Here is a 475,832-nt window from a genome sequence, read left to right on the forward strand (position 1 = left end):
TAAAGAGTAGGTTCTACGCGCGGTATAGCGCTAGAAGGAGCTCTAAAGGACCTCTAGTAGAAGGCCTAAACTACGAGAAGTCTCGAAGTATTCTTCTAGTAAGCCGAGCGCGAAAACTTCTTAAAGGAAGCGCTCGGAGCCCTATTTATACGACGATAAGTCGAAGGGAAAGGATAGGAAGTATAGACCTACTTTCGGCGATAGACTATATTAAAACTATAACTAACCTAGATACGTAAGAGTAGAGTATTCGTAGAGTACTAGTAAGGTAGCTAGCGGTATAACTAGGAATAAGAGTTAGGAGAAGAGTAAATTCCTCTAGATAAAAAAATTAGTATCTAGTACGCTACGCGCTACTAGCGTATTAGGGCTACTAGAAAGTAGTACGATATCGTCGTAAATACTAGTAGTAACTATAAATACGAAGTTTAGTAGTAAGAGGCGTACGCTTCGCGTACTAATCGACTTCGGAGCGAAGCTAAACTTTATATTATAGAAAGTAATTATAGAGGAAGGCCTCGCTACGAGAATATCGAAGGAGCGTACTTACGCTATCGACGACTACCTAATTTAAGTCTACGAGAATTACTATATAGCTCTATATACGACTAATATATTAGGAACGTACGTTTCTAGTACCTATAGGTTCCTAGCTACTAATCTTAGTAACTTTAATATAATCCTTAAGTATACTTAGCTTTACGTAGTAAACCTAGAAGTTCGCTAGCGCGAAAATACGTAATATTACCGTATAGTACGAAAAGTATATATAGCTCTTATTTCCTTTCGGAAGGTAATAAAGCTAGCTAAAACCTATCGAGTTTACGCTATCTACTTAAAGGACTTAAAGTCTAATAGTAACCCTATTAAGGAGGAATCGTAGAATAATAGCGAAAGTATAGCGATCTCTTTATCGAAAGAGTATCGAGATTTTAGTAATATATTCTCGGAAGAGGATACGAATAAGCTACCGCTAGATACTAGAGTAACTTACTCGATTCCTTTAGAAGAAGGTTCGATAGCGAGTTATAGGCTAATCTATTTCCTTAGTACGAAGGAGCTTCGAGTACTCCGCGAGTACCTTAATAAGTACCTAGCGCGAAGATAGATTAGGAGGAGCGAGTCGCCTACGAGAGCTTCTATTCTATTTATACTAAAGAAGAACGGTAGCTTACGACTCTATATCGACTATCGTACCTTAAATAGAGTAATTATAAAGAATCGTTATTCCTTACCCTTAATTAGTAAGATACTAGACCGATTAACCGGCGCTACTATATATACTAAGTTAAACTTACGTAATATATACTATAAGATACGAATATACGAGAAGAATATCTAGAAGACTACGTTTCGTACGCGGTATAGCTATTTCGAATATCTAGTTATATCGTTTAGTCTTACTAATACTTCGGTAACTTTCTAAGCCTATATTAACGAGGCGTTAGAAGAGCTCCTTAATATTATATACGTAGTATATCTCGATAATATTCTTATTTTTAGTTAAGACTCAATAGAATATACTAAGTATATACGCTTAGTACTCGAAAGGCTTCGAAAGTATAAACTATATATTAAGCTTTCGAAGTATAAGTTCTCGACTCGAAGAGTCGAGTTCTTAGAATTTATCGTAGAAGTCGAAGGTATCTTAATAGACCCTCGAAGAATTATCGCGGTCTAAGACTAGCTTCGATCGATATCTTTCCGGAAAATTTAAGTCTTCTTAGGTTTTACGAACTTCTATCGAGGTTTTATTATAGGGTATTCGTAAGTAACTATTCCTATTACTAATCTCCTAAAAGAAATATAGAAAGGAAAGAAGATAGGCCCGTTTAAATAGATAGACGAGGCTAAAGCGGCTTAAAAAGTACTAAAAGTACGCTTTTATAGTACGCTACTACTAGCCTACTATAATTCTATACGATAGTATAAAATAGAATCCGACGCCTTAGGGAAGGCTTATAGTTCGGTTCTCTCGTAAGTATATAAGTCGCGTACTACTCGAGGACGAACGATATAGAAACCTATAGCTTTCTTTTTAAGAAAGTAGAACGTCGTAGAGCGTAACTATAGAATATCGAATTAGGAGATACTAGCTATCGTAGAATCCTTTAAGGAATAGCGCTACTACTTAGAGGAAGCTACGACTAGTATACTAGTCCTAACTAATTATAATACGTTAAAGTATTTTATATCGATAAAGGCGCTAAACCGTAGGTAAGTACGCTAGGCGAAGATACTTAGTACCTTTAACTTCGTAATATAGTATCGAAAGGGAAAGAAGAACTTCGCTAACGACTTATTTCGTCGACTAAACTATATAACTTCTTAAGAGTACCCTAAGAACTTATTTTTATAACTTCTTCGGTCTCGCCTAGGTAGCGAGGAAAGTTCGCTATTAGATAGTAACCTAAACGCTATAAGTATTTCTATTTATACTATAACGCGGGAATTAGCCCGACGGACTAAAGATTCGATTAAGAGTAGTTTCTATACCCTAGTAGAGTAGAATATATATAAGGACGAAGCGTATAGATTTCTCGATACTCTTAATAAAGGTATAAAGTTAAAGTCTAGTAACGATATATTCTTAGTACGAAGTAGACGCTCCTCGTAGTCTATAGTAGAGCTCTACGTATACTCTAGCGTAGACGAGGACGCTATTACTTCGGCCTAGAAGGACTAAATCCTAGGTAACTTAGTTAAGGAATTATTAGCGCTATAAAGTATCGATACGTAGTATAAGAGGCGTAAGTAGAGTAAGCTACTCGAAGGAAGGATTTCCTAGAAGGCTTAGAAAGGAGTATAGCGCGAGGACTTCGCGAGTCTCGTACGAAGGTAAGGCGCGGTATATATACCTTATAATCTTAGTATAAGATTAAAGATCCTAAGGACGAATTATAATAACTTCTAGTAGAGAGGCTATTTCGGCCGGAAAAGAACTCTTACTATTATTAGGCGCTTTTATTAGTAGCCTAAACTAGCGAAGGACGTACGAACCTATATCTCTTTATATAATATATATTAGCGTATAAAAGTATCGAGATATAAGCTATACGAACTATTAGCGGTACTACTATAGCCGGAAAAACCGTAGTAGAATATATCTATAGACTTTATAACGGAGCTTCCGTCCTTAACTCGTAGGAGGATAGCGTACGACGCGCTACTTATAGTAGTATATCGACTATCTAAAATAGTTCGCTATATTTCGTACCGCGTAGAAATCGTAGCCGAAGAGCTAGGAGATATCTTAGTAGAAGAAATATTTACTCGATTCGATATACTCTAAAGTATCGTAAGTAATAGGAGTACGATATTTACTTTAGTATACTAGGGAACTCTATACTATTACCTAGCGATTAAGCGGTAGTTTTCGACCGCGTTCTACCCTTAGACCGATAGATAGACTAAGAGAATAAATTAGACCCTAGAATATTATCTACGTTACTACGTTAATTACTATTAAGACGACTAAGTTATACTACTACCTAGCGCGAAGTACGCTTATAATTAAACGGTTAATACTACGACTAAGAAAATACTATTCTCTTAAGTCCTAACGTTTAAACCTACGATAAATATTAATATCGTACGAAAATCGTAGGAGAGTAATAATAACCTCGTACGAGCGAAAGCTAGGGCGCTTAAAGAAGCTCGATAAGAAACTATAGTATAGTAGAAACGAGTATAGTATAATATAGTAAAGTACTATAATAAGCGTCGAGGGCTACGAATATATACCCTAAAGAACTAAGTTATACTATTTTCTAAGTTTATTCGTACGCGAAGAATAAGTAAGAAACTAGGTAACTAGTTCTTAGGGCCTTTTAAAGTACTTAAGGTAGTAGGTTAGAATACCTATATACTAAAGCTATTAACGAAGTATAGAAGGCTATATAATACGTTCTACGTATCGTTACTAGAACTATATCGTATACGACCCGAGAGCGAGAAGCCTAGGCCTATCGACGTAGACGGAAATAAATAGTAGGAAGTCGAAAAGATTCTCGACTACTAGGATACTAAGGTAGGACGTCGGTATCTAGTTAGATAGAAGAGTTTCTCTAAGGTGGAAGATATCTAGAAACCCGCGGAATATCTACTAAACGCGGGCGAGCTACTCGCTAAGTTTAAAGAAATATATAATCTTTAAGGACCTAAGTAGATAAGATTACGAGTAAAAATTAGAAAGTAGAAATAAAATAAAGATATCTTTATAAGGCCTATTAAAGCTATAGTATATATAAAGTATACGAGATAACTACTACTTAATAGCTATAGAGCTAAAGAATAATAAAAAGTTAGAATTTAACTTTAAAAACCTATAAAAGTAGGATATAAGATAAAAAAGTATACTATTAGTATAGTAGAGTAGTACTTAAAGCTAGAAATCTACTTAGAGCTAGAACTAAAGCTAAAGTAATAATTAGAATCCTTAGTAGGACTATTAGTTCTAGGACGTTTTAAAGGTATAGTAGGGAATTTAGCTACGAGTCGCTTACGAGTTACCTACTTTATAAGTTTATTTAATAATAATTATTCTAAGTTAGTAAAAGTATAGAAATCTCTATTAGTAGTACGAAGCCGCTTACCCTTATTACTATTAGTATTTATATAGAAGTATTGTCGTACTCGTCTAGTAGGCTAGTTATCGGTAGCTTTAATCTTAATATTCTCTATTATTATATTAGCTCTAAGCTTACTAGCGGTTAAATTATATAAATCTTTCTTAGGCTAAGGGGGTAGAATAATTCGGGCCTAGAGAAAGTATTAGTATAAGGAAAGTATAGGAGTAGTAGAAGAACCTATAGCCTAAGCTTAGACTTTAGTTAAAGTCCTAATAGTATTAAGTATTAGAAGAGATATTATAGAATTAGAATTCTTCTTATTTAGTTTAGTAATCGAGAAGCTTACGAATTTATTACGAGATATAACGCTAGAAGTAATATAGCGAGCTATACGATTAATTACTTCTATAATAGAACGATCTAGTATAGAGTTAGTAAGGGAATAGCTAGGAAGATAAAAAGCTTACTAGAGTAAATAATCTAGCTAATACTACTAGGCTTAATAGAATCTATAGTAAACTTAACTAGAACCCTTATAGTATAGGTTAAATATAAGGATACCTAGGAGGTTAGTATAGGAATAGTATAAGAAAAGGAAACTTACTACCTTATAAGTATAACTCTAGATTCTATACTAAGTATATTTCCTATTCTTAGTCTTATATTAAATCTTCCTATCTAAAATAGGATTAGTATATACCTAGTATAAGAAGAGTAAGCTTACCCTTATTAAGTAATACTTAGTTATTCCTTCCTAAGGATCTTATATATCTTATATAAATATACTCGGTAATCTTATTACTAATATCCCCTTAAATTAATAGAACGAAGGCTCGACTAGGGGGTATACTAGATAAGTACGATTAGTATACTAGGTTAACTTTAACTATCCTAGGAAAAAATAGAAACTTATATAGAAATTCTAGATAGAGATAAGAAGATAAGTAGCTAGTATACTATTAGTAGGGAAAAAGTAGAGAGCTAACTATAGGACTTACTAAGGAGGAGGGTCTTAAGGAATAAGAGATATAAAATAAAAAAAAGAAGAAGAAAAATAGAATAGAAGGAGGTTAATATACTCCTTACCTAGGGACTAATCGCTAAGACCTTAACGGAAATTAAATAGCGAGAGCTAAATAATTAAAAAGTTTAGCCTTATAGGTATAGCTTACTATATATACTATACTAGGGTACGAGAAGTACGCGAAGTTTCGCTAGAATTAGGTAAACTAAAGTAAATACGAAATAATCCCTAAGAGTAGAATAAATTAGGATTAAGAGCGACCCTAAGATTAAGGAAACGTATTACGTTTTTTCTAATATTAATATAGAACGTATACAGCGCTATACTAGAACGCTACTTCTTACCTACTACTCCTATACTCGAGGACGAGTATACTTCGGGAAAGGAGGGTAATTATTACGGGATAGGACTACGGTAGACCCTAGAAGTATCTATTCTATACTAAGACTAGTCCTAAAACACTAAGGGGCCTAGTATATAAGACCTTAGGGGCTATACGGATCGTATGCGAGGTTTTTAGACTCCTTAAGTTCTTATAGTCGATGTTCTAAGGACTATATAGCAATTAATCGATTATCTTAGTGTTCTCGTTAAGTTACTTATACTCTTATAGATAAGTAGATTACGCTATAGCTCTTAAATCGCGATTACTTCGAATTCGAAAATCTATCGATCCTAGAAGAGACTAGCGAGGACGACGTCTCTAGACTTTTAGACATTATACTGTAAGATATTAAGTAATTAGTATCTCGTTATTAACGAACGACTTTATTAGTACTATTTATACCGGTTTATCTTCGTGTCCTTCGGTACTTATTAGCTATCTCTATTCGCGGTATTAGCTTCTAAGATGAAGTAGTTAAGCTGCTAATTTCGATGATGGGTTCCCATTTCCTTCTCTGCGTCTTCGTGATGTCTGCTAGCATTGCCCCAGAGCGCAGTCCACAGGAGTCAATGTCCAAAAAGCACCGCTTAGTTAGCTGTCTTCACCGATAGTGAAGCAGTGGAACCGGCCCCAAGATCTTGAGGCAGGCCGATTTCTTGATGGATATTTAGTTGAGGCTGCCAAGCCATCCATTTGACTCGCGTTCCAGCAGGCAGACCGAGGATTTTTTCGATGCACCCTAGTTAGGTGACTTCAAAGAGGTCCAATAGATGAGTATTTCCGCTTTTGACATTCATCGGACAGACACCGCAGGGTCAGAAGACCAGCAGAACCCAGTCCATATTCCTGCTCATGACCTTGAACCTGAGGTTCTGGAATAGCAAGGACGAAACTTCCGGCATTGAGCCTCTCGACATAATCGACGAATAATTCACGATAGACCCTCGCAAGGTGACTCAAGATCTCCGCTACCGTTCTGAATCCAACGTATGGACAAGATGGAGCATGGCACGCGATATAGTATTGTTTGTGATGTCCCTCCTCATCCAGGAAAGTGTGCACCGTACGTTCTACCCTATCCTACTTGGGGGAGGTGGTGAGTTTATTACGGAATGATGTTCCGCTCGCATGGTCGGCGGGTGAGCGACCTTGTCTGACATTGGCATTGCAGAGTGGACCGTAGATCTCGAGTGATTTGGCACTGGATAAGCACTGGAGGAAACTTCCGTGGCTTGAGTAATACTGTTATGTGGATACCTCGACATCGGATAGCGAATATTCTGCTTGTCAAGATCCTCAACTCGGTGGTAGTAGGGTGGACGATCCAGTCTAGGTTCATCTAAGGGCCGAAGTCCTAGGTTGTTCGTCTGGTCTCTCATCCCGGATTTATATGTATGAGCATTATTTTCAGCCTAGTCGATTCGACCTGCTAGGGGCGTTCTATGGCTCAATGCTAGGACAGGATTGAGGATGTCGTCGGCTTTCATTTTGGGTTGGGGGTTCGGCAGCCTGTGTAGTTTCTGAAAAGAGGGTTAGGAATAGAGGAAGGGCTATGGCCGCCGAAATCGTGTCTTAATTATGTTCGTTCCCCTGACTCTGGTTGCAAAGGACGAATTTGTGAGAAGCTGGGCTGCAACGAAGGAACAATCGCCGCTGGGCGTCAGCGTGGTTTGCCATCTAATGAACCGGTTGATGGACCAGGCTAGGTGGCCTTGAGATAGTGTATCTCTCGTCCAATCTTTTGGCCCTTTCCGGGTTCCATTCCCGATCTCAGAACGGAGGGGGGAATGCTGCAAAATATCAACGTCCTTGTTCTTGTTGGTGGTGTCGTCTCAACGCAGTTTCGAACCCTGCACAGGAATTGATGCCTGCCAAGCAGGTTATCATTCGTTGGTATCACTAAAACGTCCTCGCTAAATGTTCACGTGACACACTTGGGTTATTAAGTGGCATGTCGCGCGAAAGAGTAGCCTGCCAAGATACAGCCGCGGGTAGTACGATGATTAGGTGCAACCTTGCTAAAGCTCGTTGTCAGCATTACTGTCAACTAGCGGACAATAACGACGTCAGCAGTGGGAAGGTATGATGGCAGAGACTGTCAGATACGTGGTGGTTGCGTCGAAGCTTTAGACAGCAAGCGTCGCCGTGATAACCTGTGAAAACGCCTTATTCCCTTACTACTCAAAGAGCGCCATCTTTTTTGATGGATGTTGCTCTCCGTGACCTGATAAGAACGGCTGTACGCGGCTCACTCGTCCGAGTTGCTCAGAGTTGCCCCAAACTGATCACATCACCGGTGACAGACATATGCGGACAAGTAATCGCCAATCGGATCTTGGGCGAAACGCCTCCTTCGAGTGAAGACAGAACGATCTTCACAATGGACCAATTATGACTTAGTGTTCCTCTACGTATTGCTTTTCTATGACGGTCGCCTGTCTGCTGCAATATACCCAGCATTCTTGACCATGATATAGGTTAACGCTCTTGATGACTAGCAGGTCGATCGAATTGTGAACATGTTCTCAGCCATCAGTACTGTGCGTGGTGGAAGAGCTAATCGTGAAATCTTGCAATCCTGAATTGAATACGCCAGATCAGAGCTCATGCTATGAGAACTCGGGCAGCAAAAGTATGGGCCAAATCTCCTCAAACGACTCTTCCACAACCACATCAACTAAAGCCGAGGATATCGTGCGCTGTTCTAGGTGTCAGTACTCGCTCAATATTGCCGCCAGGTGTTCATCCTACAGTGGCGCTGTCCGATTCGCCTCGAACTCATACTACTGCGGTGGTGCGCAAGAGTCGTTGGATTCGTGAGCTGAAGTTTGTTGTGTCGCAAAGACAAAGAAAGGGAATCCTTCTTGAGTGGAGATCAATGCTTAAAACCGTGGCGTGTCCTTCGACAGCTTGGTGAGATCAGTATTTTAGTAACGGCTAGCTACCTTAGTCCACACTACTCCAAAAATCCACCAAGCACGGTATGCGGACAGCAACGCTACTGCTATGCAATGCAAATATTGCATCGCCTTCCGAACGGACTCTACAAGTAGGTCTACCTCACCTTCGAAATGTTGCCCGTCAATAGCTAACTCCAGAAGTAATGTGGCATTTGTTTGAGCTACAGAATGGAGCAGTGACCACAAAGGCAACCTTCGATAGATCTCTGTCGTCGGATCGTTAGTCAACAAGGCCATGATTGACAGGGCGAAATACGCACATGCTTGAGCTAAACGACGGCCGAGTTCTTGTCATTCATTAAATACAGCCCCGGCACTGCACGTGCATAGGCAGGGTCGATGCAAGATCATTTGCATGCTGTGGTAGTACATTGACAACTCAGTCCTGACCCGTGAGCACCCACACATATACGGCCGTGGATGGCCAAGTCTCGAGGAAATTTTCCAATCCAATGTTCCATCGCCATCTGCAAATCGATCGTATGTTGTAGATTTGACCAGGAGGCGTCGGATGCTGCCTGAGGACGAGAAGGCCATAGGCTTCCCGCCTACCCATTTCGGGTCCCTGCGCTACCTTTAGTTCAATCGCGTCAGGTATCCGGCGTCCACGTGCTTTGAAGCGAAAACGGGGCAGTACGCGCAGGATAAGCTTGGCGACGCAGGCGATCCGACCTTTAAAAAAGGTTGGACAAGGGAGGGTTTTCCACGTCTACTCAGCATATTATTGTAATTTAATCGCTACTTCTTTGGTGTCTCCTTGTTAAAATACGCCTACGCATGAAGCTTTGACTTCAAGTCTGCGCAAGCACCATCGCTTAGTGGTAGAGATCGATTCACTCTAACAGGCAGTGACTCGAATCTGTGCGTGTCCGGAGAAGAACCGAAGAAAGTTGTCTCGTGGCGTCTCGGGGGTTCATACTCGTAGGCTGGTCGAATGAGGGTAACCCGCTTGTATGGCTCGCGACTTTGAAAGGGTTCGCACGGTCGATCACGGAGGTGCAAGTGCGAATTGCACGTTGTAATTGCTCAGAGCCCAACGACGGAGGCAGTGGAAAAAGTTGAACACTCTCTTTAGCAACGTTTGGTGCTGATGAGCCGAAGGTTAGACATGTCGCAGCCATTCGTTATGCGAATGTTGTGGCTGTCTTCCTAATCGGGGAGGTCTAGCGATGAAGAGACTCCTCGACCCCTCTCCAGCTCGCTAATAGCAGTTGCACAATTTATTTCCTACTTATCCAGCCATGCCTTTGCTGATGTCCACCACCGCTACCAAAGCATCTTCGCAGTCGTCTGGAAGCGTCCTCAAGCTTAATTTCGCTACCTGTTGAGACTGTCCCGTTCTTATCACGGTAGTCCTGATCATTGCCAAGCTCCTGTGTTTTGAGAAATAGTTTCCCTGAAGAACGCGGCCGAGCATAACAGGATGAACCTCTGCCTGGACCCACCTGGCAGCTATACCCTGGTGTAGGCTTGTTGTCTACGCGTTGTACTCACCTTCTGTTGGACCAATAAGATAACCTGCATCACGAGTACAGTTCGCACTTCTTAGATTCTTGCCGGATCGGGAGATAATCCAGCCCAGCAGAAGCTAGCCGACTTTGCGAAAGTTAAATCACCAACAGGGAAGTTCCTAGATATCTCACTATCCACGCGTTGGCGACGCACTGCGCATAAGACCGCGGCGAGATCTCCGTACTATAGGTTCAGATTTCTTACGACTCGTTGACTCCCGGACCTGTAAACACTGCACAGCGGTTTTTCAGTATAAATCGCAGAGGATTCAGCTCGGGAAGGTTGCGAAACTGAGGCCATTCTCGTGAATTTGACAACCTTGCGTTCCTTCCACATACCAGCTCAGACCATTGACGCTTATATTGCTCCAAGACCAACATGGTTCAACATCTGACCATCGGTCTCTCACAGTCGCATACTCTCTCCTCGTTGAGCTCGACACTTTCGGCGCTCGAGGAGACCACGAAGCACGCGGCAGAAAAAGGGGTGTCAATTCTTCTTTTCCCGGAGGCATACCTAGGTGGCTACCCACGAACCTGCTCGTTTGGGACTTCTGTGGGCTCACGCTCCGACAGCGGTCGTGAACAATTCCTCGCATATTTCAAATCTGCCGTTGACCTCGGCGACACACCTGAGGGCGCAGGCGACGATTGGATCGAGAATAAGCTCCCTACCAACAAGGACACCGACCGACGTGGCGATGGCACGCGCGAATTTCTCGAGAAGGTCGCTCGTGAAACCGGTGTCTTTGTTGTCACCGGTGTCGTGGAAAAGGCCGGCGGAAGCTTATACTGCACAGCGGTTTACGTCGATCCGCGACGTGGTGTCATTGGCAAGAGGCGGAAGATGATGCCAACAGGGTCAGAGCGTCTTGTCTGGGCCCAGGGTTCCTCATCGACGTTGAGAGTCGTTGCCACGACGATTAAAGATGTTAAGGTAGTCATGGGCTGCGCTGTCTGCTGGGAGAATTATATGCCCTTGTTGCGGTACAGTCTTTACAGTCAGGGCGTGAATCTGTGGTTGGCACCAACGGCTGACGCACGCGACACTTGGGAGCCGTTGATGCGTACTATAGCTTGCGAAGGTCGTTGTTTCGTGCTCAGTGCTAACCAGTGTGTCAAGAAGAAAGATCTTCCCAGCTGGATTGTCCCCTCAAGGACAGACGCTGAAGGTCATGAGGAAACATCGATTGATGAGTTACACCATTCGAAAGGTTCTTGCCTAGTCGGCTGCGATGACCACTTCGTATCTCTGGGCGGCTCTTGTATTGTCGGTCCCCAGGGAAGGACGCTCGCTGGACCGAGTTGGGGACGAGACAATGACCTATTGTACATCGAGGTGGACTTTGAGGATTGTCAACGAGGGCGGCTCGACTTTGATGCTGTAGGTCATTATTCAAGGTCGGACGCATTCAAGCTTACGGTCCAGGGTCTGGAGCTCAATCCGCCACCCTGAAAGTTTCTCCGTATTCGGTCTTCCGGTGTACGTAGATTGTGATTAGAATTAGAGTGGCTTTGAGCGAATGATCATATCGGTCTACCTAAATGGACCCTCGCGGCCTTCGGAAGGCCATCAATTTCTGGGCTGCACACTGGCTGGCCCCAGAAGACGCCAGACACGCCTTGTCTAGAAGTCTACGGGAAAACCCACGAGACCCTGGTGACGAGGTTTGCAGACTACCTACAGTTAGGTACCATATCTAGCCTAGTTGACATCTTGCGGGGAGGGGCTAAGGGTGGGGAAGGTGAAGGTTTGTGTCCGGGAGTGCCAGCTCGTTGAACAGCACTTTAGGTGATAAGGATGCTTGATAGGCTCGGCCGAGAACTTGACAACCTGGGTATTCCTCGCCGTCGCCTACGCTGTCACCGTCCCCGACATGCTGGCTGGTCTCAACAATTTGGAGTATAGATTCATCGAACACATCATGCCACGAGCATTCCGTGTACGATTTTCTAAGAAGAGCCAATCTGTCGATCCTACAGTCCACAAGGATGCAGCGTCGGATCCGGGGGCCGTACGAGCCCATCGAAAGAGCCGCCATGGGTGTGAGGAGTGTAGAAGAAAAAGAACGAAATGCGATGAAACCTTACCAAGCTGTTCACGGTGTCAACAACGGAATATCAAGTGCATCATCACAACCAGACCGTCACGCTGGCGTGAGGAATGTCCGGGGGGCCGTCCAGTACGTCTGAAGTTGCCACCAACATCAGCCCTGCCCATCGACGCGAAGTTGCTTCAATGGTGGCTCGACTACGGGTGCGAGCTATTAGTGTTAGATTCCCAATCGAACCCGCTCTCCTTCCCACTCATTGAGCACCTTGCCATCTCCAAAGCGCTGTGTTTCGCCCTGGAGAGTTTTAGCGCCGGCCATAAAGGTCATTGGTCTCTGAGCTCGCGGGTGCAGTTCCTCGAGAAGCGTAGCCTGGCACTGGCTCTTTGCCGTTCCGAACTGATTGCCCGACATGTTCCTCTAGAGACAACCTTCTTCACCGTCCTACTCCTCGGCATCTCGACGCCATTCATGGAGAACGTCGACAACTATGGCAAGGAGCACCTCATTGGCGCACGCGCAATCCTGGCCATCCTCCTGCAACAGGACAAGGTGAACCACAGCCCGAGAATCGAACAATTACTCACTTACTACACTTGGTGGGATATGGCCTGCGCCTTTTCCATAGACCCTTTGGAACTACCGCCCTTAAGCACCGTTGAGGTGCTATCTACCGTCAGTCGTGCAACTCAGCGGGCCAAACCACGGTTTGCGGGCTGTATGGTCGAGATGTACCATGTGCTGGGACTCTTACTCCGATACTGCATGCAGCTTCTTCGGGGAGGCGTACGTGATCCAGAGCACGAAGCGACGCTGGAACGGGTATTGACTGGCTGGCACCCGAACAGCGACCGAGATGAGGATATGCTCTTCGCGGAGGTTTTTCAGAAACATGGACTCATCATCCTCTACCGCGTCTGCCGTATGGGTTGCTTTACCCTTGTGGAAAATCCGGACGGGCTCTGGGCGCTCCTGGTGCATAACTATGCCACCGAGATCATCTCCATGGTTTTGCCTCACAAAATGGGGACTGCTTTCTGGAATTCTTTGATTCCGCCACTCTTGACGGCTGGCGCCGAATTGACTTCTGACGACGAGGCGCTGAGGAACCGCGTAAGAGGCGCGTTTTCATCTGTCTGCTCCCAGTGTCAGACCAATACACTGGAACGTGCTAAGAATCTTCTGGAGGAGATCTGGCTGCTCCGGGACAGCGGCATTGAATTATCCTATTTGGAATTGATGCTACTGAAAGGATGGAACTTTTCACTGGTTTGAGTTTGAAATGTCTGCTATCTACTCCGAGCCCACTCTGCCTCTGTTTCTGTTTTATATCCATTCTTTTGTCCCATCCGACCACTATCTTGAACGCATATCAAAGTTTGCACTTTCCACGAGCGGAATTCCGGATCTTCCTCCTCGGGAGCTATAAAAATGAAATCCCCTGCCAGTCCTGCCAAATTGAGGATTCAACAAACTCGCGAAAGGGGCCTAGACCGGGGAAAAAGAAGCGTGTGGCAAAGACCTTACCCGGCACGTTCCCGCCAAAGATCCAGGACGATGTCTTCTTGAAAAGGCTGCCTTCGGCTACGTCTTCACAGCGTCGAGCCCAACTGGACTCGGCTTCTGGGGTGACTTCGACAACACCGGCGTGTCCGGAATTACTACGTAGAGCTTCGGATCTTTGTATCGCGGCTATAATTAGATCCACTTGGCTCTCGATAACGGGTGGGTTGTTGGCGAAAGGCGATTGCGGACCAAGAATCATAAACATATTAGGGAACCCGGATAGCATGACGCCGCAGTAGCTAGTGATAGCCTCGGACCAGTGTTCCTGAATCGACTCGCCGCAGCGTCCTACGATATGTAGGCGCGTATAGTTTCCGTCAAGGGCATCAAAGCCAGTGGCGAGAATAATAACGTCAAACTCACGCTCGATATCGTCGCTTGTAGTGATACCTCGGCTCGTGACGGCAGTAATTGGGTCCTCCTTGACGTCGACTAAGTGCACATTATCTCGACTAAACTGCTCGTAGTAAAAGTTGCCGCAAATAGGCCTCCGTGCGTAGTGGTCATAAGGTGAGAGAATGCGGGCCTTGTCCGGATCTTGGACGATCATACGGATCTTACGTCGTACAAAGTCGGCCGCAAACTCGTTAGCCTCGAGGTTTGTCGTGAGGTCATTAAAGCCGCCTAGCATGAACCAAAATCCGTTGCCCTCGGCCCAGAGCTCCTCGAAGACTGTTTCCCGCTCCTCCGGAGTTGCGGATGCGAAGGATCGCGTGCTCTCCTGAAAACCAAAAGCAACGACAGACTTACGAACTTTGTCCCAGAACTCGGAGAAGTGAGTATTAATATCTCGCCGTTTCTCAGCCTCGAACTCTCGATATCCGGCGGGCACGACGTACTGGGGGTGTCGGACGAAGCACGTTAGGGAACTCACGTGCGGTGCGATACTCGTGGTAATCTGAACACCTGTCGATCCCGTGCCAATCAGGGCTACTCGTTTACCCCGAAGATCAAGATCCTCCTGCCATGTGGCGGTATGGACAATTGTACCTTTGAAGTCGTGTAGCCCAGGAATATCGGGATATATAGGCTGTGACAATAGACCCATAGCTGAGATAAGATATCGCACGACGAAGATCTGACCAGTGCTCATGGTCACACGCCATATGTTGAGCTTTTCGTCAAAGACGGCCGAACGCATTTCCGTGTTGAATTGCATGTGTCTCCGGAGGTCGTGCCGAGCCACGACATGCTGCAGGTAACCGAGGATCTCCGCCTGATAGACGTAATTATGGCTGAATGGATACTCCTTGTAGTCCTCCTCGTCGAAAGAAAACCGGTATAGATGGCTGTGAGTATCGCTCATCGCCCCCGGATATCGATTCCAATACCATGTTCCGCCGACATCACCGGCATTGTCCACACAGGCAAAATTTAAACCCAGCTTGCGCAATGAATAGGACGCGTAGATGCCGCCAAACCCGCAGCCTACGACCAGAGCGTCGAGTCGGGTTTCGAGATGTTCGGCATTCCTATCCTGCATGGTCCTTGTTTCCTATCTTTCGAGTTGTGCTGCGATTCAGATTTTCCGTGAATTCACACTGCCCGTACTAAATGTGGCCGGGAGCAAATAGATATGACAGAACCGAAAACCTCGAAGCTAGGTCGCCGGCTCGAGTGAATGCACTTTGTTGCCTGTAAAAAATGCCAAACCTGATAGTTGCCTATCTGAGCATAATGATGCAATGCTGGGCTACCGTGGTGGGTATCAAATAACCGAGTCAAGAGTCACGGAAGCTCCATTCGGAGCGCGCAGTGGCAACTTGACAGGCTCTCGCCACAAGATCCCACGCTTTCAGAAACGAACAGCTCCTATGCATGGCTGAACACACTATAAATACTTGCTCTTTCGGGTGCGTATCCGCCAGAGAGGAAAGCGTACGGATGAGACAACGTAGCTACCAAGGAATTCTTTTCTAACATTGGATCAGACCGATAGTGGACCGGGCTGTAGCAAATCAACCTCCCTAAATACGCGATATTGAGAAAAGACTGTGAATTGTGAGTGAGTGGCAATTCTCAGAGTTCACTGCATCTGCTTGGGATATTATGCTTTAGGGAGGAAGGACAGTGAATTGTGAATGATTTCACACAGGTTACGCGCAACCCTCCCGCAGTCCCGAAGCGCAGATTGCTCTCATTATCGTGTCATATACAGCCATAGCATCAAGACTTTAGTGTGGTAATTAGGTTATATATGTATGGCTTTCAAGATCTTGGAAGACTCGCTGCAGAGTGCAGAGTAAACTACGAGTACAGCGCCCTCGCCATCGTCCTAATAACGAATTTCAGTCATTGACTGATCGAGGTGGGAAATTAGACAAAGTCATGGTATCAGAGCCCCTAATTGTGGTGACACAAAAATCATATTAGAGGTCCCAATCCTGTTCAATCCTTCAATCTAAGGCCAAATGAATATCTGCCAATTCATAATGTTTACGTCCATACACGATCCAAAATGCTGTGGCATAGACGAGGGCGAAGACCATCACGACTGACACATAATTCATACTGTCTGCGGCGACAGGCAGGAAATAGGGGAAGCTGTAAACCACCAATGTCAAGACTGTCCACAAGATCACAATCACGTTAGCCACCAATCCGAACCGAGGCCAGAAAAAAGGGCCCCGGTCGTGAAAACTTTTGCGGCCCCGAGCGAGCAACAGTGCCGCCGGAGTAGCATATGTGATGTACTGGAGGAGGACGCCCCCAGAGATAAACGCGTTGAAGGCAGTCAGAGACGCCAAATAGAGAAGTCCGCAAAGAGCGACCCAGCAGACTCCCCAAAGGGTGGCCCATAAGGGCGTGTAATAGGGGGCGGGTGCCAATCTGCTCATGAAGGAGTGAAACGGGGTGCCCTTGTCGCGACTTAGTGACCACGTGATGCGCGCCTGCCATGCGTGAGCGCTAGATAGCGCGTTAATGAGGCAACCGAGCAGGGCCACTCCAAACACATAGGCGCAGGTAGGGTTACCACGGTAAACCATGTTGAGAAGCGCAATAATGTCGGTCGTCTTGTCAAGGTCGAATGCCGCGAAATAGATGCCTAGAGAGATCATAACTCCAACTAAGCAACCCATGCCTGTAATGCACATAAGAGCTTTTGGGATATTTTTCCGAGGCTGCTGGATTTCTTCAGACAGGTGGGTAGCGGCATCTAGACAGGAGAAACTCCAATTCACACCATTCATCCCAATGAGGAAGGCCATACCATTGGGCCATCCAGAAAGGTTAAAGTACTTGCCGGCACCAAACACTTCAGCCGCGGACTGTTTTGGAGAGGATGGTGCCAGTAGGCAGATAAAGATAGCCATGGTGACCACGATAACGTAGATCAGAAAGCCCTTAGCTAATTGAGGGAGGACGAATTCGTAGATAGTGAGGGAAGCGGCTAGGATGTTGAAGGTTTCCATAGCTAGAAATCCCATCCATCGTTGATATGCAAAATCCGGCCGGCTTAGAGTGACCATCTGGAATACGATGTTGGCAGATGCTTGCGCGCTCGAGGCGCAGATACAAATAACGGCCGCCCAAGACAAGATGGCTGTCATGTAGGAGAAAAACCGTCGATGCTTCGCAGGAGAGAGCTGCGCGGCCCAAAAGTACTGGCCGCCAGCATGAGGATAGGCGGAAGTCAGCTCCCCTAAAGTGATGGCGACGCAAAAGGTGACGGCAGCCATGAGGAGCGTTGAGTAGAAAAACAGAGGTCCTGCGCCAAATGCAGTGTTTCCCACCACCAATATTATCGAAATGCCAGTGTTGGTGATATTGAAGCCCAGCGAAAGGGCCGACCACAATGTGAACGGTTTCTTGGGCGTGACGTGACGACTCTGAGTCGGTGTCGTCAAGAGATCACCAAGGCCAAATTCCTTGTCGACCTGTTGTTGGCGCGACATACCATCGGCCTTCTGTTTCTCTTCTTCAGACATATCGACAAGTAGAAAGAAAGATTTAGGCAAAACACAAGGTATGCCGAGGTCCGTTGGGGGTTGAGCGAGATCTTTATGCGTAGAGATCAATATGCACACGAGGACGGGGACAAGAATCACTATGCCCTTTCTACTTTGTCGCATTCATAGAAGCTTGATCGCAGTCCTACCAACATCAGTGGAGAGTAGCTAGGTCTGGAGACTAAGGTGGATAGTGGCCAAGATGATAAAATACCTGCCCTTCTTGGGACTAAAACGAAGTCTTGTGTGTTAGAGTCTGGATCTGGCCTCTGTCGCAGAGGACTTCATCAGAAAGTTAAAATTCCTACCAGATCTAGGCACAATACGAGCCCTGCTCAGGGCTGACAAAATCCAACTAATATGGGCGCTCTGAAGGCGGGCTGCATCGGAAGGGGTTAAGACATTCAGCCCAGAGCACCCCACAGAATTTCCATGAATTAACTTAGGTAACTCGGCACCCTCGGCCTAGCGCAATTCTCGAATTCCTGCCCGATTAGGATGTTGAACGGATCAGAATCTCGTGACCCGGAGGTTGTAACCAACTAATGCCGTTGTTTCTGGGCCCATCCCTGTTTAGAACACTTTAGTCTCGCAATTATGCAATGCTGTGGCGTCCTAGCTTCCACATACACTCTCCATCACAGAACCACATCATGTCAGAGCTTCAGCTGCCCGTCAAAGGCTTTGATACTGGCGAACATGTTACAAGCTTTCACTTAGCGAGACTCCCCACCCTCAGACCTCTGAAAGCTGCTATAGTCGGTAGCAATCCACAACCCAGAGTTGTCTTGTAGAGGGGGAGCCTGATTCTCTAGCGAGAACGACTGTGGTGGTTATAGCATATTAGTCTCTACATGACAACCATGGCGTTTTGGTTGATCAGATATACGGGCTCCCTACCGTCCTCAACCTATCTATCTACCAGTCGAAAACCTTTGCCTTTCATCTCGTTTTCTCGTTCTCAAGACCTCATCTAGCGGTGGCAATGGGTTCCTTCCAGGACGAAGCACGCTTGGACCGCGTGGTGGGTTCGCTACAAGATAAAGTGGTAAGTTGTTTCAACACCAACGTCTGCATCCTTGCGGATCCGGTGGTGCAATGAAGGATAACTGACACCAGTTGAAGATTGCAATCTCAGGTGCCGCTTCGGGAATGGGAGCTTGTATTGCCCAATTAGTTGCGAGTCGGGGTGCCATTGTGTCGCTTTCGGACGTAAATGAACACGGCCTTCAAAACACGCTCAAGTCTCTACCCGGCAAGAGACACATCTACACCTTAGTCGACGTGCGCAATGCGGTTGCCATCGAAGAGTGGATTCAACGCACCGTCAAAGAGTTGGGCCGGCTGGACGGTGCAGCCAATTTTGCCGGAGTCCTGTCTTGGGAACATCGAAATAAAATCCAGGATGAGACGGAAGTCAACTGGGACTTCCACATGAATGTCAATGCGAAAGGCGTCTTTCTGTCCACGGGCGCCCAGGTCCGACACATGACAGCCGGGGGAAGCATTGTGAGAGCGGGCTTGCCAATATACTTTTCGCGCTAACTCCTTGTCAAATAGGTGAACGCTGCCAGCGCCGCAGGCCTCATTGGCTTTCCCACTCTGGGACCGTACGTGGCCAGCAAACATGCGGTTATTGGTATCACCAGGTGCGCCGCAAAGGAAAATCCGCATATCAGATTCAACTGTGTGGCTCCAGGTACAGCTCCATATTCACACTGGGTCAATCTTGTACTGTTCCGCTGACGAGATGCGTGCCAGGGGCGATCGAGACGGCCATGATGCCCGCCGACGAGAATATCAGGGCTGCCGAGATAAGCGGACAAATAATCAAGAGGATCGCAGACCCTATGGAAGTTGCCAATATTGTGGCATTCTTGCTCAGTGATCAAGCTTCGTTCGTCACTGGCGCTGTATACACCGCGGATGGAGGTTGGACAGCATAAGCATGCAGTTAAATCGTATTTTCAAAGCATGATTCGCGGTAAACCCTGTTATACGCCTGGTCACGTAGAACTGATCTCCGTCCTACCCGTTAACACTGGCCGACTTGGAGATACCTGTTCTGCTGTCACCATTGGCCCCAGCGTTAACCGGTAAAATCACACCTATAATTCATCGAGATTGTGGCCCGGCAAGGAACCTCAATGAGGACTTACGTCTCAGCTATTGTGTTTAGTCTTGGGAAGACTCCTACTCTTCCTCAACTCCTCTATCGAGTCATTGAAATTGCTCGTCTCACTTAGTCGGCAAGTTCTCTGGCAAGATCTATACCAAATTTAAATACTCGCCATGTGAATAGTGGCGCTGCCGAACGCCCTCGTTGTCTCGTGGAACGATACAAGGATTCGTGCAAGAAGTAATTTTAAAAGTTACTTTGTGACCCCGGTCGTGCTGTTGCCATTCAGTTTCAATGACTAAGTTGATCTCTCAAATATTGAATATCCGAATTCGTGATGCGCAGGACTCCCAGACATTAGTCTGATTTATTAGGGACACCGGTGCTAAAACGGTAGATCCTATCACTATCGCAATTTTAATTAGCGGCGAGCACCATCTATATAGATAAGATAAGGTAGTAGGCATTTAGACCTCCTACAGAAGTCGGGTTATTTATATAGAACTATAGGCTTTATTCATTTATAGCACGAAAAGGTGTAAGATAGTTAAATTGGGTTTTTAAAATATCGACTCCGCTCCGTCAATAAGGTTATAGAAGAAAGTTGGCCCTTTATCGTAATCTCTATTGAGTATTACCTAAAACGCTATTACTAGATTATCTACGATATCTATTAAGTGGCCTAGTGAGTTCATATATAAGGCTCTATCTACGTTCTAGGCAATAATCGTATAGATATCCGGAAAAGCCTTAGTATATACCTTTTTCAAATCTTAGAGTCCGGTAGAAATAGCGTTATCTAACTAAGTATCCGAAGTGTAATTCACCTATTAAATACGTATATAGAGTCGCGAGAAAGAATAGAGAAATAAGATTAAACTTAAACTCTTATATAATTAGTAATTACTATAGTCCTCGAGAAATAAGATACCTTAAATTTATCTCGAATATTATCGCTTTTTAATTATCCTAAATATTCCCCTATATTACCTAATATACTAGCTCTCACTTAGTCTCGTACTCCTAAGTTGTAAGGGTTAGTCGTTCCTATTAAGTACGAAAAGTCTATTAAAGGTTATCTAAATTAGATTCGATTCTTAAGCGACGCTTTATTTAGCTTTACGTTTAATTTAATTAGAGTAACTAGAATAGATCTACATGTAAGATGCTCAGAGACATCAACAAAAACATGTCAAATCGGTGCTGAGCGTACCGTTGGACGAGGTCATTGCGAAGGCGAAGCCCAAGGTCTTCACTCAGAAGATGATGCAGTTGCAGTATATGATGCTCGTATCTATGATGGTGTAGGTTGAACGATACTAGTACCAATATTACACAGCTGATGTTGGACGATAGAGCGTGGGCTAATGGCTGTGATGGGAGTTTGATGTCTGGTATCAATGCCATGCCTCAGTATCAGGTGCGTACAGCATGTCACGAGTAGATTGTCGGTAAGACGCTGACAGAAATATTTTGGTGCTTCGGTGACGGGTGGCTCGACGGGAATGATTTTTGCCGTTTACAACATTGCATTCATAGCGGCTTCTCCCTTTACCGGACCAGTTAGCGATCGTAAGTACGCTCTCCGTTTAATCAATGCCCTTAAATCCTCTGGATGCCTTAAATAGAATCCTGGTACGCCATCAATAGATGATTCAGGTCCTGAATCACGACATTAACTTTACGGATCCTTCAGATCTCGGTCGACGATGGGGCATGTGGCTAGGATGTTTCTTGGTCGTTACCGGAGCGTGCGTGCAAGGGTCTTCCACGAACAGTAAGTAAGGCTAGCAAACCTGTACTGGGAAGCTAGTCGATGGAAGTTTACGGCTTTATGGGAGGCAAGTTCTTATATGGTTTTGGCATCGCTTTAGGTTAAGGCAGTGATATAACCTATGCAGCGGAGATTGCGCATCCTGCCTGGAGGAGCGCATTCACTTGTAGGTACTCTCGGAGAAGATCTTGAATGAGCTAACGGGCCATGAGCAATGTACAACACATTCTACTTTGTCGGTGCAATGATCGTAGGTTGGGTTACGTACGGTACGCTTGCAATTGATTCAGATTATGCATGGAGAGTACCGATCTACATTCAAGCTGTAGATCCCGCTCTTATCCTCGTTGCAGCTCCCTTTATTGGAATCTCCCCGTTGGCTACTTGCCCATGACCGACAAGATAATGCTCGGGCGATACTTAACAAATATCATGGTGACAGAGGTCCAGAGTCACCACTCGTCAGACTCGAAATGCAGGAGATGATTGCTGACATCAATCGTGAGGGAAGGATAAGGGGTGGTGGGACTGTCGTCCACTTTTCAATAGCCATGAAGCATGGTGGAGGATCGCGATAGTCATTGGAATGGCCTTCATTGAGCAATGGTGATTTACTACCTCCCGGGTAAGCGATATCTGTCCACGGCTGTTGTCGCGCTAATAGAAACAGTCATGTTGGAACAAGCGGGAATCAAGTCATCTAGGGAACAGATCCTCTACAATGCTATTCTCAATACGCTGTCATATTTGTGTGCGACCATTGCAGCGTTATTCATCGCTGGACGCATTGACCGAAGGATGATCTTCATAACGGCATCGCTTCTCTTCTGCCTCGAGTTCATCATCATCACAGTGCTGACGGTGAATTGTTCGAAATCACAGTATTTCGACCATCCGAAAATCAATGCCTCGAAAGCCACCGTGGTATTCATCTTCTTGTTCGGTCTACCGTATTCGTTAACATTTACTCCTCTGCACCCCATATATCCGGTGGAGTGCTTCTCGTTTGAAACTCGAGTAAAGAGAACAGGGTTCTATCCCATTATGGATAGTATTCCCAGATTCTTTAGCACCTATATAACTCCGATCGGTCCCAGACGTGCTCGTCAGTTGATCTAGATTCTCTTAGAATCACGTACTTACTGACTTGGTACAGATTGGAAATTCTACCTCCTCTATATCATTCGGGATGCCCTGATCCCCATCGTCATCTACCTTTTTGCTGTAGAGACTCACGGGAGAACTCTTGAGGAACATACAGAGATTTTCAGAGGTATATTGTTCCGACAGACATGGGGTTCAAGTTAACAAGGATTACAACCCCAAATCCTCGAAAGACTTTTACACAGAGGGAGCAGGTCATCGTGTTGGAGGGGACACAGGAGGAGTAAGCAAGATCATCGTAGGAGAAGATGAAGAGGCTGAGTCCCGGCATGAGTTTGTAAAAAGCGTACAGGTTGAGGGAAGAAAGTATGGCACCATTCAAGCCCAGGAATCTCTGGCGTTCGTTCATAAGTGTTCGGTGACTCCCTGCTACCAATATGTCCCGCCAAAGCAGATATTTGAAATGAAAGGCAGTCGACTCGTCGCCATCTTTGCGATGGCTGTGAATTCGCAGACAGTCTGCGATTTCACGATATGTGCTGCTCAGGACAAGCGTTTCACAGGGATCTCCGCTATTATCAAAACCCCCTCTTAGGGTGTAGGTAGCTTATCATCAGTGACGTCTTAAGTAATTTAGTTCATAATTATCAATATTCCCGAAATCGTTGATAGATTCGGCCCAAAGATACGCACCAATTCTATACAATAAGTGCTACGATAAAAGTCTGCCACGAACCTAGTTGCCACATCTCCGCACATAGGAGCCAGGGCTTCCGAGCGAAAGCAGGATAAGATGCAAAAGTGGTTTGAAGTGGTTTTAGAGTACTGGTCGAGTTTAGTAATTAAGTTTAAACGTTACGAGCCACAGACGGCTCTATTCACAGCAATATCTACCGTCTTATACATTCAAACTGGCTATTGTCATAGGGGGTTCAAGAGACAGTCCCAGAAAGTGAACTCAAGATTTGCTTCCACCAATCTGCCATCGTATAAGTTCTTCACAACCTGCTGTCCTAAGTCATTCCTCACTTACGCTACATCAAGAATGGACTTTTCTCGCTCGGACATAGAGTTTTCCTCCCTTGGGGTCCATTGTGCCACGGTCTGACTGCTTCATCATCTCTTCGGTTGTTATGGGATCGACTGTCAAGTCATAGAGTTGAAAGATACGGCACAACGTTAAAGCCAAATTAACCACGGCAAGATGCTTCCCAACACAGTTCCTAGACCCAGTGCTGAATGGTCTAGACATTCCTCTCATTTCTGGCGTCGCCTGCAACCATCGCTCTGGGATAAAGGCTTCGGGGTCTGGGAAAGCATGAGGATGGCGGGCAGTTGAATATGAGCTAATCGACACTGTAGCTCCTTTAGGAATATAGTGACTGCCTAGGACGCGCCCTGGTGAGACTCTAGGCATTTCTACGTTGAGAGGTGACCATAGTCGCAATGTCTCCTCAATCGTGGCGTTAAGGGATGGCTAAATCATTGAGTTAATCGTATCCATCATAATGCTCCATCGAGTGATCAGGATCAACATACCAATTTCGAAGCTTCCTCATAGGTTGGCAAGGTTTGGGGATCCGGAAATGCCCTCCTAACTTCATCTGCTACCTTCCTGTGGATTTCGAGACGTCTCCCAAGCTCCCAAATGAAATAAGTGGTAGCCACTGCAGTTGTTCCACTCCCTGCGACTAGAAAAATAATCACATTTTCGACAAGTTCGTCCAATGTGAAAGTACTTCCAGTCTCTGCATCCTTTGCGGTTGTAAGATTTCTGAGAAATCGTCCTTGCGCATTGTCTGGATCTTGCTTCTCAACATCACTTATAAACTCTGTCAGTGACTGCCTGCTAAAATTCTCGAGTTTAGCGACTCCTTGGTACCCTTCCCGGATGAACTTTAGTGGCATATTCTTCAGGAAGGGAAAGAGAGAGCTAATGGGGACCACGTCAAGGAAGTAATTAACATCATGGTAAGAAGTCCCAGTATTAGTTGTCAGCGAGTCAAAAGGCTTCCCGAAGCTCAGCTGGCCAATTATATCGAAGTAATGTTGATGGGTGTTCTGGTAGATTTCCACGGATGCATCCTGAGGAGCTTTTCCGAATGTATGTTGCACGAACGATTCCACCTTTGACGCCAAAAGTGATTCAGAGGCAAGGATTCCTTTGAGAGAGAAGTTGTGGGAGACAAGTCGGCGCATACGCGCATGCTGCTTTTTGTTGGTGGCATTCAAGAGATTTGTTGCTCCAGTGACAGTGAACGAGTTATAAAAGGCGGGCTCCTTGGTACAGGGATTCGAAGACTGACCGTAGATGTCCGACCAAGCTTCCAAGTCTGCAAATAGTAGCTCGTTGGGACTAATCCTCAACGGGCTACCATACTTCTTGATAAGCTCATACTGTTTGAATGTCCGTGATCGGTTGAACGCGATAGATAGCGCATAAAGGTCACTTAGCTTCGCCAAAATTGGACCGGGATATGATGCTAGAGGGTGGAAATATAGCCGATAGATGATCAATGACCCCAGATATCCAAGGGCAAGCGCGCCGCATGCTAAAGCAATAGAAAAGCTATCAGCCTTAACTAGTGCTGTGCGCAACTGAGAAGCTATGATCGTGGACATACTGCCTGGCTGTAAAGAAACGATACTCCTAAAGACAGAATTGTTGGCAACCTCACCGAAATACAATATACTTACGAAATTATTATAGCCACTGACGGAGTTTGGGGCTTCTAATGGATTTCGGGATCGGGGAATGTGAAGGTAAAAGAAATAATTATACCCGGAGTCTGGAGTCGACTTGGTATAGTTCGGGTCAGGTTAGGTTTTCGCGTTAGTCAGCCCACATTTTCGGGTTATAGGTTCTTAAAGTCCTAACCGGACTACCAACTACCAGTACTCACTCCGAAAAGAAGACCAACAGGGTTTCCGCCTATGTCTTCCTGTTGGGACGGAATTTGTGTGAGGATCCGAACACCCCGCGAGCGTTCCGGGTGGGGTATACCACATCTTGGAAACTTGGCCGATGCAGACATTTATAATCACGTCCCCACCGTTGTTAAGTCTAACGCTACCTTAGGGAATTTGAAATTCCATTAGTTTCGTCATGGCGATCAACAGCACCTCTTCCTCTGAGTATGTTTTGTACTACCACCCATACTCAGTGTGCTCACTGATGGTCTTGAACACGCTCGTGTGGAAAGGATCGGCGAAACGGCGCGAAGACGAGATCGCTGTGCAGTTTAGAGAGGTCGATATCTTCCATGAAGAACAACTCAGCGAAGATTTCCTCTGCAACATCAATAACCATGGCCAGGTAAGTCTATTCGCCCAACCCCATTTGCATGTAGCGTATGGAGTCGCTGAAGGTAGAGACTGGATAGGTTCCAGTCCTGGCACACTCGAGCAAAGTAGATGCGCCGATCACTGACAGTCTCAAAATCACAAATTGGCTGGCGACGAAATATCCCGACTTGATGCCTACCGAGCATGAAGCGGAGATTCGTCAAAAATTAAACGACCTTCATGCGCTGAACTATTTCTCGCTGTCTTTCCCTGGGCGACCACAGATTGCTCAACAGTTAGAGGCCAATGTCCAGCGTAGATTACAGGACTCGAGCATTTCGGACCGATACAGAAAGGCGCTCGAATTTAAGTTGGGCGTGTAAGTCCAGCACAGAGGTCAATCTAGTTCAAAGAATCCCCCGTTGGGGCTCTAACCTTTGCACCAGAACTAAGCGCGACAAATCCGGTGGTCTTGTGCCTGCAGTGACAGCCGAGAATGAGAAGAACGCGAAATCATTGCTTTCAGAACTATCGGATAAATTACGTGGTCCAGAGAGCTGGATCTATGGCGAAAAACCCACCGCCATCGATGCCCATCTAGTTGTCTTCATCGCGCGTATGATGGATGTGGGTCGCGAGCAGTTGATCCCGGAAAAGCTGCGAGACTACACTCACTGGGCGATGCAGAAGCCGGAATGGGTTAATATGATGGGTGGCAGGTCGACTATGATTCCACATTAGTTGGGGTGATAAATATATCGACAGCTACAGAACTCCTCTTAAAGGCAAGATAATAGCAATATGTCTACAAGATTATTGACATAATGGATCGTTTGCCATAACACTTGCCAACGTAGCGGATCTAGATAACTGAACGACCCCAACATCGGCTGCTTGATCAAAATGCTGCCTACTGGACAAGTTAATGGCTTTAGCTTATCCATGCAACAGGCCGCTACAGTCCTCCGTATAATATTCAATAATACAATACAACATCCGCTTGATTTTGCACTAATATCTAGTGAGATTTCCATTGCTTGGCATCCAATTGTGAAATTGGCATAATCGCTGCCAAGAATCTCCCTCGAAATATTGAATGCCCTTCGCTCCCAGCTTCCCGTGCGTTCTTTCTAGCCGCTGCCCAACAATCTATCCACGTGCAGTCCTCAGTGGCAAGCAGTCATGTCCACGGATCGCATTGTAAGTGAAGTCCAGCAGGGTTCTCGGACCAAAGTCGCTTGCAAAGGCTGCAATGCAAGGCGCGTGAGATGTAATCGACCAACAGCGGGGCAGCCATGTGTTAATTGCCAACTTCTCAATCTGGAGTGCGAGTTAATCAAGTCAAAGCGCGGGAAGTACGATTGACCCTTCCCTTATGCCTTTGGCTCTTCATACAGGAGCTGAATCCTGATGGTTCAGATACAAAAGAAGATCCACGGGGACGCTGCAGAACCGAGACGCGACTCATGACGGTCAGTCTCTAAACCCGGGCTCATCAATTCCGCCAGATCCAAGAACTCATGAACCGTCATCTGTTCAAGGAACGGGACTGCATCGCTATGCTAGTCCATCTCTCCCAGATCTCGTGTTTGACCGGAGTTCTGGTAATGGCAGTCGCGTTGTCTACATGGGAGACTCTGGCAACATGAAGTACCTCATTCATGAAGTTGGCGATCCTTTCAAGAACTTTGGACGGAGCAGACTGTGGGGCGATAATTTGCAGCAGAGCCTCATGGATCGAATCTCTCCATCAAGTCGGTCGAAGCTTACAGCTCTTCGTACGGTTGACGAAGAGCACCTGCGGAGGATTGGCGCTTTTGACTTTCCCGACCCCGCGCTCAGTGGAGAGCTTATTGAAGCCTTTTTCAATCAAGGGTATCCTTTCTTTCCGATATTCCACAGAACAGAGTTCTTTTCTGCGTACGGACGGAACCGAATATCACCATTGGTTCTGAATGCGCTGTTTTGTGTATCCGCCATCCACTGTTCCGAAGACCTGATCAGGAGACTGGATTACGATTCTCGCTACCTTGCTTGCTCGACCTTCTATCACCGTGCCAAGGCTCTTCATGATAATGACTATGAGACTGATGGCGTCGCTATTATACAAGCATGCATCTTGCTGATGAACTGGTGGCAGGGACCAATGGAGCAGAAGGACACGTGGTACTGGCTGGGAGTGGGCTCGAATCTGGCTCAGTCTCTTGGTATGCACAGAGCGTAAGTGTCAGTGGATGATATAACGAGCATCCGCTCATACAGTCTTCTAGGAAATCCTACCGAATTCTTGGTGACGAGAGACAGAAGCTCTGGCGAAGAATTTGGTGGGTACTGTTTATCAATGACATCCATCATGCTGCTGTCTTTGGTCGCCCACCACATATTCATTCACAGTACACAGATGTCAATCCTCTGACACCGAGTGACATGACAGCCTCTGATTTCACGCACGCAAATGCTGAAGAGTCCAATATCTTTCTGGTTGAATATTGCCGGCTTGCAACCCTGGTCGACAGATGCCTACTCGAAAAGTACTCTGCAGCTTCAAGCCCGCAGATGAAAGATAAAGCATGGCTTGCGCTCACGACTTTCTCTTCAACACTACTCAATAATGGTATCGACTCAGCCAGCTCCCTGACGACCGAAAGAGGCTTCTATCCTGCCGTACTTAGCCTGATCCACCTCGACTACTCAGTCGTGGTCGGGCGAATGTTCTCGTCCGACATCCATGTCCCGGCTACCAGTGGGGTGCAATCATACTTCAAGTCTGCGGGTTCCATCTGCCGAATACTGGAGGACCTTTTGTCAAGCCCTTCAGCCTTGGTGGCTCGGCTGCCGTATGTCGCGTTTCCGGCAATATTCTGTTCAATACTCATCCATATCATCTATCTGCGAAAGGAGCCTGGCAGTATTCGTCTGGTAGCCGAAAATCGAGCTCGACTGGCAATGGTAGTTTTAGATCAGCTACAGGATCGGTGGCCTTTGGTTGTATGGACACGCTATCTGCTTGACACTCTTTTGAAGAACACGGAGCCTCCGGCTGTATCATCCCCACAGTATGCTACACTTAACCAATACCGTCGATCATCAGAGCGTGCTAATCGTCCATGGACGGAGGACGATATACCAGGACCCGCCTCGCTGTCTCCTGATCCTCAGCATGTTGTCAGCTCTTCCAGGAGCACGGATCCAACTCCAGACCTGCACAATGCACATTCCAGCCCCCGCGACCACCTCGGGTTCAACACTGGCATGCATGGGGCTTTCTCTCCGATCCCTTTTATGCTCCCCTGGAATAGCTTGCTTGAGGATGCTACAGACTTTGATCAATGGCTTCTATGAGATGCTGTGAGGAACTCAGTCATTGTTGTTTGATAATTTTTCTCAATTAAAAGCATATCGCCTGCTACAGTCTCGATATATTACAATCGGCCTCTATACTTGATCTCCGCTGCCCGCAACGGAATATACAACAGAACCGACGATGCCGCGCTGAGTTCATATGCCAGATCTCCAACTTTCCTGGCTATAGGCCCCACATACCATGTTGTTGCCATCGAGAGAACGATTAGCACCCATGGGACGGTACATGCAATCAGTGCCGAGAGTCCAGATGGCAGGGCTTTGCTGTTATTCCAAATTACCGGATCCATGCTTGCAGGATTGGTTTTGCGGAACAAGAACCACTCCACCAAGAATACGCTGATCGTTGGGCCAGTGATGTAGCCTGCAATGCTGACCAGGGCGCTCAGACTGGGCAGGAAGGAGCGAGAAGCTGCAATTCCAACTCCGATCATGGCCCCGGCAACCAGCAACAGCAAGAAAATGCGTGGAACCCTGTGCAACCAAGGAACCACTCCAACAACGAAGATCGAGATGCTGTACATATCTCGTGCTGAGGTAGTGACGATCGAGAAACCCAGAAGGACCAAGAGGAAGCGGCCGAAGTTTCCCACCCGCGAGATCAGGATTTCGGCACAAACTGCACCGAAACTTCCTTTTCCATACGCCACCAGCCACGTCTCATTCGCGGGTATCGCACCACCAATGGCAGCGCCAAACAACATCATACAAGTGAAGGGAACGTACAAGCCTAAGAAGCAGTACAGCGCCAACCGCATCCTTGGGGCGGTGGGAGGCATGTAGCACGAGTAATCGCCGACGATCGTCCCCCAAGTAGCCATATTTGCAGCACAGATCGCCAGGGTTGACAAATATGGACCCGCACTACCTGTTGACTCTGGAACTACTTGGTTGTGCAGACCTTTACTGGCGCATCCGACTAGGACCAAGATGCAAATCGTATTTGGAATCCAGATGTATTGACAGACGAGGTGAAGGCATCTGTATCCAAAGAAGCCGATCACGATTGCCGCGGCCATGATAAGGCTGATAGCCCCTTCTATCGGGAGAGTGTTTTGTCTGATTGCGGACAAGCATTCAGCCCCTCCAACGGCGGCTAGAATACCAAAGATGCCAATCTCAATGATGACTATCAAACAGAAGAATATATTTGGGTACTTCCTGATTTTCATGTCAGTATATCCACAACCAACCTGTCAGGGTAGAGGTCGACGAACCCGAAGACATATCGAAACTGGACAGACTGTCTCATGCCCAGCAGCGGACCAAGGGTTAGGATGTAAAGCGTAGGCAGAATGAAAATAAACTGCATTGTCACGATCATAGCTGCAGCATGACGGAACGAGAGGCCAAACACCAATGTCGGCGTTGTGCCGATCGAGATTCTGTAGCACAATTGTGTTAGCGCAGTTCCATGTTAGAAACTTCTAGTACACAGAATGCCACGACTTACGGCAGCAACGAAATAAAACTTCCACCGAACAGCGTGAAGATATTATAGTACTTAGTATGCGTTCTCTCTTGAAGCGGCACCGGCTCAAGCCCACGCAGCTCAACACCGGCAGTGGCCAAGCTCTTGAGAAAGCCTTTCAAGGATTGAGGCGCGACGTAGCTGTCTATGATAGTGCCTTCTTCTGGCATCCCAAGGATTGCGTTCTCGTCCCCCTCAAGCTTGACTTTCGACTCTGGCGTAGTGGTAGATTCAACATCGTAGTTGGCCATCTTTTGTGGATCAGTGGTGGCAGGGTGGATGGAAATGATTAAGGAGTTAACTAGGTATTCCAATGGCATCCGTCAGGCAAGCAGGGGCCAACCGTAGCTATACCATGTAGTGCCTGTAGTGAGACGTGATAATAGTGTTAGGCCATCGGTTTATTATATCTACATATCAGAGGCAAAGAGTAGGTTGGGTAAGTTGGTATTTCGCTACGGAGCTGAAAACAGTATATCGGCGACTTGAGATTTTGACTTTTCTAATCTCGAATAGGGAGTTAAACCGGTAGCCACGCGAAGTTTCCGTGCAGAGTACTGATAACCATCCTTCGACTGTCTACATCCCATTTCACACATAGATTGGACGAAACCCCTAACCGCGCCGCCGCCTAGATAGCTAAGCCTGTACACAAAGATCCAGCGGATCAAGGCGATGTGGGTCGCTAATCTCCAAGGACAAGCTGATTACTTGGATTTGGGCAGCTGTGATAGTCAAGCGTGATACTAGCTAGATAATATTGAGTGGTTAGTGTACCGTTATCTTTGACAGATCAAACGCACCCCGCGTTTTTACTTGGTCGTTGATTATGGTGGAGATGGGCGATAAAGTTGGGTTCGATTATGCCGACTCTGAAGATCCAAGGCCTAGAGAGGCTCCTAGTGGCTTCAATTAACAATATCTACTACTATCCAGCATCGTGAAGCCTCGTATTAAATGGGGACGCGGGCCGCGTACTGCGGCTCTCGTAAGAAACAAGGCTGCGTCGGCTGACGACTTCAGGCTGGTAAACATATTCGACAACATAATAAAGGGCAATTAAAGAAGTATGAGCGTAAACTGCACAGGGTAAGTTTCAATGAGCAACTTTCTTGCTGCAACCAGCAAATTCGCCCTGTGAAAAGAGACATAATCTATGGCTGGCATGCACTATACAACTAATGTGCTGTTTATGATTACCCGCAACTAGCTGACTCCATTTTCCTTGACTGGACCTTTGGCTAACGTGCTTGACCCCGGACTGCTATGAATCAAATCCTCAATTTGCTCAACAACCTTCTCCGGAATCTCCAGGTCCGGAAAATGTGTCTCGCCCTCTAAATCCGCATACGAGAAGAAAGCATGTTTCGACTCAAAATCTTGATGTAGCTGTCGGTACTCTAGACTCTGGCGCGGATGGGAGAAGACATGCCGGATTGGCGGTGAGACCCTGATCTTGCTCATCCTATTCATTGGGCTCCCATGCGTCTTGTACGCTTCGGCGATAATCCGACAAGAAAGCGACCACATGAGGTGCCCAAAGCTGCCCATGTTGTAGTAGAAGTGGTCTTGCACCGCTTTATTGTTGCTACCAGCGAGCCAGTGTTCAAATAGCTCCTGGCGAGCACTGATCCAGGTTTCTATGCCCTGCATGGCCTGAAGACCTTTTGAAAATGCCGGTGGAGGCGGTGTCATGATTTGGTCGATCATCAGGAGGCACAATACTTTGGATCTGCCCAGCCGATCTGCAAGTTCAAGAGCTGGCCAGCCACCGTGCGAGTGTGAGACAAGGTAGAACTGATCAATGTCCAAGGTTGAGAGGAGGCCAATGACATCTCGCACCTGCTCCTCGACGCCGAATTCTGGGGTATCGTTGCGATTTGGGCCATGTCCTCGCCAGCACATTCGAATTACGCGATATCGTGGAACGAGCAGCGGCAACATGTTGTCATAGAGTCCAATGTCGTGTGCCCATCCTGTGAGTAGAACGATTGGTGGTCCTATGGCATAGCCTGATTCATCATAGGCTATCTCGACGCCGTTGATCGTTTTGGTAAACATTGTTTTGACTACGTGGTGTTGATAAGGCAAGAGGAGTGTACTTACTATCTTACTTGACACAGACGATCAAGCTCAACAATATGTATTGATTTTGAAATTGAAACTCCTGTTGGTGCCGGACCGGTGATTGTGATTGTGAGGAGGCATAGCGAAGGTTGAAGATCAACCAAGGGCCACGGCAAATTAGAGTTTAGTCGGCATCTGCCCCTGAACCTTCGCCTCAAGTCGGCGACTTGGTCATTTTCAGTGTCGGCTTCAGTCTCAGCTATGCATCCCTCCACTGCTTGATTTTCCGTAGTGGACGGGAGACCCTGTGTCAATGATTTTGAGCCGATCGCAAGCCAATAAATACTTACATGTTTAGATGAGCCTCTCTCTGTTTCAATGGTGCTCTGTTCACGTCTCTTAGCCTGTATGCTTCTCAGTTGACACGATGGCTACCACTCCCTCAAAACCTATAATTGTGATTGGCGCAGGTCTTGTCGGGCTGACTCTGGCTCAGGGGTTGAAGAAAGCCGGCTTTGCATTCGAGATATACGACAGAGACGCATCACTCAATGCGAGACCTGCCGGTTGGGGAATAACAGTTCATTGGAGCTTGCCATCACTGCAGGCATGCCTGCCTCCAGAGTTGTACAAGAAAATCCCTTCTATCCAGGTTGACCCCGCTGCAGGTGATCGAGGTGAGTCAATCCTGCTATACTGGGTGGAAAGATAATCTGACAACGGACCTGCCAGCACATGACTGCTACCGATTCCTGGATCTGGAGACTGGCAAAGACAAGTATGCCATGCCTTCAGGCCAACACTACAGGCTCAACCGTCAGAGGTTACGCCAGCTGTTATGCACTGATATCCCGGTGCATTGGGGAAAATCATTCGAATCTCTCGAGCTGACCGAGGATGGAGTAGTTGTCCACTTTGCCGACGGCCACCGTGTGGGCGGCTCGATGCTGCTCGGCGTTGATGGCAAGAACAGTAGGATAAAACTCCAGTTGTTAGGAGAGGAGAAATCAAGACTGTATCCGTTACCTGTTGCGTTTATGGGCTTCACTTTACAACTCCCACCGATCAAAATGCAACCTTTTAGAGATATTCATCCGGTAATATGGCAGGGTTGTCATCCAGGTTCGGGATATTTCGTGTTCTTCTCCATGCTGTCAACACCAGAGAGCAATGGCAGCGCCAGCTCTGAGAATCCCTACTATGAAGGTCAGTTCAACATGAGTTGGCTGACTGAGAGACATGGACAAACACCCAAAACACAAATTGAACAGTTAGCTAGGGCGAAGGAGGCCGCTCTTGCATCAAGTGGCATGTTCCTACCTCTCAAGCAGGCTATTCTTGACATTCCAGAAGACACTCATGCTCTCGAGATCGTGCTTGAAGACTGGCCTACCCAGAAGTGGCCATCAAGTTGCGGCAGAGTGACACTTCTCGGAGATGCAGCACATACAATGACCATGTGTAAGTCTTCTCGCCTCAGCTGCCTTTGCGGCAAACAAGCCCACTGATATGAATTACGTAGATCGCGGTGAAGCGGCCAATCACGGAATGTACGATGCGGCCGCGCTCGTACACCAGCTCAATCAGTGGCGGAAGGGACTCAAATCCCGCCAGGAAGCTCTTCAGGATTTCCAGACCGAAGTCATTGAGCGGACGCACGAAGCAGTACTTCTGAGTAGATGCGCTTGTCTAGAGTGCCATGATCTTGACAGCCTCCGAGATGATAGCCAAGTCTTTCAAGTCTCAGGTTTCAATGCCAGGGTCAAGGAAGAACGAGCGGTGTTTGATTTAAGTCCAGAATCTGCGCTGGTGCCAGCGGAGGTTTTAGCATGACCAAAGCTGTAGCTCGGCCCTACATATACCGCAGAGATAGTTAATTACTTGTGGAGCAACAAGGCTATAAACCAGTTCCACTGGCAGTCCGAGATGATAGCAATTAGAAAACACGATAGGAGCAAAATGATGCGATAACCGAGATAAGATTTGTGCCTTATGGCCACTTTTTGGCTGCCAAAACGCCGACTTCCTGTAGGCATTGCGCCATAGAGTTCCGATGCACCTCCCTATATATCCACTGGTTCCCTGTGGATTATACTGTTCTCCCACTCGGACTTCTGCGTCCATAATTACAGAACTGTGAGTGCCGTTCTTGGAGACAAAAGGTGAAAGTGAGCTCACATGGCCTCTTCTGATACAACAACTATCAGAGCTCCTGCTGGACCATGCCTTGTCAAAAAAGATGACAACCTCATTCTCGCCCACGGGATTCCGTACGCTCATGCATCTCGCTTTGAGCAGCCAGGGCGCTTACCGCCGTGGACAAACTCAAAGGATTGCAGAGAGCTCGCGACAATCTGCCCTCAGCTCCCATCTCGCCTCGAGTCCGTTGCTCTGGGACCGATTACTGCAAACAGATCTATGGACGAAGATTGCCTGCACCTTACCATAATTTCTCCTGAAAACGCCAGCCATGCTCCCGTAATGGTCTGGCTGCATGGGGGTGCATTCATCAGTGGGAGCGGGGACCTCGACTGCTATGCGCCGATCAGCCTCGCCCGAGACCATGGGGTTGTCTGCGTCAATGTGTCATATCGTCTCGGCGTGTTCGGGTATCTAATGATCCCAGGCATCGCACCAGCCAACCTAGGCTTACTTGATCAGCGAGCAGCCTTACAATGGATTCAAGCGAACATCTCGAGCTTTGGGGGAGATCCAAGCAGGGTCACTGTCGTGGGGCAATCTGCAGGCGCAGACTCTATTGTCTGCTTGCTAGCCTCAGACGACACTGAAGGTCTCTTCCATCGAGCCATTCTAATGAGTCCACCGCTGCGAGAGATCCGCGATCGAATTCCGACCATCGCCTTACTCGCGCGCAAAGCCGCGAGCCTGCTAACTGTTGATCCACGCGAGATGTCCACTTCCCAGCTGTTGGATCTTCAAAAATCTCTTCTGATGGACCCTGTCAAGCCACAGATCATGCTTTTTGGGCCTGCGTTAGGCCACTACCCTTTACCACTCGAAGCAGCGCTAGACCGTCGACTCAGTAGCCGGCTTAGGGACGTGCCGGTTATGATTGGGTGGACTGAGCAGGATGGACGTCCATTTGCGCGCTGGATGGGTCCTTTACGGTCCTTGTACCCATTTCCTGGTATCGGTCGGATCCTGGAGTCACTAGGTACCTGGTGGGTGACCAGGAGCTACTTTGCTTGGCCGGCGCAAGCATTTCGCAAGCAGGTAGAAGACGATGCCGGCGGCAGAGCGACTAGTTACGAATTCAAGTGGCATCCTGACGGAAATGAGATGCAGGCGAACCACTGCATTGATATTCCATTCATCTTAGGCCGACCATGTGCTTGGCGGGGTGCTCCCATGCTCATGGGCCCAGAGTCACAGGAACAGCTGGAGAAGTTAGGCCAGCACATGCGGCATCTGTATGCAGGATTCATTCAGGGATACCATCCGAAACCTGGCCATCTGGTCATAGGCAAGGACTTTGAATGTTCATACAGTCTCTGGCAATAACATGCTCATGTAAGCAATGTAGCTCAACATGGATCGTTGCTTTTCACGATAATCCATCTCAGTGCCACAGAATTGCACGAATAATCCACCCCAATCCAGTATCGCAGGAGCCTCAAGCGCTGTTCGAGCGGTGAACGGAACCGGCTTCGGTGAGAAGATGATCCGCAAAAGGCAGTGCCGCTTACGGACTGCTCCAAGTAGAGTGGAGGCTTTACCCTTAGCGTCTTAGGGGACGTTGGTAAGGCGCCCACAGCACCTCAGCTATGATTTCTCCGCACAAAGCTTCATATTATGCTATTATTGAGGCGATGATTAGGTTTCTAGTAGGCGAGTAAATATACTGAAATTTGGCGTCGGGCGCTGTCACCTCTTACGCCAAATCTTATTTGTATTCAGAAGCCCATACAGCAACACCGAGCAGCTTGTGACTGAGAACAATGAGTAAATGAGTCCATACGAATCCTCATGTGCTTAGTTGTGAGGAGGTGAGAAACGGCTTCTGGAAAGTCATCTGCCATGGTTGGCGTGGCCGGGAAATCTCAGGGCTGTACTACATGTCGCCGGCGCAAGATCAAAGTAAGTCTGAAGACCGCGCCTGCTTCAAGGCGTGGATAATCTCTGCTTACATGGTACTAATAGTGTGACCTGGGACGACCGATATGCAGGCAATGTGAGAAGTCGGAACGCCGATGTGAAGGCTACAGGCGGTTTCCAGTCTTTGTCAGTTAACCCGAATACCTACATCATCCTCTTCCGAGGACTTGCAACTATCGATAACGAACTTTCTGACAGTTTTCAGATTGTGCGTACTACAGAAGGAATCGAGAAGCGAAAACCGCTGGAGGAAGCTCATATTCCAGATTTTCAGTGGTTGACGGCTGAGAAGGCCTCGGATTTTCAGCACGAATCAAGCGGAAACCCCAATATCCAGAATCACCAAGTTCTCAAGCTCACATCCCCTGTTCAATCCATACACAGCAGTAGCATCGAGAGTACACGATACATCAATTTTGCGTATGAATCGTATCTGAACACGCCAGATGGAAGGAATCAGTACACACACATGCCAGTGGCAAATTTCATTCATGCCCTCTTAGCCGATGCTTCACCAGATGCAGCTCTGAATCCTGCCAAGCTAGCGATAGCAATACGAATGTGCGCTTTATTTCATGGTGAAGTGAGGTTACTTCCAAAAGCAAGGCAATTATATGCCAACGCCTTGGGAGCCCTTCAACACAATCTTAAATCCACAGAAGGAGCTATGAAAGACGAAACACTAGCGGCGTCGTGTCTGATGGCACTTTACGAGGTAAGCCATATGTACAATTCGTATAGCTCGAACAGAGTCTAATAAACAGTAGTGGACCGACCCAGAGCAAACAGACCCTGATGCATGGCTGAAGCACATGGCGGGCATAGCAACACTCTTGCAAGCCCGGGGACCCTATAGACAGCATGGAATGCTAGCCAGAGCGTCCTTTGAGAATTGCCGATACAATCTTGTGAGTTTTGACTACCCCGACCACTTGTTGGACAGCGGCTAAAGAGGACTGGGAGATGATGCACTGCATCCTCAAACGCACAGCCTCTTGCTTCGCATCCCATGCCTGGCTATCTCAGCCGTGGCTGGGCCTTGAAAAAAGAATCGACCAGAAGATAATGGATCACGGATTCAAGCTGGCTTCCCTGTTAGAAAAGACGCAGGCGAGCGTTGGGTGGTTTGAAAACATGGATCAACCTCGAGCACTAATCCACGAATGCCATTCTTCCATCTCACTCCTGCAAGGCCTAAGACAGGAGCTTGACGCAATGCACCTGCTAGGTCCCAAAGTTTCACAGGAGGATCGTATACAAGATGCGAACCGGATTATGCTTAAAATCACCGCGACCATGATTGAGCTGGGTTTGTGTGACGCTGCTTTCGACACTGCCCGAAGAGTAAAAGGGATGTGCTTGCAATTAGACTCTTGCCTTGGCAGGGGACATATCGACAACGACCACAACGAGCTTAGTGAGATTGAAAACGTGCTCGCAGCCCGCAGCCAGAGAATTCGGCTCGCCGTGGAGATTGTTGACGATGCGCGCCTAATCATGCAACACCGTCTTACTGCTATTGGGCGGCTACTATACCCGCTGACTCTAGCTTCCAAGCATCTGGAAGGCCTAGCATGTCCAGATTATGAGCAATCGATTGCATTGCGCAAGGCTATTCGGGGCATGGGAGGTGAAATCGACGTGAACAACGTCCAGGAAGACTTTTGGGTGGTCGGAAATTCGCAGCAGAGATCTATCATGATTTCAGATGCCATGCATACCACAGAAAAGAGCTCTACCTGACTCGAAGGCCCTTCTTGCTTCTACAGCGTGTGGTATGCACGAGTGCTATCGAAACATAAACACCGGCCATTTGTTCCACCACAGCAACCCCTCGTGGACTAAGGTCTAATTAGCGGCCTCATGGGCGACCGTACGCACGAAGGTTTTGAGAAAGTCCGGGAACGTGGAAGGAAATCAACCCCAAAAAAAGATATGCTTGGAAAACTATCGCCCAGAGCGTTGTCGACGACAGCATTTTCTGTTAGGGGTTATAAATGCGTTGCAATCCGCGTGCATCTTGTTTGCTAACGCCGTACGAATTCTTCACAAAGAACATATCAATGGGCAGTTATGGTTCAATGCCTACTTTTCCTTCAAAAGGAGCCAGCGTCTCGGAAGTCGACTCTTTATTCTACCACCGAATTTTGCGCATTGATTGATGCCGGCAATTTCTGAGCTTGGGAGAAAGCAAAATGTCTTTTGGATATGACTAATTGGCTCTATCACAATAGAGATCTTAGCTTGCTTCGATTTCCCACCATGCTAGCCAAAAGTCTAAACTTCGTGTGCACCAGATCGTCTCTCATACTCGGGCTCACGCTCCGAAGCCGGCGGAAAACCAGACAGCGATCGATAGTTGTAGCATACGAGGCCCTCGCTTGCGCTTATGATGATGCAAGATGGACAACCTTCAAAGGCGATTTTTTGATACACTGGCACTAATACAATCTGCTCCGAGGGACGCTCATATTCCACCAGAAACTAGCCCCGCCACCGTTCCTGATTTGCATCAGGTCGCCAATTCACGTCTGTCATGTCCGATGTATGTACTCGGCTCAGTTTCTGTAAGTATGGTAGGCGCAGATGGTATTCTCGTTTTCGTCAACCCACTTCTCGCAACATCTACCATCGCCACATCAATTTCCACCGCAGTACGTCTCACCAGCGTTGCATTCACCCTCGCACGTGGCAGGAACTTTGATATGAAGCAGCAAACAACGACTACTCATCTCAGGAACGAGATTGACGAGCAATCCCTGGCCAGTAGCAACGGTTTGGCAGCGTTGTGAAACTAGTGACGGTCCCATGTTCCTCGGCAGTAGTCCTGAGATCTCGGCCGGATGACATTAGAGTTAGTGGCGGGACACAGGCGGTGCGAAGCGTTTCTTAGACATTAGGCCGGCCAGGGCGGCCGCGTAGAGAGTATTGAAGTGCATGATGATTGATGTTTGCGAAACCAAAATCCATGGCTCAGAGATACATGAATCGAAGACTTTGCAAAGGCTGAAAGAGCTGGAACCGACCACCGGTTTATGTTCATCCCGGCCATCATCAGGACTCTGACTTCCTTTTCGTAGCGCTTTATCCTCTCTTCGCCTCAACCTGTTTCAGATCGTGAGATCCATTTTATCATCGGATCAACCTAGTCGTCTGGTCTAACCCCCGCAGATCTTGGTGTACAAAGGATTGCGCATTCATCCGTTAGGCAGTTTGAGTCTAGCGCTGTCAACAAGAATCTGGACGCGAAGAAGCTTGACTTGGTGTCTCTAGTTGTATCGGCTGAAAGTTGAGGACAAAAGACGTATGACAAACAGACTGGCTCGCCATTCAAGCCGCATATGACGATCTGGAAAGTCTCCTACGAGACAATCAATACGGCAACTCGCGCAGGTCCCGCTTTCTCTCAGCATAATGAGTTGACAGGAGAATCAGCCGGCTCTCTTGCACAACTGTTGAGCAAAGAAGGTCTGCACCTTAGTCCTTTCGTTAAAGTGGGCCGTGGCCTGGTATTGGTGCTCAATATTAGTCTTGCTACTTCTGGTAGATTGATGGAAGTGTAACGTATACAGGGCGCGTGCATTATGCAGGGTGTCTCGTTAATAAACAGTAATAAAATGGAGTTTACAGTTCAAGCTTGGGGAAACCCTTCCTATCCTAAAATAGAGTCGTATTCTATCTAACTTTATACCTAAAGGAGGGAAATAATGGTGCGACGTGCCCATTGGACTCCCCGCTTTATTGGATACTATAAGCGTTAAAAATACAATTTGTTATTACCAGAGTGAGGTTACGGCATGGTTCTAGAAATTCTATTCATATGCACCGGCCACCCGTTCCAATCAAGAGAATTCTATTGTAGTTCAGCGGGAGCTAGTAACGCACCGATCAACAGGCAACCCGACAGCATTGCATACATGTCCGCGCTATCAGATGGCTGTCCTACTATCCTATCGAGCATATCTCAAGAATGCTGTCCAATATCTTCCTTGCCTATGTGTTGACCACGAGTGTTCTGGGCTGTGCAGATCACTCCAACCACTTCGGCCGTCCTCATGTGCGACGAGACATCCCAGTCTCAGAGGCCGACCCTGGCAGAGATCCAACTGACTGGACTTACGAGGTTTCTTCCGACTGGGGGTTCAAAAATCCTAGTAAGTCACCCTGGTATCCCAGCGAAAGACAGGCTTGCCTGCGAAGACGGTGTCTTTTACTGACCATACGAAATAGAATATTTTCTTTGCCAGAACGGCACTCAGCAAGCCCCCATCGGCTTAACCTCCGCTCAGGGTTTCTCCAAGGTGGATGTGCCAGCGTTCGGCAACTATGCTCAGAACATCTCCGGCAATTACTTCAATTGGGGATACGGTCCGGCTTTCACACCTCAGTATGACAAACCCACAGTGACAAGTCTTCCTAACATCACCTTCGACGGGAACACTGCCTATATGGTTGGATGGCACATCCACACCCCTGCCGAGCACCTAGTCCATGGGAAACGCAGCATGGCTGGAATCCATTTCGTGCACGCCGATGAGCAAGGGAATTACGTTGGTGTCCTGGCCATGCGCATGGATCCTTCTGGGGACACAGAATCCACTTTTGTCTCTCAATGGCCGTGGTACATCGGCTTCAACGAGACCAAGCAAATGACCCACGTCAGACAAAAGCTCGATCAGGCTCTGACTGAAGTTAACCATTTCGATAATTTCTGGACCTACATGGGTGGATTGACCGTCCCTCCATGCTCCGAGGGCATCCGATTCCTCGTGGCAGACAAGGTCCTGAAGGTCAGCAACAAGCAGATGCAGCGCATTCTGGGCATGTCCGCCTACTCAACTCGCATTGAGCAAGTAATCTGGATGCAGGGCGTCAACCAGTGATCCCATGACAAGGCTGAAAGGGACTAGATGGAAATACGTGTAGAGACGATATCGATCTGCACGAGGGTAAGGCTTGTCGATGCTACTATCTTGTACGCCGGTACAAGGTGGAGTAGGTTGAGAGACTTTTCTTTGGTCTCTTTTGTTGTTTGGCAAGGTAGTTGCTTGCGTGAGATGAGTGACAGAAATAACAGTAGAGACTGATTCAAGAAAGTGTCAATATTTTCTAATATATATAGATTGATTAGTGCGGTGTGAGAGCGCACGACGCCCAAGTAAATGGCGACTTGGTAAAGAGGAGGGAAGCTTGAGATTGAGCAGATTACGTAAACAGCCATCAATAACCGCATAGGTGCCACTCCCCTCAAGTCAGAACATCCGAGTGCAACTCTCTTGAGTCCAGCCAGAGCTTATCGATACGTAGGATTAATTCGTTAATCATATGAACATGAACCAGGAGTTCCCCGCCAGTCGGCATTCCAATTCATCATCTCCGCCAACTCCCTTTCTCTTTCTTCAGGACAACGAAGGATCATGTCATTGACAGATACAACTCTCAAGCAAAAATATCCTGCCAAAGCCCACGCCCGGCGAGTGGCAAAATATCTGACTGATCGAGGGCTTCCTCGTGATGGAGTCATATATCTTGAGGCCCAGAAAACCGTCATGGTCGAGGACGACGACCAGGCGATGCACTTTCGCCAACGGCGGTACTTCTTCTACCTCTCTGGCTGCAAACTACCAGATGCTTATGTCACGTACAACATTCCCCAGGACATTTTGACGCTGTTCATCCCCCCGATCGATCCCGAGAGCGTTATCTGGGCTGGGCTTCCCGAATCGAAGGACGAAGCACTGCAAAGGTATGATGTCGATAATGTGCTTTATAGCAACGAGGTCAATGCAGCTTTGGCTGCTTATGGCCCATCAGCTTCGACGACTGTGTACGCAATCCCAGAGCAGATCTCAGAACACATCACGTTTCTCCCTTTTGCACAAACCGAATTTGCCTCTTTGAAGACTGCCATTGACGAATGTCGCGTGGTCAAAGACAGCTATGAGGTGGCATTGATCAGAAAAGCAAACGAGATTTCAACTTTGGCGCATATCGAGGCGGCGAAGGTGACTCTGACCGCCAGCAATGAGCAAGAGATCTATGGCGCCTTCATCGGAACATGCATCTCAAATGGCGCTCACGAACAAGCATACCATTCCATCTGTGCTAGTGGCACCAGCTGCTCGACTTTGCATTACATCCGCAATGACCAACCTCTCCGCCAGAGGCTGAACATCCTCCTCGATGCCGGCGCGGAATATGAATGTTACTGTGCTGATATCACGCGTACGTTTCCTGTCAATGGGTCATTCACTGCGGAATCCCAGACAATCTACAACATTGTCGATGAAATGCAGTCGTCCTGTTTCAAGATGCTCAAGGCGAATGTGCGATGGGAGGACGTGCATGAAAATGCTCACTGGGTCGCAATTCGAGGCCTGAAAAGTGCAGGTATCCTCGTAGGCGATGAGCAAGAGATCTTCGACAAACGGATCAGCGTCGCCTTCATGCCGCATGGGCTGGGCCATTACCTAGGCATGGATACACATGACACCGGCGGCCATGCTCAGTATGATGACGAAGATACCATGTTCAAGTACCTACGAGTACGAGGAAATGTGCCTGCTGGTGCGGTAATAACCGTAGAGCCTGGTGTGAGTTTCCCACTCCGGTCCGAAATAGCCCCACGGGCAAGATGTGGTTACTAATCTGCTGAGCCAGATCTACTTCTGTAATTTCATTCTCGACCCAGTCCTGGAAGATCCGGAGTTAGGGAAATACATTGACAAGCAGGTGCTGGAGAGATATTGGGCTGTTGGAGGCGTTCGAATTGAGGATGATGTGCATATCACCGAAAATGGATATGAGAATCTGACCGATACACCAAAACTATAGCAGATGCTCCCCCAGTCCGGTTATGTCAATGGTCTCGCAGAATCGATCTTGTTTCGGACTAGAGCCTCTCGAGCATTGAAATATCTGCGTAATGATTTCTAGAAAAGACAATGTAGGCCTTTACAGAGGGAGGGGATGGTATTACTGTGTGAACGATCCCACCGCTTGCATCATTCTAATCCTTCCAAGTGATCACCTTGCTCCTTGCCCATTCCTCCAATCCTGGAAGACCATTGAACCTTCCAAACCCGCTCTTCTTCGCTCCACCGTGTGGGAGCGCAGTCTCGTCATGGATACTCATGCTGTTGATGTGCACAGCTCCTGTTTCAATCTGCTTGGCAATCTTCAGTCCTCGTCTCAGGTCCTCCGTGAACACCGCGCTTGAAAGACCGTAATCGGTGTCATTGGCGATCTCGATTGCTTCTTCGTCTGAATTCACAACATAGAGTGACGCCGTGGGGCCAAAAGACTCGGTATGGTAAATGTCCATCCCGGGTTTGATGTTCTCAATGACCACGGGTCGCATCTTTGTCTTGGATTCTTCGTTGTGTGAAGCATCACCATAGAGTGTCTTCGCGCCTTTGGACAGTGCATCTGCCAGCAATTTCTTGTTCTTCTCAACAGGGGCAGCGGTTACGAGCTGGGGAACACCCAGGCCCTGGGGCCCTTCAGTGAAAACTTGGTCCATGGTCGTTTTTAATGCAGAGCGGAATTCATCCGCAATCTTGGCATGTACCAAAATCCGTTCCGTTGCCATACAAATCTGACCTGCATGGAGGAACGATCCGAGAGTTACCTGCAAGGCCGCCATCTGGATGTTGGCATCCTCACAGACGATGGAAGGTGCTTTCCCACCGAGCTCCATGACAGTTGGCTTCAGATTCTTCCCTGCGAGACCTGCGATGATGGATCCGACATTGGTGGAGCCGGTGAAGTTTATTTTCTTGATTGCTGGGTGTGATATCAAGGTGTTTGTGATGAGGGCGGCATCGGAAGGACGATGGTAAATTGTGTTTAAAGCACCCGCAGGGAGACCTGCAGCATGAAGAATGGATGCCAGTGCCCAGTAAGTTGCTGGTGCGGCTTCCGGGCCTTTCAAGATGACGGCATTGCCCCTGCACAAGCATTAGTAAATCTCCCAATCCGAGCCTTCCCCGTCTGCGTGTACATACATAGCTAGTGGTTGCAGGCAGGCACGAAGGCCGAGGACGTAGGGGGCGTTCCAAGGAGCAATTCCCAGAACAACACCATATGGCTCCTTGACAATCAATGCACTTGATCCTTCTTCCGCAACTACTGGAGAGGTGGCGGTGCTTGCGACTTGAATTAAGCCAGCGACACTTAGGCAGGCTTGGTATGCGAGGTTGTGCTCGAAGGCAAACATGGACTCGGCTGCGCCTGTCTCGGTACGGCTGTATTCGTATAATTCATCTTTCCGCTTCTTGAATTGTTCGGCGGCACGAAGGAATATGTCTCGTCTCTCTGCGGGCTTTGTCTTTCCCCATTGCCGAGCTGCCTTTTCCGCAGATGCAATTGCCTTGAGTGTGTCTTCTTCGGAGGCTGAGGTGGCCTTGTACAGAGTTTTTTGGTCGACGGGAGATACGACGTCGAAGGTAGAAGAAGAGGTCACTTCTTTGCCATCAAGCCATAGAGGAATGGTCGAAGACGCATTGAAGGCGGAGGAGGACGAACTTGTGCCATTCATAGCCATTTTGCAGAATCCGATAAGATCGAACCTAGGAAACGATGGGACCTGCGATGCTGAGAGTCGCGAGGTTAGTATAATATAGTTGAACGGGTAAGCCGTCTCCTCACAACGTACCGAGTATTGAGCCGTGGTGCAGGATCCGGAGGTGTCCCAGTTTTAAGTTACGTGACTGCGCGGAACCAGTGCGGGGCTATCGAGGGACACCAGGGACCATCCGGACCCTGTTTACAGTGCTTATTTCGTATGAGGTAGGAAAAGTGGGATGGATGACGGAGGTCGCGGGTCGGATAATCTAAACAGCGAAGTTCCGGACCGACCTTGCCCCGGAGGCTCATGCGCTCGGGGTGGAGGATTGTTGTCCTGGCGTGTACACAACACCGATATATCCCGTCGAAGATTTGTCAATTGACCTAGAAGCCTTTGTCACGTCCATGGCATTTGTGTTCGGGTGTTGCTCCCAAACCCGTCCTGCGCCACACGCCATCCATCCTGCGGCCGCCCTTCAACACTGCCTGCTGGCGCAGCCTTGAGGAACATTTGACTGGGCCACGAGCTCTGCCACCATACCCGTGGTCATCTGGTTCTGCGATAGCGGTGGTCATGGGACTAAACATAGTCATTCTTACCAGGAGACTTGCCACGGGTCAACCACGAGCGATGCATGGAGTACGCGCATCGAAAGGTGCGTGCTGGGTAAATGGGTGGTTTGTGGAGATGTTCACCTAGGTAAAGGTGTAGTGTGTCGCTTGCTCTCAATTCTAAAACCTCGAAAGTGAACGCAGTCTCTCACCCCGAATGTGATTGCCATTGTTTTTACCTGCAACCTGCAATTTCTCTCTGGCAGTGGGCGCACGGTCATCGCCCGGCAAAAGGAAAGAAGCAGGGGGTGCTTCAGGAACAAGAGTTTGCTCTGTGTGCTCTGTTTGCTGTGTTTGCTCTGTTTGCCCAGTCAGCACTCGTTGAGACTCGAGACCCGAGACTCCAGAGTCCAATCTAGTGGGAAGGTAGGTCTCGCACGTGAAGAACCGTCTTGTCTTTCTTCTCTTTGCCCCCCCACCCAACTCTCTCTTTTCCTCATGTTGAGCCTGGAGTGCAAAGACGAGCATCCTCCAACCCATCATGTGCGCAATCCTCTTGATAAGAATGATAGCTCATTTCGGAGTTTCTTCCAAACTCGCAGATCATCGTCGGTCATCGCCAGTCCGCGAAATGGGATCGAAAACATCGCAATCCATGTAATCCACCATCAGACCACATTCGCATCTCGAAAATGCTCCCATAAGCGCACATGGCAATCTCTTGCCAATCTGGTTTGCAATTGCTGCGCTCGGCTGGAGCGGATGCTACTTGTAGAAGCATGGTGGCAACGGGCACCAGACTGCATCTCATTCATGTCAACCGTATGTGAGCAAACCGGTAGTCAGCGTATGAATTTTGGGGCCTTGGGGTTCTTGATTGATGCAGGGGCGACGCGTTGAAGATTTGTAGATAAGACATTAGACGCTCGTGCCTCTTCCGCCAGCCGAAGAGTCACCGAGAAACACCTGCACCTGCCTGTCAGGACGCAGGACTATATCAGAGGGAGGGTGTTGCCTGCCGATGATGAAGCATATCTATCATCACCTGAGACACGCATCATGCTGCCGAAATGCTGGACTGGACCCTCGACTTCTTTTTTTTCTTACCAACCCCTCACCATCATGCCACTTTGTAAACAAACCAAACCTTGTGCCCACTTTTCGTGCTGGCAGGCGCGGGGTCAAGGCGAGGGACAGGGATGTCGGTGCCTGCACGGAAGCTGTGACCCTGGGGGCGGTGTTTTCCCCGCATCGCTCCTACCACTCCTCCATTGCAGCGATAGGGCTCTGCCTCCTTCCCTTTGGCCAGCTCCTTCCTCTGGTCCTCTTGTGAATTCTTATTCCGGCCGTCCTCAAATCAGATATCAGCATTGATGGTAGTTCCAAGTACACACTCCTGCTACCGGGATCTTCTAACTCTTCGGCGAGCTCTGACATCTGTTCCGAACAGGCCTATACCGTACACCGTCAGTCCTGACTCGACCGCTTGGTGGACGGCCGCCATCCCATGGACTTTTATCGGCCCACCAGTGCCATGCATCCTGGCCGTGTTTGGCCCATTGATGATCCGCAGACGCGTCCGCAACACGAATACATCGTGCCCCTCTGCTTCGTCGTTCCTCCGTCCCTTTTCTCCAGCTGTCCTTCAGCTCCATCCCTGTCCATAGCTAGAACATGACCTAGAGAACGGCATTCAAAGCCTACCATTCGCCCAGATCTCATATAAGCCGTTCGTCCACACCTCATATTCACTCAGAAGCTTCTCAATCCGGGTGAGAAATGTATCCACTTTAAGCATGGTCTCCGTATGACCGTCATGAGATGTGACAATCGAATACTGGCCTTCTCTGGGCGATTGGTCGACCGTGACCGCGGCCCACAGGATACAAATCTTGGGCCCCTTCCTGACCTTCACTGCAATGTTCCATGCGTTGAGGGGTTTCCGCTCATCCTGGAGGCTTCGGTCTCTTCACTGCGGATCACCATGGATCACTTCGATCATGAGAGGGGCTCAGGATTCCTCATCAGCTCTACATAAGTCGCTTTCTGTCCCAGATCATCCCAGGCCATTCTCCAGACTCACAATCATCATCTCTTGTGTGCATTAAAGCTCGACTTCAATCCAAGCAAGCCCTTCCACATACTTTCTCTCAATTCAGAATGTCTGGCCCCAAGATCCCCACCGAGCAATGGGCTCAGGTCATTGACAAGGTCGGAGGACCTCTTCAGTACAAGAAGATCCCGGTTGCAAAGCCTGGCCCAGAAGAAGTTCTCGTCAACATCAAATACTCTGGTGTGTGCCACACTGACCTCCATGCCGTCAACGGCGACTGGCCCATCCCCACCAAACTCCCTCTCGTTGGTGGACACGAAGGCGCTGGTATTGTCGTAGCACGAGGTGAGCTCGTCACCGACGACATCTGCAAAATTGGCGAGGCTGTCGGTGTCAAATGGTTGAACGACTCCTGCCTGTCCTGCACCTTCTGCCAACAGGCCGATGAGCCGCTTTGCTTGACCCCCAAGCTTTCAGGCTACACCGTCGATGGTTCTTTCCAACAATATTGCATTGCCTCTGCACGACATGTCGCACACATTCCCGAGGGTGTCCCTCTCGATGAGGTTTCCCCTGTTCTTTGCGCCGGTATCACAGTTTACAAAGGATTGAAGGAGTCAGGGGCTAAACCTGGTCAAACCGTCGCCATTGTTGGTGCCGGTGGCGGGCTGGGCTCGCTTGCTGTCCAATATGCAAAGGCCATGGGTCTTCACTCCATTGGTATCGATTCTGGTGAGGAGAAGAAGGCCCTCGCCACCAAGTTGGGCGCCTCAGTGAGTACTGTCCTCGGTCTCGAAACCATTCCCCACTGACTCGTCTCCTCTAGTCCTTTATCGATTTCGCAACATCCAGCGACATTGTCAAGGATGTCAAGGCTGCTACTAAAGATGGCCTAGGCCCTCACGCCGTCATTCTCGTGGCTGTCAACGAGAAGCCATTCCAGCAAGCTGCCGAATACGTCCGCCCAAGAGGTACCGTCATCGTCATCGGTCTCCCAGCCAAGGCCTATATCCGAGCCCCGGTCTTCGAGTCCGTCCTCAAGATGATCAGAATCCAAGCCTCCTACGTCGGCAACCGACAGGACAGTGAAGAGGCTTTGGACTTCTTCGCCCGAGGATTGATCAAGGTGCCCTTCAAGACTGTGGACCTGAAGGATCTACCGAAGGTGTACGAGTTGATGCACGCTGGACAGATCGCTGGACGATATGTTCTCAAGATGCCAGACGCAGAGTAGATTATTACGCCTTTCTCCACTTCCGGTCGAGGAGTTTTTGATGATTGTGAGGAGGTAGAACAAAATTTAAATGTCATGACCAGCTGACTGATTCGCCTCGTACTACTCTCCATGTCCATTGATTCCATGGATCTTGGATCAATATGTAGGAAGGCCTTTGGAGAGCAGTATTGCGACAGATAGCTATTGCAAGCATGCAAGAAATCCAATTAAAGTTCGAACAATCCCCGCAAAGAAAAATCTCCATATCTCGGTAGTCATTGCAATGCCCGCCGTCTATATTGAGTCGCTTGGATTGCAAGACGACGATAACTCAACACGTGAACTCCCAGCAATGATATCAAGATGAGCGACAAACGTGCTCGTTTTGGTGCGATATTCTCATTCTTGAAGCTAGTGTTCATCCTCACTTGATGAAAGTCACCCTTCCCTCCCATCAAGTCTTCGGCTCGACAAGGCTTTCAACATTTCGCCTAAGACTTTCCTCCAGGCCCGTGAACCCAGGTCGCCCCATCTCCTGCAACAACTTTTCCGCACGTTTGGCCGGCTCTACCGTGGAGAGGTCATCCCACAATCCCGGTTCGTCATCTCTGAATGTTTTGTTAGGGAATAATTTTCGCAAGGCTGCTAGTATGTTGTTCCAGTTGAATGGGGTGTTGTAGGCGAAAATGCGTTCTCCAGTTGTGCTTGGGTGTACTAGGGCTGCCACATGGAGCCGTCCAACGTCTTGGATATCGACGAAGTACTCTTTTATCGTAGGTTAGTGATCCAGGCTTCTCCAACCCCGGCTGCGAGGGAAGTCAACCTACCAGGAGCATAATCGCGAATAAAGAAGTCAATGTACTCGGTGTTGTTGGTAAAAAGCGCTGCAATGAGACCCGTCGTCGAGGGGAACCCTTGATGCTCAGGGCTAAGGACTTGGCCAAAAGCTCCACCGGGTAGAACTACGATCGACAAGTCAGCATTCCTTCCACTCCTGTCAGCACTGGCAGCTGTGGCACCCACCAGAGTTGACGACCAAGCGGGAAGATGGATTCTCCTTAACCCAGTTCCACAAAGCCTGCTCTCCCTTAACCTTGCTTGCCATGTAAACGATAAAGCCTTTTTGGATATCAGACAGGTCCTCGGGGAAATTCTGCACAATCTGCACGCTTTCTTCGTTCCAAGTCTCGGGCGTGATGTCAACTTTGTTATTTGGCTTGGGAAAGACGACTGCTGATCCAGACGATGTGAGCACGAAGCGCTTGACACTGCTTTCATTGGCGGCCGCCCTCAGTGCATTCAGTGTGCTGTTGACGACCGTTGGGATAACAATGTCAGGGTTTGGGTTCATGTCTACGGGCGAAGCGACGTGGATAACTCCTGCAACCCCTGTTCATGTTGCAGCAAGTTAGTCCTGCTGCAGTGCCAGTCAAATACATAATACGTCAACCTAGAGCGTACCTTTCACTGCCTCGGAGAATGCTCCATCTTTCGTAAGATCGGGTATCTCGACGAGCTCGAATTTGCCCTTGCCGTACCGCAGTGTGAAGAAATCTACTAACCAGTTGTTCTTGGTCGCATTTCTGACAGCCCCACGTACTTTGTAGCCATGCAAAAGCACTTGGTCTGCTACATGCGAACCGACAAGGCCATTCACACCTGTGATGAGGATCTTCGAGTCCTGGGCCAAGGCAGCATTCTCGATTGCCATGTTGCTCGATGAGACAGCCGTCGAGAAAATAGGGTACTTGACGAACAGGTTGAGGTCACTGCGCTAATTTTGAGAAGACTGTACAATGCGAACGTCGCACGACGGTGTAAAAGCAATGTTCGTTTCAAGAGATTGGCTCAGACTTTAGATCAGCTTTGCGAAGGACTCGTTATTTATTCGCGGGGCCCTGGATCGAGCTGCATTCGTCAGCCCCAAACTCCGCGCCATAATTGACTAGGCAGCCAGAGCATAGAGGATAGTATATCACGGCACTTCCGTCACGGTGACGCGGTGGATACTAGCCCTTACAGACTATGGTAATTGCCATCGACTTGACCTTTGTTCTCGCAGATGGAATGGATGCTGCATGCTGACCTGTGAAGTTGGGCGACGGGAAGGACTGATTTCCGATGAAGCCGTTGCTGATTGGTGGGACAATAACCGGCCGCCTCGCTGACTGCTATTGTATAACCGCGCTTATCGATTACGATTAAAGCCCTCAATCATTAATCCGTAGAACGGTTGAGCAGTATACACATCCGGTGTGGATAAATGTGTAACAGGTTACCTCGCCCAATTCATGGTTCAACGAATATTGGAGGAAACCATATATGATGATGACACCAATAACCCCTCAGTATCCGAGTGAGAGGGCGTGAGAGGGCCGTGAATCAATCACCTTGGTTTAATTGTTGGCTCATTTTGAAGTTGGATCGGCGATGGACTAATGGGAAAATATTCGACAGCAAAGGCTTCCTGCATCTTGTAGATACTCATTTTACGCAAGGGAGAGCGGGCCGTTGTGGTAGGGCCAGTGAAGATCGTTGCCTGGGCACAACCCTCGCGCTCCTGGCGACCGGGACATGAATTGAGCCGGCGGGAACTACACAGCGGCCGGAAAGAGTTCTAGAAGAGAACGAAATTGTTGGAGTAAAGCAGACACCACTTTGATATCACTTGATCAACGAGAGTTGACGGATAAACGATTTGAATTGCCCAAACACCAGGAAAAGACAAAGCCTGCCATGAGATGGATATCATTAGTTGTGATCAGCCTTCTGATTTCATTCAACCACACCGATATGTCTCTGCTCTATTGCTATCCAGTTCCGGCCCTTGCTATCATGTTCTGAGTTTGCGATATCGACTCACCGCAACAAAGTAGCATAGTTCCTAGCAGCGCGATCTTATCTGGTTGGTAGGTTTTAAGGCTTGGGCACATGTAAAGTCTTGCTGATCATCAATGAGCCGTTCAACAAAAACAGCAAGACTGTTGGGTGAAATTCGAACGGGGTTCCAGAGAGGACAGAGCCAATTGGTAAAGAGTCGTGAATCCATCCGAGAGAGGTCCAGATCGCCATGATGGCAGAGCTTGTCAAGCATGCGAAAGGGATGGGAGTGCCCTCAAAATACTGCGATTTTCCCGTCTTGTCTTTTGGGAGCATGGCGACAGTAACGTTGAATCTGGCGAGTCGGGTCAACCCGCACAGAACGTAGAAGCTGAGGAAAAGCTGATCAACGTTGGTACGGAATCCGATTGCGAACGCCACAGCAGCGGGAGCGACTCCAAAGGAGATCTGTGGGGTCGTCAATGTTCGGCTCGAGCTTGAACACAGCATGATTGCATACCAGGTCAGCCAGAGAATCCAATTCTTGCCCCATAAGAGAAGACTTCTTCCTCCATCTTGCAACTTTGCCATCGAAGAAATCGAAGAAGAGGCCGAATGGCATAAAGGCCAAGGCGAACCACAGGTTTGTCAAGTCTTTTGGGTCCGAGAGGCAGTAGCGCATCGACGAGAGGACCGACATGACTGCGGGGATCTTGTTAGCATAAGTTCGACCAACGGGTCAGCGGTCGATCGTCGTACATCCACAAAAGCCTGGAGCTGAATTAGTCTTCTGTCCTATAAAGCGCCCAGAGTGGACATGTACTCACCATTCAGTTCAGTGATCAAATCGGCCAGATGGAGAGCTCTGTTGTAGTCAGCGCCTTTCCTCAACTGCATAGGGTTCAACCATACTTGACCAAGCTAAAGTGACCTGTGTCCTGGGATAGCAACATGGCTTGCTTCGCTTGTGCATTGTTGGATGGTCGTACCGAGGTTTCTTCCTGACCAACAGTGGTTGCACCGCTTCGGCGGGACATCTTGGAGCAAAGATGTAGAGGGTGAATATCAGAGAAGCGAAGAACGAGGACTATACCTCTGAGGGGCCGTGCGAGGAGGAAGGAAAAGAACAACAGTGTAGGTAGAGGGTAGGGAAGAGTTACTGCGGTCGTAAAGGGTGGTTTTGTGGAGGAATCAAGGCGCGGGCAAAGGGTACCAAGCGAGTCAACGATTGATGTTGGTGGGTGCGAGTGTCAATCTCGAGTCAAACGTCATCAGTGATTTCAGTCGGAATCCCTCACGTCTATTTTCAGCCACCAGAATCCCACAATTACGAGGCGTGCCACAGTCGGAGTGCCGCACGGCCACACAGCCACAGGTCACGTGTCAAAGCCACGTGACGGCACATTGAGGCGAGCACGGTCGTCTCAATTGAACACTGATACATGGTTCGCGAAAGGCCATATCTAGTATAGTTTCTAGGGATTCTCAAGCATCGTAGTACACAGCTAGTTCTCTCATCCATACGGGCTGTGCTTTTTTTGCCGGGTATTTGACCACCACACCATACCACCCAACGCCTGAATCATGCTGGCAGAACAAGGGCCAAAGGGAAATGCCACGGTGATGCCCACGGCCAACTAGAATCTGCCGCGGCCGCGAGGGGCGCCTCTTGATCCTCCCCGGCCACCAGAGAAACCGCGAGCACCGCCTCTGGGAGCACCCCGACCTCCACCGAACGATCCAAATGATCCTCTACCTCTGGGAGCGCCTCGTCCACCTGCACCAAAGGATCCTCGGCCTCTGGGAGCGCCTCGACCACCTCGTGCACCAGAGAAAGCTCCGCGAGCACCTACAGGCCGCTTGACCCTCGTGCCTGAATATGTGTGAGTTGGGTGCATTGTCTCTTGCAGCGATAGGTTCATACCTGGGGGGGCTTTGGGCTTTGGAAGAAACCTGTCAATTCTTAGCATCACACTGCACTCAATTGGTTTGGCGGCATCGCACGCACTTTTCTAGCGGTAGAAGCTTGTCTCCTCCAATGTAGAATTTGTCGCCAGTCTTGAAAGACGTAGCTTGGATGCCCTCCTGGGGTTTGATTGTGAAGTAGACTTGGTTGATCGGCCCGAGAATTTCATCGACTTTTCCTATCGACGTCTTCACTGTGTCAACCGGTATTCATGTGCATCTGGGGAGATCATCGGACCTTATTCTCGAGGTATATCGGGGCATTGAAGAATGGCACTTTGGGGTTGACGGATTCGCAGATGAGTTCTCCTTCGCAGGCGTGCAGGAACTTGCCCATTTCTATACCAGAAATCAGCTCTAGACATAGTCGCCGGGACTATGTGAGACTCACCGAACACTTGATCTGGCGGGCCGTAGCTCTGTTGTTGGAATCCTCCTCGACCTGTTCTCTGCAGTCAGTCCCTCGTTCGTTTTTTGCCGCAATTTCTTGTGTGCAGGGCTCGCTCGCCCCGGAGACTTTGGGCTGGTGCTGGAAATTAATTTACCTCCACCTCGTCCTCCAAACGAACCTCTTCCTCGATCACCACCTCGGAAACCACCACGACCTCGTGAATCGCCGCGATACGCCATTGTTGTTGAGTGTGGAGAAGCGAATGGGTGGCAGGTAATAACTATTTGAGGGGATGAAATTATTTCATGGGCGAGTTGCAGGTCGATGCAGGTTTGCAAAGCACGTGATTCACCCTATCCACAACCACACACCAAATCGACGTTTCCCCCAGGATCTTCGTGCGGTCGGCTCTGCCATAGTCTCCCTCCACGCTCCCCGTTTATTCTCTCGATCTTTTGCCATGAGCCACCAGAAGAAAGTCAGTCTCAACCCGCATGATCTTTGGGGAGTCTTGAACGGTCCCAAGATGAGTCACAACGGTCCCCAGACCTCTGAGTCATCCACCCCTGAGAGCAATGTATCAAAAAGACCAGCCAACCCTCAGCAGAGTAAGAAAGTCGCCAACCGCCCAAAAGACATGTCTACTCAAGCAGCTGCACCAAAGCACCAGGCGCCAAAAGAGCTGCCAGATTTCATCCAGCAGAGAAATGCCCTCTTCGACCAGCTGAAGAAATCACATGACCAGGAACTGGCCAGCAGGGATAAACCTGACATTCAAATCACTCTCACCCCAACCCCTGGCCAACAGACTACCGTCAAAGGCAAGGCATGGGAAACAACACCGGGCCATCTACTGAGAAATGTCCCCAAGGACCGAGCAGGTCTGATTGTCGTTGCCAAGGTTGATGGCCAAGTGTGGGACCTTGACCGGCCGCTTGAGAAGGACAGCAAAGTCGCATATCTCACCTTCGACGACCCTGAAGGTCGAGACGTATTCTGGCATTCGTCCGCCCACGTCCTAGGGGAATGTGCGGAGCATGAATACGGCTGTCGCCTGTCGCACGGCCCGCCAACTGCGATGGGTTTCTTCTACGATATGGCACTTCCACCTGGGCAGGCTGTACGCGAAGCAGAGTGGCCATCCATCGAGAACCGCGCCAAGAAATTCACGAAGGAGAAACAGGCATTCGAACGCCTCGAAGTGTCGAAGGAAAACCTACGGAAACTCTTCGGCTACAGCAAGTACAAGATGCACTACATCGAGAAATTCGTCCCGGACGGCGAGTTTTCCACAGTCTACCGTAACGGCACCCTCGTCGATTTGTGCCAGGGCCCTCACATCCAGAACACACGAAAGATCGAAGCATTCAAGATCATGAAGAACAGCTCGGCGTATTTCCTGGGCGACCAGAACAATGACAGTCTACAACGTATCCACGGAGTCGCATTCCCCAGCAAGCAGCAGCTGAAGGACTGGGAGCACTTTCTGGAGGAAGCCAAAAAGCGCGACCACCAGGCTATTGGCCAGCAACAGAAGCTGTTCATGTTCAGCAAGCTATCTCCCGGATCGCCTTTCCTCCTTCCTCATGGAACACGCATCTTCAACGCCCTCCAAGCCATGCTCCGCGACCAGTATTGGGAGCGAGGCTACCAAGAGGTGCAGACGCCCAACATGTACGATGTCGAGCTGTGGAAGACATCTGGCCACTGGCAGCACTACCAGGACGACATGTTCCGAGTGCAAATTAAAGAAGATGCGTCGGACCCGATCCCTCTGGCAGACAAGACCCCTGACGGCAAGCCCCTTACTCCCGGTGAACCAAAGGACAAAGACAAGGGAGTGTTCGCCTTAAAACCAATGAACTGCCCAGGACATTGCCTGATGTTCCGCGACGAGGAACGCTCCTACCGCGAGCTTCCATGGCGAGTGGCAGACTTCGGTGTGTTGCACCGCAACGAGGCCTCCGGCGCCCTTTCTGGCCTCACTCGTGTGCGGAAGTTCCAACAGGACGATACGCATATTTTCTGTACGAATGAGCAAGTCCAACACGAGATCGAGGCTTTGTTTGATTTCATGAAACATGTGTATGGGTTGTTCGGCTTCCCCTTCAAGTTCAAGCTCAGCACACGTCCAGAGGGTTACATGGGCACGATAGAAGAATGGGACTCCGCGGAGACCCGGCTGAAACAGGCGCTGCAGAACTTCCGTGGGGATGACTGGGAACTCAACGAGGGAGATGGTGCATTCTACGGACCGAAGATCGACATCACCATCCAAGACGCTCTGATGCGCGAGTACCAGTGTGCGACGATTCAGCTCGATTTCCAGGGTCCGCAGAACTTCAAGCTCGAATACCGCACCAGTGAGTCTGGCGAAGACGTCTCCAAGCAAGAGAACGAGGCTCGTGATCCCAAGGCGCCGGGGCCCGGAATGGCTCGCCCAGTGATGATCCACCGAGCCATTATCGGTTCCTTTGAGCGGTTTATCGCAATTCTCTGTGAGCACTTTGCAGGCAAGTGGCCATTTTGGCTGTCGCCTCGACAAGTTCTTGTTATCCCGGTCATGAAAGGGGCGGAGGATTATGTTCGTGAGATCCAGAGCATTTTCCACAAGGCACGGATGTACGTGGATATTGACGTCAGCGGGAACACCTTGCAAAAGAAGATTCGAAGCGGACAATTGGCTCAATATAACTTTATCTTTGGTGAGTTGATCTCTTGATGCTGCAGAGTCCCAAAATGGCGAGGTCACATTACTAACTTGTCCTTTTCTAATTAGTGGTTGGTGCGAAGGAACAAGAGACGCGCACCGTCAACATCCGCAACCGTGATGACCCTGCGACACAGAAAATGGGCGAGCTGATTCCCCTGCAAGCAGCGTTGACGCGTCTGATGGAACTACGAGACCAACGCCGCCTGGAGAGCAAGATCGACATGCATGAGTGAAACAACTGGCAGCGTATCCTGAAACGGCCATGAATGGAACAAAACAATACCAGTTACCGTTTTTAGGGGAGGGGACAAATGGGGGACACAAGCCGGTCAGAGCAGGTGTATTTGAGAAAACCAAGAATGTATAAATGATAGAGTGATGATGAGCACCGATGTCAAGCAAAGCGTAAAAGAACAAGAGCGATGGGTTCGTCAGCCCACTCTAAATTTTGTAGATGAGAATCTTTTTTTGGCCTTCGTCTTCGAGCTCCCAATATTGAATTATGGTCGTTCCGTGTTCACCGTCACCTATGCGCCAACAAGCCGCACTTTTGGACAATAGGATGGCTACTCCTCGGAGGGGTATCAGAGAAATGAGGCTTGCGTCAAGGAAAAAATACTTGTGAGGAAGGAATGGTTGGATGGATGGAGGGGGAAAGAAACAATTGAATGAGTCATTTGAGTTGTTCCGGATCGCTAAAATCTAACAGCGTCTTTCTCGGTGGGTGCCTCGCAGATTTCCACATCAGGCCGCCTGCTCGGGAGTCTCGCCCTCAGCAATGACAGCCACAGGCAGGCCACGACTGGGACTTTGCAGGACCAGAGCCTCGTGACGCCTAGCCCGGAAGAAATCTGAAACAGCACGGATCAGGATAAACCAACCGATAATCATCAAGGCATAAGAAATCCAATCGGCGCTTGTGAAGCCACCAATTCCGTTGTTCCCGGAGGAAGAACCGGAAGAGTCGACGTTATTAGGGTCGAAATCGTGGCTGTTTGGATCGGGAGGCGAAGAGTTTGAGAATTGGCCAGGATTTCCAGTGTCTGTGTTCGCGCTATCTGAACCGCTCATGTAAAAACCGTATTGCACCAGTGTCAGACCAAGACCGGCTCGACTGCCGTGTTTGGCGGCGTGTGTTGTGTGGAGAAGATATGTGAGGAGGAAACCAACAAGTTGAAAGGACATTGATATCATGCCGTTCCAGACAAAGGAGAAGACGGAGCCAACCGGAAGTCCATCAACGTAGACTTCATCAGAGGACATCCCAGGAGCGAGAATGGTGGTTTCCCAATACGGGGGAGTAGCATCGGCGGCAGCTTGTTCATATGTCTGAAGATACGTGTTAGCGATCACAGGCAGAGGTGGCAAAGTCCGAAGAACTTACCGGAGGCTTCTCTTCCAGTTGTTCGCCGCGTTCAGGTTTGGCGGAGAGGTTTGCAAATACGCCATCAGTAGGTCTTGAAGCAGATGATGGCATGGGTCTGAATGCAGGAAGTTCGGTGACTCTTCTTTCCACAGTGGTCGGGGGCAGAGGGGTTGCTGGTTCGGCCCTCATCAATCGTTGTCGGTCATCGCCATCATTTTCTGCATCGGAAGCCTCTCCATCATCGAAAGCGTCCTGAAGGTCATGGTCGGGATCGTGCGCTAATGGATCCTGTGCTAATAGTCGTCGTGAAGAAGGAGACGAAGTTCGGGATCGGAAGGAAGGCGGAGGAGAATAGGGAATTTGGCGACGCAAATCTGGAGATATAGGAGATTGGAAGTCGTCGTCATCATGGGAATTAACCTGCGATGGAGTCAGAATCGACGGCCGTCATGTTGATGTTGGCAATGACAATGACGCTGGCGATGGCGATGGCGATGGATTGATCAGCATGCAATGAGATGAGTGACTTACCGCTGCGTATCTCTGAGGGGCCATAATGCGGCCGGGCTTTAGGTATGAACCCGGCAGTCTGAATGAATACACAAGAGGGAGTTCAATGAAACGAGAATCGAGTAGAATAGTGGTTGAAGCAGGAGGATGCTCGGAGTTGAGGAGGGAGAGTGCGCAAGGTGGTCGGTGGGCAGTGTTAGTGGTTGGCTAGACGAGGAGGAGGAGTAGGGCTTTGACAGATGCAGACTCCAGATGGACAGGGACAGCCATGGATGAGTGGCGCTGCGCAGGCAGGCACACATCCGAGCATTCAGCAACCTGCACAGCCCCAAATCCAAGTCACGTGCTACCTCGGGACCGGCTCCGGAATATCCATTCTCCACGAGCTGCGAATCGAGCCTGCTAGTAGCAAACACTTTTGATCGTCGCGTCATGCATGAAGCACTCGTGCTGTATGGAGTACTCGGGGCTTCAATCAAATACTGGTAATGTAATATTCAAGGCAGCCCAGATTACTACCACTTCTCGATTGTCGACCTCTCGCACTACCTACCCACCACTCAATGGCTACCAATCAATCGGTAAGTCTTCTCCTCTCCATGTACACCTAGAACTACCTCACTCACCCATCACCCCAAGACTGCTCTCAAGCACTGGGCTCGCATCATCCAGCAATGGCCTGTCGACCGAGTTCGTCCCAACCATGTCTTGTTTCAAACAGTCATGCAATCTCGTGTCGATAAAATCACCCCTCCTGCAAATACAAATGCGAGCACCGCCCCCACTGTCAAGGCCAACGATGCTATTGTCTCACCTGCACGACCACCCATTCTCGACGAAGAGAAAGAACTGCGGCAGATCCAAGCCCTTGATGCTCTTTTGACAAACAAATATGCAAACACATACCCCATCCCCCAAGCTGTTCGCTATCCTCAAAGTAGTCCAAACCATTACAACGATCTCATCAAGGAGCTCGATGAAGCGCCAGATCGGACATGGGCTGCTTCTTTCGTGAAGAGACTCAAGGGCGCTCTACGATTTTCGTGAAGAACCATGTCGAAAGAGAAGGATAGACGGGGTCAGGTCATCATCTCTTGGAACGTAAACTATGGCCAGCAGCGGCTTTTGTATGGGCTTGTTTACCAATTGGCCTATTGGTATGCATGAGCGAGACGCCTCACCAACACGCCGCTTCCAAGCAGCATCATGTTAGATGGCTACTCGCTATACTGGAGCATCTAGACATCGGTCGAAACAGCTTCTTATTCCCCGCTCTACGTGACCAGGCGTTGTCCTATGGTCTGCCCGCGTCAGCCGATGGGTCGTCAGGGTGCCATGATTTATGCTGCGGACCTTTCCGGCGGCCAGGAAGGAGCTCGCTCGGCTCGTGGCAGTAAGAAGAACGATCAGCCGTCATCTGTCGCTACCGCCTACGCGCACGTACCCCGCCATCGCAGGTCCGTTTGCTCACGACGGTACTCTTAAATGACTCGCCCTTCAGAAGCCTTCTCCCCTTCTGGGCAGTGGAAATTGTAGCTTTTCAGCAAAGACATTTGTGCATATCCATCGTGCGTATTCTATTTTTGAGGTATATTACGTAAGTATATACTACCATCTATATCCAACAGAGTTTCCTTTCTACTCCTCAACCAGTTCGCTTTACTCGGCTTCCGTAGAAATATCTGAGATTAGGGGGGTCACGTGGGCGGGAAGGACTTCCCCGCATTCAGGCCCCTTTATTTTTACCGCGGCATTTCCATCTGTTTGAACCAACGAAATTTCCCCGGGCTCTTGGATTGTCAGACATCGCAGCACTTCGGTCAGTTCCTTTTGGCACTATTACAATACTCCTCTTTCATTGTTTCATCGTGCACCCAACACCTAAGTATCCAAATTTCGCAATGACCAAAGCTACCCCTAATCCTGTCGAATACACCTATGGCGCACGGAACACGGGCTCAACGGCTCATTCAATCCCCCACCCCGAACCCATCTCCGCCATCACCGTGCACATAGCAGGCCTGCTGGTCACTGTGTTCGGGCTATCAGAACTTCCTCCTCCCAGCGAAACCACCTGCGTCTCTGCGCTATGGCTGCTCCACCCTCGGCTTCAAACGAAAGCTTGCATGGCCCCGTTCGGCGCACATTTGATCACAGAGTGGAACACCCACCGCAAGAAGAAGTCAAGACAACGAGGCCTGATAGCCATTTCATTCGACCAACGGAATCACGGGTCCCGCCTTGTGTCTCCCCTCGCAAATGAAGCATGGCGCAGTGGTAATGACAAACACGCCCTGGACATGTATAGCAGCTACGCGGGAACTGCGGCCGACACCTCCTTACTCCTCGACTATCTACCAGGCTACATCTTCCCGCATTCGGAGCGCACAATTGACCACAACATTGTGCTGGGGATATCTCTCGGCGGGCACGCGGCCTGGCATGTGATTATGCAAGACCCGCGATTCAGCGCCGCAATCCCCGTCATCGGTTGTCCGGACTATGCACGGCTGATGGCCGACCGCGCGCGACTGAGCAAGCGGAAACACTGGCTCGAAACACAGGGGAGGCATTTCCTGGGGAGCCCCGATTTCCCGCCGAGTCTGCTGGAGATTCTTAGACGGACGGACCCCGCGAGCCTGGTGGCCAGTTGTTTACGAGATACACCGCGTGAGCAGGCGTGGTCTGTATTAGAGGACACTGACGGCGACAAGGCGGCTCTTGCGCCGCTGATGGCGCGGTGTTTCGGGAATAAGCGCATATTGGTGCTTTCCGGCGGTGCAGACAAATTGGTCTCGTACGCGCATAGCAAGCCCTTTCTGGACTGGTTGAAGGGCTCCGCCGCCGAAGGTGGCTGGTTCGCGGGTGGGGGTCTACATCTGGAAGATTATGTGTATGAGGGCATTGGGCACGAGGTCCCAGGAACCATGGTGGCCCAGATGGTCAAGTTTGTCAATGAGACTCTAGACACTACTAGCACTGAATCTCACTTCTCCTTGGGATCCACTGTTGGTGTCTTCCAACAGCATGGAAAGGTTGGTGACAGTAAGATATGACATCAGTGAGAATGGCTCTCGCATTCAAATGGTCTAGGCGCACTATCTATTGTAGGGTCGAGTCCTCTTTATGCAAACCCTGACATGTTGAGCTTACTCGTAGGTGGATGACCACCAGGGCCCGTGCATTCGCATGCGTCATACAACCCTGTTGGCTATGCAATTCATGTCCTTTCGTATCATTTTTGGCCCTAAATTACCTCTCGCTGTGCTATGCTCCTTTCAAATGAACACCCAGAGAGCAGCCAAAAACCCTCGTCTGCTTGACACATGATTCTCCTTGAGCATGCTGATCACATTGTTGTGCTAATCTCTCGTCATCAATCTCCACCACCACTCACCGATTATACCTTGCCAGCGTTTCCATGATATTCTGTACATTTTGCTGAGGTTGTTGTTGTGGACCAACCCCGAAGGCTGCTCCTCCCCCATAATGTGCCTGTTGTTGTGGTGGTGGCGGTAGTATAAACTGCCCCCCTTGACTTTGATGACGGACTGCATTGCTGAGAAGACCAGCGAGGTCAGGTGCAGACCGGTCATTTGGGGACAAATTCTTCTGCCCGTCTCCTGGCTGTCGCAGATTGGCCAGTAGTTGCTGAAGATTCGGGGCTCCAGCTGAGTTAGGTGTCATGTTAACTGGACTCTGTGGCATTGTACGGCTGTCGTATTGTCCCGGTTGATTGAATGGTTGATATGGAACTTGATGTTGTGGAGGAAAGCTGGAGGACAGCTGTTGTGGAAAAGGTGTAGGCTGCTGATGCCCATATTGCGCGGAACCCTGGTTGTAAGCTTGAGATGGGATGTCCCTTGTTTGTGCCATTCCGCGCTCCTTCTGTCGGGCGTGAGAGACAATATCTGCTGCCACAGGAACGTCGAGATCGACATATTCATTGAAATTCACATTCGACGCCGCTGCAGTTCGGTCGAAGACTTGTAGAGGAATCTTGCTATTGTACTGGGCTGACTGTGTTAGCTTGACAATTGCTTGGACGCCTTCAATGATCTGTCTTTTGACTACACCGTTCAAGGGAAGCCTTGAGCTCAACCAGATGGTTGAAGCTCTGAGACCCCTGGAGCGAAATCCCTGCTCAATCCAGTTTATGAAACTTTGGGCGATTGATGGTTCAAGAACGAGGAGTTGGACGTCAGGTACGTCGCGTGGATCGCGACGTGGTAAGGGCAAGGATGCTTCTTCATCGTACGCCACAGGTAAAGGGGGAGGATAAATAGTTCCATATGGCGACCTTGGTCTAGCTTCCACGCCGAACCTTGGACTCTCGGCGGCCGGTCTATAATCATCCCCCGACCGATAGCGTCTAGGTGACGGCGACCTTGCAGCTCGATAGTCCTCACTTCTCTTTCGGTCATCCCGATAGCTGTCCAAGCTGGCACGACCGTATCGGTCATTTTGTCTCGCCCGGCGGTCGGGCGACCGTGATCGACGTCTTCTGTTGCCCTGGTTATTTGAATTTCGAGAGTTCTTTTGTGGCTTAGATACTTCCAGGTGGACTTTTCTTCCCCTGATCTCGACTCCCTGCTCGGAGGCCAAGGCGGCTGCGCATGACGATGCTTCAAGGTACTGTACAAACCCATAAGCTTGCTTGATTGATATCTGAGCCAAGCGGCCATGCTTGTGAAACGTGAAAAATAAATCACGCTTGGTCACTTTTTCGCTAGGTAGGTTGCCGACAAAGAGGCGGGACCCTAAGGGAAATTTGTCCCAAATGCCTTCGGTTACATAGCGTCGTTCGTCTTCAAGAAATTGGTCATACTTGGCTTGCGTTTCGGGTGACATTTTCCGCTCTATCAAATCAGTGGATCGCGCAGGCTCGGGGGGTCGAAACGAGCCCGAGCCAGTGGTAGAGATAGTTGGCGACGCCTGGGCAATGTTCAAGCCTGGTGCTTGACCAAGATAGTTTGGGACAGGTGCTTGTTGTGTGTCAAAAACGGGCATATGTGGTGCGTCCGGTGGCTGGTAGAGATTTTGGATGGCTTGACTATCATTAACATTGTGAGAATAGGTAGGAAAGGTATTTTCTGGGCCATTTTCTTGCGCAGGAGGCTTGGGAGGCAAGCCGGGCACAGCAGGTAACACAGGGGTAGCCGGTTCTTGGGCAGATGCAGTAGTTGGGGCAGAGACAGAGTCTGCGGCAGGAGCAGTAGAAGCGGACTGAGAGATGGTGTCGAGAAGAGACTGATAATCAATTCCGGTATAGTCTTGTGGGTTGGATTTTACATTTGAGTCTGAATCTGAGATGCTTTCGGTAATGGTTTGTAGGACATCAAGGTTGGAGGAGGGATTCTCCGGCTCGGGCGAATGTTGAAGCCCACTGGCTAGGTCTTGGGATGGAGCGGCATTTGCATTTGCAGTTGAATTTTCCGCGTATGCAGCAACATTGGCAACGGTCTGGAAGAGTGAATCATTTTGGGTGGGTGCAGGCTCTCTGTTTGCGTTTGGTACCGGGTCAAAACGAGGATTTTCTTGTTCGGCACCCCTCAAGAAATTTTGAACAGCGTCTTGTTCATCAGAAGTGGAATCAATCACTGCGCGGGCAGACTCGGAATAAGGAGAAAAAGTCTGGTTATGTGGGATGTTATAGGTTTCAGTATCATTAAAGACCGGGTCCATTTGATTTAGAAGAACTGGGATGGTGGATGGCTCGGGGAGATGGACAGGCCGTGGGCTTTCAGGCGTCTGGGATCTACCAAAGCGCTGAGCCTCTGGAGGAGGGCTTGTGTTAGTCATGATGTAGTACTATTCATGGCGCATTGGTTGGTAAAGCTGGCGATGGCGGGGAAAACGAGGCGGAAGGAAAGAATGAGAAAATGTCAAGGGCAGAGTGGGTAGGCAGTGTACATGAGTGTGAAGAGAAAGGGAGAATCTTGATCTTGTAGTAAGGCGATAAACGGAACGAAATTTGGCTGATCGATTGATTGTTCTGTGGCTGATTGATAGAGTGGGAGTCGTAGCGCAGTGGGATGGATGTACGCGAGAGGAAATGGAAGAGCTAGAGGGGAGAAGAGCAGAGAGCAAACAGGGAAGAAGGAGGAAGGAGCGGATCAGGCACCACAGACGCGCTAGCAGGAGTTAGCAGCATTAGCGGCTTTCGGCCTGCCTTCGTTTTGTAATCATATAGCTCGGCGGAGTTTCCTGAAAAGAGGCGCAGGTCGTTTAGGGGGGGTGGGAAGGGGGCTCAGGGATTAGGCTGTCTGACAAACAGTCATCACTCCGCATTATGTGCAAGTCGGCGGTCAGACAAGCCCATTATCTCGCTGCATGACACCAGCCATTCTCTCATCGCATGTCCTATCCACGATACTCTCTTCCGCAAATGTCCTTTACAATGCTGGCATGGCAAAGGACTGCCCGGAGTACAAGTGTTCAGCTTGAGAATACAGTCTGGTTGTCAAGCATTCAGCGTTGGTCTTCTACAAGATCGGAACATCCAGAATACAACTATGATGCAGCCAGAGATTGGTTCAGAAATCAATATTCCCCAGACACCTTGAGCAAGATTGGAGAAGTGACCTACAGTCGCTCCAGCGGGCCTGGAGGACAGAATGTGAACAAGTGAGACACATCACGACGCTCGCTGTCTCAACTGATCCAGACTGCAGATTGAACTCCAAAGCTCAGCTGCGGGTACCTCTAGACCAACTCTTTCCATTGATACCAACGGTGTTGCACAAAGGCGTTCTCTCCTCGCGATACTGTGCGGGAAAGTCCTCGTCTATCCTCATTCAAGCAGACGACAGTAGAAAGCAGCAGGCCAACAAAGAAACCTGCTTTCGAAAGCTGAACGAGTTGATTGCTGAGGTGTACAGCCATTCGGTGCCCGGGGAGACATCAGAGGAACAGAAGCAAAAGGTGGAACGACTGCAAAAGAAGGAGAAAGAGGCAAGGTTAAAGGCCAAGAAACTGCATTCAAGTAAGAAGGAGTCGAGGGGGAAACCTAGATTCGACTGATTCCTCACTGCAGGGATCGCAGGACTGATTCTCCCACGGTTTTGATTCCTGGATCAAGATCCTCCTCCTCGACCAGGCGATGTAGCCACGATCGAGCCCAAGTGTTGATCTTGCTCTTCTCAGTCTTGTTCTGTGCCTCTCTCAATATGGACAGTGATTGTCTGAAGGCCTGAGGATAGTCTGGGTTGGCCACAGCCACGGAAACCAATGGAGTGTGAATGGAGCATGCGAAACTTTGCCAACTGCCGGAATGGGTTCTCGATAGCCTCTCTGTGATGTGAGTCGCGATATTATGACAAGTTGCAATTTGATCGTAGCTGATGACCATCTGGAAGAAGTCTAACGCGAATTCCGGATCTTCGAATTGAGTCATCGCAGCGTCGAATATAGCCACGGGGATGGCACCACTCATGGCAGGTGTAGACTCGAGGTTTTGCAAGCCAGTGGTATCGATTTCGTCCCCTTCAAGGTTAGGGTCTATATCGAGCGACGTCAGCTTGGGTAATTTCATGAGATCCTCGTCGTCCTCCAGCTCTGCCCCTTCCTCTGGTCGATTTGCCCCGATCCCCAAAATCTCCCGGCGAGCATGAATCTTGGCAACGTAAGTCATTTCAAGTCTGCCGTATTCCAGCCACATGGCCCTCGCATTCTTGCAAAACCTCAGTCCACGTTGCATGTAACTCCTGGCTTCAGTCATGTCGCCATTGTCGTCCACCGCAAACTGGGCGGCGTAAATCCATAGTTCGGACTTTGTAGGGTGTAATCGCAGGACGTTGGTGAAGATCTCCTGGAGTTTCTTGTACGCCTTTTGTTTCCTGGCGAATGCAATGGTCTGCATCCACAATGCCACGTCGCCAGGATGCTTTCGAGTTCCACGATCAAAGACGAAGAAGATGCGGCGCTTGCCATTGTGAGCGGTGGCCTTGATGCCCAGTCTCTTCACCCTCTTACGCCTTAGAGTATCGACGTTGATCTCGAACTCGGCATATCGGACATAATCGGTAGGAGAGGCGCCTCGGGCGTTGATTTTGTGTTCGAAGTCGGATCGTTTGCGGGCGATGCTGGTGATCTCCTCGGGACTGAAGATGCCCTTTCTCTCGTATTCCTTTAGCTCAGGGACGGACTGTTCGAGGAAATACCTGGCCTTGTCACTGGCAGCTGCCATGGTCGTGGGTGTGGGTGTGGATGTGGATGTGGGAGGTTTGGTGAGGGACCAAGTTGAAGGTTGCAACAATTTTTCTCATCAAATATTGGTGGTTCTCCGAATCTCCGCACCTGCGATGCTTCAAGATTCAGGCTCCGGACGATCAGGGGCACGCAGGGGTAATAATAGTTACCCTTACTGTTTTTAACTGTACGGAGTAGTGAGCAGTTTCTTAGAGCAGGTGCAAGCTGCAGCCTACCTCTTCTCGTTCCTTCCCAACTGCCATCTCCATCTCCGTTTCTTATTGTTTATTATTCTTCAAGTTTCTCGCTCTTCCTCCCTCCTTTCGCCTTTCCAAGGAACAGGTCGTGCTCCCGAGGCCATCTCATTAATTCTCGTCATTGCTCCTGCCGCTTTTGCTGCTCTCACCATTCCCCTGTGATGCCGCTGGTCGTCTTTTAATCTTTTGTTACTCAATCTTCTCCAATGGCGCCCCGTAAAGATGGCGACGTTGTTTTCTCTGTAAGTCGGCCTCGGCTGAACTTTTGGACTTTCGGACTGATTCATGTCCAGTTTAATGCAAAATACATCTCTTGGGGCCATACTCTCGTTGCATATACTGCGTTCTTCAGTGCGCTGATTGTTGGATGCTCGCTCCATTATCACAAAATTGTACAAAATGAGTGGTTTGGATATCCCGATGAATGGTTTCCCTCCGTCTCCTCCACCATTGGCGACCGATATCCCGAACGTTCCTTCTTCATGCTATTCATTGCCATAACATCCGGTCCAAGATTCGCTCTCGTTACCCTTTTCTATCTGCTCACGCGAAAACCGAATTCAAGTCTGCCGGGAATTGTCGCAGCCACAGGAATCTTCAGAACGTTGACTTGTGGAGGCTGGACATATGTCACATCCACCGACGATCATGGTTGGCATGACATCTTCATGATCTCCTATATCGTTGCAACGCTGCCCTGGACTCTAGGCTGTCTTGCACTAAGTCCTCCCAATCCTCAAGCGATCAAGTATCGAAAAATACTCGCCGGCTCCTTCTTCGGCACCCTGGTACCGTTGGTATACTTCTTTATTCAGCATAAGGTCCATAGAATCCCTGGCGGTAGGTGCAGCCCGTCTTTTCGGTGATCCCACATCTAACTGTGCTAGCTTACACAACTTATGCTTTCTTTGAATGGGCATTAATTCTCTTCGATGTTGGTTTCGACGCTGTTACTGCCCTCGATTTCGAGACATTTGAAGTAGTTGTCAAAGACGTGAAAGGTCTCAGCAGAGGGTATGTGCATATGCTCCCAAGATTCTCAAAAGTACGACTCAGCCGAGTGATTCACCGAGTCAAGAACTGATACTCTGCTAGTGATGCCAAACTGCTCAAAGATTCAGTCAAAGAAAAGGGGTACGTGGAATTCGTCTAGTCCAAACAAAACTAATCCTCGTCTAGACGGGCATCACCCTTCATACAAACGTCCACCTTCGAAGGTCCGAACTATTGGCCCGCCGTGCTTGATGCAGCTGCCGACATCTATACCGGCTTTGTATTTTGGTCCAACCTTACTTCTATCGGACTGCTCGTCTGGTACTTTCCCCTGTGGCACATGGGCATCTCTGGGTACGAGGTCATGATCATGGTGTCCGTCTCGCCTGTCTTTCTCGGCATCCCTCTCGTTCGCTCCCTGGTCATCAAGAATATTCGATGGGTGCATATGTTGTCCTTAGCGGGGCTTCTTGCTTGGAATGTCAAAGACCCTGCAAATCGGCTGTTCACCGTCGGCTTCGCCAACTTCATGGGATGCTTGGCATGGACTACTACGTGGTATGCGGAGAGAAAGAACTCTTCACGGCTGCAGGCCAAAATACTGGCCTGGGGTATTGGCTTGATCCTCTCAAGCATATCCAAATTTGCCAATGGCACCAACAATCCCGTGTGGCCCATCATGAATCCCGGCAACGGCGGGTGGAATAAGACTGGTTTCCTCCTCGCAGTGGCTGCAGTCTGGACGTCAACTCGACAAGTCAATACCAGCGGTGGAGACTATGAACCTCCCCACGCCAGAAAGGGCTCGAGTGTTTTGGCAGGGCTCGGCATAGCGGGTCTCGTATTTGCGCTCCAGTCCCTCCTTTCGGATTCTAGCACCATGATTCTGTGGGTCTGGGAAGGCTTTCCCGTCCAAGGCCCGATAGCAGCACCACACGGTGCAGTGACCATCCTGGCCATGAGCGTCGGCCTCTTTCTCGGCGTCGCGTTGCCAGGTTTCTTTGGATCTTGGACTGCATTTGGGCTGGGTGCTGTAGGTGCCACCTTCCTTACCTACTACAGCAATTGGACTGGTTATTATGGCGCACTAGTCTTGACAGTCTATCTGTTGGGAGTTGCGCCGGTACTGATCACCTCGGCCATCCAGCACAATCTTGCTATCACCTTTGGCTTCGGACTATTTGTGTACAATATCATGTTGCTATTCCATGTCTGGGTGGTGGCATATGCATTTGTCCCTGGTGGACCGCTTGTCCGGGAGCATACGGACTGGGTTATGATGACAACCATGCTGCTGATTGGTGCCGGTGTCTTTTCAGCTTTAGTCACCAATTCTGGTCGCCAGCAGAGGAGCAACGCCAGCGCTAGAGGCCGCAAGCAATCCGCGTACTATCTTCATATTCTTATCGCCCTTCAGTTGCTAACAGCATCGGTCGCTTATCTACGGTTTCCCACCAACGATTATCAGGCGTACCACAGGGAGGAGAGGCTAATGACAGCTGGTATCTGGACTGTTCATTTTTCACTAGATAACGACATGTGGTCATCTGAACGACGGATGAGAGATGCAATCAAGGAGCTGGAACTTGATGTGGTTGGACTTTTAGAATCCGACAACCAGCGGATTATTATGGGCAACCGAGATACCACACAATATCTTGCAGAGGACCTTGGGATGTATGTGGACTATGGCCCGGGGCCAAACAAGCATACATGGGGATCAGCATTATTATCAAAATTCCCTATCCTCAACTCAACTCATCACCTCCTACCGTCACCAGTGGGTGAGCTTGCTCCAGCAATCGAGGCGACTTTGGACGTCTATGGAACGCACGTTGATGTGTTTGTCTTCCACTCTGGGCAAGAGGAAGACCCTGAAGACCGTCGCCTTCAATCAGAATACCTTGCAAAGGTCATGAAAGCCAGCCCGCGGCCCGCGATTCTCCTGAGCTATTTGGTAACCAAGCCCAAGGAAGGCAACTACCACACGTACGTGGGTGAGAAGAGTGGCATGCATGACATTGATAGTCGGGACTGGGATCGCTGGTGTGAATACATTCTTTATAAGGACATCAAACGTGTGGGGTATGCCAGAGTGAGTCGTGGTACGATTACAGACACGGAGATCCAGGTGAGTTGTGTTGAACCATTGACATGACCCTTGATACTAACAGTCTGTAGGTGGGCAAGTTCGTGGTAGGAGAGGAAGTGTCATATACAGACGAGAGGATTCCAGAGGAGCAGGTTCATCCAGCACGAAGATTTCCAGCGTTGTTCCGTGGAGAGGGTGTACGCGGCCATCGATATCATGTCTTTGATGAGCCATGGTATTATGCTTAGATAGTCGTACTTGTACTATATGACCTGCCGTGGGCCCTGTAGAATGGTAGTTTTTGGCTACGTTGCCTGGGCGGTCGTCAGGCGACGCCCGAACAGTGGAGGGTGGAGCGCAGTTCCAAGCACCAAGTGAGGACCCTGGAGTATTATACCGTCAGACTCCGAGTTTGACAAAAACCCTCAGTCACGTGTCTCTAGTTTTCCCTCGCATTGAGGTGGGCTCTGGATCCGTCAGACAGCTTATTTCTCAGCCTATCTCAGTGCTACACGACAACGGCTGCGGGGCAATTGTGACTCTATCGTGACTCCATTTCATCATGCGTGACTCCAACTGAAACCCATGCACTGCTACTCCTTCTGCAGCACTCCGTCCCTACTGTACGTACGTTGAGATTCCGAGTTGTGAATCCTGACAAGCTCGACTAACTCGAAACGTGCTCCCTCGTCTGTTCCTTACATACTCGTACTGTTTAATCAAGTCTCGGGTATCTCGCAACGTTTACGGTTTCCCAACTCTTCCACGATTGTCCTTTCCTTCGGCCTACGAGACAGGTGTCGGCGTTCTTGACTTCCTTTCAATATCTGACTGCTCAGCATCATGTCCAACTTATCTAATCCTCCGCCGGGCTCCCGAGCCATCAAGATCCCAATCTATGCCAAAAGCACCAGAGAGTTCACCACTTCCAACCGACCACGCCGCAGCGAGCGGTATGCCAAACAAAGCGAACGAGCAGACTCGGACGCCGGCCCGTCCTCTCTTGGTTCCGATCACGATTCATCCTGGTCCTACAGCCCTCTTCCGGGCCGGCCACAGAACGCTCTCCAGACAGTAGCCTCCCCTCAAAGCAACACCCGATTTCTCTATAGCCATTCGACGACTCCGACCGAGACGTCCTCGAAAAGGAAAGATAAACAGAAATCCACCGTCGACACTACGAGCTCGTCACCGCCTTCCGCCATGCCCGCCCTGTTCAATCCGTCGACCTCTCCTCTCGGACCCTCGATGCTAGCCTCAAGCTCCTACAAGTCGATCAACCTAAATTCCCATCATGACGACCCGGACGAGCCCCCCCGTCTTATCACCTATACTAAGCACAGCCAAGGCTTTACTTGGAACGATGAGTTGTTCCTACCTTCCTACCTCCTGGGCCGCTACGGGGAGCGCGGACGAAAGAAGCAATATGACGGGGACTTTGGCGATGATGACCATTGCCCCGTGGCAGAGATCTTCGTCACTGATGAGGAAGCTGAGGCCATGATGCCCTGAGTGAAAGAGGTAAACAACACCCAGGAGATTGGCAACGATTTACTACTAAGCGATTACTTTTTCATATGAGACTATGGTACAGACGGCTCCAGAATTGCGGCCTGGGTTGAAACGGAACGGCGTCGTGTGAATTTTCAACAGGAATGGGAACCTAAAGGGTCAGAATCCAGGTCAATCAATACGGCGTCCCAAGGAATCGGTGGTGAGGAAACATCCGCCGAATGGTTAAATATCAGCAACGCACCATTGGATAGCTAATCCCATCCATGCGATGAGGAAACACCAAGTGGTTGCAGTCTCTCCTTGTCCCCTCCTTTTCTTGTTCTGTCAATTTCTTATTCTCGGTTTGGGCGCATCAACGGATGGAGTTCATGGCAATCGAGAAATCTCGGCTCAATATTTTCATCAAGGTCAGGGAAACAAGGATACACTCACAGATTCAGAGGAGGCTGCACGGACGTGTGCCTGAGCTTAGTTATGGTGGGATTGTTTTCATGAGACTGGTTCTCTTGGAATATTGGATAGGACTGCTTTAGAGTTGGAGTCATGGACATTGCCGTATATATCATGGCGAGAGAACCACCATCTGATATCGATACATTCGTTTGATGGTAATCTGAGAATATGCTTCCAAGTGTGCTCCGTCCTATGCAACGTTCCAGACGGCTTCTGCGTCTTCTGATTCCAATACTTTGGGTGTGCAAAAGGCACCAACTTGTGCTCATAGAACGCACTGGCTAACTATCAACTTTTGTTAAATATCCATAAATAAGCAGCGCTGGTTCAAGAGACGCAACATGGATAGCGAGGACTGTAATTCTAGGGCTCCTCACGACGTTGACATTCCAATTAAATAATGTATAATCAATCGCTCCAACAGAAAACCAGCAATACCACACTAGCATCACTAATACTCTTGTCTTACATGTAGCATCGCAGTCTTGGTCATTGAATGTGTTTCGCTGGTATGGAACCGTCATGGTCGTGCCCTGAATCCCTAGAGATCGTGCCGACGTTGCCCACCATGGTAGTAAATCGATTAACTTAAGTTGATTGCCTTCTACATGTCCTTAGGCTATTCATGAACGGTGACTCATCGCAATAGATCGACTGGATCAATGCATTAGATGAGGTGGGCGACAGGCAGGGAAACATATAGAAAGGTCGAAAACGCTCTGTGGAACCCATGCCATGGGCTACGACCTGAAGATTCTTGGTTTCCACGCAGAGGAACTTCAGTTGCTGTCCTTCTCGTCTCTACTCAACGTTCCTATATTTCTTAGAAACGAAGCTATGTCCGTGACCCTCGGCACCGAAGCAGATGCACAAGACTACCTACAAGTCAACCAGGCGTCATGGGATGCTCGAGCTGCGTCGGTAAGCCACCGCATCTGACAAAGCCCTTCCCTTCCAAGGGACCTCTGTTGGTTGGGTTTTCTAACTGACACTGAGACACAAAGCACGCGCAGAGCGAGATGTACAATCTGTCCGCATATAAGTCAGATCCATTGTACATCTCTGACATCGTGCAGTTCGATCTCCCGCGCCTGCCAGCTGTAGACGGTTTGCAAATCGCGCATCTGCAGTGCCACATCGGGACCGACACGCTCTCGCTCGCGCGCCTGGGCGCCGCGTCGGTCGTGGGGCTGGATTTCTCAGGCGAGTCGCTGAAACAGGCTCGTGGTCTCGCCGGCGCTACCGCGGGTTCTGGTGGTGAGAAGGTCAGCTACGTGCAGGGTGATGTTTACGACGCGGTGGAGTTGCTTGGACGGGAGTCGTTCGACCTCGTCTTTACCGGTATTGGCTCGCTATGCTGGCTCCCGAGCATCTCTCGCTGGGCGGGAGTCGTCGCGGGGCTGCTCAAGCCTAGAGGGCGCTTCTTCATCCGTGAAGGCCATCCGATCTTGTGGGCTGCGGACGACTCTGCCGTCAGTGAGGCTTATCCAGCGGAACAGCTGTGCATCGCGTATCCGTACTATGAGAGTGGAAGGCCGATCATCAACAACGATGGGCTGAGCTACGTGGGTGATTCGGGGGTTCCAGCAGAAGGAGGAGCTTCCAACACATCCAAGAAGGAGAACGAAATCTCAGGGGAAGCACCTACGATAACTGCGACAAAGGAGTTCAATCACGGACTGGGGGAGATCATTCAAGCATTGATCCAGGCCGGCTTGCGGATCAGCATGGTCGAGGAACATGACTCGGTGACCTGGAATGCGCTCCCAGGCCGAATGGTCAAGATGGAGTTGGCGGAGTATCGTCTCGCGCATGGACGTGACAGAATGCCGTGTTCGTACACGATCCAGGCGGTCAAAGACTAGCGGCGGCTTGTTGCATGGGAGCATCCCTGGGTCTGTGGGAGGAGGAGCTTCGTAGCAGCGGCGGTGTTGTTGTACAACTCTTCGACCTGGACAGTTCGGGGGCCAGACGCCCTTCTGAGGCACGAAGGATCTGGCAGGACTCTTGAAAGTTCTGACACGTTCGCTTTAAGTTCTGCTATCACTATTTTCATATGTATATGCCGATGTTGTAGGACTTATGACACTCACTGATAGAAACCCAAGGTCAGGGAAGTCATTGTGTCGCTGTGCTTCCAATACTGTTTGCCGCGGCGGTCGCCACATCAATATCTTCCTCAACCGTGCCGCCGCTGACGCCGACGGCTCCAATGAAATATCCCTCAGGGTCAAAGATTGGCTGTCCACCACCAAACACCACAGTGCCGCCGTTGGTCTCTTGAATTCCGTAAAGGTCACCCCCGGGCTGAGAACGGGTGATCAACGCATTATTTGGGATGCCGTTGTAGAGAACGACCGTCTTCGCCTTCTTCTGGCTGATGTCGATACTACCTAGGAACGCGTTGTCCATGTGTATGAAGCCGATGAGAAAGGCAGAAGGGTCGAGGATGGCGATGTTCTGCTGAACACTAGAAAGCGGGAGGGTGGGTCAGTATGGCCTGTCTGGTACGTAAGGATTCAACGAAGTCTACCCTATCTCAGTTGATCGTCTAATGCCAGCGTCGAGAGCCGTCAAGGCTTGTGTTTGATTGACATAGTGTCTTTGAGCCGGGGTGGAGCCCCAGCCTTGCGTTGCTGTTCGGTCCACGGTGGGGCCCGGGGAGGCAACTTCGGCTGCCATAGCAAGCGGTTCTCGTTGGGGCTGGGAGTGTGTAAAGGCCCGGAATAGGTTTTTGCTCAGCTGGTTCTCAGGCTCAAGCAAGTAGGGCTGCTGATAGTGATGAAGCGGAAATCGCCAACCGTAGACACGGGGCTCCCGGCCCCGACCTACTTAAATACACTCTCACCCCCTTGTACGCTTGTCTTTGGCTGTACTCGGTATGCAGAGGCAGCCCAAATGTCAACTGGGGGGATATGCTCATGACGTGAAGCATGGACTGTAATCATACAGCAGTTTGCGGGGTGCACTTGGAGAGGAGTGTAGCGTCTCCATTCATCCATCCTTGACCTGTGTAGGCAAGATTCCCATGGCTGGTCAGTGGTCAGTGGTCACTGGCCGCCCACCAGTGTCTCTCTCTCGGTAATGGCATCCTTGAGCAGCCCATTGGGTCCTAGGACGCGGTTACTCTCCGGGATTCGCATCGAGAGCGAGGCTTCTGGGATGTGGGGTGCCGATGTTTTGCTCGTTCAGATCTAGTTGGCTGCAGCTCGTTCATTCTTTACCCGAAGGGTTCGCGCCCACAACCTTCGATCAGATGAAGCTTGAAGGGGAGAGTGGATACGAGTCTTCCAGGAACAGCAACCGGCATCTACAAGACGCAGGGCCCACATGACGGGATTCATGAACCGTTTGCATTTCCCAGGCCGCTCTCCGTCTATTCTACATGTCTGTTTTGCTATGCTCCAATTTGCTGAGGTGACCAGCCATGATCGTAACGGTATCAAGTTTCATATCTTTGAATCAACAACTTTTCCTTCTCCATCCAATCCTGGTGCAGGGACGCCATCAGTAAAATGAAAACCCAAGGCCTCGCCCTACGAGCCGCCTGTGACTTTCTTCCACGCTCCTCTCATTGCTTCAGCCTCTCATTGCTTCAGGTAGAGTGCCAACTTTGCTATCAAATAACTCCTCGGCCTGCTGCCACACACGCGAAGTCTTGCGGTCATTCAGCGTGAGCAGGCTGGGAAGTAGTGCCTCGCTGAAGGCTTCGCTGGCCTCGCGAGGGAGCAGGCTAGGGAGGTGATCAATTGAGATGACCGACAGGGGCGGATTTTTGTATCCCTTGACCGGTAACGTTGGGTTCGAGAATGTGCTGTTCTCGGTGTAAATGGGAACGGGGTTGTGCGGGTTGGTGGTGTCGCAGGAAACGTCACATACGACTGAGAGATTTCGTTTGTCCGAGGAAAGAGACTCTTCGTTGAGAAATGGTGGAATAGGGTCAGAGAGGTAGATGCAGTTTACAAAGATATCGGATTCGACGATTTCGGAAAACGGGCCACCTTTGGCCGTCTCGGCCATATCCCACTTCAGAATGTTCTCATCGGGGATTCCAGCCTGCGTGCACAGGTCAACGGCGCCACGACCACAACGGCCTAGGGCGCCAATGACAAGGACACGGGGTTGACGGCCAGCAATCTTGGCGCCCTCTTGAAGGCATGAACGCACATCAGCAAGGAGGAGGTCTTGGTTGGCGTAGCTGGAGACTGCGGCAAGCCCTTCCTTCGCGGAGGGATTCTGCAGCTGATATGCCCAAGTCTCGAGGGCAAGGGCAGCGCCGGCATAACCGGCGTGATAGCCAAAGGCGGCGACTCGACGGCCGACATCATCTGTGAGAAACTCCAGGTCGAGGAGGGTGCCACCGCCCTGAGGGAAACGAGAGAGGACTTCTTGCCAACCGCCCTGGCCTTTGTAGCAGTGTGCGAATTGGACATGGGTGTGTTTAAGCGCAACTGGGCCGGTTCAGCACGACTTCCGCATTGTAGCAAGTGCAGGAGAACAGACACTTATCCTCAGGTAGCTCCTTGAGGCCGACAATAATGTGATCGGTAGGAGCATCGACCCATGAACCCTCGGGGACCAGTGTGGCGCCAACTTCTTCGAACTCGGAGTCATCAAATATCCTTTCGGGACTCCGCTCAACATTCACTGTGTATCCGGCATTGAGAAGAGCCTTGGTCGTCGTGGGGGTTACTATGGAGGAAGGTCAACTGGAAGCTCGCCCGGGGTCGAGCAGGGCTGTCACATACACGCAGATCGGTGCTCGAGTGGCTTGGATTCTGATCGAAGGTGGAGAGTGGTCGTCATAATTGTTCAGGGTGACAGCTCAGAGACAGATGGAGCGAGACAGAATAAAATTGAAGTGTAGAAACTATTCAAAGACCGCAACCGCCGGTACAAGGACTGTGGTATCCGTACAGAGCACCGCTAATAACTAATATATGACTCTTACCTTCTCAGGTCAATGCTGCGAAATACGCTGCCAAGGTTTGGGAAATCTGCTCGCGGCTCACCCCGTTTGGGGACGAGGGTGATGCCGCCCTGTGCTCACGCAGGACACGCGCGATTCAGGGTGAGCGATCGCCCGTGTCTCACCGGTCGTGGTGGCCGCGACACATCGCGCCTTGGCGGCCGTGGGCGCGCTGGCGGTCTCGGGCGGACCCTGCAATTAGGCCTCTCAGGGCGAGGTACGTGAGGGCCACTGCGGCCAAGCGCTTGTCCAATCAAGCTGGAGGAGCGGCTTAAAAGCAGCGTCGCGGATTTGACGCTTTGAGGCTGATGCCGGTAGGACCAACTGCACATTCAAATTGAAATGACTCCTGCTAAAAGTACGAAGAGGGCAGAAGCTATATCGACAAACACCTCCCTCTCTCTCTCTCACTCGCGCTCGCTTCTACTGCTTTCGCTGCTTTCGTATTTTGTCCATTCTTCCATCCAGGCTTACGTAACACCACCTCCCATTCCCTTCTAGGTCCGTCCCACTTGACCGCTGGGAGCTATGATTTTCCTCCTCTCTGCGAGTCCTGCGCATCGAACGAGGACCTCTGACGAACCTTATCTACTCTTCAACTTTCGGGGTGGACAATGGCCTCACTGAGCGCTTGAATTGACTTACGGCCGCCCTCCTACCGCGAACTGCGCCTTTCGCTAGAGGCTTTGACTACGGCACGCCTCTTTCCGTGAGCGCATAGTGGTGATACTCTCGCCGTGGGGCACCTGTCTCCTTCTAGGTTGCATCGTGGGAATATAGCTGTGACGCCAGAAGATTCCGGCACGGTGCCAGCGTTGGTCCCATTCTTCTCAGAGCTGGCATCAACCATCTGCTTGATGGGATTACACATGTAACGCTACGAAACATTTGAGATCACACCGGTTACTACGAGCTAAGAAACATGCCTGGCTCGGTCGACTAATGGTAGAAATGACTCACGAACAGGCTTACAGGCATGTAAGATAGTGGGATGGCGTGGTTGCGCGACTTTGAAGAACGGAGTTCGGCAGAGGTCTACGCTATTGGCGACTAGATGGTTGCCAAGGTGGAATTCTGCCTATTAGGGAGTCAATATATGGAAGTGAGTTGGAAGCCGCTCGCAGCAGCTTGGATGGTAGCTGAATTCAGAGCGAGAAAAGCAAGGGGTCGCGCATGGACCCTATACCCTGCAAATCTACTCCAAAACCACGACGCGCACGCATTAAAGGGGGATTTTAAGGGAATAAATACGATCTACGTGTAATGCGGCCGCGGGAATTAGTACTTCTCTATAACGACACGACTACAATGGAACTCGGCGTCCTTGAGCACGCCGAATCGAAAACTGAAATCAGCTCCGGACGGGACACAAGAAGCCGTATTTAATCGACTCGACACGAATCTCGAGGGCTAAGAATCGAGCATATAGCGTAATGACTCCAACCCCGCCAGGTAAGGGGAGAGGGGCTGAATATAGAAGTGGGAGGAAGATAAGGGACCAAGTGCCGGGCTTCGATACACTGCCTAGAGCTCGAGGGCGAATAATGTAATAGTCACGGGATTTAGTCTTAAAGGGGACTATTTAAGGACTTTAGTTTCCCACTTTATCCTCCGTTATCATTTACTTTTCCGGCTTCTTAGAACTGCACGGGAGTCGGAATCACGGTTCGTTTGACCGTAGGACTTGTATATTCGAGCGCTTTATAGAGAAATAAGCTAATCTATTCGATCTTTACTCCTTTGGATTTTTAAGATACTGTAGCAACGAAGCCTCTAGGCCGCTACCCGATAAACTTACTTCCAATTCTTCTCTAGAAGCCGCAATCCCCGAGACGTATAGGGATTCCCGTACTACTCTCCCTAACGAGAATATCTATGATGCCGAAGTGATTAATCTCGCCTCAGCCGACGATAGTATAGGTTGGGCCTTTAGCGTCGTGGCCATTAGAACCTGAATCTACATCTAACTCACACAGGGGCTAGAATTAGCGTCTTCTTTACTCACACGCCCCGAAATACCCGAGCCAGCATCTCAAACATCTCCAACACCATCTTCCATGACTCTGGCTGGGTCCCGGACGCCGGTGCGACCCCTATCCTCGTCCACAACTTCACCTCTACCTATTCCTTGCGCAGTCCTAGGACGAGGAAGGTGCCTCTGGACGAAACCACCGCCGCCGTAGGCGACTCACTATAAATCGATATAGAAGTAAACGAAAGACGCTGGGCTCTTGGTGGATAGAGATGTGTACGAACATCCGGTGCAAAGATCTAATAGTTATGGTGACGCGGGACCTTCTTCATGCGAAACCTCTCCCTCCACCACCGATGCAAATTCCGGAAGCGCTATCTCAGGAAGATTAACGTTCAAGCCCATACCGCCGCCGACTTTAGAAACCATAGATTCGTTCGAAATACCTGAAACACCGTCTGCTATAGAGCATCCGCGTTGTGATCCGGCAATCATAAGGGCCATGGAGAGCATCTTTTCGTTGACTCGGACGTCTCCTCGCTTAATCTTGAGCTGATTTAAGAATCGATTAGTCGTTTACCGCAGATCTCATCGTACATCGAATTATTATATAATGAAGATATTTTCCCTATACACATTTATCGGTGGTTTATCCTGACTCCTATTTTCGACTTACTACTAAGATTATAATTACTTACGCTATTGTCCTCAGTTTAATACCCGTACCCGAATTACAAGAGGCTTAAAGACTCCTACTCCCACGGCTACATCTCGGCTAGTTACCTATGTATCTGCCATCGTGAGACGTCCTCATCATGTCACAAGTCTGCAGCGTCTAATGTGATAAGGAACATTCACTATAGAGCTAAAGACAAAGGTTAAGACCGCGGCTTTCGAGAGAAACTACGTTTCCTCCTTCAGCTTATTTCGACTCTTAGTCTGCTGGGCAGCCAACCGATACTGAGCTTTGCAAAGAATCATTTTCTAAAGGTGTTCGTCGAGTCTGTGGTTACTTTCTTAGGCGCAGGGTTCGCCGAAACTAGACGTGAAGTAAAGAGCTTGAACAGCTTCCCTCCCCCGACATCGCGAAGAGACAGGCAAAGTTCATTACTGTAGTCGGGTCTGGTAAAGCAACGTCTACAAAGAGGTCTTCCTTACTCATTAATCAAACATTCAAGGTGTCGCTCCCGTCAAACTCGTATCCGACCATTGAGAGAATTGACGAACATCATATGCGACAATAGAAAATCGATAGGTTTCACTTCATCATGCGGCAGCACCCCCGTCTACGTTGACAACCGTTCCAGTGATGTAGGAAGAATCGTCGCTCAACAAAAAAGCGACTAATTTGGCAACTTCCTCCGCTGTGCCAATCCTTTTCAATGGTAGGGATGAATATGTGCTGGTAGTAGCACTGGATGACGACGAGGAAGGGCCCTTGAGCATTTGATCCAACATAGGAGTTGCAATAGGCCCTCTGTCAGCCGATTAGCGGTAGATCAATGATGGGAAGGACGATGCGTACGGAGCAACCGCATTGACACGAATACCTTTCACTCCAACCTCTTTAGCGGCTGTTTTGGTCAGTCCCACAACACCATGCTTTGAAGAAGAGTAGGCAGATATTCCTGGTCGGCCTATAACGCCAGCCAACGAAGCTGCGTTGACAATGCTTCCGCCATTCTTCATCGCTCGAATCTGAGCCCTCACACAGTACATGACTCCTGTAAGATTGACTGCGATTACTCTATCCCATGCATCATTTGAAAAATCTTCGACATTTTGGAAGCTTGACTGGACGCCGGCGATATTGGCCGCACCGTCCAGCCGCCCAAATTGCTGCAGGACTCCGCCAATCCAGGCATCAACAGCATTACTCGAAGCCACATCCACCACGTCACCAATGACTGTGTAGCCTTGACTCTTCAAGCTCGTGACTGTTTTGTGTAATGCCATTTCGTCAATGTCTGCGAGGGCCAATTTCCCCCCAAGTGTAGCCACCATTTCTGCAACCGCGAGTCCAATGCCAGAAGCTGCCCCAGTAATAGCGATGACCTTGTCATTCAGAGACATGTCGAAATGGCTGGACTCGGCGGCTTTGGATAAAACTTCCTCCTGGGACAAGAGCGGGCAAGCTCAGTGTGGTCCCTTACTTGTACACCACTTGAACCTTTGGCAAATTAGAAGCTAGCGGCGCCGAATGATAGCCCGAAGGGATAAAACCGACTCGGGTTTCCTGGGAGCCTCATTTTGACGGACCGCCTCGAAACTCAGGCGGGGACACGCCCTTATTGCTTATCCCAGTCCTACATTCGCATGCAGATCTTTCACTGGTGGAAAGCGAACCATTACATCCCGGCGACTTTGCGTCCATGTGATCGCAAAACGCTTCCATTATGGGATCTTTTAGTATGGTTTCCATGCTTTTCATTCCAGAACCCCTTATCACGACATCTGTGTACTGGGCTCGTTCTCGGATCTAGCTCTCAACTGTTGCTAGGAATGCTCTTGGGCGGGGTCTGCCTAGACGTTCTTGAATTTCATGCGAAGAACGTCATTGCAAAAATAGATAGTTCTCGTTGTATTTGGTCGGCGGAAAGAGAAAGTGATGACTTTTACGCATGTCGAAGAGTCTATTTCTTACACCATCTAAAGCAATAGCGAATGTCGTCATTCTAAACACTCTAGGCTAATCTTCTCAATCCACGCTGAAGGCTCCTAACCTACTCAAAACTCGCAGCGGTAGGCTCCTTGTTTTTGGGTCTGATGACATGACTGAAATCCAGGCAATAGACAGGGTCCAGGAACGCTATACTTTTACTAATTCAGATCTCGAATGATGTGCTACCTCAATCGTTCCTACATATCCATCCTATATACCCCTGGCCTTGTATGGGATATTGTGCCCACAATTGGGAATGCAAACATGTTTGCAGCCGAGTAGTATAATGCCGACTACAGTGGAACGCTCACCAAAGCTCTCGTATAGACTCAGCATTACGCACCGTGCATAGTCTATGAATTCTCAACTTATTTTCACACCTTCTCCCTGGTCTTATCCTCCACCTCAATTGAAGGTACGGTCGTTGAATTCATCTTTTCATGGCCATCAACGCCAGCAACAACATCGCCGGAGTCGAGGGATTGCACATTTCTCGCCCTCAGGAATTCATCCAGTTCTCGTCTCTGCTCTGCACTGATGTCGTTGACATGTACTGCCACGTCGTCACCGAACTGTTTCGAGATCTCTTCCAGAGAGAGGCGCGCGGTCTCCGGCCAGAAGAAGTAAATCATGGGTATGTAAATAATGCACCAACAAACGATAACAAGGTAGTATTTCCAGCCAACCTAGGGGCAAAAGGTGATCAGTACCTTCGTCTTTCGCAAGAGATAACCAAGAAAAAATACAGAAACTTACATGGACAAACCCGATCGGGGCAGTCTGCAATAGGATAATCGTAGCAGCAAATTGCCCAAAAAGCGAAAACCCCATCCCAATAGGTCGAATTTCTGTTGGAAAGATTTCGCTAACGTAAAGGTACATCGTTGTGTCGCAAAATGTGCCCTGGAAAGTCAAATACAAGAATGTCATGAGAACGCCTCCAGCATTACCGCCGGTATTAGTAGTTCCTGCATAGGTCGCCAGGAGCGCACAGAGGATCGCAGTTGTAACAAGGCAGCCAGCGGTCCCGAACATGTACATAAAACGGCGAGAGTTCACTTTGTCATGAAGCCAAGCACCGAGGGGGTTGTAGATGAGGCCTGCAAGTGAAAAGTCAGTGATCGTTTGTTCCGCCATGTGTCTCGGCACTGTGTACCTGCTGTAGTCACCCACACCGCTGACAAGAGAAGAGGCATAGACCCTGTTTGTCCAAGATTGGTGAACAAAATCACAAGATAGTTGTTCTGGTAAATCTGGGTTAGTTTTGTCATGCAGAAGCAATTGACCAAGATCACTATCAGATCACGAAGACTTACGATCACAAGCGGCCCGCTAAATTCAGCTCCCCACTGGGTGAGAAAACCGATAATCATTCTCTTTCGGTAGCTTTTCTTCTTCAGACAGGCCATCCACGGCCCGTAACCCACAGCCTGTAGTTTTGCTCTGTCTAGCGCGATCTGCTGCTTTGTTTGGTAGAGTTCTTCTTTCGCGACGAGGTCATCTGGGTCATCGGGCGAGCGACGCAGAGCTATGATTATCTTCCACGCTTCTTCAACCTTGCCCTGCTGAAGCAACCATCGAGGCGAGCGAGGAATCCAGATCGAAAAGATGCCAAGCATCAAAGGCGGAAAAACTTGCATGCATAGTGGGAAGCGCCAGGCAAATGAAGGGCTCTGGCCAGTGGCGTAGTAACAAGCAAATGCGAGCCACCCAGCGAGAGTGTAGCCGAACACCAGAAAAATAGCGTGATGGCCAACAAGCCAGCCGCGATTCTCAGGACTAGTTCTCAGAACAACCGCGATTAACACCTTGTCATCGACAAGCAGACAAGCTTGAGAGTTATGGAGGAAGTACTTACGGCGCTAGTTCCGAGAGATACATTGGACAAGCGGTGACCAAGATGCCAATACCGATACCACTGATGATTCGACCAACATGAAACATACTGGATTGGAGAGGATGAGTGTGACTCATTTGAATTCAGATCTTTGGCTTGGACTTACGCCAGGGCGGCTGCGCCGCCTTGGAAGGCACCCCCGATGATAGCGAAAAGAGCCCCAAGTTGAATACTGCGTTTGCGGCCCATTGCAGTTGCCGACCACATCACGAAGAGAGACCCAAGAGCGCCACCGGCACTGTAAAGCCCATTCGCTGTTGCAATCGCGTTTGTCGTCTTTCCACCATAGCCTTCCTCCCCCTGCATAGGGAGGTCAAAGTATTCATACCAGCCGGGTTGACCGATGGTGCCTCCGATGACTGAAGATGAGAATCCATATGTCTGTATGATAATTAGCACATAGTCATTTTTCAGACTGGAATTCCAGTCAGCCTACTAGAGATCCAAAGGCAACAGCCACCGTGACAAGCCTGTTGTACGTGCTTGAGTGGGAGGATTTGGCTTTCATGTCTGCTATTGTCGCGAGTGAAAGAGAAGCCTTCTCGAATGCTATGCAAAAATTCGGTACATGGCGCTGGACTTGACCACGGGGATGATGCTACTTTAAAAGGGGTTTCCAAGATTTCTGCGGGGTGCGCCCCAATTGTTCTCCGGTCAGTGGAGACCAGCCTTGACCTGGCTCCCATGAGGCGATGGATATGACCATCAGATTAGACTTTGTCTCTAGCAGCTCATTGTTGGCTAGATCAGCCTAGATTGAAGCTCGTATGTTGGGAACCGTGGTAATTGCTCAAGCCCAAGTACGGTGTACAGAGTATCTTTCAAGGGCAAGGGCAACTGTTCCCGCAGAAACTCTAATGCGAAGTCTCCATACTTCACAAGAAGTCCGCTCTTTCGTCCACAAGCTCACTCCTCTGCTCCGCCTGCGGGGGGGGGGGGGGGCTTCATCAGACTCACAGTCTTCGCTGATGCCAATTACCCGGGCCGTTGTGGACCTGCATCAACGTGGCTGCCTAGCGGGGAATAAGACTACAGCGGACCACCGCTTACAGTCCTTTCGCGTTTCGGGTGGGGCAGGCATGTCAACAGCTGGGCTGCTGTCAAAAATGTACTCTCCTCTCCCAGCTTCAGCAGGGCTCAGCCCCGCATGCGAAAGCCCGGGGGTTCATGAAAGGTGCTCGACGAGAATTGGTATTCACTGATCACATTGTCCTGACTCTGACAGATGGTTGAGTCGACCGGCTAAGAGTCTTCCATCTGATTTCACTTATCATTTGTTTACTGGCCAGAAGTCTGGTACTGTCAATCGTGTACTAGAACCATCTTTTAGCCGCCCGACTTTATAGCAAAAATGTCACATCCTCAAATCCATCCTCTTCATCTTACTCCCTTCGACGAACTTCCGAATAAGCGGCAAGTTTGGCCTTATCCTAAGAATTCCCGGGAAGAGGGTCTGGGCCGTCTTGTACTCTTGACACCTGATGTGGTAGCTTCCGCCGCTGCAGACCTCATCCGTACTGGGGACCGCGTAAACCTCGGTTGGGAACTGAACAAACTCGAAATTGCTAACTTCGGACGTCAACCATGCAAGCACGAGCTTATAAGTATACTGGATGGCGTTGCCTTCGACGATATCTATACTTTTAATCCTCAGCAAAGTAGTCAGTGGGATGGTCTGCGACACTTTTCCCAAACAGACCCGACCAAAGAAAACCCCAGCAGGAGAGTATTCTATGGCGGAGTTACAAAGGAAGAGATCTTGGAACCAAAGAATGCTCGTATTGGAATGCAATGTTGGGCTAAAGAAGGTATTTGTGGCCGAGGCATCTTGCTCGATTATGCTGCGTATGCGGAGAAAAGAGGTATTCAGTATTCGAACTTTAGCGACCACTTCATTCCCCTCAGCGCACTCTTGGAGATTGCAAAGGAATCGAACCTTTCCTTCAAGCGTGGTGACATTCTCTTTGTACGGACTGGTCTCACCAAGGAATGGGACACTAAGATGAGCATTGAGAGTAAGAACGAGTACGCCACCACAAAGACACCACTACATGCTGGAGTTGAAGGGACTGAAGCTATGCTTCGTTGGATTTGGAACTCCGGCTTCGCTGCTGTTGCTTCGGATAGTCTCTCATTCGAAATTTATCCGCCGAAAAAGTCCTATCCCCGTGGGGAAGATCAGAGCGATTTCCCTGGTCTCTTCATGCATGAGTATTTACTTGCGGGTTGGGGCATGCCTATTGGGGAGCTGTTTGACCTAGAGGGATTGAGTGAGATGTGTAAGAGGCATCGAAGGTGGGATTTCTTCGTCGCAAGTGCTCCTTTCAATATGCCTGGGGGTGTCAGTAGCCCGCCGAACTGTGTCGCAATCTTTTGAAAACCTGGGGTTTGCAATCACGTATGTATGTATATAGACTAGCAAAAACGTAAGAATTTGGATAAGTCCTGTGTTGCCATGTTTAATGCCTACTCCTAGCGTAGCTTGACAAAAAGGACAGAGTTCTGGTTCATCAAACCCCTCTTGCTCAGGGATACATTTCATCTCAATCGTAAAGCTCGGGCAGCAATCCAAGCATGGAGCCAGCACCTTTCCGCGAAGTAACTCCACTTGGGTGCAGTTTTAGGTAAGATTGATAACACTATAGCAATGGTCATGTATATAATGCGTCATACATAGTGCCGGCAATGGAGCCGACAAAGGCTTGTCACCCGACCTGTCCCAGAATGCCTCTTCCCTTCCCTAAAGACGGCCTGGCCTAGGATGTAGCATTCAGTATGCAAAGATTCTCACGCTTTCCCCCGCCGGAGCCTCCCTCAAAAGTTTTGCGTTTTGCCTGATGTAGTACCAACGCAGCCCAAAGCAACCAGCTGCACATGTCAGCATCATCCCAAAGTTTGTCCAATGACCGGTAGGATATCCTTTTGGGGCCTCCTTCGCCGTGTAGATCCACACGCCCAAGATTTGGCCTGGCACGCTGAAAGTGATATTGAGAGCGATCGCCAATCCAGCGCTGCCAGTGGTGAACAGATTTGAGGACAGCCAGCCCAAGAGAGGTGGTATACAGGCGAATGTACCTGATGCAGCGATGATGAGACAGCCATAGCGAGACTTGAAGGAGTGTTAGCATCAGGCTGTTCGTCGACTTCTCAGAGGGCAAAGCTTCTCATTCAATTAGAAGATAGACTGGGAAGATCTGGACATACCTTATACGCATTAGCTGGCAAAGCGGCCGAGGCTCCATACCCAGACGCAGATAGCAAGGCACAACAGGCTGAATGGAGCGCTCGAGCATTGTATCGGTCAGCAGACCATGACACAAGGAGCGTTAAGCAATCTTTCGGAACAGACCAAGAATGTCAGCAGGTCTCTCTACGCAATATTCACCTTGATTGGAGTGATACTCACATCCCACTGCATACGGGGGCACAGTCATAAGCTGGCTGTCTAAGCCTTTGTAGCCCAGATTTAAGACAATGCTGGGAGTAAATAAAGACAGCGCAACAAACGCCACGCAAGGACCGAAGTAGACCTTTTATTGAAAGGTGTGTCAGCACTCCCACTGATACTGCCTGGCAGATAGGATAGGACTCACCACGTAATGAGCCCATAACCTTAATTCCATCAATGTGCTTTTGGCACTCTTCCAAGTGAAGTTGCTCTCGTGCGCTTTGGAGCCATCAGTGGTCAGCCGCGCCACTGCGAGCTTCTTCTCCTCTGGCGTGAGCCATGATACTGTTTCTGGGAAGTCTGGGAGCCAATACCAGACAGCCGCAGACAGAACCACGCTAGGGAGACCTTCGAGAATAAATAGCCATCTCCAAGCAGAGATCTTCCTCACCCCTTGCATATGTCCGATCGCGTATGCGAGCGCACCACCGAAAGCGCCTGAGAGAATGGCGGAAGCATAGATGAGCGCGACACGAATTGAACGTTCGCTGGTCTTGTACCAGAAAGTCAAATAGTACACTAGCCCAGGAAACAACCCTGGTGACGATGACTTAGCTTCAAAGCATCCAACATCGAATGGAGGCTCCCACGTACCTGCCTCAGCAGCCCCCAGGACAAAACGCACGCCTGTGACCTGAGGGTAATTGTTCACGGCGGCAAGACAGCTACTGGTTGCTCCCCAGAGGAACATCAGGATAGCTATCCATCTACTAGGCCTAAGTTTCTTCAAAAAGTAGTTTGAGGGCACTTCAAATGCTCCATAGCCCGCATAGAAGACCATGAGGGCAATTCTGCAAAGCTTGCTAATTAACATACGGTTCCGAGAGAGATAGGGGGTCGAAGGTGGATAAGTAGGGTTCGGTACATACGTAAATTGATAATTTGTCATACCAGTCTCGGTGGCCATATCATTTTTGGTATTCGCGTTGAGTGTCTTCGCATTTCCTGTGACGATCCATCAGCATATGCTGCGACAATAGTGTCATCGGCTCCCCGATATGTTGACTTACCAATGTTGGCCCTGTCGAAGTAGGCAAGCAGAAAGATAGCAGCGCCGAAGGGTATGATGCGCACGTCCTGCTTCCATTTGACTCTTTTCTCAAGCTTCGTATCGTCAGGGACAGTTTCGTTAAAGCTCTGGGACCCATTCCCAGGAGCCTCTTCTGCCCATGTGGAATCAGCAACCTCCTGGGGTTTTGCCTCAGAGTTGCTTTGTCCAGAGAGGAAAGCCTTTTCCATGACTGCGAAATGGTTCGCTCTTGGGATAATACAAGTGGTGGTAGTGCAATTATTACATACAGTGATAAGGAGGCACGCAAGGCCAGAGCGCAATTCCTTTTATCAAGACATATATATGTATATACATACTGCCACCCGATCCAAGGGCAAACAGGTCGACGCTATAGTCTCAACATCGCAATTGGTTCTGCGTCACCGAATCTCAGGCATACAGCCAACGCATCAGGTCCTGTAGGTATACACCTGTAGCGATCACACGAGTCGTTAGACTGTATTGGCATTGTTGCGCAACCCTGGGATAGACGATTCCGAATGCCGCCCTTCCCCACCCTTCCCCGCCCCCCTGCTTCCCCGCGCTGGGGACGGAGAACCGCCGCAACCCGCAATGTGTCCCCGCTAGCGTATTGCCTGTCAATCTGCCCAACGCCCGCCGGACAAGGAGGCCAGGGCAAGGCAGAAAGATTGAGATCCAGGACCTATCTTGTGACAGTCACGGTTACGATGGCCCCATATTGGTTCGTCTCGATCCAGCTCATGCGATGACTATTCCCTGCAGTCTCACGGCGACCATACGGTAGCGTTGATTCGAGCCGCCTCGACAATGCATAACCAAAAAGTTGTCTAAATGTCAATCATTTAAAAAAGAATAATGCTTGGTAAGGGCACGGTACTTTAAACGTGGGAGGCTGGTTGTGGAATCGTGCCAGCGTCCTGACTCTTCTTCCGGACAAGAACTCAAAGCACACAACATTGTTCTACTGCTCGGCAGCCAGAACAGGATGATTGCATTGCCAGAAGCAATTGGTGCGCCAACACCAGAGCTTCCTTCCCCTCAATTGTTTGACCTTCAAGGCCAAAATGTTTTGATCACTGGGGGGAATCGCGGGATAGGTCTTGCTATTGGTATAGCTCTCGCAGAAGCAGGAGCAGCGATATGCTTCGTCCAGCGAGACATCGCAGACACATCAGCAGCGGACACGGTCCGGGCCAAAGGCGGTGAGGCCCATATCGTGCATTGCAATCTGATCGACATGGAGCAGGTGAAGACGGTCTTTGAGAGGGCACTCACTGTCATGGGCGGCGAAATCCATGTCTTGGTCAACTGCGCCGGTGTCATCACAAGAGAGCCTTCCCTAAGTCTGACGGAGAAGGAGTGGGACCGAGTGAGTCCGCCTTCACATAATCAGCTCCCTTTAAGCACAGAAATTTTCCGTTGACTGACACGGCTCCCTTCTGAAAAGGTCACGGATACCAACATTAAGAGCCTTTTCCTTCTCTGCCAAAGTGCGGGCAAGCACATGATCCCTCTCCGACGTGGCAAGATCATCAACGTTTCGTCCATCATGGATACAATAGGGGGAGAAGGCATCATCGCCTATTCAGCCTCCAAGGGAGGTGTCCGACAACTGACCAAAGCCCTAAGCAATGAGTGGAGCAGATATAATGTGCAGGTTAATGCAATTGCTCCGGGTTTCACAGAGACCGATATGTATGCCCCCCTCACTCTATGCATTCAGGACGATATCCGCCTAACTTGAGACTCGTCAGCAACGCCGATATTAGACAGAACCCTACCATCAAGGCTGAACGAGTCGCCCGAGCCCCTGCTCGGCGGTGGGGTCTACCCAAGGACTTTGCAGGACCAGCGGTGTTCCTTGCAAGCAAGGCAAGTCAGTTCGTTTGTGGAACAACATTATATGTGGATGGAGTAAGTGAAGAGATCAAAATTACAAGTTCATGACGGGAAGACTAATTCGTTTGCCAATGTAGGGGGTCTTGGGATCATAAGTTGATAGTCATTGCCTCAACCATGCCTCTGAAATAGTGGAATTAGATGATGTGACTCGTCGATCATATCTTAGATATGCTAAAGAGTTTGGTATCATAGCATTCTTGGAAGTATAAAGAACACCCGCACTCCCCTCTATGAGAGATCGGTCAATCAATTTTCAACCTTGTTGTATAGAATACAATTCAGTAATGCTTCAAAAGATAAAACGCTACCAGGGGAAAGCATCGATAATCTTGCAGAACTTCTGGTTTAGCTGCCAAGTTTTCAGATCCTGGATAGTCTGTATCGCATTCGCCTTCAATGTTTGAAAGCAGTCTTTGTCGCAAAGGTTCGACACAGATCCGACGGCCGCAGGTCCGCCCATTTCGATCCAAGTCTCCACTTCCGCGCCCTCCTCGGAGTCTTGGCACCAGGGAAGTCGGTCGAGCTGGACGGGCGGGTCAAAGTCGCAATTACTCTGTAGATTGCCATACCTGACAGATGTAAGGAGGTACAGGTAGCCAGTGAAGACCAGTGTCGTCTTGCAGAGAGCATGTACAGCGTTCTCATGGGCAATCCCGACAATCTGTGCAGCATGCCATGTCAGCCTCCTCGTTCGAATAGGATCTCGCTGCAGCAGGTTACGCAGACGTTGCTGAAGCGCATGAGTTTGCTTCCTCTGGACTTCATGGGCTTCTTGAAAGAAATTGCTGAAAAGGTGGACAATGAGGTGGAGGCCGCTGTTGGATGTGAATAAATGCGCATGATGGCAGAGTAAATAGGTAACACTGGAGCAGTAGGGAAGGTCAGCTGCCAGAAGTAATATGCGCTCTGGATCGGGCTTCCGTTATGTGGGTGGACTCCCTACTTACTGGGTATGAACAAGATCGGAGGCTGAAATCGGGTTTTTCATCGAGTTTCTTAAGAAGGTCAGGGCTCGCAACAAAATCGTGTTTGCGGGCTGGTGCATGTGAAACAATTGTGGCAGGTTCAAAAAATCAGGTGTGTAAGCGGTTTCTATCCGTTTAAGATCCCACATTTGTCGAGTCAATACCTGGGAGCATAGTCTTCTCGACCAAGAGGTCACGTCACGTGTGAGGTTTTTTTGTGAAACAAGTTGTTGGAGGACAAGAGGCAAGCGAGGGCCAGTAAGCTGCATTGATTTGACAGAAGCCAGTGCTCTCCACATCTGAGAAGAATGAGCTTCCCACAGAGTTTCTGCGCAAGGTAGGCGATCCGGCGCTTCGTGCACATCTATGGTGCCCCTTCGATTTGTGAGGGTTGATAGCGTACAGTCGTACTCGAAAATTGCCCATGCTAGCCGTAAGTCGCACTCAGAGTCGCGCCATCGTTGCCATGAAAAGGGTGAGTCTTGTGCTCTGTGATCATCGCCGGCTTCTGAGTAAGCGTTGTTCTGATCTTCAGGCCTCAGTTGTGTATGTGGTTTAAAAAGGCCCGCTCTTCTAAAGAGCGACAACAGTGCTCCTCTTCCGGCTTCAGCATTGTCGTATATTTGACGGTCACCGGATCCCAATGCGTGAATTTGATGTAAGCAAGCTGCTGCAAAGTGTGAGTGATGGCTAAGGCCGCGCATGTCTGGTCCAGCCTACCCTGTTTTGTCAGAACACGAAGGTTGAAGAAAGTACATCAGGAGTGATTTTTTCACGCATACCACTGACATCAATCCTATCGAGCATATCAGCCCTAGCCCCTTTGAGAGGGCCGATACGTTCTCTATGGTCGAATATTTCGCGCCAATGCAGGCCATTGCAGATACTAAAACACTAGGAGCGATCGATCGATCCCAGGATGGTAGATGTATGATCGGCAAGATCGGCTGGAACTGGGTTTTGTAAAGATCCAAGAACTGCTCCAAAAGATTGTATGATAGGAAGAATTGCGAGTTCAACGTCCTGAGTGATGGCAGGGTGTCCCCAGAGAGAATATACATGAACCCTTCGAGGACGGCACTAATATCCCTACCATTCACCATCAACTTCCGCAGCTGTTCGCTGGTTTGGAATTGTCGCAGCAGCGATTGACGTGGGTTACTGGACCCAACAAGTCCTGGATATTGAGTCAGAGACGTGTTACCTCCTGCCACAGCGTCTTGATGATGATGCTGTGTCTGGTCGTCTGGTAGAAGTGCGGCATTCGAGTAGGTGTTGGGATAGTTCAGGTTGCTGTACAGTTCGGGCTGGCGGGTGCTCGATACTGGGACTGCCAAATCGCATGCGCTTTTCTGGATTTCCGAGGGAACGGCCAGTCCGGATGTTTCAATAATTGCTGGTTCCTCGGCAGAATCAAGGGTCAAATCAAACCAATCAAGGTACGCGAGATCGAATCGAGCGTTCGCCTCCCATTCCAGCATGAGAGTATCCTCGGAGCTTGCTAAACCCAGTTCATGGCGTGTCTGCATCGAGTCACCCAGGAACTCTGGGGTTAGCTGTTCTTCTGCGGAGGCGCCGAACATTGGGCCGAATGCGGGCAAGGGAGGATCGTCGTGATAAAGGCCCTATCAGTTGTGAGTATCCTACGGAGCTCGCGATCTCTCGTGGAAGTAATACCTCTGCGTGGTCTCCTCCAGTCGCCGACGATGCAGAGGGATTATCTGCGTTAACAGACCTCATGGCAGGCTCTGCTTGTACGGCGTCAGAGGAGCTCAACAAAATGGGGACATTCCCAACATCAGCTATGTTTGTTGCCGACAGGAATGCACCGGGTTGAGACTGTGTTTCCGACAATGTGAGATCCAATCCATGTTCGACTGGCATCATGGTTGGCGGTGGTAAGCTATTATCCCCCGAGAACCTGCACTGGCCATTTCGTTGGTGTCGCATGAGAACGTCCTTTCTCGAGAAGGCCTTGTTGCATTGCGTGCAAAGAATCGGTTCGGTTTCCCAAGCTCTGAGTTTTTTCCCTCAGCAACTGGTTGATATTGCCGATGGGAGAGATGTTCAACTCACTCTTTATGAGTTGCTTGATGGCGGTGCAAATGAGCTGCACGTGCGAACACTTGTCCGCATTTTGCACACTGATGCTTGCGTATCGGTTGGTGGTCCATTCTGTCAGCATCACTTGCGTCAAAGATTGTCCCTGAGTTCAGGTTCTATCCTATTAGATAGATGGACATCTACACGTTACCTTTTGCTGTAGCGTGGACCGTTCTATTGACAAAGAATGGAATGGTGTTGATGACATTATCACCATCATCATCACGATATGGTGGTCTGCATGGTGGTGGAGAACCTGGTCGATGAAACTAGGAAAGGATAACGTTTGAGGAGTCGAGAGTGCGCATGATGGCCACAGGTCCGACCGGGGGAGTGCTCAAAAGCTCGGGGTCCCCATGGGTCACCTGACGCTCGGTTAGAAGCGGAGCGCCCTGGACTAGCAGGATCCTTCCGGAAACTACCTAGTTATATTATCCCTGTAGGCCGCCATAACCATAGGGGCGGAATGCCGAAAGGTGACTTTCCTTACGGGCTTCCTTAAGTGGCTTAAACTTAGGGCCTATGAGGGTACAGGACTCAATGAGACGTCGCTCGGCATTTGCATACCCTTGTGAGCACAATTAACCTGGCAAACCACTTTTGATGCAAGTCTCTATACGGCGTCCGCAGTATATATGTGCTAGTCTAGCACCGGGAAAGGGGAACACGAATATCTGGTACAATTTTCTAAGATGATCCCGGCTGATAAATTCGTGCCCTGTTGGCAGTTGTCGTCTTGTGCTCTCGCGGCGAAGCAGAACAGGCGCTAATACCTACCCTTTAATGCTTCGAACTTCTGAAACTCTTCCGATGAGAACACCGAGTCCTTAAGCGCAATATTGTCAATATCAGGGCTTCTTGGTTTTGACGACCAGAAGACTGACTGAACTTACATTCTCTGATGCTGGGAACGATCCATTTGCCACTTCTTCTCTGTACTGCGAAAGAGCTTTCAACGACGACTCCCCCACCGTGGTATATTTCTTGTGCCAACTGTGGGATGAAATTAGGGACCATGCCGCGGGATGAGCAGATTTGGAGATCCTTACACAGCTGCAAAGGTCGTGTTTAGATATCCGCAGAGTTCTGACTGGAGAGTGATCTGAGCCGATGTGTTTGGCCCACAGCTAATACAAATCAGGAAGAGTGCCATAAGATGAGGTATACCTCCTTGCTCCATCCAGGGTTGAACAAGTGTTGTCCACTTACCCTATACCAATAGTTGGAACGCGCAGCTTCGATGTGATCCAGCCAGCAACCGGTCCCGCGACTGCTTCGAGCACGATAGCAAAGGCTCCTGCGTCTTGCAACGCAAGCGCATCTTTCAATGTATCTTCTGCCTGAGTTGCTGTTGCAACTCCTGCGTCCGCTCCTCCCATGTTGGTTTGAGGGGTGAGCCCAATATGTCCTATGACCGGCACGCCTGCGTCGACGATGGCCCGGACCTTCGCAGCCATGGTTACCCCTCCTTCAAGCTTAACAGCATCGCAACGGCCTTCTTTGATCAACCTCAGTGCACTTGCGATGGCTGAGCAGTTCTCTAGTCAGCCTAAATCGATCCTTTGATTTATCAACATCTGGATGAACAGGTACACAGACTTACCCTGTTCATTCGAAACCTCGTATGACCCCATTGGCATATCCCCAAGCAGTAGTGGTGACTTTGCACCTCGAGTGACGGCCTTGCAATGATAAATCATCTCATCGAGAGTCACATAATTCGTGCTGTCTTGCCCCAGCGCCACAATGGCCAGACTGTCCCCAATCAGGACGAGGTCAACGCCAGCTCTTTCACACAGTAAAGCGCTGGGGTAGTCCCAAGCAGTCGTGCAAGCAGCCACACCCCTTTGGCATGATGCCAGAAATTTGTTGACTGCACCCATTGTCTACCGCTGCGTTAAACCAGGCTTTCACGTTGGATGCATATATACGATTTCGTTTGTGTGATCGCGTTGCACAACAATGGATGCTCAAAACACCTAGGGCATCAACGACAAGACAATGAGCACAATCTATCAGGCACCAGATTTGCCGCGCGCCGCTTCACGAATCTTCTAAAGTGCATGGCTGCACATTTGATCGATCATCTGAACATTGGACTGAAAAACAATGCCGGACCCGCACGCTAGCGGGGTAAATTCCACGTTGGTGGCCCTCTCTTTTTCACCATCGATGTTTGCATCCCGGATCGCCGTTTACACTAGCAGCTGAGTCGTTGTGGGCTTACCTTGGAAAGACCAGAATCGCTCAAAGTGGATATGACCAGCGTGACTGAGGCAGACACTCGGATGGACGAACTACAACCTGCATGGATAAAGGCCTGGCCATTTCTGCGAGTGACAGAATCGCGTTTTTATTCCGCAAATTCGGGGCTGCTTCCACCCCCTTGATCGTCAGAGGGTATTCGGGATTTCTTCATTCGGCAATATTAAACTAATCTCGTAGGCCTCCACGTCGAAAATCCGCAGCGATGGAAAGCAAGGGTTCAAGCGACCTCGATCTCAAACTCGAGCAGAATAGGGCCATCGTCATCTCCAAAATAAATGACATTGCGATCAGAGATTGGCCTGTTAAAGTCGGTTCCTACGCTGACAGTCCTCCCTACAAGCCAGGGGAACCACTTCCTCTTGGAACTGCGCTTCTTCGTATTCGTGCTGGGGGGATTTGCGGTTCGGATGTGAGTTCATACATTTGCGGTATAGGTTTCGCCGCCCCCGAAGACATTTCGTTCCTTTCGACGCTCTGGCAGGGAGGGCTGCTTGAACTCGTGATGCAACACAGCTCGAGTGAGATGCAGGAACTGGCTAATTTTGAATTGTCGAAAACAGATACATTTCTGGAAGGAAGGGCGGGCGGGTCCTGACATCATTAAAGAGCCGTTTGTAGTCGGGCATGAGGCCGCGGGGGAGGTTGTACGGGTGGCCGACGACGTGCTCGGATGGGCTCCAGGTGATCGTACAGTGATCAAACCAGGACTACCGTGCCTGGCGTAAGTTGGGCCTAGCTAAGCATGCCTGCTCCGCAAGAAGGTGTTCGCATTATGGCATACTAACACGTCACCATTTGCAACAGATGTGACGACTGTACGACCGGGCAATCCAATATTTGCTCGACAATGGGCTACAACGGTGCTCCTGGAACCGGGCCTCAAGATGGTGCGTTATGCACCTACAAGATCGTGCCGGTTGTGCAACTGGCAAGAATTTCGCCCAAGATATCATGGGTCGAAGCCGGCACAATCCAACCATTTGCAATCGCTCTGCAGATGGCGAGACAGGCAGGTCTTACAGCGAACCAGAATGTCATGATTTTAGGAGGTGGGTGCATTGGGCTCTTGCTTGGTGCAATCAGCAAAGCGTACGTATCATAATCCCAAGACTTCAGATCACCTCAAAACTCGCGCCACGTCGATGTCTGAGTTTTAACATCGTCCTATGTCGTTCAGGTACTCTGCCAAGAAGGTTGCCATCCTCGAAATTCAGCCACATCGTGCCGAATTTGCGAAGTCGTACTGCGCCGACTATGTCTTCGTCAACCCGTCACGCGCAGGTGAGAGCGAAACGACCGAAGAATATTCCCAACGTGTGTCCCAACACATTCTCAGCTCAGTGGACGGGCTCTATCGTGGCTTTGACGTTGTAGTCGAAGCTGCTGGTGCGGAGGAGTGCATGCAAATCGGTCTCCAGGTTGTCAGACCGGGAGGAACTTGTGAGAACCCTGCGTCCTAGAAAATTTGATCCCCAATACTAAGACCAGGAAAGATGTCCAGGTTGGAGTGTATAATGGCCAATGGCCCAGAATACCGATGATGGACGTTTGCTCCAAACAAATCAATGTGCGAGGTGTGTCATTACAGAGTATCATTGTCGTTGCCTCAATTCTCCAAAGGTCGTTTTCTGCAGCAATTGTCCACAATACTAACTAATTTCCCACCTCAAAACAGGCACATGGAGGTATACCACGAATTGTTTCGAGGATGCCATCTCTCTTATTGAAAGCGGGAGGGTTGATGTCAGGTCCTTGATAAGCCACGTTTTTCCATTTGAGGAGGGTTTAGAGGCGTTTGAAACGGTGCACAATGTCAAAGCCAAGGATGGGAAGCATGTGTTCAAAGTTGTCATCTCCGACGAAAGGCTACAGAGTCAAGAATTTGAGGTTTCAAGTCCATAGAAAGGCCAATAAGATGGCACTTCACTCACATAACTCATCTTTGTACCATGTTGGGGTTGAGTTTTGTTGCAATCCAAGCATGGTAGAGTATCAACGGAGCAGGGGTAAATAGCTGTACACAGGTAAGTTCAGACGCCATGCAAGCTGTTAGAAGTCGCGAGTTTTCCTCCTTCATTGTCGTCATACGATGATACTCCGTCCATCTTTGGTCTAGCCAAGGCAATTTCTTCCTGGAAGATTACAGATAAACATATCCAATTACGATTTCGATGATGAGATGAGTAAACAGGGGTGGCTGAGGGTAGCGCTAGTCTCCGGAATAGAAAGACTCTCTTACTAATTACTAATTACTAGGTGGAACTTAAGGAAGGCGAGATGTTATTACAGTGCCTCAGCTGTCATTGCAGCTATGCCAGTAATCTAGCAGACCTGTACCTGGGTCTCAGGTGTCAATACTTATGCTTGTTCAATACATGAATGTAACGGGAACCGACAGCCAGACCAGAGCCTGCCAATACCTTCCAGCTTGACAACCTCACTTTGACCCTTATTCCGTACTACGCACTGTTCCATCTTCCTTAAGTTAGCCGAGACTCATAAATGGAAGTTATTTGGTTTCCGGGGTCGATTGCGAGCATACGGATGCCGAGAGCCGCGAGGAACAAGAGCATCGAGCTCTGCCGTGTTGACCATCGAAGCGTCCGCATTGGCCAGGGACCTCAGCCCCACGAGACGCATAGCTGTCTCTACCTCATCTTTGAGGACTGGGAGTTCAGTAGCCGGGTTAGCCCAGATTAATACCATAGAATATGAGCTGTGCTATACTGGGGCGAAATAATCTAACTCACCATTAACTAGGTGCTCCACACCCTCTTTCCCGTAGTTGATGGCATACATGAATGGTCGACCTAAGCCTACACCGCTTGCACCCAAGCAGATCGCTTTCAGAACGTCGGAGCCCCGCCGTATTCCTCCATCCAAAAATACTTCCATGTGGTCAAAGACTTCAGGGCATTCTCTGTGCAATTCGAGAAGGATGAGAATCGAAGCGGGCGCAGTATCCAATGCTCTGCCCCCGTGGTTGCTGACCACAATACCTTGGCAACCCATGCGCATTGCGATCCTTGCATCCATGGCAGATTGGATCCCTTTGAGCACAATAGGAAGTTTGGTCAGTTTTCGCAGCCACTGCAGGTCCTCCCAGCAGAAAGATGGGTCGATATACGATCCAGCAGTACGGGCAAGGCCGGTACCTTTGCCGTCGCTGAATGAGCTCCTGGTGTCGGTGATGCCACTGGAGTATATGGCTTCGAGTTTAAGGCGCTCATCAGCTTCGCGTTTCGAAACGACGGGGAGGTCCACCGTGACCCACAAGGCTTTTATCTGCGTACAATTGTTGATAATGCTTATAAGCTCCTCAGTCTTGCAGCGGTCTTTGTTAATATAGAGCTGAAAAAAGAAGGGTTGCTCTGGTGGCGCAGCGTCAAGAATCTCGAGGAGTGGGTACGAGGCTGTAGTCGATATCTGCGCGACGTCAATCTTTGTGAACACGCAACGAGAGATAGCAAGATCTAGCGCTGTACCGTTTGAATGATGCCACTGGCTGCTGCTCCCCTGCTCAGAGCGAGCTCACCTTCGGGTCCACCGGCCTTTCCGATACCAGCCGGGGAAATCCATAGTGGAAGGGCCACATCATGGCCCATCAACCTGCTTTTTGTCGACACCTTTGCCACATTTCTCATAACCCGAGGCCGGAACCAGATCTTATCGAAAAGATTGCGGTTGGCATCCCTCGTTATGTTGTCGTTGGAGGCTCCTGATATGAAAGCAAAGTTCTTATGCGAAAGGGAGTGCCTTGCTGCTTCTTCGAAGTCGAACAAGTTGATGAGCGTTTGGAGAGGTGGCTTTTCTGCTGAATTCCTTTCTATCTTTTCACCCTTTCTCGGCGGTGGGTCCCTGAAGCTTGTTCTTGGGTCAAGGTCACCGATTTTCTCCTCTGGCCGTAGATTGGTCATAATAAGACTGGGCTCGTGGATTTCCTTGTATGCCTCAGTGGCATCCCGGCCAGCGTAAAGCTGAATGACTGCACATCGTCAATTTGACGTTCCCCTAGCTACACAAAAGGATGTCTGCGTACTGGCCTGTCCTCCAGGGTGCTCTGGGCCGAATCTGGTCATATCGTACACTTTCTCTTCGACTACTATCCAGAGGTCGTCTAGTCTCCCATGGCTTTCAACCTCTGCCGCAGTGATCAATCTCTTCTTAGACGATGCCATTGTTCCTTGTCGGATCCGTCTACTCACGCCAGGCTCAGAGCAGCCGTTTCCTGCTCCAAAGTGTTTAGTAGCGACGTTCTTTGAAATGGCCAGTCCCCACTTCTCACCTCTGGATAGCTAATATGAACTTCAAATTATTGCTTTCATACCATAATCGCTCTCCGTGTCGATCCGAAGATGTCTCATGCTCGAGCCGGTCGACAGTTTGGAGATTGACGTGGCGTACACATGTGGGGCTTAACGGCCATGACGAGCATGGCGGTTTCGTAGGGAGCAGCGCTAGCGGGGACGCGCTAGCGGGCGGGGACAAGCAAAACTCATTTCGCGGGTTCTGTGCGATTTCTGAGAAGGAGATTCTAGCATGACGAGCACAAGAAGACCATGACCAAGATTTAGAAGGAGTTTTCGGTGTCGAAGCAATCCATGGTCACCGGTGTGTCCGTGATAAGGTCTACTATGAGACTAAATGGCAAGGATGTCCAGATAAAGAAAACACGGAAGAGCGAGCGCTAAGCCTGCCGCTGAAGAGATTTCTCCTTCAAATACGTCCCGAACCGACTGTGCTCCAAGCTACGCTTCCGAAAATTTACAACAGTATCATACCAGTATCATGTATCTGGAGAAAATGCACTCGAAAAGACTGACACTGCTTGAGCGCAAGAATGATCGAATTTAGTACGAAGGACTATCAAGAGGAGAGAGAGCGCTGGTACAACTCTACACGTAAGTCACGTGACTGGGGGCTTGGCACTTCATGGACTCCAGTCCCGTGACAGAGACAAAGTCGAAACAATTGAGACGTTTCAGATCTGAGGCGAAGGGGCACCCGGCTCCGGCTGTGAAACGAGGAAAAAGAAGACCTCCGCTCCTGCTTCATCCACCATCTGGGAAGAATTGGCGTGGGTGCCGATGAAGGAAGACTGGGACCCGCAAGGAGTCAAAGTGGAAGCAGTGGAGAGAGGTGATTCCGGGAAACTGATCGCCTACATACGCTTCAAGAACGGTGAGCAGCTATGTGTTGGTATGGATAAGGTATCTGTACATCGACACTGTCCTAGGCCAATGCTGAGATTCTTCGGAAAGCATCACCGAATCCCTAGGACCCATATATAGACTAGGAAAGGTGCATAGCTTCAATAGGAGGCTGGGTCGCCTAGTAAGTGATTTCCTCCTCATCGTCATCATATTGTGATGCGATAGTTTACGTGTCGGCGTCGCCAGCCCAGCTCGACCTGACTCTAGTTTTGTGGGGAGCCGTTATACTAGAAGGAATATGCGATAGCTCAATGTCTTGAGGTATTATTTAAACCTCGTCTGGCTCCCTCATCTTGTTGATCTGGCTCTTCAGCAGTGCTCACCAGTCTTTCCTCGCTACCCATCTTTCAAAAAACAGCCACTTCACTTCGTTTCGCTGGTCGAACTTCTTGCTATTTTCACACGACATACACATCTCAATACACAAACATATCCAATCGAACTTCAAGATGCATATCCCATTCACCGCAACACTCTTTACTGCCCTCTTCGGGCTCGCCGCGCTCTCACCTGTCTCGGCTGGAGCTGTCCTCGGACGAGCACCCCAGAACGGAAATCGACCCGTGCCTAGTGGAGCTTGTTGTGTTGCCAACACGTCTCTGAAACAAGACGCATGCACCGCCGCCAATGGGGCAGCTGGAAGATGTGTGCCAGGAGGAAACGACTGTAAGGACTGCCACTATAAACCACTCGCCCCTCAATTCTCGCACCGATGGATGACTAACATGTGAATCACTTTGCAGGCGGAGGAAGACTAAGCTGTGTTGCAACGGCAAACCTCGAATGTGATGCCAACGTGATTGAGCGAGGAAACACTCTTTGCCGAGCGAAAGCTCCAGGAGGTGGCTTGTTTGATGGAGCGAACATTATTCAAAGTCTGGCACAGGCGACGGTGAACTGATATTCCTGGGAGAAAATCAATTTGATAGAAGACAGTCGATGTAGTTGCTTTCTATTCAATCCCAGTCACATTACCTCGTCACCTAATGATAACTCCATGTGCGATTTGAGTTACCGTCATGCTACCATCTTGTCTAATCAATCACAGTGTCGTGGTAGTTGATGAACGAAACGTTTCCTACTGAAGCGGCAATCCAAGCGTAAATAGGGCGGCATTCAGCCAGATCTAAAAGGGAGTCGACGGGCGAGGCCTTGGCATCGATAATCACATAACTGCGGTGCTCGCGGCTCCCGCCAAATCTGGAAAGAGGGTAATGCCGCCCTTGCTCTTCGCCCGCCTGGATGAGCGATCACGTGCGAGCCTGGGCCAAGATCCGGTTGGGCCTTAGCGCCCAGGCCATTAGTCAGCCAGGTACATAGATGCTATGTATTGTAGATGGGCGAGTCTCACACTCTTTACCTCATACCCACTGCTATACCACTGCGCCACACCAATCTCTCTCGTTCTCTGTGTGTGTGTGTTCTCTACTATCTTCGCACAGGGTCATCCAACGCTGACGGCGTGGTCGGAAGAGCCCGTATCCCTGAATCCCTCGTTGATTCGACTGCGAACCCGTTGACCCTACCGGCGTGTAGAGCTGCACAAATACGTGGCTTTTGTAGGCTATCACTCTCTACTGTTCCTTGGCGGGCCACGCTGGGAGGATATGTTGTAATGTTGGTAGATACACTCAAACAAATTCCGACCAAATCGATCTGCTAAAGGCCCTCTCACGGAATCTCAATGGATCTAACATTGGAGGGAATCGCAAACTGTACCAGCAATCCCGAGGGTCCCTGGGCTTCCACAGGCCGTGAGGCGAAGTGAAGAGAGTTCATGTCGTTGGCGGAGACGATAACTTGATCATTAAGATGAAGCGTGGCCCGTGACCCTACCAGATCCAGCAGCAGCTACACATCCAGGGATAGCAAGCCAGGGCAGTCTCCTTTTCGGCACCGTTCACAAGCATCTCGATGTGCGGAGAAGTTGGTGATGGCTCTTTGAAGCTCTTCGTGGCTTCTGGTGGGGAAGATGTCATACAAGGCTGCGGTTCCTTGGCGATAATAAGGGTGTTCGGGTGGGAGACCAGGAGACAGAGGAAGAAATTATTCGGCAGAGTTTTGATGTGGCAGATAGGCGGCTGGCCAGGGGAGATATTGACGAAGACTCTCGATCGAGGATCGCTCATCTGGACCTTCGATGGAATAGCAGTGCAGTGCTAGAACCGGATAGAAGCAGAACCGCTGGCTATGAATGTTCAATATCCTTGGTGCTTGGGACGAGACTTTGAGGGAAGGGACCGGGTTATATCTGCATTTCTCTCCTCACGCTGCAATCATCTGGCTAAGCACGTTTGCACGATACGACTCGGATCTCTCGAACAGCTCGTCATGAGTACCAGCATCCACGCATCGTCCCGCTTCGATCAAGAAGATAGCGTCCGCGTGCCGTATGGTAGATAATCTATGAGCAATGACCAGGACGGAGATGCCACGCGTCGCCACTCTCAAGTTCTCTTGGAGGGTGCGTTCCGTCTCTGCGTCCAAGGCACTCGTGGGTTCGTCCAGAATTAATAGTCTCGGTTTTCGCACCAGCGCACGAGCAATGGCCAGTCGATGCTTCTGCCCACCGGAGAGTTTGCTCCCATTGGTGCCACAGGGCGTGTCGAACCCCTGGGGTAGCTGGAGGATGGTTTCGTAAATGCTAGCCAGTTTACAGGCCTCGATCATCTCTTCATCTGACACTGTCGTCCCGGGTCGTGCGCCTAGTGAGAGATTGAATCGTATCGTACCGTCGAAGAGCACCCCGTCTTGTGGTACGAGGGCGATGTCGTCGCGGAAAGATAGATCGTCTTGTTTCGTGATGTCTTTCCCGTCAATCAGGATCTCACCGGAGCGTGAGACGTACATCCGCTCAATCAGAGATGTAATGGTTGATTTTCCTGCCCCTGAGGGTCCGACGAGTCCACAGAACTGGCCGGGGCGGATGTGCAGGCTGAGGTCGTGTAAAGCAGTGGCGCTTTGACGAGCGGGATAGGAGAAGTAGACGTTCTGTAGTTTTACGTCCATGCCCGTTGACCCTTGTGGCAGTACAATGTTCCTGATTTCCGCGATGGCTTCGATGTCTCGTTCCTTGCTGGCAAGCGAAGATCTCCCGATGGTGCTTGATGACCCTAGGGCTATCACGTTGGTAACTCTTGCAATAGCACTTCGGGCGTTGGTGATCTCAGGAGCAAGGGCGAACATCTGAGTCCAGAGCTGCGCGCTAACCAGCAACGAGAAGACGACCATGATGAATTGTGTCTGGCTATACGTGCCGTTGAAGACTTGTTTAGATCCCCACCAGAAACCCAGCGCAAACGCTAGATTGCCGATCAAGTATTGCAGCGCGAGCCAGACGTTGGCATAGAAGCTAATGGCGGTAACCTCTCGTGTCGGCCCTTCCAGTGTGCGTTGGTACACGCCCAGGATCTCGTGTTCAAGTGACAGCGTAGCAACAGTCTTCATAGAACTGACGGCTTCTACACCGACCCCAACTGACTTGTTGAAGGCGTGCTCATGTTTGTCAGCGAATCGGGCCAGGGCGCGTAGCTGCGTGAATCCCACACTGAGGAGAAGTGGGACGATGCTCATACATACAATGGCGAGCTTCCAGGCAATGATCATCGTCATAATGACAGCGGCAAAAAGGTTGATACAAATCGACAAGATGGTGCCGATGATTGACCCACTGAGGCCAGCGATCTGGTTGCCGTCGTTGGTGATCAGGCCGAGCAAACTGGCTGCCGTACGGCCCTTGGATTGATGCCATTGAACATCCTGATCGAAGAGGGCGCGGAAGAGGGACACGCGAATCGTGTAGATGGTCTTTTCAGAGACCCAGCCAAAACCAACCCAACTGGCGATATTGGCAAAAAACTCTATGATAGCCAACACGAAGAACATGAGTGCGTAGAAACGGCCACTGTCTCGAATCTGAGAGGGTGAGCGACAGGGGCTCAGTCCGCCAACAGTGTGGCCGAAGATCACGGCGTCAGCACAGTATGCTCCACCAACAATGCTGGCTCCTGCGAGTGCGAAGAGTGCTACGAGAGCGTGAGGGCGTATGAAGCGTGACATGGCTTTGGTCACAGATGTGAGACTCTGATGGACTTGGTCTTCTTTGGTAGCTGCTGGTGACAAAATGTCGCCGCCTTTGGTGACTGCGATTGAGATTTCGGGGTTTTCGGTCTTCTCCAGATCATGTTCCACCTTTTCCATCTCGGGCACACCGCTGAGCGAGACGTCTTCGTTCGATTGCCGTGCAGCAGAGGTGGAATCCAAGTTCTGCAGGCTGACAAGTCTTGCGTATGCGCCATGTTTGCTCATGAGCTCTGGGTGGGTTCCTTGTTCCAGAACCCGGCCGCTTCCCATAACGACGATGTTGTCGGCCTTGTGAATCGTACTGAGACGATGAGCCACTGATATCACTGTCCGGCCTTCTGAGCAGCGTTCGAGAGCTTCGAGAATCTCCCTCTCACTCTGCGAATCGAGTGATGCGGTGGCTTCGTCGAGGATGAGGATCTTGGGATTCTTGATGATACTTCGCGCAATGGCGATACGTTGCCTCTGTCCTCCACTGAGCCGTGTTCCACTAGCCCCTACCATGGTGCCGAGGCCTTCTGGCATGTTCTTGATGAACCGTGCAGCGTCTGAGATATCCATTGCGTGTTGGACCATGTCAATGATCTCTTCCACTATCGGGCCCTGCTCGCGAGCAGCCTCTTTTGCTTCAGTACCCGCTCTCATGGCGGCTGCTACAGCATTGAGTTGAGGTCCGAGCAGCACATCTTGGAACCGTTCGTGTCCGGGCGTAGCCGAGTTCACTAAACCGTGGGCAACATTTTCAAGGACTGATCGGTCCAGCAAAGTGGCTTCCTGTTGTACGAGACCAACCATACCGCGCACCTGGCGTGTGTTCAGCTCGTGGAGTTCCTGTCCGTCCAAGGTCACTGAGCCCTCGATAGGATCGTAGAGTCGAAGCAATAGGCTGGCTATAGTCGACTTGCCGCTACCTGAAAACCCAACTATGGCTGTCTTTTTGCCAGCCGGAAAGCTCAGAGACACATTCTGGAGCACCTTCTGCTCTGGCCTGGATGGGTAGGTAAAGGAGACGTTCCGAAGTTTGAATTCACCCGCAGCATCGGCAGGCAACCTCAGTCCCGTGTCCACGATGCCATCGATCACCGAGGGCGCATCGATGTCTTCCTTCAACTTACCAAAGGCAGCTGCAGCCCCCGCAAAGATGGCCAGGAATGGAGTCATCTGGCTAAGTATCAACGTGGCTGTCAAGAGAGGTGTTAGCTTCCATGGGCGGTCGTCACACCACCAGGAGTAACTCACCATCGACTAGGAGAAAAACGACGGTGAAGACCGCTCCTATCGTCGTTTCCTTTCCTTGGCCAGCAACCGCATCCGCTATCATATGGCTACCCTGCCAAAATGCCAGTGCATCAGCTGAATAGGCGATAAAATACACCAAGCCAGACTGAATGCCGTTAGCCAACGCCTTGTCGATGCCAGCTTTTCTAGCCAAGCGTAGGTGCGATGAGAAATTGGATTCCAGCTTGTTGTTTGCATTGAAGGCGTGCACAACGGCAACATTTGTCAACGCTTCTGATGCAACAGACGAGGCTGCGGCAAAGTGGTCGGATACTTCGGAAGAGGATTTCTTGACAAAGTATCCTCCGATAAGTGACATCGAAAAGAATGCCGGCACAAGCGCAACGAGAACCCCAGCGAGTTTCGCGATCTTGATGAAGGAGACGATATACGCTGTGACAAAGAAGGAAATACTGGACAGACAGATGCCGACTTTCTCTGAAGTTCCCATGCGTATCATAGAGATGTCGCCATTGAGTCGTGATGACACTTCACCGCTAAGGCGGGTATCAAAGAATGCGGGTTCTTTCCGTAGGAGGCTGCGTAGATAGTGCTCGCGAAGGCGTTGCGCCAGTCTAGCGCCACCTAGAGACCAACATACGAGATGGATGTACACGAGGCAGAAGTGAGCGATGCCCAGGTACACCATGTACAGAATTTTGTCGTTGACCCTATTTTGATAGTAGTTGTTATTGACCGAGGCCTGGGTGTCGGCGGCGCAGATCTGGCCGTTGAAATCATCGAGGAGCTGGCCATAAATAATTGCTAGTAGTGGAAACGGAACACCTGCAGCAATAGCAAAGGCTACTCCAGTGACAAGCAGGAATATATCGAGAGGTGACGGGTTTGCTTGGACAAAGACCGAGAAATAGTTGAACGCTGCCTTAAACTGTAACGGTTGGTACCCCCTCATTAGCACGGGTCAGACCTTGACATTGATGTATGAAAGAATTTCCAACCTTTGCCAAATACCCTGGACGCGGAGTCTGTTCCTCTTGGGATGTCTCTGCCATGATTGTGGGAAAGCGTTTGGCTCAAACGTAACGCACAGCAGTAAAATTGATACTTATCTCCCACAGTCATTAGATATAGTGAGTTGTTCAAGGTGGCCGTTTTGAAAGAATAGGGAACTCCATGTCTGCGCGCAATCTCAACAGGTCGCTCACCTTGACGAGTGCCAGCGATCTAGTTGTGGATCAGCTAGGGCCTCAGGAATTTCCTGGTGCTTCTGTCGTTCTCTGAATGAACCCTGGGTCGAGGAAGATTCCCCATGAGGCCGACATCGGTGTATGTACCCATGTCTCGACATCGATGGGCCATATCATCACAGCTTACATGGCTGGCATGTCCTCGCATGTTCTTCTGGTGGATGGGCAAAGGATGTACATTGAAGGTGCCTAGAGAAGCGGTGGCAGCAATGGAGTCTACGAGTCAGGAGAAGGCAGAATGGATCCGATGATAAGATTTGATTGATTAGATTTGATTGAAATTATCGTGAGACATTTTCTTAACGTTGCATTATGCATGCGAATGGCTTGACGGAGTGGTAGATAATCGTTGGAGCAAGGGCTGTGCATAGGCCTAGACACTAAGGCTTGTTGATGGATGTGCCGAGCAATCTTGGAGTGATCTGGTAGGGATCTGGCTAATTCTGAGACCCGGTATGCGTAGGAGCTCGCCATTCCGCCCCTTGCTCGGCCGCGCCATCACCTCTTCTTACTACACATGTGTCCCGGCCGCACTTTTATCACTCACAGTACACTAGCATAAAGTTGTTGACCGAGATAGAGTTCATAGCAAGGAATGCTGGAGATCACGGCAAAGGAAGGCCTTTTTCAATGCTAGGCATTGAGCCATCCACTGAGCATTTGGGGGGGTCTTCGGGGATGCCCTGCCAACATGGTATGGTTGCCCGATGAGCAAGTTCAAATTCTGCGTCTAAGCTGCAGTGGGCAATGACAAGATCTGCTTAGGCGCTTCGATGTCGCAGCAGGAATATTCGGGCACAGGTCATACCGATGTCACAATAGTGAGAGTGATAGACAATAGGATCTAGTTAGATGACTGCGATCGACCCGTGTGCCTTCACAATCAACTCTCGGCGTACTTGTTCGACTCGCAAATGAAGCCAAGTCAGCCAGCTCCCAAAAAGCCAAGTCTCGCGCAATTTGGGACCACTTGTTCTGGTCGATTCTCATCGATGAAAGCGATCCCACAGGCAAGACGGATATTGCCTGGTCTTGACCATGGATGTGCGGAGTATCAAGGACCTATATGCTTCGAACAATATGGTACGTTGCCGCGTGTGCTGAGCCTGCAAGACGATGATCATCTTCTCAATCAGTCATTCACTTACCAAGGATTGACTCCGCTGGGACAAGGAAGCCTGCGACGAGCTTGCCTTTCAATGAGACGACTTGTGCAGTGCCCTGGCCGATAGCATGAGTCCGCGTCGAGTCCGCAGGGTATAAGAAAGTGGCCTTGACTACAGCTCCGGTCTCGAATGATCTGATCATCGATAACAAACCCGTCTCGTAGAGTACGCCCCAAAGCAACTATATCACGAGGGGTTGCAGCCGTAGTGACCGTCACCACAACCATGAGTCAACATCAACCCATTCTGCGCACTGAACGCCTGGAACTCCGGCCACTCGGATCAGAGCACTTCGAATTCACCAAACAACTCGACTTTGATCCAGATGTTATGAGATATGTCCTGACTGGCAAACCATTGACACCCGAGCAGGCCGTCGAGGTACACCAATGGCTACTCAACGCAGCAAAGCCGCTTCCCGGCGTCGGGTGTTGGGTCGGCTTTGTCGGTGACGACTTTGTCGGATGGTGGGTCCTTGCTCCTTCTCAGAAAAACGTGGGAGAAGACGGACCGGCGCAATACTACCACGACAGAACTGAATTCGGTTGGAGACTCTTGCCTAAGTTTTGGAGAAAGGGTTATGCAAAAGAAGGATCGCGCGAGCTGCTGAGGTACGCCTTCGAGGACTTGGGGCTGAGAGAAGTGGCTGGAGACACCATGACTATCAACGTGGCCTCTCGAGCCACAATGGCCTCTTGCGGATTGCAACATGTTCGGACCTTCCATAACCAGTATGACGACGTGTATATTCCTGGCATTGAAGAAGGTGAGGTGGAATACAGAATCACCAGGGATGAATGGGTGCGGCAGCATCAGCCCTGGCAGCGCTAGCAACCAGGTCGACTATTGACACCGACGACTTGTGGGAACAGCGGGAGTAAATGGGTCAGAACTACCATCGTCAGATTGTAATTTGTTGCTCGCCGCTGCGATAGTATGGAGTATGGGAACAGGTAGAACGCGTTCTTCGTGCAGGGGAAGGGGAGTGGGAGTGGGATGGATGTCCCTTGGACATTACGGAGTAGCACAAGTAACTTCATCGAATCCAAGCTTATCTCTAGAAGGTTAGCCCATGGTGGATAAATGATGCTGCTTTTCCGAGCCCACGTCCATGTGCCATGTGACCATATCTAGCCCCTTGTCAGCTGTTACGTCTTTCTTTTCTAATGACGCCTAGCCTCGGCGTACTACGGAGGACCGCTGATAAAATACCTTGGCGCCACCGTAACGGTAATGCCAAGGCTGGTCCGAATCGTATATCCAGCTTCCAGTACTCCGTACTCCGTAGCTTTCTGGCATTAAGAATGAGAACTTGCCCTCGCTGGTACCTACGCCGTCTGATCACACCCTGGCTCGAACCGAGTGTCTCTGTTAGCTTTTCCTTCGGATTACATCGAGCTAAAGCAACTCATATCGATGGATGATCGTGCATTATCTAGGCATGACTCGGAAAACTCTGACGACCCTTATCCGAAGGTTCCATCCTCATTGCTATGCTCGCACAGTCGGCCCACAGTGACGACTGACGCCCACTCGCGGCGATCATCAGGTTAACATGGATACTACCAGCCATATGCCACTTTAGTTAAGTGTTGATCCACCATCATCACCCCCACAGAGCCTCGTCCTTGCATATGTGCTCAGGGTTCAGAGGAGCTCGCCAAGGTACGAAGGAGTCCTGTATCTAATCTAATCAATAATTCATCCAGCTAATGAAATCAGATCATTTCCCATCCTGTCGTCCATGCCCGCCCCTTGCCCCTCCAATAAGAATAAGTGCATCACCGTCCCACCTTGTTCAGAAGCCGGTTTCGGCGGAGGACAAAGTAGCAGGGCTAGATCAATTGTCACCAGATGTACGGAGTACTCATACCTGGCCAGGCTAAGTCATGCGAGAGGACCCACGTGGAAATTTTGCATCTGTCTCGAGAACATCTATCTTGCATCGACTATGTATGTGACCTAAGCCCTCTTTCGTCGACATACTACAACCTGAATTCGAAAGATCAATATCAATGGCGATCTTGGACAGACTCCGTCATCTTGTTGGCGACAAAGGGCCTCGCGCTATGCAGGAGGATCCTATGGGAGACTGTTCCAACACAAGCCCCAGAGATAATAAGGAAGCCGAAACAGGTACAGTTGATGCATCAGCTACAGGCAAAAGCAATGAAGACATCCCAGCTGAGGATGCTCAAATGGGGGTCAAAAAGATTGAGGCCGTGACTTTGGCCTGGTCAAAGAAAGCGCTGGCAACGATCCTGATCCTGTATGTTGCAACGATCTTAGATACTTGGTGCCGTCGTGGCTAATGTGGCTCTTTCATTCAGCATCTGGCTCCTGACCCTGGTCAACAATTTCAAATCCACTATTGTTCTGAGCTTAACTCCCTTTGCCACAAGTGATTGGTCGACACACTCCCTCCTAACGGTGATCGGCATTGTCTCCAATACCATGACAGCAGCGGTCTATATCCCGATGGCAAAGATGTTGGATGTCTGGGGCCGTGCTGAAGGATTCCTTCTCATGCTCTGCCTGTGTACTCTTGGGGTGGTTCTTATGGCTGCGTCGGAAAATCTTTCGACCTACTGCGCTGCTCAGGTAGGCTGCAAGCCAATCCATTCATTCGACCTGCGATACGCTCTGCAGATACTTACTAAGAATGGGTGAACAGGTCTTTTACTCCGTCGGCTTTGGAGGACTCGCCTACAGTTGGAGTGTGCTCGCCACGGACGTGACGAACCTCAGGAATCGAGGGTTGGCATTCGCATTCACATCCTCTCCCGCAGTGATCACAGCATTTGCTGGGTCAAAAGCTGCCGAGGGCTTCTACAACAATGTCAGTTGGCAATGGGGTATTGGCTGCTGGGCCATAATTTTCCCCTGCGTCGGCGTGCCATTGTACTTGATTTTGAGGCAAAATCTGCACAAGGCCGAGAAAAGGGGGCTCATCGTCCGGGAGAAAAGCGGCCGGACCTGGTCAGAGCAGGCCTTGTATGTCTTGAAAGAATTTGACTGTGAGTATTCAGATACGCTTCTGTCATTTCTGTTTGTTGCACCACTGACATGTCTCGGAATAAACAGTGCCAGGTGTGGTCCTGTTCGCCAGTGGTCTGACGGTGTTCCTCTTGCCATTCACGCTGGCCTCTCATGCACGCAATGGTTGGAATACCGACTACATTATTGCAATGATCATCACAGGGTTTGTCATACTGGTCATGTTCGTCGTGTACCAAATTTACCTGGCGCCCAAACCATTCCTCAAGTCTCGCTTCCTACTGGACCGGACCGTCTTGGGGGCGTGTCTACTGAACATGACCTATCAAATTTCCTACTATTGCTACGCTAGCTACCTCACGTCTTTTCTCATGGTGGTTTACAATTTGACTCTGTCTGAGGCCGGATATGTCGCCAACACGTTCAGCGCGGTCGCATTTGTCTTTCTTTTCATCACCGGCTACATCGTCCGAGTTACCGGCAAATTCAAATTCATCCTCTGGTTCTGCGTACCGCTGTACATCTTCGCCGTTGGCCTGATGATCCACTTCCGAGAACCCAACGGATATATTGGCTACATAGTTATGTGCGAGATCTTCTTCTCTGTCGCTGGTTGTGTCTTCATCCTTCTCTGCCAGCTCGCCGTCCTCGCTACTGTTGATCATCAGTACGTTGCAGCGATTTTGTCACTGTTGTTTGTATGCGGTACCGCCGGTGGCGCAATTGGGGATACGGTTTCGGGAACCATATGGACCAACACGTTCAAGAAGGCACTCGAGCGCAACCTGCCTAGATCCGAGTTGCCGAACCTGAACTCTATATACGGCAGCCTGACAGTTCAACTCAGCTACCCGCCGGGAACTCCAGAGCGCCTTGCGATCCAGCTTTCGTACGGTTATGCTCAGGTACGCATGCTCGCTGCGGCTTGCTCCATCATGGCTTTGGGTTTCATATGGGTGGCTATGATCAGGGATATAAATGTCAAGAAGATGACGCAGACCAAGGGTAACGTGTTGTAAAGGCCAAAAGCCGATTGGGCTTGGGACAGTTCGTGGTGTCTTGCTGGCGCATCGTAACAAACCAGGTATCCTTACTCAGTGCCAGGCGATAACCTGGGCGGTCACCCGCCTAACACAACTAATGCTAGTGGAGTCTCATTATACCTTTTAACGTCAGAGAGAGTAATGCACCGTGAAGACGAAGTCAACAAGCAACGAGACTAGTTGCTGGGCTTGTGCACCAATGTGACTCTTGAACCCAGCTCTCGATCCCTTCTCTTTCGGCGTGTTCTGCGCAGAAGCCAGGTCGAAAGGCTCTTAATGTTAATTATTTGTTCTTCCTTCCACCCATCACACATAACCACTATTTCGTCTCCGAGTCTTTTAACCTTAGATACTGAAGTGATATTAGTAGAACAACCTTACGGTCTCGAAGGCGTCTGATAAGGGGCTTCTGTTCTCCCAGAATTTAAGACGCTCCGGATATTTCCTTTTGTCGTGCTGCAGAGCATCAAAGATTCAATACTAGTACCTCCCCCCCAATACAGCAGACTCTGTTTAAGCTCAGATGGAAAAGCCTACGGGCAATAGCAAGGAGATTATCGACAGCTCTTATCCTACTGCGCGTTCTACTATTATCTTACTACTACAGTAATTATTGATATCATAATGACTTAGACTTTCTTCTAAAAGATAGAGTCTAATACCTCTGTATGAACATATTCTACTTTTTTTGATATTACTCTTCTTTGTCTAATTATCCTTCTGCCCCTCCATCAAGTGAACTGATGTAAGATAGCATCTAGGTCCTTAAGATTATGATTTCGTTTGGAGACGGCTCAGCATGCTTGGAGCAGAAGGTGAGCATTTTATTAGCTCTTGCGGCGCCCTCCATGGCGGTCCTTCTCTCTTCGTTTATAAGGTGGGAGAGTTTATTCGGACGGATCCAGATTCTAAAGCTGCTTTGAACTGTGTAAGTGGGACTCCATATTGTTTGTACCTTCAGCTGTAGAGGAATATCTGCTAGAATGAAGGTTGCTATGTTTAACATATTGAGAAATTGATAGTCGCATCCGATATATGGACTGGACGAAAGATCAAGGGCGGCGCAGGTCTTTTGAATAGCTGTCAATTGCACTCCCACTCAAAACATTGCAGCTGGAGTATGCTTGGTAAAGATGATCACAGTCCGTCAGCGAGCTAGCTAGATTTGTGACCCAAAAAGCATTTTGCTGTCCGCGCGCCCTGAACAGCTATGTCTGAGGAACTTCCAGTGCAGACCTGAGTTGGATTTGTGTCCATCTCTATGACATGGGGGACAGTGGACATGCCAAAACACTCAGAAGCCCGCCAGAGATTCAGCCAACTACCCATTGTCAAGCATTAGCCCCACCCCTTGAGGTCTCAGCCTTGTTATGTACATTGGGGATCCTGAAGACTGAACCGTCTTAGAGCGTAGCACTACTGCCAGTAGTGTGCTAGCTAGTATGGCGAATAAGTGGCTCCTCTGTAAAACTGGTTAACAATCATCTGATCCAGGGCGTAAATGGAATGACTTGGTTAGAGGAGGGGGAGAAGGAAGCAGGAGGTGGAGAAGCAGCAATTAACTATCCGTTGAAAAGAAGCAGTGCAATTGACATTCTCCTCTAGATCACACCTTCCCATCATCAATACCCGCTACATCAGGTATCCTAGTGTTAAATTTTATATATATATATATTATATATGCCCCGAACTGACCCGCCCCGATTACCACATTCGTTTGGGAAAGGGAGCATGGCCGCTTTAATCGGGCACGTGACGGAGCAAGGGAGAGCATCGGGAGAGCATCGGAAGAGGGTGAGGGGGCGGACAGGGAGCAAAGGAGAGCGTCAGTTGAGTACAAGGGAGTTGTAGGGGGAGCAGCAAGTGAGCGAGCCAAAGGAGGACACAGCCGTGAGAATGCTGTTGGGATCCCTAACGCCGGCAATAATTTCCCTGTTCTTGCGAGCCAAACCTCATCTGAAACGCTGCTGTCTAAACCTAAAGTGGGGTCACGGATAATGCTTAAGAAACCCGAAGTACACTCCTCAAGCGCCATAAGCAGACCCTCTTTCAGGAACCTAAAGTGGACCACAGGAGCCCAAAACAGTACACCCGTATAATTGCTGGACGAGCACAATTATGCACGAGACTATGTCGTACCCTCGGTATGTCGGCTTTTGTGCACTCGCGGTAGCACCTTAGTGCCACATTGCATGTCCTCAATGGGCGAAAAGGGCTGTGCACTCAGTAGACCTGCCGAAAATCTAGTCAATTTCAACATTTCTTCCGAGCTCAACGACAAGCGCAACATGCCTAGCGCACACAGCACAAGAAACAAGCCCAACCCGCCTCCCTCACAAACTGCGAAAGTGCAAGTGCTGGCTATTCAGGGGCAAGCGGTTAGTGACGAAAACTCGAAATATGAGCAGCGAATACTTGGCCGTATCAAGAAATGTCTCCAACGGGCTGAACATCCAAACACTCCAGAGTCGGAAGCCTAAGGCGCATGGCGTATGGCAAGTCGCATAATGGCTCAGTACAACGTTACGCAGGCCGATCTTCTAGATCGGACTACTAACGAGGACGACTACGCAGCGCTAGGAGGGCATTCGGTCGTGGATATCACGAGCACTAAAGGTAGTGAAGTAAAAGTTATCTCCCAAATTTGGGTTCACAAGGTTGCCTCCGCGATGACTATCTTCTTCGACTACCGGAGTTACTCCACCCGTCGTCTGACCTCCGTTGAATGGACATTTTATGGGATTTCTGCGAATACGGTCGGCGCAGCAATGGCCTTCGAAATAGCCCATAATCTGACGCTTGAATGGGCTAGAGGCAAAACTGGCAAAAACGCAAAACATAGCTATTGCCTAGGCGTTAGTAGAGGCCTGCTGAAGATTGCTCGAAAGGAGAAGAGTGAGGAGGCGAAACTTTCGGAAGGGGCGGGAGGACGAGGTGAGTAAAGTCAGCAAGAGAAACACATTCCCTATGCTGCAGAGGTCTCCCACCCTGATTAGAATGCGACCTCATGCCCATTGCTAAAAGCTAGGGTCTCACCATACCTTGAGAACGACGACAAGCCGGCAATCAAGCTAGATGATAGTGACAGTAACTCCTTTAATACGGCAAGAGAACAGGGAAACATTACTGACGATGGCGACATCCAAGAACAAGCAAGTGTCAGTGACGAGGATGAAGCTAAGGCTAAAGTAACTTTTAAGGAGTAGGAAGAGGAGCCACTTAACCTAGACGCTGACTTTAAAGAACAACTTCACCGGATGGCTCCCCGTCATGGTTCCTGAAACCTCTACGACCGTGGTTGACCATGACAGCGAAGGCCAGCTCACTTTAAATCCCTGGAATTCAAGCCAGGCTCTAGTGCGATTCCGTCAGTCTGCCGAGAAGGTTGCAACAGAGTACTTGAAGACGCAGAACTTGAAGCTTCATAAAGGTAGACCCAGAGAATACAAAGTCAGGAACAGGGATGCGTATCGAGATGGAGTTGAAGACAGTAAGCAGATCGACGTGAAGAGGAGAAGGATCGAGGGTGCTTGACTGAAGTGCACAGTGTCAGCTACGGTCTCAATGACTTCTACCAGATCGAAGATTGGTCGGTCGATTTACATCACCACGCCCATCATACGGACTTAAATTGGCTCAATGAACAAGCGGAACTAATCTCACATCTTGAACCGTTACGGAAACTCATTATCCTTACACATTATAGCCCTTGTACGAGCGAGGAAGCAATCGGTCCCAAGCATAGAGGAAGTGCAATCTCTTCCGGGATTCGCCACCGATCTATCAAGTGAAGCCTACTAGACGAATTAAAATATTGTAGTTTAGGCCTTAGGTACACACATTTCAACTATAACTTTTAAGATGTAAAAAATAGAAAAAGAGTTGTCTCGAACTAGCGTGGTTACTATTTTACTTAGGTAGCTAGTTTTAATTCGCAAAAGATTCTTACTATATAATTATAATATTATAAGTACTGGCTCTATACGATCTTCTTCTAATCTTACTTTAAAGTTATAGAGGTTAACTTAGTACCTAATAATTCTAATACTTTAAGCTCATCTAGAATTACCTTCTAGTTTACGTCTCCACTCTTGAGAGAATAGAAAAAGTGCCTAAATTATAACTTAAGGTAATCTTCTCGGAGTATTTCTAATCCGTCTACGTATTTTAATATATACGTCAGTAGAGCCATCCAGGCATAGTAATAGTAGTGAGATCAATCGCGTATAGATAGTCGGATAATAGCCTCTATATAGCGAGGGGCCGTTAGTATTCGTACAGGGTAGAGGTGAGAGGAAAAGGCCTCTTATCCCCGCCTAGGTTACGCACGAGGTAGCTAAGGGTCCGAGGCCAGGATGATATCTCCATTTAATGACTGAAAGTCTAGACTTGATAAGCTGTAAAGGAGTTCCGACTCCTTCAGTAAAGAAATGATTAGGTCTTAATTAACATATAGGTGCCGTGCTGGAGGCGGGAAAGGATGAAAGTCGCCTCTGAGCCTACATTCCGAGATTTGTTTGCAGTCCAAAACCCTGCTGAGAATAGGGCTTCGAAGCTAGTATATATTAATTCATCAGGCAAAATGAAGGAAGTTTCTATTAAACTAACATCGATGACGGAAGGGACTCCGTAGATTGTTAATAAATAATTGCCCCATAAAACATTAGGAATGCGGGCGTTGTTAAGGAGCTATGCAATCATGGCAACAAGCACATTATCTAGAGATTGGCCGTTGAACTTGAAGGTGTCCATTTCGGAGATAGCAAGATCAAGATAATATTGAGAAGATTAAGTTAGAGTCTTATTGTATAGATAACTAGTACCCCTAGAAACTTAGAAATAGCCTGTGCTATATTAGGAAGGTCCACCGAGAAGGCCCCTAGACTAGGCATCTACATGTAGTAGTATATCATCCGGTCTAGAGCTCTAATGACTGACGATTATCTGCAAAAATAGCTTCCTTCTTGCTATTATATGAAATATCCCCTTCTCCCTCCTTTCGAGTGACCATGGCACGTAGTTAGGACCGTATAGCCGCTTAAAGATTCACGCCGCACGCCCTTGGTCTGCCAGATAAAGGGAACGCATTCCTCTCCGCGATCAATACAAAGCACTAACGCACGCAACGAAACATACCCTAGGGATCAAGAAGAAACAACCGCAACATCCTCCTCGGCGAAAGGGCATGTTCGGGTCGGTCGATTAAGGTTGATGGACTCTAAGAAGGGTAAGCCAACATCCTTTCCCATCTCCTGTAAGCGACGTCAAAAGTATTGAGTTAAGGTATCCTAGTACCCCTGTGATCGAGTGCTGATCCGATCTAGCGTGCATAACTATCTCCTAGACCGTTTTACAATCGAAGGCTCCGAAGCGGGAGCGGAAAACCGAACAACAGAACCCGCCCTCTCGAAAGCGACCGCGTAACATCTCGTCCTGAACCTCCAAGAGTCATTAATTGGCCAGAAAGAAATCCACAAACTCGTTTCGCCGAAAACGTTCGGATGCAGGTTCTGGCAAACCCAGTTCGAACGCACGAAGTGGCCAGAAACCTGTGGAAGAGAAGAGTGCTCCTTATCACCTTCATGAGCACGGAACTTGGCCCTCACGAGCATGTGAAACGCCGGAAACTGGGAACCCTGGGGGGCATATTATAAGTTCCGGCACATACTTCACGGCTGTGCTCGCACTGCTAAGACGCCCTCAGGGTAGCCACAGCTCGGAACGGCTTAGTCATGATTCAGGTTATGTGGCGGTTTGCTCAGGACAAGAAGCGGAAACGGATTTTGGAGAGGTCAACGATTTGCCGCTGAGTATTGTGGTATGTACATAGAATAGGTAGGGTTTTATATGAGTACTTAGCTAGCTATTTAGCTTAACACCCTGTCCGGGGCTTGAGGGAAGGACTCGAAACCCTCTTATAATCACAATGCGTAAGTGCGTAGGTCGGACCGCCAAAACTAACGTTAACACCTCCTGTTCGATGACACAACCTCAAGTCCCCATCTCGGTCATTTGGATGCCTTCATGCAAGGACTTTTTTTCTTGCGTTTAAGCCACCCTAATGGCCGTTCAGCTTTATGTGACCCATTTTGGGCCTCTGGTTTCCGTTGACGATTAACGTTGAGGGATGCTTCGGTGAGATTTTTGCCGCAGGAAATTCGACCTTGACGCCACTCGTGGAAGGAATCGGCCTATGAGGATTTCGTGGCTTGCGCGGCGGGAGCTCCTTCAAGTAGGCTGGGAGCTGCTGCTTTTGCCCGGGTGGCTGAGCACTGTGATCGATATATTAGTTTGTTGAAAGGGAGGCGTGCATGTTGTTAAGTAAGTTGCATAGGGGTATTTCAAAACTTGGAGTGACATACCCATTGTAGTGTATCCCAGCAATCAAGTCGCCGCGAGCATTCATCTCTGCTCCATTCATCAAGAATGTGCCACTACCTGGAAGAAACAGCTTGTTCTGGTTTGCCAGCCCGTAAATGAGATTGTTTTCGGCATTGCTAAGCTGTGACTGGAAGTAGTTATTCATGCGATTCCGAATCGCATCTTCATAGTTATCCCACGGCGTTTCCCAGTCAATTCCCGAGCTGGAGCTCACGCCCACAACGGTAATGGCATCAACTCCCTGCGGGTCGGCCACGCGCGATATCTGGAGTCCGCCGTCGCTAACTACACCCAGAGCCACATTGACATGCCAATTCAGAGTAATTGCGAAACTGTGTGCAATAAGTTAGCAAGCTAGACTTTCTGTAGATACTTCCAACCTACGTTGCTCCTGTTGTGAACGGGCCAGAGATGAACCCAGTCTGGTCGCATTTGAAGTTGAATGTATTGGACCCAGTGATTTTAATCAATTGGCCACCTGGCGTGAAGATAATCTGTGAACTAGCTTGGGCTTCAAGCGTGGTCAGCTAGGAATGGACATTTCAAAAATCTTCACTCTCATGGTTAGAATTACCGTTTTCGTTAACTTCAATCTTGTTCCAGGCAGACCCGCCAGCCGTATCTGAATTCTCTGAAGTTGACACGTCCCCGTTCCAATAGAAGCTGCCGTCATCTGCGCGTTTGAAGTCATAGTAGCTGTCATTTGGGTCGGGATGACGGGAATTCCAAGACATAATGTATCTCGGCGCAACTTCAATTGACCCATCACCATGAGCCACTGCGACAGGCTCTGTGCATTCTATCTCTGTGGCAAAGTTCAAGAATTTGAGAAGGGGGCAAAACCAATCGAACCAGAATTGATCCGCATTCATCACCAATAAACCTCCATTGCTCGTGGAACCATCGACCCAGGTTCCCGAATAGTCGAGGACTGGTGGACTTGGTGGAGGGGTTCGATTGGTCATCATCATGTAGCAGAGCGCGTTTTGATCTAGCATGTTTTGTGGTGTAGAATTAGGCACTGATGGATCCAACCAAGGGTACATATAATAGTTCAGAGAAGTTGGCGGAAATGATGGAGCATCAGGGTTAACTGTAACGACAACGTTAAAGATTTCCACGAACCTGCAACAGATTTTGACACTGACCTGTCGATGGTTCACTGGTTTGAAGGGAAATACCCAGCAGCGTTTTGTCTGAGGCCGCCATGAGTGACAACCAGCGATTGACAAGGGTAGCAAAGCTGCTTCGTACGACATAATTTTCCTTGGACCAATCTTCCCCGCCAAAGTGGCTCATTGCAGGATCGTAGTTATATGCCTCTAAGTGCATACGTTAGCCAGCGATAACCACAGAGGTTATAGAGGTTATAGCTCTAACCCGAGGCATCGATAAACAGTTGTGCTAAAGAGAATACTCCTTGTGGGTTACCCATTTCTTGCAAGTACCCCTTATTCGCTGGATCGTTGGGGTCAAGATTTTTGGAGCCTGGCAAGTGAAGTTAGCTCGGCATCAAACCATACGAAGTTCAATTCACCGATGGTTACTGGAAATGCCAGGACCCAGCCGGAAACATCCCATTCCTTCTCTGTTGGGTCGTTCGGATCATCACTTGTGTAAAGGGTGAGTGTTCCGGATTGGAACTTAAGTAAATAGTACAACTGCGGGATGAGAGAAGTCACGTTCAGTGATATTTGAGGTGCATCTAGTTGCCCTGCCATGGATCCTCCGCCTCGTACGGTCATGTTGAAGGTTTTGATTGGAGAGGTGGGATCTGAGATGGCCCACATGTTCCAAAAAGCATCGTCAATCAGAGATTGGCTGAGAACAAGCAATTGATGCCATGGTTTTGGACTTGTCTTGTACACCAAACTATTTGTAAAAGGGTCTGCCATGTTGTAAGGCTGTCCTCTTTGGGCAGAACTATCGTTTTTGAGTGTGCGGACACTCGTCTTCCACGGGCGGGACCAGGTGCATTTATAGCTGAATCACAACAATTAAGGAACGAAGAATGATTCCCTCCATCATAAATTTGTTTCACATGCAAATTCATCAAATTCACTCATTTTGTTGGTCTGGGCTTTGAGTTTCAAATAAATGGAGTGTGGTATCTGATTCGATCAAACCTCTTGACATCAAAAGTCTGATGATATGCGCTCTGTCGACAAGATCCTTGAACGGCCTCAACTCCTCTAAAATCAAGCGTTTCCCACTTTCATTTCACTTTCGTTGTTTTCGGTCTGTCAATGCACTAAATAATTCAATAAATCTTCGTGTTGAAGACACTGGTTGTTACTAATCTTGTCGTCATTCGCCGCCTCTCACCCCTTCTATACTGGCACCAGCGCTGCACCTGAGCTGGAGGTGAGTCAGAGCTCAAGAAATAACAGCACTTAGAAATCTCCAGCACATGCCACTCACTAATCAGCAGCATCAGAAATTTTGGGACCGGGACCTCCCCCTCAGAGGGTTGCAATTACATGGCCTTCATTTAAATATTTTTGAGGGAGGAAAAGGGGCAATGCCTTCTCGTAGTAATCAAGCCGCAACAAGTCATGGACAGATGTCTCCACGTAGAGTAATAATGGTTTGGTTGTACGGTTCCGCTAGGTTTCTAGAGATAGGTATTGATCATGGTTTGCTGTAACGGTTTCCTGGCCTCAAGCTCCCGGGATTATGTCGATCATGGAGCATAGGGTTCGATCTGTGCACGTCCCCAACAAGATGGCTCGTGCTTTCAGCCCCATTATTAGGGACAAAAGAACATTGATGATACACGGACTACTTTGCTGGCTGCAATACGATTTCGGCAGATGTTAGTTATCCGGATGTGTTTATCCATTTAGCAAAGATCTGCATAAGTTGCGAAATATTTGGCTCCTGGCCAATCTCCACGCTTGCCGTTCAATACTGTAGTCTCTTCAATGTTGTCCACAGCTCGTAAATGGTGTGCTGACTTCTACAGCCACTCATCATGGAGCTCTGCGTATATTTGCGCCTTCGCGTCTTCTTTTCCTTGCGATGCAGATACCAATAACGGCGTGATCACGCGCGTTATTCATAGGTTCGCGACTGTGGATGGGTGTTCAGCTAGTGCTAAATATCAATATCCCAGAGCTTAGACCAAGTTACTTCGCCTCAGCGCCTCCCTTTGTGTTGTGAATATTCAGTCTGAGCTTTTCAATGCATCAATATCCGTCTAAATGCGTCTTCAGAGATGGTTGTTCCATGGTTCGTTCAACAGCTTTCAGCTCGATAGAGCTCTGAAAAAGTCGAAAATAATCTCATAAACAAGAGCTAAATCTGCCTAGAAACGACAGAATGAGCATAGAGAAGTCAAAATTTCTGTCATTGAGCACCGTCACAGTATAAGAAGGGACTTCTTGCTCCGTTGTCTGATCTGAAGGCAAGTAGCCGCTAATTCGGTCAAGGTACTGTTTTCATAACATCATCATCATCATCATCATCTTCTTCTTCAATCTCCTTCATCAAGACTCTTAAAATTGTGGTTTCTCCAACCCACTCCAGGAACTCAACCACAATGATTAGCATAACAGAAGACTCAGAGTTTATGACTAATCTATTGCCGGCGAACCCCGTCCCAGCTGGAAATCGATTCGTGGCGATCAAAGACGCTCAGTCTAATCCGGCCGTCGTGGCTATCGGTCAAGATCAAGAACTTAACTTGATCATCCAAAAGAATGGCGTTCCAGTCCTCGTAGATTATGGAAAACTCTGTGGGTTACAGGGAAATGTTCTGGCTTTCGACGTATATCAAGATATATATCTGAATTTGTGGTTCGTGATTGCTACGGATGCCGGCAATAACCAAAGTAATCTTTATCTGCTGGTAAACATCCCAGCCAGCAGCATTCTGGAACCATCTCAGGATTCCATCATCGAAAGCGGCCTCGTATTCAACACAATCCATGGCATCTACATGGCACGTATACCTACTTCTACTGCTTGGATCCTTGGCGACTAACACCTTTACAGAGCAACTTCGTCCAAACTGTAGGTCCATATCAGCTGCCTCAAATTTTCGTGGCATTCCAACCATTGGGCAAAATTACATCCGAAGACCAACTAGGCTATCTCAACATGACTGCAAATTCACAAGGGCAGCTCACGATTCTAATGAATAACAAATGGAAACTCGCAACAGATCCATTGAAGATCATCGACGTGACTTTTGGGTCAGCTGTGGTTGGTAAAGGTGCATTTGTACTATATGAGAGCACCGAAGGCTTAAACATCCAATTTCGAGTTTTTGAAGGGCATGACTTCAGTGTTGAAGTGGCTGTTCCATCAGGTGATGCATTCCTAAGCACGCCATTATTCCCGACATATGTTGACAGTGACAGGTGCTACTTGCTTGAACTCTTATATCGACCTGGGTACTGGTTATACCGTTTTACTGGTCGGTGGAGACCAGATCACGATGTATACTTCACACCAGTATGTTATCCCAGATAATAAAGGAACAATTATTACGACAAAAGACACAGATCTGGGTATTAAAGACCTCCACCTATCCCGAACCGAAACTGAACTAACCATGTGGTATACGACATCGAGTGATGCCGTTCATTACTATGCGGCAAACCTGGACGATCTGAATGACGGGCTTTTGGTACCCTTGTTGCCATCAGGATCTGGTGGACAGATATCTGGATTATTGTCTGCCGCATCCACCCACAGCGAAGTCCTTGTCAACACTCTTCTCAGTGTTAATCATTCAGGGTTCATAACGATGTTACAGCAAGCCACGGACAGTGGCATGTGGGAAAAGATCCCATTCTATGCTCCATCAAAGACCAATAATATGGAGGTCCCTAGCTTTACCATTAGAGTGATGGCGACTTCGGATGGTAGCAACAACGTAAACGAAAAAACTCCAAATTGCCAGCTTCACCTCGTCAGTTCTAGTCTCATTCAAGTTACGTCAAATGGTGCAAGCACAAGTATATCACCGGATGGTGTCTGGATGTCATGCGACTCTAACAGTGTCCTTACACTCATCGTCGCAACTGCAGATTTGGCCTGTGTCACAATCCAGGTTGATCAGTTCAAGTCTGAGACAGGATTCATTGAAACAATACCTTCGTTTATCATTAATCCTACGGAGAAATTGTTACCAAACTTGCTTCCCATTACAAGCGGTGCGGATCTTCTTAATGCGAAGACCCAAACTGGAGAACCCTTGCTCAAACCAGGGTCAGTAAGCCCAGAGGATGCTGATAGCGCGGCAACGATAATCTCTGAGTTGACAAGAACAAACCCACTGGTGCAGGCTCCATCACCGGGACGTTTCCAAAGGCAAAGGAGGCGGGTGAAATTCTCAGAGGAAACCAAAGCTCAACGTCCCATCCATATAGCTGGTGTCCTACCAGAAGACCCGGAGGCCCGAGCTAGAATGTTTGCATTAGGAGACTGGAGCTCTTTCTGGGATTTCTTCTACGACCTCTATGAAGAAGCTGAAGAGGTCCTTGGCTGGTCTCTTCAAAAATTAGGTAAGAATAAGTGTAAAAAACTGCATATTGGATTCTGACGTTATATAGACGACGTCTATCATCTTGTACTTCATTGGTTGGATCAAGAATTTCGCTTTGTTCTTGATAGTTTTCAAGCCGTCGGAAAGGCAATCAGCTGGGTATTCAAAAAGATCACAGTTGCCGTTGACAAGCTTATCGACTATGTTGGCTTCCTGTTCTCGTGGGATGACATCCTACAAACATCCGACACGATCAGCACATACATCAATGCAGGCTTGTCCTACGGCAACACCCAAATTGGAGAGCTGAAATCCCAAATTGACACATACCTCCAAACATTGAGAGTCTCCGCAACCAGGGGAAAGCTTAAGCCATCGAACGTATTGACTGCGAGTAATGAGCAGGATCCTCAGTCGACAGACCCGACAAAAGCCGCCCAGAACGGAGTGGCTTATAATTTTGCTGCGTATCATATGCAACATAGCGGGTATGCCACTGATAGTACTATCATCCCCAAGATCCCTTCCAACAGTTCCCAAGACAGTGGTCAAGAACTCAAAGCAATCTGGGACAGCATCTCCAAAGAAGTTGATGTGGTGAAATATCTTGTTGAAGACATTTCCCAGGACATTAAGGACATTTTCACGCCTGGGACGGACACAAATGAGATATTCGCCAGGCTGAAGGATGAGCTTGTGAACGCGGCAATCGACACCATACAGAATGTCGCTGATGCTTTACTCGAGGCTGTCAGCCTGTGCATTTCAGAGTTCCAGGACTTGGGAAATGCGGAAATTCAAGTCCCAATTTTCAGCGCGTTATGGGACTTGATATCTGACGGACGGAAATTTACGGTCTTCAACTGCCTCTCATTGATCCTTGCTATTCCAAGTGCCATCCTCTTTAAGCTTGCCGCAGGCAAAGCTCCACCAGCTCTTGAGGGGCGCCTTACCGAAAAAACATTTGGGATGTACGTTACTGGCGACCCTAAACTTGATCCCACACTCGCCAGCGATATCAAAGCAGTGACCGAATGTGTCGCCGTCACCTCTGGCGGACTTGCTGTCATTGTGATGGCATTGACTTTTGTTACAGATCATCTGAGCGTATCCACCGTCAAGAGTAATAAGCTGCTTGCGAACAACCAGGGTTTCCAACCAAATGGCCATCCGGAGCTGCCAACTGCAGCTGGAAATGCGATGGACGCAGCCACAATATTCTTGGATACATTTACCTTGATCACCTCCTGGCCTCTAAAGTACAAATATGACCAGAACCTTTACTGGACAGTGAGTCACTCTTATCAAGGAGCACAACTTCAAAGCTGACAAAGATTTCAGGTATGGGGACTTGAGCTGAGCAATGCTATATTTCTCGCCTGCAGTCGTATCGTCGGCTGGAAATTCGGCTTCCCACGGGTCGAGACCAAGCGATCCGTCGGTATCTGGGAGGTCGTCACTAGCTTCCCAATATACATCGTTGATATTATTATTGACGTCCACGAGTTTGACCTACCCGATGGCGATCCTGACAAGGATGATGCGCTGACAACCAGACATGTCATAGAGGAGACTGCTACCCTTATTAAAAACTGGGCTTTTGGTGTTGCAGCCTTGAACGATGAGATTAATGAGCCAGTGACGGCAGTAGCGCTTGCAGTGATGGGCATTGCAACCGTACTTAGCTCATCATTCAAGTTTGTCGATTTTGTGTTTTGGTATGAGGATAGGCCAAAGGAGCCAGGGCCGGTACGCCCTCCTGGCCATGGTTTACCTCCACCCTCGAAAAAGCAATGTGTCTTCCAGGACAACTGAGAATAAAACGGCCAGTAAGAGCCCGAATTTGAGATTGGGGTTGAACTGTTAAGGCGTCTATGGTCATGATGGAGTACTACTAATTCTCTTTTCTTGATATGTCTCGTAGTGCTTTGTCTGCGGTATCGTCGTCAACAATATTGATCTATGCTACGAATTTCGCATATTTTATCTCATGCGATTGCCTCCACTTGCCTGAAAATTCCTCGAAGTCCTTCTAATAGGTCCAAGGAATAATTCGGACTCACCATGTCATCAATCTGGACGAACAAGCTCTCTGCTCAGTGCACGAGTTCGAAGAAAGCCAAGGTGGTTCGCTCATTTTCTCGCCCGATCTTCTCAATATCCAATTTCGATGCTATTTCGAGCGATCATATAAAGTCAATCAACTCCCCTGTATCAAGCCGTATCATTATTACAGGCACCATGGCTGAAAACAAATCCTTGCTATCGTATATGCTGGATATAGGCTAAATATCACCGGAACTCCGAGGATCAATATTTCAGGAACGAACAGCATTGTTTATGTTCACCTCGAAAGGGGAATCTGTCGAGACACTGTTGGCAAAACTGACAGACCGCAGATCTGGCACGACCCAGTCCGCCCCAGCGTCCAGCAAATCCTGTGTTCGATGCGTAGTTGCCAGACCAAGAACTTTGCAGCCCGCGGCTTTTCCAGCCTTCACACCAGCAGGTGCGTCCTCGAGCACTAGAACGGAACTAGCTAATGCCTCAAGCCTGAGTTTGCGTAGACCCTGTTAATATGGTTCCGGATCTGGCTTGCCGTTGGTCTCATCCTCGGCAGTGATCATGTACTCTGGTTCCAGGAGCTTCAGCACTTTCAGCCAGCCCTCCACCAGTGGTCGCGTCCCCGACGTAACAATGGCCCACTTCAAGTCAAGCAATTCCAGAGTTGAAAAAAGTTGTCTGGCGCCAAGGATCTCTTCTGCGTCGTTCCCAAAGAGAGTTGGTATCTCTCCTTCCATCTGACGGACGAAGTCCCAGTTTGCATTGGCTGGATCAATAGTCTGAAAGACATCGATGGATCGACGGCCATGTGATGTCGCGAGTATAACTTTGGGATCAATACCGTACGTTTGACCAATTCTACGGAATAGTTTAGTCATAGGTAGAAATAATACGAGGTATGAGGCTTACCTTTCCCAATGCTTAACAATCGCATTGGTGGAGTCTATCAGAGTGCCGTCCATATCCGAAAGGATGCCCGAGACGGTGATCTTGCATGTTTGCCTCCTAAAACGGACTTCGCTAAGGAGAGGAGTCTCAGACCTGGATATTGGTGTGTTGAAACCTGACAGAGCCATGTTGTGCGAATTCTCGGCATCGACCTACAAGCTTGGATTCATTGTACGCCAAAGGCTGTTATTGTAAAATTAAAAGTCGCGCGGGTTTTTGTTGAAGCAATCGCCGCCAAAATTATCAAAGTTTCTCCGTGATCTTTTCCGACAAGGGGGTTGAATGGATCATTAATTCTCGCATCGTCTTGAGCCTGCCAACCAAATCGTGTGGAAAACCAAATATGGCGAACTCGCGGTGATACCCGATACGGAAACTCCGCTCCTCTTGACTCGACCTATGGTTCCAGTACCTAGATACTTATACAACGCACCAAAGACATTTTGAGTCATTCCCTGGGTTTCGCACATATGTCAGCCTCAGATGCTAGGTTCTGACATGTTGTATGCAAGGCGCTGGTCGTCCCTGGGATTTCCTCCAGAATCCTGAGCGCCCTGCGGTAGAGTCGTGAGGCTTCAACTTGGCATCCATGAAGGGACTCTATCCATGCGGTGCAGAGAATGATGGCTAATTCGATCTGCCGACCTCGTTTCCCATGAATACCACAACAACCTGCTAGCGTGATGCGATGATGTGCCTCGTCCAGTGCATCCATTGAGGCATAGATCACCGCCAGATTGTGATGCGCTACCCGAGTCGTCCAATGACTAGGCCCGTAAATGTAATGACAATTTTCCACCACACCTTGAGCAAGATCCTTTGCAGTCTTGTGCTTCGTCAGTCGATATAAGACGGCTACAAGGTTTGGCATGCTGAGTATTGTATCCGGGTCATACCCGCCGAGCTCGCGAAGACGATAGATCGCAGATTGTCATTGATATTGTTCCGCTTCATTGTATCGACGTTGAAACTGGAGACACAATGCTAAGTTATAGAAAACGCGAGCAGTCTGGATTCTCGAGGTATTTTACTCTTTCTGTAGAGTGTGAAGGCCTCCGCGGAGGAATGCTTCGATTATTTTGTATCTCGCCATGTCGTGGAGTGTGAGTCGAGCTGACATCACGTTTGTGACTTTCATGCATCGCCTGTCTAGACTTTGATTAAGCTTCATTGTCGTTTCATCCTGTTCAGACAGATCCGAGATAGGCCCCTCGCTGCACTGTAACATCGTCTGGCTAAACCATTGGTGTTGAGAATGTGACTTGCCACGACTTCGTCCTGACACGCCTCGTGGCGCACCGGTTCGGGAAACCTTATTTCCCTCATTTTCATCAACTGATCAATCTGCTAGTTTTCGGTACAGTGTCGGTCAATTGCAGAAAACCAAAGTGAAGAACACGGTAGTGAAGATGATTTCTGGTCACTCGTAAAGTTTTAAAATCAACTGCAGTATGCTGTGGTCCGTTGAATACGCGTATACGATACGGTAGACTCGATTCTGGTCAACTTCAAACCCTTTTAATCGTAGTCTGAATCGTTCTTCCAATAAGGATCATTCCTTCTCCTGTGATATTCCTCTTGCCACTGCTCGTCCTCCTCGTCTCGAAACTTCTGATACATATATCGGTCGTAGTCTTCCTCATTGTCAAACTCCTCGATTTTGTGGATGGTTTGACGGACTTGGTCAAATACTCTAAGCAGATGGGCAAAACATTCAAATTGGCCATTAGCAGTCGTCCGTACTTCCCTACCTACACTATTTCTCGTCGACTTCAGCGACAAGTGGAACTCTTTTCCATTGACGGAGCAAAGGAGCACGAGAATTCTACCCAAGATGTCAAAACTTTTATCAGCCAGGAGCTCAGAGAATTGCGTATCGTCCTAGCACTGTCAGAAGAAGAGGTCCAGATGGTAGATTTCAAGTTGAAGGCTTGCCAGCAACATAATTTCCTCTGCGCATATTTTCTAACGCAACGGCTTTCCAAGAATCCTCCCTCAACTGTCCAAGCTATGTTGGACACACTGGATTATCTCCCACTAGGTCTCGAAGACCACTATAAGCGGACGCTAACTTATTGCACGGATTATAAGAAGGCCAAGGCTACATTCTCCGTCCTTTTTGCGGCGCGGAGGCCTTTGAGTGTGGATGATATCGCTATCATTCTTATGCTGCAGCCAGGTTTTCAGGGCCTTACAACTTCTGACCGTACGAGGGATATCATTAGAGACACATGCGGAATGCTAGTGCATGTAGTCGGCGGAAAGGTGTACTTGATCCATAACACATTGAAAATGTTCCTCCTCAATCCGAAGCCAACGGTCAATGAATCGAAAAGAAGACGAAAAGCCAATCCCTGGAAGCACATGATCAATGTCGATGAAGGTGAAGCGAGGCTGCCATTGGCATGCACGAGGATTCTCGGCGTTAAAGCAGCTCTTTGGGGTGAGCAGTCAGGATTCAGGGAGTACGCTCGTCACTATTGGGGTGTACATCTCTCCCAGACTCTTCGGTCTGCCCATTGTCGCCGTCCTATTTCTTATATTGAGACGATGATTGGCTATGGACTTAACTTGCAGATGCTTGATAATGATGACAAGAGTCTCCTGCACCGAGCTGTCGATATATATGTTTCTGACGTCAATCGCGAAATTGTGCGCGGGATTCTCAACCAAGGGAAATTGGTACAAACCGCAGCAGACCGCGATAACATGACTTGTCTGCATTATGCAACATTACGAAGCGATAGAGGGCTAGTCGAAATGCTCTTGGAGGCTGGATTTGATATTAATGTGGCGGTCAGGCGTAGAAATCCTGGCGCAGTACACGAGAGTCATGACAGAAAAGGCATGGGACATGGAGGACTCACAGCTTTGCATGCAGCTGCATACTTTGGAAGACCTGATATGGTAGAACTACTGCTCAATGCTGGTGCGGATGCTCAAGCTCAAGATATCAATGGTAACATGGCTTTGCATCTGGTGCTTAGCAGGTCACTTGGGTACAAGAGCAGGGAAGATTTGTGGCCTGACCACATGTATATGCTCGAAGAGATACCTGAATATATGTAGGACATTGATGATGAAGAACAAAAGGAAGAAGCAGAGGCCAGGTTTATGAATTGCGTGTGAAAATCACGACACTAGATTTTAGAAAGCCTCTGTACAGGTGCAAGAATGTCTCTTCATCAACAAGATGTTTACGGCAGAACGGCTCTACACCGTGTCCCGTATAACAACAAGGAATCGGCAAGAAGAACAACACTGTATCTGTTGGAGCAAGGTCTTGAGCGATCGCTACAAGATAACGAAGGTAGAACACCTATCCATTTCGCTGCCCTCGCTGGTGATATTCAATCCCTTGAGGTTCTGCTGAATGATCCAAACGATCTCCTTGTTCAAGACAAAATAGGTTGGAATGCTTTACATTATGCAGCCCAGAGCGGCTGCGAGCGTTCAGTGGAATTTATTATTGAAAGCTCAACCTCCTTGAAGATAGAAACATCCTTGAAGATAGAAACATCCTTGAAGATAGAAACATCCTTGAAGATAGAAACATCCTTGAAGATAGAAACATCCTTGGATTATCAAGGGATGAATGCGCTACACCACGCACTTCGGGGTATCCCAAACGATGCAATCATTGACAAATTGGTTTTACTTGGGGTTAATTCCCAGCACAAGGATCTGAAAGGAAGAGACTCTCTTGCTTATTACATCGAGGACAAGTGGGGAAAGCCACAACCAGAAATCGTAAAGAGGCTGATCGAGAGCGGTGCAGACCTGGACTATGTGGACAAGAAGGGAAGGAACTTAGCCCACTTGGCTGTGGATACTTTATGGGAACTTGATCTTGATACCTTGTTGCGACTTCAAGAGGCAGGTGTGGATATCCTCGCCATTGACGCACAAGGTAGAAGTATTCTCCATCAAGCAGCCATTTCAGGATCCGTGAGCATCAAATTGTTGCACCATCTCGATGGACGCCTGCATCTTAACCTTGATCTACGCGACATCTCAGGTACTAGTGCTCTTCAGTATCCCACCGCAATGGCTCAGAAAAAGTACCAACGGTACATGTGGAGGAAAGATCGCTGGAAAGTGGCAGAAATCGTTTTTGGAAACTGTCATTTGCCGGTTCAAGGTCAATGCAAATGCAATTGCAAATCTTAGCAGAGAACGTCTTGAGCCTGCCGCGCAACTCAAGGATGGGCTTCTGTCGATTCGTGGCTGACCTAAGTGTCATCAAATCCGCTTCGCAGATAGCCTGCTGGTCGAGTCACTGAAGGGACCTAATTAGAGTAACCACGCGTCAACCCTAAACACTATCAACTATCTCGGAAACCTGTATGCTGACCAAAGCAAGCTCGTCAAGGTGGAACAGGTGTAGCAGCGGGCCTCAACAGGTGTTCCGAGGGTCATTAGGGTCGGAACTTCCTTCCACAGTGACAGCCATGAACAAGCAGAAGCAGCTAGCTCATCGGGCCAACAAAGATGATGTTTGAGATAGTCATTCACGTTTCAAAACCTTCACTTAGGAGAGATCCGCACAAACATGTGGAGTACACAGTTGTTCAGTTGATCTTTGTGCTGCATATGATATTGATTTCTGACTGGCAACGGAGACTGTGACCAAAATTTTGTTACAGCAATCGACATCCCGGCATGGTGAAACACCCTGCGTAGTGAAATATGCTCATGGTACTTCGATTGCCACCACGACTGGCACACCACCATTTATGTGATCAACCGTCTAAGGCTCTTTCTATATTTGAAATCCATTATTCTACAGTTTTTGCCACTCTTGTTCATAAATACCAAGATTTGATATTTCGAGATCACAGATTTTGAGAACTCTCGACAAATCAGTCGAAATGGCTTGGAACCCCTACTTGCCTCAATACTTGCCGTCCACCACGATTTACGACTCATTGACGTCCATAGATTGCCGGATGAAGAATTCACATTTGGTCCAGGGTGCGATCGCAGGGACTGGGTGGCGAGGTACTTGACTAAGTGGAATTTTCTGAACTCCATGGTTTCATTTTTACACAGGATACTTCCTTGAACTTTAGACGAGCTTACTAGCGAGTGGCTTAGTGACTTCATTCCAACCCTGCTCCCACATCGCTTGGATTTCGCACCTTGACAACCCATTCGCGTTCTCAGTTTAATCCACGGTGAAGATAACAGCGGTACACGCGTAATAATTGAGCCAGATTCAATCTCAAATTGGCTGCTATTGAAACGAGCTATGGGAAGTTTAGCCTGTCCACCTGCGAACATCCGGTTCCAAGGGTAGATCGCAACCTTCACGTTTCCAACGCATTGTCATATAACGTCAAGCTGGTTGCCGTTACCAACTCTATCTCGGAATGACCGAGTGGTGGCACATCCCCTTTTCGAGAGCCCGTAGAGGGTGCGGGTTCCTCTTGCCATCTGCCGGCGCCGTATCCCGCGTCAATGATGCGTGGGGATTCTGACCGAATTCCAACGACCTCGGCGTGACTCTGCTAAACAAGGGATGCACCGAGCATCTTCCCCTGACTGGTCCTCTTCTCATCTCCTTCGGTGAGTGGAAGACTGCTTGCTCTGCGACCTGGTCACTGGCCTGTTACGGGAGTGTGTGGCCCCTTTGGAGCTTCGCTTTCCGCGACGTTCGACGGCCTGCAGGACCTGAGAGCGTATGGCGGTAAGCGAATTCTCCTCCTCCACAACCCCGAACTGAGGACGGAAGGGGTTGGAGTCATGATCAAACGACTCCACTCGAATCGGTGGTCCGTTTGCGTAGGTCACCTCTCCCAGGTCTGGCGTGAGAGGGTCAAACTCTGTCGGGCTGTCACTGTTCGAGCCAGGAGAACAGTCGGAAGGAGAGGAAAGGGGGTCCAGTCCCATTGAAGAGTCGAAGTCCAGCAACTCCGGGTCGGAAAATCGTGGGTCGATCAGCAGCGCTAGGTCCGGACCGCTCGTGGATTTGGACGAGTCGAAAGGAGGAGCGGCCCCAATCAAGTGTTGGTCAACCGTGAAAGGTGGATTGTTGTAGCATACTCCGGGTGAAACAGCGGGATCGATCTTCTCAGAGTTGAACGTCACGGTATACCCGTCGATAGAGTTGGATCGATATTTCACCTCTGAGGGATCGCGAAGGCGGTCAGGCTCGCCAAAGGCGATGAAGCCGTCGTCGATTTTCGAACGTGGCCAGCCGGGATGGTAAAGCCGCTTACTCGGACAGGCCTTAGTTCGCTCACAACAATGGATATCTTGGGCGTGGTATTGGAGATCTGCGACGGCGTCGAAGGAGAGGCCACATCGCGGGTCTGGACACGGTGTCGCCTTTCTCTCGTCCGACGTCTGAGCGAGCTCGTCTTTCTTCTCGAGCTCGCCAAAATGCTCGTCTAGGTGCTGCTTCCAGCTCGACTTTTTGGGGCATTGACGAAACCGCTTGGTAGGCGAGAGATGCCGATTGAATAGGCAGAAAAGACAGTGACCGGCGGCGGCCAGGGTCCGACGGAAGGTAAGGGGATCGCATTAGACTGGGAGTGACTCGAGATCGTCCAGGTGGCTCTGGCAATGCACATGCCAACTCGCCTTGCCGATGACCCACTTATCGCATTAGAAGCACAGCTCGGCAAAGCCGTGTTTGGCTTTGAGATCGGCTTTGTAGCATCGATGGATGTGGTCCCATCTACCGTCGACATGGAGGCTGTTAAAAATGAATATCGTCACCGGGGGAACTTTCGTGGAGCGGACACGGAAGGAACCTCGCGAGGTTCCACGGGGCGACCAACCTTTCTATCTTTATTACGTACGTTGGTACGGGGTAATGGCCGTGCTCTAGCCGTAGGCTTAGGCGCTAAGCGACCTTAGGGTTCTCTTCACATAGTGTAATTATATCCTGAAGAACCGCCTGACCCTAAGGGCTCCGGAGAGGAACGTCGAGGAAAAGCGAGGAGGCGAGACGATTACGCGTCGGATCTAGCCTCCGAACGCGATTAAAGAAGCTAGGTAACGAGGCGACGGGCGAGGCCTCCGTTTCTATATACGTAGTGACCTTCCGCGATTACACCTCCTACTACCTACTTAGCTCTTCCGATACTATTCGGCGTTTCTACTAGTATAACTCCTCCCTACGGCCTTGGTCTCGCTGAGACTCGCGTTTAGCTAGCGGCTATCGAATCTTTTCTCCTAGGGATTCGATCTCCTTATTAAGGGCGATAAAGTCGGGGCGCTCCTCTAGATTAACCTACTTTAGCCGGTAGCGACTATAATATTATTAGGAATACCCTAGGCGGCTTCCTAGTAAGTATATAACTAATAGGTCCGAGAATACCTCGTACTTCGTACGAGATTCTAGTCTTTTTGAGCAACCCTTAAGGGCTTACGAACCTATTGCCTAACAAATATCTATAGGTAGTATTAGAGCGATAAGCCTTAGAAGCCCTTAAGATAGACGGTGGGCCGTTTACTCCCCTAGAAGCTATCCTACCTATCGATAGTACTAATTTACGGTATCTACGAGCCGAAGAAGGTATCGGAATTTTCGTGGCCTATAAACTTTATCCTCTTAGTGATTATATAGCCGTTATCTTTAGCGATATTAACGCCTTTACTATAAACCTTTCGTTTAGTAAAACCTACTATTAGCCTTAACTAGTACCTCCCTTCTAAAATTATAGACCCGAATATTTTCTTTATATCTCGCTCGATAGCCTAGACTAACGAGTCTACTACTAAACGATACTACGCCTTAGATCTTTCTAGTAGGGCCATTAGAGGACATAATCTAGAAAAAAGGCGTCGGATGTAATGTAGCTCTTTCCGGATTCGAAGATAGTATAGAGACTTATCTACGGGGGGCGGGATCGCCTCGATCTCCTCGAAGGTGTAGTAGTATTAGGAATACCCTAAGAGGTTTCCTAGCAAGCATATAACTAATAGGTCCGAGAATACCTCGTACTTCGTGCGAGATTCTAGTCTTTTTGAGCGATCCTTAAGGGCTTACGGACCTATTGCCTGACAAGTAGTCTTGAAAGACACTATCGGCTAGGGTAATTACTAGTAGAGGTAGGACCGAGTTCGCGAATAGCGGCTATATATCCTTATATATTCTATACTACGGTCTAGCAGTCTTTAATATTAGTAGGAAACCTATTTATAGTATCGTTCGTAGAGAAAGAGACGTTTAAGGACGACTAACCTCTTATGGAGCTTACTAGTAAAGCCCTTCGCGTCCCGCGTAGCTCGTATAGCTAATTCCGCTTCTCCTTTCTCCTTCTTAAAGACGACGAAGACGATATCCTATATCCGAATCGTAAGGACAGCTCTATCCTAGATTAATCCTATTATATTCTTACCCGGTATAATAATCCTCGCCCCGAGCTACGGCGTATATTAGATTCGAAGATCTCTCCTACTCTCGACGGCGTATATATAAAGAGTATATACGCCGCGTAATCCTATACTAGAGTCCTAGAATACTTATACTAGTACTAATCTTTTTACTACTTATACTTAATTAGAATATTAAAATAGGCTTCTATTATAAAATACGATTAGCGTCGTTTAGTTAAAAGTTTAAACTTTTTTATTAACTCTATTTCGATATATACTAGTATTACTCTTAGTTTCACTAAAGGAAGGTAGGCGGAGAAGGGAAAGAGATAGGGTGTAAATATAGTATACCGACTCCGAGACCTTAGAGGGGATCTAATAATTATCCGGTCACCGTTTCTAACTAGTACTAAAGTCCGTCTACTACTACTTTATAGAGGACAGTCGTAGATTAGGACAACGTACTTTATAGACTCTTATAATACCTTCCATGAAATGTTTCGCGGTCTATAAATCGTAGGGGCTAACACTAGGATTTCGCTTCGTATACCTATATACCTAATCGCCTCAGTAATGACTAGCATAGCCTCTAGACGGACGAGGAACTTACTCATCCTAGAGGTTAGTTATTTAGTTATAGTTCAACTTAGTTCCAGGTTTAATTGGTTTGCCGACTCGGTCGCCATTCACATCGGCGATCGCACTTAATTACCACCCGTTCTCCTCCGCGTCATCAAAGAATTCCTCGGCCGTTCTCTTCCTGCTTAACATCGGGGACAGTGGATAGAACAGTATATGGTAAAGGCGCTAAGAAACTAAGGAAAGCCGAACGATGGAGGGAAAGGAGAAGAGTACGCTAGGGGAGGGAGGGTAAAAAGTAGAACGAAACACTAGTAAAGTACGCTTTAGGCTATGAGAAGAGAAACTGAGGGAGAGAGTGAACGTACGAGATATAAAGTGAAAGGGATGTGCGAGAGGGACACACGGAGAAGCATCAGGACCGCGAGGGTAGAAAAGGGAAGGAAAATTGAGAAGAGGACCGCTGTAGAGCGGGGGCATCTAGTTAACCCTATTAAGGCTACCTACTACGAGGGATCTCTCAGAAACCTCTTTAAGATCCTAGCTCTAGTGAGGGCCCGAAACGGCCTATCCAAGATACCATCGTATCAAGTTACTTCGACGTCGTCTAGACGAATGCGGCCACGCTAGAGGCTAGAGCCGAAACGGCAGCCGGTAAGAGCGTTAAGGAGCAGAGAGGGAGCGAGGGAGAGGCGAAGGGGAGCAGAGGAGAATCGGAGGAGAGCGAGAGAGAGTGGAAGAGAGCAGAAGGGAAGAGAAAGGGGAGCAAGGAGGTTAAATAGTCACTAGCGCGGGAGCAAAGCGGCGACGGATGAGTCAGCGAAAATATCGTGAAAAAGTGCAGTTCAGGGAATCTATATCTATATATATATTACACTGGTTAGTTCGAGGGAATAGACGAATACCCGGGGCTGTTCTGCTTGTGCCCCACTCCGGTTTCTGCCAGAGTCGTCGTCACCGCCCGCGTTCTGCGCCAGATGACGCGGGCACTCCCTCGTTCTTCAAACTCAGGATCCAGTACCAAGACGTCGGTCAATGCTCAACGTGTCCTGAGTCCTGCCTCGATCCCGTCACCACATTGCTTCTCGCACGAAGATGGCAACATCTGAGAAATCAAGGGTCCCTACAGATGCGCCTCCATCATATGAGGACGTCTCAGCGCCCTCCAGAGAACCACAATCACGCCCCAATGCTCCGCCCCGCCAATTAAGACCTCCTCCACCTCTTGATTTGCCTGCGTTGAATTTACTACGAGGAAAGCGAGTCATTCTTGCCTCAGCATCTCCCCGGCGGAAGGCTCTACTGGCACAGATCGGCCTTACAAATGTCGAGGTCATCCCGTCCAAGTTTGAAGAGAATCTGCCCAAGACGCTTTCCCCGTTTGAATATGTCCTTGCGACCGCGACCCAGAAGGCGCTGGCCGTCTATAGAGAAGAGGTCGACAATGAGGACAAGGGCGAGCCTGGACTCATCCTCGCTGCGGATACTGTTGTCGTGAATACCATGGGTGAGATATTAGAGAAGCCACGGAGCGAAGCACACCACATCGCGATGCTGAAGGGCCTGCGGGATTCCGGTATACATCGGGTCTACACTGCCGTCGTAGTGGTCACTCCGCTTGCGAGCGCCAGAGACCCCGGCTATGCGCTTGAGTCGACCACGGAGGAGACTGTGGTCAAGTTTGATTCCGAGATTACCGACGAGCTTCTGCTTGCCTATGTCCGCACCAGGGAGGGTGCAGATAAGGCCGGTGGCTATGGCATACAAGGCACGGGAGCAATCCTGGTGGAGAAGATAGAAGGCAGCTTTGACAATGTCGTCGGCTTGCCGCTGAGAACCACTTTGAAGTTAATAGGCAGTGTCCTGGCAAGATCCGATGACGACGACATTCTCCCGGATGACGATTTCCTGGAGGATTGATCAGTTACTGTCTTGGTGCACAATATCAGCAGCATTTGAAGGCGCTACGGATTTAGAATATCGGGAACCAAAAACTGTATGTTGGCATAGAAGGCCCGGTACAAAGGCGGTCGTGGCATAGAATCAAGGCTGTGCGTCGTACAATTCGATCTCAATTGGGACATCCTTGTGCCTTAACGCGGCAGTCATATACATATTCTTTGGTGGCATCAAGGTTCCTTCGCCTCGGTCATCACCTATTTCAAATGTTTGAGTTTTCCATCGTGTCCAAGCCCCGAAATATCGGCCTTTCCAATGGTGGCATCGTTCGCGCCCGCGTGCCAGATTCTTTTAATTGCCTCGGTCACACCCACATCGTTGGTCTCAAACTCGTAAAACCCAATGGCCACAACCACTGTAGCCAGATTCAAGAGCCAGCCGAATACTTTCCGAGCAGTGGGATGTTGGTGAACGGGGATATAGTCAATGACCACGGATCTTTACTTGGTTAACCGGGGTGACTTTCTTCCGATGAATGCTTGCCTAGACTTACTGAAAGCCCATGTGCGAGTGCACGATGATGGTGAAGATCAAAGCTGCATCGAGCGCCGGATTGACGGCTCCCGCAGCAAAAGGCGTGATGGTCAGGGGAATCAGCGCGACCGACAACGCTCTCTCAAATGTCCAGTGATAGCTTCCGTGGAGAGGATTGGGCTTGGGGACGGGGGCTGGATCATTGACTCCGCCTTGGATGACTTGAGGGCCGGGTGGTAGAATCTTCCGCGTGAGAGATGTCGAGAAAGGCGCGAATCGAGTGGTAGCTGCCCACGATGCTGGCAGTAAAGCTCTCGAGGATGTGGACGGAGCAGGTCGGAGGAGGCGTAGTGATTGAGCTGTGCTGGGAAACAGCCGTGCCGAAGAGGAGGAGAGCAGTTGGGCGTGTCGCAGCACCAAAGTCCTCGATGGCGCCGCCATATTCAGCCAGGGAGAGAGTCGAGATTGTCTAGGTCGTGTGTTGCATGGAGCGCAGGTTGGAGTCAACGAGGTGAAGCTGTGAAGCAATTGAGATGCGAAATGCAGGATGCCCGCTGCCGGGTGCCAAGGGCTGCTTTCGGAAGGCGGCCCCCAATCAGAGGGTCGCTATTGTCATTCGTGCTCTGCCGTTGCCGAGCAGGGCATCACTGGCGCTCTCGAGATGGCTGACCCGCTCCCAAAGCCATACTGTACATACGTACTCAGTACATACCAGTGCATCTCATTCCAAGACGACTCCCAGAGGACCTATTCTGTCATTTTGCACGCTGTCCTCCATGTTCTCACTTGTTGAGCCTCACATCTGTACCATGCACAACAAGCTTAGTCACGTGGCGCGGCCGCCAAGCAATCTACTCTTGTCAGACTTGTGCAGGATAGGCGCCCTACCATATGCACAAACATCTTTGTTTCTCAGACACGCCATTTTCGCTGGTATAATAGACTTCTGCTGCTTTTGATTACTGCTGGGGGGCTATCTGCTTCCTGCTTAGCAAACCACGCTTACTGGAAAGTCTCCGCCAAAGCGAGCTGGATGGCTCCATCGTGATGTATCCACCATCTCCATGGTTGATGTTGACCTTTCCCTCGAGCGTGGTAGAGTGTCGCCTGCATCTTGCTCAAGGAACTGGCACCCACGAGGCTCGTTTGACCAGAACCTGATAAGCCTCGGACACGCCTTGGATCGGCCGTTGGCGGCGTCATCAATGCTGCGGGGTTCTCCCGTGCCGACCTTGGTTCAAATAGGATCTCGTTCGTTGTCGGAGCGGTTTACTTTGCTATCGTTCGACTATCGCTTATGGCCACTGGGCGGCGCCTGATGCGTGTCTGAAAGGGACCCCTGCAACTTCCTATTCCGGTTTATGCCCTCATTGATCTCTTCAGTCCCTTTCCTCTACTCGGTTCCCCAAAGATCGTCACGTACCCTCGTTCAGCTGTTAGCCTTGTCCTGTTCCTTTGTTCATGATGTCTGCAGATCGGGTCGTCCTAACATCAGCAGCCCCTGATGAAGACGTATCAGTGCCTTCAGATGCTCCTCATGAGAATGGTTGGTATAATGGACGAGATTTCGATGGCTACCGTGTCACTGAACAAGTCCTGTATCAGAGGCGCAAGCTACGAGTGATCTGCGTCGGAGCGGGCGCCACAGGCATACAGTTCGCCTATAAGGCCGAGCGGGCATTCAAAGATGTCGAACTGCAGATATATGACCGGAACCATGACTTCGGAGGCACCTGGCTTGAGAACCGTTATCCTGGCTGTACTTGCGATATCCCTTCCCACTCCTAGTAAGTATGGTCATCTGCAGGATGTACAGGAGCAGAGTCAAGGAGCTGACAGGTGCCGCAGTCAATTCACCTGGGACAAGAACCCCAATTGGTCCCATTTCTATTCCGGCTCCGAGGAAATCTGGAGATACATGAAGGATGTTGCTGTCAGGCATGGGATTGATAAATACGTCAAGTTCAACACCATGATAGAATCAGCTACCTGGGACGAGGACGCAGGTCTCTGGCGCTTGCAGGTCGTTGGGCCTGATGGTTCGCGTTTTGAGGACACCTGCAACGTCCTAGTCAATGGCTCAGGTGTATTGAAGTATGTCCCGCCTGCTGCTTTTCCCAAGCACAAACAAGCCTTGGCTGATGATGTATAAAAGCTCGTGGAAGTGGCCAAACATTCCTGGAATCGATATCTTCAAAGGCAAACTTATGCACAGTGCAAGGTGGGACGCCGAATATGACCTGAAGGGAAAAACTGTCGCAGTCATAGGCGGTGGCTCCTCAGCTGTTCAGATAGTACCCTCCATACAACCAGGTAAGCTATCGGCCCGTCAGATCGATGAGTGTCTTGGCAAGCATCCTTACCCTTCATAGTTGTCTCAAAACTGTTCGCTTTCCTTCGCTCGCCTGTTTGGGTGACCACTGGCTTCGGAGCCAAATATGCAGGGCCTGGTGGAACAAATTTCGCGTGTGAGTACCCTAATAGCGACCGTTCTACAATTTTCTGATTCTTCCAGACTCTGAAGAACAGAAGCAAGAGTGGCGAGATGATCCAGATAAGTATGCACAATACAGTCGAGACGTTGAGGGAGAATTGAATAAACGATTTACTCTGGTACGTATCCACGATCAGATTATCCAAAATTCGCTCAACTTGCCCTCTAGATGCACTTGAAGGCAAAGGATCAAAAGTCTTCCCGTGACCTTGTTGCAACTATCATGGCAGAACAATTGGGGCACGATGAAAGTCTCACCAAACACATGATCCCACCGTTCGCCCTCGGATGCAGACGCATGACGCCTGGGTCTGGCTACCTTCAATCTCTCACGGCCGAAAATGTCGAAGTTGTGCCACGATCGGCCTCACGCTTGACCGAAACGGGAATTGTGGATGAGTCAGGTGTGGAACACAAGGTCGATGTTGTTATTTGCGCGACAGGCTTCGACACGACATTTACTCCCCATTTCCAGGTACATGGGCGCAACGGCAGGGAAATCCATGAGCAATTTGGCGACTTTCCCATAGGATACATGGGCATTGCTGCTGAGAATTATCCCAATCTGTTCTTATTCATCGGGCCGAATGGACCAGCATCGCATTCCAGCCTCTTGCCTGTATTGGAGTGGTATACTCGGTACGTGTTCCAGGTGATTGAAAAGCTCCAGACCGAGCGGATCAAAGCGGTTGAGCCCAAGAAAGAAGCCATCAAGGAGCTGTACAACCATACACACGAGCTCATGAAACGACTGGTCTGGTCGTCGGCCTGCAGATCGTGGTTCAAGAACGGCAAAACACATGGTCCCGTGACTGCGATATACCCTGGAAGTCGGCTCCATTTCTTCGAGATCATGAAAAATGTGAGATGGGAGGACTACAATATCACATATTGTTCCGAGAATAGATATGCCTTTATGGGCAATGGCTTCACCCAGACTGAGGTGGGTGACGGTGATCCAGTCTGGTACTTTGATGATCCATTTGTCCGACTCTGAGAGGAGCATAAGATGCCCAAGCGTGGTGGCACGTCTACCGCGACTTGTTCTTTCATTTGAATTACAGTCCACATGATATGCTATATGATATAGAATATAGTAAACTCCCTTCCCAATGTTATGATAAGTTATACTGTCGTAAATTCATTAACCGTCCAGCACGCATCCACCATAAGGAGCAGGAGACAAGACGGCCCATAAAAGGAATATACATCTGTAAAGGCCAGAGGAAAGGGGCTGATCAGGTTCTTCTTGGTTCTAGGTCATACGCGCGCCAGAAGATCGAGGGGGTCGTCGGATGTTGTTGGGAGGGCATGAGCAATGCAAAGACCAATCCTCTTAGTAGGCGAATTGGCTGAATGCTTGACTTAGTTGGTCGCACCATAGCACCGGATAATACATTGGTGACAGTAGCACGCCCCCCATCCGAGTTTCGCGTGTACGCACTGGTCGTAAAGAAAGAGGACTTGGGGAATGGAAGATGGTGAAAGCACAGCCAGGGACATTATCTTATAAAATCATACTATGCCGAAGAGTACATTTGCTCACTTTGGAATGAGATCGAAGCCTGAAGATCGTCCTTACATATTCGTGAGTTGGTATCTTCCCAACGTCGTTTTCCTTTGGTGTCTCCTTGCGCTGGTAGCGTGGCCTATCTCCATTCTACCAGCTGCTCATCCATCACCATTTTCTGCCATACCTTATCTTTCAGATCAAGCCTTGACCTTCAGTACAGCCTTCCCGAAATTATCACCCTTGAGCATTCCGACAAATGCCTCGGCGGCATTTTCGATCCCGACGGTCTCGTGAATTTTTGCCTTGAATGTACCGTCCTTCAACCACCTGGAGACGTTCTCTAGATGCGCCTTAGCATATGCAGGGCCCATGTTCGCATCGCCGACCAGAAACCCGGTCCAGGTGAGCCGGCGGACGACAGTCAAGAAGGTGTTGGTGATTGGATACCGCTTCTCAGGTGGCAGATTATACTGGGATATCTGGCCGCAAGCGACGATGCGGCCAAACACATTCAAGCTATCAAGGGCGCCCTGGAGCTGCTCGCCGCCTACATTGTCGTAGAAGATGTCGATGCCATTACCGTTGGTTAGGCGGTCGAGGATTTCCTTGGTCGAGCCCTTTTCGGTCTTGTAGTTCCAGCCGCCGTCGAAGCCGAGCTCGCTGATGATGAAGTCGAGCTTCTCGTCGGAGCCGACGCTGCCGAGAACGGTGAGGCCTTCATGCTTAGCCAATTGGCCGACTAGTTGGCCGACAGCGCCGGCGGCGCTGCTTACGAAGATGATTTCTCCTTTCTTCGGCTTGCCAATTTCGTAGAGCGAAGAGTATGCTGTCAGGCCTGGCATGCCCAGTGCGCCTAGGAAATGGCGGATGTCATCTGGGGCGGTGGTCAGGTCGATTTTGGTGGGCGTGGGATTTGAGTCATTTGTTCGCGTGAAGAGATTGTACTCCTGGACCGGAAGGCCGTGGCGGACGATGTCGCCTTCTTTGTAGCCGTCGAGGCTCGACTTGAGGACTTTGGCCAGCGAGGCGGCCACAATGACCGAGCCAAGCGGGAATGCTGGCGAGTAGGATTGGACACTGGGGTCGCGCAACAGGCCTCGTAAGTATGGGTCAAAGGAGACATATTGAGTCTCCAGGATTAGACTGTGCGGCGGTAACTCTTGGTCGAGATCGAACCCGACGTCTTTGATCGTCAGATGCTCACCAGGCACGGGGAAATCCTTGGGGATCTTGCTGAAGACCAGGGCTTGATTTTTGGTAGGCATGTTTGCAAGATAGATTTCTCAACCTAGTCAAGCTATATATCAAACCAGGCAAGATAAGAAGAAACTCAGAGTGGATTTGAAGTATGGTAGTTGACCAGATACCTTTCAACGTTGGAACCCAAAAGAAAGGCGCTTTGAGCAAGGGCGGTAGTTGGAATACACTCCTGGCCCAGCTAAAAGTCTGCATATAAGTACACCAAGCAGAGTCCAATTTGTAAGCTGTGGACGAGCAAGAGGCAAGCAAAGAGCACTATCCCCAGACCCATCGTGCGTGTGGCGGGCATACCTAGCCACTAAGAATGGTTTCCTCCGTTACTTGGTCGACACTTTTGGAGTGGAATGGAAGGATCAATCATGTTTACCGAGTATCATGTCGTGACCAACTGACTAGTTAGGGAGGCCTGGATAGAGTTCGGGAGATGTTGCGTCATAATTACAACTGGCTTTGCAATGCCGAGGTCAACAGCTCAAAAAATTTCTTGATCACTAGAGAATAGTGTGATGGACGGACGAGTACTGCCTCTTCTAGAGACCGAGTCCCTCTCGAGACGGTTTATGCCTTGATTGGGACGCTTCAAGATTTCCGCCGTGCTCCAGCGAACTTTGTTGTTCCTCCATATTGTTTCAAGCCAGTCGATTCATTGCGCTTGTGTACCCACCGTTAACGACGAGGGACTCCTACGTCCGTAAATAGAGGCATTCGATCTTACGGGGCCGATAATACTCTGATCTCTTCTCAACTCTGCGGACATCAGTGGTAGTCAGGCAAAGGTGATGATGAAATGAGACCGCAATGTCCACTTCAGAAACGTTCTCATTGCCAAAGAGTCGAAGCGTACGGCACAAAATTGGATGGAAGAGTATTGGTGAATCCAAGGCAGATATCAAGCACGGGTCCACCTTCAATGCTCTGACACCGGTCATCCATGGAAGAATGCTTAGTGCATTGGCTCACGAGGACGAAGGAAGGTCGAAATCAAGGTAATCGAACAGATATCAGGTGTATATACACGTGATCAGGCCTTGCTTAAGTCACCAGCTGGCCGTCGTCCAAAGGGCAGGCGCATTGCTTGTCCGCAGTACGTCCGACCGACCCACAGTTCCTCTGGTATGTTCCCATACTGTAATTAGGACGGAGGACTTCAAGACAAAAATCGCCCACGGCACCAAGTCAAGCGCAGACGCCAGACATTTGTGGTATTCCATGCCTGAGCACTTGACCGACGAGTCGTTCGGCATACGTCAGACACAAATTAGTTTCTCTGTACTTTCTCTCTTTTCGAAGTATGCACTGTACAATACAAATCGTCTCCTCTACAGACCAAGTCTCTGCTTAACCCGGAGCCTTTCGCCACTCCCCAGCTCACCCTCTTCTCTATGCTGCGTTTCTGCTCATATCTGCCCTTATCCTGTTGTAATCTAGGAGGCCCTCAATCGAACCTACGGCAGAGATGGCTATGTCTTGATCCCACAGTTTCTTGTGGGCAAATGCCATGACATCTTTCTCTGTGATTGCACCAACAACCCTCTCGATCTCGGCGGGGTCTGCTCTTCGTCCAGTAGTCACAATTTGTCGTCCAATATCTTCGGCGACAGCAGTGGTACCGTCGAGGGATAAGAGGATGGAAGCCTTGAGTTGGGCCTTGGCGCGCTCTGTCTCTGCTTCGCTGACATTAAATGACAATCTGGACCATTCGCGGAGTGTGAAATGAACCAGATCATCAATTTGAGTCTTGTTCTCGGTTACCAGATAGATACCCCAAAGGCTAGTGAATGATTAGCGATGATTCAGCAACGAACGACGGCTGGACTCACCCGGTGTCGCTGTAGCTGGTGGAAAAGCTCATGAAACTGTTGGCAAGGTTGTTGGAATTGACAAATGTGCTCAGTTTGCTTCCGAGATACGGGGAGTTGCCCATGGCACGGTCCCAGTTGCCAACAATGGCTTGGGTAACGAGGGCAGTGAAGAAGTCGGGATCCTTCCAGCTGACACCTTCAACGGCGATGGCAATGTTTGCTGTGGGGATAGTGTCGTCTCGAATTCTGACTTCCGAGCCAACAAAGTCAGGCTTTCGCTTCTGCTCAGCAGCAATTTCGGCGGCGAGGGACGTAGGCGGTGCTGATCTCAATCCACCGAGATGTTTCTCGGCGAGTTTGACAAGCTCCTCATGGGGGACACCACCAGCTCCAACGAGGACCATACGATCGGCGGTATAATTCGTGCTAATGTAGTCAACCAAATCTTGCCGAGTAATGCTGAGAATGTTCTCTCGTGGCCCGAGAATGGTGCGGCCTAGGGGCTGGTTTTGGTAGGCGGTGGCGTGCAGGTGATCGAAAACAACCTCTTCCAACTGCTTGTCAACCTCCTCTTGTTCCCTTAAGATAACATCTCGTTCTCTTTCGACGGCTTTGGAATCAAGCTTGGAATTCTGGAGAATATCGGCAAGGATGTCGACCGTCTTGGGGACGTCGGAGTTGAAAGATTTGGCATAATACACCGTATTTTCACGCTGGCCAGAGTGTTAGCAAAGCTTGAATTGCCACCGGAAGAGTGTCGTACTGAGGTATATGCGTTGAGATGGCCGCCCATGTTCTCGATTTCAAGCTCCAGCTGGTGTTGGTCGCGTCGGCCGGTTCCCTGGATGTGTCAATTGCTATGGTCTGAAGCTGCAGCAGGTTGACATAGGCTACCTTGAAAGCCAGATGCTCGAGGAAGTGAGCAGTTCCATTGGTCTTGTCGGTCTCGGCTCTGCTACCTGCATCGATCCAAATTCCAACAGTCGAGATTTGAGCCCAAGGTGAGTGCTCGGTGGCGATCTGAGGCAAGATCAGTAAGGCACAGTTCCCTCCCGCGAGATTGACCGTACCGTTAGGCCATTGGAAAGAGTGGTGCTCTCGGTTCTTGAGGGAGTGATTGGGTTGGCATAACGTCTTAGGGGAGATTGGATGGAATTGAGAGCTTTACGGTTTCGAAGGGAGCGCTGGAGATTCAGCGCTAGCCGCTGCGTTGCCATTGTTGGAAGTCGAAAGGGAGAGAAGGGGGTTTGAAAGGGCAGAAAGAAGAAGAACAGGAAGAAGAGGTACTTTCGAGAGCTCCCTCAGCAAGATGAACTTTACGAGTAACTCAACTGGCTGCGGTTGCTCTGCTGCAAACTGCTGCTCAGAAAAGCCGCTAGTCCCCGAACATCCGCCAAGCCGCGGTTTTGCTATTCCTCGATTATGATTGGCTGAGAGCTCCCATCGCCCTTAGTCCATCGATCACAGATTCAGCAATCACATGACCTTCGCAAACAGTATTCTGTGTGACCATCAATCATCATTCATGCTACACGCGACGATGCCGAGTTACTAAAGGCTCCACTGCTTGACTATGTGAAATTCCACATATTGTCTCCCGCTCCCAGCGTCGTCCCCTCAAAGTCAAAGAAGGGCATTCCCAGGCCCAGTGCTGGATCTCCAAAATCAAACGCTGCAGGGTCGAGGGAGCTGTAGTCTGGTATATCTGTTGTACCGTTCGCCACCTTCCCTGGAGTCATGGCAGCCACTGGCTGGCTTGGGGATGGCAGGGGCTGGCTTGGTCTTCCCCCATTGATCCGTCGGCTCTTGATCCGAGCTGGTCCGCCTAAACTCTCGGCCATTTTCTCCAACCCATCTGCCATCCGATGAATAAGATGGTCCTTGCCAACATCGGTGGATTTGAAGTGTTGCGCCAGTGCATTGATCAGCCGCTGGAAACGGACTGTGTCGAGGAATAGTTGCTCGCTGTACTTGGTCGCAATTTTCAACAGAAACATGCAAGCGAAGGCAATCATACCATGTATGTGGTGAGGAACATACGCAATTGCGATTTGGGCGTCCTTATCCTCGAGCAGAAGGTTGATAATTGCAGTCGCGGCTGCTACTGCCGCTGAAGCATTTTCCAGGAAATGCTCTGGGATGACTGCACCTGATTCTGGAAGACCACGCAGCACGTAGGATTGTAGATATAGTTTGGCCCAATGATAATGCATGACCGCTCCTTTGTTAGGCCAATTGCCTACGAATTGACTGGGATCTACACATCGCTTAGTACTCCTTATCATCTCAAACAAGAGGCGTTGCTTACTATGTCTCGAAAATCTTGCAATCCAGTCGTCCAGATCTCGCTCAAACCCAGCAATCTTTGCCAAGGCAGATACTGGAAGAACTGAGTTGGTGTCCTCAGGCCCCAGTGTTTCGCGTATCTGGTTCATCAGGTACATCAGGCAAATTTGGCCGGCAATCCTGCGATCGGCATCTGTCGACAACGAACAGGCAAGATACGATTCCCACCCCGTAATGTAGCTTTCGTTGTCTCGCATGATTGAAGACCTACCATATAGGATTGAAAGATGGTGATCACAGATGTAAAGAAGATACAAAACTCTGATGCCGTCGATGGCCTCTTGTAGCTTGGCCTGTGGGACTTTCTCTGGAGAATTGACCGATTCCTGGATTTGGAGGTAGTATTGTCTCAGATGGAATTCACTGGCGCGTCTGATTGCATATCCTGAGAGCGTCCACGAAATGTCGCTTAACCAGTAGGACCCGAGGACCAATGCTCGTAGGTACTCCATGTCGATCTTTCTCTCGAACATGGCATTTGCGACCAATCTTCGGTATTCTTTGCTGCAAATGGGATAAAGATGGCCGAGTTTTGTATCATGAAGTGCGGCAACAGTCAAGACACAGGCCGTCAAGGTAGGTGACCGGCGACGGAATGATTCGAGATCTTTGTAATCTGGGCAGATGTGCCAAATGTAAGGATCGAGTTTGCTGAGGTAGTAGTTGGCAAGATGCTCCGCGTCCTCTTGTTTCATGATCCCTCTTGCAATGAAGTCGGTATCGCGCAACTGTTTACATATCCGCGACTGGTCCTCGGTAATATTCTCGGTGGCGCGCAATGATCGCATACCCGTAATTTGATACAAAGATTCAATGGGGACGTGCGACAAATTATCGGCAACTGGGGTCACCTTAGGGGAATTATCCAGTGATTGATCCTCGTCATCATCCTTGTCATCTTCTTGGTCAAAAAAGATAGCGGGGTCTTGAGTTGAGGTAAGCATTTGTGGCAAGGAGGGCAGTTGCAAGGTTCGGACAATCTCCTCCACAGTGGCATACAAAGATGTGACGTCTTTGGTGACGGCGGCCTTCCATTTTGAATCTTCAGACATGAGTGTCTGCAAGCTCTTGTTCAGGCGACATGATAACCCTCGCTCCTTGCATCTTTGACAGGGTGGGTCTCCAACCATGATACATTTGATCTGTCAGAACGACATGTCAGTCTATCGAGCATTTCGGTCCTCAATGGGATCCAACCTTTTGTTTGCGACACGCAGCACAAGCCTTGACCTTCCTCGAGATACCAGGCAGCTTACTTGTCTCCGCCGAGATCCCATTTGGAGTAGAATTGGTCCGCTGTGGCTTCGGCGGAGCTTTTGCAATTGGTTGGGGTTCGTCGAACGAGTTGCGACTTTTCTTAGGCGATGTCTGTTGAATTGGAGAGTGGTAGGAATGCGGCGAGACCGAAGAACCAGTCTGCTTGACTCCGGGTATCGACCGGGGAGAGGGGAGGTTGGCTTCTTGCCAACTCCGCTTCGACATGCTGGGATTGTCCCTCTCTGGTGCGAACTGGAGAAGCTTGCAAGAGGCCACTGCAGCGCAGTGGGGGTGAGCGAGGGCGTAGGCGTAGGTGGAGGGAGACAGGAAAACAATTGCTGCGGAGGCCTGGTAACCAAGTTGCTACTTGCTTCTTGATAAGATGCTAGAATAGAATATGTATGAGTCGCAGTTCGAGATTGATTAGCCCGCCGATAGAAACTTTATGGGGTTTAGGCTAGGACGAGCTGTTGCCAATTAGCGGGCAGGTGCACCCGGCAGGCGGAAGGCGCAGGAGCGGGATTCTCCCCACAGCCGCCGTAGGGAAGGAGCACTGCGAGATCGCCCACTCCAGGGAGCCGGGGCAGCAGGTCTCTGATTGGGGCGCCATATATGGCACTCCTGTAGGAGCTGCTGCTCTCTCGCCGTTGTACATAACTTGTAAGTACTCGGGTACCCAAGGTAACTAGTAGCTAATGCCATGGATCGACAGTTGGGGATGGAGTATGTATAATAATATTTATCATTCACAGCAGAACCTCAGCCTATGACGCCAGCGCACTGGAGGTACTTCAGCGCTACCAGTCATCAGTCCCCTCCACTACTCGCCCCAGGAGCAACGACATGCATAGTTACATTCGTATTGTTGTATACAATCATTGTTCTATCCCTCATATCCCAGCCTTATTTGCATCTCATCGCCCCTCGGAAGAGGTTGAGGTCGTTGAGGTCGTTGAGGTCGTTGAGGTCGTTGGGTGCATTGCTGTGGCTCTAGCCACTGGGTGAGGAGTTGCGGCCCGAGATCTTCTGTTCGACCTTACGGACGAAATATGCGAAAATGTTCCATTTGCAGTACTTATAAATGTGTCGCAGCACCCCTGCTACAGGGAGTAATGCCTGCCACATCGTACGCACTTGATGCATTCAATTTCATCTGTCACCCGCATGGCAGCCGAAGGATACCTGTCCAAGAAAAGCGAAGGAGTCAGACAGTGTGAGTGGCCCGGACAATGTCTACTGGCACACTCAGGGACTGGTTTCTCGGAGGAGTTGAAGAATAGCCGGGAACCCATATCAAGAGCGCTCAATGGAGAGGCGTTGGTGTCCCCCGCTCATCTCCTCCCAGGACAAAGCGGTCCGAGAACCATCTCGGGACAGTACTTAGGGCTCCGGTTGCATGGCGATGCGCCCCACGAGATTTGCCATTTTCACGCTGCTGACTATTCACATGGCCACCATCCATCAGGGCAATAGCGGGAATGGAATATTGCACATTGCGATCCCAATCCTCGAGCCGCTCATACGGGCTCCTCAGCCACGCCTGCAGCTCGTGGATGAAAAGCCGAGCGTTGTCTCTGCCCAGGAAGTCTGTCAATAACTCTTCTGCTTGCCCGGAACTTCCCTTGAGATCGATGGATTTCAAGATCGAGATGACATATTCGAGCAGGAAGTCGGCAGTGCTTCCGCGACGGCTCTCTGTCGCTGCTGCTGCTGATGAGACCACCGACGACGAGGTGGTGGAGGAAGAGGGTTCTGGACGAAGGAAATCGAAGACGGAGAGTTCCCGACGGAGGAACGCTCTCGCACGCGAGACAAGACGTTCATCGCGTTGGAAAGAAACAGGTGTAATCCCGCGGTAGCATGATATGCGATTTGAGCCGACGTAAAGAGAGAAAAGATTGCTACGGTAGACGGCCCTGCGAAACGCAAGGCCTGTGGCTTGCGATTGGACAGCACAATGTGAGTTCTCCTGGTGTTGCGAGAAGCGTCGGTCTTGTCTCGCCCACCTCAGTCTGTGACGTGCCGCGAGGGCTTCGATGTTTCTGCGTCGCGGCTGCCCCACCTCCTCCGCAGGTGGTGGCAGATGGAATATCTTACTCGCTCCGTTCGCTTCCTTATCAACGTCGTACCTGATCGCCCTGACCTCACCCTTGCACAGCGGGCATATCTGTCGGCGCTGCAGCCACTGGCCTAGGCAAGAGAAATCAAACTGTTCATGGCGGCAAGGTAAGGCGATTGCCTTCTCGACTAGCACGTCGAGGCAAATGACACAATGTCCTCCGGAAATAGAACGAGTTGTTGCAGAGGGTGAGGGAGAGTCTGCTGGCTCTATGGGGGAAGCAGTTGGCGCATCCTCAGGCACAGATGTTGCCATCAACAAGGTGAATGGTGGATGCGTGGTCAACCAGAGACGATAAAAAGAGAGAGGGGAAAAGACGTCGATAATTTGGTACGGCAGCCTCGCCACCGCCAGGCTGCAGCTAACCCTTTTTGGCGTCTATCTCACCCTACCAATAATTAGTCGTACATAGATACTGTAATGGATGGCGCTGGCGTTATTTTGTAATGTACATCTATTGACACAGCTGGAGTCGAGGTATAGATAGTCTCAGAATACATCTCACTGATACAATCTCAACAATCTGCCTTTCCCCAGACGCGAGGAAAAGAAACCACATCCCTCACATTTGCCACACCAGTCAAGTAAGCGAGTAATCGATCAAAGCCAAGCCCATAACCCCCATGAGGACTGCTACCAAATCGCCTCAGATCGCCGTACCACTTCAATGACCCCAAGCTTTCGTCGGGCTGCAGGAATGGATACCGCTCTTCCGTCCCAGGCTCAACTTTCTTCAGCAGCCCTTTCTCTCGCATATTCGCGATAAGATCTGGTAGGCGATGCTCTCTCAAGCTTCCGCCAACCACTTCGCAGTAGCCAAAGGGTAGTAAGAGGTCAAAACAAGCCATGGTTTCTTGGGGAACATCTGACAGCTCTGCATTACCATTCTCCGTGCTTAACGTGGACGGAAGCATGTAGAAGGGCTTGACCACCTTGGGATAATCTGTAACAAACACGGGTCGATTGTTAGCGAGAGTGTCGGTGAGCCAGCGCTCGTGTTCCAGGTGAAGACCATGCGCCCATACTGGACGGTGGTCGAAGAGCTTCCCACCTCTAGCATCGTTGGCTTCTTGAAGCAACCGGATCGCCGTGGTATAATCTATAGACTCCCACTCACCGAGCAATTTAGCCCATCGTAGTTGGAGATCGACCGCACCCTCAGTCGCGATGCCGTGCTTCTTGTCTACGTAGTATTCAAGCAGCTCCTGGCCATTTGCGTGGCCTGCGATGTGTGCTGTAACGCTCTTGATTAGCGTTTTTACACTGCCCATGATCTGCTGTAGAGGCGTATTTCGAAATTCGGCTTCCACCATGTAAAACTCTGCCAAGTGCCGGGGGGTATCACTCTCCTCAGCACGAAAGGTAGGCGAGAAGGCATAAACGGCGCCTAATTCAGCACAAAAGGCTTCAAGATGAAGTTGCGATGATACAGTAAGATACTTCGGGTCACGAAAGTACAGCTCGTCCGCTCCACCGCTTTCGATTGAAGCAGGGGATATTGGCTTTCTGTTTTGGGGTTCAACCGTGAAAACCTCTCCGGCACCTTCGCAATCGGACGAAGTGATCAGAGGCGGATGGACCAAATAAACAGGAAGATTGGACTGATGGGTCTCGGAGAAATGAGTATGGATGCTAGAAATCAACATGCTTCGAGTGCGCAAGAGGAGAGATTGGAAGTCGGTCCGTATGCGAAGATGAGGGATTGCTCGAAGGAATGCTTTGGTCATGGCCTTTTTCTGGATTGGGTTTTCCTTGATGATAATGGTCAGAGAGGAAGGGGAGGCTGGAGAATGAGAATAATCGGCCTACAGGTGTATTCCCTTCGCCAACCATGAGGACCTTCGCAACCTGCAGTTCGCTGCGTTGTTGACCTCCGTGAGAGGGCACCCACTGGCCCAACAATGATACAAATGCTCCATTGGAGATACTTGTGGCAATATCAGTCAATTCGTCCATTCTCTTATGTTGTAGTTGATCAGATGTACTTCTCTGCAAGCTGAGGGTCACTTAATACGGCCTGTACAGGAGCAAGCGTTGAGCCGTCGGCAATATGTGCAAACGCAATTCTCTTCTGCTTCCTGACACTACGCACCAGGCCATCAATCACAATGGGGCCATTTGGTCGCTGTACTGTGTCCATTCCTTCACCTCTCAGCAGCTGAACATGCCGATATTTCTGGGCCGAGCATGTGAAAGTTTCTTCAGGGCCTGGCCGCTCTGACTCAACAGCGAAGGCTTCCTCGTCTCGAACTGCATTCGGCGCCCTTGAATCCAGTGTCAGCGTCGACTGTTTGGCATGCAGCGCCAATGTTGGTTTCGAGCTCCCGGGCAAACGAGTGCGAGGCGCACATGTCCCAGTATTACCGTGGACGCCGCCCGTTGGCCGAAATGATTTGAAACTAAGTAAGGGCCGTTTCGATATGGTCGAACGCCATAGCATCACGGAGTCGTATAATTACAAAGTCTGCCAGAATTGTGTGCGTTTAGGATCGTGTCTAGGTTGGCTGTGAGTAGGGCGCAGTTGAAGCTGAATGATCGTTGCGACTCGCCATTGGTCAGCCTTGTCTATCCAGGCTTGGCTTCAGCCTCGTGAGTGAAACACAGAGCCGGGAACGCATCGTCTCCAGTTTCCCAACCCACAGAAATATACCTAGGTGATGTGGCACACACACACACACACATATCATCGCCATCATGATACGTGTCGAGCTCGTCAAAGTATGCCGCCCTTCCCCTCTGTTTCTCCGTTCGTTCCCGACCGTCCAGAGATCGTATTCCTCCAAAGACTCCACCCGCGATTGGCCGATGGACCTTCGCTCTGAGCGACACATGGAAAGGTTTATTGCGATGAAGGAGGAGGAGGCGTTGCAAGATCTGAGAAACAAAGTCCAGCTCGCACGAGACAAACTAGATGACCTACACACGATCATTCAGAGATTGGAAAATATCAGAATCGATCAACAGCCGGATACCGCGGCTCATAGCAAGTCCAAGACAGCATGAGGCGCAGTCAACTTGAGGTACGATCACAGTATCAAAGTTTGAAGCAGTCCACAATGTGCCAAGCACGTTACACATCCAACATACTTCTGACTACTTGGGGTCGCGACTGCAACGAAATCGTCGACGAGCGGTCGTCGCCGCTTTCGCTGCTCGACCTGGTCCGACTCACTACGCGTATCCTCGAGTCGTCCTCCTCGGTCCATCTGCATTGAGTCTGAGTCACCGAAGTATCCCGAATACGTCCACCACCGGCGTGTGACGAACCCGAATCAAATGGAGCTGCTGTGAATTTCCTTCGTCTGGTGTCGGGTTCCTCTCGCTTGCGGCTCTGCCACCAGGAGTGTCCACTTTCGTCCCCATTCGCTTCTAAGGCGGACGGGAAAGTCCCAGCTTTGACAGTCTCGGGAGTTGGAGAGGTCGGCGTCTTGAACGCCTGGCCACCGTGTGACATAGCGGCACGAGACCTCGACCACCACGCTGGCGACGAGGCTTGCTGCAGCCGGTTTGGTGGAGGTTGACGTCTTGACTCCAGACGCAGTCCGTCCTCTTCACCCCTCGAAGCTCGCCGAGCGATCAAGATCTTCTCTTCATTCTCGTTCATATACCCTCGGGCATTCAACAGGCATAAGACGAGGAGGACTGGGGCATATCCTAATCCATACAACCAACCGATGTTGACGTCCAACCTGTACGGGGAGATCTGCCAAACCCACGAAGCAGCAAGCATATACGCCAGTCTGATGGCCACCAGAACCACAACCTGCAGCAACGCCCAGGGGACTCGAACGTGGTAAACCCGGCTGCTGTAGGCTAATCGGAACGCAGAGATACCTAAACAAATAATGGCCAGAATTGCTCCAGCTTTGAACCGGGAATCTAGGGCTGCTGGCCTAGCCGATAACAATGTCTGCACCTCGGATCTTTGCTTCTGGACAAATGTCCATCCGCGAGGAACTACCAAGAAGAAGACCATCCAGTCAAATGCGTAGAAGGCCAGTGGGAGATAGAACTCGAGTTTTGCGTGGGCTCCAGTGGGCCGGAAGGCAAAAGGATCGGCATCATGGATCTGACGATGCTCGAAGGAGGCCCTAAAGAATTAGATACGGCATAGCATGTAACATGGTGAATTAATATCAAGGCTTACCAGCTTCTGACCGCCTCCCACACGCACGCCAGGACGGTCGGTATTGCCAGCGTCAGGAAGAAACTCTGTAACACCATTGGCATGTTAACAATGTAGTCCCTGTCGACATCCACGGCTGTAAAACAGCTTAGAATCCCGCAGGCAGCAACGAAGATGGTCCAGTACCACAGCCAGCGCCTTCCAACAGGCTTCCAGCGTTTCTCGCGTGGTAGATAGGCCCGGCCATGCTTTCTAAGATTGATCGTTGAGATGACGATCGAGACAGCGAACAAAGAGCCAAAGATCAGCCCAATGATGCCCCGAGTGCCGATCGGATTGACGGGGTTGTAGCAGGAGGTCGAGTTGATGAAAGTGCCGTTGGCCACAGAGACGAGGACGGGACGGTAATTGCCAAAAGTCAGATAGCACTCACTGCCATTGGATAGTGTGCCATTGTCATAGATTGTGTAGTTCCAGTACTGCAGGGCTGTTGCATTATAGGAGATGCCATTGATGATGGCTGTCGAATTGGATGAGTCCTGGTGCATCTTGACGATATCGTTGTTACATGTCCGGTGGTTCCATCAACCTATTTTCGACCAGATGCACCAGCCACATTGGCTGGAAAGGGTGGTTGTTTTTAGATGCAGAAACTCGTGACACCTAACACGCCCGCAATGTGTTCTATATGGCCTGAATGAGAATCATCAGGGTTGCAAATATGATGGTCGGGAACACAGCGAAGGTAAAAAAAGACGCCGAACTTGAGGACACCGCTGAGGTGGAACTCAAAAACAATATTGAAATAAATTCGCGACACACTCGTCAAGTGATGCCTTTTGCGTCAAATCTTTTGTGCAGGGCTTATTACAAACCGCATGCATCTTACTGGAGCCAGGGAGCTATACTACTTTTTATTTCTCTACGAGTATACTGACGCCCCAAGAATTTGGTAGAATACCTGATGCACAACACTTGACACTGGTGCTACCAGTGTGATACAACTCCGAGGTTCTGCAAACACCCACCTCAAATGACATGGCGATACCAATTCAGGATCGATCATCACGACCGTCATCATTGAATTCTAGGAATGGCTTCCGCTCGCAAGACCAAACCTGATATGCTGGGGCGCTGTAAAGAGCTCGAACCCTCGGCATCTTGTCACAGAGTCTCGAGAGATCGACGTACCTGAGAATGAAGTCGGTGCACTTGTCTGGAGATGGCTAGACTCAGCCTTGTCAAGGAAATCATCCTCATATTTGACAATTACATATGACCATCCTAAGCAACCAATGGTCGCCCCCACTGCAACTTCTGCATTGTTCGATACTCGAGAGTATTTTCCCATAAAATCAACGGCGGTATTTTGATCACGACCCGCTCCCCAACTTTGCGAATTTGTGTTCTGACTACAAAGAACGAGCGCTGGTCGGTGGCCGGAAGACCCTCCCCATTGAGGCACTAGCTGGCTGTGAGCGACTTCTGGGCCCAGATGACATGTGGACCAAAATTGTAGCGTCAGAGCTCGGAGGCTTTAGACGGAAGCGTCAAGAGACTGCGGGCTTCGTTGATGGTTCAATAACGTGCAAAGCCACTCGGCGGTCCACTGTGGTAGCAATGCGCTACACTCAGTGTCTATGACCACTTCGAGATCTAGCTTGAACAAAAGGGTCAAGCTAGCCTATTTCCACCCTATGAGTACAGCTTGTAATTATCGAGAAATTCTACGGTACAGACCATCAAGATTGGTCTCAGTCTTCTGGATACTCCTGCCTGACGTTACTCACGAAAATGCCCGACGCTTCATCATAGCGTTTGAACCACTTTCCAATCTCGATGGGAAACGAACCGATCAATTCCTCCTTTGAGATCTCACCAGGCTGGAGCAGCACGACATTCTCCTCGGCGACATAGCGTGTCGATTCATCCTCAACTATGACATTGTAAAACGGCTGATGACGACCATTCGGTAAGGTGTCCACTTGATTCATGGTGATCCATTGCTCCTGCATTTTGCAATATGGATCCCAGCCGTAGATTATGGCGAGGTACCCACGGCGCCGGTGACGGAAGACCTGGCCAACCGTGAACTGGACATTTTCATTGCGTGGATCAGTCGTGCGGTACTTTGGTACCCGGGAGTCATTGTCCGAATCTCTGAGTGAGTGAATCAGATTTCGATACGAACGAGCGTCTGGCAACGAGTTTGTCAGTGGCAGAATCCGCGTTTCGAAGAGATGGACGTCGAGCTCGAAGAACTCCAGAAAATGTTGCGTCAAGACGGCGAGATGTTGGCGCAATTGAGCCGGATGGGCGGTTGGAAGCGATGGAAGGAGCACCAGGGAGAAGAGAGCTGCATAGGTCGCAAGATTGGGGTTGACCGGGTGTACGGGTGGGCCGGCGTAGTGGGATGGTGAAGAGAGGATATTATGGGCTGTCCGCATTGTGAGATCGCGAGGAGAAGCGGCTGAGAGATATGATTCGGTCTGTGACGCTGTGGTTGTGGGGCCGATGAATCGAATACGGTTTTCGAGGGTAGACCGAGAGATTGGGTTGGAGTTGTTGAAAGGGTCCATGTAGAGATGTGTTTGACTCGATGGCTCCTGGTTCTCGCCTTCTGGAAGCGGGTTACCATCCAGATCGATTCCCTGGGGTGGCTGGATGAGAGCGTGGACATGGAAAGGGTAGCTGCACGGGGCGGCGCGAAGGTCGAATGCGCGTGCGACGTAGCAAAATATAATGCATGAGATCAACGGGACAGAGTTTCTGTTCGAGCTGAATAGCGAAACCCCCAAGAACATGTGGTCTAGGCTGTGATAGTGGCGATTATCGTGAATGCCTATCCACTTCTTCTCAAGTAGATGATCGGCAATGGCAACCGCTTTTTGTCGTGGTGTCAACTCGTCAATCAGTGGGCAACCGCAGCGCACTGAGTCGACGTAGGAGTTTAGGCGAGCAAAGATCTATATGAGTGAGCGCGATTGCTGGTGCGATTTGGGTGGCTCACTCACATCGTCAACATCCCCCTCTCTGTGTTCCTCTAGAATGAACATGTCAAGTGCCGCAAGAGGTCTTTCGTAGGGGAGCGAGCTTTCTCGAACGTACGGCATACTCGCCTGCTTGATGGCTAGCCATTCCTCGACAGCGATAAGGCGGTGTAGGCAGCCGAGAACAGCATGGCTCCAATATCTGCTACGGTCAGGAAAATCTGGATGTTGGCTTTGATCCAAGGCTTACCTTTGGGCCAGGTGATTTGGCGAGGACGAGGAATTCCAGTACAGGTCCAACAGTGCATCTTTGGCATCATAGCCTGTGCTCAGAATGTTCTGGATTTCACGAAGACGCCCAATTTCATTAGTGACAATATTGTCAAGACGCCGTCTAGTTTGAAGATATGACTCGTAGCGATTGCCAAAAAGAACCTTCCAGTTGAGGAATGATGGATCTGCTAGATTTATATGAAAATTCCAGTGTCGATCCCACCACCTGAACGAGTTTCGACAGAAGGATTTCCACAAAAGAGGCTCGTTGACAATGTTCATAAATCGCTTACTGGTGCGCTGAACCGCGACTGTTGTGGTTGGTGGTAAGTGCGTCAGAATTAACTGTATGACCTCGTCGGGTAGAGAGTCCAAGGTGATCGCCATCTAAGATGAAATTCGGGCAGAAGAAATGACAATATGGCCTCCAAGCGAACGATCATGGTGTCGAAGGGTGACGCGGATGGCAAATGATTATTGATGATAAAATGGGACCGACGTTAGTGGGGTTAAACCTCGGGATAAACACGTCACCGTTATGCCACGAATTATAGTGACTTCAGCCTCGTCGGCAAACCCCCATCGACTATTCCGTACAGCTTCGGCTATTCCAGGGTTTCACACTGAGGAGGGGTATACCGTGGACAAGTAGGGATTATGTCGAGACAAGGAAAGGGCTGTTCCGTGCTGGGATATGAAGTCAGAAACACTCATACCGGAGATGGCATTCGTGCTTGAGCTATAAACTCGGTCTAAGTTAATGAAGAATCCAGCCGTAACAACATGATAGAATGCAACTCATGATTGGGCAGAGCGGCCGCCAGAAGTGAGTCTTATATGCATGTCTCCGTAAGAGTAGAGCTGAATTCTGGATTGGCCTCTGTTCATTTCTACTGGGTCAACTTTTCCTTGATATCGCCCTTTTCGGCATGCAGTCTCACCATCTGGGCGATGAACGGGCCCCAGTCCTCCCTGGTTCGCGCCATTTTCTCTTCATCCGCCGCTAGTTGTGAAGAATCGGTCATAGCAGTCAAAGACAGCAAAGAGAACTCTAAAGTGACGCTCGACGCCGACTCCCATGTGGCTTGAAGCTCAGGCAAGACCATCATAATCCAGTCAGTGCCATCACACAGTTCCCCAAGCTTCCTCGGGAAAGGTTCCATTCCATCCATGCGCCACACAAAGCCGCCTGCAGGTACATATGCCACGAAGTGAAATCCAGTACCTTCTTCTTCATCGTATCCTTCCTCAATCTTGGCCTTCTTGCGTGGTCGCTTTGCCGTTGCAGCAGCGGCGGCTTTCTTCTTCGCTTTCTCCGAGTTTTTCAGGTCTTCCTTTAGGCGAAGGTCAACAATCATGCGGTCGAATTCAGTCGAGAATGAGTTGTGGACCATTCGGACGTGGCTGAAACCATCTAGGGCAACACCACGAGCCATTGGACTCAAATCTGCTGTTTGGGAGCGGAAAGCATTTAACTGCTCGCCCAGATCCAGATCGTCGCGATTGTTGATGATGTTCATGAGCGACACAGTAGCGCAAGAGAAAGAAGAGACCTGACAATTTGTTAGAAAAAGGTGCAATAGGGACATATGAGACTCCATCACCTGATTAGCGAACCATACACCCCGTGGGACTTCTGTGACACTATTTTCGGTTTCTGCAGCAGCCCAGGGAGACAGAAATATCAATCCGTAGGTCTCCTCACTGCGGGACGAGTCAATGCACATTAAAGGCAGTTAGTAGATTCTCCACTTACGACGGCTGGTTAAAGACACTCTCGAGGGGAACGACTTCGTTGACCTGGACATTGGTAACACCCCACTCCTTTAGTAGGGTAGCAAAAATGAGAGGGTCATTCTCCAATTCTGCCCAGCCAGTCCAAGTGGGCATCAGGCTGTCTGTTCCTGGTTGATCTCCGGTGCCAGGGGTGGAGAGGTCGTCCCCAGTATTTGACGACGCTGCAACAGAGCTACCATGTTCGGTCGCAGTCAACTTCGCGAGATCGGCGGCGAGACTTTTAGCGGGAGTACTGTTTCTGCTGGACATATTTGACGTGGGAGAAAGTTGATTAGGAGAACCTAATGGTTGTGGAACGGTAGGTGGACAGGTCTGGAAGCGGATTAACCTTCCTGGCAACAGCACCACTGTGCAGTTTAACTAGTTCAGAGAGAAAGAGCTTGATAGTCAGGGAGAGGTCACTATCGACAATGAAGCAAGATTAGTCGTAGAGCAACATGGGGGTTAACTCGTCGATCTGAAAGAAGCGTTGATGATGCGTGAAGGTTGGAACCTCCATTTGGACAGCCCTCACCGCCTTTGGGAACGTATGTCAGTCTGATCGAACATGAAGTTGAAGCCTGGTGGAGGTGTCCTGGGTCCAACGTGAAGATATGGCGTTCATACAAACGAGGGCAAGGCTGTGTGTGGGCCGAGTCTGTCCCCAAAGCAGCAATGGCGGGCAACATTTAATGCCAAGACCAAGCGGCGACGTCTTTGTAAAAGCGGCATCTCAATGCATGTCATTTGGTTGGGGCCCCTCCAACGGCTTCTCAGACATTCGCCTCCACCACAAACTCGAAATCATCTCGGCTTTGGTTCAGGCATCGTTCTTCGTTGGCGAATGTATGAGACCGGCCTGACATGATTGCCAGGCTCACCGAATTTGTGGCGACCACATAGTAAAGCCGACAGTAATTCCTGTGCATGGGAGCGTTGGCCGAGAATCCGTCTTAAAATGGCTAGAGGCATGACGTCACTTATGCCAAGCCGTATTTCTCGGAAACTGCGACCGCCTCACTTCGTATCGGGTTTGGACTAACACCTCCAACGCGTGCCTGCCTCTTTTGTCCCTGAAAACACGCGCTTGACATCCTCACCGTCGACACCAACGCCGACGCCAACATTTGCCGACAACAGTCGACGGCAACTTGCTTACCACACCTTTACAACTCTCCAAAACTCCCTCGCGCAGATCTCTTCTACAACAAACATCCAGCAACAAGTCACATCGGCTCTGCTCGGTCCTTCGACTGAACACTACACCCCACCCCACTGACTTCCCACACCCACCCTGCTTCTGTCTGGAGGAGCAAAAGGAAACCCCCCGCCGCATGGTGCAATGAACGAAACCCCGCGACTTCGGTCGGCCTTCCCCACCACCCCAAGAACCGAGCTGCGACAACGGACTTTCAACGGCAATGGAAGACCACTGTTTGGCTCCCCTCAGTCACAGCAATCCCAAAGGTCGTCGCCGATAACAAAACCTATGCGCAGTACGGAGAATGCTGCCTCTCAATCTACACAATCGCCCTTAATACCTGCTGAAGCCATCGATGTCCCCGCCCAGCGCGCCTACGTCCTATCTTTCTACGTTGCTTTGTGGGTATGGAGAGGTTGCGATGCGTTCTTTAACGTGGATGATCTGGACTCTACCTGGCTTTTCTTGAAGTGGACTGCCATAGATCTGTGTTTTCTGACTGCACTACCAATGTTCAGAATACCATGGCTGCAGCTGTCTTTTGTTACTCTTGTGACAGTATGGCTGCTGCATGTCGTGCTAAATGTTATGTTCATGTACAAGATCATGCCCCCGGTGTTGACTTGGGTTTGGGCATTTCCTAAATTGTTTTCTGACACTGAAAATGCTCTTTCAGGAGGAACGGTGAATCCCGCAAACATTCTTCAAAATTCATCCATAATCCTTGGGAAGCAGATTGTTCACATTCTACCCGAGGGCTCGGCAATACTTAACCCGGAGAAGAAAGCATTCTGCTTGGATGCATTCAGCACCACTATTGAGCTGCCAATCCAGATCAACCAGACTACCCCTATTCTGATTGAGTTGAAGAGATATGATCTTGACACCAACGAGACAGAGCTCATTACCATTACCGGCCGTGAGACTAAAAGCTTGAAGAAGAAAGCCGATTCAGAATCCTCTGGGCTCGGCCTTGCCACCCCACGAATCCTGCGTTATGCAGTCAAGAAAACTGGACTTTACCAATTGGATCGCGTTATTGATACTACGAACCTCGAAGTACGACGCCAAAGTTTTGATGTAGCAGTCGTCCCATGTCCAAAGGCCTCGATATCCTCAAGATCTGTGGATAGATGTATCGGAGAGCTCAGCAGTGTCTTTATGCAGGTGGAGGGAGTGCCTCCGTTCAAAGTCAAGTACCGCAAGACTGTGAATGGGAAGCAATTCAGCTCCAATTCGCAGAATATCCAACCCCCACCGGATGGCTATATCAATATTGAGGACGCATCGAAAGTGGTTCTTGACCCTCGAAAGCCCCATCTGGAATGGACGAAATCTACCGTTGAATCATTTGACATTAACGAGTCACTGCATCAAAATGGAACTCATTCCTACACAATTGAGGCGGTTGAGGATGGTTTGGGGAATACAGTGTCCTACGACTCCCCCAACTTGAAGGATTTGTATGCACCTCGAATCCAAAGTCTAGTCGTCCACAATCGACCACAAGTGCGGCTCCATGATTGCAGTCCGGATCGGTTAATTCCGTTACCAACTGGCAAGTCGACTCCGCTTCCTGTACGGGTTCAGGACTCCGCTAAACTCCATCCCTCGGATTGGCCATTGACATTGAAGTACAGCTTTGTTTCAGAGACAGACCAGGCTACTCCACAAACCCAGGAATTCACATATGAGATGACAGATGATCATACTGGACCAAAAATCGGCCAAGCTGGCCGCTACAATATTGACTCAATTTCAGGCCAATTCTGTCCTGGAGAGGTGCTGGAACCTTCATCGTGCAGCCTTTTCAATCCGCCGAGGCCAGATATCTCGGTCACTCGGGAAGACATATTTGACAAGTGTGCCGGCAACCCCATAGGAATGATCCTAAACTTCGACTTGACTGGAACCCCGCCGTTCAAAATCATGTATGCCGTTACGCGCGCAGGCAAGGCTCGACCTCAAATGAAAGAGTTCTCGACCATGCGTGGTCAAATTGAATTGCTAGAGCAGTCTGCAGGAACTTACATTTACACAATCAACGAGATCGCGGACTCTGTGTATGAACCAACTTCTCTAAAGGACCGGGACTTAGTGTTTGAACAAAATATCAGACCGCCTGCTTCTGCAATTTTCCAGAGTCCCCAGGCCGTCGTTAAGGCTTGCTTGGGCCAGTCCGTCTCCGAGACGGTAAAATTATTCGGCGAAGGCCCATGGAACTTGGAATATGAGGTTATTCACGGTGGGAAGAGGAAAAAGAATTCTGCTCAATCTGAAACAGATCTCGTCAGCATTGAGTTTCCTGGTCAAAGGGATGGCGGTCGATACACTTTGATGTTGACAAATGTCCAAGACAAGTCTCGATGCAAAACTGCGCTCAGAGAGGAGCGGCACATCGACGTCAGACCAGATCAGCCCACAGCCGGGTTTGGCGATATTCAAGGGAGGCGATCCATTCTCGCTTTGGACGGAAAAGAAGTCAAAATCCCCCTGCGCCTCAAAGGAAATGCCCCCTGGGCGGTAAGATTTCAGATGTCAGATGATCCGTTAAGTTTCACAGAGCAACACTTTCGGCAAGCAAACTCATTCTTCACGGTGAACAAACCAGGCACCTATGAAATAGTAGCCGTTCATGATCAATGTGCAGGTCTTGTTGACCCTAAAGCGAACCAATTTCAGGTCAACTGGATCCCTCGGCCTTCGCTTCAAATCGAAGATCCAACATTGACACAAGACGGATCCAGCCTTCGTAAAGTGCCCGTCTGTCAAGGTGACGATTCTGCTTTGGTGCTCGCTCTGAAAGGCACTCCCCCGTTTAGCGTCAAATATCAACAGAAATATGAACCAGCCAAAGGTCCTGCTTCCATCAGCAATAAAGAAAGCAATTTCGCCGGTCCAAATGCCTTTATCAACCTCGACACAACGAAATCCGGCGAATATACCTACCTGTTCTCTGAAATAGGTGATGAACGCTATGCCCATGACAAAAAGAGATTCTCACCCATTGTTGTGAAGCAGCAAGTCTTCGCCCCACCGTCGGCCAAATTTACTCAGCCGGGAAAGACGTACAGTTATTGCCAAGATGACCTTAGCTTCACGAGTCAGGGAGCAGAGACGGAATATATCCCTATTGCTCTCACGGGAGATCCTCCTTTCAACCTGGAAATTGCAATCACTCATCATGGACAGTCGCCTCGACCTGAGATACTTCGCCAGAAGGATATTCCATCGAACAGCTACTTATGGCCTCTTTCACGAACAAATCTGGACCTTGGTACACACAGCATCGCTATTCGCTCTGTCAAAGACAGTCGTGGATGCGAGAGCGGCATTGAATCCGACCCATCCTCGGTTCGAGTCCAAGTTTCTCCTCCCCCAATTATCAATCCACTTCAGTCGCAAGATGACTTCTGCGTTGGTGAGCATGTATCCTTCTCGCTCAGTGGTCAACCACCGTTTGAAGTATCCTATACGTTCAATGGTAAAGTGAAAACGGTAACAGAGTCGACCAATGAGTTCAAGCGACTTACCGATCGCCCTGGCGAATTCGTGATCACCGGAATTAGTGATAGTGTGATGCGTAATGGCAAATGCCGTGCTAGGAAAGAGATCAAGAAGATGATCCGCCCCTATCCGACGGTCGAACTTGGCCGGGGCAAGACCCTCATCAGTGACATCCATGAAGGCGGCGAAGTTGAAATCCTGTTCAGCTTTACTGGCACCCCGCCCTTTGAATTTACGTAAGCTGCCCTCAAGGCCCCTTCCAGTCATCATCTTGTGTTCTGATACTGACTCTTGTCTTATAGGTACACTCGATCTGAAGACGTGAAAGGACGGAAACACGCAAAGATCCTAGAGACGCGGCACGACACCTCGACCGAGTTCAGCAAAGTGATCCGCGCCAGTGATGAGGGTGTGTACGAAGTCGTCTCCATCAAAGATCGATACTGCTCGTACACGAAGCCACATCACAAGAATACCAATGCCCGTAAGGAGGGCCAAAAGCAATTGAAATGGTAGATTAACTGAGACTGGAGAGAATGTCTTCTTCTACATAGAGTTTTCCGTTGTGTCAAACTTGGAATGAGGAGTTTTATGGGCTAGCAGAGGAGCAGCTTGATGCAACGGGAATTGCAATTATTACTTGGGCCCCTTTTCTGGATGGAATTAGAATTGAAAGTTGAGCAAGCAGCGCGAAATGCTAGCCAGGAGTAGGTACCTAGGTTGACCTGGGGAGTGGCATTCTTTCCTGGGCTTGTTGCTTGTCCTCACAATCAGGAGTACTGTAAAAACCCTGTCGTATGAGAGATGCTTTGACACCGTTCCATCACCGCTTACTCATAGCAGGAAATATATTCTCTTGACGAGGTAGCCATAGTACCCCCCGTGCGCAGCAAAATATAAAGTTGACCTTGATACTATCTAGTTGCAAACCACGGTGCGCCAATTTCTCGCCTAAAAGCCAACAGTCTTTCACCGTCGCGGCCAAAGCTGACCGGCCAAGGACTGACCAGGTCCGGATGGTATCCGCTGGCCGATGCATTGTCTCTCGATGTTTCCTCCGCAGGACATGGCAGGATAGGCCACCATGCCCTGGATGCATGTCTGTTCTCTATAAGTAAGCTTGCCTCGATGGTGGCAACACTGCGGCACGATGGAATTCGGCACGATTCATGATTCATGGTTCAAGTAGAAACTAAGCCTGTTTCCCGCACTTGACGGCGACTCTGCCGCGAAATTGACTGACTGTGGTTCAATTTTCCCGGCGCCGACGTAGTAGCTTTGTCGAAAGAGAGAGGAAGAAAGGAACGAAAGGAAGGAGACTAAGAAAAGCGCAAGATAACTTGAACTGGAATGGAATCAACTTTTATCAGAGGAAGGTAATCATATTTTCTACTTGATTCGAGGTGTCGATCTCGATCTCCTGAGAGGAGTCCAGACATAGACATAGGAGAGAGCCACTGACTATGAGGCATATCAGTCGATAACCAACGGTGGGCTTTATGGGCTCTCTAATTGAAACCGCTTCTTGGTCCTTGTCTAGTCATACACGCCATCTCGGGATTGCGTCATCCTGCACAACTCATTGCTTGCCATTGCTTTCACTCTTTTTTTCTTGGGAATAGAAGAATTAATCTGCATCGATCAGTCTAGTCGAATGTGTAGCTGTGTTGATGTGCTGTGGGAATTGAATCGGATCGGTAGCGTTTTGCTTCGAGATAAGCAAGTCTGTGTGTTGACTCTCGGCCTTCCTCCTATTCTTTTTTTGTGGCTTTTGTGGTTGTTAGTTGAGGGTATTGGGGATATAAGTTCGCGGTGCTAGAATCTAGCCACTTTCTGTTCAATCCCAGTCGCTGAGTGGCAATTGGTGAGAATGGTAACAGACGGGCTCTTGATGTTTTAGTGGGTTCCGTGCAATCGTTTGGATGATGAATATTAAGCTCGGGGAAATGTTCTGCATAATGACATCACGGCCGAGAGGGTATGTTCAGGAATGAATGTTGTATTTGGATACGTCCGAAAGAACTGTAAGCCAAGTGGGAAGTTCCTGCGCCTCATGATACGGAATCCTCGCCATCTCAGCGAAGAAGGCTGATAGTCGAGAAGATGTTCGTGAAGAATGTTATGATTATTGTAGACGAGCCTTAACAATGGTGTCGGCACGGCGACACTTAAGTGGCCTGAACGAGGTGGAAACGGCAAACTGTAGGTAGGTCGTGAGAGTCAAGTGGTCATGTGTTCTGTGATGGATGACGAGAGATAAAGTCGCCCTGCGATAGGTTGAGTCGTGGTCAATGTGAGGTGATATAACCCAAGTAACGCCATGCAAATCTACAGCCCTCCTGTAGATGCTCTGCCTGAACTTTTAGGACGTATGATAGAAAGCCCGCCAGTTCAAACCCCAGCCATACCAGCAACAAGAGGGGGATCCTCAAGGCATCCAGCGCCGTCCTGCCGTAAAATGCGGATGTTAAAAAGAGGGGAAAAAAAGTCTGTCCCACGAAGTCCATCCCAGTCTTTCATCGATCCAGAAAGTCCCCCAACGAGAGAAAGCAAGAAATTGAAGCTGTACGACACTGTTGTACAGACCTAACAACTAGCCATCATTTCAACTCCGAGCTGTCGCATGTCGCATGTCATTGACCTTCGTGAGCGTGGAAGACAAAAAACGCCGTACGGAAAGAAAAAAGATTTGCTAGATCCAGAGCAGATCTCAAGCGAGCTTCGAAGCAACCAGGCCTGGGAGCTACTGAGCGGCTTGAACAGGTGCTCCTGCCTGCTGGGGATGACCGCCTCGACCACGTGGGCCTTGTCCACGACCCCTTGCTCTGTACCCGCCTCGGCCCTGATTGTTGTACTGCTGTCCATATCCATTGGAATAGGTTTGTGGTCTGCGGGTTTGGCCTTGGACTTGCCCATTCTGTCCTGCTCCTGCTGGTGCTCCTGCCGATTGGAATGGTCCAGAAGCGTTGGGTGGGAGTGGCCTGGAGGGCTGAGATGGAGGGGGCATTGATCGAGGAATGTTCTCAGGGTTGTCGTAAACGTAGAGACTCTTGTCAATGGACGGTGGAATAGGTTGAATTTCGGTTCCTAATTCCTGCTCGATCTTGTAGAGGTTGAAACGGTCATCCCAATTGATCAGGTTGATAGCTAGACCGAGGTGACCGAATCGACCGGAGCGACCGATACGATGAAGATATGTCTCAGCATTTTTGGGGAAATCGAAGTTGATGACAACGTTTACCGCCTGAATATCAATACCACGGGTAAGAAGATCGGAACAGACCAAATTGCGAGAAACACCAGCCCTGAAATCGTGGAAGACCTTGTTTCGATTTTGTTGCAGCATCTTTGCGTGAGAGTAAAAGCAAGAGTAACCAAGCTCGGTAATCTTTTTAGCCAAAAGCTCGACACGATTGGTTGAATTGCAGAAAATAATGGATTGATTAATTTGGAGCTTAGAGAACAGAGTGTTGAGACAGTGGACCTTTTGTTTCTCTTCGACAAAAGCATAATACTGAGTGATACCACGCAGGGTCAACTCGTCCATCAGGTTTATTTCGTAAGGGTTCCGCATGTGTTTGTCCTTGAATGACTTGACAATCATCGGAAAGGTCGCACTGAAGAGCATAACCTGGCGATCTTTGGGATGGAAGGAGAGTAACTGCTCGACGACAACAGTGAACTCTGGAGATAGAAGCTTGTCGGCTTCATCCATGACAAATATGGGACATTCAGAAAGATCGGCGACACCTTTACTAGCGAGATCGAGGACTCTACCGGGTGTGCCGACGATAATGTGGACTGGTTCCCCCAATCTTATAATGTCGTCTTTCAGACCTGTGCCACCAGTGGTGACCATGACATTGATGCCCAGATGTTTCCCAAGTAACTTGCAGACTTGAGATGTTTGCAGGGCGAGTTCTCGAGTTGGAACGAGGAGAAGAGCTTGTGTCTTGGGATTCTTCGGATTGATCCGTTCAAGTGTGGGAATGACAAAGGCGGCGGTCTTGCCGGTTCCGTTCTTTGCTCTTGCTAATATATCTCTGCCTGTAAGGGCGACTGGAATGGTCTCTTCTTGAATGGGAGATGGCTTTTCGAAACCAGCTTCAAAAATACCCATCATGAGTTCACGCTTAATATAGAAATCTTCGAACTCGAGGCCTTTGGTGGCCAGGACATCCTCGGTTTGTTGTCTCTGGTCCTTGGCTGGGAGTTTGAGAGAGTTCTTCCAATTTGTTTCATCGTGTCCGTCGCTGAGAGAGGTTTTATTGAGCTGAGATGCTAAAGCGTCCGTCATTTTCACGGGTTTGTGTTTGGTGAGAAAGGCCCAGGGCGCTGGTGGGAGTGGAGGTGCGCAGAAAGTCCGAGATAGTGAAAGGTGACTGAATGGGGGCCCTCAAGTAGTGGGTAGAGGCTGATATTAACAGGCAACAACAGGGGAGTTCTTGAGCCAGGCACTGAGCGTGAGAGGATTCTGGTGTGGCTTGAGGCTGGAGCAGAACGGTTGTGGGGAATCGTCCTGAGTCAAATCCAGTAGTAGGTGAGGTTGTAGTTTCGTTCTCGACAGAAACAGTGCGGCAGTGAAGTTGGAGGTGAATGTGTGCTTGGAGTGGGACGTGGAAGAAGTCAATTAGATCACTTGTGAGTCTGTGGAAGTAATATGGGAGCGAGGCTGTTTGCTCGATCAAGGGACAATTGGAATGAAGAGGAACTGGGAGCGGAAGAAGCGAGTGCGGCGAGAATGTTGGTGGTCGGCGCATTCAGCCAATGGGAATCTATATCCATGGAAACGGAAAGAACAATGCCAAGAGACATATCACGTGGTTTAGTCATGTGATCTGATCACTGCTTCTGCCTTGATGGGCCATGTTTCTGCCTACACCCTCCCTCTGTCCTCAGATTTGGACTTGAACTCGAAATGTCCTAGCCTCGCTCTCAAGGCATCGACCTTGATCCTCAGTGCAGGCCAGGATTAGGCTCACTGTGTTGGATTCTGATTGTTGTCTCCTTCCAGTCCGAGCACCCCACACCACTGACAAAGAGTTCACGACCAACGATTATCGGTGTCTTCATTTACACTGACACACAGCGCTGCTGGGACATCGCCCTCGCCCCTGTGTGTGCTTGCAAGCACAGCTGGAGACTGGGGGGGGGGATTAACAGTGACCGTGGTCGCAATGGAGCACGGAAACATCAAGCCTGCAACGGACACACTGTGGCACACATCTACAATTCCGAACCTTCTATATCTTCAATATGCGACTTGCTGCGGTTTTGACTTTTATGCTGGTAACAGGGCTATGGTTTTGCCCAAGGGCAGGAAAATTGTCATCACTGAAAGTGTCTTCCCTTGCCTGGTGGTGCCCTGGTGCTTCAACGGTGGGGGGCTGAGAAATCTGTTCTGCTTGCTAAATACGTGAAGCCATATTGCCGAAAGTATTGGAATGCTAGTGATATAGATTCACTTGATCGAAAGCGCCCAGGTGCAGGCACCCTCATCATGGCAACCCAAGGGCTTGGTACCTCCAGATAGGTGGTAGGTGGAATAATTGCGTTCAGAGAGCTGGAAGCCGTCAGTTCTGTTTGCCAACCTTGTGCGAACAACTTCAAAATTGGGCAGCGTCACACGGCCTTACGATCAGCCGATAGGATGGGGACGCTGGCTTGGCTAATGATAGACGACTGCATTTGTGCCTGATACTGTTGTTTCTTACATGGGATTTCTGCCCAAAGAATAGAAAAGGTGGGAGTGTGGAAGCATCGTCGGAGCCAGGTTCTCCGACTCTATATCGCAAGAGTTACCCAATCACGAAGGCCGGACATTTAGCCAGACATACACTTTCTCGATGGATTCGGAAATTTTCAGGCTCGTGTCCCGACAGATGCGAACTTCGGTGCTGTAGTACCAGGCTCACTCTCCATCAAATAGCATCAAATCTGAGATCTGTATTAGGAGCCTCACTTATGATGCCGCTGCAATCGCGAGCCGAGTTTGTCCTCTTTCTGGTGCAGCAACCCTAGCACTTTGTTAGTTCGCAATCGTCCAAGAATGCTGGGAACTTACTCAATAGCGTTGACATCGGGAGCTCGTTTGATATCGGACTTGGTGCCTGGACTGATGAGGACAAATTGTTTCCCAATACTTTGTCTTGCCCCCTCAATCAATAAGTTGACACTGATTGATCGATTCACGGCATCCATGAAGACGTCGAATTCGTCCAAACATCTCACTGGTGAACCCATCGCTTCCCATATGGCAAGGAGGAGGCAGATTTGCGTGAACGATTTCTCCCCACCAGACAAAGTTTTGACACCTCGCCCACTTCCATCACGCGTGGTGATATCGGGCTCCACCTGGATCTCCATCAACTTCTTCTTATGATCCATAACCGCCTGCCCTCGAAAGCCTCTCTCGCTGAGCATGTACATGAACTGGATCTTGATCCGATGTGAAATCAAGCTTCTAAACAGTTTCCAGCGGGTTTTTCGTTCACCGAGGGATTCCAACAACTTGTCCAGCAGCTTTTCCATATCCTCCATCTCTTGCCGGGCTCTATTGTATGCTTCAGAGCATTCCGCTGCCCTTGCAGCAATCTGCTCTTTGCTCCCGCCCAGGTTCTTCTCGAATGCTGCATAGTCTTTCCCGAGTCGCTTATACTTCTTTTCGAGGGCATCGTAAGTTGTACCTGTAGGGATGTTAACTCGCTCAGACACCGCCCGTGCTTGTTCGGTCCAATTGTCAATATCGCTGTTTATTTCTTCAAGCTTGCGTTCCATGGTTCCTCGGTCGCTCTTGGCATCATCGATTCGGGCGATCGCCGCGTTCTTCTCACCAAGGGTGTATGCACGTTTCTTTCCGGCCTTTTGTGCGACAACTTGGGCATCATTCGCAGTTGCCTGCAGGTTAGCCATCCGCTCGTCTAGATCACTGAGTTTCTGGGTTGCGGTCCGAAGCAGTTGCTTTTTCTCGTCTAGGGCAGTCACGGAATCTTGATACGAGCTGGCGTGGACGGCCTTTTGTTCCTCTGCATCATTCAGCGCCTCTCTCAGCGCCTCCAGCTTTCCACCTTCGACATTGTCTTCATTGATCGCATCTCTCAGCTTTTCTGCTTCGTGCTGGGCCGATTGGACTGTGATTCGTAGTTCACCACTGTCTCGACCATGCTTTGTAAGAGCCTGCTGCGCTTTTAAATGTCGGTCTCGAGCATTGAGAAACTCATTTTCGAGTTGATGAAGCTGCGCTTTCGACTCCTCGACAGCTTCACCTTGTCTTCGAATACTCTCATCAACGTCGGCGCGCATGCGAGGGCTGCCCTGAAACTGATGGACAGGGTCCTGGGCAGGTTGCCCACCTCGATAGAACAAAACGGCACCTCTTAGGCGAGTATTGGCGCTGAAACAGAAGCATCTCTTGACATTCCGTAACGGTTGACCTGTTGAGTACAATCTTTCCGAAGCCTCTGCCATATCCGGGATCAGTATAGCCTGTTCAATGTTGTGTGCAATCACCAACTGTTTCTTCACTGCTTCGTTGTCGATTTCCAGTACCCTGAGAATGGTGTCAAATTGAGCGTCCGGTTCATGACTGCTAACATCAATTGGCTGATTATTACCAATGTAGATAGGAACTGGGCATTTCGCACGTCTCATAATGTCGCTGAGTAGCTTTTCGTCGCGCTTGTTGCTCACTAGGAACGCGTTCATGGTGCTGCCGAATGACTTCTCCAGGATTGAAGACCATTCAGGCTTGAGTAACTTGACATGCTTTCCCAGCGGGCCAATCGGACGGTGCTGGAATTTACTCTCCTGTTGAATTGCTTTCAACAAGGAAGGCATGTTTTGGTGGAATGCCAAATCCTGCGAATTGCGATTACGGTTCATCTGATCGAGTATTTGTCCCTGTTGCCTCACACGTTCTGTCTGGGAGTTCTTCGCTTGTTCAGCTTCTTCGAGAAGCTGCCCGGTAGTTTTGATCTCGGCTTGCAATATATGTCTTTTGTCAGCATGTTCTCTCTCAACTCTCCTCGCGACGTTGAGTGTTTCCTCGGCCTCTTGAAGAGCGTGCACACGAGCGGCAGCACCGCCACCGTCCAGCTCTGCTAACCTGTTCATTTCTTCTTCAATAGCCTGCTTTTTCGTGGTGATGATGCCCTCTACCACCTTTAGATTTGTGCGAATGTCTCGCTGCTCTGTATGAGCTTCTACAGTAGCTTTCTTTACCTCATCATGGCGGGCTTTCTCTTCCCGTTTTTCTTCTTCAACCGCGAGAACTTCGGCTTTCATAAGTTCGTAGGTGTTGTTTGTGTTGGTTGCATCCTGGTCTGCTGCTTGGTATATCTCATCCAATTGCTCAGCCTTATGTTCTGCGTCTGCTATCCTACCATCTGCTTCCACGATTGCCTGCATGTAGTTGTCTCGTATCTTCTCTTGTTCCTCGACCTGAATCCATGCGAGCAAGCGGCGGTATTCACGCATCTTTGCTAGAGTGCTGTCATGCTTCTGGGACAGCTCTAATTTCGTGTTTGCACTTTCCATGGCCTTTCTGAGATCTTCCAGGTCGGGGGCCTTGATCTCAACCTTGGCTTTGATATTCTCGGATTGTTCTTCGATCAACCGATAATCCTGATCTAGCTGTTCAAGCTGGACGCCTTTCATGAATAGTTTGTATTTTTCCGAAGCGCCCGAGTTTGCTAGAAATTGTCTTGCTTGATCCTGAGAGAGCACCGACATAGGGTTGTCAAACTGCATCATCATGTGATCGAGGATGTCCTCAAGGTCCAATTTGCGGGTGGAAATAATGCGTCCTTTATCTGATTTCAATTTAAAGCCACTGCCGCCGGTGCGGGTGAAATGGCGTTCCACTCGAATCGAATTCCCATAGTCCTCAGGTTTGTAGGCATTTTCCCCTTGGTTCTTGATGTGGCAAGTAATAGAAGCATGATCTTGACCCTCCTTGATGAAATCTTGCAGGCGGGCACCCCGATTGGTAGCAGATGCCTTGCCACCCAGGCACAATGTAATGGCAGTCAGGATTGCGCTCTTTCCGCTACCATTTTTACCGCAAATAAAGTTGATTAAAGGCCCAAGTTTGAAGGTCATAGATTCGTGGCACATGAAGTTTTTCAGCTCCACGCCTTCCAAGATACCATAGTCAGCAGGTTCATTTCCTCTTCTTCTGTTCTCAATAGCCTTGGCCCGCAAAGCTTGTGTCGCGGCAACATCTGCTTGCTCGTCGTCAGTGTCGAAGTCAGATGGCGGAGTGCTGGCAGTAGGTGGCTCGTCAGGGTCAGTTTGGGGGGTTCGCTGCAGAGACGACTCGTCGCTTATCCTCGGGCGCTTGTTCTGCGACGCTTGTTAGATAACTGTCTGATCTGAGTGAGCGAGAACTTACCGAAGCTGAGGCTGGAGAGGAAGTGCCTCTGGTACTTTGTTCTGGATCGTCATCGTTCTCAGAATCCGACTGCGGGGGAGCTGGACGCTTCTGCGGCGCCATGGCGCATAGTGGGACGGGGGAATCGATGACTTGCCACAACGATGTAGAGAATGCAGATCCTGGCTCCTCTATAAAAAGGTACGGAGCAGGTGGGATGATATAAACGATTCGGTCTGGGTCGCAGCCTGGTGGTGGATGGTCGATAGTGGCAAGCGCGTGTTAGGCTAACACGTGCTTTGGGGTTTGACGTGATTGCACGCGTCACTGCCTTTTTGCTCCCCACATTCGCGCTTTCCTCATCGGGGGCTACTGCCTACCGTTGAATATTAATTATTACTCGTAACTTATTACTTGCTTACCGCTCTAGCGGACTCATTCTCTCCGCAGCCTCCAGCAATTCTATTGCTCGCAGTATATGCGAAAGACTGACGCACGCTGTATAGGTCTGTTCTTCTACTGCTCAGAAATCTAGGCAACATTTGAAACTAGGCACAGCCTTGCCTCCAGCTGAAGTCCTTCCTTTCAGAAATGGCCCCGGCCATGGCCAATATTGGCGACCATCACAAGACGAAGGTATTTACCTATTCTCGCTGTCTTCAAATGCCAATCCAACTGATGAGTTCTCTAGCCCAGCGCCTTGCGCTCCATCATCGCTGGGTCTACGGCTGGAGCTGTCGAAATCGGTAAGTCTCGCGAGCAATATCAGCCTCCATCTACTGCTGTGGAGAATTCTTGCTCTCATTCCCACATTGATCAACGTTCACATGCTCATGTTCTTCCTCTGTAGCGATAACTTTCCCTTTCGATTTCCTTAAAACAAGGAACCAGCTCAACTTACGACTTCCCGACTCCAAGAAAGTACCTCTCCCTCCATTTCCCTCCAAAGCCTGGTATACAGGATGCACCACCGCCGTCATAGGAAACTCTGCCAAAGCAGGTGTGCGCTTTCTCGCTTTCGACTCCTACAAACACCTTCTATCGGATGCAGATGGACAAATATCTGGTCCTAGGACAGTCCTCGCTGGCTTCGGTGCTGGTATTACCGAATCTCTACTCGCTGTGACGCCGTCAGAGTCGGTCAAGACACAACTTATAGATGATCGAAAGAGGCTACAACCCAGGATGCGAGGTTTCATCCATGGTTCAGCTCTTATTGCAAGAGAAAAAGGCATAAAAGGTTTCTTTCAAGGCTTTGTCCCGACCACTGCAAGACAAGCCGCAAATAGTGCTGTGCGCTTCAGCACGTATACCAGCCTGAAGCAGTTTGCCGAAGGTTATGTTGCTCCCGGAGAGAAATTGGGTTCCCTCACAACTTTTGGCCTCGGAGCGGCCGCCGGCGTTGTTACAGTCTACACCACCATGCCCCTGGATACTATCAAGACACGAATGCAGAGTTTGGAGGCCAGCAAGAACTACAAAAACAGTTTCGATTGTGCCGCCAGCATCTTCAAGAATGAAGGAATTCTGACTTTTTGGTCTGGCGCCTTACCACGCCTTGGCCGTCTCACCATGAGCGGTGGGATCGTCTTCACGATGTAAGCCACTTATCGCAAATGCCGCCGCCCTTATTGACTTGACATTCAGGTACGAGAAGACCATCGAGTTATTGGACTTGGTGGACCCACAGAAGAAATACGTTTGAGGAATCTCGGCTTTATCTGACCTTGACGTAACATTGGCGGCCCATCACTGCACATACTATGTTTGAGCAATTGTTGGTAAGATGGATATGAGTGCACATGTTTAAGAGATTACGCTAGAGTCGATCTGTAAATGTAGCTCGCCTGCAGGGAAGGGAACAGGCAGCATCGGATGCCCAGAAAGCTTTAGATACGATGTGGATGTAGAGAAGCTCGCAAAAGACGAACAGTGACAGGATTGGCCGACTGATTAAGGCAAGAGGCCTTTCGGACACCATTCATGATACCCAATACCATTTCTTATTGTGATGTGAGGTCCAAATTCTACCGCTATTGACCTTTGATCTTGATATGCTTGATGAGCCCTTCTCCTAAAGTACTTATTTCTGCCAGAACGGCCCGTTCGTTGAACAAACACTGTTGTTTCCCATCTTCTTGCCCCTCTGCGACCGGGACAGGTACACTTGACCATCCCAGCCGGACTCGCCACTCCTTCCGACCCAACACCACTGGCTTCCACATCCCAGCAATAACATCTCCACCATAGCTGTCGTGAAAGAACAAAGCAGTCGATCCAAAAGCGGCCTCCAAGTCCTCCACGAACAGTCTCACAGCGTCGTGACCAATCGCCTCGACGTCAAGCGCCTGCTCGAGTTGAAGATTCTTGTAGACTACACGGTCTTCCCGACGCCCTGATTTCAACCGCGCATCAGCGTGATGTTTCACGACCGACGGCTTGAGATAGATCCTGAAATCAAAATCGTCCAGCGGACTGAGGAACAGCGCAGCCCAGTCTTCATCACTCATCCTCGTCCCCCCTGACTTTAACATCTCCACCGCCGCACTAGCCAATGCTCGCACTCGAACTGCAACAACCCGTTCTGGCCGGGAGCCCTGCGTCCACACCGTCCCCGTCGGGTCGAGGCTTGTGCCCACGAACCAAACCACGTTATTCAGCCCTGGATCGAGCTTCCGCCACGCCTGGAACCGCGTCATCATCTCATCCGTCTGCGCCGCGGGCATATCCTGCGAGAGACTCAGATCAGCGACCAACGGCGCTAACGCGAAGTCGAACCGTGATAGCAGATGGAGACATCGGAAAAAGGCGGTCGTGGAGGATCCTGGCGTTACCCACGGGGCGGGATGCAGGAAAACTTGCGCGGCGATGACCTCGAGAATTTCTTCGGAGAGATGGTGCAGGAGGAGGTGAGACGAGACCCATTTCTTGAGCAGGCGGATCGTGCTCGAGAGGGGCGGGAACCGGGTGCACAGATTGCGGATTGCCGTCGTGTGGATCGGTGCGGCGATGAATGTCCGTTTGTACGCTACAAGGGCAGATGTGAGGGAATCGCGGACAGAGCCGTGCAATGACTTTTCTTGCAGAGCAGTCTGCAGAAGATGTTCCTCGCGGTCGTGGTAGATGCGGGTGCGGAAGCATATTGGTGAGAGGCCGGGGGCGGGGGATGGAGTGATGATATCGAGGAATGATGTGTTGAAGTGGCCGCTCGCTGCTGACTCTGTGTTTTCGAGACCGACACGCGTAGTGATGTTGGGGTCGGAGGCAGAGAGGAGCTCTGCAAGTTTCAGGAGGAAAGCGATTTTCGTGTGCTGGATGGCCGAGAGTGAGTCCGGCCATCTCGTCGAGGAGTCAAATTGGATAAGGATGTCGATTGGCTCTGCTGCTGATGGCAATAGCGGATGATTGGTTGTGGAGGACCGAAGAGCAGCACCCGACGGTGAGATTGAGCGAATAGGCAACGGTAAATCTTCGAGGCCGTGCAAGGTCGATGCCAGGGCTTGGTAGGCATTGTTAATGAGTCTGTACGCATCCTTCGCACCCAGGGATGGATCGTAGGTTAAAATGCTGGGCTCGAGGTCTCGACTGGTCAACGAGACTGAGCTTGGGAGTAATTTGAAATGATGCGAACACAGGTGTCTAACGATTTGCAATGTTACTGGAGTTCCAGAGGTCCAGACAAGACTCTCGGTGATGCTTCCATCCTTGAAGCGGCGGCGCTCGGCCTTCTCACCCCAAAACTCCTGGAACTCTGCAGCCTCGTCAGGTTCCTCTGCAGAAGGGCCACGATCGACGAGACGTGCAACGTTCTCGGGATTCGTGAGGAGACCAATCTCCAGTAGGCAATCCTCGCCAGATGACGAATCTTGCTTCGCTGCCCAACGCTGTTCTTCAGGCAACTTGAAGTCGATGAATGAAACTCGATCACCGAGGCCTCGGACTAATGCACCGTGCAATTTTTCGAGATAACGTCGCTGCTCTGACGTCGTGTGCAGGTTTTCCGAAGGCAATCTGACCGAGAGTATTTCATCATATTGTAATGAAGGCTCCACAACACGCAACACGAAGACTGACTCAAAGTTGTCGGGATGCTTTCCGTTCACGGCTGCCAAGGATATTTGCGCATGACGCCGTAAAGATTGGTAGGACCATGAACCCATTTTGAACAGAACGTTGACACCTGTTGCAGCATCGAACAGGACTGGTAGGTTCGAACGGGGAATTTCAACACCAACGCTACCTACTACCAAAGGATCTCTCAAATCACGGCCAGCCAATACCTGAAGCATTGCTTTGAAGAACTGCAAGCTGCTATACTGCTTGGAGAATAGTGGGTGGCCCCGAATCCCACCCCCACGAAGCAGAAGAGCGCACATGAGGGCCCATTCCGAGTATCCGAAGCCCCCAGCCGTTGTAGGACTTGAGAATCCCCTTTGATGCAGCCATATTTGACCAATGCGACACGCATCGTCGAATGCCGAACTTCTAACACTCTCCAGTGTATTGTCATTTTCCACGACAGACGCGGCAGATCGAAGACAGCTATTGTAGAATGGTGTAGGTTGTTGACCACAACCGCCCCCCTCCTCATTTGCTGACGGCTGCCGCAAACAATTCTTAGTTGGGGAAGTTCTGTCCAAGGGAATTGCGCTGCTAGGCAATTCAAATGAGATCCGGAATTCAAATTTCGAAAGCTGCGTTTCCTTCGGAGTTACGAGGAGGATCGGCCGGAGGTCGACACCGTCAGCATTTATGAATGAGAGATCGAAATCCTCGCCTGCGGTATTCTTTATCTCGAGGGCAACGCAAGCAAGGTGGAATGCCGCTTTATGGAATGCCCTGTTGTTCAGATAGTCCTTATCCTGAAGAACGGTATCTGGCAACAGCACCTTCAAGTCGATGAAGTTTTCGGCTTTGATGCTGAGGCCCTTCGCTAGTGCACCGCCAACCAGGATCTGACTTGGAGGTATAAATTCAAATTTGTAGTTTGTTTCCTTAGTGGGATGAGGTCTGGGAAATGGTATGTTGATGCCTTTCTTTCTGAACGACTTTAGAGCTTCAATAGCGGTGACAGGAGGGCGTTGCGGTGTTTGTCTGATGATGGATTCCAGCTTGTTGACCACAACTAGCCATTTACTCTGTAGCTTCTCATAATTTGGTTTTGTCTCCTGGCTTAGTTCAGTTACTTGCAAGCTAAGCACAGAAGACTTGTTGATTCCTCCGGTAGGCATGATGTTCAGGTTTTTGGACGTTGTTCCATTTAATTTAGGCTTGAAATCTGAATGACTTGATGGTCTAGGTTTGGCATTTTGATTAACAAGTTGGGGGCCTTCATCAGAACTGGATGCTTCTTCAGAAGTATTAGAATCGCCGTCAGGATCCTTATGGGCGAGTTTGCGCCTTTTCAGGGCACGATGTTCCGGATGTTTGGCTCTCATAGTCATAATGGTCGCAGATTTAGAGCTGGCGTCGTGTTTCCGTGCATAAAGGGTATAGTTTTCAAACTACAGAAGCATCTCGAGATTGCGTACTGATAGTCACAGCCAAGTTGGGAGTTGCACGCATGCTCAGACCTCCAGGCTTTACATCTTACTGAACAAAATCCCACTCGAGACTACAGTTTCGAAACTTTTTTGATGCCAAGAGCTCTACGGATACACATCCTATCTTGGCCTAGCACGTCTTCAACCAGCCTATTCGGGAATCAGGTGACGCTGCCCTGTACTTAGCACTCATTGTCCCCTCGCCGCTTTCACCGACTGTGATACGTCGAAGGTTTATCTCATGCTAATAAACTGTACTTTTCTCTTCCCACTCGTTTCCCCCTGGCTACGCCTACCCTGACATTCAAATGAAAGGTGAGCGCACGTGGGTGCAGATCATATCCTTTATAATTTGTCAAGAGTTCGCCGGGTACCGTTCCTATGTGGGACTAGCATGTCTGCTATCGATCCCGTGGCACGAACAAGTCCTAATTTGTCCTAGTATGCTTCAAATATGGGCAACACCTACTCGTACGACAAGACTCACAATTTCAGCTCATTCAAGCTTATCAAGACCTATAATTCAGCCTACCGTTGAGTTGCATCTTCGTTTTTAGGAGACGTGTCACAGACATCTAGGTGTCCAACATGTTGTAGGACGACAGAATCACTCAGAGCACTTGTCACCCATCACTCTCCTTTCGGACAGTCCTCGAGGAGCTTGTCAAGACCCATGAGGCCATAATCGACCGTCCAGCTGGCAATTCTCATCCACAGGATCCGAACGATATCTGTCTCTTGCATTATGGATCTTTCAAAGGCACATCGTTCAACGACAGGGACGGCATCGGTACCAGGATCGGGACATAACGACCGAAGCTTGTTAACGGAGGTATTGTCACAGTTGGCATTCTCAAGCAAGACTCCGAGATTAAAATCCTGCTCGGGGCAAAGTAATTATCGCGAGGCACAATCAAGGCAAACAGACCGCTGTGTTGACTGAACGAACAGCTTTGGTTCTGGTGTTGAAGGTGGTACCCAGGTGTCCAGTTAATGCATAACTCCGTTTATTTGCCCACCCTTCCGGTAACCCAAACGCTAGGTGACGTGAACTTCTCTGTCAATCTGCCATGCGCCATGGCATCATTGCCGTAACTCAAAATATACAATTGTGCGAGGTTTGGCTCACACGCTCTGGAGTTTTGATGTGCCTTAGAGGCACCATTTCTTGTCGCTCAAAATTAATGATTAGTCCAAGCACTGGCAAGCAGTAAATGATGATAATGTAGACAAAAATTCTGATAATTCGGGCTTGTTGTTCGGCCTGATAGTTCTAGCTGTGAAACTGCATAATTAGTTGATACATACAACATATTGCCTGATCCGGAAAACACTCCCAGTTTCTCCGCGATCGGCACAAATTTTTCCCAGGGAAGTGAGTCAAAGGCAGCACGCCACTAATCAGATGATACGTATTGCAAAAAGACGACTTTACGGCCAAATTGAACAATAGATTACAGCCTTGTATATTTTATTGGAACTATTTGAAAATTATTTATCATGCTCGCGGCCGTCGGGCAACCTGTGCCAAACACGGAGCATGCAGTCAGCGTCTCCTTACCGTCATGGAAAGCGACCGTGGGCTACGAAGAAGGAGAGGAATGGGTGATGTCCAAGATGAAGACTGGCTATCCAAGATTTTTCATTCATCTGACGATTCAGGAGCTCCAGAAGGAGATTTTGAGACTGCATGGCCGAGTCGGAGAGGCTGTCATGCTATTCCCGACCATACTTGTCGCCAGTCGATGCGAGAAGTTCTTCTATGATAAGGTCGAAGGCCTCGCCCCCGGATTGGCACGCGTTCTTCAGCTTGTTCCAGTCATTAGCAAGAACAAGAGTCATGAGACCGTCTCGTCTGGGCTTGCCTGTGTCTTCTTCCCCAAGGAGCACTTCAGTGTCGCCAAGCAGGTCTGGCAACATTCGGGCGATGGCATTTCCAGTCGAAGGGGAGAATTCTGTCTTAAAGCTCTACGAGATGGATTTCTGAGAGCCGTATCGGCGCCGGTAAACCCCACGACAGAAGAAGTCTACACCAAAGGTCCGCGTAGGTACCAGCGCCCGGCCTCTCAAAACGGCATAATTCCCGCTTTCACAACCAATCCTGAACCGACACCAACGAAAGATGGAAACTCGGAAATAGAAGGCAAAGATTACTTTCATTTTGTGGAGGAACGCTTTGGGCGAAATCTCGATGCGAAGCTCGCCTCACAGGCAAAGCTCGCCATTCAGCGACGCATCAGTGGCTGTCTCACCGACGATTCCGATCTTGATCAGGCACTGGCCAACTCCACGACCAACTGCGATGGTCGCCAGATAGGACTCAGAGACCATGATGTCTACCTATATCCTTGCGGCATGTCGGCCATCTTTAACACACATCGAATCCTTTTGGCCAATGCCGCCGCCAAGGGCATGGAACCACGGAAATCGATCTGTTTCGGTTTCCCTTACATTGACACCCTGAAGATTCTAGAGAAATGGGGCCATGGATGTAAATTCTATGGCTTTGGCAGTTCTGCATGTCTGGATGACCTGGAGAAGAACCTCGAGTCGGGAGAGCGCTACCTTGCGCTATTTTGCGAATTCCCAAGCAACCCCTTGCTCAATTCACCAGACCTTGTCCGTATTCGCCAGCTGGCCAACAAGTACAACTTCGCGATTGTTGTCGACGAAACGGTGGGCAACTTCATCAACATAGATGTACTGACTCACGCGGATATCGTGGTCAGCTCGCTCACAAAGGTTTTCAGCGGGGATAGCAACGTCATGGGCGGCAGTGCGGTACTCAATCCACAGTCTAGAATGTACCCGGAGCTCAAGGAAACCCTGCAAAGGGAGTATGAAGACAATTACTGGGCGGAGGACGCGGTCTTCATGGAACGGAACTCACGCGATTTCCGTGCACGGATCGCACGGATCAACGCCAATGCCGAGGCCATTGTGGAGAGACTGCAAGCTTGGCCAATCGTCAAGGCAGTATACTATCCCAAAAACAGCCCATCACGTCCCAACTACGAGGCATGCCGCAACCGTGATGGTGGGTACGGCGGCCTCTTATCTGTCTCGTTCCAACATCCCGAGCAGGCTGTCACTTTCTTCGATCAGCTTGAGTGCCAGAAGGGACCCAGCTTGGGGACGAATTTCACTCTTGCATGCCCTTATACGATCCTCGCACACTACCTGGAGCTTGCTTGGACGAGCAGCTGGGGAGTTGAGCCTGATTTGGTCCGGATAAGTGTTGGTTTAGAGGAAGCGGATGATCTCACCAAACGGTTCGAACGCGCACTGAATGCAGCAGAGGCCGCAACTCCGGCTGGAAAAGCCAGTGCATAAGCGCATAGGGGCGGCGTACAATCAAGAAACGGATTCTTCTCGATCTGGGGCTACGACGGCTCTGAGAGACGACCTAAATGAGACTGGAGTAGTGCTGTTCAACTCAGCCCATACCCATTGTCTCGATATATGTAATCCTGACAGAAGAAAAGGACAGCTAGATGATACAGTTTTCAAGTACTCGTGGCATAAAAGCCCGCTCGTGGCCGGAAGAGAGGTGAAGAGAGCCAAGGAGCCAGGCAGAGGAAGAAGAACGCCTCAAATTTCCGTCATGGAGGAGATATAAGAATTGAATATTTTCATATTACGAGCCTTTGCCCCTCTCTTGTAAATTGCCGACTATGGGAACAAGCGAATCTCCCACTGGTCATGCTGCAAGAGCCAAAGTGGTCGTGCGTTCGATTTTCCGCCCCGCCCCGCCCCTTCGACCAGCTTCCCCGCATGATGCCATGAATGTCCTTGACTCCGCCCCTCGCCCAACTTCAAGTTGTCACTCACCAGTACGGAGTACGTCATCTTGACACTTTTGCATTCCACGTGGGTGAGAGATTCATGACTTCCTCGTGTCGCAGGCTGTGCGGGATGACTTATAGCCACTACTACACAGTCATCGCAATATTATATACCCCTCACCTCACCCGAATGACACAACATTGATTGGGATATAAAACGGGCCATACTACATTGCATGAACCTTTCCTCCTCATATCTTCGACCCATCCTCATCCTCATTTTCACCAGCATCTCAATCCTTGCGATCACACTCTTCTGCAAGCACTCATACAACCCAGAATTACTATTCGACCTCTTCCACATCACGCAAACCCCGACCACAATGGCATGGCGCTGCAGCGGCCACAGCAACAGCGAGCTGATCGCGAATCTCTTCGCGAAAGGGCTAATCAAGGCACCGCGCGTTCGCGACGCCATGTCCTCCGTCGACCGCGCGCACTACTGCCCGTCGTCGCCCTCCGCCGCGTATGAAGACTCGCCGCAGGCGATCGGGTTCCGGGCCACCATCTCCGCTCCACACATGCATGCGTCCGCCTGCGAATCGCTACTGAACCATTTGCCGGAAAACCAGGGCGCGCGGGTGCTGGACATCGGCTCGGGCAGCGGATACTTGACGCATGTTCTTGCGAACCTGGTCTGTGGCGCAGACGGGAAGGGAGATGGCAAGGTTGTGGGGATAGACCATATCCAGGGCTTGGTGGACTTGGCTGATAGTAATATGCGGCGGAGCGAGGAGGGCAGGCGGCTGTTGAGCACGGGCAAGGTGGAGTTGATTCTTGGGGATGGGCGCAAAGGATATAAGGCCGGAGGCCCCTACGATGCAATTCATGTGGGCGCGGCTGCGAAGGAGATGCATCCGGATCTGATGGAGCAGTTGAAATCACCCGGTCGGATGTTCATACCGGTGGACGATGAAGATGGTTGGGGCGGCCAATGGATCTGGGTCGTGGATAAGGACAAGGACGGGAAGGTCACCCGGACGAGGGATATCGGCGTCAGGTACGTCCCGCTGACGGACGCGCCTAAGTGACCATCAAAAGAAGTGGACGGGGCGGTAGTGATGGACACTGGTGGGAAAGGCTGTTTGGACAATGATTCGCTCGCGTTGTGGACGAAATGACACCGCCACATCTGGAGCTTACAAAAGAGCCCGAGCCGGACTCTGTGGGCGGAACTGAAGTACGGAGTACCTGCATCCTGCCTTTCGGAAGCAGGGGTGCGAGATTGAGAGACCCCAATAATTACAACAACACATAACCAACGACACGACTACTCATAACACAACATACAACAGGAGCTGATAGAGGGACCATGGCGTTTATCGAAGGATGTCAGAGCCACAACAAGCTGGGTCCCAACGACATCGCAGACCTATAGAGGGTGCTTCGAGGTGGAAGATGGTGCTCTCAGTTGGCGGTCAGCAAGGGGTATGTGGTGGCGGCTGCATACCCGGACAGTCTAGCCTACGTAGTCCGGGAGGGAGATGAAACGGAGAGAAACGACAGGCTTTGGCTGTTGGAAGATGACGAATGGGTGGGGCAGATTTTGGGCAGTGAAGCACAAAGGGAGACTTCAAGTATTTGCTATACAAGTTTAAGCATGCTTTATTGTAGCATACTTCTGATTTGATCGGATACCGATCGAACAATGCCCTGGGCAGAACAAGTAGCTATCATGCTTCACGCCAGTCCTTGTGGATCAAATCCGGTTCTTCTGCCCCATCTCGAAGACGTAGTTAGCCCACCTTGATGGGCTCTTCGGCAACATAATGCAAGTATGCGCCCAGTAGTTTGATTCCCTCGATGTAGTTCCTTCGGTCGAGCTTCTCGTTGATGCTGTGCGCGGCGTCTGTGCTCGAGCCCATGGGGAGGAGCAAGACATTCTTTCCCGTGGCCTGTTCAAAGGTAATGGTGACAGGGATACTGCCGCCCTCACGAGTATAATCTGGATCTACACCAAATACTTCCTTCACGGCCTTCGCCGCGGCGGCAAAATTCCAATGCTTAGGACTGGCGACCCACCATTTGCCGCCATGCTGCTCGACGATGTCAATGGTGTTTTTGGAGTTGAGCTTGGCGAACTCGCTCTTTACATGCTTGATGACCTGCTCCGTGACTTTGGAGCCTTCCATGTCGGGGACAGTGCGGATGGAGAATTTGCCAATGACCTTGGCGGGGATGACGGTCTTTGCACCGGGGGCGGAGAAGGCACCCTCGATACCGTGTAGAGAAAGAGACGGATACCGCCAGCGGGCCATCAGGGTCCGTTCCTTGTCTTCAAAAATGCTGGTTGTCGAGCCTAAGGATTCGTACAGATTGTCCATGGTGTATGCGATAGGGCCGTAGAGCTCCTTCTCGTCGTCGGTGAGGGGGGCGACCTGTTCGTTGATTCCAGGAATCAGGATTTTGCCATGACCATCGACGAGGGTGCTCATCAGGCGGACCAGATCAGTCATTGGTTCCTGGGCCGTGCCCCCAAAAACACCAGAGTGCAAGTCCTGGCCGGGCCCGGAGACGGAAAGCGAGTAGTACATGACTCCACGAAGCCCGTACGTCAGGCATGGTTTCTCGGTGCCTAGCCAGTAGTTATCGGAGATGCACACAGCGTCGGTGTCCTTAAAGTAGTTCTTGGCCTCAGCATTGATGAACTCGTCCAGACCCTCGGAGCCGTATTCCTCCATGCCCTCGAAGCAGCAGAGAAGATTGACGGGGAAGTCGACACCGGCCTTTTGGTGTGCTTCGATTGCATTCAGCCATCCTAACACGGGGCCCTTATCATCTGTGCTGCCACGGCCGTACATCCGATTCTTGTCATCAATGGTCAGGGTGAAAGGCTCTGTGGCCCATCCATCCTCCAGCAAAGCGGGTTGGACATCGTAGTGGCCGTAGACCAGTATCGTACGCTTCTTCTTGTCATTTCCATATCGAGCGATGACCACGGGAGGCAGATCGAGGTGTTCTTTGTGCGGTTGTTTTCCCAGTTCTCGCAACTCGACTTCGGCGCCGAGTGCTCTTAGTTCTCCGGCAAGGAACTTGCCCATCTGTGAGGGTGAATCATCTTGTCAGCCTGAATGCTGCTACCAGTGGCAGGGCGTCAAACGTACCCGAACCACTTCTGGTCTCTTATCTTCATCGGCCGAGACTGAAGGAATGGCAACGGCTTTGCGCAGGCCTGTGAGGGCGAATGAGTCAAATACCCCGCGATGCGCACGAGATTAGGTGGGAAGGGTTGCTCACGTTCAATGAAGGTGTCGGCCAACTCATCAACCCTGAGATTAATTAGCAGGGCATTGGTAGAGTAAAGCGTAGTCCTGACTTCTTGAAATAGGGCTCCAATTGAGGGGCCATCTTGTGATCTGAGATGTGGCCGTAGTAGTGTTTTGCCCGGCACGGTGTGGTAGACAATGAGCGTAGTTGAGTGTATTTAGACGGAGCCAGGCAAGTGGATTGAGAGATCGAAAGATTAACCCGACTGCGGTGTAAAGTCTGGAGGGGATATCTGGACCACATATGTGAGTACGAGGCAGCGAATAATGAGTACGAGGAGCGGTTATGTACGGATGGATGGTGTACTGCTCATTTGGGGGGCAGTGGCGTCCAAAAATCATGGAGTTGGAGCATGGCGAGCTTCCCATGTCCGAAGATTGGGCTGTACGAACACAACACGTCCCCTATCTGTTCCCCATTAACTACATTCCATCTCCGAACAGAGGTTGAAAGAGGTCCAAATAGCTTGTGCACCATCTGGGGTATTGCTTCGAATATTCTAGCCCTATCTACTTCTAGTTCCCCGTTTCTTCTACCTTATTCCTACAGGCATGGAATATCGTAGGCGGACACAACGACCGAAGGGCCAGCTCATGCATCCCTTTGCCAGAGCTCCCTTCTGATCTCTCGGTCTTCTCGTGCAATCCTCTTGGACTTGCTCCAGTTAGACTTGACGGCAGCTGTCACATCCTGTTGCATTTTCTTGGCTTCTGGGGCGAGTTTCCCCACGACAAACTGGACAAACAGGTGTGAACAGTCGTACTTCTTTGCCAGTTTGTTGATGCTCCATGTGGTAGGATCCTGTGCCCGCAAGGTCCTCATTTCATCCGCTTGGGCCTCTGTTACATGATAGCGCTTTTCGGTAGACTTGAACAGTGAAGGTGCCTGACTTGAAGGAGGCGGGCTTGGGATCTTTCTGGGGTCGGTTTTTGGTAGGAAGACATTCGGAGTATGGAGGACATTTGGCATGCTCGGAGGTGGGTTATGGATGATGTGGTCATGCTGCTCAGTCTTGGAGGGTAGGAAAGCAGGATCAGGTTTGATATTGAGTTTTGATCGTGTTCTTCGAGCAGACGATTGATGGCGCCGGAATGACGGGACTAGGATCTGAGCACATAGTTTGTAAAAGCGCGAGGACGCGGTTAAAGGAGTGGTCGACGGGATTAAAGGTTGCATAGTGCCGGAATCGTCGCGTGGATGGAGGGTACTCGGCGGTGGGCGACAGAGAGCGGAAGCATGTGAAGCAGCCGGAGAAGTTCTTCTTTGGGTGGCTAGGGTGAGGAGAGGGATCTAGATGGCCAGGCTTGAGTCCCGATAGCAAAGCAAGGGCTGCATTTACCTTCTGCCTCTAGAGACTGCAGATTGGAGGGAAGAAGGTCGAGGGGAGGTCGGCGACGAGGGTGAAGATTTTGAGAGGAAATGGCAGCGACGAGGACAACCTGGTAGAACGCAGTATGTAATAGCTCAATGCAACGAGCGCGCTTCAGGTGAGGCTAGCTGGCTTGGCATCGGCTAATGGACAAGTGCACTAGCCGCGACTAAGGGCAGTTAGAGCCCGGAAGAGTTGCCTTGTAGGGTCATACATAAATATAGATACGACCGCGTGGGCTCGGAACAGCGAATGGAGATCACGGGTTCGAGTTTCGTTGCAGCCTCAGGATTCAGGAATGACGAAGGGATCGCAGCCGAGGGTGCGCCCTTATTGTTTGCAGCCTCAGGTTTGATTGGGGGATACACAAATCATCAAATGGGTTGGCATGTCACAAGACCAAGACTGAGCTGGATTGAGCCGGACTGAGTGGGATCACCTGCTGGTCGGCCCCTCCTGGATCTTGGGCCCTGGACCTTCAGCCCTGAGCCTTTAATGATACCAGTTAATTACCCAGTACTTACGAGTGTTCCCCAGGTACTCCGTACTCCGTACGAGTAGCTCTCCTTCACTCGTATATGTGTACGAGTGGGTAGGCTAGGATGTGGTAGGTAAATTTAGGCTGGACTACGAAAGCCTAACAGTAACGAGTAGTACTCGTATAGGGTAGTCTACTGTTGTCCCCCTCTATCTCCATCCCCATCTCCATCTCCGTCTCCGTCTTCAGTTCCTCAACACCATCCATCATTCCCTTGACCACCTCCCTCCATCTTGTTTACATACCTCGCCCTCGATCTCGCCCATTTCTCTGTTGGGCCAAGCACAAACAACCACCGTTACTCCAGACCCCATCCGTCTCCCATATCCTCCTTAATACACCCTCCTCCACCGAGGACCCAGCCTACCAAGGCCCTCTTCGCCAATTTCCCATCCCACTTTCCTCTCTGCCTCCGCCGCCCCCATTACGTTGCCTGCCGCTTCCGACCCAACCCCCTATTGCCCGTATACCAGTCCTCGGGACACTTCCACAAACTTCTCAATCACTAAACCTCCAGAGACATGTGAATTTTGGCCATCTCTTCTTGTTTCCTGACAAACCAAGACACGAGCTCATGCTCTGCGCCGGATCATCCACCATGTCTTCAAGAGACCCTTCCATCAATGCCATCCACCCCAAAACAAACACTCCCTCCACCGAGTCCAAGGATTCAGCTGCTCCCTTGTTAAAGAACTCCTCCCACCCAACTCCACATGGGCCGTCTACAGCACATTCCGACAGCGATCCAACCACAAAGCATCGAAAGAGAGATTTTTGGAAATTCAAAAAGCCAGACGAAGAGAAACAGCAGCCAAAGGGCAAACCCGTCGTCGACATCAGCCCACGACTTGGGCTGAGCCCGGCATCTCCCATCAAGTCACAAGATGCATCCGCCGGGCCTGTTTCGCCTGGTCGCACCCTTCCATATGCACTTCCAGCGTCCCCCAGCATTGGAATTCACAGTCCATCTTCCAGACCACAATCACCCGCCTCATCCATGATCTTCGAGCGAAATGTCCAGGAAGATGTTGTTCTCCCAGAGACGTCCCCTCATCTTCCCTCACATGTTATCATGGAGAACCACATCGCACCCGCTCTGGACGCCTCAGCTGCTGCAATTACCAATGAGAAACTAGACCCAGATACCGTGGAAATTGTAACCCATGCAACCCATCAGTCTGCTGCCGTGACCATCACCGGCGTCGGCGCCGAGCATTCTTTGGCGTCTTCAGTCACCGAGGATTTCCCACCCACTTCGCGACAGGAACCTGACGAGACCTCGAATTATGGTTCGGTGGATCAAACTGATGTCCGCCGTTTGAGCTTTATCTCCTTCGCCGACGTGGTTCACGGCGAGCAAGAGCTGGTAGAGGGCCGCCGTGATTCAGCTCACCTCTCAGGCCATCACAGCATTGTGGTCCCTCGATCACCTTCACCCATTCGATCCCCTACCTCTTCGGCAGCGTTTGGGACGTCCCCGCCCACCAGTGTTACTGCATCAGTCAAGGGCTTTGAAACATCACCGCACCGTGCTCCGAGAGGCACAGGAAGCCCATTGCCCGGCCAAAGCTCGCCTCTGGCACTCGGCAGTGAGATCAATGTGGAAACCATGAGGCAGGCATTACGGAAGACTGGCAGTGGAGATCTCAGTCATTTCCGAAGCCCCCCTGTCAGCGCCATTGGGAACGACGATGGCACGTATGAACGACCTTTCCGGTAAGAGGTACCGCATTGGATTTGGAATCTGGGACTATCGCAATCATTCCCCAGGACACGAATGCACATGATCTACGCTGGCGCACATCATGATTGGGATAAAGCGGTAGTGATGACTGGCATAAATCTCTATAGCGGGAGTCTTGAACGAACTTGTTTGGCTAGATGATTCGTCTTCTGACTTTGGACACAGGCGCGCGCACTTCTCTCTTTCTCATTGCTACGTGAGAGTGCTAGGTGTAACCTCTAGATACCACCAACTGCCTCTTCCCCAAGGTTTTGTTGGCTTGAACTGAATTATGATACTTCAAAGAGCCTAATCGAATGAAATTGCACTTTGATTAATTACTCAACTGCAGGGAACCCGGGCTCTGGAAACACCACTAAAGCTCTTCCGGTACCAGCTATCCTGATGCCTGGAGGTCTTCTGATTGCTTCAGCTTGCCCCTCTTCCGCGTCTGTTGTGTCTGTGGCGATATGCCGAGGTCTTGACGTCTGCATCCCACCTCTCGGGAGCTTCTCCTCTCCCTTTCCGCTCCCAAAAAAGGGTACTTCTCACGTTCCTTCGCCCCCTTCCTTTCCAACTTGTAGCTGACATGGCCTCGTATTTCGTTTCTCTGTGCTCTCGTATCGACTTGAAGCGGGGTTGCCGGGTTGGTGAAGCCCTGGCTCATACGTCCTCCAGAGTCATATAATATATGTACCCTACACCATGCTGGGTGATTATCTTCTGTCTTGTGTAAGCCCATGGGAAAACATCTTTCACGGTGATAGCAGCGGCTCTTTCGTTGCCCACGGCGAACATCGATCGTCTTGTGACTACAGTGTTCCAAGCAAGCAATCTAGGCGACCAAACCTATTGATCAGAACTCACATTTCACAACAGAGCGATATTCTTGACCATGGCAGTTCAATCCTTGTTGTCCACATTCCCATCTCCGAAACAAATTCTCCTTTCCCCATATGTCTCAGGACCCCTTCTCTTGTATCTTACCAAAATCAACCCCTCTGCTGTGGAGAAGATCCCGTGGTTCAGGGATCTGACCCTTGCACTCCCCTTCTCCCTCCCTTTCAATCTTCGCAACGATGTGACCCTCAGAGCAACCCCACTGCTGAAGACCTTGAGATATATTTTTGCCCTGGGCGTTATCATTCATCTCAACCGGTTCTTCAACCGTCTCGCGCTGAATTATGGCCATTTGAAGAAACAGGGCGTCCCATGGGACTTCCACACGGAAGGGAAGGAGACGATCTTGATCACAGGAGGATGTAGCGGGTTTGGCAAGGAGATGGTCAAGATCTTCTCGCGACAGACGAAGAGCAAGATCTTGGTTCTCGACGTCCAAGATCTACCTGCAGATCTCCAGGATGGTATGCTCACCCTAAAGCTGATCTATTCTTTTGTTTTCGTCCATCAGAATTACCACCACATCCAACAGTGCTGATTTCTCTACCTAGTATCCCGTTTGACTTACCACAAAGTCGACCTTACGTCCAACGAAGACATTCACAACGTCATCTCCCAAGTCCTCTCGCAATCCCCACCAACGGTGCTGATCAACAATGCCGGGATAGCTCAGGCCCACACGATTCTCGACACATCGGATGCATTCCTGGAGAAAATCTTCCGCATCAACGTCATGTCACACTTCACGCTTATCCGTTTGATTCTGCCAACCATGATGAAACAACGGAAGGGCCACATCGTCTCCATCGCGAGCATGGCCAGTTACACTGGACAAGCGTCGCTGGGAGATTACTGCGCCACGAAGGCCGCCGTCCTGGGTATGCACGAATCTCTTGTTCTGGAGTTGAAGCACCGCTACGAGGACCAAGGTGGGCATACTATTCAAGCGAGCATCGTGCATCCCATGTGGGCGAATACTCCATTGGTGGGCAGCTGGGCGCCAGAGCTTCAAAAGTCCGGGCAGCCCGTGTTGACCGCCACAGATGTGGCCGAGCAAGTTGTGAAGCAGGTTCTGCGCGGAGAGAGTGGAAGTGTGTTTGTTCCTGAGAAACAGCTGGCGGGATCCCTTATGAGAGGGTTTCCGGATTGGCTGGCCCTGACAGTGAGAGCGGGACTACAAAGTGCGACGGCCACAAAAGTGGCTTCCAAGGTGATATAACAAGGACTTGTGAGATTGATTGAGCTTGTTGCCTCTTTCTTTCTTGTATGATGATCCTGCCCTGGAGATATCTGGTAACTTGCGACTCAACTGTGGCAATGTAATGGTACACGAGCCTTCATGCTCAATTGCTCATCTCCCCACCCTTCAATATCCACGATGCCACAGCGACTATCAATCCCGCGTTACCTTTTCCAAACATCGGTATCATTATATTTATGGTTGGACAATCATGCAGGTACGAAGCTAGTCATGCAGCTTACGACAAACGGTTCATGCTTCTATATTCTTCTCTTTTAGTTACATAACTCAGGGCTTCAGTAGGCTCAGCACTATATTAACAAGTCTTGAACATTAGCGTTAAGGCCCAAGACCATAGAGACGGCTATTATAGCAACAAGATTTCCTCGGTATCTCGCGAACCGAAATAGCCAACAACGATCGCACTCGGCTCCTGAGCCGATCTCCCGGGAGAGGAGCCCGAGCGGGTGGCGGAGGACAACCTTTGGCCTACAGAATGTGGCCTCGGATGGCCGCCTGTTGTCTTACGGCCATCACATTCAAACAGTACCCCAAGTAGCAAAGGTGACTTCTATAGAAAGACTGTGATCGAAGCCCAGATTAACTACAGACCATGGCCCTGTCGCGAGCTCCAAAAGTGGTACTCTCACCCTTCTCCCGCTACCTGCACTCGCCCTCTATAGGTAAAATTGCAATTTCAAGGTTTAGCAACACAGCAAGGCATTCAAAAGCATACGCAGCCACCTTGGGCCATGATAAAGGCTCCCAGTTATTGTCAACAACCCAGTGTGAGGTGCAACCCGGCAGTATCAATGCATTCCAAGGAAGACCATTTAGAAAAATGCCGGTCGCAGACCTTCTACGGTCACTTCTTGTTCTGTCGGTCGCGGCGTTGCCTCGACCCCTGCTCCTCGCTCTCATACAAATGGCCAAAGATCGCGCGAGTCTTCTGAGTCGCAGCAGGTTGCTAAGCTGGATGATCAGGAACACCTTCTACAAGCACTTTTGCATTGGTTCCAATATGAGCGAGATCATATCCAACACCGCTGCCATTCGAAAGAGGAGCGTTGATGGTGTAATCTTGACTTACGCAAAAGAGGCAGCAGTACGACAGACTTCGACACAAGCGGTGACGCTGACGAGGACTGACCAAGATCTGAACAACTGGGTTCAATCCAATCTTCAGACCATAGAAATGCTGTTTCCAGGGGACTACGTCGCGTTGAGGGTCACAGGAGCAGGACCAGCCTCAGTCGACTTTCTGAAGCGGTATACTTCGGCCTGTACATGGGAATCAGGTTCGCCAGCCTCCACCAATGAAATGGAGACGAATCTCAAGCAAGAGCATCAAATCCTCCAAGACGCGATGCGACAAATATGCACGAAAGCCCAGTCAAGACGAGTCCGTATCCTGGTCGACGCCGAAGGCTCACGCTACCAGCGTGCCATAGACGAGATATCACTGAATTTAATGGCCGAGTTCAACCAGCACAGCAACAGTAGTCGTAACGAGAATGGCAGAGCCACAATTCTGAACACCTACCAGCTCTACCTCAAGAACAATATCGACAAGATCAAGCGGCATCTCCAACATTCGGTTGATCATAACTACACCTTGGGGCTCAAGCTCGTAAGGGGTGCGTATATGTCCGTTGAACCTGACCGGGAGATCATTCACGATAGTAAACAGAACACGGATGAAGCATATGATGCCGCGGTGAAGTTTTTGCTCGATGATCGGGCAAATGGACTTGAGGAGGGGTCGACTCATGCCGAGAAGTGGACTACTGATATCATGCTTGCCACGCACAACACACGGAGCGTTCAAGAAGCCTTGAAACAGTACATGTCCATTACCAAATTCAAAGACAGGGTTCAAGGTCTCGCCTTTGCACAGCTCATGGGCATGGCGGACGAGCTGTCGTTGTCGCTCGCGGCGCATTTGGGGCAAATTACTACCGAAACTACACTCGACTACGGGCAAGATTCAATCCTCACAACTCATGCACATCAGAACTTGACCTTTGCCCGAGTGCGAGACCCTAAAGCTCCAGTTTCTAACTATCCAGAATTGAGTGTCTATAAATATACCGTTTGGGGCACCTTGTCTGATTGTTTGTTGTACATGCTCCGACGAGCAGAAGAGAACAGCGACGCTGTAACGAGGAGCCGTGGGACACTAATGGCTGTATTGAAGGAACTCTTGAAGAGGCCGATGTTGCTTTAGAACATAGCCTTAGATTTTTAATGGTTAGTGAAGCTAGCTTTAGCATTTTGAACGACGCTACACTTGATATGACTTCGATCCCAATGATAGTGGGTAATCTACACACGGGCCAAATGGGCACTAAGATGGTCTAATTTTCTCTTCATCGCTTCTCTGATTTCTGTGTTCAGCACGCCTCCCACGCCAAAGGCAGGTAATATCCGCAGCATTCTTGTCGGAATCGCCGCAGAAAGGTCCCTTGCCACCCTTGCCAAACGATCCGAGGCACTCAAACCTCGGTGTGGCCGGTTGTACAAGTCAAGGGCCGACAGGTGTATTGGCGTACTGACGACCTGTATCATTACCGGTAGCATAAACTGGGATACTCGTAAGCGGGCCTCAGGTGTGCTCAGCAGAAGTTGATGCTTAAAGCTGGCAGGAAGGCTTTCGAGACGCGCGGCGAGAATAGGTGGGCAGACAAAGCAGCCATAGATGGTGAGGACGTCGCGGAGAATGAAGAGGATGTAGCTTATCGGCGGCACAGGCTTCGGCTTAGCAGCGGCACCAAACATCTGAGTCAAGCAGGAGTCTTTGTAGACCGTCAAACTGGTACTGACAGTCGAAACACCTATAAGCTTGACTGCCGTGGGAGAAACTGGGGAGCTGAGCCTGCCCTTGAAGCAGTGTTGGAGAGAATCTATGCTGTTGGCAGTTGTATACGTGCCAGAGTACACCATGAAAAGCAGTCGTGAAGCCCTTGAGACAATATACCTATGAGGAGACAAGAGTAATGGCTTGCAACTCTTCCATAGCAGCGGTAATATACGTCTTCGGCGGCTTGAGGAAGCGACTTGGATAATGGAGCTGCAAGAAAATTAGGACAAGACCCACGAAGCTCCTCTCGGAAGCCATCGAGAAATTCCAGTTTCTGGTAGTAAGCCTCACCTATCTACCACAGCCACAAGCGGTGACACAGCTAATGATGCGGATGCCGCAGCAACGACATCGCAGAAAAGGTGGGAAGTTAGCTCTCTATGGTCCCAAGACATCAGATTTGCTTGGATCCGAGGGATCGCAGAAGCCTCCAATCGAGGAAGTAAGCCGCTCTGTAAAGAGACTCCCTTACTATATAATTCCAATTGTCACATCCGCGGCTGACCTGATTCGACGCAGGTTGGGAAGCTACCCAGTGCGACCAGGGGTTCGGAATTGCATCCGAATCTCCACATATTGTGGCACTATTCAACTGTTCGTCGCCGCAGATTCAAAATCAAAAGACTTCTTTGAATTGACCACAAGGGGCGAGTAGCATTCCTAGCTGCTTACTTCTCTAGATACCCCATGCGTGCACATGATTGATGATTCTTGCTTTGTGGATTAGTTCGGGTGTCCTGGCCTGATGCTATTCCCATAAACTAGGGAACATATTTGGGTAGGAAAAAGCCGAGGGGTAGAGAACAGAACGGATGGCCTTCCGCTTCTAAAGGCTCGACCGGGAAGGCCTCCCGAGGCGTCCATTCCTACCCTTCATTTTGAAAGAACAAAATGTTGGCCCTTCTAGATGATGGCCAGCATTTGACTGACTCCAATTGACTGATCCTCGCTGTTGCGGCTTAATCAACCCCTTGATAACTCGTTACACGATTCTGCGAGTGATAAATTATCACAACAATTTGCCCCCGGCATTAGGACAATCCGCATTGTATTGCAACTCACAATCGAAGCATGACTATTAATACAGCAGAGCCTGTGGCCATCCTAGGAGCTGGCGCCTGGGGCTTGTCGACCGCTCTCCATCTCCTCAACACAGGACATACAAATATCACGGTCTACGATCAAGCATCTCAGATACCATCACCGTACTCTGGTGCCTACGACTTGAACAAGATCGTTCGAGCTGAATATGAAGATGAATTTTACACTGAACTAGCGCTGGTAGGTCGACCCAGAAATGGGGTGATATTATGGATTTGGCTATGGGTGCTGATGCTAGGTTCTAGAAAGCGATAAATACCTGGAAGACTCCCCTTTGGGGGAGAAATTTTCACCAGGTGGGTTACGTGGTTGCCGTGACAGGTGCAGCGCCTGATAAAGCAGTCAAACACCTACAGAAAGCACTTGGTTCGGTGAAGGATCATCCTGTATTCTCTGGTGGGATTACGTCTTTGGATACATCTCAGGCATTCAAGGACGTGTTTTGGCAATTTAGCGGTCCACTAAATGGCTTCCGAGGCTATCATAATCGGCTTGCGGGTTACGCTCACTCATCCAACGTAATGGCTGATATGTATCAGCATCTGGCTGGTAGAGGAGTTAAATTTGTCCTTGGTTCCGTAGAGGGCAAGGCAGTAAAACTTCTTTACAGCGACGATCGTGATGGGCCCGGGCGGCGATGTACTGGATTCCAGGTGGCTAGTGGAAAGGTCCACAGAGCTACAATCACCATCGCCTGTCTCGGCGCGTGGGCCGCGATGCTCATCCCTGATATCGGCTCGTACGTCAAGGCAAAATCTTGGTCCGTTGCCCACGTTCAACTCACAGAGCGGGAATGTGATTACCTCCGTGGTATCCCTGTCCTTAATGTTCGAGATCTAGGCTTTTTCTTTGAGCCTGATCCGGCCACCCGGCTCTTGAAGCTGTGTCCTCTGGGTGCAGGTTATATCAACACTGATAAGAATACGGGCATTTCTTTACCTCCTGGAGAGACTCTACAAGCAACGAAAGATTATATCCCGGCGATCGATGAAAAAAAATTGCGAACACTATTACGGGAGACATTGCCGTGGTTGGCAGGCCGCCCCTTTGTAGATAAAAAAATGTGCTGGTTCGCGGACACTGGTGACTCGGAATACACAGTTGATTTTGTTCCAAATACGAGTAACTCCTTGATCGTGCTATCTGGAGACTCCGGACACGGATTCAAAATGATGCCAATTGTCGGAGAGTGGGTTGTCCAACTCTTGAAAGATGGAAAACAAAGCCTGACTAGGTGGCAATGGAGACAAATTCAAGGGAAAGGCGCCAATGAATGGGGCGACGACGTGAGTTGGAGAATCGGAACGACAGAAGAAATCAGAGAGGTTACCAAAGAGCAGGCTAGGGTAATGGGAGCACGTTTGTAAGCTCACAATGTTTAAGGCTCCCTGATTTTGAGTATTCCCTTCACCTACACAGATCTAGAAGAAATCGTAATGCTGACCCCTTCCTCCTGATATTTACCAGTATGCACACCTTTTACTTGAACCAGCAGAAAATGATTCCCTTGACTGTGAACTGAACTCTTGCAATATAAATTCATATATGAATAGCTGCAACCAGATCCTGTAGCAAGATGGCATCAAGTTGAAATGTGAAAAACTCGCTAGAGCCGATATATCATTGATCACCATCCAGAAGGTCTGCAGCACTCATCAACTGCACGGACCTCGAGGCATTCTTCCATGTTCAATATTCGGATGGCTGTCCAAATGCTCCCAGATCAATCATCATTGCCTGTACGCTATACCATGGCATTGCCGATTGGCCGTTGCAGGCCGTCATCTGGTATAGCCTCATTGGCAAATTTTGTGTCCCCAAGAGGCTGAGCCTGCATGGGCATACTAAAGCTGTGCTCTTTGAGGGTATTCAAAGTATTGCCCAGCTGCTCCAGTTCAGCCTGAACCGTTGCTTGACGTGAACGATCTTAAGGTCTTGCGGCCGTCCGAGCGAGTGACTACGCTGGGCTAGGGCTCACATTTCCGTTCATTAGTTGCTGAGAATTCAACCAGTGCCTTAGAGATACTGTCTCAAAATGCGACAAATGTCATTTCGGTCCACATTGATCTTGATGTCACTGACCACCGCGTCGCTAAGGACAATGAGTTCAGGCATGGTTGCTCAAAGACTGGTTACAGGCATCGAAGAGATTAAGTGACCCGTTTTCTTAACCATCATATTTGGCACGGGTATGGTACCGCCCTCTCCAGAAGTTGCTGCAATGATGACCGTTATGTGGTCGCCATCCCGATAGCGGGTTCAGGGGGCCAGGGTTGCCAATAAATCGGCTTCTCATCCGAGGTGGAGCATCCTGCGTCCAGTAGATCCCACCCTGGTAATTGTCACTCCGGAGAAAGCTACTTGCTCCAGAGTGTATAAGTTGAACGTCGGGGTAGAGGACCGGGACAGCACCGATGACAATAAATGAGAACACGAGATCGCCATAAATCATTCAAATGGTATGAGCCAAGGGAGAGTACTATTACAATGCGTTTCTCCCACAGGTTCACATGTTGTCGGCGTTCACACTGCTGGTGAGGTCTGCGATGTGGTGGTTGACGGTGTGTTTGATGTGCTTGGTAAGCCCATGTATGAGAAGATGATGCTCATGTGGATAAAAGCCGACCATCTGCAGCTACTGCTCATGGACGAACCTCGAGGTAGTGCTAGCATTTGTAGCAACATTATTTATCCACCGTTAGACCCAGAATGTCGGGCTGTCAACAAGACGCTCTTTAGAAAGTCCACTCAAAACCTTACTAATTATAACTTCATAGCCTGTGTATTTGAGCGTTCAATATTGTGGATTTAGAAGTAGTACCAACTAGCAGGCCACTTCAGTCAAGACTGAAGAGTCGCCATAAAGAAAAGTTACCCACTCCTATAGGGGAAGTTAGCCGATAGAGAACGAGGCTCCGCTACGTGACACGGGGAGGAATGAGTATGGTAATTACTCTGTGGGCAACAACTCGATTATTCTGGTCTTGCAAGAGCGGCAAGAAACTGAGGGACTTAGAATGCAACGGAAGGCAAGTTTAAAGTCCTCGTTCCTTTCTTTGTGCTACTGGAATATGGTGTCTCGTCTTGGTTAGAATCAACCCAATGTACCTTCACAAGGATTGGCGTCTCAATGATATTGCTAGTTTTGATGCTACATATTGGTGTATCCACGCCCTTCGCCATGCAAGGCTGCTTAACAAATGCCTGCATGAACTTTCAAAGCTATAAGCTAGCCCTTGCTACAAAGTGGCATTCATAGAGCATGCCACTGAATTTCTAGCCCTTCATGAGATCGTGGCGCTGACAGCTTGATCAGCCAAAAGCATACGGCCACAATTCACCGTATGTCATCAGAGACCCCGGAATTGTTGCAGTAAATTTTCCTGACCCAGATGTGACCCTGTTGTCCCCGGCCTTTACATCTCCTGAAACGGTCCCCGTGACATTTGCGAATGGGACATCTGGGCCCACCGACGACTCTGTTCTTGGTGATTATCTCTGCACTTGAAAATCGCACCTGAAAGCTAACGAACAAAGTAGTCCGTTCTCTCGGTGACCTAGCAAGCCGCAATGAGTGGATGAGACACGAGACCGCAGACTTCCCATCCGAAGAAGGCAGAAATATACCATATGTGGTATTGTCTACATCTACGTCATCTCAGACCTTGCCCAGAGACCCCAATAAGCTCCGCGTCTGGATCCAAGGGTCAACTCATGGAGATGAGCCTGCAAGCGAGCAATCGATTCTAGCGTTTCTCGGAAGCCTCGATGCGAACCACAGTCGGGCACTGTCACTCCTGCAGAAGTTGGACATTCTGATACTGCCACGATACAATCCCGACGGCGTCGCGTACTTCCAACGCCGCTTCGCCACCAATTTCGACCCAGCACGAGACCACATCAAGTTGCGGTCGGAGCAGACACGGCATACGAAGTCGCTTTTCAATGCATTTGCTCCCCACGTCGCAGTTGACATGCACGAATTCAGCGCAAAGGCGCGGTATGCGGAACGGTATGTTCGCGTTCTAGATGGTCAGTTTGCCGTGGGGAAGAACCTCAACATCCACCCGGATATCCGCCGTCTGTCGGAGGATATCTTTGCACACAGCATCGGAGCCGCGTTGGAGGCTGTAGGCCTGCGCTGCGCACCTTATTCGACGGGCCGGAGAAATGCTACCGACGATGGACGTTTGAGTTTCAGTGAAGCTGGTGGCGAGGGATGCATAGCTCGCAATGCGTGGGGGCTGACTCAAGCCGTCGCCATCCTCTGTGAGACCCGGGGGATAGGCATCGCGGACCAACATTTTGCGCGAAGGACATTCACAGGATTGACAATGTTAGACGCCGTAGTCTCAACCGCTGCGCAACGCGCTGATGAGGTCTGGTCGAAGGTGCATCTTGCGAGACAAGCTTTCATCGACAGTCGCGAAGATATTGTCGTTACTGACGCTCCGAAGATTATCAAATGCAGCTGGCCATTCGTCGATCTTCACGGAGGTAGGCTGGTCGAAGTGCCCTCTATTGTGAAGAGCAGCACGCCACTGAGCCCGAAGTTGACACGGGCCAGACCACGGGCGTACCTGATACCAAAGGCATGGTCTGAACTGATCCCCCGCCTGTTAGTGAATGGTATCGATGTAACAACACTGGAGCAGGCATTTCGCGACGAGGTCGAGGTATTACAGATCACTTCCGTTGAATTCGAGAACGAGTATCACGAAGGCGCTGTCCGCGCAAAGGTGAAAACAAAGCTGCTGAGGAAGGTCATTCAATTACCGGTTGGAAGCTTTCAGGTTAGCACGGTGCAAAAAATGGCCGCTCTGGCCTTCATAGCACTCGAACCTGAGGGTGTGGACAGTTTCGCCACGATGAACATTGTGCCGCTTGTGCCAGGGGATGACTATCCGATCTTTCGAGTGTTGTGGAAATGAATGAACAAGTGCTTTGTACATCCATGCTACTCTGGTGCTAGTGTGATATCCCATCCCATTTACTGTACAGCCATCTTCTCTTCCCCACTGCCAACTCTGGAACTGTGCAATGCGGGGGCTGCCAGTGTGCTATGTCTATGTATGTGAATTTCAGGTGTGTAAATGGTGTCATCATACGTAGTCGTAAAAAGTCCATTGGAGTCCCTTCCAGCCCCATTCATTAATTATGTTTCCCCCCAACGCATTTCACAGCCGGCGCACACCCGGGTTATCCATTCATCGTAACATCATCGCCCCTTTCGCCCTGGGTCACGTCATCGATCTTGCGTTTCGAGCTTGTTGAATCCGACGCTGGCTGGCCTGGATCGTGCAGCTGTGTCCCGTCGTCGAAATCTTCAGACACCTCCCACTCCACTATTGTTGAGCCATCAGCGCCAATGCCATGGCCCCGTCGAGTCTTGTGCCTGCGTCCAAGGCGGCTCCCTTCGAGCAGCTCTTCAAACCAGGAGAGACCTCCTGTCTTCCCATTCCGCTGGCCCTGTGTGACTGCTGCGGATTCTTCTTGAGGCTCCTGGGGCCGGTGTGTGGGCACAGCTGAACTTGAGCTTGTGTCTCGTCGCTGTTGCTGGCTTGGATGCCACTCTAGAGCTTCGGAGTCAATGTCGCCCGGCAATAAGTCTAATTCCTGTAGAGCTCTTAGGTCTTCGGTGAGGAGACTTCCTAGTGTGACACTCAGGTACTCCGCTTCCGACGCTGGTTGTTCAGTCCAGTACGAGAGATGTGTTCCACAATAACCACAGAATACCCGCTGACAATGAGGGGTGTGTAGAGGGGTGAATATCTTCCGTATGGAGGAGTGAGTTTCATCGGGGAAATGGGCTTGTGTGGCGGATGCGAACCATGGCAATGGCACCCGCAGCCATGCTGTCAGCGGAGTCGCTTGACTTCGTCCTGCAATGAGACTGTTAGTTGGAAAACACAACTGAAGCTGGGCATTTTCAAGGGGGCAGGGTTTACTGCTCTCGCTGCTGTCGTCAAAGTATACTTCGGCTCGTTCCACCGCACCCTCGGGGACTGTGATTGAGTAGAGGTTGCGTCCACAATTACAAGCGCCGTGGATCGGCCGGAGTTGGCTCATCGTAGCTCGCTCAAATAGGTGTAGGTGTAGGTGTAGGCGATATATCGGCAACGCAGATCGACGTAATGGCGTGATCAGCAAATGCTTTAACTGTTTGATATCCAACGGAATCAGTGGAGGAATGTTTCGTTGATTCGAATGATCCAGCACGAGATGGAGGGTTCTGGTGTCGGAGTTAAGCACATGCACGTCTCGGTTGTTTCCGGCGCTAGTAGTGTTAGCGCCGTCCACTGAAAGCTTGTTTGAGGAACGTCAGCTTCCTTTCAATGTTTGAACCTGAACGTGAACTTGTTGACAACTGAATAGCTCAAATCTGAAGAAAACAACCCTCAATGAAACCTCTATAGGTAGGGCCATTCAAGCTCAAGTCTACCTCTGCTTAGAGAAAAGCTTGAAGAATCGGTCTGTTCACTGAAGGAATCCTATGCCTTCTCGCCACAGCTCGACGTCCCTCTTGATCCGGGCCACCCCAGTCTCAGGCCACTCATTGAAATAGCCCACGACAGGCCAGCCAGCCTTCTGCCGGCTACAGCTGTTTGTGACTTCTCCAACTAGAGTCCCTCAAAATGTCGAATGAAGAAGACAGAGCCACGGAGTCCAACGGCTCCTCTCCGGCATCGTCAACTACCTCTGAGGCGAAAAAACCGTCCACCACTCCAGCAGGCTCTTCAAAGAAATCGAAGGCCAGCAAGCCTAGACTGACAGCGTCTCAGAAGAACTTCAACCACAAAGATGCCGAGAACAAACGGCGGACTGCCATTCGTGAACGCTTCACGGAGCTCTCGCAAATGGTGCCCGGCGCACAAGGACAGGAACGGAGCGAGCAGGTCATGTTAGGGAAAACCACTGATTTCCTAAGAGACATGCTTCAGGAGCAAAGAAGACTGGAAGCTTTGGCTGATGCCCAAGGTATTCCCATTGACGACTCCACTCGCATGAGAGATGACGATTATGGCGGTCCTCAATGGGTCCAGCCGAATATGGCAGCGTATGAATCGAGTAAACAAAAGAAATCGACCGGTGACTCCCAGAGTGCGACCAAAGAAGACGACGAGAACGAATGACTGGGCTCTGCACAATGCTTGTTGTGACGTTCTCTGTCAGCGAGTGCAAGACATCATCGTTGGCGGCTGACAAACAGCCTGCTTTGCGCCGGGAATGGTCTGAGTATGTGTGGGCTTCGCACTTTATTGGTGCGCGTGAAGACAGAGATCACGGTACAGGGGAGCGCATGAGCGCATTAAGCGATGCTCAAAGAGAGTCATTTTGAGGGAGTCAGCTTGCTGCGCTCCCCAGTACCAATGTAGTCTCTCTCCTTACGCGCTCTTGGCCCAACAAACAAAAGGTCGGAAGTCAATTCTTTTAACCTTTTCCCTCTTGCGTTCTTGAAGCATTGCCGCTCTTACTTCGTTTGGTCAAGCATGTCCTCTAGCAGAGGAGACCGTGAGAGCTCAGGCTCACCGGCCAACAGAGGTCTGCGCAAAGCAACTGGCGTCAGTGCTAGAGCCAAAGGCATTCGACAACCGTCCTCTCCATCGCCCCCCTTTTCAGCCCCAGCTCAAAAGTCCGCCGAGACCGCGACATTCACACAGAGATCACGAAACAAAACTCCCCTCTGGTTTAAGTCTTCTTCATCGTCATCTACACTCGCACCAGCATCTAAAGCTACACCCTCGACAGATCCTTCCAAGAAGTCAAAGCCGTGGGTTGCCAGTGCGACGAGAAGGCTTGGATTCTCCAAAGGAGCTGCTAAGATTTCACGTCGCCACATTGACACCATGGACAACAAACCAGACTCTTCCGTGACTGGCCAGTCTCTGCAAAAGCCTACTGTACGTTTCACAATATCAATTGCCTTGAAACCCTCTAATAAGCTCTAGATTTGTGACGAGATCATCAGTCAGCGAGTTCGTTCTCTCGAAGGTTCTCGTACTCGCCCCCCTATTGGCCACGCAAGTCCCCATGACAAACCATTGCCCAGTCTTCCACCCCTTGGTGCCATACATAGTTCGCATGTAAGTTATACCTTGATTGACTGCAGAGAGCGACCACTTCGTGTCTCCTGATCATTGGGAGCCTCAGGGAGTGCACTGGTCCCCCGTTTAACTTACAAAAGTCACTGACAACGATGTCGGCCAGGGTCAACAACCAAAAATCAAGCCGAGCTTGGGCGAGAGTGTGATTGAAGGCATGAACAACTTGACCTTGACTGGAAATCCTGAGAAGCATGATACCTCCCATATCCATCAGACCGCAACATCAACATTCAACTATGGTCACGGATCTCATCGCAGTGCCGCGCCCGCGAACATCCTCAGACGATCTGCCACTGGTGCTGGCCGTCTCTCCTCTAGCCAGGTGCCAAAGCCGAGAGATTCAATGATGGAGTCGCTGTCGCGTCACGTGGAAGCAGGACCGTCGATCCGACAGACCAAGACTTCGGCTATGAGACTGCAGAACTCACTCGAAAAGAGATCTCAGAGCTCCCCTCTAGCTCGACATGGTGTTACTGAAACAGGCTCTCCCTATTCCTTCCCTGCTCGTTCCAACTCGGGACAGGGCAAGGGCAAGGCACCCCTAGATGAATTTCGACGATACATTCCGCAAGAATCTGTTGGCTTACCTTCCACGGAGAAGAAAGCCTCCGACGGATACGATCCCAGTCGCTATAAGAGTTCGATTCCTTTGCCAATCCGTTCTTCTCGTCAATCACCCGAATATATCGATCCAGATCCAAAGACCTCTTTCATTTATCAGAACGCTGCTGGTGTCATAGAAGCTGACCAGAACGACCTCCGAAAATGCACACCAGGATTCTTACCTACCGCAGACCCCCAAGGCTCGGGTGATCAGTTTGCTGGCTATGAGCTTCCAGCTGCCATGTCAGACGAAGACTTTCTGGCTGTGGAACAGACGTCACCAATGCAAGTCCCATACGTCGAGGTATCAGCCTAGGAGGATGATACCCCGGATGGTTCTGTCGAAAATTCTGACGATAATGTGCATGATGGTTCCGACAATCCTGTCCATGGCTACGACAAAGATGGTGCCTTCCACATTCGTCGGCTCCGAGCCGCCGATGCAAGTGGGCCCACCTTGATTGTTCGGGATGAAGCTAGCGATCTTCTACTTGGCGTAGAAGATGCGCCTGCGACTCAATCTAATTCTACAGCCGGTTTGAGACTGAGACGCACTCAACGTGGTCTTCGCGGTTTGGCAATTGAAACTATTACCAACCGCTCCTTCGCCACGCGTAGAGGCGATAGTAGCGAAGATGACATGCAGAGATTGCTTCCAGACACTGATCTCGATAACGACGGTCTCATGCATGACAATGACGATGAGCAACATGACTGGGACCAAGGCCCGCCTTACACATCTGTCCATCATTCAATCGCTGTTGAGAGTAGCTCTAGCTGCCTTCCATCTGGCCATGATCAAACGAACTTGGAGCGCTTTGCATTGCCATCCAACCATGTGATTGCAGTTTCCCAGGATTCCTCCCCAGAAGGACCTGACCCTGGGCCGATTCAACGTCTACGCACTCGTCCGTCAACTATTGGTAGACCTTCGCAGGTGACCCAGCGTGTGGACCCAAGCAAGCAGAATGCTCAGTTGTGGTTCCAGGGCGTAGATGAAGAAGACCTCAGCCAGGAGCAGTCCATCGATGATTTGCCATCTCGTATTCACGGCATGGAACCTGGTGCATTTACCCCAGCTGCCACAAGCTATCCGACTCGTACATCTTCTCGAAAGCCTAAGGCCAATCCTGCCCCGATCGATATCTCGTCTACAAAGGGAATTGAGACCGGAAATCGTTTCCTAGAACAAGCCTCCAAAGCACAGGCTCCCAAATTGCGCGGAATGCGACTGCCCAGACTTGTGAAGACATTCTCGCAGAGTGTCAGTCCTGGCCCAGAAGCTGCAAGCGAGTCACATCAAGGTCCTTCATCCAGCAAGAAAGTCCTCTCTCAAATGCGTGGCCTCTTCGCCAAGCGTTCGACTGACTTTCAACGTGGAGATGGCAGTGTCACTTCTTCTCTGAGGAAGATACCCAGTAAGCTTGGTGTGCGCAACTTTGACTCTGTTCGCCACAATCGAGTCCAACAGTCGGCCAAGTTTCCCAACACACTGTTGAACCCTGGTTCAGCAGTACGTGAGTCTTCGAGCAGCGATAATAACACTCAGGAATTTGTGATTTCGGATCCTTTTGCTGACCCGGTCACACCGTTCACTGCTGGCATCATGGACTCCTCAACCACCTCGACTTCAGAATCTCAAGTCAATCCCGACTCTGCATCTCCAATCATCCCCGCGTCTGCATCCCTCATTCCCCACAGATCGTCAACTCCGGCCTTGAGCGAAACACCCACGCCTACACCTCCTGCATCACTCGATAGTGCTACAGAGCTGGTGCACACACTTTTGAATCGTGCACTTGCCGAACCTGACGGGGAGCGTAAGGTTCAATTCATCGAGCTGTCTAAATGCATGGTTGCAATTGTCAACAAGGCTCGGGATGGAGCAAAGGCACTGGAACAGGCCAAGATAGAAGCTGCGAAGGCAGAGATGACTTGGCTCAAAATTCAACAGGATATGGATCATCTCGAAGGGGTTCTCCGCAACATGCTCTCAGGTCCAACAAAGTAAAACGCTCCCAAGTTTATCTTGGCCGGCTTTACGAACCGCTCGAACTCAAGATTTCATTGGACAAGCAGGTGCGAGATGAATCAAAGGTGATGCTGAGTATTTTGCCTTCACAGGGTATTGGCGATATTCATCCGACATAGTCACATTGGATCTTCAGCAATGGCGACATTCCCAGCCCTTCCGTGTTCAATGCTCCTGACAAAAGCGAAAACCTTTCCAAAGAAGGAAAAAAAGACCCACAAGAGCCGAAAACACCTAAAAACCAAATCAAAAAAAATTGTCGGGAGTACGATGAAAACCACATGGGAGGATGTCTCGCTCCGAAAATGACGACAAGACGGGAATTTCAGCTGTGACCAACAATCAGAGCCGTTCAATGATGTATGAGTCAACATCGACCCAAAGGGTACCTCGGACAAGCGAAGGAAGCAAACTCTGTCATGGTATGCACAATGGTGCTATGAGGAGTCAGGGGGACCAAATACCCAGAAAATGGAGGATGAAATGGAAGCGGATCTCTTTCAAGGAGACCGTTGATTCAAATTGAATCTCAACTCTACTGTACGAGCTCCTACGCTTCTAAGCTAGTTCCAATTGATGTCCCAGCAGACATTCAAGTGATCAAATATCACCAATCACCAATGATTCATGTTCATGTAGCTCCTCCCTCCCCTCCCATTCCATGTAACCCTTGCACAGATCTAGGCTTATAATGTAGTTGCCTGCAACACATATGGTTGCGAAACAGTTGGCCGCAGCATCCTGGTAGTTGGCCGCAGCATCCTAGTAGTTGGCTGCAACGCCAGTAACGTCCCGAGCACCCGAGCTCTGAGATTCAGCAACACCTCTCTGGCATTTTCTGGTGACGACATTGCGTGAGCAACAGTGTCTGCCGCACGGTGCATAGCCAACCTGACCGGGGCCCAGTAATCACTCCTACCCAGTATGAAGATCGGAGGAAGGCCAGCGAGAGTGATCGCGAATATTAGCGCCTCGTACCAGTACTCGTGGAGGCCGTTGCGCTCAATAAGTCGGAGCACTGCACTGGTGGTGTTGATGAAGCCGTCTTCCAGCTTGTAGTAAAGGCCGGACGCGAGACGGGCTTCCTCAACCGCGGCGTCCAAGGGCTGCAGGGCGTGGTTCATGTGGCCCTTCGTGGCCCATTCGCAGTAGACCTGGCTGCGGGCAATGCATTTGTAGTACGTCACGAAGCTGCCACGGTCTGGGAGGTGGAAGGGGTTGACGTCTTCTTGGCTTGGGGTTCCGTGACAGCGAGTTTGCCCGCGACCGTTTTGTGGTCGACGCTGCTGTGCTTCGTCCTGGGCCATGTCGTGGTCCCATTCTGTGCCGGGATGACGGTGTCCATCGCTGAGCTTATCCACATCCTCGTCCTCCTGGATCTCGGCGTGCAGGACGGGAAGGTGTTGTTTGAAGTATTCCTCGAGCCCGTCAAATGACCGAGGGCCATCTTGTCCAGTCTGCGCGTTGAACTGAGCCTCGATCTGCTCGTATTGTTCCAGGTCCACGTTGTGAGGCACCACGGCTTCAACTTGGCCCCAGCAGGTCATCTTGATTTGCCACTCATCATGCTCCGAAGGTGGATCTGGTTTCTCGATGTCATAGTCGGCCTCGTTGATGCACTCCATGGTCTCGGACTGGGTGAATGCAGTGCCCTTTGCAATGGGCCGGAGAATACGGACATTGGTGCCATCTTTGCCGCTGAGGCGGATGGAGAGATGGACGGACGCGGCCTTGTAGATGAGCACGCGGAGATCATGCATCATGTAATCCCACAAATTTTTGGCAGCTTGCTTTTCTGCCTCTGTGATCTTGTCACCACGGAATGGGTGGCGTGATTTCGGTTCCAGCAAGCAACGAGAGGAAATCAGTGGATCGAATAGGCGAGGCGGCATTAATGGTTCAACGAGCTCCAGGATCAGTCGCGCCAGGGAATCTGAAGCGTTGAGCATGTCCTGACGATGAGCCAACCAGAAGCCATGCGTTTCGTGAATGATTTTAGTAAGCAGAGCAGCCCGCTTCTTGTTGCGGACGAAGGCATCATACTTGAGGTATTTCTCGTCGAGCTCCTTGAGTTTTTCGAGTTTGGGCCCCGTAAATGAGAAAGCAGTCTGCTTGAAGACATGTTCTTCGAGATACTCTCCAACAATCGCATGGACCAAAGCAACGCGACTTTCAGGGTTGGTGAAAAAGTCTCGCCAGCTATAGGCATCGCTATCGGCGAGCCATTGTGCCATGGTCTTGAGACCGAAATAGTCCCATTTCAGCAGATGCAGAGGCCAAGCTTCAACCTGCTCATCGTTCAACTGGAAGCTAAAGAACTTTTTGGCAAACGCCTGTGACAAGTCCTGAAGTTCCGTGAAACATGCGCCGATCTCTGCAAGATTTAGATCTTCGGGGATGAGCAGGATACGATCGAAGATGCCCTTGAGTGGATCCTCCAAATATGATGACGGTCGATATTCATCATCATCATCATCACCATCATTACCATTGGCGAAATGGGCTCTTTTGGGCGGCCTGCTCGTACTGGCTGCATCTTCGTCGCCCTCTTGTAAATGTCGTTTCATCGCGCTCTTCAGCTCGGCTGTTGTGTATCCCGGATATGGAGTCTCGAGATTCTGGAACAGTGCACGCTTTCTAAGCAGGTCGCTGGGCATCTTCCGACCACTGAGATAGAATTCCCCGCCGATCGGTGTTTGATTTCCAGTGTCAGCTGTCCCTGCAGAAAACCCATCAGACGCCGAAATTTGAGAATCTACGTCGGAGTGCTGTTCTTCTTGTTGATTTGCACCACTTCTGCCATCTGTATCGGTACTTGCTGTGTCGGTAGTATTGTGGGTGTCATCTTCGGGCTGGTCAGCGCCTTGATCGCCGTCTTGGTCTTCAATCTGGTCTTGAGGGCCCGGCGTTGCATTTTCTTTATTCGTATCGTGAGAGCCAACATCCGAACCGCTCTCACTGACACTGTCACACTTCGTCTGTCTTGCCTTTGGCCGTGGGGACCTCTTTGAAGAAGCCGACCGGCTCCGATTTACTGGGCCCTTTTCAGGGGACATGCAGTGATCCGAATCTTCGTGCTCTGGAGCATCCACTGGCAGTATATACGATAAGTCTGTGTTTGGTGATCTTTTCTTCTTGCGAGGTTCAGGGTCCGGGTCCGGGACATATTCCTCGTCACTCCTGTCAGAAGGGGAAAGTCTCGCTTTCTGCTTCCCCTTTCCAGAGGTTGATTTTCGTGTTTTGATTGGGTCTTGTGTAGCGACTGGAGTCTTTGGGGTTTGGGTAGCTTTGGGTCCTGTGGGCGATCTGGTCGGGGTCTTCGGAGCTGGCGATCTTCTAGGTGGCGAAGGCGTTTTGGGTGGCGGGACACTTTTCTTAGGAGTCTTTCTTCGCCGCATTCGTTCCTCTATGTTCGGATCTGGAGACATCAGCTGCGCTGCTCCCTCAGAAACGGCGCTCCGAGTCTTTCTTCTCTCGGGGGGAGCCATGATCAAGAGTCTTCGCCAAAGCAAGGTTCAGGTCAGCAAGGACAGAACGAAACAGGTAAGTATCTATAGATATAGCAGATAGTTACAAGACAAGGGGTTTGAATTGGGAAGGGAGTTATGGTAAAGACGAAGACGACATTTATCGGGAGGCACAAGGCGTATGCAAACGGTTGTACCTCTCTGATGCACACAAAGGCCTTCACTGTTTGCGGCTGACAAGAACTCACGGCATTCACCGATGTATGTTTGTTTAGAAGCACAATAGGCTGGTCTCATTCAGCTCATGAAGTAGGCTTTGTTCTAAATGGTAATTCACCCAGGCTTTTGAGGCACCAAAGCTTAGGACAAAGGTATTCATTTGCCTGAGCCCTCAGTCGTTCATCCTAATAATCAAAGCTTGGACCGTGAGCCGTCAGTCCTGATCAAAGTCAGCATCATGTAATTCGAGATTGTTACAATTTTGCCATATCTCATGCCTCACAATGCAGCAGTGCATTCAATCTCGACCTATACACATTAGTTCTTGATTCCTTAGGCTAGATCGACCATTGAAGACTTGCATCAGTCTTGAATGGCAATTCCTTCACAGCAACACATGTCCGTGCAGGTCTTGGTTCCGGGATCATCTCGAGGACTGTTTCCGGTGAGTTCGTTGGAATGTGAATGGGGTAGGGAATTACGCACAGGCCGTGTTCATTGCGGCGTAGTCCTCCATGCTTGTAATATATATATTCATCTTCACCCAGCAGTGAGTCGACGGTATGCGCATCCATAAAAGCGGGCAAATTACCTTGAGGATATTCTGAAGGCTGCTTCCAGCTTCTTCAAGCACAACTTGGATGTTCTCAAGCGCCTTTTTGGTTCGATCGGCAACAGATCCTTCGACCACCTGCATGGTGGATGTGTCAAGACCAATGTGGCCGCTCACATAAATGGTACCATTATGAACAATAGCCTGAGAAAGGAGGTTGGACTTCAAGCCTTTCTCCGAGAAGACTACTTGTTTGGGGGCCATTGTGATATGTGATCCGTGACACGCCTGGGAACCTTTCTCTTGACGGCACTGATTTGAATGCCGGCGTTATTATGCCCTGAGTTGACCGATGGGTTTGATGAGGGCAGCTTCAACACATCCGAGGATTAATATGGAAGATGTATAGCCAGGGTTAGAAATGTAGGAATTGGTATGTAATATCATTTCTCGCTTCAGCACGCCCTATGGTGGGTACCAAGAAAAGACATAATCATCGGACATATCCGCCTGTTCCATGGATAGAGCGGTTATTGTCGGTATCAACTTTATCATGGTTCTCTGAGCAGTCCGTGGTTCGTGCCGCATAAACTCGATACCAAATTTCTGAAGCTCTGCTTACAAACTTAGTCAATTCCTGCCCCGTGTTCACCTGTACCAATCATAGAAGTAGCTATCGTCGTGACGGCTGCGATATCGGTGGGGACGTTCATGTTGCCGACGGCAGTCTCGGTCTTGACCTATCTGTCGCCACTGGTCTATATCATGTCTCTGAAGCCTGTCTCTCTCGTGTCGGAGCTCATCAACCTCTCTCCAAAGCTGCCCTAATCTCATTCGATCAGGATTGTCATCAAGAGCAGCTCCACCCACTTGCCAGCCTCGCGCCAACTCGTCCAAGTAACCTTGAGGCCGGTTGGCAATTTCGCTGATCTCGCCATCAAGTCGAGCAATGTGTTCACGGTGTCTTGCAAGTCTCCAGTCGTCCCCGTCACCGTCGCCGCCAGTGTGTGGAAATACAAACGGTGGGAGGTGCCAACCTCCACCGAAGTGCAAGTGATTCAATGGGTTCAAGAGAACATAGTGGATCTGAGGTTCCCAAACAACAGGGGCTATTGCCAGCATTTGGAAGGTGATTCGGATTCTTCGACTATTTCGAGCTCGGTAGTATTCGTTCATTGGTACCCAGTGAGTTCTCGAGAAGCAACCCCAGCCGCTCCGGATAGGTTGCCACCTTCGCCCATACAGCCACTCGTCGTTATCGGACCATTCCCATTGCATGCTGACAACGTGTTTTGAGGGTGTCCAACGTGATGGATGAGATGTATCTGCGCTTCTTTCTCTTCCCCTTCTTCAAAACCACCACGATCAGTTGACAGTAAGTCTGGGCAGGCAGAAGACATCATAAGGTGAGTGTCACGGACAACCTGTTCGAACTTGGCGAGTAACACAGGGATGTCAGCAGCAAACAAAGCCAAAGTAATTGTTCAAGGAAATCCAAGGGATAGTCCCAAAGAAGGGGGCAACGTTATCCTGATGTTGTACATCTCTGCAGCTACCCTCACCGTCTTGTCACTGATGTCTTCCTCATCCTTCCCTGTGCGCGGGCTGTGGAGAAGATGCTATTCAGTTGGCGGTTGTTCATTAGGAGCAGTCACGATGATCGCAATTCTTAGTCTCTCCGATAAGGGTTGAAGCTGTAAAAAGCGCCTTGCCAGGTGGTCGAATTTCCTGGATTTGGCTATCATTTCATCCTCGGTCCCCCAAAGACTATGGTATGCCACTAGCAACTCAACTGCCCGAAGCCTTTGCCATCCATCTTCACGCTGACCTTTGATCGCCCTGCGGTCTCTGATAAAGGACAGCACCCTAGTTTTGATAATTTCTCTCCGTTGTTTGTCGTTCAAGATATTGTGCTCTAAAAATGAAGAGTGCTCTCGGATCTTCGAAACAGTCTGGTGGCTTCTAAGTCATCTCGGTCCCTTGCCGACTCTGGCCTGTTTATATGGCGGGGCAGCAGCAATCGCTGGAACACTCTGTCGAGGACTCGCGTGTAGAGTTGAAGAGTTGGCAACTCTGTCATAAATGTTGAGCTTCTGTGCTTTGACCAATGCCAAGTTTTGAGACGACAGGGGAATTGAGTTGAGTAAGAGCCTAGTGGATTTCGGGATCCCGAAATGGGAGGATCATTGATCCTTGATGATTGATCCCTGATGTCGAAGTTGTGGTTGTTGGGCCTCTGTCTATGGGTTGCTTTGCACGAAGATGACTTGGAAGCGGTCACCTTCAGTCTCCATTCCTGAGGAGATCATTCACATATGACCGAACTAACAATGATAATTGGGAATAATGTGATGCACTGCCTCTTGAATGGCGGGTGCCGTCCGAATAACAAGTGATATTTCTATGATACCAATGCGACCTCACGAAAACAGTCTGAGAGGGGTGAAATGGTGGACAGTGCAAATAAGCCAACGGGTCCAGCCTTTTTGTTTGGAAGATGAACATGTTCAATTCTCATTTTACCAACATCTCACAAGGCATTCGAACACTTCACCACACACTTTCCTTTTTCATCTTCTGAGCTGCTTTCGATAATCTATCGGCACTGTACTGAAAGCACTCTGGCAACCCGGTGTCTGCCCACGTCCCCCCCGTGATCATCTTGACCAGACCCGGCGCACATGTGAAGATCCTGGCCATTCCATGTCCGTTGAATCCTGCACAGATATACTGTCCGCGCAACTCGTCAATGGGTCCGACCAAGGGAACCGAGTCTGGTGTCATTGCGATGATTCCTGTCCACGCATGATCGAGACCTTCGCCATGCCGCAACTTGGTGTTAGACTCGGGAAACATGACCTTGAATCTTGTCATGGCATCTTCAACAATCTCTGGGTTGAAGGAAGAATCGTCGAAGCTCACGATTTGAGCCTTTGTCGCTGCACTCAGCTCTGGATTTGCTCTTGAAACACCCAGTATAACTGTGCCATCACCTTGCCGTTGGATCAAGGAGTAGAAGTGATGCATGCTATACCGCAGCGACATGGTGCTTTCGAGCAATCCCTCTCCCGAGAATGCCTGGCTGGGGACTACCGAATGCGCCTGAGCCTTGTTTGGTGTAACGAACGTATCTAACTGTGGAAGAAGCGCAGCAGCGTAGGCGTTTGTGCAATGAATCACTTTCCTCGCTAGAATGGTGCCGCGAGGTGTTTGTACTTCCCACTGCTCGTTTGATCCTTTTTTCACCTGCGTAGCTGGGCAGTGTGTCCATAATCGGGCTCCTTGAGCCATCGCACTGCTCAGAAGCCAGTGTGCGAGCTTCGCAGGATGACTGCTCCCGGCAGGCCATTCATATGCTGCGACCGCGCTGGGCACACGAGTCCGTTTCTGAGCCTCTTCCCCTTGATAGAATTTGACGTGGCTGACATTTCCACCGGCCTTTTTGAATGCCTCGAAACTATCGGCTTCGTAGGTCGCAAATTCGGGTGTGAGGCACACGTCGAAAGTGGTAGTTGGGTTGAAATCGCACTGAACCTGGTGTTTCTTGACGAACTCATCAACTCGTTCAAAGACCACCTTCTCATTCTCAATGATTTTGATGGCTTGTTCCGTGCCATGCAAGGACGCATATCCTTGGAAACCTCGAAATGCATCGGGCCTCACATGTCCGGCATTGCGCCCAGATGCTCCTGCGACTGCTTCACGAGCTTCCAGTATGACGATATCAGCACCATTGACACCAGCCTCAATGAGAGAAAATGCAGTCAAGGCGCCTGATATGCCAGATCCGACAATCACAAACGGTGACGAGGTTGGGACCTTAGCTTCAGCATTGGCGTTGAGATGCTTGAACGCCCTTGAGGTCCGATGCCAATACGAAAGACAAGGAGAAAGTCCTGGCAATGAAGTCCCGACGTGGGCCATAGCAGTAGCACCGCTCTCTACCGACCGGGGTGGTGGACTGACACTATGGGGTGCCATTTTCCTGTTTCTTCGCCAGCCAAGGAAGTCAAGATATCCAAGCCTGAATGCTTCCTTATCTCAAGCTAGGGGGCGAGAATGCTTTAATCTATGTACTCGCCTTTCCATACCACAACACCTCGGCTAGTTATATCACTTTGGAATGCTGAGCTCCGTTGATAAGACATTCCCCTCAGGTGCTCAACGCAATGCATCCCCACATAGTAATTATGGATTCGATCCTTCAGGCGACTTACTCATTTCGGCATTTCCAAGCAAAATCGGGATGAGGGAGCCAGTCAGGGAGACCCTTGGAGTACCAGGGCGCTGATCACCGGCATTTGGGTTCTCGTCTCGAACTTCTTCGTATGCTCTCGACAAGGGTCTCCGTTACTGATGCAACCTGGTGAGGTAGGTTAGTGGCAGTCAATCTGCAAACCGATGATTACCTGGACACTCCAGCCACGCGATGATCTGTGAAATATATCTTCTGAGCCATCAGGCGACTTGTGATCTTTTTCCTTTTTCCCGGATGCTTTATCAACAGTTCATCTGGTGGAAGAAGCGGTACAATAATACCCCGTTCATAAAGGAATAGATCTGTACCTAACAAGAATCCATGCCCTGGTACGAATAGAGCAAGCCCAGCACCATCCCAAAGTTCGTCAGGCACAAGCAGCACGCCACAATGGGAATCTTCAATGGCTTCCGGCAGTCGACCAAAACAATTCCTAATATCAAACTGGAGCACCGCTCGGCAGACGAGAGAAGTCTAGTCTTCAGGCTGGATCTGTTTTTCATGACATTTGGCTGTCTCTCCCAGGTCATCAAATATCTTGACCAGCAGAACATCAACAATGCCTACGTCTCAGGAATGCAAGAAGACCTTGACCTTCGTGGCAATGAATTGAACTATTTCACGACATATTTCAACGTCGCATACTGCCTCATGCTCATTCCGTCTCAGGTCATCTTGACCTATGTTCGCCCATCCTTTTGGTTGTCCGGGTTAGAAATAACCTGGGGCATCATCACCGGGCTCATGGCCCTGTCCAAGCACGCATACCAGGTCTACATTCTTCGCGTCTTTCTGGGGCTGTGTGAAAGCAGTGCCTGGCCGGGAATGATGACATTGCTCATGCACTGGTACACGCCGGCTGAATTGGCCAAACGGATGGGTTTCTATCATTCCTGTCAAGCAATTGGGTATATGATGAGCGGCGCACTCCAAGCTGCGATCATGCGGACAATGAACGGAACGCACGGTCTTGCTGGATGGAGATGGCTATTCATTGTTAATGCCATCATCACCGTGGTCTGGGGAATGATGGGCTTCTTTATGTTGCCGGACTATCCCAACCGAACCAATCCACGCGCCTTCTGGTTCAAGCGAGTCCACCAGGAGGTCGCAATGGAGAGACTAGCAAGACACAATCGTGCTGAGCCAACGCATGTTACTTGGGCGGGTGCGAAGAGAACCTTTTCTGGCTGGACAGTTTATTTCATTGCCACCTTGTACATCGCCACTGTCCTGGCAAGCTATGGGTACAACTACTTCTCGCTGTTCCTCAAGTCATTAAAGAATCCGGATGGCACCAGGGTCTGGTCTGTGGAAGCTGTCAATGTCATTCCTATCGGCGGAGGTGCCATCAACGTGGTGTTTGTATGGATCTGGGCTTTGCTGTCAGATTTCCTCCGTACTCGATGGACCTTGATTATTACCCAGGCTTTGATCGGCTTAATACCCGCGATTGCAATGTCGGTCTGGACCTCACACCCCCGTTCAACAACGCTCACGACCGCCTATGCTGGATACTTCATTTCATATTTATGTCTTGGCACAGCGCCTCTCATCTTCTCATGGCTGTCGGATCTCCTTCCACAGGATCCGGAAGCTAGATCACTTATTGTTGGGATGTCTGTTGCAGGGTATTATGCCATCAGCGCGTGGTCACAAGTCCTAGTATGGCCGGCGAAACAAGCTCCTTACTATAAGTACGGTTGGCAAACCAGCATTGCGCTTTGGGTGTTGATCATTGCCATGACGTGCACACTGAGATTCATTGATGTGAGATATTTGAAACCAAAGCGAGATGCCTACAATGAAGCCCATCGCCATGGAGAGGTGATGACTGGTGAAGAAGCTCGCAACTCCGACGATGGAAGTGTCGGTCGTGACAGTATGATCAAGGACATTGAAGAGCAAGACCGCAAGGATGTGGGCATTGCCGTCAAGGGGATATAATGCACTTCAGAAAAGTGCAGGGCCCATGATGGGAGAGCAGGGCGTTTGGACGAGGGGATATGAATCGGAAGCGCATCAGTGCTGTAGGCCTTATCTCAGTCGCAAGACAGCAAGCCATTTACCGTATTCTACCATCTAGAAATCTCTGTTCGAACTTGTAAGCGATCTGATCCAAGATGGTGAGCACATTTCACGACTAATTAGCCCAACGAGAAGGAGAAAACCTTTCAAGGCTGATTCAAGGGAGGAAGGCCGGAGCGACGGGTGCCGGTATTGCTAGTAAAGCCAGATCCCGGCTAACTTTCCCATTAAAGCTGCGCCCCGCTAGCCGCTTTTAGGCGAACCTCCTTATCGTCACGTGGAGATAAATTGTTGTCCAACTGCGAAAAAAATGTTTGAATAATGACCCATGCTTGAATTTCTCTGCCCGCTTTACACGGGGACCAGCACTCTTAATACTGCTCTTGACTACTGAAATAGCGTCGCTTTCTATCATGGATCCTCAAACAGAGAAATCTCACAAACGAAAAAGAAAGCATGCCAAAGCAGTCCCTGCAGATGTGGAGCCTGAAGTCGTAGATGCACCATCAAGAACGAAGGTGCCCCGTTCCAAAGCCATAAAGGAGCCACGAGAGAAAAGCAAAAAGAGGAGAAAGACGGCGCACTCTAGCGAAGATGAAGGTCAAGACCAAGACCGAGAGGCTGACAAAACCCAAGAAGAAGAAGAAGAAGCTGAGGTTGATACACCCCTTGCGAACGGTCAGCCCATCGAGCCAGCAGACCGCTCACCCGAGGTGGACGAGGACCACGACGGAGGAGATGAACTGGAAAAGACGGTAAACACAACAAATGGAACAACAGAGACGACCACTGATGGTCTACCGACTGATTCTGTGCCCTCGCTACCAGGCGCAGATGCAACACCACAGCAGTTCTCCGAGCTCAACATCTCGGAGAAGACCATGAAGGCAATCCAAGAGATGAAATTCGAGACCATGACTGAGATACAGCAACGAGGAATCCCGCCACTACTAGCAGGCCGAGATGTTCTGGGCGCAGCAAAAACGGGGTCTGGAAAGACACTCGCATTTTTGATCCCGGCGGTTGAAATGCTCTCAGCTCTGCGGTTTAAACCTCGCAACGGGACTGGTGTCGTCGTTGTCTCGCCTACCAGAGAGCTTGCTCTCCAGATATTTGGTGTGGCAAGGGACCTCATGCAATTCCACAGCCAAACTTTTGGGATCGTCATTGGGGGAGCGAACCGAAGCGCCGAGGCAGAGAAGCTAACCAAAGGCGTAAATCTTCTCATCGCGACACCGGGCCGTCTCCTCGACCACCTGCAAAACACGAAAGGATTCGTCTTCAAGAACACGAAAGCGCTGGTCATCGACGAGGCGGATCGAATCCTCGAAGTCGGCTTCGAGGACGAAATGCGGCAGATCGTCAAGATCCTGCCCAAGGAAGATCGTCAAACGATGCTCTTCTCCGCAACGCAGACCACCAAGGTCGAAGACCTCGCCCGCATCTCTCTGAGACCTGGCCCGCTCTACATCAACGTCGACCACAAGAAAGAGCACAGCACGGTCGAGGGCCTAGAGCAGGGGTACGTGATCTGCGAGAGCGACAAGCGGTTCCTGCTGCTCTTCTCCTTCTTGAAGCGCAACCTGAAGAAGAAAGTCATCGTGTTTATGTCGAGCTGCAACTGCGTGAAATACCACTCCGAACTCCTCAACTACATCGACCTGCCCGTCCTCGAACTGCACGGAAATCTCAAACAGCAGAAACGCACGAACACCTTCTTCGAATTCTGCAACGCGACGCACGGCACGCTTGTCTGTACAGATGTAGCGGCCAGGGGGCTCGATATCCCCTCCGTGGACTGGATCGTGCAGTTCGACCCACCGGACGACCCGAGAGACTACATTCACCGAGTGGGGCGGACGGCGCGAGGCTCCAACGGGAAAGGAAGAAGCTTGATGTTCCTGCAACCAAACGAGGTGGGATTTCTCAGTCACCTGAAAGAAGCTCGCGTGCCAGTGGTCGAGTTCGATTTCCCGGCTAAGAAGCTCGTCAACATCCAGAGTCAGCTGGAGAAGTTGATCACCCAGAACTACTATTTAAATAAGGTGCGTTCATGTCCACCCCGTACATGCTTTTCCTTGACCCCTTCCATCCTTTGAACAACGCTGAGTCCCTCCAGTCTGCCAAGGACGGCTACCGTTCGTACCTGCAGGCATATGCAAGCCACAGCCTACGGTCTGTATTCGACGTGAACAAATTAGATCTGGTGAAGGTGGCCAAGAGCTTCGGGTTCGCAACACCACCGCGCGTTGATATTCAGCTCGGAGCTAGCATGCACCAGCGAGACAAGAAGCAGAGTCGGAGAGGCTATGGGAGTCAGCCAAAGCATTCCGGACGTGGGGGACATGGTTTCAAGCGCAGTAGTTAGTCGTGAGCTGATTGGCGCAAAAACATACGCACTTGAACGAACGGTACCGGGTGTCATATATGCATAAGATTGTTCTAGCGTTATGTAGCCATTGCATAATAAAGTCCGTTCGCCTGGGGCCCAGATCTACGAAGCATGCAAATGCTGTATGGGCCGGAATAGCATTGCAATTCAAGCAAAGAAAACGAACAATGAAAAGACAGTACCAAGTTGATTAAATTTTTTTGGGTCATCGGAACTCCAGCAATTCCATATCCAGGAGGATAAACACTTTGTTTCTATCGCCTCAGTAAGTCTGAACCTGCCTGTAGTTCATGTTCGAGATCATTTCCGTAGGCCGTACTGGCTTCTTGGGGTCGGGGATCTTCCTGCTTCCATTGATTTGGATTATCGGGGATTGGTACGTTGATATTGGTCGAAGGAGTCTGACTGGGTTGGTGGCGGACATGGTGGCGGAACCGGAGGACTTCGTCCAAGATCATTTTTCTCATTTCTTGTACCTCATCAACAACCTCAAAGGCGAAGTCAAATGTTTTGGGGCATGCTGGCTCGTCAGAGGCATCGTGCCAGATATGCAAATATTTATGTTCCAAAGCATCTTCGACATTGATACGCGACGAGGGATCAAATGCCAGCATTCGATCCAGGAGGTCCAAGGCGTCGGGGTTTGCTTGAGGGAAGAGTCTCTGGAACAATATCTTTGGCATAAATGGAAGATTGCGAACGTATTCCTGAGCGCGCGGCGAACCAATCCTGGACAGGGTTTCCTCGTTAGGGGTTCCCAGGTAGTGCAGAATCTGATTGAGCTGATCCACATAGTCACGACCCTTAAAGAATGGTCTGCCACCCAGTAACTCTGCCAGGATACAACCAACTGACCAAACATCGACTATCAAGCATTAGTGGTCGTTTCACGTGAGAAGCATTGCACACGTACTGGCTTTAGTATAGCTTTGGAAGCTTAACATGATCTCCGGCGCACGATACCACCGAGTCGCGACATACTCAGTCATATACCCGGCATTTTCCTCGGGGTCCTGTGAAAACCCTCTGGCAAGACCAAAGTCACAGATCTTGAGCTCGCAATCGGCGTTGACGAGCAGATTTCCCGGTTTCAAGTCTCTATGCAGCACATTGGCGGAATGGATGTACTTGAGACCGCACAGGATTTGATAGATGAAGGATTGAAAATGAGCATCAGTCAAAGGCTGGCCAGATCGAATAATGGCAGCAAGATCACATTCCATCAATTCTGCTCCAATGTCAATGAATATTCCAAGGCCAAACTAAGGGTAATTTACCCTCGTATAGATAAGTTTCGTTGAAATTGTCCGGGCGGGGAATGTCCATGTCATAGAGACAGGCGATCTGCACAATTTAGGTTTCCGCGTTCCTGGCAATGGCAAGGTAAGAATAGGGCACTTACGTTTCGATGACCTCGGAAGTGTTGGAGGAGCTTGATCTCACGCAAAGCTCTCTTTGCGAGAATCTTCTTGCTGAAAACATTCGTGACCTTCTTGATGGCTACGCCTTCGCCAGTCTGGGCATTGGTAGCTGCGCTTCAACCAGGTCAGCTACTGTTTTTGAGCGCCCAACGCGATCGAGGTCATACCAGACGATACCATATGCACCTTGCCCGAGCTCCTTTGTGACAGTATATCTGTCATCAACGACGAAGTCCTGGTTAAAGACTTTGAAGACCTTGCGGCCTGCGAGATCACCCATTGTTGCTGTTGACTTTGGCTTCGGCCTTTTCTATCTCTAACAGGGAGCAATAGGGATGAAGAGGAGGACTTGGACGACGATGGTCAAGGCTTTTAAAGGCTTGCCGAGCCAAGCTGAAGATATTAGAGGCAGACAAATGGTAGTGCGGCTGAGAGATAGAGTTGAACTGGTGCTGACAGGGCTGCGGCCAGCGAGATCAATAGGGCTCGGAGGTGGGGAACCACTGAAATGTTGCAACGAGCCACTTGCGTAAGAACTAGTTGGTACCACGTAGAACGGGATGATGCAAGAGGGATAATGAGAGGAGGAGAGGTAGAGAGAGAGGGCGAGAAAAGGGGCCGATTCCCAGTACCTTTGCCCTTCTTATTTGAAGTTGGGATTCGGATTGCAACTGGGATGAAGGCTGAGGCGAGACTTGAGATTGTCGGGCGCTTGCAGCGAGCGGTCGGTTCGATGTGCAAAGTGGCAGGCGCCGGCTCAGGCTCAGGCTTGCGATCGCAGGCCGAGTCGCACCTGCAGGTGCAGTTCACAGTTCACCATAGCAGCCGCGCGCGCAAATAGGCACACAGGCAGGCACAATGTGAACTTCGCAGGTGGGGGAAAAGAGGGGCAAGCGCCAAGACAAAGCCTGAAACACGTGCACGTCCAAGTCACGAGTCACGAGTTAATACAGGGAAGTGTCTGAACATATGTGCATTATCTCGGGCGGACCATAGAACCCTCCCCGCCACAGTCAGCGAGGCCTTTTTCCGACACGGCGAGTTTAAAACAACCAATTTAAGGAGACCCCACAATTTTGTTAGGTTGGAACCAGATGTAGAGGGCTTTGTTTCTAAGTAGACTCCCCATTCGCTGCCCAGAGTGGCATTGATCTCGTTCAATTCAGCCAAATGGACGAGCTACTCACAAAACATCTCAAAGAAAAACGAGACCTATCGTCAAGAATCGCCCAGAAAAAGAAGAATGCTACTAAGAAGACACGAAAAGGCGTAACCGACGAGTGTGAGAGACTAGAAAGACTGCTGGCCGAGCAACAGGCAGCAGAGATTGCGGAGTTGAAACCCCAGGATCCCGAACAGCTAGACAGGGCTGTTGAAGGACTTTCTATCGTGGACCTTGCTGCTCAGCACCAAGAGGCACGTCATTCTACGCCAAAGGATTTGGCTGCCAGTGCGGTCGACTCTCCAACACCATCTGAGGCCGGGTCTGACTTTCACCAACGTAGCAAGAAGCCAAATCGCCAAAAGGCACGCCTTGCTCGGCGGGCTGCCGAACAAGATGCTGCGGTAAGCGCCGCCGAGCAGGAAGCAAAAGACCAACCCGACCGCCGGGAGCAGGAACAGTCGTCAATGAAGAAGCAAATGGAATCCCTCAAGTTGCGAGAGACTTCGATCCGACCCGATGGACATTGCCTATTTTCTGCATGCGCACACAGCATGCCTTCAGACACTCTTCCCAAATCTACTCGGAATAAAGAGCCTTATCAGACAGTAAGAACATCTGCGGCAGACTTCATGTCATCACATCCAGACGACTTTGCTCCATTCCTCGAGGAGCCTCTAGATACTTACATCACGAAGATCAGAGACACGGCGGAGTGGGGAGGGCAGTTGGAGTTACAGGCCATTGCACGGTCCTACAACATTGATATCAATGTGCTTCAAGCAGATGGCCGGATTGAGAGAATCCGCTCAGGTGCCTCGGACAACAAAAACGTCATTTGGCTGGCCTACTATCGACATAGTTTCGGCTTAGGTGAACACTACAATGCTCTGACCGAGGTTGAACAAGGCCGAGATGTGACATGACTGATGTTCGCTGACACGGTATAAGCATGCGTGTCTCTGACCTCCATGCCTCAGTGATGTCTCCAAATGGCAATGTAGTCCTCAACATTGCCATTTGCGTCCTTCCCGACTTGGTGGGTATCTGCAGGATGCCAATGGCCAACTCGTTCCAGGGCATTGGAGCTGTCTGGTGCAAAGGGGTTCATCATGACACTTCCAGCCTCGTTGTATTTGACCTCTTCACCCGGATGACTCAAATGCTCCATCTGCAAATATTCAGTCAGCAGCCGTCGCTCGGAGATGAAGATACTAGCAAGAGACTGGACAAGGCCATCGACGTAATGGGTACAATGACGTTTAACTTACGTAGGCACTTGGAGGAGAAGCCCAAGGAGGGCCACCAGATGTCCCTGGTTTTTGTGTCGGGAATTCCAGACATATCAGATTAGCAAGAGGAGAAGGGCGAAGCAGCTCTGTCATCCTTTTCGACCAAGCCGGTCGCATGGAGATCTGCATGGCACAGAAGAACTACACCACGTCTTGTATCAACCAAGGTATCCGCGGGCAGTGCGTCGATAATGCTGTACTTACAGTGTAATCGTAGATCAAATCGAACTTTGTGTCCTTGTCAAGACCTGCATCGACAAGCCAATCATCCTTGTAGAAATCACCTCGTACAAACTTTCGACTCCCCCTCCCGGCCGCCTCGTCCTTGACAGGATAGTCGTTTGCATGCTCTTCCGCAAATTTCTGACATGCGTTCAAGGCGCCCTCAGGATACTCCAATCCAACTACATCGTAACCAAAGCTCTCGAGCAACAGAACGTCAACGCCTCTGCCACAGCCAGGTACCAACGCTCGCTTTCGACGCTTCTGGCCATCATCCTCCACCAGGGCACGACCAACCAGATCAACATGATTCTTCAGAGTATCTGCCAAAGCAGGTGATGGAGCCAGACGGTCCCAGGGTAAGAAATTGCCGTTCGACCAGAGCTTTGCCCAGCCCTGGGTGTATTCAGAGCCTTGATATTCCGAGAAATGACGCCTTAGTTCTGCGCGAGCTTCTTCCACAGGGAGGTTTCTCCCTTCGGTTTTCGCTTCTGCCATCTTTCAAAAATGAAACTTGTTGGGAGTTAGTGCCGTCGCTCAAATCGCAGATGAGGGACTCGCAACAATGACGGTACTTTGAAGGTGGCGATATTGACGTTGTGTCCATTGGTCATAGGTTGCGGTTCCGGAGAACGCCACCTCCTTCCTCAGGGCCTCGGCCCACGTGAGGTTGACATTTGTGCGGATTGCGAGGTCAGATTACTGTACCTATTCATGCCTACTATGTCGGTCAACGAATTATTACTTTTCTGAGAGGCAAGGAGGAAGACGCGGGGAAGAGAAGATCGAAACTAAGAAACTTCTCCTCAACGTCGAAAGCTCAAGACATGCCAGTGTAATGTCATATTTCTTGGCAGGCTTACAGCATCTTACGCATCAAACTATTCTGGCTCTTAGGGTTCCAGAACTTCTTCGGAAGCGCTATATAATTAAAGCCCTCGTCTCTCTCTGGGTAATTTTCAATGAAAGAAAGACCCTCCCCCGATGTCAAACATCTGGCCGGTGATGAACTCTGCTTCAGGACTGGCGATGTACATGATAGCATGTGCCACATCCTCCGGTAGCCCAGTCCTTTTCACATACTGCTGATTCAAAATCTTTGCAAACAGTGGTTTGGCATGTGGAGCGGCCAGCGTTGTCTCGGTTGCAATTAATGTCGGTGACACGAAATTAGCCGTCACACCAGGACCTGCTTCTGTCGCTGTGGCTTTTGTGAATCCTGCGACTGCGCTCTTGGACGCTGCATAAACTGCCAGTCCTGGCTCGGGCTTGACGATTGTTTGACTCGAAGTATTGATGATGCGTCCGTATCGCCGGTTTTGCATGTGTGGCAAGGTTGCTTGAGTGAGGAAGAAACAACTGTCCATGTTGACTTGGAAAATCTTTCGATACTCTGCCGCTGTGACATCTAGTAATGGCTTGGCCGGGTAAATGCCTGCTATGTGGGCGAGAATATCGATCTTGCCGAGTGTCTGTACAATGTCATTGATGGTCCCGTGTACCTGGCTCTCATCCGTAAGGTCACATCTTCGATGGGATGCAATAAACCCTTTCGAGACCAATCCTTGTTCGACCTGTTGAAGCCTCTCTTTGCTGAGATCCACCAGAACGACGCTTGCACCTTGCTCCGCGAAGAGAGTAGCAACTACCTGTCCTATACCCTGAGCCGAGCCAGTGACAACGGCAACTTGATCCTTGAATTTCTGTGGGTTAAGCACAATACTTGGGCTATTCGATTCGTTGGGACTCATGTTGGATGGTATCTGGCTCTCACGCACTGACATCGAGGGAAACGTCGTGTATAAATACCCTCAGCCGAGCCCTGCAGGTCGCTTCTTCCTTGCATCCACCCGCAAGTGGGCTAAAACCAATACCCTGTCTTGGGTCAGAGCGGCCGAAGCTCTTATGGGGTAATTGGCTAAGTTTTGGCGGGTCTAACTCGGACCGGGATCTGCAACCCTTATCCGTTTGGCAAATGAAATGTTCAAGCAGGAGTCTACAATCCTAAGTTCAAAATTGTTCAGTCTGATAATGTTTCTGTTGCCTTACGCTGAGGTGAGTTTGACCAATCCCTAGACAGACATTAAACCATGTGCATGACGAGACTAGAGACTTGAAAGTTGAAATTCCTTGGTATGCCTCACGTAAGTGCAGCAGTTGCTGGTGGCGATCAAGGCAATGGACGCTCTCCAAAAGGAAAGACTCGTAAAATCCTTTGCGCTTTGAGGAACCTCAAGTGAAACTGCTTGTCCGTGGAGCTAGTGCTGATGGGTGGTTTCGACGTAGAGACAGGTTGAGACAATTTAAAAGCGCCCTCTTGGATAACAAGGATAGGAGTGCCACTTGAGATGAGTCTATCTGACCCACCTTTCATATTTCAAACAGTAACGGAAAGAAGGACAGTCTATATGACTGGGCGTCGGCGGCAAACGAGACTGATTTGACTTAAAAATGCTGCCAGCCTGATCATGTACGTTTCCTCCTTCTCCCACTTAGACTCTGAGAGCCTCTTTTAAAGTGCCTGAACGCCTTTGAAATCATCCGTTCTGGCTCGATGTTGGCTTCCTGTGGTGGTATTGAATTGCAGCCAGCTTTCTTCACCTTTTCCGCCGATTAAATTCATCAGGCCGCTCTTTGTGCCAGGGATCACCCGTACAGAGGACATTATCTTGGTTTCGAAGCAACATACATATGTCAAATAGTTCAGCATACTACGCGAATAGAACATATGTTGCTAGCGTGAGCTAGTCGCTCAGAACTGAGGCCTAGTCCGGTAGAAGGTGATTCTCATTCTCTCCACTCAACTTTGTCGAAGCCTATTCCACAAGAAGGCGGCCTGTGAGCAATATTGAAATATGTCATCTTGGTGTGCGTTGGTACTGGTCAAGCATCCTCCAGATACCAATATACTTATCTTTGTCTTCGATGCCTGTCCACAGAAAGCCCATGAGCACCGATCTGAGTTCCGGCCATCCCACGAGGTATGAAGCACCGGTGGCAATCACCTTCTGAACGAACCAATCATGGCAGGTCAATCCGTAGCTGGCCACGGAGCCAACACTCAATATCCAGAAGAGCAGCGAATGAGCAAACGTGAGTTCTCTAAAATCATGGCTCATCAAAGACAAGGTTTCCTGCAACATGGGTGCCAGCACTCGGAATTGTGGATGCCTGAGTGGATTGCCACGGAGGAAATGGTGCACAAGTATCAAGGAGGCGAGGGCAGTTACTCTCCAAGAGATATTGTGAATTGACTGCCCAATGATGCTCAGCCGGCTTTCGACCTTCAAGGACATGTCACACCTCAACATTCTTTTGTGGTCTTGCAAGATCGACATGGGCCTCGATCTTTGAATCCCACAAAGCTCATAAACGTCTTGAAGTGCTTCGACCACTTCATGGCGCCGGAGACTGTTGACTCTAGATTCTGGGGTAAAAGCCCAATAGGCGAACCTGGTAGAGCCAGTGGATCACGAGAATGCCACGATAAATCCCAGATCTCTGCTGGTGGAAACATAGGTACTGTTCCAAAGGTTTCGGAATAGAAGATGTCTACCCAGCGGATTAACCTTTGTAATAATAACTGCAAAGGTGTGGTAAAAGATGTGAAGCCCCCTCGCATTTCGATAAGTGCTCTCAAGCCATTCATGTGCAGGGTTGCGGCTGCCCTGGTGCCATGAAGTAGCTCTAGATGTGCCACCATCGTGACAGAAGCGACGGTCTGGTCTTTTACTGTGTCTTCTGGACTCGATATCCTAGCATGACAAGTGATATTGTCGAGAATCTATGTCGCATGATGTTCGGATTGCCTTCGAGCCAGGTGGAGGCATCCTTGCCTAGAAGTCAACTACCGACACCCATACTCCAAGAACACATGGTGGCAGAAAATGCCAGCTCGTCGGAAAGAGCGAAGGGCGACCATAGTGTCTGTCCACTGACTGGACACCAAGGCCTCTTTTCGTAATGACAGAAGCGATCGACCAAGACTTCATCCCAGGACTAAGTTTCATTGGAAGAACACCAAAGGGGTCTATACGTGAAATACCAAACAAAAGCAGTGGAGGTGTTGCAAGCTGCAGCAGGGTTCGCATATCGTTCGTGCTAAGGCCTTCTACTTTGGCTGCTACACTCTCCGGTAAGTTGACTCTCTTGATATAATTGGGGGCCAATGAAGTTTGCCACGAGTCCTCCTTTGGGTGATTTGCAACGGCTGAAGCAGGGATGACCGTCCTCGGACTGGGGCTAAGTTTTATTTCGTGGCGAGCTAGTCGAAAGCTTCGTTTTCCTGCAGCCGGGGATGGTAACATATGAGGCAGGAAGGGTTATGAGAGCTACTCGTCTGTGCTCGCGTCTTGACCTGGTTGTGCATAACGTGAGCTCTTCGTAGCGCATCATTCTTGGACTTCCCTTGGGGCGTAGCTGTGACGAAGATGTATTTGGCTCCACTTCTGTTTTCGTTGCTTGTCATTGTATGTTCTCGAAATCTTGGTCTTATCATTTCTGTCCTTGAACTCGCTGTGCCTTAAGCTCGCCAGAACTGATTGAGAACTTTGCTTCCCTTGATTTGAAATGATATTCTCGGGTATTCGTTGGTCATCATGAATACTTCAAGAGTAATCAGTACCTGCTACATCGCCATTCGTTTGCAATGACCATGGCCAAAAGTCTGCAAGATTCAAGCAAAACATCTTTTGATGGATGTTGAACATCACATCTTCAACCTCGAGAAAAAGACTGATGTCTTAATCAAGTAATTCATTTCTTGGCAAAAGGTTACCCAAGTTATTCTGCAGCATTGTGGCTTGGGGAACCCCTTAGTACTGGTTTTCGCTCGATAGATTGTCTGGAGCATGTTTCATTGGTCTGCTCAACGGCCATGATCACGAATTGGGCAAGATCACTCCAGTGCCAGCAGCATGCGCACTATGATTACTTGGGTTGATGCCTTGTAAAGGCTTTCTGATTCATCATTCGAAAGAGATGAGTAACGATACAACATCGGCGAAATGACTCACAGGGCCACCGAAACTGAGGGGACCCAGTACTTAAGTAATGAAAGAACCCGACGAAATTATTCTACTGGTACCCCAAGACTAGAATCGTTCAAATCAAGTTCAGCAAAATAACTATAAGAGCGCCCAAGATCAGGACCAAAATGACAACCTTCGTCACAAATCATTTGAAACCCTACGAGGCCCTGACCTCAAGACTCTCTTCACAGCCCCCTGAAAGGTAAATCCGTCTTCATTACTGGTGCGAGTCGTGGAGTTGGAGAGCATATTACCCGCGCCATTGCCGCAGCTGGAGCTGCTAAGATTGGTATTCTAGGTCGGGATGAGAAGCGTGTGCAAAGCGCCAGAGAAAAGTTCACCAAAGAACATCCCTTCACGCAGTTCCTAGGATATTCCGCAGACATTATTGACGAGACTGCTATTGCCATCATGCTCAAGGACTTTAGCGTTCCTGACGTCCTAACCAGCAATGCTGGCGTATTCCCAGATGATGGGCCGTTCATTTCTCAAGATTTGAAGCGATGGTGGTTGGGGTTTGAAACGAATGTCTTGGGTACAGCAGTCGTCACTCAAAAGTAACTTCAGGCGAAAGGGCCTACGGCAGCGGGAGTCGTCTTCGACTGTTGTACAATGGCTGCCCATATGCGCTTCCCCCTGCATGTTTGGTCAGGCTATAATAGCAGCAAGTTGGGAGCCGCTCGAATTTTTGAAACTCTTCGATTCGAGTACCCTGAGGTCCGGCTCATGAGAATCCACCCGGGAAGCGTTGAATCCGACAGATTTACCAGATCTGGAGCTTCCGAACCTCCGGGCGGGATGACAGATGGTGCCTTATCAGGTCAATTCTTTGCGTGGGCTGCAACCGACGAAGCAGAATTTGTGAGAGACCGATTTCATTGGGCGGAATGGGACATAGCAGAACTCGAAGCGAAGAAAGCCGAAATCATTGAGAAAGATCTCCTTTTGATAACCATAGGTGGCTTTAGCAAAGGATTCTGGGGATCCAGTCGACAAGAGATAATCGCAGACAACCACCGTAAGCTGAAAGAGCTGTATATTAATGCAAGAGTCACCTGTGGCGCAGATAGAAAGGTACGAATAAAGAACCGTCACTTTGAAGCTTCCTTCAGTCCGTGCATGCCTCCCTCAATATTGGAACCAAATCAGCCATCCCAGATTCTGCGAATCAAATAGTATAGATTACACGTTGGCTGTAGTCATGTTCCTACTACCCTCCTTTGCAGAGCCAAAGCCGTTGGAGCCCCGTCGCATCCTTATCGCTTAATTCTGTCCTCTGTCGCAAGGCAGGGTTCAGAGTTTACTCGATTAGAGACGTCGACTCTAGTGAGTGCTCCCAATTCGATACTCCTAACACCTGCCTGGCTGTAGCGATGTCCAGAGATCAGATATCGTATTTTTGCCTTGATTGTTAAGTAGTGCAAGATTCACCGGAGGACAGCACTTGCACCAGATTACAGAGATCAATCATATTTTGTCAGTTGATCCAGAGGGCAAGGTATATTCAATTTTCAGGGATTGACGGCCTATGTACGTTGCTTACACATCGATCTTCGGGACTGACATAGGTAGGCAAAGATGGACAATACCGCAAAGTTGAAAAAATCGAGCAGGACTTGCGCCACCTGAGGGTCCAGCCGTGATATTTTCAGCAAGCCTCTGCATAAGTCCGAGCGTGCACGGGGGGGACGGGGGGGGGCGCACTGTGGAGCTTGAAGCTAGGTACTGGTGTCCGGATAGAGGAATTTGCGGGCCTCTAATGATATGGCTCCCTCCACCGATATATTTCGGATATGTTTTCTGGCTTTGTCTACGGGTTTCAATTTTGCATCTTTAAAGAATTGAATAGAGTCGGTTACGTGAGTAGTCCCTTCGGGCGGATTGGAAGTTGGCGCAGTACTCTGTATGTCAGCAAATACGACAGCTCGAGAAGAAGATTGTTGGAGGATTTGGACTGTACAACTGTACGGGCCAATCGATACAGGCAAGTCAGCGTAGTTGAGATTTCTTGTCTTCTTCTACTCTATGGTCAACGTTCTGGTTTATATAGAAAATTACTAGGCAAATGACCTCCTGGAGCCTATTTTCCATGATTCCAAAGCATTCCAGAGGCTGTAGCACTGACTCATTGCTCGTCGTCATGAGGTTGCCTGCGCTAGTCACTTTGGCGCCAACAAAGATCGTAGAAACAAAGTAGTGGAGACAGACTCAACATATAAAATAACACTCCCCTGTTTGAGGTTGCACCAGAGCCTCGATACTTAGGCAGATGACTTCGAACCATCCGCGGAAGTTATTTCGTATGCATAGTATCGTTTTTATTTTCCTTGTTCGTCCCAATCTGCCTATCAACAACATGTGGGTCATTATGAGAGAATCTGCCGCAGGGCACTTTTTGCGGCTCCTCTCAGTGCGAGGCGTCCTGACTTATCCCGAAGAGCATCAGGATTTCTGAACTTCCATCGACTTGCCACTCAGCATTTGATCGTGGACAAAGATCTTCAAACAATTCAGATCGTCAAGCCGAAAAGCCCGATGAGCCAGATATCCGATGATGAGGAATTCACGGGTATGGAAGTGGCACCGACAGTCCTTCACCTTTTCACCAGTCGAGAACACAGTATTGCAACAGAACACACACCACTGCTAGCGCAGATGGTCTTGAGGCCAAAGAGATTGTTCCCATGCGCACCAGAGATGGCTTGATTCTAGTGACTTGGTATTGTCCAAACGATCCAGCCAACCCACAAATTGGTCATCTAGCAAGAAGGTGTTTATCACAGCTCAAATCTGTATCTATACCTTCTCTGTATACATTGGATCGTCGCTTTATGTGGCAAGTGTTCCGGATGTGATGGCGTTGTTCAACGTCGGCGAGGTGACCGCAGCACTCGGCCTCGCGTTGCATGTCCTTCCATAGGGTATAGGGCCAGCGCTCTTCTCTCCCTTGAGCGAAATTGCTTTGATCGGACGTAACATTACATACATTGTCACCTACATACTCTTCGTGGCACTCTGTGTTGCGATTTCCCCGGTCGATAACTTCCCGGGACTCTTTGCTTTGCGTTTTCTTCTCGGTTTCTTTGGCTCCCCATGCCTTGCAACAGGTGGTGCAAGCTTTGGCGACATGTACGCGCCTATCAAGATGCGCTATGTCATCGCATTCTGGGCAGGCGCTGCCACGCTTGGGCCGGCGCTAGAGCCAGTCATCTCTGGGTTTGCGGTATCGGCTGAAGGTTGGAGGTGGAGCTCGTGGGAACTTCTCTGGCTCTCAGCACCCATACTGCTGATTTTGATCGCATTTCTGCCTGAAACATCACACGATACGATCCTGCTGAGGCGAGCACAACGCCTCCGGCAGCGTACTTCCCGCAACGAGTTGAAATCTCAGCCCGAGGTTGATATGGCTAGCTTCACGGTACTTGAAATTGCACAGGACGCTTTGGTCAAACCATGGCAGATCAACGTCCTCGACCCGGCGCGGCGGTACTCTTCACCACAATATACACCGCGTTGGTATATGTAATATTCTACTCATTCTTTGAATCATTCCCACTGGTATATCCAGAGCTCTATGGCTTTAACCTCGGGCAAACTGGATTACCATTTCTCATTGTCTTGGTGGCGCTAGTGATATCCATTACTGGGTATATCGCTTTCTTCTATTACCATGCGGAGCCTATCATGCAGAGTCAGACAGGCTTTGGATCACCCGAAGCGCGTCTGGTCCCAGGCCTATATGCTTCGTTCCTTGTTCCGGTTGCTTGTTTCATGTTCGGTAAGTGACATTACTCTGAAGGAGGCTCAGTCTGAACTTAGCTTCCCATGCTAACCAAATATTTGTCTCACAGCGTGGACAACGAAGCAGTCTGTCCACTGGATCGCGAGTGTGACTGGAATGGGGCTGAACATGTGTGGCACGTACACAGTGATGCAGCGTATGTTTCTGTACCTGCCATTTACATATTCAAAATACTCTGCGTCTCTGTTTGCAGCAAACAACCTTGCACGTAGGAGTTTTGCCGCTGGAGCAATCTTATTCTCTCGCCCAATGTTCCTGCCTCTTACGGTGCCTGGTGGAGTTAGCATGCTCCGTGGACTCACAATCATATGCATTGGAGGGATTTTTCTGGACTACTTTTATGTTGCAGCACGAGAGCACGTAGTAGATTTGCAGTAGGATAGGGCAAATCGTTGGCACCAGTAAAGCAAGTTGAAGGCAGAGGTTCTTCTAGGGTTGTAGAAAGTGGGGTGATAACAGAAGGATGGTGGAGAGTGAGGGATAACAGAGTTGATCATAGGGAGTGAATGCAAATAATTAAATGAGATATAAAACTATACATATAGCAAACATCAACCTAGCTTGAGGAGCAGCAATCAGGCTGGGGAAGAGGGAAGAGAGCAATACTTATTTGAAAAGTCTGTTATGGTTGCGAGTCATGAGATATCAATCACGAATCATAGAAATCTCAGTCGCGAGTCATGGCCCCAACTCGTGAGTCATGATGTATAAAGACTTGGGACGCAGCAATCCACCGTAGCAAATACCACCGCAGCGCAGCTGGGTGAATTCGTCTTCGCCTCGCCTTTCACTTGAAGCATACTGTCTGCTCAGAACCATGGTTGAGTCCCTCCGACTTCATATCTCCTAGCCTTGACCTACAAGATGCCCTCGCCATGTCCTACCAAACCTATCGGAAGCCTTTGTTCCTGGCCCTCGCGAGCACGGTAGCACTTGCAGCGACCTACTATGCCTACATCAAATATGCCGCCAGTCAAAATAAACCAGTGGTAGTACAGTCTGGATCTCTTCATCGCAGCAATGCCATTCGACGGCCTAGGACCAGACGCTGCTGGCGGCCTGGATACCAAGCCACTCACCTCGATTTCAATCCTACTGAACGAGCTTTAGCTCATCTTCTAGTGCGTAACAGTTCCTGTGAAGGTTATGGAGACTATCGCAATACCTACTTCATTTCCGAGGCAACGCAAGGAACTGAGCTCAATTTGGGACTTTATCCCCTAAATCTCCAGTCGATCTACGAATTCTTGGTGCTTCAATCTGGCGAGCTCTCCCCTCACCTCCGAGACTGTCTCCGCCTCCATATACATGGGTTATTCATTCAGAATTTCCTCCTTGAAGAGTTTCCTGAAGGCTACATTATTGGGGATGATACCTATAATCTGGCAGCCGGGTTAGCCGTCCTCGGAGTTGCAGAGGAAACAGTATATGAGGTAGTGAAAGCCTTCGATGAGGGCAGAGTTCTTTATACTGAGGCATGGGATCCTTTTACCCTTGCTGTCCCAGGTCCAACAATTCCTCCTGGACACTCCGATGGGATAGCTGAAGATCTAGACCCTCATGATGCTCTCCACGCCCTAGCGGATCACTCGAGAGATGAGGATGAAGAAAGTGAGTTGTATGTCAACAACGACGATGACGCCGAGGGCAGTCAGAACATGCTTGACCTGCTCTATCATATCGCCGGTGAACAAGCCCGGAGAGAAGGATCAGTTCACCGAGGGGTCGAATGCAACAGCTGTGGGGTACATCCAATACAAGGTATTCGTTACCACTGTGCCAATTGCTTCGACTTCGATCTCTGCGAGAGTTGTGAGGCGAGCTCTGCACATACCAAGAGCCACGTCTTTTACAAGATTCGTATCCCTGCTCCCTCGAGGGGTAACATAAAGCAAGTCATCCCAAAATGGTATCCAGGAAGGCCCACTGCGTTCTTGAACACCTTGCCGAAGGAGATATCAGGGCCACTTCTCGAAGAGACAACCTATGACCGGACGGAAATCGATGCACTTTACGAACAATTCACGTGCCTTGCAGGACATTACTGGAATGCCGACCCAGCAAACCTTGGGTTTGCCATTGACCGTAAAGGTTTTGACGCCTATTTTATTCCCACAACATTCGACAAGCCCTCTCCAGCAAATTTGATTTACGACCGTATATTTGCATTCTATGACACGAACCATGACGGACTGATTGGATTTCACGAATTCATTCGCGGTCTTGCGCGCCTACAGGACAAATCCCGCGCCTCCAGACTCAAACGTATATTTCAGGGCTACGACTTGGATGCCGATGGGTATGTGGATCGCAAAGATTTTCTCCGCATGTTTCGTGCATATTATGCGTTAAGCAAGGAGCTCAGCCGCGAAATGGTCAATGTACACGACGATTTTGGTTTCGAATACGTAGAAGAAGAAATCCGAGAAATTGTCCAAAGCAGTCAACCCCTCAGTGCTGCATTTACTGCGGGTAATCTCTACAGCCATGAGTCCAGGACTGGACAGAGCAAGATGCGTCAACCCAATGGCGATCTGCTGCCAGTCAACGGTCATGATGGGGTCCTGGAACACGATTCGACCATGCAAGGAGATCCTGCTCAAGCGATCGGCAATGCTGCGCTCGGCGATCGCACTAGGAATCATCCGTTTCGATCCTTCAGACAAGAATCGCCAGAAGATGAGTCGTTACTCCTTTTGCCAACAAATAGTAATTTCATTGGATCTGGGTTCCAAGATTATGACGAAGCCACTGAGGCGGAGATGTCTGGGCCGGACCCGCCTCTACAAACTTACGGCTGGCCTCCACCATTATCGCCCGAACCAAGGGACATCATTGACGCACTTGGTCAGGAGGTGTCACTTGACGACATCACGGACCCTGTTGATAGATCCCGGGTTTTGTACGCTCAGTCGCAACGTCTGGACACGGCATTCGATCAGAGCGCTGAAAATACCAGGAAAACTGCCGTGGAAGACAGGTGGGAAAGAAGACAGTTCTACCTCGATCAGGAAGAGGGCCTGAGCAAACCTCCCGGCTATACCGAGCCTGATAGCTCCGATGACGAGGCAAGCCTTCCCGAAGCAAAGGAAAGCAAGAGGACGAAGGCAAGCCCACGACGACAATCTATGCAGTCGAGATCTTCGTCTAAAGTACGCTTCGACGACAGTGCCATCGACACGGATTACGAGACTCGTTCCAACGCATCGTCAAGAAGTGTACCTGCCAATGAAAGGTGGGGCGGCCATGAGCTAGGTCAAGCGGAAGCCGACATTGGTAAAGACATCTTGTATCAAGCTGTTCAGCAAGGTTTCAACGAATTACTTGATCTTCTCTTCAAGGACAAGGAGGACGATTGGCTCGCCTCACACAAAACCCGCCATCTACGACTCAGATTCCGTGCAGAACAGGATGAGTACAAACGATCTCTTGAGCAGTCAGAAGACAAGCAGGCAGCGGCACTGGAGGAGGCAGACAGACTACGGACAGAAGAACTACTTTTGGGTACACAACCCAAAGCTGAAATCGAAGGCAAGCCCGAAGTCCTCACTTCAAACCCTAACATGGAAATAGTGGATGTGACCAGTTTTGAACCAGTAGCTATACCGCCAGCTGACCCCGACGACCACATTGAACTGATGTTTGGCTCGACGCCTCCAGTCGCCACGAATTCAAAAACACGATCAAGTGGTTCATATCATGACCCAACCCTACCACAATTTAGACCCGATGAAGGTGATGATGAGGGTTCTAACAGCAATTTGAGTCGAGTCTCTACCCCTACATCAGAGGATGCTCCGAATCCATTTGTAGGGGACCAAGCGAAGCAGATCTACGAACTCTGGACGCGACACGATGAGATTGACGACGAGGCTGAGCAGCGTGGCGGGTTTGGAAAGCTGAGCTTTGATGAGTTCTGCAAGAAGATGGTCCCCAATGATGAGGTAGAGAAAGCACTTGGGATCAAGGACAAGAGAGATGGCGAGCAAGAAACGTGGGAAAGTAGCGCAGAGCTGGGGAGACTGGCGTTTGTCGGTACGTGGTTGGAAATGGCAAGCTTTTAGGGACTTGGTACCAGTGACCAGGCCAGTCACTACCATTGTAATTGTGGCGGAGTGTATTATTTTGTCAGTGGATGAAACGACTTTACGATGAATCATGTGATACCCTCAGTCATGCGATGGGAACGATCTATAGCTCGCGAAGTTCAACAGAAACTTCTCTCTTCACCGACGCATGAGGATGAGTACGAGTACATGGTGGCCCGGTCTGAGCGTCGTCTGCACCTCATGCAACTCCGTACCCATACATACGTTAGCGGGCGATCGAGCTTTGATGGTCAAGGTTTCTTAAGCTTAAAATGGCGAGACTTGGCACTGAACTAGGGGGACTAAGATTCACTATGTGGTACTAGTGGGCACTAAATACTACTAGCGCGCAAGGCGCTCATCAAGCAGGCAGGGGGCACATTTTGGTTTCAGATTTGGAGGCGCAGTCATTCTTCAATCCCCCACTGATCTATGTTCCTGTCACCCTTGGACCAACAACAATTCCCCTAGTAGTCCGTGAACCTCACGCATTGCATTATACCTTTTCATCTCCTCCAGCAGCATCGCTTACTCGTTCAGGAAGACCCTTTTTGAAGACCTTCTTTCAAACGCTGACCCTCCTTCTGCCGCCTGCATCTTACCCCTCCGACCCTGGGCATTCTCGACATCTATCTCTCAAACTGGCGTATCTCCACCGTCCCGCCTGAATTTCAGGCGACTACCCGTCATGGGAAATATCAGCAGTAGGCCCGAAGATGGCTCAGTACTGTACCTCAAAGATCAATCCCGTTGTATGCTAACCGTTTCCCGCGGAGAACCATGCTGATCCTCCTCAGTCTCGATCAGTTCAATCGTTGTTACAAACGCCCGCCGCAGATCACTGATAACAGTCACGCCTAATGCATACCCTGCCGCCCGACTTGTTGGAAAACCCGACGCGGCCGACTACAAACCGATATCCTATGTACAGGTATAATTCCGCAATCCGCGAACTTGGCGCTTGCTCTGACTGATTCTCTCAGGATCCCGAGTCCATCAATCTCTCCTTCCTGCCGAGATTAGATCTCGAAGATGAACTTGAACTACATTTCACATTTGTGAGCCGACAAAACTCGGCCCCACTGCCTCCTACGCCTTCGACTGCCACAGCCGCTGTTGATACCAATATCAGCGGTTTGACCTTTGCTTACGCTCAGAATACAAAAGATTTGGACAAATTAATCACCCGGGAATTCCATGCAGATCCCAACTTACACAAGAATTCAAATGTCCAATTCATTGGCGATTTCGGTACGAACGGAAGTCCGGCTGTAACATATGAATGGCACTGGCAGTGGAAGCCTCCAAAATCGTTCGAGGACAAAGGCGGCGGTTGGCGCAACTCTTGCAGTTTTCTTGAGTACGATTCTCGGGCGCATAGATTGAATACGCTAGCATCCTTCTCTTTCTGGGTGAATAACAATGTGTCCATCGCCATGACACCACTCGCTTCGCCGGGCCTGGAGCTTATAGTCCCATCGCAAAGGGCGCGCTTGCCGTCCTCACAATCATTTCAATCGGCAGTCAGTGATACTGAGGGGCCTGCTCCGGTCGAGTATGCAAGCCCGCCCTCTCCTCATGTTCAGTCAACAGAGTTCAGTTCAACTGCCTCGACCGTTACGCCGCCCCTTCCAGTCATTGATGTTCAGTGTACACGACCTGGTGAAGACGTGAGTGCCGTTGAGGACGGGCCGGTTTTCAGAGCGACCATGAAGTCTTTAGAGCAAAAGACCGGCAACATGAGAATACAAATAAAGAAGGTTCTGAAACGTGCAGAGGCAGCTCAGCAAGCGCAAAGCGAGTACAATCAGGCGATGTCGGCATTTCTTGCTGCGCTACAAGAAGCTTCAGCATCCAATGCCACCGCGTTCAAGCCGGCAATTGAGCATTATTTCACGAATATTGCTCAGCGCATACTAAAATACGAGAAAGAAAATGGGGTTTTGCTTCAGAAGCAGATCATCGATCCCATCACTAAACTCTACAACCTAGACATCAAACAAGCAGAATCTAAGAAAAAGGATTTCGAGGAGGAAAGCCGCGACTATTATGCTTACGTCAGCCGCTATTTAGGCCAACGGCAAGATTCTCTCAAGGACAAGAAGCGTGCAGAGAGTGATTCTAAGTATCAGACTAAGAAGAAAAACTTCGAGCTCAAGCGTTTCGACTACTCGAGCTTCATGCAAGACCTTCATGGAGGTCGCAAGGAACAAGAACTCCTCTCCCAGCTCACGAAATATGCAGACGGACAATCGAAGTCATTCCTTACAGCGGCCAAACGGGTGGAAAGTCTAACTCCTAGGCTGGACGCACTTGTAAAAGAGGTCATGGAAGCTGACAAAGAATACAATCTTCAAAGAACGGAAAGGGAAGAGAAGCGTCGAAATCTAGAGAAGAATGGCCCTTCTATTGTCGAGACAGAAACCGTTTATCAATCAACAGCTACTCCTAGTCAAATCCCGGCGCAAAATGGCTCGACTGGTTATACTTCTGATACAGATTTGTCTAGGGCGGACAGTGTAAGCTCGCAATTTGGAACCGTATCCATCAAGACATTATCACCAACATCCAACTCAAACAACTTCAATGGCATCCCAACCACAACGATGTCAACTTCGCCGGGGGCCTCATCCATTATACCAACACCGAGCAAGTTCAAAGGAATTCGTGATCTTGACGAGACTTCAGTCTCTGCAAGCGAGAAATCCACAGGTGGTCAGTATCGGAAAGAAGGCTTGCTGTGGGCTTTGAGCAGACCCGGCTCGCATATTGACCCCAAGGGCATTAATAAGCAGGCATGGCACAAGTAAGTCATCTTCGATTGGTAGTTAAACTATAACAGATACTGACATTTACAGATTCTGGATTGTACTTGATCAGGGCAAACTGTCTGAGTATAGCAACTGGAAAGACAAATTAGACTTACACCGAGAGCCTATCGATTTGCGGATGGCATCAGTAAGGACAGCACGTGATGCTGAAAGGAGATTCTGCTTCGAGGTCATAACACCACAATACAAACGCATTTACCAGGCAACCACGGAAGACGAGATGAACAATTGGATCAATTCCATCAACAACGCTTTACAAAGCGCAATGGAATTAGGTGGCCAGACTTCTCAACCAACGCGAAAGGAGCCTGTTGGTCGGGAGTTTGGTCACGTTCTCACAGGGAAAAGTTCTTCGCAGTCCGGTCCACACGGGTACTCCCAGAAAACCGATTCATTGGGGGTGGGAGTTGGACGAAGAATCACTGTGGGTGCTAGACCGACCTACACACGCACAAGTAGCAACAGCTACGATGAAAATCCATCGAAGTTGCTCGATCAGATTAGGAACAACGATCATGGCAACCAGTTCTGCGCCGATTGCAACTCCACTTCGAAAGTCGAGTGGGTTTCTCTAAACCTCGGAATAATACTCTGCATTGAGTGTGGTGGCATACATCGGTCTCTCGGAACTCATGTGTCGAAGATTAGATCACTCACCCTGGACGTTCATTCCTTCACGAATGACATTGTGGAGCTCATGATGCTCATCGGAAACCGAATCAGTAATATGGTGTGGGAGAGTCTGCTCGATCGAAATCTCAAACCCGCTCCAACAGCAACTCGTGATCAACGGTTAAAATTCATCACGGCAAAATATGTTGAGCGGGTCTATGTCGAACCTGTTGGACAGTATGGGACTGCTGACGATGCATTACTGACATCGATCAAGAAACACGACATTCAAAGCGTGCTGCTCAACATCGCACGACGAGGAAATGTCAATGCGCACGACCGGTCGAGGAACACTCACGCGGTCTTTCTGGCATTGGCAGCCGCTGATCCTGCGCGGCCGGTCTCATCTCACGCGACAAGCCCACAGCAGGCCTCGACAGTCAAGGCCTTCGCCATGGCAGAACTACTTGTCCAGAATGGAGCCGAGATCCCTACTGAGCCACCGGCCATTCCCCTCTCGACGGCCGCTCAGTTGTACATTGAACAGCGCACGTCTAGAGCAGGGGCGGGTCCCGGCGGTGTCAGCGATACGTTGGGCCCGCTCCCGATGATGATGAAGGCTGCTCCGTTGCTGCCCTCGGATAACAGCATTACCAGCAAGTTACAGAAACGAGGCAGCGCAGGTGCCAGGTTCGCTGGCAAGGTGACGGGGCTTGGCGAACGATAGCACCGTTATAAGGCTAGACTTGATATCGAAGTTGTGACGCCCATTGTGCTTTGTGATACTGTCGTTGGATATTATGATGAAACGAATGATTGATTGATGATGCTGGTCATGACGAGGAACAAGGAATGAGGACATCTTGGACATACTACACCCTACAAACAGGAGGAGATTTGCGAAATTGCGACGACTCCGTGATTTGACAAGGCCACAACTCAGACCTTCTACGTACAGTGCCTTCAAATGGAATGGCTGTCGCTTGTCGCTTGTCGCTTCTGGATACGAGCGATGTTACATATGCATCTTCCAACAAGGCAAGGTGGTATGGTATACTTGAATTGCGGAGATTACGCACACCCGTTGCGGAAGGAAACGAACATGCAGGGAACCGTTTGTGTGTTTGCAAGTACAGAGTTAATGTATTGCTGCTCTGCATACTTACATACTTGTATGCTTGGATGCGTTCTCTTTTGTTCCCGATTATATAACGCAAATGGCACTGTTGGTTGCCTTGGTGGAGGATGTGGATGGACGACTTGCACAAGCATCGTAGCAAGGAAAGAAGGAAGGAAAGGAAGCAATAGTGCCGGCGCGGCTTGGAAAACAGTTGCATATGCGTACACGCGCGCTCTGCGCCCTACTAACTTTGCGCCTCCTTACCCCTCTTGACTGACCGAAGAGTCGAGGGCTTAATAGTAATAACATATAAGTATATCAAGAATTGCAAAGTAGAAGATACTGTTGGGTTCTTGACATATCGTCCTGACGTGGAGACTACCGCAGAAGAAAGTGCGAGGGGGAAGGGACATAGCGTATAGTGCAATTGATCGTTCTTCTCAAGCATGGCATACCTGGTGTCCAGTGCTCAAACAATCTGCGAGGATAGAGAGAGATTTGCGCCGTGTTTTTAGAACAAGCCTGCGCAAAAAGTGAACCGCAACAGAAAAAAGCCATCTGCCGGACAAAACAACAAGAGAGCAAGATAAAGCGGGTAAGAATAAGGAGAGGTCTGATAACCCGAATGATTGGGCAAACTGCCATCTGCAGGGGGGCGAGCACGCACTTTCCGGGGGTGGACATCCTTGAGCCTCTCTCACAATTTGCAAGGTAATCTTGCATTGCGATTGGCCTTGGGTACTATTGTCCATATTGATGAGCAATCACTTCGCTAGGGAAGTCTCTGACCGGGAAGGGGCACGGCGAGTGAGCAAAGTAAACAAACTCTATGGCTTCGACTGCCGATCCCTGTGAAGTACTCGTTCTTGCGTGCCCTTGCATGTTCGATAGCAACCAAAGGACCATGCTGAGTCCAGAGAACTAGGGCCACCCTTAGTTTAAGCACGTTGATAGTGTGACCAGGTTTCACCGAATCTACCAGTAGACCAGCCCGCAGGCGAGGCGGGTGGAGCAGGACGTCGAGCACGCCGTCTGACAAGGCAAAAGTGGATTCTCAAGCTCTTATGCTCGCTCACTGACAACGCTGCCTTTCTCTTTTAAAAAAAAGTGGTGGGAGGCCCCCAGGCATTCAATTGGATGAAAGTTTGAGATCAGCTAGGAACCAACTCTTGGGCTAGAGGAACCGGTTTACAGCTAAAGGAAAGTCTCATGTAGGGGGAAATCAAACAGGGACGGACCTGCATGCTCGCGAGGTGCAGAAGCTGAATATCGTTGGCCAGGTCCTCCGAGATTTAATTCCACTACCGTGCAACTGCATCGCTTCCGAGGTGGGCCCGTTCGTTTGGCGACGCTAGATACGCACCAAGGATTGGATGAACCTGCACCAACCATGGTACTTTTGATTCAAATCTGAGAATGTGGCTATATTAGGGGGTTGAGGTGTCGAATCGGACCATATTAAGAATGCACTTTCCGTTCGCGAGCGGCTCAAATTCAAGACGAGCCACTTGAAATTTGGGTCAGCGATTGGTTGGCACCGCCAACCCGGTATCAGAGACATAGCCTGTAGGACATACCTTTCGGCACATTCGCGAGCAATCAAGTGTCTCAATTGCATCGCCACAACAGGATCATGATGCCTGGCCACATGGCCACAAAACTTGGAGGATTTATGACAGCCAGGAGATTGGAATGTTCATCGCTTCGGGCCGCTTCTGACTGCTGCCGTGGCATGACCTTCATTATGAGCCTTTGTGGAATGTAATCCGCTTGACTCGGTTCGTGGCTCTAAGATAAGCTCGAATCTGAAACCAATGGGAGACCTCCCTCAGGAGCCCTGAACTGTCTGCATAGCGAGTGGATGAGACCAAGAGGAGATGTAACTACCAGGGTTTTCTGCTTCGGAGACTCCGTGTGAATGACCGTCGATCTTTGCAAAAATGGGAGTACTCTTCTAATGGTCATGTGAGTGGAGTGAAAGTGTTTGTATTGAAAACTTCGGAATTTAAGAAGGCCTTGATGAAAAAGAGCTGAGAATAGGGAATTGAGGTAGGTTTGCCACCGTTAGTCTCGGTTGAAAAGAGCCTGTCTAGGGCAGGTTCAGCTCCGAGACAAAGTCGCATGGTGGCAAATTTCGAACGATAGAGCACGAGGCGTTCAGTACGGGGAAGTTAGCGATCAGAGGGTTTTTGACTGGAGTATCCGGCGAATTAGGCCTTTGATACCAAGACGAGACGTTTTGAAGATCTCACAGTGGAGACAGTGCCCGACCAGAAGCCTGGAAGGACGTTCTATTCCGGGAAGAAATCTAGTGATCCGAGCGGAGGTCATTCGTCATGCAAAATTCGGAGCTCCCAGCATCGTTGGGCCATTTGGGTACGTGTCGCGATGGAGAGCGATGATCAAGAGGCAAATGTTTTGCAAAAGAGGAAACACAGAAGTGAGGTTGGGTTAAGAACAAGGTTCATGACGTAAGAGTTCGGGACCGGACCACGCAAAAATGTTTCTCCGCGGCCCTACTCCCCGGGCGTGGCTGCCGTGGATGGGCTTGTGAACAATTCCCATCCGGTCGCTCCTGCCTCTTTGCATTTTCCCATCATCCCAGACATGCTCAGCCACAGGAAATTCCAGCCACGGTACATCCCCGACTTGAATGATTCACCTGAACAAACATGATTCGAATGGTCTGGTGATCCTCTAACCGTGATCCCAGATGCATTCACCAAAAATAGGACTCCCGTGCATCGTTTCATCAAGACCATGGCCGCGTAATAGTGATCTGCAACAGATTTTCATCATTGTGATTAAGACGCGATAATGCGCTTTGGACCGCAGCTCAAGGGTTCATGCTGTATCTCGAAGAGGGCTTCGAGCCTCTGCATTGTACCTACATTGCGGGCAATATGGAAGGTCGCTTGGTCTAAGCAAGCACCAAATTCGCAATATGGGAAGGGCATGTCGATGCATTCTCCCTTCAAAGCTCTGATTTTGTCGCAAGCGCGAGAGACCAGTGGGAGTTGCAGGGATATATAATCCGAGACTTTTACTGTTCCACATTTCCACTCATCTCTCGGTTTGGTAGGGTTCAAGCAGCATGACTTGAGGAGTGGTCATCGCAATGGCGTTTCCTTAACACGTATTGCGTTGCCGTCGGATCTAATGGTACTTTTAGCAGAAGAATCTCATCACAAAAGAACCGATTTTGGGTCTTGGTGAAAGGGTCAGCGTACGAAAGGAATGAGTGTGGCGTACCACCTTGCCCATGGAGATAGACCCAAGTCTGCGGATACCGGTATTCAAGGATCAGGTAACCGTGCAGAATGAGCACCCGATACAGCCAATGCGAGTCACGACTGCACAACCTCTGGGACACAGGTGGATCCCCAGATGTCACTTCCAACACGAAGAACCTCGTCCCAAAGACCTGGGGCCCAGGACAGTCCAGAACTTCGCAGATGCCGAGGGGTGGCGGGAGCGAAATGATCTCTAGATGATGCAAAATGTGGGTGTGTGGCTTGCCCTGGTCCATGCTTTGCCCTTCCGCTTGGCAGTATGCGCCTCATTCTAACTGTTATAGTCAGGGATCAGCGTAGTCCAGAACGTCAAGCCTTTTCCGCTGCGCATCCACTAAGCCATCCACAAATTGCTACTCCCGATTATCAGCTTGGATCGCAAAAAGCCTATGCATTGAAAGCAGATCCCTGAAGCATGGACAGTGGTCCGACTTTGATGTCACACTCTGAGGCCCCCACGGCCTCCCCATATCGCTCGATGCTGCATTGCCGCGCACTCCAAAAGCGGTGGGTAGTGCTCTACCTAGAAACCAACTCAAAATCCACTCAGTCAGCTAGCAAGCTCTGTCAACGTTGTAAGCGACGATCAATTCTGCCGATGTCAGCAGGAAGAGTCCAAACGCCCCCAAACCTCTTCAATGCTGTCCTTGAGTCGCCACACTTTGAGTTTGTCGCTAAGTAGGGCTACCTGCTCGGTACAGGCAAGCTCAGCGATCGCTTCCGTTTCTCATGGCGTGTGTTCTGCAATGTATGAGTGGGGATACACGCTATGCAGTGGCGAACCTGGACTTTCTAGCATTGACATGCTATATCGAGTCCTGCCGCATCCACAAGGCCGAGTCCCGATCATTCCTTTTCAAGCTCTAACTCACGTCTATGCCAACCGGCCTAAACATCCGGAAAGGATCACAAACACCGCCACTATCTGGCGTGACCCACAGGCTAGGAGCGTGGTTCTGCTCACATGGTTGTCTGTACTTCGCACGGCATCCTCTGTCCTCCACTTTATACACCAGCCACTAGGGGTAGATCGATTGCCGGTAATGCCACCTATTGAATGGAGTATGCGCCCAGTTCTTAGACTTGCGCTTACCCCATCCGATTTCCAACATCGCATAATTATTCCGTCCAATAAAGCCCTTTCCAGCTTCGCTGGTAATCTGAACACCCACGCGCACACCATTCCCCTTACAAACCGCAGGCTCCTCTTTAGAAAAAATAAATCATGGCGCACCAAAAGGGTCTTAGACTTCTACCGTGCTGTCTCTAATTCCCAGCAGCCTTTAGCTTTTCTCCAGTTTCCCCCGAGCAGGTTGCTCGCTGATGAACCCCGGCCAATTCCTTCCCACAAGCCTCCTTTCCCCTTGTAGTTCCCATTCACTACCCTGTCGTGTATTTGACCGCTGGGTTCTTGTGGGCCCTCGGTCCAGTCTCGAATTTTACTTGCTGTGTCCCACCGGGCCCTAGTCCGTTGGTTGTCGCTATCACCACCAGTCATAATCTTCCGGTCCCGATAGACCAGAATTCAAGTACTACTTTCTGCGGATTCTCTTCTCATACTCGTTCTCTTCATGCATATGGGACAGGCCAATTACCAGTCCATGGTTGTTTGTTAGCACAGCAATGATCAAGTGCGGTACCCTTCTAGTGCTTTGAGAAAAAGAGTCTACCCCTGCGAACTACGTTCACTTCCAAATTTGGCGCCTGGTCGATTGTTTCATTTCGCTTCTGGAAAATCGAGAGTATATCCTGCTGGAATTCCTATCCATCAATCCTTTCTCATCACGGTCAAAGGGGCCATTCGGATCCATTCTCTTCCGTGCTCAGCCTACAGTTCATTTGAGGGCGATCACCAGAGTTCTCCTGAGTCAGGGTGTAGCTATTTGAGGTACAGTTTGCCTTAGCTCTTAATGTTTTATCTGCAAGCAGCCAGCATGATGGATGGTTAACTGATGGCTGTCTTTTGGGTGCAGCACTACTATACTTTGCCCGTCATATTTGAGAATATAGGGATGGGCGACGAATCTTTGCCCAGACCTGGTCTTCCCATGATTGATGGCGAAGCAAATCAGTCAAGAGGTTGGTGTTTCTTTTGTTGCCCATTGAGACCTTCGCTAACAACTTTCAGATCAATCCACACAACATTCGTTACCAGGTGTACATCCTGCGACTAGCCATCCACCCAGCATGGAATTTGAGCCATACTCTCAACAACATTTTGGGATGAATGGCTATCCTGGCCCAGGCATGCACAATATGTCGAGTATGGTAGCTGCACTACCTGATTATCAGACGCGGTATTACCAGCAGCAACCTTTCCCTCAACATTTCCAATCCCCAGGGACGACTAATCAGTCTCTGATGTATCAATATCAACAAAGCACACAATTTGCTGGACAGGCTGCTCCAAATTATAGTCATCCTTACAGTCCACAATTTCCCAATCAATATGTTCAGAGTCATCCGCAACGGCAGCATCAGCAGCAACAGCAGCATGCTATTTATCCTCAATTCGTGGGCGGCCCGACCGGTCCCAACAACGCGCGGCATTTACAAAACCAAAGTTTTATGCTTCAACAACCATTAATTCACAATTCCAATGGTCCCATGCAGCAACATCAATTGCAAGCTACTCAATTCACGCGACAAGCGAATGCTGTGTATGCAGACTCGTATGATTCTAGAATGGTCGGCGGATATCCCTTGCCACAGTTGCGACTTGACAGTACGCTTGCGCATCCTCAAGCGACCGGCCTTTATCCGCAAACTCAGCCGACAGGTACTGTGACTCTTTCTAGTTCGTCCGTTCTGGCTGACAAAAGAAACAGTTCGCCGATCAAGCTCAAACTCATCTTTGCAGAAATCGGTCCTGAGAGGTCCTCCACGGAAGCCAAAGCAATCTGGTCATGCACTATGGGTTGGCAATCTTCCACCTGCTACCCACATCATAGATCTCAAGGACCATTTCTCTCGGGACGCGACAGATTCGATCGAAAGCGTCTTTCTGATTTCAAAGAGCAACTGTGCCTTTGTCAATTACAAAACAGAAACAAGCTGTGCAACGGCTATGTCTCGCTTTCACGATTCTCGCTTCCAAGGAGTTAGGCTGGTCTGCAGGCTGCGTCGAGGAAGTATATCGACGAGCGCGCCACAAACCGTCGCAAAAAATGCACATGAATCAGCAGGAGAGAGCGATACTTCGCCCACTGCAGAGGACGGCGCTCTTACAGATGGAGAGGCCAAAGTTGGGTCTGACACAGAAGCAGAGGTCGTCGAGAAAGTGAAAGAGAAGTTTTTCGTCGTCAAGAGCTTGACTGTTGACGATTTGGAGCGAAGCGTCCATAGCGGCGTTTGGGCAACGCAAGCTCACAATGAGACTGCGCTAAACAAAGCATTCCAAGTAAGTAGCCAGTCGACTGTGACATGTGGAAGGGCTAACAGGGATTCAGGCCGCTGAAAATGTATATCTGATCTTTTCTGCAAACAAATCAGGCGAATATTTTGGATACGCCAGGATGGAATCTACTATTGATGGCGATACGGTTGCAGATCTTGAATACCAGCCAAGTCCCGAAGCTCCACCTCCGACGGCCGCAGACCTCCCTCTAACGATCCTAACCCCGGCGACTTCCACGGCGCCTAGAGGGCGCATTATAGATGACTCTGCCAGAGGCACAATCTTTTGGGAAGCGGGGTCTGAGAATAAGATCCAAGAAGACCAAGCTGCAGAGGATGAAGCAGTAGATTTGTCTGCAGAAGGTGAAGATTTCTCAAATCCAAGCCCTGGGACACCGCAAACATTCGGAAATCCATTTAAGATCAAGTGGATCTCAACCGATCGACTTCCTTTCTACCGAACAAGAGGATTGCGCAACCCTTGGAACGCCAATCGAGAGGTGAAGATAGCTCGAGATGGCACCGAGATCGAACCCAACATTGGACGTAGACTTGTTAGCTTGTTCCATCGTCCTCAAATGCCCGCAGCAAGCTCTAATGCTCCCCGACAACCACCACCGTCACAAGGAGGAATGAGCCCGTTCATGAATCCGCACGCCGCTGCGCCAGGTGGTATGTATGGGAGGAGCTACTAAAGCTACAGACCTTACGCTCGTTATTGTACAAAGCTCGCAAGAATTCACGAAGCGACGTCTCACGTTTGTACGATGCCATGACCATCATGACAACTCAAATACTAAGCAGCGAAACAAACACTACCCTGATCCAAAAGCAAAGATGTAGTGGGATGAGGAGTTGGATACCAAACCTCCCCAGATGTGAATTTCACTTAGCAACAAGAGCAACTGAGCTTGGCTGGCCGAGCCATTTTTTTCGATTCTCTATTTGTATGCGGTCCATAAGCAAACTGGAAATGCGAGGGGAAAATTTGTGTTGGAGGGTTAGCACTTGTGAAGGCACTGGAAGGCTGTAGCTGTTTTGGATGTCCAGCCTTTCAAGAGCGACGGTTCTTTTCAGGAATAACGCAGAACTTGCACATTCAGGAGTGTGGTGTCGCGCCAGAAGCACAGGAGCCTTCATAGGGAAATTGGACCCTGGAGATGTGGTATAGTTGTGAGGGGCTTTATGAAGAGGTAGTGTCGTCAAGCTCCTGAACCAACTCGATAAAGTCCTCGTCTCCTTCATGGGCCAATCTTCGAAACTGTTCCATGTTGATCTTCAACCACTGCTCTTCCTCGCCAACCTGTGTTATTATTAGCAGGTTTCAGGGGGGATTTCCCTCCACCCAACCAGGAACGAACATACCCTGGGTCGCGCAATACCATTTTCCACTGCTGTCGTCAAGGCGCCAAGCACCCAAACGGCCCTGAGGCCTTCTACGCCGCCTCTACCAATATTCTTTTCCCATATCGCGACAATGTCTCGGCAGTGCTCATCGTAGAGATCTTTAGCACGCTGCTCGCCTACCCGAGTTCTGAGAATCACACGATTGTATTCTACTTTCCTCCCGCCTCGATATACTGCCTGGGAACTGACATTCGAATACCGAACATTGACAAAGAACTTGGGTGTCTTGAAGCGCGTTGCGTGAAGCTTTGTGAATGCTATGGCCAATGATGATTGCTGCTCCTCTGTCAAGGGGATGAAATGCTCAACATCGTAGAGCGGCATCTTGACATGCCCAACGAGACCTTGCCGCGACAAACAATGTTCTGGACCCCTTGCCAATGGAACTCAGGCCTCTTCTTGCAGAATGCGAACAAACGATTAGATTACTATCCACTGGTGAAGATGTTGGTAAGATGAATACTGAGCACCGGATAGAAGACCGTTCAGAAGTCACCACGTGATGTCGGACATTAAAGCAGTGACATCTCGGGTGTTTAAGACCGGCGAAAATTCCTCCGCCTTTTGCAGATTTCATTTCACGGTTTGCAACTCATCACGCCGAGAGCGAGTCCATCAGAAGACATATCGGCCAGCTGCGGTGTCTCTTATTCAGCTGGGCAGACGCTAAGCTGGCTCATTTCGGAAGTTCTGGGTAGCTTGACCTTTCGAAGATCCAAGGTTGTGGCTGAAGAGGTCCGAGCAGACATGTGTACTCGCCGCAGGCGGTGGTGTGGCTTAAGAAAGCGAATTTTCGAATTCCAAATTCAAGGCAAGTCTAATGTCATTAGGTACCTACGAGTATGCAGTGAGTATCTGCGTTCCACTTGGTGAGGCTGCATCATTTAAATGTTGGACCGAACTCTAAAGAACATGTCGTTCGGGTCAATAGGATGGCGCATGACCCGTACCATGGTTCAGACATTTCCATCGACGCCACAAGCTTGGGCTTATTCAAATGCGTGCTCTATTGGAGAACCAAGTACAAACGCGCTGCAGACTACATTGTCAATATCTTGGATATGGTTTGGACAAGCCCGGGACTCAATTTTTGAGTATTTTGGAAGACAAGTCAAGGCTCCACATACCATGTTGGAGTTAGGCTTGGGTAACACACCAACGTCAGTGACAGACACAATCTTGCAAGGCCTTCCGCTCCTAGGTAAGCGAATGCGCATCGCCAAGGTCGGAAGAGGTGAATGTCAAATACGCTCGGTTGGCAACTTCTCAATAACCAAGCGCAAATCTGAATGTTGGTGAATGTGGACTGAGTAACGGGATCCTAGAGGAGCCCCCTCCCGTTCAATGCCCCCTACTAGAGCACACGCACTGACCGTAGAATGGCGCTTTAAGCCGTGATGGTGACTTCCTACTTTAGGTGGTGGCGTATTTACCAGTCATGATATCTCGTTTGATGAAGGATATGCCTGGTACCGCACTCAGGCTCCACCCAGGGCGAAACATGCACTATAAGCATAGACGACCTGTCCTCATTACCGGTGTATTGACAACTTCTCATAGTAATGATGTATCCATGGGGCCAAGCCTTAGAACTCAGAGCCATTCCTCCTCAAATGAGCACTTCGGCCTCACATTTTGGCACAGCCCCGCAGCAGAGGCATCAGCATGCTGGCATTGCATGAACCCCCTTTCACCGTCTGCCTAACCATGGCAGAGTAGCACCAAGAAAGTAATGAACAAGCACTTTCTGTCTCTTAAAGCCACCTAGGTAACTTTGAGTCCATTGGAAAGCCAGGCCAGCCTCTGGGGGCAGACTCAGCCTTGCGGGATTATTGCAAGGCTGAGGCAACAAGTGGGGAAGGAGCGGTGACACATCGACTAGCCAATAATGGCGCAGCAAATTCTTTTTCCGCCTCGAAATCTCAATCCGAGTTTTTTTCCCCTCATACAGCTTCACTGTTTCTGAGAGCCCTCAACTTGTTCTGCACAGTAACTTCCTCGCATCTTCGCCTCTAATTTGATTTCAGGTCTTTCATTAAACTACGTTTCCCCTAGTAATGGTAGTTGGCATTGGACAACACCATCTATGCTGTGCCCTTGATTTGTCAGTGCTGTGAACAACCAGGTTACCAGCAGCGAAATAAATGAAATAATCCAGCACACCACTAGTCCTCTGGGTCCAGAAAAGGACTTTGACAGTTCCGCAATCCAACAAACCTTTCAACTAGTCCAATAAACTAGTAAATTTCTCCGAGAAAGTGGGAAAAACCATGACGGCAACTACCTCAAACAGAGAAAATAGCAGCCACAGCCACAGCCACAGCCATAGTTACAGCCTTGCCAGTAGACAGGAGAGTCTCAACCGCAACACCTTGAACCAGCGGGCATCACGGGCGCGGCGGAAGGACTACGTCGCGTCACTGGAGCTTAAGGTGCGCGAGTACGAAGCGAGGGGTGTGCAGGCAACGGAGCAGGTTCAGAATGCGGCGCGCCATGTCGCGGAGGAGAACCGGGTGCTCAAGGAGGAGATGAGGATGTTGAGGGAGCAGGTCAGATGTTTGGAGGAGGTTTTGAGCCGGAGAGAGATTCGTCCTTCAGGGAATGGTGAGGGTGATGAGAGGGACAATGGGCTTGGGGACAGAGATGCCGCATTGGATGCTGCCTGGAGAAGACTTCAACATGAGGATCGCTTACGCGGTTGGGGACAGCAGCAACAGCGGCAGCAGGACCAACAACACCAGTACCGGGATCATGAGTGGCAGGACCAGAGCTCGGACTCGACGTTACTAGCTGTCGATACCGAAATACCAGCTGATGTCGTGGAGAGTCAATATCCCTCACCACCAGGGGAGAGCAGGGAAGGGAAGGGCTCGCCGCACCGGCACCTACACAGACCTACAAAGGCTGTGCATTCTGTCAAATCACCCGACGAACCTGAATTCACTCACGCGAGTATAGCATCTTTTGATACTTACCATGACATCGACACAGACGATGATGCGCTACAAAGTACCCTCGACGATGATATCTCCCATCTGACCTACCACCCCTTCTCTAACGAATGGGTCCAAGGACAAGGACAAGGACAAGGACGAAGGCAAGGTGAATTATTCTCACAACCAAGCAGACCCCCACTCAGAACGCTGCCCGCCAACACGACACCATGCGAGGAGGCGGCGTTAATCATCGCGAGCATGCGCGGCATCGCGACGTCCAACGCCGACCCTACAGCCGACATTCTCCCTGAGTTGGGCTGCCACAATGCGGACACTTCCCGCTCTTGCACCGTGGACAACGCGCGGCTGTTTGGGATCATGGACGCTGATCGCGGGTGAGGGTCGCGCGGGGCATGATGAAAAGGACGGCGATTATATTGGGTGTCGAGACCAGGGAAGATGACGAGATACCAGAGGTGCGCGTGTGGGTTGGAGAGATGATGGAAAACGAGGAAAGTATCGAGAGGCGGGAAACCGAATGGAGTCCGGCGGATGGGATTGTCATTGCCAACAGCGAAGGGTCAGAAAAAGGTTTTCCAGAATTTCCCCTACACACAGAACGCGACGCGAATGAAATCAAGCCTAGAGGATGGTGGGAAAGGAAATCCCAGAAACCATGAGCCTTCAGTCTGGAAATTAAAACCTTCTATTCAATGTTTAATTCCAAGCGACGCCCTTCTATCTATGACTATGACTAGGAGGACGAACGAGTCACGGGAGTGAAAGTCTGTTCTCGTGATTTCGGGGGTATCAATTACATTCCACACAAGACAGAGAGGAAAGTAAGAACGCTGCAGCATATGCAGAACCACCCGTGGACTTCTGCTGAGTAGGTCCGAGCAAGATCGAAAGGCAATTCGAGCCTCAATCCCGGGGACACCGATGCAATTTCGGGTGTACAACGTCTACCTGGTTCCTCATAACATATTACCATTTGGTGTGGCCGAGAGGCGAACGTAGGCCTCGTTTGATTTCGATCTTGACGTGTCTTAGGAGTACGACAAAGGTGGCACGTTTTTACAACACCGAGTAGGGGAGTTGCTGATTCTGCAAGGCGTGTAAGAAGTGCCCTGAAGCTGTGCGCACGTCCGGTGCCAAACCCCAAAATCATGCATTCAGCAAGCCGGTGATCCCAATCTGGGGCTCGGCTATCTAAGCCCATTTGCCGAGCAAGGCCATCAAACCAGCACCGAGACACATGGTTACGAACGCAAACAGGACTGTCTGAATCTTAGCTCTTTGCATGGACCGACTGAACATGAACTCGTGGGCCATCAGCTCCACAAGACCGGTATAGATGAGAATGCCGGCAGATATCGAGTCGAAAATACCGTTGACGATGAGTGTGGTTTGGGATTCAGGTGGGTAGGACTTTCGAACGCCGAGGCCGATGGCGATGGCAATCGGAGTGCTGAGGCCGTACGCCAGTGCAAGGATATAAGGAGTCCAGCGGCGATTCTTGGGCCAAGGCGTAACGGCCAGTCGTGATCCGAGGCCTAGGCCTTCGAACGTCTGGTGGAAGATGAGCACCACGAAGAGGGTATCGAATTCCGACCCTGCAACGGCCAAGGTGAGACCGATGAAGACGCTGTGAAAAATGATTCCGAACTCGAGAACAAAGATCGCGGTCATTTGAGCCTTGTAGTCTTCAAAGCTGAATGGGTTGGCGGCTTCATCGATTTCATTGTGTTCGTGTCTATGGCCAAGGTGGTCTTGACCAGGGATATGAGTGCTTTGTCGTCGATCTTCTTGCGTTGGTGAGAAGACAGCGGCTGCCGTACTCTCGGACGGGCTGTCTTTGTACGGTGCCGGGTCCGCCACCTTACTCAATTCTGTCTCTTTGGACCCATTGATCGCAGTGTTGTGGCCGTGGGCAGGATGGTTGTGTCCATCGCCGAAACTGCCGTACCTCGTGACCATCAACTCAACGAAAAACAGGACAAATATGGTCATCAAGATGATACCCTCGACCCATGAGTACTCGGTGATGGGGCCGGTGAGACATTCGTTGGTCAAGGCTTCTTCTGCTGGGCCTAAGAGGTGGATGAAAGCCGTGGCAACGATGACACCAGAGCCGAAATACTTGCAGATGAAGAAGACCCATTCGGGGATCTTTAGACCTTTGTGCCTGTTTGCGAAGACCGGAAAGACGGCACCAATCGACGAGGTGACCCAGATGATGAAGAGTGCGGCAACCCGCAGGCCGATGCGACCATCGTAGTCGTTACCAGTCGCACAGGATGGGGGGGCATCAGCCTCTTGTCGAGCAATCAGCTGCCCGAGGCCTTCTAAGTTGGCCATTGTCATACGAATCGACTGGAAAGCAGCGGCTACCGGCAAGAGGGTACGATGTTGCAAGGGCCGGATGTTTGCAGAGTGAAGGGAGCGATCTCTTGATAAAGAATTCGACTTCTGGTTGATTTATAGAAGCAAGAAAGAGCAAGCTTCATGTGAAAAGTGCTTGTTCAAATGCTTGAGATCGAGGACCTTATTCTTAGAGAAACTTGGATTTCACTAGGAGACATGAATTGTGGAACTGTGGGCCGGTTGACAGACTTTTTAAAGGAAGAGTCGGTAACAGAGCACCGCGTGTGGTCACTGGTCAGGGCCGATACGAGTGTACATGGGTCAGAGTAGCATACCAGAGCCTATTACCAGGATAGGATCACAATTGAGTAGCGAGGTGCATGTGGGTGGAAGTTAAACTAAACCGTAGGGGTGAGTGGTGTACTCGGAACGAAGAGGAGGTGTTTGTGATTCGGATGGAGTCAGCGACCTAGAAGCAGCAAGTCATGTCCGAGTAGCCGTGAGTACGAGGTAGTCAACGACCAAGTGGTGGAGGTCAAATGTGAGGACCTTAAAAATGATGATAGGATCTTCGGATGGGCGAGGGGCCAATCAGAGGAAGTGCATGGGTCCGAGGCTGGCCTTAACATCGGACTTCTGATTGGTGCATACGCCGATCACCTTCTGTCACTGATTGTATACTTGTTTTTGTCCTGTAGACGCTTCTCGAAACCCGTGGAAAGAACATCTATATCATTCGAATTCGGCGTTGATTTCACCAGAGGCACATCCAGACCAGATCGATCATCGATCAATAACCGTATTTTACAATATATCCTTGTGGTACAGGCAGTCGGAATTCCAACTTCGCCTTATCTCACCCACAAGGCTGCGTCACCTTGGCGTCTTTAAGGTCCTCATTTTGACCCATGCTCCTATCAAATCCCGTCACTAGTCGCTTGTCGTGTCAATCCTGGCCCTGCTTAGGACACGCGCGGACTTCGTGTGCTTGACAGTCAGCGCTCAGTCGTCAGCAACAACATAAGCATGTGTTCCGCAAGTGGCCTAGTGCCATGTGTTTTCAGTCTCCACGCAGTCGGAAAATGTTCTCCAGCATGAACGTCCTGGTGAACCTTCGGCCATGTGGACACGGTGCGGAGTGTCCAACTAGTAATTGAACTAGTAACTGGCACCAACGTGACCAAATCTCCATTAGGCCAGTCCAAGAAAAGAACCAGCTTCCCCAAAGGTTCGGCCTCGTTGGTTGGGAAATGGTCGAGGCAGGTGCAGTAACCCTCTGTAGAACATCACGCCAACTACACCGACTGTGGTAAGAGTTGTGACCAGGGCCTGGACGTAGATTTCCCGTCGTCGTTGGATCATCATCAATTGCGACTGCTTCTTCTGGTGCAAGTCACCAGTGCCCTGGAGATGGCTGATTTGGGAGGCTTTATATGCATTTCCGATGACTGGCACAGAGCTAATGCAGCTTTCCAGGACTGAATGCAGGACTTGTTGCGACGATCTGTCCGGTGGACTCTGCCACGGCAACTCCAAGCTTGTGTTCCTCTCGCCTATCTTCTGCTTCACTAGCGAAGCTGCATCGTGGGAAGAACCAAGCACTCGGGACGTTTGTGCCGATGCCCATTGACCCAACTTGGCGTACTTCTTTTGCAGAGCCTCCTTCACCCACTCTTGGGGCAACTGAGGGACTTGGAGAAGCGAAATATAGCCGATTGTTAGACAATCTACACTGCTAACGGTGTCAGCAAGCAACCAATTCTTTTCCCCGAGTTTTTCCAGAAGAGGATCTAAAAAGTCTGCCGTCACAGCATCGAGTCTGAACCGATTCTTCTGCATATTGCGGCCGATTAGACTGCTCACGGTTTGCCGGGGTTTTCGTAAAGACTTGGGAATGTGTGCAGTAAGCCCAACATCCTCGCTCTGATGGTCTTGTGCTGTATCAACGTCCAGGCTACTCAACCCAAGATGTTCCGATCTCTTCTTAGCTTTATCTCGTAACAGATGAGGTAGGAACCAACTATCTGGCCAAAGCAATATTTCAGCCAGAGCCGGTCGGGTGGAGGCGAAGTAGTTGTCGCTGCTCACGTAGAGGCTAAGATCGAGGAGAGGCTGGCCACGAGATTCGAGGAAAGAGGTGAATGCGATGGCATCGGCCCGTTGAGATTCATCCAGGCTTCGGTCGAGGTCATGGTCGCCATTGGAGGTATTTCGAAGATATTCAACGATGTTGCTGAAGCCAGCGATCCACGTATTGCCATCTCTTAGTGCGGGCAGCTCACCGAGGGGACTGACATGAGGGTTACTCGAGGGAATGAGTGACCAGGCCCCCGCAGGAAGAGACTTTTGAAAATAATAAACTGCAGCGAGACATTGAGCGTCCAGTGACGGCAAGCCAAATGCTGGACCCCATATGTGAAGTTCCAGCACCATTTCTGGCCTCTTGATGGCCCTCAGCTTCTGATCCAAGTGCCGGTGGTATTCCAAGAATATCACCGAGTAATGTGAACTGGAATTGCGGAAGGAACGCGCTCCATGGCACTGGCACCCAGGAACAGGGAATTCGACGTGGCTTGAACGCGTAACCGGTAAGCTTTCCTTTTGGGGACAAAGACCGACCAAGGCTTCTCAGGTCAGCGCTAGGTTGGTTTCGAGATCGAGTAGAGTCAGCGCACTGGTAACAGCAAACTGTCCAGAGTCTTGAATCTTGCAGCGAATGGTATTGATCTGCCAGATACATAGATTTTCCTCAGCAGGACAGGTTTACACGACTTAGATCGCTGATGATGCCAGCTCTTAAGCCTTGTCGTGTCGTGGTCGGTTGTCGTGACTCGTGACTCGTGAGGGGCTGATGCGCAAGCCACTGTGGCGCTTTGCTAATTTTGCACTAGTGCGGGGAAGTGTGGCGTCGCCTTAGTAATCCATCAGGCACCTGCGAGGGGCGAGGCACCCAGCAAGGGACCCAAACGCGAAGCTTAGATGAACATGTTCATGACGATGTATCTTCAAGTTTCAGGACGGAGTTTCGTATCCAGGTTTCACTAGGTACTCCGAGCACGCATCAAACTATTCCCCTTGACCAATTCTCAATAGCCGAAATATTGTTGGTGCTTTCGGTTGACGGGTCATGCCTTGCATAAAGATTCGACCGAAATCGCATGAAAATAGAGGTGCATTAATGATTATTCTGTCTGTCGAGGTGGGTCGATGACAAATGGGCGGTGATCACCTCCCTCCTTTTAATTCACCACACCCAAGTCCGCGGCAATTGAGCGTAGTAGGAAATCCTTGCGACAGATATAACCCCACACTCAATCCACCCGGGAAGTAGGAACGAGGGCTGATGCGATAGTTTGGTTCACGAACGTTTGAACTTTTAAAGCCATTGTGAGACCCATCCGGGTACCACAAATCAATCACTCACTTCAGAAAACGACCATCCAGCGTGCCAGAAAAGAAACCCGCGTTCTCATACATTCGGACCAGCCAATACTTATTCTATTCTCACCTCGGCAAAGACTTCCACTGTCCAGACAACATGTCTTCCCAGTCCATAAAAGTAGTATTTGGCACTGCCTCAGTGGGCAATCGCGACCCATTTTCCAAGCCTGAGGATCTTGAAAACGTGTATTCCATCATCCTCAAGCACGGCGTAAAGACCCTCGACACCGCTCAACTTTACGGCAACTCTCAGGCCACTTTGGGCGCTACCAAGGCCGGTGAGAAATTCACCATCGATACCAAGTGGGTTGGTGGATTCTCCCAACCCGGCTGGTCAACTCGTGAGAATATCGTCAAGACTGGTAAAGACAGCCTCGAGAAATTGGGCGTCAAGCAAGTCGACATCTTCTACCTCCACAGCCCCGACGCGGCGACTGATATCAAAGAAACACTCGCCGGTGTTCAGGAGATTTATCAACTTGGACTGTTCAAGCGTTTTGGCTTGAGTAACTACACTGCCGAGGACGTGCAGAAAGTCTACGATCATGCCAAGGAGCAAGGCTACGTTTTGCCCACCGTCTACCAGGGAAACTACTCTCCAGCTGCTCGCAAACAAGAAGCAGTACTGTTCCCAACTCTCCGCAGGCTGGGTATTGCCTTCTACGCATATAGTCCTCTGGCCGGTGGATTCTTAACCAAGACCGCACAGCAGATTAAAGATGGGGCCGGCCGCTTCAGCGAGGACGCTTTAGGTGGCATGTACAGGAGGATGTATGCCAAACCAGCACTCTTGAACGCACTAGAAAAATGGGCTGCAATTGCTGAGGAGGAGGGTGCCACAAAGGCAGAGCTAGCATACCGCTGGGTCGCTTACAACAGTCCTCTGAAGAAAGAAAATGGCGATGCTATCATTGTCGGTGCAAGCAGTCACGAGCAAATTGAGCAGACATTGTCCGGGATTGAGAAGGGAAAGTTGAGTGACAAAGCTGTTCAAGGAATCGATGAGATTTGGGAGGAGATCAAACACGAGGCACCACTGGACAACTTTGCTGGCTGAAAACGCACCAGGCTTCCGCAATAAATGGAATTTTATGTTTACTCCTACACCAATCTAACATTGAGAATGGATGTGAGAAGAGATATGAGACATAGACATGAGACATTGTGAGATTAGCTAGCAGAATACCAGAGCCCGCAGCTGCACTCGTTCATTCTTCTCATGCTCAGCCTTCCTCACTCCTGAAGGTCAAACCTACCTGGGGATCCCTCCCTTCGCCCTTGATGTGTATAATGACGTCACGGACTCCATCTCCATCCGGCGAGTCACGAGTCACGACCAGACGCCAACTTAGACTTCACACAGACTTCACCCTCGAGTCTCAGCCGACGATACTACTGTACTGCAGTCGGCGCATGGCCAGATAAATCTAACTCAATCATCCTCCAAAATATACCAAAGGTTAGTCCAGAGCTCAATCGAGCTACATTATAGTTCCGCCGATGCATGAATCAGCTGCACCTTCGACAGAGCCTGGGCACTCTCGCGCCGGAGACTCTGCGAAGGCGCCACTATGAATCAGTCATCGACGACCTTGCACATCAGAAAAGGATCTCATTTAGCTATATCAAGCAAGAAGGCTCTGCTTCTACAGACGACGCTTCGGCCGCACCGCCAACATCGGCCGGGATCGCACATCAGGCTGGCGTGAATTGCCTGGCAATCGACAGAAACGAGGGACAGTTTCTCTTCTCTGGTGGTGCGGATTCGACCGTCCGGCTTTGGGATCTGAGCCATGAGCCTTTCCAATTGCATCATCGCGATGGCCAGTCGTCAACAAGACCCACACTCTACCACCCGAAGGCAACATTGAGCCGCAGCTCGCCGTCCTCTCATACGCACGCGCTGACGTCCATCTCAATTTATCCGTTCGACCCCATCCCATCAACACTGTTGACCACATCGTACGACAAAACCCTCAAAGTGACATCCATCACTCCAAGCGGCCTGACACCACTGCATACTTTCGAGCTAAGCTTCACGCCCTACACGCACTCGCTGTCTCCACTCGTAGACTCCCATCCGCTTATCGCAGTCGGAACGGCACACCCAGCAATCCGACTCCTCGACCTCCGGACCGGCCTGGCGACACACTCAATGACCGGGCCCAACGGCGCCGTGTACAGCGTAGCATGGTCGCCACGGGCATCGCACATATTAGCCTCAGGCTCCAGCGACGGACGCGTGCTGTTCTTCGACGTCCGGCGCGCGAACGCGGCCTTCGCATCACTGGACCTCGACGATGCCGTCGGGGTAGTCGGCATCCCCGCCTACCTAGACCACGACGCGCGCCGCGAGCAACTCCTAGACTTCAACGCGGTCGCGCATAACGGACCCGTGACGGGCGTGCAGTGGACGCCCAGTGGCGACAAGATCGTGACGTCTGGTCATGACCAGCGCATTCGCGTGTGGGACGCCGCGACAGGGCGAAACGACCTCGTGCACTTTGGCCCGCGGATCAGGAATGAGCGCCCCGGGGAGCTCAAGCCTTTGATCTCGCCGGCGGCCACCCATATGCCCGGCCGTGAATCCTTGTTCTGGGCGAACGACGAACCCCGTGGTTTCATCTTCCAGCACCATCTGCGGGAGGGCCATATGCTGAAGGTTCTGCGTACTGAGGGTGTGAAACTGGCTCAGGTGCAGGCTGCTTCCGCTTCGGTCCCGCGCCGTGGGAGTGGCGTTGGCGGTCGCGGCGGTCGCGGCGGTCGCGGTGGTGCAGGTACCAGCAATCACAGCCACACCAGTAGCAGTAGCGTCGTCGCGTCGAGGGTGACGGGTAGCGGACGGATCAACGCGATGGTGTGGCGCGTGCAACCAATCGGCCGTGCCGGTGCGCTCGTCGAGATGTACACGGCGCACGGCGATGGACGGATCGGCGTGTGGCTTCCCAGCTCGGAAATTGATGGTGATGCCGAAAACGAAGGCGCAAGCGACAGCGCGGATACCCGTTATGGACAGTCTCCTCCGCAACGAGGCATGCTGGAAGAACCATCGAGGGAGGTGGAGAACAAAGAGGTGGAAGAAGATGGTGAGGCCGAGAGGAGGAAGCGCAAGAGAGCGCTGATCGGGGATCTGGTCGAGGGCCTGGCAAAGCGGCCGGTTCCGTTCTTATGAGGATTAGTGAATGGAAATGGAACCACCTGTCAAACGACCCGCACTTGATACGGTTCTAAACGACAGAAATACATGCGTCGCAATTCATATCTACATGGCGAGACTGGAGACAGCCATTGATCAAGGGGTCGTTCTCGCTCTATCGTGGCCTACCGCAACGAAAATCGATGGATCCAAAGGCTGCACCAGGTACCATGTCAAATTGAAGATCCAGGGCCCAATGGTCCAATATAAAAAATATGGCCTTCGACTGAGCGAGCTATTGTACTGTGATGCCATTGCCCAGCAAGATCACCGGTGTAATATTTACTTCAGATATCTAGTCTGTATGTTCCAACTTTTACTCCTTCGCTTGGACTCGTGCAAACCTCAGCACTACCTCATCTACCCCAACAGTGGAACAGAAGCAGAAAACACAATTCCAACCCAAGCGCCATCGCTAGTCAAAAACAAAGAAAGTACAGTAGGCTATCAGTGGAAAAACCTTTGCTCAAAACACGCAAATATGAAACTGGTTGCGATTAAACGGCCGTGAATCATCTTGACTTTGGTCGTTATCATCATCACTCTGGTCTAGTAAGTTGAAACACATGGTTTGGATCAGAAAGCCAACTGGATCTTAGTACCTCTTGGGTACGCTAAAATCCGTTTGAGTAGCAACCGTGAACATGGTGTTGGTGCCAGCGACCATATCGGCAGCGGTCATAAGGCCAGGGTTCAATTCTGTACGGGACTTGGGAGCAGATGTCCCGAAGGTTGGCATTGGTGCGGACGGAGGGTAGACGAGGGGCATGTTCATGTTCCCCAGGCCACTGATAGGTTGTGTTGGATAGGTTAACAGAGGATTGAAACTGGGTGCATTGCTGAGGCTCTGCTGGGCGAAGCTCTGCTGCCTCATGGTGATAGGGACTGTCATGTTGGTTTCTTCAGGACTATTGGTGGTTGGGTATTGTTGCGGGTAATTCATTTTGTAGAAGTTCTGCTGGCCATCAGGAAATTGGGAATTCATGTATTGATATTGTTGCTGGGCAAGTGCAGCCGAGTTTGACATTACATTTCCAGACTGAAGTTGACCGGTTGAAAAGTGAGGCGATTGGTATGGCGAGGCTTGTTGTTGCGAGGAGCGGGAGGAGCGGGGGTGATTTTGCGGAAATGGTGTTCGAAGCAAGGGACTTTGCTTTTGCTGATGTAATTGAGGAAGCTCGGAGAAGAGAGGTGGAATGCCAACCTGGGTTGAAGACACCATATTTCCATTCTGAAGAGGCCAAACCACAGAGTCTTGGCCATGCGCAGTGGACGAAGGTGTTTGATCCTTGAATGGTTCAGAGGAATGAGCAGGTTGTTGAGTGGTATCAGTGATATTCTTTTGGAGTTCAACTTCATCAGTCGCCTGTTCGAGAAAGTCTGCTATTGGCGAAGAGAATGGCGACGCGTATACGGAATCCCTTCTATCTTGCTGGACACCTTTCGAGGTTTCCGTCTCATGTGTTGACTGTTCAGTATTAGGTGTGCTCACAGTGTCTGTGGTTCGCCCTGCGGTTTCAACTCTGGGAGGTCCAGTTTTAGAATTGGTTGCGGGCAGTGAGACTGGGCGTGCTGGCAGAGGATTGGAAACCGATATAGATTGAGATTGCACCGGAGAAGCGCGACTTGCTTCCGCCTTGAGTTCAGTCATAAGTTGACTTCCTGGAGACTTCCCAGCTTGATATTCTGCTTGTTGTCTTTGCCATCTTGCTCGATGACCTGCAGCCTCATTCGCGGCCCTTTTCTTAGCAATCAAGGAGGCGATTAGATTAGGATGCGTCTTCAAGACCGGGGTTTCGCCTGGGCGAAGGATAGGTTCTGGTTGGGGACGGGCTTTGGAGTTGGGGTTGCTAGTCGTTCGTGAATGTGAATGCGCAGGAGCGCCATTAGGAGGCTGCGTAGGCGTGGGTTTGGGAAACGCAGGAGACGAGGATTTTGCTGCGGAAGTGGCCTGAACCCCTTTTGGGAGCGGAGTTGCCCAGGGCTGACTGTTGTGAACTGAAGCAGAAGACCTCTGGGACTGGGCGTTGACCGGAACCTGGCTAGTAGGGCGAGGGATGGTGAAACGAGGGGAGGACTGAGAGGATGACTGAGAAACCGGTCGATGCTGAGGCTCGGTTTGAGTCTGCGGTGAGGCGGTGGCAGGCGCAGAGGGGATAGTTGTATGGGTTGCAAGAGAGCGCGAGATAGACGAGAATTGGCGGAGCGAGGCGGGGATTTCGAAGTCGAAGGCCACGCGTTTGGAAGAGGCGGACGGAGAGGGGGAGGGGGAAGGAGACGAGGAGGGTGTCCGCTTTCGACGTGTCATGGCAGGTGCGACTGCGACCTAGACATGAGAAGGCACCCGCGCGTGTGTAGCTTGGGTAGCGTGTAATCGGTAGGGCGGCAGCGAGGCAGCGAGGCAGCGAGGCAGGGTGTTACGAAGACCGAAACCTGAGGTTGGAGAGAATAATAATAACTAGAGGATGATGAAAAAGTTCAAATTTGGTTCTGGCCCTTGGAAAGTCTCCGGTTGCCCAAAGGCCCCGTTTTGGGATGGTCCAATATGGTGCAGCTGGGCATCGAGATTGACACTGAGATTGACACCGAGATTAGGACCGGAGGGAAATGGGGATGAAGGTTGGGATGGGTGGTGGTAACCGTCGTGGTGGTGGTGGTGGTGGCCGTCGTCGTCGTCGTCGTCGTCGTGGCTTTTGTTGGTGTTTGTTGATGACGCATCCTTTCAGAAGTACCGACTACTGTATAAATTACATACTAGTAATACGGAGCCCACAGTAATTAATCAATCGTGGCTCTCTGCCTTGGATTAAACTTACCACTTCTCATATACGTGCTCCGGCCTATACAGCCAACTACCTAACGGCCTACCTCTTCAATGAAGTTCTGATAAGGCATACCATTGATTGCGCAGTATCCCGCCTGGATCTTAGCAATATCGATCCCAGGTGATAATTCTGCATTCTTCATCACAGACACCTGATCCCTCGACACAGTTTGGCCTGCTTCGTCGAGCACCCGTTTCAATCACTCACTCCTTCAGGATCCCAAAACTAAGGGATTTATGGGTGGCACGCCCTATTCTCCATCATAGACAGAAGGAATGGACTGTGATTCGTTCCTGTCAACGCTGAATGAATATCAAAGCCTCGGAGTTACATCTGGTCACTGCTAAATAAGGCGCACTTGATCCCTAGGTAAAACTTAGAAGGATCCGTTCGCGGACCTTCAGCTAATGAAGCTAAGCCATTGCTACACACACTTGCCGAGGTTTGAAATGAGGTTATCAGTACCAAAATCCACACCCACAATCTGATTTATCTACCAAAGATACACTGGTATATGACTGGAATACTCGTAGGTAGCTCGGGAGGTACCATCGGTGATCGATGATGATCAGGCTGCTCAGGGACAATCCCTCCAACGCTGATCACAGCCTGTCGTCTATTGTGTATTGAAATTTGGCAACATCAACATCAACCTCACCCTCATGCCAGTGGGAATCAGTCCATCAGCTGACATCAATTGATAATGAAGTGTGACTGGTGAGAGATCTATACTACTGTTCTATTTCCATTACTTGGACCTGCACACAACCAGAATACTCGCACTATCAGCCAGGAGGCATAAGAAACTGAGCCCTCCCTCCTCTCACGAGATATCTAACTATATCAGGTTTGGGCTCCTAGTCTCTGGATACAAGCTATGTCCTTGGTTGCATGGAAGTCCCGATCATACTTGTAACCGAGTGGTCCCAAGGTCAATCTTTGACCCTGGCTGGCGTGTTGAAGAATCGGCTCAATTTGGCATAATGCGCAATTCTGCAACGCGCTGGATCCAGCGCAGGCATAATTCAGTCATCCTGGAAGCCTTGAAGCACAGTACCTTGCATTTACAGGGCTCAGTGCACTGGGGGCCTCTTCGACCTGAGCACCGCTAATCTGGGTCTCATCGTGAACAAGAAGCTTTTGATCAGATCATTGCGGACACCTTTCACAAATTCATCATGCCTCACGTCCACTCATGCTGCAGCCAAGCCCGGTCATTATTTATCCTATTGCCTCAAGCAGTCAGTCGAGCTCCAACTTCATGAAAACACGAGCTGTGATCGGCCAGGGGGATCCCCCAAGCTTCATCGAGCTCTGGGAAAGAGGAGTCAACCGAGGGTATTGCGTTGAAGATCAGACCATTCAACCCCCCGGGTGCCCGAATTGATTATTTCAATCTTACTTAGAGCCAATGGGTTCCAGTGCCGACCTAGAATTATTGTCAAACCCCGGATTCTATACGTCCTATTTTGAGGGGGGAAGCGGGGGAACACCACACCTTATCTACACTAATTTCTATACCATGCTTCCCAGCGGATCCGCATCGTCTTATCGAGAATTTCAAGTCCTAGAATGCAATCGCTCGCCATGACTGCGTGCAAGCGAGGGAGGAGTAGGTTTCGACTTCCGTTTTACCGAATCTTCTCCCCGGTCACTAGAAAAGATGGGTTCCGCGCTATTTCAATGATCCTAAAACCCTGCTCTCACCCCAAGGTCCGTAACCACTGTCCTCAAATTGGCCCACAGTTAATCTTCGTTTTGCCCAGTCTAATAATATAGCGAGATCACAAATATGGGTGATCCTTCTGAAGGAGAGCAGAAGCCAGAGCGCATCCTCAAGCGCCACCTGTACGAATATGCTGAGCGCAAGCGTACCGATGGTCCTTATGCCGACAACATTGACATCGATGTCCTGATCGTAGGAGCGGGTTTTGGTGGAACCTACTTACTATATGAGATGCGCAAAGCTGGCTTCAAGACTGTACTATACGAAGCCGGTCAAAGCTTTGGGGGTACCTGGAGATGGAACGTCTATCCAGGTACGAGACTCTATTGATTGTTGACAATCCAGCTCATCGTCTATAGGTGCTCGCGTCGATTCCGAAGTCCCTATCTACCAGCTCTCGATTCCTGAAGTCTACGAAAGTTGGTCTTGGACAACCAACTACCCAGACTGGCGCGAATTACAGGCCTACTTTGACCATTGCGACAAAGTCTGCAACCTGAGTAAGGACTGCGCGTTTGGGACCGTGGTGACTTCGGCCGAATTCAATACCGATGAAGGAAAGTGGCATGTTGGCACCGCCGACGGACGCAAAGCGAAAGCCCGGTTCTTGATCATTGCAGCTGGCTTTGCAGCCAAGAGATATATTCCCGACTACGCGAGCATGGACAAGTTCAAAGGCATCATGCATCATTCATCTTTCTGGCCTATAGAGGGGGTAGATGCCCGTGGTAAGAAGGTTGCTGTCATCGGCACCGGTGCATCGGGCGTGCAAATCATTCAGGAATGGGGCCCAGAGGTCGAGCATTTGACCGTGTTCCAACGCACTCCAAATCTAGCTCTTCCAATGGGCAAACGCGATATGTCCAAAGAGGAACAAGATGCTCTTAAACCGGCGTATGCGGAACTTCTGCGTATGCGTGAGCATAACTTTGCAGGGTTCACGTATGATTTTGCCGAGCGTAACACCTTTGAAGACTCCCCAGAGGAGCGAGAGGCTGTGTACGAGGCGCTGTGGAAGAAAGCCGGATTTGGCCTGTGGCTGGGCTCACATAAGGACTATCTCTTTGACGAAAAGTCCAATCGCTGTGTGTACGACTTCTGGCAGAAGAAGCAAGCCCCAAGAGTTAAGAATCTGGAGAAACGTGCGATTCTCATCCCAGAGGAACCACCACACCCGTTTGGTGTCAAGCGACCGTGTCTGGAGCAGAATTACTACGAAGTTCTTGACCAAGACAACGTGAGCATTGTGGATATCTCCAGTAAATCCGGGAACGAGATAGTCGAATTCACGGAGAAGGGGATTAAGACCAAGGACGGAAAGGAGCACGAGTTTGACATCATCGCGCTGGCAACAGGATTCGACATCACCACGGGCGGGATGACCAATATGGGGTTGAAATCGATCAACAACACGACGCTACAGGATGAGTGGCGTAAAGCTGCCTACACCTACCTCGGAACTACCATCGCCGGGTACCCCAACATGTTCCACCTGTACGGACCACACGGCCCTACCTTGCTCTCGAATGGACCGTCGAGCGTGGAGGTCCAGGGTCGTTGGATTCGGGATGCCATCAAGCAAGTCGACCGCCAGGGTCTGAAGTACATCAACCCGACCCAGGAAGCTAGTGAGAAATGGAAGCAGCATATCAATGACCTGAGTAATATCACCTTGCTACCGACGACGAAGAGCACATACATGGGCGGCAGTGTACCCGGGAAAGCATTTGAACAGGTCAACTATGCAGGGGGCATTCCAGCGTACGTCAAGGAGATTCGAGCGGTATTGCCAGGTTTCACCGGCTTTGAAACCGTCAAATGAGCTCTAGATCACCCTGACAGATCTATTGAATGAACGAGTGAATGAAACATGGATGAATGTACAGCTGAAGTCTTGTGTCTTTTTGTTTTCTTTTTGACGAGCCTGAGTCAGTCGGCAAATTTCAGAGAGAAGGAATCGGGAGGATGTAATCAGCCGGGCTGGGTGTAGGTAGAGCTGTGGGCACAGAGGGGACATGAACGTGCCTCGTTCACTACCTTGCCCAGTATGGTATTGTCACCAGTATCTAGCGCCCAGGCACCTAATTCTTATGTGCATGATCCTACCCATCTTTTCGCCACTCTAGCTTCGTCTTGGGGCGACGATGCTGACTCGTCAGGGCGAGCGGGGCATGGGGAAGACAAGGGCAGGAGAGAGAGAATACGAGACCGCTCAGGAGCAAGTCCAGCGATGAGTCCCTACAGTACGTACGGGGTCCCCAGGTCAAAAAGGGGAAATATGCCCAACGGGAGAGATGCGAGGTCAAGTTAGGAACGACGTCGCAGCATGAACAAAACTGAGGAGCATTCTCGTCATGAGAACGAGAACAGTTAGCTTGCAAGGGGTCCTTTGCATCATTGCTGATCTCTCATCATGTATACCGTGCCGAAGACGGCACAGGCTGTCTCTGTTCCCTGATTTCAGTCCACAGAACCGTGCGGTCCGGTCAACAAACCAAACCCTCATTTATCCCAAAAGAAAATCTGAAACCCATCATTTCGAAGTGCTGGCAAATCGTAGAGTCGAGCGTGGAGGATGATACTCCTGCCCGGCTTCTTTTTCATCATAATCGTCATCATCCCCCGCAAGAAACGCGAAAGCAACGTTTTCCCAGCTGAAACTTAGTCATAGTTATAAGGTCTCGGTCATAGTCGTATCCTTTCCCTCAAGCTCAGTGCCAGGCTCCGGTCCGAATCGCCGTTCATCAAGCATATACAGGTATTGTACGTCTGGTACGATAGATATGTATGTCCATGTAAGGAAGTAGGTAAAGTGTGTTTTGTGGGTATTGCGAGCAAAGCGAAAACCGAGATGTGACTGCAGAAAGGGAATCCTCGACTCATCCATTTCATCCATGCCGGTCCGTTCGGTCATCAAGAAGTCATCCAGTAGTTACCCAGCCTTTTACTTCCCACCCTTGCTATCCATATACATCTTTCCGGCCTTTTGAAGCAAGGGGACCACGTCCTTGTAATGCTTCTGGCCGAGCTCCACAAGATCGTTGATATTGAAACCACTCTTTTTCTTGCCCTTGTCGTCGTGGTCTCGCCTGTCTCTGTCTCTGTCCCTATCCCTGTCCCTATCTCGATCTCTCGGACGATCATAGTCATCTCTCCGACGGTCGCCTCCCCGATCCCGATCCCGATCCCGGTCTCGATCACTGCGTCTGTAGCCACGGTCTGAAGCGTAGCCCTCGTCTCGTCGATCTCTGCCGCCACGTCTACGATCATCGTATCTGTCCTCGTCTCTTCGTCGATCAGATTTGTAGCCCTTGTCGCGATTGTCGTATCTATCATCGACGCTGCGCTGGCGGCGGCGGCGATCGTCATCGTATGGATCGTCTCGAGGACGACGATCAGGGTCGCGCTGGGTCTTGGAGCGTCGCGGTAGTTCGGCGGAATGGTCGTCATGCCTTCTGCTCGTGCGTGCTCGAGGGTCTCCGCGGTCGCCATAGGGTTCTGGTTCGGGAACGGGCTCGCGGTATCCCTTGGACCGACCGTAGGCTGGGTCACGGGAGCTGTGCTTGTGGTCGTCGTCGTCGCCGTCGTAGGGACTCCGGCGTCTGGCGGTTGTGTTTGATTTTCTTGGTGGGTCATCAACTAGATGATCGCGATAGCGGGGAGGCGGCTCGTCCCTGCCTGACCGCTTGTCGTGGCTGGCATCTCTTGACTTGGGTTCAAGGTCTCGAAGATCGATTTCTCGTTTGTGCCTTGGAGCCGCATCGGCAGCTGGGAGGGGGGACGGGTCATTGCGAGGACGTCTGGAAGGTTTGTGATAATCATCCTCGTCTGGATAGGTCAGGCCTGGATCCCGACGAGATCTAGGGGCGTAGTCGTCGTGAGAGGACATGATGGTGTTTGGGTGCTTTGTATGCTGCAAGAAACAATCAGGTAAGGTAGAAAGGAAGACCGGCGGCGAATAAGGCTGATATAATATATAGGCTGGTGGTTGAACTGCGGGCAGTGAAAAGTGCGTGTGGTTTGGAGGATGGTGGTCGGAATCACCAGACAGGCATTGAGATCATCTGCAAGCACTAATTACGCCAGAGATGTGGATTTGTCTGGTGGTGGGCTCCAGGTTCAGGCTCGAGGGTTCCACAATAATAAATGGTCAGAATCAATCATTGATGGGCGCTTACTCCGGGCTCGGTGCTGGTTTGGCAGTGTTGCGCGAGTTTCAGCTGAGAAAAAGAAACGGGCTGGAGCGAGTCAGTGGGAGTGGCAGTGGGAGTGGCAGTGGGAGCCACCGTCAACGTCACTTGACCCGTTCTTTTCCAGCTTCTTATGCAGGGTTCGACATTTTCTCGGGGGGAGAATGGGTCGAGGGATGCCAGTGTCCCGGTTGAAGGGCCTGTGGAGGGAGCCTGGAGAGGATATGTCCCCTCTTGCTCTATCCTGTTCTATCTCGAATGGTGGGTATGCACAGCAAGCTGGGCACCTCTATCCGCTGCAGTGACTTCATCTGTTAAATCATAGTTCACACACCAAGGCCACACTTTGGACATCAACAACAATTGAGCCTGAGTAATGGTCCTCTCAATCCCTTTTACGGCCCGGTGCGCCACTTGGGTCGAGGCCGGAGTCTCCATAACAAACTAATGAATTGCCACAATCCCCTCGACCCCTGGTTGTCTGGCCAGGCACCATTTCTTGGACCAAGCCTGATCCCAAGGAAACTTCTCTCTACAAGGTCAGCTGACCAAGGCAGTGCTGGTAGTACGGTGCTGGTGATCCCGAGCACAGAGGGCTGGCGGCTGATCATCTTCCCCCCGAAGACATGTGCCTGTATAACTACTTGGGTAATACTGGGCCCGCGTGCTGCATCGAGAGCACGCGCGGAGTACAGAATCCGTTCGCGCACCGGCTCATACTCAGGTGGACTCTGCCTTGATTGACTTCGCTCTAGCAGTACTCCGTATGGTAATGGTAGTTCGCTTAAGCACTCTTTGGCCTGGTGGGTGTGTATACAAACAACCACAAAGGTGGACTCGGCGGTAAGAAGATTGTCACCTAGAAGCCAAGTGGTCCTGGGCCAAGACAGTTCTATATAGAGGTAAATAATAACAGACATTGCAGTACCGAGTAATGACTAATGAGGCGCCCCAGGCGACCCATCTGAGATAGGGCTGGATAAATGCTGTGTCAGCAGCCTCGTGTTGCTCGGAAGGTTTGATTAACGCAACTCATGATAAACCCTACCAGATCGGATACAATATGTACCTGTACACCTTAACCCTGCACAACTATGCCCCGTTCTAGAGGTTCGGCATCCCTATGGTGTCCTGGTTCACGGCTGAAAGCTGAAGGGCCGAATGTCCGCTGAGAGGATCTGTGTTATGTAATCTTGAACCACACTCTGGAAGAGCCCTTACAACGATACCACAATCGAATCGTGACAGTTGAAATGCTTTCGTGGACAGGATGAGGTTTCTTCTTCAGCACTCTGAAAGTGTGATCCAAGAATACACTCGCTCCAAGCCTGTGCCGGCCATGTCCTCCGATCTTACATTCATCAATCTGTCCGGCTCAAAGCCACGCAAGAAAGGCACTGATCTTGATACTCAAACTCGTGTCAGGTCTCATGTGATGAAAAACGTGAGAAGGAGGCAGCGCTTGGAAGATACAAGAAGTCAGTCGCAACCATATCCCATCCCGCCCGGTCATTTGCCTCCCTGGCCACTTATCACTTCCCTTGCTCACATACTGTGCAGAATATGAGGATTCATTGCGAGCCGCGGCTGGCAAGTCCATCCAAGTGACGCCTTCAAGAACTTGTGAGACGTGCGATCAGGATTCATCCAGTGTCAGAAGCAGCTCGTTAGAGACTCCTGGGTCTTCGGGCAAAGGACACGCCTCGGCCGTGAGCAATGCTCCTGAGAATCAAGGGGTTCCATTAGAAAGTTTCGGGCTTGCACCAGTCGCTGCCACGCATCGGGGATCCAGATCTGCACCATTTTCACTCAACCAACAAGCACCAAGAGAGGACTATTGCATTGACGAGGAGCAGCCTGAAACTCCGAAAGTCATCGCAGACAATGGCAGGGTCTTGCTCCCCACGCCATTCTTTGGATCCCAAATCGGAGATTCTGTCTCATCAACTGTTCCGCCAAAGGAATTCTCCAAACTTCTTTCCACCATGGAAACGTGTAAGCATTTCCAGCCATTCCGGCGAAGCGTACTTCGTTGCTGACCTCCTCACTCTCCTGAAGATTCGAGCTTTTTGTCCGAGCCATTAGCATTGATGGGTAACCATCCACGACCCTTCACCCGATCCCAACGGACGCTGTTCCAGAATTGCTTTGAGGACCAGGCTTTCGATGAATTGATCCTCTTCACAATCCGGCTGAGCCATCTCGGTCATACAACTGCCATCGCTTATCGTTCTGAGAACGTGCCGCTGTGCGTTCACATGAAAGCAAATGCCCTGTCTCGAATACAGCATCATGTCTCGACGACGACTGAGATGCCGCCGATCCCTCTCATCGGGGCCATTATGTTCTTCTTATCATTTGAGGTATGTCAATCATAAGCTGTGTCTTGAGAAGGCCGGCTAACACCTGGAAGATCATCAGGGATGGCCCGGCTGTGCCTATACACCTTGCTGGGTTGGCTAGACTGGTCAAGATGCGTGGAGGACTCGCATCCCTCCCTGGCCCACCATATCCAATCGTGCCAGGAATTGTAGCGTATGTGTGTCAATGTCGTCCGTGACTCGGTGCTGATGTTCACTGCCCAGATGCGATCTTACCCTTGCTGCCACGACGTCTCGTATGGATCCTGTATTTGTCCAAATGGGCCGTCCGCGCCTGAAGTCCGGCGCGAACGATATGTACACAGACCTCCACCAAAGCTCACCTTTGATGCAATTCGAAAGTTTTCAGGGTTTACGACGTCTGTACAGGGATACCCCAGACGTTTTGGTCGACGTTCTAGAGCAAGCGTTTCTTGGGACGTGCAAAAATCTTGCCACCAAAGATATCTCATCGAGAAAACCAGCTGACAGGAATATGCAGCAAATGTTCCAAGAGAAGGAATCCCGGTATCCCCGGACAGAGATCCCGTTCGTTGTCGCGGAGTCATGCAGCGTAGCAGGGACGATATATTATCGTGCAACACACAAGAAGATTCCATTCGAGGACCCGGTCAACCGGGACGATAGCAAGAGATTGGGGGCATTTCTGAATAGCGCGAGTTTGGATGACTGGCGAGGTATACCATATCTTTATCTCTGGGTGTAAGTCAATACACGAGATCCAAGAACACTTGATGTTGCAACAGCTAACATGAAGTTTTCAATTCTTAGAATCCTTACCGGTGCCGCGGCAGCACAGTGTCATCCAGAGCGACAGTATCTAGTCGCAAGGCTGTTTCAATTTGGGTTCAGCATTGGCCTGGAACAGGAGGAAGATTTCAAGCGTAGGTGGCAGTCCCGCCCGTGCCAACATTCATGGCTAATGTTGAGTGGTAATAGAAATCTGCCTGAACTTTATCTGGTTGAGACATCAGATCCGGGCGTCAGAAGCAGCAAAAGTTCATACTGGAGTCCTGGAGACTCGACCGTCTAAGAGGTATACTTGAAAGCGCGATTCTGGGACGAGGCTGGATTACGTCATAGCCGACCGGAAAAACCCGCACCTCTGCAAAAAAGCCCGGGCCCCTTCTGACTCGCACTTCCAACTCCCACCACCGGCACCAACAATCCACATCACCAATGCGCTCCAGTTGACCCTGCAGCACCGATGAGACCCGGTTTCCGTCTCCTCGCCGAGTCCAGCGCCTCGAAGACAATTTCCAGCCGCCTGCGGAATAAGCCGTCGCCTCCTAGCCTCGAGCACTTCGTCCAGAGACAGCGGGTCATCTCACTATGGCGGTCGATTCTTCGCAGTGTATACAAGATCCCCAAGGACCGACGGGGTGAGACGGTGGCATATGCAAGAAACGAGTTTGAGAGAAACAAATCCGTAAAGGACATCGCCCAGATTCGGTACTTGCTCTCGACGGGAAAGACCGAGTTTGATGCCATGCGCCGGTACATTGACGAGCTTGCTGCGAGATGATAGCAGAAGGGAGGTTATACTGGAAGCAAAAAATAGAATCCACTCACGGAGGACAAGACTCTCGGTTGGTGGTGATTTAGACCAGCTCAACAGGTACTGGAAGGCGAATCGATGTTCATACCCATTTTCCCCCTGTCTATGACGCTGAAAGCAGACCATGCAGTGACAGTGGAATACATCCTGATTCGAATGCAGCGGACTTCGCCCTGGCAGAGCTCCAGGACATCGAGGATGAAAATAATCTGCTGTCAGAGGATTCCAGAAATCCAATTTGACTACACAACAATGAAGACATTTCAACCTACGTGAGGGAAGAACCAAGGGCGGCTGGAAATTGAGCGGTATTGGGTTTGTGAGCAGACACACAGACGTTTCGCACTTTTGTACAAACACCACCAGAATCCAAGTGGAGGAGGGAATCCGATAGAATATAAATTGACATGTCATCTACCTGGACCTCCTAGCCCAGGTGCCCAGTCCCCAACCGTGTCGATCGACCTCCTCCTTGACACTCTTACTAGAAAACCAACCGCCAGACCTCTTCTGCCCTTCGCCGTCCTGTTCCTGCTGCTCCTTGATCTTCTCAGCGACCGTGCCCACGGCCTGCCTGGCCTCGTCCTTGACGTCTCGGCCGGAATTCTCAATGCGTTCCCTCCACTCGCGATCCTCTTGGTCTCTGGCCTCCAGCTCGCGGATCCACTTATCCCTCTTCTCGGCGCTCTTCTTCTCTTCGATGGCGCTCTCGAACTGTTTCCTCCGCATGCGCTCGTCTTTGTAGAAGATACTGCCGGCAACGAGGGCCAGCAGGGTGAAGCCCTGGGCGTAGATGCGGGCCCGGAACATGCGGTTGGTCTGGTGGTGGTCGCCGGCGCGGATAGACTTCGTCGCCATGTATAATGCGTAGCAGGTGGCCGCGCAGCCGACGGGAATCAAGGGTTCTTGTCGGATCTTGCGGAACAGCTTTTGCGTCCGCGATTCTTCGAAGAATTCGGGCGAGCTGTCGAAGCTCGACGGGATGGCGCTGCTGCTCAGTGGTGAGGGTTCGCTGGACGGGGAGGGGTCCGGGTTCGACATTTTTTAAATAGTATTGTATTCTTGATTTCTCTGTGTCTTTGTCCTTTCTTTCGGGGATGGAGTTGAGTGCACACAATGGTTGGTGGAGTGGTCTGATCACATTTGTGGCTCCCGAAGGATGGATATGGAGATGGAATGGCGAGTCGCTGGAAGAGGAATGGCTCCAAGTCGTGACGTCGTAATGCAGGGACCGAGACGTAATTGTGGCCGAGAGTCTATTAGGGAGGTTTAGGCATGGATGGGGCCGAAGGGACCTAGAAGTTCTTAACTAAACACTACGTATAGAGGTGGCAAGGGGGGTTGTTCTTAACCCTCTTTAGGTAAGCGATGCCCTGTCAAAGGGCAGCCGAGGGGGCGGTACCTGGCTGCCTGTCACTTGAGTGGTTGGTGGGATGGGATGTGGTCAATTATTTGTGCGGGGGGGGGGAGCTTCCCTCTTCCGGCCAAAACTTAACAATCTTTTTTTGGTGGCACTGATTTGTCCAACACCAGCACCAACACCAACATCAGCGGTACCACACGCTACAACACCCTTCAAAGCCAATAACCCCTTTAGAAGTCCATTATGGACACTACAACCTCTACCTCCGCCTTCCCTGCCTCCGCATACGCCGAGCCTCTCGTCAATGGCAACGGCATCAACACCAGTGGACGCACGACTCCGTCAACGCCCAGGCGGTCAACGTTGGCCATGACTGAATACACTGCAATGCCTACTCCTCCCTCAGAACGAGCAGAACTCCCAATCTACGATGTTCCCTCCGAGTTCATTCTTCCCAGTGGCTACCCAGACTACCTCCGTCTCATCCTCACCTCCCGAGTCTACGATGTAGTCACCGAGTCACCTCTATCGCACGCAGTTAATCTCTCCAATCGCCTGGAGTGCAAGGTCCTGCTCAAGCGCGAAGATCTCCTACCCGTATTCTCGTTCAAATTAAGAGGCGCTTACAACAAAATGGCCCATTTACCGCCCAAAGCCAGCTGGAAAGGTGTCATTGCTTGCTCCGCTGGGAACCACGCTCAGGGCGTTGCCTATTCGGCCAGACATTTAAAAATCCCTGCCACCATAGTCATGCCTGAAGGAACCCCCGCCATCAAACATATGAATGTCTCTCGTATGGGTGGCAGTGTTGTGTTGCATGGCACCGACTTTGACTCGGCCAAAGAGCATTGCCATCTACTCGAGAAACAGTACGGCCTCACCAATATCCCCCCTTTTGATGATCCCTATGTTATTGCCGGCCAAGGGACCATCGGAATGGAATTGCTGAGGCAAACTTCCCTGCAGAAATTAAAGGCCATCTTCTGTTGTGTGGGTGGCGGCGGCTTGATCGCTGGAATAGGCGTTTACGTCAAGCGGATAGCACCTCACGTCAAGATTATCGGCGTGGAAGCTTCAGACGCCAATGCCCTAGTCGAGTCTCTCAAGAAGGGCAAGAGAGTCCTCCTATCCGAAGTGGGCTTGTTTGCAGATGGGGCCGCTGTCAAGACTGTGGGAGAGGAGACCTTTCGACTATGTGAAGAGGTCGTTGATGAAGTCATTGAAGTCAGCACGGACGAGATTTGTGCCGCTATAAAGGACGTCTTCGAGGACACCAGATCTATCCTGGAGCCCGCAGGCGCTCTTTCTCTGGCTGGTTTGAAGAAATGGGTTGCCCAGAATCCATCGGAAGATTCAAGTCGGGAACTGGTAGCAGTCGCCAGTGGAGCCAACATGAATTTCGATAGACTACGCTTTGTCGCTGAAAGGGCCAATATTGGCGAACAGAAGGAAGCCCTCCTCGCTGTAACCATACCTGAACGGGCAGGGACTTTTGCCGCCTTGATTGAGGCCGTCCTTCCTCAAGCAGTCACCGAGTTCTCCTACAGATATGCCTCACCAGATTATGCTCATGTCCTCATGGGTCTTTCCATATCATCCGCTGCGAATCGAGACAAAGAACTCGGCTCTCTCTTCACCCGACTTGCCGCTGGGAATATGGTGGCCAAAGACATCTCAGACGACGAGATTGCAAAGACACATCTTCGCTATCTCGCCGGAGGTCGATCCGGAGTGGCTAATGAAAGACTGTACACATTCGAGTTTCCCGAACGACCAGGCGCTCTTTTCAAATTCCTTCGAACCCTGAGACACGGCCAGAGCTTGTCACTGTTTCACTACAAGAACTATGGGGGCGATGTGGCCAGGATACTCTGTGGTGTTCAGTGTCCCGACTCAGAGAGACACCAGTTGGAAGGCTTCCTCAAGGAGGTCGGTTACCCATTCAAGGAGTGTACGAACAATGAAACATATAAGATGTTCTTGAGGGACTAAATAGATCTTACAGGTCAGCCACCCATATTGGACTCTAACATTCAGGGTCAGGATAAAACTAGGAGGATGGATCGAAGTCCCAAAATAGGTCAATGCATCTAGATACCCCAGCAAGGTGTTTTGTGTTAAAAAAGAGAAAATCGGCTGGTTATTGGATGTTGGTCGTCAACAGTCGGCGCTTCTGAGTCTGGTAGCTCTACGGGAGCCTTGCCCTCTGTAAATACGGGTCATTCGAGCTTGATGCGAATCATGAATTACTACCAATGCCCTCAACTATCCATTCCTCTTGTCGCTTGACTCTATGCGTACTGACATGTAGTACTGCCAGTGGTATATAACATACTCGTACCCTCGGTCGCGTGATATTGTTGACCGCAGGCAGAAGGAGCGAACATCATTGGTCGATGGTCGCTCTTACCTCGAATCTTCACTTGCGGGGGCAAACCCTCCAATTAAATGTCCCCCCGTCAATGTCATTCATCTCGATCTTGACTTCACTTTTCTTCCTCCCTGCCACAGCAAACAAAAACGGTCTATGAGTTTCTGTGCCCTGTCTTTGGACACAGCAGAACCAAGCACATCTGCTTGTCTCACATCGACCAACAGGTCCCAGGATTCCTACACTCAGTCATGAAATTCCACTTAAAGGCGCTCCACCATGGATTTCGGATCAGAATACGCCGAGTCCGACGAGAGTAGCACCTCACAGTCGGAGATGGGGCGGAGAGATCGATCCGAACAAGAAGACAACGATGAGATGGATCCGAGAGACTTGATGACTTCTCCTCCGCCGCTCTCGCCTTCACAGGTCCAACAACATCCACCGTCTTCGTCTAAGCCAATCACTTCTCGAGCCACCACGATAAGTCGCCCAGAGGGAAACCAACATCCAAATACTCTATCTCCGATTGAGTATTCATCCGCAAACTCACTCAATATCCCATCCATACTCTCCACTAACGCCTACGGACAAGGCCCTGACGCGAGGACATATTTCACTCGTCCCAATAGATTCTTCGGTGCCCCTGCTACCTGGAAGTCCTGGACGCAGACCGAACGCGATCTTGCCAAGGGAATTGATCGCGCTAGAGCTACGGATTTGACTCTTCATCTATGCGGTGCGTTTGCTTTGAGGAGGGAATTAGCCGAAGTCGCGAGCAGCGGGAGACGAAGGTCAGGGACGCTCAAGGCGAAAGGAAAGGGGAAGGCGCGAGCAAACAATGTTGACGGAGATAGAGATGAGAGTCATGGTGATGACTCTGGTGACGAGGAAGACAACGAGCGCAATCGCGCAGCACTGGTATCCTCAGGGAATTTCGCTCTCCCGAGAACTTGGACGGTCTGGCCAATGCTGGGGCACCAGGTTCCCAGAGAAGAATTACTTCCACGACTGGGGGCTGAGGGTGAGTGTAGGGCAAGACCTGACATGCGGCCAAGCGCAGCTTTGGAAGAATGTTTGATTGCAACAGTGACGAAGTTGGCTAGGGAGAGATGGAGTCGAAGAGACTGGCAGGATGATCAAAAGACGGACGACATTGAAGATGAGAAAGCGGACAGCAGACTGCTGATACGTCATGGAAGTGGCTTTGTTGATCAAGATAACGGGGCTGAGGATGCACTCGAAAATGACCACCAGGAAGATCTAGATCCTGATCGATCTGATCCCGGGGAAGAAAACTCCATCGACGACAACGCTGAAGAGCAAAGCGAGGAGCAAGAAGACGACCCAGACTACCCAATGTTTACATCCCAACCTTACGCATCACCGATCTCCTCTGCTTCGGAAACAGGCACCTCATCATGCGTCAAAAAGGAGCTTGATTCTCCTCTATCAAATTCATCCTCATTGGACCTTCTGGTCAATTCACGCCCCGTCCCACTTGCAGACGACCGTCAAGCACGCGAACTATTCCTACCCAGTGCACGACATATTCTGGCTAGGCTCGACGCGCTGCTTCTCGGCCTGCATAAAGCGCGTGCCGCATATGCAGGAAAACGCACTGGGAAGCCACGCGGGAGAAGTAGTAGTCAACTTTTGAGTGCGGATCCCGCTCGCAGTGCGAGTCTCCCACGGACTCCTCAGACAACAGAGATACGAGGTCGAGGGCGAAGTCGAGGCAACCCACTGCAGCGAGATGCTTCTTCCAGAAATAACGACGCCGACGGTGAGGACGATGAGGACGATGCGGCGCTCCAATCTACGCTCCAATCTTGGTCTCACTTCCACCACCGCACTTCTTCTCCTAATATCGACCACTCCACGCCATCCACACCACAGTTTATGAATAGTCAAGACAGCCACCAGAAGCGCAAACGTCCAGTCCAGCGAACGAAAAAGCTCCCCCCGCGCGATTGGAGCGACGTAGTCGGTATGGCGGCGCTTGCTGGTTGGGATCCCAACGTTGTCCAGCGTGCCAGTGAGCGCTGTGCGGGCTTATTCGGCGAGAATATGTTGTTTCGAACTTTTTTCGAGCGGGAGAGTGAAGGCAACAGATCAATGTACAAGGTCAACCATGGAAGCACCAACCAGTCGTGGTATACCGAGCAGCTTGCATTGGATGATGAGAGTCCTCCTTGTAATAGTCCTGCAGAAGAAGAACAAGAGCGGGAAGGCCAAACAGTCGTTGACAAGATCCGTACATCTGCACCCTGCACGCAATGTCGAGAGGGAAGATTTGGCTGTATGGCCCCAGGCAACGAAGACAACAACGGCAACAATGATGTCGAGGCGTCCGAGACACGAACTGGACTAGGAACCGGGCGAGTGAGGTGCAAACGCTGTACACAGAGAGGATTCGAGTGCTCTGGTATCACAGTGCGGGAGAATCGTGAACGAGTCTGCCCACACCAGAGCTGCGAACGGCACGATATTCCGTTCCGGAAGATGTATCATTTGCGGCGGCATCTGAATGCCATACATGCAGACAGGTCTCCTGCTGTTGATGGGCGCGACGCCAGCCGCGGAAGAAATAGGAGTCTGATGCGACGCTCGACCTCCTCGGTTGGCGCAAGCTCTGGCTGCGAACTGATGACGGACACAGACAGGAACATGGATGTAGACTACGCGGCCACTGGCGAACCCTACGACTTCCTCAATATCGATGGCCAATCTAGAGACACAATCGTCTGTCCCGTGTTCGACTGCAAGAGACACCGGATTCCATTCTCCCGCGGAGTCAAACTGTACGACCACGTGAGACGCATGCACCCGCATGTAGATGTCGAGGCCCTCAAGAAATCGGAGACGAGCCGCAGAGGCGAGCATAGAGGGAGACCCAAGAGCAAGAGTAAGAGCCAGTCTCAGAGTCAGAGTCGTAGTCAGAGTCGGGTGAGGAGGGTACCCTTCGTACAGGTTCAGATTTCTGAGGATCCCGAGGGATAATTGATAGATGGATGGATGGATGGCAGTCTTAGGCTTGTTGGAAATAAATTTGACATACTCGTGCCTGAACATCGAAGCGCTATCTTGACCTTGCCTTGGGTATCCCTTACAGACCATGATGAAATTGGACATGATGATAGCTAGGGAAAAGGTTCGATTTCACATGACCAGGCTCGCCCCCTGGGTGGGCCCCAAAGGTTTATCAGGGTCGCCTCAAGTATACTAACTAGTAGTACGGATAAAATAAACTCCGTGGTCCCTTACTTGCTTTTGTGACAGCGTCCATTTAAGTGTCGTAGATACTGCCTGGGTATTCGCAAATCTGCCCAATGCTCGAGTTAGAGCTACAGCGTACTGTATGTAGGTGGAAAGTAACCGCTACGGAGTACTGCATAGCAATCTTCATGCTCAAAGGTCCAGCTATTCCTGCGCGGCAAGACTTCACCAGCTGCCACAACTGACCGAACAAACAACCAACCAACCCATTAATTACATGGCCTTCTTCCCATACGGTTCGAACGGCATGAGGAGCGCACAGATAGCCTAAAATCAAAGACACACTAGTCAGAATAGAACCTTTCCTTCCAAATAACATCCTCAGAGAATTGAGAGTTAATTGCTCACCATGGCAATATACAGCGACGCACATAGGTATATGGGCACCTCGGTCGCCGTGTTGGCGTATGTAGCGACGATGATCGACACGAGCCCCATGACCCGGTTGCAGCCGATAGCGATACCGTAGCCGGTTGTGCGGTGCGCGGATGGGAGGACCTGTGACACTGTTAGTGACATTTCCGTCTTTGTGTATGCCTGTAAAGGGAGATATATGTACGTACCTCTGGAGTGTATGCGTCTGGTGCGATGAAGGAGGTGTCACAAGTCAGCAGGATGATTCAGAATTATTGTATGGATCCACTCGAATGGATCTACTAAACGCGAAGGGCTGAGAGAAGCTGGCGATTGCGTCGAGGACGAAAACAATGAGCCCGTGACAGGACTGAGAGTGATGGTAGTGGCAAAGGGGACAGGGGACACAGGCCACAGCAGAAGTCCAACTCACAAATAGTCCCATAATACATCTTGAAGCAGAAATAGATTGCACACGTCAAGCCGAGATTTTCCGCGGGCGTGCGGACCTTGGTGTACGCGAAGAAAAGGCTCATGGTGAGCTTGGCAGTCATGGTCACAGTCAGTCAATGTCTTATCGACGTCTCTCTCCTCCAGTAGGTATGATATGGGCAGCTCAGCTTGAAAAGGGAGATTTACAAGAGCCGAAATTACCAAAGTGTAGCGTCTGCCCAATAGTTTGACGTTACACAGGTACCCTGCGAATATAGGGCCGAAGATGCCGCAGGTGTTGGTGATCAGGTAGTTGCGCCAGATGTAGTAGGGCGACCCTTCGCCGGTTCGTGCGCCGCGCGAGGCGAGGTATTCGGGGAGGAAGGCGTAGAACTGCGGTTTCGTTTAGCTTGACCTTGTGGAGCATGTTGCATGAAGGCGGACGTACTAAAGGATAGGCAAGGCCAATCAGGAGCCAGGACAGCCAGATCAGACAGGTCGAGAGGGCCAACTGTCTCGTCTGGAATAGGCCTTTCAAGTGAGTGCCTACGGCGGCGAAGCCTCGAGGCGACTCGCCCGTGCGGGATTTGATTTTCCCACACGCCTGGAGCTGCTCGCCCGTGAGGCTGCACGGGCGATTGTAGCGCTGAGCGACCTTCCGCAACGCCGCCGCGGCTTCTTCGTCGCGACCTTGCGAGATCAGGAACTTGGGCGTCTCGGGGAGGTGGACGAGTGTGATCCGGACAATACTCAGGACCATGACAAGCGCGCCGTTCCCGAACCAGACGTAGCGCCAGCCCATGTTTTTCGAGCGCGTGCAGACTTCTCCGGCCTTGCAGATGAACTGTGGCAGGGAGAGCAACGGCCATGCAAACGAAGCGGCGACGACGGGGCCCAGCCCCCACCAGCACGCCATCACGGTCAAGAGCCATTGGTAGTTGCTGGGGAGGAATTCAAGGAACACGGTGGCGTCGAGGACGACGTTGCCGCCGCCGCCGAAACAGGAGAGCGAGACGAAGAGGCCGAGGACGATCCAGTTCGGGGAAGCGCCCGCGAGGATGGCGAAGGTCGAGCAGATGAACAGGGATGAGTTGAACGCGAGGCGCCGCCCGATCATATCGCCTGTCAGCCCGAAGAACAGGGCTCCCGTGAGCATGCCTGCGTAGGCGGCCATGAGCACACCGCGTGGAAATGAGGGCTGGAATTCCTTCACGGCAGGCCCCAGTGTGACCGACATGAGCAGGAGGATCAGGCTGTCTGCGAAGTAGCCGAACCCGCTAAGGAAGAACATTCGGAGGTGGAAGCCCGTCCAGCCGATTTCTTCGATTGCCTGGGACAGGTCACAGATATCAGCGGGCGCTCTATCACTCTTATCGGAAATCCTGATGGTTTGGTCTGTGGAATGGGAGCTCTACCTCATTGAGCAGCCGCATTTTCTCGTCCAAAGCTGGGTCGAACTCCCTCATTGAGAAGACTTGCCCGTTCAGAGTCTCTCCAGGCTCAGGCTTGACAGGTGTCGTTTCCTCATCATTCTCCTTGATTGTGGTATCATGCCTTTCCTTATGTTCGTATCCGATGTTATCATTGGCGGTAGGCTCTGCGACATGTAGTTCAGGTTTCGCCATGGTGTCCGTCTATAAATTGAAAAATTTACCAGTCACAACTGCTGGATGGAAAGCAATATGATGACACAGGTTCGACCGGAGAGCTGGTAGGGACGTTCAGAATGTGAGGAACGCTCCTTGTGGGAGCGGAAGTGTCAGGGGCTTTATATTCCTGCCGGGCATGAGTTGAGATGCTACCTAACTTGCTTCCCACCCAGGTATCTCAGAAGGCGTGAGATTAACTTCCGGTGGAAGATATTCGTTCATCTGGGGCATTGTACAGACTTCTGTGAACTCTAGTTTCGTTGAATCGTTGTCATGAGGCTAGAGCGCTCCTCGTGAGCCGATGCCATGCCCGAAGCCCCGATTCTCCAGATTCGGACCCAGGTTTCCAGTGAGGAACTTTCACTTCTCTGGCTTCGCCTTCCTTGGCTATCGCTTCTCCCGCCAATTGAAGAAGAACCCCTTATACGATGTTTGTGGGGGATAAAAGGAGGTGTGGAGTGACTAACTAAAACCCTGGCCGAGGCTTTATAAGTGAGAGCCCATATGGCTCCGCTTGTTAGGACAAGATAGAATCCTAGTCGGTCCGAGGCGAGTTTTCGGAACCGACAAATTAGTCGCGTTTGTTGCTCTCCTGTAAGGATGGCTTCCATCAAGATTCAAAGGGAGTTCTGACGACAGCGGAGCGAGTTCGGGACACTGTGTTCGAAGGCACGGCGGTATGGCGGCATGAAATACTCATCTCCAAGTGAACATATGCTGTATGCGTAAATGTTGGAGGATTTGGACTGTACAACTGTATGGGCCAATCGATACAGGCAAGTCAGCGTTATTGAGATTTCTGTCTTCTTCTATTCTATGGTCACCGTTCTGGTTTATAGAGACAATTACTAGGCAAGATGACCTTCTGGAGCCTGTTTTCCATGATTCCAAAGCATTCCAGAGGCTGTGGCACCGACTCATTGATCGTTATTACGAGGTTGTCTGCCTGTTCCGTCGATAGTCACTTTGGCGCCAACAGTAAAGCCTCGAAGAGAAAATTCAACGTAGGATGTTAAGGCTTCAACTGACAGCCTCCTACCGGATTCACGAAGAAATTCCAGCTAATACAGAGTAAATAGTGTGCCCTCCATCTTGAGCCTCAACATCACTGCTTCAAAAAGCGGTGTGGGAAGATCTGCTTTCAGTTTGTCTTGTGCGAGAAAGTTAGGTGATCCCAACATGCGTGCTCAGCCTTGAGCTCCTCTAGCGACCGGTATACTCGGGCTCCACTCTCCACGAAACTCGGGCCGATCGGCCTTGGCTTGCTGGGCTTACCAATACCAAACCAATGGGAGACAGCAAGGTTCCACGGCATGAATGCGGGGGAGCAATACGGGGATGAGGAAGATGCGCTAAGGATGTGCTAGAGAAGTACTCGTCGACCGTGAGATATTTTCCTCTCTCAAAAGCTCTCAGTGCGTTGATCGGTCTCATGCGAGAGATTCGAAAGGACCGAAGGGCCTCATGATCGCTTCAAGTCCACAGGCTGCTCAGGACCGATGGAGCGAGTCGACTCCACAACACCTTACAGACACTCCAAACAGAGACTTGAAGTCTAGCGATACCAAGCTGTCAAGCACTGCTTGCTATCGTTGTCGCCATCAGAAGGTATATATACTGTCGCTGTGTTATCAAAATTGACTTATCCTGACCTGCACCTCAAAGTTGAAATGCAGCCGTGACCAACCCGTCTGCCTTCGGTGTCAAAAGTTCCGGAGCAATTGTGTATATCCCAGACGTTTTGATCGACGGCGACAAAGGCTGGGGCCCCGACCCTCAAGTCAAGACGTTCATCAAAGTCCAGCAAGTCGCAATGTCCCTACTGTCTGTCGCCGAGACGGGAATGAGGACACGACTCCTCAGAATTTTATGGAGTTCCAGAAATTTCCGGCCGACTCAGACACCATCGAGCGGGCAGAGTCAGCGACACCACAGTCCACCACTCGACAGGCAGAAAGACAGCGTGATAAATCACCGGATGTCTTCGTAGATATCCAGAGTCTTGAGAATTGGGCGAATGTCTCATCTGAGGTAAGAGCTATTGCTCTGCTGTAGGCACAGGCGCAATGGAATTTTTGCGGGATTTCATGTACAGTCTTGTGTTGACCGCTCCTAGATGTATCCTGCGCACTTGCGCCACACCCATCATCCGATGCCAAATGCGAGACTAGATCATGATGTAGATATAATCGACACGAGCATGCCTCCTGTCGCATTAGGTCTTTCATTGTTGGAGATCTACTATGCAAGGATATGCAATGCTCCTGTCCTGTTCTGCAAAGCACTTCTCTTCCAAGACTACTTGGCTGGCGCGATACCTGGATATCTACTCAAGGGATTGTTTGCGAACGCCACACTGTATGTTATTTTCGATTCCGCACTATGGTTTCTTCTCACTTACCTGTATACAGATTTCTCAATCCCGAGAAGGAAGAACCCACCGAATCGATGTTAGCGCCAGAACTAGACGCTCTGAGGATGTATCGAAAACATGGACTGACCTGGGCGAGAACTGCCACCGATGAAGCGATGTGTTCCTTGGTAGCAAACTCTTCGTTAGCTGCTTGTCAAGCGCTCGAAGTCCTACAAATATACTGGTTCGCAGTGGGCAATTCTAAAGCTGGCGATCTCTGTCTTGGTAGGTTGTTGGTCCATGGCACACGTCTCCAGCCTTCATTCGCTCAATACGTGCGGATGTCCTTGCTAACAGCTACGTGCCAAGCTCTGGCACACCGTTTCTGCGCCATCTCTGGCTATGGTCAGCATACCATAGGTACCAGCGTGGACGCAGCTCGTTCGCTTAACTTGGAACTGCAACGGCGCTGCTTCTGGGCGTGCTGGATCTCCGTTTGTGTTGGCGCAGAACCAGCGGCTTATCTCAAGTCGGCGTGGTCGGAGGCATCCATGATTCCACTTCCCGCTAGGATAGTTCCGTCCTTGTCTGGATGGGAAGTAACGCCAACCGAGGCGATGAATGAGAACTGGCGAACAGTCCTGCTCGATTCTGGGGACGACGAAACGATAACAACAGTGGCAGCAGCGGGAATAAAAATGGTTGGAATTTGGTAAGTCGAAGTCCTTGAATATCGCCAAAAAAAAAACAAAAAAAAAAACAACCTGATAGCGTTGGCTAGGGCGAAGATCCAGCTATTCGCTCGGTCGTGCTCAAAAATCCCATCCAAACTGAGGATTGACGAGATGTCGACACTCTCAGACCGCGCAAAGTTAACATACGAAGAGTCCATAACTTCATCCTACCGCTTGGCCCTCGAAAAAGTGGGCAACTCAGCAGATATGCGAGCTTTGGAATTCTTTGACGCTCTTTACCATATATCGCAGATGACTCTACATTCGAAAATTGTGCCGTTCTTCTCCGGTTTCGCAGCCGAACCATCCATACCAGTCGAAGTATTTCGGAACAGCGCAAAGACCATGCTTCATCATGCAGATTTGTATGCAAAGCTCGTGGGTCCTTATTTAGATGGAACTCGTGATGCCACATGCTTGCCCCCACTTCTGGCATTTGGAGCTTTTCTGGCCGCCACGGTTTTTCTTGCAGTTGAGACTTTTGCTGAACGGAGAGATGAGTATTATGAAAGAATTGAGTTTGAGGTTAAAAGGAGGAGAATCGCGGCCCTGAAAGCCACTATCTGCCTGCTAGACAATCTTCGACAATACTGGAAACCATTACAGCCCCCAGTAAGTTTTCCATTTCACTCTTGAATTCAAGAGCTGACTATTGGCACCAAAAGTTTGATAAACTTTCTGCTGCTGTCCAGGCAAGCCCTCACTGGGATTTTTGGACTAGAGAGTCTGATAGGAGATCGATAGACAAAGTCCGGATGAGAACAGAGAGACCCGATGCCTCCGAAGGGAAGTTTAGCTCGAACAATTCATCAACGCTTGCCGCATTCAATACATCGGTACAAGGGGACCATTTCCAGGAGGGATGCAACTTTGGAGATGAGATTTTCCTTCATTCTGGGCTGCAAACTGAGGCTGTAAGAGATTCAGTATCTGAGCCATACCAACCAGCTGCTTTTCAAGTCTCCGATAACAGTGGATTTGAGGACCCTGGAACAAGAACAGGGACCATTCCCTGGTTGCATATCAACAGAGCTGATAATGAGTGGTGGAATCTCCAATTAAATGAGGACGATGACAAGTTGGATGGCCTGGATTGGTTGAATTTCTCGAATAGTGATACCTGGACGTACCTGATATAACAATGGGATTAGGCACTCGATGTGTGGAAAGAGGTCTAAATGTAACCTTTTGACCCAAGTCCATGCTACTGGTCATGGTCAAGTGCTTCTACGCTTCACATATGTCCCTTACCAATCAATAGAGAAACAGAAAAGGTGTGGCCTTCAAGAACGAAATCATCAACAGGCTGAAGATCATGGCTTCTCATACACGTCCTACTACGCGATTATCCATCCCTTCCGTGGTCAGGGTAAGACTTTTTTACCTTTGCACCTTCCACTACCCACAAGCCAAGAACTATTATAACTTTTTAATTATGTAAGCTACTTAATTAAAAGTTAAGTATAATAGAGTTCGAGTACCATACTACTAGGCACTATACAAATATTTATAACATATTTATAAAATACTAATAGATTTATAGTTTCTTTGTTAGGAATACCTAGGGCGGCCTTCTAATAAGCTGGGGGTGACGTTGCGCGACGCCAACGCGCCTCCTTGGCAGCAAAACGCGTCGCGTGTCTCCCCCACTCGTGTTGGGAACTTGGGATACCCTTCAGACATCCATACGAGTACTGCTCAATGCCCTCTCTTCGTAAACAGGCTCGATATATCTCTACAAAGTATCTATCACAGCTTCATGCTACAATAAACTTTCTGGTTCGAAATCGAACTGAAACTTATCCAAGATGTCTTTGCATTCGTCTCCCTCACCCCCGTCCACGCCAAACTCATCGCACAGCCAAGCATCAGATGTCCTCACACCAAGCAGAAAAGTACAAGCTCTGCTTGCAAGATTCGACGACTCTGACTCTGATCTCTCTCCTCCGGATATCCCTAATACCAATGCGAAACCATCACACGTGCAACAGAACCCTCCAATCTTGCCGGTTGACGACGACCCAGAAGAGGAGGATAGTTTGCAGGGAGTGCCTCGATCGCGAATTGCAGCCCGATTGCAAGGAATAGACAGTAATGGCCATGGCCCATTGAGGAATGGGAATGATGAAACGGTCAAGCAAGCTGGCAATGCCACATCAAGCTCGGAGAGTGACGAGTTGATCGAAAACCCTGCCATGAGGAGGAGACTTCTTACCAAACGAAAGAGCAGCCCTGTTCCGAGCACTGAAGTCCACGCCAGATCTGTGTCCCCATTATTCTTTCCCTCGCGCTCAGCAACGCTCCAGGATGCACCAAACAGGGCCATGGACGATTCAGACGCTGGACAATCAGAACCCGGGACAGGCCAGAGCACCTCCAAGTTTCTAGCTCTTGTGCAGAAGCACCGTAAGCAGAGGCTGGAGAAGGAAGCTGAAGAAGTGGCAAAGCAAGCCGCTCGTGCTCAAAAAGTCCAAGGTGTGCAAAAGAAAAGTCGGCTTCAGCGCGGTTCGAGTCCCGCGGATGATTCAGATGAAGACAGCGAACCTTCTGAGCTTGAACGGGGAAAGAAGTTGTCAACTCAAGCTCGCCCTGCTAGAAAGGCTAGTAAGAAAGCTCTCGAGGAGATGAACCGAGAAACGCAACGTATGAGCAGAAATATGCAGCTGGCACATCAAGCAAGGACTAAGAAGAAGATTTCTAAGGAAAGCCTCCTGGCCAGGTTCAACTTTCCGAAACCAAATTCAAGCATAGTTTCAAAAGGATTCGGAGTCCAGCGGCCTAGCACCAGCAGTTCAATCACTGGTTCGGATACTGAGAGAAATAGCACCCATGAAACACCACCGACAAGTCCGATGCAAGGTGATCTGCCGGATGCCACGAGCAAAGAGCCTGCTTTGGGAATGACCTCGGCCCTAGGACAACACACGGGGGGACATATCAAGAGTCTTGACAAGGGCAAAGGACGAGCTATTTCTGAGGAGCTGCTACAGGAACAAGTCTCTGTCCTCAATGTACATTCTTTGTCTGGCCCGAATCCTATATCCAAGCCCACACTTAAGCAAACACTCAAGCAGCGCCACTTGGAGCTTAAATTTGCCAGAGCAATGGATGCAGAGGATTCTGATTCTGATCTTGAGGTTGTGACCTCGAAAGGTGACAAGCGGAAATATGCGGCATTTGAACAGTTGCCTAAGCGCAAGGCGAAAGAGGCACCTTCTCACATTGCTCTCCGATCCCTTGCAAATTTAATGGGTGCTGCAGATCGGAAACACTCAATGAATGCTGCAGAGATGGAAGCTTCCCTCCGCAAAGCAGCCCGTCTTCAAGCACGACAAGAACGGCAACAGAGAATTGACGAGCTCAAAGCGAAAGGAGTGGTGATTCAGACAACTGAAGAGCGCGAGCGAGAAGAGCAAGAAGTTGAAGATATTCTTGAAAGAGCCCGACAAGCAGCTACGGATATTCAGAAGCGTGAACTAGCCCAGGCAAAGAAAGATGGCGTTTACACCAAAGACTACTTAGACGACGACGATGATGACGATGAGAGTGTCCAAAGTGCAGACTTTGAAGATGAAGAAGATTTGGAAGTGTCGGGGGATTCTGAGGAAGAGCAAGATGACGACGACGACGACGACGACGATGATGAAGAGGTGCAAGAAGCTGGAAACAGCCTCGTGAACGCTGAAGCGCATGAAAGCGCTTCAGAAGGTCCATCCTCTCAGGAAGATGAGCCAGAAGACCAAGAGCACCCCGATCTGGATACTACCGACGATCTGGCCAGTACCCTACAAAACAGGAAAAGTCGTGTTAATCGTGTGTTGAGCGATGATGAGGAAGATCAGGGGCTCATTGACACACTCAGATCGCCACAATTGCCTCCTCCAGCAAAGACACCCCAGTCTCTCCTGCGCTCAGGTCGGAAACAGATTCCGGGTCTACAGATGTCCGATGACCTTCCTATTGGTCTCACTCAAGCATTTGCCGCAACAATGGCTGATTCCCAAAGTCAAGATATGGCAGAATCTCAACGGCAAAATAGCCTTGCGATGACAATGGATCTACCATCGCCCAGTATCACAATGATTCCACACCTTCAAAGACTGGACTCTATTGACATCATCACCGATAGTCAACCCGCTTCTCAGACACAGCCTTTGAACCTTGACCTTTCATTTTCAGAGTCACAGCTTGTCCCTCAATCTCCGGCAGTGACACTCGGATTTGCTGGGACACAATATACTCCGTCGCAAGCACAATTTGAACCTACACAAGACAGGGGGTACGTCATGACCCCTTTCGCTGGCAATCGATTTTCTACAGAAACACCTCAACATGCCCCTTCGTACTCAACACTAGATACTCTGATTCTTCCAGCAGATGTTGAAAACAGCCCTATATTGCAACGGAAGTCCAGACTCCGACGAGGCCGAACCAATTTAGATGACTCTGAGGATGAAGATGAAGGTCTGGATAAATCAGCATTCGATCTCATGCGGCAAGCTGCCAAAAGAAAACCCGTGGAAGCTTTCGACAAAGCAAAGTCACATGCTAAAAATGTCGTTGATGAAGCGGCTGAAGAATCCGAGGACGAATACGCAGGGCTAGGTGGAGCAAGTGATGAGGATGTCAATGAAGAAGAAAATGATCATGATCGAGAGATGATCGATGAGGACACTCAGGTCGGGATTGGGGACGAAGCAAAACTCGCCAGACTTTACGCTGATCGTGAACGAGAACAAGACGAGGCCGCTGTCTCAAAGTTAATGAAAGACATCACCACTGGTGCTCTTCGACGGAAGCGAAATCATGATGATCTTGACATCTCGGATGAAGAAGACGCAGCGGTTAGGAGAAGGGAAGCCAAAAGACGAGAATTTGCCAAAATGAGGCGGGAACTCCTCAAGGACGAAGCTGTTGGCAAGATCGCAGAGGATAAGAAAAAGGAAGCCTTCCTTCGAAGTATTGAGGACCGAGATCTCAGCGATGATGACGGTGACCTCGATCAGCCAGACACGCCCTTAGAAGAGGAATCTCAAGAAAAGGATAGTCGACAACAAGCGGACTACGAGCCAGGTGTACACGAAGGAGTTGGAGATGGATTGAGCCAAGCCCATCTAGCCGATCCCAAGGAACCTTTGAGTATTGCGGCACCGTCCAAGCTCAACCAAGCGAGAAGTTCTTTGGGTCGATTTGTCAAGCCTTCAAGTCAGCGACCTGCAACATTGGCCGAAATTCGAGAGTCAGTCTCAATCCTCATTGACGAGCCAGATTCTCAGTCAGGAACAATTGATCTAGGGCTGTCCGATTCCGATGATGAGTCAGAAGCATACGTCAATCTTGATCGTCACCTTCAGATGGCGGAAGCAGATGAGAACGCTAAAGAAGGTGGGGATTTAGGCGATTTCATTGTCGACGATGACCAGCAGTCTCCAGAGGAAATGGCTTTCAAGAAGCCAACGGCACCATATAGTGAAAGCCGCGCGCCCTTCTCAGAACGACGAACGAAGGAACGACCAAACATCATCAATCGTCTAAGCATGCTTCGACAATCTTCATCTTCGTCCAGCTCTTCATCAAGCGCCAAAATGGCATTCTACGGCTCCAACTCCTCGGCAAGCGCATCGTTTGGCAAAATGCCCAGTCTTCTTCGAAGAGCTACAACCAACTCCAGTCTTGGTAGCCTTTCTGGAAAGAACGAGAATGTGTCTGCCACTGGCGTAGTGACGAACAGAAAAGAAAGAGGAAATGCTAATGAGGAAAAGGAGTTCGTCCGAAAAGGGAACGGCGGGAGAAGGAATGCAGTCAACTATCGGCCAACGATGAGGGAGGAGAAAATGAGTCAGCGAGCTGGGATTGCCAAGAAGGCAGCCAGTAAGGGCAAGAAAGCAAGTGGCCTTTTAGGAGGCCTCCTTAAACAAGATAGCTGGGCGTGATGTTTGCATCGGTGAAGCCCGTGGATTATCCTGGATGTTGTCGAATAGATCCGAGAGTTTTACTACTGTGTTAATGTGCCACAACTTTGGGGTAGTATTTTCTAGAAGCGGATTGTATGCGATGGACCTCTCGATACCTACGGTCGTGCATTCTTTTTCAATCTGTTCCACTTGCTCTGGGATCACGCGTGGTCAATTTCAACATCGCCTGTTACACTGGTAGTACCAGGCATATGCCCAAGGAGTATCTGACTTCTCTGGCCATCTGGCACCTCGTAAATGGCGGGCTTAACCCGCCGGACAACCGAGCTTCATCCCGTGTGGCTACACAATAAACACCCCAATTGACACGATTCGATGCTAGCAGGAAGTGGGGGATCCACGGCGACTCATCGGAGCATGGCAGGTCGACTCGTCAATTTCGACGTCTAGGCCTCGCATATAAAACCACCAAGGCGCCCCAACTGAGAGATTCTACTCTAGCGTTAGACACTCTATTTATTATCTGCAAGACACCGACAATGGCGACCGAAATCGACGAGATTCTCAAACGCTACACCGACCCAGCAACGGGCAGTTTCCATGGCGTGAGTTTCGTCGCTATCGATAGCAAGGGTAAGGATTCCCCAGTTCTATTTTTGCTGCCGAGGTCCATCCACAGTCGAAAGCCTAGGCTGAAATAATGCGCTTTTCTGTCCCTTCTGATAGCATAAAAACTAACCTACGTATACTCAGGGAACGATATCTACCGGCGGTCGTTCGGATCCAGAACAGTGGACCGGTCTACAGACGATCCACTGACACTCAATACTCTGACATGGATCGCCAGTCAGACGAAACTGACGGCGTCGGTGTCGGTGATGCAATTGGTCGAGAAGGGCCTGGTTGGGCTGGACGACGATGTGCGAGAGATCATACCTGAACTGAAGAAACAAAAGGTTCTCCTTGGCTTTGAGGGCGACGACGACGCCGCCCCGCATGCTAATGTCGATATCGACGCCATCGCTAAAGGAGGCGCTGCCGGTGGTGTTTCGACCAAGCCAATCGGTAGCCCCATCTTCGAGGATGTTAAAGGGAAGATTACTCTGAGGTACGTCTGACCCGCCCAGCCGTTGTTGGTTGGATAGATCGACGACATTATTTGGTACCGTGTGCTCGCCTTGAAAAGGGAGCTGATCAAGGAATTTTCTCATTTTCTCCACAGACATCTACTCAGCCACTCGAATGGGTTGCCATATGACATCGGCCATCCACTGATACTGAAATACTCAGCCTGGGCGAAGCGAGAGGACAACATGTTCAGCGGCAAGATCGAAGGCTCGATTCACCCTCTTGTGTACCAGCCAGGCACGTCCTGGGCATATGGCCCGGGCCTTGACTTGGCTGGGAAAGTGGTTGAGATTCTCACGGGGAAGGACCTCGACGAGTACGAGCAGGAGAACATCTGGGGACCGCTCGGGGCAAAAAACACCTCCTTTAGGCCCGTGAAGCACTTTGCGCCAAATGCTCCGCCTCCAATGCAGGAGACGGCGTACTGCTCGGAGAACGGCCTGGCGAAAGGCGACTCGCTGTGGAAATTCGAACCGCGCGATGCCATCGGTGGAGCAGGTTTGTACAGCACGCCCAACGACTACATCAAACTACTTTCGGCGCTCTTGCGCGGCGGCGCACCCTTGCTCAAAAAGGAATCTGTTGATATACTCTTCTCTCCCCAACTGGGTCCTGGGAGCGTCCAGGGGCTCCGCAAGTTCATCGTTGGCGATAGCGTCGAGACCAGCTTCTCCCGACTGTGGGCTCCTTCCGATGAAGAATACGCCAATGTGCCGGAAATCCAGCATTCCCTGGTTGGTGCACTCAACACTGAGGACATCCCTGGGCGGAGAAAGAAGGGCACGGTGAACTGGGGTGGCTTGCCGAATTTGTCGTGGTGGATTGATCGTGAGAGCGGCATTGCTGCCACAGTCTTTACTCAGCTCATGCCCCCTGGGGATTCGAATAGTCGCAAGTTGGGCTTGGAATTGGAGGATGCTCTTTACAAAATCTACAGAGGAACAGCATAGATCTTTTAAACGGATACAGAATGATATTGAAATGGAGTCGGATTGCTCCGATATGTACGTTCTATGAGATCTAAGAGTTTTGAATGTAGACTGCTATGCTGGAAACCTCCCTTTCAAGTCCGCTAGTTTCTCTGCCGCCTCCTTCGTTCTAAGTGCGTGACCACCAAGGCCCAATTCGCAGTGAAGTCGCTCCATCTCCTTCCATTTCACGGTTTCGACCAGAAGCTGCTTTCGCTCAGACCATTTCGATAAGCTGCGGTATATGTTTGCCAACACGACACCCGTCAAGCCCTCCTTGAGTAAGAGAGTTTCCAACTTTCCCAGAGCAGATCTCGCTTCTTCGATGGCCCTATCTTTGTGCTCGAACCTTGGCTCCTGGGCTTCGATGTTCTCGTTGAGAAAGACCTTCTCGCAACACTGCACACGCTTGAATGCGTCTCGCATAGCTGTTCGCCTCTCATCACTTCTGCCCCAAAACTCGTTTTTATTCGCTCCTTCGCAAGCCTCGCAATGGCAGACAAAAGCATAGTACATTTGAAGCTTCTGCCTCCTTCTCGTCGCGATTTCGAAGAGGTTCTTGTCATAACTACTGCATACCTCCTTTCCACGCGGTATGTCCCTGATGGCATAGAACATCATTTGACGGCGATCGAAGTTGTACGAGAACTGGACATTTGGAATGCATGAGTGGTTAAACCTGCTGGAGAGGTCGCCGATTGCAGATCCACCTCTCCCATCAGGAGCGAAACTGTCGAGGTTGTAACAATTACTGTAGTAAATGGAAACGACTCGGGGCATGCGTGATTTCTCGGCATCAAAGAGCTTCAGAAACCTCCTTTGACTAGCACGGGGCAGTTTCGAGAACTCGCGTTGAATTGCAGAGTGGTCGTCTTCCTCGTCTTTACAAAGTGAGAACAACGGGTCCTCGCAATGGATCAAAGTCCCGGCTTTGATCTTGCGAACAGCGAACACTGCGAGACCACGATCCATGGTTGATTTGATTTCGAGGTATTGATCTTGAGGACTTGAATGGAGAGCATGGCCTTCGCCTGCCATATCCGCTAGACATCGCTCGTGGGGAAGACGGCTGACATCGGTCTTGGTGGCCGGAGCCGTCTCTGCAGGACCAAATGAACACGTCGTCTTCGTATCAAACAAATTGGCGAAAGGGTCTATGTTTTCTTTATTGTCGGCAGGGACTTCAGTCAAACTTGGCAATACGTTTAACTGTCATCATTGTAAGACCAACCGGGAGCAAGTTGAAGGATGAGGAAGGATATCAAACATTTGCCACGCTTTCTGCCTTCATCTGAGGATGCGCTGGAAGACGACCGTGCTTGCCATTTCTACGCGGTTTCCGCATTTTCCTTCCTTTTGCTTGAACGCTGTCCGAAGTAAGCAAAGTTCACGGTATATGAGAGAGAGGGGAGCGTGGCGTTAGAGAAGAGCGGTATGAGATGCCGGTAGCTCCATGACGTCCATCTTTGCTAGGAATTGACGAAGTTCAATGATGGGAAGTTGTTCACGACCAAGAGAGACGTGTGCAAGGGAAGCTATCTCTTTTATAATCACCGTCGAAAGATAAGGATGTCACTGTGTGGCTGTTCAGATGGCGAGTTTAACTCAATTAGTAACGACTTTCACCAACATAAGCATTTTGTGGAGTGAGCACACATCCGAGAGGGTCAGTCATTGATTCCCGAACACAACTTAGGATTACGATGCCGTGTAGAAGGCCTTGGACGAAGAGATAACCACGCACGGACTCGGAGCTTAATATCCGTTATTTGGATGTCGGTGAGGTCGATATATCCAGAATCCCCGATTCGCTCAGTACAACCGGAAGTGGTTCCAGGCGTCGTACTCTGCATTAGCGGCGTCCCTCCCCCCGTGTAAGTGGCTGATGAACGGAAATCGTAGGAACAAGGGCTGTTTGAGCCCAGATCTCCAGCGAGTTTAAGCTGGACGCCGATAACATCTGACTAATCCAGCACATAGGCTTCACTTTGGGTGCCCCTCCTCCCATCCGCTACTGCTTGATTCCCAGCGTTCATAGACGCTCCACGGTTGAGTTACCAAATCGCTCATCATGGCCGTCGATCCATCATGAGATAACGAACGAGATTCAATGGCGGAAGTCGGCCTCATTGGGACGATTATTGGCATAGCCAGTGTAGGAGTCAAGCTGTCCATCACACTGTACACCTTCTCCGAGACAGTGTCAACAGCCCATGCGGAGATCAAAAATGTCGCACGAGATGTATCTCTCACCTCTGCCGTACTCGAAGAACTCGGAGCCAGTCTTCACCAAGATGACGAGGCGAAACTGTACTCGGGATCTGCATTGCGAACCGCGAAAGATGTGGTCAAGGAGTGCGAGGCTGTCTTCAATGATATTAATATAGTCATGGGGAAGGCCATTGATACCGCATCCAAAAGAGGCATCAAAAAGGGCAAGATAGCTTTATCGGCGATAGAAAAGTTGAAATGGCCGTTCCTTCAGCCGAAGATGGAAATGTTAAGGGGAAATCTAGAGAGACTAAAGAGCACTCTCGTACTAATGTTGAACGTTTTGACCTACGCCAGGGATTTGAGGGCCAAGTAAGATCCCGAGGCCTGATTATATCCTATCGTTAACTTGATCTAGGAAGGAAACCTCGCCAAAAGAAGATGCCGGGTATCAGAAATTGCTCCTTGAAAATTTGCTGCGTGCAAATCAAGAGGCAACCAGGAACTATGAGGTTCTTTTGAAAACCATCGGGTCTCAAATCGATAGCAACAGCTTAGGACAAAGCCGGTCTTTAGAGTCCGAGGCCTCAACCTTGACGGATCAAGACAAGATACCAGGGTCGGCACCATTCATCTCCCTTGCGAAACAGCCCGCTTTGGACAAGGACTTGCTTTCATCAAGCATCGTACAGGCTACTACCGAGAAATCACGATCACATATTGAGTCAACGGTCAGAGCTTGCATTGCCAGCATTGAGGACGCTCTTCTCAGATTCGAGCAATCAGGTACAATCAGCAAAGAAGATGCACGCATCGACGTCCACATTGAAGTACAGAAAGACAATGTACAGCTCTTTGGAGACTCTCAAGCGCTCCCCAATCATTGGAAAGTGGTGTCGATAGTCCGAAAGAATGAACAAGCGTCGCCTCAAGTGTTAGACATGCTTGCGGGCAAATCATCTGAGTTCGTGCCTGGTGGTCTGGAAGAGGTCTATGATCCACATATCCCGAATTCTCTAAACAACAGTTCGATACACTACCAAACAACAGCCGCGCTGCAGGCGCAAATTGACCAAACTGCTGGCGTGATGCGCGACAACATACACAACGCAATGCTAAGAGGTGAAAGGTTGGATAACCTACAAGATAAAACTGCGAATCTGGCTGTATCAGCCCAAGGGTTTGGTCGCGGTGCAAACAGGGTGAGATCAGGGACCCCGTGGTTTATCAAGGCCTGGAACTCTCTTCCCTCTACTGAGGATGCCGTCAATTCCATTCAGAATTCCCTCCCTTCGCCAGCCGCCACAATGGCTTCCGTTCGGCAGTAAGTCAGCCGTCAATGTCGATTTTAACATACTAACGAAAGACATAGAACACTGCAAGGCACGGGACTGTTCTTGGGTGTAGAGGCGGAGACTGAGAATGTAGATACTGTCCTGGAGTACAAAAACACGAGACCTAAAGAATCGCCTACCAAAGAGCACGACCCAGAGGTGCCTCGGCGGTCTACAAGAACCCCGACATTCGATGACTTCCTATCACCTCTCTCCCCAGGTCGCAGGCTGGACTCTGTCTCAGACTCATTTCCTTCCGCTGTATCAGGCGAGCCGCCTCTCAAACAGGACACTTACGATAGCCTACGTGAAGCAGACGAGAACAACGAGGCCCTGGAAGACCCGGCTGATGCTGTCATTCAGCTATTGACTGAATGGACGACGGTTTTTGATGACGAAAGCTCTCGGTGACAGTATGAGCCCAGAGGTCATGGGCGACAAGCATTTCAGGGCTCAAACGAATCGGCACGTTAGGGGCACGTGAACACCCGAGCACAGGGCTCCACTGCATTGCTTCCACATTCGTCTCGCGTACCAACAGGGTGAAGAGCGATATCCTAACGAGGAAGAGAAAGGCTACAGGGCAAGAAAATAGGCCGAAACCATACAATCAGCCGAGACCACCAATCAAAAGCTACGATTGGGAGTCAGGGAAAAAGAACAATGGCAGCATCTGAGAAACGATACTGGTAGTTCAGGGTGGACCAGATGGTCCATACTCTCGAGCTATCTAGCAATTGCAGCTACTCGCCTTTGCACTTGCGCGCAACTTATCCAGATCCTCATTATCCTTCTTACTCGAGGTCGGCAGGCGCATGCCGATCTTCGCGATCGGCTTCTCATCGACAAAAGTATCGACCTTGTCCGGGTAGAAGCACAACAGGCCTGCAACCTGCACACTCTCATGGGTGGGGTTCGGATACCACCAGACGACATCACTATGCTCCTTCCCATTGATGACCGCGCTGTAATAGCTCGCCTGGCCCTTGTAAGGGCAGCCGGTCTTGGTCTCGCTGGGCTTCAGATACTGCCAGTTGACGGCCGTGCGTGGCAGATACCAGCGGCCGGGGAAATTGGTTTCCCAGAGCGACTGCACACCGCCCTCGTCTCCGGTGTCGGCGACGACGACGCCGTCAATCTCGACTCGCACTTTTCTTCCAGACGGGAGGATGTCGACCCGGTGGAAGGGGTCCTTCGGGTGGTACAGCACGGGCGCCTGCTCCTCGTACCACGCGTCCAGCGCCTTGAACTCGATCTTGACGAACCCCGCCAGCTCCGAGTTGAACGAGTCCGGCACGAGCAGCGCCGAGACCGATTTCTCAGACCCTTCCACGCTCAGCTCCGAGGTTGACTGCTGGATCCCTGAGATGGGCTTGTCGTCCGTGAACGTCGCCGTGGGCAGGAAGTCGGCCTTCGGGATCCAATAGTAAGGGAAGAACTTGTGTTCCCAGACCAGCTTCGCACCCGTTGTGTCGAAGATCCATTTCCCGTCCAGCAGGCCGCGGACGCGCTTGTCCGTCGACACGATCTTTGGGCGGAATTCTTCTTGCGCGTGGAAGAGCTTCGACCCGAGATCTGCGAGGCTTTGAAGGAAGAGAAGAGCCGAGGGTTAGCTGAAGATACATCCATAGGAAGAGAGACTGGGGATAGCAAAAGGCAGGTTCTTCTTACTTGGACATTTTTCGTAGCTGTGAGACTGTCCCAAATCTTCCGAGAGCAAGGTTTCGTGGTAAGATCGAGATTCCTCGGGTGGTGGTACAGTTCAGTGCCAGCTTCCAAATTTCCCTTTCCAAGATTATTGTTTGTTCTCTACCGCGAGTGCTCGGTTCCGAGAGTAATGCGTACCTAGCTACGCCAGGCCAGGATAGATGTAAGATAGATTTTGGGTTCTACACCCGGGGAATCGATGGCGAGTGAATGACCAACTCTACACAGAATATCAGCCCAATTAGTCAGAAATTCCTCCTCCGCGGGCGTTTATACGCCCGGACACCGGCGGCTTGACAACGACGTAATGAGTAAGATATGGTTTTCCTGGCCACCGAGTCGCGGCGCGGACGTGAAATGACAACAAGTGGCTACTAATCAGAGAAGCAGAATGAGGAAGGGAAAGAGAGTGTGAGAGAAGTCTTGGATTACATATAGTACGGACTCCATATTAAGGTCAGCCTAAGACTGACGTGCTCTGTGGAGCGAATTGCGGGGAGACTGTTTGGGCTCCTTGGTGGCGGGCGTTCCTCAATCCTCGCCCCGTGATGGGCTTTTGTAGAATCTTCCCTTTCGGGTGATTGGGGATTCGTGCAGACGATTTTGGATCTGCGGTGTAAGGGTGAGTCGTACCGATGTTGGGACTCAAAACTACTCCCCACTCGTCAACCAACTGCTTTTCCGCTGATGAGTCGACATCCAACCCGATCCGTGTGGTATCAGGCTCAACTATTGTTCCGTTTAGTCGACCGATGCACTTCTCAATCGATCCTTTCCTTCCAACCTGTTGGCAATTTGGTTCCCTGAACTCAGAACTGCCAGTATTTAGATCCCTCCAAGAGGAACCGGTCCGCCTGGATTGCCCCTGTAATCTTCACTCAGTTGCCGGGTTGTTCCCTTCTCGCCACTGTAGTCTCGGCTATCGATGTGGCTGAGAACACTGCCCCGACGAACAGCATTGCTGACGCGACGCTCATGCTCACCAGTAGCTTCATACTCTATCAACACCTCGCCATTCTTGCCATAACGACGAGGTTCATGTTTCGCTGTCCAAACAACACTGAAAATGTTCTTTGTCTTCTGGAAAATGGTATCCATTTCCTCGAGCGAGCGATAGGCTGTCTCCGGGTAGAAGAAATAGACGACCGGAAAGATGAAGGCGTTAATGACCGCGAAGATGATGTACGTCTTGTATCCGATGGAGCTGAAGCTCACAGGCGTTATCATGACCACCATGAAATTGAAGGCCCAGTTTGCCGACGTCGATAAAGCGTTGGCCTTTGCTCGAATTCGAAGTGGTACTATCTCGGCTGGATAAAGCCAGGTCATACCTGAATGACGCTGTTAGAGGCGCCAAGGAAATCAACATGACTTGGACACTCACCGAGCCAGCCGATAGCGAAGAATGTGTTGAAAACGAACAAAAATGCCGCAGCCACAATACCGGGGCCACTTCCGCCGATTTTAGTCATTACGGCAAGTATGATCATCGACGCTGACATGCCTGCTGCGCCGAAGAGCATAAGTTTACGACGTCCAACCTTTTCAATAATGAAAACGGCAATCCACGAGGCCAAAAAATACTCGGTGCCGTTGCATGCCGCCAGGATTCGAGAGATAAATGGTGTGAGTCCAATTTCGTTCTCGTAAATTGTAGCCGCATAATAAGTGACTGTAGATAGGGAAATGTTAGTTCAGATTGTACACAAGGGAGCCAAATCGAGTGACATGTGCTTAGGCCGAACACAGTTGGTGGACTTACTGAGATTGATTCCAGAAATCTGTTGGAACACTTGATTAACGTAGGCAAGTGCAACACGGTGAAAATGGCGATCTTCATCCATAGTGAAAAGATCCTTGAACCTTGTTTCTTTCGCTTCGAGCACGGTGTCCTTAATCGCCGCGAACTCAGATAGAACTCTTTTGTCTTCAGCTGACCTGTCTGATAGTGCTGCGAGGACCTGCAACGCCTCATCTTCATGGCCCTTGAATATAAGCCATCTATGACGACATCAGTGATTTGCCCCGGGACGAACGCAAGGAAATGGACATACCTTGGTGATTCAGGCAGTTCGAGAATGAACAGAAGAATTATCAGCGCAAAGAAAACTTGGAAGCCAATTGGGAAACGCCATGAAACCTCTGAGTTCAAGAACGAAAACCCGAAATCAATCCAGTAACTGATCATAATACCTGTGTATAGACCAGTTAGCGCGACGAAATCATGCTATCACAATACAGCGTCAATCAGAATCAGCAGCAGAATTTGAGACACAAACCTCCAGTGATCAATGCACCTTCAACCATGACCAGTTGACCTCTACGATGCGACTTTGAGCATTCAGATTGCCAGGTAGGAACGGTTGAGGTATTCAGCCCATTACCCCATCCAGTAATGATTCGACCAACAATGAAATGGGGCAGACTGAATGCTGAACATTGAAGGGCAGCTCCAACAACCATGATAGCGGATCCTGTAAAGATCGTTTTGCGTCGACCTAGCCAGTCCCCAATCCATATGCAACTGATAGCGCCACAAAAGCAACCAACGTTATACGATGCGACGGATATTCCCTGAATGGTGGATCGATGCGCAGCTTGACTTGGTGTGAGACCTGCCGTCCCAGCTGACGTGGTATCAATCTCGGGAAAAACCTTGGTGAATGAGGGCAAGGTTAAAAGCCCACCCATCACACCTTGATCATAGCCAAAAAGCCTGCTCCTAGTTAGATACCACTGAATGGATTGAATTGAATGAGAATCAACTTACAGGAAGTCTATACCGGCAATCATGCCAACCGCAACATTTAGATTGGTGCCACGGAGGCCCAGATATCGGTGGTTGAAGAGCTTCATGGCTGATAGTAGACTTCACTTGTTATCCAAGCTCGACATCTGGGTGAAAAGTTGAGATGTCCATGGGTAGAAATAAAGACTTATGTATTCTATGTCGAGAGCATGGTTGGTTCGAAATCTAGGGGCCTGCCGGACAATGTGGAGCAATGAGCAGATTCTGCTCAAGGATTGCTTTCAAAGGCCGAGGGAGACGATCGCTTGACGCCATGATGCCTTAGTTTACACACAGGAATACATTCGAATCTCCAGTGGTAATAGCGGGGAGGAGAAGCTTTTGTGGAGAGGGCGATCAGTGTGTCATATAAGCGGCTGGCCCTTCAAGATTCAACGTCAGGAAGGTTTTCGCACAAAGGCGGGTTACCTAGAGTAGAAATTCCTCGTGGATGCGGTCACAAGCTGGTAGATGAGACTCCACTCAGGGTGTGCCCATATTATTTCCGGATGCCCACATCCCGTCATAAGACAATGTTCTACTCATCAGTCTATCGCTGAGTATGGATATCAGAAGAAATACCGCGGGGAGTCAACGGCAAGATTCTGATATGCACAAGCGTCCATTGCTGATTAGACATCACCTACCTACAAGCACGTGGATTTCAAGATCCACTTATACCTAGTATTGTAAATACCAAGACACCAGTTGTTCGGTTAAGACTTCGGCTGGAAGTCTTGTTATGAGGCTAAGATCTATGATCGATTGTCGGTGAGTCATCCAAAATCGATTAACTCTAGATCCTCGAAATACAGCGATGCCATTTCCGACAAGGCAGTATCTAGAGGGCTCTTTTCAATGGCTCCTAGCGTACCATTTGGATGTTTTACTGGTCAGACGCAATTGAAACCTCGGGCCACAGGTAGGGTGGATGTTTGTGAATCTCGAGGGTCGGAAGGGGGATAGGGATGCGAAAATCCAAGGCCTCATTCATTACAGCTGCCCGTTTGACCCTTGCGTCATCGGGTATTGGTCGACCGAATTCCCGGGACCGCCTAAATAGGAAGTCCGAGCGCGACAGCGATAACAAGCAAGATGTACCCTCGAAAGTAAGCAGCAGCCTTGGATAATACATCTAGGCGCGGAATTGGCGAGCCCTGGGGTTGGTATCCTCTGCTGGTTCGATGTTGGAACTACACGGCTCTTGATTTCCGCCTCCGTGTTGCACTTTAGTCGTCAGGCGCGGGGTTCTCTTCAGTGTGATTATTGATTGTCTTCGTGACGTCAATATTTCAAAGGGCCGACCATTGATGACAATCATCTACGGCTGCGACGAAGCCTTTTCGACAAGCCATTCGACCACAAGTCCAATATCCTCGGTGACCGTCAAAACCCGCGCGACTTTTGGCTTCAAAGCAGTGTCATCAGAGCCACTAGCTTGAACACCTTGAAGCGACCTGACTTCGATTGATCCTCCGCTACATACCTCGAAAGAAAGAAAAACAAATGGCTTCTGCCTGTTCCTAGAGACAGTGCCTCTCAATGGAATAAATATGTCGAGTCTTGCTCGTGAAGGATCAGAAATGATGTCCAGACTTATATCCACTGGGAGCGTCTCCTTATCAATTGCGTCAGCGTTCTGTTGCGTTGAATTCTGGAAACTATGTCTTCCATTTCTGATATTGCTGCGTTTTAAGGGGCGTTGATGAATTTGCAATACCTTCGCACTGCCCGCGGGAGGTACCATATCCTCAGATGCAGTGGTGGGGTAAGATGGAAATTCCACAAGACTCTGAAGGATGCTCCATAGTAGAGCGTATTGGCGGAGCACAGGAAGTGCAGCGGCAAGCTGTCTAGGGTGGTTGAACTTCAAAGTCCTGACCGGAAAACACCACAGAGGGGCTCCGTTTTGGGCTGAATGCAAAGCATATGAGTGGCGTCGAAACCCACTTCTATCCGTTGCATTCGCTATGGGCAAGTCCCGTGGCCATCTTTCCCCAGTATGCTCGCCCGGGTCAGTTGATCTGCCTCTGTTGCAGTAATCCTGTAATGCCTGTTGATAGGTAACTGTCGATTCTTGATCAAGATCCAGCATAGCAAATCCCATTCTAAGGCCTGCAGCAGCGTTCAGGGGCAGATAAATTTGGGGAAATAATGAGCAGATAAAGTGCATGCTGAGCATGGAGGGTAAAGAGTTGCCTGGATTTTCCATGGCAACATCATCTGAAGTTGTTCCGGAAGGGTCTTTAGGTTCACCACTATCCAAGGTGGGATCCTGCCATTCGGGCATCAAAGTGTCAGAATCAGCTTCTAGGATCGACGCTGCTTGGGTCTGTTCGGAGAGCACTTGATCGGAAACCCAATTGGCTGGCAAGAGAGTGGGTGTTGTGTCTGACTCGCAGGATATTTGGACGGTGTATAGATCTCGAGGGTCTATCTGTATAGAGTCATCGCTCGAGTCTGATTCCGGGTCATGCCTCCGAGTCCAATAGTCCAGGGATAGCCCTAGTTTTGAACCACGATCTAAGAAAGGCCTGCCAATTGCACCTCGTCTCTGATGGCTTTGAGTAGCATGCCAGTTCAATTTCTGTTTCTCAGCATTCCATATTAGTTGGAAGGCATGGTATAAGTTATTGACAGCACTGAAACACGGTGCCCCGTTTTCGATCTGGTCAATTTGGCGCAAATAGTGTAGGTTGGACTCGAAAGAGGAGAGACTGGTCCATGGTAAGGATGGTTCAGCAAATTGCGACCAAGCCAAGTTCTCCTTAAGAACTTTGGTGCCGCCTTCTTGCAACTGGGGCTCGTCATTTTCAGAGGTACTCAACTTGAGGCTGACATCTTTTACGACATCTCGACTCAAGGCCTCGAAATTGAGCTCGAGGTCAACAGCATTACCTGCAATAGTGAGGTTGTCGTCATCCCAAAGCGTATTGAACCCTTGAAGTTGAGCCATGCGCTCCACGCCTTCCCTTGTGACACCTCGCCCTGCCACACGAGTCTTGAGTAGATTGGCAACCCAATGGGCCCGTTGGAATCTTTCAACTTCCGGATTCACAGGAGTGAAGCCTCCCCGACCGGGCGGGTCATGGCCATTCGTTGATATTCCCAAACCATCGGCCCCCGCTCCCAATGGAGTCAAACCTGTAGGGCCAAGGGTTGCCATCAGGGCCGCGGCAGGTGAGGTCAAGTTCAGGAGATCATCGTGAAGGGCAGTTGTGGTGAGCGGAGTCGATGAGGGCTGTGAGGACACACTGACATGATGGGTATGGCCATGGATTGAAGCAGGCGTCTTCACAGCCGGCGATTTATGAGCAAAGGGACGATTGGTCGTGGATGCAGTGCCTGGGCGAGGTGAAGCCATCGGTCGGTTGGGTGTCGAGAGATGAGGTTTAGGGGTGGAGACAGTCTGGGAGCGAGTAGGGGTTGCCATGGTTCGAATTTTGAACTGATATCATCTGACTGGCTCTGTGTGAGGGAGGATTAGGGATTGGTGGTTGGTGGGAGCGCCTGCTGGTTAGTGACACCACGCGCCAGAAACAGGATACGGACGCGTTTCATGGAGTGGAAGTCAGAGAGAGCGATGGCTATACCTTGACGTCACGTTCTTGATACATCACGTACCTAGATCTGATATCCTAGGAATTGTTCTCGTAATGTTCATTCGGACTGAAGATTCCATGGACTGGAGAAATCGATATTAGAAAGACCCCAGCGCACTAGTGAGACACTTAACCGAATCTAACCTATCTGGGAAGCTCAGCCGAGTCACTCTCAACAAGCCGACCGCGATATCCATGCCAATGTTGGAAATGTTGGCAGCTCCAAACGCCCACTGATCCAGTAAATGCGATGACCGTCTCTGCTATGATTTCATCGAAGGCTCCGCAGTGTCTCGAATTGCATGGCCGTTGCCAGATGGCTCAATTTTCCATTCACTGCCTCGAAGGGTTTCCCACAACTCCCCGGACGGAGTCGAGTCGTCCTCAGCCTCGGACAGGGCATGCATGGATCGTGCCAAAGAGCATCACTGCCGCTCCCTGAATGATCGGACCTACTTCATTCTAGGTTCCAAAGTGCCAGAAGACTCGGGCAAGCCACAGTTACTGACTCGTGCCATCCAAGTTTACCAAAATCACTGCGTGGGCCAGTAAAACACACAGGTTTCATGCCTCCACCATCGTTCGAGGTTTCTGCCTTGCTGATGGCCGATTCAATGTTTCGCCCAGCTCTTCCAAAAGGAAAGATTGCCCTACCAAGCTTGCCAAGGGTCTCGAACACGAATCCAGCTGAATAACGCAAGCCAACTCTTGACAAAAAGAGAATGCCCAGCCATCCGGCTTGAAGCTTCAGGCTGTGTAGCCATCTTGACATGAGGCTATATGAACCAGCGGTTGACCGCCTTTTCTAACTCTACTCATCCCCCAGCGGCATCTTCCCTTTCAACTTGTAAGGCTTTCTTCTTTGCCTTATACAATCACCGTAACATGGCCTCTGTATCTTTCAAGAACAAGGTCCGCTTCGACCACCACAGTATTTGCAAGCTCCCATATAATCTTGAGATCGGTGCAACTCATAAAGGAGTGCTCGAAGTTAAGAGATACCTCAAGCATTTTGACTACGCCGAATCAAAGTCTTTCAAGGTCGATAGCACTTTTGACGATGCAACCCGCACGGCTTTGCGCAGATTCCAATCTTGGTTTACCCTTGACGAGACTGGACTCTTCGATGGACCAACAAAGGCAGCGTTGACCGCAGCCCGTTGTGCACACAGCCGTGCCAATCCACTCGCGGCAAATACAATCAGCAAGTGGAACAAGAAGAATCTGACCTATGCATACGGACCGTTGTCAAAAGATCTTCCAGCAAACGTCTGCAAGGCAGCTGTTCGGCGCGCATTTGATACTTGGCAGAATGCTGGAGTAGGCCTTCGCTTTATCGAGGCTAGTGCTGGGGCAACCCCAGACATTTCTATCGACTGGCGGGATGCACTTGACGCAGACCTGCTCGCACTCGATCCCGATGGGAATGGCATGGTCGGTGGCACTCTTGCCCACGCTGATTTCCCAGGCAGTGGATCCATCATTGTTGAAAACGGCACTCCGCCTTTACCACTTCACTTTGATGACGAGGAGCACATATGGGTGGACGGAGCGGTCCCCAATGCATTTGATATTGAAACAGTCGCCCTCCACGAAATTGGACATACCCTTGGGCTGTTGCACTCGGACGATCCCAATGCAATCATGGCGCCGACAGTGGCAGACAATGTGACCAAACGTAGGCTTGGGCGGGACGACTTGGTTGGCATTAGAAGACTCTATGGTTCGGCTTGATGCATGCATGACTGGCGGCATGTTTACATTTGATACATGCCGCAGTTTCACACCCGGATGCGACGACCGCGTTGTCGCTGCTGGGAGGTGGTGGAAAGTGAGTGAAATTGGGAATTTTGGACGGTTGCTTTCGGGCCAGACATGCAAGAAATACTGTAGTCGAAAGTATAACGTACCTTCAATTGCAAATTGAACCTTGGCTAAGCTTTCAGGCAATACGTTCATCGTAGGCTGTCAGCTACATATAACCGTGCTCCCGCTAGTTCAGTCGCAAGGCTGAGCTTGTCCAGGATATAACATCATACGTCATTGGCTTCTCCGCCTGGAGAAATATCGCAAGTCGACCTCGTGTGAAAGACTGAAAGACTCGGAGGCCATCTATGTCCCGCCCAGCCTGCGCACCATCTTAACGCACCTCTAGCAACATTCCGCATGCTCTGTCTGGTATAATCAAGTCTGCACACAGCTTGTCATGTCTCTCACATCCAACACCATGCGACTGTCGCGTCAGCTGCCACGGCTTGCCCTCCACCTTCGAGGCGTGTCCACACTTACCAACAATCCGCATATCGTAAGTGGAATCTGTAAAGCCTCCTGGCCTAGACCGTCATTGACCTTGCTGTTAGCATGTCTTCCAGAATCCAAACGGAGGACCCTCGCACCTTCTCTCGCTGCTAGCCACTGACCCCCCAACACCTTCTCTGGCAATAGGCTCCTCAAGCCAACTCCCCCCGACGGCTTCTTCCTTCGCCGAGAATCCCAGCTTCCTTCCTCTCCTGCACTCTGTTATTGCTGAAAATGCTTCTTCCGACCCAATGATACAGTCTCAAGCTGCAGTGATGATCTCCTCTTCTGGGACGAACCTCTTTCAACCTAAACGCAGACAGGAGACCGGTGGCTTTGGTGCCAGTGACCAAGGCGGGTATGGCGGTGGAGGCAGAGGTGGCTGGGTCCATGTCTCTGACCTCCGCCACATACCCGACTTTGGTCGAATAGCAGAGCCTGAAGACATCTTTGGGAGTGTTGAAGTCGATGGCGATGGCCAATTTGTTGATGGCACTGGAAGATATCAGGAGAGTGGTACATACAGGATCTGCACAAATGACGGCATTCTTGGCCTCAGCGACTTTATGAGAGCAAAATTGGTCGAAAGATTGAAGCTCGAAGAAGCCGCCCAAAAGAATAAATCTTGAAGCTCCCGAGACAGCTGCAAGGTTCGGATGCAATCGCTCTTTGCAGACGCTGACAGTGCTTTACGCAACTCCTCCCTCGCAGCACCAGGCAGGATTTGTGGTCCTATATGTGGTCCTCATATGCCCAGTTTCCAATAACATCAGCTACAGTCGTTCTGGCTGAGAGCGCGTCGAGACTAGTTTGGGTGCAGAGATTTTTGATGCTCTGGAATAGCAACAACGCCTGACCAGTGGCCGTCCTAGTCCAAGTCGATACCTTGGCGACACTCATACTAGTAAAGCAAGGAACAGAGTGCAGCGGCAAGGCCTTTGGTGTTATCGTGCAGTCCTTCTTGCACTTCAGGGCTGGTCTGTCGGCTTGGTCGTGTATTACATACTGGCAGAGCAGCTCCTACTTCACTTTAGGCAGACTGCGGTGGTTTTTTGGTGTCTCACAGTCTCGGATCTGACTCATCGTTCGCGGTCGAATATGCGTTTCGTCCGAGTATAGACTCTGAAGAAGAGGCCAACCCTGGCAGCAGTTGCACATGTGCACCACCACATGTGTGAATGCTAAACAAGGCTGTCATAAAACAGTCTCGTCACGTCCCGACAAAGCTTCCGGGCACAAAACGGTAAAGTCTGTTCGATCTGCCCACGTTAATTCACCTTCCGTTCCATAAAATCACTTCAAATACCGAGACCTACCACGGAGCTGCTGGGAATACTCGACCGTGTTTGCGAGCTTGGTTCAGCACTGGATTTCGCCGGATCCTTTGTGGGCAGATGAGCCCTCGCATTCACATAACCTGAGCATCGGCTTCACCCATCACCTGAGCGAGGCGTTCCGCAATACTACCAGTGTAATAGCCCTTGGCCTACGTGACTGCTAAGCCTATAGTGTCTATAGCTATAGGCGTAAGAATATCCTGTCCTGCTCCTATCATGAATCCATTGATCTTCTCTACCCGGTACTGCACTAGGCTTGCTCTGGTAAGAGCCTTATGGGTCCATTTACATCGCCACAGGTCGTAGGTCCGCGCCATGCCTCCAACCCTTGTCTCGCATCTACAGTAGGATGTAGTTTCCCTCCCCGCCTCTTTTGATCCGCTGGTCTAGCTTTGGCATTCGACGCAGAAGGCCTTTGCCGTAGAATTTTACATTGCTCTGACACTTCGAAGTTGCGCTAGACATGGATGAACTTATGTACGGTGGAGTACTACGTGCATCTATCTATTCGAAGGTGGACTGGAGTTGCTCCACTCGCCCTATCAGCACGCCAATCCACCAATCCACCAATCCACCAATCCCCAATTGTAGGGGCGTGTCCTCTTTAACCACTGTATGTGTCTCTATAGCCGCCCAGGGTGGTTGGCTGCTGCAGCATACCAACGTAGCATGGCCCCAAACCCAGCCTCATCAGCTGGCGGCTACTCGGATGAGCATGTGGTTGAATGCCGTGAAACTCTACAAATATAGAGTTCGCTTCACCAGTAACCTTCAGCTCAAAGCTCAAGTTGCTGTCTTGCAGGACAGGTTTGTTTTTTCGATATTGAGACCCCCAAAGCCTTGTGAGAGCACTCACGAGCACCCCTTCTTATTGTTATGAACTCCGAAGCCGAAACAGGAGAGTTCCCTGATCATCCGGAGCTCGCAGGGGAAATCGATAAGAATATACTAGCATGTATGTCTCTACCGAACCCCTACTTAACGGCTCTTGTTAGATCCTAGCAACTAACGAGTTTTGTATGGCAGGTTTGGGCGATGGTTCCAGGATAATAGGCGTACAAGGCTCTGGGGCAAGTTACTGGACAAGAACTGCTCGTCTCGATGTCGTGTTCCCTGATGACCCTGAACGAGAGCAGTCGTTCTTCCTGAAGGTTGAGAAACCTGGATTTCACGTCGATCCACGCGATGGTGAAAAGAGAGGCACTGACGTGAACATTAGGTCGCCGAGGGTGAGATTGGCAAAGGCATGATGCACGGTGAATACGAATCAATGAAAGCCATTGCCAAATACAGTCTTGATTTTGTACCGCACCCCATTGCCTGGGGCACGTTTGCATCCGATCCGAACTTGCATTTCATGATTGAGCAGTTCAGGGAAATGGACCGAGAGGTCCCGGACATGGACCCGACGTGTTCGGCACTAGCAGAAATGCATCTGCAGTCGCACTCAGCGAAGATCAAAAGATTCGGCTTCGACATTACCACATACAACGGGCGCCTGGCTCAGGACAACGCGTGGACCGAGAAATGGGAAGACTTTTTCGTCCAGCAGCTGCAGGGCATGCTCGCACAGGAAATCGAGTCCCAGGGTCCACAGACAGATGAAATGCAGGCGCTGCTGCAAGAGATCTTCGACAGGGTCATTCCACGCCTTCTGCGGCCCATGGAGACCGACGGCCATCGAATCACCCCAACATTGATTCACGGCGACTTCTGGCACGGCAATGTGTCTACGGATGTGGACACGGGAAACCCGGTCACCTACGACGCCAGCTCGTTCTGGGGCCACAATGAGTACGACATCCGCACCATGACCAAGCGCGCCAGGTACAAGTTTGGCCCAACCTGGCAGCGCGAATACCTCAGGCATTACCCGGCCGCTTATCCGCAGGAAGACTTTGAGGCGAGGAGCGAGTTATATATTCTGAGATCCAAGGTCCATGACTCTGCCCTGTTTTCCAACAACTCCAAGTTTCGGGATATCTTGATCCAGCATGCGAGATCGCTAGTGGACACGTATAGTGAGGGTTATGAGGGGTGGCTTGCGAGATCTAAGGAAAATCCGAGCCCCAAGGAAGCGTAGGACAAGCTTAGGCTTAAAATTACGCTTTAAAACGGGTTGACAGTCTTCAAAGCTATGTCCAATATTATTTGCACAGTCTGTTTAGTTTCCTTCCAATAGAACTCATGCTTCATACCCCCCACCAACCTTCGAGGCGCTGGCCACTTTTATTTTCTTTCTTTGCTTGCGCTTGCGAATTTGCTGTCCAAACGCGTACCGCATCTCCCGCCCTGCAAGGATACAGAAGCCACCCAGGAGAAAGGCCGCCACTGCCAACACACCGATCAACGTTGCAACACTGAACCATGCACTCACGTCACCAAATGCATCCCATCTGGGTCGAGCTTGCAGGCCTACCTGCATACTCTCTAGAATCAGACCCCATATTCCGAAGATGAAAAGCAACGGCGCGAAATATTTCGCAAAGTATTCGGTATACTGCCAGTAGACCTTGCGGAAGTACCAGCGTCTCAACAACATTTTGGCCCAGAAATTGAGCCGTGTGAGTCGAAGCTCGCCATACTGATATCTGCCGGACACCTGCAAGTCCTCGATGGCCCTGAAGCCCTGTATGAACGCCGCCCAGGTTTCAATGTCAAGCCCTTGTGGGACGAGACCCTCGTGTTGTGCGATTCGCAGGTCTGACTCGTGCTGGATGAGGAATGTGTACGTCCGTACGTATCCCAAAGCAGCCTGTAATATTTGTCTGATGCGACGTCGATCCTGATCTGACGCTGCTTTGCTTGAGAACACAAGGTACGACCAGAAGGCGTGAGAAAGGAGGTAGGCTGGCAATGGCTTGACAAAGACCCTGTTGCTAATCCATACGAGATGTAGCTCTGGATCCTCGGCGATAACGATAGTCCGCCCTCGAACGCCCTGGACGTGCAGAGCGGAGACATGTGCACTGAACGGTGCCGCGAGGACCCAGAGCCAAGGAGACATCTGATCAAGCAATGGAGTCAGGAGCTCTTTTTCCACGAATGGTACAACCACGCTATTTTCGAGGGAGATCAGTGGGTGCTTTGGAAGATATTGCCGCTGTGATTTTGAAACCAGCTGTCCTTCTTTTATGATAAGGTCAGCGCATATTTCATCCTCACGCTGGAATGGAACGACGCAGTTTTCCATTGTTGAAGACAGAAAGCAGGCTCATTGAAATATGAGCCACTGATTGGTATGGCAATTTCAGTTAGAGCTGTGAGCATTGTATGCTGTACTAGAATGTCGTGAAAGATCACCAAAAGGCCAGAGGAGCGCGACATCTCTTGTATGAAATGCTCGCTGCGATCGTGTCTAGGTGGTTGCGCGGTCAGTCAGCACCTAGAAAGACAGTTGAAACAAGAGCGGTAGCAGAGTGCGCGAGGTATGGTTAACTTGTAGGGCAACATTTACTCGCACACCCATAACAACCCTGCTGCATTCGGCGCTTGCGGCTCGCGGGACAGCCCCAGGATGTGTGGCCATGAAACTTATCCACAGACATGTAGTCGAAATGATTGAGAATGAAGGGATACTTGGCTTGGGGGCGGGTCGTAGATTTAGCTATGAGGTACAACGAAGCATTTCTCTAATTACTCCCCAAAAGAGCATTCAATGGGAATGAGGGGCAGACGCATCCTCCCAAATTCTTGCTCCAGGGATTATCAAGCTGTTGCGGTACCACATACATCTTTACTCTTGTCCTCTTTCCGAATACATATGCTCCTATTCGATGTCTCTGGGCTCTGAAATGGCCAACAGAGATGCTCCACAACTGGACACAGTCGAGGACGAGAAGCAAGTCTCGCATGTCACAAATACTGATGAGGAGCCTACCACCAATTACTCAGCGTTCAGCAGATGGCAAAAACGATGGATCGTCTTCATTGCTGCTTTCGCTGCCTGGTTCTCAACCCTGACCTCATTTGTCTTCTTTCCAGTCATCACATCCCTTGCCGATGGCCTTCATACCAGCATTCAGAATATCAATCTTACCGTGACTTCGTATCTAATTGTAGCAGGAATAGCGCCCACCATCACTGCCACTCTAGCCGACAGAGTCGGTAGAAGACCGGCATTTTTGGCATCGTTCCTAGTGTTCGTGACTGCAAACATTGGGCTAGCACTGCAGAACTCATTTCCAGCGCTCTTCGTGCTGCGTATGCTACAGGCCACTGGTATTGCAGGGACATTTGCTATTGCATATGGAGTCCTAGCCGATGTTACAACACCTGCGGAGAGGGGTTCCTATATTGGCATCGTCGCCTTCTGGTAAGACTATATATCATTATGGAGCAACCAGAGAAAGCTAACAGCACGAGCACAAATTCAGCACCCAGCGTCGGGCCAGTCATTGCTGCCGCCCTCAACGCTAGCCTGGGTTGGCGATCGGTTTTCTGGTTCTTGGTTGGCTGCTCCGGCGCCTGGCTGTTAGCCATTCTCCTCTCGCTACCTGAGACTCTTCGAGCTATCGTGGGTAACGGCACAGTTGTGGTAAGCAGCTGGCATACTGTCCCACTCCGGCGGATGAGACCGAAACCTTCCAATGCGAATAGAGCCGCGGAAATCCCAAGACAACACACCAAATCTGGGCTTGGCGGGCTGATCAAGATCTTGGGCCACAAAGACAAAGCTCTTGTGATGTCAGCTATTGCAGTTCTTTACATGGTGTGGAATTGTGTCCAGGCCTCGTTAGCTACGATCTTCATTAGGGTATATCACTTCAACTCCCTGCAGGCGGGCTTGATATATATTCCATTTGGTGTGGGCGTTGGCTTTGCGGGATTCGTGACGGGTAGGTATCGACATCTCTGCGTCTTTTGCCTGCAGGCTGAACACTGTTCTAGGGCGAATTCTGGATCGTGACTACAAGCACATCGCGACCAAGTACGGCTTTCCCGTGGACCGCAAGAAAGGAGATGATCTTACCGAATTTCCCATCGAGCAGGCTCGTTTTCGCAGCACTTTCATCCCCCTGGCTGTCGTATGTTGTGCTCTGGTTGCTTATGGCTGGTGCCTGCATTTCAAGGTGCATTTTGCTGTGAATCTCTTTCTCCAGCTTCTACTTGGTATGAGTCTGCAAGTGTGCTTCACGACCTTGAACACTCTACTCATGGATCTGGATCCCTTGTGTGCTGCCACAGCGCAGGCAGTATCTAATCTGTATCGATGTTTGCTTGCAGCCGGCGCTCTGGCGATCCTGGAGGTCTTGCTCGATCGTATCGGTCCTGGCGCGACTTTCTCTATCACAGCCGCTATTGCGGCATCTTGCTCTGCAATTTGTCTTGTAGAAAGATCTCGGGGCCATCGCTGGCGGACGCAGAGGAGGGAAAGAGAGAGGTAGTTTAGATGTTCAATAGGCACCAGCATACGCCAACAACCACTTTTCATAAGCACAGTAAACAACAAAACAGTTGTTGAGGACCAGCAATGTCGAAGCGGGAAACGGCCAGCTTCAATGCTGCCCTTGTGATTTGAGTTTCAATTTAGCCTTAAGGTTGCTCCGGGACAGGCTCGGACCATGGATCCCCGTGTTCCCGGGGTCCTAGTGCTGGTCTGAGAGATCCCAACCAGGACGGACTACGAGTACAAAGAGGAGTAACAAGAGTCTCAGGAGAAATAGAGCAATGAAACCAACCGATTACTTGTCTCAGATGTTAGCTATCCAGCCTGGCATGAGGCATATCAGTCATAACTATAGGTAGTGTCATAAATCACCTCCAATTCTACAAAGCCAGGTCCATGGCGGCTTTGCCAGGCTCCAACTTTAGAGCCAGAGTTGGTTGCTTCGGTCCCTATTGCAGTTAATGAGTTGTTCTTGCAGATAACCGCCCGCAGCACAATTCCTTCCTGGCGCCAAACCGGGTTGTGCCAGTTTGCTCCAAGGTTCAACAGTAAACTGTTAGCGCTGGTTGGTTATCTCGGCATGCTGCGGATTACTAGCCCTATGATTATGGCGGCCAATCCAGGGTAAGCTCTTGCTGCTTCGTTTTGATCGCGCCCATCGCGCCCACCTCGCCCTAGTAGGAACATCAAAACCTCTCAGCAGTCACCTTGGGATGAACCATCTCCCTGTGGCTAGAGGCTCCGTCGCCAGCTAAGTCTGACCGATCATGCCTTCGAAAGAAGCCAAGTTCATTCCGGTACGGATCTCGATGGCGACTATTGACTCCAACATAGACGATCTCGCTGACGATTCCAGTCTCGGTTGCAGAAGGCACTTGCCCGGACTTCCAGCACGAATCTTTCAACACTCGAGAATTCGTTGGCAAACATCTCCCCATCATCTTGGGATGAGAAAGATCTTAACAAAGACGACGGCGACGATGATGATGCGATCAAAACAGGCCCGCTAGGTCTTACCCAATTGAATTCTCCTCCTGAGCCTTTGCTTGAACTTGTCTTTGTTCATGGTTTGGGAGGCGGTTCGCGGAAATCATGGTCGAAGACGAAGCACGAGGACCATTTCTGGCCAAGAAGCTGGTTACCACGAGACCCGGACTTCAAGAACGTTCGCATTCATAGTTTTGGCTATAAATCAGCCAAGTCGAACGTTGCCTCAACAATTGCTGGTATCCCAGAATTCGCAGAGTCACTCCTGACCACGTTGCTAGACAACCCTGCTATCCGATCCACGCAGAATGTCATTGTACTTATCGGACACAGTATGGGTGGGATCGTGATCAAGAAGGCAGGTTTTTTTTTGAAAATCCTCGAAGTGCTATCTGACTTTGCCAGGCTTTCATCCGAGCACATACGGCAGAAAAGTTCAACACTTTAGCAGCCCGTATGCAAAGTCTCTATTTTATTGGAACACCACACGCGGGATCGGATTTCACCAAGACCTTTGAAGCCATTATCAATATGCTTCCCATGCTGAAAAGCACAGAAAGTCTGGCAGACCTTGAGCCAGCATCACGACTTCTAGAATCACTCAACGAAGACTTCCCTCGCGTCGCAGATAGAGTGGAAATACGTTCATTCTTCGAGATGGAGAAATCAAAGGTACTCACAAAGCTCGATTATGTCGTCCCAAAACATTCAGCTCTCCTCAACCACAAGAATGAGTTATGGTATGGGTTGGAAGCAGACCATAGGGGAATGTGCAAGTATGACAAGCCCACCGAACTAAACTACAAAACAGTGCGAAACGCTCTGTTGGCTACTACAGAGAAGTTTGTGAAAGACTACAACCATCGCAATGAAGCCGTCCAGAACAAAATGCTGAAATCACTAAGTGATTTCTTGGACATTCCCGGGCCACCTGAAGATGAGTTCGAACATCACTACCAGTCATGTCTCACGGACAAATCATGCACATGGTTTACCTCCGGAGCACCCTATCGCGCGTGGCGAGACCAAAAAAACCATGAGGCTAACGCTGATTCACTTATACCTAACATTACCTTGGTTGAAGCCGACCCTGGGGCCGGGAAATCGGTTCTCGCTGCACAAGTCATCAACAACTTGCGAAGCCTGAACTATGAATGCAGCTACTTCTTTTTTGATTCTCAAGACCGCCAGACATCGAACTCCAGTTATCTTATCAGGTCGTTGGCATTGCAGATGGCACTACTTAGTCCAAGCATTCGGCAAAGCGTGCTTGCACTACATCAGGATAAAACTACAATCTCAGAGGATAGTGACAAATCCATTTGGCGAAAAGTCTTCACGAACGGTATATTCAAGCGCCGGCTTGATCAACAGCATTACTGGGTTATCGATGGCCTCGACGAATGCCAACAGGCTGCTACTATTCTGGAAATGGTGTTGAGAATCGATCCAGATGTCCGTCTAAGAGTCTTGATGACGACACGTCCAGGAGAGATTTATAGGGAAAAATTACCTGTCGAAAAAGTCACGCGGTTGCGTCTCTCGAAGACTGACACGTTTGACAGCATGTGTACCTACGTCGAGCAACGGATGAGACATTTGATTTTGCCCAGAGAGGAAGATAGGGGCGCAATCATCAGATCCATTCTGGACAACGCGGATGGATCATTCTTATGGGTAAAGCTGGTATTAGACGACATCATGAAAGCAACCGGCCCCACGCAGATCGAGAGCGCCATTAACAGCATTCCAAAAGGCATGGATAGGCTTTACACCGGCATAGTTGAAGGCCTTAAGAATGAGATTCCAAAAGAGGATATCCCTGCATTGAAAGCATTTCTGAACTGGGCTCTCTGTGCTAACCCACCATTGACTGTAGAGGAGCTGCAAGCGGCGCTTGGACTAGAGAGATTCCACCCTTTCATCGACAGGATGTGCGAAAAGACCCGGAACTTAATCATCATTGATCACAACAAAAGGGTACGTGCCGTTCACAAGACTGCCAGGACATTTCTCATGACATCGGGTATTGAATCCGATTTTGTGACATCCTCCAAGGACGCCCATACAAGAATTGCAACTTTGCTTGTCGAGCACCTACGGCTGCGCCTGCGCAATATTCGGAATGCAGATCATCTAAAGGTCTGGTACCATGAGAAAGCCGGGCTTGATAACTATGCACTCCTCTACTTCAGCGAACACCTTCGTAGAACACCACCAAATCATCACGACGTATTCCTCAAAGTTGCAGAATTCTTCAATGAATGTGGTAGGAGCTGGATAGCAGGTATTGCAACGACTGGTTCGCTGAATCCGCTTATCAAGGCGTCTCAGAATCTCCGACATTGGCTCCAAGTCCGAGCTCGGAGCACACCACCACTTGGTGAGTTAGCTGGGAAGACAACACAGATGCAACAATTGGCTGTGGATCTCGTTAGGCTTGTGGCAAAGTTCGGCAGACACCTGTTGGAGTTTCCAGGCGCCATGTACCAAATAGTGCCATCCTTTGTCCCTCGGGAAAGTGTTCTATCTGCCTCCAACGTCCGGTCCCGAAAGGGTTTGAAACAGATCTCAGTGACTGGTCTCAGCAATGAGAAATGGGATGATCGTCTCTGTAGCATGTTCTACCAAGGATCTACCTGCACAGCAGTTGCAAGCGGACCCCATAATTTCGCGGTTGCTTTGAAGAATGGAACCGTACATATTTACGACAACAATACGCTGCAGATATCCACGATTGTGCGGCATGGCGCTGTTGTCAAACTACTGAAATACGACGAAACAGGTTTGACGCTACTCTCTGCTGGTTTTCGTCGAGTCAGGATGTGGATGGCAGTGGGAGGGGCCCAGATGTGGGAAGTGGCGGTGCGCGACCCTTTGTTGGCAGTCGAATTCATTGAAGACAATCGTACAATCATATCTGTCTCGTCACAACATAGATTGACCAAGCGAGACGCTGCCACAGGTATAGAAATAGGAGTCGTTGAAAGAAGGCTAAATCTTGAATCCGAGGAAAAAGAAGGAGCGCTCCCTCTTTTTCGACGCGAGCTTCAATATGCTGAGTTTTCGGCGCAGGCTGCGATGCTTGCAACAATGCAGCGAGAACGCCCGATTCAGATAACGGATATCGAGGATCGGTATGACATTGGCATAGTCGAGCTCGAAATGAGTGACGATGGTGACTACAGTACTTTCGAACAGCCAATCACTGCAATGACGTTCTGTGCAAATATTGATGTTGCACTGCTCGCTGCTGCCTACCGAGATGGCACTCTCGCAGTCTTCGATCGTGACCTTGGTCTGATTGAGAAAAGAGGAGACAGCAGGGCGATCAGTCTTTTGGCTGGATCTCCTAATGGTCTGACCCTAGCTGCTGCAACTGTCGAAGGGGTCATCACGCTCTACGACTTTGAGCAGTTGATACCTTTGCACATCCTTTTCACTTCTTCCATCGAAAATATACGATCTCTCGTCTTCAGCGGCGACGGCCAGCGCATCGTTGACATTCGTGATCGGCAGGCAAACCTTTGGGCTCCAGCAGCTTTGGTGGCCCGCGTAAAGGAAGATTCTGACAGTATCTCAGAGTCAACACTCTCTCCAACCATCGCTACAAGTGATTGGACCGGTCTCAAAGATGGTGTTGGGGAGATAACAGCTGTTCTTCCGATCACAAACTCAGATCGATTCTTTTGTGGCCGCGAAGATGGCAGTATCGTCATTCGCAGTACAACTAACCCCACGCAGCAAGATTTGCTTTACACGGGCCCAGATAAACTGTGGGTTGGGAAGTTGGTGTGGAAGTCGAAAAATCGTGTTCTGACTTCTATCAGTGGCACATCGACTGTTACAGTCTTAGCGCTCACCGCGGAATGGTCGGTCAGTGCGGTGCTTCTGCGGCATTCCTTTCTAGACCCAGTTCTCCAAGTGCTCTTCCAAGATACCACAGAATGTTTACGCATGGTTGTGGTGACTACAAGAACGGTCAGCCTGTGGTTTGCCGAGTGCCACCTGACAGATCAGTGTACTTTAACACAGATGATAATCAAACCATTTGATGGGGATGGGATTTTTGTTAAGGATGCGAGTGACCCAATTGTTGCCAGTCAATATCTCACCCTCGTGGAGCCAGAAAAGCTTCGAAATTACAGCTGGCAGGACCTCGGAGATGTCGGATCTCGAAAGCCGATTTCGTTCTGCCAGACGACCAGCGGCTCCCCACAGGAATCGACCCAAGGCCATCAAGAAAGAATTATAACTTTCGATCGCGCGACCAGTTTATCAGGGGGCAGCCACAAAATACTCCTTCGCTCCGTTTCCTCGAGCAACACAGCATTATCACCTTCGGCCTCAACCCCAAACAAAGCGCCTTTTCGGAAACGCTGGGTCCTGGACATCGCTCAAGCCAACTCCGCCGCCGCCGAGTCTCTCGCAGAACCCACTAGCACACCTGGCATAGGAGCTCATGCCCAGCTACTGCCAATAAGCCACGTGATTGAGCACGTGATTGGCATCCGTGACCAGGGCAAGCAGCTAATATTTCTTTCCAAAACCCTCTGGGTGTGTTCTTACGATCTTGGGCTGCCTTCCAATGTGCCTAAACCGAGCTTCTCGAGGAGCCCGTCAAGAAGTCGCCACGGCATCGAGTACACACGCCACCTCTTTATTCCCGACGACTGGATCAGCAGCAATTACAGCAACGCCACGAGTGAGCTACTGTTTGTCCTTGGTGGTGTTGGGGACGACTGCCTGATCTTTGTCAAGAAGCACGAGGTAGCGGTCATCAGGTTTCCATTTTCCTATGCAGAGAAAATTCAACTCCCCTAGAGATCGGACTGTGAAGTGGCAAGCGACATTGATTTTCTGGTGGCGGATGGGAAGCATACCTACAGGCTAATCGTTGGGAGGTTGGGCCGGGTATCTACGATCCTGCAATGAATGAGGACAGAGTCCCATGGTACAAGTGTGGACACGAATCCAGGGTTTAGCTCTCCCTTTGCAGCAGTCCTAGACCAGCACTTACGAAATGAGCCAGCATGCTGATTGATATTCGTTGATCTCGCGACAACATATTTGTGGTAGCGGTATTTCCGCACACTCCCTCCCACGGCAGTTCTCGCCATCCACACAACTCGTAAGCCCTAGCATGTGCGAGCCACCTGTTGAGCCACAGGCATGGTCCGGAAGATTCGGTACTATTGCCCACACCGATCTTTCAACCACATCTTAATCGCAGCCTCTTGGCAGGCATCACCAAGCCTGTCGAGCTCTGCGTCAGGCTTTGGAGCTAGAGGGGCGTCGTGGACTTCCTTCTTTCCAACAACGACCTTTAGTGTGGCCCCGCCCGAGGTTCCTTCCTTGAACTTGCTCGTGAAACTTAAGATCGCATCACGAAGAACCTCCTGTTCGCCTGCTGTAACAAGTGTGGAGGCCACAGTATCCTCGGTTCCAGACCACCAACCTGCCGGTGCGAGCTCCGGCACAGTATATTCGTCATCCTTCTCGGAAGCGCCGCCTTTATATGTCTCGATCCAGTAGTTTGCACATGTGCCGTTGACAGTATCTCGGTCCGCGAACTCGGTCATGGATCTGAACCGTTTCACATCAGACGACACCCAAGGGGCGATCATCAGTGCGCCATGTAGCTTCTGGCCTTTCGGGGTGAGCTCTAGAGGTTTCACGACCTTTGAATTGGGATGCGGGTGTCCAGATATGTGGCTTAGAACTGCTAGCACAAGATTCCCCCCAGCGGAGTCACCTCCCAAAAGTGTGGTCGCAGGGGCACGGCCAGGTAATGACAAAACATATCGCAGGGCCTCAACACTCTCACTGATCTGGAGCGGATACAGTCCCTGTGGAGCGAGCGTGTAGCCGTTGCAGAATATGGCGAGATTCCCTCCCAGCCACTTGACGAACAGAACTAGCATGTCTAAATGCGGAGGTAGGCCTGGCAAAACGAAACCACCTCCATGATAGTATACCATGACATATGTGGCAGTTTCGGGATTGCCAATCCAAAAGCCTTTGTTGGTGGTGTTCGGGATGTCCACGATATTGGGCGTGAGCTTTTGCTTTTTGCAATAGCTTTCATATGTACTCACGAACGGCGGCATGATCATTCTAATAGCGCACAGCAGATCAGCACCCGTTGGTCAGGCCGTCACACAAGCGCGGGCAAAGAAAGAGATAAACCCGGTTGCCTTTTGGCCAAGAGATGGGGAAAGACAGAGGCACTTACTGCAGCTGGCCAGTAGTGAAGTTTGTGATCATTGTTCGAACAGCAGTGTTCATGACATGTTCTCCGACAGTAGGAGCGCCATCATCGCCGCGGAAGGGACTGGTGAAGACGGACACTAGAGTCTTCGCAATCACAAGTGAAAACTTGGGAAGCAGGGTGACCTTGTCACCCAATGTCGATGGCATTGTTGCTGAGGCTGCGGGCGCCGTATGCTCAGACAAGCGAAAACCGCGTGGACGTCTTCATATAACTACTGTTCTTGGAAATTGCTGTTCAAGGCGATTCGCAAACAGATGTGTCAGAATACAACAGGCAGCACCGGATGACAGATTTGAAGCTCGTGGGTTCGGGCAAGAAACTAGACAGTCGATACGGGGCAAGTCCTCATACCCGTTGCGGCCGTGCTCGCACTCCGCCCCCAAAGCAACCTTCGCCGTTGAAGCGGAGCCTCGGCCTCCCATCCATCTTTGTGTCAGGCCCTCTGAGTCAACTTCAGGTGCCCTTACATATCTGAAGTCTGACAGAAGCTCCGCAACAACTTCGGCGCTGACTGACTTGTAAGAAACCAGTCTGTTCGTTTAGATGATTCCATAATCTGAACCATCCAACACGGAGTTCAGTCGTTCAGGTCTAACAACGCCTACGGAGCACTGCAAACCCTCTTTCGCCTTTCCAGTCAAATAGCCGCTGAGATGGCTGGGCTTCTTGGTCGGCAGGCTTCGTTCACGTTCAGCTTCGGGCTTTGTCTGAGTGGGATCGGTGATATGGTTCCTCCGATCCCCGCCGATTTCGTCATGCAAAGCATGTGCAGCTATACGAGAATTTGCAATGGATCGATCTGTTAGGCATGGTACGAGGCGAGCCTATGCAGGATACATATTTGGGCAGCAACCATATTCAGTAGCTTTCTCCTGGGGAATTGTCTTACCCAACTCTTGATCCCCATCCAGTTCTTGGTAGTTAATGCCAATAGCTGCGCGTACAGCAGATGTAATTGGCGGGCTTGAAGACGTCAAACATGTTGAATAGATCGCTCGTCCTCTGTACTTACGGGGTGAAGGAGAGGACTGCACTTATCCAAAACTAAGTAAGGATTCCTCGGCGCTCAAGAGTCAAGAAGCTGGGACCATGGGGCCTCTTGTTCAGCTTCGGCGATGACCGCCAATCTTTGGTAGGATGTCGTTGTTACAACCGCCTGACCACAGCAATCGGCGCCTTACCCCGCTCGATTTTGAGAGAAAGATAAAGTCTCCTAATCGCAAGGTAGTCAATCGAGAAAACTGTTCTCCTGATAGTTAAATTGTGGTTTGAGACGTGCCTTTGGCGTTTCCCTCTGAGCGTTTCGTGTACCACGCGGCCGTCAGCATATCAAATCCCACCGAGGCCAAACCTTGCAAAGTGCCGAGAGGCAAGACTCAGAGTGTGGAAGAACGCCACCGAGAGCCACTGTTGCGAGTCAGCGATCCTGATCCGGTATTACACTAACCTCGTTGATAGCAAGAGGCTTGTGCAAGGAAATACAACATGGCAACGCCAATTCCTGTCGTGTCATTCGAGAAGTTCCTCATAGGAGACCGAATTGACCAAAAAGAGGTAGCAAAGAAGGTTTACGACGCCTTCTCGACGGTAGGCTTCATCTACCTCAAGGACCATGGGATCCCGCAAACGAGAGTAGACGAAATCTTCGAGCTGGTGAGTCTGCTGAGTCCTCTATGCGTGCCGCTATCATTTCGTTGGCAAAACTAACCTGAAGGTTCAGAGCAAAGCTTTCTTTTCTCTGCCTCTAGAAGACAAGCTCAAATATAAACTTGCCGAAGTCCACGTCAATCAAGGATATACGGCCGACGGCGCGGAAGGGATTAATGACCACAAGGAGTGCTATGAGCATCGACGCTTTAGCAATAAGCTATGCCCACAGCAGTCCGAACTTCCTAACTTCAAGTCCACGCTCGACGACTTCTACAATCAATGCCTCAAACTAGCGATGAATGTTCTCAAGTGCCTTGCCATGGTGATGGGCCTGGGTGATGATTTCTTTGAGCCCATCACTAAGCGTGCGGACCCACAACTCCGTCTTATCCATTATCCAGAGTTAGACCGCCAGGTCATCGAAGAACTTGGGCATGCGCGGATCATGGCACATACGGATTTTGGCCTTTGCACTCTGTTGTTTCAGGACCAGGTTGGCGGATTGGAGATCGATCCATGGCACGAGGACAAATTTGTACCGGCACCTCCCATCCCGGGAACCATACTGGTCAATATCGCGGATCTGCTACACCGTTATACCAATGGGAGGGTCAAGTCGACAAGGCACCGGGTCGTGGGCCCTTCGGTCGAAAAGTATTCCGGTGGGAAGTTGCCGGCACGGTACAGCATTCCATTCTTCGTGCACCCTGATCCAGAGACCATGATTGATCCCATCACCCTCAGCGAAGGCGAAAAGAAATTATACGAACCGGTTCATGCTGGAGAATGGCGCAATTGGCATACCGCAACGAACTATCGTTTGAAGCAGACTGAGAACATAGCCCAGGCCACCCCAGCGGCATGAGACACGGCTCAGAGTGCTTACTTAATTCATTCTAGAGATGTGGCGCACTACCATCCGCTGTGATTGCAATAAATCTCAAATTTATACGATTAATAACCAGTACACAATATATTTCTTTTTGTCTTTGGTACTCTCACTGTCTTTATCACTGGCGAACACTGTTAAAAGCACTGGCCAACAAAAACATAAACCAGTGGATGTTCAACGTCACGCAATGGGAGTCATGTGATGTTGAGTAGGCAGGCAGTGCAATTGAATGTCAGCATTACTCGAATGTACGCCAAACGTGTGGACAGCTATGTAAAGTGAACTGTATACTAAGTGCCGGCAATTCAATAAGCGATGTCACTCTTTGGCCAGGATACTTCTCCAAGAACGAGGTTTGAACTTTGATCCTCCTGCGTGACGTGAGCCGAAGGACGTTCCTAGAACGTCCACACTCGGGCAGTGTCTACGTCGAGAACAGAGAAGCACTCATTGCATGCGGTCCGAATCAATTTTCTAGCATCCATGTACAAGTGCCCCTGATAGCCTCGCTGATAGCATTGTTGGCACCACACCTCGGCCCCTTTCGCCTATGCGGGGAAGCAGCCTTCTGCCCAGCGAAGTCGATCAACTACATTCAACCGCATAAATATCGCAGAAGGAGGTTCAAAATCCTGCAAAGTTCAGGAGCATACTAGCACCAGTAGGAATATCCAGGCACCGTCCTCGAAAATACAAAATGGAATCCTGGTCCGTCGTGGGATACGAGCAACCGCTGGAAAAGTTGAAGGGTCCTATTCCAGAACCCACAGGGACAGAAGTCTTGGTAAAAGTAACCCACTGTGGTGTGTGCCATTCGGATTTGCATTTTTGGGAAGGATACTACGACCTGGGGTTCGGTAAAAGGCTCTTGATTAGTGACCGTGGGGTTAAGCTCCCAAGAGCTCTGGGACATGAAATCTTAGGGAACGTTGAGAAAGCTGGACCCGAGGCGCGAGACATCCCACTCGGCTCACGACGAATCGTCTACCCTTGGATAGGGTGCGGTAAATGTCGCAGATGCGAACAAGGTGAAGACAATCTGTGTTCAACCGGAAGACCTCTCGGTGTTGCCTCGAATGGAGGGTTCGCAAGCCATGTCATTGTCCCCCATCCCAAATTCCTCGTCGACCCTGGCGATGTGGACCCTGCGGTTGCATGCACATTTGCCTGCTCTGGAATCACCGTGCTGAGCTCGATCCGAAAAGTTCTGCCATTAGATCCTGACGATCCAATCCTTCTGATAGGGGCGGGAGGATTGGGACTCGCCGCAATTGCCACTCTGCGCGCCCTAGGACACCGGCGGATCATCAGTGCCGATATTTCTGCAGAGAAGCGAAAAACCGCAGTTGAGACCGGTGCCACCGCCGCTGTCGATAGCTCAAGTGAGAATGCAGCCAAGGAGATTCAAGATGCTGCCGGTGCCCCCGTGCTCGGAACGATAGACTTTGTGAGCAACACGCAGACTGCAGCACTGGCGTTTGAAGTTCTCGCCAAAGGAGGCAAGATGGTCCAAGTCGGTATCATGGGTGGGGAGCTCAATCTCTCGCTGGTCGGCATGATATTCAAGGCTCCAACGATTATGGCAAACTACACTGGTAACCCGGGTCATCTCAGAGAAGTCGCTGAGCTCGCGAAGCAGGGCAAGTTGCTACCAATCCCAGTAATCACAATCCCAGTAGACGAGGCCAACAATGCCTTAGCGCGGATCCGGGAAGGAAAAGTCACTGGGAGACTCGTTTTGACTTGGTAAACGGTTAGCGATTGGCCACGCCCAATGCCGCCGGGCTTGGTACTCCTGATTCAAAGTATATTGGCCTGGCATGCGCCCGGACAAACTTGACAGCTCTGGAAGGGTTCAAGATTACGAAATATCCGATCATCAAGGAAGCTCATGGGCAGAGTTTAGAGTGACGCGCTAAAAGCGAGGAAGTTATTTAAGCTTATTTCTCACCACTTATGTGCGTTGCCGCCGTGCTGCTTAAGCCCTTTTGGTAATTTCATTTAGGCTTAGACCGAGAGTTCTCAAGGACTTAATTAGATCTACGTCATATCCAGGTAGTTTAAATACCATCATTGTCCAACTCCTTGGACTTTGGCCGTCGACCATGTCGTAATTAGATGCAGCAAGAAATCAATATTAGCATTCAAAACTCCATCATCAGAACAATACCCACATTCCGCAAACAATCAGCAGATTTTTATCAAACATGCTCCTCCTTCTTGCAGTTTTCCATGCCGGCCAGGCAATCGCCAGCGCCTACGTGGGCACTTTTTCCGCAATAGCAATCTTCAACCTCCAAAAGCGAGAGGAACAGACCAAACAGGCCGCAAAATACTTGGATACAGCAGCGCACCAACTCCACAAGACAAGGACGACTCAGACCAGCGGTGCCGTCGCGGTGAGTACGGCCATTGCCATCTCATAAATCATCGCATGTGTTCGGACATGTTAATAACGGTGGACTTACTAGACTCTCACATCTTTGGTGTCCAGTCTTATCCTTGCAGCATCATTGGCAGCCGGCACGACGTCATTAGTCCTCAGTACCGCTAATGCTCTGGGCCTTGCACTGGCTTACAACCACCTCACCAGCTTCTGGCAGAACAAGGCCAAAGTGCCCTTTGTCAAGGACTACAATGACGGTATTAGAGCATCGAACAATCTTCGACAGCTATTGGCAGGGTTGACGGTCAGCTGGGGTCTGGCAACTTGTTTCTATGCATGGCAAACCCTGAGCGACTGAATGTATAATTCACCTACAGGTCTTAGTCAGCGGCTGCCCTACTGTTCCGCTGAGGGGGGTCTATCCGGATTATCTTGGACGTGATCTTGGTGGGCAGGTACCAGCCAAGGTGTCTTATCCGAGGAGTTGCCCCACGCAGGACGGCTGGGGTCACCCCTTCCCGATGGTGGTACGTGCCTTCCACCCACCACCATGGGAGGCTTCTCAGTCTGCGCCAGTTCTTCAAGATTGTTCCCCATGTGATTTATTTCTTGATACTCCAATTCACATCGAGACTTTGCCTTCCATCCTCAACCCTCCGAGTTGAACAAGCATTCGCGCAGCTGAAAACCACTTCCTTCGCACTTCTAGCACCATGGACCCATTCGAGTACAATGCAAACCCAGGGCGTGTCGTCTTTGGACCTGGTCGCATAAACAGCCTTCCAGATGAGATAAGACGTCTGGGTCTCAAATCGCCTCTGCTCCTGTCGACACCGCAGCAAGTCAGCCAAGTTGAAGATTTAGCCAAAATCCTGACATCTGCTTCCATCGAGCCCGCCGGCATTTACTCAAATGCCACCATGCATACTCCCTCACACATAACCGACGAAGCGCTGGCGTTTGTCCATTCCAAATCCGCAGATGTGGTCGTCTCAATAGGTGGAGGCTCAACTACTGGTCTGGGGAAAGCAATATCTATCAGAACAGGCCTTCCACACATTTGCATTCCCACTACATACGCTGGAAGTGAGATGACACCTATCCTGGGAGAAACACAAGATGGCCGCAAGACAACCAGAACAGACCCCAAAATCCTTCCAGGAGTCGTAATCTACGACGTTGATTTGACCATGACTCTCCCGAGTTCTCTTAGCGCGACCTCAGGCGTCAACGCGATTGCCCACGCCGTTGAGGCGCTCTATGCAAAAAACAAGAATCCCATTATCTCTCTCCTTGCACTCGAGGGCACAAAATCCCTCGCCGAGTCTCTGCCCGAGATCATTCAGAACCCTTCCTCCCAATCGGCACGCGAGAAGGCACAATACGGAGCCTGGTTATGTGGGGTGTGCCTAGGCAGTTCCTCTATGGCCTTACACCACAAACTCTGCCACACCCTGGGAGGGAGCTTCAACCTCCCTCACGCCGAAACACATACTATTGTCCTACCTCATGCACTATCATACAACGCCCCTGCCATCCCTGATGCAATGGCGAAGTTGGCCTCTGCCCTACCTGAAAGTGACGGGGATGCGACCAAAGGTCTGAACATATTGCTGGGGAAGCTGAAGGTGAAGAGAGCACTGAAAGATTATGGGATGAAAGAAGAAGACATCGATAAAGCCGCAGAGATCGCCGTGAGCAATCAGTATCCAAATCCCAGGAAGGTCGAGAAGGAACCTATCAGGGAGCTGATCAGGAGAGCCTGGGCTGGTGAGGATGCAAGGGCAGATTTATAAGAGGGAAGACTACTTACTGCCTTGCATTTTCGTTTGATTTCATTCCAAACCTAGGCCAAAATTGATAAAATATTGTCTGATCAAATCCCGGGGTAACTTCATACAGTTCCGCTAGTTGATGTCTATCTCTGCCACACTCGTACTGACAGAGAGCCAGTTGGTTCTCAGATAGGTCTCGATGATATACTCAAGTTTCCACATCTAACTTTGCCATCCGATAAACAGCTGGATGAGAGATGTCTCGGGCCAGAGCTGCCGTGGTGGGTTTAGACACTTGACCCAAGCCTGGGTGATGGCCTGGAGAGCGATAGACCAGCCCTCGTACCAAGTTAGGTAAAAGAGAAACTTCCCATTGTCCGAGTTGAGTATCGGCTCAAACAAATGGGTTGGCTTGGGGGACGACCTGGTCATGTGATCCTCATCGTTTGAACCACTAGGTATCCGGTAGACAACTAGGTAGTCTTCTACCAGCGAGTCCCAGAAAATAGCGCCGATTCTGTTCCTGCAAAGAGATTCAAAATCAATGCTGCTCCTCACTGTGGAACACTTTGTCCTGCTTGTTTGGTTCGGGGGTCCAAAAACTGACCACCGCGAAGCCGGCAGCGAGTAGCACCATTAGTACCCAGATCAAATGGCCGTAGAACACACCCGACCTGACACTCATGGCAAAGAGACTGGCAAACAGGGCAGGCGAGAAAGCGCGTAGGCCGCTGACCAACGTCAAGGCGACAGCGTTGAGAGTTCCGAGCACGGCGGGACTGGGCGAGACGTCGTTGACGACCAGCTGTATCGCCGTGAACGACATGGCGACGCCACTGCCCAGCGCGAGGAGGACAGGCCCGAGAGACCAGAACAACGTCGTCCAGCCGAGGCGCAGGAAGATGTTGCAGAGCGGCAGGAATGTGAAGAAAATGGGATACACCGTGCCGCAGACCTTCATCACGCCGGCCGTGCCGATGCGGACCTGGAGCCAGGGGAACACCACCAGCAGCCACAGGGACTGTGAGAGGCCGCCGATGGCCATGAACAGCGAGATTTGAACGGGGGAGAACCCGAAGCCGCCCAGTGAGACGGGGGTGAAGTAGAAGACGGGCAGGATTGCTGTGAATGCGAATGCGAGGACCATGACATGTCCGTAGATGTAGAGTGTGATGCCGACGTTAGGGGCACCGAGTAAGCGCATGATGGACATGTGTTCTTTTGACGTCGCGGAGGAAGATTTGTGCGTTTTGACGAGGGTCTGTTGCTTGTGGGTTAGAATTGGTTGGAAGGATATTGGAGGGTGCACGAACCTCTTTGACGAAGACTGCACAAACAACCGTGACAATAAGACCCAGCGATCCTGTTGCAAATGTGGGCAGTGCGTAGGGGAACTTTTCAAACAGCTTGGTATGGCCGAGGAGCTTAGGATATTGATTCGCCGGGTCGGCCAGCGCGCCTCCCACGACTGGCCCGATGAAGATGCCCAGGTTTCCTGTGAATGCAAACAAACTAAAGGCTCGGGCCTGGGTCTTGGGGGTTGAGTTCTCTGAGAGCATTGTACGGATTGTTCTGAAAACTCGTCAGTGTTGTTCCTGGGAAACGGGCGAGGAATTTATAATTTTGGGTACTGCAGGAGCAAGACTAGGGGACTTACACAATAGTACCGGCAAACACGCCAGAGAAACACCTCAGGACGATCATCTGCCATATGGATTGGCTCAGCCCGAACAAGGCTGTGCCGATCGTGACTCCTCCAAGGGAGAAGACGAGGACGGGACGCCTCCCGAAATGGTCGGCTGCCCAGCCCCAGGGGATCATCAAGAGCATCTGAGTCAAGGAGAACATGGATTCCTAGATGAAAAACGGTCAGGGTCTGATGGAATGAACAGATGAGGAAACATTTCAACGAGTTCCGAGACTGATCAACGTACTATCAGACCGCTATAGAATCCCACGTCCGTCTTGGCCACTTCGCCCGTATCCCAGATCATCTTGTTGATGAAGGGGAAAATGCAGAAGAAAGCGATGGGCTCAACGACCCTGGCAAGACATAGGAAGAAGATCTGGCCTTTGGGTAAAGGCTTATCATCGTCGTCCGATGCCGTAGGCAACGCCGATCCATTTTCGTTGATATCAACATCTGACGCGACTGGAAGCTTTGTTGACCCAGCCAACAGTGCCGTTGTCTCATCCGCAACAATCTCAGCCTCCGTGCTCGCGTTGGAGATCTCGTCTGAATCCATGACTCAATGCAGCCTCAGCGATAAGATGGTAAGAGACCTTGACCAAGGGTGAAAAAATCAATAACCTCAATATTAATGAGACAGACTTGGGCCACGAATGGCTTGGAGGCCTGAGACGATTCAGGCAGGAAGAATGCACGTAATTAATAGAAATGCCTCGAACTCCTAGCCCGAAGCACATCCCCTGTAACTAGAGACGAACGGGACAGGGCCTAGTTAGCGATCTTCAATTGCCTTGCTTGCTGGGGGAGTACGGAGTACAGGGTGCCTGTTTAATTATGGAGTTCGCGAGAAGAATCATGTCTGAGAACAGACTGTTAACACCACGACCAAATTATATTACCAAGGACGGAGACTGAATACGGCGCAGCTCGTCCAATGTCACTTTCTCTAAACGCCTTCTGATGCGTGATAGGCGTGATTGTGGATTGGCTTCAGCTAAGCTTTGGCTATCTTCGCCAGGAGGCCGCAGCCTGTAAGGGGCCCGGGGGCTTTTCCCCGAGTCAACTCAACGGATGCCTAATGTGGCCTTCATACGGAGTACAACGAGCGGCGAGCCCTGTATCAGCCTGCTGCACCGCAGAGTTTTAGCCATCCGGGCTGGCCTTGGCCCCTCACGTGGCGGACTTAGGTGGTTGACTAGCCCACTAACTTCTTCTACAGGCGCCGGTTTAGGTGAGGTTTAGGCATGCAACGCCGCAGAAGAGAGCTAGGAAGAGACTTGGCAGATCTGGTGGGTGCTGCCCCAGGTGGCTGGCTCCCCAGGCGGCTCCCCAGGCATACAGCACGCCGCTCACGAGGAACCATCGCCAAAAAAGGCACGCCAACCATCTCCAATTTTGTAGATGAGCTTTTTCATCGGACGTTTTCCCGGTCACCAAATCAATCCCGCATATGCCTGTAGGGACAATTGACACAGTCATGAATTGACGCGCTTGTACACCCTCAGATGCAGTTATGTTTGACACCATTTGCACCGTTCCTCTCCAATCGGATGTCTTTGCTCAGGTGATTCATCCTTCTGAACCTCTCTTCCTCATCGGCTTGTCTTCGGGCCATGTCCATGCGTACAAACTTCCTACCGACACAGATTCTCTCGACGGTGACTCCGACGATGGCTCTGCCTCTCCCATCAAGATCGCCGATGCTACAAATGCAAATGGATTCGGCCACCTAAGCTCTTCCTTGCGAAGATCCTCTACGACAAGTCTTTCGGAAAGCGGTCGAGGTTCGATTGATACCTTTTGGAAAACGAGAAGGCACAAGGGGTCCTGTCGAACTCTGGCATTCAATCATGACGGTGAAATATGCTACTCGGCCGGCTCCGACGGCCTAGTCAAAGCTTTCCTCACCGAAACCGGGAGAGTAGTGAGCAAGATCGCAATACGACAAAGTGCAGATGCAGACGACGACGATGGCCCAACTGTCATGCATGCCCTTTCTCCGCAGACACTGCTATTGGCGACAGACTCGGGAAAGTTGTTCTTACAAGATCTAAGACAAGGTGGAAGAGACATGGTCTCAAAAGCAAGCCAAGTATGGGCACCACACGGGAGGGAACACGTTAATGCATTGATCCCTCTGCCTGCCAGTGGCACAAGTACAAGCGGGTTCTCAAAGCAGTGGATTAGCGTGGGCGGTACAACGCTGGCCGTCACTGATCTACGAAAGGGTACAATTGCCATAAGCGAAGATCAAGAGGTTGAGCTGACCAGCGTTGCACTCGTACGCGGTCTCAAAAAGGGTGGAACCAGTGTTGGCGAAAAGGTGGTTGTCGGTCAGGGTGATGGCGTTATCAGCTTGTGGGAAAGAGGGGTGTGGGGAGATCTGGATGAAAGAATCGTGGTCGATCGAGACGGGACCGGCATTGAGAGCTTGGTCGAACTTCCTCCAGGAGCAGGACATGGAAACTTGAAGCTCAACGAAAAGCTGGTTGCAGCGGGCTTAGACGACGGCAGAGTTCGTTTCGCCAGAATCGGGCGGAACGGGATCATGATGGAGATGGACCTGAAGCACGACGAGATTGACGGGGCTATTGGACTGGGGTTCGACGTCGGGGGACGCATGATCAGTGCCGGTGGGAATGTCGTGAAGGTATGGACAGAAGCGAAGGGGCTCCCAGGCGGAGGTCGAGGCGGAGGAGCAAAGCATGACCTTTCCTCGGACGATGACAGCGAAGATTCCGATGCAGCTGACAGTAGCGAGGACGATGAGAAGACTTTAAAAAGGAAGAAACGGAAGAGGAACCGGGGAAAGGACAAGTCTGGTGGAAAAGCCCTAGAATTTTCGTTATGAACAGGACAGGTGGGTACACAGACAACACGGCAGGACTATTTTGTACAGTATTTACCCGTGTAAAGGCTTTGTAAAGGTTGGGAATGACGAAATTACTTGGTACGGCCTGTCTTCACTGTCAGCAGAATACATAAACGTAGACAATACCTTAATACCAAGAGAGGAGATCCAAAGTCGCGTCCTTTATGAAGGCCGTACGCGTATGGAGCACGTCGCCTAGATAAGAGGAATTCGTCTGGGCGAATCATAGCGCCATTTTCATCAACATGTACTGTATGTAGCAATAATCATCCGAGCCGAGGCTTGAGACATGACTAATTCCACCCGTTTATGAGTGAGCGGACCTCTTATCCACCCATCAAGATCGTAAATTCGAAGCTCGAGTTCCCTGTTTCATTCCAACACTTCTAATTCGAAGCGGTCGGTGATGGCGACTCGGTCGCATCTTCTACCAAGTCCGCTGGACTGGAAATTGGTCCTAGTTGCTGGAGTCGGGCTGTTCTCGGCGGGAGCAATTGCAAGAGGGTTGTTCAGGAGTCCGAGAACGGCGGCCGTGTTCCCGTCGCCACAGAAAACGCTGCTGCCAAAGCTGTCGGATGCCGAGAAGTCAGAGCTGCCATATCCGCCAGACGTCTTACCTGGGGCAAGAGATGTGGATACGCCGTATGGCTCGATCAGAGTCTACGAGTTTGGACCCGAGGACGGTCGAAAGGTGATACTTGTGCATGGCATCAGCACGCCTGCGATCGCCCTAGGATCTGTCGCAAACGTTCTTGCGGATAGCGGGTGTCGTGTTCTCCTCTTTGACCTGTTCGGTCGTGGCTATTCCGACACTCCGGGAGATGTCCAGCACGACATTAGACTTTTCACAACTCAGATTCTTCTGGCTCTCGCCTCGTCCCCGCTGTCGTGGACTGGTGCCGGCTCTGGGAAATTCTCCATGATTGGATATTCCTTCGGTGGAGGAGTCGTCACATCTTTCGCGTCCTACTTCCCGGACCTCGTTGATAGCTTAATCTTGTTTGCGCCAGCCGGTCTCATCCGACCTCACCATATCAGCAAGACGAACCGCATAATATACCAGGAAGGTGTCATTCCGGAGCCATTGCTCCAGCGCATCATCAAGAACCGACTGAGGACCCCACTCTCGACGCCCCCTGATGAGAAGGGCAAGAAGGTCGACGCAACCAACGCTGTCAAAGCTGAAGTGAACATTGAGTATAACTCTCAAGCGGTGCTGTCGAAGAAGTACCCCCATGTTACTGTTGTCAAGGCAGTGGCTCACCAAGTTGATCATCATCCTGGATTCGTCCAAGCATTCATCTCGAGCATTCGATATGGACCAGTCAGGGAACAGCACGACCGCTGGCGCATTGTGGGGAGGAGGTTGAGCAAACTTAATCAAGAAAATGGGACTCACAAGAAAGTCCTTATTGTTCTTGGTGAACATGATCCGATCATCGTCAGAGAAGAGCTTGAAGAAGATGCGGCCGACGTTTTCTACGGCAACGTCGAGTTTGCCACTTACGATGCCGGCCACGAGGCGCCTGTCACCAAAGGGGACCAGATAGCAATGAGCATCCTTGACTTCTGGAAACGAGGTGACTGACTTGCTCACGGGCTGAGCACAACGGGTTGCTGCTTATGCGTTCATAGACACCTCATTTATCCATTCAGACACAGTTGGATAGACTTTTCAGAACCATGTAGATAGAAGGCGAAACATAGGACGTCGTGTATCAGGACACCCCAAGAAGAATGTCTGGTTCATCATTCGTTATAGTCCTATGTATGGAATGACTGTAGATAGAGGCTGGTAGCAACTGGTACGGATATCCTTCCCGACTGCCCCACAAAACCATCGCCTGACCAGATATAGCTTGGCGGTACTTTGTGATGGCATCTCGATCGATGCGCCAAAGCGGTTCCTGCATCGTCCTTTTCCCTGGTTCTCTCTCCTTTCCCGACATCATCCGACTACCCCAGACGGCACGCGTGCTTTATGAAGGTTCTTTGCATCTGTCAGTCGGTCCATGTACTTCTCGAGGTCCATGGTCATGTCCGGGTCTTTCTTCAGGCGCCCCAAATCCTTGGGTTTAACCTTATTCCATCCTTCAAGGGCGAGAGACCTGATCTCGTGCCCGCGTGCCAAATGGATGAGGTCCATCACACTCTGTCCGTCGTAGAGGAAGGTGTTGAGCATCCCACTCTCTTTTTTGGGGTGAAACTTCTCTCGAAGGATCCTATCGATTCTGGAAACGATCAGCAACCACATCAAAGCAATTGGTGCTCTGTACGTACTTTCTAGGATCAGCCATGATCAGCCAGGCGCGTGTCACTATTATCAGATGCGGGTGGTGAGCAAGTCCAGCCTTGCGCGATTGGTGTCATTGAAAGTGTTTGGAGGAGCAACTTCTAGATTGGAGCATACCCCAGGCTATCAAGACGTATTTATGCTTCTACATACCTGCATGTCAAACCACAGACCCAGACTACACAGGTTCAGTTCTTACTCGTATTAGAGCTGCCTACATGTTTAACTGGGATCTCCTATGCATTGCGGGAAGCAACGCCGTCCACACATATCGAATACGCAGCACTTTGAGAGTTACTCCGGCTTCTTCTCTTTGAGCAAGCCCCCACGCTAGCAGGTCGTGAAGCCTTGTTTTGAAGACAGGGGTTCCAATACCAGGGTACTGTACGGAATAGGTATGAGCAGCCTTGTCACCCAGATGACGCCTTGGACGGAACAGGAGAGTCTTTGGTTCGCCAGAGGTCCCGAAGGTGCTCGCTACTCTCTCACCAAGGGTACAGGTCCCGCAAAATGATTTGCTAAACAATCCCAAGTTAATATTGGGCACCAATAAATTCGTCCACCGGGAGAATTCAAGCGATCCCCGGCGCGGCAAGGTACCAATGCTCATCAAAATACTAATTTCGGATGACTTGTATCACGATATGGGCGATGCCGTAATAGGAGCGTTCGCACAGGTAGACGTTCCACCGGGTCTCGCTACTTGCTGGATATCTCCAGCCCACCACGGCAGTCATCAGTCTGCCACTCTGTTGGTGAGCCCATTCTGACGTTCACGGATCTCCGGACTTTGAAGAACATCAGATCTCAACCCCGCAAAATTGTTAATCCGGTTAATCCGGTTAATCCGGGGATGTTGCTAAAGCTTGGCGTGGGGGTTACTGCCGCCAGAACCGGATACTTCCGATGGCTAAGCCAGTCCTTTTGCCTATTACGCCCAGCGCATCGTACCGTGTACGCGCCCATGATCTCCTCGCACCTCTCGTCCTCAGCTAGGGTGTATTCTTTTGCAGGTCTCCTCCTGTCTTTGGGCACGGAGTAACAACCCTTGCAATTTATGCTGATCAGGAAAAGAGCGATTGAATGGTCGGTGTCCAATGACGCAGAGAGCTCGGGCCGGGCCCAGCATAAGCGACAATCAGTCATCTGACGCAAGCGTCCCCTTCAACAGCTTCCCCGAACTGAAACCACCAATCATTGCTCTGTGCCCGTCCAGCATCTCAAATTGAACATCAAGTCAAGATGTGACGAGTGCATGCCTGCGTGAAACAGATATGCATAGCCCAACGAGGCACAACATTAAGACCTCAGCTAGTCAGAGGGGAGCTTGGTCTCCAGGTCCAAGTCGCCCATGTCAGCTTCAACCCCCAAGTCTTGAACGATGAGAGATCACATCTTATCTATCACATCCGTCTTAAGCGGTAGGTCTCTTCAGGCTCTGTCCCCGTTGACTCTTACCGGACCGCTATGCCTTCAATTTGTCCGAGCAACCAGTCTGGATCTGGGACTGGGGTGTAGACCAAATATCAACCTTGAGTGTCTATTGGCGCCCAAGGAGGCTAATGCCTCACTCCCAGTATCAACTAGCGTCCCCGTCTCTTAGCGTGCCCGTCCGTTTGCCTCTGAACTCCGTATCCGTACTGCGGCATTGATTTCTTGTGGAGTGCGATTGATGTCAGCGTCACAGTCACAAAGATGAATTGCTCTCTCCTTTGCAATTACTGCGCTGCCACACTTTTTTCTGTCTTTCGGTGTGAAACGGGCGACTGGGCTAGGCAATTGTTTGAATGCTTCAACGGTTGAGTCTGTGAGCCGGGGATTCATGGGCCGGTCTGCCCGGGCAGATCTGGCGTTATCAATATGGAATCCACTGTGCCTTCAACGCCATCTCAACACCGCCTGCAGCATAATCGTCCTCTCCGATAGATATTCCATGGCTAATACTACGGCTGCCACGATTTACAGAGCAATCTTCGGCTTTTAGCTCGTGGTGTTCTGTGGAGATGACAATAACTAGATGGTACCCGCGAATGGCCCCTTCTTATCTCAGCCTTGTCACCCCAGAAATTACCCTTTGATCTACCGTCGGAAATTGTACCAAGCAGATCATGTCTCATCTATTTCATTGAGTCCCCAAGCTGTCTCGAGCACGAGCTCGCCTCTCGTGGGCAGATCAAAGATAGCTCAACTGCCAGCTGCTAACTCTGCTTCTTGTCAGTCTCATGGACACAGGCTGGCACATGTGGTTTGACTGGGGTGCAGTACCTTTCTGGTCAAGTCTTGCCCTTCGCAGAAGCTCCGGGTCTGTGATGGCCTCCATCAGCCTCTCTAGTCTCTGGGTAGCTGCTTGGGCTCTTCTTTCCTCCCTTGCTTTTGCCCTCTCTTCCTTGAGGGGGCTTTTATTTTGCAGTGCATTGTCGCCTGTGGGCCCGCCGTTGATCCGACGTCGAAGAGCTCGAGTCTCCGGAGAGAGGAGTCGGTCGACCACTTGGCAAACATCATGAAGGTGGCGGTTCGTTTCGACGTTGTTGCGGAACCTCTCCGTCATTTCTGGTGATGCCAGCGTGGATCGGTAAACTTCAAGGATGACCATCAGTTTCGATGTACTGAAACTTCAGACCGGATCACATACAAGCTCGGACAGTGAATACCAAACCTGGAATCGATGGCTCAATGTCGCTCAAAGGGCTGAATACCTCGAGGGTGACTGACAAGTATGGAGGCCACTTACGGTACAATTTGATGAATGGACACGAAAATGGATTGCTAGTGATTCATACAAGATATCGCACAATAAGCCTGCGTGGCTCCCGAGCTAGAATCTGCGTTTTGAAGAGAATGCCGGCCAGGGAGGGACGAATGTTTAAATCAAGTACTTCATCATGCCCTAGTCCCACGGCAGCTTCGCCGAGGCGGGCACAATTGGGGTTTCCAGCACGTCTGGTGGGCTGTTGAGGTGCTCTTCGGTACAGCCGTCTTTGACTTGGGTAAGCTTCAATCCTGACCACCAGACTGGTGAAATCTTTATCTGGTTTCAGCTAGACCCACTGGAGTTCCAAGTATTCGCAAGCTTCGATGCCCATGCCCGTGCTCAGTGGGAACATTCCGATGTCTGGTGGTTTACTCTTGGCGAAGAAATGGTCCTGGCACAAGGACGAATAATGGCCTCATTTCCTTGTCATGACAAACCAGAGACAATTTTACTTTGGCCTGTAGAGGGTCAGTCTTCCTATTTTGGGCAGCACTCTCAGGATGCAGAACTCGCGACGTAGCAGGGTCCTGCTTACGGTTTCCTGATATGTTTGCTCTTGAATCGCAGGGAAGCGCCCGAATTCCTGACTTGGAAGTTCGTTGCTGTGGCAGCACCAAGGCTGCATAACCTACTTCGGCGGATACTTGTCTTTCTCACTTTGTTGGTCTCCCTACAGAGAGCGGTAACATCGAGAGCATTGACACGCAGGCAATACGGGCTGGGTACTACCATCCGCTACTTATACTGGGTCGATTTGAGCACCCCGGACGCACTAGGACGCACAGACTACACAAGGAGCTTGGAGATAGCAAAGCAATTGAATTGGGCGGATCATCTGCCCGAGCCTCCCGCCCAAGCAAAGACAAAATCCAAGACTCATGACCTGTCAAGTATGCGTCCTCTTTATCACTTGCATGTCCAAGGCACATATATTCTCCATAGATGAGAGGGCCAATTGCAGGCGGATGGCGTGGACTCCATGGAGACGCTTCCCTATGGAGAGCTGACATTTGACAGCGAAACTTGACACTCACATCCCGCTTCTGCTGTTGCTGCCACCAGAGCGTGTACCCAATTCTAATTATAGGCATCTACAGCAACGTCTCCTCTGGTCCGTCACATCTTTACGAAAGTTCCGCTGTCAGTCAGCAACCTGCCAAGGTACAAAGACGGAGAGGATCGACACGTAAGCCCACAGCCTGGCCTATTCACCCTTTCCCACAGCAGTCGTGTTGTCTAAAGTCTATCTCCGACATCAAACGGAAAATGACTACAACACCTAGAAGCCTCTAGCTAGCAGTAGGGGCTAGTCGACATGTGGAGATGGGGTCGAGCGGCTAGTCTCACGTCCGTGCTTTCCCCGCCGTCCAGGCGCAATTCTTGAATTAAGGAGCACGTCATCTGGTCCGGACGTTTCACCTTCATCAACTTGTCGGCCACAAGGACAACAACTAGCGTTTTCGAAAATACACCCCGCTTCTCAGCCCCCAGCAGGCATAGGAAGAAGCAAATATATTTTTCAGACATGACCACTGCGTTCCCGGGATCATGGAGAGTGCCTAAATTCCCGACGACGGAACGTCTCAACGCATCCCAAAGGCTATGTCTGACTTGCTTAAACAGCCAGTTTACATTAGACCCTTTGATGAATCAAATGACAGTAGCAATGTTGTCGACAGGGGGATTTTATTATGGAATTACGAGTCTCGGGGCCAGTGTTTGGGAGTCGTTCGCCCGAAAAAGTGCTCTGAGACCTCCACCTGAGTACTTCTCTTCTAGCATAAGACAGGAAGCATCTGCTGCTGGAACATTGTCAACGAATGCGGTTGTGATCGACAATGGCTGATTCTGGCATATCGACTGCGGAAATGTTAGGCTAACTCCCTTGCCCTTGTGACAGCTGCAACCGAATCTGCAAGACTCTCATTAAACAGCGAGTTTAAACTATGGCTAGTGAAACGCATGCAGGTGTACTCCGTACGGAGTATCCTAGTCTCAATGTCACCAACGAAGACTGAGACCGAGTAACGATCTCATCTTCCGCCGTGCAGAGAAGCAGCGCCATTCTTCTCTGACATGCTTCTTGACAGATCAATAGATCATGCTTGAAATGGCTGCAGAGACATATCCGAGCCAAGAATGCGTTATACGTCTTCGGAATGATCCGTCTTAATCATTTTCTCAGCCGTCCTTCCTGGTTTAGTCACAGACTCCAAGTTCAGAGCGGTAGTTCATTTCGTGCAGGATCCATTATTCGACCCCCTGGCAACTCTTGTTGGCCATACCACCAGCATTGCTGACTACGTATACACCGACCGAAATGTACCGAGCCGGAATTGGCGATATTCCACAGCCTACGAGTAGGTCAGGGATGAATCTCTTGGTGGAGGTCAACCCCCCGGTCCCCATCTTAACCTTAAGTCCTAACGGGGCGATCCGAGCGATAGGCGATAAGCAGTCCAGCGCTAGGGTCGGGTCAACGAATTTCCGCCCGTTGATCCTTTGATCACCCCAAAGTCAGCGTGGACTCCCAATTTTGCTTTCTTCACAGCAGGTCCATCACTCCCCAGTCATCCTCCACGCTGAAGGCGCCACGACCTACACGATAATTATCCCGACTTGAAATGTCGTTCGGTCTTCCTAGATTTTGCGCATTCTCCAGGCTGCACCGTGAGGCGAGCGCTAATTAAGCGCACGGCCCAAAGCCTCCCCCGGCGAGCCACCACATGTTCATCGATGATAACCTTAATTGATTTACGCAACGTATCTATCTTCTAAATAAAGGTAAGGATCTTTTTGACTAGTCCAAGCATCTCATTTGCAATGCAAGGGCGTTGCCATCGTCGAGTGCCGGCCTTGTGGAGGGACAAGGCTGAGACCCCTTGGACTCTTCGCTTCAGTGAATCAATAAAGTGAAACCACGCTCTTCTTCTCTACCACTTCATGATTCAACCTGAAGCATAGCTTATCAACGCCTTGGGCATAGTGGAAACCCCCCTTGAGCACCCCGTGCCAATACTCTCAAAGAAATTCTCTTACCACACGCTGGTGTGCCGCCAACAGTGTCCTTGTTTTTTTATGGAGGGATCATTTGACATATTTGTCCAAGGCAAGTGGCCACAAGTCACGATCTGGATGGTATCAACATCGATCATCACAACAAACACTGGTATTGTCCTGCTTGATTGCTCCTTTTGAGCATCACGGAGCAGTTCTTGATCTGTCAACTTATCCATCTCTCTTTCGAGTCGACGAGCGGAAGCGATGTTCCTGGATCCAGTCTTGGGCGCCGGGGCACCTGGTTGGCCATGGGTTGTCTGTGTCTGTGTTGTCCCTTGACGCAAGGTGCGACCTGCTAGACTTCGGTAAGGCCGATCGACAATGTTCTTGTCGTCATAAAGGAACTGGTGCAGCGCCTGCGCGCTTGACACGTGATGTTTGTCCAGAGGCGACATTATTCAGGCCTGATTTAACAGTCAGCCCTCGTGTTGAATCAAAACGCAGCTAGGGAATGAGTCGACGCCGATTGGAGGCTCCAAATACGTGCAACTTAGTGATGACTGATGGAGTTCCTTGCTCGGCCGAAGGATGCCTCAACCACAAGATCCCTTCCAAGGCCGGCAGTGATCTACGAAGATGACTTACGACAGAAGAGCGACCGGAGATCCCCGAGATGAGACGACGGGGCTAATATTGATATGAATGTCTTCGAGCAAGACAGTGTTGGCAACCTCAATGTTCAATCAAGTCAAGCTCAGGTAATGGAAGCAATGATATCAGGGACGGGCCTCACATGAACCACAGCAAAACCAGCCGGCTGACATGTCAATCGTGTGTATGCAAATGCGCGATTCAAGGAAAATCGACCCCGCCTTGTCTGCGAGAGAGTATTCATTTCCCTGGGGGCAGGTCTTCGCGGTTTTTATATCTGCTCTAGAGCTAAAGCAGACTCTTCATCAACATCAGCAAAGCAGTCGGTCAGAAAGCTCAGACGCTCAGACACCTGAGCTTTGGATGTGCCAGCAAGTCTACCCCAGTATTTTAGCCCCCGCATTCATAGAATCACAGAATCTTTGCAAGGTGCCTTGTTCTAAACCATCTATCTGGCGGTGTTTCTACACTCGGGCCAGCCTTCAATATCGCTACAAGGTTTAAGCCCTGTGCCTCACTGCGAGCATCTGACCCTGATTGTCTGCTCGTGTAGCTGGCATGCCACTTCCCGATGCCCCCATGACCGATCAATATAGTGCAGGTCACGTGACTACTCCTCATCTACTAGGAGGTCCAACGCAAGCTCCTGGAAAAGACGAGGTTAAAGTCCTGCGGCCTGCCTAACTACTTCGATACCTACCTTACGTAGGTGGGTAATTGTCCTCAAGGGAAGCTTGGAGTAACTTTTCCCCTTGGTCTATGAATTCCCTAGGTATTCAGGTTAATTTTAGGAAGTGTTGGGCTACTACTATGCAGTAACCACATCCACACAAACATACTCGTCTATATCGCTCGATCCTATTTTACCTCGGGGGAAAACGTTGGAAGCTAGAGCATTTGAACTTTTTTTGCTATTCATGTCCAGAGATCCTAGCCCCTGGACTGCATCAGTCATGATACCTCCTGTCCCGCATGAGAGCTTTGCACACTACCCGACCCGGTAAGAAGAGATGCCATCTCGCCGCAGGGAGCGATTACCGCCCGTACTCTCTGCGTTATACCTACCAAAATGCATTCTCTGTCCTTCTCTCCTCCAGAAATTCTTCGAGTATGTATATATTACGGTCTCCTGGCTTCTCCAGACCTCTTCAACGGCCGTCGTTTCGTATTCTCATCAACTGGGACTCTGCCCATAATCACCCAATATAGCGTCCTCCACAGGCTTCAGGACACTGTGGATTGTAGATCCCCACGTCCGTGTGTCCAGAATCCACATCCACTCTATTCCCAAACACATTGATGTGTTCAGCGCGCATGGAAAAGCCCAAAAGAAAAAGGTGTTGCAGTAAAAAAAAGGAGATGTATCAGCTTGGAGGAATCATTGCGCCAAATGTGTTGCGCTCCTCCATCCAGGGTATCATAAACTAAATCCTTCTCTTTCTCCTGCGCGAAAGCGCCGGTGAAAAATTCCAAATCCCCGAAGGGTGTTTCCGAATAGGCCGTATCTACTGTGGGTTGCGACCCTTACCTGAGGTCGTTGTGACCGAAATCCTCGCCCGTGTGGTGGGTTTCGATCTTGTCTGCCGGTTAAAAATAACTGCGCCCTGCGCCGTTCGCTCATGCCAGATGAAAGGTAAGCCAGACTGTTCAGACCGCAGTCCGATAAGAACTTTTGTGAGTCGCTGCTCCAGACCAGGATGCATTAATCCTTTTTCCAGAAAGAATTAAGTTTAGATGGGATTAATGAGTGTGAAAATAAGACTAGTCGTCCTTGATAAAGGACAATAGGGAAAAGAGTGTCGTCGTCCTGATCCGAGAGGCCTCATCAACGCCAAGGACAGGAGTCTCGGCAAGAGTAGTCATCTAGACCACTAATGCAACGTCAAGAGATCACCAGCAATGGGTTGCATAAGGTGTGTCATATCAGGAGAAAGTCCCATCCGTATTTCTGCATCACGTCCCGCCAGTGGACGTTCTGGTTCCTCGTAACAGTTGTCGAGGGTGCTGCGACTGCAGCGGTGGCTACAGCGGTGGCGGTGGCAGTGGCAATCGGCGTCGAGATCGAGCCCCCGGGGCTCCCAGCAGTAACAGGGGTCGCTTCGCATACTCCAGCAGAGATGACAATGTCATCGTTCAGTCTCCAGACTTCATGTAGAAGGCGAACCATCTTTCCGAAATTGCCGTGGTTCGCTTCATCTCCCAGTGACTCGCAACGCTCGGAGAGCGCTCGTCGGAAGGGAGATGCGGGTATGGAGTTCGCACCGCAGATGAGCATGGGCCAGACGAGACATCGATCGAAACCATTTGGACCAGAAGGAATAAATTGGAGAAGATCAGCCATTTGTGAGATCAGGTTGACGGTCGCCGATTGGTAGCGGTTGTATTCGGGGACAAGTGAGCATAGATAGACACGGGCTGCCTTGCGGAAGATAGCACTGATGTTCTTCGAAAGCTGTTTCGGACGGAGAGCACCTGATTTCGAGTAGGGAATCTGCAGAGGCTCGTTGGGCTCGATTTGATCAAGTGTCTGCGCCAACGAGGTGATGTGACTACACATTCCGATGTCATCGAGCTTCGCCTCCTTCTTGAGAGAGTCCAAGCAGGCAACTTCGGAGAGTAGATACATCACAAGATCATTGCATCCCATCAACTTCTCAAGTCCTGCGTTTGACATCGTGAAGAACATGTTTCTGTAGGTATGTGAAAATCTCGGTGCCTTACCAAGCATCGTGGAACCGAGGATGTCGATCCAGGCAGTGAGCGTCATGTTAAACGGAGGGTGGCCTCCGGTCTGACCAATGTTCTCCAGGGCAGCAGGGAGGTCGAGCTTTTGAACGATGTCTGCGGCAGCTTGGAAATGTTGATGCCAGGGAATGAGTTCCTTTTCCAGATCACTTGCTGACCCCACACAGCCTTGGAGTGAGATCATTCCAAGCAAAGCATCCAGCATCTCACTGTGGTGTGTGTCGCCATTGAGAGCTTCTACGACAATCGTCACGAAAGCAAGTTTGTGGCGCATGGCGTCATCATCTGCAGTGGTAGACCCGAAGGCTTGGATGCTCTTGAGGTGTGTGGCAGCAGCAAGGAGACAGGAGTGCAGGTAGGCCTTGTTGTTCTCAAGGGCAGGCAATATCACATCGGCTCGGACTGAACCGTGCTGATTGGCCTCAAGGACCGGCAACAGTAATGGAAGGACATTCTCAAGCAAATGATCAAAGAGAGGACGATCACAATCTTCTAGTTGAACCATGGAGCATTGTGGCTGGGCTTGCTGTGTGACGTGGGGGAAATCAAAGAAATTGAAGTCGATGCCTTCCTCGCCACTGAATGAGTCCTGTCGATTTTCGTAGTACTCGGGCTGGACCCAGTCATCTCCGGTACAAGAAGGTAGCATCGAATGTGGGGGAGGGGGGACAAAAGTACTAAAGGTCGAGATCGTCGAGTCCCGACGGGTAAGTTCGTCATTGATGTAGGTGTGTCGTTCTGTTTTAACGTCGACTTCCCATGGGTAGCCATGGGTATAGGATTCGGGCTGAGGCATGTAAATGTTAGAGCCGTATGGATCGTAGATGCCAGGCGTCTCGACGAAGGGTTGATCGAAGACATTATCGTACTCTTCCTGTGAATCATCGTCCCTAGGCTGTGCGTGTGAAGGATCTAGGTAATGTCAATGGTTGATTGAAACAGGGCAAGGACTGGTGTCACGTACATTGACTTTGGGAACCCAGGGTTTTCTCGTTAGTCTTGGTCCTTTTAATGATGGTCTTGATATGTTCTTTCTGCTTCCGCCTTGTTTCATTGTTGCTCCACCAGTGTGGTCGTTTGTATTCGCAGTCAAGCCCCAGGTGACGGCAGGCTTTGCATTTGGACTTCCCCTCATCACACTTCTTGCGTCTTAAGCGACAAGTGAAGCAACCTGTTCATCGTCAGTCATACATAACCAAAGGTAGTGCTGGTGAAGGAAGCTCACCTGACCGAGACCTTCTATGCATCTTAGAGGCCTTGGTAGAGGGAGAGTCTTTAGTTGTAGGCGCGGGCTTCTTTTCCGCTGAGGAAGCCATGGATGATTGTGATAATTACGGGACTTTGCGGGGATACCAATAGACGTAAGGGCAGAGTGAGTATCCGACCCAGGTATGATAACGACACTGACGATGAGGACGGCGATGAACCGCGCTGTTGTTGGGTATTACGAAGGAGTGATCGCGAACACTGGCCAGCAGTATTCCAGAGTCTATAGGGACAGTCGACGAGGTGAAGGGACAACAGCGAGGGCAACGGTCTGCCTAGAAAGAATTCATGGCGACATTGGCCGGGAATGTTGTTTATGAGAGTTTGATCAGTGTCAAGCTGGATCTTCTCAAGTGGAGAGATCTATATTTGGAAGACTGTTGAGAGAACATGCAAAGTAGCATGAGGCTCCAAGATGGTTTAGCAAAGAACAGATGCGGTAGGAAACAATGTTCTGCATAGAGGACGAATGAGAGGTGAAGGCGGCACATCGTATCTATGAATATCGCGGTTGTGTCTGGAGGCGCTGGCTTGGTATTGGTGCAATGGCTGGAGGAAGAAGAGGAGAATGCATGATTGAGCAATGAGCAGGTTGGTCGAATGGGTCGATGCACTTGCAGTGAGCATTCTCGGCCAATTCGGTTCCTCGATAGTTTGCATTCGACAAAGAAGGAATCAGCATCAAGTGTGGGAGATTTCCGTCATGATTGGATAGAGGGGTCGTTGAATTTGTGGGTTGGCGGTTCGAGGCTAAGATTAGCATTTGCCAGCTCTTAACGAATGCTAAGCTGCAGGGTAGTTAGCGCCGACTTCCCCAAGCCTGCAGCTTCCCCTGTCATCTCCCTGATCCCTGTCTAAGTTTGGCAATGTCGGGCTCCCACAAGGTGTCATCCCACGGCGGCCTTCGTCTTGTGACTTTCTCGTCTAGAGCACAATCCTTGACATGGGCAGCCATGGGTTGACTTTATTGGTCGACCGCCTGGCGAATAGAACAGGAGCTGCCCAACGTGGAAAATCACTTTTAACCTCTTGGTGCTGAGATCTGCTCTAGCCTTGCTTAGATCCTGGCGACAAGTCATGAGGTACGACTTGATGGCGAAATGTTGTGGAACTTGTTAGCTACTTCGGAGCTGGATGGTGAATATGGTGCGTGCACGTGTACCCAAGAAGTATCTGGTACCGTGCACAACGTCTTCCCGTACTCGGTACCAGCCTCTGGGAAAGAACCACGAGGGATCACAGACCAGGAAGGTACCAGAGCCATGAGTAAGGAGGACGCACAGACGTAGCGGACGGCCACATGATTGTCTCTCATCAATGTTCCCGTTGTCGGGACGTTTACGACCGAGGAGACCTCGCTATTGTGAACCAGTTGCTTCAGAAATTGCCAGTTCGAGAGCATCTCGGGGTCTGCAGTTGTACCCGATCGACCACGCCAGTGTACTCGTACTCCGTATAAAGTAGGAAAATCCCATCATGTGGCTGATGTTATGGTCTGGTTGGGATCATCCCAATCGCCCTCCTCCGCACTCCGTATCAAGCTTGACTCGTCTTGTGTCACGTTCAACATTGTGCATCTTGGACTCCACATACCATTCCATTCTGTAGATTGTATCACTGGTATTCTTCCAGGCCTCAAATTCTTTCCGTGTCGGTTCTCCTGAGAGTCCAGATCTGAGAAGCGAAGCCGTTCGCGGGCCCAGGGTTCGCCCAGCAGGACAGGCTTTGTGGGCGAAGGAGAGAGCAAGAAAAGCGCCGAAAGGGTGTGGTGGAAGTGGGAAAAATCGCAACGATTGGGCAGCAGTTGTCGAATGAAGTGAGGATGTCGACTTAGTGCAGAAGCTACCCTTGTGCTAAAGGACGAAGGTGTTGAGCTGGTTCCCTGTTCTCGTGAAGTTCAATCAGGCTAAAGGGAGCTTGCGGAACGACGGGAGCCAGTGAGAACTAAAAGTGATGCCAAGGGGCCTTCGTGCATTAGCGCAATCTGTTTAGTAAAGCGGGTCGGGTGGATCTTGCCCTGCCTATCACCGCCTGGTGTAGATTCAACGGCAGGCGCTACTGACCCGCTAGTTCCTGCACATTTGAGATAAGCAAAACTCCCCTCACTTTTCCCCCTCCACAAAAGACCTTCTCATCTGCACCAGTGCTGCTCGTTGTTTACGCGCTATTCCTGCAAACACCTGGACACGACCTTTTTTTAGGATCAGATGCATTTTGATAGCCTCGAGGTTTCAAGCAAACGGTAGACAGCTTCGCCAATCACCAAGGGAGAGTCGCAACGAGATATTCGCGCTTTGATAACTCAGCGCGTCAATTGTAGACGCGAGTCCTGTGTACTTTGGAATGAACTTGCCTCTGAAGCCTGCAGCCAAATTTGGCCGCTCTTTCTTGATCTAAAAATTGACTGTTCTTGATCCCTCCTACATGAGATTCTCAAAGATTGACCGAAAGGAACCTATCAGATGGAAGAGTCCAATTTCATCATGCCAGCCCAGGACGAAGTCGACACTGCCGGTGCTTAGGAAGCAGAAAGAGTAGCAAGTGATAAGGCTCCCCATGGCCGCACATTCCTGCTCGAGGGTGACCTCTAGTTTCATCACTTCTCTTTATGTGCTCCACTCAAGCACAATATCGAAGTCCAAAAGTAAAAACGCTTTGCCATCCCACCATTCCACGTTACCTGGATTACACTCGGTATCTTTCCTTAACAGAAGAAATGTATGTAGCATGGGAGGGAGGCTGATATGTTGTCCCATGCACACATTATCGTGAAGGAGCACCCCCAGCCTCCTCTATTTCGTCCACGGTGATAATCACCCGAAGCTTTGCACCCTAGCATCAGTCCGTCGATGCCAACCTCGGAAGACAGTCGAGTATGGAGCCCCTGCCCCCACCCCTGGTGTGGTGTGACTTTTCGTCCCACGCCCTGGAAAAAAGCACTGGCTTCACTTGTCGTGCACAGCAAAAACAAGCAACGTGCTACTGCAGGTAAAGCACAAAGCCAAAGCCGAACATTACCTTCCCCTCATCAGCGAAAGCTCCCAGGTCCACTGGCTAATGCTCCATAGGTTATCTCGAACATTGGCTTGCACGCCAAGACCCTGCGTCAAACCCCAGCTTGAATCAATGACAACGGGTCTAACTACTGGGGGGGGTTGGCAAGAGACTTCAAGAGAGCACATTACTTCAACGTTTGTGTATCATTGCAAGTCCGAGCACGGGTGTACTCGTCAAAGCGACATCGCGAAAGTGAAAAGTGAACATGGCATCCAAGCCAAACCCTCGTGCTGCTCTCGTGGCTTGGTGTTCTTAATGTTCACGAGTGGCGGTCGGCTCACCGCTGTCAAAGATTATGGTGGCTGCACATGGCGCTGTCCACGAGTGCCACGAGTGCCACGCCGCAAACCCTCTAGCAGCTCAACGCTTTTGTTGACGACTGTCACGGCATTCGGAATACCCCTGGGATTATATTCTTGCAAATAGTCCATCATGCAAGCTTCCATACAACTTGGCGGCTTCCACAGACTTAAGCATGAATCCTGAGGAGTCTGCAACTTACCGAACGTTGCTTGCATATGCACCTAATGGTCAATATCACATCCGAACTGGTGGAGAGGATGGTGTCATTCCTAGCAGTAAGCGAGCAATTATCTCATGGTGACCTCCCAAATTGGCCTGAGCAAAGCTTCAAGCGGAAGGTTCTCCGTCACAAGCGTGTTTGCGCTAACTTTCGAATAGGCTTGCCGAGGTCGACCAATCTGCGAGGCATTCAAGGTTAAGAGCTCATCGCACGGGAAGGGCCGCTTCCACCGGTCGAACTCTGAAGCACCTTTAGCCGGGGAAGATCCGGCAAGATTCGGAACCCCTCACTCAGTACGAGGGACGGAGTATGTCGGTAGGACCCCGTCTCGATCTCGACCTGTTTAACTTTGATAAGGTTATCCACACGAAGTTCATGGGCCAAGAACCCCTCTACAAGATGTGCCTCGAAACAGAAGATCACCTCGATTCATAGCACCGGGTATGGTGAGGACACTTGTATGCAGATAGCTGTGTCCATCGGCCACAAGCCGCTGCAAGAGTGGCGCTATTGCCATTCAAGCAACTCATGTGTGGTTTTGTGCTCACCAAGTCGCTGCACGCCATTTCGTGATGTCGCGAGGGCATGCTGTACTCCCGTCACGAAGCACTAGAAGACAATTCGTTAGGAAGGACAAGCATTGGCAGGTAGCCTCAGGGACATCGGTGCTAGTTGCAGGAATATTATGGGCTCTAGACCAATCATAAAATTCGTGAAGGAGGACAAGCGGGAAAGGGCACTTGAGGGGGTTGGGAGGGGAGATAGAGTCAACGACGTGGGTGAGTAAGTTGGGCTTCTAGGACATGAGACTCAGGAGAGTTTAGCGGTACGGCCCTTCTTGTTTTTTGAGGAACGAAATGGGAAGAGGCAAGCGGAAGGGAGGCGGCTCGAGCCAGGGGAGATGAGGAGCAAGATTCAGGAACATCCATTGAGAAGCGCTGGATGCTATTCATGGAAGAGGGATGTGGGAGATCAGTGGCATGGTATTTTTGGAAAAGGGGCCCACCAATGCCGCCGTCCGGTATCGTGATTGGCCATATGCAGAGCCTACATGACACTAGTACCTTGGCCGCACAATCCATTTTTCATCACCCTGCTATTACTGTTTATTGGCTTCCTGGGGGGAAGGTTGACCTCCTGGCCGCCTTCGCAATAGCTTCATCTAGCTTCATCCTCTCCAGCGCGTACTTTTCATAGCTGCCCACCCATTGGATCCCCTTCTAGCTTTTCTCTCTTACCGCCCAGTCTACTCCAAGTTGTACCATAGAACACCACCCCACCCCGCTCACATCCCACAATGACTGGCTGCATGGTCGCGTTTCACATCGTTCTCACGCATCCTCCTGCACGAGCACATCGACATATCATGCATATGCAATTGAATCCACCCTGGCCTGACCCTCCAGTCATCACACGATTTTCGATGTTTCTAACCGCCAAACCATTTCTCACCCAAATATACATACCTCTTCCCCAGCTCAAATCTTCAACTCCACCATGATTCAGTCTTCAAAATATTGATACTCCTCATGGAAACACCTGCAATGATGGAGTGGTCTCAGCAGTACCAACAGCTAAAGCTTGATGCAGTTGGTATGACGCAGAAGCCTGACAGCTTGTCCTTCTTTGCTCGTCGAACCTATATTCCCCGCCCTCTCTCAGAAGCCACCGAGATTTTCGATACCGACGCCGAGGATGAACCATTTGAATCTCCAGAGGATGACGACAGTCAATCCACCTTATCAAGCCGCGATGAGCTCCCTACACCACCGCATACCGGAGGACTTGGCGGGTTTGAGTTCCATTTCGACGACAAATGTGTTGTCGGGCCCCAAGGACCACATCTGTTCCGAAGTAGCCCTGATATCTTGACCCAACCTGAAGATGATGTCTTTCTCGGCATGTCTCCTGTACCTGGAACCGCCATTGCTGAATCACCAAAGACAGCTGCAAAGCCCATCGATTCTCTCACTAGCGCTGTTGCAGAGCTCGATGAATCTCAAGTTCGTGACTGGACTCCGCGACAAGTTGCTGACTGGATGGCCGAGGCTGGTTTCGAGTCTGCTGTTGTGGAGAAGTTCCTCATTCACGATATTTCTGGCACAGTTCTCATCGACCTCCAATTTGAAGACCTTAAGGAACTCGACATCAGCTCGTTTGGCAAACGTCACAGGGTCATGAGTTCTATTCAACAGCTCCGCAATTCAAGCATGATATCCATTGAGACCTCTCCGGTCTCAAGGACGCCATCCCGAAGCCCAAGATCAATGCAACGGCCAGCTCGTGCTTCAGAGTTCCAAATGGTCATTCCCTCTCGGTCAAGGTCACGCCGTTCTCCGCGGCAGAGCACCCCCATCACACCCTCCGAGTCTGTCTCTATTGTTGGCATCGAACAGGTACTCCCCAAAGAGCACAAGTGCTCCAAGGGTGAAGACTGTCCGAAGTGGCAAAAGCAGCAACGGAAGATTCTTCGCATGCAACGTGCATTTGAAGAAGAGGCTAACCGGCCAATTTCTGCATCCCCATCTGAGGCCGGTGTTGCACCATCTGTCGTTGGTTCATCGGATGTGCTCGGTCCCAGCTCGGTCAAAATCACTCACGAGGCGCTCAGCGTCGTCCAGCCTCGGGATCCACAAGAAAGTGTCCGGCAGTTTCTAAACTTCCAACATATCCACAACACAACACACTCTCCTTCCCCACCTCCTGCAGCCTCAGCCTCATATGCACTCAAATCTCCTCAGCTCACTGAACACCTCAAAGGCCTTCCCAAATTGACAATTCCGGTTGATGTCAACGCCGAAGAGACGCAACCAGCCAGAACGCCCATCTCTGCTCTGCAGCAACCAACACAGATACAAGCCCAACTTCGGGCCCAGCTGAAAGCCGACCCATATCATTATGGTGGCGTTGCTTCACCTGCTGATATATATCGCCTCGACACGCCCATGTCGGCCGTGGACATTCCAGTCACCGCCATCGCTGTGGACCCTTGCGAACGTGATGCTTCTCAGTCCGTCCCACCTGAGATGCGATATGGTGCCCCCATGGCCTCCACACCCGACCCAGTTCAACGTTCAGCCTCCACGCAGCCCCCTCGCCGCCATCGACAGCCATCATTCACACCCTCTGTCGCCCCCGTCAAAGAGAACGTCTCTCATTTGAACCGTGCGCCAAAGCGTGTGACCGAAATTGAGCTTGCCAACCATCAAGGCTGGGTCCGTAAACGCAAAACTACACGGATGCTACGCCATGAATGGCAGGACAACTATTGTACTTTGGTTGGCACCAAGCTCACCATGCATGATACCCATTACGCCAACGCAAATGAGCTTGAAGACATCGACGTCGATGAGTACACCCTCCACGCATACTCCCAGGCGTCCAGTTCCAAGCTGTCTGCAGCGTTCAAGAAGAGCCTCTTGGGACAAGGCAAGCTACCTGCAGGCGAACACTCGTTTGCCTTTACACTCATTCCCGAGGACAAGGCCGCTCAGAACAGAAAACTGTTCGAATCCAAGAACAAGTCCCACCACTTTGCAGTAGACTCCTCGAAGGAGCGCGTTGAGTGGATGAGGAAGCTGATGCTGGCCAAAGCCATGAAGAAGAATGAGGGTGTTCAAATCTAAATCTGGTGTGCTTCACACTATGCCTTGCAACAACATACAGCTATACCTCGCTCCACTGATGAACCTACAAGACACCATATGTTTATCCTGACGACCACGACCCATGACTCTCTTATCAAGATGTTGCCTCGCGGCAATTTTCTTTTCTTACAGCCTTTGAAAGACGGGATCCCGAACGATCATTTGAGCATGATCCAGACAGAAAGTTTGGGACTTTTGACACTTTTGCATAGCGCTTGGAGTCTAGCAGCCTTCTACTTAGCGGAAGGATGAGATGACTTTTTATTGAGGTTTGACTGTTTTGAGATACCACCTTTCGCCATCCACCTTGCGCCAAACGCGCTTTTTCCATGTCAGATCCACAGCTGCTGCAGAGCACAGCAGTCGCCCCAGCCACCATCAGTCGCTGGGCTCATGAGCCCTGGACAAGAGTCCTCGTGCATATCTAGTTGGCGACAGAAATCAATGGAGATATATGACCAACTTGAGAAACCACGTCCACTGTGTATACCTTTTGCTTTCCGTCTTTGTAGTTTCACTAACGATATGTCCTGGCGAACGCGAAGTGAATGCCTCGGATGGCTCTGGAAGACCCCTCCAGAGCAGCCGAGAGCCCAGGTCCGCCAGTCCCAGTAGTCGTAATGTGAAGCCAAATTTCCACCAGGTGAGGAGGTACAGGACAGAGGTTCCATAGCAGCAGTGGGTGCGCTGGGCTCAGGTTGTCAGATGTAGGAGGCCAAGGGTCAGCGTATCCGAAATTGGAAAAGCCCATCGGAAGCTGCCCACCTGAACCAGAACCAGGATGGATATTTAGGATCATTCTTTCCACCAAAAATCGAGGCTTTCTTAGCCCAGTGGCCAGTCCATAGCTGAGGAACGGTCTTTATGGTGAGCCCCCCAGCTAGAGACTATCGACACAGTCTTCAAGTTGCGAACCTCATCACGCGACCAAGTGTTTGGAGTCGGACGCCGATCATATTTCCCGCCGCGCGACGAACTCGTCAAAGCACGCGAGCTTCTACGCCAGATTGACTGAGCTATGGCAAGACTCGCCTCTCGGACTCAACATCAACAGCTGAAGTACTTGGCGACCGTCAGGCTGGAGGATTGTTGGCTGACGGAGATAGGTTTGTAACGTTCGTGAGGTGTCAAAGACCTGTCACCTCAACATCTTTCCCGCATGGCGTGCCGAGAGTTCCCCTGATAGATGCATTGCCACATTACTCCCAGGCTCTGGGATTGCGACTCCCTCATGACTACTTGGAGGAGTACACTTGTTGAGGGCGGTCTCAGGGCTTGGTTTTGCTTACGCGATTCAAGATTGACATTCAGGCTTCATGAGGTCCTTTGAAGTCTATTCTATGCTAATGTCGCCTTCAAGTTGTCATCAGCACGCAAGGGGTCAGTCGGGACAGCGGCAGCCTTGACAGCATCGCATGCACCGTGCATGTCCAGGCAGGAATATTTCGTGTCTCAACCCCTATTGCGCCCAAACCTCCTCCGTGGCGTCCATTGATCAATCTCAATGCACTTTGTCAGTTCAGGTCCATCCGACGGATGCGAGCTCCGTACATATCCCTTAAGGACAAACCACATGCTCAGATTCAAAAGCTGATGGATTGTATTCTGGCTAATGCCATTCTGGGAACCCATCAAGTGAGGAATGTGCTTTGTTTTTCGCGGGGCCAATTCACTTCTTCTACCTACACCAGCTTAATTCTTAGGTATGCTTGACTGGCAAACCTCGACGCAGCTTGTGGTTTCCTCACCACACTCAACGCCCCCATCCTCACCATGGAGCAATCATTTCCTCTTCTGAGCCAGAGTGCTGAAGATGAAGTCGATCATGCGTATGTCGGCCTAGAGAAGCTGCCAAAACGAGCATGGTCAAGCGCAAGCACCGCCCTCCATTATATCCTTCCCACGATATCCTTCCTTCATTCTGCACTTCCACGGTTCCTGCAAATAGGCGGGCTGAAATCGAGGAAAGAGAAACATCATTCGACGGCATGGCTTGATGCCTTACGGGGCTACGCTGCTTGCGTGGTGGTCAAGTTTCATCTGTTCAATTTTTCCCAGCGAGAGATCTTCCATCAACCAATCCTACATGCGTTTGAGGCTGGACGCGGGAGCGTTGAAGTCTTCTTCGTCATATCAGGCTATGTCCTCAGTGTTCGCGTGCTCAAAATGATTCGAAATCAGCAAGCAGCTCCATTGCTGAACGGCCTCGCTTCCGCAACATTCAGGAGATTCCTCAGGCTCTACGTTCCGACAGCCTTCGCCACGCTTTTGGTAGCCCTTGCGCTACAAGTGGGGTTGGTCCATATCGATAAGCTATGGAAACCTACCCTATACGAGCAGCTAGCGGATTGGATGTCGGACACCATATACGCCTCTGACCCTTTCCACGATGTCCTTGGGTGGTGGATAAACCAGGGTTACAGAACCAAGTACGCATATCAGTTGTGGACAATACCTCTCGAGTTTCGAGGAAGCATGGCGCTCTTTCTGTTCTTGCTGGGAAGTTGCAAGCTGACCACAAGAGGGAGGATGGTCTTGAGCTGGATAGTCATTGTCTGCTGCTACCGGTGGCAGGCGCACTATGTAGCATGCTTCCTAGCCGGAATGTGCATTGCGGATGTGTCTATCAGCTTTCCTCCCGAACAGCCTGAAGGCTGGCTCCAACTACCACAGCATCAGATGGATACAAACGCGGCTCTGCACGGACGACGAGAAAAATGGATAGGCCTCGCCCGGAAGGGTGGACTCATCTTCATGTTCATCATGGGCCTGTTCTTCCTCAGCGTTCCGGCAGACACCGGCACAAATGGGCCTTGGCCCTTCCAGTACGTTAGCATGCTGACCCCCTCGTACTACGGAGGGGACGTCAAGGAGTACTTCTGGCTGAGCATCGGCGCAATCCTGCTGGTCCTGTCGCTCGAGTACTCGCCTACCCTCCAGGTCCCGCTCCGGTGGAGCTTCTCGCTGTACCTGGGCGAAATCTCCTTCGGAATCTACGCCATCCACATCCTGTGCAACTGGATCCTGTACGAACCGTACCTGAAACCGTGGCAAGCAGATTCCCTCGGAGACTCCATCTGGGCCGACTGGCTCGTTGCCAGTATCATGTACTTTGTTGTTTTTGTCGCCGCGGACTATTTCACCCGCGTCGATACCCAGATAGTCACTCTCGGCAGGTGGCTGCAGAACAGACTTTTCGTGCAGTGGGAGTAATGAGTAACGAACGTGCAATCGGTTTTTACCCAAGTAAGGTGGTTATTTGGGACTCTGAGTATGGAGAGGCATGTCAAGGGCGTTCTATGTAAACTAGGCGAATACTATTCTACCACGTAGGTATTAGACAAGTTCTATCGAAATTTGTCACGTATGCTCCGTACCAAGGCATCTCCCAAGATTGAAAAGTCCGGGGATAAGCTTCAGGACTGGGTTCCCGGCGACCGACCAGTTCCAAAGGCTTCGCCTTGGTCCGTCCGTCAGGACTTAGGAGCCATCACAAATGAGGATGTAAACTTTGCTGGCTCGAAGATAATACATAATTAGTATTGCAGGGGCAGAAATGTAAACACTGCGCTACGCGACAGGCCGAATAGAATGCTATGTACCTCAGTACGATGAGACATCGATGTCCCTAAGCAAAGCCTGCTCAAATTTACTGTAAACAGTACTCCTCGCCAGCCACCTGTCTAGGCTTATATTAGAAGCAATGCCAGCGCTAAAAAGAACACCACCTATTCTCCGCAGGCCATATGATCTATCTAGGTATTTCGTACCTAGATAGGTCTCGAGGTACATGTACATGCAGTCAAAGAACCACGGCAGCAGAAAGAAGAAAAACCCTTCCATCGTAATTACATCGCCGGACCCCAAATCTGACTGCCGACGCGGGCGAGCTGGAGGGTTGGCCAAACCCTGGACGGAAGACACCCCTGAGCTGAGGCGTGGTTGAAATTAGGTAACAGAATAGGCGTTCCCCGGCGCCCTTGGGACTTGAAACGTCATTCTTGGCTTGGATTCTATTGTGCGATCGAAAACTCGCCCACACCCACGCCCTCGCCCATGCTCAATCAACCCCCCGTACCAAGGCGAGGATGCCGCATTTGCCGTCAACTCAACACCCACCAAATATATCTAAGTTGAGTAGTACTACTAGTAGTAGGGGAGTGCGGCGATGTGTTACTCCGGACAGTATATATACTACGGGCCCTAGCATGGCGACCTCGGCTGGCATCTCCGCAACCGCGCCCTCCCCCCCCAGATCCAGATGGGAGAAAAACTAATGATGATCCTCGATCCCCCGAGTACTTTAGGCCATTCATCCATCGGTACGACGCTCTTTCATTTTCAACTGAATCGCCCTGGATTTTCCATTTACAGCAGATACACCCTGTTCTGGGAAGGAGATTTCCTGGCAAACCTACTGGGGTTTTGATCTTCATGGCTGCTGTGTGAAATTGCTTCCAGAGTGGTTGGTCTTTGGAGGTTATTGGAGTTGGAGGGTTGGATTGTCCGAGTATTATTGGAAGCTGGACCCGGAACCGGTGATCGAAGCGCTGCAGCAATCGTCATGTACAAAGACCACGACGACCGAGTAAGTGAAGCGGAATCTGCGGCGCCGACGGAGAGAAGCAGCCGTGTTGCCGCCGAAAAGGATCATGCCCGTCCTACCTCTGATGAAGATGGCAGAGAGCGTGCGCCCTCGTCGGACGGAGCTTCGCAGGCTTTCGTGCCTCCAAATGGAGGCCTCGAGGCTTGGTTGCTAGTTTTGGCTGGCTTTCTCGTCTTCTCGAATACTTGGTATGTGGCCCTCCATTGGTTCCTGCAATCAGCCTTACTCGCACCAATCATCGAGGGCACCGGCCATGTCGAAGACGGTCTGCGAGTGGACTTTCGGACTGACAAGAAACTCCAGGGGCATTACGAGCACGTTCGGAGCATTCCAAGCATTTTATATTCGAGACCTGCTGTCGAACGAGTCCGCGTCGGCGATATCGTGGATCGGGAGCGTACAAGCATTTCTCGTGGTCTTCATCGGCGTCTTCGCGGGCCCGCTGTTCGACATGGGGTATCTCAGAGTCATGATTGTGACGGGCTGTTTCCTCACCGTCTTCGGTATGATGATGACCAGTCTGGCGACTTCTTTCTATCAAGTCTTCCTGGCGCAGGGCATCTGTGTCGGCTTGGGCGAGGGTATCACTTACATCCCCTGTCTGGCCCTGATATCCACGTACTTCACGACCAAGCGTCCGATCGCCATTGGCATCGCCGCTGTCGGGTCGAGCTTCGGCGGCGTCATTTTTCCAATCATGTTCCGAAAGCTCCAACCGCAGATCGGATTTGGCTGGACGGTCCGCGTTTTGGGTTTCATTGCGTTAGCCTGCTCCGTTCTGATCTGCGTCATCCTGGGTCGGCACAAGGGTGAGGCACGCAAGGCACGTTCATTGTTGGACATGTCGGCGCTCCGAGAATCTGCCTTCGTCTGCTGGGTGCTCGCATTGTTCTTCCTCTTCTTCGCGTACTACATCCCACTCTTCTTCATCGTCTCATACTCACGGTGGGCTCTGGGCACCAGCGAAGACTTTGCATTCTACATGCTCGCCGTCACCAACGGAGGGTCTGTCCTCGGTCGAACCGTCCCCTATCTGCTCGGACAACGGGTCAAGCCGATATACACACTTCTGTTCTCCTCAGTGTTTGGTGCGATCCTTCTCTTCTCGTGGATCGCGATTCACAGCTTGGCGTCTTATGTGGTCTGGTGCATTCTCTGGGGTTTTGTCGCTGGGGTCCTCGTCACAGCCCCTACGTCAACGACTGCGCACCCAGTCCTTTCACCATCAATGAACGTCGTCGGGACCCGGCTTGGTATGAGTTGGATGGGATCATCGATTGGGTCTGTGATTGGCGCACCCATCGCAGGGGCCTTGGCTAATGTCTCTACTGGTGACTTTCTTCATGCCCAGATTTTTGCTGGTGTTATTATGCTGGCTGGTGCCGTTTGCTTAGTTTGGCCACTGATGTCAATTGAGCGTTATGACAGAGCAAAACTTCGACATGAGAATTCCTGTACATAAATCATTTGAGCACAACACATTCTTCCCTTCTATACCTGTACTCTCGTCAACCCATTGGGTCGAAACATACGCTGGCTGACCAGTCCATAGCCGTAGTAGCTATCACGATTGCTGTACATCGACAACTTACCCGCGACTGCCATCTCTATAGGCCGCCTCGGAGAACCTGGTCAATACTCCCAGGTGTGTTGTGACCGAGACCGAGCGGTGCACATGGGGGCACCATCTCCGATAGGTGCGGATTTTAGAGCGATCTCGCAATTCGGTCCAAGCCTTTGGAAATTCAGTCACAGCATCAACTTCCTCATGCGCAGAAGAGCCTTCTAAACCAGTGGCTCCGCCATTTCGGAATATGTGCGGTTTTCGGACACTTAAAATTCCAATGTAGAGTCCACATCCCAGTGCCACCGACGGTGGTGACGTTCTTATCTCTCAGCAGACACTCTTGAGAATCCGCGTTTTGTGAACAAGTGCCCTGGCAGGGCCGTCAATTTGGCCAGCTTACTAGGACCCGTTGAATGCATAAGAATTTACACGACTCAGGCGTCAAGGGAAAGCACATGCCCTCTGAATCTGCGTATTCGGCCATGACCCATCCGCTTCAGTCTTAGGCCTTGCCAACACCAACCAGTCCCAGGATCTATAATGAAGGCTAGAGCATGTACCAAATGTCGACAGTGGAAAGCAAAATGTGATAGTTCTGGTAATACTCCTGGTGGATGTTCACGATGTCGCTCTCTCAAACTACAATGCGTATTCGACGCCTCGTTCAAACGAGTGTCCAAGGTCAAGCGCATGCAGCAGATGGAGTCGGAGATCAAACAATTGCGGCAGACTCTCGTTGAAACAGTGCAGACTGGGGAGATTCCTAACCAGGCCAGTGCGCACGAAGAAGAGGCCACACTTTCTGAAGACTGGGCAACTCAACTTTCCGACATCCCGGGGGTAACTCAACCCCTTCCACCGACGCAGTATGGCCTTGAAATGTTACCTCAGACAGACGCCCTGACCAAACCAGCCGCTGTCGTCGTCGAGCCTTCCGCATCGTACAAAATGCTGGGCAATGTCTGTCTCACCGACAGTCAAATAGAGCAACGGTTCAGATCGTACTTCACTCGCTGTCATCCCCACTTGCCTTTCGAAATGGCAACGACCTCTGCGGACGAAGTCTTCATGAAGAGTTCTCTTCTGTTCTGGGTCATTTGTGCTGTTACTTCGAGCTGGAGGATCCAACTCCAACTTTCTCCTTCAATCAAAAGTATGGTTGCAGACAGCATTCACGCTTACCCACGCTCAATCGAGACCGCGCAAGCCATCCTTATTTTGTGCATGTGGCCCTTCAAGATTTCCGGCATGAGGGATGACCCATCTCTGATGTACAGTGGCATTGCCACTCAGATGTGTCTGCAACTTGGACACCCATCCTCCAGTCAGCACGCCTCAGCCAAGTCGACGCCTGATGGTAGTGGTGGAGTAGGGGAAGCTTGCGATCAAACATCTACGTTGTTAGCGTGTTTTATCGTCAACCGGGTACATTCTGGTTACCTGGGGCTCCCCGCAACCACTTTGGCTCACCCAAAAATCCTGAGAGCCTTTGAAGATCCTGCAATTGACCCTACACTTTCACAGCTCGGTCGAATCTATCATCTGGTGGGCGAAGCGATCGTCGCGATCGGTGCAAACGGACCTTGTCCAACAGGCATGTTAGAGCCGGATTCTCGATTGACGATGATAAAGGTGTACGGAGAGCAACTTTCCGAGCTCCAGGAGAGATATCTTCAGGGCATGAAGGGTATAGTAAAGGTGTCGTACTTTTTCGCTCGCCTTCAGATATGGTCGTTTGCTCTGTTGGATGATATGATATTCTCCGAAGATCTGATCAAGATCTATCACAGCGCTGAGGACGAGGCGTGCCAAATAATCGAACTTTGCTATGATATGAATCTTGCAGCGAGCCCCTATCACTTCCGACGGGCCATCTGCTATAGTGGGTTCGTGCTCGTGAAGATACTTCGTTCTCCCTACTGTCACATGAAACGCGAACTTCTCGAGGACAACGTCGAACGAGCCCGCCAGGCACTAAGCACCACTGCCAGCTCACCCGACGATATTTTCTGCAAAGCCTGCCAGGTTCTGGAAGAACTGCTATACTTAGAAGACAAGAAGCGGACAGCTCCTATTTTCTCTAGAATGGGCGCATCCATGATGTTTGACATGCTTCGCATCTATTGGGAGAATTGGCACGACAGAAACATGCCTGAGGAGGTACCTTCTCTTCTTGATCTTGACGCAATCGACTGGGGTACCCTAGGATTGTGAGAACACCACATCAAGTAAGAATCCGAGGAATCAGGGAGGGTAGTCCTGTTCGTGCGGGTGAAACGTCCGTTTCAGGACGTCGTGCAGAAACGTATCTTGAGGCGTCGTTAACCCAGGGATATGCTTCCAATGGGTGAAGTATTCAGGTTCCGCACCTGAAGCCAAGAGTGTTTTCACTCTCCATATATAGAGAAACAACCGTAGAAGGATGGATAGCTTGCAAATGCGGTTAGCCTTCGGTGTTCTTGTTTTCACGTTCTTATTGAAAAAAATCATCAATCTGTGATCAGTGGTTTTACATCGCTGGTGGGGTACAACCCAAAATCCAAGGCTTCTGTCATGATACTTGGGAGACGCGATCAGCAAACACTGTGGCTTTCCGTTGAGATATTCCTAGAGTTTGCGTTTGACGCAGTACCGAATCATGCCATCCAAGGCCTGTTGTGAGTAAACCGGCCCAATGCACTGGAAGTTAGACCCCTTCGATCCCATGTGAAGTTGAGCGAACGGTATCCGCGATGTTGTCAAAGAGATGCACCCGATGGCAATGCAAAGGGAGCTTTGGAGGCCTCTTGAACTTACACCTGAGGCTCCTAGGGCAGCTCAGCTCAGCTCTCACCTCTGAAGCAATCTGAGCACGTCCGCCCCGCACTAATTTCAATCAACGGGCAGCTGTGGCTGGAGTGCCCGGCGCACGTATGTCAAGGCAGGGACGTGATAGGTCTAGGCAGTTGTGTCGCTTCTTCGTTCTCAGGCAAGGCAATCCTCGAATGAACGCTCAATTGGTCCTTGAGTAGCAATTCAATCGTATTCAATCATAAAGATGCCGTGGCGTGTGAGAGCTCATGAGCGGCAAGGGGGAGAGCAACAAAAGAAAAGTGCAGTGGAATGCATATCGGAACAGCCATGCCAAGCACCGTGTTCCGACGGAGAGGTGCAGGAGCGCCTTCGGAACCTGCATGGGAAGGAGCTTCCACGTGCCGGGGCTCGTTGACCCTGCAAGCACATCGAACACCAAACTTGGTGCAGAGAAAAAGCAAATCCCCGAGGCGGTGCCGGTAATAGGAGCATTGTCGATTGGGTATACCGAGTATGACCGAGTGGCCCTCATAACCGTGGCATAAGCTTTAAGCCTCAAGCCTCATGCCTGTAATTATTTTGTCTAAGTTGGCAAAGCAGCCTATCGCGCCGGGTGCCAACATTGATCCATTATACTTGCAGCTATATCGGTGGCGGGTTGTGACGGTAGCATCAGCAGCTCACAAGAGCAGTTTAGGATCCTCCCGCTGCCTGCACCGAGGCTATCTTCCTGAGTTTCACGTCGTCTAGGTCGAGCTTGAAACGTCCCATCACGAACTCCTGCGGTCCGGCAATCATTCAGAATTGTCTTACCACGGCGCAGTATACCTCACTGCTCGTAGAGACGTTGGCCTGGCCTCCAAGATCCAATCGACAGGATGGAAGTGCTCTCAATTGGCATTCAGCGCGCCAGAAAGGTTTGATCTCGAAATTCGTTTTACGCCCTGCCTATAACACTCCGCTTGCTGACCAAATCCCTCGCATTATCTAGGTCCGTTTCCCTCACGATGGACAGAGCACGAGGGGTTCCCATCAAGGGACGGCTACCCCGATTCCTGGCAGAGACGGAGCTAGTTAGAGTTTCTCACTTTTCGATCACAATCGAGGCACCGCCAAGAGGTTCCTGATAACCTCGATGCCGAAATTCTGGCTCGAAAGGTAGACACGGAGATCTGTATTTTCACCATCATGACTGCGAGCCCAGAAGTGCTGCAACAAATTTGCAGGAGCTGAGGACTAGGCCCTGTCACTGGGGGGGCGCTGAGCCCAAAGTAATCGGCAAGCCATGTTGTGGAGTGGTTGCGTAGGATTAAGTCGTCCTGGGTCTTGTTGTGGACGTGCTTTAACATACTCCTTTTGTACATTCCAAAAGGGATAAGGATCAACGATTTCTGTATGGTAGCCGTCGAGCTCTTTCGAAACTCTTTCTCCAGCACTTCTCCAAGTCATCCTTCAAACAGTCGAACCACCAGAATTTTTGGCACACGGTAGATACCTTCTTCCAAGTCTGCAATCCTGGAAACTTAGTAATCACCAAATCAAGAACATCATCTGCCTTCTTGACAGGATGGATGGACTGAGTTCTCCAGTTCACAATGAGCGAAAGCCATAATATGGCCTCGGAATCGGAAGGCTGTGGCGATTTTATGGCTTTAATATTCTTCATCATCGAGTCAAGAAGCTTGTTATCAAAAAGTGACGTGCGATTTTCCTGACTGAGATGACGAACACAAATGGCTAGGCCGATGCAAATGATATATTCAAGGCCAAGAGGCTTGCCTGAACGCTTCATGTAGAGTAATATGAGGACGGCGTTTCGAGCACATTCTCGAGGGTCGCAGAAAAGCCGGCACAGTCTGTCTCTCGTCTGGTCCGACGAGCCCGATGAAGTAGTGGGCGACTCGTTGATGAGCGATTGCCACGAGGCGACCGAGGATAATAGCTGGATACACTGGACGCTTATCCGGCCGGATAGTGCCACCTCGGCGAAGCCATCAGGTAGTGTTGCAATCAACTTACAGAGACGCGGCGAGAATGGATGGCGCGCGTAGTCCAACTGACTACTCGGAATCGCCTCGAGATCGTCGGGAGAGCCATCGAGATATTGATCCAAGGCGTTGAAATATTCAATCCTAGCATCATCAGTACTATTCGAAACGACATTCTCTAGGGGCGTACACGGTGAGAATACCACGAATGGTTTGATGGGCGGGAGTATTCCCAAGTCCACCACGCAATACAATGATTTGCCTAATCCCGATCAAATGTGATTTGACCGCGGCTGAATCATACTGACCGCCCTATGATCATCAGAAATAGTCAGAAATGGGAACAGAACGACTTACAGCAGCAATCATGAGGTGTATTATAGAGTATAGAACGCCATCATCCAGGTGTGCGGATGGTGCTGAAAGGCGTTGCTGCAAGGCAGAGAACGCCTTCCCTTGGAGATGGCTCATGACGCTGGACCGTTCAGGGGGCCACGGAGACCGACGGAACTCATAGAGGCTCTGAGCTGCCGCCAGAAAACAGTGGAAAACGCATGGATCCTGCACTGCTGACGGAAATACCACCGAGATAACAGGATGGGCCACGTCAGGAGCGATTTTCAAAACGAGGTCCTCTCCCCTATGAATTTGGATATCTACATTGTCAGCCTTGCAGACCGTAAGCCCAGCCTTGCTTACACTCATCAATGCTATTGAAAGCATTTGCACTTCTTGTGAATGGTAGTGTTGAGAGAAGGTCTCCACGAAAAGAGTCGAGAACGGTTGGGGACAAGCGAATGCCATTGGGCTTGCTCTGGCCGTAAAGAGACAGCTTTCTCCGGGGAGTTCCTCGCTCTAGGTCGACCTCGGATGCATGCGGGTCGACTGTATGGGACTGCTCTTGAGCACCCATGAGGGTGTATCAGAGTAATCCAGTTGTGTGGGCGATATTGACGGTCAGGAGGCGGTGTCTTGTAGGGCTGGGACACTAGTTGACGTTGGATGAGTCTCTTAAATAGTAACGTAGTGTTAGAGCTGGATGAGCAGCTCGCAGACGGTGTGGCTCCAGAGACCGTGATGCATTGTTACTAAGAACAGCCGTCAACGGACGACACGGGGCGGTTCAGACTCTGGGAAGCTACACTAACTGGAAGCAGGAACCGGTCAGGGGTGTTGATTCAAGAATATGGGGAACCATAGATGGAATCCGGGTATTCGGTACAACAACTGGCGAGGGCTTACTGACGTTGGAAAGTCCAAGTCTTGATTGAAGGATTGTAGAGCGTAAGGCTTAGAACACCACCATCGAAAGCACTGGTACGTTCCTCGATTCGACACCGAAGTGTTCTCGAATTTGAGCTCTACCTCAGGCTAGAGCCCCCGGCCCCAAAGGCGAGTGAGATGGAGGGTTGCTAGTGGGGCTGACAATGGCAATTTGTACGATATTGGGCTAGACGGCTCTAGATTTGGGGGAGCACCTGCCTAGGACAGACCAAGTGGACCGTTCCTGCAGACTTACCAAAGCAGTGGTTTCTCTTGGCTCGTCTTTTCAACATCGAGAATGACAAAGACGCACCTGGCGGAGGGCAGAGTAGGATGATAGAGGATAGAGTAGGAGGACCGAGGACAGAGGTAACCACACCTACGTAGGCACCCGGGTACCTGTCACTTACTTAAGACGAGTAGATCAACCGTCTGCAATTAGCCAGAATACAGGGCCATGCCAGGGATACGGTAACTGAGAACTGATAAGAGGAAGACAGGCCTTCTCGGCGGTCAGACTGCGCCGGGGAGGATCGTCGAGAGCCGGAGGGCTTAGTCACGGTTAGCAAGTGCAGCACCAGCCTGGACTTGTGGAACATGCCGCGACTAGTGACTTGAGCGTCAAGAGTTAAGAGTCAATAGGCGTTAAGATGTCAGAGATGTCAGAGATGCAGAGATTTAGAACCTTCATGCGGGCGACGGCATGGCTGAACGCCGGGTAGCTTCAGAGGGCATTTGTCACGAGTATGGACGGATACTCCGTACCCGTACAGATACCCGTACCACAAGCTACCCCGTGACGTGTCACGTGTGAAATGTGGTACGCGATCGACCATCATTGATTCAATCAACGGTACGGAGTACATACAGTAATTGGGGACCAAATGCTTGTAGGGGCTTGAACGGGGTTCAATCATATTCGGAATGCTCCAGCTCGTTCGTCTGTGGTGCTGATCAGTCCATCATTCCACAGCCTCCAATATTAGGAGAAATTACCTAGGTACCTCGGACGTGGCCTAAAAGACGCATTGAAACAACAAGACGTCTCAGCCCTGGGCAAGTGGGAGTCCCCGTATGACGATCTTGGGTGGATTCTATCTCAAGACGGGGCACGAATACGCACCAAGTCCCACCCGAGGCGGATCCTCGACTCGGGTGCCCGGAGAAAAGATGTTCCATGTGGGTGTCCGCGAAAGGCCACGAAATGGTCGAGGCTGTGTTGCACCGAACCTTGTTTCAGCCCCCAGTTACGCAGGCAATAGTGGCAAGTCAGACACCGCCAAGACGAGGCCACCACCAATCCGAAACTACTCTTCTTCGAGAGCGCAGTACGACTGACTTTTGGGGCATGGCAAGACAACGCGCACGGTCGGTCATTTGCACCGAGTGCCCTGTGTGCTGCGACTGTACAGCCGTAACCCGCGTCGACGGTTTCGTTCGTGGCCATCGTGGCTGATCGTCTCCCCGCTACGCCGGAATCCACATGAGATCTCCAGCTCAGGAGATTTATATAACTGCTTCAGCTGGACCTTCCAAACTCCTGTTGTTGATTGTGCCTCTTCCTCTCCAGATTCCGTCCGCATCCAGTCCACCTTCATTCCTCTCGTTCCCCAGGATCCCCATTTGAAACGGCTATTTCACTGAGACCCGCGATCACAGCATTCATTCAAGATGCATTTCACCAAGCCTCTACTTTTCACCGCTCTAGCAGTCAGTGCCACCGCCCAGGACTTGGGGTCACTGGTGAATTCCGTTGCAAGCGAAGTCACATCTGCGGTAGGAGCTGCAGGCTCAGACATTGCGTCAGTGGCATCATCGCTCGCCACCGCCATACCTTCCGAGTTCAGTTCCATCACCTCATCGCTCGCCAGCGCCGTATCATCGCTAGAAGCATCAGCAGCGTCTGTCGCTTCGAGTATTTCTTCAGTCGCTGCCACCGCAGCTCCTGACGCCCAAAGCAGCCTTTCAAGCGAACTCAGCAGTCTGTCCTCCAGAGTCAGCAGCGCCGAGAGCAGTCTTCAAGCTGAAGCAACCTCATTCTTATCGTCGGCTACATCGGCTGTCGGCGGTTTGACCTCATCGCTGGGTACCGGCACCACCACCAGCACAGCTGCCGCCAACACTGGAAATGGTGCGGTCGGCTCATATGCTGTGCCGGCAGGTGGTATGCTAGGTGGTCTTCTCTTGGGCGCCGCCGCTCTTTTGTAGCACAATCCTTTGTACGCAGTTACAGAATGGTCGGAAGAGATTGATGGGAGCGGTTCTCCCAATATGTGCAGGGATCAGCTGGAGAGATAATGCCGGGGTTACCACATATTGGATGATGCAGTTATGATTTCGGAGTTGTGAGACCGAGACCCTCAGCCTAGAATTCAATGTATTTTATTCCCCACATGCAGTCAATGTCTTCCTGATTTCCACGTTCTGAAACATAACTATGCCGAGACATGCGTGATTGGAACGATCTTCTACTAGATGTGGTGTCAGTTGCTTTCCAAATCCTGTCGAGTATCATTGGTGGGGAGCCAAAGGGTGCCATCGGATAAATCTCAATCCGCTGATGAGAAATATGCTCGAGTGTACTGCCACTCTTATCAATTCTTCGCGGAGAATGGCCAGGTCACCTCCCGCAAGATATAGAAAGGGAGGGTGCGAAGTTGGGATTGTTCGCAACCGCAGCAGCCAAGGCTGAACCGTCGACTCTGCTCCCAGGTCAGTCTACGACGCCATAACACCGCAAAGCCGACCAAGTGGTAACAGGTGATTGTGACCATCTCGGGATGCCCAAACTGTTCCACTCGCAACTCAAGTGACAGGATTTGGATACACCATGAGATAGATGTGGAGAAGACCAACCGGTCAAGGTGCTAAACGCCTCAGTGTTGCAATACACAACATGCAAAGTTACCTATTCAGCTTCTCATGCCCATCAATCATCAATCTGATACTCACCGGTGAGGAGCCTGCTAACTGGAACAGGTAGCCGTACGATCCCTACTTGATGCCTCCCGACTTGATGCCCAAGAATGTGAACATCCTCCTGCTGAATGACATAATCATTCCCGAGAACAAGGAGCATTCTCTCTCTGGACTGGTGACCCCTCCCGCCTCACCTCGCCTCGAAAGCTGCAACCCAAGATCCGCGCCCAGCAGTCCCGCATTCAGTTCAGAGCGTCATGCACCGTGCAAGCTTTGATGAAAAGCGGATGCTACGTCATAGTGCCAGGACGCCGTGGTGGCCCCGTTCGAGGCGCTTGACACAGCTGCGGGCGAATCGCAAGGGATATCTCGTGCATGATTGTCGGTGAGGGCAGTTGTAAAGTGGCTAGGAGGCTTGGATGTCTTGTTCGTCGGGCACCTGCTTCATTTCATAGCGCGTCTATAGTTTGAGTCTGTGGGGTGAGCACGCTCGTGGCTTGTTCGATCGACAGAGACTAGACATGAGAGTACAGACCTTGCAATGAAATCCTACAAACGTGCCGCAGATCCTGTCATGGTAATGGTGCGGTGAAGAGTGGAAGCTCGTGTAAACCCGAAATGGGGACCGGACAGGCGGTAGTATCAGCTAAGGTTGGGCACAAATGAGTGGAAGCTTTCAACGGCCCAGGAAATCAGTAGCAGTGGGAATTGCTGAGAGTGACGCGGAGAAGAGGACTCTGCAGGGGCACCACTTTCTCGGGTTGGGAGCGGCAGGAAGGTCAAGGCCTACACAGCTCCGCAATGTCCAGTCGCTTGTGCTGTTGTAACAGACAGGCAAACAAACATCGCCTCGACGCTGGTGTCTAGGCGAGGGACGGACATTCAAGAGTGCTCACAAATTCAAGGCGAAAGAAGATGCGGATATGGGGCAGCTTCACCATGCTCAAGTGCTCGTCATGGTCCGATTGAGAATACCTAGCTGGTCTATCAGAATGGCGCAGGAGCTCCAAGCTGATGCGTATCGTATCCATTAGCGTGGTGAGCATTGGATGATACCTGGGCATCGAGCAAAGAGCCGAGGGATGATCTGCGCCCCCGTTGGGCACAAAGTGACTTCATTTCGCACTCTCCAGCAGGAAGTACGCGGGCTTATCAACCCAGTAGTCCCTCGTAGCTTGAGGGGTCTGGTGCAATAGCTAGTTAGTGCGGACGATGTTTTGAAGGCAAGCGGCTAGCGACGGTAGCCTCCACCACCAGGAGGGCGCCTGGTCGTAGGTGTGGGAGTGGGAGGAGGAATCGGTAGCACGTGATATGGCATTTCGCAGCACCCACACCAACATTGGACACGGCAATTTGCCTTGCATTGCACTTTTGATGGATTGGCAAGAGGCGAGGTTTCTGAGGCAAGACATCCCAGTGTTGTTCCTCAGGAATCTGCGTCGAACGTCCATTCATTCGAGATTGGTGCTTCAGGATTGAGGCGGTCGGAGGACAACTCACATCTAGCAGCCACCCAGTAATTCTGGAGTGGAGAGTGCAACGGTGTCTGGGGCGGAGAACAGAATGAATGCTTCCTGACGACGGGGAACGACGGAAGGCGTGAGATGGATAGTGGGTGTGTGTGATGTACGAGTCACTCCCTCGGTGTTGACTGTGAGTGATTAAATGGATGGTGATGGACTGGGAAGGGGATGAGGGAGGATGGTGTGGCGCAGGACGGGAAATGAGGCGTCAGCGGCCCCATACGTCCTTATTATGTACTTGTCAGACTCACAGGTTTCTTGTGGCTGTGGCTGGGTCATTGAGTACGGAGTCATACTCCGTAGTTGCCCAGTACCTAGAGTGTGTGGCGTGTGTGTGCCACACCTTGGGGGCCTGTGACTTGGAAGTTGGGGCAAGGAATGGCAATGAGAAGTTCGGAAGGGTGGAAGGAGTGACACTTGTTTCTGGGTTTCTGGGCATAGGAGTCTTGAGCCGACAAGACCGCGCTGCCCGCTTCGGATTCACAATGACGCCCGAGTTTCATGAAAGGTCGGCAATTTGATAGTCATTGGGCTGTGGTCATCTGAGCAATCCCCTTTAGTGTCCTTGGGAGCGCTTCAGCAGAACGCGAGAGAGCAGGGGTTGGAGGGTGGAAGTTGGAAGTTGGACGGGCGGACGAGCTGCAGTACCGAGTCCCTGGGCCTGAGTATCTACTGGAGACTGTACTCCGTACTCGTAGTACTTTCTCCAGGCTTGGGCAACCATGATTCAGGGCGCTGGTTGAGTTGCGGGTGGCAAAGACACGCTTGGACGACAGCTGGGAGGACGGTGCGTCGTGGCTCTGTTGCCCACCTCACGTCCCTAGCAAGCCCCTAGCAGGTCCTAGCGAGGAGGGGCTTCCCGGCGTCAACGCAGGAACGGCAGCCCTGCGATAGGGTCTGACTCTCACCTGTTATAACCCTAACCCCAGGTGGGTGCCAGGCACTCTATCGGCACCTAAATCCTGGTAGGTTTAGGTAAGATCCCAGGTAGGCCGCGTTGAACTCTTCCTGTGCGTTGCCTCATTTATCTGCTTTAAGCAAGAATAACGGGTGTCACACCAGCCCCAGATGTGTCCGCGGGTGCCCGAGCGACCTGAGCTTGGGAAGCCGTGAGTGCGTTCGGAGTACGGAGTATCTCTCGTAGTTCGTGACTGAGGGATGATCCACGTCATCCTCGTTTCTCTGTCCCGTTCCCCTTGCCCTCCCTTTCGTGGCAAAGAATCACAGAATGCGAGACCCCGTCCTCCTCATGCGCTCATACCACCTGCTACCGGGTAATATGCCGCACGCTATTTGTGCAGGACATGCGAGCATTGAAAGTGTCTTAATTTGGGACAAGCGACTCCTCGTACTTCCACGCTCCCACTGGCACCCTTTCTGCCCAATAATCCACATTCCGGCAAACAAGTCACTAAATTCGCGTCTCAATTGCCCCTAAGATCCCCAAGGGTCCCTCAAGGGTCCCCCAAGACCCCTGCCCATACCGAGGACATTGATGATGCTGCCTGAAGCTTGGTTGTGGGATTGTCGGTTTCCACAGCCTTCTGCTTGTCTTCACCGAGATGGAGTCGGTCTTGGTGGGCACCTCCCCTTCCGCCTCCCGCCTTGCGCCTTGCACCTTGCACCTTCCCTTCTACCGCGTAGTTTGTCGTGAGTCGCGACTCCCAGGTCCAACGTACCTTCCTCGCTAGCCTGTCTACCAGTACGAGCAGTCGAGGACATTCCTGTGCTTCTCGTCTCTGCTCATCCTCAACCCTCGTCATCTTGAGTCACAACTCTCAACTCACCACCCTCCATCCACATCCACATCCACAGCCATATCCACCCCATATCCAGTTTAGATTCAGTTGCCTGGTGCTGCCTGATGCCACCAACCAGCCAACTATCCACCACCACCCATTGAGGCTGACTCTCTCTTGTTCCCACTGTCACTGCCCGCTGCCCAAGTCACTGTATTCTTGTATAAATAATTACCTCCATCTTCCTCCCACACTCTCAATCTCGTCTCCGTCCCCATCGTCACCTGAGAGAATTACACGCCGCCGCCTCCAATCCGTCAATCTTCCGCAGCCAAATCCGTCGACCCCTTAGCATTTACTAGTTCAAACTCCGCCCCCACCACCTTCACATCACCACTTTTAGAACTTGGCCACTTCCCAAACCCATCCTTCAAGTCTAAGAAACTGGTCCAGGACCAAGTATAACTATCTGACTCAACCCATCATCGCGTCCTCGGGATCTTTGTAAAAGACTCATCACTCCAACTCGGGTCTTTGGTCACACCTCAAGCAACAAGACATCCCCGTCACCCTTGCCGTCGCCACTCAGCCTTACGCTACCAAATCTCCAAACTATCCACACCATGCCCCAATACCACACCTCTTCGAACTCGAGCGGCAGCGTCGAGAGATACCATACCAGTAACCCTCGACGAGAAGGCCGAGACCGCAAAGATCCTCGCCCAACTCCAAAACGGGAGGTCGTTGTCATCCACCACAACACCACCACTCGCGACGACCCTGTACGAACCTCGGGCATGAGCCACAACCGGTGGAAGTAAACACACTTCCACTCTTTATCATATAGAGAGCCTGGTGCTCTCCCATCTTGTACGCAACGCCAACGCACTGGACGCCATTTTACGGGGAATTTCAAGGATTTGGGGCATATGTGATACCAAGCGAGGGAGTTATTCGGAATCTGCATTGGATTGTTAGTCGCAGCGGACACGGAACATCGACACGACTGAATGGAATGGAATTGCATTGACACCTGGACCTATCACCACTCTGAAGAGATGGAATGGGGGATTTCTTATGTTTGATTTGTCTATTTGATGGTGCCTGTTTTACTCTGTCACTGGCCACCATGACCCAGTCTCGTGAGCCTCGAAGGAATTGCATCTTGTATTCCTCTGGACGGAACACAGGCTTCTATAAGCCTGTCACTACTTATCCGACCAAGAGCCATTGTCACAACAGTCTCTGGAATAGAAGGAAAAGAAAAAGGACGCAAGTCTGACTGTATGAGCTACCGTTATCGCTCCCTATGTTAGTACGTTAGTTAGTTAGTTACTTATCGATTATGATATCGGGAAGCTATCGATAATGTGCCAAATGCATCATACCGTGCTTTGTAGCGCCCGGTACTCCGTACTCCTTCGAGCACCAACGAATTATACGCATCCCGAGTCCCGTTGGTGTCTGGTCCTCCCCGGACCGGTGTAGATATCTGGTGGACGCCCGTCTTTCCATCCCATCTGGAACAAGAAGCAAACTTCAAGGCTGGATCGTCGCATGGGGACCATTTCCAATGCAGTATGCGGTAAGATCGCCGCATGAAGCACCCAATCGTCAATCACCCTGGCCGTGATCTGCACAGCCGTCGTCTCCAATCAAAGTGACGGACAACGCGGCGGCTTAGCTGGATCCAAGTTAGCTGCGCATTGGAAGGGTGGACGTCTCCTCCCAAGGAGTCAAGGGGCTTGAGGCCCGAGAGCAGTGTGGCATCCACTTCCGTATCACTGAGCCCTCCTGCAATTTACGAGTAGGCCCTCAGACCATCTACTCGTACGAGTACAGGACTCCGTACTGTACAGTCCGCACCTCAGCTTAGGCAGCTCATGAAGGTCAAGGGACACGACCTTCGCCTGCACTTTGCATCCCGAGACCGCGTCACCAGAACCGTTCAAGGCCCCGTTCAGTGCTCCGACCCAAAAGGGTTCCTAGCTCATCTAGGCGGAACTTTTGTAGCCACTGACGCTGACCACTGACCAGGCAAACCCCTGGCAGCTGACCCGGCAGTTCCAAAGTCCAAGCCCATGGGCCAGGGCTAACCGAACTGTCCAGAACACATTTCGAAGCATGCGGATACCGAGCACAGAGCCCAGAGTTGCAGGCTTGCAGCCCAAGCTGGCATTTCCAGTAATCCACAACCATGAAGCGCTGTGCAGGATGGTTCGGCTGTCGTGTCACCAAGCCCACCTTGTTGATGGCCTTCTCTGAGTCATCCCGGGTTTACTTGAGGACGGGAGGACGGAGTACGGAGTGCCGAAGTACATAACTCGCGAGTTCGTAACTGGGTACGGCATGAAAGGGAGATGGAAGTACAGAACTACTGCGATCAACGGAAGAACCCTACCCATGGTTCCTGGCACTGGAGGCTGCCAGCAGCCATGGCCCAAAGAATCAAGACCAGATCACGCGCAGTCTGCACCAACTCCTCCTTCTCCCGACTTGCTCTTCAAGTACCATGCATGAGGATCTCCGGTCTTTCGTCGCTGTCAAACTCCATCAGTGGCCCTCACTCCACCTGCGTGCTGGCGTGCAGTAGGTTCGAGGGACCTTGCAGCACTGCCTGTGAGGGTGATCCGCCCAGTCCGTCTGTCGTCTCAAAGGCTCATCTCCAGATGCGTCAATCATCCCCAGAGATCGAGCCTACAGTCGCTGGTCGCTTGGCTGCATCGCATCCACAAGCCCGAAGCAGGTGCCATGTACGTGCTGCTGTAATGTCCTTTGTCTGATCAGGTAGACACCCAACACTGCTTCCCTCAAATGACGACTATCCACGTTTCTAACACATTGCGTCAACAGTCACTTTCTTCATATATCCTCCTCTCCCACCTCTCCCACCTCTCCCACCCTTGAGGGCAATGCTCCGCCTCTTTTGTTCAGCATTGCACGGCCATAAACGAAGAGTCACCCGCTCAAATCTCCTCTATGAGGCAACATCGATCGCCAGCCCTAATGCGTCGCGAATGCATATGGACGCCACATATGCCGTGCTTGGAGGCACAGACGTGGAGTCCCTGAGTGTCACAGCTGCGGCTCTTGCCGTGCAGTTCGTGGCTCCTCTGCATTCGCGCTGCTTGGTGGCGCATTGGTGCTGCGTCCTCCGGACCTCACCCAACTCAATCCTCACCCACTGAGCAAACAGCTGCACCGGGGCGGGAGCCCCTGGTCAGGAACTGGCCCCCCTCCCTGTTATTATAACCTCTGAAGTCTGGCGTGTACTTACTTCACTCCGCATCGCAAGGACCGAATCTGGAGCCCACGTGCAAATTTCGTCACCACAATCGCGGCCGCGTTGCACACATCACAATGTTTTGGACTGCCTCAAAGTGACTGAATCTAATGGTTATACGACGGACTAACTGTGATAAGCGGTTAGTGCTTATGGCGTATCCCAAGAGAAACCCATCCGTCATGGTTGCAGTGCTCGGAGCTTACGCTCAAAGTTCTCCGCGTGTCACACCGCCAATCCTTCACATTGATTGAACGACATTGGAAGACCTCAATTTCAACTATATCTTCAGCAAAGGCCTTCATTCCGAACGAAGCAGAAACATCATCATAAGTTTTATTGAGTCCTCATATCTAGATAGACGACACGTGACGTTAGTATTGGTATCCATCTCAGCCTTGTGCCAGCGGAGGCTCCGACAAAAGACCAACAAAGTGTGAAAACACTTAGATATACTTCTCATCCACGTCCTCAACCCCGACCATCCTCGGGAAGCTCAAGCACCAGCCCTGAAACTATGGCTCCAATTGGTGCCGTCTTGTGCGGCAGAGAGCCAAAGCTGGCGGAATTCATGAAGGCCAATTTAGCTCCCAAAATTGAAAGTAAGCGTTCTGCTTTATTACTCCTCTCCTTGGGCATGGAAAAAACCTCTTTCTACCCTCTACTATCAGCACATGATACAAAATAAAAAACGAAAAAGACGTTAACTTGGAACCCCTGTCCCAACAGTCACGCACGTCTGCTCGTCCACGGAGGCAGCCTTGACCGAGATCCCAAACCTCCTCCAGGAGGGCTCGGCCAACATATCTCTCGTGATCATCGGCGGCTTGTACTCGCCCGAAGACATTGAAAAGATCAAAGCGGCCGCCGACGCAGTCAAACCGTTGGCGTTCTTGGTCGCGGATCGGAGCAAGACCCCACCTGGCGCCACCGGTCCGCCACCACCGGAGATCATCAAGCAGCGGATCCTCGCTGCTGTCGCGGCGACCGAGACAGGCGAGGCGAAGCTGGAGCCGGGGCTTCATAAGTTCTGATTCAGCTGCAGTTCAGTTCAAGGGTGGTCAGGCTAGGCGCAGTGGCCGGTGTAGCGTATCGGGATTTTCAATCAGGGCACTCCCTCCACATTCCAACGAGGCACCTGAATGTCGGCGACCTATGTTCCTCACTCAGGACGAGAAAATGTCATGAATGCTGTTCCGTAAAATCATGCCAGACCCTCCTGTCCGGGGACTTGCAGTAGAGTGAGTGTATGTTACACCGTGAATCGAAGCAAAGCAAAGCAAAGCTCTCTCGGGCTTTTCCCCTAGACTCTGAGATTCCATCCTACCGGGAACCATCCCTGCGCCTACTTATCGGCAGTGGGCAATCGTGCTCGGAACACCATGTCGGGCCTAGTTAGGACATTTTGGCTCTCACGCTCTTTCAGGAGGGGGGAAAATAAATAAAATGGTCCCTCTACGCAGTATAATATTGGTTCTGCTGTGAAGACTTTCCAGAGCGCGTTTTGCTGCGCTCAATCTAACGGCAAGCGTACGGATTATTGATGCAAGTCTAGTGCTATTATGTCCCAAACGTGCGCCCCAGCATCTCCATCGAGCTCCTACTCCAACAACTGCTGAGAACCGTCCTCACCTAGAGCATCAGCTGGTGGGGAAAGGCGGAAGCGGCGTGACCACAGGCGCCGCACTGTTGGGACAAACACAGCCTCCGCTTGGCCCACCACTGACACTTGTCACGGGAGGGACAGTGCAATGGGGGCTAGGGGTTCAAGAAGCGGCAGAGATAGTACTGGTCGCGGCCGCCGGGTCGATCGTCTCAGCCTTGACGAGCACGGGGATGACGGCGCCGGTGCTCAGCGAGAAGGCACGGTGGCCGAGCACGCGCAGCAGGCTCGCGATCTCGCCCGAGTGCGAGGTGAAGCTGATGTAGACGGAGCAGTCGTTGGTGAAGACGTCGTCCAGCAGCTGCTTGGAACGGAGATCCTGCGCGGACGACGTCTCCGACGTGGCGCCCGTCCAGAGCTCGTCGTCCTCGAGAAAGCCCGCCTCGAATTGGTAGCTGGGGAAGGAAGACGCGATGTACGTTTCGTTGCTGCGCCGGTCGCACGTGTGCTCCGAGATGCCTTCGCGGAGCTTTTCCTTGACGGTCGGGATGAATGGATATTGGGATGGCAATGGAAGGCCTGCGAAGGTCAGGTTCGCGGTCGCGAGGCACCGGTACAGCGGCGACGTGTAGTAGCTCTGCGGAGGCGGGATCTTCTCTGTTTGCAGCCGGGATTTCCAGAAACGGTTCGCCTTCAGCGCCTGGTCAATGCCCTGTTGCGTGAGATGCGCGTCCGACCACGCTGCGGTCTTGTTGCCGTCTAGGAGCGACCAGTAGCAGTTCCATGCCGGGGTGCCAAAGTACGACTCTGCCGCGTTGTGCCATCCTTCCCCGTGCCGCCCCGCGAACAAGACCTTGTAGTCCACGTTCTTGGGCGCCTTGGAGTTGAGAGAGGACACAGCCAGTGCGAATCTCTGCCATTGAGTCAACGACGCGGCATTCGATGGATCCGTCGGGTAACTTTGGTTGATCAATCCAAAGTTGGTTGCTGTCTGTTCAGAGAGGATGGTCGGTTAGTAACGCTTCCCCGAGAATGGTATATCGTTGATCGTTTGCCCTCACATAATCAAAAGTGGTAACGTTGGTCGTGTTGGCATCTTGTAGAAAGTAGCCCGCCACGGTGGAATACTGGATATATGCAAAGCTTCTCACAGCGCTGATGGTCAATAGCAGGGACAGTGCGAGCCGAACCATTTTGACGTAGAAGAAGCTCAACGAGAGAAGGCCAGGCGAACGGGGTTGGAACCAACGCTCTCGAAGGTATTCTTGCAGGTGGTTGCCATCCCACCTGACTTATATATCTATAGCTAGACTCAAAGTCATTTAGTCGCTCAACCAATGTCACCTCACCAGCTCACAACCCTCCCAATTGATCGGATGACGGCATGGGAGTTCCAAGTCCGCGCGGTTGGAAAGAAGTTCGATAGATGTTGTGGCCAATTAAGCCTCGAAGCTTGGACGCGTGCCTGAGAGGACCGACAATACATAGCCTTCATCTGTACCAACCCAGCTTAGCGATCTGGTCTCCACACAATTGCTGGTGGAAGCTGGTTCTGTCACTCAGCAACCCAGATCTTTGCTGTCTCATATGTATTACACAAAGCCGTGAATGAGATCTGCTCGGTGCTCACTTCCAAATTACCCCGGCCGTGCCATACTTCACACGAAGACAATCCGGCGATTTTGGCAGACGTGCTCAACGTCCCCACCCCGACCAGAGCAATGGCAAACGGTTCGGCATAGGTTCTTTTGCTTGACTGAGAGCAAACGCAGAGAATGAGGAACACTCAGCAGCTGAAGAGGCACTTGCACTTTCCTGTATTGCCAGGTGAGTATGGTGAGATGCAATCATCACAAGAGAGCTGAACCGGACACAGCAGATACAGGCCCATCTACCTGCCTGGGTACCGAGCTAACGGTTTCGATGATAAGGCACTAGCTTCACAGCCAAGGCAAGCCATAGAATATTATAATACAGGCATCCTTCGTAGCAATAGCAGAGTTCGACGTTGTGCCAATATTTGATAATCTTTTCAAGCACGGTCTTCAGGCAACTTGTCAGGGTCAGGCGATTGCAAATCAGGTGGGTGATGGATCATTCTTGTATACACTTTTGAGTGGTATATCTATCCTCGCCTGGGGAGCAACAGCCGTGCTCAACGCCTCCATACATCAGCCGCATGAAACCCTTTTGAGAATATAAGTTCCATCCGATACGCAGTATTCTAGATGAAAGTCCTCGCCTCAAACGGTCTCAACCGAAGCTTGTTCCCGTCTCGAATGACAGCATCCTGATAAGTCCCAATGACCTGTCTGCCACAAGCAATGGTCTGCAACAGCGCATCTGGCGCCTTCCATACCACCTCCTCATCGGTGAAGTTCAGTACAGTCCAAGCATCCGCGCAATGTCCACCACCACGCTTGAAGCAGACAACAGACTCATCAGAGTCCTGCACTAGTTCGAAGTTGCCGTAGACAAGGCTGTCGACGTGCTCTTTTCGCGCCTTCAGCAGGGTGCGCCAGTAGTTGAGCACACTCGAAGCCTCATTGTCCTGCTGCTTCGCGTTGATCTCGGGATAGCTGTCATTGACCCGCATCCACGCCTCTGCAGAGCTGAAGCCCGCATTTTGCTCCGCATTCCACTGCATTGGTGAGCGGGCATTATCTCGCGCCTTCTTTCTCAGATCACGCATGAATTCTTTCAGGCCTTCCTCGTTGCCGTGGAAGTACTCCACCGCTTCCGCGTGGTGGTTGAGCGACTCAAGATCTCTGAACTCATCAAGAGACCAGTCCTCAGGCAGGCTGGTCATCCCGAGCTCCTGGCCCTGATAGATGTACAGCGTCCCGGATTGTGTCCCGATGAAGGTTGCAAGCATCTTCGCAGCAAGCGTGCGGTGTTCCGGCCGGTGTTTTGTGAAGCGTGACACCGAGCGGGCCTGATCGTGGTTCTCGAGGAACAGAGCATTCCAACCGTCAACGTCGTACATGAATGTCTGCCAACGATTGACAATGTTCTTCAACGTGTTGAGACTCCACCCACGCGGCGAGAATTTGCCGTTGTCGCCGATGTCCATATCCACAATGTCGAATTGAAAGATCATGTTCAGCTCCTTGCGGTCCGACGCGACCACGGCGGCGACTTGACTGTCTTTCTTGACGTTGGGCATTTCACCCACTGCGAAGGCATTATATCGATCCAGAACGCTGCGTAAGCCCTGCAGGTACTCGTTCAGCCGTGGGCCATATGCGTAGTACATGTCGCCAGGCTGGTACTTGCGGCCAGGCAGCGTAATCGGTGCGTCAGGCAGCCCTGGGACTTTGCTGATCATGTTGATGACATCCATGCGGAAGCCATCGATCCCCTTCTCAAGCCAGAATGTCATGACATCGTGGACCTCTCTAACCACCTGTGGATTTTCCCAGTTTAGATCGGGTTGTTCAGGACAGAAGAGCCCTAGATAGTATTGGTCTCTGGCCTCGTTGTAAGTCCAAGCGCTGCCGCCAAAAGCGGAGGCCCAATTGTTGGGCGGTGAGCGTGTGCCATTCTCCAAACGTGGCTCTTTCCAGATGTAGAAGTCATGCTTAGGATTGTCGCGGGATACTTTTGACTCCTGGAACCAGGCATGTTGGTCGGAGGTGTGGTTGACCACCAAATCCATCACCATCTTCATCCCACGACTGTGTAGAGCGCCAGTCAGCTCCTCGACGTCTTGCATGGTACCGTACGGCTCGTGGATATTCCTATAGTCTGATATGTCATAGCCCATGTCTTTCTGAGGAGACTTGTAAATTGGACATAGCCACACTGCATCCACTCCTAGACTCTGCAGGTAGTCGAGCTTCTGGATCACGCCGCGGACGTCCCCGAGGCCATCTCCATTGCTATCCTTGAACGAAGCCGGGTAGATCTGGTAGATGGATGCTTCCTTCCACCACGCCCGGCTGGGTCCCCTTTGCGTCTTAGTCTCTGTGACTGTCATTGTAGCCATGGCTTCAACTAAAGAGACGCTTCAACTTCAAAGACTATGTGTTTGTGAGAGGATTGAGTGGAAGATATCCTCTCCCAGAAGAGGAAGCCTTTTTGTAACATGCTCACTCTGAAGGACTGAGCGCTTCGGATGCCATTTCTGGAAACAATGGCTGGGTGGAGAAGCTCTTTAGCGAGATCGAGCGAACACAACCTTCAATTCTCCGTTTTCAACTCTCTTGTGGTTGACCTGGCACCCCCTGGCGGCCAATCAGGCGGGCTTATAATATGTGGTTACGTCGAAAACTCCATCGGGTTGGAGAGAGCTCGGGCCGAGTTCAGATTCGTCGATTGGCTGGGAGGCAAAGGCCGGAGCGTCCTGATCCTATGTTCTAGGCGAGCCCTTACATCCTCGTCATTCGGTCCATGGAGACATCAGTCTCACTAGCATCACATACGGAGATCATGGCCGTGGTCTTTCCACTTGGGTCATTGGGAAACCTTCTCGGCTTGTGGAAGTCGTGCTCGGTTCAAAATTGATATTAATGGACAATTTCATACCTAAGTGACTTGGTGAGTCTCCAAACTCGTAAGTCATCAAAAAGGGGCAGCAATAATTCCCTAGACTCATTCTGTCTGAGGTTAGGGCTGTAGTTTGTCAAGTACACTCTCACTTCTCAGAATTCTTCGGATGGGCTGCATCTCGAAGCGACGTGATGTTTGTGGTGTTTGTAATACCGGAACCTGTTTCTTTAGTGTCTCGATGTCGGAAGACCGATTCTGGAGGCCATAAATCTCCAGCAGCTGCTCATAAATCGCTACCGTCCTCGGGTTATCTTGGGAAAGGATCTTTTTGGTGCTGATCAAATTGAGTAATGCTTTGCAATCTTGCTCGGCCTCATCCAGCTTTCCCATGCGGATTGCGACATGGATTAGTCCAGACATGGTGTTAATGCGGTCGGGATGGCCTGAAGGGATGACATTGAGCAGTCCTCTAAGAAGACTGTCTGCATCAGTCCACCTTTCACACAGCACGTAAGCACGGGCCAGGTTTGATCTCGTCATGGTCATGCCAACATGCTCGTCACCAAGAGTTCGGGCGACGACAGGGACAATATTCTCAAGAAGTTCCGCTGCTTCCAAACCACGCCTTCTTTCACAAAGCACTTTCGATAAATCGTTGACCGACCATAAGGTATAAGCATGCTCCTCACCTAATATTCGTTTTCGAGCTTGGAGAACATTCATGACCAATCTCTCGGCTGCCTTAAGATGCTTTTTCTGAGCACACAAACTCATCCCAAGCTCATTTCTTGCCATGAGAGTGTCTGGGTGATCCAACCCAAAGAGTCGTTTCCGCTTTCTGAGCACTCTGACAAGTGTATCGTGACTAAGGTACTGTTCTCCCAAATGAAGATACGTCCGAGCGAGGTTGAACATCGCGTTCAGAGTCAGCGGGTCCTCGGAGCCCAGCCTTTTTCGCAAGCCTTGCACTGCCCTTTCACCGACATATTTTGACCATTCGCGTTCACCAGCAAGCCAAAGTGTAAGAGTTAGATCGTCAAGAGACTGGCAGTACTGGACATATGTCGGCTTCCACGGAGACCACGATAGCCAATGCTGGAGCTTCGGGCGAAACCACCATCTAGCCATCAAAACCCTTCTTTGAGTCTTGATTGCGGACTCCACTTCAAAAAGATTCCAAAGAGTATGACTCAAGGCCCTAAGAGCTTTTAAAGTGGCTTCATGTGAATGACCAAGCGCCCTCACTCTGCAATCGACTATGGCTTTCTGTAACTTCTTGGCCTGTTTCCACATCCCGTTTTCTGCATATACCCAGGCAAATTTCTCGATCTCTGTGGCTCTTCCCAGACTGTCTGGGAACACTGGAAATCGATGCTGCAATTGACGAGTGCAAGCATCAAGGTGTGGTAAAAGTTCTCGCCGCTGTTGTCGGCCGGAAGCCTCAAGATGAGGACTGATGCTGTGTGCTAAAATTGAAACGGTCCAACTCAACCACTTCCTTTGCTCGACCTCCTCTAATCGGTCTTGTGCCCAACTATGAACAACCGGGTGCAACGAGCAGATGGCCTTATCCGGGTCTCGGTCAACAATGGAGCGATTGTACAGCAGTTCAAGGGCTGACGCAATCCGATCTTGGTAGTCCTCAGTCCATGACTTCTCGGCTTTCAGGAAATCCGGACAAGACCTATATGAAGACTGTGGTATCGGTAGACCGTGCCATGACTGCTTGAAAATCCGTTCAGGAATCGTTTCGAAATGGAGGAATGCACAGATATGCACTAAATCTACCGCATCTCGAGATTGGATATCAGGACTTGCAACGATTCTCTGAAAAGGCAGTTCCCACGTTGCGATGATGTCAACTTCACCTGCCCGACAGGCTCTGGGAATCTTGGTGATTGCTTCTCGATGTTCCGCATAACGACGGAGGTACTCGGCTAAAGTGTGGTAGCGAGTGCGGATGGAGGCACCAGCGTAGGCTAAGGCAATAGCAAGATAGCCCAACTGCTTTGCTAAGATTCGGGCGAGTCCTAAATTCTCAGAATTGTGTGTCTGAACTGCCACCTCAGGATAAGCGGATCGCAAAAGAAGGGCGACTCCTTCTTCTGGATCCATACCGCTAAGCTTGATACAACCTTTCTCCCCTCCACTTGCGAGATCCCTGATGCCAGGATTGCGCGTAGTGATCAAGATATGGCCGCTGCCAGTAGATGGGAGGTATTTTGGGAGGTCAATCCTTGGATCATCAGCGTTGTCCATTATGAGCAGCCAGGGTAAGATGCTTCTGGACAACCAGTGGACCCCACTGAGAGAGGTTCCGCCTTTGCCTGCCTCGAGAGCTAGGGATGAAAACGTGCCATCTATGCTCTCCTCACTGCTGGCATCAATCCAGAATACTCCCCAGTACTGGCTTCGCAGGTCTTGAGCAAACTTTCGAGCAAACTGAGTCTTCCCAGAGCCGCCGAGTCCGCAAATTACCACGATTATGGGCGAAGAATCAGTGGCTTGGCGGTCAAGATAAGTAAATCGATCTCTTACAAGTTTTGCATGCATGGTTCTGCCGGTAAACCGAGGATCTGGCCGACGAACGCCGAAGAAATATTCGTTCTTGACTTGGCCCTGGAGTGGCAGCCTGGGCGCTGTCAAGGTGCGTCGTGGAGCCTCGAACTTTTGGTCAACAAGCTCGCTGGCTTCCTGTATTCGACTGGATTTCCGGAGCTGATGTTCCTCTCTCCATCTTGATTTTATCATGGTAATTGCTTGGTCTCGGTCACGCCGAAGAGCTGCAGAAACAACAATGTAGCCCTGATCTTGAGGAGTTCTAAATTTCACCATTTCGGAATGGGTTGTGCGGATGCCACAGCCTTCAACATCGTCATGCTCTAGACTCGCTGATTCTCTGTTGACAACAAAGGTATACTTTCCACCAAAGCTCGACCGCTCTTGTTCCCAAAAGTTGTGTATGCGATACTTTTTAACCAGAGGTGCAAATTGTTCAGCTATTTCCCTCAACATCGCGGAACCATATGAAAGGTCTTGAAGGCACTGATTGCTGGTCTCGACTAGGAATGGCCTTCGGGTGGAGAGGAAACCATTGTCGAAGCCTTTGTGAGGAGTTCCCATAAACAAGATACCAAAGGTTGAGACATAAATCGACCGCAAATGTTCTGTTTGATGGGCGCGTACGGCGGCGGAATGCACCAAGGCTCTCTTGACAAGCAAACCCCCGAAGCCATGGCATATGAAGATTATTGGTCGCTCTAATGCATCAAGATGGTAGCGGTCAGCGGACAACTGTTGGACCAGAGTTATAGCATTGGACACGAGATTCTTTGCAAAATTGTCCTTCGCTTCCAGGATGTTCTTGATCGAATATTCGTAGGAGAGTACTCTTATGTCCTTCAAAAGAAGAGGAAGCAACGTCCGCAACCATTCAACCCCTCGTTCTCCTTCTCTCCAGGTGTTGCCTGCCTCTTCTTGGAGGCCATGGACGGTAATGATACTGCGAACAAGCCGTCAACAGTGTGCAATGTAGGATGTCGCAACGAATGAACTATAAGTAACAACCACACCGACTTACTCAACTGTGTTTTCTGAGCGATTCACATCGCGAGGCTGATCTTCAACTACTGAGACCTCTGAGAGGCTCATTCTGGTTTGATGTATTTGACAGAGAAACCGCAGCAGACGCAGAAGCCGGCGGCTTGCCTGAACTGGCCAAATCAGCCGCAGCACTCAGTCCATAACAAGGTCGAGTTTCCCGCGAAACTAAGCAATCTACGAGGATCAGCTGCCAATGTTATAGTTCGTCAAAGGTCGCGTAAACCAGGTTGCGTAATAGCATCAAAAGGACACGGCACCCACAGGGGTTGAGTTTCGAAACCCCACCGTTAGGCCAGCGGCCGGCCATTTCCGGTCGCGTCCCGAGCGCCTAAATGTCTTGTCCGGCGCCTAGATGGCATGACTCGGTCCACCTTGCTCAGCATCATTCGTTTTGTTCTGGGCGATGAGGCATTCCCCTGCATGACCTTTACAGCCTGTCCACCGACTCCTGCTTCCAGGAGGTTACATTCACAGCCCAAGCGTGAGATTTCGGAACAGAATTTGACCCTTGAGACGTAGCAAGGGAGCGCTGTGATGGCTATTGTTCTGATATAACGCCGGGATACTCTCTGGCTAATACGGAAGCTCTCTTCCTGCATCTGCACTTCATATTGTAAGATGTACATATCCGTTCTGGTTGGAGTGGTTCTTTTGTTTCTTTTCGGCCACGTCCGGCAAAGGTATGCTAAGTATCGACAGCACCAAGTAAGGTTCCAAGCAAGTGGGCTGGATGAATGCTAATCCAGCTTAGGAGGACCGAGCGATCGCAGATCAGCATGGCTGCCTACCAGCACCGAGACTTCAAAATCAACGGCCTCTAGGTGTCGATCGACTTGAGCAAATCTTCAGAGCAAATACTGAGTCACGACTGATGGAGTTGTTCCTGTTCCACTTTCGACAGACCGGTAGTACATTGGAACAAGTCTTCCTCGGAAACCAACCAAGCCTTCGGAACGATAGAGCCCGCTAATATGGAAGCGATATTGAGTACAAATTTCAAAGGTGAGCTTACCTTTGCATGGCTTTCGGTCTTGTGTCCCTGACGTTGTTCAGATTTTAGCATCGGCCCGAGAAGGGAGATCACATTTCCCATGTTTGGAGACGGCATCTTCACTCAGGAGGGTGCAGCTTGGAAGCATTCGAGAGAACTTTTGCGACCACAGTTCGTCCACAAGCATTACGAGGACTTATCCATCTTCCGGGACGCAGTCGATGATCTCATCAACGCTATCGCAGCTTCTGGCGACGTCCTTTACCTGCAGCCCCTCTTCTTTCGACTTACACTTGACACAACGACTGCCTTCTTATTTGGCGAATCTGTGCGGAGTCTCCGAGCACCCGATTCGACCGGAGAAGAGACTTTCGCTAATGCCTTCAACATCGCGCAGGAATATGTCGCGAAGAGATTCAGACTGCTGGACCTCTACTGGTTGATTGGGGGCCCTAAATTCCGAGAGGCCTGTAACAATGTCCACAAGTTTGCCGACCGAATCATTGAGCGTAACCTCTCAAATCGCAAGACTGGTAATCCGCCGCTTGAGGGAGAAACATTCTTAGATACCGTGGCGGCGGTCATGCCTGATAGAGGTGCGTTGAGAAGTCAGATTATCAACGTCTTGGTTGCTGGCCGGGATACCACTGCCTGTCTCCTGTCGTGGACCTTGTACGTTCAGACCAATTGTCCGTGTGTATGAATACTGTTTAACTTCTATCACAGCTTCACTCTAATCCGACATCCTAAAGTCTTCGACAAGCTCCGAGCGGAAATCAAGACGACATGCCCAGATCCTTCTCAACTGAACCGCACTGATTTACGAAGAATGACTTACTTGCAAAATGTCATCAAGGAAAGTGAGTGATTCATTGGAACACTGCTCTGTGTATGCTTGTCTATGCTTGTCTAATGTGTTAAAGCACTTCGGCTTTATCCCTCGGTCCCAGTCAATACTCGAACTGCAATCAAGACAACTGTGCTGCCTACCGGAGGCGGCCCTGATCGCTGTGCCCCTGTGTTAATACCGAAAGGCGCTGCAGTTGCGTATAGTGTCTACTCAATGCACAGGCGGCCTGATCTTTACGGAATGGATGCAGAAATATTTCGACCGGAACGATGGGAAGATGAGCTTCCGCTCAACCAAAATTCAACAAATGCGAAATGGGGATATCTTCCTTTCAATGGAGGCCCCAGAATATGCTTAGGAAGTGTGAACTGTCCACAATCCCCAAACTTGATTTTCTGGGCCATATATATTGACTATTCTGCTATTTAGTGGACTTTGCCGAGACGGAGGCCGCATACACGATTGTCCGACTCATCCAGCGCTTCCCGGAGATGAGATTACCTTCCAACGAGATCGTCGAGTTGACTGGGGTGGAAAAGCAAACCATGACTCTCGTTATGTTTATCACAGAGGGTTGCAAAATCCAAGTCAATGCATAGATTACTAGTGGGTGCTACTGTGGAGAGGGACGAGTTCAACCCCATAAGCTTTGCTGGGTTATGAAAGCGCCATGGCTTCCTTGGGAGCCTTCAAAGGGCTGGATCAACTCAGCCGCCTCGCGGGCACGCATAAGTCGAAATAAGTCGTCCATATGCGTCCATCTCAAAGATATCACTTCTTGGCATTCAACAGACCAGCGCATTAGAGCCGCAGCAATGACTCTATACCCGGGCGAACTCGCACTCTCGAATCTACACATCCCGCAATGATCGGATGCGATGCCACACCGCTCGGTCCCATCGATTATGGGAGCGGCAGAACTATCCGCCACAATCTAACAGCCATCAGCAGACACTTCTTGGGCATGTCTCACCTCTTGGAGAGACAAAGACGGACTGCGTCACTCACATAGTCTGTGGTGTGGCCTAAGTTGGTTTTCTCCTGCTCCCAGAAAAAGTACAGCCGGAATCTTTTCATCATTGGCGTGAAGAGATCCGTAATGTTCTTCAGCTCTTCCGACCCTTCTCTCAGAGCTTCAAGAAGCTGGCCATCTGTGTTGCAGACCCGCGAGGGGGCCAGCGAATCCAACACCCGACGACCCACTGCTGCTATTCGTGCCAAACTACTCCCGTTGTGCGGCGTACCCAGAAAGATGACTCCAAACGTAGAGACATATATGGAGTGCAAGTGTTCAATGGCTTTGCTGGTTCGGCTTTGAGACAGGATCAGGGCCTTCGAGGTTATCTCGTCAATACTCACATTTTCTCATAGGACTGGGGAGTGAAAGGCGTACTCTTTTGACAATGATACCCCCAAGAGAGTGGCAGATGAACAATATCGGACGTCGGCTTGCACAGGCGAGCTGGATTGCAGTAGATTCAGTAAATATTCTTACCCCAAGGTGGCGATCAAGACGCAGCTTACTTGCCGATCCGCAGCGAGCTGGGCCACCAGAGTATGCGCATGCTCGAGGATTCGATCGGAGGAAGTTTTGCCTAGCCAGGAGGTAACATCTGCATGATAGCTATAGGTCAGGATTCTAGCCTGCTTCAGGTGAGCAGGGAGCAGGTCCGGATCCCCTAGCCAGAACTTCCTCGTCTTTTTAGTTGTCCATGTGTCGAAAGCATCGCCATTAAGCCCATGCACCGCAACAACGCTGTTCGCCAAAGGTCAGTGTTGCAAAGAACAGTCACTTCAACTAGGGTGAAACGCACTCAGCAACTGGATCTTTTGGTGAGTATACTTCTGTTAGAGGTGGATGCCCACCCATCTCTGTTAAATAGAATGCTTTGGAGACGAGGACAGTGCTTAGGCTTCACGTAATACTTTCGTAAGCTTTGATGTCGGTGTCGCACTCATAGCAAGGAAATGAGCGAGAAATCAATAGCTTGGTAAGACTCGGAGAAAATCAAAAGCAGACTGCCTTTCGCCAGGCACTTTCGAGAACTGGTGAGGCTGAGCAACACTGTGGACAGCGCTAACAGGCGCACTTTCTGACCCTGGTCGTCGCCTGCTGGTGACCAGAAGTATATTATTCGTAAATATCCATATCCAATGATATTCGAGATTGCTCAACCCAGGTACCCCGCCAGGGGGTAGGCTCCCATCGAGTGTGCGCCTTGCCGCTAGTTTCAACATACATTTCCCAACCCCATTGCTCCAGGGCTCGAGGATAGATGCACGGCAGGACCGGAGTCAAAATCGGCTCTTTCTTTACCATTCATCTCCGGCTTCTCCATTCCTGGCCTGAGTTGCTCACGGCCACTCGCTTAAAACTGGTCGATCTTGATGTCAGCGAGGTTGAGATGTTACTGTCCCTCCGTAGCTGTAGGAGCAAGGTCAAAGAGGAAGAAAGCAAAGTCTCTAATACAAGCAACGTCAAAATGCAACCCCAAGACAGCGAAATCAATACTGAACTTTGGACAGAGAATATGAGAGATAGTAAACGTGCATAAGTGGGTGACTCGCACAGTAGAGGTAGTATCTGAGACTAGGGCACAACAGTTTGTTGCTGTGGGAAAGGAACTCCTAGGAAGCCTCAGCAATTGCAGGAGGATAGAAACTTGGCACTGTGAAAACTCTCTTTGTTGGCCAACAGTTTGCTCCTAGTCGAACTTCCAAGAGCAGTGCCAGTCATACGAAAAGGCCGTGGCCGGGAGCGCCTAGGCTTTTATTGAAGGGTTGGGACCCGTCCTATGGTGCATACGATGTAAATATGGCGTTTCATCCTTGGCGGGGCTTCAGGTATTGTTAACCCAGCCTTGCAGTGAATTATAGTTGTTCAGTAATCCTATGCAGGGATGGCCTTGAATGACCACATCATCAAGGCGAACGGTATGGCGATACAACGCGCCAGACAATGGCATGTAACCTTCCTCCGACGCTATGTTTGCACCTCCAGCGATGCGGGTTCCAGGCATATCATTAACATTTCGTTTTTCAATCCATAAAAGTATATAAATGTGGAATTGCCACTTTCCTGGCAAGAGGGAGGATTGAGTGAGGCAGGTTGTATGCTCCAGGATGATAGAGTCGCTGCTCTATCCAGTTGCTGCAATGTCCAACTTACCAGTCGGCTGTTGGCGGGTCATCTTCGATCTCTATGCCGTCGACCACTCCTATCGCTGTCCCTGTCATAATCGCGGTGACTGCGACGAGAAGAACTAGAATCATATCGTTCATCGTCTCGATAACGGTCTTTTCGCCGATCGCGATGACGGCTGTCATGGTCATCGTCGTCACGCCGCCTCCGTTCCTTCGATCTACTCCGGTCTCGCGTAGATCGAGAACGTTCATGATCACGATCATCTTTATCCCTTTTCGAGGTCCGAGAGAAGGAGTTCATTTCATCTCGGTAGCTGCTGCTACCATTTGTTGGAAGGCGTTCTCGATCTCGATCTCGGTCCCGCTGGCTGTTTTCCAGATTTCGGTCACGTCGTTCCCTCCAGTCCTCTTCCTTCATGTCTCCTTTGGATTCTTTGATCTTCTTCTGCAATTCTACTTCGGTGATCCTCTCGCCCGTGGCTTTGTTTTCCCGCATCAACGGGGTGAAGAAACCCTCGCCCTTATTATTTTTCCTCATGTCAGCCTTTCCCCATGCCCCCAGCTCGACACCAGTACCCGGAGCAGCTTTTGCTCCAATACCAAGAAAGCCTTCTTGTTTGCGCGCCTTACGGGAGTCTTCTGCTTTGGGATTGAGGTCGATCACTTCTCCATTGGCGCGCCGCTTCTTTCCCATACCTCTAAGCATAGCCATGCCGAATTCTTCCACGGGCATTGCAGCGTAATCTTCAAGGGTGCTCGATTCAGGTCTTGACGCCACATCATCTCTAAACTCCTCTGTCTCGTCTCGTGAACTGAGTCTGGTGTTGCCTTGCTGTATGATGACAGCAGTTGATTTCAGCTTTCCTGATCCATCATCCAGCAACGCGTTCAGGGCTTCCTCGTCTGCGGTCAGTTTTCGTGGAGGGCTTTGTGCTTCGTCTCGGTGCGATTGATCGTTGTACCCGTTTGTTTCTTCTTCGGCCGTCTCTGGTGCGAATTGTAGCCCACTTGCCTTGCTTACTTCAACCGTTTCGACCCTGAGAGCGCTGCCATTCTCCTGTTGTGCCTGGACTTCCGATGGTAGGAGGTTTTTGCGTCCACGTTTGCGCCAATCCCCGTTGCCCACATTCTCTATGACACGCTCTTTTGGTTCCTGTAGAGGCTTGCTTAGAATGGCACCGCTTGATGAGAAGCCGGTGACTGACTCGTGTCTCGGCTCTTTCTCATCTTCCTGATCCGAATCATGACCGAGCGTCGCTTTCGATGAGCGGTGGGAGGCTGCTGGTCTACGAGCTGGAGTAGGTATCTTCTGCGCAAATGTCGAGCTCTTGGGCTTGCCGAAGCCAAAAGAGATAGGCTTCGACATCGCTGCTGAGAGCAGACTGATAAATCTGAAACCTGGTCCTTCAAAGCTTTGTATGCAGCCAGGGGCGATCATTCAAAATTGTGATGATTGATGTGGTCCACCGTCTGATACTGCGCCGTACAAGTAGCCCCGCTGACGGTACGGTCAAGCGTATGAAGATAATAGCAGTGCCAAGATATTTAATATTCAGCGGGAGCGATCGTGGCCAACGACAGGCACGGGAACATCTAGTCGGACGGTTTCAAAGGCGCGCTCGCAGAACAACAAGACAAACTTCAACCCGATTCCCGACGCTTCTCCAATCCGTTAACGTCCCGTTACGACCTTTCTCCACAGTAACTCAACGACAACAAACAGTTGCCTCCTGTCAATGAAGGCTACAACTCGGTGACCTGCCAGTCAGGACCTCGACACCCTATATCATCTCGCGTCTGCCTCCTTTCTCGATCTAGTCGGGCCCGGCGCTTCTGTAGAATGGCGGGCGTCGATGAGTCCCTTTTGGGGACGTTCCAGAAACACATTGAGGACATGCGCAATCTGTCACTCTGCAAAATATGCATCAAACCTTTCTACGAACCCTTCATTCTCGGCTGTGGCCATACATACTGTTATTCCTGTCTAGCCAGCTGGTTTGGCGGAGCGCAGGGCAGAAAGAAAAATCGAAATTGCCCCGACTGTAGAGCTGTCGTGACAATACAGCCATCGCCCAATTACCTCCTCCGCGACTTGGTTCACATGTTTGTCGGTCGAGTCGAGTTGCTGCCAGAGGACGAGACAATGGAGGAACACCAGCAGGCAAAAGAAGAGGAAGCAGGCGTACTTGCAGCAGACCGAGCGGGTCCCGGTTTGTTCAAGGGTGTGTTCCTCCGACGACCTCATCACATTATTCGGCCCGGCCATGGAGTCTTGGATGAAGATGACAATGTTGTCCGTTGCCCCGAGTGTTACTGGGAATTGGAGGACGGCGCATGCTTACAGTGTGGCTTCGAGGCTAGTGGGGATAGTGAATCTGACTCCGGTGACGACTCAGACTTACCGAGTTTCCGAACGGTTGAGTCAGAGTACGACTCGGATGGAATAATTATAGCTCCCGAGGGTGCGATGCTTCGAGAATTTCAAGAGGACTACTACAGTTCAGCCAGCGACAGTGAGATAGATCATGCTGACGATTACGATGATGACGATGACATGGACGGCTTCATCAACGACGAGCATGACGGAATAGACGACGAGAACGACCATGGCAGCCAAGCCACTTTGACTGATGGACGTCATCCCGCCGACCATCGCCACCTCCACGACCCTAATGACAATCATCATACAGATGACACTGGCACGCAAACGACGAATTATGACGAGCAATCAGATGTTGCGACTAATTACGACGAGCCAACAGAAGCATCGGATCAAGATGATGACATTCGACCAAGCCAAAGATCTTCAAGAAGAGCCAGACGCATAGTTATCAGCGATGATGAAGATAATGAAGGACAAGACACTTCAAACAGCTCAGCAGAGGAAGGCGAGGACGAAGGGAGTAGTGACGATTCAGGGCTGGACGAAACTGATGACGACGAAGAGGGGTTGGGACATTCAGAAGCTACAGATCAAGGCGAAACCGAAGGCGGAGACTCTGACTCGGATGAATCGGACGATACCGCGATACGAACCCCACAATCTTTCGCACGTCGAAGAGTACACTTACAGAGTATGCGAGCAAGAAGAAACGAACATGTTTATCGATCTCACAATCACAGCGATCGATTCCAGCAACAGAGCGATACTAGACACAGAAATCTTCATTTCAATAACCATCGATTGACGGCATATGGCCATTCCAAGCGGTGGAACGGCGCGAGCAATAATCTCATCCCTCGGAGTCTTCATGGGAGCTGAATGGAACCATGAAGAAAGTTGGCAACATCCATGGTGGGAAGGTTTGATCAAACCTGATACGTGACCAGCTTCGAGTGCAGCAAAGTGTTGAGTTTGAGAATGGCTGCAACACCTTCAATCTCCGGGGTTCTCTTGTATGCGAGAAGCTACTTCTTTCACCTGACACCTCGGTCTATTCAACAGAGGATAATGTTGAAGCACTTTTGGTTTGCTTGAGACTGGTTGCAATGCAAATGGATCAAGCGAGGAGTGAAGGAAAGTGAAATGGCTTTTCAAGATGCCAGTGACCGCACCATCAAGTAGATACCCCCAATCGAATGAGCTCTTTTTAGTTTCAATTCGAGTACAGAGTCCCTGATGAAGTTTTGAATCACGAAAACGACATCTTTACGCCATCGCTATGCAATAGTTTGTAGTAATGACAAAGTTTCCCTAAAAGGGGGGTCTTTCTTTCATTCCCATTTACTTCCCGGCCCACGGTTTTTGCTCCTTTACCCTGGCATCCCAAAGCAAGCGATCCAAGCAAAGGAGATTAAGCTGCCAGCACCTGTTTGCTGGTGTCATACTCTAAGTCCACGATGCCGTCCTTCTTGACCACCTTGACAGTCATGCCCTTGAAGTCGATAGGAAGACGGCGTTGGAGCTCGTCTGTGCACATGCGGAGAATTTTCATGCCTTGCTCGAATGAGATGTCGGGATGATGGTGCTTGTCGAGGATGGAAAGGCAGTAGTATCTGTATTTCGCAGCAAAGGTTAGTGAATACTTTTTAAACGCTGAATATATCATGACAACACTTACTGAGCATATCCATGGGCAGCGTATGGCACCTTCGCGCTGCTGGCAAGATAGTCTAGCCAGTACAAGCTGGGCTCCTTCGTGATGGGATCGACACCGCCTAGCAACAGGTTGACATTGTAGGGTTTCCTGCTCCTCAATGACCTGGCCAGTTCTCCTCTCACAAAGCTCGCGACGGCACTTGGGCCCAGATCTGTCTCATTGCGCATCGTATATAGAGCAATGTTGGCCTGGATGTACTCGGCGAATTGAATGGTGTCACCTGCCTCACCGGAGAATGCGAGCAAGGTGTTCTTGTTCAAGGCGCGGGTCTTGTCATCGGAGGTCTTGAGAATCGTGGCTCCTCGCATGGCGGCCTTCGACGCTGCGATGATTGTGAAGTCTCGCCCTGTTAGGCCAAGGAGGACTTCCCTGTGGATTGAAGCAAGATGTTAGTTGGAGGATCGCTGTACTAGGGTTCCCACGCAGGACGGCTTACATAGTGAACTGGATTGAATTGGATTGTCAATAAGAGTGTTGAAAGTGATGTCTTTAAATAACGAGGATTGCAGATGGTGGTCTGTACAGTGTGGAACCTTGGGTTGCGATAACACTGATGTATTTTGTTGTCTGCTTCGTATTGGAGACGCGAAGCACTGGGATGCCTACGAGATACTGCACTGACTACAAATGACCGTCAGAAAATGGAGAATTGCCAGTTTTGGTTATGGAGATTTAGTAGCCTCGCGGTCAGACACCTGATTTTGTAACCCCCATCTCCGATTGGACAGTCGGGTTTTGGGCAGTCTTGCCGCATTTCACAAAATTTTTTGGAGAAGGTGGGTGCGGTCCACTGAAACCGAACAGACATTAAAATCTTCCCTTGCCTACCTGGCATTCCTGTTTCCCTCAATATTAGAGGGGCCTTGACATGTCGTCTTTCTTCACCCTCCCAGCTTCGCAGCGGAAGCGAAAACGAGGGGAAGACATTGTGGGAAAGGCAAGGAAACGGCGTGGAGTGGAAAAGAACGATCGAGGAAGAGATGCCACCGACGATTCCGCCCGCCGCAAGCCTTCGAGACCTCAAGACCGTGAACGAGACGAATCGATTTCCGGAAGCGAGTCTGAGACTGATATTGACCCTAAGTCTGGAGATGAGTCAGAAGCAACTTCTGAGGAGGACGAGAACAACGCAGACCGCCGGATACGCCTTGCTCAACGATACCTTGACAACATCAAGCACGAGGTAGACGAGGCTGGTTTCGATGCAGAAGACCTGGATAAAGATTTAATTGCCCAGAGATTAAAAGAAGATGTGGATGAAGCAAAAGGGAGACAATTCAGGCTTATTGCGACGAGACTAGATTTCCCAAATGCGTCGCACTCTATGTTCCGTGCAGACACTGAAAGCACAACGGGAGTCGCAGTTTGCCAGCCTTATGCCTACACCGTCAGCCGAGACAAGACTCTGATTAAATGGGAGCTGGTGTCTCCCACCGCCCCATCCAGCAGTAAGAAATCTACAGCACCACAGAGGAAGAAACCTAAGCAATGCGCATATGTTCGAGGCATCAAGGTCAGAGCATCAGCGCCACAACAGCATGGTCATACCGGAGAAATATTGTCTGTTGCAGCTTCACCAGATGGAAAGTATGTTGCTACCGGAGGAGCGGATAAGAAACTTATTATATGGTCCGCGGAAGACTTACGGCCACTGAAGACTTTCACCACTCACAGGGATGCTGTTACGGGTTTGGCCTTTGCACCTACGTCATCTCAATCTGGCTTCGGAGCACAGCTATTCAGTTCAAGCAAGGATCGATCTCTCAAGACTTACAATCTGGCCGGGGAGGATAGTCTCGCATATGTCGAGACTCTGTTCGGCCATCAAGACCATATTGTCGGTGTCTCGGCGGTCTCTGTGGATCAGTGTGTTACAGTTGGAGCAAGGGATCGAAAGGCTTTGTGGTGGAAAGTGGTTGATGAATCACTCACGAAATTTCTAGGCGATAGCTCGAGAAGCGAAACGTATCAGACAGGAAGTCTCGACTGTGTGGCGGCCCTCCCTCCGGCAAATTTTGTCACTGGCTCTGACTCTGGTGCAATCACTCTCTGGAATGTCCATCGAAAGAAAGCCGTCTTCACTGTTCAAACCGCGCACGGGGTGGAAGACCCACCGCCGCTTGAGGAAGTCACCTCTGAAATGGATCCCATCGTTATTGAGCGACTGAAAAAGAATGACGGTCGACAGCCTTTGCCACGAGCCATCACGGCTTTGGCAGCAGTACCAGGCACTGATGTCATTCTTAGTGGAAGTTGGGATGGGAGAGTGAGAGTGTGGAAATTAAGCGACGACAAACGATCACTCATATCTCTCGGGGCGATAGGAGAGGTTGAGCGTCACAGCGACTTCCCCAATGGATCTGTGAACGGAGCCGCAGACACTGCCGACGATACTGCCAACAAATCCGACACCAGTGAGGCGAGCCAACATGTGATTAATGGCTTTATTAATTCGATAGCTGTGTTTGAGCGAAGGAAAGAGATCGTCAACGAGTTTGGAGGCAAGAAGGAGGGCGAGTCTGAGGGCCTTTGCATTGTGGTAGGCACGGGGAAACAGATGAGACTGGGGAGGTGGATGAAGTTACCCAAGGCCAAAAATGGAGCGGTGGTGTTTGAGGTGCCATTATTGAAAACGTAGCTCGAAGTAGCTCGAAGTTCGTCGAGCCTCTTTAGCCTGAATAAGAATCATGAGTCTCAGGAGGCCAGGATCATGGGAAGGTCGAATAATGCCAGCCTTGCAGGTCACAGCGAAATGAGGCACGTGACCTTTGCTTGGCACAGTGTTAGTGCTAAAAACCTGTTCGAGCAATCGTCAACTTCTTTTTCTTCTTCTCTTCATCAAAAAAGCAACAGAGCCAGCCACGACCGTCGTTCCGTCTTTTCTCACAGCGACGTGTTGCCATGAACTCTTCATTGAGCTCAATGGCTCTGGAGAGCAATTCATTCCTTGTAGGAAGTTTCTTTCCCGTAGGGTCCTCTTCATTGAGGGCGATGGGCTTGGAATGTCGATTAATAGGAAACATTCTATGACTATATATGTTCCATCTTTTCTGCGGGCTCTATAAATCCAATGGGTCATTGGACATCCCCTGAATCTCTGCAATTTTATCCTATGACCTGAGCTCCCTTCGGCGTTGGAGAAAAAAATCATACGTTTCTGGTCTTCGATCCCGTCATCGCCCCAATTTATTCATTGGCTCGTTGGGAGCCGAGCTCTTCGAGCAGAATATTCATCTAGAAGGCGTTCTTGACCATGCTATGGTGCGTGCTTGCATTCCTCTCCCCAAAAGAGGGTGGGTTGTTGTGATCTGTTTTACATTCCTCACTCGGGTTATGTGGACGTGCATCTTCGAGTGGGGATCGGTCCAAGGTAAATATCATTCGTTCTACAAAGATCTCATACTTCCTTTCTCTCCCAGTTCGCCTTGACTCTCGTACATTCGTTTGAAGCATTTTGATTGTGCCCTAGTCACTCCTTTGACCTTTGTATTTTGCTGTTTGTCTTCTTCTCGGGATCCATCCATTCCTAAGTTCGGAGGCAGTCACTACCCAGATTCCTCGATATGAAACACACTTCACGATTCATGCCCATTGCGGCACTGCTTGCAGCTGGTGTGAGTGCACAGACAAGCACAATCGTCAACGATCCGCTCGACACAGGCGTCCTCACTGTCACTTATTCTGTGTGCCCAACAGCCCTGACAACCACGACTACCTTGTCCAGCACACTCACCTTCTGCGGAGCGACCCTTTGCAATGGAGCCTCTCCTACCATCACCCCACCACCAATGACGACTCCCGCTCCCAACGGAAACATAGGTCCCGTTCTCGACTACACGATGACCGGTGCCGACGGAAAGGTCACTGTTCTTCGACAGCAAACCTGGGTCTACGACCAGATCTGCAGCGCTGGCAATTGCCTCGAGCCGGCAACTTATATCATCACCGAAACTTGTCCCTGCATGGCTCATCCTACTGCAACTGCTATGCCAGCGGGCTTCACCACAACTGTGGTCCACTGCAATGCCTGTGCGGCCGATGGTGGTGTTACTACGGTTACTCTCACTACACCCTGCCCCACTGGGCCTTACGCGACTGTCACAGCCATTACCGGCGGCTCTGCCTCAGCAGATAGTAACGCTGGAGGACATGCTGGTTATGGCTCCGGCTCTGGTTCTGGAGCAGGTTCAGGTTCAGGCTCCGGCAGTGGAGCTGGCTCGAACGCCGGCTCTGGTGCAGGCTCTGGTGCAGGCTCCGGTGCAGGCTCCGGCTCGGGATCGGGATTGGGGGGCTCTGGTGCTGGATCGGGCTCTGGTGCTGGTGCTGGTGCTGGTGCTGGTGCTGGTGCTGGTGCTGGTGCTGGTGCTGGTGCTGGATCAGGCTCCGGCTCAGGCAGTGGATCGGGCTCTGGATCAGGCGATCGTGTCGGTTCAGGACAAAACAACGGCACCGTATCGCCACCTATTACGCCAGTGGCCGAGTTTCAGGGTTCTGCTGGCAAGACAGCGTTCGCATTGTCAGCTGTGTTTGCGGTTGTGGCTTCCTGCCTGGCTTGGATGGTGTAACGCTCGCGCACCATCCAGCAAGGATGCAATGCGGTTCCTTCAACGCTGCGGGTCACGGAGTTCGTCGAATTTTATTGGGACATATGGTTTCGAATGGCATCTCTGGTACACTGAAACTGTTGGGAAGGATCAAATGAACTGTGGCTGCTCGTCCAGTATGTAGTTGTTGGTAGTGATCGTTTATGTGATCTCAATTGTAGCAAATTCTCTAAGAACTTCCTTTAGCTGGCTTATCTTCACGTGGGCAGATGCATGAAACAACCTGTATCGATCAGGTCAGGCATGACCTTGACCTAGCAAAGCCGTTTGACTCGTCCATGATGGACTTAGTTGGTGGGTCAAGAATTGATACTCCCCCGGGCCAGGAGCGTTCTTGTACCAAACCCTCGAGAAGTGACAATCGTGCTGGCTGGCAGGGGAAAGGTGGGGGATTGTCCAATAGCTAGCAAGAGATGGGCAATTGACGCCCAAGTGCGAGGTACGTGGGGCAATAGGTGGGAGAAGGTCGAAATCAGCGCTTGGCTAGGCGGCTACAGAGCAAGCCAGCAACAGCGACGCGGGCGGGTAGAGGAGCTCCAGGGAGAGATGGATCCCCCCGAGTCCACCGTGCCAGCAGTGTGTGGCACAAATGATATTATGAGCATGGCGCATCAGCATCTGCTTGGGACCCTCGGGAGGCACCATTCTTGGAAGCATCGTTTAGCCATCTCGGTTCCTCAGTGCCAGTCGAGTCGCTCCTCCTTCTCCTGCAGGAAACGGGGCGTCGACGCGTGTAAGTAAGTCAGGTAGTAACGGCCCTCAGTTCAATGCACAAAGAGGAAGGTACGGAGACATTGTACATCTTGTACCCTACCAGGTGGGAAAGAGCTCTCGATCACCTTGCAAAGTCGCACCTGCCTTGCTGTACTTACTCTGCAGCGATTGCTCCTGCCCTACAGCCTTCTCCCTCCTTCCTCGATTCAATTCTACCAAGTCATTCACTCTTCCTGCCCACCTCGTCTCTCCTCTTCTCCCTCCCTCCTCCTCCGCTGTTACACTCCTAATATCCCTTATCATCCACCCCTCCCGACCTGTCCAGCGCTTGTTCCACCCCGTGTGTATGCCTCCAGGTCGCTGTTCAGGTCACCAGCATCTGACGTTCTAAATCAGTCTCCAAGGCCCCTGCCCACCCGGAATCGCCCTCAGCGTCATCCTTCCGGGCTCCACCAACTAAAAACCCTCCCCAACACTGCGGCACATTTGCCAGTTACTGGATTGCACTGCAAGACCCCTCATCATCTTGATTCATTCCATCAAAACCTGGGCGTCTCAACAGTCGCCATGAGTTTCTCAGGGCGCTCGCAGGGCAGGCCCGATGGCGAGATGTTCTTAAATCGTCCCAATGATCGCGACTCTCCCACAATTGTCGAGCCCTTACGCATCAACAAAAGAACTTCAAGTGCGGGCTCTGGTGTTCTGCCCGCTCAAAGCCCTCCCCCACAGCAGCCTACCCAGACCACCCATTACCCCATGCCTTCACTGCCGTACCCCGACGCCCATGCGAACGGTGCTCCTGCGCCAAACCCGGCTCCGAATGTCTATCCTTATCCAGATGTTAGAAGAGTGACGTCCCCAGAACAGCCCGGGAGTGCAGGAAGTGGCTCAAGGCAACAGGCAAAGAGAACTACATCAGGCGATGGGAAACCCGGTCAAACACTCGCCGAGAGGAGGGGCACTTTTCCCAAGCCTTTACCAGAATCCCCTGGGCCTGAGGCTCCGGACAAGGAAGGTCTCTTTCAACGCGCTCCTCAAAGAGCCGCGGGTCCTGCTACTGGCCCGCTGCCAAACAGTCAAGGTCAGCAGCAGCACCAGTATTGGCCTCCTCCGTCAGCGGGCTCCACTGCAGACGCGTTGAGCAGGTTGAATATTCGAGATCCCTCTTCCATCAATCGCATAAGTTCGACCGCCTCAACTTCAACCACGAGGGCGCAAAGAGGCTCCCCTCCTCCTCCCGAGACGCCAATAGCTGGCCCTGGCCCTGTCCCGGTCGCTCCCGGCGCACGGCCGCAGACTGACATCGAGGCACGGTACGCCGCCTCCGGCATCGCTGGCACCGCAACTTTGACCAACCTGCAGGCTCAAAGCTTAGCATCACAGCACAGAGCCGCTCAATATGGCAACCAACCGCCTCCGAGTCAAGCCCAGCACACAAATCCACCTCGCCGGCCATGGACACCCACAGAGGCTCCCGGAAGCACGGCTCATCCCGTGCCGACAGTATATCAAGGCATGGGTGAGGCACAGTCTTCTCCTCCCAGAACTTCTCCGCGACCACTGTCCCAACATGCACCACCGGTGCAATCTCCCGGGCGAGCTCCAGCCCATCCTGCTGAGAATGAGATTTCCAGGTTGCAGCCTCACGAGGAACCTCCACCTGCTTACTCGCAAGTGCCTGGTTCGGCAAATGGTAGACAATATTCCGCTGACAAGCAAAGACGGAGTACAGCCGGGGCTTCCTTACCACCGTCGGCAGGTGCTGCGCAAGTACCTATAAATGCAGCACCTGGAACTCAGATGCCAAATCAATCGGATCATCCAGCTTTTGCGAATGATCCCCGACAAGGGACACCAAGCCACGCGGTGCAGCCCGCTGCCAATGGCCATATGCAGCCACAGCAGTACCAGTTGCCCCAGACCCCTTCACAGATACCTCCGGCCTCCCCTCCGCCCCTCCCGGAAGGCTGGATCGCTCATATGGACCCGAACTCTGGCCAATATTACTATATCCACCTCCCAACCCAATCTACTCAGTGGGAGTTTCCCAAGGGCCCTACCCCCCTAAATCTGACCGATGCACCTTTGTCCCCGGCTGCAAGTATATACCAGAATCCTCTTGCTTCACCAGGTCTCTCTTTTTCACAAAAGCCTCTTGCTTCTCCCGGCGTACCTATGACGCCGGGATTTGATCAGCAAAGTGTGATGGGCCTGTCAAACCCGGCAGCTTTCACTGGACCTCCGCCAACTGCAGGTGTAGACTTGTACAAGATTGTTGCCACCAATGGAGTGTATTTCGGGCCATACCTGCGGTACTGTAATATGGACATCGATCGAGGCATTTGGTACGGATCAATTCTGCTGGTCACTGACGCACCCCAACCACCAACGATCCACATTCACCAAAGCACCGACCTATCACCGAATCCCCGCCAGCTCAAAGCCGCCAATATCTCGACTCACCAACGCTGGACCTTTTACAAGTATGAAATAGATCTTGTTATGGATGAGTCCGGGCCAGCAAAATGGACCTATGCGATCACATCACATCTTGGCTGCACCCGCTACGAATTTATGGTGGCGGGTAAGCACGAAACAAACTGGAGATTCATTGCAACTTCAGGAAATGACTTTTCGTTGAACGTCAGTACGAATGAGCGTGCTAGGCTCGGTGGAGCCGGCTTCATGTGGAAGGACATTATGCAAAAGCACGCCGAATGTGGTGGCTTCCACTGCCAACTTGGGCTGGGTGGTCAGATTTCTGCCGACAGATTATGGAAGGAAATCCCTTCACTAAAGCAGTGGTTAGCCATGAGTGGGAAAGAGAATCGAAAGAATGCCATCTGGACAGCGGCACACGAGGAGGACGTCACGCACGCCTATTTCCACTACTATACCAGTCATTTCGATCAGCCATATCTACGAGAAGCTTTTGCACAGATACCCCACGTTTTGATGATTGACGACCATGATATGTAAGTACATTTCATCCGCTGGAATTCTCTAGTGTGCTAACCGAGCGTAGTTTTGATGGATTTGGCTCCTACCCTGAATATATGCAATTCAGCAACATGTTCAAGAATATTGGTCGCATTGGAATTGAGATGTACCTGCTGTTTCAACACCATACGACTTTGGAGCTGCTCCGAAATGTCTCTGACGACCGAGATCTGTTTACGATTACAGGTACCGGATGGCATTTTGTCAAATACCTTGGACCAGCCGTGGCTATTGTTGGACCAGATACGAGGAGCGAAAGAAATCCGCACCAAGTTATGGCTGGGCCGACTTATCAGGGCCTTTTCCCAAAGATTGCGTTGTTGCCTCCAACGATCCAACACTGTATTTTGCTGATAGCTGTCCCTTTGATCTACCCACGATTGGATGCCGCCGAGTCCATCGCACATACTGTTGCAACTGGCAAGAAAGCTGTGACTGGAACATACAACCTTCTTGGAAAGGTAACCAGCTCTGTAGCCGGGGTTGTTGGTGCAAAAGGCGCTGTCGGGTCAGGATTTGATTCTGTCAAGAGAGCGGTCGGAAAGTCCGGCCTGATGGGAGGCATCTTGAGTCCATTCGGAGATATAGATGTTCTTGATGAACTGAAAGATCAATGGACGCATGAGTCAAAGGTATGTTTATAAAAGCGGACTTGTGAATTACTTGATTAATCTGTCGCAGGACCTTGAACGAACCTATCTCATCCGAACACTACAAGGGATCTCTCATCAGCGATCAATACGCTTCACATTCCTCTCCGGAGCGGTGAACACATGCGGAGCAGGACTTGTCCACGATCCATCTCATCCATCCGACCACAAGACTATGTATCAACTCATTTCATCCTCTGTGGTCAACACGCCGCCACCGAGCTACGTCATGAAACTACTCAATAACAACAAACCACTCTATATTCCTCCGAATGGGCAGAGGTCAACCCCGCAACAACCGACTGATACCAAAGAAGATATGATGGAGATATTCAGTCATGATGTTAACGGCCAGCCCACCAACAACCGCAAGTTGATGGCACGGAGAAACTATGTGGCAATTGTGATTTATGACCCGGAGATTGTGAATGGCACGTTTGGGCAAACCGGAATGAGTCGGGGATCGGGGAAGTTGAGTCTTGCAGCAGATTTCCTTGTCCAGGGTGAGGGTGCCTATGGCAATGTTGTGAAGTTTGGACCGGTGGTTGTACCGAGTTTGGAATATGGCCGCTGACTAACAACCATTTTGGGCGACCTGGGACAGTGTTGTGACGCAAAGGAATGAGGACAAGGGAGAGCACATGTATTTTGGCATTTCGGATTGAAAATGTAAGCAAAGCAGACCCATGTCGGAATGATGTAGCGAGCATAGCGGCGGATATACCGATTTATCCAACCTCGTGACTGAAGGCTTATTGAGTCCATCCACCAAGGTACCTTGTTTCAAAATAGTAGCTCTTTCCACCAGTAGGCAGCAAAAGTCGTCGAAGGTGCCGGTGGAAGCTGGCCCAGATTAGCATCCAGTATTGGAAAAGCTCCGTGATCGCGTCCTTCGCGGAAGGGATGGAATCGCCGAATATAAATTACACTGAATGCATTTCAGGGAGGTTCAGATTGTATGCACTTAAGCAATGTACCATGCTATGGCTTGCATGCTTTTAAAGTTCGAGATTCGCATGAACTTTCGTTCTACAAATAGTCTATACTATCAACATAGAAGTTGTTATTCTAGGAGATCAATTGCAGTATACTCTCCTTTAAGAATGGCTGTGGAACTTAGGACTCAGTCGGACCAGCATGTGGAATGGCAGCTAATTACAATTTTTTTTGAGAGCGAGATGACAAATTTCAAATGACACGGACCGGAAATATCTCCAATAGCTTCACTCCGCCTCAGTCTACTGTGAGGCGTGACCATCATTCCATTTGTCGTAATGGCGGTGCGTCTATCAGGATTGCAGCGAGAGGTCCTGAAACTATATCGACAATGCCTACGCGAGGCTATGAAGAAGCCTGAGGTGAGTCCTTGGTAGCTACCGTCGCCAGAAGCACGAATTAAACTCCCCCCTCCAGGCATCAAGGCAGAACTTTCGCAATGCCGCCCGGTGAGTAACATGCTCTTCCCCGAAGATGGAAGGACGGCTGGGACATGAATCTAATCGCGACCACAGGCGAGAATTTCGTAAGAACCAGAACATCGACAAAAAGGATTTTGGCGCCGTGGAGACCTTGCTCAGAATGGGGCATCGGAAACTCGAGCTCTACTCGTCACCCGGAGTTAAGGACATTCATTGAGCATTTGGATTCCTAGATCTGAGGCCAGATACCCGATATCAAGACGAAAGATCTCACCAACGCCTGGTTCTGAGCGCCAACGTGGCAAGACTCGAGATGTCTCATTCTCACAGACAGCTCTGTCACGTGATGTAATGGAATCTCATGGTCACTCGGAGAAATGTATCGCCACTTCCGGAGCATTCGAGAATAGGCACGAGTATGCTTGCGTCTTACAGAAGCGTCCAGCAATACCGAGATGTCTGAATCTCTCTAGGTAATCATTGCTTGCTCATCAAACTCGCTCGGTCTAGCATCTTCTATCAGGCAAGATGAATGCCTATAAAGTCCTAGTCGAAAATGCACTTCCAGCACTCGACCATCATTCAAGAACAAGTCTCATGCACTCAGCTCGAAGAAGTATTCCTCGATCATCATCCAACATCATCAAGCTCACTTCAACTCCATCAAGAAAGATGTCTTTTCTCTTCCCCAGAATCGCCTACGCTCCCGTACCATGCTCTCCCGCTCGCCACGAGGTTGCACCGCTCTTTAGTCTACTTGACGAGACCTTCAACGAACTCCAGAGAGCATCTCGCCAGGCACGGAAACCATTCAATCCCCGCTTCAATGTCAACGAGACCAAGGAGGCATACTCACTTGAGGGTGAACTCCCTGGCATCGACCAGCAGAACCTCAGCATCGAGTTCGTCGATGAGCACACCTTGACCATCAAGGGCCGCACCGAGTCGCACACGGAATCTGGTCGCCGCCCTGAAGCGGTCGAAACCGAGAAGAAGGCAGCCGTCGAAGACACTCCCGTGTCCGAGACCAGCAGCGTCAAATCTCACCAAGCTACTGTTGAAGACGAGGAACCAGCCAACGCATCTGCCGTCACCGATGGGAGTACCGAAGTGGCGGCAGCTACACCAACGGCAGAGCCAGCCAAGACGGAGACGCCAGCAACACCACAAAGTCACCGGTGGATCTCAGAGCGCCATGTCGGAGAATTCACTCGAAGCTTCAGCTTCCCAGCTCGGGTGAACCAGGATGCTGTCAAGGCATCGTTGAAGAACGGCATTCTCAGCATCGTTGTGCCCAAGGCTCCTGTTGCCGAGAGCCGCCGCATCAACATTGAGTAAAGCAGAAAAAGAAGAAAACCTCAAAAGACCCAAAAAGGCCAAGCCCATCGCCGGCTCTGGCGAGATATTTTTGTAACAACAAATCTAGAAGGACATCCCGCATCCATACTTACCTGGGTACACGGGCAGCAGGACCAAAAACTCATGGATGCAATGGATCAATCGGAACCCTCTGGATGTATCAGCATTTTAGATAACTTGCAGCATAGCACAGCGGGCGGTGTTCAATCAGGTTTTCCCCACCGGGGTGGTATTCATTGCGTAGGCATGTTGCAGCTCGGCGTGTGAGTGGGTTCTGTATGTACAAGTACTTGGTACCTTGGAAGCGGATCTCTTGCTCGCCTCCCTAGGTACGGAGGACGTCAAGTAGACTGCTGACAATAATGATGATCACCCGATCGAATCTTGAAAACGTGTTTCCGTAATAAGTTCTTATCGTGTGCTTGAACGGTAGTTGTTTTTCTGTGCGTTTGTTATGTTGGTAACCAGGTGTTGACCCTACGAATTTGATAAATACCTGCGCTTCCAATTTCCCCGTACCTCGTTCTTAACGCATTATCGCTGGTGTGCGTGTGCCCACTTACCAATGTCGCTAAGTCACACGCAGCGCAACGCATGTGCATGTGCAGCTGCATTTATCGTTCTTGAAATAACAATACAGGGCCAAACGGGCGGTGCTGGAGGGAGGACGTACCCATCCCGGATTTAAAGCCGTCCAAGCAGCGAGCACGATTGGCGTCCTCTCAACGTTCTAAGTTGCGAGGCCTACTGCTCGTATGGACTACCTCGTGGGTCTCCAAAACCACCAAACGCTGGTAGACACTGAAAGCATAAAAATAGCTTACGCAAGCGACTACGCACAGCCAGGACTCCCGGACCATGCATTCACTCTGCAACATTGGGACAGGTGCGTCAAACTCGAAGAGGCGGATGTGTCACCCAGACAGATATGCAGCCGGATGGGGACTTCCAGCCACCATAGTTCTTCTCTGCGCCTCATAGAGTCGTGGACTCGTGGTTGAGAGATTCTCATTCGCCTAAGTTAAAGGCTCGATTTCCAATGCCGATCCCATCGATGATCCCATCGATGATCCTCGAGGAGATTTGCACTGCAGGCGAGGTCTGAACTTCTGTGGAACGAAGCTGGGCAACCTGACGAGCGAGGGGAGCGAGATTTGTGGACTCGGTAAACACAGGTGAACCACGGAGGGGACTGACTACCTTAGGCGTGCGGTCGTGTTGGCGTTTGGCCTTGGGCCTTGGGCCTTGGGCGGGTTGTTGGCATTGCCTCCGCAGAGTATCGATGATATGAGGGCTATTGCCATGGTGACTGCGACCCATGGACAGCGGACCGTGGCCTCTGAAGAGGAGGCCTGGAGAATGCCTGGGAGGCACCAGGAACGGCTAGCTGGTTAGAGCCGGTGGCCCCCAAAACCAATACCGGGTGGTTCTCGCTTGAGGCGTCACAGGCTCCCTTTGGAGGTTAGTCGTGGCTCAAGCTTGGTTTTAGTTTGTGCCGCGATCTGAATTCGTGCAGTGGTGGGCCTGGTGTTAGGGTGGGTAGGCGTGGAGACAGCCCAGGTTCCCAGTTTCCAAGTAACCAGTGCACACTGCATGCAGTCGGGAACTCTCCTCCGGACGAGTCCTGTGTCCTGACTCTTCTGTATGGGCCCCTCCCATCCCCCCGGAGGTGCTCACTGCCCACTCGTAATGCCTATTCCACGCCTAACAAACCGTCCTCTCCGGGCGTCGTTTGTGGCTTGTCATTGAGTTTCCCTCACCCTGGCTACCAACATGTTTACCTGTCTCGCTTTCCACCCAATCAATCCCTCGTCCGCCGTACAGATTGCAGAACCGGGGGGCCGGGGGGCCCCAATCATGCAATATCAATCATCCTGGTCGATTATCGCCTCCGCCTCGTCCATCACGACCTTTGCCCGCGTCCAGCTGCTTGCTTCCTGCTTGTTTGAAACTCGCCATGCCGTGAGCTCTTCATCCTGCAGGACAAGCTCTCATGACCGAGTCGCAAGGTCCGGTGCAGGTTCTTAATACGCGTCTGCTTGTCGTCATTGCCTGTGCTGTCCTTGTCGTCTTCCCCCTCATCGTCGTTCGTTATTTCCTTCGTCATTGACTTGACTGACTGTCCTTCGCTGAGCTGCTATCCACTACCTACTATATATCTCTGATCTAGTCGTTACGATCAGCACCTGCACTGACTACGCCGCTTGTCAAAAAGCTTTCAGCCTCGAAGACAGCAAGGTCACGCGCCGCTGCGACCCATCCCCGCCGTCCAGCCGCGTGCACGGTTGTTACCCTTCTTCTCTAGCTCCAGCATCTTTTCGGCATGGCTCTGGTCATAGCGCCTCATTAACACCATCCCTCGCACTCTCCAGTCGAGCGTCTGCTGCCAGAGGTGCTTTGAAGGTTCTCCAACATGGCTTTGTTTGGGAGACGGAAACCTGTGGTCCAGGTTGAGATCGTTCCTGCTCCTGTTGATGAGCAAGAAGCCAAGAGAGGGAGAGAAGATGAAAAAGACCGAGAACCTCGTCGAAGGCATCGCTTGTCAAAACCACTCACCAATGGCAAGGTCTCAACCAGTGCATCAACCACAAGTCTGCAGGAATCCGTCACAAAGAGCCGCAGTCCGAGTACTTCAGAACTGGTCAGTGGTGGCCAACTGTCTTCTCATAACAGCAAGCCTGACCTGAGAAAACAAATCCGAAATGAGGTCTTTGATACGGACAGACTATCTCCGCAAGATGCCCTTAAGAGTACCTCGACGCTGAGTGTCGCACAGATGATTAGACAATTCGACAAAGCTCCCACAGCGTCCGAAGGGTCTTGGCAATCTCCATCCGCTGCGAGCAAGCCCAAGAAGAGAAGGTCGCTTCTATTGAGACGATTCTCTGCCCAGAACTCGGCTGACTTGAGTCGGTCATCGAGCAAAGAGCGTGCCGATCCCAAAAATGTCGAACCGGCAGCTCGATCACCCAACTCTTCAGTGGACAGGATCGCTGATTCCCCTGCCATTCCTCCAACTCGTCGAGCTTCCTTCACTCCTGGTGCTGCCACAAGGAAGCCATCCGCTCCCCTTTTCGGCGAATTGAAGCCAAAACAGGACCCAATTCAAGAAGCAGACGAGCGAAGCCTTGTAGGGTCCGAATATCTCGGCTGGCAACCCCGGCCTCCAACCATGATTGGACGAGCCGGCACTCCTGCGGATCTCAGCTATTCTCATCTCGCAGGACTCAGAATTGGGTCTTTGCAGGTCATGAATGGACGAGCGTCTCCTGCATTTAGTGAGATGTCCAAGGTTTCTAAGCATCTCCTCGCCGTGCCCAAGACGCTGAGAGACGTATCGAGCGAGTATGGTGATGCGGACCAGGCCACTCACGAGACCATTCCGATCGAGGACCCGATTCGCGTCGGAACACCCAATGCAGCCAAGGAGCTTCGAACCTTCAGCTGGGAGACTGTCGTGGTCGATGGTGAAGAGACTACTGATCTGGAGTCAGAGATCGATGTCAGAACCAAGATTCCATTAGACATGGATGACGACCAGGCATCCATAATGGCAAAGGAATACATGGCTGAATTGCCTCTCAGTCCCTATATGTTGCATGCCTCCAGCTCTTTGCCAGGGTCGCTCCGCCGACTCGGATCTGATGGGTCTTTGCAGAAGACTCCCTCCATGACACCCCTCCAGAAGACGCCATCAGTCAATTCTCTGCAGAAGAGTCCGTCGGTGACTTCTCTCTACAAGACGCCCTCAATGACTTCTTTGCAGAAGGCCCCGTCAATTCCATATTTGCAAAGGTCTACTTCGATGACGTCTTTGCAAAGACCTCCTTCTCCTGAATCTATGCACGCAAGAACTCCTTCGTCACCGGTTAGTTTTCGGACGGTATCAAGCCTTTCACACACCGGGTCGGTTGTAAGACGGCCAAGTTTGCGACTGGCCACGGTGCTTGACCCTCCCATTGAGGCGGCGGAGAATGGTGATCAGCCTCGGAATAGCGTGATGAGCTGGTATTCCGCGATGGAGCCAAGCTTCACCCAAAATGCGCCCTTCCAATCAGCTGTCGAGTTCCGAGTACAAAAGTCACCCGCTCGACCTCAGCCTCAGATTAACCTTGACAAATCTGACAGCGGCTATAGCTCAAATAACTCTCTGCGATCCCTTCGCATGGCAAATTTTGCTTCTGCTGTTCCGCGAACAATGCTTGCACCTCTAGTGGTGGCTCGTCCACCAGAGCCTGAGCTGCGAACTATGCCATCCCAGCTGCAACATCGGCCAAGTATTCTCAAGTCACGTAAAACAGAGCCCACTGTGCCTACTTTTGCAAATCTTCGTCCTGCTGTCATGCCAATGAGCTCGACACCAGCAGTTCCTTCTACTGTCGAGGCATCAATTCAGCCTATGAAGCAACGCAAGAAGCTTCAGAAGAAACGCGCGCAGAGCCAACATTCAAATAAAATCGCTATCACAAGAGTTCGATCTTTTGAGGCAGAGACTGTCCCAGCGATTCCTGTAGATGCCATGGAGAATCTGCGAATCCGAACTCAGGAAGTTCCCGAGCTTGAACAGACCTACGCCAAGCTAAATACTCAAGCGAGCTCGTCGACTATGTTTCTTCCCATGAATGATATTAGATTTCCTTCACCTGAGCCACCATCAAAAGCACGTGATCGGTCACGGCGCCCAAGATCTCTCAGCCGGCCCCGATCGTGGATTAGTCGGTCGAAGGAAGACAACTCAGGGTCGAGACGTGTTTCTGATCTGAGTCAAAGTGATGCGCTGGCTATCATCAATGATTCCAATACTGCTACATCCTCACTAGGTGGCAGTCCATACACAATTGCCCACGAGAACTTCGTTTTAGACCCTCTTCCGGGGATCACCAAGCCGCATGTGAAAGCATCCCGTCCCAAGTCCATGATGGATGACAGAATGGCTGTTGCGGTTGCCAAATTTCGCAGACAGTCTCTCCAGCAGCGCGAGGCTTTTGCTGAAAGGCGGCCTTCGTTTAATGATAGGGGTGGCATTCCTGGCAAGACCCTTCGTCCAGCTAGCTTCATCGGCGAAGCCCCGCCAATCACCAAGGAGATGCTCCAAACGGTATATCGAACTTCCTCGATGCAATCACAAGGACCCAAAGATGACAACCCAGCTCCTCCTGCGCCTAATCGTCCCCCTCCACCGCCTCCGTCCCATTCGCCTCGTCCAACTTATGTCAACTCGGTTCCTCCTGCGCCTGATTATGCTCCACCACCTCCACCACACTCACCCCATCCGGTTTATGTACGCCCAGTCTATGTCGAATATGAGGAGGACTTTTCCGACAAGGTGATTGCACCGCCTCCGCCATCCCACTCGCCTCGACCTGTTGATATTACCCCAGACCCGTGGGCCGTTCAAGCGGCGACTTGGAGAGCTCGAAGACAGTCTGCTGGCGAAGCACTTCGAGAGCAAGCTACATATCTTCAAGGGGCTGAAGAGACGATGCATCATGTTGAAGAGCCTCTTTACCCTCTGATCCCGCCACGGAGCGAACCAGGAAGAGCAGGTTGGCCAGAGTTCAGTGCTTTTCCAGAGACTTATACCGCTTCGCATCAACAACAAGGAGCCTTTTATCAACCATATCATGCAGAATATTATCCAGACAATGACCACCCTCGTGGTGAAGAGCACTACCAGGAGAATACTAGATTTGATGGCCGCTATCACCAGGAGGCTTCCACAAATGACAGCGAGACCGGTCGTGGACGTCCCACGAGTTCGCGCGGCCTTGTTCAGCGCAGACCACTCCCTAACCCACGTACAAGCGGGCCGCAGTATCAATCACGTCCCCACTCGCAAGCACCGAGCCTTCGAAGCCAAGCATCCTCTCTTGCTGAAGAGCTTCATCCAGAACATCTCGATCCTCCTCAGGCAGCACCCGAATTCGGTCGTTATTCTGGTGGTATGGGTTTCGGTTATGAACGTGAAAACGGATTTGGCGGATCGGCCGGGACGAGGTCCGTGAGTGGTAAGGCGGAAGCAGCCAGAAAAGGAGTTCCGTTGAGAGCTGGCTATGGAATTGATCTCGGAGACGTACCTGTGCTTCGAATGGTGAGAATTTGAAGGATACGATCGTGTTGATGGCGTAACGGGCCGGAGATTCTAGAGATGGCTGCCGGCGACTTTTACGAATTTTATTTCTCATGGATACCTACGACGGTGGAGGCGTTCTACTTCAGCACATAGGCGACACAGACGCCGGCATTTGCTCATCACATTCTTATGAGAGAGGCTGTACGTCTTTTTGACTGTTTCTTTGAGCATTATCAGATGCCAGCACATTTATACCCCCAGTTAGAGATCACTGGTTTCCCGTACTACTGTTGGAAATTATGAGCTTGGGTTGGATTTCAGGATAATATAACCAACGGAGAAATGGAATTTGTATATATACATATAACCCCCAATTGAGAGTTGATACTTGGATCAGGAAATTATAGAAATTTGGATATATCATAACATGATGGCGTTCTGCTTCTCCGATGTGTGCTATATCTATACACGTGTGACGTCCGGTCTTTGATTCACTTGCTCTGTTTGCGTGCTGCCATTGCTGCCAGTGCTGCCTGTGACCGACCACGCTTGATTCGCATATCACCGGTGCGTGCCAACGTCGGCCATTTGGAAACCGATGCACAGCGACAGAACAAGCGAGTGGGGTCAGTCAGGACAAGACGTGAGGTGAGAGGACATGTTTGTTACCCACAATCGCAACATGAGAGAGGGGGGGGTGTTGAAGCGAGCCCTGTCCTGATCTGCCACTGCCACTGCCACTGCCACTGCCCATTGCCCACTGCAGGATGAGCCAGTGAGACAAGATCGAGATGTGCTTTCTCGAACGCCATATGCGTGCAGGCAAGCAAGCAAACGAAAGAAAGCGAGTTCATGGATAGACAGGTCAGATGGGTGATTCGAGTACGGAGTACTCCGAAATCCTAGTTATGTGCATTTATTTACCCATAGTGGTGACGAACCGACTGCAGTAACAGTGAGAGAGAGGCGAGTTGGACTCGGAGCGGAAACAGTCCCCGGGGGCCCATGGGCACATGGCATGACGGCATCGCATCGTGTCGATCACGACCCAAAGTCGGCTTGCGGCTTGCGGCACCAGACATGCGCAGTTTCTGTTAGTCACAGGTATCCGCTGCGTGGATATGAGGCGGGAGGTTATCTTGACTTCAATTTAATGGACATGCAGCTCGTACGATGTGTCTGATAAGACCGAGATAGAGAGAGAGAGAGAAATAAGAACACAATGTTTTGTACGGACACTATGGACCGAATACCTAAAAAACATGCCTCGTACGCTTATTCGATCAGGTAGCAAATCTTCGCGAAGCCCTTTCTCTCCTTGACAGGGGTCTCCGCATCGATAATCTCCTGGAGGCCGGTGTTGAGATCAACCTCCTCGGGCGACCAGGCCCACTTGTCGCGCCAGAAGACGATGCGGTGGCCAAAGTACATGACGAAGAAGATGGGGATGCCGATGTACGCGGTCAAGAAATTGGTCGCGGAGAAGCGGCCGGGGAAGAAGACAGTGAAGCCGTTGATCAGGCAGAGTAGCGTGAACATCACGGCGGCGATGTAGGCTCCGTACGGCTGCATGAAGCTCTTGAACGGGCGTTCGACACCCTGGGCGTCGGTGGCTTTCCGGAAACGAAGGTAGATGACCATACAGCACACCCACGAAGTCATGCCCCCTAGATCGCAACAAAGTTAGAAATGGTTCGTCGTCATAAATTTGACAGGGCGATAAATACGTACATGTGTTGGTCAAATTGACGAACCAATTGAAGACTATAGCACCGCTGGTGGCTACGTTCAAATAGGTGAGACCGCAGAAAAGTGAAGAAGCGGCCACGGCGAGGTATGGCACACCCCAGCGATTGCAGGCTTTGAACATCCTTGGGGCGGATCCCTGGACTGCCAAACTGTACAGAGCACGGCTGGAGATGTAAAGGAAGGAGTTGCCAGAAGACCAGGCGGAGATCAGAATAACGGCGTTGACGATCGAGGGAAGGGTCGAAATTCCAGCGTCGGCGATGGCTATAACGAATGCAGAAGAGCCAGCGCCGGCTCCGCCATCGGTCAGCCTTGTGTCATTACTGGGACATGTGACGCCGATGGCTAGTACCGCAAGGACGTAGAACAAGACTAGACGGTAGAAGTAGCGTCTGGAAGCGATGGGAAGGTTACGGCGTGGGGATTCCATCTCTCCGCCAGTCACCACCAGTAACTCGGGCGCAAAGGTGAAAGGGAAGACCGAAGACACCAGTGTTGAGAAGAATGAGATGGTTCGTCCAGCGTCTCCTGTCTTTATAAATGGATGGGCGGCTCCAGGATCCTTCCAATATCTGAAGCCGAGTCGATCGTGGCTCGGACCGCCGCCCCAGAAGAGGATGAAGGACAGAAGGAGGAGGCCGATCATGAGAATCACTTTGGTGCCAGCAAACCAGAATTCGGTCTCGCCATAGTATTTGACGGGCATGAAATTGAGAGCGACAATGACAACCGTCATGATTGTCATCCACACGGCAATGTTGACGTCGTTGGGCCAGTAATTGATGACCAACCCAGCAGCGGTGATTTCGTAGGGCACTAGAATACCCAGTGCATACCAGTATAGATAGCCCAGAGAAAAGCCCAACGATCGAGAGACATATCTATAGCCGTAGTAAGACATCGTGCCACCGTGAACTGGCAGATAGGTTGCAACTTCGGTCATGGCTGTTACAACACAGTAGACCAAGAAAGTCATGATGCAATAAGCTGCAAGAATGAAAGCAGGGCCACCTTTGGCGAGAACCGAGCCAGACCCAACGAAGAGTCTAAGAATTCGAGGTCAGCAAGAAGTTGTGACTCAGGTGTTTAGTTGGCACCAACCCAGTTCCGATGGTTCCGCCCAGGGCAATCATCTGAGCATGTCTACTCTTCAGACCTCGCTGAGTGGTAGCATATCGCTCGTCGAGTAGATCGGCGGCGACGATGGACTCTACGACTGAGGCTTTTCGCACGGTCAGAGAGGCCTTTCGGCCAGTTCCATCGTATGATTTGATCGGCTCGACACCCTTTTCAGGGTCTGAGTAGACGGGTGAGCTCGACATGGTCGGCTGAGGGGGGTAACGATTCAATGGCCACGCTGGTCAAGTTCGAACCAGTATACAGAGCCCTTACCCGAGATGGATACCGGATGGGTCTGCGAATGTCAGGTCTGGCGCCGAGAGGGGATGAGAGGAGGAAGCCTCGAGGAGGATGCGAGAATCTGGAGGTCTTTTATACGTCTCTCGGTACTGGGACGGATCCAATGGCGATGGTATTGAAGGTTGCATGGTTGCTCCACGTAGCGTGACCTCGTTTGCAAGGGTAACATGCCTTTGGATGTGCGAGCAACTGCCAGCAACAGTTTGAAAGGTGGAGGACTGAGACGAGGCGTATCGGTAACCTAGACGTCTGATAAGAAAGGCTTCCGCCGGCACCTTTCCTCATAGTGCCTGAGGCCTTGGCCATCCCACCATGCGTCCTCCACTTACGTATCTCGGGGAGTCAGGGGTGCTCCATCTCGACCTGGTTTGTGATTGGATTCTCGTATCTGGGCTGGATCAGCCTGCCAGACAAGGCATGACAAGCCCGCAAAAGGCTGCGATAAGCCCGGCCCAGAGGTGATGAAGCCTCGGACTAGCTGCAGATGGCTTAACCTACATTCTTTCGATGAGCGACAATCCTACCTCAGCATTTCCTAGCCTGCATCAGCCTTCGCCCCTGTTCGCTGTAATTTGGCCACCTTCAGATCGCCTGATTCTTTGTTCTGTCCCCTCCGCAACCTGACTGGGGCATCTGCAGTCTCCAGTGGGTTGGGTTCCCTGGCGAGATAAGCTAGAGCAGCAGGGAAGAAAGGACATTTGCGGCATTATTCTCGAACATCTGAGGAGCCAGCCGGGGTCCTGACGGGTGGTTGACGGGTGGTTCTGCCATGTGCGATGCAGATGCTGACGCGAGCGGCGAGCATGGCCCTTGCCGACCAGATGGACTTCTCAGCATCTCTCGGACTTGCACCTTCCACGTGCGTAAGGGCCAAGGGGTCAAGCTACGGCACTCCGTATGCTTCGTAGTGCGAGGTGATGTCCGATCCTCATCCCATCATAACCGGGTATGTGAGACCCAGGTTCCGCGGGATGAATGCACCAAAACCAAGCAGAAGACCGAAAACCTGGCGCGATTTCACCTCAGCAGAACCATCGCCTGATCCGACAGGGTGATCCTGGTAGAGCTTTATCAGGAGCTACAGACCGGGCCAGATTCAGTTGGGAATAGTAATTCTGATTAGTTACTGAGCCGTAGATATCAGTAGGACTCCATGACGGGGTGGCTCGAAAGAGAGTCGTGAATCTACCCAACGTCCCCGGAATCCGCTAATGATCATGCCTAGAAACTTAGATCCGGTCCCTGTAAGAAATAGAGGAGGCAGCAACAAATGAACAAAACATCCATCGGCAATTGACTTTGACTGTTGTTGTTATCTAGTGGTGAACTCCGCCCGCCGTACTCCGCGCCCTAGAACCGGCTCTTCTCCTGGTAGAGAACCGAGATATCTGATTGTTTACCCAGGCACATATCCAGCCCTGCATAATGGCCGAACAGACGAACGTGTTGGACAACCCGACATACAATCCGGCCAAGACTACCTGGTCTGGACAACCGGGGCAATCCCAACTCATCGCTCTGAAAACGTACCGTAACGCGCAAAAGCCAATGATCCAGGGCGTTGTGGAGTTAAACGGCCAAGATGTCAATATGGATGGGAAGGAGATGTGCGCGCGCGTGCCAGGATTGCTTTTACAATGCCTAGCAACGACTTCTGGCAATGAACCAGCGAGCAAGCTGTGTTTTGACATGCTGGATTGAAGGTTCACGGACAAGACCGCTCAAAAGGCCAGGCCGAGACGGCTTGCAATCTGAAGGTAAAGTTGATTTAGTGGGTGAGATGCCGCATTGAGTCTATCTGGAATTGTTTCTGTTGCCTGCTCAACATTGAGAGAGATAACCGATCAAATAATCTCGTTAATTGATAGAGCCGCAGACATGCTTGCCGAAGGTCAGTTATCGTCGCCCTGGCGGGAGTGGCTGACAACGAGACTAATGTGAATATAGTATCTTCTATAACTGGAGTGCCCATTGGCGCCGGGATCTTGCTGGGTACCATTCTATTCCTCCTGTATTGGTCTTCCAGTGACCCGCAGCTCAACAAGATCCCAGGGCCCTGGCTATACAGGGTTACCAGGTATAGATTGGCTCTCGATGCGTGGAGGGCACGTTCCGTTCATGCGACACTGGACCTGCATAGACGGCACGGCCCAGTTGTTCGAATTGGCCCCAATGAGGTTTCATTCAACAGCCTCACAGCTCTGAGAACAATCTATGGGGCCGGGAGTGGGTTCGAGAGAACTTCCTTCTACCGGATGTTCGATGCCTACGGCCGCCCCAACCTGTTCACCTTTGCTTCTGGCAAAGAGCACCGTGAGCGAAAGAAACTTGTCAGTCACATCTATGCAAACCAGACAGTGCTGGGTACGGATTTTTCCCAGCTGGTGCAAAGGAAAGTGGCTGGCTTTCTCGATTTCGTGGAAAGAGAACCCGCCGCCGCCAGTGAGATCTTCTCTAGTCTTCATTATTTCTCTTTTGATGCCATATCTGAATTCGTCTATGGCTCTCGACACGGTGGGACAAGAGCTTTGTCGGGCCCTAATCGAGAATTGATCGCAGACATCTTGAATCCTGCAAGGAGGAGGCTGGCATGGTTTGCTGTCCATTTTCCAGCCTGGACTTCGTGGGTCACTACTCGAACAGGCCTGCTCGAAAAAGGACTCAACTCTATGGGCCTGTTGCCAATGAGGAAGCCATTCACATACTCTGGAATTCGCAAGCACGCATTAGATGCATTCTACAGCTTCAAGAACGCTCCAGCGGCGGAGAAGGCAGACGTCGCCGAGACCACGGTCATCGGTCGCCTGTTCAAAATTCGAGAGACAACCAACATGTCCGATCTAGACATCGCCTCTGAATGCTCTGATCACCTCCTTGCGGGTATTGACACTACATCTGATTCCTTGATGTTCATGATCTGGGCTCTGTCTCTGCCCCAGCATGACGCCATTCAAAATAAGCTGAGGGAAGAACTGTCGCACATCTCTGTAGATGATCGAGGACTTCCCATCCCACGCGCCTTGAGCCAACTTCCTTACCTCAATGCAGTCATTCGCGAATCACTACGCTTGTACACGCCCTTACCGGCATTTGAGCCTCGAAGCTCACTTGTTGATACTGTGATCGATGGGTACCATATCCCCGCTGGCACGGTTGTCGGAATGTCCCCATTCTGCTTGCACAGGGACGCGACTGTGTATCCATCCCCATTGAGCTTTCAACCAGAAAGATGGCTGACACCGTCTGGAGCGCTTATCCCTGAATCAGATCCTCGAAACAGGTACTTCTGGGCGTTTTCGTCGGGTGCACGAATGTGCATCGGGATGCATTTGGCCAACGCTGAGATGCTCACCTTAATGGCTGCGCTGTACCGGAAGTACAGGACATCTGCAAAACACCCGGACACGTCGCCAGGTATCACAAGTAGGTTTGAGGTCTTCCATGACGAGACCATGCCCAAGATGGTCGAGCATGAGTGTTGGATTAATTTCCAAAAGCTTTAACTGTCGAAGCTAGTCCCACGTGCGGTCACGCCACCGGATGCTTCAAACAGTTAAAAGGACATGGACACGGTCATGAAAACGATGGCAAATAATCTTGAACTTGAGAACCTCGCCTCCTTTTGACGTGGGTCTCACCATTCAAGCCTCGACGCGGATGAACTTGGCTGAAAAGCCAATTCATGCAGGCAGCCGCAGACCGGAAAGCAAGAGCCGACAATTCAAGTCGCACAAGGGGGTAGAGACTACATCTCGTGTTGACCTGTTGGCCCTGGGTGTCTATTTAAAGTGAGCGCCGAAAGTTGATATGACAATAACATTATTCATATGGTCAACGGGTTGTTGTGACGTGCGCCGTAGCCTCATGGTGGTCAAGGCTTTGACATCGCAATTTGCTAGGGACCCTTTTAAGAATGTCATAAAGCACTGTGGAGAACAGTCTCACTCCTTCACTCCAGGTTCGAGTTCGACTTCTCAGATCGTGTTCGTTCAGGGGTCGTCATAATGTGCATAACTGAAGTCTGGACGTACCGCGAATGCGGTTGTCACTATAACCATAGTCTACTCTGTCGCTCATATCGAAGGAACCGCTCACCATGCTTCGCTCCGAATATCCAATACTCGCTTGAAGAGTGGCAACAACAGAGGGTCTTCGACAACACCAGCACAGCATCCCCACAGGTGACGAGGCCAGGAAGACCAACCGAACCTCAAAATTGCCCTCACCACGCATTCGTGCAGAGATCGTTCCTCAACCAAATCTGCGAGGACTGCCTCATTCGTGAACTGGAAATACAACCTCTGTCACTTACGGATGAACAACCGTCTTCTGTGAATCCTGACGGCGGCGAAGGCCTCATCTGGGACAGCGAAGTCACGATCGAAGTGGAAGAAATGCAGTTTGAGATGCTCTCCTCACCACAGGGGAAGAGAGTGGACGATGGACGAGATGCAGACCATGAAGAAGACGACGACAAGCGCTTACTTGAAAGTCATGTCGAGGTCAATGTCGATTTTGATTCTTATAGTGCCTCTGGTGAGGAAGCAACTTCGCCACTGTTCCCGTCCCCAGCAACACGGTCACCTTCATCGTCATCAATCGAGGATTTGCCTCTATCACCCAGCTACCGGACCAAAAGATATGGCTTCGCTCTCCCACCAGGAGTTACTTATGATCTCGAGGACGCAGATGATGATTCGGATGACTATCCTGAGATCTACGACTGGACTTCTTCGCCTTTGTTCAGAGGGAGGTCGCTCACTCGGAAACAATTGACAAGTTTCGAGCTTTATGGAGTGTCTCCTAATGGTAGCGATGGCTCCTCCAAAGACAAAGGACTAGCAAGTCTGAGGACGCTTAGGTCAATCTCGACAAATCTGCGTACTGGCTCCATGGTCAAGAATGATAGCAAAGTTGTCGGAAGGGATGCAGCTATTGCTGAAAGCCCCAGGAGTCTTTTCCGCGGATTTCGGTCCCGCAAGAGCTCACCACTGGTGGCTCAAAGTGTTGAGGTGAACCGGGTGGTGGGGTCACACTGCACGGGACCGTACGATAATCTTGAACCTAAGGACACCAAGAAATCCGGGTTGAAAAGTTGGGCTAAGTTCATGATTCCAGATAGGAAGCGGAACAAGCATGCTGCTCTCAGGGAGATCAAAACCAAGGCCCGCAGTCGTGCCCCAAGTCCAACAGGGTCGTGGGCACGCAATCAAGGGTATCATCATGATGAGCTTCCCATCTTAGGATCGAAGCCTGAATCCAAACTCAACACCGGGTCTGTAGAGAGTTTGATTGATGACAAAAGTGTTGAGAAGCGAGAAGCATTGAGGGCGATGAACCCGGGGACGCCAGACTCTCCGAGACTGCTTGCAGAGGTACCAGCGGCAATACCTCATCGTCAGTTGCTGGAAAAGCAGGAGCTTAAAGAGGAGTCCGACGAGATAAGCGTTAACGACATTACCATGCCTCAACACAGGCCGACAGTTGTAACCGGAAACAATTTCGAACTATCAGGTCACGCCCAAGAAGTGCAGGAAGTCGCCCGTTGTGAGGTCAACAATGCAGAAGATCAAGCAACTGAAGAAGCGAGCGTGGTGCAACGCGAAGCGTTGACCAGCAATCCACCAGCCACAATGCCTGGCAGTGAAGCTGAGGAGGCGGAAGAGGAGGAAGCAATTATCGTGGAACCTGGATCTGCAGAACAAGATGCTCACTCGACTGCAGCATCGACACAGGATCAAGGCAGGAGCCCTCTCTCACCACAGTCGAGATTCATTCAGAGCATCATCGACTCGAGCGATGCACGGCCACATCCTCCGCGTAAGAGCTCACTCAGGCGACTCATCTCCATCAAAATGAATGCGTCACGCATTCCCAAGTACAGCTTGCCTTTGCCACGCATCGAGGCAGAAAGGCCAGAGCTAGATGAAGGAGAAAGGAATCTGCTTTCGGGGACCAACGGTAATGCTTAGCATTGATATTCATGCCATTCAGAGTATTGCGAGTGAAGCAGTTTTCAACAATGTCAAGTTTAATTCCAGTGTAGGTGGAGCTCGGGTTTGATAGTACCGGGGTGTGTTTCATCTGCACGAAAGCTTTGATTTGGCCTTTTGGGTGGCCGTTATTCGAATAGCTGTGGGTGCGTTGAGCTTGAAAAGCGAGTCCCCCCCAAGAAGAATACTTTCAACTTCTTGGTGGTTGATGATATAATACAATATGGTTACTGTAACAAACGTCATTTTGATCGACGTAGATCAACTTTTTCATCATATAATATCCCAGGCTGCCGTGGGAGAGTCCACGGCTAGGATCCATGGAAGTTGATGACTGCAAAGGTGTATGAAACAGGTCGACGCGTCAGGGGCGAGGTTGTGGGCGAATGGAGGGGCCGAGGGGCGCGTCCTCACACGTGACTCGAGCTTCGAGGTCTGGACGAGGAAGGAGCGATGGAGCTGCACCTGCGCCAGCACCCGCACCGGCGCTGGCATTTCAATGGCCAGTCAATCGATAACAGAGTGCAGGTGCTGGTGCCACTGCCAGGCCCGAGGGGCCCTGCCCTTTACAAGTTTACAACATCCCAAAATATTATGATTTGATTTCTGTGTTTCTCTGCCGCCTATTCACTTCAACCGCCCAACGCAGACTTTCTCTATCTTTCCCATACTGCTGATCTGAAGTCCTGATCGGTCTCTTCTGTCTCTCTCCCTCCACGTGCCCTCGCCTTGAGCTCACTCCTCCGCCTCTGCGACGATCCACAAAAAAGATTCCCACTAACCCTGCGCCCACAATCCATCTCGTCTTTAAGCCGCTACCACCACCCCCGATAGATCTCTCGTTGAGGGCTGCATTTGCATGTCCTAGCATTTAAGCCGTCACAATGTCTGTTCTCCCTGCCGAGGTGCAGGGAGCCTTGACCCAACTCCTCCAGGCCCTCTCTTCTCCCGACAATGCCCTCCGCTCTCAAGCCGAAGAACAATTGAATAATGACTGGACTCCCAATCGCCCAGATATCTTGCTTATGGGTCTTGTCGAGCAGATCCAAGCCTCCCAAGATCCCTCGGTAGGCTCGGTCTCTAATGCCTTGTGCGAGATACAGTCACTGACTCTACAACCCACAGACAAGGTCGTTTGCTGCCGTCCTTTTTCGCAAACAGTCGTCCAAAACACGAAAAGTCCCCACCACCGGCGAATCTAAGGAACTGTTTCTGACTTTAAGCGGCGAGGCTCGAGGCGCGATCCGCTCCAAGCTGCTAGAAGGATTGGCTAGAGAGCAGGTGAATTCCGTCAGGAACAAGGTCGGAGATGCAATCGCTGAAATCGCAAGGCAATACCTTGATAATGGTATGCACCACCCTCCTAAATGCACCCGGCTCAGCACTAACCGAAAAATTCATAGGCGAGGTATGGATGGAACTCCTCAGCTCGTTGTTCCAAGCAAGTCAGTCCAATGATGCAGGTATGCGAGAATGTGCCTTCAGAATATTTGCTACCATGCCTGGCATCATCGAAAAGCAACACGAAAGTGCAGTCCAGGAGGTCTTCGGGAAGGGCTTCAAAGACGGCAGCGTTGATGTAAGACCTTTGCGCTTTTGACAGTCCATACATCCACTGATGTTCTACTAGGTGCGCCTTGCTGCGATCGAAGCCTTTGGCTCTTTCTTCCATTCCATCACCAAGAAGACACAGCCAAAGTACTACGCCCTAATTCCCGACATTTTGAACATACTTCCTCCCTTGAAAGAGGCGGGCGACACCGACAATTTATCCAAAGCCTTCAATTCTTTGATTGAGCTTGCCGAAGCCGCCCCAAAGATGTTCAAAAACCTCTTTAGCAATCTCGTCAAGTTCACCGTCTCCGTCATTCAAGAAAAGGACATTGATAATCAATGCCGACAAAATGCCCTGGAACTCATGGCTACCTTTGCTGAGTGGGCTCCAGCTATGTGTAAGAAGGACCCAACCTACACCACGGATATGGTCACTCAATGCCTCAGTCTTATGACTGATGTCGGGGTGGACGACGATGATGCCGCCGAATGGAATGCCACCGAGGATCTCGACATGGAAGAAAGTGATCTTAATCATGTTGCCGGTGAACAATGCATGGATCGACTTGCAAACAAGCTCGGCGGGGACATTATACTTCCTGCAACCTTCACTTGGCTTCCACGAATGATGCATTCTGCCTCATGGCGAGACCGACATGCTGCATTGATGGCCATTTCTGCCATCTCTGAGGGCTGCCGAGACCTGATGATCGGGGAATTGGACAAAGTGCTTGAGTTGGTCGTGCCCTCGCTTAGAGACCCTCACCCACGTGTCCGTTTTGCCGGCTGTAATGCCTTGGGCCAGATGAGCACAGATTTTGCCGGACCTGTGCAAGAAAAGTATCACCAAGTTGTTCTCACCAACATAATTCCTGTCTTGGAGGCTCCAGAGCCCCGCGTTCAGGCTCACGCTGCCGCCGCCTTGGTCAATTTCTGTGAAGAGGCCGAGAAATCCATTCTCGAACCTTACCTGGATCAGCTCCTCAGTCACCTCCTGCAACTGCTGCAGTCACCAAAACGTTATGTGCAAGAGCAAGCCCTGTCCACAATTGCCACAATTGCCGATTCTGCTGAAAGTGCCTTTGTCCGCTACTACGACACTCTTATGCCGCTGCTTTTTAGTGTCCTTCAGTCCGAACAGTCCAAGGAGTATAGATTGTTGCGTGCCAAGGCAATGGAATGTGCGACCCTGATAGCACTCGCGGTTGGCAAGGAAAAGATGGGTCAAGATGGCATCAATCTCGTGCAGACGCTGGGCAACATTCAAGGAAGCATTACTGATGATGACGACCCACAGGCACAATACTTGCTCCATTGCTGGGGTAGAATGTGTCGTGTGTTGGGCAGTGATTTTGTCCCTTACTTACCTGGGGTCATGCCCCCGCTCCTTGAGCTTGCTTCTGCCAAAGCCGACATTCAACTCATTGACAACGAGGAGGATGCCCTCGAGCAGGAGGATGGTTGGGAGCTGGTACCATTGAAGGGCAAAGTCATTGGCATCAAGACCTCAACTCTTGAAGACAAGAACACTGCCATTGAGCTCATCACCATTTACGCACAGATCTTGGAAGCAGATTTTGCGCCCTACGTTGCTGATATCACAGAACGTATTGCTCTCCCTGGCCTTGCATTCTTCTTCCATGATCCAGTTCGTGTTGCATCTGCCAAATTGATTCCTGCATTGTTGGGCTCTTACAAGAAACGCTATGGCGACCAATCACCAGAACTTAGAGAGTTATGGGCTAAATGTTGCGAAAAGGAGATTGAGATCCTCAGCGCTGAGCCTTCGATCGATACTCTCGCCGAGATGTTCCAATGCTTCTACGAAAGCGTTGAGGTTGTTGGCAAGAACTCATTGACTCAAGAACACCTTGAACAATTCATTCAGTCGGTCAAATCAACTCTGGAGGAATACCAAAAGCGAGTACAAGATCGTGCTGATGAAAAGGCTGAGGTAGCACAGCAAGGTGCTGAAGATGATGACGATTCGCTCTCTGTTCAATATGCCATTGAAGACGACCAGACATTGCTCTCTGACATGAACAAGGCTTTCCACACGATTTTCAAGAATATGGGAGTCAATTTCCTACCTGCGTGGCAAAGATTGATGCCCTTTTATGATGCATTCATTACCTCCTCTGATCCCACCCAACGTCAATGGGCAGTCTGTATTATGGATGACGTACTTGAATTTTGTGGAACACAATCATGGCAATACAGCGATCACATCATTCAGCCACTTATAAATGGGATGAGGGATGAGAATGCGGCCAATCGTCAAGCAGCTGCATATGGTGTCGGTATTGCTGCACAAAAGGGTGGCGAACAATGGTCTGACTTTGTTGCTGCCAGCGTGGAGACTCTGTTGCAAATCACCAGATTACCAAATGCTCGCAGTGAGGACGATGTTTTCGCAACCGAGAATGCATGTGCTGCGATTGCCAAAGTTCTACACAGCAACTCGTCAAAAGTTGCGAATCCCCAGCAAGTGGTTGAACAGTGGATCGACACCCTACCAATCACTAATGATGAAGAAGCTGCGCCCTATGCATATACATTCCTTGCGCAGCTAATAGACCAGTGAGTTCTTACCGAAGCAAGCCAATGGGTTTCTTACTAACACGTTTGATAGGCAAAACCCCGTGGTATTTGCCAAGGCACAACAAGTCTTCCACCACATTGCTCTGGCACTTGAAGCTGAAATGATTCAGGGACAAACAGCCAAGAAGGTTGCTGAGAGTGCTAAGCAAATGGTCACGCAGACCGGAGTCAACGCAGACCAAGTTCTGCAGACGTTGTCACCTGATGGTCAAGCCACCGTGCGAAGCTTTTTCTCGTAATAATCGAATGATTCAGGTCTCTCAGGATTGATAGTAGAATTGATATGCATTGGAAAATTGAAATTGCAAAGCTGCATCTAAGATTGGCGCGCCTGTGAGGCTCTGTGAGGGGAGACTTCATACTCTAACTAGCAGCACGATGAGAGAAAGCGAAAGTTTATCAAATCATCATAGATAGACAAGAAAGACATCATCTGGTCCTAGCCTTCAGCTCACACAAACCCTAATATGCATATGTGTGGCAAGAGGAGGAGGAATGCGAAGAGGCAGAATCAAGGGAGCCTGGATAGATAGTCCATAAGCAATTGACGTTGAATAAGGGCGAGCAGGAGGAACAAAGGTAGATAGCCATACCTAGGTAGCGAGTCCAATTGCAGAGGTTCAAAGGCACCAACCATCTACTATCTAGACTGCGCAAGGTGTATTCTGTACTCTTAATTACTCAGAAGAATATCAAGTGAAAAGGGAGAAACGACATATGGTTTTGGTGAACAAATTCATGTCTCACCTTCTTTCCCCACTCCCTGCTTGCTTGCTGTCCATAATGCCCTACATCGCCGAGAATGAGAAAATAAACACAGACAAGACAGAAACACATTTACGGTAACCGGTATATATGCAGTTCTTACCATTCCTAAGTGCATCTAATCAGGGATTCGTCCTATTGCCCTCCGACCCATCGCCTTCCCCGACGCATTATCATAAAAAAGTATTATGTGACATGGGTATTTTTGGCCGATTGACGGCAAACCTTGTGCTCTCTTTTCTCGCCTTTCATTGTGTTATTCTGCACGCACAGCATAGTCGTCCTATAAGTAAGCTCCCGGCTTACAGACTCTCCGGGCTCATCATACTGGCATCACCGTCCTCCATAATGCCATTGACCTTGGTCGCGCCATTGACTTCAGGTGTAGCATCTAGGCTGCTATCTGGCATGAGTGCGCTTTGATCTTTATCGGCAAGTTTCTCCACGGGCATGGATTTCATCTTGCTCGGTGCCTTTTTCTTTTCTGGACTGCCATCCCCACCTGGGCCAGGCGTACTGGCATTCGCAACTCCATTAACCATAGGAGAACCGTCAACAAGACCATTTGAGACAATGGACTTTCTCTTGCCCTTCTCAGCCGGTGTAGCTGCCGTGCCTGCCTTCGCAGCAGGGGTATTCTTCGCGGCTGCGGCTTTCTTCACAGGACTAGTGTTATTTTTAAGAGTGCCATCACCTATTTTGCCACTGGCGGGAATTCGTGCTCGTCCGTAGCCTGGCCTTTGCTTAGGCGGCAGATCGAGGTCTTCGGTCAATGGTCGGTCCCCATTATCGTGCAGCCGTTTCATGAACCAGCTCTTGACCAAGCCGACCTGATCCTCAATATTTTCGACATTGACCTTAGGCCATCGTGCAGGTTCCTTGAACACCTGTTCGGCCGAATCCACCGGGTTTGCTTGTTGGTTATTGATGCCAAGGCGGTTCTGGAGGATATGGAAGGGCACTGTGAGACTGGCCATGCCAAATTCCTTGTCAAGACCAAGCTCGCGGAAACCAAAGAAGTCTTCGTCTAGATCTCCAGCAAAATCTCCACCAACAAATTGTTCGCCACCATCAGCAAAGGAACCTTGACCATGAGCCGTGTCATCTGTCAAGGCCGGTCGGAGGAGATCTGCCAAATGGGCTTTCATCCTGTCATGCATGGTGATGAGGCGGGCGCCTACACGATCAACATCCTCTTTCACGTAGAGATCCAAGTCGTTGATGGTCATTCCACTGGAGTGTAGCGAATGGACAATGGCTTCTTCCCTACTGTACGGATTGTGGTACCTCGTCTCAATTTCTGCTGACCGACCCTGAGTAGCAGGAACTGCAGTTGCCACGGGGATCTTGTAATCCTCCTTGTAGTTGAGAAGACTTGTGCAAAGGCGTTTGAAGAAGTCTCCTGCTAAGTCGGTGATGGCATCCAATGCCGAAGGCTGGAACTCTTCAAAACCAGCATGGAAGAAGATTTTACCGAGAGACCGCTGAAAAGCTGCTTTGCAGACCCATGGTGCCATCAAAGGTCCATCATCAGAGACGACATGGTTTGGAATGTCTTGCTCGACAAAAGGTTCCGGTTGAAACTTTTGAAATTGATTCTGATAGGTTTGTGACTGAAGTTGCATCTGTTTGACTACACCAATTTTAGAGACAATTTTGCGAGTCTCTTGCATTTGTCTCATGTTTGCTTCCATTTTAGTCGTGAATTTGCTCTTGGGCGCGGTGAAGAGTTTCGGCGGATACAGGCGCAGGTATTTTTCAGTATGTTCTACCACATGGCCTTCGGTATCTTGTTCCCATCTGAGGTGAGACTGGAGATCGGGTATTGCGGCGATGGTGTCATAATAATCTGGAAGAAGGCTCTCTTCTTCCACTTCCATTCCCTCGGCAAGTGACTGACCCTGAAGTTTGTCTCGGGCAGAAGATTCTCCATTCGACTCCGAGATATCTCTGCCCGCGATCTCATCTTGGATTCTTTGCCAACGGCGCATGCCTGCTTTAGTCCGAAGCAAGGCATTTTCATCCGGATTCAACTTGTCGCCACGGAAGAGTTTGTGCCTGGCGGCAGCGAGCATAGCTCGTTCTCGTTTGGTTTTTTGTTTCCACAGCTTGTACTCTTCGTCTTCGTATTCCGGCACGGCAGCCTGGGAGGGCATTCCAGGCAGGTCCATGTCGAGCGCCTCGCTGCCTGCGCCGATGACACTGCCTGGGCCGTGGGCACCGACAGGGGTCAAAATGCCTCCTGGTGGAGGAGTGGACTGACCTTGACTACCTTCGACTTCAGATTCTGCACGAATGCCATTTTGTACAGAACTGAGGGATTGAAGTACTGGTTTTGTTTCCGGAACTGGGGTGGTCTCAGGTGGAGCCTTTCGCGAAGTCTGACCAACCTTCTTTGCACTTTTCTTGGGAGCCTTGCGGCCTCGAGAACTCATGATTGGCTCATCATCACTTTCCTCTGCACCATCATCCAGTTCACCATTGGCAATCTGTTGGCGTCGCTCCTCTGCCTCAACTTCAGCCCGATCCCTAATTACAATATCGGGGATGAGAGGGACGAGTTTATCGGTCTCTTTTTGCATGAAAAGAGCATGCTTGCGGAAAGGGTGGTCGGAACTGCTGTTGAATTTCAGACAGTTTTTCCATATTTGGCTGAGATCATCCACGAATTCTTTCTTTGACTTGTAAGCAAACTGTTTCAACTTCTTCGTCATGGTGCCTAGATCCATAGGCTGCTTAATGATGACATAGTAGTCGGGCGCATCCTTTTTCTTCACGGGGTTTAAAAAGGGTGTTGAGTGTTCGGTGTGGGCCTTCAGCTCGGTGAGAACTTTCTCGGCCGACTCGTACAACTCCTCCTGCCCGACTTTGTCCTCACTCGCCCACTTGCTTCTGTTCTTGCGAACTTCACTCATCAATGCACGCAACTCCGACTCGGTCGCATGGACCATGGAGCGATGTTCATCAAGCAGAGCAATGAGGTTTTTCAACGTCAGGCTCGACGCGCCGAGATTGGCTTTACTAAGGCTACCTTGTTGCATGGATGCGTTCTGTCGATTGGCATGACCCTCCGCCTCGGCTTCTGCGCGTCGCTCGGCTTCGTCAAGCCGTTGCTGGTCTAGCATGGCATCGCGGTCATTTTCTAGGGTGAAGAACATTGTCCGGGACAACGACTGGACAGTCTCGATCTCCTTGCGCTTGGCCTCTTCCAACTTTTTGCGCGCATCTTCGGCAGATTCCTTGTGGGAGGCGGGCGGTTTCAGAGGGGCCTTGGACGATTCGACGACAACGTGTCGCGGTACGGGTGAAGAGGTGGCATCTGCGACAATCTGGACTTTATTCGGCTTGTCCTTCAGGGGCGATGCGTTGGACACATCTTCCTCTTCATCATCGTCGTCGTCATAATCATCATAGTCATCATCAAGTTTCCTTTTCCTGGAGACAGGAGCGACGGCAGGAATCGAGGCAATCGGGAGCTCGGGTTGTGAGGAATCGCAAAGTGCATTCGCAATAGAGGATCGCTCTGGGACAATGACTTGACCTGTAGAATCGAATAGGTTCGCGAACTTGGATTCAGTCTCCTGATATAATGCGCGAAAGCGGATAATCTGGGGATCCTCATCGATAGTTGGTTCAGGATCCGGGGCTTGGCCCGACTGAGAACCGCTCCCGAGACTGCGCAGTCTAGAAAAGGAACTGGGAGTATGAGGACGGGAAGGGGCCCTTAAAAGGCCGTTGAGTGTGTCGCGGTGGATTGCATGGAGGAGAGATTCATCATCTGGAGGTTTCTGGCTGTTTGGGGGCGGCCATGCGAGGGACATGGCCGATGCCAACCCCCGATGTAGCGAGCGAGGGGTGCGGACTGCTCCAGTTTGCAGGTACGCAGCGGCGACGAGCCAAGGGGCTGGGCAGGTCTCAAACCAGATGGAGATGGGCAATCAAGGGCGTAGAATCGAACGCTGATGAAATTGAGTCGATAGAAGATGGATGGGGAAAGTTGTTTGATGGAGAAGATGTGGTGAATCTGAGGTTGGAGCGCGCAGAAACGGACGCATGAGGTTGAAAGAACGTCCAGGCCAGGCCGCACGCAGTAACAGTAGCAATCGCGCGGGAGGTTTAGTTGGACCTCCCAGGAGTGGCAGTCGCAGTTGCCGCAGCCCGTAGGTCGTTGGTTAGCATACGAGTAGTTGGCACGGATGCTCCTCCCAAGTGTCACGTCCATCCACGCTTATGCTCACCCGGCCCATGCCCGAGGTCCCCCCCCCCAGCCTATTTGCACCCACGCCCACACCCAGAACTGTTCCCCTGCGCCTGTACCAAGTACCAGCACCCGTGTCTGCGCACAACAGCTCCGGTTCCCCCGTTCTGAGAACCACTCAGTCCGCCACCCATCCCCACTGACTAATTGCTTAGGTAATAACCAGAATCCGCACGTGCCAGGCTGGATGCCCTGTGAAGTACGTATTGGTGAATGTATCCGTGTCGATGCGGTACCAGTACTCGTAATATTCTCGTACAGCCGTTCTAGACTTCTTGCTGCTTCAACTCGGACCCATGCCACTCCAACCACGATAGATTTATCTCTGCTGCCAACACCATCTGTCCAAATCATTGCTCATCACCTACTTACTAATGGCCTTCAATGTCTAACAGCTAGCAATCGGTGGCCATCTGCTAATCTGGCACCTTTGCTGCACTTCCGACACCCTCTCGACCCTCAAGGACACCTTCGCAGCAGCCTGCGCTCAACCACGACGACGACAATAACGACCATCATCATCCCATTCGCTATGCGCATACGTTTCCCCTTTGCCAGCAAGTGGTCCTCAACTTCACCCTCTATATCTGTATACTAATTCTCAACCCAACAGTCGCTTTCGTTATCCTTTTTGTCTTTTCCTCTTCTCTCGGCCTGCTGCCTCACTCATCCCTTCCATCTACACCCGCGGCCGCACAACCATATATACCACGGCAATCCGACAAGGCTCTACACTTCATCTGCTTCTTTGCACTCACAGCAACCTTCTATTTCATTCTTGACACCACTCGTCGACGTGTGATCCATGTGACTCTGATTGTTTGCACACTTGTTCTTGGTGTTGGTAGTGAAGTTGCCCAAGGTCTCCTCCCCAACGACCGAGACTTCGATGCATGGGATGTCCTCGCCAATGTGCTGGGTAGCCTCGCCGCCTTGGGTCTCGCTAGTGCGTACCACCGGCGCGCTGCCGACAGGAGACGCAGAGCCAAATACACTTCCTTGACAGGTGAAGGTATCGAAGAAGATGGCCTGGAGCTGGGTGACACAGCAAACGGAGGGCTAGGACACCCAAGAGAATCGGATCTGGAAGCAGGCGTTGTCCCAGCTACAAGCACCCGCACCCGCACCGTCGAGGAGGAGCTGGACAATTGGGACGAGAATGTCCCGGACGATGCATGGGATGACGAAGACGATATAACCACGAGTGGACGGAATACTAAGGTGACTCCTTCGACCAGCTCGGTTGGAAGCGAAGATTTACCCAAGAAATTGGCAGTGGACTGAATTCGGGTTTCTGACTCTGGCGAAGCCATGTTACAGGCCAAAAAAACTCACCATGAACTCGAGATATACCCAGAAATTGTACGACTATACGCGGTGCCGGCGTAAATGATATTCCAGGTTTTAATCCATGGCCAAAAACTTTTCCCACCCAAAACTTTGTGTCGTTAGCGCCTTCCATGACCTAGGGCCTGGGGCAAAGCACTCCAATCGATGCACGCGTGGTACCAGGAAGTAGGGGACATTTTCATTTGCTGATTATTGATTGCATTGATACAGCACTTTCTGCAAAGCTAACACTATTAAGGGACACCCAACGCCTGTTGCTGACGCTCCAATCATGATACTTTGTACTGTGATGCTTCCATTCTTTTGCCGTCATGAACATATAAAACTCAGGTTCGTTTGTCATGTTGCTTCAATCAATCGTGTTTCTGGCCCAACCCCAAGGACAGCCTGGCCTGCACAGTGCCGCGTCGTCATAACAGTGCTCATCTAAAACAGTTGAACCGGCCGAGAGAAAAGCGGAAAGGATTTCTGCGAACACCATGTCTGTCGACGGTCACCCCGCCGCCCGCGCGTCTTCCACCCCAATTCTTAGTATACAAGAAAGGCATAGTGAATTTTTAGGGTCTGGTAAATTGGTCGCTGTCGGTGGTAACGAGCGAGAGAAGAGTTGTGTGACTTGGTCTGCGTCGAGGTGTGTGAGAAGACGCCTGTTATGATAGGTGTTTGCGAAGAGGGAACTCTTTGATGGAGTTGTCAAGGTGTTTTATTTTTGCGACTTCTAGGTAGCTATGAAGACTGGAACTGAGGAGAAGGTATATGGTGGGCTGTGGTTCATCTAAGGAATAAGTTAGATGTAATATAGAGTTTCCTGGGTTCTGGGTGAATGCTTCGAATGCGCCCTCCCTGGTGCTTCCTCGCCAGGAAACGCGCACGGACTCGCCAGCTACGTCATCAGCCAACACGATGGTTGGATCAACGTGATTGCCAAGCTGCAGGATCCAAGGCACTGGTTGCTCTTCCAGCTTGAAGCTGGCACCCTCCCCTCATCCATCGGGCTGTGCTGTACCCTGACTGTCGCCAGATACGAGTCCTTTCACTCGCTCGTCATCCGCCACAGTCGGGGTATGTGAGTCGGTCGTTGATGACGATGGCAGGGACGGGAAACGAGGAGTCGTGAGCGGACGCGATGTCATATTCTGATTCGCTCTATGGCCCCTTATACATGCCCCTTTTTAAGATCACCGACTACTGAATTGCAGAATTTCGCATCGTCATATATATATCTCTCTCAGGGCTCAAGAGCTGGCTGGTTGTCCATCCAACGGGCCCCTTGATACAAACTGCCCTTTAAGAAGTCTCATTCAAGTCACCGTCATTGCATCGTCTGACATCTCAGACCATTACCTGTTCATTTATCAAGCCAGACACTAATGCCCATAGGCGCATCAAAGACCGAACAATGACCACAGCAGCCGTTACACTGCCAGTGCCTATCGGCACCGCAGTTGTGGGCAAGCTTGCTTCATCGCGACTCGTCTGAAATATAAGTTCGTACGCGAGATAAAATTGTAGGTTGACCTAGCTAGCGAGCGTGAATGAGACGCTGTGATCGTTCCCGTAAAGATAGAATGGAACACAAGCGCACAATCTTGCCTGTCGAGTTATGGAGATGACTCTAACTAGCACCTAGTTGGAACCTCGTGCTGAATGTATAGCAAAAGATACAATTACCAACATAGTGTCTGAGCAGTCTAGCTATCGTTCTCCATTCAGCAACCCGTAAACAATAAACCCGAACAGAGTAGTATGACCAAACTATTCTCAGATCTTTCTGTGACATTCTTCCATTCGGCGCATGCGCCCGCTAACACGACGCCATCCTAAAATAGCTATCTTGCTGAAGTAAAGCTCCTAGTCCTCAAGTCGTAGGAGAGTCTAGAACCGAACACACGGGCCGTGCTCAGCTGAATTGAGGTAAACGATATCTGTGGGTTTAGGGGTTGCATTGAATAGATATGTGCACGGACGTATCTTGGGTCTTATCGACTCACCCATTGTCCATGGCCACTGCGCATGGGAAATAATCGAGAACACCATCCTCACGGCAGGGCAATTACACACGTCGGCCTGGAGAACGATGTTCCCGAGGATCTATGCTCAGACCAGTGATGGTCCTCTGGTGTAACATTCGAAGCCACGGCCATGTAACGTTGTACCTATGGGGAATCAGTCGGCACAGAATTGCTTTCCAGGCCCCAGAGACGTCCGCTACTTTGTATTTGCTATCACTTCCACAGACAGTACCTCCGACAAGAATGTATTCCCCAACATACCTCAGCCTCCTCCTGGGTGTCCTCCGCACGGCCGGACTAGGCACTGCACGCGGCAATCCCATACCGTCCAGCGACAACGGCGCATCCTCGCATCCACCGCGAGCCTTCGCACCCATCGAGCTCGCCCGGCGCCAAGCCAGCCTGGCGCAGAGCTGCAAGACACTCAAGGAATCCACCGCACACGGCGCCTGGAACCTGTACTACAGCGGCTCAGGCCTCGGGTGCAGCGACAGCATGCAGCTGGCCGACTTGCCACTGAGCACTGGGTCCGACGGCGCATGGGCCGGGCCCGCGGATGTCTGCTCGGTAGCCAACGATGCCAATCGGTGGTGCGCCGGCCTGGCCGATTCATACAGCGTCAAGCAGTTCGCGATCGTCTACACGACGCCCACGCTGGATGATCCCACGTTCCAAGACTCGCCCTGGTCTTGTCGCCTTGTCGCGGCCGATAACCCTGATCCGGCGCTGTTTAATGACCCCAATCCGAGCGCGGATTATGTTTGGGCTTGGAAGCAATGATGCCTGGAGAGGATGTTGGGGTTGGCGAGCGTAGGGGGGAATACTGGAGGCCTGGTTGCAGAGAGTGTCGGCTTGAGGGGAAGGGCATACGAACCTGCCGAATAGTTGATTGGATCCTACAGCGTAGGTGGTCTTCTCATCTGGTGGTGGTGGGCTGTGGGTCTTTCTATTTGAACATTGTAACGGACGGCTTATGTTGAGAGTAGGACGAGTTCAACTTGCCACGCGTTGACAGGGTCTCTCACCAGCGAACGCCTTGCTGCCCTGAGGGCACACTGAAATGTGGCTTGGGTGGTAAGCTCTGTGGCGCAGTGTGTGGCGCGCGTCGTATAAGCTGGGGGCACAGAACTGCAGCAGCGGTCTCACAAGATTAGTTCTCTCCAGGGTCTGTTCAGGCAGAAAGAAACGGGGTATCATTGCCGACAGATTAGATGATCAGGGGTGTTCTTCCATGCCAGACACGTATGGCACTGCACACTCCGACCAGCATATCGCTTCCATCTCATTAAACCGACCAGCCCATTACGTGGGTCTCATTCGTCAAACATTCAGTCATATACAAAGGTGCTGGAGTCTTTTTGGCATCATCGGTCCGCTCTGCTTAGACTTCGTAGTACTGCACTTAGATCCTTCGGCGGAGTTTTCTCTCCAACAGCAAGTGCTCTCTTCCTCTCTTCCTTGTCTTTCTTGGCGAGCCCCTCGGCACATATAGACAGCACTCGACCAGCCATGTTGTCTGCTGCGTCGCGGTACTGTGCAATCTTGTGGATCCCATCTGCGAATGCATCAACTGTCGGCTCCAGAGAGTCGTATAGCTTGTGAAGGTTTTCAAAGAGTTGGTCCGAAGGCGTACTCTGGGCTTGCAGCGAGTCCAAGGCCGCGCTGTCGATGTCCGAAATGAATGCTCTATCTGGCAAATCGCCAGACGAGTCATTGAGTTCTTGTCGCTGAGGAAGGCTAAGGCTTGGTGGTCGCAGGAGAGATTCCAATTCCCTTTTCTCTGACTGAAGCCTACTTTTCATTAGTCTTGCCTCTATAAATCCCTTTCCGAGTCTCACCGTTGGATTTGCACTTCTAGCTCAGAGATTTTCTCAGCATTCTGAATATTTTTGGGGTTCGCCCGTTCTGGGAGCACTTTCTTCTGTACCGGCTCGTCTTCTCGACTGAACCAGTCTGAGAGCTCCGAACGGTTGGCCAGATCCTTCAGTAATTCTTCCTCAATTACGCGAGCTGCAAGAGGTCAGCAAAGATTCTGGACACGAACGTGGGCTGCAAACCTGCAGAACGAGCGCTTGAATCTTCAAAATCCGTTCCCATCGGCTTCTCATCCAATACTCGGGTCGCACACCATGTTAACAGCTGTCTCATGCGCCGTGGTTCCAGAAGTCCTTCGCTTTCGATATGCTTGTAAAAGTCGGGGGATTCTACTTCATTATGAGGAAGAGCTGCCACAACATTAGTATAGATGCTCGAGAACGCAATCCTGACTCTCACCATTAGAATTGCCCGTTTCAATTAGGGAGCTCGCCCTCCGTCCTCGAAGCCCTAAACTACTTCTCCTTTCCCCTTTGCCGCTTTTGCCCTCCCGCATTGCTTTATTCCTTTTGATGACTGGCGTATCGGCGAATGGCAGTGCTATTTTTGTTGCAGAATGGTCCGCTTCCTGTGTCGGAGCGGTTTCTGTTTCTGATTGTGATTGTGATTCTAATGGCGGCTGGGGGTTGGGTGACGGTAGTGGTTGCGAAGTTTGCGGCGGAAGAGACTGAGACTGAGATTCTGAAGGGGTTGGAATCTGCACCACAGGTTCTCTGGGTGGTCTTCCCTTGGCTTTCACAGGCGAGCTCTTCTGTTCAATAGAATTACTGCTCACTTGCTTCGACTTTGCCGACTTGTCGACCCGGGGTAACGGGCTTTTATCACGTTCGACATTTTCGCGAGACAGACGCTTCGAGCGGCGTACTGAAGGATCTGCTTTCGTATTAGGCGTGGAAAATGAGAGTCTCTTCCTCCTCTTTTTATCTACTGCTTTGGCTGCCTCTGATGCTGGCTGCACTGCTTTCTCGTTTAGAGGATCGGACTTCGGCGCGGCTGCTTGTGTGGATAACGCTGATTGTGTTTCTTCTGTCCCCTGGGGGGGGGCCTTTGGTTTCTTGACTCGGTTGAATAGAAACCCGTCATCATCCTCGTCATAATCTAGTGAGAATAAATTAGACCAGGATCTAAGCATCATCAACGCATAGCTCACTCATCTTGCGCTTCTTTTCATTTTGCGATTTACTTCCTTGTATGCGCCCGGACTCTGATGTTGGCTTGGACGGCTTCACGTTGCTATTGACCTGAACGCGGTTGTTAGACACTCGGTCATCGTCCTTTTGTTGCAGTCGTGTGCTTATGCGTCGGTGAGACATTTGACTCGGTGATATCGGGAGCGGCTGTAAAGGCTGAAGCGCGACGAGCATAGTTGGGAGGTGGTAGAGCTAATGGTGGGTGGACGTGGATGTTTCGCGTCAAGCACGGTGACGGTCGCATTCGAACGGTCGGCTCAACTTGAATGATATTTCATTCTCATAAGTCTTGCAGTAGCGAGGGACTCACAAGTCAGACTGCAAGAGTGAATGGGTTGGCCGAGGGTTGCCACAAACTATGGGATGGAGGTTTTGTAAAGGGCAATGCTGAACCGCGGGCGGACTGCCCTCGATTTGTTTACAGTACATGGATTGCATTACACTTGAAAGTCACGTGCATCATGCCGCCGCCAAGCCCGCCTTACCACTTTTGTCGCAACAACTCCCTAACAAGCTGGGCTGATTTTTCAAGAGCGACAGTTGCGTTGGAAACAAGTGAGAAGAAATAAAATGAATCGACGAGTTTCCATACCTAAGTACGCCATATGCTCCTTGCAATCAAGGCTATCGTTGAACCTCATGCTGGGTATCGCGTGTTGTTACATCCAAGGCCGACGCATCCAGCTCAAGACAATAATACCCCACACCTTGTGCCTGGGTCGGTTATCCTTGCAGGGAGAAGGTAGATTCAAAGGACACACCTACGGTGGCACCGGTAATAGCTTTTCAGCATATATGATACCTAATGTTAATGTTAGGTATCCAAGAGACTCTGGGACCGCCACATGCCAACATTCACAAAATTGACCAGGCTTGGGAAGTACGAATTCTCGGTAGTCACTAGTAGTGGCTCAGCATTCTGCCCTGAACGGATAGAGCCGGAGTCTCGCAAGCTTGGCTGCGTGGGCGGTGGGCGGTGGGACGAAAGGTGGTGTCAGGAGTCAGGACTTAGCAGTTAGAACTTACGACACGAGGTATGGGTGGGCATGAAGTACTTGACTATTACGTGTACAACATTCTGGTAGGTGTCATCAAAGCATAGTAAATGACCCCATTCAGTCCCTTACCGTCAAGCAGTCAAGTCGAAAGGATTTTATGGGATTGCGTGTCCCTTGGAGCAGTATGGATCCTGGTGATGGAGAGCATACGTGAACCATTGGTGATGGACGTTGGAGAAACGGTAAAGACCTTTTGCTTCTCCACTCGTGGCTTCCGTTTTCGTATGTGCCTGCCGTGCCCAGGGTATTGAGTTTTAACGGCTAGCGTGCTGATTAGCGTTTATTAGCGCGCTGTGTCCAGCTATATTTGGTCGACAACGCAACCTTACACGCACAAAAGCCACTTCCAGAGCAGGACTAACGATTTAGTCGGGTACCGGCACTAACCACAACGTGGTACCCAGGCACTACGAGTGCTACCCATATGAGGGGCCCTGCACACTTCGAATGTCCAAAAACGTGCCGATGCCATCATACCTCAACCCTCTCCTCCTCGATTCAGCTACCACTTCATTGTACAGACAGCAACTGCTTCATCCTCTCGAAATTGCCCTTGAATCTTGTTTAGTCTCGGTTCCGCCCTCATGGCAGTCTAGGACTGGAAAACCACGCCCCTTTCCTGTTCATCTCCGCCGCTAATTCTCGGGCTCAATCCTTCAGCTGGGGCCACTATCCCGCCCGCTCCCCGTACCTTCGGTCTTGGGATACCGCAGGAATAACCTCAACGACAACGACCCTGAAACACCCCTTCGTACTTTGCTTCACTACCAGTTACCACCAGCCACAGCCCTTCTCCAAACTCATCATGGTCCACATATCTCTTCCTCGAGGTATTAGCCATCTAGGCTCGAAGCACAAAGAAAAAGACAATGGTACGGGCTCAAATGGAAATGGAGATGGAAGACCAAGTCCACCAAGACTTGGGAGTACAGCCAGTACAGCCACTCTATCCGAACAGAAGCCCCTAATCCTCAAGATCTATGTGATAAAGGTTAACGCATCCTGAGGCTGTGGAGGATGTACCCACTAACTCTCAACAGGCACGAAACCTGGCCGCAAAGGATAGGTCTGGCACCTCTGACCCTGTATGTACTCTCTTGCCATCCAACACACTCTTCTCACTCGTGCACAGTATCTTGTCGTTACTCTCGGGAACGCAAAACAATCTACACCCACAATCAGTAAGAACTTGAATCCTGAATGGAAGATATGCTTTGATATGCCTTTGACTGGCGTCCCTCTACTGGAATGTAGTTGCTGGGACAGAGATCGCTTTGGCAAAGACTACATGGGAGAATTTGACATTCCGATCGAAGACATCTTTTCCAATGGTCAAATACAACAAGAGCCGAAGTGGTATAGATTAAAGTCCACAAGAAGGGAGGGGAAAAAGTCAAGCACTGTTTCAGGCGAGGTTCTCATCCAATTTTCCATTGTTGATTCCGCAAATCCCTCAGCTAGCCCAGAGGAGATCCGCAAGAAGTTTCTGGCTTACCTCGGTTCAGAGGAAGAAGATGACGATCTCTCTCGTGTATCCACCAATGTTGACGATCAAATTGTTGAAGATGAAGCGGACGATGCTGACATCTTGGATGACGATGCCGATGCCGATGCCGATGCCGACGCCGGCACTTCGCAGAAGGATACCGTGGCAGCACAAAAGGAGAAAAAGAAACGACTAGCTCGCCTCCGGCGTAAATCGATCGCTGCCAGGGCCTATAACCTTCTTGGTGCTGATAATGATGTATCCGGTATTATCTTCTTGGAGATTATCAAGGTAACAGACCTACCACCCGAACGCAATATGACTCGCACTTCTTTCGACATGGACCCTTTCGTTGTCGCTGGATTGGGTAGAAAAATCTTGAGGACAAAAGTGATCCGCCATAATCTCAATCCAATTTTCAACGAGAAAATGGTGTTCCAAGTCCTGCGTCATGAGACCGGCTACTCTCTCACTTTTACTATTATTGATCGCGATAAGCTATCAGGTAACGACTTCGTAGCCTCGACTTCGTTCCCTATTCAAAATATCATTCAAGCTGCGCCAGAGGAAGATCCCGTCACTGGACTCTTTGATCTTCCAGATCCACCTGAGTTTTCACCAGCCGTGGAGAAGAAAGAAGGCAAATCTCGCTTCCGAATTCCACTTTCTCGGACGTCGTCAGCCAGTAGTCTTTCAAAGCTCGCCCGCCCAGTGTTCAGGCGAGACGACTCCCAGGCATCCTTGTCGAGTATGAATGGAAGCGAGGGTGTTCGTACTCCCGCTCCTACAAGCACGCCGACAGACACTGGCAGTTCACTTAAAGTCCCAACTGCCGCCGACAATGGAGGGGCCCAACCAGCAGAAGACCCTGGCATGAATTCCTACACCATTCCACTAGAGTTGAAGAATAAAGAACGCTGGGAGGCTAAGCACAAGCCGGAACTATTTATCAAAGCGCGCTTCCTGCCTTATACCGCTCTGAGACAACAGTTCTGGCGCGCAATGCTTAAGCAGTATGATGTTGATGAAAACAAACACATTAGCAAGATTGAATTGACCGCTATGCTGGATACCTTGGGCTCAACTTTGAAGGAGTCTACCATAGATTCCTTCTTTTCGCGATTTGCACCGGAAAATACAGATATCGGAGAAACCGATTTGTCATTCGACCAGGTTGTTATCTGCCTTGAAGAACAACTCGAGAAGAGCAATGGGAAAAAATCTCTTGCCGAACACATCAAAACACATATGGGACCATTTGCTCAGCCAGCCTCTGTCTCACAAGATGACAAAGGGACCGAATCACCACCCTTGCCAGAAACAAGCACTACCCCATCAACCAATGAAGATCCCACTCGCCAATCCATTCCTACAATCCAACAGCCTGCCACTGGTGCAGCAGGTGAGGAAGGCAGGCTGCTTGGACCTGATCTTTCAGATGAAGGAGATGACGAAGAGCACGTGATAGAAATCCGTGAATGTCCAATTTGCCACCAGCCAAAGCTGAACAAACGTACCGAAGCCGACATCATAACACACATTGCAACATGTGCTAGTTCGGACTGGAGACAAGTCAACAACTTGGTCATGGGTGGCTTTGTAACCCAGAGCCAAGCCCAACGAAAATGGTATTCCAAAGTCATCACCAAGATTAGCTACGGAGGATACAAGTTGGGTGCTAATAGCGCGAATATCCTTGTTCAAGATCGGCTGACTGGCCAAATCAATGAAGAGCGCATGTCGGTCTATGTCCGAATTGGCATCCGAATGCTCTATAAAGCCCTGGGAGCCCGCGAAATGGAGAAGAAGAGAATCAAGAAGATGCTCAGATCACTCTCCATCAAGCAAGGGAAGAAGTTCGATGACCCGGCTTCAGTGGCCCAAATCGAAGGATTCATTAGCTTCCATCGCTTGGACATGTCCGAAGTCCTGCTGCCCACCGAGCAATTCAAGAATTTCAACGAGTTCTTCTATCGTGCCTTGAAGCCAAATGCTCGACCGTGCAGTGCACCAGATCGACCAGAAATCATAGTTTCGCCCGCAGATTCTCGATCTGTGGTGTTCAACACAATCGATGACGCGACGAGAATCTGGGTCAAGGGTCGAGACTATAGTCTCGAAAAACTGTTTGGCGATGCCTACCCCCTAGAAGCAAAGCGGTACAAGGGCGGTAGCATGGGAATATTCCGGCTTGCACCGCAAGACTACCACCGCTTCCACATTCCGGTAGACGGAACGCTTGGAACACCAAAGACGATTGAGGGGGAATACTATACCGTCAACCCCATGGCCATCAGATCAGCTCTCGACGTGTATGGTGACAATGTACGAGTACTCGTCCCTATTGACTCCGTTGCCCATGGGCGAGTCATGTTTATTTGCATTGGAGCGATGATGGTCGGATCTACCGTCATCACTCGAAAGCCGGGTGAGCGGGTGAAGAGGGCTGAAGAGCTTGGGTATTTCAAATTCGGGGGAAGCACAATATTGCTCTTTTTCGAACCGGGCCGAATGGTGTATGATGACGACTTGATTGACAACAGCTCTGAAGCTCTGGAGACCTTGGTAAGTGGCCGAATTTACCTAGTCTGGGTCTTTGTGCAAGTCTCCTTACTAATACTGTTACCCTTTGACAGATTCGAGTTGGCATGTCCATAGGGCATTCACCCCAAGTGGGCCCGCATAAGCCCGACATGAAAAAAGATGAGGGCGAGATTACCCTTCAGGATAGACAAGAGGCCAAACGAAGAATCGAAGGCAGCTTGGCTCCTGAAGCTGAATCCGAGGGATCTAGAACTCCAGGAATGGCTGGCTTCGGACTGAGTGGAGCAAATATTCATTAACGATTTGATGCGATGATGTATGATCTATGGCATGGAGCAATGAGCTGAGAGCAAGAAGGGACGCGATAGAAGACAGCACACATAAAGGACTCTGGGAATTGGGGACAGCTCTGGATACGTGCGAGCGGCAAAAGCAATGAAGTTCCTATAGATTTCCTTTTTACTCAGCATGGGATGAGCAAATGTGAAGCTCATTTGCCATCCATGGCCTACATCTCAGAGGTCTCCGAAGCTGGGGCTTGACATTATCATGCCCACAAGCCTCATATTGAACTGCTGAAGGGCTGTTCCCGGATTGTGTTGGGTGTGGGGAAACTCTCTACGTACCGAGCTGGGGATATCCTTCCTCTAGAAGACAGGAGAGTAACACTGTGTCCTTCGTGCCTTCCACTGATGTTTGCGGCGGAAAGGGCGGGGCAAGGCTCCTGCATCTGCGTCCGTTTTGAGAAGGTGCAGACCTGTTTCATCCTGAGTTCCTGAGGGATTTGACCATCGACCAAGACTGTCCATTCTCTTATGTATGCCCACTTCTATATTTAGTTTTGAACCCTCATCTCAACAGGGGGAAGGCTTCTGATATACCAGTTCATGCGATCTGTTGAATTCAAGCATCAGATATCGAAGTGCTCGAGCCCGGCATGTAAAGGCGGGGTCCAGACCGGGTTGAAGCTTGCCCCAACACGAGCTCGGTGGGAAAAGCAAAATCTCCAGCTGGAATGGAGGTTGACCACTTTGAAATAATCTTTCACATGACAAGGCACTTCAAGGGCGCATTGAATACGTGATTCTGATGCTTAGCAGTCCATTCATCTCCGTGTGGTTCGCTTCCATACGCGGCAGAAGTACTTTTGTGCCATGACCCACCGCATTAGCCATGTCCGACACCAAGGATGCACCGTCCACTTTCCTGATCTGGAATCCAGCTGGAACGGTGGACAAGAAAGACCAAGTCTTTCGTCGGCACCGGCACGCAGCCATCGTGCACCATCAAAGGCGCAAAAGGAGAGATGGTCAATCGGAGTCTCGTATCTCTTCGAAGATTCTTCCAAGCAAGCCCTCTCCCAAAGATTCTGCAGCTATCACAACGCCTTCAAGCAGCCAACACTCCTCCTCCACATCTTCAGGAGGTGCGTCTCCAATAATAGAGCCAGCATCTGGTCGTATTGATCCTTTCGATGTGCTGTGTATTCAGGGATTTCCGAGCGAAGCCTTGTCTCTGGTACAATTCGGTTCGTGAGCCACGCATTTCGTTGACCTCCCTTGCAAGCTGCAAAGAAACTGATCAATTACCACAGCAATCAAGGATCAGTGGCCTGCTTTTACATCGTCTAGTCAACCCCAAGTCATTGAGAAATGGAGGTCAACTACCATGCATCTCGCAATGGAAGCACCTTACCTGCTCCAAGCCATCACATATGCAGGGTGTTGCTATCAGCTCTTCTTCGGATCAGGTGACCACTCTACTGAATTTCTGCGTCTGAACTCTCATCATGAAACGATTAAATATGTTAGAGATGCTCTTTACACATCCAACGGAGTTATCAGCGACGCAATGCTGATGTCAATTGCTATCCTTGGGGTTCACTCTTCCTCACTACCACCTCAACAACGACCACGAGCGCAGGATACAATGTCCCATGATAATGACTTTTACTCGAGTCAGCCGTGGGATCAAACCCATATTAATGCAGTCTTGTTATTCACGAAGCGTAAAGGTGGACTAGAGAGCATTATGGTTGAGGATCTACGTGGGATGATCAACGTGTAGGTTTCAACTTTACCAGGTCCTTTTCAATTTGAACCCAGCTAAACTTGGGAGCAGAATTGATGTCCAAGATTCCTTAGGTACACTGAGGAAGCCAACTTTCCCCCTACCAGTGTCCACGACCACTGCGATACAAAGTATCTGTGCAAAGTGGAGTCCTGACAGAAGGAGAAAGTTTGCATCTCGCCAGAACGGCTTCAAATGTTTGCTGGAAATTGACGGTGGGGAGGACCTGTTCAATTTGACCACAAGGATCTGCAGTCTACTCGAAAGCTTCGATTTGATGCTCCAGGAGGGACCCCAGAGTGGAATGGATTTCAACTTTCTTGTTGCTATCAGGCGTTACCTCCAGCACGATGCCTTGTCACTCCCATTACATCGCGACCCTCTCCACAAGCTATGTCGTCTAGCCATCATCACCTATATGGCTGAATCTATTGAGCCTTCATCCGCACAATGGCCCTTGCATGCGACTGCCTCGAAAGCGCTCATGTTAGCCCTTGACGAATGCGACAAGATCGGCATTGGAGAAAGGCAACCAGAGCTCCTGACATGGGCAACGGTTGTTGGCGCCTTCACAGCACGAGATACACCCTTATTTGAGTGGTATATTGAGCAGCTTTGCAGTTATCCCTTTACCAAGGCTGGAGGAAGTTGGGACGAAGTACAGCAACAGTCCGAGAGGTACCTGGTCTTGAAATATCGCCATGGACAACTTTGTGGCAAAGTCTGGGAGACTGCTCGCTCAAGGTCGTCGGAGGATCGTTCTTCCTTACCATTACGACATTCTATCATACCCCTAACTCAGTGAGTCGAACCCGGTCCTGGAGTTAGGAGATTGTGGGCACCGTTGCAAACAGTGAAGTGAAAGACCTCCAACGAGTGCACTAATTTATCTTTCCATTACCTGCATCTCTAAATCGGCTCGGCTTTTGCATATTGCCATGTCCTTTTCCCGCCGACCCTCATTTGACTTCGGGAAATATCTTGGGTACATCGAAAGCGTCGGTCTCCCAGAATCTTCCCTCCCAAGTCTCCTCACGCGGCCGCTCACCTCCCAACTGGCTATCCCTGGCAACGTTTTCCATTTCGGCCCAAGCACGCAGCAGATTGTCGCCGACAAGTAATTTGGCCTGTTCATCGGTGACGTTCCCTCGAGCAAGGAGCCGTTCAATCAGATTTGGCCACTGCGAAACATCCTGCCAGAAATTAGCTCCGTTCAAAATGTAAAAGCGACGGAGAAAGCGAGACACAACCCATTAGATGACACATACCTCAAGACCTTTAACGAATAAGGTAGATCCGTCAAAATCCGAGCCTAACCCAACATGTTCCCAGCCAGCAATATCGGCAATCCAGAGAATGTGATCAACGACATCTTCCACCGTTGCTTCTTCAGGGTGTTCAGAATTCAAGAAAAGCGATATTGCAGGCACCATCACGACGCCACCATTCTGCTTCAAGCTTCGCAAGACATCATCTGGCACATTTCGAAGATGGCCATGAAGACTATAAGCCGCGGAGTGCGAGAAGATCACCGGTGCTTTTGCGACCTCTAGCACATCCCGCATGGTCTGGTGGGATACGTGCGATAAGTCGACGAAGAGACCTAATCTGTTCGCCTCCATTACGAAGGCTCTTCCAAAATCTGTCAGCCCGGCATCCTTTCCGGTCTTCAGATCCATGCTGACCCATGACGTGCCATAAGCATTGTCACAATTATGGGTCAGCGTCATATAACGGGCACCGGTTTCAAAGAGCAGGCGGAGAGCACCTAATGAATCTCCTGTTTGATGGCCACCTTCAATTCCAATCATACTGGCAATTTTCCCGCTCTTGTGGACTCTTCGAACACATTCAGGTGAAAAGCATAGTTCCAGTGAATCCGGGTACTCTGCAACTAATCGCTTGGTGATGTCAATTTGCTCGAGGGTATCTCGCACAGCCCACTACGAATGAAATCAGCATTCTCCCATAAGAGTCGTTTGTGAGCTATTGAGGAGTTAATACGAACGTTGGGCTCGTTCAGATCGGGGACACGCTTGTTTGGATCATTGTGATCCACGCCTGGGACGAGATCCTCTGGGCAAGGAACGAAGACACTCCAAAACTGTCCGCCCATCAAACCCTGCTTCATTTTCTGGAAGTCTGTCTGGCTTTCAGAACCCTCGGTCTCGAAATCACGATCGTAGATCTGATTGTGTAACTGGAGTCGCAGCAGGTATGGGAAGTCGTTGTGGCCGTCAATCAAAGGCGTGCTTCGCAAGATCTGGCGGGCACGCCCTGCATAGTCCTGCGGGTCAAGACGCACATCTGCGGCTTCCGACGTCGTCTGACCAAGAATAGTTTGGAGTATTCCACCAGAGCTCCTGGGAGCTAGCCAGAGGACTGCAATGCCTAGTAAGAGGATACCAGAGATGAGAGCAGGCAAAGACAACCCCTTTGAACGTCCTTGCTTGTCTGCATTATGCCTAGCTGTTAATGACTGTTTGGAAGACATGTCTTTTCTCGACCACTCTAGACTGTAATCCTGGGTTTCTCAATAGCATTAATTATAAGGATGGAGAAATGACAATCATAACTTGGCAGAAGTTCGCCTATATACCCTCAATATCGGTTGCCTTAAAAACGGGCCACCCTCGTATAAAGTCACCATATATTGGCATCCAAGCCGAATGATGGATATCGTCAGAGTTTTATTCCCACTGAAGAGTGGGTTTATCGCCCCACCATGCAACGCCCGTGGATAAGCGACCTTTTATTCCGAAGAATAACAGGGCGCAACACGTTGCCCATCAGTGGTTGCTTTTCAACCGCAGCAGGATAACTTGGAACGGAAGGAACAATTGGAGGTACTTTTTTAATATAGCATTTCGGACATTCAATGGTCCTATGTACTCGGGAACTGGTAGGCCCAGGTCTGAAAATGATCGACTTAGCTATATTCTACCGCTGTAAAATATGGTCTACGCATGCTCCTCACACCTTCGTGTCACTGTGGTCTAAGCTCTGTCTCTTTCTCGCCGAGTACTTTACTGACTCAGGCCTATTTAAAGTGGCTCTCTACGCGCTCGTCCTGTTCTTGACAGAGCGAAGAGCCCTGGTAAAGAGCGAAGGCTTCTCCTCATCCTCGCTGTCATTGCTCAAGAACTGCCTCTGGCCGTACAATAGATCGACCTCCCTCAAATTGACAAACTTAGACTTCTTGTAGAACTTCCAGAACAAGAAGATGAACAAGAACAGCACAATGACCAGGTACGAAAAGACAAAGTCCACGGGATGCCAGGGCGTCAGCAGGGTTCCGTATCCCTGGATGAAAAGCAGGAAAATGTTCAGGATCGTGATGAAGTATGCACCGTAAGGGTACAGAAACGCTCGGAAAGGGAGCTCTGCATCGGTATGCCCCTGGAGGTGCCAGGCACGTCGGAAACGGAGATGCGTGATGCCGATGCCTCCCCACGCAATGAAGGTGGCTGCGCCAGAGAGCGAGATGAGATAATTGAAGGTCTGCGCCGCGCCGCTGGCTGCGTTTACCAGTGCCAGAAGTCCGACTAGGTTGGTCGCGATCGCTGCGTAGACGGGCACGCCGCCGAAGAACGTCTTGAGCAGGAATTTCGGTGCACGTCCGAGATCAGCGAGCGCGTAGAGCGTGCGCGACCCAATATATATGGAGGAATTCGTCGCCGAGAAGGTCGCGGTGAAGATGAATGCGTTGATTAGATGGGGGCCGCCACTCCAGCCTGCATGCTTAAGAGCGATGGCGAACGGAGACATGGCTGCTCTGCTGGATGAAGTGAGGAGACCGTCATCGTTGGACGCCACGGAGATGCTGGCGAAGAACATGATACCCATGTAGATGAAGACCACGCGGAACATCGTGGCTCTGACTGCCTGTTGTTTTCCGAAGGGTTGTTAGCCAGATTTTCCCTCGTCTTCGCGCTTAGTTTAAGGGCTAATACAGACCTTCGGAAGATCTCTGCTTGGATTGCGGCTTTCACCCCCAGTAATGGCAACCATTTCCGTACCACAATGATATACGGCTGCAAGGACAAACGACTGCCCGAAGCCATTGATACCATTTGCGAATGGTCCTGGGTCTTTCCAATACCGGAAGCCAATGTAATCACCACCTATTCCGCCCGTGTTGACCAGGATCGCCAGGAGATATGTGACCATCACACAGGAAATCTTCCACAACGCGAGCCAGAACTCGAGTTCTCCGTACACAATGACACCAAAGAGGGAGATTGCCTGGTAGAACGCCCAGGACAGTAAAACCCAGCCGTAGACTGGCACTTTGTCTGTCCAAAAGCTGAGGCAGATGGCGACGAGGTTGTATTCGGCGGCGATATTACTTGCCCACTATGGATAGGTTAGAGAGATCCTAGAGTTGTATAGAGATATTCCCTTGTATCACTTACCAAGTACCAGTAGTTCCAACCCAGGGCGACCGAAAAAGCAGGATCGATGAAACGACCCGCCAGCTCGGTGAACGCACCGGGAGTTGGGTAAAGCGTAGCCAGCTCTCCAAGGCTTTGCATTACGAAGAAGACGTCAATGCCAATCACGGCAAAGGATATCAGTGAGCCAATCTAAATCTCAGAACTCAGTCGAGAATGTCTTGCCACCTTTCGCAGGGCTGGCAGGGTAAACTTACCGGCCCAGAGGCAGCTATCGAGGCCCCCACTCCATACCAGATACTCGCTCTGATAGAGGGTTTGTCAGTGTTGTTGGCCTCGTAAGATTTAAAAAAGTATGGCAAGTGCGAAACTCACCCGATCACACCACCCAGGGCAATCATTTGCAGATGACGCTGCTTCAGCGCTCTGTGAAGGCCATGGTCGACCACCACGCCGTTGTTCGCGATTTCAATGCCATCAGTTTTGCCAATGCTAGATCGAACGACATCGCCTCCAACATGGACCTCAGCAATATCGCCTTTAGCATCCATTATGAAAAGTTGTGATCAAGTTTACCGGGGCGAGTAGAGAACAAGGGACAAGGTGGAGAGAGGGTGATCGGAGGAATGAAATACTTCTGAGTGTCACCGTTTCTTATCTGGTCTGACGGTCAAACCGCAGTTAACCGCATATCGGATATCTATGCTGATACTCAATCCCACTGTGGCTTGCGAGACAAATGGAAGGACCAATGTAGATCCAAGGTATACGACGGCATCAAATGCTCCCCAGGTGGAGTGGCAAACGCAGAACTGGGTAATCGAGCACGTTGTGTGTGCATTGCACGATCGCTTAAAGCGATGGACACGGAAGCCAGAAAAGTGGTCTAGTATGCGATACATCCTATAAGCCGCTCCCTTGCAGCTAAACCGTGTATAGCCGTGCGCGAACCAATCAAAGGGCCATGGTGTACGAGAGTCACCAGTCAGGAAAGAGTTTAGATCATAAGCGTATCAAGCTACGAGGGATGTCTTCTCCATCTTGGCACTGATAGCAAGCACGATCGGCATCCGGGGTTCTTTGGTGGGAGGGGAACTCTGTCTTAACTGCCTTTTTGCGTTACGTTACGATCATCGGTGTCAGGCATCCCATCCAGGACCACAACCACTGAACATTGCAGAAGTCTTTCAGCCTGATCATGTGATTGCATACAGAGAGCCGGTCATCCCCGCTTTTCATTCCGACTTCCCCCCTTTTCAACTTAGTCCCAGTGTTCGTTTCTTAGCTCCAGAAGACTAGAGATTGGCTAACGCAAGTTACGGAAGCATAGCATATAATCGCTTGCAAGCAAACTTGAGCTACATACCCGTACACACTTCATGGTAACGTCGGCTTCGAAGATATCGCAATACCTTGGGCAAAGATGGCTGGACATCGTCCACCTCGCACTCTAGCTCCACGGGAAACGGTAGATATGAAAGCACAACATCTCCCAACTGAAATGTCCACTCTAGCAGCTCGTTCATCTTCTCATTCAATACGAGACTGCCGTGGACGGTGTAGCTCTAGTTATTAGCTTCAAGTGGTCAGATACTTGCTGATTCTATTCACCGACACAAGAGAAGAACAAATGGCTCTGACCCGCACTCTCCTGTTCGCCAGCTTGGCTTTGCATGCCTTTGCCGACCTTGTCGTCCCTCCCAAAGCTGACCTCGCTACCCTTGGACCCGTCTATCAAGCAGCGAAGAACAGCTCGTTCAAAGCCTTTGAGGACGCGGCGGCAAAGGCGACGGAGGCCATCAACAAGATAATTGCGACTGGAAACAGCACCTTTGGGCCATTCGACACTGAGACAACATCGTTCTCCCTACAGGTTTTCAATACGTTTGATGCCAAACCTCTGTATGAGTTCCATTTTGAAGCTCCAGGTCTAAATGGTTCCTACACCAAGGGCAAATTGTCAGAAGACACGATCTACAGAAGTGGCAGTCTTGGAAAACTCATGACGGTGTACACGTTCCTGGTTGATATCGGAGACGACATCTTTACGGATCCGGTCACGAAGTATATCGTAAGTCACTGATCTCCCTCGTCGAAATATACAGCTACTCATTTGCTGTCTGTCAGCCGGAGCTCGCTAGCGCACCTTTTATAAACCCAATACTTTCAACCAACTGGAGTGAGGTGACCATTGGCGCCCTCGCCTCTCAATTGTCGGGCATCGGCCGGGACTGTGAGTAAATCCTTGCTGAAATTTGGTTCCAGGCTAAGAATGTGTCAGACGTACTTGGAGATCTCTCCATCGAGACATGGGGGCAACCGTCGGTTGATGAGATTGTTGCCGTCGGATACCCAGAGATTGATCACTCAAATTTCCCACCCTGCAACTTCTACGGACCTCAACCGAGCTGCACGCGCGAACGTAGGTTGCCATGTATTTGGAGATTCACCGTGATTAATTGAAACTCCCAGAAACGTTGCAGGGCATCGTCAATCATCCACCTGCGTTCAAATCCTATTCGACTCCAGCGTACTCCAATCTGGCGTATCTCCTGCTCGGACTGGTTTACGAACAGATCACGGGACGCACCATTGATGAAGGACAGACTGACGTGTTCCACAACAAGTTGGGCGCAACTTCGTCCTATCCTCGGCCTCCGACCAGTGAGGTCGATGCAGTCATCCCCTACAACGATTCCTTTGCACTGTTCACCTACGATCTAGGGCTCCTATCTCCGTGAGAAAACCGCTATTCTCTCGAACCTGATCAATTTGCTGACACCCGTGCTTTATCACAGGGCTGGGGGTCAATATGTAACGACCAAAGATCTGAGAACATGGGGACAGGCCATTCTGAAAAGCACCCATTTGCCGCGTGCTCTGACCGGGCGCTGGTTGAAACCCAGATCTTTTACTTCTCAGTGGGCATCTGCCGTCGGTGTAAGTCAGGTCTCAATCCACGTGCAACGGAACGCATTCGCTAACAGGGAAAATCCTCTGCTAGGCTCCATTCGAGATCTATCGTCTAGAGATCCCCTCGAATGAGATTATCAATGCAGGGCGAATTGTGGACACCTACTGTAAGCAAGGCGACGTCGGACAGTACTCCACCTACTTTGGACTTGCCCCAGATCTCGAAATTGGAGTCTCGGTGATGGCAGCAGGTGTCAGCCCGAACAGACAGGTACCTCCTGTTCGAGATACCGTGATCGAGCTGTTTGTGAGTCGCCAATGGAACCGTCTCCCATTTCCCTAAGCTCTGCTAACCCTCTGGCGCCTCAGTACCAAGCCGCAGATGCCGCAGCCAAGGAGCAAGCCAGCCAAGCCTTCAGGGGCACATTCAAATCGAACGACGCCAACTCGTCGATCACACTCACAGTAGACGACGGCCCAGGGGTCGCCGTGACAGGCTGGATCAGCAACGGAGTCGATTTCCTGGCCAACGACCTCTTCTCCGCATACAGCAGCTTCCGCCTCTTCCCGACCAAGCTCACCTACGATGATGCCGGCATTACTTATTTCGCTTACCGTCTAGAAGTGTCGCGCTTTAACGGCGAGCCTGTCACTGGAGACTGGTGGTCCGAGTTTAATGATCTGTGGCTTCAAGTCGACAACTACATCTACGCTAACTTGGCGACCGATGCCTTTATCATCGGCTTTGACGCCAGTGGGCTCGTCCAGAGTGTTGCGTCGCAGGCTCTGCGGACCACGATGCACAGGGCTGAGATCGGCCAGGGCCAGCATATCAGAAATTGATTTCGTCAGTGTCCAGGTGCTGTGGCACACCAAGTACTCGATGCGCGAAGAACGAGCGCAGAGGCTGAGTCGGGCTGTCAAAGTGTGTGGCTGAGAGCTGGCGGCCGCCGTCCATACCACCATCCCTTGGTACAAGGAACCATCTCCATCTAGTTGTCAATATTTCCAAATTTAATCCGCACCCACCACTCTCAGCACTGCCTGAGGGAGCATCTCGCTTCATCTGAAATACTTATGTAGGTGCTATCGCCAATTGCGTGATGACATCAAGGCTTCGCTACGTTATGGAAGGGAAAGGGCACTTCGTCATTTTCTATTCGTAGTTTCACGAAATTTCCCTGGGCTAATATATCGATATCCACCATGCCCACCCCCACCCACTCTTAGTATGTGTGTGGAGTAAAACAGAACAACTCGTAAGAATACACAAGGCACGTGTGGGATTTTTGACTGCACATGTGCGGATAACGCCCCAGCCTAAACTACTCCATGAGATCTCGGGTCTCAGAAACTCCTCCAAAACGGTTTGTTTTAAGAATCTTCCCGCGAGGGTTTGATGTGATTTGATTTTCTTTAAAAGGCAGAAGTTCTTGGGTAGTTGAACACGCCACACGAGAGGGCATTTCCGGTTCAAAAAAGAAACGAGAAACAGGGGAATGGAGACTAAAGCATGGGCATGACACATCTAAGGCCAGCCAGTGCAGTCGTCGATCCATCGTTCAGCGTCGCAAGGTCGGAACGGGATTGCTCTCTTTGTGACTTTGTCGGCGGTGGTATCTCTCTTGACAGGTGCGTATTGCATTCCCTCGTCTCTCTTGACGGGTGCTGCCTCTTGGACGGTTTCATCTCTCTTCCTGGGCCAACCGGTGCACTCGTCGATCCATCGATCAGCGGAGCAAGGGATGAACTCGATCTGTCGCCTCTCAGGTCGGCTCTCGGCACGTCTCTTGAGCTCGGGTGTCACGGCTGGGGTGGCGCCACTGGTGATGATGTCGTTCCAGTTATCGGCTGTAGTCTGGTCACGAGTGCCCAGTGCCTCAATTTGGGCTTGAGCATCTCTGCAGAGCGCCACAGCGGCGTCGTTAGCTTCGCAAGAAGTAGCGAGTTGTCCACAGATTTGAGCGGTGATAGTGTCTATGTTGGGATTAGTACAAATTGTGGAGGCTCGCTCTGCATTCTACTCACTTGGATTCATGGCCGACTTCGAGTCCTGCGCAACGACAGGATCGACAGCGCGGAAGGCGAATTCGTCAGCGGGTCGTCCTCCGAGTCCTCCTTGAAACTTCATGGTTGGGACGCAGAAACCAAAGTCTGGTTGGACCTTGATCGACTGTGGTTTGGCCTTTGCCGAAACTGAGGCCACAGCCATCAGCATGGCGAGGGTAGATGTCTTGACAAGCATGGTGATCGACAGGAAATTCGGAAACGCTCGGTTGGGAAAGGTCCAAAGATTCAAAAGTTTGTTGGAAAGGAGAGTCTGGCTCGTGAAAAGAACGTGTACTGGCCGGCCAGCGGTAGCAAAGGAATGAATGAAGATGAAAAGAAGAATGGGTATGGATGGTCAGAGGGAGGAAGAACTCGATCTATCAAGGACAGGATCAAGTCTTGGAAGATTTCTTTAATACACACCTCCCTCATTGCAGATTATGCGGATGGTTGGCACGCCAAATGCTTGTTTCGAAGCTGATGCACGCGGTGTCTTGAATTGGGTTTCACGGGCAAGGCCAGGGGTCGCTTCCAAAGCTTAGCCTTCCTCGCCTCAACCCACCGAAACGTGCGGCCTGAAATAAACTTGCCTGTGGCTCCCTTGGACGCGAATTATCAATGTGACAATCGTCGTCATCGTGCTGGGATGAGATGCGGATATTTCACGCATTAGTCGTCAACATTAGCGGGTGTTTGCTGGCGGCAATCTAGAACGGGGATTCAACGGCCCTTCGCAGTTGGCCATCCGAATCCCAACGAATTCCATGAGCCCAAAGACAAACTGTGCAAAGGCATTGAGAACGCTGCCGTAATAGCAATCATGTCTCAAGAATCTGGCTTTGCGTGAATGCCAGCGTTGGCTGGACGCCTGGGGACCATGTCAAATTCCCTCAGGACCGTGTGGAATTGTAAGAGGGCGGCAGCTGTGACAGTGCTTGTCGAATTGGCGGTAGGAGATTGAGACTAAGTACCCCGACCTCCTCGGACCCTTGGCAGTGAAGGATGAACCGAGTCTAGTCTGGGACGCTCGGATTTGCTGAAGGGGTTGATGCTGAAGCTGGGAGTGTCACAAAGCGGAAAATAGGAGGTCTGGGATGGAGCCTGAGGCGTTGTCCGCTCCCCCCTGGGTCACGTGCCCGTCACGTGGCACAACATCCTACGTCATTTCCAAATTCCCACCAGCCCCTGGTTCAACGGCTATCTGAAATCCGATCACACCGGCGCGCAAGGCTGAGTTTCATAGTGTGTACAACGGAATCCGGGATCATACAAGGTAAACTTAGATCTCAAAGCAGCCTGGCCATTCTTCTCTTTCAACGCTCTGTGATATGATTTCATTCTGCCAACTGGGAGACGGATGCAACCAAGAAGCATTTGAGAGTTGCCGTGTCACTGAGCAGGCTAGAACACAGTATGCAACCACCAACAGGTTGCATTGCCATATTCCAAGGTCAGAGTCACACAGCGAAAGCTACATTAACGGCAGAAGGAGCCAACTAGTCAGAGCCTCAGAATCATCAGGTTGCCTTTTGGCCTGCCTTGATACCAAAGTGTCGACTACTGGTTTACTGGGCGCAAGGCCGTGTGAACTTTTGGTGCATTCGAAATTAGGCATGGACTCTAGCATGGTCGTTGTCGTTCTTGTTGCCTTCAAGAGCCTTGTATGCTTCGAGTGATTTAAAGAATAATAGGCAAGCCTCAGCTATATCCTGGCCTATTTCAATGATTCTGGAATCTTGGGTGAGAGAGCATTCGTTCCAAGCGGTCACAGATGTCTCCTTCGCTCTTACGCACAAAGCATCGAGGGGAAATTACCAATCTGGTGCGTACGTCGTCGCCTACTCTCCTTTTTTGGGAATTCTCCTTCGACTTGAGCAAGATCGAGATATGTTCCCCACCACTCCACCATAGGAGGTGTTGCACCATTGCTTACTTACTGTAGAAGCTACAAACCCCGCTTTCCGACCCTGTCTACTCTCATAGGACTCTGCTCAGTGATCAGGCCAAGAAAGACAACATCGCCGTTTGCACTCACCGGCCACACTGAGCCGGGCCTTTTTGCGGGGATATCGACATCCGAGTATTAACCGGTCCGTTCTATAGACGTCAGGATGATTAGCACCTCCCACTCAACATCTACACTTTCTTGTTTCTTGCAGATGCTCCAATTTCAAACTCTTGCATATTCAATGTTGTGAGCCATGACAGAGAATCGACGACAGCAGGGCGTATGGGACCCTGGAACCCATCCAGAAGATGCCCCTCAGCCAGTCCTGGAAAATGAGCCGTATCGCCAACCACCGCCGAAGATGGCTCGGCCTTATCTGAAACTTGCTTGTGCTGGCTTTTCCTTCTTTTATGCTGGAACGAACGACGGTACTATTGGACCGCTGCTTCCGTATATACTGCGCAGGTACAACATCAGCACAGGCCTGGTTACAGTCACGTATGCCGTTTCCTCATCGACCCGACCTTGTCCGGTTGGGGTTGGTATATCCCTGTTCGTCTCACTAACCGCAACAGCTACGGGGCCACATTTATTGGCTGGGTGCTATCTGCACTCACGAACACCCATCTTACGACGACACTTCGTTTGAGACTTGGTGCGACGCTGTCTCTCGGCGCAATATTACAGTTGGTGGCGCAGCTCTTGCGGTTCTGGAATCCCCCGTTTCCCTTATTTGCCATTACATTCCTGTTGACAGCCTTGGGCCAAGCGTATCAGGATAGCTATTCCAACACTTTTGTGGCCAGCCTCCCCGTCGCCCACCGATGGCTTGGCTTCATCCACGCAATGTATATGCTAGGCTGTCTTACTGGGCCCTTGATCGCCACGCCCGTGGCTTCTCATACTAAGTGGTACCTTACATATGCAGTTGAGGCAGGCCTCGGAGCCATAAACCTTGTCTTTGTGCTAATCGCCTTTGGTGGCGACATGCGGAAGGAACGCAAAGACCAGTCGACAGGGCGAAGGGAGGAGAGCACAGAACTCGAAGAAGCCGTGGTTTCGCCCCAGACGGAGGACAACGTCAATGCCGCCACCAACTACACCACCCGAGCTCGAAACAAACAAGCATTTCAAGAAATCAAGCAAGCCCTGCGCCTGCGCACTGTCTGGCTCCTGAGCATGTTCTACTTCTTTTACCTTGGCGCCGTCATCACCGTGTCCGGGTGGGTGGTAGAATACCTAGTGCAAGAGCGCTCCGGCTCGCTGTCGTCCATGGGCTACGTGCCCGCCGCACTCAGCGGGGGCGGATTCCTGGGCCGCCTGTTGCTCGCGGAGCCAACACACCGTTTCGGCGAGCGCAGGATGATCCTCCTTTACATCGTCATCTGCCTCGCGCTGCAGCTCATGTTCTGGCTTATTCCGAACCTCATCTCTGGGGTGGTCGTCTATGTCGCCCTTGGCTTCTTCTCAGGCCCTTTCTTTGCTACGGTTGGTCCCCATTTCTTTCGCTTGCCCTTCTCTCATCATCGTTCCCCCTACCCGGCGAGCCTGAAAGGTCATTTGCTCACGCCTAGTTCGACAACTATTAGGGCATATCAGTTGCCTCAAAGCTATGTCCGAAATCCATCCAGCATACTGCACTCGGTAAGACATCCACTTATCCTGCCCGTCTGTCTCCCACCGTGCCCTCAAACATCTCAACAAACCACCCTTCTGGACTCCTCTCTCCATCTCTCTTCCTCCCAGAACCACGCACCCACCCATTCTCAAACAATATTCCGTTCCCATTCCCATCCCAACCTCCGATGATAATTCCAAACCCAGGCTTCATCTTCGTCCTCGCGCAAGCAGGGGGCTCACTCTTCCCGACCATGACGGGCGTGATCGCCGCCAAAGCGGGCGTCAAGGTCCTGCAGCCGATACTCGTAGGCCTGTTCGTCGCGACTGGGGTCAGCTGGTGTCTCGTGCCTCGGACCGCGGGGAAGGTCAGGGAGGTTTAGCCAGACAAACGCCGGCGCAAGGTCAGTATTTGCGGAAGTAGTTAGCGGGAGGATGTGGGGTGTGACGAAGAGAATAGGATGGAATGGGAGAGGTTGCTTGGATTCCATGCCTTGACTGGAGAGCTCGGGGAGAGAGTGAATTTAGATGCAGAGATAGTGGATGAGGAGAAGTAGAAGACGTTGTAATGCTAGGACTTAAATAGAGCTTCTCTGTTCGGCGTTGGCCAAACACGCTCTCAGGAGTAGTAGAAATATCTGATAGTCTCTTCCTTATGCAGCATTTCAAGCGATATACCTATGGGTCAATTGCTTGGTGTGAACCACCTCTTAAAGGATGCACGTCCAGGAGTCTATTCGTGTGGGAATTATAAGAGGAGCGAAACAAGCTAGCAACGTCATATTCTACTCCCACTGAGCTGGAAAGGGGGACTTGGTTCTGAAATACAGCCGTCATTTTCCAAGCAAAGACTCCATTCCGATGCCGAGCAATTGTCTTCCCTTCCTATGATGGATGCCCCCTTTTCCGCGCGCAGGACGTCATCACTCTTTCCAGCAGTAGACTCGGATGTATCCTAGTCAATTGAACCGCCCAGAGGGTGGACGCTTCTTGATCCTGTAAGCCCCATCTACAGCCACGCTGTTCCTCCAGCCCCATTCTATGTTCGATCTGCACATTGGGTCATCTCACCTCGTGATCATGTACATCGTCCTGTCTGGTCTTTTCCATTCCCTGTCGAATCGTGTCCGGTGCTACAGCCGAATATGGGTCGTTTATGTCCGCAACATCGGGAGTGGTGATGCCCGCATCACCACTCGTGGTAAGTTTCTCTCTCTCTATGATCTCCGTTTCCGCTTCGGAGACTGTGTCGTCTTCACCGCGACCCTTTCCAGAATATGTACCGTCAAACATCCCACCAAATGGGCTCCTTTTTCTTGCAACTTTTGGGCTTGGTTCTTGAACCTCGATGATGATGGGTCCAGTCTCCTTTTCGGCGTACTTTTCAATAAATGCGTCTTTCAGCACCTCATAGAGGAAACTGTACTGCAATTCATTCATGACCATCATCATTCGTTGGTCGCGTAAAGAATTAACAGTCTCACAAATAATATCCTCCTCCTCCGGAGGATCAGGTGTACTAGGTTTTGAGGGGCCACTGCGACCCCATGTTTTCTGTGGTGTTGTTGCCTTCGCCTTGGATGAGGGTTCAGCAATTGTATGACGTGGCGAAGGCTCAAGCAGCCTTCCAGCCTCAAGTTCTTGGAGAAGGTAGTCCAGGGCGATCCAAGTGCCTGTCCGACCCACACCAGCAGAGCAATGAATAATCCTCGGCGAACCTTTGGCAACGCCTCTCGAAACATTGATAAGCTCGATCAGAGCCAAGCGATCATCGGCTTCTGGTTTGCCAAAATCTGGCCATCCATTGTAGAGATAGTGGTAGATCTCTTTGGTTTCGTTCCCAACAGTCAACCTCAGCCTTCGAACCTCAGACTTGAGTCGCTGATCGTAGGTAGACGACAAGAGGGTGACAACCCCGGAGCCTCTCGCTTCTTCGCTCGACTTTTCACCATCTGAAGAATCCTCATTAGTCTCCGAGTCTGTTCGTGGACTATCAGTATCGGCGCTCAATAGAAGGGAGTCCAGGAAAGGGTCACCATCGTCCTGATCTCCATCATGTTCTTCCTCAACACTGTCCTCGTATGCTGGCAACACTATCTTTGGGTTTTCCAAGTCAGCAGGATAATATGGGGCACACTTCTCCTTGTGTCCTTCGTACAGCCGGGTCAGCATTATGATTACTCCAACATCACCCGGCGTTTCTTGCATTACCATGTGCCAAAAGTGGGAATACTGTCCTTCTTTCGGCCCTTGGGTTGCGATATATTTTGTCTGAATGCGCTGTGAGTCTGGCTTCGATACCGAGGCAGTGGATGCAGTGCGAGAGTTAGGCTCTGATCCACGACTAGTGAGCGTAATGGGAGATGCGTTGACATAATCCGAACCTCCGATGGGCTTCTTCAGGCGGACTCTAAGAGCATCCCATGGTTGCACGTTAGCATACCGGTTGCGGGCTATGACCTTCAGTGATCTATCAACCCGATAAGGAGATGATTGAGGATTCTGGATAGCATGGGTAAGGCGGTATCGTTGGGTCCACTCTAGATCACTAAAAGTAGCCGAAATTTCTGTAAACAACAATTAGCTATGTGCATCTCAACTCACGTAAGGTCCTGCGGCCTAGAATAGATACCTACCAGAGGGAGTCTTGTTCAAGTAGAAAGGAATTTTCACCGACACAGTCTTGGCCAAGTCATCATGATCAGTAGAGGCACCAGAACCACCACTTGAAGCCACTTGTCCAGATAATGAAACGTTGGTTCCACTCTCCTGGGATCGCTGTCTTTTGATGGACTGGGTTGGTGGTGTGCTGCTAATGTGTAGCGACCGCGGCATCATTTGACTTATCTCAGCAATGGTTGCAGCATCGGAATGAGAGGTGCCAGGGCGGCTCTCAACTGAGGAGAAAGGTGGAAGTGATGAGGAGGTGGTTGGCCGGATGGTCAGGTTGGGGACGGTTTTAGCTCGTCGACTCGATGAATGGATATGTAGCCTGTGGAATAATGAAGGTCGCTTGTTAGGACCGGTTGAACTGGAAGAATCCTCCTCCGATGGATCTGGAGGAGCGGCGCCGTGTTTGTCAGTGAAAAACTTTGAGACGGTCGTTGTGCCTATGGAACAGCGTTTCGAAGAGGCTACAGAGAATTGATTCGCCTGGTGATATTTGCAATGGTGGTATGGCGGTATGACGATGAGATAGAGATTGAGAGAGAATGGAAGTTTTCCCGAATCCGAGGTGGCCTATTTGTACAATGCTGTGTGTGCTAGACTTCCGATGGCGCTTGCCGAGTAATTGAAGAGTGTCACAGGAAGGGTACTGTCGTTGTTGCCCGTTTAAACATAAGAAGAGTCAGGTCTTTGATTGTCAGAGCACCACCCGTGAAGAGAGATATCACTGTCGCTGCTGACTGCTCGGCCCCCAACCTCAAGCGGGATTTATTCGTGGGATTCGGTGATGCGTATAGGGCCCCTTCTGTCTTGATAGAAACGACTTGGATGGAATGAGCAGTTGAGCGTCAAAGTTCGGGAGGAGGATAATGGGTAGCCTCGTCGCTCAGGATATGACTTATTGATAAGCTACAGTATCTGTTCCAATCACTGGGAAAGTCATGGAAGTTGGTGAGGCTGACTGGAGGACGAGTCCCAACCGCTGACCTCATTTTGCAGGAGCCGTATTGTCATGAGGCCGTCAGAGTATCGAAAAACGAGTCAGACAGCACTAGTGTAGAGAGTTTGCCCGTGTCATTTTCCGCCATGAGTTTTGCAAATACAGGTATTGACATCGCCCTGCCAATTCATGGTCACTTGGCCTTCTCTCCTTTGCCGCTCCGAATTTGTCTTCGAAGCCACACGTGATATTGAAATCATCATCCATTTCCACTCCAAGCAATTCATCGAGCATCTCATCAACTGCCAGCTTCCGCCCAACGGTCTACGCCCAACTACCTTGTACATATATATATATATATATAACAGACGTATATATCTAACCATTACCCTTCGCATGCTAAGACGGTAATACCTACACTGCCCACGATGTCCTGGTTCTGGCTGCTTGAGGTATGCGCCTCCTCCCCTCCGTCTAACTAATGCTCCTAACCAATATATTGCACCCCGACTGACACAGCAAAACTCCGCAGAAACGAATGGTAGAAACGGTAAACCATGGCCCGTCCTTCGCGCCCCATTCCCCTTCGCCCTGTTGCTGTATGCTGGAGCCGCCTCACTCACGACCGGAGTTTGACTGACGACTTGGATCCAAATAGTTGTTGAGAAGTCCTGCCTTCCACCGAGGCGTACAACGCGTGCATAAGACCGTTCATCAAATGCAACACGGCAAACCGCCCGAGTATTATGGTGGGACACATAATCGTACGTCCTACCCTCCCAATTCTTTACGCTTCCCAAATCTAGCACAAGATTGCCGAAAAGCGAAACAGGACCTCGCACATGAACTAGGGAGACCAGGACAAGATCGAAATAGAAGAGCTAGCTCGTTGACTTGAATATCGCGTAGCCGAGAAAGAAGCAGGGAGAGGGGTCAAGAACTTCCTGGCCCTTTTCTGGGAAGAGCTGAAAACCGGCCATAAGCCCTCTCCTCCATCGCCGAAACGGTAATCGATTGTGGTGGGTGACCACGAAACGTGTTCAAATTAGCGGCAACGGCAATGGCAACGGTAACGATTTGTGATATATTTTTCGCTTTGGCATGGCGTTGGAGGGGAAAATGTGAAACATAATACACACAGATATATGTGCGATGTGCATGGGCACTACAAAACATTATTGGACCACCGAGCACAATCTTCGACGGGTCGATTGAGGCCTAGAGACCAACTTGAGGAGTTCAAAAATATCATATCTTCATGAGACCAAAATTTCTTGGCAATCAAAGGGCCAATTTGGTCCCAATATTGGCTCATGGCGACGGGTTTCCTGAAGCAAACAGGCTCAGAGTGACAATGGAACACGCTCCTACTAAACCATCCTCAGGTACAGAGATGCGTTGGACACGCCAGCCTCTTTGAACGGATAAGATTGGGTTGGCTCCTTGCGTTGAAAAACTTTCTATAAGAGCACGACCCTCATTCCATCCGAAGAGTATACCAAACACGACGCCTCACCATCAGATTTTCTGTGCTGCTTTCTATCTCCCTAGGTTTCGGAAAATTTCATGGTAGACTCTCCTGTCACGGAGAAGGGCGGGACATTACGATCGCTTGCATACTCTGCGTTGTGCTTTTTGTTCCTTTCTTTTTGTTAAAAAAAAACTCTTACTATTACCCGAAACTAGGAGTACAGTAGATGTCGGACCGGATATCGCGGAGCATGAGCACCCCCTTTCGGAGATCGGACAGTGCAAGGATAGCTCACTTCATGTTGTGCTTTCATCAAAGGACAGCCATCAAATCAGACTCTTGTCATTCGTCCTCCTGGTTTGGTGACTCTGCAGTCTATAAACGAGTTTCGAGTTTTGGAGGCTTACCTGAGACTCGACCAGTCGTCCTGAGCTGGGCTTGAGATGACCCCGATGATACTTTTGACAACTTTCTCACATGCAGGATTTACCTGCATCACCGTCCAAGACCAGTCTACACGCATTTGGGGCAGATCTGTGAGACCTTCACAAGCGAGATCGCAATATTGGCCATATCCGGGCATTGTTCACCAAAATATCACTCTCGTGATACATGGAGGGAGAGTGGTTGATCTCGCCCCTAAGAGGAGGTCTGCGAGCCTGGGATCCTGCTGTAGTAGCTCGGCAATTAATTTGGTTGGATCTGTAGGAAGCCGCTGTCATATTGGGTTCCCGGGGACGCTGGAGATACTCTAACCGGATCAATCGGTTGATTTCTCAACGGCCGAAGTGAGAAGATGCTGATTGAGACGTTTCCATCTGGCCTACAGCAGCCAGCTGTTTTGAGACAGGGGAAGGAGACGATCTTCGAGGAAGACTCGCCAGAAGTGGTGACGACTTGCCTGCGGCTGTCAGTAAAATAAGGCAGAAACCATCCCCATTCTTGCCCAACCACCTAGAAACTGAGCACATCCATGGCTTGTCCTGTTTACCTGTGCAAGTGACATTTGTTCTTAGACTAGGAAGGTGCGCCTAGCCTGTAATTCAAGATAGGGTTAGTCGTAGAAAGCTACGGCCAAGTCTTCACCACATCCGATCACCGCTGACAGGGAGTGCCTCCTCTCTGAATAGAATGCAATCTTCTACGAATTGATCAGCGGTGTCAGACTTGTAGAGTTGCATCAAAGGAGTGACAATCTTCCGTAGTGCATGTTAAGAAATTTCATGTTTTACGAAAAGTTGTGATTGTTTGTCAACCTCTGGTTGGAGAACCACTGCAAGAAGGACGTTGCGTGACGCTGCAGCTGTAGATAGGCCGGTGGTTGAAGGGGAGAGATGTACATACAAGTCGGCTCTTTGTTGTACCAATAGCGGCCAGATAGGAGCGAGCATTCCTGGGGTAACAACGGTATTTTGGATTTTGACATATGCAGCTTGAACTGCAACATCTCGATATAGGTCCAGGGTCCGTGTGCGTGGCGTAATGCGTGTGTTACAGGAGTCTTCCGATTGCTTGCCATGGTCACTACTCGTAACCAAGGACAGTCGCAGTGCGTGGCTGTTGAACCATTGTCTTCTCAGGCACCGGAATTCTTTGCAATTTTAGGGGCCTTTGGTGGCAGAGACAAACTGTGGTATGGTGCCCTCTGGGAAGGCGAAACGGTTTCAGCCCCATCGCTTCCGAGGCTCGCTGGAGAACTCTGTAGGTTTAAATGCCCCGAGTGGCTGACGCAGACGAGAAGCCAGCACTCTTTTGGCCAGAATCAACACCAAAAAAGGCCATAGTCACGGCCTCCGTCTTGACTAGACGAGAAATAGGCGAGTCACTCGAACTCTGTGCGAATGGAGATGTGCATCGGCGCTTCGAGGAGAAACCAGCCCATGGTCCGAAACACTCTGGCAGAGAATAATGTCTGTCACACACACAGCCTCAAACGATGCTGGTGGGCACGAGACGACTCAGACACAGACACCGAAATGGGGGACTGTGAGCAGCGTAAGGCATCCCTTTTTTCCGGTGAAAGCAGATGTGGAGCATTTCCCCCCAAGCTAGCCAGATGGTCGCTTTTGTGATAGTCGTTCACCTTCGAGACCACTTGTGCGAGTTGCTATGTCACCGATGCAACGGACATTCAGAGGACACATACGAGGTACGCGGTATAGGAGAAGTCTTTACCGCCCAATCCGAGTGGCAGTGGGCGATGGTTGGGATGCATCGCTTCTGCACGAGCGTTGAAAGTGGCTGCATAGCGGATGCAGTAGGAGGATGGGGGGACGTGCACCTGTGATCAAATCAGCCTTTTGAGTGTCTCAGGTGATCCAGTGGCATCGGAAAGGAAATGATCAGGTGCTAGTGAGGATAATGAAGGACAAGGCCTTTCACAAAAAGTGGTTCGATTGTCTTGTCGAGTGGTTGTTTGGTGCACAGTTTTGTGCGACGTCGGTTGCATGATAGTTTACAGCCATTGTACGGAGCAGTACGGAGTACGGAGCATGCGTACGAGGTGTGAGGCACACTCCTAGGAATGATCCCAGATTCGCTAGCTTGTGTCGAGCGTAGCGGCACTAAGAATGCAGGAGATCTTTTTGATCGGCGATGCAGTTGGATCTGAGGAGGGTGAGACCCAGATGAAGATGGAGATGGAGATGGAGCTGCAGTATTCGGAGAGATGGGCCACAGACTCAGGCATATCCGGAACCTGCAGGGCCTCATGCCCCCTTTGGCTGTCGGGTCTCGTTAAGACGACCACCCGAGGGGAGCCTAGGCTGGGCACGGATAGCTCCCCGGGAACCATAGGTCCGCAGCGCGGGCGTTGAAGCACCAGGAAGATGCCGCCCCAAGGGTGGCAGTCGACTCGTCACCACTTGCCACACTTCGTGGCCCTATACCGCTTGGGGTTATGCCAAGGCTGAGATCACGATCTGACTCACTCCGCCACGTGTTAGTGGCGATTCCATTAGAACGCAACAAGAACAAACGAAGCGATGTCCACTTCTGAGATGATGCACCCGTACGAGGTACAGAGTACTCCATACATATGCACGCCGTCCGGAGCACAGAGTACACCATTGGCAGAATCCAACATCGTCATTCTTGTGATGTGTATCCATTTTCCCATTATTGTTGGTGCTTGGTCTATTGCAGACATTCTTCCGTGGATCTGGTGGATTCTTATGCCTTGCTGCCGGGTCAAGGGGCGGAAGGGTAATTCACGTAACCGTTTATCCGGTAGGGGCGTGGCGCTACTGAAACGCCAGAACTCTCAGTGGGTTCTTAACTTCTTACACGGCCATTTCTTGACAAGTGAAGCCCTTCAAAGTTTTGATCTCGGGCGGGCATCGCGTTTTACATTGGCAGGCCGGCTAACAGACGCCCAGGAGCATGAAGTTAAGAAGCGAGATTGGGAATTGACCTTGATTGATTGACTTGAGTGGTGTTTCTGGAAGGCGTCTGGCAGCCTGGGACGTGCATTGCGCACCTTTTACCGATTAAGCTTCTTTACATTCCTAAATCGGGTAGGTGCGGCGATGGAGCAGGTGTCATTCACCAGCCTGGGCCAAGGAGAGCGGAGTGCGAGAAGGCCGGTACCCCGAACATGCCAACGTGTGGGAGGCTTCTCACCACATACTCAAGCATGGCTGCCACCATGAGAACGAGATTGTGCAAGTTTTGACGGTACTCACGGGAAGCGACCTTGGTGAAGGGAAATGGGAGGAGGGTCCTTGACAGCTGTCAACTGCGCCCCTCCGCAATATGGGAAACGTGCTGTAGAACGTATCCAAGGCTACCAGAAGGAACAACGGCGTGGTCGCTCTTGCATGCGATGCCAATGGCCGGGTGGCGTTGTACTGACCTCATATTGAGTTCCGACCCATTCCTCCTGTCAACCTGGGGCGCGTGGTGAGAGCGAGATACGTGACGAGCCTCGCGGATGCTTAGTGAGCACAAGCTCAACTGGTTTTCGTATCGCAGGCTCGCGAGTGAAGCGATCCTTCGTGTTCATCGGACGCCAGCCGTGATCAATTCATCTCTACACCTGGGCATGTAAGAGTTACTGGACCTCGTATGCCCAAGACTTTAGTGGCAGTGTTGGTCTCGGTCAATAGCAGATAACCGAGAATTGTCGTCGATCCACGGCTCCTGACCGACAAAGTTTGAGTCAATAGAGTGAAACTAAGAATATGGGGCAGGTATGGGAGGAGTGAGGTGGTAGTCTTAGATGGTGGCTTGTCAGATTGATGGAGTCCTGTGAGATTGTCCGATCATGACCAGTCGATCACGTCGTCAAAAGGTTTACGGGCTCCAGGGTGTTGAGATCTGGTAGTTCTGATACGTCAGCATTAGATCTGACTTTGGCCGAGATTCGATGCGACGTACGGAGTACCGAGTACGGAGTATGTAGGGTCAAGAAAGCAGATAGAATTAAACTCCACGTGTCGCCCAAGCTGACTGACCACAGTGTGAGTTAGTCTAGTACTCTTACTCGGGAGGGCAGGTATGGCGCAGGAGCTTGATCAGACCACGGTGCCGGAACCAGCGACTCAGCGGAGCTTTCGGAGACGCTGCATCGCTTTCATCGCTTTCATCGCCGGCATGTCCGAATTGTTCCTTGATTCCAACTTTGTACGAGGATATGTTGTGCGATAACATGCGCTGATGAGACAACGAATGATAAAACAATGCTGTGGTCAAGGAGCAAGGATAAACTGGGGGATGGCCTTTGGAGTATCGATGGGTTACAGATGTTGTTTCGAAGTGGGCAGCTGTGTGCAGTGATTGGAGAATGATAGCAATAATAACTGGGTATGCATGGAGTTCGAGGTACCTGCTCATATGGATGAATGGACCGAGTACTCGTACATGATGGTGCCGCACAATGGTTTCTAGATGCGGGAGGATAGTAATTATCAAGGACGGAGTACTCCGGGCAGGGAACGAGTAGTGACGAACTGGTTAGGGCTTAACGGGGTTGGACATTAGGTGGATGGTTTTATCGGTGCGGATGAGGCGCCTCGCTTAACAAGGATGTGCCCAGAGGACGAGGCATGGTGGATGATGGATGATGATATGATGATGATGCTGATGCTGATGATGATGGAAATGCACTCCCAGGGGCCAAAGTACTACAAAACCGGTACTAGTACTCTGTAGTATGGATACCTACTGGATAACCTACGAGGACTGGGTACCTATTAGGCACCTATTAGGTACCTACCTAGGTAGGTGATGCTGCGCAACAAGAGACCCACCAGGCTAGTACGGAGTACCTGTTACGGGGCTTTTGGTTTCTGGTTTCTACATGAGATTCAGTCATGTTTCTCCTTCAGTCACTAAGATGGTGGTCTCCAGTCTAGACTCTCCCCAGGCTCAGAGGCTCAGAGGCTCAGAGGCTGGTCCTGGTAGCAATGGATGTGATCCGGAGTACCTAAGTGCGCAGTCAGAGGAGCACAACCGCCACGAGCTCGTGTCGTGTTATACCAGCACCTGAATTTCCCACTGAGACAGATGATGACAATAATCAATAGCCTTGGAAGTCGATGCCAATCAAGGTGATGGATACTGTTTAGAGTAAGCGGTACGTAAGGTGGGAGGTTGTGTCCTGGACTCCTGGTGCGGCGATACTTGTACTCCGTAATAATTACTCAAGTGACTCCTTAGGCACTGCTAACTCCCTCCGGCTCCTACAGAACGGAGTACCGATAGATAAAGTTACCCTGACAATCATTGTCACAACGGATCACTGTTTCTCCAATTTCTATGTGTTTCCGGTGGATGGTTTTCGAACCAGCCCCGGTCTTACTGTACCAGGAGGGATGAATCGACTGGGCCGAACGGGCCCTCTCGACGCAGAACACAGAGCAGTCCCGGGCATGATCTTCGCGCAGGGGATGGCCCCTGTTCGATTGTCACTTGCCCGGACAAGGTATCGCCCCCTGTCCCCTGTCCATATGGGCCTGTCGACTGCCCTACCCACCGTGGCAGAACCAGAGCTAGACACCCATACTGTAGCTTGGAAGTGAAAATCTGCACCGCCGACGCGACGCCCAAACGTTTACCTGCTAGGAACCCACCTGCCAGTCTCAGCCGTGGCCAGTAGCCCACTGATGTCCCTTACCCGCTACGGACTGCCCCCCATCATACTGACTCGGTGTGTCTAAGTTACGAGAGGATTTGCTTCATAGCTGCCTATCGTGCCTGCTAATGTCTATGACCCATGCCCATAACCTCCCACCATCAAGTCCCCATTGCGGAAGCGCCCCAGGGCCCAGGAGCCGATGGTCTTTGGGCCCCACCGCCCACCGCCCACCGCATCACTCGTAAGAGTCCTCCGTAAGTTATGGCCTCTGATGCCCCTGCAAGCGGATTAACCTCGTCGACTAGCGCTCGATCTTTCGATCTGTTCTCCGCCCGCAACTGCATCTCGCTCTAAGACTTGCTCATTTTCATCTTTCCCTTCCACCATCCCGTCACCATTCATTATCCATTCTTCTCGACCCGAACTTCACAACACTCTACACTCAATCAATCCGACATTTCGTCTCCGCCACCTCGACATCTCTCGTCACTACGATTACCACCATTTCCACTACTGCTGGACAAATAGTCTGCCATAATCGACGAAATCTCTATTCTGAATACACTCGCTGTTCTACTCGCTGCCGACCTGTCTCCCGCACGCAAAGGAACTCTGCACTGGACTCAATTGCACGACCGTTTAAGCCACTGACCGATTATTTATCCTTCTCAACTCGGAAACCTCCCTCCCTCCATACGCATAGGCCCGAGATCGCCGGTTGTCTGCCAGGTTCCAGAGGGTGGTTAGTAAGGAGCAGAGGGCGTTCATCGGCTCGAATTTTGCATACCCGGCTGCACCATTGGCAGAAAAGGCACCAGCCTCAAGACTCTGCGTTACGCCACGGCAGACGATCTTGAAATCGGCACGGAAACATACATTAAAAAAGAAGAGGTCCTCACCTCTCGTCCGCCCACATGATCTACTGGCTCGTCTCCCCATTAAACTTATACTGAAGGCCACCACCGCGGTGTCTTGATACTTCGCAATGGCAGCCATGGATATTGGCACGAGGCCCAGGTAGGTTTGCGCTCTTCACATACTTGCCTAGACCAATATGTTAACAGTGTTACCAAACAGAGATACGCTTCCATCAATCAGCCATCTTGACCTGGATCACCTCAAGGGCGACAAGAGCGACCATTCAAGATATTACTTGATGAACGGTCTGAGTATTTCAACAGCTCCATTATCCAGTCCCACCACCACACATTCTGGTCCTCCACCCCCTTACTCGTGTGCTCCTTCAACAGCTGGCTCCGCCTCCGGTATTTCTGGCTACATTTCTCCCCCAGAATCTACCACCAGACGTTCCACCCGGGATGAGAAGGAGTCTCCTGGCCTACGCAAGTCTCTCCCGTCTATTCACGAGGCTCTGGGAGACAAGTCAATCTCCTTTACCGCACCTCTGTCCGCTTCCTCTCAAGCCCCCCAGGCCAGTTTATCAGCCGCAGCGGGACAGCCGTTTCCAGATGCTCCCCGGGGCCCACTGAACCCATTCTCCCAACCATCAGGGCCACCGCCTGTGTTGAAAGATGTTTTCGCACCGTCTTATAAGAACTGCTCTAATCAGCCGGAAATCCAGTCCTCCAGACCATCATTTTCGCCAACATCCAATCCTGACCCACGACAGCCTGTTTCACAACATTTTGGTTATCCCGGGTCTCCAAGATCTCACCCAGCCGCAACGTTCCGCTCCTCTTCGTTGGCCAATACATCCTTCAACAACAATAATGAAAATCAACCGCCAAGATCCCCTCCAACCTTTGAGCAGCCACGATCCGCATATCCATTTCCACCGTATAGCAACGGTCCACCTCCGAGTTTTCCTCCTGCATCAGAACCATTCCAATTCTCTGCTGGTCCAAAGCCCGAGGAGCACCGAGGACCGTATTCTCGACCAGCCAATGAAGTTCCATATGGCGACACTGTCAAGCGGCACCTAGATGTCTTTGACGCTGAGATGGGCCTGAACGAGGTGCGTTTCTTCTGTTCTTCTCCTCGGTTGGAATTATGCTAAACGTGCCCAGATCAGTGAAGCGTCTGCTCGAACGTTAGATTTCTCCCGCATCTGGGGTCAAAGATATCAGCAGAGTAATCGCAACGGTTACTTCCAAGACTCTCTTCCTGGACTACACGAGGTCGATGATATGCTGCGTCAATCACATCGCATCTTTGAGAACCTGACGCATTTACGAGAAGTGGTAATAGCACAGCAGACCGCCCTGACCGAACAACGTGCACGGCTCGCACGAGGCAATCATATGGAGGACGATTACCAGAATCTTTCGGATGAGTACAAGGGCACTGGCTTCGCAGGCGGCGATGCAAAGAAACGTCGTGGAGTATGTGCTCCCTCTGTGGTGATGATTTCTTGCTAACAGTCAGTGCGTTCAGAAGGCCGCCCCTCCGGGTCGGTGCCACAGTTGCAACCGGGCTGAAACGCCGGAATGGCGAAGAGGCCCTGACGGTGCCCGTACCCTGTGCAATGCATGTGGTCTCCACTATGCAAAGCTAACACGAAAGATGGGTGTCAACAAAGCGGCCTCCCTGACCGGCTCTAATCTTCGACCCAAAAGTCTCGATTCGACACGACCTTAGACAGGCGCCCCCAAGGACTGGAAGAGAATGATCGAGGCCGGAGTTGACGAAGACAACGAATCTACTTGTTGGAATGTACGCCGTCTCTTTCAAGGGACGAATGATGACGATTAAATGGGTTAGGTCATTGGAACTTTCTGGATATATTTCGGCCTACGACTGAGGAGTTGGCGAGAGGGCTGTCTGATTTGAATCTTGCATTCCTGCGAGAAGCACGAAGCGATGTATTTGGTGGTGGGATTGTACAGAGGGCATCTTGCAAACGAGAGCGACCAAAAGGCTTTTAGGCAACGGCCATTCTTGCACATTTGCGATATCTATTTGGAGTCATCTACGGGAGCATGGGCGCAAAAATCCGTTGCCCACGACTTGCGGGATTATTCGATACCCCCAACGGCAGCCTTATTAGAGGCATTTGGAGCATTTTGGTTCCACCAGAGATTTATGTCTTGAAGATATTGTTATTTCTAGTGTTGAAAACGGAATTAGTGGCGGCATACGACGGGGAAAGAGCAGGAGCTAGGAGAAATGCACAACATATAAAATGGGCAGGTGAGGTGCTTGTATATTGAAAGCTTTTGGGCTGAGGATGATGAGGGTGGTCTTCATGTTCTGGCCTTCCACAACGGCTCGGTGTCGTGCCAACGCCGTTGTGTCAAAGGGGAGTCTATCACTTGACTAAGGTCAAGTCAACAGAGATCATTCTACTTTTTGCACCAACGCCCCAAGTGAAGCAAACCGCAAAACGCAGCCGTTCCCATATCTCGTTGCGCGCGGGCACCACACTCCGCTCAGGCTTACCAACGATAGAGGTTCCCCCCCCCCGGGGGCCCGTGTTCACGGGCGAGATGGAATTGATTTCCCGGAAGCGCTCTGGTGTGTCTTCTGATTAACCAGGGCATCCCACTAAGCGAGAGCTTCTAAATTATTGACGCGGTAGAGCAAAACGCAAACCAACGTCTTGTCCGTCCACTCGCCAGGTGTCTGCATTTTTGCAGCGACGAGAGAGGCGGAATGCAGGCAGTGAGCGTCTGCCAGATTGTGGATCGAGATTTGCGAGAGTGAATAGCTGGTCCCCACCTGGCTTGCACTGGGGGACGATCCTTAAGAAAGGGTCGTGCATCAAAACCGACCCTGTCTCATGAGCGGAGGCGGCAGATTTGCGAGTCTTTCATGACTACTATAGAATGGCGACAGTTTCGCGGTGGAGACTCGGGTTTGAAGCGACTCAGCAAGTTAAATCGAGACATGCCGACATCCAATAGGCGCGTAATCTATCACATGTGTAAAGTACGGCCATCTGATCAGGCCACTTCGACTGCATACAGGCATCTCCAAACAGGCCCTCGCCTCCAAGACCGGCACGGGACCTGACTCAGTCATGGCGGCACGCCAACAAGTGCCTCTTGCACGACTCGAATTTCTTGTTTGACTCGAGTCTTAGCCATACTGAATCTACTCGTACTCATTTAAAACTGGGGCTGTTCCTTTTGGGTCGGTGGATGAGTCTGTGGCCCGTCTGGGGCCAGGGCCCATTGGATGCCCCTGGTAGCTATCGGCTTGCGAGGGACAAGACCGCAAATGGATCATTCGGGAGAGGTCGAGATCGACATCTACCCTTGATCTTGGGCACCCGTTTGACGATCACCACTTTCCCCCGACCGGGCTCGGGCTCGGGCTCGAAATGGCTTACCGTGAAAGTCTGTCCAGGAGTGGGTCAAGCGGCAAGCCACCAAGAACCTGGTGAGGATACCGGCCTCTATGATGACCTACTCGTACGATATACAAAGTGACAGCGAAAAGGAATTTCCAAGGGAAACCAGGCTAGACTGCCTTACACGGGCAGAGACGGAAAGCGAGCAATCTGCGAGAACTGACCAGAATCGCAATCGCAATCACAATCACAATCACCCTCGGAATCAAAACTAGGACCAGAACCAGGCAGGCTGCGTTTAACGGGAGGCTATTTCCTGATGAAATCTTGTCAATCCAAGAAACATGTTGGTGCTCTAAAATCCCCGGTTCAGCAGCAGCCTGGATATGAGACAGCATCAGATGTGAAGCAGGTGATTAGCATTCATGACTCATGACCCATGACCCATGACATGGGACCGGTTCATACCGAGCGCGGTTGAGGCCCCCCGGGTCGGTTCCTTCGCAATAAAATGCGTGCAGTATTGTGGTATTATGCAGTCTCCTGCTGCCTCAACAGGTCTTAACGTTCGGTTGAGGAGGACTCCGTAACACCGAGTCTCTGCGACAGGGGAGTGAGGACAGTGCTTGGGAGACTTGACCTCAACGATTTGCTCCGCAAAGGACACTTCGTAGTCAAGAGTGTCAGCCGTCATACATGGACTCGAGATCTCTAAGGGAAGTCTGGGGAACGTAGAGTAAGCGCAGAGCGTTCCAAGGATCAACCACTAGTACTTGGGCAAGGAGCGTAGGACTGAAGCGTTCAATTTACGATAGAAGAAGAATTTAGACTGGAAGGAGAACTCTGCTATGTTGTAAGAAACTTACCCGTACGACTAGATATTTGCCCTTTCTACCAACGGGGAGTATTGGTTGGGCCGAACCGCCCTGATCTTGTCTACGAGTATCTTGATAGACATGAGACTTTTCCACTATCCACTCTTATAGCGCCGACTACGTCACCATCGATCGGGTGCCCAAGCCAGCAGGGATTCCATCTCCAACCCATATGGAGGAAGCATCCGCTATTACTGTCCTCGATTCCTCGTTCTCCTGGATCCCACTGAGATGTTTGCTCGTTTGTCCTTTGTCCTCCCGTATTGGGCCACTGTGGCCTGCATCAAAGCGATGCGCCAGCCGTCTTTCTCCCTCCACATCATCTCCGTGCCGTTACGTATTCGTGCTCGTACGCTAGATTGAAAAGCCCAAAGGCTCCACTGGAGGAACATCCCGCCAATTGTGTTCCCAATCTCCCAACTACTCGATGCTTGACGTTGGAGGCTAAGGCCTGGGCCTTGCTGCTTGTCCTACCCGGGCCCGATGGACGCTTCGAGATGCCGCCAGATACGATGTTGATGGCAGCGCCCCAGCGCCCCAGCGCCCCAGCGCCCACAGCGACACTGTCATGGTGTCCCTGCTAACGGTTGATCGACTAGCTTGCGTTTTCGCTGACGGGGGGGTCCCTCTCGTCCTCAGCGGCTGTCACCCGTCTATCTTCCGCGCCCCCGTTTGACCTCAAACATCACCCACAGTTTGACGCCAAAACTCTTGGTGACTGAAGGGCCCTCCCTGCCTCGGGACTCGGGACTCGGGGACGCTGCCTAACTTTCGATCTTCTCTATCTAACGCCAACAGGCTCGCTGGTTTCCCTAAGGCGTCGTGTGTCTTCCGACTCTAATCCCCCCCCCAATTTAAGTTGACGCCATGTATTCAGATTGTCGAGGTTGCCCCTGTCACTCACCGATGGACGGCGGACGAGGGAGATGAACAGCCTCGATGGGCTCCGTACTCGGTATGAGGTACCTTGTACGG

General features: G+C 50.5%; 176 protein-coding genes across 176 annotated transcripts; 98 read left to right on the forward strand and 78 right to left on the reverse strand.

Moving 5' to 3' along the window:
* Positions 1-10,830: 10,830 nt before the first annotated feature.
* On the forward strand, positions 10,831-11,907 carry A1O9_00001 (nitrilase; the record flags this gene model as incomplete). Its single annotated transcript, XM_013409165.1, has 1 exon — positions 10,831-11,907. The coding sequence occupies one exon, from the start codon at positions 10,831-10,833 to the stop codon at positions 11,905-11,907; it is 1,077 nt and encodes a 358-aa protein (XP_013264619.1).
* A 469-nt stretch (positions 11,908-12,376) lies between these two features.
* On the forward strand, positions 12,377-13,777 carry A1O9_00002 (uncharacterized protein; the record flags this gene model as incomplete). Its single annotated transcript, XM_013409166.1, has 1 exon — positions 12,377-13,777. The coding sequence occupies one exon, from the start codon at positions 12,377-12,379 to the stop codon at positions 13,775-13,777; it is 1,401 nt and encodes a 466-aa protein (XP_013264620.1).
* Positions 13,778-13,925: 148 nt separating this feature from the next.
* Positions 13,926-15,551, reverse strand: A1O9_00003 (uncharacterized protein; the record flags this gene model as incomplete). Its single annotated transcript, XM_013409167.1, has 1 exon — positions 13,926-15,551. The coding sequence occupies one exon, from the start codon at positions 15,549-15,551 to the stop codon at positions 13,926-13,928; it is 1,626 nt and encodes a 541-aa protein (XP_013264621.1).
* Positions 15,552-16,464: 913 nt separating this feature from the next.
* On the reverse strand, positions 16,465-17,997 carry A1O9_00004 (uncharacterized protein; the record flags this gene model as incomplete). Its single annotated transcript, XM_013409168.1, has 1 exon — positions 16,465-17,997. The coding sequence occupies one exon, from the start codon at positions 17,995-17,997 to the stop codon at positions 16,465-16,467; it is 1,533 nt and encodes a 510-aa protein (XP_013264622.1).
* A 1,173-nt stretch (positions 17,998-19,170) lies between these two features.
* On the forward strand, positions 19,171-19,964 carry A1O9_00005 (uncharacterized protein; the record flags this gene model as incomplete). Its single annotated transcript, XM_013409169.1, has 3 exons — positions 19,171-19,527; positions 19,579-19,717; positions 19,780-19,964. 3 exons carry the CDS (start codon positions 19,171-19,173, stop codon positions 19,962-19,964), a joined length of 681 nt encoding a protein of 226 aa, XP_013264623.1.
* A 2,619-nt stretch (positions 19,965-22,583) lies between these two features.
* Positions 22,584-23,610, forward strand: A1O9_00006 (uncharacterized protein; the record flags this gene model as incomplete). The annotated part of the gene is made up of 3 exons (XM_013409170.1): positions 22,584-23,016; positions 23,068-23,184; positions 23,216-23,610. 3 exons carry the CDS (start codon positions 22,584-22,586, stop codon positions 23,608-23,610), a joined length of 945 nt encoding a protein of 314 aa, XP_013264624.1.
* A 444-nt stretch (positions 23,611-24,054) lies between these two features.
* On the reverse strand, positions 24,055-25,637 carry A1O9_00007 (uncharacterized protein; the record flags this gene model as incomplete). Its single annotated transcript, XM_013409171.1, has 2 exons — positions 24,055-24,492; positions 24,555-25,637. The coding sequence occupies 2 exons, from the start codon at positions 25,635-25,637 to the stop codon at positions 24,055-24,057; spliced, it is 1,521 nt and encodes a 506-aa protein (XP_013264625.1).
* A 484-nt stretch (positions 25,638-26,121) lies between these two features.
* A1O9_00008 (uncharacterized protein) lies at positions 26,122-27,041 on the forward strand (the record flags this gene model as incomplete). Its single annotated transcript, XM_013409172.1, has 3 exons — positions 26,122-26,331; positions 26,399-26,679; positions 26,747-27,041. The coding sequence occupies 3 exons, from the start codon at positions 26,122-26,124 to the stop codon at positions 27,039-27,041; spliced, it is 786 nt and encodes a 261-aa protein (XP_013264626.1).
* Positions 27,042-27,945: 904 nt separating this feature from the next.
* Positions 27,946-29,642, forward strand: A1O9_00009 (uncharacterized protein; the record flags this gene model as incomplete). Its single annotated transcript, XM_013409173.1, has 2 exons — positions 27,946-28,520; positions 28,571-29,642. 2 exons carry the CDS (start codon positions 27,946-27,948, stop codon positions 29,640-29,642), a joined length of 1,647 nt encoding a protein of 548 aa, XP_013264627.1.
* Positions 29,643-29,722: 80 nt separating this feature from the next.
* On the reverse strand, positions 29,723-31,385 carry A1O9_00010 (uncharacterized protein; the record flags this gene model as incomplete). The annotated part of the gene is made up of 3 exons (XM_013409174.1): positions 29,723-30,824; positions 30,881-31,048; positions 31,117-31,385. The coding sequence occupies 3 exons, from the start codon at positions 31,383-31,385 to the stop codon at positions 29,723-29,725; spliced, it is 1,539 nt and encodes a 512-aa protein (XP_013264628.1).
* A 955-nt stretch (positions 31,386-32,340) lies between these two features.
* Positions 32,341-33,195, reverse strand: A1O9_00011 (uncharacterized protein; the record flags this gene model as incomplete). Its single annotated transcript, XM_013409175.1, has 1 exon — positions 32,341-33,195. One exon carries the CDS (start codon positions 33,193-33,195, stop codon positions 32,341-32,343), a length of 855 nt encoding a protein of 284 aa, XP_013264629.1.
* A 433-nt stretch (positions 33,196-33,628) lies between these two features.
* On the forward strand, positions 33,629-35,034 carry A1O9_00012 (uncharacterized protein; the record flags this gene model as incomplete). Its single annotated transcript, XM_013409176.1, has 3 exons — positions 33,629-33,878; positions 33,934-34,662; positions 34,724-35,034. 3 exons carry the CDS (start codon positions 33,629-33,631, stop codon positions 35,032-35,034), a joined length of 1,290 nt encoding a protein of 429 aa, XP_013264630.1.
* Positions 35,035-35,379: 345 nt separating this feature from the next.
* A1O9_00013 (uncharacterized protein) lies at positions 35,380-36,723 on the forward strand (the record flags this gene model as incomplete). Its single annotated transcript, XM_013409177.1, has 1 exon — positions 35,380-36,723. One exon carries the CDS (start codon positions 35,380-35,382, stop codon positions 36,721-36,723), a length of 1,344 nt encoding a protein of 447 aa, XP_013264631.1.
* Positions 36,724-41,287: 4,564 nt separating this feature from the next.
* On the forward strand, positions 41,288-42,200 carry A1O9_00014 (uncharacterized protein; the record flags this gene model as incomplete). The annotated part of the gene is made up of 2 exons (XM_013409178.1): positions 41,288-41,471; positions 41,548-42,200. The coding sequence occupies 2 exons, from the start codon at positions 41,288-41,290 to the stop codon at positions 42,198-42,200; spliced, it is 837 nt and encodes a 278-aa protein (XP_013264632.1).
* A 534-nt stretch (positions 42,201-42,734) lies between these two features.
* A1O9_00015 (xaa-Pro dipeptidase) lies at positions 42,735-44,151 on the forward strand (the record flags this gene model as incomplete). The annotated part of the gene is made up of 2 exons (XM_013409179.1): positions 42,735-43,910; positions 43,978-44,151. The coding sequence occupies 2 exons, from the start codon at positions 42,735-42,737 to the stop codon at positions 44,149-44,151; spliced, it is 1,350 nt and encodes a 449-aa protein (XP_013264633.1).
* Positions 44,152-44,326: 175 nt separating this feature from the next.
* A1O9_00016 (NAD-dependent aldehyde dehydrogenase) lies at positions 44,327-45,862 on the reverse strand (the record flags this gene model as incomplete). Its single annotated transcript, XM_013409180.1, has 2 exons — positions 44,327-45,266; positions 45,324-45,862. 2 exons carry the CDS (start codon positions 45,860-45,862, stop codon positions 44,327-44,329), a joined length of 1,479 nt encoding a protein of 492 aa, XP_013264634.1.
* A 2,735-nt stretch (positions 45,863-48,597) lies between these two features.
* On the forward strand, positions 48,598-49,724 carry A1O9_00017 (alcohol dehydrogenase 1; the record flags this gene model as incomplete). The annotated part of the gene is made up of 2 exons (XM_013409181.1): positions 48,598-49,263; positions 49,317-49,724. The coding sequence occupies 2 exons, from the start codon at positions 48,598-48,600 to the stop codon at positions 49,722-49,724; spliced, it is 1,074 nt and encodes a 357-aa protein (XP_013264635.1).
* A 436-nt stretch (positions 49,725-50,160) lies between these two features.
* On the reverse strand, positions 50,161-51,417 carry A1O9_00018 (uncharacterized protein; the record flags this gene model as incomplete). Its single annotated transcript, XM_013409182.1, has 4 exons — positions 50,161-50,471; positions 50,534-50,668; positions 50,730-51,095; positions 51,168-51,417. The coding sequence occupies 4 exons, from the start codon at positions 51,415-51,417 to the stop codon at positions 50,161-50,163; spliced, it is 1,062 nt and encodes a 353-aa protein (XP_013264636.1).
* Positions 51,418-52,622: 1,205 nt separating this feature from the next.
* A1O9_00019 (phosphatidylserine synthase) lies at positions 52,623-53,563 on the reverse strand (the record flags this gene model as incomplete). The annotated part of the gene is made up of 5 exons (XM_013409183.1): positions 52,623-52,994; positions 53,047-53,228; positions 53,286-53,297; positions 53,354-53,391; positions 53,439-53,563. 5 exons carry the CDS (start codon positions 53,561-53,563, stop codon positions 52,623-52,625), a joined length of 729 nt encoding a protein of 242 aa, XP_013264637.1.
* Positions 53,564-54,163: 600 nt separating this feature from the next.
* A1O9_00020 (uncharacterized protein) lies at positions 54,164-54,828 on the reverse strand (the record flags this gene model as incomplete). The annotated part of the gene is made up of 3 exons (XM_013409184.1): positions 54,164-54,479; positions 54,535-54,680; positions 54,730-54,828. 3 exons carry the CDS (start codon positions 54,826-54,828, stop codon positions 54,164-54,166), a joined length of 561 nt encoding a protein of 186 aa, XP_013264638.1.
* Positions 54,829-55,342: 514 nt separating this feature from the next.
* A1O9_00021 (threonyl-tRNA synthetase) lies at positions 55,343-57,828 on the forward strand (the record flags this gene model as incomplete). Its single annotated transcript, XM_013409185.1, has 2 exons — positions 55,343-57,587; positions 57,662-57,828. 2 exons carry the CDS (start codon positions 55,343-55,345, stop codon positions 57,826-57,828), a joined length of 2,412 nt encoding a protein of 803 aa, XP_013264639.1.
* Positions 57,829-58,339: 511 nt separating this feature from the next.
* On the reverse strand, positions 58,340-59,516 carry A1O9_00022 (uncharacterized protein; the record flags this gene model as incomplete). The annotated part of the gene is made up of 3 exons (XM_013409186.1): positions 58,340-58,924; positions 58,980-59,381; positions 59,493-59,516. 3 exons carry the CDS (start codon positions 59,514-59,516, stop codon positions 58,340-58,342), a joined length of 1,011 nt encoding a protein of 336 aa, XP_013264640.1.
* Positions 59,517-60,034: 518 nt separating this feature from the next.
* On the forward strand, positions 60,035-60,518 carry A1O9_00023 (uncharacterized protein; the record flags this gene model as incomplete). Its single annotated transcript, XM_013409187.1, has 2 exons — positions 60,035-60,052; positions 60,111-60,518. 2 exons carry the CDS (start codon positions 60,035-60,037, stop codon positions 60,516-60,518), a joined length of 426 nt encoding a protein of 141 aa, XP_013264641.1.
* An 854-nt stretch (positions 60,519-61,372) lies between these two features.
* On the forward strand, positions 61,373-62,527 carry A1O9_00024 (uncharacterized protein; the record flags this gene model as incomplete). Its single annotated transcript, XM_013409188.1, has 1 exon — positions 61,373-62,527. The coding sequence occupies one exon, from the start codon at positions 61,373-61,375 to the stop codon at positions 62,525-62,527; it is 1,155 nt and encodes a 384-aa protein (XP_013264642.1).
* Positions 62,528-62,864: 337 nt separating this feature from the next.
* A1O9_00025 (uncharacterized protein) lies at positions 62,865-65,273 on the reverse strand (the record flags this gene model as incomplete). Its single annotated transcript, XM_013409189.1, has 1 exon — positions 62,865-65,273. The coding sequence occupies one exon, from the start codon at positions 65,271-65,273 to the stop codon at positions 62,865-62,867; it is 2,409 nt and encodes an 802-aa protein (XP_013264643.1).
* A 598-nt stretch (positions 65,274-65,871) lies between these two features.
* On the forward strand, positions 65,872-66,494 carry A1O9_00026 (uncharacterized protein; the record flags this gene model as incomplete). Its single annotated transcript, XM_013409190.1, has 2 exons — positions 65,872-66,098; positions 66,146-66,494. 2 exons carry the CDS (start codon positions 65,872-65,874, stop codon positions 66,492-66,494), a joined length of 576 nt encoding a protein of 191 aa, XP_013264644.1.
* Positions 66,495-66,498: 4 nt separating this feature from the next.
* On the reverse strand, positions 66,499-67,659 carry A1O9_00027 (uncharacterized protein; the record flags this gene model as incomplete). The annotated part of the gene is made up of 1 exon (XM_013409191.1): positions 66,499-67,659. The coding sequence occupies one exon, from the start codon at positions 67,657-67,659 to the stop codon at positions 66,499-66,501; it is 1,161 nt and encodes a 386-aa protein (XP_013264645.1).
* A 465-nt stretch (positions 67,660-68,124) lies between these two features.
* Positions 68,125-71,251, forward strand: A1O9_00028 (uncharacterized protein; the record flags this gene model as incomplete). The annotated part of the gene is made up of 6 exons (XM_013409192.1): positions 68,125-68,160; positions 68,212-68,758; positions 68,806-68,932; positions 69,014-69,052; positions 69,098-71,042; positions 71,093-71,251. The coding sequence occupies 6 exons, from the start codon at positions 68,125-68,127 to the stop codon at positions 71,249-71,251; spliced, it is 2,853 nt and encodes a 950-aa protein (XP_013264646.1).
* A 595-nt stretch (positions 71,252-71,846) lies between these two features.
* A1O9_00029 (uncharacterized protein) lies at positions 71,847-72,515 on the forward strand (the record flags this gene model as incomplete). Its single annotated transcript, XM_013409193.1, has 1 exon — positions 71,847-72,515. The coding sequence occupies one exon, from the start codon at positions 71,847-71,849 to the stop codon at positions 72,513-72,515; it is 669 nt and encodes a 222-aa protein (XP_013264647.1).
* Positions 72,516-73,706: 1,191 nt separating this feature from the next.
* On the forward strand, positions 73,707-74,836 carry A1O9_00030 (uncharacterized protein; the record flags this gene model as incomplete). The annotated part of the gene is made up of 2 exons (XM_013409194.1): positions 73,707-73,892; positions 73,976-74,836. 2 exons carry the CDS (start codon positions 73,707-73,709, stop codon positions 74,834-74,836), a joined length of 1,047 nt encoding a protein of 348 aa, XP_013264648.1.
* A 253-nt stretch (positions 74,837-75,089) lies between these two features.
* A1O9_00031 (uncharacterized protein) lies at positions 75,090-75,653 on the reverse strand (the record flags this gene model as incomplete). The annotated part of the gene is made up of 2 exons (XM_013409195.1): positions 75,090-75,441; positions 75,505-75,653. 2 exons carry the CDS (start codon positions 75,651-75,653, stop codon positions 75,090-75,092), a joined length of 501 nt encoding a protein of 166 aa, XP_013264649.1.
* An 897-nt stretch (positions 75,654-76,550) lies between these two features.
* On the reverse strand, positions 76,551-77,777 carry A1O9_00032 (saccharopine dehydrogenase [NAD+, L-lysine-forming]; the record flags this gene model as incomplete). Its single annotated transcript, XM_013409196.1, has 3 exons — positions 76,551-77,422; positions 77,475-77,663; positions 77,720-77,777. The coding sequence occupies 3 exons, from the start codon at positions 77,775-77,777 to the stop codon at positions 76,551-76,553; spliced, it is 1,119 nt and encodes a 372-aa protein (XP_013264650.1).
* A 3,401-nt stretch (positions 77,778-81,178) lies between these two features.
* On the reverse strand, positions 81,179-81,985 carry A1O9_00033 (uncharacterized protein; the record flags this gene model as incomplete). Its single annotated transcript, XM_013409197.1, has 2 exons — positions 81,179-81,389; positions 81,438-81,985. The coding sequence occupies 2 exons, from the start codon at positions 81,983-81,985 to the stop codon at positions 81,179-81,181; spliced, it is 759 nt and encodes a 252-aa protein (XP_013264651.1).
* Positions 81,986-82,948: 963 nt separating this feature from the next.
* A1O9_00034 (uncharacterized protein) lies at positions 82,949-84,979 on the reverse strand (the record flags this gene model as incomplete). The annotated part of the gene is made up of 7 exons (XM_013409198.1): positions 82,949-83,260; positions 83,331-83,674; positions 83,731-83,818; positions 83,891-84,353; positions 84,433-84,519; positions 84,578-84,852; positions 84,908-84,979. 7 exons carry the CDS (start codon positions 84,977-84,979, stop codon positions 82,949-82,951), a joined length of 1,641 nt encoding a protein of 546 aa, XP_013264652.1.
* An 843-nt stretch (positions 84,980-85,822) lies between these two features.
* Positions 85,823-86,848, forward strand: A1O9_00035 (uncharacterized protein; the record flags this gene model as incomplete). The annotated part of the gene is made up of 1 exon (XM_013409199.1): positions 85,823-86,848. The coding sequence occupies one exon, from the start codon at positions 85,823-85,825 to the stop codon at positions 86,846-86,848; it is 1,026 nt and encodes a 341-aa protein (XP_013264653.1).
* Positions 86,849-87,241: 393 nt separating this feature from the next.
* A1O9_00036 (uncharacterized protein) lies at positions 87,242-89,158 on the reverse strand (the record flags this gene model as incomplete). The annotated part of the gene is made up of 7 exons (XM_013409200.1): positions 87,242-87,580; positions 87,676-87,806; positions 87,878-88,001; positions 88,065-88,456; positions 88,514-88,710; positions 88,789-88,864; positions 88,930-89,158. 7 exons carry the CDS (start codon positions 89,156-89,158, stop codon positions 87,242-87,244), a joined length of 1,488 nt encoding a protein of 495 aa, XP_013264654.1.
* A 779-nt stretch (positions 89,159-89,937) lies between these two features.
* On the forward strand, positions 89,938-90,696 carry A1O9_00037 (uncharacterized protein; the record flags this gene model as incomplete). Its single annotated transcript, XM_013409201.1, has 2 exons — positions 89,938-90,321; positions 90,400-90,696. 2 exons carry the CDS (start codon positions 89,938-89,940, stop codon positions 90,694-90,696), a joined length of 681 nt encoding a protein of 226 aa, XP_013264655.1.
* Positions 90,697-91,158: 462 nt separating this feature from the next.
* On the reverse strand, positions 91,159-93,703 carry A1O9_00038 (uncharacterized protein; the record flags this gene model as incomplete). Its single annotated transcript, XM_013409202.1, has 4 exons — positions 91,159-91,717; positions 91,802-92,535; positions 92,602-93,444; positions 93,467-93,703. The coding sequence occupies 4 exons, from the start codon at positions 93,701-93,703 to the stop codon at positions 91,159-91,161; spliced, it is 2,373 nt and encodes a 790-aa protein (XP_013264656.1).
* A 1,424-nt stretch (positions 93,704-95,127) lies between these two features.
* Positions 95,128-95,805, reverse strand: A1O9_00039 (3-methyl-2-oxobutanoate hydroxymethyltransferase; the record flags this gene model as incomplete). The annotated part of the gene is made up of 2 exons (XM_013409203.1): positions 95,128-95,450; positions 95,526-95,805. 2 exons carry the CDS (start codon positions 95,803-95,805, stop codon positions 95,128-95,130), a joined length of 603 nt encoding a protein of 200 aa, XP_013264657.1.
* Positions 95,806-97,037: 1,232 nt separating this feature from the next.
* On the forward strand, positions 97,038-97,650 carry A1O9_00040 (uncharacterized protein; the record flags this gene model as incomplete). Its single annotated transcript, XM_013409204.1, has 2 exons — positions 97,038-97,279; positions 97,368-97,650. The coding sequence occupies 2 exons, from the start codon at positions 97,038-97,040 to the stop codon at positions 97,648-97,650; spliced, it is 525 nt and encodes a 174-aa protein (XP_013264658.1).
* Positions 97,651-98,686: 1,036 nt separating this feature from the next.
* Positions 98,687-100,368, reverse strand: A1O9_00041 (L-lactate dehydrogenase (cytochrome); the record flags this gene model as incomplete). The annotated part of the gene is made up of 4 exons (XM_013409205.1): positions 98,687-98,856; positions 98,941-99,616; positions 99,676-100,175; positions 100,230-100,368. 4 exons carry the CDS (start codon positions 100,366-100,368, stop codon positions 98,687-98,689), a joined length of 1,485 nt encoding a protein of 494 aa, XP_013264659.1.
* An 846-nt stretch (positions 100,369-101,214) lies between these two features.
* On the forward strand, positions 101,215-101,466 carry A1O9_00042 (uncharacterized protein; the record flags this gene model as incomplete). The annotated part of the gene is made up of 1 exon (XM_013409206.1): positions 101,215-101,466. A coding segment is annotated over one exon (252 nt), but the record flags the coding sequence as incomplete, so codon positions are not given.
* A 386-nt stretch (positions 101,467-101,852) lies between these two features.
* On the forward strand, positions 101,853-102,304 carry A1O9_00043 (uncharacterized protein; the record flags this gene model as incomplete). The annotated part of the gene is made up of 2 exons (XM_013409207.1): positions 101,853-102,069; positions 102,147-102,304. 2 exons carry the CDS (start codon positions 101,853-101,855, stop codon positions 102,302-102,304), a joined length of 375 nt encoding a protein of 124 aa, XP_013264661.1.
* A 1,364-nt stretch (positions 102,305-103,668) lies between these two features.
* A1O9_00044 (ATPase) lies at positions 103,669-107,777 on the reverse strand (the record flags this gene model as incomplete). The annotated part of the gene is made up of 3 exons (XM_013409208.1): positions 103,669-106,667; positions 106,726-107,653; positions 107,724-107,777. 3 exons carry the CDS (start codon positions 107,775-107,777, stop codon positions 103,669-103,671), a joined length of 3,981 nt encoding a protein of 1,326 aa, XP_013264662.1.
* A 1,586-nt stretch (positions 107,778-109,363) lies between these two features.
* A1O9_00045 (uncharacterized protein) lies at positions 109,364-109,969 on the forward strand (the record flags this gene model as incomplete). The annotated part of the gene is made up of 1 exon (XM_013409209.1): positions 109,364-109,969. One exon carries the CDS (start codon positions 109,364-109,366, stop codon positions 109,967-109,969), a length of 606 nt encoding a protein of 201 aa, XP_013264663.1.
* A 1,184-nt stretch (positions 109,970-111,153) lies between these two features.
* Positions 111,154-113,154, forward strand: A1O9_00046 (uncharacterized protein; the record flags this gene model as incomplete). The annotated part of the gene is made up of 4 exons (XM_013409210.1): positions 111,154-111,407; positions 111,469-111,739; positions 111,813-112,155; positions 112,223-113,154. 4 exons carry the CDS (start codon positions 111,154-111,156, stop codon positions 113,152-113,154), a joined length of 1,800 nt encoding a protein of 599 aa, XP_013264664.1.
* A 2,225-nt stretch (positions 113,155-115,379) lies between these two features.
* Positions 115,380-115,658, forward strand: A1O9_00047 (uncharacterized protein; the record flags this gene model as incomplete). Its single annotated transcript, XM_013409211.1, has 1 exon — positions 115,380-115,658. One exon carries the CDS (start codon positions 115,380-115,382, stop codon positions 115,656-115,658), a length of 279 nt encoding a protein of 92 aa, XP_013264665.1.
* Positions 115,659-115,685: 27 nt separating this feature from the next.
* Positions 115,686-116,384, forward strand: A1O9_00048 (uncharacterized protein; the record flags this gene model as incomplete). Its single annotated transcript, XM_013409212.1, has 2 exons — positions 115,686-116,112; positions 116,203-116,384. 2 exons carry the CDS (start codon positions 115,686-115,688, stop codon positions 116,382-116,384), a joined length of 609 nt encoding a protein of 202 aa, XP_013264666.1.
* Positions 116,385-120,934: 4,550 nt separating this feature from the next.
* Positions 120,935-121,454, reverse strand: A1O9_00049 (uncharacterized protein; the record flags this gene model as incomplete). The annotated part of the gene is made up of 2 exons (XM_013409213.1): positions 120,935-121,047; positions 121,097-121,454. 2 exons carry the CDS (start codon positions 121,452-121,454, stop codon positions 120,935-120,937), a joined length of 471 nt encoding a protein of 156 aa, XP_013264667.1.
* A 2,206-nt stretch (positions 121,455-123,660) lies between these two features.
* On the forward strand, positions 123,661-126,868 carry A1O9_00050 (uncharacterized protein; the record flags this gene model as incomplete). The annotated part of the gene is made up of 6 exons (XM_013409214.1): positions 123,661-123,871; positions 123,924-124,922; positions 124,956-125,072; positions 125,121-126,124; positions 126,185-126,343; positions 126,395-126,868. The coding sequence occupies 6 exons, from the start codon at positions 123,661-123,663 to the stop codon at positions 126,866-126,868; spliced, it is 2,964 nt and encodes a 987-aa protein (XP_013264668.1).
* Positions 126,869-127,626: 758 nt separating this feature from the next.
* On the reverse strand, positions 127,627-128,193 carry A1O9_00051 (glycerol 3-phosphatase 1; the record flags this gene model as incomplete). Its single annotated transcript, XM_013409215.1, has 2 exons — positions 127,627-127,975; positions 128,027-128,193. The coding sequence occupies 2 exons, from the start codon at positions 128,191-128,193 to the stop codon at positions 127,627-127,629; spliced, it is 516 nt and encodes a 171-aa protein (XP_013264669.1).
* Positions 128,194-129,766: 1,573 nt separating this feature from the next.
* A1O9_00052 (uncharacterized protein) lies at positions 129,767-131,134 on the forward strand (the record flags this gene model as incomplete). Its single annotated transcript, XM_013409216.1, has 1 exon — positions 129,767-131,134. The coding sequence occupies one exon, from the start codon at positions 129,767-129,769 to the stop codon at positions 131,132-131,134; it is 1,368 nt and encodes a 455-aa protein (XP_013264670.1).
* A 105-nt stretch (positions 131,135-131,239) lies between these two features.
* A1O9_00053 (uncharacterized protein) lies at positions 131,240-132,235 on the forward strand (the record flags this gene model as incomplete). Its single annotated transcript, XM_013409217.1, has 1 exon — positions 131,240-132,235. One exon carries the CDS (start codon positions 131,240-131,242, stop codon positions 132,233-132,235), a length of 996 nt encoding a protein of 331 aa, XP_013264671.1.
* Positions 132,236-133,621: 1,386 nt separating this feature from the next.
* Positions 133,622-134,760, reverse strand: A1O9_00054 (uncharacterized protein; the record flags this gene model as incomplete). Its single annotated transcript, XM_013409218.1, has 2 exons — positions 133,622-134,479; positions 134,545-134,760. The coding sequence occupies 2 exons, from the start codon at positions 134,758-134,760 to the stop codon at positions 133,622-133,624; spliced, it is 1,074 nt and encodes a 357-aa protein (XP_013264672.1).
* A 3,307-nt stretch (positions 134,761-138,067) lies between these two features.
* A1O9_00055 (septum formation protein) lies at positions 138,068-138,892 on the forward strand (the record flags this gene model as incomplete). Its single annotated transcript, XM_013409219.1, has 1 exon — positions 138,068-138,892. The coding sequence occupies one exon, from the start codon at positions 138,068-138,070 to the stop codon at positions 138,890-138,892; it is 825 nt and encodes a 274-aa protein (XP_013264673.1).
* A 236-nt stretch (positions 138,893-139,128) lies between these two features.
* On the reverse strand, positions 139,129-139,846 carry A1O9_00056 (succinate dehydrogenase (ubiquinone) membrane anchor subunit; the record flags this gene model as incomplete). The annotated part of the gene is made up of 2 exons (XM_013409220.1): positions 139,129-139,369; positions 139,425-139,846. 2 exons carry the CDS (start codon positions 139,844-139,846, stop codon positions 139,129-139,131), a joined length of 663 nt encoding a protein of 220 aa, XP_013264674.1.
* Positions 139,847-140,869: 1,023 nt separating this feature from the next.
* Positions 140,870-142,896, forward strand: A1O9_00057 (uncharacterized protein; the record flags this gene model as incomplete). The annotated part of the gene is made up of 6 exons (XM_013409221.1): positions 140,870-141,192; positions 141,254-141,499; positions 141,561-141,718; positions 141,778-141,873; positions 141,921-142,018; positions 142,069-142,896. The coding sequence occupies 6 exons, from the start codon at positions 140,870-140,872 to the stop codon at positions 142,894-142,896; spliced, it is 1,749 nt and encodes a 582-aa protein (XP_013264675.1).
* Positions 142,897-143,609: 713 nt separating this feature from the next.
* A1O9_00058 (uncharacterized protein) lies at positions 143,610-144,677 on the reverse strand (the record flags this gene model as incomplete). The annotated part of the gene is made up of 1 exon (XM_013409222.1): positions 143,610-144,677. The coding sequence occupies one exon, from the start codon at positions 144,675-144,677 to the stop codon at positions 143,610-143,612; it is 1,068 nt and encodes a 355-aa protein (XP_013264676.1).
* A 1,375-nt stretch (positions 144,678-146,052) lies between these two features.
* Positions 146,053-147,691, reverse strand: A1O9_00059 (mitochondrial-processing peptidase subunit beta; the record flags this gene model as incomplete). Its single annotated transcript, XM_013409223.1, has 5 exons — positions 146,053-146,443; positions 146,493-147,187; positions 147,238-147,315; positions 147,369-147,494; positions 147,545-147,691. 5 exons carry the CDS (start codon positions 147,689-147,691, stop codon positions 146,053-146,055), a joined length of 1,437 nt encoding a protein of 478 aa, XP_013264677.1.
* Positions 147,692-148,045: 354 nt separating this feature from the next.
* A1O9_00060 (uncharacterized protein) lies at positions 148,046-149,950 on the reverse strand (the record flags this gene model as incomplete). The annotated part of the gene is made up of 1 exon (XM_013409224.1): positions 148,046-149,950. The coding sequence occupies one exon, from the start codon at positions 149,948-149,950 to the stop codon at positions 148,046-148,048; it is 1,905 nt and encodes a 634-aa protein (XP_013264678.1).
* A 1,439-nt stretch (positions 149,951-151,389) lies between these two features.
* Positions 151,390-152,352, reverse strand: A1O9_00061 (uncharacterized protein; the record flags this gene model as incomplete). Its single annotated transcript, XM_013409225.1, has 1 exon — positions 151,390-152,352. A coding segment is annotated over one exon (963 nt), but the record flags the coding sequence as incomplete, so codon positions are not given.
* Positions 152,353-152,711: 359 nt separating this feature from the next.
* A1O9_00062 (uncharacterized protein) lies at positions 152,712-154,152 on the reverse strand (the record flags this gene model as incomplete). The annotated part of the gene is made up of 2 exons (XM_013409226.1): positions 152,712-153,947; positions 154,006-154,152. The coding sequence occupies 2 exons, from the start codon at positions 154,150-154,152 to the stop codon at positions 152,712-152,714; spliced, it is 1,383 nt and encodes a 460-aa protein (XP_013264680.1).
* A 1,114-nt stretch (positions 154,153-155,266) lies between these two features.
* On the reverse strand, positions 155,267-156,870 carry A1O9_00063 (uncharacterized protein; the record flags this gene model as incomplete). The annotated part of the gene is made up of 2 exons (XM_013409227.1): positions 155,267-156,287; positions 156,344-156,870. 2 exons carry the CDS (start codon positions 156,868-156,870, stop codon positions 155,267-155,269), a joined length of 1,548 nt encoding a protein of 515 aa, XP_013264681.1.
* A 1,206-nt stretch (positions 156,871-158,076) lies between these two features.
* A1O9_00064 (uncharacterized protein) lies at positions 158,077-159,972 on the reverse strand (the record flags this gene model as incomplete). Its single annotated transcript, XM_013409228.1, has 3 exons — positions 158,077-159,288; positions 159,337-159,517; positions 159,563-159,972. 3 exons carry the CDS (start codon positions 159,970-159,972, stop codon positions 158,077-158,079), a joined length of 1,803 nt encoding a protein of 600 aa, XP_013264682.1.
* A 503-nt stretch (positions 159,973-160,475) lies between these two features.
* Positions 160,476-161,631, reverse strand: A1O9_00065 (uncharacterized protein; the record flags this gene model as incomplete). The annotated part of the gene is made up of 3 exons (XM_013409229.1): positions 160,476-161,138; positions 161,190-161,289; positions 161,342-161,631. The coding sequence occupies 3 exons, from the start codon at positions 161,629-161,631 to the stop codon at positions 160,476-160,478; spliced, it is 1,053 nt and encodes a 350-aa protein (XP_013264683.1).
* Positions 161,632-162,703: 1,072 nt separating this feature from the next.
* Positions 162,704-166,585, forward strand: A1O9_00066 (uncharacterized protein; the record flags this gene model as incomplete). Its single annotated transcript, XM_013409230.1, has 2 exons — positions 162,704-166,305; positions 166,372-166,585. 2 exons carry the CDS (start codon positions 162,704-162,706, stop codon positions 166,583-166,585), a joined length of 3,816 nt encoding a protein of 1,271 aa, XP_013264684.1.
* A 2,227-nt stretch (positions 166,586-168,812) lies between these two features.
* A1O9_00067 (ATP-dependent RNA helicase DHH1) lies at positions 168,813-170,366 on the reverse strand (the record flags this gene model as incomplete). Its single annotated transcript, XM_013409231.1, has 1 exon — positions 168,813-170,366. The coding sequence occupies one exon, from the start codon at positions 170,364-170,366 to the stop codon at positions 168,813-168,815; it is 1,554 nt and encodes a 517-aa protein (XP_013264685.1).
* A 1,763-nt stretch (positions 170,367-172,129) lies between these two features.
* On the reverse strand, positions 172,130-175,562 carry A1O9_00068 (uncharacterized protein; the record flags this gene model as incomplete). The annotated part of the gene is made up of 2 exons (XM_013409232.1): positions 172,130-175,411; positions 175,461-175,562. The coding sequence occupies 2 exons, from the start codon at positions 175,560-175,562 to the stop codon at positions 172,130-172,132; spliced, it is 3,384 nt and encodes a 1,127-aa protein (XP_013264686.1).
* Positions 175,563-176,030: 468 nt separating this feature from the next.
* Positions 176,031-177,041, forward strand: A1O9_00069 (uncharacterized protein; the record flags this gene model as incomplete). Its single annotated transcript, XM_013409233.1, has 3 exons — positions 176,031-176,075; positions 176,131-176,185; positions 176,290-177,041. The coding sequence occupies 3 exons, from the start codon at positions 176,031-176,033 to the stop codon at positions 177,039-177,041; spliced, it is 852 nt and encodes a 283-aa protein (XP_013264687.1).
* A 431-nt stretch (positions 177,042-177,472) lies between these two features.
* On the reverse strand, positions 177,473-180,883 carry A1O9_00070 (uncharacterized protein; the record flags this gene model as incomplete). Its single annotated transcript, XM_013409234.1, has 1 exon — positions 177,473-180,883. The coding sequence occupies one exon, from the start codon at positions 180,881-180,883 to the stop codon at positions 177,473-177,475; it is 3,411 nt and encodes a 1,136-aa protein (XP_013264688.1).
* A 1,599-nt stretch (positions 180,884-182,482) lies between these two features.
* A1O9_00071 (cystathionine gamma-synthase) lies at positions 182,483-184,315 on the forward strand (the record flags this gene model as incomplete). The annotated part of the gene is made up of 1 exon (XM_013409235.1): positions 182,483-184,315. One exon carries the CDS (start codon positions 182,483-182,485, stop codon positions 184,313-184,315), a length of 1,833 nt encoding a protein of 610 aa, XP_013264689.1.
* An 835-nt stretch (positions 184,316-185,150) lies between these two features.
* A1O9_00072 (protein-L-isoaspartate O-methyltransferase) lies at positions 185,151-185,858 on the forward strand (the record flags this gene model as incomplete). Its single annotated transcript, XM_013409236.1, has 1 exon — positions 185,151-185,858. One exon carries the CDS (start codon positions 185,151-185,153, stop codon positions 185,856-185,858), a length of 708 nt encoding a protein of 235 aa, XP_013264690.1.
* A 705-nt stretch (positions 185,859-186,563) lies between these two features.
* Positions 186,564-187,868, reverse strand: A1O9_00073 (cytosolic nonspecific dipeptidase; the record flags this gene model as incomplete). Its single annotated transcript, XM_013409237.1, has 1 exon — positions 186,564-187,868. The coding sequence occupies one exon, from the start codon at positions 187,866-187,868 to the stop codon at positions 186,564-186,566; it is 1,305 nt and encodes a 434-aa protein (XP_013264691.1).
* Positions 187,869-188,685: 817 nt separating this feature from the next.
* A1O9_00074 (uncharacterized protein) lies at positions 188,686-189,270 on the reverse strand (the record flags this gene model as incomplete). Its single annotated transcript, XM_013409238.1, has 1 exon — positions 188,686-189,270. One exon carries the CDS (start codon positions 189,268-189,270, stop codon positions 188,686-188,688), a length of 585 nt encoding a protein of 194 aa, XP_013264692.1.
* A 1,329-nt stretch (positions 189,271-190,599) lies between these two features.
* On the forward strand, positions 190,600-191,721 carry A1O9_00075 (uncharacterized protein; the record flags this gene model as incomplete). The annotated part of the gene is made up of 1 exon (XM_013409239.1): positions 190,600-191,721. The coding sequence occupies one exon, from the start codon at positions 190,600-190,602 to the stop codon at positions 191,719-191,721; it is 1,122 nt and encodes a 373-aa protein (XP_013264693.1).
* An 898-nt stretch (positions 191,722-192,619) lies between these two features.
* A1O9_00076 (uncharacterized protein) lies at positions 192,620-193,843 on the forward strand (the record flags this gene model as incomplete). Its single annotated transcript, XM_013409240.1, has 2 exons — positions 192,620-193,088; positions 193,176-193,843. The coding sequence occupies 2 exons, from the start codon at positions 192,620-192,622 to the stop codon at positions 193,841-193,843; spliced, it is 1,137 nt and encodes a 378-aa protein (XP_013264694.1).
* Positions 193,844-194,705: 862 nt separating this feature from the next.
* A1O9_00077 (uncharacterized protein) lies at positions 194,706-196,091 on the forward strand (the record flags this gene model as incomplete). The annotated part of the gene is made up of 1 exon (XM_013409241.1): positions 194,706-196,091. One exon carries the CDS (start codon positions 194,706-194,708, stop codon positions 196,089-196,091), a length of 1,386 nt encoding a protein of 461 aa, XP_013264695.1.
* Positions 196,092-196,213: 122 nt separating this feature from the next.
* Positions 196,214-197,125, reverse strand: A1O9_00078 (uncharacterized protein; the record flags this gene model as incomplete). Its single annotated transcript, XM_013409242.1, has 2 exons — positions 196,214-196,934; positions 197,016-197,125. Coding segments are annotated over 2 exons (831 nt in total), but the record flags the coding sequence as incomplete, so codon positions are not given.
* Positions 197,126-197,795: 670 nt separating this feature from the next.
* Positions 197,796-199,192, forward strand: A1O9_00079 (uncharacterized protein; the record flags this gene model as incomplete). The annotated part of the gene is made up of 2 exons (XM_013409243.1): positions 197,796-198,005; positions 198,071-199,192. The coding sequence occupies 2 exons, from the start codon at positions 197,796-197,798 to the stop codon at positions 199,190-199,192; spliced, it is 1,332 nt and encodes a 443-aa protein (XP_013264697.1).
* Positions 199,193-201,403: 2,211 nt separating this feature from the next.
* Positions 201,404-202,756, forward strand: A1O9_00080 (uncharacterized protein; the record flags this gene model as incomplete). Its single annotated transcript, XM_013409244.1, has 1 exon — positions 201,404-202,756. The coding sequence occupies one exon, from the start codon at positions 201,404-201,406 to the stop codon at positions 202,754-202,756; it is 1,353 nt and encodes a 450-aa protein (XP_013264698.1).
* Positions 202,757-203,024: 268 nt separating this feature from the next.
* A1O9_00081 (uncharacterized protein) lies at positions 203,025-203,894 on the reverse strand (the record flags this gene model as incomplete). The annotated part of the gene is made up of 2 exons (XM_013409245.1): positions 203,025-203,707; positions 203,774-203,894. 2 exons carry the CDS (start codon positions 203,892-203,894, stop codon positions 203,025-203,027), a joined length of 804 nt encoding a protein of 267 aa, XP_013264699.1.
* Positions 203,895-204,460: 566 nt separating this feature from the next.
* On the forward strand, positions 204,461-204,958 carry A1O9_00082 (uncharacterized protein; the record flags this gene model as incomplete). The annotated part of the gene is made up of 1 exon (XM_013409246.1): positions 204,461-204,958. One exon carries the CDS (start codon positions 204,461-204,463, stop codon positions 204,956-204,958), a length of 498 nt encoding a protein of 165 aa, XP_013264700.1.
* An 864-nt stretch (positions 204,959-205,822) lies between these two features.
* On the forward strand, positions 205,823-208,538 carry A1O9_00083 (uncharacterized protein; the record flags this gene model as incomplete). Its single annotated transcript, XM_013409247.1, has 3 exons — positions 205,823-205,994; positions 206,034-206,798; positions 206,853-208,538. Coding segments are annotated over exons 2-3 (2,400 nt in total), but the record flags the coding sequence as incomplete, so codon positions are not given.
* Positions 208,539-209,251: 713 nt separating this feature from the next.
* Positions 209,252-212,053, reverse strand: A1O9_00084 (uncharacterized protein; the record flags this gene model as incomplete). Its single annotated transcript, XM_013409248.1, has 1 exon — positions 209,252-212,053. One exon carries the CDS (start codon positions 212,051-212,053, stop codon positions 209,252-209,254), a length of 2,802 nt encoding a protein of 933 aa, XP_013264702.1.
* Positions 212,054-212,589: 536 nt separating this feature from the next.
* Positions 212,590-213,068, reverse strand: A1O9_00085 (uncharacterized protein; the record flags this gene model as incomplete). Its single annotated transcript, XM_013409249.1, has 2 exons — positions 212,590-212,769; positions 212,844-213,068. 2 exons carry the CDS (start codon positions 213,066-213,068, stop codon positions 212,590-212,592), a joined length of 405 nt encoding a protein of 134 aa, XP_013264703.1.
* Positions 213,069-213,269: 201 nt separating this feature from the next.
* On the reverse strand, positions 213,270-214,082 carry A1O9_00086 (uncharacterized protein; the record flags this gene model as incomplete). Its single annotated transcript, XM_013409250.1, has 2 exons — positions 213,270-213,418; positions 213,512-214,082. The coding sequence occupies 2 exons, from the start codon at positions 214,080-214,082 to the stop codon at positions 213,270-213,272; spliced, it is 720 nt and encodes a 239-aa protein (XP_013264704.1).
* Positions 214,083-215,354: 1,272 nt separating this feature from the next.
* On the reverse strand, positions 215,355-216,785 carry A1O9_00087 (uncharacterized protein; the record flags this gene model as incomplete). The annotated part of the gene is made up of 1 exon (XM_013409251.1): positions 215,355-216,785. The coding sequence occupies one exon, from the start codon at positions 216,783-216,785 to the stop codon at positions 215,355-215,357; it is 1,431 nt and encodes a 476-aa protein (XP_013264705.1).
* Positions 216,786-217,452: 667 nt separating this feature from the next.
* A1O9_00088 (uncharacterized protein) lies at positions 217,453-219,009 on the forward strand (the record flags this gene model as incomplete). The annotated part of the gene is made up of 1 exon (XM_013409252.1): positions 217,453-219,009. One exon carries the CDS (start codon positions 217,453-217,455, stop codon positions 219,007-219,009), a length of 1,557 nt encoding a protein of 518 aa, XP_013264706.1.
* Positions 219,010-219,503: 494 nt separating this feature from the next.
* On the forward strand, positions 219,504-221,458 carry A1O9_00089 (ATP-dependent RNA helicase HAS1; the record flags this gene model as incomplete). The annotated part of the gene is made up of 2 exons (XM_013409253.1): positions 219,504-221,135; positions 221,210-221,458. 2 exons carry the CDS (start codon positions 219,504-219,506, stop codon positions 221,456-221,458), a joined length of 1,881 nt encoding a protein of 626 aa, XP_013264707.1.
* A 278-nt stretch (positions 221,459-221,736) lies between these two features.
* On the reverse strand, positions 221,737-223,183 carry A1O9_00090 (CMGC/MAPK/ERK1 protein kinase; the record flags this gene model as incomplete). The annotated part of the gene is made up of 5 exons (XM_013409254.1): positions 221,737-222,347; positions 222,396-222,713; positions 222,760-222,826; positions 222,885-223,017; positions 223,071-223,183. The coding sequence occupies 5 exons, from the start codon at positions 223,181-223,183 to the stop codon at positions 221,737-221,739; spliced, it is 1,242 nt and encodes a 413-aa protein (XP_013264708.1).
* An 890-nt stretch (positions 223,184-224,073) lies between these two features.
* On the forward strand, positions 224,074-224,991 carry A1O9_00091 (uncharacterized protein; the record flags this gene model as incomplete). The annotated part of the gene is made up of 1 exon (XM_013409255.1): positions 224,074-224,991. The coding sequence occupies one exon, from the start codon at positions 224,074-224,076 to the stop codon at positions 224,989-224,991; it is 918 nt and encodes a 305-aa protein (XP_013264709.1).
* Positions 224,992-225,041: 50 nt separating this feature from the next.
* Positions 225,042-226,077, reverse strand: A1O9_00092 (uncharacterized protein; the record flags this gene model as incomplete). Its single annotated transcript, XM_013409256.1, has 3 exons — positions 225,042-225,236; positions 225,337-225,498; positions 225,562-226,077. The coding sequence occupies 3 exons, from the start codon at positions 226,075-226,077 to the stop codon at positions 225,042-225,044; spliced, it is 873 nt and encodes a 290-aa protein (XP_013264710.1).
* Positions 226,078-226,538: 461 nt separating this feature from the next.
* Positions 226,539-227,330, reverse strand: A1O9_00093 (uncharacterized protein; the record flags this gene model as incomplete). The annotated part of the gene is made up of 1 exon (XM_013409257.1): positions 226,539-227,330. One exon carries the CDS (start codon positions 227,328-227,330, stop codon positions 226,539-226,541), a length of 792 nt encoding a protein of 263 aa, XP_013264711.1.
* A 1,553-nt stretch (positions 227,331-228,883) lies between these two features.
* On the reverse strand, positions 228,884-229,282 carry A1O9_00094 (uncharacterized protein; the record flags this gene model as incomplete). Its single annotated transcript, XM_013409258.1, has 1 exon — positions 228,884-229,282. The coding sequence occupies one exon, from the start codon at positions 229,280-229,282 to the stop codon at positions 228,884-228,886; it is 399 nt and encodes a 132-aa protein (XP_013264712.1).
* A 1,452-nt stretch (positions 229,283-230,734) lies between these two features.
* Positions 230,735-231,170, forward strand: A1O9_00095 (uncharacterized protein; the record flags this gene model as incomplete). Its single annotated transcript, XM_013409259.1, has 2 exons — positions 230,735-230,811; positions 230,840-231,170. The coding sequence occupies 2 exons, from the start codon at positions 230,735-230,737 to the stop codon at positions 231,168-231,170; spliced, it is 408 nt and encodes a 135-aa protein (XP_013264713.1).
* A 51-nt stretch (positions 231,171-231,221) lies between these two features.
* A1O9_00096 (uncharacterized protein) lies at positions 231,222-231,693 on the forward strand (the record flags this gene model as incomplete). Its single annotated transcript, XM_013409260.1, has 2 exons — positions 231,222-231,627; positions 231,659-231,693. The coding sequence occupies 2 exons, from the start codon at positions 231,222-231,224 to the stop codon at positions 231,691-231,693; spliced, it is 441 nt and encodes a 146-aa protein (XP_013264714.1).
* Positions 231,694-233,736: 2,043 nt separating this feature from the next.
* Positions 233,737-234,789, forward strand: A1O9_00097 (uncharacterized protein; the record flags this gene model as incomplete). The annotated part of the gene is made up of 3 exons (XM_013409261.1): positions 233,737-234,121; positions 234,178-234,387; positions 234,461-234,789. 3 exons carry the CDS (start codon positions 233,737-233,739, stop codon positions 234,787-234,789), a joined length of 924 nt encoding a protein of 307 aa, XP_013264715.1.
* A 497-nt stretch (positions 234,790-235,286) lies between these two features.
* Positions 235,287-238,475, forward strand: A1O9_00098 (uncharacterized protein; the record flags this gene model as incomplete). The annotated part of the gene is made up of 1 exon (XM_013409262.1): positions 235,287-238,475. One exon carries the CDS (start codon positions 235,287-235,289, stop codon positions 238,473-238,475), a length of 3,189 nt encoding a protein of 1,062 aa, XP_013264716.1.
* Positions 238,476-239,187: 712 nt separating this feature from the next.
* On the forward strand, positions 239,188-242,669 carry A1O9_00099 (uncharacterized protein; the record flags this gene model as incomplete). Its single annotated transcript, XM_013409263.1, has 4 exons — positions 239,188-239,251; positions 239,297-239,430; positions 239,483-241,305; positions 241,358-242,669. 4 exons carry the CDS (start codon positions 239,188-239,190, stop codon positions 242,667-242,669), a joined length of 3,333 nt encoding a protein of 1,110 aa, XP_013264717.1.
* Positions 242,670-248,542: 5,873 nt separating this feature from the next.
* A1O9_00100 (uncharacterized protein) lies at positions 248,543-250,446 on the forward strand (the record flags this gene model as incomplete). Its single annotated transcript, XM_013409264.1, has 3 exons — positions 248,543-249,080; positions 249,184-249,755; positions 249,805-250,446. The coding sequence occupies 3 exons, from the start codon at positions 248,543-248,545 to the stop codon at positions 250,444-250,446; spliced, it is 1,752 nt and encodes a 583-aa protein (XP_013264718.1).
* Positions 250,447-251,119: 673 nt separating this feature from the next.
* Positions 251,120-251,482, reverse strand: A1O9_00101 (uncharacterized protein; the record flags this gene model as incomplete). Its single annotated transcript, XM_013409265.1, has 1 exon — positions 251,120-251,482. A coding segment is annotated over one exon (363 nt), but the record flags the coding sequence as incomplete, so codon positions are not given.
* Positions 251,483-253,428: 1,946 nt separating this feature from the next.
* A1O9_00102 (uncharacterized protein) lies at positions 253,429-254,493 on the forward strand (the record flags this gene model as incomplete). Its single annotated transcript, XM_013409266.1, has 1 exon — positions 253,429-254,493. One exon carries the CDS (start codon positions 253,429-253,431, stop codon positions 254,491-254,493), a length of 1,065 nt encoding a protein of 354 aa, XP_013264720.1.
* Positions 254,494-255,306: 813 nt separating this feature from the next.
* A1O9_00103 (uncharacterized protein) lies at positions 255,307-256,455 on the reverse strand (the record flags this gene model as incomplete). Its single annotated transcript, XM_013409267.1, has 1 exon — positions 255,307-256,455. One exon carries the CDS (start codon positions 256,453-256,455, stop codon positions 255,307-255,309), a length of 1,149 nt encoding a protein of 382 aa, XP_013264721.1.
* Positions 256,456-257,652: 1,197 nt separating this feature from the next.
* On the reverse strand, positions 257,653-258,894 carry A1O9_00104 (uncharacterized protein; the record flags this gene model as incomplete). The annotated part of the gene is made up of 1 exon (XM_013409268.1): positions 257,653-258,894. One exon carries the CDS (start codon positions 258,892-258,894, stop codon positions 257,653-257,655), a length of 1,242 nt encoding a protein of 413 aa, XP_013264722.1.
* A 1,105-nt stretch (positions 258,895-259,999) lies between these two features.
* Positions 260,000-260,959, forward strand: A1O9_00105 (uncharacterized protein; the record flags this gene model as incomplete). The annotated part of the gene is made up of 1 exon (XM_013409269.1): positions 260,000-260,959. One exon carries the CDS (start codon positions 260,000-260,002, stop codon positions 260,957-260,959), a length of 960 nt encoding a protein of 319 aa, XP_013264723.1.
* A 447-nt stretch (positions 260,960-261,406) lies between these two features.
* On the forward strand, positions 261,407-263,074 carry A1O9_00106 (uncharacterized protein; the record flags this gene model as incomplete). The annotated part of the gene is made up of 1 exon (XM_013409270.1): positions 261,407-263,074. One exon carries the CDS (start codon positions 261,407-261,409, stop codon positions 263,072-263,074), a length of 1,668 nt encoding a protein of 555 aa, XP_013264724.1.
* A 619-nt stretch (positions 263,075-263,693) lies between these two features.
* A1O9_00107 (uncharacterized protein) lies at positions 263,694-265,406 on the reverse strand (the record flags this gene model as incomplete). The annotated part of the gene is made up of 1 exon (XM_013409271.1): positions 263,694-265,406. One exon carries the CDS (start codon positions 265,404-265,406, stop codon positions 263,694-263,696), a length of 1,713 nt encoding a protein of 570 aa, XP_013264725.1.
* Positions 265,407-267,715: 2,309 nt separating this feature from the next.
* Positions 267,716-269,471, forward strand: A1O9_00108 (uncharacterized protein; the record flags this gene model as incomplete). Its single annotated transcript, XM_013409272.1, has 2 exons — positions 267,716-267,962; positions 268,009-269,471. 2 exons carry the CDS (start codon positions 267,716-267,718, stop codon positions 269,469-269,471), a joined length of 1,710 nt encoding a protein of 569 aa, XP_013264726.1.
* Positions 269,472-270,593: 1,122 nt separating this feature from the next.
* A1O9_00109 (uncharacterized protein) lies at positions 270,594-271,538 on the reverse strand (the record flags this gene model as incomplete). The annotated part of the gene is made up of 1 exon (XM_013409273.1): positions 270,594-271,538. The coding sequence occupies one exon, from the start codon at positions 271,536-271,538 to the stop codon at positions 270,594-270,596; it is 945 nt and encodes a 314-aa protein (XP_013264727.1).
* Positions 271,539-273,178: 1,640 nt separating this feature from the next.
* A1O9_00110 (uncharacterized protein) lies at positions 273,179-275,266 on the forward strand (the record flags this gene model as incomplete). The annotated part of the gene is made up of 7 exons (XM_013409274.1): positions 273,179-273,347; positions 273,400-273,834; positions 273,898-274,202; positions 274,253-274,374; positions 274,425-274,922; positions 274,992-275,104; positions 275,160-275,266. The coding sequence occupies 7 exons, from the start codon at positions 273,179-273,181 to the stop codon at positions 275,264-275,266; spliced, it is 1,749 nt and encodes a 582-aa protein (XP_013264728.1).
* Positions 275,267-275,427: 161 nt separating this feature from the next.
* On the forward strand, positions 275,428-275,745 carry A1O9_00111 (uncharacterized protein; the record flags this gene model as incomplete). Its single annotated transcript, XM_013409275.1, has 1 exon — positions 275,428-275,745. One exon carries the CDS (start codon positions 275,428-275,430, stop codon positions 275,743-275,745), a length of 318 nt encoding a protein of 105 aa, XP_013264729.1.
* Positions 275,746-276,192: 447 nt separating this feature from the next.
* Positions 276,193-276,819, reverse strand: A1O9_00112 (uncharacterized protein; the record flags this gene model as incomplete). The annotated part of the gene is made up of 1 exon (XM_013409276.1): positions 276,193-276,819. One exon carries the CDS (start codon positions 276,817-276,819, stop codon positions 276,193-276,195), a length of 627 nt encoding a protein of 208 aa, XP_013264730.1.
* A 565-nt stretch (positions 276,820-277,384) lies between these two features.
* On the forward strand, positions 277,385-279,133 carry A1O9_00113 (threonine ammonia-lyase, biosynthetic; the record flags this gene model as incomplete). Its single annotated transcript, XM_013409277.1, has 1 exon — positions 277,385-279,133. One exon carries the CDS (start codon positions 277,385-277,387, stop codon positions 279,131-279,133), a length of 1,749 nt encoding a protein of 582 aa, XP_013264731.1.
* Positions 279,134-279,791: 658 nt separating this feature from the next.
* A1O9_00114 (uncharacterized protein) lies at positions 279,792-282,515 on the forward strand (the record flags this gene model as incomplete). Its single annotated transcript, XM_013409278.1, has 1 exon — positions 279,792-282,515. One exon carries the CDS (start codon positions 279,792-279,794, stop codon positions 282,513-282,515), a length of 2,724 nt encoding a protein of 907 aa, XP_013264732.1.
* Positions 282,516-283,004: 489 nt separating this feature from the next.
* On the reverse strand, positions 283,005-285,202 carry A1O9_00115 (uncharacterized protein; the record flags this gene model as incomplete). Its single annotated transcript, XM_013409279.1, has 7 exons — positions 283,005-283,058; positions 283,140-283,289; positions 283,355-283,371; positions 283,579-283,687; positions 283,785-283,970; positions 284,026-284,907; positions 284,993-285,202. The coding sequence occupies 7 exons, from the start codon at positions 285,200-285,202 to the stop codon at positions 283,005-283,007; spliced, it is 1,608 nt and encodes a 535-aa protein (XP_013264733.1).
* A 1,893-nt stretch (positions 285,203-287,095) lies between these two features.
* Positions 287,096-289,452, forward strand: A1O9_00116 (uncharacterized protein; the record flags this gene model as incomplete). The annotated part of the gene is made up of 6 exons (XM_013409280.1): positions 287,096-287,257; positions 287,343-287,584; positions 287,638-287,864; positions 287,949-288,291; positions 288,361-288,925; positions 288,979-289,452. The coding sequence occupies 6 exons, from the start codon at positions 287,096-287,098 to the stop codon at positions 289,450-289,452; spliced, it is 2,013 nt and encodes a 670-aa protein (XP_013264734.1).
* A 669-nt stretch (positions 289,453-290,121) lies between these two features.
* On the forward strand, positions 290,122-294,246 carry A1O9_00117 (uncharacterized protein; the record flags this gene model as incomplete). Its single annotated transcript, XM_013409281.1, has 1 exon — positions 290,122-294,246. One exon carries the CDS (start codon positions 290,122-290,124, stop codon positions 294,244-294,246), a length of 4,125 nt encoding a protein of 1,374 aa, XP_013264735.1.
* A 521-nt stretch (positions 294,247-294,767) lies between these two features.
* A1O9_00118 (beta-lactamase) lies at positions 294,768-296,306 on the forward strand (the record flags this gene model as incomplete). Its single annotated transcript, XM_013409282.1, has 4 exons — positions 294,768-294,861; positions 294,982-295,232; positions 295,287-295,336; positions 295,451-296,306. 4 exons carry the CDS (start codon positions 294,768-294,770, stop codon positions 296,304-296,306), a joined length of 1,251 nt encoding a protein of 416 aa, XP_013264736.1.
* A 93-nt stretch (positions 296,307-296,399) lies between these two features.
* Positions 296,400-297,362, reverse strand: A1O9_00119 (uncharacterized protein; the record flags this gene model as incomplete). The annotated part of the gene is made up of 1 exon (XM_013409283.1): positions 296,400-297,362. One exon carries the CDS (start codon positions 297,360-297,362, stop codon positions 296,400-296,402), a length of 963 nt encoding a protein of 320 aa, XP_013264737.1.
* A 1,072-nt stretch (positions 297,363-298,434) lies between these two features.
* On the forward strand, positions 298,435-300,280 carry A1O9_00120 (uncharacterized protein; the record flags this gene model as incomplete). The annotated part of the gene is made up of 3 exons (XM_013409284.1): positions 298,435-298,907; positions 298,954-299,859; positions 299,908-300,280. 3 exons carry the CDS (start codon positions 298,435-298,437, stop codon positions 300,278-300,280), a joined length of 1,752 nt encoding a protein of 583 aa, XP_013264738.1.
* Positions 300,281-300,599: 319 nt separating this feature from the next.
* On the reverse strand, positions 300,600-301,548 carry A1O9_00121 (uncharacterized protein; the record flags this gene model as incomplete). The annotated part of the gene is made up of 2 exons (XM_013409285.1): positions 300,600-301,452; positions 301,541-301,548. The coding sequence occupies 2 exons, from the start codon at positions 301,546-301,548 to the stop codon at positions 300,600-300,602; spliced, it is 861 nt and encodes a 286-aa protein (XP_013264739.1).
* Positions 301,549-302,401: 853 nt separating this feature from the next.
* A1O9_00122 (uncharacterized protein) lies at positions 302,402-304,432 on the reverse strand (the record flags this gene model as incomplete). Its single annotated transcript, XM_013409286.1, has 6 exons — positions 302,402-302,907; positions 302,961-303,248; positions 303,339-303,577; positions 303,631-303,769; positions 303,856-304,292; positions 304,347-304,432. 6 exons carry the CDS (start codon positions 304,430-304,432, stop codon positions 302,402-302,404), a joined length of 1,695 nt encoding a protein of 564 aa, XP_013264740.1.
* Positions 304,433-305,685: 1,253 nt separating this feature from the next.
* Positions 305,686-307,797, reverse strand: A1O9_00123 (uncharacterized protein; the record flags this gene model as incomplete). Its single annotated transcript, XM_013409287.1, has 1 exon — positions 305,686-307,797. The coding sequence occupies one exon, from the start codon at positions 307,795-307,797 to the stop codon at positions 305,686-305,688; it is 2,112 nt and encodes a 703-aa protein (XP_013264741.1).
* A 1,054-nt stretch (positions 307,798-308,851) lies between these two features.
* Positions 308,852-309,700, forward strand: A1O9_00124 (uncharacterized protein; the record flags this gene model as incomplete). The annotated part of the gene is made up of 1 exon (XM_013409288.1): positions 308,852-309,700. The coding sequence occupies one exon, from the start codon at positions 308,852-308,854 to the stop codon at positions 309,698-309,700; it is 849 nt and encodes a 282-aa protein (XP_013264742.1).
* Positions 309,701-310,193: 493 nt separating this feature from the next.
* A1O9_00125 (uncharacterized protein) lies at positions 310,194-310,893 on the forward strand (the record flags this gene model as incomplete). Its single annotated transcript, XM_013409289.1, has 2 exons — positions 310,194-310,271; positions 310,327-310,893. The coding sequence occupies 2 exons, from the start codon at positions 310,194-310,196 to the stop codon at positions 310,891-310,893; spliced, it is 645 nt and encodes a 214-aa protein (XP_013264743.1).
* Positions 310,894-312,847: 1,954 nt separating this feature from the next.
* A1O9_00126 (uncharacterized protein) lies at positions 312,848-313,627 on the forward strand (the record flags this gene model as incomplete). The annotated part of the gene is made up of 1 exon (XM_013409290.1): positions 312,848-313,627. A coding segment is annotated over one exon (780 nt), but the record flags the coding sequence as incomplete, so codon positions are not given.
* A 159-nt stretch (positions 313,628-313,786) lies between these two features.
* A1O9_00127 (uncharacterized protein) lies at positions 313,787-314,794 on the reverse strand (the record flags this gene model as incomplete). The annotated part of the gene is made up of 1 exon (XM_013409291.1): positions 313,787-314,794. The coding sequence occupies one exon, from the start codon at positions 314,792-314,794 to the stop codon at positions 313,787-313,789; it is 1,008 nt and encodes a 335-aa protein (XP_013264745.1).
* Positions 314,795-315,395: 601 nt separating this feature from the next.
* Positions 315,396-316,988, forward strand: A1O9_00128 (uncharacterized protein; the record flags this gene model as incomplete). The annotated part of the gene is made up of 3 exons (XM_013409292.1): positions 315,396-315,916; positions 315,967-316,439; positions 316,492-316,988. The coding sequence occupies 3 exons, from the start codon at positions 315,396-315,398 to the stop codon at positions 316,986-316,988; spliced, it is 1,491 nt and encodes a 496-aa protein (XP_013264746.1).
* A 1,520-nt stretch (positions 316,989-318,508) lies between these two features.
* Positions 318,509-322,801, forward strand: A1O9_00129 (uncharacterized protein; the record flags this gene model as incomplete). The annotated part of the gene is made up of 1 exon (XM_013409293.1): positions 318,509-322,801. The coding sequence occupies one exon, from the start codon at positions 318,509-318,511 to the stop codon at positions 322,799-322,801; it is 4,293 nt and encodes a 1,430-aa protein (XP_013264747.1).
* Positions 322,802-323,169: 368 nt separating this feature from the next.
* Positions 323,170-324,397, reverse strand: A1O9_00130 (uncharacterized protein; the record flags this gene model as incomplete). Its single annotated transcript, XM_013409294.1, has 2 exons — positions 323,170-324,094; positions 324,213-324,397. The coding sequence occupies 2 exons, from the start codon at positions 324,395-324,397 to the stop codon at positions 323,170-323,172; spliced, it is 1,110 nt and encodes a 369-aa protein (XP_013264748.1).
* A 1,339-nt stretch (positions 324,398-325,736) lies between these two features.
* Positions 325,737-326,766, forward strand: A1O9_00131 (uncharacterized protein; the record flags this gene model as incomplete). Its single annotated transcript, XM_013409295.1, has 2 exons — positions 325,737-325,904; positions 325,972-326,766. The coding sequence occupies 2 exons, from the start codon at positions 325,737-325,739 to the stop codon at positions 326,764-326,766; spliced, it is 963 nt and encodes a 320-aa protein (XP_013264749.1).
* A 724-nt stretch (positions 326,767-327,490) lies between these two features.
* Positions 327,491-328,543, forward strand: A1O9_00132 (uncharacterized protein; the record flags this gene model as incomplete). The annotated part of the gene is made up of 1 exon (XM_013409296.1): positions 327,491-328,543. The coding sequence occupies one exon, from the start codon at positions 327,491-327,493 to the stop codon at positions 328,541-328,543; it is 1,053 nt and encodes a 350-aa protein (XP_013264750.1).
* A 457-nt stretch (positions 328,544-329,000) lies between these two features.
* Positions 329,001-329,537, forward strand: A1O9_00133 (uncharacterized protein; the record flags this gene model as incomplete). Its single annotated transcript, XM_013409297.1, has 2 exons — positions 329,001-329,192; positions 329,265-329,537. 2 exons carry the CDS (start codon positions 329,001-329,003, stop codon positions 329,535-329,537), a joined length of 465 nt encoding a protein of 154 aa, XP_013264751.1.
* Positions 329,538-329,892: 355 nt separating this feature from the next.
* A1O9_00134 (uncharacterized protein) lies at positions 329,893-330,975 on the forward strand (the record flags this gene model as incomplete). The annotated part of the gene is made up of 1 exon (XM_013409298.1): positions 329,893-330,975. One exon carries the CDS (start codon positions 329,893-329,895, stop codon positions 330,973-330,975), a length of 1,083 nt encoding a protein of 360 aa, XP_013264752.1.
* Positions 330,976-331,495: 520 nt separating this feature from the next.
* On the reverse strand, positions 331,496-333,200 carry A1O9_00135 (uncharacterized protein; the record flags this gene model as incomplete). Its single annotated transcript, XM_013409299.1, has 4 exons — positions 331,496-332,215; positions 332,268-332,526; positions 332,612-332,808; positions 332,889-333,200. 4 exons carry the CDS (start codon positions 333,198-333,200, stop codon positions 331,496-331,498), a joined length of 1,488 nt encoding a protein of 495 aa, XP_013264753.1.
* Positions 333,201-334,157: 957 nt separating this feature from the next.
* On the forward strand, positions 334,158-335,495 carry A1O9_00136 (uncharacterized protein; the record flags this gene model as incomplete). The annotated part of the gene is made up of 1 exon (XM_013409300.1): positions 334,158-335,495. The coding sequence occupies one exon, from the start codon at positions 334,158-334,160 to the stop codon at positions 335,493-335,495; it is 1,338 nt and encodes a 445-aa protein (XP_013264754.1).
* Positions 335,496-335,922: 427 nt separating this feature from the next.
* On the forward strand, positions 335,923-337,104 carry A1O9_00137 (uncharacterized protein; the record flags this gene model as incomplete). The annotated part of the gene is made up of 1 exon (XM_013409301.1): positions 335,923-337,104. The coding sequence occupies one exon, from the start codon at positions 335,923-335,925 to the stop codon at positions 337,102-337,104; it is 1,182 nt and encodes a 393-aa protein (XP_013264755.1).
* Positions 337,105-337,464: 360 nt separating this feature from the next.
* On the reverse strand, positions 337,465-337,813 carry A1O9_00138 (uncharacterized protein; the record flags this gene model as incomplete). Its single annotated transcript, XM_013409302.1, has 2 exons — positions 337,465-337,747; positions 337,797-337,813. 2 exons carry the CDS (start codon positions 337,811-337,813, stop codon positions 337,465-337,467), a joined length of 300 nt encoding a protein of 99 aa, XP_013264756.1.
* An 8,317-nt stretch (positions 337,814-346,130) lies between these two features.
* On the reverse strand, positions 346,131-348,273 carry A1O9_00139 (uncharacterized protein; the record flags this gene model as incomplete). The annotated part of the gene is made up of 3 exons (XM_013409303.1): positions 346,131-347,869; positions 347,922-348,128; positions 348,183-348,273. 3 exons carry the CDS (start codon positions 348,271-348,273, stop codon positions 346,131-346,133), a joined length of 2,037 nt encoding a protein of 678 aa, XP_013264757.1.
* A 5,077-nt stretch (positions 348,274-353,350) lies between these two features.
* On the forward strand, positions 353,351-355,429 carry A1O9_00140 (uncharacterized protein; the record flags this gene model as incomplete). Its single annotated transcript, XM_013409304.1, has 1 exon — positions 353,351-355,429. The coding sequence occupies one exon, from the start codon at positions 353,351-353,353 to the stop codon at positions 355,427-355,429; it is 2,079 nt and encodes a 692-aa protein (XP_013264758.1).
* A 1,794-nt stretch (positions 355,430-357,223) lies between these two features.
* A1O9_00141 (uncharacterized protein) lies at positions 357,224-358,663 on the forward strand (the record flags this gene model as incomplete). The annotated part of the gene is made up of 1 exon (XM_013409305.1): positions 357,224-358,663. One exon carries the CDS (start codon positions 357,224-357,226, stop codon positions 358,661-358,663), a length of 1,440 nt encoding a protein of 479 aa, XP_013264759.1.
* A 1,646-nt stretch (positions 358,664-360,309) lies between these two features.
* A1O9_00142 (uncharacterized protein) lies at positions 360,310-361,518 on the forward strand (the record flags this gene model as incomplete). The annotated part of the gene is made up of 1 exon (XM_013409306.1): positions 360,310-361,518. The coding sequence occupies one exon, from the start codon at positions 360,310-360,312 to the stop codon at positions 361,516-361,518; it is 1,209 nt and encodes a 402-aa protein (XP_013264760.1).
* Positions 361,519-362,163: 645 nt separating this feature from the next.
* On the forward strand, positions 362,164-363,837 carry A1O9_00143 (uncharacterized protein; the record flags this gene model as incomplete). The annotated part of the gene is made up of 1 exon (XM_013409307.1): positions 362,164-363,837. One exon carries the CDS (start codon positions 362,164-362,166, stop codon positions 363,835-363,837), a length of 1,674 nt encoding a protein of 557 aa, XP_013264761.1.
* A 1,990-nt stretch (positions 363,838-365,827) lies between these two features.
* On the reverse strand, positions 365,828-367,197 carry A1O9_00144 (uncharacterized protein; the record flags this gene model as incomplete). The annotated part of the gene is made up of 4 exons (XM_013409308.1): positions 365,828-366,548; positions 366,595-366,716; positions 366,762-367,060; positions 367,104-367,197. Coding segments are annotated over 4 exons (1,236 nt in total), but the record flags the coding sequence as incomplete, so codon positions are not given.
* A 7,274-nt stretch (positions 367,198-374,471) lies between these two features.
* Positions 374,472-374,669, forward strand: A1O9_00145 (uncharacterized protein; the record flags this gene model as incomplete). Its single annotated transcript, XM_013409309.1, has 1 exon — positions 374,472-374,669. One exon carries the CDS (start codon positions 374,472-374,474, stop codon positions 374,667-374,669), a length of 198 nt encoding a protein of 65 aa, XP_013264763.1.
* Positions 374,670-377,648: 2,979 nt separating this feature from the next.
* A1O9_00146 (uncharacterized protein) lies at positions 377,649-378,165 on the forward strand (the record flags this gene model as incomplete). Its single annotated transcript, XM_013409310.1, has 2 exons — positions 377,649-377,733; positions 377,861-378,165. 2 exons carry the CDS (start codon positions 377,649-377,651, stop codon positions 378,163-378,165), a joined length of 390 nt encoding a protein of 129 aa, XP_013264764.1.
* Positions 378,166-378,897: 732 nt separating this feature from the next.
* On the reverse strand, positions 378,898-379,927 carry A1O9_00147 (uncharacterized protein; the record flags this gene model as incomplete). Its single annotated transcript, XM_013409311.1, has 2 exons — positions 378,898-379,725; positions 379,796-379,927. 2 exons carry the CDS (start codon positions 379,925-379,927, stop codon positions 378,898-378,900), a joined length of 960 nt encoding a protein of 319 aa, XP_013264765.1.
* Positions 379,928-380,958: 1,031 nt separating this feature from the next.
* A1O9_00148 (trehalose-6-phosphate hydrolase) lies at positions 380,959-382,722 on the reverse strand (the record flags this gene model as incomplete). Its single annotated transcript, XM_013409312.1, has 1 exon — positions 380,959-382,722. The coding sequence occupies one exon, from the start codon at positions 382,720-382,722 to the stop codon at positions 380,959-380,961; it is 1,764 nt and encodes a 587-aa protein (XP_013264766.1).
* A 620-nt stretch (positions 382,723-383,342) lies between these two features.
* On the reverse strand, positions 383,343-386,876 carry A1O9_00149 (uncharacterized protein; the record flags this gene model as incomplete). The annotated part of the gene is made up of 2 exons (XM_013409313.1): positions 383,343-386,727; positions 386,806-386,876. The coding sequence occupies 2 exons, from the start codon at positions 386,874-386,876 to the stop codon at positions 383,343-383,345; spliced, it is 3,456 nt and encodes a 1,151-aa protein (XP_013264767.1).
* Positions 386,877-387,799: 923 nt separating this feature from the next.
* A1O9_00150 (uncharacterized protein) lies at positions 387,800-389,268 on the forward strand (the record flags this gene model as incomplete). Its single annotated transcript, XM_013409314.1, has 5 exons — positions 387,800-387,830; positions 387,882-388,491; positions 388,546-388,679; positions 388,743-389,030; positions 389,099-389,268. 5 exons carry the CDS (start codon positions 387,800-387,802, stop codon positions 389,266-389,268), a joined length of 1,233 nt encoding a protein of 410 aa, XP_013264768.1.
* An 892-nt stretch (positions 389,269-390,160) lies between these two features.
* Positions 390,161-390,539, reverse strand: A1O9_00151 (uncharacterized protein; the record flags this gene model as incomplete). Its single annotated transcript, XM_013409315.1, has 2 exons — positions 390,161-390,425; positions 390,484-390,539. The coding sequence occupies 2 exons, from the start codon at positions 390,537-390,539 to the stop codon at positions 390,161-390,163; spliced, it is 321 nt and encodes a 106-aa protein (XP_013264769.1).
* A 1,317-nt stretch (positions 390,540-391,856) lies between these two features.
* A1O9_00152 (uncharacterized protein) lies at positions 391,857-393,179 on the reverse strand (the record flags this gene model as incomplete). Its single annotated transcript, XM_013409316.1, has 1 exon — positions 391,857-393,179. One exon carries the CDS (start codon positions 393,177-393,179, stop codon positions 391,857-391,859), a length of 1,323 nt encoding a protein of 440 aa, XP_013264770.1.
* A 474-nt stretch (positions 393,180-393,653) lies between these two features.
* Positions 393,654-395,075, forward strand: A1O9_00153 (uncharacterized protein; the record flags this gene model as incomplete). The annotated part of the gene is made up of 1 exon (XM_013409317.1): positions 393,654-395,075. The coding sequence occupies one exon, from the start codon at positions 393,654-393,656 to the stop codon at positions 395,073-395,075; it is 1,422 nt and encodes a 473-aa protein (XP_013264771.1).
* Positions 395,076-395,607: 532 nt separating this feature from the next.
* On the reverse strand, positions 395,608-396,221 carry A1O9_00154 (proteasome subunit beta type-2; the record flags this gene model as incomplete). Its single annotated transcript, XM_013409318.1, has 2 exons — positions 395,608-395,809; positions 395,875-396,221. The coding sequence occupies 2 exons, from the start codon at positions 396,219-396,221 to the stop codon at positions 395,608-395,610; spliced, it is 549 nt and encodes a 182-aa protein (XP_013264772.1).
* A 560-nt stretch (positions 396,222-396,781) lies between these two features.
* A1O9_00155 (uncharacterized protein) lies at positions 396,782-398,551 on the forward strand (the record flags this gene model as incomplete). Its single annotated transcript, XM_013409319.1, has 1 exon — positions 396,782-398,551. One exon carries the CDS (start codon positions 396,782-396,784, stop codon positions 398,549-398,551), a length of 1,770 nt encoding a protein of 589 aa, XP_013264773.1.
* Positions 398,552-399,476: 925 nt separating this feature from the next.
* On the forward strand, positions 399,477-400,088 carry A1O9_00156 (uncharacterized protein; the record flags this gene model as incomplete). Its single annotated transcript, XM_013409320.1, has 1 exon — positions 399,477-400,088. A coding segment is annotated over one exon (612 nt), but the record flags the coding sequence as incomplete, so codon positions are not given.
* A 1,710-nt stretch (positions 400,089-401,798) lies between these two features.
* A1O9_00157 (uncharacterized protein) lies at positions 401,799-405,455 on the forward strand (the record flags this gene model as incomplete). Its single annotated transcript, XM_013409321.1, has 3 exons — positions 401,799-404,206; positions 404,257-404,863; positions 404,913-405,455. The coding sequence occupies 3 exons, from the start codon at positions 401,799-401,801 to the stop codon at positions 405,453-405,455; spliced, it is 3,558 nt and encodes a 1,185-aa protein (XP_013264775.1).
* A 730-nt stretch (positions 405,456-406,185) lies between these two features.
* A1O9_00158 (uncharacterized protein) lies at positions 406,186-406,516 on the forward strand (the record flags this gene model as incomplete). The annotated part of the gene is made up of 3 exons (XM_013409322.1): positions 406,186-406,239; positions 406,295-406,326; positions 406,393-406,516. Coding segments are annotated over 3 exons (210 nt in total), but the record flags the coding sequence as incomplete, so codon positions are not given.
* A 455-nt stretch (positions 406,517-406,971) lies between these two features.
* On the forward strand, positions 406,972-407,637 carry A1O9_00159 (uncharacterized protein; the record flags this gene model as incomplete). Its single annotated transcript, XM_013409323.1, has 1 exon — positions 406,972-407,637. The coding sequence occupies one exon, from the start codon at positions 406,972-406,974 to the stop codon at positions 407,635-407,637; it is 666 nt and encodes a 221-aa protein (XP_013264777.1).
* Positions 407,638-410,176: 2,539 nt separating this feature from the next.
* On the forward strand, positions 410,177-412,846 carry A1O9_00160 (uncharacterized protein; the record flags this gene model as incomplete). The annotated part of the gene is made up of 2 exons (XM_013409324.1): positions 410,177-411,378; positions 411,511-412,846. Coding segments are annotated over 2 exons (2,538 nt in total), but the record flags the coding sequence as incomplete, so codon positions are not given.
* Positions 412,847-415,006: 2,160 nt separating this feature from the next.
* A1O9_00161 (AAT family amino acid transporter) lies at positions 415,007-416,802 on the reverse strand (the record flags this gene model as incomplete). Its single annotated transcript, XM_013409325.1, has 3 exons — positions 415,007-415,398; positions 415,463-416,526; positions 416,582-416,802. 3 exons carry the CDS (start codon positions 416,800-416,802, stop codon positions 415,007-415,009), a joined length of 1,677 nt encoding a protein of 558 aa, XP_013264779.1.
* Positions 416,803-418,777: 1,975 nt separating this feature from the next.
* On the forward strand, positions 418,778-420,402 carry A1O9_00162 (uncharacterized protein; the record flags this gene model as incomplete). The annotated part of the gene is made up of 2 exons (XM_013409326.1): positions 418,778-418,790; positions 418,847-420,402. 2 exons carry the CDS (start codon positions 418,778-418,780, stop codon positions 420,400-420,402), a joined length of 1,569 nt encoding a protein of 522 aa, XP_013264780.1.
* Positions 420,403-420,903: 501 nt separating this feature from the next.
* Positions 420,904-422,871, forward strand: A1O9_00163 (uncharacterized protein; the record flags this gene model as incomplete). The annotated part of the gene is made up of 1 exon (XM_013409327.1): positions 420,904-422,871. One exon carries the CDS (start codon positions 420,904-420,906, stop codon positions 422,869-422,871), a length of 1,968 nt encoding a protein of 655 aa, XP_013264781.1.
* Positions 422,872-423,776: 905 nt separating this feature from the next.
* On the forward strand, positions 423,777-427,286 carry A1O9_00164 (uncharacterized protein; the record flags this gene model as incomplete). Its single annotated transcript, XM_013409328.1, has 5 exons — positions 423,777-423,959; positions 424,018-424,240; positions 424,296-424,471; positions 424,523-427,026; positions 427,079-427,286. 5 exons carry the CDS (start codon positions 423,777-423,779, stop codon positions 427,284-427,286), a joined length of 3,294 nt encoding a protein of 1,097 aa, XP_013264782.1.
* Positions 427,287-428,114: 828 nt separating this feature from the next.
* On the reverse strand, positions 428,115-431,633 carry A1O9_00165 (uncharacterized protein; the record flags this gene model as incomplete). The annotated part of the gene is made up of 1 exon (XM_013409329.1): positions 428,115-431,633. One exon carries the CDS (start codon positions 431,631-431,633, stop codon positions 428,115-428,117), a length of 3,519 nt encoding a protein of 1,172 aa, XP_013264783.1.
* A 969-nt stretch (positions 431,634-432,602) lies between these two features.
* Positions 432,603-433,354, forward strand: A1O9_00166 (uncharacterized protein; the record flags this gene model as incomplete). Its single annotated transcript, XM_013409330.1, has 2 exons — positions 432,603-432,612; positions 432,684-433,354. 2 exons carry the CDS (start codon positions 432,603-432,605, stop codon positions 433,352-433,354), a joined length of 681 nt encoding a protein of 226 aa, XP_013264784.1.
* Positions 433,355-436,796: 3,442 nt separating this feature from the next.
* A1O9_00167 (uncharacterized protein) lies at positions 436,797-438,620 on the reverse strand (the record flags this gene model as incomplete). Its single annotated transcript, XM_013409331.1, has 6 exons — positions 436,797-437,226; positions 437,271-437,442; positions 437,490-437,657; positions 437,707-438,034; positions 438,083-438,405; positions 438,458-438,620. The coding sequence occupies 6 exons, from the start codon at positions 438,618-438,620 to the stop codon at positions 436,797-436,799; spliced, it is 1,584 nt and encodes a 527-aa protein (XP_013264785.1).
* A 2,154-nt stretch (positions 438,621-440,774) lies between these two features.
* Positions 440,775-443,884, forward strand: A1O9_00168 (phosphatidylserine decarboxylase; the record flags this gene model as incomplete). Its single annotated transcript, XM_013409332.1, has 2 exons — positions 440,775-443,606; positions 443,678-443,884. 2 exons carry the CDS (start codon positions 440,775-440,777, stop codon positions 443,882-443,884), a joined length of 3,039 nt encoding a protein of 1,012 aa, XP_013264786.1.
* An 874-nt stretch (positions 443,885-444,758) lies between these two features.
* On the forward strand, positions 444,759-446,460 carry A1O9_00169 (uncharacterized protein; the record flags this gene model as incomplete). Its single annotated transcript, XM_013409333.1, has 3 exons — positions 444,759-445,113; positions 445,180-445,648; positions 445,707-446,460. The coding sequence occupies 3 exons, from the start codon at positions 444,759-444,761 to the stop codon at positions 446,458-446,460; spliced, it is 1,578 nt and encodes a 525-aa protein (XP_013264787.1).
* A 154-nt stretch (positions 446,461-446,614) lies between these two features.
* On the reverse strand, positions 446,615-448,149 carry A1O9_00170 (uncharacterized protein; the record flags this gene model as incomplete). The annotated part of the gene is made up of 3 exons (XM_013409334.1): positions 446,615-446,848; positions 446,924-447,598; positions 447,664-448,149. The coding sequence occupies 3 exons, from the start codon at positions 448,147-448,149 to the stop codon at positions 446,615-446,617; spliced, it is 1,395 nt and encodes a 464-aa protein (XP_013264788.1).
* A 563-nt stretch (positions 448,150-448,712) lies between these two features.
* A1O9_00171 (uncharacterized protein) lies at positions 448,713-450,600 on the reverse strand (the record flags this gene model as incomplete). Its single annotated transcript, XM_013409335.1, has 5 exons — positions 448,713-449,540; positions 449,613-450,011; positions 450,071-450,241; positions 450,307-450,355; positions 450,425-450,600. 5 exons carry the CDS (start codon positions 450,598-450,600, stop codon positions 448,713-448,715), a joined length of 1,623 nt encoding a protein of 540 aa, XP_013264789.1.
* A 1,079-nt stretch (positions 450,601-451,679) lies between these two features.
* Positions 451,680-453,805, forward strand: A1O9_00172 (uncharacterized protein; the record flags this gene model as incomplete). The annotated part of the gene is made up of 7 exons (XM_013409336.1): positions 451,680-452,120; positions 452,177-452,282; positions 452,343-452,471; positions 452,522-452,786; positions 452,848-452,989; positions 453,054-453,269; positions 453,332-453,805. The coding sequence occupies 7 exons, from the start codon at positions 451,680-451,682 to the stop codon at positions 453,803-453,805; spliced, it is 1,773 nt and encodes a 590-aa protein (XP_013264790.1).
* A 685-nt stretch (positions 453,806-454,490) lies between these two features.
* A1O9_00173 (uncharacterized protein) lies at positions 454,491-455,207 on the reverse strand (the record flags this gene model as incomplete). Its single annotated transcript, XM_013409337.1, has 2 exons — positions 454,491-454,939; positions 454,991-455,207. The coding sequence occupies 2 exons, from the start codon at positions 455,205-455,207 to the stop codon at positions 454,491-454,493; spliced, it is 666 nt and encodes a 221-aa protein (XP_013264791.1).
* Positions 455,208-457,212: 2,005 nt separating this feature from the next.
* A1O9_00174 (uncharacterized protein) lies at positions 457,213-458,959 on the forward strand (the record flags this gene model as incomplete). The annotated part of the gene is made up of 5 exons (XM_013409338.1): positions 457,213-457,457; positions 457,535-457,938; positions 457,999-458,447; positions 458,549-458,603; positions 458,784-458,959. The coding sequence occupies 5 exons, from the start codon at positions 457,213-457,215 to the stop codon at positions 458,957-458,959; spliced, it is 1,329 nt and encodes a 442-aa protein (XP_013264792.1).
* Positions 458,960-459,638: 679 nt separating this feature from the next.
* On the reverse strand, positions 459,639-461,411 carry A1O9_00175 (uncharacterized protein; the record flags this gene model as incomplete). Its single annotated transcript, XM_013409339.1, has 2 exons — positions 459,639-461,143; positions 461,213-461,411. The coding sequence occupies 2 exons, from the start codon at positions 461,409-461,411 to the stop codon at positions 459,639-459,641; spliced, it is 1,704 nt and encodes a 567-aa protein (XP_013264793.1).
* A 9,304-nt stretch (positions 461,412-470,715) lies between these two features.
* A1O9_00176 (uncharacterized protein) lies at positions 470,716-472,328 on the forward strand (the record flags this gene model as incomplete). Its single annotated transcript, XM_013409340.1, has 4 exons — positions 470,716-470,747; positions 470,808-471,705; positions 471,758-472,072; positions 472,125-472,328. The coding sequence occupies 4 exons, from the start codon at positions 470,716-470,718 to the stop codon at positions 472,326-472,328; spliced, it is 1,449 nt and encodes a 482-aa protein (XP_013264794.1).
* Positions 472,329-475,832: the final 3,504 nt, after the last annotated feature.

The sequence above is a fragment of the Exophiala aquamarina genome (genome assembly GCF_000709125.1).
Source record: "Exophiala aquamarina CBS 119918 chromosome Unknown aczIA-supercont1.1, whole genome shotgun sequence".
In the NCBI taxonomy this organism is placed as follows: domain Eukaryota; kingdom Fungi; phylum Ascomycota; class Eurotiomycetes; order Chaetothyriales; family Herpotrichiellaceae; genus Exophiala; species Exophiala aquamarina.